The following is a 510,675-nucleotide window of genomic DNA, read 5'->3' as shown; positions in this document are numbered from 1 at the left end:
ATCTTCAGTCTGCCTAACAGCTCCCAGCAGAAGTCAGCCAGCCAGCCAGGCCCCATCAAGGCACAAGTGCTGAGATTTTGCTTTATTTTCATTAACGGCTCAGTCCTACTGAAATTCATGGCAAAACTCCCCTTAGTTACAGTGGGAGAAGGATCAGGCCCTTTGAAAATGAAATGGTGAAATTATTTGAGTGGTTAATAAAAAAACAGCACTAGGTTTGCCTAAAGTCTTTCCCCAGCCCCTGCATTACATTCAGTGAAGCTCCTCAGTCAAATGGTTTACTTCCCCAGCCACTCTGTTTGGGCTTGATCCAAACCCTGCAGAAGTCAATGGAAAGCTTCCAGTCATGCTTAATGGGCTTTGGATCAGCCCCTTGATACAGTGGTTTGGCAAGGTTTGGGGGTTTCATACAGTTAAGCCCCCTATCTATCACCCAAAGGGCAATGAATGCTAAACAGAGATCTTTCCCCTTTATCTTATTGCATCTGCTGTTCACTGGTATGGTTAAAATGCATATTAAAAGTGATTCATAGACCCAGCCACCACAGTTATCCCATAACCTTTTTTACAAGCCAGTTTTTTTCCATGCAATGATGTTACAGAAGAGACTGAACTGGATGTGTGTTTTACATGATCCATATTTATATCTTGCCTGAAATTTCTGTTCCAACAGCAGAACTGCTGTGCATAGACTAGAAAGTATATTTATTTTAGGGGTATTTCTATTTTTAAATTCCATTAGCTTCAGGCAAACACAACAGAACCCCCAATCTTGCAGACCCTTACTTAGGTGAGGTACCCCAGTGGGACTGAAAGTTTTGCAGGATCTGGCCCAAATAAATTGTTCCACAACCATGACCCTTAACACCACTGCAAGCTTCAGTCTTTTGACCCGTTATGGTGGGGTATATCAGTATTTTTATTTCAGGGAATAAACTGGGACTTCAAAAAATCCACATTTGATGCTATATTAATTAAGTAAACGTCAAAAATCCAACTAATCATTACGGGCAAAAAACAACACAGCCACTACCTTACCTGCTCCAATAGCTGTCTATTGCCTTTTTCAGCCCAGAGCTAAACTCTTGAAGGGAGAGGATGGTGGAGCCCTGTTGATCAGTCCTCCCATGTAAACTGAATTTATGAACCTGTCCTTTCTGTGCAAGAATTAATGACAATTCAATTAAAGAGAAGGCTTCTTCCCAGTCCCATCTACTTTCAGCTGGCAGCTCCTTCATCTGCAGCCAAAGGAGAACGAATGCACCTAAAATAAACCATCAGTAATCTCAAAGGCCTGTGCAATCAAAAGTTTAATTAAAGAACAAAGCCAATGAAGCCTTTTCAGTTCATATGAATGAAAGATCTTCAACGGTGTGACTGGGTAAAATGAGAACAAGACAGAGTATTAATGCAATAATTTAATATGCCTTTATGTCTGCAAAGTAAGCAGTACTGAAAAAACCTATTCATTTAATTAGAGGAGAGCTGGAAAAGATAATTTTAATTATGTTTTCTTTGCAAAATTTGCAGAATATTCACATAGCATTAATTTAATGCTAGCCATTTTTAACAACAAGAACCTGGTTTTTGTTTGTGTGTGTGCACAAATTAGGTCCATTTACCAACATGGGTGTTCACAGTTCTATGATGAAGCCAAAATTTCTTTGGGAAGATATTACCTGCAGGTACAGCCCATCAAAACCAATTCCTGAAGTAAACAAGGTAACAAATGAGAAATGCAAAGAATGGTCACAACACTTCCCTGCTGTTGTGTTTAGAACCAAAGGTCTCTAGAGACAAGGCAGAAAAATTAGCTAACTTTGTGATGAGCTAAATCCAACTATATGGACAAGAAAGTTCTGGCTTATTCCACATCTCTATAAACACTGTTCATCAACTGACAATACAGTCAATTGATTAAATACGAGATAGCACTATTAAGTCTTCAGAATACTCATTGGGCGAACACAACCTAAGGGCAGGGCACTGTTGCCTAATAACTTCTGAAAGCCACAAGCTTTAAAAATCAACCACTTCATGGGCATCACATACTTCAGAGCAGCCATGTCCTCAGGTGTAAATGTTGCCAACCTCTCTCTTCTCTCTCTACTCAGCTCTCAACTGTCCTAAAATAAAACAGTAAAAATTGGTAGAAGAAAGATATTTTATTGTCAAGCTTTCCTGGGGTTATCTGACTACAGATAGGCCAAACCTAGCCCTCCCGCATCCAGACTTCCCTAGCCTTTGAGGAAGTTCCGATCTAGACCTGCAGCTCCAATCCATCTCTAGGGCCCAATCCTGCAACTCTTTTACCCATGAGTAATCCTTATGCACACATGTTGTGGGTATTTTTTCCCCAGCTTCTTCAGCTGTTGCTTTATTACTGAAAAGGGGATTCAGGGTCTCTTCCCACTATCCTGGTTCTGGCTGCCTGTTTAGTCCCTATTTTTATGTATTAATTTATGTTTAACATTTATAATTTAAATGTTAAAAATGTTAAACTTTGTAAAAGCATTGAGACATTCAAAGGGTTATCTAACACAGTTAAGACTACCAGGAGACGTTGGCTGCTGCCCAAGGAGCATCTGTGTCAGTTCTGCAACCTTGAATGAAAGATTTGGATGGATTTTCAGTGGATTTTTTTTAAAGCCAATTTATTTTACACATACTTTTTACAGTTTTTAAAATAGCTTTTTTTAAAATGTTGCAGTCCCTTCCTATGCTGTAAACAGGTTATTAAAAGAGACCACATAAAAATTATAAACTTCTTTGGCTTAGACATGCCAGCTGAACCTTTGAACTTATTTTTAAATGGTTTTATACTTTAGAAACTTTTTTTTTGCAATAATGAGCCAATGACATATTTAAGCTGCCTACTTTTTAAATTAAAATTTGTATTTTTTATACTTAAGCTTTCAATAAGGTTTTTACAGACAATATCACTTTTTTTGACCTGGGCTTTGATAATTGTTGTGTTTTTTTTGTTTTTTAAAGCAATGTTTTGTTTTACTGCCATTTTTCCTTTTTCTTTTGTATTTTAGTTATTTGAGACTTCAGTAGGCTTATTTTTATACTTAAACTTTTTTGACAGGCAATGTTAGCTGCTGTTTTATTTATTTATCACTATAATTTATATAATAGGTCACTATGATAGGTCACGTTTTACTAGTGCATTTGGAAGCAGTGAAACCATACAAAAACTATTTTTTTGGTCAGTGATTTTAACTAAATTGTTCATAGTCAAACAATTTAAATGAGATTGTCGCTGTACTTGCAGCAGCCAGCACAACTGGTTATTTACAGACACATGTATTAGGAAGGGCACATTTCCTTCAGAATGGCTGTCAAGGCATCTCAGGGAAAAGAGCATAGTGGTAGTAGATGTCACCATCTGATCTCTCCTTTGCACAGTTTGTTTGATTATTAAGGATTTTACCAGGTATGTTATACTGCCATAACTGGGTTTGATTATTAAACCAAGAATTCTTTTAAAAAAACAAACCAACACTTTTATATACTTTTTAACACTTTATTACTTCCATTGCCCCGGCCTATATAGTCCCCTCCAAGCTCTGCTGTGTTAATTTGTGCAAAAGCTCCTTTTAACCACACATACCTTTTCCTAAATAGGTAAAGGTTTTAAATATTTTAAATAGGTTAAGTTTTTCATTCTTTCAGAAGACACTTCCCAAGACCTCACACAAGCTACTAAATTCTGGGACCATAACTCTGACTTCCGAAGTATCTCAACTGATTTTTTCTTGGCGGTTCTAAGCTTATCTTTGATGGGTTTTGCAATTATTTCTTAACTTAGTTCACTTTGCCTGCAAAGCTGTACTCTCTAAATAAAGTCCTTGAAGGATGCCTGGTTTTTACTTTGGATTTATGAAGATAGGTAGCAGACATTGTGCTCTCCCTGCCCTTTCAGGAAACTCTTCTATTTAGTGTCTTTCCCCCTCTACAACTTTGATTTGCTCTTCAAGCTTTTTGCATCCATCCCTCAAGGTGGCATGTTTTGTTTGTAATGTTTTAGCCACCAGAAATAATCCTGGTGAAACTGCTGCCTTGATTTGGGCTTTCTTTGCCTTTGGATTAAAAAAAAACCTCGATACTATTTTTCCCATGGCTGCCAATGGGTCCTATTTTTTGAGAATTTCAGTCACATTCAACAGACTTTGCTGAGCTCTGCCAATCATTTATGGCATTCAACAGCTCTCTGCTGTGCGCCGCAAACATTTCTTTTAATCTAATACCGCTCTCTGGAGTTCCTTTTACACTCAGTCCCAGTCTCCCCCTAATACTTCTTTAGGAAGTCCATAGGGGCCACCCTTAGATTTAACCCACTTCTCCAGGGCGGTACTAACTTCCTCATCTTTAAACCCTTAAACCCTTCCAGTGCCATTTCCCTTATTCTTAGGTAGCAACCCTCAGACTAAGGGGTGTATACTTAACCTCCTCCAGACAGGTGGAACCTTGGTTTGCTCTGGGCTCATCACTGAAGTTACTTTACCTGCTCCAGACAAATGGCAGCCGAGTCATGGCACCACTATTTTGGCATTTCCTTGAGACTTCTTCCACTCGGCTCTTCAGGAATTCAGTCTGAGTCCAGGTTACTTTATCTGGCATACAGCAAAGTTGTGCTGAGTTGATCAGACTCAAATACAGGGGGTGGCTATAGGGCATACCACACACCTAATGTTACACAGAAACTTCTTTTCTATACATTTACACATTACATTACTTTTACTACATACTGCATTACACATTTTGGGATTGGCTTTCTTATTTTGTAGGAACCAATCCCTGCACAGCCTCCATTGTCCATGCATGACATACTCTCTATCTCATTTAATGTTCTAGGGGCTTATCTTATCCATTGGGATCTTGTTCATTGTAAATGGTTCCCTGGGTGTTCCCCCTTATCCGAGCTAGTACAAACAGTCTGTTTCCAGCCTGCTGATCCATTTAGCTACCTAATCCTGTCTCCCAAGAAACGAGGCCTCACCCATGACCAGTTACTCATGTCAAGCCTGGCCTACAAATACCAGGTGCTGAAATGAACAAGAATAATTTTACAGTCATAAATCAAACACTGAAACTCTCTATTATTGCTGTTCCCCCTCCTCCCCACACCTGCTTGTTTGTTTCATTGACTTGCTACTGTGCCTCTTTCCCACTCCAAGCTCTGTACTATTTACAGGTTTGTACAGTTTTTAGTGCAACGTGACCCCCAAGCTTAGCTGAGGTCTCTAGATGCTACCACACAAAAACAATAAATATTGTTTTCAGAGGAAGGGGAATGTAAATAAATCTCAGTTATGAGCTGGGCTCTTGTTGATATTTACAGCCACTCCTGTCAGAGGAGAGGGTCTCTGGTAACGTTTTCATCTCCTTTTCATTTAGAGCTTACTCTAAATGGCTTCTGCACTGCTGCCCAGTGCAAAACTTACCAGCTATCCTAATATCACTGCAATGCTGCTGTAGGTATGAGGCCAAAGAATGTGCGCCAGGAGCTGGCTGTGACGGCTGCTAATTTAAATGATTTATAATTTACCCCTGCCAAGAAGTACAACCAATTAAATACCTCAAAGCACAAAACTCTTCTACATGAGCATTCCTGTTGGAAAAGTATTAATGACATTGCTTTCACATTTATTCCAGCCTCATGTTGTCTGCACCAAAGGATATTATGGAGGCTGACAATGCAGCTGCACTAGGCCTGATTCTCCCATTGCTCAATGGCCTCTTTACCATGTACAGGGCTCATAAAGGCAGTGCATCTGTGCAGTGGAGTATAACGTAGTGCTGCTTGCTGTTTGTCACCCTCCTCTGCATCCCCCAGCATATATGCATGTGATAGAGGAGAGGCCAGAACACCACTAATTTAGCAAAGGACTTAAGAATCTGCCTAACTTTACATGAATACTTCCAGTAATGATTGTTTAAGTGTCATGCTGAATCAGAGCCAAAAATCTGTATTAATGCTATCTTTTTTAAAATTACTATACCATTTTCAGTTTACTCTGATTCTCTCAACCATCTTTCCAAGGGTTCCTCCTGCTTTTGGATTACACAAGAGCTATCCACAGAGCTGAAAATCACGTGTGATCTGTGGCAGTGACATAGGCCTACACAAGTTTATCAAAGAGCAGGATTGATCCTGGAACAGGGAGCAGAGCTAGGTGTTTGAGTCAAATGTCCCTCCATACCTGCCAGACTGGAGAAATGGAACAGGGGGGAAGTGGAAAGGGTGTTGCGACTGTTAACTTCACAGATGTTCTAGTAAATGAAAGCATTGAGATAGGAGAGAGAAATGACAGTGAGCATAAGCCTCACTGGAGCTTGGTTTGGGCTTTTCTGGCACAGTGAATTTTCCACTGTCTTTTCTTTGTTAACTATGCATCCCACAATTGGCCTTTAAGGCTTCACACTACTCCCATTGAAGTCGATGGCAAATTTTCCACTGACTTCAAAGAGTGCAGGATCAGGACATTAGTAGACTGAGAGGTACTGAATATTTATTTTTTGTTAGGAATTAAGAAACCCAGCAGCACCCTGCTACTATTGTGGCCAGACACTTAGCATTGTCTAATCATTCCGGTATGCCAGTGTTGTTGTCTTCTAAATAGAGGATAACAGCTGTACCTAATCAAACCTGACAAATGCATTTTCCAAGCTCCTCTTGCAGAATTATGGAGCTATAATTAAGGCTGTGTCAGCATTTCCATTATTTACCCCTATTTTTGAGGGTTCAGTAACTTGGCTTTCAAACGTCCCTCTGAATAGCAACTTGACACACGAGGACTTAACCTTACGCTAATTTATTGTGGCAAATTGAAGGAGGAAAAACAACAGTGCAGCACTTTCCCGACCATACAACGAAGAAAAGGTTTAAAAACCCCTAAATTGACCTGTTTCAGGTGTATTTTTGGAATTTATATATAAAAGCAATGTGCTGGGTAACAACAAGTGGGATCAAATAAAACATGAGTAAAGGGACAGATCTTGCTCACGCTGAGATCAATGGTAAAATTCCTATTGATTTCAATGGTGCAGGATTGGGCCTGATATGATCAATTACTTGTAGTATTTTAAACATCTTGTAAATGCCCAAAATATGAATCTTTAAAACATGTTTAGCGGCTCACAGGATGTGGAGTAACCATCCTCACATCCTACTTAACTCAGGGTGAGCAGAGAGTACTCAGCACCCTGCTGGGTCAGGCCCTACTGAGCATATTAATACTTTTTTACATAAACTACAGCAGTGCCTTAATGCAGTTGCAAAGAGGGGCTAGAATTCATATAACTGGAGGTTATCAGTAGCAGTGGAGGTACTGGCAATCAGCACCTCTCCGAGTCATGGACTATAAAATGCTGGGAGCATGTTCACGTTATCCTTAATGACACTGTCAAGGACCCTGATGACAAATCTGTCAAAAATCAGAAATGCTCAACTTTTGGTTTTAGTTTAGATGGGCTGATTCCTGCAAAGAGAGGCTTTTCTGCAACCACTGTGGGACTTAGTTGGATGAGTGCCTGAAGGAGATCATGGATGGAAAGCAATGGCTACCAAATATATGTTTTTGTGCCTCATTAGCATGTTAGAAATGCGTGGCTGTCTTTTCCATTTCTCTCAGCCCATGACTGCACAAGTGACACTCATAACCATAGGCAAAGCTCCTGTAAATACAGATGAACACATTAGAAACTGCCCTTGACTTTTTCATGGCTCTTGTTACTTACAAAGCACTGTGGGGGCTACTCAACACATTACTTTAGGCCAAAAACTGGATGGGCCGAATTCTGCCTTCAATTGCATCCCTGCAACTCAGACTTCATTGCATCCATTTTGACTGGGCAGAACTTGACCCAAAATATTGTATGGTTGTTTTGCTGTTTTTAAAATAGTGGGACAGACACATATGGAAAGCACTAAAACACTGGATCAAACTGCTGGCTTTGTTTGGCTTTTTTAAGAGCACATTTCCATATAGTGCTCCCACCTTGCAGGCGAGACCATGATAAGAGAGGAAAACTTCTTGGATTATTGACTCAAGCAAGCAGATTGCCTTCTAAATTAATTCCCTTCATTTCTTTTTGCACTATTTCAGTCAGCCTACTAGATTCCTGGAAAGAACAGACACTGAAAGCATTTTCATCTATATTAGTACGTGCCATAAATAGCTGAAATGGTCTGCTTTACTCAGGATTTCTCTCAGCCCTGTCCATCTGGCTTGAGTCATGCCATCAAAAGAAACAGCAAAGGTCTGCTTTAGAATAGCTGTTACTTGCTAATCATAATATTCTGTTACAAATAAATGTGTAGGAAAATACCGATACTAGATGGTGTATTTCTGAAAGGTGCTAATAGCTATTTGGTCTTGGATTCAGAGATAATCACAGACCTCATTACACCCAATGAGTACCAAGCCTCTCTTTCAGGCTCAACAGAATGAGCAGTCAAGCCCCTTTATACAGTAAAAGCAGCTGCAGACATTGGGGGTTATGACCCAAGGCACTAGGCCATATGACCAGGGCAGCGCTAAACCACGTTGGGTTAACTGGGGTTTCCCTAATTGCAAATGCTAGGATATTTGTTGTAGGTTGTGCGTACTGGAGTTGAGAGTGTGACTGGAACAGGGTGGCTTGGATGAAGTTTTATTTGAACAGCCCAATAGGGGAAACTGAGGCAGGCTACCTGCATAGTGATCCCAGGCCATGAGGAGCAGGAGGGGAAGCTATTGGCCCAGTGACAGTGACTGTAAGAGAAAGCAGAGGGACAGAACTTCTTGGGCATAGAGTGCGCTGGAGCGGCAGACTTAGGGATTTCAGTGCAAGGAAACTGCCTGCTGTTTGTTTCTATTGTGTTCACAGAAACAGGATTTTCTGTAGGTTTTCCCTAAACACAGTAAGGCCAAGAATATACCTGAGTTTTACCTTCCAATTTTCATCCAAATGGAAACAAGCCTGCAAGGCCTTTAACCTAGGCTAATAGCTTGGACCAACAATGTATTCCACACAGACAACCATTTATACAGCAAACAGTTTGCTTACAAAATCCTTTACAACAAACAAAAAGAAAAGGAGTACTTGTGGCACCTTAGAGACTAACCAATTTATTTGAGCATGAGCTTTCGTGAGCTACAGCTCACTTCATCGGATGCATACCGTGGAAACTGCAGCAGACATTATATACACACAGAGTTCCTGAAACAATACCTCCTCCCATCCCACTGTCCTGCTGGTAATAGCTTATCTAAAGTGATCATCAAGTTGGGCCATTTCCAGCACAAATCCAGGTTTTCTCACCCTCCACCCCCCCACACACAAACTCACTCTCCTGCTGGTAATAGCCCATCCAAAGTGACAACTCTCTTCACAATGTGCATGATAATCAAGGTGGGCCATTTCCTGCACAAATCCAGGTTCTCTCACCCCCTCACCCCCCTCCAAAAACCACACACACAAACTCACTATCCTGCTGGTAATAGCTCATCCAAAGTGACCACTCTCCCTACAATGTGCATGGTAATCAAGGAGAGTGAGTTTGTGTGTGTGTGTGTGTGTCCCCGGGAAAAAAGGGGGGGGGTGAGAAAGCCTGGATTTGCACTGGACATGGCCCACCTTGATTACCATGCACATTGTAGGGAGAGTGGTCACTTTGGATGAGCTATTACCAGCAGGATAGTGAGTTTGTGTGTGTAGGGGGGTGGGGGGGGGGTGAGGGAACCTGGATTTGTGCAGGAAATGGCCCACCTTGATTATCATGCACATTTTGAAGAGAGTTGTCACTTTGGATGGGCTATTACCAGCAGGAGAGTGAGTTTGTGTGTAGGGGGGGTGGAGGGTGAGAAAACCTGGATTTGTGCTGGAAATGGCCCAACTTGATGATCACTTTAGATAAGCTATTACCAGCAGGACAGTGGGGTGGGAGGAGGTATTGTTTCATGATCTCTGTGTGTATATAATGTCTGCTGCAGTTTCCACGGTATGCATCTGATGAAGTGAGCTGTAGCTCACGAAAGCTCATGCTCAAATAAATTGGTTAGTCTCTAAGGTGCCACAAGTACTCCTTTTCTTTTTGCGAATACAGACTAACACGGCTGTTACTCTGAAACCTTTACAACAAACAGTAAAGCAAACTCTTATGAAACACCACTACCACACAGCTGGCAAGCTGAGAATGCCAACAGGAACAAAGGTGCCTGTATGCATAGATGCACACTGGACTAATGTCTGCACGGGCTTAACACTCTATGATGATTGAGCAGAAATATTACAGCATATGTTTTGTTGGACTGATTTAAGAGTGCTAAGAACTGTGCATTACTGGGCCCCAGCACAGGTACTTTATATCTTCTGACCGGGTTGAACAATGAAAGACAAATCTTAACAGCCCCCTGGAAGCAGAATACAAAAGCAGCAGAAATGCCACGTTCCTCCTCTTCCTCAGAGTGATGATTTGTATAACCCTTTCCTGGTTAGAGGGTTAGATGATTGGCCTGTTTACCATTCTATTTCCTAATTTGGCCATTTTCTGGACAAGATACCTATACGATTTAAACCCTTTTGAATCAGATGATACTGTTGCTTATTTGCTCTCTCTGGTTATTCCACAATTGGATGATCAAGGTGCTACAAGGGCACCCAAGGAAGACAATGGTGTTGCGGAGAAGCTAAATTAATTCTTTGTATTGGTCTTCACTGTAGTCAATGTGAGGGAAATTGCCATATGTGAGCCATTCTTTTTAGGTGACAAATATGAGGAACTGTCCCACCTTGGGAGGGCAGCAGCAGGAGGATTTGGAACAAATTGATAAATTAAACAGTAATAAGTCACCAGGACCAGATGGTAAACAGTGAGGTGGCAAAATCTGCAGAGCATACAAAATTACTAAAGACAGATAAGTCCAGATTTGAGTGCAAAGGAATCTCACAAAACTGGGTGACTGGGCAACAAAATGGAAGATGAAATTCAATGTTGATAAATGCAAAGTAAGGCACATTGGTAAATATAATCCCAGCTGTACATACAAAATGATGGGATCTATATTAGCTATTACCACTCAAGAAAGATCTTGGAGTCATCATGGACAGTTGTCTGAAAACATCTGCTCAATGTGTAGGGCCCTTTGTTTTCAGTTTTTATTTAATTTTTCCTAGGAATTTATCAGTGTTTATTACCACCACAACAAAAACAGGTGAAAATCAGTACAACAACTATTAACTTTTCTGGTAAATATTGGAGTTTATTTTGGTGGACGGGAAGACGGGGAAAAAAGTATTCAGTAGATTAATGCTTTGAATTCCGTTCATCCATGTGGCTTGCTGCAGAACTAAAACAGAACTCAGAAAACAATCCCACCCCTGAGTTTTAGAGAACAATATATCTCTAATCCCCAAATAAAACTTTTCATTTGAATAAAGAGTTTACTGTTGTAGACTTGGAACTATTAGGCTATAAATACTTACATTTAATAATTGGGCCATACCATTTGCAGGGCATACACTCAACTTCATTCTTTTCTTCTGTTTTTGTTTTTTTAAAAACTTTTGAATACTTCCTTGTGTTCTGAAATGTATTTTAATACAGATTTTCATTTTCCTCCCATTTTAGTGTATCAAATCTTTAAACTGCGATCTCACAGCTTGAAATGTGCACGTGGTAGACTTGAGATTCATCAGTATGTTCAGATGTGCATGCACTCAGAGCTTGTGTGCGTGCCAGTTTGTTTATTGCGTGTATCTTCTAGACTAATACATAGTCTGACTTCAACAGGCAACTTTGCATATACACACAGACTAATGTATGATCATAATACATATAGCTCATGCAATGTATTATATTTTCCAAATACACATTTTTTTATATATTTGAATGATACAAAAGTAGGGTGAAAATCAGAAAAAAAATGAATACCACCTTTTGTAAAACCCAGGAATTTTTCAGTAAAAATGAGGAGGCTGATCTATGTGCAGTGGCAATCAAAAAAGCAATGTGAGGAACGCCACTATATAAATCCATGGTATGCCCACACCTTGAATACTGTGTACTGTTCTGGTTTCCCCCATCTGAAAAAAGATACATTAGAATTGGAGGAAATACAGAGAAGGGCAATCAAAATGATTAGGGGAATGGAACAGCTTCCACCTGCGGAGATATTAAAAAGACGGGGACTATTCATCTTAGAAGAGAGACAACTAAGAGGTATATGATAGAGGGCTACAAAATCATGACTGGTGTAGAGAAAGTGAATATGGAAGTGTTATTTACTCATTCCCATAACACAAGAACCAATAAAATTAATAGGCAGCAGATTTGAAACAAACATAAGGAAGTACTTCACACGCTGCATAGTCAACCTGTGAAATTCATGCCCGGGGATGCTATGAAAGCCCAAAATATAACAGGGTTCAAAAAAGAATTAGACAAGTTTACAGGGTACAGGTCCATCAATGGCTATTAGCAAAGATGGTCAGGGACACAACTCCTTGCTCTCAGTGTCTCTAAACCTCTGACTGCCAGAAGCTGACACTGGATGACATGGGATGGATCACTTGATAATTGCCCTGGTTCTGTCTAGCACTGGCCATTGTCTGCAGACAGGACACTGGGCTAGACTGATTATTGGTCTGACCCAGTATGGCCGTTCTTATTTTCTAACTTTATTTTTTATGGTATACAGAACCAGAACTTTGGCTGGCCCCATCCCTCACCCTCGGCCATCTGTTGGCCCCATCCCCAACCCTCAACTGGGGCCCTTAGTTGCCCCAAGACGAACCCTAGCTTGCGGCCCCATCCCTAACACTTGCATGCAGTTCCCATGCCAGCCACATCCCTAAGCCCAGCCAGCTCCAAACATTATCCTAGCCTAGGGCCTCCAGCCATAATACTAAACCTAGTCTAGGGCCGCATGCCAGCCCTTGGCCCTCCAGTTGGCCCCATCCCCAACAAATGGTCTCAGAAAGCCCCAAACCTAACCCAACCCAGGGCCCTACGCTGGCCCCACCCCTTACCAAGGGACCCCACTCTGACCCTTGCCCCCAGCCAGCCCCAAACCTAACCCTACCTTTAGGCCTCCTGGTGACTGCTAATTTACCCTAATTGTGAATTTGAATGTAAAAAGTCAATGTAAGTTCATAAGATGTTCACAATAACCTAGAACAACCAATGTTGATGGGAAAAGGTACAAAAGGGAGACTCAATTAGTCCAAACAAAAAGGCCTATAGCCATAGCTCAAGGCACGCGTTGAGATCACGCTGGTAAACAAGAGAAATGTGGAACCAGAAATTAGTGAACCAAAATTGGTGTGCTGGAAACTAGCCCTAACGAGTGAGCTTCACCATCATGACTGCTATCCACGCCATCTCCTGGGACCCCAGGCCTTTGCCATCCTGATCCTGACAGATGTCCTGACCAGGCTGGGCCAGGGAGGGACCCAGATGAGATCACCATCTCCACCAGCTCTGGCTGAATCCCAAACACAATCTGGGATGTGAGCTTTTCTCTCTCTCCCTGCTGTGACTAGGAAGAGACAACCAAAAGCAAGGCCCTAAACAGCCCAGTGCTGGTACAAGTTTGCCAGGACTCAGAGTGGCTGATAAGATTGTACGCTGTACCTGCGTTTCTCCAGCTGTGAGGTAGCAAGCGAGAGTCAACACCAGAGACAGAAGCTGCATTTTCTATCTTTGCTTTTCTTTTCTCTCCCCGTTTGTGCGGGTTTGTTTTATTCTGCCTTCTAGGAAACTGGATTGGACTTTAACAACAGCTCCAGATCATCTCAACTAACTTCATCCCTTTTCTGCTAAAGGACAGTTATTAACATCTCTAATGCCATCTAAGATTGTCAAACAATGGGATTTTTCCTTCTAAAAACTCTCTCCAGCTATAAGGAAAGGGAACAAGAAATGCTGTTAAAATGAAAACCTTATTCAGTACATTATATTTCAAAAGCTTTAATTGGTTTCCCTTCTTTCCTGTATCTTTAATAAAAGGTTACAAGGATTTTTAATGGTGTTTGCCATGGTACTAAGCAGGCTGAGATCTTTATGACAAACCTCAAACCTTGTTTAACACTGTTTAATGTTGAACAGCAACTGGGTTACGTTAACACTTTTGGCCCATTTATTCCATCTAAATTAATACAACATGACCCAAACCCCAACCCTTGTTTGGGGACCCCAGCTGGCCCTAACCCTCATGCTAGCCGAGAGACCCTGCTCAGCTCCATCTCTCACCTGGCTGACCTAGCCATCCCCAACCCTCATGTTAACCAGGTCCCCATTCCAGCCCCTACCCTCATCTTAGCCCAGGTATTCCTTACCCTATCTCAGGGATCCCTGCCAACCCCAATCCTATCAATAACCCCAGACCCTCAGTCATTCCCACTCCTAACCCTAGCCCTCTGAGAGCCCCAAAATCCTAAACTTATACTGGGCCCCTGGCCATTCCCAACCCTCACCCTAACCCTACTGGTCCAAATCCCCACTGTAGCTTTGGACCCCCATGCTAGCCCCAACACTCACCCTTGCCCGGGTGCCCTCTGTGGAACCATGAGGGCTCAGAGAGCCAGTTCAGCCTGTTGATCCTGGCCCCAACCCTAGCCTAGGTCACCCTTAGATGGCTCCTACCCTAACCCTGCCTTGATTTCAGGGGCCCACTCAGCCAGCCCCAACCCTGACATTAGTTTTGGGCATTCTCAGCTGGCCACAAACATAACCACAACCCTAATCAGGGGGCAACCCTCAGCCAGCTGGCGCTGGCCCCATCTCTAGCCCAGAGGCCCCCCTCAGCTGGGCTCAACCCTAACCCCAGCCATAGCCTGTGCATCCCTTCAGCTGGCTGGCACTGGTCCAGTTTTAACCCAGGTGACACCCATAGCCAACCCCAAGTTCACCGGTCCCCTCAGCTGGTCCCAACTTTGAACACTTTGCAATCTCTTGATCCTGGAATGTTTATTTCTGAATTCTTGTGCACTACTGATTTCTGCGTGATAGGTATGTGTGGGAACAAGTGGATAAGGCAGTAATTTAAGATTTTCTTTTCTGCAAGTACAGCAGGTTCCAGTTAGCAGGCTGTAGAAATTAATCCAAACAAATAAATTCAGTATTGCAGTGAAATCTGGCATTTTTTAATAAACACTTTCGAAGTTTCTGAAGTGATTCTAGGATACAAAATTGTCAATCCAAAGCCTGCATCTCTGTACAGAAAAATACAGTGCAAGAAATTAAGGGCTTAGTCCTTTTCTGACAAGACTCCCATTGAAATTAGTGGATATTTTGCTGGAGTAGAGGCTGAGCACCAACCCTGAAAGGTGCTGAGGACTGTCAACCCCAATGGACTGTGGGAATGGAAAGCAAAGATATTTAGCACCTCTAGCAGAGGATCCAACCACAAGTAAGGGACTCAGATTTGGGCTCTATAAAACAAGCTCTCTAGTAAGCAGCATGTTGGTCAAGAGGGGGAAAAAAAACCTACCCAAAAAACAAAGGACAGAAAGACTATGATTGCAAAGATTTTTCCATAAACAAATTCCCTTTCCCCTCCTAGGCCCCCCAAGGACTATGGATTTAATTGACAAGTCTGATCTGTTACATTTGTAGTAAAAAGAAAAAAATGATTTTATTATTCAAGTGTTTCTATATGATCTGGTTCATAGCCATAAAAGGAAGATTTCCGTTGAGTGGACACTGATGTACATTTAGGTGTCTCTTGTGCATATTATGATTATTTTTTTTAAAAAAAAGAAGTGAAACAAAACTAGGATTTCACACACTTATGTAAATAATTATAAAATATAGCTTTAGCAGTTTTACTCCTGGAAAATGATTTAGTTTGGCTGAAGCAGATGTATTGGCTAGGATTATTGCGCTCTGTATCTCCTGTTACATATTAGAACGAGTCAGCCAGTGAAAATCCTGGAAACAAAAAAACAGAAACAAAACAGATAGGTGGAGTAGAATGCAAACATGTATTTACTAACATACAATCCTGCCCTTGTGGAATTGTGTAACACTGCTTATGAAAATATCATTTTATTCTCAATTTCTTTGGTAGGAGCACAGAGAAAGGATTTTTGATACTGTGACAACATTCATAACAAAATTGTCAATAAATAAGGACAATTAGGAAAATGGTGAAGTCAAAGGCCCTGATATGACAAAGAGCTGAGCATGTGGGGATCCCTGCATCTCCATAGAGCCTCGCTGCTGACCAGCAATCTCTCCCCATGTCTCAACAGAGGTTCAGGAGGATACAGGGGATCTGTCCATCAGAGCCTGAGAAAAATGAAAACACGTACCTGCTGTTTTCTGTCAGATTGTGGGTTGATCATTACATTGATAAGGGAAGGCACTTGCTTCTCTGCCAGGCTTGCTTTCAGGGCATTTTGAAGTTCCTCTGGTGTTTTTACAAAGTATCCTTTACCCCCAAATGCAGAAATAATCTGCTCATAGTGAGAATTTGGCAGGAGACAAACAGGTGGTGCACTGAAAGAAGCAAAGAGGTTTATGGTACATAGAGTTAAAATTGCAAGAATGACCAACTAGGATTATGCCAATTTTAGTACTTTTAAATGGTCATTATGCTGGCTCTCTAAGTTTCTCCTATGCTTGTGGGACACGTAATTCAGTTCCTATGAACTTAGTTGTGTGTAACTGGGCATGGTGATTGTGTAAAGGTAGACTTGTTGCCAATTAGTTACTGATCTGACACCGCAAAGCTTTTCACTTCAGCTTTTAGACTAGAACAGAAAATACTAGCCACGGATAAAAAGACCCTCTTGGTTGCTTCTCAGTTAATTAAAAGCACATAGGTTAGAGGTACTCACCACACAGTTGGTTCTCTAGACTTTAACATCTCCTTCCAGGTATCTGCATCCAAACCATGGTATATCCCATTGTTGTTTACTACGATAATTACAACTGACAAGTTATACCTGCAACCATTCATAAATAAAAGAATGATCATGGGAGAAATTCTAAAGAATTGCATCTTTCTGTGAAGCGCTAAAGGGACACTCTACCAAAAAGAATCATTTCTGAATGAAAGTTCTTATACCTACTATTGTTAAAAGTGTCATAGATTCACAGGGTCTGGTCTATGCTCTGGCCTCTAACCAGACTCCTGGGAATGACCCCTTTAGCATGTTGGACCCAGAGTGATCCACAGGGGTAGGCCTGTGGCCACCATGACTCGCAAACTAGCCCTTTGGGCTCCAACAATCCTCGCCCCCCCCTTCTCTCTCCATGGCTCTCTGTGGTGAGTCCAGATGAACCACACGTCTGAGAGAGACTTAGTCACCTCACTCCCATTCGGGGCGCAATGCTTTTCATTAAGTATCTGCAGCCTACACCAGGCAGCCTTTGGATAACAAGGGGATCTTTATTATCACCTGGAATCTAGAATCTGTAAATCTTTAAGTTCGCATGATAATGGTAGGCTTAGTACAGAGTTCATATTGGTGGAAGCCATGGCTTTGCCATGCCCTCCTTCTCTCAGCTCCATCTTCGCGTGCCCCACTGTCCGTCTACCTCCTCTCCCTTTGCTTTCCTGCTAGGGCTTTTGCCCTGCTTCCCTGCAGAGAGATGGTGGTGGTGCTGGGAAATAACTTGCTCTAAAGAGTTAACGTTCAGTCATTAAGGCTTCCATTCAAATGTGTTGATCCCAGCCCAGACAATCCTAGTGGCTATACTTCTCAAATACCTAGGCTGATCTCCCATGTCCCAGGGAGAAAATAAGTTATCTCCCTTTCCCTCCACAAGAGGAAGCAATGCCAAAGGGATAGACACAGAGTCAGACACATAGTTTATAAACATATTAGAAAAATTCCCCCATTTGTCACAACAAGTAGCACCTAATATTAGTAAGACAAAATATTTTTCTATATTTTTTCAGTTTGTTTTCTTTGTGCATTTAACTGCACTTTGTGTACAGCCAGTTTCCCTGATCTGGATAGTCTGTCAGTTAGACAGGGATAATAAATTAAGATGGTTTACTTGATCAAAAACTGTTTTTTACCTGCAAATAGTTTCCACTTCCATGCCAGAAAATCCAAAAGCACTGTCTCCTTCTACACAGATCACTCGCCGTTCAGGTGTCTGATCTTTAGCCACCATTGCAGCTGCTATAGCAAATCCTAGCCCAACTCCCATTGCTCCAAATGTACCAGCATCAAGTCTACAGATAGAAAGTAGAATTATTGCCTCTTTCTTCACTGCATTATTTTTCCTGTACAGCCAGGCAAACAGCTCTCAACTTGTCCATGACAGTTTGTTCTTGGTTTGTAGTAATTTTGATATAACCCAACTACTTATAAAACAATATCTGGATAATAAAAAGGCATTTGACACTTGTATTGCTATATTGCACAACATGTGTCTAAATAGGCGTGGTTCTCATATAAGAATCTGATCAAGATTTCATAATACTCTAATGAACACACATATAATGGAACTTTTAAAAAATTAGTTGACTGGAATAAGAGATGCTTACATACTACCAATTACAATGTACTATATTCCTGATTGCCTTCAGTCTGAATTTTACTGGTATTTCAAGACATCTAATTAATATGTGCTCAGATGTTTCAAGTGGTAGTAAAATAGTTATTCTATTGAGTGTTGCATCCCAAAGGTCAAATTAAGAGGGTACATGAAATCTTTTCTCCATTTAACTCCCTGGAAATCCAACTAGAAGCCTGAAAAATTTCAGGCAAATAATGCTATTCAAATTCCAGTCTTCAGGTTCAACTTTTTGAAATCAAATTGCAAGCTGTAATTAAATAAGACCATTTCAACCAGGCAAATGCAAAATACATTTTAAAAAAAAGCACAATTATAGGCTTAACTTTTCAGATTCGCCCTCTTATGTGCACAAGGCTATGTGCAAAGAAAAAAGCATCAGAATCACCGTGCCAGCCTTTTAAAAATAAATATATTCCACAGTTAATTTTAAATTAACTTTATTTCATCTCAAATATGTTGTGAGGTTCATTTGTTACCTATCATGCTGTTTTCAAAAGGAGGTTCTAGACTCCACAATCAGATCTGAAGGGTCACCTCAGCAAAGATTGTCCAGTTTTCTCTCACACAATCTAATAAATACAGACTAGCTCTAATTTACAGTCATTCTGTAATAGCTGGCTTTAAGAGTCACAAATCAGAACGTCAGAATTTGTATGTCTACATTTAGGCACCTGAACTCCTATGTAGAGGCCCAATATATGGCCTTTTTCCAAAGATGCGGAACACGTGTGGCTCCCATTGATTTTAAGGGGATTCTGCATTACAGCAACTTTGTGTGTGTGAATCTGCTTGCAGGATAGGACCCTAGCCTATTTATTTTAAAAAATTTAAGTAAGTCCTAACATTTTTAGGTACAGATTCACATACCAAGTATGGGACTCAATAATATACTTCCATCCCAAAAAGAACTGAGATCTCTGCTAAATAACTTTCACCCGTTTGAAATATGGCCATTTATTACCATTGTACTATTTGCTGAAGTCCCACACAAATCAACGTGTATTCGGTATAAAAATCAATGACAGGGTATGACCAAAAGGGATAAAGGTAAGTTGCCTTAACAAGAACAAACCCACCCCAAAGACACATTATACATTTACTTTACTTAAATAACTTTTTTATTTAAAAAAAGACACGGAGCCAGTAATTTATAACCCAACTACATGGAAACAAACATATGCACATAATTGTTGCATCATGGCAACAGAGCAAATACTTTACCTGTGGCGAGGATGATAGTTTGGAAGCATAGTACGTCCAATGTCCATAGTATTAGCTCCCTCACTAACCAGAATGCAGTCCCTGGGTAACAGTTCTCTGACATGATGGAATACTGTATAATAATTCATAGGCAGGGATTTTTGTAATGCCAATGCCTTTAAAAAAAGAGACTATAAATCATTTCTATACGTACTGCTTAGCATAAGGGCAATGTGCAATGCCATGCGTGAATATTACCACTGAAGTCAGGGACTATTCTCCTGAGAAAGGGTTGCAGAACTAGACTTCCTCCCAATGGCTGAGATCATCAGTCACTTTTGCTGACAGTGCCTTTGTAATTCTGAAGAGAGGCCATTTTCAGCAGAGATTCCCTCAGGTGTGCAACCTGCTCCCTCTGGTGGTGTGCCATCGTCAACAGTTTATTGACATTCAGAGCAACAAGCAAGGCACCTCAGCTCACCATTTTTATTACTATTTATTATCTGTATTGCCATGCACCCACTCATGGGCCAGAACCCCATTGTGCTAGCTGCTGTTCAAATGGAGTAAAAATGTTCGACTATTTCTAATCGCAGGTGAGCTGTGTCATTTGTGTGTTGGGATGGTTCAGGAACAGCCCCTGTTTGTGCTGTCACTGAGAGGAGTCTAATTTAGGCTCCAATCCTGCTGACACATATGGGCTTAACTTTCCAGGCCTGAACAGTCCAATTCATATGCAGAAATTTAAGCACATCCGTAAGTATTTGTAAGAAAGGGGCCTTAATGTGTCACAATAACTGGCACATATAAATCCATAAAATAAAATAAAAATAAAGGATCTACCTGAGCAAAACTGAGCTGTCATATGCTAAGAGTAACACCACATCACTTGAAAATCAATTCTGTTACCATATCATCTTCTACACAAGGGCTTCCTTCTGGCACTATGGTCCTGATCCAAAGCCCAATCACTTCAATGGGGTTTGGATGACAATTAGCTCTTAAGCCCAGTCTGTCCATACAGTAGATAAATCTGAACACAGTAAGCCTACAGGAGTCTTCTGAAACATTTTGATACCATTCAGAATTTAGCAACCTGAAAGTTCCGATTAGTTAGGGAGACTTAACTACAATATTGACAGGGATATGATTGATACTCTTTGTCCAGAAAAGGATCAAAAGCCACTTTTACTGAGCCATAGTATTACCTTGGATGTTTCTTCATTGCTCTTCATTTTCTCTCTTAATCCCTTCCACCACTCCGAATAAGAAGGATATTTCCATTCCATTAGAACAAGTTGTTCTAAAAGCTAAAACAACACACACAAACACACAGACAAAAAAATTTATCCTCTTTCAAAACAACATAAACCTCAGAATAATTTCTTCAAGAAAATCTAACAATCATAAACCAAGATCCCAGCACAATACTACATCTACTTTTAAATTTTAATTTTGGATTAGATACTGGATGCACAGCATAAATATACTGCATGAAAAAAAAATGCTTTTCCTAGAACTGTTTTTTTTTTTTTTTTTTATAATTTACTCTCTTTCTACAAGTCAAAGAAAGTTATAAACACCTTGCATTACATTACCTGCTCAGTCACGGCATTTATGTCACCTAATAAATGTGCAGCAGGTCTCACGTTGTTCCCCAGCTCTTCTGCACAAATATCAACCTATTTTAAAAAAAAAAATAGGTTTTAGACAAAAGAACACTGAATCAATTAGAAATATTTTTAAGTCAATACGACTTACACTGTAAAATAGAAGAGTATTTTCTAACAACCTCATTAGTCCTCGCTTTGGCTTTAAGAGTAATTTCCTCTAATCTTTACTGGAAGTGCTATTCAAGAGATGATTTACTCCAAGTAAAAACCTACTATACATACCCATTTTCAGACATTCATTTGTACCCTTAGCACCGACTTACTGCTTCTGTTATACCTCCGACACACCGTACTATATATAACTTTGTTACTACTAGTGTGAAGAGCTCAAACTGGACACCTTTGGAGGAGACCAGATGAGGACTTATGTTTCAGACTACTGAAAGCCAGCTAATCAGAGAGCAGAACTGACTGTTGCCCTTGGACACATGGTTTACACGATTTTGAAATGGGGGAGGGGTAAAATTGTGTTTATATCCTACCCTTCCTAATACAGACAGTTTGCCAGAAGTATTCAGTTGTTAAGTAGCCTTTCCTCCTCTACTCTCATTGTTTCTAAGTGGCCAGACTCGGATAGTGAGCAGCAAGATCTTGCTTGCTTTGACTGTAAATACAAGCTAATGTTTTTAAAGGATCCTACTGAGAGAGGGATCCATTATTATGAACAATTCCACAATTTCATAACTCTTTGTTTCTGACCAAGGAAACTATAGTCCTATACATGGTTCATATGCATTATGGGCCCAATCTTTGGGCTATTGCACTGAATAGGAGCTTTGCCATTAATTCAGTGGGAGCAGCATCAAGTCCTATATGCTCGGAATAACATTATATTGATTTTGAAAATATCAAGGGAATTAAAAACAAATAAAAACAGTTATTTTGGAGAACTACAGTGATCACATGCATTGTACTGCACTGTCAATATGACAAAGATCATCACATGAAAGAGCAGCTTATTACAGAGAGAGAGAGCTAACCTACAGAGGGTGCTGTTCAAATTATTTTCCTAGATTACCTGGATAATCTTTACATCTGGTCGAAATCTTGGTGGAAGTCCAAAGTGCAAAATCCAGTTCAACCTGGCACCAAACAATATTATTACATCAGCATGTTGCAATGCCCTAATAATGGAAAACAAGAGAAAAACATGAAATGTAAATATTTTTTATATTTAATTGCTTTTCAAAAATGGCAATAGTTCCAGATAGCACAGCAGCCCTATCATTTAGGAGAATAAAATAACAAATCTTGCTTCCCTCCGGTCTATATTTGTTTAGCTCAGCAAGCTAAAAATCTTTTATACAAACTGTCTCTTCAGTTTATATAAGCAGAAGATTTTCTGAATTTCCAAATAAAGCACTAAGTTCTTTCTAAAACAGCATTCATTTTGTGAAAGTAAATATTATTAGAGCAAAAAACAAATAAACAAAAACTCTACTTTAACAGAATTCTGAGGTAGCAAAGTCAAGTACTCAAAAATTAGAAAATACCAGAATGAAGGTTGACCATGCAACCAAGGTGACCAGATGTCCCGATTTTATAGGGACAGTCCTGATATTTGGGGCTTTGTCTTATATAGGCGCCTATTACCCTCCACCCTCTGTCCTGATTTTTCATACTTGCTGTCTGGTCAGCCTACATGCAACCTTAATTCAGCCTTCTGGTGTGTATGCCCAAGGTGGCCCAGCTGCTGAGCAAAATACCTCAGGTATAGTTTTTAAGTTCTCAGATTTATTAATAACATACTCCATAATGATGAAGGTATTTTGCTCAACACACAACTTTGTTTACATTTAAGTATATAGGAGTTTCAGCTGCAAAGTAAGCCCACTGTACACACATACCTACAAGTGCTCTATAAGTAAGCTCACCTTCATTTGTGGGTGACTACAATTATTTTTTTAAAACACAATCTTCAATATATGTCTCTTCAATACAATTAAAGGATTTACAGAGACCCTAGTTCAATTAAACTGGAATGTACTACAAATGATATAAAAGCGAGGCTGCATAAAGCAAAATTTGAATTGTGATACTCCATTTTATATAAACCTTTATAGCCTTAAAGGTCAGAACACTGAAAATGCCAGTAGTTTTCTGCTACATGTAATGTAACTTGTTTACATACTTCATTTTGTGCTATAAACTACATGTTAAAAATACTATGTTGTCTGATATAGGCTTAATATTTATACAACAAAACGTAACTCAAAAGAATTCAGCCTAGCTTTTGCCAAAACTTACTAGTGACTCCCAAGCTTTCACCCCGGATTCAGTTCTAAGCAGCATTTGACACAAGCTGTGTAACGCTACTGGCTTTATCCACTGCCATAAAGCAGGGCACGAAATGCAGCTGCACTTAAACTTTTTTTTGCTTTTTGTGTTAGGCCTTCCACAGTATCTGTAACATATTGCAATTTGCTGTATCTTTAATGGTATGTTCCTATTAGTTTCCCAGAAGATAGGATTGGAAGCAAAGCCTTGGTTTATACTGACCTGGATCTGGCTGCAGCTACACAGTTTGGATGGTTGTCAGGAACAACTCCTTTTCCCATTGGGGTAGGCAAAAATGGTAGCCCGCATTGGTCCACCAACTTTCTGATGCTGTTTTCAGCACGTGAATAAGCAGCACCTACAGGAAACAAAGTATAAAGAAGGGTTTAATGTGATCTCTAATTATGTCTTTTCATGGCCTCATTTAAACAAGGTGCTTAAGTAAGGGCTTATCTTCAAGCATGTGAGTGAATAGTCCCACTGATTTAGAAATACTTATATGCTTAAAATTACAAATATGCTTAAATGTTTCTCTAAAACAGGAGAACAGTGTGATCTCTAAAACATATACTCTTCAATTAACCTAAATCATCATATTATATAGATGGGGCTGGTAGCACTGCCTATTATTAAGACAGCCTGACACTTCCCATTATAAAACCCTGTTTTCAGTTGCTTGTAACTTGCCAAACGTTAACTGTTTGGCTGAGACTTTCCATGGCAGGTGTCTGCCACAGGCAGGATGTGTTCAGAAAAATTTCCACCAAAATGGTTTAGCTGTTTCTGATAAAGAGGTTGGGAAAAAATACATTGTTTTGCCTATGGTATAAAATTCTGGCAATCCTTTCTCTGAGAAGTTTAGCACCCCTGTGATTTGGCACAGGAAAGAGATAGGACTGGGACACGGTCACATTGCAGGGAACGGGGCAGAAGGGGTCAAAAACTTGGGGTGTAGAAGCAGAAGAATCTGTTACCACTAGAGCACACTCCTCTCCAGAGCCTGGAATGGAACCTAGGATTCATGAGTCTCATCATTCCTCTGCTGCCAACAAGCATCTGTGAAATCCATTGCAAACTGTGTGTCTCATCTGGTCCACACAGAGAATGATAATCTACTATTGCTATAGTTATTCCATTAGCTCAAGTGGAGGAGGTCTCTGCTGTAAATCTAAAGGTTCTAACCCTGCTCATGAACCACATGTATGTCAACAGGATACCACATGATGGAATTTCTGTTTTTCAATTTGTTTTTTTAAATACTTAAGAAATTACGCACACAAAAACTATGTTAACAGAAAATTACGGTTGCAAGGTCAAGCACTGGAAAGTTAGGAAATAGCAGAATTAATGTTGTCTGTACAGCCTTAATCCAGCCCCCCCCCCCCGCAATGTGTATGCATTACGATGAAGTATTTAACAACAAGATCACATGCTATTTTTTCCACCACACCAATGTCAGTCAGTGCACAAAATTAATAGTGCATAGTTGCTCATTAAGTGAGCACCATTTTATTTTCTCCTCACGGTTCAATGTGTGCTCCTAATCCTTATATACTGTACACTATTCAAACCAGACTCTGAAAACAGATTACTTTCCCAATGGGTTTTTCTATGGTGCTTGTTACTATAGTTTCTGAGTGTTTTACAAACACTACTTTATTTTCACAGTAAGATGGAAGGGTTTTATTCTCATTTTAAAGACTGGTATCTGAGATCACAGACATTAAAGGTCAATAGAATCCACTAATTTTGGGTGCCCACTTTGAAGCACCTGGGACTTGATTTTTTCAGAGTATATAGCACTTCATATATTCAAAGCACAGCTCCCATTGACTTCAGCTGCAGCTGTAAATGCTCAGCACTTCTCAAATCACATTTCAGGATCTCAAGTCAGGCGCCCAGAAAATGAAAGACACATAATTATTGACCATCTGTGAAAAGTTTTTTTTAAGTGACCTGCGTAGGATCACGTAGGAACTCTGTAGCAGAGGCAAGGATAGAATCCAGTTCCCCAGGGTAGCATTCAACTGCCTTAATCATGAGACCATCCTTTCTCTTCTTGCAATCCCCTGCCTCATTCACCACACACCTTCCAACTTCTGCAACAAAAGAGGCAGCGGTCCTACAGATAACGGCACTGTTCTTCACTACACAGCCCTGATTCATTCCCAGGTCTGTCCTATGCACTGAATGAGCGTTAAAAAAAAAAAAAGTATACGATCATGTAATTAACAACTGTATCATAATGCGCACACACAAGGGGCCTGAATTAAGGATGCACAGGTAATCTTGATTCTGGCATTTCTTTCAAGTACTTGATTTTTCAACCTTGATAATGGCCTTTTAACATTGAGTTTTTGTGGGTAACATAGTAATTTGTGTGTCATGCTTTACACTGAAGCAGCTAAAGACACCTTTACCTAACAGGAATTATGAGGTCTCCCAATGACCGAAGCTTGGAAATAAGGGCGCTAGACATTTAGTATACACAGTAGAAAGCACTGCAATTAAAATATTTGAAAAGTGACTTTAGGGTCTCTCTTGGGTTTTAATCAGACCATCTCCTAAGCACTTGAATGGACGTGCCAACAAAAGCGCTCTGATTATTTAGTCATCTGCAAGATCTTGACTACTAGAAAACAAGTCCAATTTTAGAGGACTGGAGAACTCTGGTGATTGGTAGGAAGAACATAAAAATTGTTCTAGTGGATCAGATTCGTGGTCCATCTAGTCTAATACCTTGTTTCTAACAAAGGTGATCATCAGGTGCTTCAGAGAAAGGTGCAAGAAGTCCCATAATAAGCAGATGTGGGATAATTTGACCCCAAAGAGGATAATTGGCTTAAAACCTGAAGAATGAGGTTTTATATCCTTAGCAAATTTTTTGCTAGCATTGAACAACAACAATTCTGGATATGTATGTTATCCATACAAATGTCCAATTTCTCTTTGAATTTTGCTGTATTTTTGGCTTCAGCAACATCCTGTGGCAATGAGTTCTGCGGTCTAATTACGCATTGTGTGGAAAAAAGTATTTCCTTACATCAGTTTCAAATGTCCCACTATTCAATTTCATTGAATGTCCCTTTGGTCTTGTGTTACAGAACAGGGAGAAGAGATGCTCCTAATTTACCTTCTCTATACAATTCATTATTTTATATACTCTTATCATGTCACATATTTGTCTCCATTCTATGAGTAAACAATCCAAAATTTTTCAATTTCTCTTTATGTGAGAATATAGAACCTCGCTATCTGATATCAGAGCCTTCCATCTCTCATTCACCTGTTCATATTCAGCCAGCTCTCTAGTAACTGCCTAGGAATTCAGTTAGTCTCTAAGGTGCTACAAGTACTCCTTTTCTTTTTAGGAATTCAGTGGCCTTTATGAAATAAATTGGTTTCAATTCAGTTCCTGGTGGATATGTGTCTTCATCACAAAAAGCATCAGAACTGCCCCCCTTAGAAGAGAGGCAAAATGACTGAATGCACATGGAGTCTGAACTACCCTCTGATCCATAGAGGGGACCACCTCTAGATCAGAAATGAAGTGCACTGGCAGAGTGTAGTGGAAAGTCTGTAATATAGCAATGGCAGCAGCAGGTGTTGTATGGTTACAGAGTGGGCTTCATGATCCAGCTCTGGTAGTCTGGCATATTCAGTGAGTACAAATCAAATAATAAAGATCACTTTGGTTCAGTGTTCTGATTCTCACAGTAGAATGCAAGGGTATTAGACAGGTATATGTCAGAGAAGGGACTTTTACATTTTGACAAACAGGGTTTGTTTAAGCTTTGGTTGGAACAGGCTTTACACTTAGGACAATATTTACCCATTTATTTTCCATATAGATTCAGTGTATTGTATTGACTTGACTTACTCTAGAAGAAAAAATAAAGGGAAAATCTAGAGCAAGTCAGTGTATGTACAAGACAGAGGAAAAAAATATTCCAGTAGAAAAACAGATTTTAGTTCCAAGTTTAAAGATGTTATTTTATAAACAGTGAAAGGAAAAGAGATGCTTTAAATTTAAGAGAAATATTACTTTGGTCACTATTCTTTCCAACATGTGGTAAAGTTCAAAGCTACATCAAATCATGTTACCTTTGCCAATGATTAGGAGAGGCTGTCTGGAATGCGCAAGGATAGATGCTGCTGCAGATACAGCAGAGTGTTCAGCTGTGCAGACAGGAGGTGGCAAACAGCATTTAACATATCTGAAAGACAGACAGGCCAGCATCTTCAAAGGAAATGCAATGGAAAGCAAGCAATTATCAAAAGGTAAAATCAGTCACTCACTGTAAAATAACAGAGTTTATTTTAAACTGTCCATGATATTTGTCAGAACAGCAACTTTATTTTACAAACAAAATTTAAAATTGCTCATTATATTCAAACCAAATTTTTCTGAGAATAAGCTACTCCATAGAACAAGCAAAATATTTAGCATGCTGCAAAAATAAACCCCCTAATTTTAATATCTCCTTATTTTATATGTGCATTACACTGTGAACTAATAACCTATGCACATTTCTATTAACACATATATAGTCATTTTAAATCAAATTATTTGTCTTGGCAAAGCCTGGCATTCTGAACCTTTCCTTTCCTCTCTCTCATTTGTGGGCAGCTACCTCCCTGCATAAACCCTCTCTTCTCATTATAGCAATAAAATGGCTGCAAAGGCTGCCCCACTCTAGTTTCCTCCCCACTGCTTTTGACAAAAGTAAAAAAAGAGATGATATTTTCTTGAGAACTCTGCCAAAGGTTCAAGATTTTCACAGTTGTCCTAGAGAGGGCAGGGGAAGAGGAGGAATGCAATGGAAACCTCCCCTACCACCTTTTTAATTGCAGGTTCTACGGTGTCCCCATATAAGACTGCAAAACCTAGCACTTGATATCACAGGACTACCTCAATTAACACAATACTTGCCATTCAAATGCCACCTCATTAAGTCAATGGGACTTCAACATGTACTTAAATGCTTTCCTGAATAGGAATAGGGCTAAGTACATGCTTAAGTGCTTTTCTCCCCTAATGTAAACAGTCCCTGTATTCTCAATCTCTCACCATATATATTTTTCAATGTCTCCTAGCAATTCATTGCCGATCATTGAACTCATCTTTCTTCTATATATCCCTAGTATTCTAGGTGAGAATGTACCACTGCTTTACATAATGGCATAACAATACTGTCATAATATTTCACTTCTTATAAATTCACTGCTGCATGACATAATAGACTACTACATCCATAGGCTGGATTGCAAGTAATATAATTTCAGTGTGTTCAAGCCCCAATGGTAGGTTGTGCAACCTTTCCTTAAAAAGAAAAAAATTATATATATATATAATTTTTTATAACTTTTTTTATAAATTATATATATTACTTCAAACAGATTTTTTGGCTAAATGCAATGACCAATGGATTAAAAGATTATGTAGGAAAAACTCTGTATCTAACAACTTCACCCATCCAAGTAACTTGTACTCACTTGACAGAGCTCTTGTTCACCTGTAGATTTACAAAGTCTCCTGGCATGTCAACATAACAGGCACCTGGACGACCATAGGTACTGCACCTCACTGCCTAGATTTATTGAGAGAAGAGAAGAGCACCATTTTAATCACTGTTTAAGAGAATTTTTAAAAATCTTAATACTTAAAAAACAAAAAACAAAACTCAGTGTAATGAAGAAAGTGCGCTGTCTTATTCCCTATGCACCTGCAGGAAAATCTTCCTGGACACAATTTATAATGGGCTATTTTAACCTAACTTTTTAAATTCCCTCCTACCCCATTTAAGCCAGCTGAAGTGAGCCAGTGCACAGAAGCTCTTGGATTGTAAATGTTTTGCCTCATTTACACGGAGACAGCAACACTATCAGCTGTTATATCTGCAGTTACTAAGTCAAAATTTCCTGCTGAATTTCTGTTTAAAGTAGCATGATCCTTGAAGCCACCATCTTTTATTACTTAGGACACCAGTGCTCCTGTTCGTTCCATAGATGCTACTGTGCTGAACTGGCACTTCTGGAAACAGTATTGCTTGTGACAGGATTTAAGTTGACAGGGTTATTGCGGTGCTGGAGCAGTGGCATGACACTTTTCAAACCTAATCCTGGAGAGCTAAAATAAGGATGTCTCTGTGGAAATCCTAAATCTCACAAAATGAGCATCTAGCAATACTCCTTCACAGCCAAAACTGAAGAGATGAAGTACATACTGCAGTCCTAACTCCTGCACCTCTGTCACACAGAATGTCTTTTTCAAGGCTTTATCCAACTCCCATTGAAGTCAACTAAAAGATTCTTGTGGACTTCAGTGAGAGTCAGATTGAGCCCATATGCTGTTTGTAACCTTATTCCATGAACTAACATATGGGAAAGATCGCCCAAGTGTTTATAGCGACTTAACTAATCAACAAGCCCGTAGTAAATTTGTAGGATTAGGGAGTTAAATGATAACTATTTCCAAAACTTGAGGAATTAAAGAGAAGCTGTCTAAATGCTAACCATGTGTTGCTATGTACTGTTTTGTACCTTTTCAATAACAGCAGGAATAGCTTCTAGGCTGCTGGGTCTGACAGAAAATTTGCTGTAAGGCCTACAAGCTTCAACCTGCAGAAGTAAAAAAAAAAAAAAAAGAAAAAGGAAACATTACAAGAATCACATACTTTTTTCTTTTCTTTATAAAAGTGTTGTGGCGATTAATTCACATTTACTGTTTACAAAAGAAATAAATTCCACAGAATATCAATGCCTGCAACAGCTTGTAATGAAACATGCTACAAAGAAGCACGTGACAAACTCTACCTTTCTTATCATAGAAAAAACAGAATCTTTATCATGAAAAGAAATTATTTTAGTCACCAAAACGGATTCAATGAAGTGTCTTGCCGATTTCCGTCTTACTTCAGTATGAACGGGTGTTCTACATGCTGTGATAAAAAACAGCCAGCCTTCCAGAAAGCAAAAAGTTACAAATTCCCACAAACTCAGAAAGGCAGATCCACAGCTGATTTCAGTGGCACAATGACAATTTACGCTCGCTGAGGATCTGCCTCCATTTATTTACCTGAAGCCTTTATGCAGTAAGTTATATATCTGTGTACCTGTGGGAATTCTTGGAAAGCTCCCATGATTTCCTGATTCCTGTCAGAGGAACCTCCAATAACAATCAAAGGCCTGAAACAAGCATAAAAAATATTTTATTTTTAAAAGCAAATTTTAAAAGAGCCCCAAAACAACAAAAAACACATCAAAAATCTGATTCTTAAGATATATATTTTAGGACCCAATCCTGCCTATCGCTTAATGCTTCTTACAGAGATACTATGCACCTTCAGTTTCCATTGACCTCAATAGGAGTAGAGGGACATCAGCACTTTATATCAGACTCTAAACAGCATTCATTTGCCAAAGAGTAAACTTTTTAGTATCCTTTAGGATATTACAATTACATTTCTTCCACAGTGCACAGTCATTAGAATAAGGAATTTAGTTAAGTCTCCTTTCTCAAAGAGAGGTTAGAGATCTGCACTGAGTGTAGAGCCCTCTCCTGCACTGCAGATAAGTCATGCAGCAACAATTGGCCATACATTTTTCAGTGATGGCTATGCTTCTATCACATCAAATTTTTACAATGCACCTGAAGGAGAGAGAGATGAGCAACATTTTAACATGGCCATAGATGCCTATGTTATTAGTTTAGTTCTATATATATAGTGAATGAGAGAGACAGAGTGTGTAGAAGAGAATGTTAATATGAGACATGGAATACATCTTCATGTGGGACAGATTCTTAAAACCAGTGCTGTAAGTTATAAATGCCTTCCTCCCAGGAAGGACGAAAACTAGTTCATTCAGTTTCTAGGTCAGTATGATATTTTATAAGCTGTGAAATGATGAGTTAATATGAGAAGGCCACTTAATCTGCTTTTTGAGTAAGGTTAACTCCAGCATAGCACTCCATTAGCTTTCCAGGATTTTTCTCCAAAAACATTTTCCTCTGTAAATCCTTTTTATTGATTAGAATATGCATAATAGGAGTACTTTAAAAGGCAAAACTAGAGATCCCCCAGTACATAACTCCAATCCTGGACACCACTGGGGACATTTGGATCTAAACCTTAATTTCACAAGCAGGCCACTTCTCTATAGTGAGCCAAATTAAAACTTCTGATCCAAAAGTTTTGGAATGCTGAGATTGGAACACTGTAGCTTGGTCTCATCTCGAATAAAAATCCCCATGGAAAACAGATCTGAAGCATACAAAACACCCACTTTTACCATTCTGGATGTTTTATTTTGTTGGGTGGTGGTACTTTACTTTCCTCTGAGGCGTTAGATATAGGCTGACATCAGAAAAAGGACAACAACCTAGTTACATCATTGGACCACTTCAGGATGACAAGTCCTATGCCAATTCCATTTAGCTTTTCCAAGTTTCATCTATTAAGAGGACTTTTGCAAAACAAAACACAGCCCTGAGAAACATTCCCTATCCCCCCAAATAAATTCATTGTACATTTCTACAGGCATACTCCCTTAAATGTTACCAATAGTAGCACTTACTACTGTGAGCAGCCTAGCCGCAGTCAAGAGCAGGTTAGGTAGGGAGAATATTGAAGTTAATGGAACTATTCACATTACTGAGTATTTTGCTCAGCAGTAAGTGTCTGTAGGATGAGACCTTTAGCTAAGCTGAAGAAACACTGATGCAACCACAGGTTACAGTAGCATTATGAAGTGCTACTCTTATCTGGAGTTTAATCTTCTAATTGTCATGAGCAATAATACAATCTTTCACGGCAGCTACACCATGATAAAACTATATGCACTCAAAATGATGCTGACAAAAGCAGGGAATACTGTAGATCATTTTTAATAATGGATTATATTTTTTCTGAATGGACGAAGAATGAAAGGTTTTCCCTCTTACAAGCATAATTTACAAGAGCTTCTTAAGTGTCTACTTTAATTGAGCTTACATAGCAATTAGTAACAGGGTAGCAGACTCTCAGAGGGTACATCTACACTGCAAAGAAACAAAAACCCCATGGCAGCGAGTCTCAGTGCTTGGATCAACTGACTCGGGCTCGTACTACAGGACTAAAGACAGCAGTGTAAACGTTCCCGCTTTGGCTGGAGCCCAGGCTCCAAAACTCAGTGAGGGGCAGAGGGTTCTTAAAGCCTGGTCTCCAGCCTGAGAAAGAACATCTACACTTCTTTTTTTATCCCCTTAGCACAAGCCCAACTCAGCTGACCCATGTCCGAGACTTGCTGTTGTGGTTTTTTTTTTTTTTTTTTTTTTTGGCAGAGTAGACGTACCCAGAGTGAAATCCTGGCCCACTGAAGTCAATGGGCTTTCAGTGGGGCCAAGATTTCACCTTCAGATGTTAAAACCTTGCAAGGTAAATACTGGCAAGTTGTGCTGGCAGATGGGTCCAGTTAATTCCAACCAGAGCATTAAAGGTATAGAAGAGTCACTGCTTGTTGCAGGAAATTAGGACAGAGAGGACCCTGGAGAGAAACCATAGAAACAGCCAAGCTCAGTGAGAAAAGCTTAGACTGAGGTTTAAGGTGTATTATTATTTCTGAGTTACTAACACTAAATTAATAAATAAATAAAATAATTCAAGGTCTGTATCTCTGCTGGAAAAGGGGATAGAGACTACATGTCTACACGATGGGCAATATAGTGTCATCGCTATGCTGCTGTAATCCCATAGTGTGAACACAGACTACAGTGAAGCGTTTCCCCCCGGCATCTCTTTAAGAACTCCACCTCCCCAGTCGACAGTAGCACTCTTCCATTGACTTAGCTGTGTCTATATCAGGGGTTAGGTCGGCATAGCTAAGGCACTCAGGGATGTGGATTTTTCACCACTGAATGAATGCATCTATTTCCATGACACCTACTACGTGTAAGGGACAAAAACATAAACATCTTGGACTAACGGTTAGTCAATTAGCATGTAGATTGATCTGATTCTCACGATGCTATCAAATCTTCTGTCAAGCTAGAGGATAATCCACTTTCCTCATCTTCTGCCAAGACTTCAGATTTGTGCAAGATTAAATCAGGCACGCACAACCAGTCTCAGCCAAACTGGATTTTCAGAGGGAAAGTGCAAACATCAGCCAAATATGTCTTACAAATTAACCAAAGTGATATGAAAGCTTCTTCCTAGTGACCAAACTCATCAATTATTTAAAGCAAAGTCACACCAGGATTTTTTTTGTTCAGGCAGTTTCATATATAACCAAGTATTAGTAGCCAATTCTTGTGTGACAAGCAGTTTGGACCCTATCTGATAAACTACAAAGTTTTCTCTCTATCAGGTGATTCTGTCAGCATATGCAAACACTGCTTCCTACATATGAAAATCTTCTAAAACCGTCACTATTTGCTCTTTGCCAGCCAACTGTTTATTAACTTTATGGTCTGGTGCATATGTACCTAGTGCTATGTGATCTTCTTCCGAAAATGTTTCAGGTAACTCACTCAGCAACTTTATTTTTATTCACAGGCCAATTAAAGTTGCCATACTGGTGTGAAGACTTGTGGGGGTAAACACTATTGCTGCTGCACTTTCATCTTCATTTAATTCAACATTTAACTGTTCAACAACACGCATCAAAACCCAAACATTTTGTTATTACATAGGCCAATTTGTTCACCTCTGAAGAGAGGCAGTCATTAACCCAAAAGCATTTGTAAGCTTCTTTTTGGATTCAGAGCTGCTTCTACCCACTGCACTCATCAACAGAATATCAGAAGACTGGTTACTACCACCTTGATTTTTACATGTATCCGGGTACATTACACAGTAAATAACTGGATTTTACAGAACATATGATGTAGCAAGGCAGGAGGATTTTTATCTCTGAAAATGAGAAAAACTAAACGAGATCAGTTGTACTGAAGAAAAATGAATTCACTTCTCATTTCCAATGACAGAAATTTTTTATTAAATATCAAAAAGGCAGAAATATCTGCAATGAAGAGCAATAAACCAAAAAAATCTGAATATCAGTTTGGACAATGATTGTGCTAATACTTAGAATTAGATAGAGGAAATGTAGTCACATTACCAGCAATTCATGTTCGCATTTGCCATTCCGCCCAGAGCATGTATGAGACCTGGACCAGAAACAACAAGACATACTCCTGGCCTATTGGCAAAATAGATCAGAAGGAAAATGAAAAATACAGAACATCAAATACAGTACAAACAAGAATTAGAAAAATGCTCAACTTCAAGAATATTAAGCTTTTAGAGAGCGACAGTCAAATTGCATCATATGGATGGATGAGCTTGGAGCCAGAGGCAGATTAGGAATCAAGGGCTGTATCTACACTAGAAACGCTGCAGTGTAGACACTACAGCGACGGAAGGAGTTCTGTCGCAGTAGTAAATCCCCCTCTCTGAGAGGTGGTAGCTAGGAAGAATTCTTACGTTGACCTCGCACTCTCTATACTGGAGCTTGGGACAGGTTAACTACATCTCTCAGGGGTGTGAATTTTTCACCCCCCCCCCCGAGGGGTGTAGCTGCGTTAACCTAACTTTCTAGTGTAGACCAGCCCTAGGATTCATCTTTACCCAGATCCTCTTTATGAAAAACAAAACAAAACACGTGGACAAGGTATGAAAGTAGTTTTCTTCAGCTTTGCAACTTGTGCAGGCTGCACTTGTAGTTAGCTCAGGACCACATAACCTATGCCAGGGGTGGGCATACTACGGCCCACGGGCCAGATCCATCCCCTCAGGGCTTTGGATCTGGCCCGTGGGATTGCCCCCCCCATGGTGTGGCAGGCTCCGCGCTGCTCTCAGAAGCTGCCGGCACCACGTCCCTGCGGCCCGGATTGGGGGCGGCAAAGGGCTCCGTGTGTTGCCCTTGCCTCCAGGCACCGCCCCCCACAGCTCCCATTGGCCAGGAACAGGGAACTGCGGCCAATGGGAGCTTCAGCGGAGGTACCTGGAGGCGTGGCAAGGGCAGCGCGTGGAGCCCCGTGGGTCCCTGTCCCGCACAGGGGCCGCACAGGGATGTGGTTCCAGCAGCTTCCTGGAGCCGTGCAGCGTGGGGCCAGGGCAGGCAGGCAGTGAGCCTGCCTTGGCCCCCGGTGAGCACTGCTGCTACCCCGGAGCCACTTGAGGTAAGCGGAGCCGGGCTAGAGCCTGCACCCAAACCCCTCCTGCACCCCTACCCCCCAACTCCCTGCATCTCGCACCCTTCCCGCACCACAGCTCCCTGCCCTGAGCCCCCTGCTGCACCCTGCACCGAGCCCCCTGTGCACCCTGCACCCCAACTCCCTGCCCTGAGCCCCCACTGCACCCCACACCCCTCCTGCACCCCAGCCCCCTGCCCTGAGCTCCCTCCCACAGTCCACACTCCTCCTGCACCCCTGCCCTGAGCCCCCTCCTGCAGTCTGCGCCCCTCTTGCACTCCGCACCCCTCCGAACCCCAACCCCCTTCCCTGAGCCCTCTTATACACCCCACACCCCTCCTCTGCCCCAATCCCTTGCCCTGAGCTCGGTCCTGCACACCGCACCCCCTCCCACACCCCGCACTCCCTCCTGTACCCCAACCCCCTGCCCTGCATACAATTTCCCCACCCAGATGTGGCCCTCGGCCCAAAAAGTTTGCCCACCTCTGACCTATGCCCTGGTGGTCAAAAAGCTCCATTACTGTGACTGCCTTTAACCACATCTGCTCCATCACTGGCAGCCTATTATTTGGAAGACAGTGGGAGGTTTAGTCCCTGGCTTGAGCTACCATGATCATACTGTGCTCACCCAGGGTGTCCTGCATTGGTTGCCTCTATTGGTTGATTTAAATTGACACTGCTGATATTTAATGATGTAGATCCAGGGAGTATTCGAGACATCCCCTTGAATCTCAGCCTGATGGGTTTGTGTGTTCAAGCCACCTTCTTTTTAAGATTCTCCATCACAGAACACTGAAATGTAAGTGAAGGATCTTAGGGTGAGGAATTTGCTGTCCCTGAAATCTGTCTCATTTCTTTTCACTTTTAAAATCCTAAATATTTTGTATTCTAGAAGATGTTTTGTTTAATTTCACCACTGCTAGCCATATATATATATATATGAATGAGAGAGAGAGAGAGAGACTTTTCCCTCTCCATTTTGCCTTCTCTCCCCATCTCTTTGTCAGATGTCCATGATTAAATTATATTTATTTTTTAAGATTTTAGGAGTTTTAAATGTATTTAAATTGTTTATTAAAATATACAGCACCCAGAGGACTTCAATAGAGTAGGAGGGTAGGATGTATACAGAGTACTGGGCCCTTTACAGAATAATTCATAATATATAAAGCTACATGAAGACAATATTAATACCGAACACTTAAAGGGACAGCGTCAACCTAAAAACATCATTTTGTCTGATTTTTTTTTAAGCCTACAGTTGTTAAAAGTAACACAGACACTATAACTGGAAAAAGGAGTGTGTTTATTTTCTGCATTTTACAGCACTATGTCTAGTTGGTTTCACTTTTTCTCCTCTTATAAACAGTCCTCTAACTTTATACATATGTGTGTGTGGGGGGAGGGGGGTTGGGGGGGGCGGAGAATTGACACAACAGGGGACAGATTTTTTTTTTTTTTAAATAAGGAAACAATTATAAAAAAACAGTGCAGAGGGATTCAGGAGCATCAACAGAACATGAAAGCTACTATTAATTCATATTTGGTATTGATTAGATTTCAGGTTGACAGTGTCCCCTTAAACACTTTGGCCACATTTTCCATTCCACCTGAATCCTGCTCAATGATCAAGGGAAAGTGGCATAAAGATATCTTTGTGCTTCCCCTATTCTCAGCTCATCCTCAACATTAGTAAGAGCAGCTTCTAACTATACTTGGCTATAAGTTAACAGCCCTTAAGGGGCCATTCTTGTAGCACAGAATAGCTAGAGTATGGTAGCAATCTGGCCCTGCCCCCTACACCAGTGGCTATGGGGTTGTGGTGGGGAAGAGTCATCACAGAGTCATTACGCTGGCCTTATGCTAAGTTGGAACACGTTTTATGGCAGTGATAGAGTGGCCAGTTCCACTAGCTTTACAGACCCTTTACATGGCAAAACAGAAAACTGGGCTCTTTATTAAACATTTATTCAGAGAAGAAAAATCAAACTATCAATATTTCATGTCATATGTCTAACTCTGAAATGGACGAAGGTGTAGCAGATCTCCCATCCTCTGACAAAGACATAGCACACCTCCCATACTGCAGTAAACGGTGGTAGCTTTAGTTTTTTTATATGAGTGTCTTGGGCTTACGGTGTTGCATTAGTATTTGGAGGTTAAAGAGAAAGTAAAACTGAAGAAAAAGTTATAAGAGTGGCAATGTTGTCTCTCTCCCAGTGAGACTTAACCACTCAATTTGTGCATGTCACTGTTCTTGCGTTGTGACTTACATCGACAGCAAAGCTGATGCAGCAGTGAACTAACTGTAACTCTAGATTTATGTTCCAACTATCACAACAGCATCTCCATGCTATAACATGCGGCTTGCGTAAGTGCTAACCTTACACAGTTTTGAGTATAGAGCTTAATCATTCACTTAATATTTATTAATACAGCAGGGCTACGTGCCATGCATGTTCTAAATACTAGTTATGTTATTGTGCCCCTCTCCCAAACTGAAAAGAAATTCATTTGGCCAATTTTAACTTAGATGTAAGTTTTAAGAAACAAAATGTTGGTGGGTTTCTATACATGAAAATAACTGATTTAGTTACCTCAAATAAGACTAACTGAGATGGTGCATTTTTGAGCATATAGTTCATTTATCTGAAACTGTAAACTAATCTCACTTCCATTCCTCAATGGATAATTTAACTTCCTGAAGTCACTAGTGGCTAAATCTCAACTTAGGTTAAGGAAGTTAATAGATGCAAAATGATATACAGATATTTACACTCAATCTGTGTAAATATAGATACATCTATGCACTTCTCCTGTGTCATTACGAAGAGGTACCCTTTAGCTTTACAGTCTTACTCCATTTGCCTTAACTCATACATCATTTCCAAAAATAGAACTGAAAATGCCCTAGCTCAAACAATTCCCGTGTTTTATATAAAATAAATATGCAGCTTACCTTCCTGTCAGGTACCCAACAGCAGAGGCAGCATAGCAAGCCTATTGAAGAGCACACAAGGTTACTTACACATATCCACATTTCAGCTTCTCCACATACCAAAACTTTTAATCATAAAATTTAAATTAATTAGCAGCTTAAACATAAGAATTGTTCTGATTAATGGATCTTACACTAAGGTAACATCCCATAGCCATCCCTTCCAAAGGTTATGAGTAAGGGTGCATTGTATACACTATTAAACAGGACACTCCCAAGGATCTGCAAATACCCTTTAGCTAGGGGTCTGTAGCCAAAGGCTGAGTGACTACACACTTTCGTGGAAACACAAAAACAAGCATCCTCCTTTTCCCTCCAGACTCTTCTTCTGCATGCTCATTCATGTCATGGAGGTTGATGACATTTATTTTTTTCATCTCCTTTTTTTGTGTTCCCGCCTGCTATTGCGCCAGGATATTGCATCAATAGAATCTGTAAGATGGGTTTTAAAATAGGAGACTGAATGTGCTTCGGTCATTAAAATGATCACTTTTACCTAAAGGCTTAATCAGCTGAAAATGTTGGAAAACCGGTCTTCCCAAGTAAATTTCTACTGTCTTAGAGGCTAAGTGGTTGGCAGTGGGACATAAATAGGAAAGGCAACTAACAGGAGGGTATAAGTCATTCCAACTAGATATCGTTAGACTCCATGAGCCAAATTCAGAAATTATGTGTAAGGAGATTTAAATTACACATTGGTAAGCAGATACAAATCCAAGGGAATGTAAATTACACAGAGAGGGCCAGAAGAGGGTGTAGGTTTCACAACTTAGACTCTGATGAATTTGGCCCAGTCTTTTGTGTACAGCAGTGCTCCCTGGGACAATGAACCCAGAAAATTGTCAAACTGCCCCTCCTTATCCTCTGACTTTTTTTTGATGCCATGATAAATCTGGGCTCCTTTTGTATTTTTTTAAGTTGCTTTTCTGGCCACCGATGAACTGGTCATATGGTAAACATCTGGAATTTACTATAATAGCAATAAGCATTTACATCTTGTTTTCCTCAATGCGGATTGAGGGAACTTGACAGAAAATAACTGTAGAATATGTTCTACTGTTTGTACACTTTCACAAATCTTTTACAAGGAGATGAGAAAAACATAAATGAACTGTCATCTATTTCTTGAGTATTAATGTGACAAATTTCTTCCCCTTCTGCTGAAAACATGTCAATGTACAAATGTTTACAGATGACATTTGGAGTGGATGTTCCATTAACAAAGTTCTTTGTACCTCAGAAGCCAGGTGTCATGGCAACACCACATTTTCTAAATGAGTGGCAAAATAAAACAGCAGGTAAAATACTACTTCAGATACAGCGATTGCCTTTAAAATCTTCACAGTTTTGCTTTTTCAAGTGGATAACGTTGCAGCGCTACCGGTACCAAGTACAGGGTAATACTGTGAACATCATTGTGATGGCAATCGTAAAGATTTTATGGTGAACGCTGTACACAATTTAGTACAGGGCAAGGCACTTTCTCTTTCACAAAAACAACAACAACAAACAGTGACTGCCCTCCTGTTATATATTAACTTAAATATTAGAGCTGAACAAAATTTTTGCAACAAATAGTAAATTTGCAGAAACATGCACTTTTGGGGCAGCAAAACTATTCACAATTTGGGCCACATTCTGCAAATGGTTTCAGCTGAAAAAAATTGGATTTTTTTTATATGTTTTTTTCCGACCATATTGAAAACAAAACATTTTGACTTTTCATTTTGAAATTTAGCTATTTTTTAAAAGTGAAAAATTCCCCAAAATGATGGAGAGGCAGCAGGGCCAAATTTGAGTGGAATTGTGACCCCATATGGCAGGCTGCAACACCCAGAGGAGGGAGCCACTGATGCAGGTGAATGTGGGGTAGGTCGCTCTCCAACACCCCTTCCCCACTACTGGGGCTACCCCTCTGCACTAGGCTCAGAGAATTTACTTCTGGGGGAGTTCTGTCTCACTGCACGTGCGCAGAATTCATGTTCCCTGCAGATTTCTTTGCTTCCCCACAGAAAAATGACTTCTGCCGGGGAAGCTGAAAAAGTGGTCACATGCCCCTTCCTGGCAGGATAGGCAGGTTGGTTCAGATACCCGGAGCAGTCAGTAGAGATGTAAATCACTCGGGGGGAGTGGGGGTGCGGGGGGACAGGGAAGGGGGAGCTGGGCAGTCCTGTATGTGACAGACAGACAGACGGACACACTGTGTTCCTCTTGCTTGCTACTGCGACATGCTCAGTGTGGAGGGGCAAGGCTTCAGGGTGTTTCTGAGGTAGGTAGGTGTGGGACAGGTTCCGTCCCCTCAGGCAGAGCAGAATGTAGCAGGCTGCCTGCTTAGTGAATTATTCCCCTTGTCTTTGTGAATTCCCCCAGGAGTATAAAACAGGTGTAAAAGTTTTAAGGCTCCTTTACATTGTCAGAGTGCTGTAAGGACAGTAGAGCCTTATAAATGCTTATGGTGCTTCAGTGATTATAACTGGTTTAACTTTTTGGACTGAAAAAAAAATTTCTTATCAAAATGTGCTCCATGAACTGTTTGCTAATTCCTTTTCTGGAGATGGTCAGTCGCCAATATAAATTGAGAGTTTGATTCCCCAGTCCTCACTTGCTCTTCAGTTGCCTGTGTTGTAACACTCAGCATACGGCTGCATGTATTTGTTGACTAATAACTAGAAATAAAGGGTTAAACCTATCTACATTACTATTAGGCACAGGGGTTTGGGGATTTCCTCCAATGCTCCCCACTTTCATTCTCCAACCATTGTATTGTAGTTTAAATAAATTACCAAAATAACTGGAACCAAAGTGATTATATTGCATTATTTCGATAAATAAAATATGCAGAATTTTAAAATAGCGTGTGCAGAATTTAATTTTTTGGTGCAGAATCCCCCAGGAGTCGAGAAGTGTCTGTTCGCCTAGGGCTGAATGATGGGTTAATCCAGTCCTGATGATTGCTCTCTATAAACAGACTGTGGGGTAAACACCAGGCACAAGAACAAATGGGTATAAACGGACCATAAATAAGTTCAGGCTTGAGGTTAGAAAAAGGTTTCTAACCGTCACAGAAGTGAGCTTTTTGAACAGCCTTGCACTTGGAGTTGCTGGGGAAAAACATCTTAATTAGTTTTAAGAGAAAGATGGACAATTAATTCCAATTAATAGTCTGGATTAAGAGAGATTCCTTGAAATGAAAAAAAAAAAAAAAAAAACCCATAAAAAGAATCCAAGAAAAGGACCAAAGAAATTTCTTATACACTGATGCCATCTACAGAAACAGCAGAGAAACAGAAATCTGAGGGCCCGTATGAGAAGGGTCCAATAGAAATAAGAGGGTCAGCCCTCTTCAATAATTACTGAAAACCAGGTATAAAACTGAGGTCAGCAGGTGGGACCTCAGAGTTTTCTGAGCCCACCAAAGAAGGTGTTGAACTCATAAAGAGCTACCAGACACTTGGACCAACCACGTGACCAGCTCTCCCCTGTCCTAAGCATAACTAGGATTGAGCAGAAGTTGGAAGATTTCATTTTAGAGACTGTATGTCACTTCATGTTCTTTAGTATATAAGAAACTGAAAGGTACCTTGTTGAATCTGTACTCTTTCTAATGAGACCTGAAGGAACCAAATTTTGTATTTCAACTAAGTGATACTATACACTTGTTATTCCTTTGCAAAACAAAGTAAATTGGCCTTGGAGTGCCTCAAACAATAACTTTAGTCCATTACTTTTGATGTATTCACATTAAATACCAGAAGTAGCAGGGAGCACATTCATAAGAGTTCCTTAAATCAAGGTGCATCCTCATTCCCTGGAGATTCATTTAAACTGCAATAAATACTGAAGGACTGATAAGTGATGATTATAAGTAAATGTAATAAGAAATCTTGGTGATTTATGGTCTTCTATGATATAGCTGCTGGGCCCCATCGCTGGTCTATATTAATCACTTGCAAGACTGCATGTATATTTTGTGTTCAGTAAATGACTGGAACATTTGGTGTATCTAAACTTGAACTATTGATTATACACCCATATGAGTCTTGATGAATGAATACACTTGTTGATTGGCTAAGAATAACTAAGTTTCCTGATTTGAGAAATACTGTCCAAGTTTCAAGTTGACCTGAGAAGAACCCAGTGTTAAAATTAGTAAGTTATCACTCTCTAAGCTGAATAAAAAGCAGTTATCCTAATTAAATACCATTCACATGTTGGCTTTAATATTTAATTGGCAAATCTAATTTTTTTTTTTTAGATTTCATCTTTAAAACCTAAGTGGCACCTGGGCAAAATCATTAAACTGACTCCCATTCACGCTTACGTGATACAGTTGCAATAAGCAAACAGGAATGTTTTGATGTGCTCCATTAATGTGGCCGGTGCAAGAGGTCACTGGGACAGAACAAATATGCTACCAATGGAAAGAGAAATGTGACCCACCACTTAGTCATTTTTCTTAATCACATTGAAAACAAAGCTCAACTTAACATAGGATCAGATGTTCATCTATCGCCACCTCTACCAGAAAGGTATAGCAAGAGCTCAGAGAAGAGGAAATTTGAAATGATGGACATAACACTTTAAAAACATTTGAAAGAATGAGGAATTAATGATAACGGGGTGGGGGCAGATAAAGAACAATGAATGAAGTTAAGAAAAGGAACATTTAGGCTAAATGTGAGCATAAACTGACAGTGAAATATGTAAGACTGCAGAAAGGTCTCCCAAAGGAAGTGGCTGAAGTCATCACCTAGTATGTTTAAAACAGTGCACAGAACGCTAGAAAATGTATTAGAGAGAACAATTGTGCACATACAGGGAGATGGAGTAAATGACCTAATAAGTCTTTTTCATTTCTAATTTCTATTGCTGGGACCCTGGAACACAAACTCCAGGAACACTCACCAATTTTAATCGAAACTCCCAGTAAAACAAAGGTCACTTATGACTAAGGCTAAGATTTTGTCACAGATATTTTTAGTAAGAGTCACAAACAGGGCACAGGCAATAATGAAAAATTCACGGAAGCCCGTGACCGGTTGCGACATCCCCTCTGGTGTTATCTGGATTGGTGATCTGCTAGGTCACTCCAATCCTTGACTCTGGGAGCCAGCCTTACCCTACTCTGCTGTGAGAGCCCCCACTCCTGGGCTGTTCACGCACAGTCTCTGGCATTTAAGCTGCTCCTTGGACACTAGCCAATACCTCCAGCCCCCTAGGAACCTCCATCTTGCAGTGTCCACTTATGCCTGCTGGACACTGCAAGCTTATATGAGTTCATCAATTTAACAAAGAAATTAATATGTACTGGGCTTGTTATCCCAAAGGGAATCTCTGACACGCTTCAAACCAAACGCACGGCTTCAGGTGGAACAAACAGATTTATTAACTACAAAGATAGATTTTAAGTTGTATTAAGTGATAGGCAGAAAGTCCGAGTGGTTACCGAAAAGAAAAATATAAGCATGCAGTCTAAACTCTCAAGCCTATTAGATTGGGCAACATCTAGACTAAGCATTTTTTCCTCACCCCACTGGATATTACAGTCCTTAATATACAGGTTTGTTCCTTAAACCTGGGCCACTCTCCTCTGTTGGAGTCTTGTCTTCTTCTCAGTGTCTTAGTTGCTTGCAGCGAAGGTGGAGGGCAGGAGAAGGGCCCAGTACGCGTCCACTGTCTGTTTTATACCCTCAGTCCATGTGTTTGGGGAGCACAAGTCGAGGCATGTCTGGGGGGCATTGCTGAGTCTCTGCAGGGAAGGCTGAGCAATTTCACCTGCATGAGGCCACACCAGGGTATCATTGCATTGTAGTTCCCTTGCTGGACAATGGCTGTTGATGGGTTGTTTGACACCCCGCCTTGGCGTTGGTTACTTTCCTTGCTGTTGATTCAGGGGAGCTAATATCTGGATGATTTCCCAACTTACAGCATGTTTTGGTGACCACCATACAATACAATTCTCATAACTTCATATGCATTAATGATACACATATATGGATAGAGAAATGACTTTCAGCAGATCATAACCTTCCCCCCCCCCCCGATACATATAAAGCATGCCTTGTAAGGTAAGATCACGATCATATGAAAATGAGGAATATGGGGTTTACAATATGCTCCTCCAAGGTACAGAATGTCACACCAGTCTCTGAGTTTTACTAAAAATATCCATGACAAAATGGGGAGTCTAGGCATCTGCCGGTGGGCTGCGAGCTCCAGGGTCCCCCTCCGCTGGTGGCTCCAAGCTGTTGGGGTCCCCCTTGCTGCCCGTGGTGGTGGGGGTTCCCCACAGCTCCCTGCCTCAGCAGGCAACCCTGCAGCTCCCAGCCAGCTCTGACTGAAGTCAGAGAGGTCTTTGGAAGTCATGGATTCCTTAACTTGTGACTAAATCGCAACCTTACTTATGACCCCTACCTTAGCACTGATTAAAACTGCTGCAGGAGTTGGGAACTCCAACAAGTACAGAGCCTCAGGTTCCAGTCCTGCAGAACTCCTGAGTTCCAAAAGCATGAAGCTAAGCTTCTGTGCTACTGCACTCCTGTTGAGTTTGGGTACTCTATTGTAAGCTCTTGATTACCAAAATCATAGATTTTATGAGTGTTTCATGGGCACCTGAAAGGCATTTATAAAGCAGAGATTCAACTGTAAAACATATAGCTAATACGAAAAGAAAAGGAAGGATGACTAGTCCACAACATATATACTTACAGCTTGTTCATTTCTCATTCCTATATATTTTATTCCAATTGCTTGGGCTGCAATTGCAATTTCAGTCACTGGAATACCAACAATACCAAACATATATTCAATGTTCTGAAATAAGAATTAAAAAAAACCTGAATTATTTCCAAAATTGATGCACAACGATCAGATCTCTGAAATTTCTTCTGTGTAGTGTGCCTATCTTAAATCCTAATAAAGTACACAATCACATAAAAACAAAGAGGTTGAAGTGCAATAATACCACATCAAGATCTCGAGAAAAAGATAGATATCACTTATGCATATTGCTTGTTCTCCAGTAGGATGTAATTACAATAGATCCTTACACTTTGGTCTTAAAAACCAAGGTTTCTATTATAAATATTTTCCTTTTAAACAATTAACTTTTCCCCCCACCAAACTATATTTTAATTGGCATTTCAATAGTGATTCAAATATAAGATTACTAGCATGTTCTTAACAAATACAGTGGTCAATTGTGAATAAAAGTATAACAATAAAATTTATGGGGGGAAAAACATCACCCCAGGCAAACAGTAATACACAATCCAACCCTTGTGTATCCATATAGTCTAGGGTGGGAGAACAGTTTCAAGAGATTCCAGGTCTTGTACCAAATTGGTTATTTGTTTCCTCGGTAATAGATAAGAAAGTTCTTCTATCCTGTTATGTTTAGTCTAAAATTTAAAATCATTGTGTAGTCAGGCACAGATTTCCCTACTATAGAACTGAAGCCAAACACTGTGTGTTCTGGTTGGTTGACAAAGTCTCTCTCCCCTCCCCTTAGTGGGAAAAATGCATTGAGTAGGCCCTTAACAAAAAGGCATCGAAGACTCTTTTATCTAAGGGCCCAGGCCAAGTGCTTGTGTCACAGTCAAACTACAGCAAGCAATGGATTCATAACAAAATCAAAATTAAAATTGTAAGTGAACTGAGAAGAGAGGAGGATGGGTGTGCTAAACTGATAAAGATTGAAAAGATGGGGTGCAGGTAGTGCGGCTGAACTGATGGAGTGTTGCACTGATGGAGAACGAGGTCAGCTGAAATGATGGGGGGAGCAAAGGCTGAGTGGGGGTAAAATTAATTGCTGGACAAGGGATGGTAGATGTGTGGTTGAGAGCTCCTTCAGGAGGGGCCAAAATCACCTTACTCAATGGATCTGGGCGAGTAAATAACACTACTTGTTCAAAAACCAGAAGAGAGACCAACACCCCCTCCCCACAGCCTTTTTTTTTTTTTAAAATAACCTCATGATTTTGTATCTCTTCAGAGGGTTTGACTCATTATTTTTGATCTCTTGTAGCTGGCAATACTGGCATTTCTCTGCTCCATCTCATTTGGGCTTCCCAGTGCACAGTATGTTAGGGAAGTATGATGGCTTTGCTGCAGATAGGATACTTTACCTGGGATAAACTGATAACCAATGAACTAAGGGTATGCTCCTTTCCTGTAACCATTTATTTAATAATTAACTTAATAAGAGAGCCATAGTACAAATGTCATTAAAGGTTTTTAGACAAACTGTCCCAACTTTGAGCTGTTTCAAATCAGGAGAGGATATGCAAGTTTGAAAATTATTATAAAATAATAGTAAGTATGATGATGAGGTAGGCGTTTAAACCAAGACCTGGTCTACACTACAGGGTGATGTGGTAACCTGCCTTGTTTCAACTTATCTGAGGAAGCATCTTCACTTAAATTTGGCTTCTGCTGACGTACATGCCTCACTAGCATGACTTAATAACACCACCTCCTCCAGCAGCATGGTCATGATAGATGTAATTAAGTTGATGCAGAGTTAACGTGGACCCTGTGTTACTTATGTCAACTGCTGCTGGCTTTTGGGAGCCATCCCACAATGCCCCACACTGAGAATGCAACTGATACAAGTGTTCCCACTGAGAACACACCCCACTGACAAAGGAGCCAAGTGTGCACATACAAGCAATTTAATAACAACAATGCCTGTATGTTGATGCAAGTTAGGTCCACATCATTTTGTACTGTAGACATGGCCCCAGAGGCAGGGAGTGGGCAGGCTGATAATTCAAGAAAGCTGTACAACTGCCAGTAAAGGTCTCTCTGCATGAGAGCAAAAGAGCATTTCCAAGTTACATCAGCCTCTGGACAATGACACAGCCAGCTGAGATTATTTTAAACTGTGTATATACACAGACATTGAGAGGTTTTCAATCTAAACTAGATTACAGGAAAGGAGCATGCCCCTAGTTTGCTCGTTATGAGTTTATCCCTGGGTAAAGTATCGGGCTAACGGCAGCAAAGGCATGATACTTCCCTATTGTACTGTGAACGGGGAAGCCCAAATGAGACTGAGCAGAGGGATGCCAGTATTGCCAGCCGCAAGAGATCTAAGCTGATCAATGCCACACAAAACCTGCCTACCTGAACAACTCGGTTAAGGCACTGGACTGCTGCAGCCCCAGGGCTAGTTGCTCAATCTTTTTGTACCTCCATTACCCCAAGTTCACCAATGGTAAAATTATTTCCCTCCCACCCTTTGCGCCTCTCTCTGGACTGTCTGACTGCATTAGCCATGCACACGGTGCCTCGCTGTAATGCCAACACCACCTAGCTCCCTTGGTTACCTTCCATGCAGCCCCCTGGATATCTTCACGCCAGGGCGACGCACCTAGGCGAGGGTCTCAGCATGTAACTGGCTCCCAGGAGCTGGGCTGTTGGGAACAGCTTTGCCACCATTCAAGCTCTTAGAGCACAGGGGTCTTCCCCAGCACCTGCCACTGTCTGCTGCCTAGGAGGTAGGTGATGGCACAACACATGTTCCTCCCACAGGGCCAACCGCTTGGGAGGGGAGAGCCGGTGGCTGGTTTCGAACCCACATCAGTCCGGTGCCAGCGCGGAGCGCTAATTACTACACCACGCGATATGACCCTTCCCCCTTCCCGTAGGGGAAGTATCTCCGGTTACTGTCGGGGGTCAAGGCTCAGCCTGGAGCACTCTTACTTGTGTCTTTAGGGCCTCGGCGACGAGCTGAGCCCCGCTGACACATCCTTCCTCCGCAGCGCCGTGGGGAGCCATTGCCGTCGTCCCGCTCGCTCAGAAGCGGTCCGCATTTCACACCAGCCCGCAAGCGCCCAGCAGCGCAAGGTCGCCCCCCGGGCCGAAGGTGCTGCAGCTTCCAACCAATCAGCAAAGTCTTTCGCTCTGATTGACACTTGCGTGCAGTCAAGTGTGCACCACCCAGTGTGACGGCAAAAGGAAGCGGGAGAACAGCTGTTGGTTGGGGAGGTTACGCTCCCGCGCACGAGGCGGAGGCTTGAACCAAAGGCTGTCGATTGGATCGCAGCTGTATCGGAGCTGGCCAATCAGAGGCAGGGAAATTCTTGCCGCTAGCTGTAGGCGAGGGTATGAGAAAGGACCCTCCCCTCCCCGTGTTGCGGCAAGGAAAGGCCACAGTCGCTTGCGGGCGCGTGCGTGAGAACGTGGGCAGCTCGAGCTCCGTGGAAGCCGACCAATGAGAGGAGCGGCGTGCCGCTCAACAGCGGAGGCCGGGAGGGGGCTCGCGGGGAGGGGCTGCTCCTGAGGCGGCGGCGGGCCCGAGGGGAGGGGCTGCTCCTGAGGCGGCGGGGCTGGTGGGAGGGGCGGGGACAGACCAGTCCTGAGCGCCCGCCCGCCCGCGCGCGGTCCGGCCTCGCCCAGGTGCGCGTTGCGGAGCCGAGTTTCCCGTGTGAACAGGGCCAGGCCGACCCGCCCTAAGTCACTGGTCGCAGCCGTGAGCAGGAAGCGATCTGCCCTGGGCCTGGGGCGGAGGGGCCGCGCTGAGAAACAGCCTGAGGTGAAGAGCTCCCTGCCCTCTTCCCCCGAGTCGCTCCAGGGAGGGAGTGGCCACACTGCAATAACTGAGGGGCCGTGGCTGGCTCCAGGGCTGTAGTATTGCCCTGTGAGGAAGGTCTCGGAGCACTACACTGCTCCCTTTAGGGTCATGGGGCTCCACCGGCCTTGGCTACACTTACAGATGTACAGCGCTGGGCGTTAAACCCGCCTTCCTACAGCTGAGTAGGGAAAGCGCTGCAGTCTGTCCACGCTGCCAGCGCACTATCCTGGCCCCCTTTGCCGCCTCATTGGGAGCGGTGCATTATGGACAGCTATCCTAGCATTCAAATGGCTGCAACGTGCTTTTCAAAGGGGGGTGGGGTGGAGTGTGACAGGGAGGGTGAGGGGAGAGAGAGTGGGTTTTTTGGGGGGGGGGTGAGAGTGTGTCAGCATGCTATCTTGTAAGTGCAGACCCCCTCCCTCCCCCGCCTCTCTCTCACTCACTGAAAGCAAATGGCAGCTGTTCCTCTTCTTTCTCATAGGTGAGATAAGCAGCTGCTAGCCAAAATGGACTCCAACCCCCCCCTTCCCCTCCCTTCAAGCAAACCTTAGCTGTCAGCACTCCAAATGGAGACCCCCCCCCGCCTGCCTCTCACTCATTCAAAGCAAACAGTAGCTGTATGTGTTGTTTTGATAAGCAGCCTCTGAAACAGAGCTTTGAATGGCATCCACAGTTCACAACAAAACAAGAGAGGATGCGTCAGTTAAAAGGATTATCGGGTGTTTCCTGGGGTCAGTCAGTGCATAATATACTCCCCCTTTTACGCTGGAGCGTCTCAGCCAATGCGCAACAGCTGTTAATCATCTCAGAGAGGTGGAGTACTAGGAGCCCTGTAGCCCCAGAGACACAGCACTGTATATGCCTTGCCAGTGTGGACAGGGAGTGAGGTACAGCACTCTGGGTGGCTTTATTGCACTGTAACTTGCAAGTGTAGGGATTTTTTTATTGCAGTGTTAACATACTCTTGGTGAGCAAGAGTGGCTAGGCTAATGTCAAGCCCCATAGCCATAGTCTAAGTCTGCACTGCCCACTAAGCCTGGACTTTGATTCGGATTTGAACTCAAGCCCCTCTTCTGTCCACATACAAATCAATCTGGCTTGGGTTAGGAAGCACTCAGGACCCAAGTCCCAGCACCCTGCTAGAGGGGAGGGTCAGAGCCCAAGTCCCAGTCTGACTCAGGTCCCAAGACCTGTCATTTTCAATGTGGATACAGCTGCCGCTGCAGGTCCAATTCAGGTCAGTCTAGTGCAGTATGGATGTGTTAGCATGACTGAGACCCCTAGGGCCAGCAACTGTAAACCCAGCTTTATAATGCAGTGTGGCTGCTTAAGCCTGGGCATGGAAACAAGCCTAAGTCCCACAGACCCAGGCTTAGTGTGAACTGTAGCCGTATATACCCTTAGTGCCAGGATTCTGAAACTTCATAGCCCCACGCCCCCCTTCTGACAAAAAAAATTGCTGTACAACCCCAGGAGGGGTCACTGAAGCCTAAGTCCGCCTGAGGCCCACGGCTCAGGCTAGCAGGCCAAATTCCAAGCCCAACAGCCCTGTGGTGGGGGCCAAAACTGAAGCCCAAGGGCTTCAGCCCCAGGCAGGGGGCCTATAACCTGAGCCCTGCCTCGCAGCCTGAAGCCCTCAGGTTTCAGCTGCAGGTGGTGGGGCTCGGGCTTTAGCCTCAGCAAGTCTAAACCAGCCCTAGCAACTGCACTAAAATGGGGTCCTGACCCACTTGCTTATATACTGCTTCTCATGTTATTTACTCTCCTGCCTCACAGGGGTGCTGTAAAGATTAAGTGTTTTCCTTACATTATAGATGAGAAGATAGCCAGAAAGTGGCTTGCCTGAGGCCATCCAGCAAGTCAGTGGCAGATTCAAATTAGAACTCAGCTCTGCCAAAGTCCTAGTTCCTGTGTACATTTCTCCAGGCTATGCTGCTTGCCAGTCTTGGGGGCAGTAGGTGCGATAGACACACTAGAGAACATATATTACTGAGAGAACTCAGATTATAGGTACACTTGGGGTGCATTCCACTTCTACCAGAGGGTGCTATTGTGGGGATAGTGGAAGAGTTTGACAGGAAGAGAAAGATGTCATAAAAGAAAAGAATGGGCTCATTGATTCAGTCACAAGTTACTAATGTGGGTTTTACTTACTTTGCTGCAATACCTTCAAATTGCTACTAGCAAATATTTTAGCACCTAGAACATCAAAATTGTATTTTCCCCTTGGAGGAAACAGGAAGAAGGATAATCTATTTGAGAATACCAAGTGTAGAGAGAAAAAAATGTATGTAGTGTTTTTATGGGCAGCATATTTCTTTTTATGCCTATAATAAAAAGCAGTAATGTCAGTCTGAGCTACAGTCAGCATTTTTCCTAGCAGTTTATGAAAGAGTTCACTGAATCAAATGAGATTTAGTCTACATATATTATCTACTTAAAAAAAAAAAAATCATGCAGGATGATTATACAAGTCCTCAGTCTGATTCTTCAGGAATTATCTATTTCTTTGTTCATGAACCCAGCCCTGTAAATGCAGTGATAGTTGCACTGAGAGTTGGGTTGGACACTGAGCAAGGAAATTACTGCAGACATAAATGCAGTGGAAATGAACACGGTACATTTGAACTGTGACCTGAAATAGATTAATGTGAATTTTAGAAGCAACACATTTATCCAGGAACATGGCAGGGGAAACCCGTTAGGTCCAGTATTGCTGAGAGTCTGAATTTAGCTGTCACTGTTAATAAATCGGAGCTAAGAGTGTGAAAGTTTTAAACTGGGATGATTTGTTATTCAAATGTTTTGGTCTTGTCTGTTTCACTCTAGATTTATGGACAAAAGTCATGTTGGAAGCCTGCTGTACAGTTTTTCTTTTCCTTTTCTGCTATCAAGATGCCTCAGCAGAAGTTCACAGAGAAGGACATTATGTTGCTGCTGTGTACGAACATCGACCCAGACTGAGTCCTAACCCAGCAACCCTAACTGATCGACGCTCTGCATTAGAGTTGATGAGCAGAAACTTATATATATATGAAGAGCAAGTAATAGCTGCAGCCAAACAGGTCAGAAAATATGTCCACAGCTTAGTGGCCATTTTAAGTTCTATATAACAAGTTCTAATTATTGAGAACAGTCTTTTCAAATTTGGATGCCTAAAGTTAGACAACTAAACCTATATTTGGCACCTAAACAAGTGGCCTGGTTTTTGGAGATCCTGAACAGCCAGCAACTCTTATTAACTTAAGCACCTCTGAAAATCAGGCCACCTATGAAGGTGCTTAACTTCAGGTACTCAAGTTTTGGGGAAAAAAAAGACTAATTATTATAGAAAAATGTCTCTCTTTTTTATTTAAGAATCCAGCACCTACCTGATCCCTTAATCAAAGAATCCTCTTAATGGAGGAGTGTCATGACAGCAACTCTTCTCTTTCCTAGCTCTTCATTCAAACATCCCACAGAACATTACTTACTTCTTTTGTGGGGCACTGCACCCCTATTTTTAGGTTTGATTGTATAAATTGTACAGCTAGCCACAAATCCAGTACAGACTTTTAGTAAAATAGGAACAAGCACAGTGAACAGCATTATGTATTGCTGGGTGAGATAGATTTGAGATTGTTTTTTGTGCTCCTAGGGGAGAGGGGAGAGTGATGGAGTAGGTCTACTGCGTGTTGGGCAGGAACTAAATAAGTCAAGTGTCTTTCTGACAGTGCTTCCTTTATATACTGCTACTTACTTTTCAGAATGATCTGTAAAGCAGCATTAGACAGCAGCCTGAAGGAGAATCATCTGTACCTAGTATGGGACAGAAGGGGAAAGGGAAAGAAACCTTAGTCACAGAAAAAACAGTCACTTACCTTTTGTAACTGTTGTTCTTTGAGAGGTTTTGCTCATGTCCATTCCATTCTAGGTGTGTGCGCGCCCAGGTGCACAGTTGTCGGAGATTTCTGCCTTAGCGGTATCCATAGGGTCGGCTGTGGTGCCCCTTTGAGTGCTGCGCTCATGCGTCTGTACCCCTAAGCACCGGGGAACCAGTGTGCTGCCCCCGCAACGGATTCGGCACCATGCTCTGACTGTGGTGCTGTGGCCAGTTTATCCAAGGTTGTCAGGGAAGGCTGGTGGGAGTAGGGGACTGGCATCACAGGCACTCCCCACGGGTTCCAGTCCAGCCACTGTGAGGGCCACTGCCCTTGCTGTGATGTAACCATGGCGGGTGCTGCACCGCTCTCCAGCGTTGGCGGTGAATCCTCCCTTCGAGGCGAAGGGCTGAACTCTTGGTCCGACGACTGTCCTTCCGGCGGCCACGGTGGAGCTGTTGAGGTCTGAGTCTGCCTGCTGACTCTGGTCAGTGACTGGACAGGTGAGGCGAGGGTGAGTAATGATGCCTGCTAGAGGGACTGGGACCAGTACCATGATGGTGAATGGGCACTCCTGGTGGTATGGAGGCTGACACTTGACTCTGGAGTCCCATGCCTGGTAGGTGGGGAGTGCGTCGAGGGCCTGGGTCTTCTAGCTGGAGAGCCAGGATACGGTCCCCGGGTCCGAGGATGTGGAGATAGAGATCTGCGCCTATGGTCCAGCAACTGGGGGTGCTGCACCATCCTCTGAGGCTGCACCATGAACGGCATGCCCTTAGGTGCCGGGGTCTTAGCCAAGTCCGCCACCTGGTGTGGCACCTATAGTACCAGTTGGCTCACTTGGTCTTTGGCTTTCCGGGGCCACCTCAGGCACTGATAGCTCTAGGAGAGGCCAGGGAACCCTGCCACTTCCTGAGTTTGGGGGTGGATCCCTGGCTGGGCTGGGGGTTCTGACGTCTGCTGAACCACCCTGAAGCGGGCGCAAGGCCTGACATAGGTCCTTTGCCCGAAGTCACCTTGTCCTTTGGTGCTGAGGGGCTCCTCTTCGTTTGCTGCTTCTTCAGCACTGGCGAAGGGGAATGGTGCTGGGCAGAGCCCAGTGCCAGGGGCGCGCGCCGCACCAAAGCAGAAGTACTCAGCGTGGGGTCCATAGTGGAGGGCTCCGACACGGGACGAAACGCAGCCTCCATGAGGAGCGCTCTCAAGCGGATATCCCGCTCCTGCGTTCGAGGTCAGAAGTTTTTACAAATCCGACACTTGCCTTTTCTGTGGAATTCCCCCAGGCACTTCAGGCAACTCTCATGGGGATCACTGATAGGCATTGGCTTGCTGCATGCCGAGCATAACTTGAAGCTGAGAGAGTCGGGCATGCCCCCACTCGGGGATGAAGTTCCATCCGGGACTCTGAGTACAATGACCTAACTCTACTAAAGGCTAGCTCGCTACTTACAAACTACATACAGATAAGAGAACAAAAAGCTATAAGGAATCCCTAATGCTCTTGCAGTCTGCAAGACAAGGTGCTCCAACCAACCGTCACAGGTGGTAAAAAGGAACTGAGAGGATGTGGGGTCAGTGGCACCTAATATACCGATGCATGAGCATGGTACCCAAGGGGGTGCCACAGCCAACCCTATGGAAACTGCTAAGGCAGAAATCTCTGACACGTGTGTGCACACACAACTAGAATGGAATAGATATGAGCAAGCACTTGAAAAAGAATGGAAGTTACCAACAGTTTGTTTTGTTAGATAGAAACAGAGGGCCCAGGGTCTTGTACTAAAAGGGGTACATTCCTAGAAAGATTGCATAAAGGTCCTTTCTGGCACACCCTGTGGAGCCATGACACAACCATCCTGAGTGTGAGCCAAGTTCAAGGAGCCAAGAAAACACACACACACAATCACCTTTTTAATATGTGCACAATCTACTGTGAATGGTGCCTTATTTTGGTAACTTATGGGTGGAGCATACTTTATGGGCAGAGTTTGAATGAGTACTGCCTTTTTTCCCCCCCTTAATTTGACCCGTTTCCACAGTGTAAGGTGGCTGCTGATGTATAGGTTAATGTGCATTTTAAAGTAAATAGTTTAAAATACTTTCTACAATGCTACCTAAAAAGGCAAGAAATGCTCCCTCTATATTATGGTCAACCCAACACACTCAAGCAACCCTTTCTTTTGTTTGTATGGAACCTCACCACCAAAAGAGATCCCATTTTGCTTTCCTTGTTAGCATTGGATCATTTTTCCCACGTATAATTTTTGGCTACAAGGTATGTGTTTGTTTTGCTTACAGGGTGCACAGATCATTGTATTTCCTGAAGATGGAATCCATGGCTTCAACTTCACCAGAGAGAGCATCTACCCTTATTTGGAGTTTGTTCCATGTCCCCAGTCTGTGAAATGGAATCCATGCAGAGAGCCAGATCTGTTCAGCGATACAGAGGTATAGGTTTTAAAATTGCCTACTGTGGAAGTGTAGTGAACAACAGAGGATTTATACTCCAGGTGGAGAACAAACAGCAGGAGCCAAGGAGCTCTTAAAAATGCAATTAGCCCTAGTTTAAAGAAGTAACCAAGAAAATATTTCATAAGGACCAGACTGTGTTCCCAGTCACTCTCCATTTACCCTGGAGTAGCTCTGTTACCTTAAAGAATTATTCTGAATTTATAGCAGCGTAACTGAGATCAATATCTGGCCTTAAGTAAGCAAAACGGATTCCACATAGACAGTTTGTGAAAATTGTTACTGTGGCCTCTGGGTTTCTAAAGCAGCAAACTGTGAAACTTTGGTATCAATGTTTAATAGGATAGGAATGGTTTAATTTTTATTCCAACTAAAACAATAGTCATATGTAAGAGATGCATCGAGAGTTTCCCTCTAGACATTCTCATTATTTATGGTTTCACTGAAGGCAATTAACACACTAGATTAAACGTTCCAATTCAGTGGTAGCATCAAGTGTTCTCTCACCCCTGTTTTTTAAAACTAAAGAACATTATCAGAATCACAAGAAATAGCTCAAATACTCAGATTTGTGTACAACAGATGGTTTGATTAACATGACTGGTTGCATAACCACATACATAGTTGAAACCTGTTGATCCTATTCACACAAGTAACCACAATGGGCCACAATTCTTGGTATAATGCCACTGAAATTAATGGGGTTAGACCAAAGATAAAACTGACCAGTGACTTCAGTGGGACTACTCTGTTGGTAGAGGGAGCAGGATTTGGCCCACAGTTTACATTGGTGAGTGGATTTTCTGACTCACAAGAATCTCAAATTGTTTTGAAACTGGTTCTATGAACAAAGATCAATTTAAAACTAATACGAAAATAGTATCTTCCCACTCAAGTAGTCCATTCTTGTATGAATACAGAGTTGTATCTGCCAACTTGAGTAACAAATATGTTTTAGCTGCTTTTGACTCCCATTAGCCCTGAAAGAATCAGCACTACAGAGCGAGCACATGTGCGCTGGATTCTATTGACATGTGCAACAGAATTACTAATTATGCTCCAACTGCACTACCAAATTCTGCCTTCAGTTACACTTGTGCAACCATGAAGAATTAATGGGGTTGCACAGGTGTTAATGAGGCAGAATTTGAAGACATGGCGAATTACAGGTATAACTGAGGGCATAATTTGCCCCACAGAATCTATTACTGGTGATACACGCAAGACGGAAAAGCATGAGGACTTCAGTAGCTCAGACATAGGTGAGAGGTTTATTGCCGGAATGGGTGGGTGAGATTCTGTGGCCTGCATTGTGCAGGAGGTCAGATGATCATAATGGTCCCTTCTGACCTTAATATCTATGAACCCAGCTTGACTTTCAGATCCTATGTAGAGTTTGCAGGGCTGGCAGCTAGAAAACTTTTTTTTTTTTTTTTTTTTTTTTTTACTTACAGACGTGGCAAACTTGAGATGAAGTCATTGAAATACACGTATGAGAACAAAGGATGTTTTTCTTTAAATATAAAATATTTAAAGATAATGCCTAATAGGGCCTGTTGTCTTTGAGGAGAGGAACAAAGCAAGCCAAAAACCTAGCTCATTCTGTTCCCAGCCATTAAGTTACTCATGTCATCCAACACAACTTTAGTGCAATAGATAAGCTTTTTACTGGTATTTTACTGAAGTTTAGTGTTCAGGAAAAAAAAGATTAATATAAATAATCCAAACATTAGTAAGATGTAAGGATACATCTACAGGTATTTACCCCAAAACCGCCAATAAAAGACTTACAGACGAGAAGGAAACCTTTTCCTACAAGCATCACTACCAAGTATTTCCTTGGAACCAACTGGATGAAATTAAGGGCATTTATTTAAAGCTTTTCATGGCCAAAATAAAAGTCTCAGTAATAGTTTGTCTTTATTGCTTTGTCATTTTCCCATAATTAAAAACTAAGAACTACCAGTTCATTCCACTGCTGCCCTAAGTTCAGATTTGTCTTCTTCAGTTGCTTACAGTATTCAGTTATTTTGGGTCTGATGAGCCACAACACAACCTCCAGTTGTACCAGCAAGCAATTGCAGGAGCAGATCCTCATAATTATGCTTCTCTACCTGCAAATCAGTTACACTGTCACGGAAGTGCTTTCATCTGGCCCTCATTATTTGCAGACATAATTGCACCCACAAAACTTGAGGCCATTTCTGAAAAATCAGGCCCTTAAAGTGTAAGGGAATGTTTTTTTCTTTTCAATGACTAAAACACTATTTAAGTGTTTCTAAATTGTTTTGGATATCATGAGACATTCAAGTCAGAAATAATGTGCCTTTTGTATAGAAAGGACCTACCCCAATCAGTCAACAATTTCATCAAACACTTATATTTAATTTTTCCACAAACGCTGACATTTTTAATGTTTTTGCAAATACAGAGTGAATAATCTCAAGAGGTTTGAAATACACCATGTTTGATAAAATAATAAATATCCACACACATAATAAAATGCTTACGTATTGCTAAACTGTTTCTCCAGGTTCTTCAGCGACTGAGCTGCATGGCACTGAGGAGCAAAATGTTCCTAGTGGCAAACATAGGAGCTAAGCAGCCCTGCGAGTATAAGGATCCTCTCTGCCCACCTGATGGGAGATACCAGTTTAATACTGATGTGGTATTCAACGCCAATGGTACTCTGGTAGCCAGATACCGCAAACAAAACCTGTATTTTGAATATGCTTTCAATATACCTCCAGAGGTTGATCATGTGCTTTTTGATACACCTTTTGCTGGCAAGTTTGGCATGTTCACTTGCTTTGATATGCTCTTCTATGAGCCTGCTGTAAGCCTGGTCAAGGAATACAATGTGAAGCAGGTTGTGTATCCGACTGCATGGATGAACCAGCTCCCACTCCTGTCTGCTGTAGAATTTCAACGAGCTTTTGCAACTGCTTTTAATATAAATGTTTTGGCAGCTAATATCCACCACCCTGCACTAGGTATGACAGGTAGTGGCATATACACACCATTAAAGTCTTTCATCTACCATGATATGGAAAGTCATGATGGGAAGCTTATAGTAGCAGAGATCTCTGTGATGACACCAGAGCATGAATCCGATCTGGAGAGCAATGCAAAACCTGGAAAGAGCATTGAATACCCCCACAACAATTTTGCAAGCCTTCACATCGATGATCAGGTTTGCAATAAGAAGGAACAAGAGGCCCACTGCTGGGTAGCAGAAAAAGACAAAGAAGGAGCCCCTCTGATATTTTACAGGGAGATGATGTATGACAATTTCACTTTGGTTCCTGTAAGGGGAACTAAAGGGGAGCTACAGGTTTGTGCTAACACCCTCTGTTGTTATTTAAGTTACCAGAGACCTACTATATCTGATGAATTGTATGCTTTGGGTGTCTTTGATGGGCTTCATACAGTCCATGGCACATACTATGTTCAGGTTTGTGCCTTAGTGAAGTGTGGTGGCCTCAGTTATAGCACCTGTGGGCAGGAGGTCACAGATGCCACTGCTTTGATAGATTTTCAGCTGGGGGGAAATTTTAGTACTTCCTATATCTTTCCTTTACTGCTGATGTCTGGTATTAATGTAGACTTCACTGATCACTTGGGTTGGAAAAACAACTACTATTTCATGAGTAAAAGTGGACCGTCCTCTGGTTTAGTGACAGCTGCTTTGTATGGACGATGGTATGAGAGAGACTCGTGCAGATTTGACCAGAAATCAAGCTAGGCTCCTAAAATAGATGGCCTTCTTTTCAGAGGTGCTGAACACCCACACCTTTTAGGACTTCAATTATGTATGCTTAGAACATGACTATTATTAGACTTCCAAGTTTGAAAATATTGACCAAAGCGCTTTATCCAACAAATAGGTCACAATCCATGGTCTGTACCTTGCTAATATTTCAACTACCAGCAGCAATAAAACCACCTTATCCCTCAGGAAAAAAGGGTCAGCGTAAAGTGTGACAAGATGTTTTATGTTATGAAAATATAGTACTCAGTTGGACTCCATGCTCTGTTTTTAATCTTAAAAGGTGATAAAGAGGCAACTGTAAGTAATTCTTTGGGACTCCTTTATGTGTATCTTAAAATCTGAATATTCAGTTATAAAATAGCTTCCTACTTAGACTTTTGCCATTAATATTGATCATTCTACCTCTGGATTAAAAAAAACACTGCTATTCCTATTTTAACTTCTGCATAGATTATTGATGAGATCAATCTAGATGGAGATGACTAATAAAAATATGCCCTAAGCATGATGCATACGAAGTAAACATGGTTATAAAAAGCAACTGCTCTAGATTTCTTAATGTTTGCTGATGGATACTGCAGCATTTAAGTTGTATTGGCTATCAAATATAAAAAGTAATGGCTGTCACTCAATCAAGTACGACTACGACTGAAAATCAGTTTCCACATGTAGGGTTCAGGAAACATACCAGGGCACTTAGTGTCTACGTTCCCTCCTGTGTCGGCCGAGTTGGTACAACAATAATCCATTGCACGCTCTGCTTCCTTCATAGCTGAGTGCCAAACTCGCCTGTCATGGGTCGTATCCTCTCAGGTCATTAAGTTCAGTCCCGCAGACTGTGTGCCACTTGATGCAATCCTTGTAGTGGAGTTTGGAACGGCCAACCTTCCTACTACCTATTTTAAATTCACAGTACAGAACTCTCTTAGGCAGTCAGTTTGCTTCCACGCTGGCATGGCTTCCAAGCTTAGCATGGTTGTCATACGTAGTACTTCATTGTTGGTGATTTTATCAGACCATTTGATTCCCATTATACTGCATAGGTGACACGTTGCAGGCAGTTACGTTTTTGGATATGGCTACGAGTCTCTAACGAATATAGAAGACAAGGGAGCACAACAGCGCTGTAAACTTGGCACTTTGTGGACACTTTGACCCTTTCTGCCCCGCGTGCCCCCTGTCCCCCCCCCCCCCCTTCTCCAGTCTTTTTTGTAGATGACTGAAAGCTGAGGCAGTTGAGTTTAAGTGTGCTGAAAGTTCTTTATCAATGCTGGTGTCATTGGTAACCATGCTACCTAGGTAGCAGAAGGACTTGACGTTATTTAATTGGCAGCCATTCAATTTTATGTCTGTTAGTGATGGAAGTAATGGGTTTCTGCTAGGAGATGGTTGATACAGGATTTCTGTTTTCTTTACGTTAGTACAAAGGCCATAAAGGGATAAAGCATGGGCAAAGGAATTCAGCAAATGTTGTAGGTCATTTTCAGAGAGGGCAACAAATGCTGAGTCATCTGCATACAGTAGATCCTTTATTTCACTTTGCTGGGATTTGCTTTTAGCCCTCATTTGGTGGAGGTTTAGAAGTCTGCCACTGAATCATGTTGTTAAAGTGACACCTGTAGTGGTAAATACGTGCAGCGACTTCTAGTACTCCAACCAAGAACAAAGTAAATAACGTAGGGGAAAGATCACAGCCTTGTTTAATCCCATGGGCTACAGAAAGGGATCAGATGAGTCAGCACCCACTGATACAGGGGCCAGCATATTGTCATGGAAGCAGCGTATGAGGTTGATTAGTTTGTCCGGTCAGCCAAACTTTGCGAGAAGGCACCAGACAGCAGAGGTCGACAAAGGCAGCATACAGGGGCATTATTTGTTCAGCAGCTTTCTTCTGTAACTGGTGTAGGGTAAATATCACATTGGCAGTGCTGCTTGACGAATGAAAATCACACTGGGATTCAGGGAGTACATCATCTGCAAGAACCTAAAGCCTTTTCAGCAACTTACCAGCGATGGAGAGGAGTGAAGTGCCACAATAATTGCCACAATGTCTGTCTGTCCCCTTTACGCTTATAGATTGTAACTATTTTGGCATCTTAGAAATCCTGGGTTAAAACCACTTTTTCCCAGCAGAAAGTAAGTAAGTCTAGGAAAGTTTTGTGGAGTGTAGGACTAACTTGTTTCAGCATGCCAGCTGGGATTTCACCAGCTCTAGCTGCCTTTGCTATTTCCATAAGTGCATTTTTAGTCTCCTCCAAAGTTGGTGGATATTCCAACTCAAATCAAACTGGTCTTTGCTTGATTGAGCATGCTATTTGATCATTTGCACTCTACTCACAATTGAGGAGAGTCGCAAAATGTTCTTTACATCTTTTTAGTATCATACTGTACTCAGTCAAGAGGGTACATTTTAAAAGCAAAAACTGTTAACTACAGCGTCCAGAACACACCACTATGTTCCCATTCGCTGACCTTCGCATTCTCACTAGTTTTGTCCCCCCCTCCCACTTTCAGGTCTGTTTGGTTCAGTTCCTCTCCCACAGGCTTTTGGCTGTTTAGCAGCAGGGAGCTTCTTTGTCTGCCTTGAGTGGCAGTTTCGCCCCTTATCTTCAAGCCTAGCTGAATCCCCGAGTTAACCCATTCCTTTCTTTCTCCCTCCCTCTTTGGCCTTTTGTAACCTGCAAAGGAATCTTCCACTCCACACATACACCTTTCACGCTTCCCAAAATGCTTTGCAATGCCTGCAACAGCATTAGCAACATACAATGCTGATCTGCCTCCCCAGGGGACTCCCTGAGGGAGGGGGCCATTGGGTTGTGACAACTTCATTTCTGTTATAGTTGACTTGCAGATTTGGTCTGATGGATGCTGGTGCAGTAGCGTGATGGTTGCTCACTTTATCTTTATTAAATAACTGCATATTGAGTGGCTAAGGAGATGGATGGCACACACAAGTCTAACAAGAGACTAGTGATTCCCAGACTTGATTTGGTCATATCAAAGAAGTACTGAGATGTGTGTGCTCACTCAAGGAGAGTTGAATACCTTGTGCCACTTGATTCTCATTTTATTAGCGAGCATAGGACAAGCCATCTGGATTTTAGCTAGATATCTGCTAGCACTAGCATAGAAAGTAAAGCGTGTACATGTATTGAAGGAATTAGAGAGGATGAATGAGGATCCTGCACTTTGCAAGACTCCATGTCAGGGTTTCAAAAAGGGTGATGGTCTCAAGAAAAATGTAAGTTTGCATCTGACACTTTGCACATCTCTGTGGTAATTATGTGGAATCCTTTACTCCCCAGTCTCTTGCAGTCTCCTTCAGGCTATACCCACAGAGATCCAGTACAGTATAGATGACAGCTACACAACAGAATTGTTTTTCCTGTAACTATTTCCTGTAACATCTGTTTGCCATGTAAGTGTCTACCTCATTAGACGTAATGTAGGTTATTTAAAAAAAGCTCTTGCACCAAGAATTTGTTTAACATGCTCAGAAATGAGAAATAAGGTAAAAGCCACATCCTTTTGTGCTTCCTAAACCATAACCAGATGCTGAGTATGCACAGCTGTTTGTGTACAACACAGGAACAGTTTATGCTGTAAGGATGAAATCTAAAAAGGGAATGAATGTTGGGAGAATCCCAGCCTTAAGGGCTAAAAAACCAGTAACTTTGAATCAAGTCTTCTTTTTGGCCTGAGATAAAGTGTGTTTCCTCAAATCACACATTTCATATCTAATTTCACCTGATGCAGTCAAGTATCAGCACAATCACACTACTATTTTAGCTCAGTTAATAATAGTGTTGCACACTTAGTGTCTTTCTATCCAATAATTTCAGAACACTTTACAAACATGGAATTAAGTCTCAGCACCCATGTTAGGTAGGTAAGTAGCATTATACCCAATTGAGAAACTTGAGACACAAGGTTTTACGTAAGTTGTCTTAAGGCCTTGGCTTTGCTGCTTAAAAAGGGTACTTTTTTACCTCAGGATAACTAACATACACACATGAGGTATCCCAAGGTTAAAAAAAAAATTACAGTGAAGACCAGGCATTTTAGTTTCATTGCAAGATAAACAGCCCTATGTGCCCTACAGGCATTGACCTTTGTGAGTTTACCTCAGTAAAATTCAAGTGCCTGGTCTTCACTGTGTTTTAAACTCAGGGTAACTTATATATGTTTGTTACTGTGAGGTAAAGAATGTACCTTTTTAGTAATGAAGACAAAGCAGAAGATCATACAGCATTGTAAGTGATAGACATGGGAAGAACCAGTAGTCCACTTGGAACTCTCCCAGTCCCACTGTTCTAATCACTAAAAGTTTCATCTCCCTCTCAGTAAGTTTCTATTGTCACCTAACCTGAACTGGGCAGACAATAGAGACTCTAGTGCCAGCAGCATGCAGATGAGACACAGCTCTACTCTCCTTTACCACATAGGAGAATACCACTACCATCAAGATGGCCCAGTGCTTGGACAGGATCAGTTCACAGGATGAAGAACAGCTGGTTGAAGCTGAACCCAAGCATAACAGAGGTTATCCTGGTGGACATAGGAAAGTATTCTGAAGAGTCTGCAGCTTGGTTTAATCTCCTTTGGTTGAAGATACACACCCATGATGGTGAATTCAATCCATAGTTTAGGAGTGCTCCCAGATTCCTCCCTGATGCTAAGCTCTCACATATAGCAGCATCCTCAAGTAACACTTTCTGTGATCTCTGGTTGGCTGAGACACTCCATCCCATCCTGGCAGTTGATGACCTGGCTTCAGTTATTCATGCCTCTGTCACTTCTTGCTTGGATTACAGCAGTGCAATATAGCTGGCCATGAAGCCTTCAGTGCTTAAGAAACACCAACTAGAATAGGAAGCTGCAGTGCATCCCCCCCAGCAACACAGGTATAACCATATCAAATCTATCCTCCCCTCCGTATTCTGGCTTCTTATAGAATATTGCATCGAGTTCAATGTCTCGATCCTTCAAGTATCAGAGGGATAGCTGTGTTGCATCCAACAAAGTGGGTATTCACCCACAAAAGCTTATGCTCCAATATGTCTGTTAGTCTATAAGGTGCCACAGGACTCTTTCCCACTTTTATCGACCCTTCAAGGCACTCCATGACCTGGGCCCAGGGTATCTAAAAGACTGACCAAATCCCTAGGATGAAGACCATGATCAGCAACTCTGTGCTTCTGGCTCAGTGGAACTCTCTATGGTATAGGTAAAGCTCAGTTGTACAGGAGATGGAACTTCCTCAGGGGTCAGCACAAGACTAATGAACTCCCCCAGGAACTAAGGACCATCAAAAACCTCACCACCTTCTGCTCCAAGTAGAAGTCCCATTTCTTTCGCTTTGCCTTCTCTAACAAACATATAACAGTTTGTGGGCATTTGTGTGTATTTTATATTAATTTATTACCATTATAAATTCCAAAATAAAACACTCCATCTATATGAACACAAATCCCCATGGAGGAGGATGAGACAGATGTTAGTCATGATGCTTCATATACTACAGTGATGAGCACAGCATAGGAACTTATATAGAAAAGAACCAAATCTGTAACATTCCTTAGTATAATGGAAAATAAACTCTGATATGCTGTACAATGAACCATGCTAAAAGAAAAGTCTTCTTGTATTTTCTCAAATATGTGGGGCTGTACCGACATCAATTTGGAAACATTTGTCAATTTTTCCAAGCTTCTCTGGGAATGTTCGCTACTTTTTAAAAAAAGATTTTAGATTTGGGAATTAAACTAAACATTATTTATGAATATTTCAATCAGTTTTCATCACCTTTAACAGTGAGAAAAGCCACATTTTGTGTGTCAAGCCACTAAGAATACCGAGCAGTTTTAAAACGTAATAAAAAAAAATCTAATTGAAGTATCCCCGGTGAGCCTGCTCAGCCCTGCCAAATTTCCCAAGGTAACTACACCTCTGACCCCTTCATAGCCTCCTTGAGAGCACCCCATTCTTAGGTTTCAGGCCTTTAGCCATCATCTTTCTCTGAGCTGAACCCTGCAATGCTCTCCTTCCTGACCAGGGACTCAGGCTGCAGACTCTTGCAATTCACTGTGATTAGCTCAGTAAGTCTGACTAATTCAGTACCTGCAGTCTTGTTCTCTCAGGGGCAATGTCAGGGTTAACCAGTGACCAGCCAACTTTCATAAAACAGTCTTGTTTATTCAAAACAAAAGCACTAGGGAGAAACAAAAACAATAAGCAACTTATATGCAGGTGCAGCTAATGAGGCCATCATCAGGGTCTCCAAGTGGAAGATGGATAGGATTGTAGTCCAGGCCTTTTTCACTGGGCCTGTCTCTCTTGGTCACAGTTTCATGTCAATTCTTGGCTTGAATGCCAGTTACCTGTCTCCTTACATCAGGATGTTTACTTTATACTTTCTCAAAAGTCCTTTATGTTCTTAGGCTTCTTGAACCAGGCCAAGCCAGAGCATGTTATTTCCCCAGGGGATGAAACTGCCACAGACTTGTTACCTGCATTAGGGATGTGCATTAATTACCCTCAGTGGTTTTAGTCCCTGTCAGAAGAATCATTTAGCTTGCCTGCTGAGCCAGAAATTCAATAATTAGCCAGCCCATAAAGATACACTTAACATTTATAAAATCAGTACAAGTCTTTGAATAGTCCCGGTGTCCATAGCATGTCAAATGCCCACGACAGGGATGCTTGTTAAAACCATCGTGAAGATATTGCCCTTTGGAGATTGATGTTTCAGAGCCCTAGCATATCTCCTTTGTTTGTTTAAACTGTTCATAGATATAAAAGGTAATTTCACTCAGACTTCACTCTGTCATGTTTGTTGTCCAGGTATAAATAAGAGATTTGCTTGTCTCTTGCACCTGACCAATAAGGGAAATTCACTTAGTTGTCCTTAGTGACTTGAATCTTGAGATAATTAGGAAATCTTGTTTAACTAATTCAATTCATTCTCAGTTGCCTAGAGAATAAAACTCCACACACTTCACCATTTGAGAGCCGACTTGTGATTTTTTTTATTGCACTTGCTTAAATCTGCACAGCAACTCATTTGGTATTTCAATTCACGCTTTAAGGGAGAAAAATGACTATTTAATGACACTGCAGTGATACTAATGTAGCTGGAAGAGCCCATGAGGCTGCATATTGTTAAGACTACTGTCTTTATAACGACTTATCCAAATGCTTCAAGGATTTTTCTTTCAACCAGGGTTTGAAATTGCTAAGAAATAAAAGCAAGCTTAGACTGTCAGCAGCTCCCTTCTGCATCACATAAAATGAACCAGAAGACACTAAAAGCTTGAACCACTTCAGTTTAGTCTATGTCAGACACATAATGCTGGGTCTGCACTCTCATCCCAAGGTAGTTAATTCATATCTTCTTGAAGGTACAGTCTTTAATCTTCTTCCCTCTCACTCTACAGTAATATTTTAAAGGTAAATTCTGAAGCCAAAAAATACCCCAGTGGAAGGATTTGTCCTTTACTGCTCCTGTCACATACAGAAAGGCAACTTCAAATTTGCTTTAAAAAGTTGACTTTCCAAATTGTTTTCTAAATCAGCAGCAGCAGCATCAGGCCCTTACATAAACTGCAGGGGGAGGGAATGCTCTTTCCTAGACTGAAATATTAAACTAGGAATTGTCGTCATCCTCTCCCCCTCAGGCATGGAGAGAGCTGTAGTTCAGATGACCGTCATGGGTGTTATTACTATTCAGTTCCTCCAGCCAAAGGAGAGAACCTGATACTACCCCCAGTGGAAAAAAAGCAATGGAAAAAAACATTTGGTCCCATAGTAGAGCTCAAGATTAGGAAAGCCCATATCATCATCATATTATTTACAGAGTTAAATTTAGAATAACTTTTTCAAATAAATACAGTATCTTGTATTTAAATGTTTGAAAGTTGATTGCTGTTACAGTTAAAAAATCTGCTGTCAATTTGTTTAATAATGAATGGAATTGTCTTTATATTTTTTATAACTGAATAAGAATTATTCCATGATATTTAAGACCTTTGTTGTCAGCTTGTAAAAGACAGCCCTGTTTAATGATTTCCTTTTCTATATGATTTTGCACAAAATACTGGCTGTAGATTAACATTATTTTTGAATCCTGACTTGAGATCATTATTGCCCAACTATAGCATGTATTTCTGAAACACCTTATGGGATCAGACAGTTAAAACATATCAGCAGAGAGGAATACAAGAGAGGAAGTATCACCAGTTGGAATAGCTATGATTTGGGAATTTAAATGAATCATGTAAGGCAAAGGTTTCAAAAACTAGAATAAGATAGATAGATAGCAGTTAGGCTTAGTGGTGCTGCTTAGTCATTCAAAGGTGCAGAGTCATCTTCATCAATCAAGCAAGGCACAAGGAGCATAGAAAAAAATGTATCCAGTTTTGAACTCACTTTCTATTTTAATATTTATTAGCTTGTGTCTTTTGATATTAAAATAGATATTCCGCAACTTAAACCCAGACCTTTGGGACAGGGACAGAGTGGGACGACAGAAAGGTTGGATGGCTAATTAAATATATATAAGAGACTCTTCTGGGTTACTGGTTCAAATCCAGCCAAAACTGATAGCGGGTAAAAGTTGTTGCCATCCATGTCTGTGTGATGACAATATATTAAATGACTTGGCCTTTAAATGTAATGGCAGATGTCCACATCACAAAAACCACCACACCACCGACACTCTTGTAGCCAGCGACAGCAGAGACTAATGGCAGAAAAAGTGGTTCTTACAGGTAAGCACCTTCTTTGCTCTTAAATTAAATAAATAAAAGTAGTCCTGGCAGTTCAGGGTTAAGGCAGACTAGTGGGAATACTTGCACGGCCATTCCCAGTATTGTACCAGTTCTACAGAGAAAAAGAGCACACAAGTCTCTAGGTCTGTCAAATTTTCACAGATCTAAGACTCACTTCATGCGGGATTGCAGGTTTAGACTTTAATATGTTTCAGAGTAACAGCCGTGTTAGTCTGTATTCGCAAAAAGAAAAGGAGGACTTGTGGCACCTTAGAGACTAACCAATTTATTTGAGCATAAGCTTTCGTGAGCTACAGCTCACTTCATCGGATGAAGTGAGCTGTAGCTTACGAAAGCTTATGCTCAAATAAATTGGTTAGACTTTAATATGTAACTCACCAAGCAAACCAAGGAATCTGATAGTCAGTGTAGGAGACCGTGACCTTCAGCATTGTCAAAAACGATCTATGATTATGCATAGGAAGTTAGACTTACCACAGCTGCACACACAAGAGCAATTCTTTGTGCATTCTCCATTTCAGCTACAATGTTATCCCCCCCCTTCCACTTGCCCATTGATTGATAGGTCAAACCCAGGAAAAGAAATCCTCTCCCAATAAAGAAACTCTGATAACAGAATGCTACCACTATTCTATCAAAAATACTAGTTCTAAAGAACAGTTTCACTATAAGTTTTTCTATGACTGGAACAAGAAATTTGTGTTTTGCTGGGTTATTGCATTATACATTCCATCCAAACTGCTAGAGTTTCTGGGATAAGACAAGCAGGGTATTTACATTTGAAAACAATTATTGGGCTGATGAATTTGAGAACAAGGGAACTATCTGAAAAGCTGGTATTTCATTGTGTTTGACCAACTGCTTTTGCAACAGGTTCATGACGACTTTGGAAAGCAATATTTTCTCATTATTAACGTGATCAGAATATCAAAATAATATGGCAACACTGTTCACCTTCTTCCCACAAGTTCACAGCTCCACCCTGCACAGCTACTTAGGAGCTGGCATAAAGGAAAAGACCACTGGGCCATTAAGATCCATAGCCAGCCTGACAGTATGGATTGGCCATTCTTTTGTGCCTACGTATGCAGTGCTATCCCATTACTTATATTACAGTAGCACCCAAAAATGTGTTTCGTGTTGTATAAACAAAAGGCAAGTCCCTTCTCTGAAAAGCTTACAGGTTAACACCCACCCTCCTCCCCCTCCCCCATTCCACAGACAAAAGGGAACAATATAAAGCAAAATGGTCAAGGCCGTGTTTGGACATATTTTGATAGTTTCATGTCTATATAGATGTTTGTGTTTTATAAACTATTCCCAGCTACATAGCCATTAATTGATTAATTTCTGAAGTTGATCTTGTAGAGGATTTGAAGGCAGGGAAGGTAATGAGCTTGATGGACCTGTTCAGGAAGAATCTTCCAGGCTACACATTAGCAACAGAACAAAGTGCAGAGGTAGTTATATGAGACAGAGGGCATCATGGATGGCATCTGTGACAGAGCAGTGTTTGTATTTGTGTACTGGGGGCACAATAAGAGCCTAGAGTTCTGGTTGGGTAGACAGAGAGAAAAAGTTGGATCTTAGCAATGTTGTGGCGTAAGCAGCAGCGAGATTTGGAAATGGCCTAGTTGTGAAGGGGAAAGGAAAAGGAGTCTGCCAAGACACCCATGTTACTTGGGTTCCTATACTGCCAAAGTCATTCATAAGTCTCAAATTTGGCCAGGCCATAGCTACCCATGATAAAGGACAAAAGTCAAAGGAGGAGAGCCAAGATTTTTCAAAAGTGACTATTGATTCTGAGTCCTGAACATGAGACACTTTGTAAGATCCTAATTTTCAGAAAAAGCATCCGTCCTCTGGAGATCAAGGCCTGATCTAAAATTGGGGACCCAAAAATGGTAGCACTACCACATTAAGTCAGTTTTGAAAAGCTTAGACAGAATAAACTTCACCAAAAATCACAGCGTTTTGTATTTTGGGTGCAAATTCCACATATGGTGTAACAGCAAAGAGGCTTTGATCTTGGCAAACAAAGCTCAAGCCAGAGACAACTACTGTAAACCCATCCTGGTTCCCCACCTTTTGTTTTTAAATTTTTTTTTCCACAAGAAAAAAAGGAACCCTCATGACTTCTTGGGGAATGAAAACTCTCACCAAGAACTCAGCCTCTGATCATTTGTGTTGCTGCATTGTATTTAAACTTTGTGATTTTTGGTAATTTTTGTTCAGTTGTTATCAGAGGTGGGTGTACAGCTGTAGGCAAAAGTCTCAAGTCATGAATTTTAAAAATGATGGTGCTTAAGACAAAAATCTAGCTTCATAATTTTAATGAAGAAATGATAAGAGTTAGGGAGATAATCCACACAAGCGGAATTCTCAGAGGTACAATGTAACCAGGAAATATACCTTTGTGAAAGGGTGTCAGAGTGAGAGAGAGAGAATTCCAATTCTATTCATACAATTCTGAGTTTTGAAGTAAAAACTTTTGGGTGCAGCGAAGCAGAAGACGACAGAGAAAAAGTAACAAATACAGGGCCAGATCTTGTTAAGCCATACCCACGGGAACAGCTTTATTGATTTTAATGAGATTATGTATGTAAGGATTCCTTTGTACAGTCCACACACAACGGTCTGTGGGGTGACAATTTCATTTGTCAAATGCAGCATCACTCTAAAGTCAAAGTTCCCCTGAGCCAACAGCTCATTGGGCTCTGTGGTTATGGCATGTCATTCAGTTCCCTCTTCTTAGCAAGGCAAATGTATTTGAGCAGCTGCAGTTTCCAATGGTCCACTGATAAAACAGAATGCAGACTAGCCTTGGTGATAATCCCAGAAGGCTTCTTGGGTAAAGCGTATAATAATCATGTACCAGTAATATGTACATTGAGAAATTATATTGGCAAGACACAGTATGCAATGTTCTCTTCTGGAAAGAATTGCTTAATTTGTGGCAGGGTGTGCCAGGGCTGAGCCCCAGCACCTCTAGGCTTGGCAGTTCATAGCCCTGGCACCTCTGAGCTTGCCACATCAGTTATGAAAATAAAAAAATTGCTTAAACCCATGCACCTCATTTGTTACAAATTAAGTCTCCATTCAGACTATGAACTTTGGAAATAAGTTTGACCCAAACATAATTTAGTCTTGAGAAAAGAGCACTGAGGCGGGGCCCTGATAAAAACAGTCTTCAAATATGTAAAGGGCTGTTATATAGAGGCCCGTGATCAACTGTCCACTGAAGGTAGGACAAGAAGTAATTATCTTAATCTGCAACTAGGGAGATTTAGGTTAGAAAGCAGGAAAAACTTTCTAACTATATGGGTCGTTAAGGGGTAGAGAATCCCCACACCTGCCAGTGTGGGTCTAGGTTTACTTGGTCCTGCCTCATCACAGGTGGCTGGACTTGATGACTTCTCAAGGTCCCTTTCAGCCCAACATTTCTGTGATTCTAGAAGTTTGAAAAAGAGCATCCACAGGCAATCTTGTTTAATCTGTTATATATAAATGTGGAACTTTCTATTTCATGCCATTTCAATAGCAACCTATTCTTTAAACACATTTGCATGCCTTTTTTTTTTTTAAACACATTTTTTGGAATAAGACCATATTCTTGTAAACGGTGGGCCTGATTTGATGTTCATGTATACTAATGCACCTGTAAAGCCCTTTTACATGATCAGAGTGGTGAAAAGGGGCCTTTGTGAAAATGAGAATTAGACCAGATGGGTACACAACTCAAAAAAAATCTGTGGACACATTAACAGCTGGCTACAGCAGTTCAAGGTATACTGAGAGTTTGACATTGGAAAACATAATTGCAACTATACATACAAAATAATGGAGTCTAAATTAATTCTTACTATTCAAGAAAGTTTGGCATCATCATGGACATTTCTCTGAAAATATCTGCTCAATGTGAAACTGTCAAAAAAGTTCACAGACTGTTAGGAGCCATTAGGAAAGGGATAGATAAAACAGAAAATATGACACTATACACATATACGGTATGTCCAAACCATGAATACTGCATACAGTTTTGATAGCCCCATCTCAAAACACATATATTAGAATTTTAAAAGTACAGAGAAGTGTAACAGAAATTATTAGGGGAATGGAACAGCTTTTATATGAGGAGAGATTTAAAAAACAGGGACTGTTCCTCTTAGAAAAGGGACAGCTAAGGGGGGATATGGTAAAGGTGTATACAATCATGAAAGGTGTAGAGAAAGTGTATAAGGGAATTTTATTTACCCATCACATAACACAAGAAACAGGGGTCACCCACTGAAATTAATAGGCAGCAGGCTTAAAAACAAACAAAAGGAAGTATTTCTTCACACAGTGCACAGTCAACTTGTGGAACTCATTGCCAAGGGATGTTGTGAAGGCCAAAAAAAGTGTCACTGGATTCAAAAAAGAATTAGATAAGTTCATGGAGGATAGGTCCATCAATGGCTATTACCCAAGATGTCAGGGACACAACCCCATGCGCTCTGGGTGTCCCAAGACCTCTGACTGCCAGAAGCTGAGACTGTATGACACAGGATGGATCACTCAATAATTGCCCTGGCTGTTCATTCCCACAAGCATCTGGGACCAGCCACTGTCAGAAAAACAGGACACTGGGTTAGGTGGACCTTTGGTCTGACCCAGGATAGCCATTCTTATGTTCATATTGGTGACTCACTGCAATTCTAAACTCAGATCATTTTTTAAAATCTTTATATAACAGCATTAAGGGCAGAGGCAGCTTAGACACAGAAATGGCAAGCTCACAAAGAACATTAATTAAAAAGAATACCATTCTAAGGAACAAAACAGACACAGGCTGCTTCCTCCAACCGTGAGCTGCAATGGAACAAGAGAAGAGGTTGGTGAGGGTTGTATTGATATTTTTTCTATTTCTCTTTAGTGCCTTTTTAAAAACAGAACAAAGTTAGCAATGCATTTAAACCAATAGGCTTCTTTGGGGGACCGATGACCTGCCCTAAGTGACCTAGTGTTCAACCTAGGAGCATTTCAAACTAGGTAGTTGTCAGCCATCCTATAAATTACTGTCTCTTTTCTCTGGGGGGTGGGATGGAGGACCCACACAGGCCAAGGTGACAGACCATCTTGAGATAAAATTATCACATCTTGAAGAGTTAAGAGCAGAAACATTTGCTAGTACAGATTGCAGCTGCATTCAGTATGACCTTCTCACTGTTCTTATGGAGCAGCAAAAACTGAAAAGCACCAGTAACTGAAATATCACAGAAGTTAGCTTTTAGACAACCAGAATGTAACCTAAATCAATTCTCTTCTTTGCAGTGTGGGGAAAACCTTGTCCCAACTGGTTCAAATCATATCATCATAGAAATTACCAGGTTACTGATAGGATGTAGTGAATCAAAAAGTGTGTCTAAACAATAAAGAACTCCAAAGAAGATTCAGAGGACAGTGTGGTAGAGAAAAAGCATGGACTCCCCAACTTTTTCTAGAGTGTAGAAGGGTCATATATGCAATATGCTGTTTCAGTCATTAATCAATATTTATGAACTCCTAACAAGAAAGTGATGCTTACAAGACAATCTAGATTCTAAACAGTAATTAAATATCAATTAAGTCTTCCTTGTAAAGTGATTGTAAATCTGAAATTATTTACATGCACTTTGGAATTAAAAGGACAGCAAAGCCTTTGTAAAATAAATTTTATAAATTCTAATAGTTATTCAACAAAAGAATCTTTGTAATTACTGCTTCAGTATGGTACACAGATACAAATAAATTATTCATTAAATACAACTCACATCTGGGTTTTATTATACTCTGTAAAATATACAGGAATCTTGATGTACTGAAAGAGTGCAGGTAAATACAGTATTCAAGCAATCACTATTTCTATGTACATGCTCATTAATTCTTCAAAAAACCCACAAAATTATCAAATAGATCAAAATACTGTCCTGTGTTTCCACACTTTATGTTCAGAAAACCAGCTGATAATTTACAATGGCATTAAGGTTTCCAGTTTCACAATACAAAAAAGGATAACAGGTAATTGGGATTCAGTTTATTTGTATTTTACCTGCACATGCAAGAATCCCTTGCATGTACGTAAGCAATGTCACTTTAAAAGTAATAGCTATAGTTAAAGCAGAACCCAATAAACTAAATACTCATTTAACAGACAAACTTTGAAGTCTTCCATTTTTCAGGCACCTTTTTTATTTTTTTTAAACAGTAGTCTGTTATAAATAAAAAGACTGAGGGCAAGTTTGTAGTACACTACAGGGGCCTGCATCGTCTATTGATTTTTTAAATGGAGAACACCACAGATATTTCTTCCTGAAGATCCAACATTCTACCTTTTGATAACAGGGAAACTTTCTTTTAAATTCATCTTCCTCCCACCCCCACTCAGAACTCCAGGATTTAAAAGAAATACAATATGGAGGCATAGACTTCATCTCACTTACAAACTTTATGATGTAAATAAGTGGGTGAATTGCTGATAAATCCATTCCCTAAAAACTTTCAGCCACAACAGGGTGTCAGGAGATTCCATTTAAATTTTTATGCAGTTTCATTTTCTCAGTAAATTACCCTTCATGTATTTAAATAAAAAATATCTCAATTTAAAACCCAGAAGTTAAAAATCTAAAACTGTGCAACAATTACTGTTTCCATCCCACCCCTCCCCTTGTTTATTATACTGTACACGTTTCACCCTGACTGCACCTTGTTAGCTGGTTTTTTTTAAGCTTTATAAAAGTATGACAAGTTCATTTTTGTTTAATCTAAAAGAAAAAACAAAACTGAAAGATACATCTGCTTTCTTTCATGGTACATTTAATAGTGTCGGAAGGCTTTTAGATTATAAAAAAATCAACATTTAAAACCAAATCTAAGCTTCATTCCCAGAAATAATTAAGGTTTGGTTAAGACAACATCTCATTTAACCTATTCCAGTTTCCACAAAAGGTATTTAATTAAAAAAACTTTAAGTTATTTGGTCCTTTGGCAATTTGCTGCACACACAATGCCTACTGTACCAAACTCATTTATTGCCTTCAAAATGGTTTTAGTTTTATTGATTATAGTTAAATCTAGTGTCCTTTTTGTTGTACAATAGTGTTGTTCATTTACACAGACTAGGGTGCAGAGTCTGGAAAAGTTATTCCTGGCACCACAAACAAAATGGTAATGTACAATTAAATAAAACAGTTTTGACATTCTTAATTTTTTTTGCTGTAGATTCCAAGTATTTTTCAAGAATTTATGCTTCTTTTGCAAAACTTGCTTTTTAAAATCCTCCCAGTGTCACACACAGATCTTTCATATGCACCCACAATTAAAAAAAACCCCAAATCTTCTCGTAGGTCTGTCCTCTTTTGTAATTAAACACTGACTGCTTTTTTTCCAAAAGCACAATTCTGACCTTCAGATGACTGGGTTCACTCTTCAGACCTCCAGATGAAGCTTCTTAATAGGTCTCAGAATCTGAGTCATTAAGCTCATCCTCTTCTGTATATGGGTAGCCATCTTCCCTGCCAATGTTGTTGAAACTACAATAAGAGCTATGTTCACTCCTCATGATTGGCAAGGAGTCAAACGTGACAGTTTTTGAGGTGTTGGTGTAATGATTAATGGCATTGAATGTAAGGGAAGGTAAAGTGCTGCTTGATGAAACAGGCATCATCGTGGCCAAAATTAGAGCTAGACAATCAGCCACATCCTTATTGGGAGCACAGGCCAAAGCTGGTGTGTAACCTAGAAATCAAAATAAAATCAAAACCTTTGTTTAAAAAATAGGAAGTGTACACATTCTTCAAGAGCATTCAATCAGACAGCTGTAAAAACGTTTAAATTGCTTAGTTCTGTTTAAAAAGGAACATAAAATTAAACAATTTAAAATTACAATATCATTTATTTTTGTAAATTTTGCTGTTACAAAGTATTACAATGTTTATCTGCTGATTACAGTCTATATAAACACACCTTAGCTAAACAGGTTACAATATATCATACAGGCAGCAGGGTTGAAGATCAGGAAGAAAGATAAAACCCTGTGAAATCAGAAGACTTGGGAGGGCAGGATTTGATCGTTTTATTAGGCAAAGTTAGGAATTTTTGGATCAGGGAGAAAAACTGGGATTTCAAGCAGCCAGGAAGTTAACTGAATGAAGACAGGTAATTCCTATTCCAGTTAACTAACTGCAACCAATAATTAATTTTGCAGGAAATCTATAGCCATTATAAAAACCAATTGAAAACATGTAAAGCTCTAGCATAAGGAATATCTGCACAGCTGTTCATTGCAGAATAAGCAGTCTTACTGAAATATTTGACCCAAGGCAAGTTGGCAAAACATTAGCATGACCAGTGAAAGTGAGATGTTAATTTTTGTACTGGTATAATTTAAGCAATCTAGGTTTTGTTACTAAATAGCAATATAAAAAGGAGATAAACTAAGAAATGTCAACTGCATTACTGGGTTAGGACTTACAGTCTCCTTGCTTTAACTCAGTTCTATTTCAAACAGCACTATGTTGCACACTCAACGTTCCCGAGAATGCTGTACCAGCAGGGTCTACATGGACCAATTAATGCGCAACAACTTTAAATTCTAAAGCATACTAACCCCATAATGTGTATTACCCCACCATGTAGATTATGATTTTAAGGAGAGTGGAGCTCCAATTTTGGCCCCCAAGTCAGCACTATATCAATGAATAGAACTTCTTGTGGATATAGCACCCACAAAGCACTTTGATTTTTATCCACCCTGCCATTAATGGACCTATCCTCCATGAATCAATTTTCATTTAATTTTTTTAATAAGCACCAATAAATTCCTAGGAAATCTTAAAATAAAAACTGAAAACAATGATTTAAAAAAAATTTAAAAAAAATTTAAAATCAGATTTTTTGATAAAATGCTTTTTGAGGAAAAAACCTATCTAAAGATCCATGATAAGATCTTTGAACTATAATGTAATAGGGATTATAAATTCTAATGCTATAGTATGAGACAATATATTAATGTAATGTTTAAGAAAAGTTTTGTAAATGAGTTCCAATAGTTCATGGATTAGGGACCCAATTTTATGGGGTTCCAGGCGCTTCTGTATAGATTATTTAGGTTAATCTATTTAGGTTAATCTTAAACCCAATGGGACTCAATATTTTCTAGACTGAGCACTATCAAAGATGCTTAGTTTTGCAGTTCTCAAACTGTGGATTTGTGTCTCCAGAGATAACATGCTTGTTAACAGCAAACATTTTTTTAAATAAATAATACATAGAGGTGAGAAATAACAGACCTCAACCCTACTGTCCCCTCTGCAAATTTGTGTACACAGAGTCAATCCCTTACCTCTCTCTAAAAGTACAAAGTTTCAAAAAGTTCAATGAATAGAAGGCGGAACAGATCTGGACAGTCGGGAGATAAACGTGAGAAGGGAGGGACAGGCAGAGGAAACAAAAGTGAAACTGTTTGAGCACAATATTCCAGAAATCTTTTGGTCTTTTTGAGTGTAGCCTTCACCGATTTGAGATCTACCATACCATTCTCTCACTAGAAGGGAAAACCTATAATGGCAGCAGGCCATAAAAGAGACCCAGTTTGGGAATATTTTAATGAAGTTCCTCTACCTGTGGGTAAGACAGGCATGCGTGAAAAATGCAAACAGTGCAACAAAGAAATGCAAGGCCGGGTTGGCCAAATGAAACAACATCATGAGAAGTGTTCCTTCTCAGGAGGAAGATGCGTTGAAGATGATGAAAGGAACATGTCTGAACACACAGGATCTTCAGGTTGGTAAACTTTTTTATTTCATACTTCTTTCTTAAGGACTGCCTGTCGTCCTTCTGGACTGTTCTTGGATTCTCATCTTTGAGCAAAAAATATAGCTGTTACTCTATGGTACTATCATTTTAGATGCAGTTGTGATAAAAAATAGCTGAAATAGGCAGATCTTCCTTTTACAATTTCACCTTTAAAGTAGTACTGAGGTGTCAGTGAATGCAATGAGTAATACTAAATAAGCAGTATGGTAATAATACTTAAATAACTGCATTGACTTATTTTGTTTAGGAAAATCCATCCTCAACATACAGGATTCTAAAGACTATCCACCTTCAAGATCACCATCATTTTCTATAGTTTCAGAGTTATCTGCCAATTATAGTGTTTCAGTCACATCATGTATGTCACATTGCCACAGTATATCATCTGTAGCAAAAAGAAAAAAAAGTCTCCATCATCCAGAAACAACCATAGATAAGTTTGTGATAAGAACCAGCAGATTACAAAAAGAGGTAACTGATGAAAAAATTGTCCCGTTTGTTTATGCAACAAACTCTCCTTTCTGTATGATTGAGAACCCACACTTTAACAACATGGTTCAGTCATTAAGACCAGAATGCAGTCCACCCAACAGAGCAGATTTCACAGGCAAATTACTGGATAACGTGTATGAAAGAGAAATTGAGCAGTGTGCGAGAGGTCTAGAGGGTGAAATTGTTAACCTGAATCTTGATGGGTGGAGCAATGTCCACAATGATCCTGTTGTATGTGCTTGTGTGACAACAGAAGAAAGGAATGTCTTCCCTACAGAAACAATTGATACATCAGGAAATGCACACACAGCAGAATGCTTACAAAAGTAGCAGTAAAAGCTATAACAAACTGTGAAAAAAAATTCAAATGTCTAGTATGCAGCTTGGTCACAGACAATGCTGCAAATGAATCCAAGATGAGAAGAAATTTAGAAGAGAGTCCCAAGCTAATAACATACAGTTGCAGTACTCATACAGGTGCAGATGCACCTCCTAGCCAAAGACTGCCGTGTTCCAGAAATAAAGGCTAATGTTGTTGAAATTGCAAAATACTTCTGTAACAACTACTTTGCAGCAGCTGCTCTGAAAAAAGTGGGAGGAACCAAGCTAAACCTCCCACAAGACGTGCGATAGAATTCAGTAGTGGACTGTTTTGAGCACTATATCAAGAACTGGCCTAATCTGATGACAGTGTGAACAAAATCGGGAAAAAACAGATGCACTGTCACAACCAAAGTTCTCAACATTGGGCTTAAGAGAAATGTTGAACACATGCTGAGTACCCTGAAGCCTATTTCTGTAGCCTTGAACAAAACGCAGGGAAATAAATAGCTGTTTTGTTGCTGATGCTGTTGAAATCTGGAAGGAACTGAGTGAGATCTTAAAAAGAGAAATATGCAATGACAGAGTTAAATTACAAGCATTAAAAAAGAATGGGACAAGCACTATCTCCCATAAAGCTCATTTTCTTGCAAATATTCTCAATACTCTGTACCAGGGTCAAACCTTAACTGCTGAAGAAGAGGAGTTGGCTATGACATGGACATCCAGCAATCATCCCTCCATAACGGCAACTATAATAAACTTCAGAGCTAAGGGTGAACCATTCAAGAAACAGATGTTTGCTGATGCTGTTTTAAAGAAAGTCACACCAGTGAACTGGTGGAAGTCACTTAAGCACTTGGATTCAGAGACTGTTGAAGCGATAATCTCACTTTTAACAGCAGTAGCTTCTTCTGCCGATGTAGAAAGAATATTTTCTTCCTTTGGACTAATTCATTCCAAATTGAGAAATCGTTTGGAACCTGAAAAAGCAGGAAAGCTTGTTTTTCTTTTTCAGATTATGAACAAACAGGGAAATGAAGGTGAAGACTATTGAGTTAGCTGCATTAGCCAATATTTTAAGCTTCTCATGTTGACCTGGCTCACAGTTTATTTAATTTTTGTTTTTTTAAAGAAAATATTTCATTTAACTATTTTAGTTAAAAACAAATTTTAAAAAACTTGAATGTTTAAATTCAAAAATTCATATGCTTGTTTTGTTAAAATATTATGTTTGCTGTTGAAGAAAAAAACCAGAATACATAATGTTGTTTAATAAAATAAAACAATTAAAATGTCTGTCTGGTGAGGTTCTCCTCCTAATACAGCATGGCACGAAAATCCTCCAAATATTGATGATTAACCTGTTGAATTGGAGATAGTTCACCTCCCAATGACTTCATAAATATCTGCTTCAATTACCTTTGGGAAATGAAATAACCAATCATTCATTTTCTGATATAGCTGTAAAACTACTCTGAAAAGTTTTCAAAATAAATCACTTTAAAATATACAGTGTGTACCTTCTACATCTATCTCTGAGTTGTGAAGAATATGTATTAAGGTTACAACCACCAACAAGAATGCACTTTTATGTAGAAATCCACGATTAAATCGAGTCTTCCTGACTAGTGATTTAAATCAAATCCACCCTGATCAATGGCAATTAGCCACGATGGGCAGGGATGGTGTCCCTAGCCTCTGCTTGCCAGAACCTAGGAATTGGTGATGGGGATGGATCACTTGATGATAACCTGTTCTGTTCATTCCCTCTGAAGCACCTGGCATTGGCCACTGTCGGAAGACAGGATACTGGGCTAGATGGACCTTTGGTCTGACCCAGCATGGCCATTCTTATGTTCTTAGGTGCAAAATATTAACTTCACAGTTTTCTGAGTAAATATCAGGATTAACAGGGGGACGGACGGGAGGGCAGAAAAGAACTAATAGAGAAAAGTAAGTAAAAGTGGTTTAATATTGTGGTTTCTTTCACAAACTGTACATTAACAGTACATACACATATGCATGTCTGCACATGTGCATCTTCCATTACATTGCCTTACTTTAACAGATAGACTAATTTATTAACAAACACATCTAACTAATATAACTTATTAGATTTTCTTAACATAATCAGTATTTTCAGGTACATGAGTGGTCCAAAATTCTAGTGAACATCAGTAAAAACCAAACAGCAGCTTTTTAAAACCTGGGAATATTTTGGTAAAAATTGTTAAAAACTGAAGAAAGGGCCTTAACTATTAATTTAAAAAACACTGTAAATAAACCAAAACTTTAAAGGAAAGCCATGTGTTTGATTTGTATCCAACCAATTAAAGTGTCATCAAGGAGGTAATTTTTATTTTATCAGCATATACTCTATGTGCTAAGGAATTGTTTTTGTTGTAAAAGTAGATCCAGTTGCTCAAGGTTTTTAAGGAAACCTCAACAATTGTTATTGTCTGTTCAACTGATGTTGTACATTAGGTAACTGCGCAGACAACTAACAAACTTGTCACATAAAATAATATTTACATGGGATAATATTAAGGAAGAACAGCTAATGGGGGGAAGAAGAGCTTGTATTAAAATTATTTATTTGCTGAGTATAGACATTGTGCACGACACTGTACAGAACAGAGTAAGACAGTTCCTTCCCCAAGGAGCATACAATCTAAGCCCTGGTCTACACTATGAGTTTAGGTCGAATTTAGCAGTGTTAGATCGATTTAACCCTGCATCTGTCCACACAACAAAGCCATTTTTGTCGACCTAATAGGCTCTTAAAATCTATTTCTGTACTTATCCCTAACGAGGGGATTAGCGCTGAAATCGACAATGCCGGGTTGAATTTGGGATAGTGTGGATGCAATTTGATGGTATTGGCCTCCGGGAGCTATCCAGGAGTGCTCCATTGTGACTGCTCTGGACAGAGCTCTCAACTCGGATGCACTGGCCAGGTAGACAGGAAAAGCCCCGCAAACTTTTGAATTTCATTTCCTGTTTGACCACCGTGGCAAGCTGATCAGCACAGGTGACCGTGCAGATCTCATCAGCAGAGGTGACTATGGAGTCCCAGAATCGCAAAAGAGCTCCAGCATGACTGAATGGAAGGTACTGGATCTGATCACTGTATGGGGAGACAAATCCCTGCTATCAGAACTCTGTTCCAAAAGACTAAATGCCAAAATATTTGTAAAAATCTCCAAGGGCATGAAGGACAAAGGCTATAACAGGGACCCACAGCAGTGCCACGTGAAACTTAAGGAGCTCAGGCAAGTCTACCAAAAAACCCAAGAGGCAAACGCCCGCTCGGGGTCAGAGACCCAGACATGCTGCTTCTATGATGAGCTGCATGCAATTTTAGGAGGTGCCCCTACAACTACCCCACACCTGTACGAGGACTTCTGCAAGGGAGTCTCACGGAACAGGGATGAGGATTTGGGGGACGAGGAAGATGATGAGGAGGGGGAGGTTGAAGATAGCGCACACCAGGCAAGCGGAGAAACCGTTCATCACCCTGGAGCCAATACCCTCCCAACCCAGGCTCCCGGACCTTGAAGGCGGAGAAGGCACCTCTGGTGCGTGTACCTTTGTAAATATAATACACGGTTTAAAAGCAAGCGTGTTTAATGATTAATTTGCCCTGAAGACTTGGGATGCATTCGTGGCCAGTACAGCTACTGGAAAAGTCCCCTCCAGGGACATCTCAATGAAGCTCTCCTAGAGGTACTCCCAAAGCCTTTGCAAAAGGTTTCTGGGGAGGGCAGCCTTACTGCGTCCTCCATGGTAGGATGCTTTACCACGCGAGGCCAGTAGCACGTAGTCTGGAATCATTGCATAAGAAAGCATGGCAACGTGTGGTCCCGGTGTTTGCTGGCATTCAAGCAACACCCGTTCTTTATCTCTGTGTTATCCTCAGGGGAGTGATATCATTCACGGTTACCTGGTTGAAATAGGGGAATTTTATTAAGGGGACATTCAGAGGTGGCCGTTCCTGCTGGGCTGTTTGCCTGTGGCTGAAAAGAAATCATCCCTGCTGTTAGCCACGTGGTGGGGGAAGCAGTGAATCTATCATCCCAGAGAATTAGGTGTGTGTGGGGGGGGGGTGGTTAGTTGGGTTTGTGCTGCATGTTAACCCGAAAACATCAGTCCCTCCTTTTAAATGGCCAATGTGTCTTTCAGTTTTACTCTCCCTTTTTTTCCTCCCGTAGCTGCAAATGTTTCAACACTGCCACTAACATCTCCATCCCAGAGGCTAATGCAGATAAGAAGGCCAAAAAAACCGCACTCGTAATGAAATGTTCTCTGAGCTCATGCAGCCCTCCCGCACTGAAAGAGCCCTGCAGAATGCATGGAGGCAAACAATGTCAGATTCCAGGTAAGCACAAAATGAACATGAGTACAGGAGGGACGTGCGAGAGGATAGATGGCTGGAGCAACAGGAGAGGTGGCGGCAGCGTGATGAGAGGAGGCAGGATGCAATGCTGAGGCTACTGGAGGATGAAACTGACATGCTCCGGCAAAGGGTTGAGGTGCAGGAAAGGCACAGACGGCCACTGCAGCCCCTGTATAATCAACCGCCTTTCTCCCCAAGTTCCATAGCCTCCTCACCCAGATGCCCAAGAACACGGGGGGTGGGGGGGGTGGCTCCAGGCACCCAACCACTCCACCTGAGAGGACTGCCCAAGCAACAGAAGGCTGGCATTCAATAAGTTTTGAAGTGCAGTGTGGCCTTGTCCTTCCCTCCTCCCCCACCCAATCTGGTGCTTCCCTCCTCCTGGGCTACCTTGGCAGTTATCCCCCTATTTGTGTGATGAATTAATAAAGAATGCATAAATTTGAAACAATGACTTTATTGCCTCTGCAAGCGGTGGTCGAAGGGGAAGGGGAGGGCGGTTGGCTTACAGGGAAGTCGAGTGAACCAAGGGGGCGGGTTTTCATCAAGGAGAAACAAACAGAACTGTCACACTGTAGCCTGGTCAGCCATTAAACTAGCTTTCAAAGCTTCTCTGATGCGCAGCGTGCCCTGCTTTGCTCCTCTAATCGCCCTGGTGTCTGGCTGCACGTAATCAGCGGCCAGGCCATTTGCCTGAACTTCCCACCCCGCCATAAATGTCTCACCCCTTACTCTCACAGATATTTTAGAACACACAGCAAGCAGTAATAATGGGAATATTGGTTTCGCTGAGGTCTAACCGAGTGAGTAAACTGTGCCAGCGAGCTTTTAAACGTCCAAATGCACATTCTGCCACCATTCTGCACTTGCTCAACCTATAGTTGAACAGCTCCTGACTACTGTCCAGGCTGCCTGTGTATGGCTTCATGAGCCATGGCATTCAGGGGTAGGCTGGGTCCCCCAAGGATAACTATAGGCATTTCAACATCCCCAATGGTTATTTTCTGGTCTGGAAAGTAAGTCCCTTGCAGCAGCTGTTCATACACACCAGAGTTCCTGAAGATGCAAGCGTCACGTACCTTTCCCAGCCATCCCACGTTGATGTCTGTGAAACGTCCCTTGTGATCCACCAGTGCTTGCACTACCATTGAAAAGTACCCCTTGCGGTTTATGTACTGGCTGCCTTGGCGCTCCGGTCCCAAGATAGGGATATGTGTTCCATCTATCGCCCCACCACAGGTTAGGGAATCCCACTGCAGCAAAGCCATCCACTATGACCTGCACGTTTCCCAGAGTAACTACCCTTGATAGCAGCTCAGTGATTGCGTTGCCTACTTGGATCACAGCAGCCCCCACAGTAGATCTGCCCACTCCAAACTGATTCCCGACTGACTGGTAGCTGTCTGGCGTTGCAAGCTTCAAGAGCGCTATCGCCCTCACGTCTCAGCTGTGAGGGCTGTTCTAATCTTGGTATTCTGGGGCTTCAGAGCATGGGAAAGCAAGTCACAAAGTTCCATGAAAGTGCCCTTACATATGTGAAAGTTTCACAGCCACTGGGAATTGTCCCAGACCTGCAACACTATGCGGTTCCACCAGTCTGTGCTTGTTTCCCGGGCGCAGAATCGGCGTTCCATGGCATGAGCCTGCCCCATTGCCACCAGAATAGCCAAATTGCTGGAGCCCGTGCTTTGAGAGAAGTCTGTGTCCATGTCCTCATCACTCTCGTCACCACGCTGCCATAGCCTCCTCGCCTGCTTTTGCAGGTTCTGGTTCTGCATATACTGCATGATAATGCGCGAGGTATTTACAGTGCTCATAACTACCACGGTGATCTGAGCGGGCTCCATGCTTGCCGTGGTATGGCGTCTGCAGGAGAGCAGAGTTGCAGGGGAAGCGGTGGTTGGATGGCCAGTTTTGCAGACCTACTGCACTGTCTGCTGCCAGGACACAACAGCTGAGCGGGCTGCACGCTTGCCGTGATATGGCGAGACAAGAGCAGCCAAGGAGAGTTGCAGCGGAAGCGGCAGATGACGATGGTCATATAGAGGACCTGCGAGACCACCAGGAGAGCAGAGTGGCAGCGGAAGCGGTAGTTGGATGACAATGGTTTGCAGCCCTACTGCACTGTCTGCTGAAAGCAGTATGGCGCCCGCACGGAAAAAAGGTGCGAAACGATTGTCTGCCATTGCTTTCACAGAGGGAGGGGTGACTGATGACGTACCCAAAACCACCCACGACAATTTTTTTGCCCCATCAGGGAGCTCAACCCAGAATTCCAATGGGTGGCAGAGACTGCGGGAACTGTGGGATAGCTACCCACAGTGCAGCATTCCAAAAGTCGATGCTAGCCTCGGTACTGTGGCCGCACTCTGCCGACTTAATGTGCTTAGTGGGGGCCACACAATTGACACAATTAAAATCGCTTCCTAAAAAATTGACTTCTATAAATTCGACCTAATTTCGTAGCATAGACATACCCTAAGAAAAAAGTTCAAAAAGCACCAGCTGACCACGTGACAGGGATGTTCAACAGTGCAGCACATTTTGTTTTTAGTGTTAATAACAAATCATAGCACCTACAGGTTAAAGAGAACAATGACAGTCTTTACAGGAGATGTGCATTTTGAGGAGGATTCAAAGGAAAGGGCTTTTAGAGACTGCTACTCTGGGATGAAGAGGGCATTTCAGGCAGACAGGGCAGAACAGAAAAAGGCTCACTATTCATACTCAATGCACAGAACTCCAGATAACATTTATCAATGCTGCAGATCTCTTGTGAAGGTGACAAGTAAAACAGATTTGTTTACACTGATCATGTGTGTCATTATTTTACTATTTGTGCACTATGGTGAAATTAATGCAAAGAAGGAAGAAATACAGAGTACTGATTGCTTTTTATTGTTGAAATTTTTAAGACATGCTACTTGTTAATGCTCTGTTGACCAGTGTTATCTGGAACATGACATCCCAGATGGGCATTAAATGCTGAAAAAATAAAACTACTGGCCAGTCTGAACATTAAACAAATTATTTACATTTAATAATTACTTTAAAAGTACCATTTATAATAATTGGACACTCTTCAGGCTTGAGTTTCTGTCTTGCACCAGCTAGGAGAGATCTCTAACACACTCTATGTTTAAATATACCTAAAAGATTAAGTGACTGCTTGCCTCAAGAAGGGACAATGGACATCTGTGCCCTCAACCATCAGTTCTAATATAGCACTTTTCATCCATAAATCTTTACAAAGGTGGCAAATATTACCCACATTTTACAGATAGGGAAACTGAGGCACTGGGAGGTGACATCACCCAGCAAACCACCAGTGGCAGGCAGAGGAATAGAACTCAGGTCTTGAGTCCCAGTCCAGTGCCCCCCTTGAGAAATTTAAAAATCTCCAGTACTACAAGTGAAGACAGCTGAATACAATAAGCTCAATGAAATTTCATAAAAGTGAACCAAACAAGATTCCTCCCGCTCTGAGGGGAAAAAGCAAGACACATTATTCATATTCTACTCATCAATAAAAAGGATTATTGAGAGAGGATTGAGAGAGAGCTACAATGCCTCAAGCATACCCACAGAGGCATTCTAAACAAATTTAAACAGAGCATGGGAAGAGCTGTGACATAACCAGATTTTGCAGCACTGACATGACAATCAATCACTGTGGAAATACAGAGTCCAGAAAATGATGTTTAGCAGAAGTAGAGAACTCATGTAGATGTTCTGCACACCTGAAGTCTGAAACTGGCTGCTATCACTAGTATACTATTGATCAAAGGCACCTTTAATATGATAAGTTAAAGGCAGTTTAGCTAAAGTTATGTAGTCTTGCAAACAATTTTTGAAGGTTTCCTTAGACCAGGGGTGGGCAAACTTTTTGGCCTGAGGACCACACCGGAGTGCGAAATTGTATGGAGAGCCAGATAAGGAAGGCTGTGCCTCCCCAAACAGCCTGGCCCCTCCCACTTCCCACCCCCCTCAGAACCTCCCACCCATCCAATCCCCTCCCCCCCCACTCCTTGTCCCCTGACCGCCCGCCCAGGACTCCACCCCCTATATAACCCCCCCCCCCCCCCCCCCGCTCCCAGTCCCCTGACTGCCCCGCACCCAGAACCTCTGCCCTATCCAACCTCCCCCCATTCCCCGTCCCCTGACTGCCCCCTCCCAGGACCCCCCGCCCCTAACTGCCCCCCCCAGAACCCCACCCCCTATCCAACCACCTCCTGCTCCCTGACTGCCCCCCAGGACCTCCTGCCCCTTATCCAACCTCCCGGCCCCCTTACCATGCCACTCAGAGCAGCATGTCTGGGAGCCGCGCCGGAGCCAGACACGCTGCCCTGCATGAGCGTGCAGCAGCATAACTGCGGGGAAGGGGGGGGACAGCAGGGGAGGGGCCGGGGGCTAGCCTCCCAGGCCAGAAGCTCAGGGGCCGGGCAGGACAGTCCCGCAGGCAGGATATGGCCCGCGGGCCGTAGTTTGCCCGCCTCTGTCTTAGACCAAAACTTACTTAATGTTGTGGTGCCAAATGAAGGAAAAAACTCGATAAACTTATGGCTGGGTAGCATTTGCCTGATCCAATAAAATTCAATAGACCTTTTCAAATTTACTTCATGACAAAGAGCTTCACGAAGACAGACGTGGAAGCAGAGGAAAATTATTGAATGATTAAAGTGATAACAGATGAAATTTAGGATTAATTTCCACCATGACTTGTACCTAAAACTTAGTACAATCATTAATATCAAGTGAATTTAATCCTAAGAGATAAAGTTGAAGCTAGGAATAAAAGTTTAAAATTAAAATATGGGGTCACAAGAATCAAGTGGCTCAAAAAGAGGTTTTATCAGCTAAGGATATTAATTGCCCATGATACTGGAGGTTATTACTAAGAAGATTTTTAACAGAGTTTTTCAACAATTCTCTCATAAATTGGAAGGTGGCGGGCTAAACTGAAGTAGGTCTATCTTTTCCATATTCATAAAAAGCCAAATTTCTGTTAAATGAACACAGGGAAGATACCTGTAACCTAGACAGGCCAGCACAGAAGATATTCCAGCAGTTTTTGCTGGAAGTCCATGTAATGATCCACTTACATTGATAAAACAGTCACCATGCCAAGAATTATAGATCTCACACCTGCAAAGGTTTTTGTTGTTCTGATGACACTTTTTGTACCAAGGTAAAGAAAAGGCTGCAGTAGTAATGAATCCTTTCTGTTTTCTCCTTCCCACCAAACCTATCGTGACTTCTATAATCCTGAACTGGATTTATCAATCCCTTAAAAAAGGCCAAGACAGATATGAAATGTGTGCTCTGTCAACTAAAAGCATCATCATCTTGCTAGCTCACATCCTAAGCTGACATGGCCATGCCAAAGACAAAGTCAGTTTGTATTCATAATGGACATCCAGGGCTGCTGAAAACAAAGAAATCAAACTGTCGCTATAAAGAAAAACTAGAAACCCAAATGATAACTAAATTAGACAAAACCAACAGGTCCTTTTAATTTAAAATTAAAAGTTAAAAAAGTTCACATACTACATTTACCTCTGAGTCCCTCTGACAATTGTATGATTTTTACTAAAATGTTTCTCTCTCCTGTTGCAGTGTGAAAGATCCTCACAAACAGGGGGACTGACTGACTACATAGGGGAAACTGATCAGACAAATAGTCTGTCAAATTCACAAGCTACACAAACTAACCCCACCCCAAATATTTTACCCTTCTAATCTCTTTTTGTTTTAGAGATCTACTGATGTGGCAACCACTACCTATGATAAATAATGACAGGTTTCAGAGTAACAGCCGTGTTAGTCTGTGTTCGCAAAAAGAAAAGGAGTACTTGTGGCACCTTAGAGACTAACCAATTTATTTGAGCATAAGCTTTCGTGAGCTACAGCTCACTTCATCGGATGATAAATAATGTTTCAGATAGATTAAGCAGTGAAATATAGAAACATAATGGGAAGTTACAAGAGAAAGAAACAGCTTAAAAAGTGATTGGAACTATAAATTTCACAGGCATTTCTGTTGAAAAAAGCAGCAACCACTCAAAATCACTTTCCATGCTGGGAAATAAAACAGCACAAGGACTACAAAGCTTTTCAGACAGGAGAAAAGAAAGTGACAGTTGATGGTGTTAAATTCCATTATGTCCCAACAAAGCGCACGATTTCACCTTTGAGATGAGACAGTTCTGTTTCCTTGCTTCTATGTACTGCAAAGCTCTTACAAGCCAGAGGCTTGAGACCCAAAAACTGGGATCTATGGTACATACTTACCTTTAGAAATTTATACTCAAAAGATTTTAGTTAACTGCATGCCTATTAAACCCAAGTCACTAATGTCCAAAAGTAAGAGTATACTCTGATACTGTGTTCTTATGATAGTTTCCAATATTGCTAAAATGATTGTATTTACACCTAATATAATCAGACTGCAATGTGAAATCAGTTATTTGCGTGTGATAACCTGCATTAATGTTCCAAACTTAATCAGGCTCTTCCATTTCCCCTGCTTTGCTAATCTGACCCAGCATCCACATGTCCCATTCTTAGAAGAAAACATTCCATCATATAACCAATATAAAACTTAAGAAAGTTTACCACTTCACAAACCAGGAGCATAAACTACTGTTTCTTACTGGAAAACAAGGTGAATTTTATTCTTACCATTTTCATCTACAGCAAGTACACTTGCTCCCTTGCCTAAAAGTTCTTGAACTACAACTGTTAATCCATTTCGAGCAGCAACATGCAGAGGTCTGTGAAGACAAACAAACCTGGTTATAGAAGAAGCATCAAAACAAGATACAAAAGAATATTTTAGGGATCAAGTGCCCATCCATAGTGACAACCACACTATGTATAGCCTTTATTTGTTCTGTTCCTTAACTTCTTATACAATGTAAAAATTAAAAAAAATATATTTTCATTTAAAAGTAAAAAAAGAAAAAATGTAAAGCTGAATACTCATTATTCCTCTTAACAGCAAAGAACATTTCTGCAGTAAAAATTATGTACTAGTAATACTTGTTCCTTTTTACGACATATGACATTGTGAGGGAATAACTCTTCATCTGGCATGCCTTATGATAACAAAAATATTAAAAAGCACTTGTTAAAAGGGCAGCAACAAACGTTCCCCTTTAGTGTTATTATAGCAGCTAGTTGTGTCCATAATTAAAATAACTAATCTTTCACTGCAATCTGAAAGTCAATTGCAGCACATCTGGGGAATTATGCAGGTCAATGGCAATTGTCTTTTATTAGAATACCACTAGCAAGATGCTAGTCATATTCTATTATATAGAATAGTTAAAATCAATATTCCCCCAATTTTTTACAAACATGTGTGGAATTAATTTTGTGCGTGCACAAATATGGAGGTTAGGAGATATGGGGGTGGGACCGAGGGGCTTGAAGTGTGGGAAGAGGTTCAGGGCTGGGTAGAGGGTTGGTGTGCAGGCCCTACCATTTGTATTCAAGTGGTTTGCATGTGAGGTGCTGAGTCGGCATACCTTGGTTATGTAGAGTGCGATATTTTTCAAAAGCAGTCAACATTGGCTTAACTCTGCTCCCACTGAAGTTTTTCCATTGACTCCAGTGAAGGAGAGGTAAGCAAACACCAAGTGCTTCCAGAAACTTTAATCCTTACTTCCTCAAATGCAGGTTTACTAAACACAAATTGGAGTAATTATAATTTTAAAAGAACTCTGTCATATCTCCCACACTGAAGCCGATCATTTAAAAAAAAAAATAACCCAAACACTGGTGTTTGCTTTTTAAGTCTTTAAAGATATATGTATAGAAGTTCATAATATTTGCTGTTACTTTAAACTAGCTTATCCCTACCAAATCTTTCTTCTTCTATTTGAAAACACAGCTGTGTGCTATCACCTGCTTTTCCTAATGAAGCTACATTTTATCAAAGGTTCTCTGTTAACCGGCTTGCTTGACTGGGCATTCATACTTTTGAGGTCAGGATGTACTCAGGGACAGAGCATTGCTGATGTAAAACCAGCAGAGGGAGCTAAATTACTTTTCAGGGTAGTGTAAACCCAGTAATAGGTTTTTACTACAGCTGGTCAAAATTTTTCACACAAATATTTGAAAAGCCCTTTTTCTTGAAATTTTGACAAACAGGAATAAAACTGTGCAGAAATTCTTAGTTTTCCCCACCCTGGCCCAGCATTTGGTCTGTGATGGTATACGGAATTTTGATTGATTACTTAATAGAAATCTTTAAGACAGATTTCAGAGGAACAGCCGTGTTAGTCTGTATTCGCAAAAAGAAAAGGAGTACTTGTGGCACCTTAGAGACTAACCAATTTATTTGAGCATGAGCTTTCGTGAGCCACAGCTCACTTCATCTGAAGTGAGCTGTGGCTCACGAAAGCTCATGCTCAAATAAATTGGTTAGTCTCTAAGGTGCCACAAGTACTCCTTTTCTCTTTAAGACAGAGTACATTCCCAACCAAATTTAAGATAGCACAGATTTTTGTGCTCACACTAGTTTTGCATCAGAAGTAGTCATTTAAATTACACATACTCTCTGTGCTGGTAAAAAGTGGAAACAGTTGTTACAATTAAACTGCAACTAGTGGTACAAAACCATATAAACCTTGCTGTGTACACTCTTTTGCAGTTCTTTTCTAGTAGATAGCAGAGATGATTTCCCTTTGTAATTAGTGATCTTAAATAGGTTCTAATCTTTTAACCATTAGTAATCCCAGCACCCTTTCCCAGGAGCGTGATAGTCTTAAGAGCCAAGTTTTTTCCTGACTTAACCTACTGTGAAACTAGATAAAGTGAATGCATTGCTGCCTGACCTGCTGCAGCAGGGGATAGGTACCTCTCCCCTGCCGCAGCAGCTCCAGGGCCGGGGCTGTGGGAGAGGTGCTTCTCCCCCTCTGCAGCCCTGCATACCCCAAGTAACTACCTCTGTGGGTCCCTTGGTACCCTGAGCTTAGAAGGAACTTTGGTTGAAATACTAATGCCTTTCTTTTAGACAGATTAACTTCTGGCTTTCAGAAACCAAAGATCTCCAACTGTCTCTGCAGATGGAATAATTTTCTCACAATTCAAGGCACGAAGTGGCAAAAAGAACACAGAGCACAATGAATTCATTATCTACTCAAAACCTTCAATTATTAAATGTAACTTTAAATTTTCAAGACATCAATCCATCAAGCAAAGCAGACAGATTTACCTCAAACATTATAACTGCATTCTCTTTTAAAGCATCAGTTGAAGAGGAGTGGTAATCAAAATTTATCTAATTGTTTTTAAAAAGAAACCACAACAGGGCACACAGTAAACCCAATAACTTTGGTAGTTCACCTCAGTTCTATATTGACTTTCATTTATTATGAAGTTTGTGAAAATCCCCAAATTAATCTCACTACACTGTGTATGAAACAAGTACATTATTGATAAATCTTAAACAGAAATAAAGCTCATGGTGCGGGGGCGGAGGGGAAAGAAGAGGTTACATACTTTGTGCAGTAACTGGTTCTTCATGTGTCCCCCGAGGGATGGCTCCACTTCAGATGCACATGTACCACTCAAGCCCTTGGTTGGAGATTTTCAGTTAGTGTCCATCTGGCCCACGCATATGCCTTAATGCTTCCTCATGTTTAATACCGAGACTGTATAGGGGTGCCCAGACAAACTGCCCTCAGCTTCTTCTCCACCCAAATGTCCCCCAAGGAACAGTCTGAAGCAGAGGGGAAGGAGTGCAGGTAGTAGAGCACCCATAGGGACACACGTCTCGAAGAACTGCAATTACTGCACCAAGTGAGTAGTGTGTCTATGGGTGCTCCACTTCAGGCGCCTTCCCAAGCAGTATCCCGAGATGAAGGAGGGAGCTTTAGAATAGAGTCCAGAACCGAAGACAGTACTGCAGAACCAAGTGCTGCATTGGATCTGGCAGCATGGATCAGGGCATAATGTTTCAAAAATGTACATGTAGTGGCCCTACATATTTCAGATATTGCTACATTCTTCAGTAATGCTGTAGATGCTGCCTACGTTCTAGCTCAACATGTTATCACCCTTTCAGGGAAGGGGTGCTGGTGGATGAATGCCTGCAACATCATAACAAGTGATAATACATCCACATATGCATCTTGATAATCTCTGAGTAGGGACTGAGGACCCTGTGGATCCATCCGTGAAGGAATTGAAGAGCTTAGATGGATTTCCTAAATTGCTTGGTCCTATCGAAGTAGAAAGCCAATGCCCTTCTAACATCCAAGGTATGTGAACAAGATTCCTGTAGAGAAAGAACTGTGTGACTTTGGGGAAAACACTGGTCGATGAATGGACTGCTAAAGTGGAACTCTGACAGACGCTTAGGTAAGAATTTGGGGTGTGGACATAGAGAACTTGTCCTTAAAGAACACTTTGAAAGGGGGTGGGGAGGAATCTGCCATCAAGTCTCAATCTTCCTAACCTTACAGGCCAATGTGATGGCTACTAACAAGGCCGTCTTCGTGCAACACAGAACAGGTTGCCATTAGTTCGAATGGAGGTTTCATAAGGTAACTGAATACCAAGTTGAGGTCCTAAGTCAGGATAGGGTTTCTAATCTGGAGACAGAAATTCTCCAAAACCCTTAATAAACAAATAGATGATACTGGATGAGCAAAAATTCTCCTTCTACTGGAGAATGAAAGGCTAATACTGTGGCCAATGGATCTTAGTCGAACTGATAACTTGATTTCTTTAGCTCCAAAAGATAATCAGAGGACTGAAAGTGGCACCAAATAAGGCAAGAGGCATCAACAATACCAGTGGAAGACTCTCTTCCATTTCTGCAGGTAAGTAGTGCAGGTTGATCTTTCTTTACTATTCAGTAGTGCCTGTTGTACTTCTATGGAGCAGGAGGATTCTCTATGAACCATCAAGGAGCCATGCCCTCAGGCGGAGAAACGCTAGGTTGGGATGAAGCATACAACCTGTATCATGTGACAGTAGATGACGAATGGCTGGGAGCCTGGACAACAATTGGACACATACGTGAAGCAGGTAAGGGTACCAAGCTTTTCTTGGCCACGTTGGCACTATAAGGATAACTTTGATTCTGCCCTATCTGATCTTGTTCATCACCGTCAGTAGTAGCAGTGTTTGAGGAAATGCATATAGATCCTTCTTCCAAGATGGAAGAAAGGCATCTCCCAAGGGTCGTGGCCCAGACCCCCTCTTGAGCAGAAAACAGGACACTTCCTGGAGATGGCGAAGAGATCCACTTCTGGCAGTCCCCATTTTAGGAATATACTGTGGAGAACTTGGGCATCTAGCTTCTATTCCTAATCCTGTGAGAAGTGTCTGCTGAGGACATCAGCGGTGTTGTTCTGAATACCTGGGAGGTAGACTGGTGAAATTTGGATCTGATGAGCTATGCTCCAATTCCACATTTTCACGACTTTGCTGCATGGGGATGGGGATCAGGGTGATTTCTTGAGTTGTTCATGTACCCTGAGTTGTGAGGGTATTGAGGAAGGCTCCCCATCCCAACAGTGATGCATCTGTTGTTAAAGTCACTGATGGGGCTGGGCAACAGAAAGGAACACCTTCACAGACATTGAGTTGATCCTTCCACCAGTCTAAAGAGTCCCTCACTTGAAGAGGAACTATCAACTGTCTGTCCAAGATGTGTTAGATTGGAGAATATGCTGCTTTGAGCCAACTCTGGAAGCAATGGAGAGGTAGCCTCGTGTGATTTGTCAAAAAGGTGCAAGTTGCCACATGTCCCAGGAGCTGAAGTCCATTCCTTATTGTGGTTCAAGGGCTCCCCTGAACTACCCATCCAGAAATGACAAAGTTAAGAAGCTGCTAAAGGAAGATAGGTTCTGGCTGTCAGTGAGCCCAAATATGTCTCTATAAACTGTACCTTCTGTACAAGGGTTAGATGTGGACTTTTTTACATTCAGCTACAGACCCAACTCTGGACCACAGCAAGGACCATCTGGGTAGAAGACAGCATTGCTTCGTAGGAGTGGCCCTTGAGTAGCTGGTTGTCAAGGTATAGGAAGAGTATGATCGCTTCTTGTCAAAGGTAAGCAACCACTACTGCCAAGACTTTTGAGAACAACCTTGGGGCCAAGGAAACACTGAAGGAAAGCACTCATTATTGGAAATGATCCTAGCCTATAGTGAAGTATAGGTATTTTCTGTGCAATGGGTACATTGTTATATGGAAATATGCATCTTATATGCTGTGGGCTGAAAACCAAACCCCTTTCTCTAATGAAGAAATTATAGCTGCCAGCCACACATTCTGAACTTTTGAGACTTCACAAACTTGTTTAGAAGTCTTAGATCTAAGTAACATCCTTGGCACAAGGAAATACTTAGAGTAAAATCACCTGCCCCTGTGAGGAGGAGGAACTGCCTCTATTGCTCCTAACTGAGAGAGTTCACTTCTTGTCTCAATAAAAGCTTGCAAGAGCGGTCCCTGAAGAGGGATGGGGGCGGGGTCAAAGGGAGGGAGGGACATAAAATCAAAGTATACCATTCATTTTATGACCTCTATAACCCAGTTGTCTGTAGTGATCCATCTCCAAGCATGCTGGAACTAGGCAAGGTGGTCTCTAAAGGCGGGAGGTGGGCTAACGAGTGCAGCTGTAAATCCAGAGGTGCAGTAGGATGTGAACCCTTGACCAACCTATCAAACCTGTTGCTTTGAAGACAACTGGGTGATCTTGGACGACGGTTGGGAGGCCCTCCCTCTCCAAAATCTACGTCTCTTTCTGTGGGGTGGGGGAAGGGGTTTAGTGGACCTATCGAACCCAGAAAACTGAATAGGATGCGATCAGTGGCAGTCTGTGACTCACTAAACCTTTTCTTATTTGTAGGTGTATATATACCCAGCGATAGTAAAGTAGCCCTACACTCCTTTAGAGTATGCAAGGACTCATCTGTGGTTTCCAAGAACAGCTTACAACCATCGAAGGGGAGGTCCCTCCACTGTGTTTTCTATTTCTCAGAAATCCCGAGGGATGGAGCCAAGATGCCCTGCACATCACCACTACGGAGATGGACCTGGCAACAGTGTCTGCAGCAACTTAGGATTCTTGAAAAGCAGTTCTGGACACCAACTGACCCCCTGACGCAGTGGATTGGAATTGCTCCCTATATTCTTGTGGCAGATGTTCAATAAAAGCTATGAATCTGTTATAATTTATAAAATTATATTTGGCTTAGGGATGTAAATAGTGGTTAAAAAAGTAACCGTGTAACTGATTAAAATTTTATTGGTTACACAGTTAAATGTTTAACCAGGGAACTAGCACTCCTACATTTTACACAGGACTCCACTGCCCGCTGGTTAGGGAGGAGAGGGCTGTACAACTCTGGCCTACCTATGAGACAGTATCAGTAGTTTGGCAAATTGTTGATAGGCAGCCCAAGGATCACAATATTGCTACTGGGGGGGCCCATATAGCATTGGGGGTGGCATGCAGGGTTGGTTCCACCACCCTTGATAATGAGCCTAATCTTCCCTATGATTTGCAGAGAATGTGTTCCTGAAGGGATATGTTGGGGAACCCTATAGAGAAACAGGAGACCAGCAGGGACTTCCCTTCATCCTCCCCTCCATTACATTCAATGGATGACTATCTGCAGAAAATAGTGGAGTCTCCTCCAGTATTGGAGAACAGTAGCTCAGAGTCTGAGTACTCAAACATGCTCAGTACTCATGAGGAACTGGGACTCCGTTATAGAGTGGTCCTTAGTATATCTGAACTCCTGTGGTATCGAGTAGGGGATTGGTACTAATGCGGTAGCTGAGGCCACAGTTGCTGTAGCCAGTGGTACCACTGATGGCGGGTGTACTAAAGTGGACGCCAATGGTGTCTGGTGCTGTTGCTTACTTGATGCCCAGGATTCTACATGCATGGGTACCAATGGTTGGGCTAAACATCATTGAGTGTCTCTGCTTTTGCCTTCCTTACTGGTAGAAGGTACTAAGGGCCTATCGGAGTCATTTCTCTCCTTCATGCTACAGGACCTTACGGCCCCACCAGTACTGGAGGAGGAATCCTTCGATTCAACAGTATTGAGTCAAGAGGATAAGGCTTTGGAGACAGTAGATCTCACCAGGGAACTGGGCCTATTTGGAGCTGGCTCCTTAAGGTGAGACTCCACAATCCTCTTTTTGGAAGCCTTCCCTGAAGCCTCCAAAAAGAGGGGGGAGAGGGGATGGGATGTCTCCTGACCGCACTCAGAAGCTGGCTGAAGGGAGCGTTCCTTCATTACCAGTCTGAGTTTAGTCTCTCTGTTTTTCCTTGCCCTGGAGTTGAGGGCCAGGCAGAAGTTACCCTTCTGGGAGACACAGGACTCCCTCAAGCAACAGACACACACAGAGTGGCTGTCATTCACAAGTATAGCCTTTCAGCATGAGAGGCAATGTTTGAGATCTGGCAAACCAGGTATGCCCAGCCAGGAATAAGATACATCTCCCTGAGGGGAAAGAAGGGAGTAAAATAATCCTCTTGCTACTTACCTAACTGACTAATTAGAAGTACATTAACAACTATAAACACTATCTTAATCACTATAGGAATATTAGAAAAGCTGAGGCACGGTCAATGTGGACATGCTAGGGCTCTGTCACAGGCCAAGGCAGATCATAGAATCATAGAATATCAGGGTTGGAAGGGACCCCTGAAGGTCATCTAGTCCGACCCCCTGCTCGAAGCAGGACCAATTCCCAGTTAAATCATCCCAGCTAGGGCTTTGTCAAGCCTGACCTTAAAAACCTCTAAGGAAGGAGATTCTACCACCTCCCTAGGTAACGCATTCCAGTGTTTCACCACCCTCTTAGTGAAAAAGTTTTTCCTAATATCCAATCTAAACCTCCCCCCACTGCAACTTGAGACCATTACTCCTCGTTCTGTCATCTGCTACCATTGAGAACAGTCTAGAGCCAAACTCTTTGGAACCCCCTTTCAGGTAGTTGAAAGCAGCTATCAAATCCCCCCTCATTCTTCTCTTCTGCAGGCTAAACAATCCCAGCTCCCTCAGCCTCTGCTCATAACTCATGTGTTCCAGACCCCTAATCATTTTTGTTGCCCTTCGCTGGACTCTCTCCAATTTATCCACATCCTTCTTGTAGTGTGGGGCCCAAAACTGGACACAGTACTCCAGATGAGGCCTCACCAATGTCGAATAGAGGGGAACGATCACGTCCCTCGATCTGCTCGCTATGCCCCTACTTATACATCCCAAAATGCCACTGGCCTTCTTGGCAACAAGGGCACACTGCTGACTCATATCCAGCTTCTCGTCCACTGTCACCCCTAGGTCCTTTTCCGCAGAACTGCTGCCTAGCCATTCGGTCCCTAGTCTGTAGCGGTGCATTGGATTCTTCCATCCTAAGTACAGGACCCTGCACTTATCCTTATTGAACCTCATCAGATTTCTTTTGGCCCAATCCTCCAATTTGTCTCGGTCCTTCTGTATCCTATCCCTCCCCTCCAGCGTATCTACCACTCCTCCCAGTTTAGTATCATCCGCAAATTTGCTGAGAGTGCAATCCACACCATCCTCCAGATCATTTATGAAGATATTGAACAAAACCGGCCCCAGGACCAACCCTTGGGGCACTCCACTTGATACTGGCTGCCAACTAGACATGGAGCCATTGATCACTACCCGTTGAGCCCGACAATCTAGCCAGCTTTCTACCCACCTTATAGTGCATTCATCCAGCCCATACTTCCTTAACTTGCTGACAAGAATACTGTGGGAGACCGTGTCAAAAGCTTTGCTAAAGTCAAGAAACAATACATCCACTGCTTTCCCTTCATCCACAGAACCAGTAATCTCATCATAGAAGGCGATTAGATTAGTCAGGCATGACCTTCCCTTGGTGAATCCATGCTGGCTGTTCCTGATCACTTTCCTCTCATGCAAGTGCTTCAGGATTGATTCTTTGAGGACCTGCTCCATGATTTTTCCAGGGACTGAGGTGAGGCTGACTGGCCTGTAGTTCCCAGGATCCTCTTTCTTCCCTTTTTTAAAGATTGGCACTACATTAGCCTTTTTCCAGTCATCCGGGACTTCTCCGGTTCGCCACGAGTTTTCAAAGATAATGGCCAATGGCTCTGCAATCACAGCCGCCAATTCCTTCAGCACTCTCGGATGCAACTCGTCCGGCCCCATGGACTTGTGCACGTCCAGCTTTTCTAAATAGTCCCTAATCACCTCTATCTCCACAGAGGGCTGGCCATCTCTTCCCTATTTTGTGATGCCCAGCGCAGCAGTCTGGGAGCTGACCTTGTTAGTGAAAACAGAGGCAAAAAAAGCATTGAGTACATTAGCTTTTTCCACATCCTCTGTCACTAGGTTGCCTCCCTCATTCAGTAAGGGGCCCACACTTTCCTTGGCTTTCTTCTTGTTGCCAACATACCTGAAAAAACCCTTCTTGTTACTCTTGACATCTCTCGCTAGCTGCAGCTCCAGGTGCGATTTGGCCCTCCTGATTTCATTCCTACATGCCCGAGCAATATTTTTATACTCTTCCCTGGTCATATGTCCAACCTTCCACTTCTTGTAAGATTCTTTTTTATGTTTAAGATCCGCTAGGATTTCACCATTAAGCCAAGCTGGTCGCCTGCCATATTTACTATTCTTTCGACTCATTGGGATGGTTTGTCCCTGTAACCTCAACAGGGATTCCTTGAAATACAGCCAGCTCTCCTGGACTCCTTTCCCCTTCAAGTTAGTCCCCCAGGGGATCCTGGCCATCCGTTCCCTGAGGAAGTCGAAGTCTGCTTTCCTGAAGTCCGCTTTCCTGAAGTCCAGGGTCTGTATCCTGCTGCTTACCTTTCTTCCCTGCGTCAGGATCCTGAACTCAACCAACTCATGGTCACTGCCTCCCAGATGAGAAGGAACTGAGGGCAGTTTGCCAGCACATCCCTATACAGCCTTGGTATCCAGAACAAGGAGCCATAGGCAACACGTGTAGGCTGAATGGTCACTGCTAACTGAAAATCTCCGATCAAGGGCTCGAGGCGCATATGTGCACCTGAAGAGAAGCATCCACAGGGACACTACATGAAAAAGAATTGCACCCATTGTCTGTAGCTCAAAATATTAAAGTTCAAGAAGTAAGAAGCATTTCACACCATGAATAAACTGAAATCCATTTGAAAAAGTTATTTATAATTTGGGCCTACTGGATTGAGTTCCTAAACCAAGTGCATCACAAATTATGTAATGTTTTTTAGCAAGATGTGATGCACTTGGTTTAGGAACTCAGTGTAACTGATTGTAAAATAAGCTTCCATACCAGTAAAATATTTTAAACATTAAAATTACTCAAGTTTTGTGCAGCTAAGTGCATGACACTTCTTGCCAGTGAGAAAAAGGTCACTGATTTTCCCTTGGAGAGGCACATGAGCCGTATGGTTGATTCAGGTTGTTTGGAAGAAGTTAGAAGAGACTGTCCCCATCCTCCTTAGTGTGCCCCCATTCTCTTTATCTTATTTTGTTCCCCCTTTTGTCTCCCAGTTTGTTTTTTCTCCACCTCTTTCTGCCTCTCATTAGCCAAGCACCAGGGCAACCAGCCATCACCTCATCTTCACTCTTCTTCTTGCTTAGTGTGTTCCATGCTGCTTAAGATCCAGCATGGTGAGCAGCAAAGAACAGCAGCCTACCTGTCTAATTCCCAAATCAAAGCAGCCCCTAATTGACAGAAGGTGATACTGTAAGGAAATCCACTGAGCAACAATTGGATGAGAGAGATTCCAACAGAGGAGCAGGAACACATGACAGGGTTGCTAAATGCTAAAACACCCAAGAGTCGTTTAGCAACCCTGATAACAATCAGAAGAAAACATAAAAATGTAAGGCCTAATTAAAAGATTTTAGAAATCCATGTTCTAAGCTGCCAATATCACTTAAGAGAAAAAACCCAGAGGAATCAGTTATTAAAATCCTCCATCCCAGTTCCAAATACATTTCACAGCTTTATAGAATGAAATGATTCTTAAATTTTGAATTTCCCGATAACCAGGCTCAAAAAATAGGGTTCTGAGATAAAAGTTTTTAGACATAATGTTAGCTAGAAAATACCATATTGTCACATTGTTTTAATAAAGGTAAACAAAAAGTATTCTCCAGCTAGTATTTTTATAATTAGTTAAGTCACCCTCCTTTTTTTTAAAACAGCAAATTAGATATTTGTAACGATCATTGGAATTAACTGCTATTTAATTTTTAATAGAAAAAGCTGAATAGTGCTTATAAAGAATCAACACACAAGACTACTATCCTCTAGATCATCTCATAAGATTGTTGTCATTCCTAGTAGAATTCCTTGAGCCATGATGGCATAAGATTTTTCCAACATTCTCTCTCTTATTCAGATGGAAACCTGAACACTTAAAATTGTTTATATAATTATTAGTTTTACTAACAGCAGAAATATATTGAAAATCTGACTGTAAAATATTGTTCAGTGGCCATACATACGTTTGCAAGGCTGCATTGGTGGCATTGATGAGGTTTCTATCCGTAATCTTCTCCAGTATTAACAAGGCACTAGTTTCATGACCCTAAATATACAGGAAACATGTTTGTCAGATAACACTCATTGAAGAAACTGTTTTGTATGTCTTTTTGAAGTAGTTTCTGGAGATTTTACAGAGTTTGACAAAGATCATATCTTGAAAAATAGTTTCTCATTAACATGCAAAAAAGGGCTCAAATAGAAACTGACACACACCTTGCTGCAAGCCAAATGGAGTGCTGTGTTTTTACTGCTATCTTGCAAGGTCAGATCAGCCTTAGCACTGCTAACCAGCACCTCTGAAGGAAATAAAAGTTTGCATTAACTAAATAGTGTGTTCCTAAAGGAATTATCAATTTTCCACTTTATAAAATGAAGATTAAAACCTAAAATAATATACTTCTAATAAATGTGTGAATGCATAACATATGGTAATTTTAAAGTAACAATATCTATAGTATAATATTACTGTACATTATTAAAAGTTAAAGTAGAAGATATTTAAGCTCTCTCTTTACCAACGGTGTTAGTTTGCCCATTTTCTGCAGCCATCATTAGAGGAGTCTTTCCAGAAGAATCTACAGCATTTACTTGAGCATTATGACTGAGTAGAAGCTGTAAACACTCCACATGATCTGTAAAAGCTGCTGCATGAAGGGGGGTTCTAAAAGAAATCAAGAGGAAATGGGCTTACATCCAGGAAACATACATAATGTTTTATTCACAGATGCAAACTTTGACTGTAATCCTGCAATTGTACCAGTGTGGGCAGTCACTACCATAAAAATACACTGATGTTGTTATTGGTAGAGTGGTCACAGTTGCTATTAGAAGATCATTTTTCTGTTTTTAAAAATAATTGGCCTCAAATTTAAAATGAATATTTAGCAACCAGTAAGTCCATAATATGGACAAGGATGACTTAGAAAAATAAAATGGACAATATAGTTAATGGGCATAAAGATTTATATTGCACAAATGTTTATGCAATTATAAAAATGCCCAAGCTCTCCTACAAAATTAAAAATCAATTCGGCTCTAACAACACAATACAAGGTTTTTAAAAATCCCCAACAACATTTTTAGTATATAACAAAAAAAGTCTTTAAATAGAAAAGACGAATATGCCAAATAAGTTTAAAAAACATTAAAGCTGTGACACAAAAACAAGGAGATTACTGTTTGTAGTGCACTGTTTCTAAGTGCAGTTATATTCCTACCTTCCTTTTGCATCTGTTGAATTTACAATGCCAGCACCCAACGTATCAATTAACATTTCTGCAGCACCTTCATTGTCATTTATCCTATTAAAAAATTAAACAGGCTGTTACTTAGAGAATGATTGTGCTTTTATTAAATATTATAATGAAATCAGTTACAGTAATCTTGGACTTCCTTACACAGCACAATGCAATGGGCTGAAAGAATTTCCTTCCATTTTCTGGAAAACTTCCTGTTCCAGAAGAAGCTCTACACAGCTGTCATGACCTAAAAGTTTTAAAATCAGATATTAAAAACAAAAACAACCAACAAACACAGCTAAGGTAAATTAAATGACATTTCATTTGAAAGTCTCAAATGCACACTTGAATTACTTTAGATATGGCTATATCTGGGGATGAACAAAAACACAGTGCATTTTTAGGAATCTGGAAGCCACAAGTACAATCAGAATATTAGGCCCAGTACTGAAGAAATTTATGAACTTTGAAGTCATGATGCATTGTCTGGGGCACATGAAGAATGTTTAGCTAACTTAGCTCTTATAATATGGTAGCTTTACAGTTAATTCAACAGACTAACCACTTAGTCCAGTTGGAAGATTTTCTTCTGTTGTACTCCTTTCTCTAGTGGAAACAAATGTTTTTTGGGGTTTGCTTTTTTTCCCCACTGAACTGCTGAATAACGTGGAGTCACAAATTGAGTACATCCACAACATGGGCTGAAAGGAATCATGACCCAAACTTTAAAATAATTTAAACTGTAAAATTACAAAGCAAATATGTTCTTGCTTCTATATTATTCACTGTAATTAATTATCCCAGTATATATTCCTTGCATACACAGTGATATTTATTCAAACATTTACAGTCCTCTCTTAGGTGTAAGCTCCTTCTATATAAAGGCAGCAAGAAAACATCTGCTTCTTGATTTTGATAATCTTCTTCTCTCCTGAACTGTCTGCTCATATGTTGGAGGGACAAGGGTCTCTCCTGCATCCTTACCCAACTGAAAAAAAACTTTAGATTGCAGTGTTTCATCTCTCTCTGAAAGGGACATCGTCCTAGTGGAATTTTTCCTGGAGTTTGGCCATAAATAATGCCACTGAAACTGATATGGATGACAATGCTGATAAGCCTCTATGTGTCATACTGGAAATTCTCTCACTGATTCTTCAGACAAATACCAATTAGCCAAGGATAAATGATATCATGCATATTTAGATTACAGAGGTGAAATGTAAGAATGAATTAATGTTGTAACACAGGCCTACAGCCTTAGGCTTGTAAAATATATACCTTAGCCAAACAAGGCCCTAGGCCTGAAGACTGGTTAGTTACTCGTGTCAGCCAATGACTGACTCTATATCATAAGACGAAACAGTCAGCTATTGAAATTTAGGAAATATGTGGCAATGTATCAGTTAAAGCCGCTCAGAGTATTTGGGGGATTTTGCAAACAAAGCATCAGCAATGTCCTAACCACCAGTATGGTAACTGAGAGATGTACATGTTAACAAGTATAAGGGGAACTAACAAGTTAGCCCAAGAAAACTGGGTCATGCCAAAGGTAGTGGGATATGGAAGTTCAAGTAAGTAAAAGGGGTTTAAGCCTTCATCAATACATATGAACCAAGTGGGTGTCAGCGAAACATTATAAAAGATGTATCAGGCCCTGCGTGCTTGAGGAGATCCCTGGATGACCACCACTGCTGCTGCTGCTAATGCTGCTGAGAATGATGACAATGAGGATGATGACTGACTCTTTGGGTTTTTCCACAACGGATGGTGTAAGTAAAGCAAATGCTAGATGTTTCGTATTGTTCTCGCTCTCCTTTACCGGACTGCTGTGTGTATACTGTTTGGTTGGCCAATAAAAAGTAAGTGTTACAAAAAGAGACTTTGTTGTCCCTATTGTGCTCCATGGCCCCCCTTCTATTGATAACCTCTCCACTGTACTTGATTTTGGAGCTGAACCCTCACAGACTGGGTATAAACCCTCAGATTGGAGTGGGTAATTATTTAAAATAACCTGTAACTATAGATAAGGGCTACACCAAACAGCTTAGTTTTCTCCACTCAAGCACAACTGCAATTTTCATCTTCCTATTTACTGTTAATCAGAGCTTTCCAATCACATAACGAAAGCAAAGGAAAACATTAAATATTTTGAGGATCTGCCTCAATTTGTAGAAGGATATTTTGTTCCTTGGCTCGTTTCCTGCGTCAAAGATATTTTAAACCAATGTTTGTCAATTACTGCACCATAAAAAGCAAGTTTTTAAAGATTCTAAATAAAGAAGCCAATCTTGGATGCCACAGCATTGTGTTTCTAGAGTTTAGTCCTGCATGTTCAAGGATCCTTTCCAGGATATCATTATCACTGGCAAAGACAAAAAGAAAGATATATAAAATCTAGTCCACATTACTCATTGGCCAAAACAAAAAATATGCTTACACTTGTCCCCAAATTATCATCAGATCCATTACTTAACCACACATTAAAACAACTATCTTTGAAATCTTACAACCAAACATGTTTAATTTGCTTATTGTCTATCACATATTAGTACGCAGCAGGCTGTATATACTAAGAAAACTATTGTGGTGAACTCTGCAATCTGTTTGAACAAGATCAAAGCTCACATTCTAACCCAAATGCCAACCCTGAAGAAGCAGATTTAACTCAACCCATTTCATCTGTTTCCATTGCTGTTGTCACCTCTTTTTTTCAGGGACTAAGCTCCCACAGAAGTAAGAGCACAGATACATAGTAGTCAGTCAAAATTCAACTCCAATGCACCCTTGCAAAATACACCAAGGAAAATGTATTTATTACTTCTTGCTTCAATAGCTTGACAAAAAACAGTCTCAGGGCTAGTAATCCTACCTAAACTCCTCCGCATAAAACTCCTTGGATTTATTTTATTTGATATTTTTAGTAAAAGATTTGCCTAGTAAGACCGATTTTAACTAATTTCTTAGAATTTCTTTTCACAGTCTCTGCAATTTTGACAATTTTAAAGAAACTGCAGTTTAGAACGCTAAATGTTTTTATTTTTCAAGATACAGATAACGAGACTGCATACATCATGAACAGATGTAAAACAGACTATGCAGAAATGAAAGGTAGTCTTCCTTCTCTCTAAAACTTAAATGTTGACTAATTTGATTTTTTTAAATTAGACAAACTTATGCACATGAAATCTAAACAATGCATATTACTTTAATTTTATTTTTTGTAGGAAGTAGCTCTAGCTAGAGATTGCATATATGTTCGCATCTCACAGTAGTTTGACATGAAACTAAAGGCTAGATGGTTATGGAATGAAAACATCCAATTTTTCTGTCGCACTGAGACACTGTGGTCAAATTCAGAGTGGATCACTCATCAATAAGGCTGTGAGTTTGTCATGGCTTCTGTAGCCTGCTGGTGTGCCTGGCCCGGGATCTGGACACACTTCCGCCTAGGGGCTGAGCAAGGGGGATGTCGCCACTTCTGGGGAGCGCTCCAGGTAAGCGCCTCCCAGAACCTGCCTCACCCCATCCTGTGCCCCAACGCCCTGCCCCCTCCCACACCCAAACTCTTCTGCTCCTGCTGGGGGGGGCGGGCAGAGCGGGGGTCCTGGGCCGCCCCCCGCCCACCCCCAGCACCCCCAGGCAACCCTCCCTCCCCCAAGTTTCAGTGAGGGCTATATTGTAAAAGCCATGGACAGGTCACGGGCAGTGACTTTTTGTTTACTGGCAGAGACTTTTACTAAAAACACCCATGACTAAAGCGTAGCCTTACTCATCAACCATTCATAATTTAGTTTTGCACAATGTCATTTTGGAAATCTAGTAATTTTAGTTTATTCTTACTCTATTCAGTAAAATTAGTCTTAGAGATATAGTCTGTAACTTTGCCTAGAAGTATAGGCTGTTTCTCTATTCCCTTAGCACTAATTAGAAAATGAGCTTTAAGCTCTTACTTCGCTAATTAACAGTTTGGAGAAAGGCAGAAAATGAAGTAAATGAGAACCTTAATTACCTGTGAAGATTATTAGGTTGTGGCTGTGTCATTAAGCAAAAGCTCTGAACGAACCTCTGACCCTCCAGAATGTACTGAGGCAGCAAGCAAAAGGAAGGGGAAATGCTATGACCCTTCCTGATGCCTTTTGTTCTTCAAATACTTGTACATGTGGTTTGATCTGAGGCAGAAGGATCTTATGATATCAGTGAAATACTTCAAGATGAGTTAATGCGGAATTATTTTATTCTGATTAAACTACTTCCTAATTAAAATAATTTCTTGGGATAAGTGGGACGATTTCTGCTTCAACAGTGCTATCCTACCCACATTTTCTCTTTTATTTTTCAACATTTTTACTACTTTTTAAAAAGTACATATTAAAACACAAATGAGCACAGAGACAGTATATCATATTAGAGTTAATATACAAAAATACATTCAATTTATTTAAAAATTATTCAACTAATGGCTTGACCCTGCTCCCATTAAATATAGGCTGAAGGGTTGTTTCATAATATTTAGAAACAGACTCAAATATATGTCAATAGAATGGTATATATTCAGTGATTCACAAGAGTTGAGAGCCTTTCCTATAATGAAGATTTGTCACAGTTAGTACAATAGTACCTCAGAGTTACAAACACCAGAGTTACGAACTGATCAGTGAATCACACACCTCCTTTGGAACTGGAAGTTTGCAAACAGGCAGCAGCAGAGACAAAAAAACCAAACAAAAAATGCAAATACAATACAGTACTGTGTTAAACGTAAACTACTAAAAATGTAAAGGGAATGTTTAAAAAAGGATTTGACAAGGTAAGGAAACTGTTTCCGTGCTTGTTTCATTTAAATTAAGACGGTTAAAGGCAGCACTTTCTTCTGCATAGTAAAGTTTCAATGCTGTATTAAGTCTATGTTTAGCTGTAAACTTTTGAAAGAACCACCAAAATGTTTTGTTCAGTTATAAACAACCTCCATACCAGAGACGTTCGTTACTCTGAGGTTCGACTGTGGATGGATGCATAGGAGTGATGTAAATATTAAGAGATATACTTTGATCAAATTTTTTTGATACACACACAAATCATGCATTTGTGTCCAGTTACCTATTTTGCACATCTGAAATCTGGGTATGTAATGATTTGTGTTTTTGTGAATGATACATACCTTTCCCCCCAAGATAATATGAATAAAAGAACAGGATACTGTATGATTAAACATGCCCTGTATCTGCTTAACAGCTAGACAGATTCTAAACCTTATAAAGCCCAGCTTGTAAATTGGTTCTATTTTGTTTCTGAACTTTTCCCCTTGATCTGTTTGCTCCTCGGTTACCTTATATGTGCTAGCTTTGTAAGAGTTCTGTCTTCTTACTTCCAATTGTGCTTAAGTTTGCAAGACAGAGAATGTTTGAAGCACTAGAGAGAAAAAGTCCATCTCTCTTGCAAGAAAGTGCTAAGTACACTGCTTTGGAATGAATGGTAAAATAAATGCAACAAATCCGCTCAGAAAGCTTATTCACTTTTCAGAATTAATGACAATAAAAGACTCCAGTCTCTTTAGTTTGCTTTATGAATAGTGCACCATCTGTTTCACACTTTTTATTATTAATATTTATATTATGGTATTGCTTAGATGCTCTTATCAATATTGGGGCTCCACTGAGCTAGGATCTACACCTACATACAGATTTCTGCCCCGAAAGCTTTGAATTTAAGACCACTTTACCATTGTACTTACCATTATAACAGGCCCAGTGCAGTGATGTATATCCATGATTGTCTGCTATGGCAGGTACTGCATCCACAGATGTTGCTGACTGCAAGAGAGCTCCTAGAACACCAATATGCCCACATGCAGCTGATAAGTGTATAGGTGTTCGCCCTCGGCAGTCTCGTAGCAAGGACTTAGCACCATGTTGAAGCAATGCTTCCACGCACTCCTCATGCCCTGTAACTGCCTGGAAAAGAAAGATACAATATGCATGTGCACACATACACGTGCAACTGAAGAAAAAAAATTCTGTTACTGCCTTAACATATAATATTGAGAGCAGGCAACTACAAAATAAGCCCAGTCATTCTTACTTCAGTAAGTGGGCTCTGCAAAGAAAAATTCAGTAATTATTAGCTTAGTGATAGGGTATGTTTTCCTTTTGCGATGGCCTAAAGTGAGATGCTAATCCCCAGGGCCTCCTTAATTGCAGTATCTGGCATGGACTTTAAAGAAACATGTGGCATATTGTACATAGAAAACACAAAAAAAGGAATTATTTTCTTCCTCCCTCCAATACTCTCCCCCACCTCCACCTCCCCCCCGCAACAAAAAAGATACCTTTGAATTTTCTAGCTAATGTGCTTCTGCAAGTGGAAGTGAATCAAAAGGTACAAACAACACTGAAGGTGAAATGCAAAAAGGCAAACATCTAACCACTCAAATGCAATAAAAGAGAAGACCAACCAAGAACAGCAAAACACGAATGTCAGTGGAATTAAAAAAAGAATAATAAATTCAGCAATGATACAAAACTGCAGACATTCTCAATTTGTATTTAAAATTGATACACTTTTTTGGAAATGACAAAAGGGAAATATTTTCTTACCCCTCTATGCAATGCAGTTCTTCCCCATTTATCTTTGGCATCTACGTTTGCTCCTTTGTTAAGCAATGAATAAACGCAATCTGTGTGCCCATTGAGAACAGACAGCATCAGAGGAGTCCTGAACAGTGAGAGAAAAGAGTTTCCATGCAGGTTACACTTTAATAGTCTAGTGGTCAGCTAAAATACTTAAAACTCCAGAAACAACTTTTGTCCTCCTAGAGAAAGCTCTTCAACAACTGATCCATTAGTGAATAGCACTTTGTAAACTAATCACAAAAGCAGCACTGATATTTTGTTTAGACATAAGAAGGTAAACTTATTTCTAAGGGCATGGATACACTTGCAGATGTAGAGCGCTTTGAGTTAAACCCGCCTTTGGAGAGCGCAGTAGGGAAAGCGCTGCAGTCTGTCCACAATGACAGGAACAAGTGCACTGGTGTGGCCACATTTGTGGCACTTGCAGCGGCTTGGGAGCGGTGCATTATGGGCAGCTATCCCACAGAGCACCTCTTCCCATTCTGGCACTGTGGCTTGTGGGAAGGGGTAGGGAGTGCAGGGCATTCTGGTCCTGTCCCAACGCCCCATGATGCATCGGTTCGCATCCCAGCAATCCCTGTGCTTCCATCCACATGTGGCGCGCACTGTCTTCTCTTTCAATCTGCGGGAATGGAGCCTGAACTGCTGAAGAGTATGCTGACGAGTCTCGTCACGTTTGGCAGTGGAGTTATTCCTTATGATCCAAAGTGACAGTGAGGGCACCGACGATATCCATTAGAGTAACCCATATGACACGAGTTTGCCTGTGGTATTCACAGACATGCTCAACACCACGGAACGCTGCTTTTGGGCTCGGGAAACAAGCACTGAGTGGTGGGATCACATTGTTGTGCAAGTCTGGGATGACGAGCAGTGGCTGCAGAACTTTCGGATGAGAAACGCCACTTTCCTGGGACTGTGTGAGCAGCTCGCCCCCGCCCTGCGGCGCAAGGAGATGAGATTGAGAGCTGCCCTGACTGTGGAGAAGCAGGTGGCTATTGCATTCTGGAAGCTGGCAACTCCAGACAGCTACTGATCGGTCGCCAACCAATTTGGAGTGGGAAAGTCGACCGTTGGAATCGTGTTGATGCAAGTTTGCAGGGCCATTAATTGCATCCTGTTTGGAAGAACCTTGGGTAACGTGCGTGACATTGTGGATGGCTTTGCACAAATGGGTTTCCCTAACTGCGGAGGGGCGATAGATGGCACACACATTCCAATTTTGGCACCAGCTCACCTAGTCTCCGAGTATGTTAATCGGAAGCGGTATTTCTCTATGGTTCTCCAGACACTTGTGGATCACCATGGGCGTTTCATTGACATTGACACAGGCTGGCCCGGAAAGGTGCATGACGCATGCATCTTTCGGAACACTGGCCTGTTCAGGAAGCTGCAAGCCGGGACATTTTTCCCCAGACCAGAAGATCACCATAGGGGAAGTTGAAAAGCCCATTGTGATCCTTGGAGACCCTGCTTACCCTTTAATGCCATGGCTCATGAAACCAAACACAGGGAGCCTTGACAGCAGCAAGGAGCAGTTCAACAACAGGCTGAGTCGGTGCAGAATGACTGTGGAGTGTGCTTTTGGCCGTTTAAAGGGCCACTGGTGCTCTCTGTATGGGAAGCTGGACCTTACAGCATCCCCACAGCTATATCCGCGTGCTGTACCCTCCATAACATTTGTGAAGGGAAGGGTGAACGATTCACTCAGGCATGGAACTCGGAGGTTCAACACCTGGAGGCTGAATTTGAACAGCCAGAGAGCAGGGCTATTAGAGGGACCCAGCGCGGGGCTGCAAGGATTAGGGATTCCTTGAGGGAGCAATTTGAAGCTGAAAGCCACCAGTAATGTCTGGTGCCCTGCACGGGAGTGAAGTGCAGTGGTTCCAATGTTAGTAGGAATCGGTGTTCGCTATGCTGACTTGCAGTGCCTGTTTTTTTCCTGGGCTAAGGTATCATTCTTTTTTATTGCATAAAGTAAGTTTTCAAAGCCAAAAAAACCCATTTATTGAAAAGAAACAACTGCTTGGGAAACAGAAAGGGCCAGGAGGTGGGGTGGGGAACAGTACAATCACAGATTTGCATATGTCCTGTTATCATACTCAGCCTTCCTGTCTGGAGTGTGTAATGAGTGCTGCACTTCAGGATGGCTATACTGCATGGTGCTGGGGGTGGAGTGCAGTGGGTAAGGGTCATAGTTTTTCAGGGCTGGGTGGTGAAGCTACAGGTGTTGGAGGCAGCTGGTGGTGGTAAGAACCCGGATGTTGGGGAAGGTGGGTTGGAGATGACATGGGGGCACAAGGGAAAGAGTTTTGGGAAAAGGGCTGCAGGGGGGGTCGGAAACAGTAGTGCTCTGCCTGCATGGCTACAAGCACCTGGATTGAGTCTGCCTGGCGCTCCATTATGCTTATCAGCCGATCCATGCTTTGCTGCCAGAGCACCGTGCTTTTGTGCCAGCGCTCCTCATTCTGCTGGCAGATTCTCCTTTCACTGTCCTGCCACTCCTGCACTTTTCAATTTTCATTACTTGAATGCTGCATTACTTCATGCAACATGTTTTCCCTGCTTCTATGTGACTTCTTTCTGATTCTTTGGAGTCTTTCGGCTGGTGATACCACGGACGGCTGAAATCTCAAGGTTGCATCTCTAAAGGCAAAATGCAACACTTAACAGAGGCACCATTGTTCACACCAGACAGAATAATGATTCCCCGGTACTTAAGGGCAAGCACAGGATACACAATAGCATAATTTGCCTGTCCCAAAGCAAGCGCACATAACCCTTGGGAGCCCCAAAATGGTGAGTAAGCACAGGATCAAGCGTGTCTGATTGTTTCACGGCTGTACTGTCCTCTGGATTTCTGTGCCTTGGGGAAAAGCCAACAGCAGCAGGGGGCCTCTATACTGAACACTGTCCCCACATTTTCCACAGGAGTTCGTCCTGGAAGATATCTCGCTGCTGAGGGTGACCTGGGAAGCAAGGGAGGGCCTTCTACTGCAATGCGGATTCCACCCTGGCCCATATGCAGCTTGCCTGTGTGCAGCAATGGTCCCCTTGCCCCTCACGGCACAGTGGCGTGGACAAGTTAGCCTTACTGGGACAAGAAACACAGTGGCTCTTCTGAGAAACCTGCGTAAGCGCATTTCCCAAGTTCTGGACGAAACTTTTGAAGAGATCACTGAGACCTATTACTGCGATGTGAGAGAGCACATCAATGCTCTATTCTGCATCTAGGCATGCATGCAGCCCTAACCCCTCTCATTCTAAGAGCCTGCAGCAAATAACTTTCTTCCCAAAATAAAAGCCGCTTACTGGGAACCTCCTCTGGTGTTTGTCCTTCCCCAAGCACCAGCTGCCGCAACTGGCTACCTTCCTCCTGGCTTGAGAGCAGTTCCTGGCTGCATGCATCTAGGGATTCCGGGGTGTCTTCCTCCACCTCGGCACCCTCGCTCCCGCTCTGCTGCTGCTCCTCCTCCTGCCTTGTTGAGCTGGGCTCTGAAGTGTCCATGGTGGTACTTGGAGTGGAGGTGGGGTCGCCCCCAAGTATCATGTCCGGCTCTTGTAGAAACGGCAGGTCACAGGGGCAACACCGCAGCAGCTGTTTGCCTTGCGGGCTTTGCAGTAGGCATGCCGCAGCTCCTTCACTTTAATCCTGCACTGCAGTGCGTACCGATCATGGCCCCTTTCCATCATGTCCCTTGATATCTGCCCGAAGGTATTGTAATTCCTACAGCTGGAACTGGACAGCTTCCTCCCTCCAAACACTGATGAGGTCCAGCACCTTGCCATTGCTCCATACTGGGGATCGCCTGGTGTGTGGAGGCATGGTCACCTGGAAAGATTCATTGAGAGCACTCCACGCCTGGCTGAGCAAACAGGAAGGGGATTTTCAAAATTCCCAGAGAATTGTAAAGGGCGAATCTGATGGTTGGGTCACCCCAAGACAGGGCAGTAGAGTTCAAAGTGATGACCAGAATGGCTAGAACAAGCATTGTGGGACACTTCTGGAGGCCAATCAGAGCACACTAACGGACCAGGGCGTCCACACTGGCGCCGCGGTGCTCCAGCGGGGGTGCACAAAACATTATTCCACTTGCCAAGGTGGAGTAGCAGGAGCGCTCTAGTCACTGAGTCAGAGCGCTCTACGGGTCTTGCCAGTGTGCCTGGGGCTCCTTTAATTTGCTCTAACTTGCCAGTGTAGCTAAGCCCTAAGAGTGTAACATAAAAAAGCTAATTACGTCTCTAGGGCCTATTTTCTCAGTGTTTAGTGAACAGAGTAATCTTAATTTGTTTCCTGTGGAATGACTATCAAAATTCTGTGAAATTTACATCTGTGGTACTCAGACACAAACTACATTAATCCTAGTTGTCTCTCCATTTAAAGAAATAAAAATAAAAAAATTAAAAAAAACCCACCAATGGAAAATGACCCTTTTTTTTTTGCTATGGGGTGCAGAAGCTATAATGTATATTATAGGATGCAATATCTTGTGAAAAATCAGAATATGGACTTCTTCAACTTACTGTCCATTTCCATCTTGAATGTCCACTGCATTCTGTGGTTCCGCATTGCCTATCAACAATCGCAAGCATTCTGAATGACCATTTGTAGCTGTAAAATGTTATAAAAACAATCAGCATATCATGTTTGTTGTCCTTGGGTATGAAAATACAAACAGTATTAACAAACTGAGGATGTCAGCTTCTACTAAAGCCATTAATATGAGCACTCATTGGCCATAATGGGGTCAGCATTTATAACTTAATTTGAAAACAGGAAATCTTTGACCTTATATCCAATACTCAAACATGTTTTTAACAGTTAAATATTCAAAATCCATAGAACTATATTACAACTGAACAGAATATGATGGTTTCAAGGTAGTCATTAACAACTGAACTTTTCTTCTTTTGTATGTATATAAGGATGAGAATATTAACCATAACTATAGGAACAGTTCATGCCTATGTTAGTTTAACAAGAAATAGTGCTTCACTTTCATTCCTTATAAATACTCATTAACACAACTATTTATTTAAAGCAAGCGAGTCCTTGTCTAACCTACCACACACAGGTTTAAATGCTAATGTATTGTGTGTGTATTTGTAAGGGATGGGAAGTGAGATCACACTCGAGAGGGGTAGGCGAACAGCTACACAATTAGTCGGAGGGATAAGCCAAGAAGAGGAAAGTTAGGGAAACTGCATTTAAAAGGAGTTCTTAAGAGGTAAAGTTTGCTTCCTGGCTACTGTACTCTGCCCCAAAAGTAGGATACACCTCATGTTGCTCAGCAACGACCTGTCTGGCAAATCTGAGAATGGTGCTAATGGAAGCTGAAAGGAGGGAGAAAAAAAATAGAAGAATAAAACTAGTGTTCAAGGAGAAAAAAAAGTGGCTCTCTCTCTTATGGCCATCTGATATTGTTAATGGACTGCTCTTTTTACCAAGACATTTTAAATGACATATTTACTACTACGCCATTGCCAACTTAAAAAAAAAGGTAAAGTTCACTTGCAAAAAGTCAAAAAAGGAATGAATAATTAAGTATCTCTTAATAATGCATCTTTGGGGGAAACCACAGGGAGAAGTGAGAGACGGAGAGAAAGAATTAAAAATCACTATCAACATTAATTTTTTTCAGAAACTCAGTAAGAGTTCAGTCACATTAATCTTTGAAGCACTGAGTAAAAAGTATCAAACTTCTCTCCTCATAAAACTGCCAGAGCTCTCCAAGATACAGATTAAAAGCAAAACACTGTTTGATGCTATCCACAAATTATGACAGGTAAATTACACAACATATTTCAACACTTCAGTGTCCTACAAAAGGCAGGGCCATGACCAAGTCATTCACCCCCACACATCCAGGACAGCACAGCTGTTTGGCATGGAGGGAAATGCATGCTGCATCCATTTAATGCAGGTATGGGCAAACTTTTTGACCCAGGGGCCACATCTAGGAATAGAAATTGTATGGCGGGCAATGAATTCTCACAAAATTGGGGTTGAGGTGCAGGAGGGGGTGAGGGCTCTGGTTGGGGGTTCGGGCTCTGGGGTGGGTCCAGAAATGAGGAGTTCAGGGTGTGGGAGGGGGTTCCGGGGTGGGGGGCACTTACCTCAAGCGGCTCCCGGAAGCAGCAGCAGCAGGTCCCTTCTCCAGCTCCTACGCGGAGGCGTGGCCAGGCGTAGTTTGTCCACCCCTGATTTTGTGGATGGCAGAGGTACTACTCTCCTCCAGAGCCCAAGGAAGACATCTGACTAAGGCACTCTCTCTCTTACTAAGCTAAGGCACTCCCACTACCTCATGCTCTTCCTCATCCTCCACAGTGCAGAACATAATTTTAAATGTAATCTCTGTTAATGCCACAGAAATATAAACCCCAAACCCATGCTCTTGTGTTCAGCAGAACGTACCTGCAGCATGTATTGGAGTTCTCTTTACAACATAGTCTTTCACTAAGATTGATGCTCCCTGATTAATAAGTACATCCACACACTCCACATGTCCCTTAAAAGCTGCAAGATCCAATGGTGTCCTTCCATTATTGTTCCTCACATCAAGGTCCAACAAAGACTGCACCAGTACTTCCAGAGCTTGATGGTGACCATGATAGGCCTAAGGGAATATTAATACAGTGCAGTAGTGTTTCATTTACATTAGAAAAGGAGACTATGAAAATAGTGTGTAACAGAAGCATTTAGAAGAATACCTGCTGTTTTAAGTAAAAATCAGTCATTTTGTAACCAATGTTAAAAACATACTTTCAACTGAACAATTTGTACCTATTTTTATTTCATTTATTTTTACCAGTAATTGGAAGAAATTAGAGAAATGTGTCATTTTTCCATCTTGTTCACTTTGTGTATTTGATAACTCTTTAGGTGCAGTGAATTTCACTGCTTTAAGATCAGGTGCATGACTCTTCTGCATTGCTCTAGTTGGGGGCTTACATGCAGACTCTTCATTACCCTCTGCAGAGGGCATTTGTTTGTAATAGCAGCAGCAAAGCTGAAACTGAAGAGGTAGATGTACTCGTATACTTAAAAAGAAAGGGGGAAACAGGTGGACCACAACTATGTTCAGTGTTGTTGTGCTCAGGATGCCCATAGGATCTTAAAGGCAGAAGGCATATAGGAAAAACTCATTTTAAAAAAATGATTTTTTTTTTTAAAGGCAGGACAAATATGAAGTGATGTATCAAAAATTGCTCTTTTTAAAATTGACGTTGGCAGTGGCCCTTTCATAGGGCAAAATGTTCAACTTTCTAAAATACAAATATGGTAGAGCAATAAAAACAGAAGTTAAAAAGCATTTCTTCAAATGCAGTGTATTCAATGAAATGAGGTCATTAGATACACAGATCAATTCTTTATCCTATATTATGTTTTTTTCAGATTTTATCTTTTCCAGACTTATATACCATAGCCCTGTAAATCATCTTGTGCAAAGATTAAAGGATGATTAATACATAACCACTGCATTTAGTCTTTTATACAAAACACAGAACATTTTCATATGACAGAATAAGGACCCAATTCTACACGAAGCTCTGAGTGGATGAACTCCTGCACCCATGGGGAGTTCCTGGCAGGATCATGGTCTAAGTGATTATATGAAGACAAAAAAAGTCAGTTTATTGTAATATAGAATCAACTTTTTCTTTAAAAAAAAAACTTCGTAGATTTTATATTTTATATTTATGTAACACTTTTTTCCTTCAAAGAACATGCTAAAACTGGAATGACAGGAAATTCCCTGAGACAAGGTGGGTGAGGTAATAACTTTTATTGCAGAGGTTCCCAAACTGTTCTTATTTGCGTACCTCCTCCTTTCAGATCTACCAGCTGCCGTGTACCCCTGTCCAGATCTACCAGCTGCCCATGAACACTACCCTTCTCATCATTGATACTTTGTGTGTTCTTCTTAACACTACCTTTCTTTAGCCATCTGTCCATATTTCACTGTTACGTACAAATATAGTTATAGTATGACACGTATAACCGAAAAAAAACCCTGATTAAGTTCTAAGCTCAGTTAGACTGGACAGATGCTGTCAGTGATTGGAGGTAAGGGCTCTGTACGTCAGCATCTCTGTGTTCTCACTGGTACATCTTGAAGTAAGTTAATTACTGTATTTGATATAACAAATTCTCAGTTTTAAAACTTCATCTGAATAGCCTATTATGAGAATGCAATAAATAAAATAAACTATTACATAATTTCTCCCGCAAATCTCCCAGAGATGTCTCACATATCCCTTTTGGGAACTCCTGTTTTATTGGACCAACTTCTGTTGATGAGAGACAAGCTTTAGAGTAGGGGTGGCCAACCTGTAGCTCCGGAGCTGCATGCGGCTCTTCAGAAGTTAATATGCATCTCCTTGTATAGGCACCAACTTCGGGGCTGGAGCTATAGGCACCAACTTTCCAGTTGGTGGGGGGTGCTCACTACTCAACCCCTGGCTGTGCCAAAGACCTTGCCCTCCTCTCCCCACCAGCCTCCTGCATGCCCCGAAACAGCTGATCGGGAGGTGCGGGGAGGGGGAGGGAGGTGCTGATTAGCGGGTCTGCTGGTGGGTGGGAGGCGCTGGGAGCAGGGAGTGGGAGCTGATGGGGGGCTGCTGACATATTACTGTGACTCTTTGGCAATGTACATCGTTAAATTCTGGCTCCTTCTCAGGCTCAGGTTGGCCGCCCCTGCTTTAGAGCCACACAGAGGTCTCCTTCAGGTCTGGGACAGGTACTCCGAGCCTCACAGCTAAATGCAAGATGGAACAGATTGATCACCAGATGTAGTTAGCACATATTTTAAGGGACCACTCAGGGTAGTGTGGCCCATTAACACCTACTATGACTTTTTTGTCCTATGACTGCAGAGGTGTTAATGGACCACTCTACCTTGAATGGTGCCTTACACTATGCACTAACTACTTATGCTAAACTATCTGTTCCATCTAGCTGTGATGCTCACAGTACTTTTTCCAGACCTGAAGAAGAGCTGTGTGCGGCTCCAAAGCTTGTTTGTCTCACCAATAGAAGTTGGTCCAATAAAAAATATTACTTCACCTACTTTGTATCTCTGATATCCTGGGACCAACACAGCTACAACCACACTGCATACAGAAAATTCGCCGTAAGAAAAAAAAAAAAAAAAAAAACAGACCAGGTGGTTGAAGCATTGTTGGCAGAATGGAGAAGATTCGGAAAGTGATGCAATAAGACTAGAATGGATAATTGTGGGAAATCTACTGTGTAGACCTGTCATGACAACGTGTCAAATGCCATGGTACAGCTGTAAGAACAATCAAACAACTTCAAGTGCTGGTCTAAGCCATTACACAAATAAATAAATACATAAATAAATAATATGTTTATTTAAGTTTCAGAGTAGCAGCCATGTTAGTCTGTATTCGCAAAAAGAAAAGGAGTACTCGTGGCACCTTGGAGACTAACAAATTTATTTGAGCATAAGCTTTCGTGAGCTACAGCTCACTTCATCGGATGCATCAAATAAATTTGTTAGTCTCTAAGGTGCCACAAGTACTCCTTTTATTTAAGTTGTCAGGGATCCTTCATACCCCCTTGGCTGTCTAGCCTATAACGGGGCAACACACTGTCCTCATTCTCAGTACTCCAGAAACTGCTCAGACCCGTTTTCTTTTAGTGTTCAGGCTGTATTTTATTCTAAGCCTTCCACCCACACCAGTTCAGTCTAACACCACAGTTTTAAGTCTCTACATCTTTCAGCCCTTCTTTGCTAGGGCCCCGGGAGGAAAAGAGATCACCCTCTTGGAAGCGCTCTCTTTCTACACTCAGCTAGCCCTGTCCTCACCCCCTTTGTAACAGTTCCTTCCTGGCCTTTATCAGCTTTTATAACTAGCTGAGGGCTAATTAATTTCTGACCTCCTTAGCCAATCTTTCTGATTAGCTAATTGTTCAATTAGCCGTCACTGGGGAAACTAATTGAGGCTACAGAGATCGGAGTGCTGACTCACCTGTCAGGTTTCAGCACTCTGTCACAAGCCAGTGTCCTCATATAATTCCAGGACTAGTCCCCTCTAATTTTTTTTTTCTATTGCTAATTTTTAGCAGTCACCTTACTGATGCCACATAATTTCTTTTGGTCCTGTGTATCAAAAACACATGTGTTTGTCATACCTATGCACCATCAATTTTTAATATTTGCTTTATACTTATTTAGAAGGGGACACTTTTTAATTATTTTAACCTATTCGTATTACAAGTAAAACAATGATTAGAGGAAAAAAATACTTAATTCAAGCTTGCTTACTTTGCATTTCACTGCACTTTTGTATGATTGGTTTCCCTGTGTAGTCAGTTTCCTGATAATTTGTGTGTGTCTTTCACAAACAACAGGGGAGAGAAAAACATTTTTTAAAATAGGGAAAGGTTGCTCTAAATAATAAAAAATTGGCAAGGGAATTCAGCAGCAGGTACAGTACTTGAAACCAGTTTTAACTTTTTTTTTTTTTAATACTGAACATATTTGATGTTGACAGTGTTTCTTCAAGAGCACATTTACAATTGATATACAAAATCTTATGCAACTCATGTAAGAGAGCATGTATATTGCTAATTGAAAACTACTGATATTGACCTGCGAATAAACATCTGGCATGAACCAAAACTATCTTGCATCAGTCAAAAAACTGTTGTGCATACATCTATATGATTCAGTAGACCAACAATCACTAGCGAATGAAATACTTACAGCTAAATGCAATGGACTAATTGGTGCTCTGTTGTCGGAATCATTCAGCATGTCAGTACCTGATGTTTCCATTAGCTAGCAGAAATACAAATATAGATTAAATGCAAGAAAAAGGTTTTAAAATACACCCTTCAACAATAGTATGGGAATTGCTATCCCTCACCACTTACAGATTAAACTGCACAAAAATTCCACAGACATGGTATTTTTCCCCTGCAACTATTATATAAATGACTATTTCAATCTTTTAAAGGCTTCGGGCTGTAAAGGCAACACTCTTCCTGCATCTCCCCTGCCCAACTAGCAGGTGTTTCATTTGGCTTCACATTGAACTGTTCAAATAAGAAATTCTTCCCAAATAAGGTATTTTCTTTTTTAAATAAAAGCAAACAAACAGTTTATCCAATAAGGAACACTGGATAGGTGGGGAACATATGATAAGTAAGGGGAAGAGTAGAAGGAGAAGGAAAAGCAATGAAGAAAATAGACATAGAAAGCCTAATCAAAGCAATCCTCAGCAGCAAGGGGAAGGAGGAGAGAAAAACCACAAATTTACATGAAAAGGAAGAGATGAATCAAGGCACATACAGTATTATAAAATGAGTTTAAAAATCCCTGTGTGTTTTCCTGTGGTGGCCCATTCAAAATTTGCTTGGTGTATTAACGTAGATTCTTTTTCAGGACTGCAGTTAATTAAATACAGCAGAATCCCAACTATTCAAAATGCTTGGACACCACCCAGTACAACTGGATAACTGAATTAATAGACAGGGACCTATCAGTTTGTTTAGAAAGAATGGTTCCAACCACTGAAATTCCACTCTACTTGAAAAGCAATTGCAATTAGCAGGCCTAGGCAATTTCTAAATATGATCATGTAACTGGTTAAACCAATTCAAACTTTATATATATGATTGTAAGCCTCTTGGGGCAGGGACTGTCTTTTTTCCTGTTTGTATGGCACGTAGCATAACAGGTTCTTGGTCCATGACTACGGTTCGTAGGTGCTATGGTAATACAAGAAGTAATAATAATAATAATAAGTAGTAGTAGTATTAATATAAAATGCATGCCTGTTCACTGGAAAGCACACAGTTGGACACACTAGGATAAGCAATAGTATTCTGAGACATAATGCTCCATTTTGCTATACAATACTTTAATGATAAAGTGTACACACTTACAACATCTAGGGGAGTTTCACTTGCAATCTAAAATTTAAAAAAAAAATTTAGGTCAACAGGCTTGAAAAAATTGAAAATACAAGTGTAATTTTAATATATAAGTACTAACTGTAAACATGGAACAGAAAACAAATGTCAAATCGTATACTTTTGTGCCAAGTGCTGATCAAAATCTACTGTGAAGCTGTTATTTAAATGTATTATGTCGCCACTAGTCACTGCAATATTATGATCAAAATATTTCAAAATTAGATCCTTTGCTTTCAAATAAGTAAATCTCTCTCAGGCAAAACGTATTATGCTCTTGTTTTTAATCCATAGGAGCTCATATTAAATCAGTTAACACATCTCAGAGGGCTACTAGTGGTTTTAATACTTTAGCTAACAGAAGAAAAATTATAGTTTAAACAAAAAATATTCTGTGTTATCCCACTATCTAGAACAACAATCCTTTCAACCATTTGATTCTGTCTAAGTTATTTAGATGTCCTCATTACCACAGTATGCAAGTGTGTCATAATCTTTAATGTTTTTATCTTCAGAACACTCCTGTGAAGTAAAGAAGTACTTTCATCCCCACTTGACAGTTGGGGAACAGAGAGAGACTCAGTGACTTGTGCAACATGTGTGGAAGGTTGCACAGAGTAGGGAATTAAACCTGGATCTTAAATTCTAGGCCAGCAGCCTAACCTAGAAGAACTCTACAGGTAGATAGTAACTATTTCACAGTAAGTCGGGGGTTTTTTTTGTTTTGTTTTTTTACCAGTTCAAGACACAAGCGATGACCGTAGGCAGCAGAATAATGAACTGCATTGTATCCTTGTTTGTCTCGGATCCCTGGATTTGCATCATTTCTTAGTAAGTATTCCAGGCACCTGTGAGAAGTGACAAATGAGAACCATATTAATGTTAAAATTCAACTTTTTATTAATTGGTAAACTAGTACTTGCCTTGAAAATACAAAAAGTCCAATTTTATTATATGCAACAAATAGAATCATCAAACTGCCATGCCTTACTACATCAAACAGTGGTCCGTGTATCCCAGTATTCAGACGGACAAAGAGCAGTACCAGAAGATGTAGAGGAGCATGTAAGACCATCACAACAGACATTTACATATGTAATATGCCTAGGGAGACAGTGTCTTCCTAACCCCAGACAGTCAATGGTTGGCTTATGCCTTGTTGCGTGAAGGTTGATATATCTCAAGTAAAATTTCTTCTTCAGGTTGGGGAAAGGTACAGTGACAGCAAAATGCAAGGAGGAGCATATTGTTTAGCAAAAGTAGTTAGCACCGATTGTAAGGGACCATTCAAGGCAGAATGATCTGTTAATACCTCAGCAGTCATAAGATAAAAAGAGGAGGTTAGTGGGTTACAGATTGTGTAATAAGCCATAAATCCAATGTGTCTGTTCAGTCCATGACTTTTTTAGTGTCTAGCAGAGTAATGAATTTAAGCTCCCAGGTTTATCTTTTGAAAGTGTTGTGCCGGTTTCCTTTGAGGATGAGGGCTGATAGGTCAGATATAGAGTGATTGCTTTGTGAAAAAAGTGTTCACTCAGAGGTGATAGGGTGTTTTTGTCTTTTATCATTTTCCTGTGTGAGTTTATTTGAAAGCATAGTGATTGTCTGGGTTCACCCACATAGTTGTTGGGGCATTTAGTGCACTAACACATCTTTCAAGATCCATGGATCCTACATGTGCCTATCACAACATGTGCTATACCTCATGTGGTATACAGCACTAAGTCCATATTAATATGGCAGCACTTATATTCCAGTCCATATTATGTCTACCTCTCATTTATTTGCTAGCTTGATGACTGTCAAATATTTCTAAAAAGGTTGAAGCATGACTTTCCTCTACAAAAGCTTATCCCTATTGTTTTATAACTCACTCTATTTTTTTCAACTAATTTATCTGATACAGACTTAAGGCTTGCTAGTTTGATTCCCAGGAATACAAGTATTGTTAAACATACTCTGGAGACAGACTACATCTACTCTACAGCACTTACAACCGCGCAGCTACACTGATGCAGCTGTGCTGCTGAAGCGCTTGTGGGGGAGACGCTCTAAGCTGATGGGAGAGAAATCTCCCGTCACTTAAATACTCCACTTCCGACAAGAGGCAGTAGTTATGTTGGCAGGAGAACCTCTCCCACTGACATAGCACTGTCTACACTGGCACTTCCGTCGGTATAACTTATGTTGCTCATGGGTGCGGATTATTCACACCACTGAGCGACATAAGTTACACCAAAGTAATTTCTAGTGTAGACAAGGTCAAAGACTCAGACTTTAAGGTCAGAAGGGACCATCATGGTCATCTAGTCTCACCTCTTGCATGTTGCTGGCCACAGAACCTCACCCACTCACTCCTGTAATAGACTCCTAACCTATGGATGAGTTACTGAAGACTCAAGACTTCAAGTTAGAGAATCCACCATTTACACTAGTTTAAACCGGCAAGTCACCTGTACCCCATGGTGCAGAGGAAAGCGAAAAAAAACCCAGAGTCTCTGCCAACTGGACCCAGGAGAAAATTCCTTCCCAACCCCAATTATGGTGATAAGTTACACCCTGAGCATGTGGGCAAGACCCACCAGCCAGACACCTGGAAAAGAATTCTCTGTAGTGACTCAGAGCCCTCCCCATCTAGTGTCCCATCACCAGCTGTTGGAGATGTTTGCTGCTAGCAGTCGTAGATCAGCTGCATGGCATTGTAGGTAACTTCATCATACCATCTCCTCCACAAACTTATCAAGCTCAGTCTTGAAGCCAGTTAGATTTTTTTGCCCCCACTGCTCCCCTTGGAAAGCAGTTCCAGAAATTCACTCCTCTGATGGCTAGAAACCTTTGTATAATTTCAAGCCTGAACATGTTGATGGCCAGTTTATATCCATTTGTTCTTGGGTCAACATTGGCATTTTACTTAAACAACTCCTCTTCCTCCCTGGTATTTATTCCTCTTATGTATTTAGAAAGCGCAATCATATCTCCCCTCAGCCTTCTTTCGGTTAGGCTAAACAAGCCAAGCTCTTTGAATCTCCTCTCATAAGGTATGTTTTCCATTCCTCAGATCATCTTAGTAACTCTTCTCTGCACTTCTTCCAGCTTGAATTCATCTTTCTTAAAGATGGGAGACCAAAACTGTGTACCGTATTCCAGATGAGGTCTCACCAGTGCCTTGTAAAATGGTACTAACACTTCCCTTACTGGATGCATCCTAGCCTTTTTCACAGCTGCATCACATGGCATTTTCATGGCAGCCCACAGTCATCCTGTGATCAATCAATGCTTTTTATAAATGGGGAGAAGGTAGGAAGAGTGCCATTGTTTCAGAAAGTCATCTCTGGGAACATCTGCACAAACTTTATGAAAAAGCACACAAATGTTCCAGAGATTCCATATAGATTACTTACCTGACATTGTCTCCAGCACTTATATTCCAGCCCAATACTAATTTCCAGTTTTATCTGTTTTTATTATTAATCTCCTTCTGAATGTGAGCCAGACAGAACTTGTTTTCCAACTGGTCTTAAGCATGTTGCTGCATCCACTCAAAAAGCTGCTTCAAAGGTTCTACTACTTGGCAGTCTGTCTTCCAGAGAGCCAACTGTTCATCAGAACATTAATATTTCAGGGATTTTGGAGATCATTCTTTGAGTTATTTCCCAAAGCACTGAAATATTACTATCATAATTCATCCTCTAACCTCTGCAAGACAGCTGGCAAAACAATGTAACCTCACTCTGGTGCTGAAGACTCACTCTGGCGCTGAGGCACTGATGTCTTTGAGAGCAACTGTGAAACTTGGAATCTTGGAATGATTTAAGTGATAATTAAAGTAAATACCCCTCAACAAATGCCAGCAGGAAGTGGGATTACATACCTAACAGAGAAGTAGCAGGTAAACAACAAAAAAACCTAGACGTTACATGGAAGGGGTATATATACTTTAATGCCTACTAAAATGGCCAGTAGTGATTACTGGTATCTCTACTCTTTATTTACACTTAAAAAGGCCCAATAAGTTATGCACGGCTATTCTGTATCACATGTGCCTCTCATTGTTACCATCACCCTCTCTCTTTCTGTTTGTTACTTCTACATGTTGGGTCTTGAGATTGCAAGCTTTATGCAGAACATCTCTTCTTGTGCTATCCCAGAACAATGACAGTCTTTTTAGTTTTGATGTAATACAAAAAGCTTCTGAGCACATTTCGTTAATAAAAAAACAAGAAATTTGACCAAACTTGTCAGCTGTAACAAGAGAATCCTTTTTACTGTTACCATAATGAAGACAAAAGTCATAAAGCAATCTTCGCCTATAAATGTTAAAATGTTTATGTATTTAAATAAATATTTTACATTCAGCCTACCTCAGGATAAGGATAACTCAGACTGGTCTTACAGCATTAAGTCTGATGATCCAGCAAAGGAAACAAATGGGAGAGTCAAGGACCTATCACCTAAAACATATTGCCTCCAATCCTCTAGAGCTGAAATATCGGAATTTTTAGAAAAAATGACTCCTCTAGTATAGATATCTGGAAGTCTCATAAACAGCCAAGACCCAGATCACATTTACTTTGTGCAGAGCAGGAATTTAATCCACAGTGTATAGCCAATTAAGACTTCAACATTAAAATCCAGAAGATTACAATACACCTAGCTGTATGGGGAGGGGGAAAAAAAAACAGAAAACCTCAACATGTTTAAACCAAAGTATTTCTTGTATTCTGAACAGACCAATAAACACATTCAATTTAGCCATCTTCAAAGAAATATAAAAATTACATTTGGCATATATGATTACAGAAAGTAAGAAAACAAAATACAGCAGCTCTGAAGTCTTTAAATATTCACCCTTTCGTATGACATGACACTTACTTGCCATCTGTGTCTGATGCAGCTGCATAGTGCAATGGTGTACAACCCCTCTCATCAAGGTCATTCACACTAGCTCCAGATCCCACAAGGGCGAACAGGCACTGGTAATTACAATTGGCAGCAGCATAATGAAGTGGAGTTCTTTAGTACACATTCAAATACAAGAGAAAGACATACAACAGATTAATGACAAAAATGCAAAATAAAATGAAATTTTAAAAACATGTTTATATTCTATTTTATTATTGGCTGAATAATTCAGTTCTAATATGTAAATATTACATGGTTCCGTAAAAATCATTTTAAAAAGTGTAATAGCAGTCCAGGGTACATATTTGTCAGCCAATACATGGACAGTTTGTGGGTGTTGAGAGGTGTACATACATGCACAGGAAAATGAAAAATAATTATTGAAAGATCTATTTGTTCAAACAATTTAATTGTAGGCCATTCACTGACAAAACAGGAGCAAATCTGATCATCCATAGTGCAAAGCCACCAAGAAAGACCGGAACAAAATGCAACTGTTTATTTAGGGTGAAATTTAACCCTTCCTGCAGAACACCTAAAGTAATTTTGTGTGGAGTGCTCAGTAGGGTTTTGAGAACAAAACTGAGGTGTAATGTGGAGTCCTACGGTGTGTCTATTTGTTTCATCCCGTCTTAATGTACCAAAAATATATGCTTGTATAGAAAATAAAACAACTGACGATTTTTTTAAAATATGCATTTGATTTTAAAGAAACTTGAAATTTGAATCTCACATGGAAATATTATATTGATGAATTACTCAGCCTGGGGGGAAAACGATTACAAAGCATAATATAGTATATAAACAATTTTCAGAAGTCAGTGACCTAGGTGCTTTTGAAAATTTTACACAAGTGACTGAGGGATCTAAGGGCATGTTCATACTATCCCGCAATTTGGACACAGGGATTGGGAATAGCAGTATGCACCACAGTTCCCCACGTGGACACCAATTTACAGGTTCGAAGTTTACACTAATGTAGACTTGCCAGCAAGTTAAAAAAGTATAGGCTGGATGAATGGACTATAAGGTGGATAGAAAGCTGGGTAGAGATCAATTGCTCTATGTCTAGTTGGCAGCCGGTATCAAGCGGAGTGCCCCAAGGGTCGGTCCTGGGGCCACTTTTGTTCAATATCTTCATTAATGATCTGGAGGATGGTGTGGATTGCACCCTCAGCAAGTTTGCAGATAACACTAAACTGGGAGGAGAGGTAGATACGCTGGAGGGTAAGGATAGGATACAGAGGGACCTAGACAAATTGGAGGATTGGGCCAAAAGAAATCTGATGAGGTTCAACAAGGACAAGTGCAGAGTCCTGCACTTGGGACGGAAGAATCCCACACACCGCTACAGACTAGGGACCAAATGACTAGGCAGCAGTTCTGCAGAAAAGGACCTGGGGGTTACAGTGGACGAGAAGTTGGATATGAGTCAACAGTGTGTGCCCTTGTTGTCAAGAAGGCCAATGGCATTTTGGGATGTATAAGTAGGTGCATTGCCAGCCGATCGAGGGACGTGATCATTCCCCTCTATTCGACATTGGTGAGGCCTCATCTGCAGTACTGTGTCCAGTTTTGGGCCCCACACTACGAGAAGGATGTGGAGAAACTGGAAAGAGTCCAGTGGAGGGCAACAAAAATGATTAGGGGACTGGAACACAACTTATGAGGAGAGGCTGAGGGAACTGGGATTGTTTAGTCTGCGGAAGAGAAGAATGAGGGGGGATTTGATAGTTGCTTTCAACTACCTGAAAGGAGGTTCCAAAGAGGATGAATCTAGACTGTTCTCAGTGGTAGCAGATGACAGAACAAGGAATAATGGTCTCAAGTTGCAGTGGGGGAGGTTTAAGTTGGATGTTAGGAAAAACTTTTTCACTAGGAGGGTGGTGGTGAAGCACTGGAATGTGTTATCTAGGGAGGTGGTGGAATCCCCTTCCTTTGAAGTTTTTAAGGTCAGGCTTGACAAAGCCCTGGCTGGGATGATTTAGTTGGGGATTGGTCCTGCTTTGAGCAGGGGGTTGGACTAGATGACCTCCTGAGGTCCCTTCCAACCCTGATATTCTAGGATTCTATGAAATATAATCAGCAGACCAACAAAAATTTAAGTGCAGCTTCCACAGGGAAAACTACTACAATTAACCCCTCTATTCTCAGCCAAGGGTGCAAGTAGGATTTCAAACGGAGACATGATTCACAGTCAGATACTTCTGCTGGAGTCCTACTCCTGTCACTCAACCAAGGACTGAGGGACCATTTCCACTAAACCATTGATGCTATGAAGAATATTTTTAAATTATGATAAATTCTTGCCTCTGGTTCTTCCAGAGCATCTCTTCTTATTGTCTTTCTGATTGTAATCTCTTTGGCTGTCTTTAATTAGTGTCTTTCACAAGCACTAACCATGCTTTCTGCACTTAAATAACAATCTGAGGCTAGCAATAGCAGTGGGTTATTTGAAGAAAGTCCAGAGTGAGAGTAAAAGCAAGAGAAAGCTATATGAAGAAGGGATGGATGGAGGTAAAAAGGAAAGTTATTTTATTAAAAGAATTTAGATTTTACTTTAAAAAAAAATAAGATTGCAAAATGTTCAGAAGTGGCAAAGTGAACAGGTTGATGAAGCAAAAAGAAAAGGAGTACTTGTGGCACCTTAGAGACTAACCAATTTATTTGAGCATGAGCTTTCGTGAGCTACAGCTCACAAGAGCATTTATAGCCTTGACACATGGGCTAATGAGGAAAAATCAGTAAATCTACAGGTTGAGAGCCACTTAAACCCATCAGGATGCACCTTACACCAAAAACATCTTTATTAAAGTTACAGTAACATATGAGATCAATTGGACAATTTGAAAGAAAAAACAAATACATACTAAAATACACAAAACTATATAACAGAATGTAACAAATCAAACACCTTGTGACTTTTTTATAATCTTAAACTTTCAATAAGATGCTTAGACTAAATTGGTTGTAGTGCTTGGATGGGGACCCAACAATTTATTATGAATACAATCACTCCAAAAGCAATGTATTGTGATGGAATATGGGCTCCTTCACACAGAACTATTGTGCTACTTATGTGCATATTTTAATGAAGTTCTAAATTCCACACACTTAGAATGTTGTGTCCTACCTCCCAAATTTGTCCTTTTTGTTGAAGTCTGCACCAGTGTTGAGCAGAAGGTTTAGGCACTCCAAATTCCTATTAAATTAATGCAACATTGATTGCAAATTAAATTTTCAAGAACACAGCGCCCTTTACAAACTATCAGAATTTCTGTACAGTTATTTATCACACAACAATATTTTTACTGATAATGAATCAAACTATATTTTACATACAAAACACCACCAAAAACAGACTTTAAAGTTGTAGAAGAAAATATTAAGGACCACAAACTGTCCTTGGTCCAAATGTGGGAATTTTGATGTTTATGTAGCGTGCCTTTTGAAATCAACAAGAGCAATGTCCTCAAGTAGTAAATACACTTCTAATTTGATGGAAACTTAATAGAAAAAATTAATGCATGCTAAGAGCTTTTTGCCAAGATTCAGCCCGTGGCAAGTTTTTACTTATAAATTTTTGTTTGTTTTAAAGCCAATTAATAAGTGACAGGAAAAACAAAGTTTGCAATGTATATGCTATCTTTGATACTGCATTATGAAGAACGCTATCTTAAAAATATTTATGGCAATAGCTGTGAATATTTTTCAGAGACACAGGACAATTACGATATGAAGCCTAACTGTGAGGATGGGAGTGAGGTAACATCACAAGTAAGTAATTTTTATTCCAAGGATAATGTTTTATACCAGTAAATAGAGCCCTATGCGGATAAAAAAATTTGTATTTCACATCTGATCTGCAAAAATGATCCACGGATATCTGCAGATTTGCTGGGCTTTAGATATAAAATGTGTATCCTCATCCACTCACGATCGCAAAAATGGTCTGTGGATATCCACCAATTTGCAGGGCTCTACCAGTAAACAACCACCCCAAAATCCCCAAACATAAAAATTACACTTGGTTTTATTATATTACTTTAAAATTATATGTGCATGCAGCATTGGCCATTTGATTTCCTGAAAGCTGTGTGCACTTGAGCATGTACGACAATCTACTGCCCAATTTTTCTAGGCAATATTGAATAGCTACTCTGTACTCTAATTTTATAGTGACTAATCCACTGCTCCTCCCAATACCTGTGCACATGCTTGGCTTTATTAATGGGTGGCCAAAGTTAATGGGACTAATATTGTGGTTTTAGTCACAAGCATGAAGTGTCTGCAGAATCAAGGCCTATATGTTTACATGCACTCCTTAAGATCCCACCTAGAGAAAAAATGCTAGTCAAATACTAGTTCTTCTACGGTCTGAATTCTTCAGATCACAATCCATCCATGAGCACTATTAATCAAAATTTCCTTGCTTCTGGTTAACTGAACTCCAGAACTTTGTTACTGTATGCAAAATTTAGCTTGACAAATCTATGTGCAGGTATATGCTAAACATACAGGTTTCCCAGGCTCTTACTGTGTGTGAGCACATTCATGCTATCCTCAGCTTCCCTCACATGCTGGTAAAAACATCTAAAACATGTTTTCTTAGTGAATAATCAAAAATAAGTTAGCACCCTTCATTTGCTGAAAGAAGTCATCTAATATCCAAATGTTTATAAATATAACAAACAGCATATACTATAAAGATATACACACAGAGGGTAAAGTTGTAGCTAGCTCATACATAATTGTGCATGGGGAAAGGCAGTAGAGAGCCCTCCCCCAACTCTGTACAGCCTATTTCAAAGGGCTGCCCAGAATTACAGCTCCTATGCCCCACTGTAAGCAACTGAGTGGAAAGGGGATAAGCGAAGCAAGCAGGTGAGGTGGTGGTACCATACCCCTTCACCATGCGTCTCCAAAGTGCTCCTAACATAGGGTTCTGGTAAATGATAGCCCTAAATAACATGGTCTGTACTTTCTATAGGTAGTAAAACATACAAGTAAAATTAATCCATTTTGAGACAATCCTGAAACTGGAATAACACAGATTACTCCTGGGGGAATTCTGCACCACAAAATTAAAATTTCTGCACACAATATTCTAAAATTCTGCATATTTTATTTATCAAAATAATGCAACATAATCACTTTGGTTTCCATTATTTCAGTAATTTATTTAAACTACAATATAATGGATGGATAATGGAAGTGGGGAACACTGGAGGAAATCCCCAAACCCCCTTGCCTAATAGTAATGTAGATAGGTTTCACCCTTTATTTCTAGTTATTAGGCAACATATATATGCAGCCATTTGCCCAGCGTTACATCAAACAACTGAAGAGAAAGTGAAGACTGGGGAAATCAAACTCACAATTTATATTAGCTACTGACCATCTCCAGAAAAGGAATTAGCAAACTTCATGGAGTACAGTCTGATAGGAAATTTTTTCAGTCCAAAAAGTTAGACCCATTCTAATCACGAAAGCAACATAAGCATTTATAAGGCCGTACTGTCCTTTACAGCACTCTGGCAATGTAAAGGAGCCTTAAAACTTTTACACCTATTTTATATTCCTGGGGAATTCACAAAGACAAGGGGAATAATTCACTAAGCAGGCAGGCTGCTGCATTCTGCTCTGCCTGAGGGAGCAGAGCCTGTCCTACACCTACCTGCTCAGAAACACCCCGAAGCCCTGCCCTTCCATTCCGAACATGCTGCAATAGCGAGCGAGAGGGACAGAGTGTCACACACCCACACCACCCACCCCCGCCCATCCCCCAGGTGATTTACATCTCTACCGGCTGCTCCAGGCACCCGCACCAAACTGCCTACACTGCCGGGGAGGGGCTTGTGACCACTCTTGCGGCTTCCCTTTGCTCCCCCATCAGAAGTCATTTTTCTGCAGGGAAGCAAAGAAATCTGCGAGGGACATGAATTCTATGCACGCGCACTGATGCAGAATTCCCCCAGGAGTAACTGATTCTGTTGGTCATTACAATAAAAGATTGATGACTGAGTAGAAATTGCAGTTTATGCCTTTTTAAAGCTTGTAGAAAGACACCGTCTTGAAGTTATGTTCATACCTACAAAGCTCCTTGGGGGAAAAAAGAGGAGAAAAACACTGTCAGGATCAACGATTTAAGAAAAAAAAATTAAAGTGAAGGCAGAGCTGCTACCTACCCTCCAGCTGCAGCTGCATGAAGGCAGGTCCTGCCAAAATCATCTGGGGTGTCTATGTCAAAGCCTACAAAATAAGTTAGTATATTGTGAAACCATGTATGTAATTCAACCCTTTCACCAAATTGCCCTTCAATAATTAAGCTGTAGTTTATGTTATTTACAACAGTAAATGTTGAAACACAAAAATATACTGCATCTGAAATAAAACCATGTTGTTTGCAATATTTCAAGAAATGTGTATTCCGTTAAAAATGACAAAGGTAACAATGGAAACTTATCTTTAATGACATTAGGGCTAAAAGCAATTTCTGATAGGAGTGTCTTTGTTTATCCCTTCTGTTAAAAATACCAACATTTTTATATCTGATACTGAAACATTTATTTATGGAAAAATGCAATAGCAACTTTAAGCATAAGCTAATACTACTCACCTTAACATTCAGCGTTCTGCATACCAATCTTTTAAAGGGAGGGAATGTCAGCATTACTAAATCCAGAAGCTAATCACATTATTTCATCCTTCAGCTTAGTTCTCTATTCCCAGGCAAAGAACTTGGTTAAAATGGAGTGAAGATTATAAACACCAGTTACTCAAGGGGAAAAAGGCCTTTAGAGAATGGTGTAGTTTTCTCAAAAAATGTTATACGAACCCTGGAAATTCAAATTTAAGATCAAACTTAAATCCAAATATTTGAAAGTAGGGAGATGCACAACTAAGGTCACCAATGGAGCCTTAACTTTGCTTTTGTATCACTGCTCTCAGAAACAACTGCTAGGAGACTATCCAATACTTAAGACCAGAGCCGTCCCTTGGGTTCGTTGACTTGGGGTGACTGCCTCGTGCAGGAGGTGGGTGGGGAGGTGAGGCAGGAGGGCAAGCGGGGTGAGGAGGCTAAAGGGGAGGTGAGCGGCAGGCGGGAGGGAGGGAGGAGCAGCCCCCGAACCAGAACCTCCCCTCACCCCCAGCGCCTTCTGCCCGCCAACAGGCCCTGCCGATCAGCATATTCCCCTCCCTCTCAGCACCTACCGTGGATAAGATGTTTCACAGTGTCAGGAGGCGCTGGGGGGGATGGGCGAGAAGTGAAGGTGCAGCCCGCTTGGGGGAAGGGGCGGAACTGGGGTGGGGCCTTGGGGAGCACCCCCCAGTAGATTAGAAACTCGTTGCCTATGTCCCGGGCCCCGTACACCCCTAGGGACGGCCTGCTTAAGACATACAACATCATTACACTACTGACTCTGAAAACTCAACAATGATCATCTAACTGGATTACCTTACTTGTGTTGATAGGTTAGTTTTACCTCACTACAGCAAACACCTCTTGTTTTCTTTAAGTCCCTATGCAGTTCATGAAGAGAAAAAAGAACAAAAAGGAAAAAAGAGAAAAAGAAAGAGAAAGAAACAAACCCAGCCCACATCTCTGCTAAATGCTTCCTCACTCAGGACAATCCGCCATAGGAGTCAGGATATCAAAAGCACGGTTATCTGATTAGCATACACACACATGCACAGTCAAAAGAACAGTGCTTTATACATGATTCTAAGCATGCTATGCTGAGGGGGAACATGGGGTTTAAAGAAGTCATTCTTCGAAGATAATATTAATAGTAGGGGAACAGAGTGGGAGGTAAAAAAAAGATATGCTTATGTATAACACAACTTTGTTTTCTACAAAGGTTCCATTTCTCTGTTCTGGTAGCTCTCAAGTGGAATAAAGTGAGAGAACTCCCCCCACCCGCACCTCACAGGGCTCACCTGACGTACTTCAACTCACAACTGGGAAAGGTCCACAGTCATCTGGCATATGTTAGAGCAATTCAGGGATTTTTCTAATTTAAGCTAATGAACTGGGACTGGCTCCATGACAATCAGGGTAGGGTAACTTTTTGCCCAGTGTCACACCCAAACTAATCTCAGTGCAGGAGAGAATATGGCCCCAAAAGTATGTTAATTCCAAATTAGACTTCCTAAGAAAATAGTGGATTTACCAAGTATAAGAAAGAATGTGACTGAAGTGAAATGAAACAATAAATTGCACGGAGAAAGTACAATGAAACTGAAAGGCGGCAAACTGAGAACCAAGAAAAGACGACAGTTACCTTTTCCATAAGTGGCGTTCTTCGAGATGCGTTGCTCATGTCTATTCCACAATAGGTGTGCGTACTCGCCATGTGCACCGGTGCCGGAAGTTTTTCCCCTAGCAGTACCCGCAGGGGGGAGTGCCCCCCACGACCCGTGGAGTGGCACCTGCCTGGTGCAGTATAAGGGGAGCTGCGCACTCCCCCCACCCTCAGTTCCTTCTTGCCAGACAACTCCGACAGAGGGGAAGGAGGGTGGGATATAGAATAGACATGAGCAACAAATCTCAAAGAACACCAGTTACGGAAAAGGTAACTGTCTTTTCCTCTTCGAGTAATTGCTCATGTGTATTCCACAATAGGCGATTCCAAGCTATATCTGTTGGAGGTGGTTAGGAGTTCACAAGATCCCAGGACGGATGACAGCCCTGCCGAACCTGGCATCATCCCTGGTTTGGGGGACAATCACATGGTGCGAGGTGAACGTGTGAACCGAAGACCACGTGGTAGCCCTACAAATGTCCTGGATGGGGACGTGGGCCACGAAGGCAGCCGATGAGGCCTGCGCCTGAGTCGAGCGTGCCCTCACAATGGGTGGCGGGGGGACACCTGCCAGCTCATAACAGGAACGGATTCACAAAGTGATCCGATTGGAAAGCCACTGAGTGGAAATCGGCTGGCCCCTCACGCACTCAGCCGAGGCGACGAACAGTTGTGAGGACTTTCTGAATGGCTTGGTCCGCTTGAGGTAGAAAGCCAGAGCCCACTGCACATTGAGCGTGTGGAGACGGCGCTCCTCACTGGATGCGTGAGGCTTGGGGCAGAGGACCAGTAGAAAAATGTCCTGACCCATGTGGTAGGCGGAGACCACCTTCGGGAGGAATGCGGGGTGTGGGCGGAGCTGGACCTTGTCTTTGTGTAAAGGCGGCTCGGATATCAGGACCCTGAGCTCCGAGACTCACCTGGCCGACATGACTGCAACCAGGAAGGCCACCTTCCACGAGAGGTGAGCCCAGGAGCACATGGCCACTGGTTCAGACGGGGGCCCCATGAGACGAGCCAACACCAGGTTTAGACTGCGAGAACGGGTGTCTAGAATACGGAAAAAGATGATCCAAACCCTTAAGGAACCTGCCAGTCATAGCATGGGAAAATACTGTGTACCCTTGCACCAGCGGATGGAAGGCCGATATGGCTGCCAGGTGAACCTTGACTGACGAGGGCACCAGGGCCTGGGTCCTCAGGTGGAGGAGGTAATCAAGGATAAGCTGGATCAGGGCGGTCACCGGGGAGACACCCTGGTCCACCGCACACCTAGAAAACTGGGACCACTTCACCAAATAAGCACAGGGCCATCTACTTTCGAGGAGGATGTGCTGCACCTGCTCTGAGCTCGTTCTTTCCTCTCCACCTAACCACTGAGCAGCCATGCCGCGACGTGAAGAGCCACCAGGTTGGGGTGGAGGAGGCGGCCCTGGTCCTGAGAAGCAGGTCTGGGCGGAGCAGCAGCAGCCAAGACGGAGCTACTGCCAGGCCCATGAGGGTCCCATACCAATGCTGCCTGGGCCACACCAGGACAATCAGGAGGACCCGGGCCTTGTCTGTCTATCTTCTCCAGGACCCTGCTGATTAGAGGGAACGGGGGAAAAGGTTAGAGAAGCTGGCCTGACCAGGACAGGAGAAAGACATCGGAGATAGCACCCCTCCCCAGGCCCCCCGGAGCAGAACCGGGGGCATCGCCGGTGGGCCACTTCCAGGAGCAGGGACCACTCGTGTTGTGAGGAAAAGTCCTTGCACAAGCAATCCCCCCTCTCGTTCCAGGCGCCCGGTAGGTGGAAGGCCTTCAAGTGGATGTCGTGGGCTATACAGAAGTCCCATAGCCTGAGGGCTTTGCAGCAGAGGGCAGAGGATTGGGCCCCGCCTTGCCTGTTGGTATAGAACATTGAGTCCGTGAGGACCCTGACTACCTTGCCCTCCAGGTGTGAGCGGAAGGCCATACATGCCAGCCGCACCGGCCTGAGCTCCTTGACGTTTATATGTAAGGTCAGGTCTTGAGCCGACCGCAGGCCTTGGGTTTGAAAGTTCCCCACATGGGCCCCCCAACCCAGGTCGGACACATCGGACACCAGCTCCAACGACGGAGCCCTGTCCCTTAACGGGACCCCTTGGAGCATGTTGTTTGGGGCGGACCACCACCGTAGGGAGGTGATCACAGAGTCCAGCACGGTGAGGACCTTGTCCATCCTGTCCGTGGCCTGGGAGAACTTCGAGGCCAACCAGAGCTGGAGGGGCCTCATCCTGAGCCTGGCATAACGGACCATGTACGTGCATGCCAACATGTGACCCAAGAGTTGTAGGCAAACCCTGGCTGTTGTTACCGGGAACCTTGTGACCAAATCCATGAGAGTTTTCAGGGTCTCGAATCTGACTGGCAGGAGAGAGGCCCTGGCCAACACTGCGTCCAGGAGCACCCTGATAAACTCTATGCATTGGAGCGGGACTAACATGGACTTGGTGTTGTTTACCAATAGGCCCAAGGCAGTGCACGTGGACAGGAGGAGCGCCATGTGATCCCTCACCTGTGACTGGGAGGTGTCCTTGACAAGCCAGTCATCCAGATAGGAAAATATCTGGACCCCTCGCCGTCTGAGGTAGGCCACTACCACTGACATGTATTTTGTAAACACCGTGGGGGCAGTGGACAGACCAAACGGGAGGACCGTGAATTGGTAATGATTCTGTCCCACCACGAAATGGAGGAAGTGCCTGTGCCCCTCAAATATGTGGTTGTAGAAGTATGCATCCTGTAGATCGAGGGCAGCGTACCAGTCCCTGGGATCCAGGGAGGGGATGATGGAGGCCAGAGAGACCATGCAGAACTTGAGCTTCACCATGTACTGGTTCAGACCTTGTCCCAGGCCACCTGGAGGGCTTCAGGCATGGACGGCATCTGGACATCTGGAGAGGCCTGTTCCAAAGGGGCTGGGCTACTCTGCTCAATGTGAGTCAGAGGCCTGGGGCCCAGTGGGAATCGAGGACTGCCTGACATGGGCCTAGCCTCTGTCCCAGACTTCCCTCGGTGCCGCTGCGAAAAGGGAGTCTTCCTGGCCCTCTTGGCGTGCCCGTGAGTGAGGAGCGGTGCCGACTGGTTGATGGCACCGGAGGGTGGCTGTGTACCGACGCCGCGGTGCCGGGTACCAGTTCGGAGCGGCGTGCTGGGGTCGGAGTCAGCGCCAACTCCATCAGGATGGCCCAGAGCCTAATATCCCTTTCTCTTTTAGTCCGCGGCTTAAATGACTTGCAAATCTTCCACCTTTCGCTGATATAGGTTTCTCCCAAGCAGCACAAACAGTCTGCGTGCGGGTCACTTCTTGGCACAAAATGCCTACAAGAGCCATACAACTTAAATCCCGGGGCGCGGGGCATGCCCCGGCTCGGGCTCACTGACCAACTAAACAGCTATCTAACTACAGGTACTAATGCTGAACGAATGAACAGTTCTGGGGACGAGCTACAGCAAAGCTGGAGCGGAGCAGAGCAGTTCTGACGCACCTTCACTGGTGGCAAGAAGGAACTGAGGGTGGGGGGGAGCACGCAGCTTCCCTTATACCACGCCAGGCAGGCACCACTCCAGGGGTCATGGGGGGCGCTCTCCCCTACGGGTACTGCTAGGGGAAAAACTTCCGGCAACTGTGCACATGGCACGCACGCACATCTATTGTGGAATGCACATGAGCAACCACTCGAAGAAGAAGAAATGCTTTTGTGCACACCACAAAATTAACTTGTAAACTCATTACCCCAAATATCACAGAGGCCGAGAGTTTAATAGGGTTCAAAAAAGGATTAGAAATTCAAATGGATAATGAGAACATTAAGTTGCATTAGAGTACCTCCTACCCCAAGAAAAACTCATGCTTCAGGGCTTTAGCTAACCACTGAAGTAGGGTTAGAAAGAAACTTCCCAGTGAGAAAACTAGTCCACAACTGTCCATTGAAGAGTTTCTTGTACTTTCCTCCTAAACATCTGGCACTGACTTCTGTCAAACACGATACTGGACTAGATGGACCACTGGTCTGATCCAGTATGGCAATTCCCATGTTCCCAAGTGACCTATCAAGATTTCTTTCACTAAAATGCCACTGTTTTAGGCACAATGTATTACAGGCATGCAGGATGGAATATCAGTGAAGGACTAGGAGAATTACAGTTGTCTGAGTGACTTTAACAGTGCAAGTCCATACTTAATCATTATTTAAAATTAAAGTTATAGTTCAATACAATTTCCAAGCTACATTTATAGTTGTAGTTTTCTCAAATATTCTCTTAAGAGTTTCCCTTTCAAATAACTGATAGATGTTCACAACGATAACTCCAATTTCAGGTTTTTTTGCTGGGATTCAATTTTTTTTGTTTTGTTTTTTCCTTAATTTAAGAATTTCTTAGTGACCGGAATTAGTGAACTACACAGAGATGAATTCCAGTTCTCCCCACATTTTCCCCCACTATGCTTCCCCTCTTTCTTCATCCCAAACTGGATGGACCCTAGGTATGTGTCCCATCTCCATTTCCCTCTCGCATAGAGAGGGCACATAAAGCTAGTTAGTGATCTGATTTGAGAAGTGGTCCCTAGATTACTAATATGGGCTGTCTCTACTGCCCCTATTTGGCACTCTCCCTCTCATTAACCCCCTAGGAGGCCTCACCCAAAGTACAAAGTATTTCTCAGTTCTGCTCACTGAACAGTCCATCTCATCACACTAATACCTTGCCTGACACCACTGTCTCCATAATGGTCATCCATATAGGGACAAGCAGACTTTGCAAGCTTTGCATCACTGTGATGGATGAATTCAGATTCCAGAGGGGTTCTTAATATATGAATCAACTAATTTCACCCTCCTCCCTGCAAAAAAATACACTAGTCAAAGATACCAATCTTCAATAACATCAACTTATTAAACAGGAGTTTCTAGGCTCCTGGTGTCCAATCTTTTCAGACTGAGTGCTGCACATATAATTTTTAAATCGTCAAGCAACCATGACTGATGCTTTAGATCAGTGGTTCTTAACCTTTACTGCAGCCCTTTGGTTTTCAAAATATGTTCTCGCACCCCTTATCAAAAATCATTGAAGTAGATATATTTAAACCTTTAAACCTAGATATATTTTTGTTTGTATATTACAGTAATCATTAAAGTATAATGTTAATAAATACATCGGTTTGATGAAACAAAGTAGTTGTACTTACGTTCCTGTTCTTAATTTGTGTTTTCGATTATTTACCTTCTAAAAAAAACCTGGCATGTCTCGCACCCCCAGAAAGGGCATCTCATACCCCCTGGGGGTGCATGCACCACAAGTTAAGAACCACTGCTTTAGATTATGTGTGCTGGTCCACATCCCTTTGTGCAACTAACACAGAGAATGGAAATCATCTGCAAGTCCTCTGATGGAGATTACCTTGACATGGGGAAGTCTCCTGTAGGTATACATCTAGTACAACTTTGCACTGTGACAGAAAGGGGAAGTGGCTGGAGCATGCTAAGCTTTGCCTATCCTACAGCTGCACATGGTACCTAATGGACAGTTGTCAGCTGGTGCAAATTACAGCAAGATGCTGGAGAAGAGAATCAACACGCCTACATTTTGGTTCCTCAGCTTCTCTTCCTTTTCCCCTTCTCCTAGGCTTCCACACTTCCCTGTGGTGTGGAAGGGAGTCCTCCTTTTGATAATCACTCTCCTAGGCTCAAGACAGTCAAGCTTCCCTTTTGAGCCCCCTGGAGTTTCCATATCTCATCAGGGAAGCAGACTATGGAGCTGCCAAAATTAGTACGTCTTCCCTTCCTTGCCATGCAGTAGGTATTCAGCTGAAAGGGGACTGACACCTTTCAGCATAATCCCAGCTCACAGCAGAGCTGATCCAGGGGTCACAGGGGAAGCAGTACCCTGTACAGTTTCTTCATAGTGAGGGGGTTGATTAAACACTTCAGTTTGAAAGTTGCAGAGCGCTGCTCAGGGAATATGTTTTTAATTCATAATCAAATACAAACATTGTTCTTAATGCAGTTGCCCTCAAGGCATACAGGTTAAAGCATGGAGAGTCACAGGTTGAACAGCACTATTCTAGGCAAAGTTGTACTGGAATCATGACAATTTGGCGTTCGAGGAGCAAGTAAAGAAGATGTTAAAGTGAAATCACCACATGTTTTGAACCACTATAGTTCCTAAACTACTTGTCTAGTTTGTCTCAATCCCTCCAGAAAATATGTGCATAAGATCACACTTGAAATTTCAGGCATATTGCTTCAGTTCTGGCTAAGTTTTACAAGTTTTGAAATTTAGGTTTACCACAGAAAGCTTGCTCCATCTTTAACTATGCAAAGTAGCTCAGACTAGCTAGCACAATCCTCAGCTATAAATAAGCTAACTGATTATTTCTATGTACTACTGAAAAAGGGCTTAAATATTGTGAAATATAACTGAAAATACTAAAAGGTTAATGTATATGTAGTAACCACAACACATTTTTAAAAGAGTATCCTACCTGATGAAAGGAGCTTTCTGCAACAATCTGAAAATCCACTTAATGCTGCCAAATGGAGAGGAAACATCCCATGTACACCCCTCCTAAGATACAGCATAATCAGACATCATAGTCTCATTACAATAAAAGAATCAAGATTGCATGCCAAATTGCACATATATAGGGTTTCCACAACAAAATCTAATTAGAATGATTAGATCTAAGGAAATCTCTTAATATGTTAAGAAGCTTGCTTTCAATCTAAAAATAATGCATTCATTCATGACAGACAGTTAAAATGCATGAGGTTTTGGCTTGCATATTTCAACTATTATATTGAAGTACAAGTTGGCAACACAGTCTACTACTTCTTTTCTGATTGTTTAAACAACAATGAGATGTGACACTATAACAAGATACAGTATCTGCAAAGAATATGACTGAATGCATTTCTAATCTCATGTTGAACATTTAAAGAGCTAAGAAAGAAATGTGAAACAATACATTACTCTGGCTTACTAATTAATGCATTTCTGAACTATTTTAGCCTATATCCAAGTCAGTAACTTACTTTGCAGTGTCAGCACCACTTGTAATTAGAGTGTTAATTAGTAGCTCATGACCATATCTAGCTGCGATGTGCAAAGGTGTATTTCCATTCTTATCTTCACAGTCTATTTCAGCTCCTACAATATAAAAGTTAGTGTGAATGCACAAAATGGTACATGTGCATATGTTTGTTAGCAAAATGGTGTTAAAGATTAATAAGTTTAAAGTACAAGTAATGTGATGGAATGATTTTTTTGGTTTAAAAATTTAAAATGTTTCAGTGGTATTGAGTACTAATGGTACTCCTAAGGAATTCTACGCCAAAAAATTAAAAATTTTGTGCATAATATTTTAAAATTCTGCAAATTTTTATTTGTCAAAATAACATGGTATAATCATGCCAGTTTCAATTTTTGTAAAATATTTCAAAATACCTGCCAGAAAGTATGTCTGTAACAATACAGACAACCAAAAAGATTCAGAAAATGTTTTTTTGACAAACAGATTCCTTACTAGGCATATTAATACAAAACTTGAGGTATTTTTATTGGCAGTTATCTTGTTTCCGTGAAATTAAATACAACAGAACCTAGTTTAACCAAGCCTCCATTATCTTGCTCTCCTTATTAACCAAACCACCAGCCGCTAGGGGCTGACACCTAGAGCACCCACCACTAGGGTTGCCACCCTTCTAGCTGTTGGTGACCGGACACCCGAGCCCTGCCCCCGTCGCTCACACCTCTTCTCCCCAAAGCCCGGTCCCCATTGCTCATGGGATCGTCTCAAGGAGCCTGCCTGCAGGTAAGAGGCAGCCCCAACAGAGCAGGGGCTCGCATGGGTTAATAATCTGGAGTCTCCGCCCAGCCCACAATAACCAGACTTTTGGTTAGGGTTTCTAATTGCTAGTAACTGGACTCTTGAAGCCCCACTTCCCCAAGGCCCTGCCCCTGCTACACATCTTCCCTTGAGGCCCTGCCCCCAGCACTTGCTCAGCATCCCACCTCTACCCCTCCCCCGCAATAACAAGACTTTTGGTTTGGGTGCCCTAGGGTTGCCAGGTACCCTTTTACACTGGACTTTCTGGTCGAAAACCAGGCACCTGGCAACCCTAAATGGCACTCTGACAGAGAAGCCAAAAACTGATCTGTCTGGGTAAAACCTGGATGGGTGGCAACCCTGCCCACTCCCCAGTTTATGTGGATTTTTGGTCATCCGATCTGGCTCTGGTCCCTATTAGACAGGATACTTGTGGTTCCATTGTAATACATTTGAAACACACAAAACTGGAAAAAGGAAGCATTTTGGTGGAAATCACAAATTCTGCGTGAAAAAATAAAATTCTGCAGGGAACATTAATTCTGTGCAAATTCTGCATTCTGCAGTGGTGCAGAATTCCATCAGGAGTATAATGGACAGCGAAGTAAATGCGGGTCTCGTCATTTATCTGTAGAGCAGGGGTTCTCAAACTGGGGGTCGTGACCCTTCAGGGGATCACGAGGATTTTATGTGGGGGGTTGCAAGCTGTCAGCCTCCACCCCCAAGCCCTGCTATGCCTCCAGCATTTATAATAGTGTTAAATATTTTAAAAGTGTTTTTAATTTATAAGGGGGGGGTCGCATATGGAGGCTTACTGTATAAAAGGGGTCACCAGTACAATAGTTTGAGAACCACTACTGTAGAGGGCAAACTGTTTCTGTAACTCAATGCTGTAGAAAAGGGACAATGATACAAATACCCTTGCTTTTCCATCCTTAAAGTGAAGCTATAGATGGGTAGGGTCTATACGCATCTTATCAGGGTATAAAAACCTCACTAACTGAAATACTGGCCATAGCAAAATAAGAATGTGAAAATGTCATTAACATTTCAATATATGTACATAAATACTTTTTTTCTTTTTACCATTCTGGATGATGGTTTGTGATCTTGAAAATCTACCATGGATTGCTGTCATATGCAATGGCGTTTTCCCATCTTTACTCTGGGAATAAAACAAAAATAAAAAACTATCAACCCATAGCCAGCTACATTTATCTATCAAAATTAGCAAGGAGAAGTGATCCTTTCCCACCAACACCATCAATTCCCTCTCCACACTACTATAAAACAATTGCTGGTAGTAACAAACCCAGGAGACATTACAGGCTATTCAACACTGCTGTTATCTTGTTCTTGTTAATCCCTTCTCCAGCTCTATTGACAACTCAATGATGCACACTCACTCAGAATTATGCCTTTAGGACAAACAAGAGGATAGTGGCAGCAGACAGTCTTAGCACCAAGAACTACATTTACTTCCTCCCTAAATCTTAAGCCAAAAAAATAAAGCTTATTTTAAAGAAGTGACTTGTATTCAGTCTGAATACGAGAACCTTATTATAGAACATTACAAAGTGTTAGAAGACTGACATTAAAATATTAATCTGTTTCTTTGATGTTACTTTAAAATGAAACTCATAAGTAATTCATCACAAACCACAAATAATCCTTAAGGCGAACTATTCAACTACAGGTTTCAGAGTAGCAGCTGGGTTAGTCTGTATTCGCAAAAAGAAAAGGAATACTTGTGGCACCTTAGAGACTAACAAATTTATTTGAGCATAAACTTTCGTGAGCTACAACATCGAAAGCATCCGATGAAGTGAGCTGTAAGGCGCCACAAGTACTCCTTTTCTTTTTATTCAACCACAGAGGGTACTGCACATTTGACACACACATGAAAAGTACAATTAACCACTCACCCAAAAAAGGTACCCTGAAATTAGGTCAACTTTAACACGGAGGGGATTCTAGTTTTTAAAAGCACTATCTAAATGCATTCATAAACTGTCTCTCCTATGAAATTTAGTCCATAGTTAGCACATTACAGGTTAATGAAAAACCTATATGCACACAAAAAAAAGTTACACACACACAAAAAATACTAGGCAATGTGACACTAATTTGCAACCATCATATTACTATATAAAATTATACCATTTTCTATTTCCGTAGGTGCACATACACAACGTATTCATTCTACTGTATGCAGTTAATTAACACAAAATTCCCTATTGCAAGGGGACAAAGGTGAACTTGCTGTGGGAACCTCCCCACTAAATATTTTGATGGTGTGCAATTAAATTCAGAACCAGAACATACAGGTAAGATTTTAGGAATATTATACTTCCTCCAAGAGTTTTGGGTTTTTTGTTTTTTTTTAATATATAAAGTATTCTAAAATAAATAAGTTGAGAAGAAGTATACACAGAACTACAAGAACAGATTCCTTAGACAATGAACAGCAGCTTCACTCCACTGCACCAAAAATATGAGCCTTTCAAATATTTCCTTTCTTCCTTGGAAGTCTTCCATCTAAGTACCGATCAAGCCTGCCCTCGCTAAGCTTATGACATCTGACATGATCATAGCCCACGGTTAAATAGCTGCAGGCTAATTGTTATTTGGTTGCATTCACTGAAGCTCAATGAAGTGAGATAATAGAAGATTAAAACACAAGTCTCTTGTATAATGTACTATCAGGCAATATATGTCTATAAAATACTTATTTTTTTTCCAAAACACAAAAATATCTAGGAGAAGCCATTGTTATTACACAGCAACAAGCAGCCCAGAACACCAGGTATTCTCAAGTGGTCAACCATCCATGCCTAAACTTGGCTTCACTTAAAATTAGATATATCCAGTCTACTCAGATCACTGAGACCATTTCTTTTCAAGAATCCAGCTGATACTAGTTCAAATACAATTTATAGTTTCCCATATACATCCGATAATATACTTCTACACGTGCAAAATCGTTATTTGAGTTTGCTATACTCTTTTTAGACTGAATGTTGCAGGAAAGGAATAGTGTTGAGCAGTAGTTGCTAGGATTTAAAGATCTAAATTACTGTATGGATAGTGACAATTTTGTACCTGCCAAAACAATCGATATTTCCCCCCTCCTATGGAAAATGGATGAAGGGGGAAACATATCAAAAGTTCAAACTTTCTGCTAGCTCACTAATCTCTTGTATGCTTTCCTCCCAGAGGTGAAGCCAACAAGAATGGAGTGAACATTTCAAAGTCTCCAGAACACCCAGTGATCAAGGTTCACAGCATATGCACACATACATCTTCCACCTATCCCAGATGCCCACCTATGCCCCCTCTACATCTCTAAAAATCATGTAGATAACAGTGGAAAGAATTATAGTAGAATCTAAACTTACAAAGTAATATATTTGTGATTATAAATAGAATATTGTATTTTTATGACAGTTGCCAAAAACTGTACAAATATTTTGAACTTTAGCATTAAAAGCCAAAAATCAAGATTATATTTAAAAATAAAAAATTGAGCACAGCTGAAATCCTCTATACATACTGCTGAAAAGTTTTACAATAAACTCTACTGAATAAGAGTAGTCTAAAGAAACAAAAAACCACAACAATATAAAATCCTGCTCTTTTAACTAAAGGAATAATCCTTCGCGAAAACAAGGAATATAAAGTGGGTATTTGTCCCTAAAACAGGGAACAATCATCCTACTCAATATCTGAAAACCAGAATTGACTGCGCGGAGCTGGAATACTCTATTACTGAAAAGTTAACACTACTACAACCACCTCTGCAAAGTAAAGCTACTACAAAGTCAATCTCCCTCCTTCCCTGCAAAAAAGAGAATTCCCATTTTAATTAAATAACCATCAGCAAAGCAGAAGAGAAATACCAATCTTAGTTACATCAATATAAACGCATAGTATTTCCATTAATTTTAATGCAATTACACTGCATTTATACCAGTGTAAGAGAGATCAGGCCCTTAAACTTCTCTTGTGAGCTCATATATACCCTTCCTGCAAATGGATCCAGCAAAGCAACAAAGTTCTGGGATGCAGCCAAGGATCTGGATCTCGTTGGTGTGAGGGGCACGCTCTCTTTTCCCGTCATCGGTACCAGTGCTGAGGTTCTTCCCCGGCACAGAAGAGTCTTGTGTTTTTGGAGTGCTGGAGATGGCGGTACCAACTGTTCATTGCTTGGAACTGCTGGATCCCATTGTTAATGGATCATCTTCTTGTACCTGTGGGACTTAAAATGCATTCCACTGTCTTGGGCCGAACTGGTGGAGGGAATGTTGATTTCCTTGGATTTTCAGGAAGATTTAGTCCCATGCTTATGGGATTGCATCCTAATCTCCCAAATAAGCCATGCTATCGGGTCAGCGGGGGTGGTTCTGATGGCAGTGGAGTCGGACATAGTCGTGGGAGGCACACGCCTCGCTGAATTAGCTGTGACGTGAGCTTCTCCCAGACAGCAGAGGCAGTGTTGGAGGTCATCGCTGATCGAGAAAGATTGCATACAGGAGGCGCAGAGTTTGTAGCCTGGAGCTCTGGGCATAATCCAATATCTGCACGCTGCTTGGGGCAGCAGAGAAGTCCCTAAAGTCTACTCTAAACTAACATTAAAACTATTAATTACTAAAACCGGGAAAGAAATAAAACTAGTAAAACTACAGTTAAAACTGCTAAAACTATTTACAACTATGCTTTTTACAATTGCATCAGACGAGGACGATGAAGGTTCCGACCTGGAACTTGCAGTGGTGAGAAGGAACTGGAGACGCAGTCAGTCCATCCCGCCCTTTATTGCATTGGACAGAAGCACAAGGCAAGCCAAGGCACATGCACAGACTAACAGACACTACTTTCAAACTCTCCAACTCTGGGTGCATGGTGCACATGAGTAAACCCCTAGTGGAATACAATAGGTACCATCACTCAAAGATGAACCCTATGTTTAGGAGGGTGGAGAGAAAAAGATATTGGGCATAAGAATAGTAGTTTAAATATTGGTTTTCAACCTGGGAATGATCTGACTTTTCCAGTATCACCCATTTGGCTGAAATATAAATATCAGCTGGCTTTGAGATTGAGTGTGCCAGGTTATTCTTGGAGTTGATAGCTGACCAGGATCTGCTAGCTTCCCAAATTATTTTAATACAATTTGCTCATACATTTATTTTTATGGCTTTTGTTAACCTAATTTATTTAAAATAAATCTGGAAACTTGTATGGATCAGATGTCCTCCAGCCAGACATCAGAGCCTGTAGCTAACTGAGAAGACCTCTGGTGTATCTATCAATAAGCCACTTCTTGCTGCTCCATAGAACCTGCTCCCCTTAGTCCTCATGCTAGACATTTTGGTAGCAAGGAATGGGACCAATTAGCGCTTTCGGCATCTGGAAAGGCATGGGAGGCAGCACAGGATTTTGGAGGTAGTTGCTGTTTTTGGAGGGATGTATCTCTCTAGTTCCTCCCATTTGTGGGCAGGAGCAGAGATAACCAGATTTTGCGGGGGGGAGGGAGGGTGTTTATGACATTTGAACTCTAAGTTCCATAAAAAAACCCAATTTCCCCTTGTCTCTACCTTAATAGCCAGCCACACACCAATAACAAATGGACAGGCACATTACCTGAATGTTTATGAGGACAACTGTCATCATCAGACTTGAGCGCACCTCATACTAAAATAGGGCAGTTCCCACCTCTCTCTGATAGCTGTTTCAGGGCTCTTAGTTTGCAAACTTAGGAAGACCTCATAGCATTTTTCTATATTCAAACTTATTTTTGCAACCATAAGGGTTAGAAATTTAAATTTTATAAGTCAAAGGAAATATTTTCAACAGAGGTGGATTCTATGGCAAGTCCTACAGCCATGGAATTATGGCCATGAGTACATTTTTTCTCTCAGTCCATTTGGGGCCACTAATATCCTGACCATGTCAGCCAGCAATCTGAGTCCTTCGACTGGCTAGGTCTGCACTGCATCAAGTAAAAGTTTTGGTTCCTTACCTTTAAGGCCCTTCACAACTCAACCCCTCCCTATTTATTGACTCTAGAATCTTCTGTTGCCCTTCACCGCTCTACTAAAGATGCCAGCCTCGTTTGCCTGTGTATATTTCTCCCACAAACAGTTGTGTGATTTCTTCCACACTGGTTCTTATTTATGGAGCACTCTCAGAAATATTCTGTAAAACTACTAACCTCTTTAAAAATTTCTTCTCAAAACCAGCTTTTACTGTTATGCATATGGGACACTTCTAACAGATAATGGCCAATATGGACTTCTGACATTTATCTTATTTAGTGGGCCCATCTAAATGCATGTTCTTTCATTGTCTCCCTCATCTTTCCCCCCTTATTCCTTCAGATTGTATACCCACTATTTGCATTTCATCTTAAATTAGACTGTAAGGTCTTTGGGGCAAGGACTGTCATTTACTCGTTGTCTGTAGAACCCCTAGCACAACAAGGTTCCACAATCCTGATGGGTATATAGGTACTATTGTAATAAAAATATATTAAACCTTGTAATTTAAATTATAATATCTGATATAAAGACATAGATGTATCGTATGTTACAACTTATTGAATCCACCTTTAGATTAATTTCCTTACCTTCATATTTACATCTGCTCCATTACAGACCAAAAGTTCTAAACACAATGCTCCATGTGTTGATGCAGCAGCAAAGTGCAAAGGTGTAAAACCTCTCTCATTCATCTGATTTACATTAGCACCACAGTCTATAAGTTCATTTACTACAACATCTTGTCCATTGTAGCAAGCTACATGAAGCGGAGTATTTCCGTAGGCATTTGGTTCATTCATCTAATGGGGAAAAAAGACAATTAGTAAGATATTGTGAAATTCTACCACACTTCTTTTATGCCATCATGCAACAGTATTTAACTAGGTACAAAAGAACATCTTTTGTTGTTATGCAGGATGTCTTCATTGCATTCTGGAATATCACAAAACAGTACATTAAATGTGTTCTGGACTGGATTTCCTTGACCAAAAAACTTTAGAATGGAATACTTTTCAACCTCTCTGAGAGGAGATAATTGAAGTGTTTGGTAGTGGTTGTGGGAAAGGAAGGTATTCTGCCACTTGTAAATAGAATTCTCTAAGTTTATTATCACAACAAGTCCACATTGTTGGGATCATGTACCTTGATTGTATGAGCCCCCAAAGCTCCTATAATGCAGAGACACTGGTGGCATGTACATACTCTTCCCTTGATCTAATCATCAAGACTGTACAATATAGAGGGTCGCACACCTTCTTGTTTTTGTAGGCACATCCCACTGCATGCAAGAGAGGCTCCTCGCATTCCTTAGCCGCTCCTCATGCTGCCTGTGTGCCACACTCCCATCACCTTCTATTTCAGAGGCTCTCTGCAACCTACCTTTCATGCGAGAGGCGGTGTGCCCTCAGTGTTTCTTCCCCCAATACTAGGGTCTCTCAATTCCAACCCCAAGCAAGGACCCCTGTGCTCTCCTTGCCCCATTCACTCTTCTGCCACATGCCAGGGTCTCTGTGTGCATCTCTATCCATCCCTTTCTCCCATACCAATGTCCCTCATTCTCTCCACTGCCAGGGTCATCCATTCTCCCCCAACCCCGGCAAGGGTTCTGTGTGCCACCAATTCATCCCCCATGCCAGGGCTCTGTGAATACCCCTAGTCCATACATTATGCTGGAACATGTTAATAGCTACCATCAATCAGCTCTTTAATCTACAGACAATTACAGAAGTGGCTGAACTGCTGGGTGTGCTAGGTGAATGCAAATGGCTCCACATGCCCCCATTTCCCTCTTTTGTTTTTTCCAATTTTCACCAAAATCAATAGGGTTAGTTCATTGATGCCTAAAATATTCCCTGAAATTTTGGAATTGAATGGATGCAGTGCTCAAAAGTTATCACATTACTGACAGACAAGTGCCAATGACTCCACCTCCCTCAATTCCTTACTGCCAGTTCCAAATACATAGTAATAATCTAGAAAAACAAAGCAGAAAAGTAGGTGAGTGTTGGTCCGCAGGGGCAATGTGCTCTGACAACTCCAGTTACAAGTGAAAAATGTTCTTCTATCTTTTGCAAATTATTTTTGCAGATTCCTTTTAATGGACAAGAACCTCACAGAGGAGGGTTGAGTATTTAAACAGCAGAGCTGCTCTCCCAAAATGAACATTAGGAACTTAAAACTAAAATTTTACTCCTGATGGAATTCTGCACCATTGCACAATGCAGAATTTACACAGAATTAATGTTCTGTGCAGAATTTTATTTTTTCCACGCAGAATTTGAGACAGCCGGAGCCCAGCTGCCCAGGGCCAACAGCGGTAACCGCGGTATTTCAAAAATACTATTTTGAAATAAATTACTAAAATAACAAACTGATGTGATACTGTTATTTTGACCAATAAAATATGCAGAATTTTAAAATATTGTACGCAGAATTTTTAATTTTGGGGTGCAGAATCCCCCCAGGAGTAATTAAATGTAGAGACTTAGGTGCCTCGATCTAGTCATCTAAGTAAATGGTCTGTTGTTCCATGGAACTGAATGCCTGCGGGGCCGAATGAATTTAGTAGGAATTTTGGGTGCCAAGTACTTACGAAAATCAGGCCACATACTAAGATGCCTAACTATGGATTTAGGTGCCCAATTTTAGGCACCCAAGTTTGGAAATATTTGTTTTAGCTCCTAAGATATGAGAAGTTAATACTGAATGAATGTGCAAATAGAGCTCCATATTACATTATACAAAGAAACATCCTAGTTTTCAAACTACAACTTCAGAAGCAATGGTCACTCTGTGGAAGATTGCAAGATTATTCAAAAGGTAGAACGCCAATAGGCCTACAATTCTCTTTAATAAATTTATTTTTATCATCTCAAAAATACTGACAATATTTTTGTTAATATATTTTTAAAACTAGGTACTTATATGACCATCATCAGTGTGGTATAAGAGTACCTCACAATCATTAATGATTTACCCTCAAAACTCCTGTGAGATAGGGAAGTTTTATCCCCGCTTTACAGATGGGGAACTGAAACAAGAGATTAAGTGACTTCCTCAATGTCACAGAAAAAGTGTACGTCAGAGCTTGCAACAGAACTCCGATCTCCTGAGTCCCAGTCCAGTGCCTTAAACATAGGATCACTCCTTCCCTCCCGGAAGATAATGAAACCATTTAAAGGACAAGTTTACCTTTAAGTGAAAATCTATAGAAGAAACTTAAGCCTAGGGAGTGAAGTTCTGTAACCAATAAATAAATGAGTGAAGACCTTATGAAGTACTCTACCACGATTATTATTCTTGAGCATGAAGAATGGAGCATTCTCTGCACCACTATATTCCTGATCAGTAATAGTTTAGATTTTTCCTATGTCATTTGCCTTTGGCTACATGTTTACTTACATCAACTCCAAGATCTAGAAGATATTTGACTACACTGATCATTCCACTAGATGCTGCAGCATGTAGGGGTGTGTATGATTTCTTGTCTTTGCATGTCACTTCAGCTCCATGGGTCACAAGTAATTTCACAACTTCAATGTGACCTAGGCAAATAAAAGAAAAATAAATATTAAGACATAACTTAATTTATCAATTGTGCTCTGACTCAGAGAAATAATATCAATTTATTATTAGCTGCACTTGATCAACTTTTAAAAGGTGAAAAATGCACTATAGACTCTCCTCATTTAAAAGAAGCAGAGAACCATATTCTTTCCCCATCTCATTTCCTTATGATTTATAAAGGCAGTCTGAAATATTTTGTCCATGTATTTCCTCCTACTCCAAACAATCTCTCTAGCCTTGATTTTCGTTTTATATAAAAAATATCAAATCCTGTCTTCTGTTTTTGCTGAAGGATTTTTTGGAGGACTTAAAACCTTACGTCAGCCCATTAGCTCTCAAATCCAACTGAGAGGAGAAGGGATTTTTAGTAAGCTATTTAAAACTGTTTGCTTATCTGATTTAATACCTATCTAACTCAAACTTCTGTCAAAGATTTGAAAGAAAAGCTCAGAACCTTGCTCTTTCAAACTGAAGACTGAGAAAACTTCCATTTAATTTCTTAAGGCCTCCTGCACGAATCGTGAAAAGACTTCATATTTCTGAAGTTTCTAAAGTAGAAACAAGCAGAAAGATAAGTCTCTTTTTTAAGAAAACATTTCTAGACTTCGTAATATAAAAAAATTAATTTTTCCTTTAGAGATATGTTATTTTTTGAAAACTTTACCCAAAGAAATTTAGAAACGCAAGATCCATTTTCAAAAGTAAATTAAGAATTCATAAGCCTAAGTCTCACTGAAAATCAATGGGACATACGCTCCTAATTCCCTAAGTCATTTTTTAAAATAAAGGCTCGTCTATGATTAAACAGCTGCACCAATGCATCTGCGCCGCTGTAGCGCTTCAGTGAAGACACTACCTACGCTGATGGAAATGCTTCTCCCATTGGCACAGGACGGTAATCCACCTCCCCGAGAGGCGGTAGCTATGTTGATGAGAGACGCCCTCCTGTTGACATTGCGCTGTCTACACTGGGAGTTAGGTTGTTATAATTGCATTTATGTCGGTGTAACTTATGTTGCTTAGGAGGGTGTTTTATTCATCCCTTGAGCGACATAAATTATGCCGACATAAGCTATAGTATAGACATAGCTTAAGTGAGAATCAGGTCCACTGTATATGAACATACACACAGAGATTTCTTTAAAAAAATGTAAGAAGTTAATTTTATCCCTCCCCCTCCGTTGTCTACAAATCTATTTTAAAAATGGAAATTAGACAAGTGATATGCTCCAGGGATAAAGTATCCTATTACAAGTCTATAAAAGTAGCATGTGCTAAAATTGGTAGATAGAATTTAGCTTAGCTGAACAAGAGAAAGCATTTGTTTTTCCAGCTGGGTGAGCACACACCAGAAAATGTACCTCATTACAACTCCGATAATGCTTGTCCATACATAGCTGTGGCATCTCAAGCACTGAATTTCATTCCCTCAAAACTACTACTGCAGGCAGGATAAATCAGATCTTAACTATTAGTTTTATCTCTAAGAACACTGGATCAATAACAGTCACACACAACAACCTCTTGGCTGAAGTGATTAGCAATAGTTGAAGTCTGATGTCAGCATGGCTTCAAACTATGAGTAATGGCATTAACACTGCCTAATTCACTGGTCTCAGCAACATTCTAGCTACCATAAGTCTCCCCCCTACAGAAGAAAGTCTGTGATCTTGTTCTGTTTTACTCTTTGGCACTAGGAGTATGGATTTCCCAGCATGATGTACATATTTTACACTAGTTCTGGATGGCTCCAATACCAATTTCACTAATTTAAAGACTAATTTAAAACAGGCTTCAAGCAGAGATTTCTGCAATGTGGATTATTAATATTCTTACTTGTATAAGTGAAGCAATTTCTAGGACAAGAAATCCAGATATTCTTGACTAGATCACTTTTACAACCATCCTGATCTATCATGTGACCAATTATTTAAGTATTTTTTTTCAAATATGCATTTTCTATTTTGTAAACTACAAAAGACTTTACAGACCTCAACACCAAGAATACTTGCAGTGCTTTATAAAAAGTTATTTAACAACTTTTCCTCAATCCACCCATACAAATTTAGGAGTTTCATTTATTGGGCATATACCTATTCTGACTTCTTTATATTTAAACAGAAACGTACCATGAAACCCCCCCAATTATTATTATTATTATTAATAGTTTGAGTAAACAATTTGAAAATTGTATTTTCCCTGTTTCCAGCTCCTGTCTCCACTTTCTGTTTCAAGTCAGGATTTGGGAATACTGTCCTGACAAAACACTCTGCAAATAAAAGCAACACTGAAAGAGCAAACAGTACCTTAGCACAGGCCTGGGCTAACAATGCTTCTGCAGTAACAGACAGGGGAAGTTTTACTCCTCTAAGGCCTTATCTAGAGTAGTAAAGGGGGTGGGGGGTAAAATCAATTTTTAACCCAATTTAAAACATTACTTAGCATTTAACATATATGCAGTTTAATATCTTTAAAATCATGTTAGACTTTGATAAGCAAATACAATTTTAGAGATGTTAGCACCTAGCATAGATGCAGTTTAAGTGATGTTTCCAATGGAGTTAACTAACTCAAGGAACCTAACTTAATTAAAAACAAACAAAAAACACCCCAAAATATTAAACACTTTTTCTAGTCTACACAAGGCTTAAGAAACTAGACTGAAGATGGCAGGTTGATACCATAATTCTAGCTTCACTGGGAAGAAGAAAACTGAGATACAAAGAGTGGAGTTGTGAATGATACAGGGAGTGATCACTTGCTTCCATAGCCATGACTGGCAGGCAAGGGACTAGAGCCAGTGCAGTCCCCATCTAGGAACAGTGCCAAGAATCAATTCCTTTCCCTGCTGACAGCCGCATGATCACCTAACCTTTCTGCAGAAGCATTCAAAGGCTCTGTTTTCTCTATGCCAGTGGTTCTTAAACTGTGGGCTGGGACCCCAAAATGGGTCATAACCCCATTTAATGGGGTTACCAGGGCTGACTTAGACTTGCTGGGGCCTGAGGCCAATGCCTGAGATTACAGGCCCCCTGCCTAGGGCTGAAGCGCTTGGGCTTTGGCCCCTCAACCCAGGGCGGTGGGGCTCTGACTTTGGTTCCCCCACCTGGGGCGGCGGGTCTTGGGCAGGCTCAGGCTTCAGTTCCCCCTCCTTAGGTTGTGTAGTAATTTTTGTTGTCAGAAGGGGGTCGCGGTGCATAAAGTTTGAGAACCCCTGCTCTATGCAAACTATTCCTAGTGTTTTGGGGTTTTTAAATGTGTTCATTACACATTAATCCTTTAAATGAAAGCTTTTTTGAATCACAGCTGAAAAATAAGCTAAACTCTACTTCTCAGTAAAAATCAATAAGCACAACTTTGCTCTTCCTCTACAACTTCTCTCAGGGCTCGTTACATTACTTGTTTTTGAATAGAAGTAGTTCCTAAGGTTACTACCTCAATATAATCTTTGCTATACCTATATCAGCACAAGCTTGACCTAAAGCAAAAAACGAACACCTACTCAGACACTATGTTAAATGTCTGTCCTACTGACACACATGATGGACATCTGTCCAAGCAGCAATCTGTCCTGGTACATATGTAGTAAGTACTAAGACCAAAATGGGGCAAATTATCTAGATCTATGCTATTATCCCTACTATCACAACAAATTGATATGAACAAAGACCAAAGAGTTAAAATGTTTGAAGTGTCTATGGCATAATCCATATTATTCATCAATAATCCACTAATCTTCAAGTTAGTCAGGCACCAACACAGTTCTAAACCTCACTCTGTTTTACTCAGTGAAGTTGCCATATCAAAGTATTACGCTTTGTGCAATAACTAAGGTAAACTTGTTCACCAGTCATACAGCTTCCCATTATTAATTGCAATTCAAAGGTTCTATTGGGACAATGATATTGAAGAATCCTTCTTTATGAAAGTGTAAAAATGAAGCACAAGACAAGCTGGAAAGAGTAGGAACATGTTCTTATATTAAATGTAGTGGCACAAGATAGGATAAAATCAGCTCCATGATCTAAGCATCAGTGCACTACAGAGGCACTGACCAACAATGATTTTGCCCTTCACCTCCACTCCCCTTGGCTTTTATTTCTCTCTGTTCTCCTGAGAATTTTAATTCCCCCACATCAGAAAGTATTTAGTTCCCCTCCCACCACAAAAAAGTTAATAAGAATTGTTAAAAATAAAAACACATTAAGGTTGTGTTTAAATAATTTTGAAAAACAGAAATGTTAATGATTAAACAATATAAGTCATTATAAAATATACTGCTTAATATAGTTAATTCTGTATTAAGATATAGAATCATAGGACTGAAAGGGATCTCAAGAGGTCATCTAGTCTAGTCCCCTGCACTCATGGCAGGACTAAGTATTATCTAGACTATTCCTGACAGGTATTTGTCTAACCTGCTCTTAAAAATCTCCAATGATGGAGATTCCACAACCTCCCTAGGCAATTTATTCCAATGTTTAACCACCCTGACAGCTAGGAAGTTTTTCCTAATGTCCAACCTAAACCTCCCCTTGCTGCAATTTAAGCCCATTGCTTCTTGTCCTATCCTCAGAGGTTAACAACAATTCTTCTCCCTCCATCTTTTATATACTTGAAAACTGCTAGCATGTCCCCTCTCAGTCTTCTCTTTTCCAGACTAAACAAACCCAATTTTTTCAACCTTCCCTCATAGGTCATGTTTTCTAGACCTTTAATCATTTTTGTTGCTCTTCTCTGGACTTCCTCCAATTTGTCCACATCTTTCCTGAAATGTGGCACCCAGAACTGGACACAATACTCCAGCTGAGGCCTAATGTGCACGGAGTAGAGCGAAAGAATTACTTCTCATGTCTTGCTTACAACACTCCCGCTAATACATCCCAGAATGATATTTGCTTTTTTTTTTTTTTGCGCAACAGTGAGTACTACGTATGTAACACTAACAGTGTTACACTGTTGACTCATATTTAGCTTGTGGTCCGCTATGACCCCCAGATCCCTTTCCGCAGTACTCCTTCCTAGGCAGTCATTTCCCATTTTGTATGTGTGCAACTGATTGTTCCTTCCTAAATGGAGTACTTTGCATTTGTCTTTATTGAGTTTCATCCTATTTACTTCAGACCATTTCTCCAGTTTGTCCAGATCATTGTACCAAGACAATGTAATTGTAATGTCTCATTGCAAATGATCCAAAATAGCTGAGTAAGATTTTCCTTCCCCCCACAAATCTCTCCCCCAAAACCCTCCACAAATCCTGTCCTGAAGAGATTTCAGTCTATTTTTTAAAAAGGTGCTTATAAATGCACAATCTAAACTGATTTCAAAGCATTTTCCATAGTTTTTAGATTCACTAAAAAAAAGTATGTACAGCATACAATAATCATTTATATCTATGAAGAAGAGCAACTGCCATTAACAGAACTATAGGACACTACACAAATGTTTAGGAATAACTGGGAGTAGGGAAACATAGTTAGACAAAAGGTAAACTACCCAGAATAGAATTTGTTCAGCACATTAATGCAAAACTACTACTCCAGAGTGCTATGGGATCTCTAATGATTACAAATGGATCTTGGTTTTATATCTCCTCTGATTAATTTCTGTGCTTGCAGAGAACATAATATAAATTTTTCTATTTTCATTCTTCTCTCCTGTGTCGGATAAACTATTATTTTTGAAAGTCAAACTGCACCTCTGAATAGTCAAGACTATGGAATGGCATCAATTTACTTTTTCCTGCAATTGATAATTAAACTCAAATTGATTAATGCTGACTTAATATGTTTATCACATAATTTACACTTTGAAATGACACCCGCTTCTAGCCAATTTCCTGGAAATAGATATCTGTTACTGTTTCGGAGCTGTGGCCACTACCATAAATTCTTCAGTGAGAACCAATACAGCCCTGCTGAGATAAAAGAAAGGAGAACTGAAAGCAATTACAGCTGGTATCAAGTCCTAAGAAATTACAACTTTTTGTGATGTCAAGAGAAAGTATTTTGTAAGCACACAGATGCCACAGGTAGAAAAGACACTAAAAAAAAGGTATGTTGCACCTGCTCAGAAGTCAAAGAAAACTGGTTGTTACTGAAAATTACATCAGTAGCTGTTTATGACTTATTTAGAAGTACAACTGAGTTATTTAGCCACGGCTAAGAGGCTTCTGTCAGAGTATTGGAACTAAAAGCCCTTATCTGCTTTTCTTTTAATCTTTGCACTTCTTGAATGAAGCTGGAAGTGAGGAACCATGACTACAGACAAGCTGAAGAAAAGAATTCCCATACTTATTATAAACAGCAAAGTTCTACATAAAAGACTAATGGAAGGAAGTCTACATAAAGGAAGCCTGTATCATTAGGACGTGATAACCAACCCATTGTGGACAACTTCATCGTCAGAGGCAAGACAATGATTGGGTAAAGAGGCTGAAATCCTGGAAGTGCAATAATTTGAAGTCTTATTCTTGGTCCATTTCCCTATTAAACAAAACTAAACAAAACCCAAGCAGGGAGCGAATCAGAAATATACCTATCTTAAAGTCTATTATTTTTCCTTTGTGAGTCAGCTTCTGATACTTTACTAGAAAACTTCATATTTTTAGTAAGGCTTTTGACATAGTCCCACATGACATTCTCATAAGCAAACTAGGAAAATGTGGCCTAGATTAAATTACTATAAGGTGGGTACACAACTGATTGAAAGACCATATTTAAAGAGTAATTATCAATGATTATCTGTCAAACTGGAGGTCCCACAGAGGTCAGTTGCAGGTCCAGTACTATCAATTTTTTCATTAATGATTTGGATAGTGGACTGGAGAGCATGCTTATAAAATCTGTGGATGATGCCAAGCTGGGAGGGAATGCAAGCACTTGGAGAACAGGATTAAAATGCAAAATGGTCTTGACAAAATAGAGAATTGGTCAGAAATCAACAAAATGAAATTCAATAAAGAGAAATGTAAACTGTTACACTTAAGGAAAAAATTAAATGTACATACACAAAATGGAGAATAACTGACTATACACTGGAATTGCTGAAAAGGATCTAGAAATTACAGCACATCACAAATTGAATGAGACAATGTGATGCAGTTGCAAAAAAAGCCAATCTCTTTCTGGTGTGTATTAACAGGAGTGTCTTATGTAAGACACAGGAGGCAACTCTCCTGCTCTACTTGGCACAGGTGAGGCCTCAGATGGATTAATGTGTCCAATTGAGGGTGGCACACTTTAGTAAAGATGTGGATAAATTGGAGAGAGCTCGGTGGAGAGCAACAAAAATGGTAAAAGGTTTAGAAAACCTGACCTATGAGGAAAGGTTAAAAACTGGGCATGTTTACTCTTGAGAAAAAAACCTGAGTGGCGACCTGTCACAGTCTTCAAATATGTTAAGGGCTGTTCTAAAGAGGACAGTAATTAATCTTTCTCCATGTCCATTGAAGGGAGAACAAGTAGTAATGGGCCTAATCTGCAGAAGGGAGATTTAGGATAGAAATTAGGAAAAAGGTTTTTAATTATAAGGGTAGTGAAATTCTGGAATAGTCATCCAAGGGAGGTTGTATTTTTAAGAACAGGTTGGACAACACCTGTCAGGTAAAGTCTAGGTTCACTTGATTCTAGCCTCAGTACAGTGGGCTGGACCTGATGACTTCTCACAGTCCCTTCCAGTCACATTTCTATGATTCTATAACCACCACCTATAAGTAATGGAGAATTATATTTATCTCTATTCAGTTTCCTCGTACGCCGATCTTTCCTCTTAATAGCCATGTGGCATTAGTGGTCACATTTTCAATCAGGAATCCACATTAAACCAAAAAGTTAGTGTTTAGGAGAAAAACTGTTTTCCTTTCATTTCTCAAAATAAATTAGCATGTCATTTTTTTCTGCCACAAAAGCATTCATAAAAAAAAGACAGTTTGCTGTATCCTATTACAAATGTTATATGAGATGTATAGATACCTTCCTCGTAATCACCTACTACGCAACCTTGACTAAACGCTTTTGCCTAGAAATTAAAGTATATAAGTTCAATAAAATGAAGTGACTGACTTTCTCTCTAATGCACAGAGAATCAGTTGCAAAAGAGTACATACCCATATATGCTCCCCAATGTATAGCTCGTCTGTCTTTCTTGTCAAATGCATTAATATTGGCACCTCTAGACAACAACAAACTCACCATCTAGGGTGAAGAAAGAAAAATAAGTAAAATACCTCTGCTCAGAATATAAAACTATGCACAGAATGTGGCATAATAATGAAAGCGAAGAATAAATCTTGGGTGAAATGAAACCAAGTTTTTAAATCCTTTAAAACCACCATTCCATTTACATCGCTTCTGATATTTTGTGCATTTAAGCATGCTGACTGCCCACACTGTTGACAATGTTGTGATCATAGGATCCTCTAAATTAGATATCAAGTGAAAACCAAAATATTTTAGATTACCTATTTTATGCAATTGTTTAACAACCATGGCATACTATATGTACTGTATCTACTACATACATACTGTTTATTAAAACTAAAAAAGTTAGTTAAAAATCTATGCATTTAATCACCCTACAAATTTACATATTAAAAACCTTTCATTTCCATACAAACTGCTGAAAGTGGATCAATTACACTATGGCTTCAATCACTTGAAATTAATTTACAATTTAAGTTTATACATCTCAGCAGAACCCAGACTATAAATAAAAGGTTGTTGATTTTTTTCTGGGGGAATGCAGAAACTAGAAAAAGGTGTTCCTACAGGCTACTAATAAGGCCATACCTCACCACTGGAACAGTATTCTTCAAGGCTTTAGTATGGGGATGTAAATGCTGTAAATATACTTTAGTGTACATTTTACCATTACCAGATCATGTACAAGTATGCAACTAAATAATCAGAGCTTTGGTGGGAGGCAAGAGGGCTAAAAAACAAGATCTGGAAAATAATCCATACCTCAACATGTCCACTGAAGGCTGCATGATGTAATGCTGTTCTACCTGCTCGATCGGACACATTTACATTACTTAGAAGAGGCACCAAAGCTTCAGCACATTTAACAGCTTTATTTGCAGCTGCTATATGTAGGGGTGTCTGCCAGTTTTTGTCACGGGCATTGACATCTGCTGAATGCTTTAACAGCACCTGAACAGCATCCTGAAAATATTTGCAATAAAATAAATTACATTACTAAAGAACTAAAAGAATATACTTAGCAACTCCATGTAAAGTACAACAGAATCTCACTAATTCACACTTTGATAAACTGCATTCACATGTATTTTCAGGTTATGAGTTTATTCTCAAGCCCAGCAAGATTCTGGGATGGTTATAGATCCCCCAAACACAGCTAAGGAACTTACAATTGGCATTTGACACTGGTGGAATTCCCCATCACAAGATCAATAATGCTCAGGACTCCCTCTATTAGTGTGCATTAGTGAGGCACTACTGTACTTAAAATATATTATTACCAATTGTTAGACACCTTTTTTCAAAGAATAAAAATAGCTGCAAATGGTATATTATAGATGGAGAGTTTAATAACCATACTTTTTTACGGATGTGCCTGTTTATAATACTATCAATTTAAACAGACATCGGCGGCAAAAGGAATATAATTTTTAATGGTGCCAAAGTGACAATCCTGTTTTAGAGTTCTATATCACAGTAATTTGGTAAATAAGAAGTTTCATTCCCCTTTATAAAAATCAAATTTAAACTGCAAACTTTTATACCATTCCTTTTACATTCCTACAGAAAGTAAAACCAAACACAATCCTGTTAATAACATATGCACACTATCACACAAAAAAGAAAACAGCTTGTCAATACAAATATTAAAATGTAGATGCAATACTTCATTTTTTCATTAAGTCCACAAAGTTTTCTACACTTTATTAATTGTTCTGATTGTTTCTTTAGTCAAATGCAAAAAGAGTGCAAAAATAAGAAGGTTACTACTCTGAACTTAAAACATTCTACTGAGGCTAAATATTGCAGGTATCTCAAATTATAGAGCAATGTTACTCATACACATCTGTGCTGCAATACCTAGACATCGCTGTGACTCATGAGTGGAGTGGAAATATTAACACTACATTCCATGTATTTATTCCATGAGAAAAACCTGTCAAAAGTTATCCTAAAACTATACATTTAATTTCCTCTCCTCTTAAGAAACAAAAAGTATAAGAGCAACCTAGAAAATACTTGTGCCTTACTTTATAACTGTAAATTGAATGAACAGTGAAATGGATATGGACCCAAAATGTATTTAATAGTTTACTAGGAAAAAGCTGATTACATATCAAGTCTTTGGCTCCTTTGAGCCTAACATCCATGAAAACACCTACAAGAATCAGGAAATAAATACAAGAAGAGCTCTGGAATTGGTTGGGCACAAACTGTCAAAGGAAACACTAATTTTACTGTAAAAAAATTACTCTGGTCTCAGTATGCAGTTAGTATGTGTATGTGCAGTGATGTATTTTCAAATTAAATGAATCTTAACTTTTTCTTTTGCGCAAAACACACCAGCACACAAAAGGAGTGCAAATTCACATTCTGAAGACTAACAGTCTAAGCTGAAATACGTTCAAGAAAAAAAAGTTTGAAAACTAAATCCCCAAATATATTAACGATATTTAGGGTGACCAGATGTTCTTGTTTAATTGGGTCTCCCCTCATTTGGGGGGAGTAGTCCTGCTGGATTATACCTAAACCAGGATTTAAATCACAGAGCTTCCTAGCTACTATACACAAGAGCTTGAACAGCGACACTCTGCCCCTGAAACGAGTCAGTAACCAGCTCAAGAGGGAGCATCTCTGTGCTGCTCCCAGCTGCACAGTGTGCTAGTACGTGTCCCCATCCATCTATTTATAAGGTCTTCCATCATCTTAATATTTAAGAGCCCCCCAAATACGTAAAAGTAGAAACAACACTAAAAAGCTCTCTTTCTTCCATTCCAACCTATAGGATAAATAAATTTGATTAGTGTATAAGATTTGTTTCATTGCATGTTGTGAGTATGTGTAGAAACTCTAGGGAAAACGAAGAATAAATAAGTTTTGCATTTAAAAGTAATTAGTTCTGTGGTCACTTATCTCTTGCAGGAGCAAATTCCATAGTTTAGATCCAGTCACTGTCTCCCATACACCCTCCCAGAGTTGGCTGACAGATTCATTGTTTTGATAACAACGTTGTGATTATAGGAGGTCATGGTCACAGAGGGAGGGTTCTCTCTTAGGTAGCTAAGACAAGCCCATGGAAGGCTTTGAATATCAGGACAGAGGTCTTAAGTTGGACTATATTCAATGAGGAGCCACTGCAAAGAAATGAGCACCATGTGACCTGTGTTGCTATAGAAACAGACTGCTTCACAGCGTACTAGTTGAAGCTTTTTGCGTATCTAAGGCATGTGGGGGTTGGGTCAAAATGAAGTCCTACTGGCATCCAGTTCTTTGTGGGGAGAAGGGGTGGTTGGGGGGAAGAGTAGTTGTAGAAGTTAAAAAGATCCTACGGGGCAGACCCCTGGGCTGGTCCATTTTGTGGGAGAGAAGTGGTGCCCTTTGAAGTTTGGGGAAGGATATGTCCCAATCTCCAGATTTATATATAGTTTTGCCACAATAAAACCAGTTCACTACAAGTTCTTATATGCTAAGGTTATGTTAATGATATACTAATGTGATTTACAGTTTTCATTTTATTATACTCATAGCCCTAGAAGCAAGGCAAGACTTATACAAATGAGAAAATAATATTCTTATTTTAGGAGTGATAACTGAGCAGAGGAAACTTTTTAAAAGTAAAATGTTCCATAGATTCAAAAAATCATTAGCCAAATTGTGACAGATCCTAGTGAGGGTATTCACAAAAGAGGAGGAAAGGAAGGAGAAAGCACGCAACGAGCATCCCATCCCCCCCAACACAAGGGGCAGAAACAACTATAGTCCCAAATCTCAGGAGAGTGCAAGGACTGCTGCTTCAGTGAGGCTCTCTCAGGGGAGCATATTGCTTTACCCTAAAGGATAGTTTAGCCTATGCACCAAGCCATTCATAGAAGAATTGTGTCCAAGTCCCTTATGGGACAAGACCTCCACATTACTACCTACTTAGGCTAGTGGCTAAATGCTACTATTTGGCCCAAAAGCAAGATCTAAAATGGACGGTTTTAGATCCAAAGTCTGATGCCTGAGACTCTGCAAAACCAAAACAATCTCATTTCATCCCCTCTCTCTCTAATAAAAATAAAACAATAATAGTACTGATATGACTCAGGCACAGTACTCTGCGTAGTCAGGTTCTGTGAAATTCTCCCACATGACTCTAGCAACAATACATGTCAATCCTAACCTTCAGCATTTTTACTGAGCTAATTTTATTCACAGATTTAAAATTCCAGTTAATGACAGTTTGAAACTCAGAATACGATACCTGAACAATGATAAAAATGCACCTCTTAATTTTTCTTCCTACGATATTTCTATATTTAGCAACATATTGATACATGCTTCAAAAACCTTGATTTTCTGATGAAACAAAATGTCAGATAATTTTATTAGCAGCTTGCTCTGCTCTACTCTGTACATTTGAATGTTTCAGATGAAACTTAAACCTACAAGCCCAAACTAAATACTTTATGTATGTTAAAACGCTTACTGCTGCTAGCTTCAATGTTTTCAATAAAGAAACTGTAGAAATGCTTGCCTATTAAAAAATGAAAAAAAAACAAAACAAAATTGTGCTGTATAGGTGAAAACAAACCCTATTTAGTTTCTAGAGTATTTTTCCCTTATACTGAACCACTTTGGTTATCTCATCCGAAAGGAATCAAGGACTTTATGTTCTGAATTCAGAAATATTCTCTGTCATGGGAATGGCATTCATGATTTATTATTTCCATGTACAAGAATTTCTGGTTTCCTTTTGTATTAAAATAATAAAAACAAACTACCTGTACTTATTCTAGATTCTTTTAATTAACATTTCTAAGAGCATGTTATTTTTGCAATTTTTTTTTCCTGTTCAGAACCTCTCTCTATTCTACAATTGGAATTATGAAGTTATGCCCTCCCCCTTTTTTTTTCCTGTTAAATTTTAAAAAATCTGTTGCAAACATCCTGGGCTCTCTAAGCATTTTCAGTAGTTTCACTCTAAGAAAACTGAATAAGAAATAGAAGGTTGTCTGAGATGCTGTATTTTATTTTACATAAACTCATCTTTAAAAAAAAGAAAAGAAAAGAAAAAACGTGTTTATTTCATACCTCACTACATGATGCAACAGCTCTGTGTAAGGGAGTCAACCACTTGCTGTCTTTGGCATTAACTCTAGCTCCTGTAACAAAAAATAAATAAAATTAACTGACAGTGTATTCATACAAAATCTAAGTGTTTCAATAGACAAATTACTGTACAAAGTTACTACAACATTATATGCTAGACTAGTTAATGCAGGAGGATGCTCAGAAAAATACTTTTTTCCATGGGCTTTGGGTTATAGGATTCGCCCTTTGATGCACAGATGGAATTCTGTAATTTCTTGTTCACGAATAGTGAAGTGTATTTAATCAGTTATCTACACTAGTGAAATCTATTTTCCCAATAGTACTTCAAAGGGCTGCTGTGGCAGGAAAAAAAAAAGAAGCACTGGGTATCCTTGTCTTCATGCAACACAAAGCCAAGCACCCACAACACACACAACTTAACGGTATTCTGAGAGCAGATGAGGGGAAGAAGATTCATGATCCCCATTCCTTCATACCCCTTTGTAGTTGGGCAGATTTGTCTGCTTCCCTGCTGTCGACAGATAGGGGTAGTGCTCGCTGTCCCCCTTGGGAACTGGAGTGCATGAGGGAAAGAAGAGCAATATTTGAAGCTGCTTACTCCTGCCCGACAACTACTTCTCTTCAGCAGCTGGATTTGCAATGATCCTGCCTCCTCAGCCAGAGAGCCTATTCCCTATCAGCTAAGCAATACCAGGGAAGCTCCTCCTTTTGTGGTGGCCTATGTTGTTTACACCTGGGGGAACCAAGAATTTGATCGACTGAAAAGGAAGAACTCTTCTGACTTTGAAAATGATGAGTAATACAGCTAATATGGAGATGTCAGTGCCCCTTCCTTGTTTCTAAACTTGTTCACATACACACAAAAGGATATTTATTATAGCAGGCTGCGAAAGCTTGTTCAAAAAATCTTAGTTCCTTTAAAAAAGAAAAAACCCACACCCTAGAAAGCCCTAAATCCGCGCGCTCTCTCTCTCTCTCTTTCTTTTTTTAAGGCCCATTTTGGGCTTGACCCTTGGTTTTTAAAAAGTAAAACAAAATGATAGTTATAATCTACTAGAGTAAATTTGGAAATCATTCCCTCCTCCATCAACAGTTTCAATGAAATAAAAAGTTTGCTTTTATCAAAGGATCTTCACTTATAAACTGAATTTTTTATGAAAATTTCCATTTAACTCAACCATTTTTTTGCCAAAAAGTGTTTTGATAATTTTTTTGACCAGCTCTGGAATCCAAATGTTAATGATACATCTCTATATACTAAGATGAGTGTACACCTCTTAAATTATCAAGAAAGGCAAGCCATTTATTGAGAAATTGATGTTTGGGGAAAGGATAATTGGGACCCAATAATCTAGTATAACAATGATTGGCCAACTCAGGAGAAAATTACACCTTGTTGATATGTAATATCTCTTCTTTCAACAATTTAAAGACCAACACTGCTTTCTGATAAACAGACATGTAAATCATGTGCCTCATTAAAAAAAATCAGCTACAGTGTGCACCATACTCTTTTAGTGCACATGAATTTTAATTTTAAACTTGCATAGTATTAGACAGTTGGCTTAAACAAACCACTATCGCAGAGCAGCCTAGAAATCAATCACTTATTAAAACAACCAGCAGTGGATTTCTTAAATTTAACTTTTCTATTTATTTATAACTGCATTCATTTGCTTAAGCCCCCAACCCCACTACTCATTAACGACTATGGAAACAACTGAAAATACAATTCACACTATTTTCTACATGGGCTTATGAACAGTCTCTGCTGTCAGTTTCCTCCATTAAGTGAACACGAACTCCTTTGAGTAATATATTTCCTGAATGTATTTTTTAACAATGTGTTTTCCTGTTTCCTGATATAGCAATATTTCTAATTGCAAAATTGTTTTGTGCAATATGCTGTACTGCAAAAACAATATATTTACAACTGGAAGACAGTTCAGTAAAGACCAGCTAACCTAATTAATAAACTGTACTTCTGTTATCATAGAAAATCAGCAAACTAGACTACTTTAATACGAAATACTTGGTGCTCAGAGTTAAACACAACTAATCCTAGAAAATAATTCATTTGTTTTACATCACGCGTGCCAAAGAATGCACAAGCATGAAAGGTTTGTAGTGGGGTAAAACATCACCCTGCAAGGGATTTCTAATTTGTTTTATAATGGCTTCCTTCAAACAGTGATATGTGTCTGAAGAGAGAGGGGTGATCATAGAATCATAGAATATCAGGGTTGGAAGGGACCTCAGGAGGTCATCTAGTCCAACCCCCTCCTCAAAAGCAGGACCCATCCCCAATTAAATCATCCCAGCCAGGGCTTTGACAAGCCTGACCTTAAAAACTTCTAAGGAAGGAGATTCCACCACCTCCCTAGGCAACGCATTCCAGTGTTTCACCACCCTCCTAGTGAAAAAGTTTTTCCTAATATCCAACCTAAACCTCCCACACTGCAACTTGAGACCATTACTCCTTGTCCTGTCCTCTTCCACCACTGAGAATAGTCTAGAACCATCCTCTCTGGAACTACCTCTCAGGTAGTTGAAAGCAGCTATCAAATCCCCCCTCATTCTTCTCTTCCGCAGACTAAACAATCCCAGTTCCCTCAGCCTCTCCTCATAACTCATGTGTTTCCAGACCCCTAATCATTTTTGTTGCCCTTCGCTGGACTCTCTCCAATTTATCCACATCCTTCTTGTAGTGTGGGGCCCAAAACTGGACACAGTACTCTAGATGAGGCCTCACCAATGTCGAATAGAGGGGGATGATCTCGTCCCTCGATCTGCTCGCTATGCCCCTACTTATACATCCCAAAATGCCACTGGTCTTCTTGGCAACAAGGGCACACTGCTGACTCATATCCAGCTTCTTGTCCACTGTCACCCCTAGGTCCTTTTCCGCAGAACTGACGCCTAGCCATTCGGTCCCTAGTCTGTAGCTGTGCATTGGGTTCTTCCGTCCTAAGTGCAGGACCCTGCACTTATCCTTATTGAACTTCATCAGATTTCTTTTGGCCCAATCCTCCAATTTGTCCAGGTCCCTCTGTATCCTATCCCTGCCCTCCAGCGTATCTACCACTCCTCCCAGTTTAGTATCATCCGCAAATTTGCTGAGAGTGCAATCCACAACATCCTCCAGATCATTTATGAAGATATTGAACAAAACTGGCCCCAGGACCGACCCCTGGGGCACTCCACTTGACACCGGCTGCCAACTAGACATGGAGCCATTGATCACTACCCGTTGAGCCCGACAATCTAGCCAACTTTCTACCCACCTTATAGTGCATTCATCCAGCCCATGCTACTTTAACTTGCTGACAAGAATACTGTGGGAGACCGTGTCAAAAGCTTTGCTAAAGTCAAGATACAATACATCCACTGCTTTCCCTTCATCCACAGAACCAGTAATCTGTGGTGATGTTGTGGGGAGGGTGAAGGCGTTGAGAGGGAACGGTCACAGCTATGCAATAGTCCAACCAACACTGAAGAAAACCACCCTGGACAGCTATCTTCTAACATCCACAGTCAAACCTCCCATTCCTGAGCAAACTCAGAGAAGCTAGCACCAAGCCAGCTACGAACTCATCTTACTGATGGTAACATTCTAGATCCAGCACAACCTAGTTTCAGGCCAAGACATAGAACTGGCACTGATGAATGATCCCCTCCTATCAATAGATAGAGGACAGACATCCACTGTTAACCATGAGATACGGCTGTCTCGCCTGAGAAGTGTGGCAGGAATCCCAAATAATGTGCTAAAATGGTTTGAGTCCTTCCCTGGAAGTACGCACCCAAAGAGTAGAGATGGAAAATTGCACTTCCACTGCTAGAACTCTCACTTGTGGAGTTCTACAAGGATCAATTCACTCTCCGGTCCTCTCATACAATCACTAGGTGAACTTGTCAGATGACACGGATTCCAGTGCCAGCAACATGCAGATAACACAGCTCTACCGATCCTTCATCACACATGACCACACCACTACAATCCAGATGGCCCAGTGCTTGGATGAGATCAACTCATAGATGACGAACAGCTGGCTGAAGCTCAGCAACACAGAGGTGATGCTGGTGGTCCGAGGAAAGTATTTTGAAGAGTTTGCAGCCACAATTTAGTCTCCTTTGAGTGAAGGTTCACTTCCACAATTGGTCAAACTCAGTCCGTAGTCTAGGAGTACTCCTTGATTCCTCATTGATGCTGAGCTGTCACATTGCAATGCCAGCAAGTAATACCTTCTACCATCTCTGATTGGCTGGGAGACTCCATCCCATCCTGTTGGACAAAGACCTGACCTCAATTATTCATGCCTTTGCCACCTGTCAGCTGGACTACAGCAAAGAGATATACCTGAGCATGAAACCTTTAGCATTTAGGCAACTCCAACTAGTAGCTTACCTTCTTAGCAACACAGACTACCGTGAGCACATCAAAACCTATACTCATTTGCCATAGAATTCTGAATCAAGTTCAAGGTCTCGTTCCTTAATTTCGAAATGCTCCCATGGCCTGAACCCCTGGATACCTAAAAGACTGTCTAAGGCTGCAGGACAAAACCCATGGTCAACAACTTTGCTCCTCTGTCACAATGGAACTCTCAACCTTTAGAGTAAAGCTTGACCAGATGGGAGACAGAACCTTCTCCGGGGTGGTTCAAAACTGCAATGAACTCCCCCCAGAACCAGGGACCATCACAAACCTCACCACTTTGCACTCATTTCTTTGACCATGCCTTCTCTAATATAAAACATATAGCAACAGATATTTAAGAAATAAAAAACCCTACAAAACATGGCACTCCACTGAACAAATTTCTCCAACTGGGAAGAGGAGGAGAGAACAAACACCACATGACAGATGTGAAGTCACATTGCTTAACACACTACTGGGAGGTACTCACATGCTATGGGCATAAGTGTGGTATAAAAACCTATATAGAACAGATTCATCCATTAAAATAATTCTTGAAAACCTTGTGCAAGAGAATGGGTGGTATTTAGAAAGATTTTTTTTCCCCCTCGAGAGGGAGAAATTTTAACACATCTAAAGAATCAGCAAGTAAATCTTACTTTTGTCTATCACCATGAAATCACCCAAACACCATCAGCCCAGACTAACAGTCTCCATACTATTCTATACCCAGAGCTAAAGTCAAATACATCTGAGGACTCCAAATGTTGCTGGAATTGTCTTACAACAGCCTTCCCAGTAATTGTCTCCCAAAAAAGGAAGATTTGAGACTGAACAATAATTAAGACCACAAATTGTCTGCATCCTACCAGCCATAAGCATACCTGTCATACTTCCAGTTGCTCTCCAACCCCTGCCCGGGCCTCTCATTGTGACTGGCAGACAGTAAGATACAAGCAAGAGCCTAAAATACAGAAGACCTACTATCCTGTTAGTAATTTTCCCCCTCCAGCAATTCCATGCACAGTGGACTACTGACTCTCCAAACAGCAAAAGAAAGACAGCAGAGTAAATGAACACAGGGAATTTAAAAAAAAAATGGAAGCAAGAAAATGGAAGGAAAAATGAAAGAAGGAAAGAAATACAGATTGAAGAGAAAATGGGACAGATTTTAGCCCTGCCTGCACTAAGAACATGACCCTTTTCCATCAGCAGTCAAAGTAACTGGTCCACCAAACTGGAGTTGAAAAACTTTGCCCTTTAGTGTAAGGACAACGAAAAAAACTGAGTTACCATTGACTGGATCCTTGGATCTCAGCTCAATGCATGAGATAGGCCAGAACTCCCCTAGCTCTTAAAGAGTTCAAGTGCTTTGGAGACATGGGCAGCCCAATCTTATTCTCATATCAACTGCCATGGTGTCTTAGGCCACTGCCATTCCTTTCTGTCCATGCTTAGCTATAAAGCACTGTCAGTTGGAAATGCAGTTATTTAGTCATGCAGTTTCAGAGTTCAATGAAGCTACAGACTTTTGCTTCAGTTTGAAAACAGAATACTTTCTAACATTTCTACATCCTTTGACTGATTTCTCCTCATTCCCATGGTTTGCTTGGGATTCTGGAGTGGTTCCTTATAGAACTAGTTTTCTTTGATGATTTTAGCTGCATAGCTGAAATTGTCCAAGTTGTTGGTGCCTCTATGGCTTCAGTCATGGAGGCTGATTTCAATGCACTGTGGGTCATTAGCCTCATAAGCGCTGATATTCCTTTAGTACTTGGTGTAATACTCTGTTGACAGCATCACTGTCTTGTCATTTGTTCTTCTACAGTCTCTATTTGTTATCATTAATCATTGTGGCAGCACCTACAGGCCTTCTTCAGGGCCCAGGACCTCATTATGCTAGGCACTGTAAACACATGAAGAGATGGTCCCTGCCCTCAAAAGCTTAAAATCTAAGTATAAGACAGGAAACAATGAGCAGCTACTAAAAAGAGAACAGAACACACAGAGACGATTATAAATGTAATAAGTAATGAGTACAACACAAAATTGCCTAGCTTATCTTGGAGTGCTGAATTCCTCATCTAACTCAATAACTTGATGCATTCTTAGTACCTGGGGATAGTTAATCTACGTTCTTTTGTCTTGTCTTCATTTTAGAGCTGGTTGAATCACTCAGATTAAAAGTTTTTAATGGATGTATTGGAATCTTTTGTCTTTGGAAGCATTACACAAAGCTCTCTGAAGACTGGAGAACCTCAGCTCTCCTTAGGCCTCTCACTATATTTCTGCATGCTGGAACCATTCTTGGCCTCGAGTACTTCAGAGTTGTTTGCCTCAAAGCAGGTGCCTGATCTAGCTTTTAAAGTGCAGCCTTGCATCGTCCCCCCCGCCACAAATACTAAATATACTTATACCTGTTGAACAAAGACCTGACCTCAATTATTCATGCCTTTGCCACCCGTCAGCTGGACTACATTGAATCACAGAACTGGAAGGGACCTCGAGAGATCATCTAGTCCAGTCCCCTGCACTCAAGGGGCAACTAACTATTATCTATACCATCCCAGACAGGTGTTTGTCCAACCTGCTCTTAAAAATCCCCAATGATGGAGATTCCACAACCTCCCTAGGCAATTTATTCCAGTGCTTAGCCACTCTGACAGTTAGGAAGTTTTTCCTGATGTCCAACCTAAACCGCCCTGGCTGCAATTTAAGCCCATTGATTCTTGTCCTATCCTCAGAGGTTAACAATTTTTCCTCCTTCCTCCTCGTAACAACCTTTTATGTACTTCAAAACTGTTAACATGTCCCCTCCCAGTGAGGCAAAGTTATTCTGTATTGGGTTATAAGCCTTTCCTGTGTGAATACACTGATCCAACATGTTCGTGGATGTTTACTATATGCCTATAATGTTTGAATTCAATGTGAATTATACAGGAAGGCAACAAAATAGCTTCTCAGATAAGAATACCTAGTTACACACTAAGAAGACAATGGGGACCAGATGTTAGCTTCAAAGATCCTGTATCTTGTCTCCAACACACTGTAAAACTAGGCTAGGAACTAGAGATCAAATGAAGACTGAACAGTTAGAAGACCTCTGAGAGGTTGAAAAGGGGGCCAGGGTTTATTTGTGAGCAAGTATAGGCAGACAGGCTGGCAGAGAAAATGCTCTGTGGAGGAGTCAGGCCTCTCAGACCCAGGGAATGGTAAGTCTTAAAGAAGAACTAGATATGCTTACAGTATGTTTTACTGTTTTTGAGATATATTTTTTCTGAAATGGTTTTAAATAAATGATGCTTTGCTTTAAGGAAGCTCTTTGGTCATTAATTACCACAGTCATTGCCCCAGAGGAAGTAGAAATACAGGTTCTGAGCCGAAGTCAGACCTAAAATGGTCAAGACTGAGACACAAGTGACTACCACACAGCACCCTATGTGAGTGAGAGTGAAATACACAAGAAAGGGGTGCTGGCTTGAAGCCTAGAGGAAGTGCATCAGAGGGACCAGGAGATGTTAATAGTGCAGTTCGCCTGATAACAATGAGGTATTTTTGCTATTCTGTTTCTTCTGTTCAAAGGTCACAATCTAAAGTGACTACTCTGTCTGAACAACAATACAACTTTGACAGTTTCACAAACTCATCATTTCAGGTTTTCATAATTTAAGGGTTAGAGTCTGTATATTCTATACCTAAAAAAGCCTGAGATCACAACAGAGGAGAACGTGGATTATATATTAAGAGAAAATTTAGAGGCCATTTCAAACAGATATTCTACAAAAAATGTCCTCCACTTGACAGCAAACCAGATTTGAGAGAAAAAATACATTTGTAGGTGCCCTTTATGTCTGAAGTGGATGCTATACTGTCCAAAGACAGGTTTCAGAGTGGTAGCTGTGTTAGTCTGTATCAGCAAAAACGAGGAGTCCTTGTGGCACCTTAGAGAATAAAATTTATTTGGGCATAAGCTTTCATGGGCTAGAACCCACTTCATCAGATGCATGGAGTGGAAAATACAGGAGCAGGTATAAATACATGAAAAGATGTGAATTGCCTTACCAAGTGCAAGGTTAGTCTAACGAGACAATTCAATTGACAGCAGGATACCAAGGGAGGAAAAATAACTTTTGAAGTGGTAATGAGAGTGGCCCATTTCAGACAGTTGACAAGAAGGTGTGAGTGAGTACCAGTAGGGGAAAATTAGTATTGGTGAAATTAGGTTTAGGTTGTAAAATGACCCAACCACTCCCAGTCTTTATTCAGGCCTGGTGTCCAGTTTGCAAATTAATTCCAGTTCTGCAGTTTCACATTGGAGTCTGTTTTGGAAGGTTTTTTTTTTTTTTTTGGAAGAATTGCCACTTTTAGGTCTGTTATTGAGTGACCAGGGAGATTGAAGTGAAGTGTTCTCCTACTGGTTTTTGAACGTTATGATTCCCGATGTCAGATTTGTGTCCATTTATTCTTTTGCATAGACACGGTCCGGTTTGGCCAATGTACTTGGCAGAGGGGCATTGCTAGCACATGATGGCATATATCACATTGGTAGATGTGCAGGTGAACAAGTCCCTGATGGTGTGGCTGATGTGGTTAAGGTCCTATGATGGTGTCCCTTGAATAGATCAGTTGGCACCGGGATTTGGCACTCAGGACAGAGTTGGCACCACGGTTTGTTGCAGGGTTTGGTTCCTGGGTTGGTGTTTTTGTTGTGTGGTGTGTAGTTGCTGGTGAGTATTTGCTTCAGGTTGGGGGGCTGTCTGTAAGTGAGGACTGGCCTGTCCCCCAAGATCTGTGAGAGTGATGGATCGTCCCTCAGGATAGGTTATAGATCCTTGATGATGCGCTGGAGAGGTTTTAGTTGGGGCTGTAAGTGATGGCTAGTGGCGTTGCTACTTTCTTTGTTGGGCCTGCCTTCTGGTGACTTCTGGGTACCCTTCTGGCTCTGTCAATCTGTTTCACTTCACTTCACCTAAGCCTAATTTCCCCAATACTAATTTCCCCCTACTGTTACTCACACCTTCTTGTCAACTGTCTGAAATGGGCCACTCTCATTACCACTTCAAAAGTTATTTTTCCTCCCTTGGTATCCTGCTGTCAATTGAATTGTCTCATTAGACTAACCTCACATTTAGTAAGGCAATTCACATCTTTTCATGTACTTATATCTGCTCCTGTATTTTCCACTCCATGCATCTGATGAAGTGGGTTCTAGCCCACGAACGCTTACGCCCAAATAAATTAGTCTCTAAGATACCACAAGGACTCCTCGTTGTTTTTGTCCAAAGAACAAACATCTAAAGAATTCCTGTTAAGTATTGCTTAAAGCAACAGGGCACTATGAAAAACAGTTCTGATGTAGTGGGGGAAAACAGCTACATTTTTTCACATGACAAAGGGAAAACGAGAAATGTAATGCCAATTAGATACAGGCCAGATAGCTGTTCCTTTCAAGTAAACAATACAAAAAATGTTGTAGATACTCTGACAAAAGAATATCAAAGCCTGTTTCTCAGAAGGGGACCTAAATATCAGATTGACTTGTATAAGGAAGAATAGATAAGATTGCCTTTTCATATAGGCAACTGCCAGCTCTTAAATGAAATTCTCACTGAAGCTAGTTGATTATACTACTACTATAATACCGCATTTCATGGTATGTGTTACCAAACTCATTTCTTCAAACTCTGAATGGGCTTGGCTGTGCATCATGCCTCAGTTTGCATACTGAAGGCAAAATGCAGCACAAACCACTTCCCATTATGTTTTATTAGTTACATGGATGCTAATCCATCCTTTGTTATAGTTCTTACTGGAGATGGGCCAACTCTTCTACAAAGTGTACTTAAATAACTGGCTGGTACTACTAGTAATAAATGCTGAGAGAATGTATTATTTTATTCCCTTTATCACTAATAAACTAAGGAAGCCATCAGCATCTGCTTTATTGAACATCAATGCATTTATTTAACCTGTTTTTATATACATGATAAAATTTCTTCAATCTAAATACCACTGATATAACACTAATTATAATACAATATATATAATAATACAGCACTAAAAGAGTTTCAGGCCAAAGGATTAAAGACCTTGCATGGGATACAGGGCCCAAACAGCCACTTTCTTCGTGTGGCAGAGCTCCGACCTTGTCCCCATGGGTCCCGCGCTTCCAGGCGGTTTATGCTAGCTTCAGAGGCTCACTGCAACCCTCCACGTAGCCCTTCTCTCTCTAGGGCAAGGGACACAGCCTACTGAGCCCGTTTCATCATAAGCCAGCAATGGAGGTTGGTGAGAGAATTCCCAGTCTCTGTTGCTCCTGCGGCCTCATGCCAGAACAGTTTAGGCCTCTGTCAGGACAGAGGCCTGTTTTCCCCTCCCAGGAGGTGTTTCCCAGGAGTGGTGGTTTGGGGGGAACCCGGGCCCGCCCTCTACTCCAGGTTCCGGCCCAGGGACCCTAACGGTAGCAGCTGTTGGCAGCCAACCTTTCACTGCCAGAGTTGCTACATTTCCCTGGGCCACTTCCACACAGCTCTCCTGCTTCTCCCTTCTTCACCCTTACCTTAGGGCTCCCTTACCAATGACTTGAGAGTGTCTTCATTAACCAGCCCTTCAGCTGCACTTTGGCTCCCTGGCTCCTCTCTGCCTGACTGGAGTGAGCCCTTTTATATCATCAGAGGGGCCTTAATTAGAGTCAGGTGGTCACATTAGCTTAATGGCCTCACCTGACTCTTTGCAGGTTAATTGGAGTCAGGTATTCTCATTAGCCTGGATGAGCCCCTGCTCTGGTCAGTCAGGGAACAGAAAACTTAATCCAGTGGCCAGTATGTCTGCCTTCTGCTACTCTGCTGTACCCAACTGGCCTGGGCCTATCACATTAGCTTGGACTTAAAATATGGTCCTATACTGAAGATAGACAACATAAAAATGGCACTTTTATACTGAACAGAGCTGTTCCCTATGTGCATTCAGTCATATCTATTTAGTCTATTGACAATTTTATACTGCTTTTGTTCCTGTTGACACTGCAAGACTACACTCCAGTGGTGGAACGAGCTGAATTCCACCCTAGTATTCTATCCAGGGTACCCTGATCAGAACTGCCAATCAGGTTCCTCCCTTGAAGCAAATTTGCCCACAGTTACACCTGTTAAATTCACTGAACAGGCATAACTGAGACCAGTATTTGTTTGGCCTTCAGAATCTTTGTTAAAGGCGGTGCACAAACCAGAAAAGAATCTTAGCAAAGTTGAATTTACTGGACTGGCAGTTAGAAAGCTATTTTTTACTTGAAAAAGTTGAGACAAATATAAACCCAACTAGACTATTTTTACAGTCATTGTTTTGAGAAGAGCCACATTTTAATACTGGTCACACATACACAGAGTTCTCAGAATATGTCATCTGCGAAGTTTCATATTGAAGGAATAGTACACTGATCTCTTTAGTCCTGGAATCTTTAATAAAATTAGTCTGCACAGCCAGTGGCCATATGCGTAATGCTTAAAAGTTTGCATTAGTCTATTTTGACACTTGGAGCCAAATGTAATGCTGATGTAACTAGGTGTAACTCCATTAAGTGAGTTACCCCATAGCTGATCTGGCCCCATGTTTTTAAAAGGAGGTGCACAGAACCCATAGAACTTAATTTAGAACTGTCTGCCCAGAGAGGAACTCTAAAAAGACAAGCAAGGATGGAGGGATTAACGCAATACATTATGAAAGTTCCAGTTGCCAGTGAATAAGTAGCCTGTGTGACAGATTTTTTCCTGCAAAAAAGGCTAACTGTGCACACAGGGCTAATAGTTCCATTGTTCTTCCTCCTTCTCAAAATGTAGGCACAATGACTTTTCTTCAGTTATCAGGTGCCTTGGCTGACTCTCATGACTTATTCAAGATTATTCTCAGAAGTTCTGAAATGTCCTCCCTCTGTTAATTGTTTTTTAAATTAAAAGGCTATATTTCACCCAGATCTCAGACTTGTTTATACAGCAAATATAAAATATGTCTGCTATAACAGGAACATATATTTTCAAAAATATTACCATGAGACTTACTCAAAGCCATTCTGCAAAAACTTCAGAAACTAAAAAATGCCTGAAGATCTGGGTAACTATCTTTACAGCGTTTAGATTTCGGCCAAACAGATGTGTACTGTATTGCATGATCGCATGAAACTTAATTGGAGTAAATGTTCCAGAAGACACTGAGTTGGTGTCAGGTTTGTCATCCATCCACTTAACAAATCAGTCCACTTGAGGTCAAAGCATTTTCTAGTCAACTGTTATCTGGGAGTTGAGTAATAACTGTTGAACCTCTAAAGAGCAAGATTTTTCCAAGGCCCACTCAAGTCCTATAAACGGCTGCAGCTGACAGAAGGTCAAAGCAGTAAATCCTGCATTCTTGTTGGGACAGCAAATCTGTGAACACTGGAAAAAGCCCGTGGACTTCTTAAGAAGTTGCAAGAGGTCTGCAGGTCATCGTTGCCTTAGCCATGCTGGAAATCACTAAGATTATTCTGTCCCCATCCAGTCTTCTCTTTCTGATCACCTTCTAAATTAATGGGAGGATTGGGAGGGAGCAGCGTACGGCCAGATCCTTCTGCCAGTTCAGGAATAAAAAAAAAACTTCTGATATGGACAGACTGTCCCTGCCTGTTCTCGAGCAGAACTGGAGACACTTCATATATCTAGTGATTGATCAACAGATCAATGTCTGGAAACCACCGTAGGCCGAAGATGTCACCTATCACCACTTTCTTTATGGACCGTTCATGCAGGGTGGAAAAGGAGATTATGAAACATGCTAGTGCCAAAATGCAGAAGCAGACTTTCCTAATGAAGACCCTAACCTTCCTTAGATTTCATATCAGATAAAACCTTCCTCCTTTCTTTGGTATGAAGAAACATCTGGAGTATAAGCCCTGATCTCTAAATTCCCTTGGAACCTTCTTTATTGCTCCCACTTATAACAAGGATTAAATCCCTAATCTTAACATGCTCTCATGAGAGGGACCCCTGAACACAGAAGGGAGAGGGGTTTGGTAAAGGTAGGGTCTCAACAGAAGATGTTACTACAACTCAGTTTATCTCCAGAATCCTTTTGTCTGATGTTATGGACTTCCATTCGTTGACAAGGCAAAATTGTCTGTTCTCAAAGATAGGGTCAATGCAGGATAATTTGAAGATCCGGGTCCTGGTGTCAAATTTGGGGCCTGCCATTTTTACCTAGTTGAAACTGAAGGCTGTTTTCACTTCATTCATGGTTTTAAGATTTTCTTCTGGTGCATTTGCACAGGTCTGGGTTGTTGCTGCTGCTGAAAGTGACATCCCTGAGAATAAAGACAAAAGATGATGGTGGATAAATGGTCTATGGTACTAGAGTATAGGATCAGAGGTCGTCCTCCTCACAGGTGGAAAGGCACCTAAAGAGCATGCCACAGACCATGTGTCCAATATTTCATCTTATTACTAAATAACTAAATTTCCTTCCAAAGGAATATCTTCCAATCTTCAACACAGTTTCTGGAGGGAAAGAAAAAGACCATATGACTCTTAAGCAAAGCAGTAGATGCTACCACCCTAGCTCATGGATTTGAGAGCTTCTTTTGATGTTGAGGACACTGTTCGTTATCGTCCGACCTTCAGTTATTAACATGTTAGTCAATTTACATTGACTAACTGATTTTCCAGAAGCAAACGCAGGAATCTTTTCCGATAAGTGATAACGATACTGCAACATCATTGCCTCATAATCTGTTACTCTTTTCCCAAGTGAAGCAAGAGAACTTCCTTACCAACTGCACTGACTACTCCAGCCTGCAGTAGTCAATCTAATATTAGAAGATTAACCTCCAATGGGGCAACCAGAATGCCAAATAATGGATAGATTTCCTCCAGTATTACAGATGGGAGTTCCAAAGTCATTGCCATCCTGTCTGCAAGCTTGTGAAACTGTAAAGATTCCTCAGAGAGAGAGGAAGCTGAAGCTACTCCAACATTTTCATGTGGTGAAAAACCAGTTTCTACATTTGGCTCTAATTACTGGTATTCCATCTGAGCACAGGCTCCCCATTTTCCTCCAACAGAGGGTCAGGCACAATGGTGGGAGAACGTGAAGCTCCGATTTGATGGGCAAGCTTTTTCCTCACCTCAAAAGAGAAGGGAGTTCCGATGCGAATGATGCTATGAAGTCTCTCTACAGGGTTTAGATGGCTGCCAATATGGCCAAACCACCTATGGTGGAATTTGCAGGTTGCTGCAATACTCTGGAGGATAAACAGGTCTACATGCTCCGTATCCGGGATACTCTCTTTTGAGAGGGTGAAATCTAGGAAGGACCTCTGGAAATTTAGCCCAATCCTGTTCATTTCTGGACTGCAGATCTGACTTTGGACCTGCTACCAAGAAACCACAGAACCTGACAAATGCAACATAGTGAAAGACAGACCACTTTTCTGGCTGGGCTTGAAGGTGTTTTGGACAGAGGTACAGAAGTCTCTCAGGAAAACAAACACTTCATTCAACCTCTTTCATTTTCCAGGAGTAAGATCAGAGAAGGATAATTTGAGAGAGGTTGTGTCTTTCCTCCTTTAGATATCAAGCCTTACAGATACATCACGGGATCCTTGTGACTTACTTCGGCTAACAGTGAAACTGATGCAGCTGCATAAATTAGCGATGAAGAAATTGTTGCTGGTTCCAGGTCTATCTTGGATCATTTAGATACGGTCAGCACTCCTAGCATTTGGTTCAGGACCTGATACTGACTGATCAGATTAATTTCCTCACTGGGACTTGGCACTGCTAGCAGGAACCTTTTAGTTCTTTGCCTTCTTTTCCAGAACTGAAGCAGACTGATCCAATGGCTTTTCTCAGAACTTGGCCAACAGATCCTTTGGGGCTTTTAGTGTTGGATCTGATCTTGGAAACTGACTGATGCAATCATGGAACTCTATCCTAGAGCACAAACTGGAGCTTTCATCGTAGTATTCTTATTCTGAACTTGTGCTTGGATCCCTTAGAGGTATGAGAGCTCAGTGGCTTCGCTGCCAAAGCTTCTTATATCAGGAGAGCTCTTGGACCACATGCTCTCAGAATGAACATAATGCAGACAGAAACCTCGGACACCTCAAAGGACAGTAGCCCTCATCAAGACATGCTAAGCAGCTGACATTCGTGTCTGATGTTGAAAAGACCATCTGACATGATTCACAGCTCTTAAAACCATGTCTCTTTGCCTTTGAATCCACCATGAAACTGAGACAAAACCAAACCTAAGAAGAACTAGCCTAAACAAACTATTATTTTCCTAATTATACCAACTACACCAAGAGTAAAATACTATGTAAGGCACTAAAAATTTTTTAAGAGAAGGCGCCAGATCTGAGGGATCCAGAGAAGTTTGTGTCCATTTGCTGGTGAGGTTGCTAGGAACTGAGACAACAGAGGGCACCATGCACGCTTTTACAGCCTCATCTCTCAGAATATTCAGGAACTCTGAGGGGAGCAGTCAGAAGGGCATGCAAGCACTTCAATGCCACAAGAAGGTTCCACTGTCTGATTTGGTGATCCCTTCCAACTTTAAGTTCTATGACTTTAAGTTGCACCAGCCAGTGTAGCCCATGAGTGGGAATATGCAGAAGATTCTCAATGAATTCTTATTAAGATTATTCATAATAGATCTCTTCACCTACCCATTCATTAACTCTCCTTTTCATGGAGAATACAGTGGATACTTCCAATCACCCATTTCCAGGGAGCCCTGTCTCCCACCAGTGTTCTAACCTAATCTATGTTAAGGCTGAAACGTATGAAGTTGGAAGCCCTGACATCCCTCCAGCGTCTGCGAGGTCTTCTCCAACCAGCTTTTGTTGGAGCAAATACATAAAGCAGGCAGGCTGGTATGGACTCTGGCACGCGGTGCAGTGTTGAGTCAGTTGGGAAGACACTGGACGCTGGTTGGTCCAACGCCTGACATTCTTGGTTGTAATGTGATGAAACCACCAAGTGCCTTTAATGTTTTGTTGCTGTTTCACCTACCCAGCCCCTCTGCAAATTTACAGATGTTTGCTAGAGATGTTAGTTAAATTCTATTTGGTCTAAAAAAAAACTGATGATTATGACATGTTCATCAGCAGGTAGGCAGTTTATCTGATGACAAAGTGGGTGAATCCTTCAGGGACTAGCTTACTTTCAAGAGTTCTGAGAGGTATTGTTTCAAAAGGAAAAGGAAATGAGCTGGAAGTCATGGGAGGAATATCCTTCCTCTGCCGGAAATTTGTATCCGACTTTGTCAGTTTCAGGCCCCTCCTGTCCTACAGGCTTGGAAACCAAGACAAGCCGCAGCAGCAACAAAGATTGCAGGCAGAGGTTTACTCAGAACAAGTGTCCTAGTGTTCAACACCCAAATGCAGAATGCTCAAGACATGTATATTAATGCTAAAAGCATGAAACTTTGAGCATGAAGTCTCAGTTATGCACTGAGAATGAACAATATGGGTCTTGTAACATACTTACACTTCGAGAAATCTGGCACAGAAAAAAATCTCAAATTATACCAACAAGTGAGGGAAAAAAAAAATCACACTTTCCAAAACCAACTGTTTTCTAAAAAAGTTTTTTCACGCCAAGGATTTTTTTTTTTTTAAGACATTTTAGTGTTTTTGTGGTGTATGTGGTGCGCTTGTTTTTGGTTGTTTTTTTGGGGGGTGGGTGGGAAGGAAGTAAAGGAATTTAATAATACCATACTTTTGCAGCATCTAACACATAATGTGACAGTGTAGCCTATATAATTTACACTAAGAACTAGAAAACTCATTTAATTAAAAAATGTTATGGGTTAGGCTTCAATCCAAAAAACAGTTACGGAAGCGTATAGTCCCACTGAACTTAATAAAACTACTTCTATGTAGTTACATGTATGCTTTAACTGATGGCAGGATTGGGAAACCAACAAGTAAGGATCTGATCCAATGCCCACTGATATCAGTGGAAAGACTCCCATTGATTTAAATGGGCTTTAGACCAGGCTTGAAGAGAAACAATAGCAAAGCAAGGAAAATTCCTTGCAATTTAATTTGTTCATATAGTATGATAATTGTAGATTGGTTTTTAATTTATAGAACTTCAAAATGTACTACAGAGTATTTATTGATGTGTAATAAATATAAAGGTTACAAAGTAAAGGACTCAAAAGTTAGAAAATGAAAGAATTAAGGTTGTGTATAGAATCTTTATTCAGCCCCCTTGTGCATATGCATTATTATACAGTCTTTAATTACATCACATAGTATTTTTTCCACAGGACTCCTTCATTCAGAATAGACACCGCTCACTTAACGAGCAGCTATTCAATATTTTGTTTTCTCCTCACTGTTGAATCTACCACTCTAGGCCTTATTTACTGCACACTACTCAAACCATGCTCTGAAGACAGAATTAATACTTTCCTCATGGGCTTTTCTATGGCGCTCATCATTACATTATGTGAGAGTTTCACAAACATTAATGTATTTTCACAATACCCCCATACAGCGGAAGTTAATAATCCTTGTTTTACAGACTGAGAACTGAGGCACAGACATATTAAGGTCTAAAGTATCCACTGATTTTGGGTGCCCAATTTGACACACCTACAACATGGTTTTTCAGAGTCTTATTATACTGTATAGCACGCAGTGATTTCAGTTGCAGCTGAGAGTCCTCAGCATTTCTGCAAGTCAAACTGCAGGTTCTTAAGACAGACACCCATGAAATGAGGAATTACTGACCTCTTGTGAAAAGGTTAGATTTTTAAGCAACTTCCGTATCATCACACAGACACAGAGATAGGCTTAATTTCCCCAGGACAGCATTCAACTGCCTTAACCAGACCCTCCTATCTCTTCCTGCAATCCCCTGCCTCATTCACTATTAAACCTTCCAACTTCTGCAAAAAAAAGGCATTCTATAGACTACAGTATCCTTCACTACACCACCCTGGTCAATCCTCAGAGCAGGTCCATCCTGGGCACCGAAGGAAGCACAGGTCCAGTGGGAAAGAACAGTATGTGGCATGTAATTAAAGGCTGAATCATAATGCAGATGCACAATAGGGCCAAATTACAGATGCCAGAATTAAGGTTGCCTACACATTTCCTATCTTTCAAGTGCTTCACTTTGCAAGCCTAATAATGTTCTTTTACCATAATTTGTGCATGTAATTTGCTGGGTTTTAAAAAAAGCAAACTGAAAAAAATAGAAAATCCATCATGTGTCATCATATTGACACCCACATGGATCATTAGCAAGGTTGGAAGTAACTTTAGCAGAGTAACTGATAACAATAGTAAATTGTCATCCTCTACATGGACCAACATTAGAGTCAGATAAGATACTTTACCAAGAGTTTCACAGATATTTGCTGACAGCAGAGGAATGGCGAGACTCAGGAACCTTGGGCTCCAGGCCAGGCTCTGGAGGGCAACGGGTACTAGAGGACCCAGACTTTTCTGCCCATTCCCACAAGACTGACCCCTTCTGCTCATCCCCTCCAACCTGTCCCTGCCTCAGTTCTGTCTCTCTCTCAACTGTCTCCTCATCCAAGTCCTATTCTCCACTCAGGCATTTTATCCTACTACCAATTTCCTTACCTAGCCATTCCCAGTTCCCCCTCACCTCCTTCTCTGATTTGTCTTCCCTCTGGTCTCCAATTGTAGCCCCATCGCCCCCCAGTTTCCATCTCCTTCTCAGAGCTCTCCATCTAATCTTGATGTCCCATGTCACTCCCTCAGCTCTTTTCCCAGCCAGTCCCAGTTGTCCCTTTCACCTCCTTATCCAGTCTCAGTCTTCCCTCCATCCACTGGCTCTCAGTCTGCTCCCCACCCACCCACCTCCGTTTCCCACCGTCTCCCAGTACAAATCTCCTTATCAAGCCAGTCTGAGATAGACCCTGGCACCAGGCTCCCTGTCCCAATCTACTCCCCATATCCAGCCCTCCAGGTCAGGTTCTTTTTCCTTTTGCATTCAAATAATGCAGCTTCCTTCTTCATGCTACTTGCACTCAGCAGGAGAGCACAGAGAGCTGAGAAATAGGCTGGCTGCTCTCAGTTCTGGTGCCTGGACCTGGCATGGCCCCGAGCAGCTGGAAACTGAAATTGCAAGGAAAGTCCTACTGAGCTCTGGCAGCCCTGGGCTGGAACATACCCATTTTGGATGGAATCTTCAGGGAACTGCGAAGCTCTACCAAGTCTCTGCTGAGCATGTGTGAACTCTGGTTTCTGAAAGGCTTATAACTTGGCCAAATTTTTCACAGGGATGGCAAAAGGCACAACCCTGACAGATACAAATGTACTAGGAACCAGGGGTGGACAAGCTTGGGGTACATTCAAGCTTCTCAAAGAAAAAGTCACCAATTTTTAACTTGGGCATACTTTTCTCTAATCTTGGTCTCAAATAGCTAAACCATTTTGGCTGAAAGTTTCCCAAAAAATCAGCCTCAGGCAGACATTTAGCATGGAAGTTTTCAATCAAAATGATTGAAGTTCTGCAAAATTATAAGCAACAGAAAATAGGATCTTAAAATGGGAAGTGCTACCAACTCTCCTATAACACACCTCACTAAAGTAAATTCTATTACTTTTAAAGCTGAGATGTGGGAACAGATCTGAAGTTTTTGAGCAGATAAGATATGTTTAGTGAAGTGCAGATTAAAGAGATTCTACTGTATTTTATAATTCTGCAATTTCTTCCACTGAGGGGTCTCAAAGCACTTTACAATCATGAATAAAGCCTCAAAACCACCATGGTGAGGTGTAACACACAGAGATTATTAAGGACTTGTTCAAGGTGACAGCAAATCAGTTACAGAGCTGGAATAGTAACTCTGATCTGTCTTCTCTGTCTTGTGTTTTAACCACTAGAACATACTGCCTCACTCATTGCATTCTGTATTGCAAGTGAAGAAGTAAATATGAAAAATGATTTTTAAATTCTTATTTCATTCTTATCAGGTCCTAAAAATCTTGTGTATATATAAGTTAGCAAAAGATAACTAGAAAAATAATGTTGTTCTTAATCTGAAGAAATATCAGCACTTTTAAATGCCATTTTCAATGTTAACATAGTCATTTTTCTAAATTCACTATAGTAAAAAATATGTGCTAACATTTAGATATTAAGTACACTGCTTTAAATACAATTAAGTACAGACTTTTGAAGCAACTGAATTTGGTCATAAACTACTAATAAATAGCAAACATCACTGAGAAAGTTTAACACTGGTAGGTACTTTTTATAATAACTGAAAATTATTAAAAAAGTGGTTTGAATTAAGGAGTCTGTAAACAAAAGTTTAAGTACAAAAATCCCCAAATTTCAATTGAATTCTTAGCACATTAAATAGCCTGATAAAATTATGCAAACTAAAAGTACATTTAATGTATCTGTGCACAGAATTTTTTTCATTAACATGAACAGAACATACCAGATAAAATAAGTAGTTCAATAATTTCTGCATCTCCCAGATAGGCAGCAGCATGTAAAGGGGTCCTCTTTTCATTATCCTGTAGTAAGAGGGGGGAAAAAGGGTGGTTTTTTTAAATAAAGACATCTGTTTTAGCATTCTGTATGATTCATAAAAAAGTTAAAGAATAAGATTCCATCTTCCAAATACTGAACATTTTATATTTTAGGAAGCAGAGATATTAAACCAAAGAATCACTGAGTTATCACACTTACGTAGTCTGTAACAAACATGCTCTCACTTAGCAATTATGACAGCCCTGTACAGTCATTCAGGACATGATCCTGAAAGATGCCAATTCCCAAGTACTCGGGACACCTCAGGATGAGGCCATAAATTAAATCAAAATCCATTCGTTTCTTTGGAAGGGGAAAAGTTGTGGGGGAATGTAAAAGTGAGGCTTTCCTAAGCAGCTCAGAGAATGTTAATACAATGAGTATCAACAGGTGTGATCTATGTTTTATGTGACAAGTTGAAGGGTAACTCATGAAACCAGGCTGTAATATTTTCATCATGGTCGCAAATTTAATGGAAAATGCAAAACTTGGATGTTGGACATGAAAAAAATAAGATCAGCAGAAAACATGAAATTCAAACTTTCACCAGCTTTTTGCTTACTGCATATAGGGACAGAAAAGCCCGAGAGGTGGATGTAATTGGCAAATTGATCTCACAGACATAGAAAAGACAGTGCAGGAGGCAAGTGGGACTTAGGTGCTTTTGGGTAGTCTCAGGCTAATATCCTTTTGAAGACACAGTTTAGAATGCACATGTGAGAAATTAAAGAGGATATCTGAGTTGGACTGAACTGAAGAAGATAACACGGACTTTCACAAGGCTAGCACAGAATATTTCCCAAATCTGGCAAATACTGGCATTAGTTTATGCGCACGAGTCCACCGTGAAAATGGTGAAAGATCATTTTCTCATTATGTTGACTGTTAAAGGCTAACTGTAGGAAATTAAAACCTAATAAACTGCTTCTGTACAGCATGCTGTAGCAAAATTAGTTAAAAACAAAATAACAAAACCAAAAACCCCTTCAGTACAGCAGATAGGTTCATTTTATTGAAATGTGTTGAGCTTTGGAACAAGTTACAAACAAATTACTTTTGGATTCTTGGAATTTTTCAGTGAAGCCCTAAACATGCTTTAAAAGCAAGTGGAAATTTTGTTTTTCCCTCTAGGGGAATGTACCAAAACATTTCTAGCAGATTGCAGAAAGAACATTGATTATACTGGCCACTAAAACGTGTTTATTAAATTTAATGTTTCCATATTATCTATCATTTTACCATTTTAAAGAAGCACTTGTTTTTTCCACTCACGCAACAAAAGGCAACTTTACTCATGGATTTCAGATTAATGAACACTGGCATACAGGCCTACATTTTCAATTTTTTTTTTTAAACCAAAAACACTTTTTTTTTTGCTTGCTTTCAAATACATTCTCTTTTCAAACGTAAGTAAATCCCCAAAGCAATTTCAATTTCTCATCTCATCCCCCAAGGTACTGTCTTTATTGTTTTAAACTTTCAGAGTTGCAGTGCTGGCGGGTGTGGAGGCACATTTTAGTGTTTATTACTCAAAGATAAAAGTCAGCACCACAAAAATCCCTAAAGTAGCTGAAATTACTTGGTAGTTAGCTTCAAATGCACTCAAATGTGGGATTATGGCAGTTCAGTAGCAATAATACAGTTATATGGCTAAGATGACATCTATTCTAAAAATGCCTTTTTTTTTAAAAAAGGAAAATTAAAAGTAAGTACTCTCTCATGCTTGATCTCCACCCAAAAGAGAAAATGTATTTAGAAAGTTCCAGAATTTATCCAGCAGTTATGGCAATAGAAAAAGAAAGGTTTCTACTCTTGTTGTTTCTCCTCTTAGATAACTGAAAACTGACTGCTACTGAATTTCAAACCTAGCATTGACATAACCCTGAATGAGGAATCTATGCTTTGCCTTGTTTAAATATTTATTCTGAAATAAAGATAACATTTCAAAATAGGAACACAAGTAATGTGACAGAACTGTCATATCTGGCTTATTGTTAGAGAAGTGAAACAAAAAAATGGAGAACAACATTCATTACACATCAAGTTTATAAACCATCTATAAAGTAAGAATTTTAACTTAAATGAGTGAATTAAACTATTTTTAACAGATGCTATTAGGGAGGGTCATATGCTGGAAATTCAAAAAGCATTAATTTGAATGATCACCTAATTCCATCAAAAAGTAACTAATGTCAAATTCTACCCACCTTAATTGCAGGACAAAACAGGACAAAGATGGGCCACTAGGAAACTGGCTCTTGATTATCTAAGCAATGGAACATTCTCTGGGAAGCATTTACACTCTGGAGGAGATGATGCACAATGGCCAGTAGGGAAGCCTGGTTTGAACCCTACCCCACTCTGGCTAATTGGACAAGTTCCTCTAGTTTCTCACTAAGAAGCTAGGCTACAGGAGCGAAAACTCTGCATAGATGGTATACTGAAAAACTATAGTGATGTCAACTCCCTTTAAAAACAAAACAAACACACACCAATTACAACACGACTTGTGTTTTCTTAAAGACCCTGGAGTCATGTTACTAAGTAAGAATCTTAGGTTCTATTAAGAAAAAAGTTTCTAGCCTTCAGAGTTGTGGAGAAAAGGTTGAAAATATGAACTGTAAAGGCTCAAAAGACAGAAGGCAAATAAAAAGAACCCAAATTGTGTGTTTAAATGTGATTTTTAAGCCAAATCCACATTTTAAAGCCTAACTCATGATTTTGAATCTTATCAATAATTATTAAATCCATCCAAGCATTTAAATGTTTTTGCGTTTTAATGGGATTAAGCACTGCCGTAAAAATTCATTTAAAACATGAGCTTAGATGAAAAACAGAAAGACTAACTGTTGTTCATTAATGCACAATTAGAACTGTGCATAGCAGATTACAGGAATTAACATTACATTAATCTTTTCAGCATTTTGTAGGAAAGACTCTGCAAGGACTTTTGTGCGGTATTCTATATCATGGCACTAAGGTCAATTCTGGCACAATACTTAAGTTTTATAAAAGCATATTGCTATAAAAAGCTAGATCAAGCGAAATGTTTCAAAACAAGTTTTCTAAATGACAAGGAAGAAAGATTTATAAACAAACATCCCCTGCACTAACTACAATCCAAGTACTGCCATATTCTGACTAGGGCCCTACCAAATTCATGGTTGCGCAAAATGCATCATGGACCATGAAATCTGATCTCCCCTGTGATATCTGGCTAGTGTAGAAGAGGTGGTTCTGATCTCCCCTGTGTTGCTGGGGGCACCCCAGCCAGTGGCTCCTACTTTGTGCCAAGCTCCGGCTTCTAGTCCTGGCCAGGCTGGGGGACTTCCTCTTCCCCTGCAGGGACCACTCCCAGGGCCAGGTCAGACCTACCTTCGGGAACCTGCCCCAGCTACATGAAGCTCCGCAACTGTGCTGCCTTTTTCTGCACTGCCTTCAGAGCTGGTGCCAATCCTGTGACTTCTCCTACAATAGCTTTGTGACCGCAATGAACCCCTTTTGGGTCAGGACCCCCATGGCTATAACACCATGAAATTTCAGATGTAAACACCTGAAACCGTGAAACTATTTTAAAATCCTATGACTGAGAAATTGACCAAAATGGATCCTGAATTTGGTAGGGCTATAATTATGACAGTCTGTCAGGACATGAAAGTGAAACTGATTAGTTTACCTTTGCTGTCCAACCAAAATGAAAAGGAAATACACTGGACCCTCACTAGAACGCGGGGTTCGGGATCCATGTGCGGTGCTGCATTAACACAGGGACCGCATTATAGCAGGGGCCGTGTTACCAAGGATCCCAATTTAAATATTTAAATTTGGGATCCTTCACCAAGACTGTACTAGATGTGAATCTGCATTCTAGCGATGTGCGCTCTAGCGAGGATCCGTTGTAGAATAAGTAGTTTAAAATAAATTTCATTATTAAAAATCCCTTAATTATCTAAAGCAGGGGTGGGCAAACTTTTTGGCCTGAAGGCCACATCGGCATATGGAAATTGTATGGCAAGCCATGAACGCTCACGAAATTGGGGGTAGAGGTGTAGGAGGGGGTGAGGGCTCCAGAGTGGTATCAGAAAAGAAGTTCAGGGTGCAGGAGGGGGCTCCGGGTTGGGGTATGGGAGTGGGTGTGGGCTCCAGGCTGGGACCGAGGTGTTCGGAGGGCAGGAGGGGGATCAGGTATGGGAGGGGTGTGAGGGCTCCAGCTGGGGGAACGGGCTCTGGGGTAGGGCTGTGGATGAGGGGTTCATAGGGTGGGAGAGGGATCAGGGCTGTGGCAGGGCGCGGTGGGGGCTCAGGGGTGCAGACTCCAGGCAGCGCTTACCACGAGCGGCTCCTGGAAGCATGTCCCCACTCCAGCTTCTAGGAGCAGCCAGGCGGCTCAGCGCGCTGCCCCATCTGCACGCACCAGCCCTGCAGCTCCCATTGGCCAGGAACCGCAACCAATAGGAGCTGCGGGGGCAGCGCCTGACCACACCTCCATGTACTACATATGAGCCAGCGGGGGGAGATCATGCCAGCTGCTTCCTGGGAGCCGTGTGGAGCGGGAAAAGCCCTCGACGCCACTCCCAGGCTGAAGCAACAGAGCAGGGCAAACCCCCGACCCCGCTCTCTGGCGGGAGCTGAGGGCTGGATTAAATGGTCTGATGGGCCAGATGCGACCCACGGGCAGCAGTTTGCCCACACCTGAGCTAAAGTATTATTAGTAATATAATTAAAGAAAACGGGTTTCTAAAAACCCTCAAAATATCCTATGATGTTTAATTGGCCTGTCTCTTAAATAAATTGTTGTGGTAGACTGGATTTACAATGCTCATCCCATTCTTCTATTCAAATACGTGTGCAGAACTATATATTTAGTATGATGCTCAAAAACCTATTTGTGTATATTACCAATGTTTCCTGCATGAGCTAGGACTGATGAAAGGGTGTGGGGCAATAAGCCCAAGGATAACTCTTCAAGCTCCATGCCCTCCCTTCTCTTTTGCAGAAGCTTAAGGAGAGCTCTTCCACTGCTTCCCTTCATCACTGGCTGGTGCAGTGGGAGCTCCCTTGTCTGTTTCAATCTATCTTAAGTAGGGTGTTTTAACCATTTAGCTGACTTTGATAGGATCACCATCTTGACACCGGAAAACTCCAAAACTAATTATACATAGTGGTTTAATAGTGTTAGGCAAGAGTTAAAATTCAGTTAGCAGCCGAAACAAAAACCTACATAACTAACAAGCAGGAACACCGGAAGCCCAAGGACACTGACAACCGTAAACACTTGATAAACCTATATGGTCAAATGTCCACCCAGTAACTCGGCCCTTAGAACAGAACAAACCCTCCCTTCACAGCCCTCCAGATATCTGTAAACACTCACCCGCACCCCACCCCTTTGCCTTAAGTTAGTCATGAATAATTGATGTAATCGAAACAGTTTGATGAGTGTGTTCTGTTCCTGTCTCTGCCACGTTAAATGCGCTCTCTGTCTCTGAAACAATGTTTGTCTCTGTAAGAACAAGATAAATGCAAATGAAGTGATAAAAGAAAGATATAATTGGTCACTGTAACCCCACACCTTTGAAGCTGTTTGCCAGTCTTCCCGTGAATAAATCCTTTTTCAGTATTTGCCTGTGTGGTCTGATTCTTGGGGAAAAAAACTTCTTGATTAACAAGAGTTCTATGTATTTTAAAGTACAAAGTGCCCTGTGAGTTTTACCTATTTGTCCCAATGCATTTTCTGTGAAGTAACATGCAACATAATAGCCATTTTTATGACACGTCAAAGCTGACAGCTCCTCAGAGAAGGGACCCTGTCTTCCAACATGTTAATACAGTTCCTTAACACAATCCCCCAGTTCTGACTGCAGCTTCTGAAAGTTACTGAAATATAACAATTACCTTCCATTCACCTTCTAAATAATCAAGCATCTACTGAACCTGAACATTTTAAAGTGCAACATTTGTTAAAGTATGAATCCAACCTTCCTCCCACTAAACCTTTGTTCAAAAATTCCTCTTTATCCTATTTTAACTCCAAAAAGAGGAAATACAAAAAAAAAAAAAAAAGGAAACTAGTTAAATTAAATTTTAACAAAAGTCACTAGAGTGAAATTCCTGCAAGCTGCCTGGAAACTATTTAAAAACATGACAGAGGCTCAAACTAAACATATGCCAGTCACGTCAATGTAATTAAAGCTATATCGTTTCATACCCAAAATAAAACTTTATTTGGAGGAGTGGAGTAACTGTTACAAGTATTCAGTCAGCTGGTAAATATTTTACTTTAATGTATATGGTAACTATATCTTTATACAATTTTTAAAAAGGTAGAAATTGAACCTTAAGTGGAAAAAGTTTGTGCAAAGCACATTTGTGAGTAAATGAACTGTTCAAATTTTAGGAATTTTTTTTTCTTTATGTGAAATACGCCAAGCATCAGATGTTTGCCAATGCCTTTCTACCAGACTCTTCCTCATTAACATCTGTATAAATAAAACAGTTTCATGCAGAAAAGGGGCAGAGAACTTTTACTATATACTTTTCAGCTAATATATAGTACCCCAAACTTCAATGGCTTTGATAACTATAGGAATTTTTTCTTGCAGGATTCAGAGTTCAGTGAGGTGAGGTGAGTTCAGTGAGGCTTTTGGCATTCAATTCTCAACTGATGTCATGAACTACCGTTTACCCAAATGTGACTGTGCCAAGTGTGTGTCCTGTGGGGAAACAGTACTACCATCTAAGGTCCTATCCAGGATATAAATTTTGATATAAGGATAGCATTACCATTTTATACAAGGTACTGGTGAGACCTCATGTGGAACACTGTGTACAAAGATGAATTCAAACTGAAACAGGTGCAGAGAAGGGCTACTAGGATGATCAGAGGAATGGAGAACCTACCCTTCATGAGGAGACTTAAGGAGCTTGGCTAGTTTTGCCTAACAAAACAAAGGATATGGGGAGATAGGATTTCTCTCTCTTTGTATATATATATATATATATATATATATATACACACACACACACACACCCATCACAAGGATAAACACCAGGGAGGGAGAGGAGTTATTTAAGTTACAGACTCATGTTGGCACACAAATAAATGTATATAAACTGTCCATCAGTAAATTTAGGCTTGAAATTAGACACATATTTCTAACCATCAGAGGAGTGAAGTTCTGCAACTGCCTTCCAAGGGAAGTAGTGGGGTTAAAATCCTAACTGGTTTTAAGAGTGAGCTTGATAAGTTTATGGAGGGGACGATATGATAAGATTGTCATATAGCCCATTTGCAACTGCTATTAGCAAATATCTCCAATGGCCAGAGATAGGACACTACTGGGGGAGGGCTCTCAGCTACTACAGATGATTCTTTCCCAGATGTCTGGCTGATGGATCTTGCTCACATGCTCAGGACCTAACTGATCACCATATTTGGAGTTGGGAAGGTATCTTCTCCCAGATCAGATCGGCAGAGATTTCAGAGGGTTGCCTTCCTCTACAGCCTGGGTCACTTACTGATTTGAACTAGACTCTAGAGCAGGGGTTCTCAAACTTCACTGCACCGCGACCCCTTCCTGACAACAAAAATGACTACATAACTCCAGGAGGGGGGACCAAAACCTGAGCCCACCCAAGCCTCAACATCCTGAGCAAGGGGGCCAAAGCCAAAACCTGAGCCCTGTAACCCAGGGCTGAAATCCTTGGGCTTTGGCCCTGAGCCCCAGCAAGTCTAATGCCAGCCCTGGCGACCATTACAATGAGGTCGCGACCCACTCTGGGGTCCCGACCCACAGCTTGAGAACCACTGCTCTAGAGTGAATCTGTAACTTGAAGTCTTTAAATCAAGATTTGAGAACTTCAGTAACTGAGTCAGAAGTTACGGGCCTAACTACAGGAGTGGATGGGTGAGGTTCTGTGGCCTGCAATGTGTATGTTGTCAGACTAGATGATCAGGATGGTGGTCCCTTCTGGCTGTAAAGTCTATGAGCTTGGGATTCAGCCCAAAGAATAGTTATTACCTTATCATTAGGTATCACTTTCAAATTAAGAAAAGGCAAACAGACTCACTATTACCAAAGAGAAGAGCCTATTTCCTTACATCTTTAAAAGCATATATTCAAAAGGTAAAACAGATTCATTTTAAAACTTTTCACTAATTTGACAGTTAGTGAAAACAGTGTAAAAATCATTTTAGATTCAGCCCATGTGGAGCCCTTGTTTTTCCTCTAAACTTGGGATCTCAGAAAAGATGACATTTTATTACATATACTTAATTTAGCAGGCTACAGAATTTCCACCGCCCACTAAGGTTATAGAGAAGATATTAGTCCTGTTTGCCCAGGACACAAATCACCCAATTCCAGAAAGTATAACTTTCTTTACAAGGAAAAAGACTTCAATTTTACACTTTGCTATAGAGCTTATATAACTCCTAAAGGCCAAGAGCTATAAATAGACTCCACAGAGTTTCTTGGCATCGCTACTGCATTGGTTCCTTATTTACTCATTCTTACAGGTCTGCACAGCAAGCAGGCTTTTGACATTTCTCTCTCTGTATTTTGGAACCCATCCTTCAAAGAGAAAACAGCTCTGTGAACCCTTAGCTTCTGGAAGGATTAACCTTGAATTCAATTTTTTCAAAATTCCTAAGAAGTCAAGCCATTTTAAGAAAACAGTCTATGTTAACACTTTCTGCCAATACATTTTCACCTTTATGCTCCCTGAACATCCTGTAATATTGCTAACATTTTGGCAGTCCTATCTGATCAGGCTTTTGCACAGTGCAAGTACAGTTCATCAAATATTCCCATCCTAGATGCCATCCTGAAAACAATTTATGTACAAGTTTAACTTTGCCCACATGAACAGCACCATTGAATTGAATGGGACTTCTCAGGTGAGTGAAGTTAAGCACATGCCTATAAATCTGCGGGATTCCATAATGAGAATTTGGGCATCTTAGAGGGTTTTTTGTCAATACATGAAATGGAGGAAGATAGCTGCCCTCCACATCTTTTGATCTTGATCTTATAAGTCCAAGATTCTTAAGCAAGATTCCCTTCTCTCCCCCGCCCAAGCATTTTAGGACTGTTATCTTGCATAGCATTAAATACAGTAATGCTGATGGCCCAGACTACATCTCGAAATACCAAACTGTCAGTAATATTTTATTCAACATCATTTCAAATAGAACTCTCATATTTTCAAAATAGATGTGGAAAGCAGACATATTAACACCTAGAAACAAACTTCACTTTGGTCTTTTTTAAATAATACAATTAATGGTTTGAAATGCTTAGCTGCAACATATAGCAGAAAAAAAATCAGGTTTAATATGACATTCTTCTGGTCATGAGGAAGGTCATTCCAGTAGCAGGCCTTTGCACTGGTTTGATGTACCTTAAACATTGCAAAAACAAAAGATATAATCCTGGCTAGTATGGCTAATGAAAGTGAGAGAATATCAGATGAGAAAAGTTATATGGCTGACATAAGAGCATACATTATAAGAGCAATAAAAAACCCTTAAACATATGGCTAAACTCTCAACATAAGGCTATCCCACTGCATAGGAAAAACAAAAAGTATGGCAAGAGACCACCTTGGCTTAACCGGAGATCTTCAGTGATCTGAAACTCAAGGCACAAAATGAGATTAAACTAGCTAGAGATATAAAGGATAAAAAGAAAGCATTCTACAAATACATTTGAAGCAAGAAGATGATCAAGGACAAGACAACAAACAGAAAAAGTGTAAACTGGTAGAAGTCCTAAATGTCTTTTTTTGTTTCAGTTTTCACCAAAAAGGTTAGTAGCCATCAGATGCCTAAGATAGGGAATACCAGTGTAAATGGGGTAGGATCTGACCCTAAAATAGGGAAAGGACAAATTAATTACTACTAAACCCTGGTCTACACTAGGAGTTGAGGTCAAATTTAGCAGTGTTAAATCAATTTAACCCTGCACCCCTCCACATGACAAAGCCCTTTTTTTCGACTTAAAGGGCTCTTAAAATAGATTTCTTTACTCTATCCCCGACAAGGGGATTAGCACTGAAATCAGCCTTCCCAGGTCGAATTTGGGGTAGTGCGGACGCAATTCGATGGTATTGGCCTCCGGGAGCTATCCCAGAGTGCTCCATTGTGACTGCTCTGGACAGTGCTCTCAACTCAGATGCACTGGCCAGGTAGACAGGAAAAGGCCTGCAAACTTTTGAATCTCATTTCCTGTTTGGCCAGCATGGCAAGCTGCAGGAGAGTGCAGAGCTCATCAGCAGAGGTGATCATGATGGAGTCCCAGAATCGCAAAAGAAATCCAGCATGGACCAAACAGGAGGTACAGGATCTGATCGCTGTATGGGGAGAGGAATCCGTGCTATCAGAACTCTGTTCCAGTTTTTGAAATGCCAAAACCTTTGTCAAAATCTCCCAGGGCATGAAGGACAGAGGCCTTAACAGGGACCTGAAGCAGTGCCGCGTGAAACTGAAGGAGCTGAGGCAAGCCTACCAGAAAACCAGAGAGGCAAACGGCCGCTCCGGGTCAGAGCCCCAAACATGCCGCTTCTATGATAAGCTGCACGCCATTTTGGGGGGTTCAGCCACCACTACCCCAACCCTGTGCTTTGACTCCATCAATGGAGAAGGAGGCAACATGGAACCAGGTTTTGGGGATGAGGAAGATGATGAGGAAGAAGTTGTAGATAGCTCAAAGCAAGCAAGCAGAGAAACCAGTTTTCCTCACAGCCAGGAACTGTTTTTCACCATGGACCTGGAGCCAGTACCCCCCGAACCCACCCAAGGCTGCCTCCGGGACCCACCAGGTAGAGAAGGGACCTCTGGTGCATGTACCTTTTTAAAATAGCATACATGGTTTAAAAGCAAGCATGTTTAATGATTCATTTGCCATGTCATGTACATGTCATGTCATGTCCAGTACAGCTACTGGAAAAGTCTGTTAATGTGTCTGGGGATGGAGCGGAAATCCTCCAGGGACATCTCCATAAAGCTCTCCTGGATGTATTTCCAAAGCCTTTGCAAAAGGTTTCTGGGGAGGCAGTCTTATTCCATCCACCATGGTAGGACACTTTACCACGCTACGCCAGTAGCGTAGTCGGGAATCACTGCAGAACAAAGCATTGCAGTGTTTGTTTGCTGGCATTCAAACAACATCAGTTCTTTCTCTCTCTGTGTTATCCTCAGGAGAGTGATATCATTCATGGTCACCCGGTTGAAATAGGGTGCTTTTCTTAAGGGGACATTCAGAGGTGCCTGTTCCTGCTGGGCTGTTTGCCTGTGGCTGAACAGAAATGTTCCCCACTGTTAGCCAGGTGGTAGGGGGAAGGGTGAGGGGTTAGCCACGCGGTGGGGGGGAGGCAAAATGCAACCTTGTAACGAAAGCACGTGCTATGTATGTAATGTTAACAGCAAGGATTACCGTGAAAGAGTGTACCAATTGTTCTATAAAATGTATCTTTTTAAATACCACTGTCCCTTTTTTTTTCCTGCACCCCAGCTGCATGTGTTTAAAGGATCACAGGATCTTCTCCTTCCCAGAGGCTAGTGACGATTAGAAGGCGGAAAAAAACGCACTCGCGATGAAATGTTCTCTGAGCCCATACTGTCCTCCCACACTGAGAGCACAGACGAATGCATGGAGGCAGACAATGTCAGAGTGCAAGAAATCACAATATGAACACGAGGAGAGGTGGTGGGCTGAAGATGATAGGTGGCGGCAGCAGCATCAGAGGAGGCAGGATTCAATTCTGAGGCTGCTGGAGGATCAAACTAATATGCTCCAGTGTACGGTTGAGCTGCAGCAAAGGCAGCTGGAGCACAGATCGCAGCTACAGCCCCTGTGTAACCGACTGCCCTTCTCCTCAAGTTCCATAGCCTCCTCACCCAGACGCCAAAGAACATGGTGGGGGGGCGGGGGGGGGCTCCAGCCACCCAGCCACTCCACCCCAGAGGATTGCCCAAGCAACAGAAGGCTGGCAGTCAATAAGTTTTAAAGTGTTGTGTGGCCTTGTCCTTCCCTCCTCCACCACCCCTCCCGGGCTACCTTGGCAGTTATCTCCCTATTTGTGTGATGAATAAATAAAGAATGCATGAATGTGAAGCAACAATGACTTTACTGCCTCTGCAAGTGGCGATCGAAGGGGGAGGGGAGGGTGGTTAGCTTACAGGGAAGTAGAGTGAACCAAGGGGTGGGGGGTTTCATCAAAGAGAAACAAACAGAACTTTCACACCGTAGCCTGGCCAGTCATGAAACTGGTTTTCAAAGCTTCTCTGATGCGTACCACACCCTCCTGTGCTCTTCTAACCGCCCTGGTATCTGGCTGCGCGTAACCAGCGGCCAGGAGATTTGCCTCAACCTCCCACCCCGCCATAAACGTCTCCCCCTTACTCTCACAGATATTGTGGAGCACACAGCAAGTAGTAACAACAATGGGAATATTGGTTTCGCTGAGGTCTAACCGAGTCAGTAAACTGCGCCAGCGCGCTTTTAAACATCCAAATGCACATTCTACCACCACACTGCACTTGCTCAGCATGCAGTTGAACAGCTCCTGACTACTATCCAGGCTGCCAGTGTATGGCTTCATGAGCCATGGCATTAAGGGGTAGGCTGGGTCCCCAAGGATAACTACAGGCATTTCAACATCCCCAACCATTATTTTCTGGTCTGGGAATAAAGTCCCTTCCTACAGCTTTTGAAACAGACCAGAGTTCCTGAAGATGCGAGCATCATGTACCTTTCCCAGCCAACCCATGTTGATGTTGTTGAAACGTCCCTTGTGATCCACCAGTGCTTGCAGCACCATTAAAAAGTACCCCTTGTGGTTTATGTACTGGCTGCTTTGGTGCTCCGGTGCCAAGATAGGGATATGGGTTCCGTCTATGGCCCCACCACAGTTAGGGAATCCCATTGCAGCAAAGCCATCCACTATGACCTGCACGTTTCCCAGAGTCACTACCCTTGGTAGCAGCAGATCTTTGATTGCGTTGGCTACTTGCATCACAGCAGCCCCCACAGTAGATTTGCCCACTCCAAATTGATTCCCAACTGACCGGTAGCTGTCTGGCGTTGCAAGCTTCCACAGGGCTATTCCCACTTGCTTCTCAACTGTGAGGGCTGCTCTCATCTTGGTATTCTGGCACTTCAGGGCAGGGGAAAGCAAGTCACAAAGTTCCATGAAAGTGCCCTTACGCATGCGAAAGTTTCGCAGCCACTGGGAATCGTCCCAGACCTGCCACACTATGCGGTCCCACCAGTCTGTGCTTGTTTCCTGGACCCATAATCGGCGTTCCACGGCATGAACCTTCCCTATTAGCACCATGATGCCCACATTGCCAGGGCCCCTGCTTTGAGAGAAGTCTGTGTCCATGTCCTCATCACCGTGCTGATGTCGCCTACTCGCCCGGTTTTGCTTTGGCAGGTTCTGGTGCTGCACATACTGCTGGATAATGCGCATGGTGTTTAATGTGCTCCTAATGGCCTAAGTAATCGGAGCGGGCTCCATGCTTGTCGTGGTATGGCGTCTTCATGGAAAAAAGGCGTGGAACGATTGTCTGCCATTGCTGTGATGGAGGGAGGGGCGACTGACGACATGGCTGGCTTACAGGGAATTAAAATCAACAAAGGGGGTGGCTTTACATCAAGGAGAAACAAAAACAACTGTCACACAGAATGGCCCCCTCAAGGATTGAACTCAAAACCCTGCGTTTAGCAGGGCAATGCTCAACCCACTGAGCTATCCCTCCCCCGCCAGATATTCTAGGCAGGACTGAATCTCTATTAAACTTTTCAAGGTGCCCCTGACAGACCTCACCGAAACAACTCTCGGCCATTGATTTCACGGAGGTGGTGGGGGAGGGGGAGCAAATGAATACAAAACAAATCTGGTCTATTTCTTGTTTTATAGATTCATAGACATTAAGGTCAAAAGGGACCATTATGATCTAGTCTGACCTCCCACACAATACAGACCACAGAATCTCACCCACCCACTCCTGCGATAAACCTGTCACCTATGTCTGAGCTACTGAAGTCCTCAAATCATGGTTTAAAGACTTCAAGGAGCAGAGAATCCTCCAGCAAGTGACCCATGCCCCATGCTACAAAGGAAGGCGAAAAACCTCCAGGGCCTCTTCCAATCTGCCCTGGAGGAAAATTCCCTCCCGACCCCAAATATGGCGATCAGCTGAACCCTGAGCATATTGGCAAGATTCACCAGCCAGATACCCAGGAAAGAATTCTCTGTAGTAACTCAGATCCCACCCCATCTAACATCCCATCACCATTGGGCCTATTTACCATGAATATTTAAAGATCAATTAATTGCCAAAACCATGTTATCCCATCATACCATCTCCTCCATAAACTTATCAAGTTTAATCTTAAAGCCAGATAGGTCTATTGCTCCCACTACTTCCCTTGGAAGGCTATTCCAAAACTTCACTCCTTTGATGGTTAGAAACCTTTGTCTAATTTCAAGTCTAAACTTCCCAATGACCAGTTTATATCCATTTGTTCTTGTGTCCACATTTGTACAGCGCTTAAATAATTCCTCTCCCTCACCGGTATTTATCCCTCTGATATATCTATCTTTTACATCTTTGGCTGACAGCAGACATTGCAGTAGGACTGCTAGCCATCCTCATCTCCTGGCTGCTCGCCAGAAGACGGTGCAATACGACTGCCGGCAGGACTAAAGAGAATGACCTGGTCGAATAACTCCTATTTATGTCCCTGCGCCCATGTTTGCCCAGGTGCTCTTGACCAACCTTACTGAGGTGGCCAAGAGCACCTAGGACATGACGACTCTAGTGATCAGGCCTACTGCACCATCTGCTGCCACAAGGCAACGAGCTGCTGCTGTGTAGCAATGCAGTACCGCATCTGCCAGCACCCAGGAGACGTACGGTGACAGTGAGCTGAGCAGGCTCCATGCTTGCCGTGGTATGGTGTCTGCACAGGTAAGTCAGGAAAAAAGGCACGAAATGATTGTCTGCCATTGCTTTCACGGAGGGAGGGAGTGAGGGCGGGCCTGACAACACGTACCCAGAACCACCCGCGACAATGTTTTTGCCCCATTCGGCATTCGGATCTCAACCCAGAATTCCAATGGGCGGTGGAGACTGTGGGAACTGTGGGATAGCTACCCACAGTGCAATGCTCCAGACGTTGACGCTAGCCTTGGTACTGTGGAAGCACTCCGCCGAGTTAATGCACTTAGAGCATTTTGTGTGGGGACACACAATCGACTATATATAAACGATTTCTAAAACAACTTCTATAAATTCGATCCGATTTCATAGTGTAGACATACCTAACTTCTCTAGGGTATCTTCAAGTTGGCAGGGCCTGATTAAATACATCCTAGAATACTTTAGGAACTGACTGAGGAGATATCTGAGCCATTAGCAATTAACTTCAAAAACTCATGGAAGACAGGAGAGATTCCAGAGGACTAAAAGAGGGCAAATATAGTGCCAATCTCTAAAAAGGGAAATAAGGACAACCCAAGGAATTACAGACCAGTCATCTTACCGGGAAAGATAATGAAGCAAATAATTAAGCAATCAATTTGCAAACATCTAGAAGATAATAAGGTGATACAGAACAGTCAACACAGATTTGTCCAGAACAAATCATGTCAATCAAACCTAACAGCTTTTTTTGACAGGGTAACAAGCCTTGTGGATAAGAGAGAAGCAGTAGATGTTGTATATCTTGATTATAGTAAGGCTTTTTAGTATGATTTCACATGACCTTCTCATAAACAAACTAGGGAAATATAGCCTACTATAAGGTAGGTGCATAACTGGTTGGAAAATCATTCCAGAGAGTAGTTATCAATGGTCAAACTGGAAGGGCATATAGAGTGGGGTCCCACAGGGATCGGTCCTGGGTCCGGTTCCGTTCAATATGTTCATGAATTATTTAAATAATGGCATAAAGTTTACACAAAGTTTGCAGACAATACTAAGCTGGGAGGGGTTGCGAGTGCTTTGGAGGATGGGATTACAATTCAAAATCATCAGGACAAACTGGAAAACTGTCTGAAGTAAACAGGATAAAATTCAATAAGGACAGATGCAAAGTACTCCACTTTGGAAGAAACAATCAATTGCACAAATACAAAATGGGAAATGATTGCCTGGGAAGGAGTATTGCTGAAAGGGATCTGGGGGTCATACTGGATCACAAGCTAAATATGAGTCAACTGTGTAACACTATTGCTAAAAAAGCAAATATTTTGGGATGTACCAGCAGGAATGGTGATGTACCACCATTGTAAACAATACACGGGAAGTAATTCTTATACTCTACGATAAGGCCTCAACTGGAGTATTGCGTCCACTTCTGGACGCTATATTTCAGGAAAGAGGAGGACAAATTGGAGAAAGTCCAGAACAAAGCAATAAAAATGATCGAAGGTCTAGAAAACATGACTTTTGAGGAAAGATTGAAAAAACTTGGGTTTGTTTTGTCTGGGGAAGAGAAGACTGAGGGGGAGATATAACAACAGCTTTCCATACCTGAAAAAGGTTGTTACAAGGAAGGGGATGAAAAACTTCTCAATCTCTGAGGACTGGACTAGAAGCAATGGGTTTAAATTGCAGCAATGGAGGTTTAGGTTGGACATCAGGAAAAACTTCCTGTCAGGGTAGTTAAGAACAAATTACCTGCTGGTAATAGCTCACCTTAACTGATCACTCTCGTTATAGCGTGCATGGTAACACCCATTGTTTCATGTTCTCTGTGTATATAAAATCATCTTACTGTATTTTCCACTGCATGCATTCGATGAAGTGGGCTGTAGCCCACGAAAGCTTACGCTCAAATAAATTTGTTAGTCTCTAAGGTGCCACAAGTACTCCTGTTCTTTTTTGCGGATACAGACTAACAAGGCTGCTACTCTGAAACCTAGGAAGGTTGTGGAATTTCCATCACTGGTGACTTTTAAGAACAGATTAGACAAACACCTGTCAGACCAGGTCTAGTTATTATGTAGTCCTGCCTTCAGTGCAGGGGACTGGACTAGAACAAGATGACCTACTGAGGTCCCTTCCAGTCCTACACTTCTATGACTCCAATGCAAAAATCAGCAAACAAGCTGTACCAAGCTAATGTTAAAACTCCCCCCAAAGTGCTTTTAACACTTCAGAAAGCATATTCTTTTACCTGGAGTATTCCTTTGGCACAGCAGGTAGCAGAAGAATCCAAAGATAGGAGAAAGTTGTCATTACCAAACACTTGTGAAAAGGAGGAGGGACTCATGATCAGGGACCCGCAGTATGTTGACATAAAATAAAGCACTTGTAAGCAGTCCCCTCCTCCACCCCCCGCATAAAGTCACAAGTGAATTAAAGGTCAGTATCACAGATAACTATATTTTATTCAGCAAAATGTTTTATCCAAACAAAATTGAAGAGGTAAAATTAGGGAGGAAATGGATATTATCTTGGGGATAAAGGGGAAGGGAAAGAATACAAAAAAGGGGCAAAAATTCCAAAAACGTATAGAGAGTGTCTAATGGATACATGCTTTGTCACAGCCCTGGCCAAGTACCCCTAATGGACCATCACTAGACTATATTAAATCTGACCCACCCTTCGGATCCCATAAGCATCCAAGCCAGCTGGATCTGAGCAGAGTCCAGACATTATCTCTGAAGCTCTAGGGCACACTCTGGGTGCAACTCCCTGTCTGAAACCCTTCCTTGGGATGTGAGACTTTGCAATTCAATCACCCTAAATCCCAATATCAGTGCCAAGACTTTCTAAATCACCCAGTCACTGATGCACAGTCCTTCAAAATTTCCCATTCAGTGGGCACTCTGGTTTACAGAATGGGTAACAGAATGGGTAACTCTTCAGGAACATAGACTTTGCAAAGGAACTTTGCCAAGGAACACCTGACTCTGTTTTGTCTAGATCTGTAATGATCCTGTACTATTTAACATCTGAACGCAATCTCCCCTCCCTCCCCCCCATGGTCATCCCACTCCTTAGTCCTTGGACAGTGTCTTTGGGGTAAACCAGAGCCTCTCCTGCCCCATCTCTTCCAGCTTTGTCTTCTGTTTCTGGTGTTAGAATGGTTCACTTGCTTAAGAATGTCATTTACAAAAGCAGTCCAACACTTAAACAAAAGCAAATCAACAACTCTATTTCCACTCAGGATGTTCCATGCTCCAAATCTCCCCTCCCACAACTTGTGGGGCAGAGAGTTGTTAAAAGTCAATAGCTCTGCTAGTAGGAACTCCACTGTCCCACCAGGATACAACCATTCATGGCTGATGCCCCTGCTTTCCAGACACAATCTGCTCCTCCTACAAAATGGAAGTTCCAATCCACTCTGGAAGTTCCAATCATAAATGATATTCACAAAGCAAAAAGGAATTCATGCTCTGACAGACATTCCCCAAATGGTCATAGTTGCTAGTAAGGAATTCTAGTTTTAAAAATATACTAGGATGCTCAAGAACCAAATCTTCCAAAAATATTTTTAATAAAAAATTAAAATTTTAATCTTATTTTTTCATTGCTCCTTAAACCTCTGGCTCAGGTCATAGATAAGAAGCAGTCTATATAGTTAGGCTGGGAACTGTTAAGTTTTGTAGATTATGACCAAACCCTGGATTTGGTATCACAAAGAAATTGGGAGCCTTTGGAGAGCACACAGAACTGGTGCCATGTGTTCCTGGCAGCTCATTCTGGTAAGGAGCAGACCACCATGTCCTGCAAAAGCTGGAGCTTTCGCTTCCACCTTCAACCCTAGACATAGTGAACAGAAGTAATCTAGCCTGGAGGTGATAAAAATATGCATCATTGTGGTTATAGCCTTGTCAAAAAAGGACAGCTTCCTAGCAAGCTGAAGGAGGAATAAAAGGACAGATGCTTTTCCATGGAAGGAAAGGCCAATACCCACCAATATCACAACCATTTTACTTCGGCTTTTTCAGCATTTTTCATCCAGAAACTTCTCTCCTGTAGGCACTGCAACTTTTTTATATTTTCTATAAAGTCTGTTGTAAAGGAAAGATACAGTGGGGTGCCAATGGCAAAGTGCCTGGGGGGTACTTCAAAAAAAATCAGCAGGCAGGTTCTCAGAATTTACTGATAGGGACACGAAGAACAGGACAGATCCCCACCAGATTCTTTTATAGAAAAGAAACATTGGGAAGAGAAGGAGTTGCCCGTAACCAGCCTCTGGGCCCTGTTAAAGAAGAAAAGTGTTGTATTTCCACTAGGCCATATAAGTGATTCAGCAGTGACTTGTGATCAACAGTATTAAAAGCTACATAGGCTGAATAGGATGAGACTGACGTCTGTAAGGCTCATTGGCACTACTAAAGCCATCCTCGTGATGAGATCCAGTCCAAAACCTGAGTGTGAGGAATTCAAGATGGTATCAGCACATTGGAGTTCAAGCATCTCAAAGTTATTCCTGAGAGGTAACACTGTCTCCATTTTATAAATGAAGGAACTGAAACATATAACTTAGTAACTTACCCAAAGTTACAAAGAAAGTCGGTGGCAGAAGAAAGAAGAGAACCCAACAATCAGCTGGTTTGGGCTTTGGCCGAAAGAAAAATTTTAAGAGGGGAAACACTGAACACTAAGTCTGCTGTAGCTTTTAAAATGGTAGTAATTACTTAGGGTTTGTCTATACTTAACACAGTACTCTACATTCCTGTAGCACTTCAGTGTAGACTCTACTAATGCCAACAGAAGGGATTTTCCCATCAGCATAGGTAGTCCACTTCCCTGAGAAACGGTAGCTAGGTTGACAGAAGAATTCTTCCATTGACCTAGTGCTGGTCTATACTGTAGATTACGTTGGTATGGCTGTGTCGACTTTTCATACTTCTGAGAGGCATAGTCATACTGAAGTTCCTAGTGTAGACCAGGCCTCAATCAGGATTAAGGGTCATTCTCCAAAATGGAGTAAAACATAAGACTGCTTTGTACTCGAATCTTAAAAGGCAGAGGAAGTCTAGAAACCATGGTTTGTCCCATAATCTTAAACAAAACCATAGATCTTAAAGAGGACGATATTTACACTAGTTAAACTTTGAGGAAAATGCCACTAAAAAAAAAAATGGTGGAGTATTCTTTACTTCCCTTGCTATTATATTTGAGAGGCGTGAGAAGGAATTTTGTCCTTTCTATCCCAGCTTTTTCTACTTCTTAATCCTGCAAGGAAGTCAACCCTAAATTTATAATCAAGAAGTTTCAGAGGGAAATTATTGATATCAGAATTTCAGTACTATGACTTCACATTCCACATTTTCCTTTTTGATTCCACAGTGAAGGAGTGGAACTTCTTTACCAGCTTTAGTAACTTGCAAATATAACAAAAAATTCGTATGAAAACATGTAAACTTTAACTGATTTCAGAAGACTCCACAATGGAGAAGAGACTTAATGATACCTTAAATTGCCTTTTTAAGAACAGGTTTCAGAGTAACAGCCGTGTTAGTCTGTATTCGCAAAAAGAAAAGGAGTACTTGTGGCACCTTAGAGACTAACCAATTTATTTGAGCATAAGCTTTCGTGAGCTACAGCTCACTTTTTCTTTTTGCAAATGCAGACTAACACGGCTGTTACTCTGAAACCTATTGGTAGTAGTTACACAGTAGTAATCAAAGGACCCAATAAAGATCGAGGCCCCATTGTGCTATGTGTCATATAAACACAGTAAGAAACAGCCCCTGCCTCAAAGAGCTTAGCATCTAAATAGGCAATACAAAAAGTGCTAGGAGAAACAGAGGCAATGTGACGTGCCATTTGTCATTAGCAGAGTTAGGCAAAAAAACAAAACAAAAAGAACCACAGGTCTGCAGAGTCCTACCCTTGTGTTCTGTTCACACTGCCTCTGTTAAATACCATCCTTCACCCCCAGAGGTGGTTCCATTAAGTGATTCCTACATCCTGTACATACAGTTCTTCTAGGATCTTGAGCAGACAGCTGGTTAAAGAAACTACAAAAAATGCCTCTTTTCTACCACAACAGGCATAACATTTACAACAGCTAACACATGCCATACTGACCTCCCTCAAAAACAACAAAACACTACCTAAAGCAGAGCTTCCTATAATCAGCAAAGACAGAAGATACCATAAAAGTCACTAGGAACCTTGCTATGTCATCAATGTAATTTACCTTGGCAACTCTTTGATATTATAATAAATTGGAGCTATATAAAATCCTAAAAAAGAGCTGATAAACTCTTATGGTTAACTTTAATACATCGGAGACAATCTATTCAGCATATCTGTGCAAGTACAAATAAACTTTTTGCAATTAAAGAATTAAAAAAGAGTTAATAAGCTAACTACACAGTTCTGTATTTCAGTATCCTAAAAACTCTTCTGCCTGGAAACCAACACTACGTATCTACATTTTAGTGAGGCAAAGAGACATAATTTATTTCCAGAATCACATAACGAAGGAAATAGGATATCTGATTATTCATTATAGAGGATAAGCTTGAATAAGCAGCCCAAGCTATCTATCCAATGAAAATAAGTAGTAAGTCCACAACTTTACTAACATGAGACTACTGTAATAACTAACTATACTATTAACCCAATTCTTTCTTCAGAAGCCAGTAGGTATTCTTTGCAGTTTAAAACTTGTTGTGGGTTCCTAGTTCTCCCTTGAATAACTAATAGGGCTCCTAAGCCCTCAAAGTTCGTGTAATCAGATTTCAGACCCACAGGACTGAATCCTCCTTGTTCCTATGTTGCATATTGCTCATTCTCTTACTGGATCAAACTAGCAGTCCATAATTGTCCAGTATCCTACCTCCAGTAGCAACCAATACCAGATGCTTCAGAAGAAAAAGGTACGAAACCATGCCATGGGGAATTAAACAATAGCCTGGCTCTATGGAAAGCCAGTTAGAAGTTATCTTATCTCCTGAAGCATGAAAACTGACCTCTTCCAAAAACATATTTTCCTCTTTATTTTAATATCTTACCAAGGTAACTCTGGATGTTCTCATAATCCAGTGAAGTGTTCAAATTCTTCTTTAAATCCTGCTAACGCTTAATAATATTTTGAGGTAATGAGTTTCATAACCTAATTTTGTGTTGTTTAAAAAAGTATTTACACATGCTATCCACCTATCCCCCATACTAAAGACTGGACACTTTCAGTAAAGAAACTTCCACCAGCAGTGCCCGATGGTCAGGTTCAACTGTTAACTACACCTTCTAAAAAAAAAAAAAAAAAAAAAAAGAATGATTCCCTTTTTCTAAGGCATTATCTGAGTTATAACTGAATTAAAATGACACCCACTTTCAATGTGGCCTTCCTGGACACATGAACAAATCATTACTGCAAGGATTACCTGCCAGAAAAAAAACAGTTTTGCCTATAAAGCCAAAGTTGTGTTAGAATGCAGCAAGATGAATAGAGTCCTTCTAGCCAAAGCATGTGTAAGATTCCATCTAAGCTATTCACTTGGCTACGGTCACCCAGAATATAGCTCATCTGGAGTGGATGCCTATAAACCTTTAAAATGTGACTGCAGAGCAAGGACATATCTTCTCGCCAACACACTGAGCCAATAGAATTCTCCACAAAGATTTCAGGACGGTACATAAGAATGGCCCTACTGTGTCAGAACAAAGGTCCATGTAGCCCAGTATCCTGTCTTCTGACCGTGGCCGGTGCCAGGTGCCCCAGAGGGAATGAACAGAACAGGTAATCATCAAGTGATCCATCCCATCACTCATTCCCAGCTTCTGGCAAACAGAGGCTAGGGACACCATTCTTGCCCATCCTGGGTAATAGCCATTGATGGACCTATCCTCCATGAATTTACCTAGGTTTTTTTTGTACCTGTTACGGTCTTGGCCTTCACAACATCCTCTGGCAAGGAGTTCCTCCACAGGTTGACTGTGCGTTGTGCAAAGCAATACTTCCTTTTGTTTGTTTTAAACCTGCTACCTATTAATTTCATTTGGTGACCCCTAGTTCTGGTGTTATTGGAAGTAGTAAACACTTCCTTATCTACTTTCTCTACACCAGTCATGATTTTATAGACCTCCATCATATCTCCCCTTACCCATCTCTTTCCAAGCTGAAAAGTCCCAATCTTATTAATCTCTCTTCATACGGAAGCCGTTCCATACCCCTAAGCATTTTTGTTACCCTTTTCTGAACCTTTTCCAATTCCAATATATCTTTTTTGAGATGGGGCGACCACATCTGCACACAGTATTCAACATGTGGGCGTACAATGGATTTATATAGAGGCAACATGATATTTTCTGTCTATTATCTATCCCTTTCTTAATTATTCCCAGCATTGTTTGCTTTTTTGACTGCCGCTGCACACTGAGTGGATGTTTTCAGAGAACTATCCACAATGACTCCAAGATCTCTTTCTTGAGTAGTAACAGCTAATTTAGACCCCATCATTTTATATGTATAGTTGGGATTAATACTTTCCAATGTGCATTACTTTGCATTTATCAACATTAAATGTCATCTGCCATTTTGTCGCCCAGGCACCCAGTTTTGAGATATCCTTTTGTCGCTCTTCGCGGTCTGCCTGGGTCTTAACTATCTTTTGTACTTTTTGTATCAGTAACAGAACTAAAATAAACTTTATGTAACTGCACCTTACAGAAAAAAAGGTCTCATGACTCACCACTTTATCAGAATCTCCATGTTAGAAAGGAAATGAGTATTTGTGGTGGAAACTTTAAGCAAGTTGGTTATACAGAGTTCCTATATTTAGAATAATTTTTTTTAAATTAAAGACTGGATATCTGTTCCATGTATACTTCAAATAAAACTTAACACTATACACAAACTTATCCTGTTCTTTATTTATTGATACACTATAGCCAGCATAGAAGGTTAGTCAGGCTAGGTAAGTTGAAATTCTCTATTTAACATGATTAAGCCTAAACATTTCGTTTTTATAAAAAAGTTGATTACTTTACCACAATATTCAATTAACTCTGCCTAAACTTCTTAAAAGTTAAAAGACCTATCTGAACTCTTATTGAAAAAGAAAGCCCAGTTTTGATTAACAGATTAAACAAAATACATGACTTTTATATGGATAGCCAGGATATCCAGTTGTCAATTAATGAACATAATTTTGGAAGGGACATTAAAAAAACCTCTTGTTTCAGGGCTTAAGTCAAATCCTAAATATTAGAGATCAGGATGAGACCTAATGTGGAGAGTACATTCCCTCGTATCTGCCGATTACAGGGTTCTTACACCAGATCTCTGAAGCATCTGGTATTGGCCACTATTTAAGACAGGTTTCAGAGTAGCAGCCATGTTAGTCTGTATCTGAAAAAGAACAGGAGTACTTGTGGCACCGTAGAGACTAACAAATTTATTTGAGCATAAGCTTTCGTGGGCTACAGCCCACGTCATCGGATGCATAGAATGGAACATATAGTAAGAAGATATATACATATACATACACAGAGAGAAGGTGGAAGTTGCCATGCAAACTATAAGGCTAATTAATTAAGATGAGCTATTATCAGCAGGAGAAAAAAAACCTTTTGTAGTGATAATCAAGATGGCCCATTTAGACAGCTGACAAGAAGGTGTGAGGATACTTAACATGTGGAAATAGAGTCAATATGTGTAATGACCCAGCCACTCCCACTCTCTATTCAAACCCAAGTTAATGGTATCTAGTTTGCATATTAATTCAAGGTCAGCAGTTTCTTGTTGAAGTCTGTTTTTGAAGCTTTTCTGTTGCAAAATTGCCACCTTTAAGTCTGTAACTGAGTGCCAGAGAGGTTGAAGTGTTCTCCTACCGGTTTTTGAAAGTTATGATTCCTGATGTCAGATGTGTGCCCATTTATTCTTTTGCGTAGAGACTCTCCAGTTTGGCCAATGTACATGGCAGAGGGGCATTACTGGCACATGATGGCATATCTCACATTGGTAGACAGACACATTTAAGACAGGATACTAAACTAGACAGACCTGGGTTCTGATCCAGTATGGCAATTCCTCTGTGTGACAGTATATATTGTTATAGTCACCATTTTTACAAGACTATAATAAATTTGGTACAAAGTGAGCCTTGTGAGGTATCATTTGAAAACAATCTGCTGAAGAGAAGGTTACTCACCATGTACAGTAACTGAGGTTCTTCGAGATGGCTGTCCCTGTGGGCACTCCACTTTAGGTGTCTTGGCGCCCTGCGCTTGTAATCAGAGATTTGTAGTAGTAGATGTCCCGGTTGGCCACACATGCATGGCAGCCGTCTTGCACCACTCCGAGCAGCTACCTAGCGTGCACAGCCAACCGAACCCCAGTTCCTTTTCTACCCCAGAGGATCAGCGTGAAACTCCAAAGTAGAGAGGAGAAGGGAGACGGTAGTGGAGCACCCACAGGGACAACCATCTCAAAGAACCTCAGTTACTGCACGGGGTGGGTAACCTTCTCTTCTTCAAGGAATGTCCATGGGTGCTCCACTTTAGGTGACTATGGAGCAGTACCCCTCAACAGAGAGAGTGCTTCGTAGTTGGTTTATTGACAATGGCTAAGACCAAGAGCCCAAACTGTGCATCTGCAGCTAATTGTTGCTTGAGAGTGTAGTGTTTAGTAAAAATGTGAGCAGAGGCCCAGGTAGCTGCTTTGCAAATGTCCATGATGGGTATGTCATTAAGAAACATATTGATGCTGATAACGCCCTGGTGGAGTGTGCGCGAACTCCTGGTGGAGAAGGGAGATTGTTCTGCTATTAACACAAATGGATACAGCCCAATATCCGTTTAGAGATGGTTTGACTCTTCAAACTTTCTGTTTTCTAAATGTTTTTGTTCTTTCTAGGTAAAAGGCTAGTGACTTTCTTCAGCATGGTCGGTGCAGAGCTAGGGAGCTTGGCTTTAAATCACGCACCTGAGGGCCTGCCCATACCAGGTCCTTGGCTCTTTGGGAAGTCTCCTTACTGGACATTCCCAGTGCCTCTCGGTCAGAGACTCTCAGTACCATAGGTACTGGGGCAGTTTTTTTGCCAGGAGACAGTTTCCTTTTCGGTGGATCTCACGGTGGCGATGACCAAGACTGGTGTTTGGTTGCCTTTTTAGGGACAGGATCCTTGGAAGCGGTCTTGGTAGTGGAGGCCTTGTCTGAGGCTGCTTCTGGCAACCATTTGTCAGGAGGTGTCCTGGACTCTGGATCAGAGACAGGCCTGAGGGATTTCTCCATCATGAGTAATTTAAGTTGGAGGTCCCTGGCCTTTAGTGTCCTGCCAGTCAGATTTTTACAATGAGAACACTTTTGAGGAATATGGGTCTCTCCGAGACAGCAGATGCACTGAGTGTAGCCGCCTGAAACGGGAATTGATAGCCAGCAGGTCAGGCAGTGTTTAAATCCTGGGGAATCAGGCATGCCTGAGAAAGGTCCAGCTCTGGAGAAGCAGTCGTTGTTGGCAGAGGCCCGCCGGGGGAAAACTACCCTAAAATAATACATATATAAATTTTTAATATGGAAGAAATTAAAAGTAATGTTAACCGAAGTTAACTAGAATAGAGGGGATAAAAGAAAAGGAAGGAATATGAACTATCTACAGAGTTGAAGGGACACTGCTGTCGCTCCGACTGCCAAGCGCAGTAGAGAAGGAACTGGGGGTCGGTTGGCTGCACATGCTAGGTAGCTGCTCGGAGACAGCTGCCATGCATGTGTGGCCAACTGCTACTACAAATCACTGATTACAAGCGCAGGGCACCAAGACACCTGAAGTGGAGCACCCACAGGGACACTCCTCGAAGAACAACATTTTCCTGGTAAAATAGGTGTATTAATATTGTATGTAAAATTAAAAGGTTTCTGCTGCAAAACATTGCTGTAACATGTTCCAGAGTTAGAAGGGCAGGTCCAAACCACTTTTTCAGAGAAAGACACACTAGCACCCCAGACAGATGTTGAAGAGTGATCACCGGCATAAGCGGCCATTCTTCAGCAACAGGTAGATGCAAGCAAAACGTTTACATTGCATCAGAGGAACATTTCACACCTCACATCAACAACAGACTACGTTTCACCATGACTCAACAAGGATGTTTCTAGCACAAGAAACTGAGTTATAAAAGGCAGAGGAAAACATTTGACTTCAACCTCTCCTCCTCCCATCTCTTTGCTCATGAAAACAACAACTCTCAAAGAACTGAACTAAGGGGGAGTGGTCCCAAGCTGAACAGAGACCCAGCCTTTGAAATTTACAACAGCATATGGTGAGACAAAACCCTTGCTTTTAAAGATACTTAGCTTGTGAAGTTAAGAGTAATATGCAAGCTAATACCTATTTCTTTTTTAACCAATCTTGACTTTTATGCATTATCATTTGTAATCAATTAAAATCTTATCTTTCTGAGGTTAATAAACTTATTGTTTGATCTTAACCAGTGTGTGTTTGGATTAAAGTGTCTAGGAAACTCCATGCAGGATAATAAGGTTGGTGCATCATCATTTTCCTTTGATGAAATGACGGACTTTCTATGACCTTGCATTGTTCAGTAGTGCGCTGGACAGTACAAGACGCACATTTCCAAGAGAATATATAGGACTAGGAATTTGTAGCGTCTCTCTATGTAATTCATAAGTGACCATCAGAGTGCTCATATATTTAACTGGGAGCGAATCTATGTGCTGAAGGCTGCATGAGCGGGTCAGGAGTGGCTGTTCTCACATTAAGCAATATAAAAAGCACCCCCCGGCTAGAGAGTTAAAGGGACACTACTGTTCAACAATTCAGTTTGTACCAGTGTGGCCCAAAGTCTTTTTCCTTTCCTCTCCTAGAATGACTTAAAAGCATAGTTTGTGTTATGAGGAGTGGGAACACTTCAGTATCATTGACATTAAAAAAACCCCATCACATACACATATATCCCTATCTACCCAAGACTGGGTTTTCTTTTTAAAAAATATTTTAAAAGTCATATTTTACCTCATAGTGCTCTTCATTTGCAGGATTCCATCAATTCATGGATCCAGACGGGGTAGCAGGTTCACTTCAAGGTTATCCAGCTGTATGAGGTATATGATCTGAGATAGGGCATTTCCTGGGAAGGGAGAGCGGAGCCCATGGAAGGTCTTTGGTAGAGAGCCAGGGTGACCCTGGCCCAGGAAAAGTTTGGGGAAAGCAAGTACCTGCCATGCTGCCTACAAAGCACTGCCACCTGATAAAGTCTAAGAAAGTGGTGAGCTAAAACGGTTTACTATGCGTAATGGTTCAGTATATTAATATCTCATCCTTCCATCCACATATTTTCCTTTTGTTCATGTCCTCCCTTTATGGTATCTTGTCATTATATAAGAATATGAACTCTGGAGTGGGGATTGTTATATTTATGTTTTTACAGAAATTAAGAATAATTGTCAGGTGCTAGGTGCTGCAACATTACAAAAAAAGGAGTACTTGTGGCACCTTAGAGACTAACAAATTTATTTGAGCATAAGCTTTCGTGAGCTACAGCTCACTTCGTCGGATGCAATCAGTGGAAAATACAGTGGGGAGATTTATATACACACAGAACATGAAACAATGGGTGTTACCATACACACTGTAAGGGGAGCAACCACCAGCAACCACACTAACCCAGGAACCTATCCTTGCAACAAAGCCCGTTGCCAATTGTGCCCACATATCTATTCAGGGGACACCATCATAGGACCTAATCACATCAGCCACACTATCAGAGGCTCGTTCACCTGCACATCTATCAATGTGATATGTGCAGCAATGCCCCTCTGCCATGTACATTGGCCAAACTGGACAGTCTTTACGTAAAAGAATAAATGGACACAAATCAGATGTCAATAATTGTAACATTCAAAAACCAGTCGGAGAACACTTCAATCTCTTTGGTCACTCGATTACAGACCTAAAAGTGGCAATTCTTCAACAAAAAATCTTCAGAAACAGACTGCAATGAGAGACTGCTGAATTGGAATTAATTTGCAAACTGGATACAATTAACTTAGGCTTGAATAAAGACTGGGAGTAGATGTGTCATTACACAAAGTAAAAGTATTTCCCCATGTTTACACCCCCCCCCCCCCCGTTCCTCACAGGTTCTTGTCAACTGCTGATTATCACTACAAAAGGTGTCTCCTCCCCCCCCCTCCTGCTGGTAATAGCTCACCTTACCTGATCACTCCCCTTACAGTGTGTATGGTAACACCCATTGTTTCATGTTCTCTGTGTATATAAATCTCCCCACTATATTTTCCACTGCATGCATCCGATGAAGTGAGCTGTAGCTCACAAAAGCTTATGCTCAAATAAATTTGTTAATCTCTAAGCCCCGGTCTACACTAGGACTTTAGGTCGAATTTAGCAGCTTTAAATCGATGTAAACCTGCACCCGTCCACACAATGAAGCCCTTTATTTCGACTTAAAGGGCTCTTAAAATCGATTTCCTTACTCCACCCCTGACAAGTGGATTAGCGCTTAAATCGACGTTGCCGGCTCGAATTTGGGGTACTGTGGACACAATTCGATGATATTGGCCTCCGGGAGCTATCCCAGAGTGCTCCATTATGACCGCTCTGGACAACACTCTCAACTCAGATGCACTGGCCAGGTAGACAGGAAAAGAACTGCGAACTTTTGAATCTCATTTCCTGTTTGGCCAGCGTGGCAAGCTGCAGGTGACCATGCAGAGCTCATCAGCACAGGTGACCATGATGGAGTCCCAGAATCGCAAAAGAGCTCCAGCATGGACCGAACGGGAGGTACGGGATCTGATCGCTGTTTGGGGAGAGGAATCCGTGCTATCAGAACTCCGTTCCAGTTTTCGAAATGCCAAAACCTTTGTCAAATTCTCCCAGGGCATGAAGGACAGAGGCCATAACAGGGACCCGAAGCAGTGCCGCGTGAAACTGAAGGAGCTGAGGCAAGCCTACCAGAAAACCAGAGAGGCGAACAGCTGCTCCGGGTCAGAGCCCCAAACATGCCGCTTCTATGATGAGCTGCATGCCATTTTAGGGGGTTCAGCCACCACTACCCCAGCCGTGTTGTTTGACTCCTTCAATGGAGATGGAGGCAATACGGAAGCAGGTTTTGGGGACGAAGAAGATGATGAGGAGGAGGAGGAGGTTGTAGATAGCTCCCAGCAAGCAAGCGGAGAAACCGGTTTTCCCGACAGCCAGGAACTGTTTGTCACCCTAGACCTGGAGCCAGTACCCCCCGAACCCACCCAAGGCTGCCTCCTGGACCCAGCAGGCGGAGAAGGGACCTCTAGTGAGTGTACCTTTCAAAATATTATACATGGTTTAAAAGTAAGCATGTGAAAGGATTACTTTGCCCTGGCATTTGCGGTTCTCCTAGATGTAGTCCTAAAGCCTTTGCAAAAGGTTTCTGGGGAGGGTAGCCTTATTGCGTCCTTCATGGTAGGACACTTTACCACTCCAGGCCAGTAACACGTACTCGGGAATCATTGTAGAACAAAGCATTGCAGTGTATGTTTGCTGGCATTCAAACAACATCTGTTCTTTATCTCTCTGTGTTATCCTCAGGAGAGTGAGATATAATTCATGGTCACCTGGTTGAAATAGAGTGCTTTTCTTCAGGGCACACTCAGAGGAGCCCATTCCTGCTGGGCTGTTTGCCTGTGGCTAAACAGAAATGTTCCCCGCTGTTAGCCACAGGGAGGGGGGAAGGTTGAGGGGGTAGTCACGCGGTGGGAGGAGGCAAAATGCGACCTTGTAACGAAAGCACATGTGCTATGTATGTAATGTTAACAGCAAGGTTTACCCTGAAAGAGTGTAGCCACTGTTTTATAAAATGTGTCTTTTTAAATACCGCTGTCCCTTTTTTTTTCTCCACCAGCTGCATGTGTTTCAATGATCACAGGATCTTCTCCTTCCCAGAGGCTAGTGAAGCTTAGAAAGAAAAAAAAACACACTCGCGATGAAATGTTCTCCGAGCTCATGCTGTCCTCCCACACTGACAGAGCACAGACGAATGCGTGGAGGCAAATAATGTCAGAGTGCAGGAAAGCACAAAATGACCGGGAGGAGAGGTGGCGGGCTGAAGAGAGTAAGTGGCGGGCTGAAGAGAGGGCAGAAGCTCAAATGTGGCGGCAGCGTGATGAGAGGAGGCAGGATTCAATGCTGAGGCTGCTGCAGGACCAAACCAGTATGCTCCAGTGTATGGTTGAGCTGCAGCAAAGGCAGCTGGAGCACAGACTGCCACTGCAGCCCCTCTGTAACCAACCGCCCTCCTCCCCAAGTTCCATAGCCTCCACACCCAGACGCCCAAGAACGCGGTGGGGGGGCCTCCGGCTAACCAGCCACTCCACCACAGAGGATTGCCCAAAAAAAAGAAGGCTGTCATTCAATAAATTTTAAAGTTGTAAACTTTTAAAGTGCTGTGCTTAAAGTGCTGTGTGGCATTTTCCTTCCCTCCTCCACCACCCCTCCTGGGCTACCTTGGTAGTCATCCCCCTATTTGTGTGATGAATGAATAAAGAATCCATGAATGTGAAGCAACAATGACTTTATTGCCTCTGCAAGCGGTGATTGAAGGGAGGAGGGGCGGGTGGTTAGCTTACAGGGAAGTAGAGTGAACCAAGGGGCAAGGGGTTTCATCAAGGAGAAACAAACAGAACTTTCACACCGTAGCCTGGCCAGTCATGAAATTGGTTTTCAAAGCTTCTCTGATGCGTACCGCGCCCTCCTGTGCTCTTCTAACCGCCCTGGTGTCTGGCTGCGTGTAACCAGCAGCCAGGCGATTTGCCTCAACCTCCCACCCTGCCATAAACGTCTCCCCCTTACTCTCACAGATATTGTGGAGCACACAGCAAGCAGTAATAACAGTGGGAATATTGGTTTCGCTGAGGTCTAAGCGAGTCAGTAAACTGCGCCAGCGCGCCTTTAAACATCCAAATGCACATTCTACCACCATTCTGCACTTGCTCAGCCTGTAGTTGAACAGCTCTTGACTACTGTCCAGGCTGCCTGTGTACGTCTTCATGAGCCATGGCATTAAGGGGTAGGCTGGGTCCCCAAGGATACATATAGGCATTTCAACATCCCCAACAGTTATTTTCTGGTCTGGGAATAAAGTCCCTTCCTGCAGCTTTTGAAACAGACCAGAGTTCCTGAAGATGCGAGCATCATGCACCTTTCCCGACCATCCCACGTTGATGTTGGTGAAACGTCCCTTGTGATCCACCAGAGCTTGCAGCACTATCGAAAAGTACCCCTTGCGGTTTATGTACTCGGCGGCTTGGTGCTCCAGTGCCAAGATAGGGATATGGGTTCCGTCTATAGCCCCACCACAGTTAGGGAATCCCATTGCAGCAAAGCCATCCACTATGACCTGCACATTTCCCAGGGTCACTACCCTTGATATCAGCAGATCTTTGATTGCGTGGGCTACTTGCATCACAGCAGCCCCCACAGTAGATTTGCCCACTCCAAATTGATTCCCAACTGACCGGTAGCTGTCTGGCGTTGCAAGCTTCCACAGGGCTATCGCCACTCACTTCTCAACTGTGAGGGCTGCTCTCATCTTGGTATTCATGCGCCTCAGGGCAGGGGAAAGCAAGTCACAAAGTTCCATGAAAGTGCCCTTACGCATGCGAAAGTTTCGCAGCCACTGGGAATCGTCCCAGACCTGCAACACTATGCGGTCCCACCAGTCTGTGCTTGTTTCCCGAGCCCAGAATCGGCGTTCCACAGCATGAACCTGCCCCATTAGCATCATGATGCATGCATTGGCAGGGCCCATGCTTTCAGAGAAATCTGTGTCCATGTCCTGATCACTCACGTGACTGCGCTGACGTCGCCTCCTCGCCCGGTATCGCTTTGCCAGGTTCCGGTGCTGCATATACTGCTGGATAATGCGTGTGGTGTTTAATGTGCTCCTAATTGCCAAAGTGAGCTGAGCGGCCTCCATGCTTGCCTTGGTATGGCGTCCACACAGAAAAAAGGCGCGGAACGATTGTCTGCCGTTGCTCTGACGGAGGGAGGGGCGACTGACGATACGGCTTACAGGGTTGGCTTCAGGGAGCTAAAATCAACAAAGGGGGTGTCTTTACATCAAGGAGTATTTCAGGCAGGACTTCACGGAGGGTTCCAATAAGAAATGGTGCACCTAAGTTATCGTTCTTATTGGAACAAGGAGGTTAGCCTGGCCTCTGATTGATACATGGCTAGATTTACCTTGCTGCACCTTCTCTGTGAGTGACTGCAGTGTGACCTAGAAGAATGAGTCCCCTAGACAGGGGAGGAGGCAAATGAGTACAAAACAAATCTGGTCTATTTCTTGTTTTGACCCACTCCATCTATCTTTTACATCTTTGGCTGGCAGCAGACGGTGCAGAAGGACTGCATGCCATCCACATCTCATGGCTGCTCGGCAGAAGATGGTACAGTACGACTGCTAGCCATCCTCATCTCTTGCCTGCCTGGCAGAAGATGGTACAATACGACTGCTAGCAATCCTCATCTCTTGCCTGCCTGGCAGAAGATGGTACAGTACGACTGCTAGCAGTCCGTATCGCCTGCCCGCTCACCATAAGACGGTTCAATAGGACTGACTGCAGGACTAAAGAGAATGACCTGGTCAAGTCACTCCAAATTTAGTCCCTGCGCCCATGTCTGCCCAGGCGCTCCCAGCCGACGGGGCCAGGAGCACCTCGGACATGACGATGACGGCTACCAGTCGTACTGTACCGTCTGCTACCACAAGGCAAGGGGTTGCTGCTACTGTGTAGCAATGCCGTACCGCGTCTGCCAGCACCCAGGAGACATAGGGTGACTGTTACCTGAGCGGGCTCCATGCTTGCCGTGGTATGGCGTCTGCACAGGTAACTCAGGAAAAAAGGCGCAAAACGATTGTCTGCCCTTGCTTTCACGGAGGGAGGGAGGGAACGGGGGCCTGACGATATGTACCCAGAACCACCCGCGACAATGTTTTAGCCCCATCAGGCATTGGGATCTCAACCCAGAATTCCAATGGGCAGCGGAGACTGCGGGAACTGTGGGATAGCTACCCACAGTGCAACGCTCCGGAAGTCGACTCTAGCCTCGGTACTGTGGAAGCGCTCCGCCGAGTTAATGCACTTAATGCACTTAGAGCATTTTCTGTGGGGAGACACACACTCGAATATATAAAACCGATTTCTAAAAAACCGACTTCTATAAATTCGACCTTATTCCGTAGTGTAGACATACCCTAAGGTGCCACAAGTACTCCTTTTCTTTCTGCGGATACAGACTAACATGGCTGCTACTCAGAAACCTAAAATTACAAATAGTAATCAGCAGTATTAATACTATCAGACAGGACAGGGAGAGAGACGAAAAGAACCAAAGGAGGCAACAAGAATGGGGTAGCATCCGATGAAGTGAGCTGTAGCTCAAGAAACCTTATGCTCAAATAAATTTGTTCGTCTCTAAGGTGCCACAAGTACTCCTTTTCTTTTCACCCACCCATAGTTATTCTCACATTCTGAGTAAGAGCAGTTCTCTTCCCTCATTTCCTTTCTTCATGCCTCCTGTCAAGAAAATCCTCACCCCACCCAGCTACAGGCAGACTCCTTGAACTCTACATTCTTGGAAATTTCTCCTGACTCTCCTTCACCATGGCATTTGCAGAGCTAGGCAGCCCTTGAAGTCTTCCATCCATTCTAGTGTCAACAGCAGAACCCCTGCCTAGAATCAGGAAGTCTTGGAAGAAACCAAAAGAGAATGATCAATTATAAATTTGCATTTAAATAAAACAGCTTGAGGTATCAGTAACAACAACTTACATTAGTTTGAGAGATGTTATGCATGAAAGCCACACTTCAAAAAGGTGGGGTTTTGCTGCAGTTTTGGAGAATGTAATTACTGATATTTCCTTCTGACAAACAAACCCCTCTGGCAGACAGCCATTTAAAAAAGAAAAAAAATACTTCTTTTCTCCAAATAAAATCATTTATGAGATCTCTGTGCATGCCTGAACAGTACCTCTAGGAGGGTGAATAGCAAGTTTATTAAATTAAAACCAACTGAGGTAGGTGGATGAAGTAGTGTTTATGCAAAAAGATTCATCAGTGTTTGTGTGACCATTTCATACACTTGGACATTTCCATAGCACATTTCATGCCAGCCAACTTCAGGGGTATCTAGAAAAATGCAATTTGCCTTATCTACAGTATATTTTTCATTACATGTTATTCCAATTTCCATTTATTCATTAATATTGGATTATTTTGGTTTAAATAATGTTCTAGATATATTCAAAATTAAAATACTGCTTTAGCCCTAACCTACGTAAAGGAATTTTCCTAATAACCATTAAATTCGTTTACAAGATTTCAGCCTAGCCCCCTCACTCCTACTGCTGCAGAGAACATCCGGGTACAGTTTTGCCTATTTCTATTCCATGATTTGAATTAATGCAAGTAAAAACTCCTTCTCCCCAGTACGCTTTGTTGCAAGTTTAACTTTCTATGCTTCCATTCATACTTAATAGTCCATTGTACTGTAGGTTACATATGGTGTAATAAGTAATGGGTGCCTTGGAATAGCAACATGAAATTCCAGTTAAATTCTTTTATATATAGCAAGCACAGAGCTCTTTAAAAAGGCTGATCTGAGACTTTAATTGGTACCTTTTGTTACAATGTGTGACCGCCAGCACTTAATTTTCATGATATTTCTTAGAAAACCCACGCACACAAAAGGTCACTACAGTACACAATCCGACAAAGGATGCTACTGTCTTCCTATAACTGGTACCAATCACTGAACCATTTAAAAACATATCAAGACTAACTCTCCTTAAGCAGAAGATATCCCAGTACTTTCAACTGCGTAAATAAATACAAAGTCCTTTCCCAAGCACTGTATCTGCTGCAAATCCACTCTTTTTCCAAATTTGGAAAAGATAAATGGACTCAACTATGTAAACATCTTTATACTGTATAAAACTTCTATGAATGAAGCAGTTTTACTAAAAAAATTCTTTTGCAGGTTAGCCAAAAAAAGAGTTATCCGTTAAGTTGACCATTATTCCCAAATAAAAACGAATCAAAAATTGTTTGAAAAATAATACCAACTGCATTTAATAAACACTATTAACATTTTATGCAAAAAGTGGTCCAGTACTTAAAATCTGTTTGGAGTTCTAAACATTTTTCTGTGCCAAAGTGAGCATACCCAGAGTCAGGTAAATATTTAGATGTTTACATATAAACATCATTGGTAAATTACATAAAGATCACTTATTCCAAAACTTAAATGTTTTTTGCAAATACTGTTGATTTTTAAAAAGAGTGGCTCACGAAAGCTTATGCTCAAATAAATTTGTTAGTCTCTAAAGTGCCACAAGTCCCCCTTTTCTTTTTGCGCATACAGACTAACACGGCTGCTACTCTGAAACTTGTTGACTTTTAAAATCAGAAATACTATTCACTTGTGGGTTTTTTGTTTTCAGGTTTTGTTTCTTACTTTTTTGTTTTGTTTTTTCAGATATTTAAACAGTGGGCTATTCCAAAACAAAGTTGGGCCAAAGTTTTGCTTTTAGGTTATCAGCTTAGATATTTACATTTATAGTGATTACAGTGTATTTATGTATTAAAAGATCATCTGCCATTAAAACAGAATACTGGTCAATGGCTCAAAACACAGGCTATTTTTCTCTTTAAAAAGAGAAATTATGCCACTTCAAGAAAGAAAGATTAGAGTATGTGCTCAACAGGACGACAGAATTCACAAGTTTTTTGGGTATTCTTAAGGATACAATTTCTGTTTTCCTGTCTCCTATTTTTTTTTTTTTTTAATGACTTGAGTCAGCAGAGCAGCAGCTGCATACAAAGTATTCCAGCTAAGGCCACATCTGGATGCTTCTTCTACAGCCCTGTCTACATTAGCACAACATACCAAACACAGTTGTCAGTAGCAGGTCCTTCTGATTGCTGTTAACTATTTACATGTGTATGTGAACAGGGCAAAACCATTTTCAACACTGGGACTTAGACATTCTTGAGATAAGGTAGAACAGTTGCCCGCAACTGTCCAATTTGCTAGTATATTCTAAGCGGTAGGCATACTACCCCTCTGCTTCCCTTCCCGATGGAGTCAGCTTGACAGAAAAAGAGTGCACACTTGGATCCAGAGACCTTTGGCACAGGCTCCATCTGGGTCAGATAAATAGGCTGGACAAATTCATAGCAGTGAAAAAAATGCCACGGACCATGAACTTTGGCCTCTCCCATGAAATCTGGCTATTATAGAAGGGTCGTGGTATTGACACCCCTTACTTCTGTGCTTCCTTCAGAGCTGCACCACTGGAGAGCAGCGGCTGGCACCCAGCTCTGAAGGCAGCGCCGCCATCACCACCAGCAGCACATAAGTGAGGGTGGCATGGTATGGGGTGTAGGGGGCATGGCCGGCTTTACGAGTGGGCGACACCCCAGTCCACCGTGATAACGGGTTCCTGTGGTCACAAACTTAGTGCTGGACCTGGAGGTTGGAAAGGGCTGGACTGAGCTCTATGCACCGAGCTCTAGCTCCGAGTCCTGGCCAGGTTGGGGAGGGATGAGACTTCCACTTCCGCTACACAGGCTGCCAGTGGGACCGGGTCACACTCACTTCCAGAAACCTCCCCTGGCTGCAGGAATCTCTGAAGGCAGCACCGCCACCAACAGTAGCTGTCTACAAAAATTTCTTATTCTCAACAGTAGCTGTCTACAAAAATTTCTCATTGTTGCTAGAATCAGTTCAGCTCCACCAGTGTTAACAATGTAGCGCACCCTAGTGTAGACAGGCTGTTGTGTGCAAATACCATTTTAAAATTAATTAATTTATGTTAATTAAAACTGCTCTGACCGATCTAATCCATTTAAGACAGCAGCTGGTAAGCTCTCACAATAGCGCCTTTTGTAAACTACAAAAACTATTCATTGCTTACAATGAGTAACTCAGAAACCCAAATATTTCACTCAGCAACTAATATGCAAATTCAGTTAACTTTTTTTGTTTTAAGCTATAATAAAATTCTGTTTTATTGAAAAAAGAAAAACCTATGTGCACGGAACCATGCAGATCATCATGTGACTTATAGCCATTTGATATAAACAATAATTGGTTACAAAGCAAAAAAAGCTACTGAACATAAAATGATCAATTCTTAAAACCTTTTTCCTTGCATGACATGCTATACTATATTAAAAGTGAAAAATTAAGTTTACATTAAGGATATAGTACTACACAACTTATTAGACCTAAAGTGTAAGATTGCACCCCCACCACGTTAATGTAGAAGACATGCACTGAATTATCCAGCAACCAACTATCAAGTCATTCAATAATTACCAACATATTACAGTAATTCTAAAAATGCATCTCAAAGCAAAAATATCCAACATGCATATTTATCTATATATGTTCAGAGGTCTCACATATACCAAAATGTTCTGCTTTTCTGGCTTGCCTAAACTCAGGCTTGCCTGTTCTATGTACAGGCAGGTATGAGTACCATTCTGCAAGAAGGGGAGACACTCCCTATCCAAATCTCATATCCTAGGGTTAGTGCACTGAGATGGCAACCAGGTGACCATGAGTTCAACTCATCTCGATTGCTGTTTCATCTATTTTAGGTTATGTACTGCCACCCATTACCATAGTATCTGAGCACTTTTTTTAAATTGCCCTTTATTTCTGTCTTAGGTATTTATACACACACACACACCCCCATTACTGTAGCGTCTGAGCATCTCACAACCTTTAATGTATTTAGCCTCACACCCCCCATCAGGTTGCTAACAATTTACAGATGGGGAATTATGTCGCAGAGAGGCTAAGTGATTTTTCCCAATGTCACAAGCAGGGATGGAACAAGGATTTGAACCTAAGTCAACCAAATCCTAACCACTGACCAGCCCTTCCCTCCTTTAAAAAGGATACTGAAATGCAGAGAAACATATTTAGCAAGACGATACACTACCCTAGAAGGCAGTCCAGTATCCACCATTTTGTAAATAAGCAAACAGAGATTTCACAAATCCATTTTAGGCAGAGCTGGGAAGAGAATCCACATCTCTAATACAGCAGTCACTAGTCATATACACAGCCACACTGCCTCACAGAACAACTGGGCCAAATATGTGGGCTTAGATATCTTGTCTACACCCACAACTCTAGTCACTAATACCTCACACCCATTCCCAGATCCAAGAACAGAATCGAGGATTTGGTATCACCAAAATTTTACTGCTGTCTAGCAAATCACTAATCTGCTGGTAAAGCACATGCCAATTTATCCAATAGTGTGTGTTCCATATAGAGAAAAAGAGTTACTCCTTTACTCAAGTGGGAGAGTTCTTATATTCCAGAGTTCAAACCCTACTGGCAACCCATGTATGCAGTCCTCATGGTGACACATGAAGGTATTTATTTTTTTAGTTTAAATAAAACTGGTTTAATTCACACAGTGAGAAAACATTTTTAGAAAAACTTTTTATAGTTTAAAACCACAATAAGCTGTCAAAGGCACAATGCACAACAATATACCGGTGTTCCACATTTCAGTAATTTGTCATACATTTTAACTGTGTCACACACAGGTAGGTTTGAACATTGGTATGTGCATGTCAGCACAGGAATACCACTCTTGCATTAGGAGCTTTGCAGAAGGGGAGCTATTTTGGATTTAGCGGCTGCCTAAACAAGTAAACGGCATATTAAAACTGTAGACATGTTCTGGAGAAGATTAGATGTTTATCCTTGGTCTGAGATCAAGTATGAAAAGTTCAGCCGTCCTAAGAGAGCAAGTGTAATCAGGATTTTAATGGCACCTCTGGATGTAACCATAACTGTAGCAGCATTTGTTACCATGAACACCAATTAGATTTTGCATAATGAGATTATGAAAAATTCTACTGAGTTCAGCGACAATCTGCATAGCTCAAATTGCACTTTAATGCACTCTCCAAACCTCCACTGAAAACCTTTATTGATCTTTTTGCGAGTCACAGACGAGTTTGAGAAATTATAGTTACTCTTTCACTGCTATGTTACAATTCTAGTACAGACAATAATACAAAGTTTGTCAGTCTAAGCTGATGTTAGATAAGGCAGCCAATGTTAATTCATAGCAGCTTTTTTCCAGAACATAACTAAAATTTGCTCTCTTTTTATTATCTCACTGTTATGCACAGCAGCTTAGAATATGAAAGACCGCCTCTAACCTCAGAATTCTTCTAATATGGCACCTTGACAAAAGAGGATAAACTAAGAAAGTGACAGCCTTACAATAGAGTATTTATTTTGTTGTCAAAAGGCATTTGATGCTATCTTTGGACATTTTCTTTATATAACAGGTTTTACGCATGTTCAGGAATCAATTTTAAGTTTATTTCAGACCCTATAACCAGATTTCCCATGTATTTATCTTAAGTACACTATCTAGTAGCATGAACGCTAAACATTACATTTTGACAGTTTCAAAAGGATTCACTCAATTTTTTGAGCCAGTCTGACTGGAAAACACACAATCTAGGGATTGCCTTTATGATGTTTGTCAAAAGCACATGGGGCCCAACCTGGTCCTGAGCTTTAGGCATTTCATACTGTTTTTGTGGTAACCACAATCACCACTTAGTTTTAAGAAGTCAAACATTACTCTACATAGATATACCTCATTTTGCATCAATAAAATAAACAGATGCCACAAAACTACAAAAATATTGTCAGACTATTAGAATATGAAATATTTTATATAAACATCCATAATCTTAAAAGATACGTGAAATTGAGTGATCAGAGAAAATGTTCCCCAAGACACAACATCAAAAATGTTCATGCAACATCCGTCTTGACTTTGTCAGATGGCTCCATATGAGATCAAAAGTTAATTGGATAAATTCAGCTGAGACACAGAACTACAATCCACAGAAAAATAAGTTGATAAATAACCCACCCCATCACCCACAAAAGGATACTATCCACCACAGTAAGAATACTGACTGCACAATAAAAGGTTTCAGAGTAGCAGCTGTGTTAGTCTGTATCCGCAAAAAGAAAAGGAGGACCTGTGGCACCTTAGAGACTAACAAATTTATTTGAGCATAAGCATTCGTGAGCCATTCCTGAGTACATCCAATGAAGTGAGCTGTAGCTCACAAAAGCTTATGCTCAAATAAATTTGTTAGTCTCTAAGGTGCCACAAGTACTCCTGTTCTTTTTGCACAATAATAGTTGTTCAGAAAAGCAGCAGGAAGCATTGGGGAGAATGAATAAGGAATTCCCTAGACCACTGCTGAAGTTTCTGGATGGGGATGTGAAGAAACAGACACACTGTTTTGTCACATTGTTTCCCCAATATAATTCACAACAGTTAAATAGTCTAATGCAACTCTTATCTTTATTGTCAAATCATGAAAACTTCATTTTCTCCAACTTCTCTTTTCCACTGCCAATGACAGCACATAATTAAGGTGGAAATTCAAAGTCTAGATTAAAAGAACAGGAGTACTAGTGGCACCCTAGAGACTAACAAATTTATTAGAGCATAAGCTTTTGTGGGCTACAGCCCACTTCATCGGATGCACAGAATGGAACATATAGTAAGATAGATAGATATAGATATGCGCGCACACGCACACACAGAGAAGACGGAAGTTGCCATGCAAACTGTAAGAGGCTAATTAATTACGATAAGCTATTATCAGCAGGAGAAAAAAAACCTTTTGTAGTGATAATCAAGATGGCCCATTTAGACAGTTGACAAAGTTTAGGATAGTTAACACGGGGAAATAGATTCAATATGTGTAACGTCCCAGCCACTCCCAGTCTCTATTCAAACCCAAGTTAATGGTATCTAGTTTGCATATTTAAGTTCAGCAGTTTCTCGTTGGAATCTGTTTTTGAAGCTTTTCTGTTGCAAAATTGCCACCCTTAAGTCTTTTACTGAGTGACCAGAGAGGTTGAAGTGTTCTCCTACCGGTTTTTGAATGTTATGATTCCTGATATCAGATTTGTGTCCATTTATTCTTTTGCATAGAGATGGTCCAGTTTGGCCAATGTACATGGCAGAGGAGCCTTGCTAGCACATGATGGCATATATCACATTGGCAGATATGCAGGTGAACGAGCCCCTGATGGCATGGCTAATGCGATTAGGTCCTATGATGGTGTCACTTAAATAAATATGTGGACAGAGTTGGCATCGGGCTTTGTTGGAAGGATAGGTTCTAGATTGTGAGGGGAAGCTTGGGACACTAAGCATCATAGCCATCTCATAAATAGCCCGTGTCAGCCAGATAAAAACAGAAAACAAAAAACCAAAAACTGAACTATTCACCAAACAGGCTTCCTCAGTTTTCTCAAAAAAGAAGGGAAGATGTGTCTGTGTCAGCAACTAGAAAACAGGCTGTAGTAAGGGCTGCATGTGAACATACTGTTAAGAAAACTGTACTTCCCACCTCCCCAACCGCAGTTGGGCCAGCACTGAAGGAGGCACTGAGGGTGATAAGTACCTGTCTACATGAGAGAGGGTGGCTGGGAAGCTGCTCTGGGGAGAAGAGCATGTCTGCCAAAACCTGTGTTTCTAAGCACATCTTTGTATATGAATAAGCTGATATGCCTACAACATGTTTCCCTCCAAGATTGTTTCTGAGGCAATAAAGCATTAAAATCTAAGGATTTAAACACAAGTTATGAGTATTTTGTTTTTTCCTGTTTTTTTCCCCAACATAAATGCTTATCAGTCAAAAGTATCTCTCTTTCAATAAATTCTTTAACAACTATATGAGCCCCTACCTAATTGGATTGTGCATCTGTTTATCCATGTTCAGGAACTGACTCCATTTGACTGACAAGAGGCTGTGCTGGAAAGATATTGCACACATGCTGAAAACTAAAATAGAAGCTTTTGCTTCAAGTAAAAGAAATGGAAAATAATTTAATTTAAAAAGTACTTCTACTAATAAAATGTTCTTTACAAGAACCAAATTTAATTTTTATAAGTTTTATTTATGTACTGAAAAGCATAAGTCAAGTGACTAACCTATTAAATACTAATCAGGTTTTTAAAATAATAAAGAATGTGCAAGATGTGGTAAAAGTGCACATATGAAAAGAATCAACTTTTAAAAAATTTAACAAGCACATTAAGTTATATATCGCATCACATGATCCAAGCTTCCTTCTGAAACATATGAACTACTATGGTATCCATAAAAAAGCACCCTCTTTTAAAACCATCAGGTGCAACTTCTATAAAAGTGAGCATCACAGAAGAGTCTGAAATGATATCAGAGAGCTGAAGTACTGCAACAGGAAGGCTTACAAAGGTATTAATCACAGTGTGCAAAGTAAAAAAACAATAACAAAAGAAAAGTGGATAAACAACTGATCTCTCACCCAAAGCCAATTTTTTCTGTTTTTTTGCAACCTCATATAGGAAATTACTAAATCTCATTAAATTTAACCTTGTAAAACAAAACTTTCAAACCGACAAGAAGTCGCACAGTATTTACTCACACAGGACACAACCTAAGGTCCATCAAGTCAATGGAGACACTCACATACTTTAATGAGCACTGGATCAGCCCCAGAATCTCATGCAAAATGCTTTCAAATGTCTAAATACATATTTTTGATTAAACTTTTGCTTTAGAGTCTATATATTCCCAATTTTGTAATTATAAACAGTAATTTTTAAGTGTTTCACTGGATCCAAACTATGTTGGATCTAGTGGTCAGCACTAACGCTTTAGGACAACTAATCACTTTAGGACCAATTTGGGAAGTTACAAATGGGAGGAAAGAAATTGCTGCATGAAGTCCTTACATGTGCAAATTTTAAGTGTTTTTTAAAAGCAAAGCGATATCAGCTGTTTACTATGGCTTATCTTTCTAATGGGACGCTATCAAGTTAAAAATTGTACATTACATGAAATTCCTTACTGATGTCTTACACCTTAAATTATTAATAGTTGAAGATGTACTTTACCTTGCATCAGTTATGTGGTTTTAACTTTTTGTATTTCACTCAAATAATGAAACTGGACAAGTCAACTTCATTTCAATATAACAAACAAAAAATTTGTTCAGGTTTGCAACACTGCAGGGTTATATAACAAAAGAAACAGGGCTTCCAGTTTTAAATGACTGCATAAACCTATTTGTTTTTAGAATCTGTGCTTTAAAATCCTCCCAAGATAATATCAGCCTAAATAAAGTTATGCCTACATTTTCTCAGTTGTCTGCTGTACGTATATGTTGACTCTTGTGCATCCTTTGATTAAAAATGAATAAACAGACTCCACAAAATATCAGACCTAAAATATTCTCATTTTCTAGTCAAACTTTAATGCTTTAATGTAAACAAACTTTGTGGTTATTTTTGTACAGTGAAACTGGAAATTGGAAGTCTAAAAGTTCACACAGTAAGATTTTGAATTAATTCTTTTTTCTTTAAATAAATTTAGTACAAAAATCTAGGCCTTCTCTCGCACAGGACCATTTTTATGTTTAAACCCCTCATACTGCAGTGTTTCCCAAGCCAAAGATATTAACTTCAAGGTGAGATGGGTCTAAATAAGGAGATTAGGATCATGATCTAGGTGGTTATACTTTATGTAACAGTTAAAATTTTCATAAATATCTGCAAGTAAGCACACTTTTGAAGTGATAAGAACATTAAAGAATTGGAGCTGTACCCAAAATGAAATGAATTTATTCTCAAAGGTATAGGGCACGTTTCTCTTTACCTGAAAGTTAACATCTTCTTTCTTAAATATTAATGCTCGAACTTCATCAGGGTCCCCATTAAATATAGCTTGAACCAGCAGTGGCTGAAACAAAAGAAAGTAGTAGTATTTAAAAAACAAACATTACATTCCATGCATTACTTCTACATGCATTTTTTTTTTATGACAACATAATGGTCATATACCAAATCAAGATTAAGGAAGGTGTTCCAGGTAGCAAAATGAAAAAAACAAACTATTACAAAATTTGGCCTGAAGGAAGTCAATTAACTGCCTTTCCCTCCCTCTCCACCCCCAATATACTTTACAAACTTGTACACAAACTAAAGAACCGCTGGATTTAAAAAAAAGGTTTATAAATTTTTCTAGGTTTTTAACGAATGGTTAAAAAAAAGACTACTAAAATAAATTCCCGTGGCAAAGTAAGATCAATTAGTCTAGGATACATTATATACTATTCAAAATATATGTAAAACTCATTTTACATTAGTAAATTAGTAAAATTAAAAGTTCTCGTGTTTGGATAAGAATAAGGAAGCAAGAGTATATTTGAATTATATGGAAACAAATACACACGTACACACAGGCATTACTAAATATAACTAGATTTCCTAATCAGCATCACAAACTTCTGAGATATATCATGATCTAAGTCAAACCTCAAAATTACATGACAAAGAAGAATAATTTTGTTTTCAAGAAAGCAAATTTCTTCAATGCTTCTGGTAAGTGATAACATGAATGCACAGCTACATTACATCTATAATCTGACTTTCATAACTTTTTATTTTAGTGTGCAACTGATATTCTTAAGATACCCTGGATACGATACCAATTCTCAAAATACACACAGCTTATTATTGCATTATAAAGGTTACATCAGTTTCTAAAGTGGTACTGAACAGATAAAACAACAACAAGCAGGAAAGCAAATATTTACTGCAAATGTAATTTCGTCAAGCTCTCTGGAAAAACTGTGCTATCATAAAACTAACTACAAAGTTGAGATTTCTTAACTCTGCTTCAAAAATATCGTTACACACAAAAAAGGGAGCCCTTACAAGTTTTAATTCCATCCCTAAGTTTTAAATATCATGGTGCTTAACATAGGTGATTTTGACTTCACTAAAGAACTATTCGTTCAACACAAAGGTTTCAGAGTAGCAGCGTGTTAGTCTGTATTTGCAAAAAGAAAAGGAGTACTTGTGGCACCTTAGAAACTAACCAATTTATCTGAGCATAAGCTTTCGTGAGCTACAGCTCACTTCATCGGATGCTTATGCTCAAATAAACTGGTTAGTCTCTAAGGTGCCACAAGTATTCAACACAAAGTAACCCAGGTGCTACTTTGCTTAGTCATGTAAATCCTATGATAAGATAATCACTAGACCTTTGCAGCACTATTGCAGAGGACATATCTTACCAACACATTTCCAGAAGGTGAAGGACGTACAGATGTATTTTCCTGAGGTAGTTTGGAAAAAAATGTGGGAGAATCATCTTCAACCTCCTCCAAAACAACAATACACACTCGACTCATTCGATCCGTTTGAAAAAACTGTATTCAGAACAACACTGTAGTAACCACAGCTGAGACAGCACAGAAAGTACTTTTACCTCCCGAGTATACACTCACAAACATAACTTCTTAACACTATTGCTGGTGTTTTAAAATTTAAAAAAGGACTTTTCCCCCCACTATATTTCATTTAAGATGTTCAAACAATGCTATTTTAAAAAAATATATACTTTAAAAACAAGGTTTCATTCACCTGTACTACAACACTGAATTTGTGAAAAATGTATTAAAAATATTCTCCACACTAACTAGGTTAGAATAGAAATGTCAATATCGTAAATATCTATAGTATGTCCTTTTACTAGAAAATCTGCCTGTTAATATTGCTATTTCTACAGAATAACTTTATCCACACAGTGAAATCACTGTTGTAGGTGACATGACACCATTCTGTATAGAATGAAACAAGGAACAATTGCTCTGACAGAGATGATCACAGCTATAGCCTGTCTTGCAAGGTCAGTCTCCAATTTACTGTACTAGGCTTTCTGATGACTGAAAATAAACACCACTGCCCTAAATGTTTCAGGATCTTATTCTGCAATTTTGGAACTTCATTTGTCTTAATGTCAGGAATACTTCACACAATCTATTTTTCAGCAAGGATTCACAACATGATACTCCAAGATTGACAATTCTTCCCTATGTAATAAAAATCTCCGCAATGTACAGCAGAGCTGCAGTACATTTACATGCAATGAGTCAGACCACAAGGGACAATGGGACTCCCGGAATAATAAGATTGCCTGTTTAATCCAGATTTCCCAAGTGACAGAAACGTAGATAGTTTTACTCCATCAATGATACCAGCAATGTAGAGCATTCATTTTTCCTCCATCAGGCAATTGATGTGCTGCTCCAACAGGGAACCCACTATGCAGAAATGCTGTTAAGGAAGAATGTTTCCGTAAAACAAGCAAGCTACTAAGGCACGAAGAGCTCAAATTACTGCCTTAGACTTTTCCTGCATCAGCAGTTCATCACGCAAGTGTTTCTTTTGATCACCATGTGAATATAGCTTCCGTTGTAGTGTTCATTCAGACTGTGGAAAAAAATGAGACTCTGTGCATCTTCTTTGAGCCAACTTCTTTATGCGAATGGCTGTCTCTGTGCCAACCTGATTTTCCTCCAGGGTTAAATACTATATATCAATTTTCTGTCGCTGATTTTTAGATTGTGTGTTCATTCAATAGATGGTCTTGCAAAGCTTTTAAATCCTACTGCCTGAATTGGTCATTAGAGAACATATTAACAGAGCACAGTTCACATCCACAGCAGCATTCGAACTGAGCAATAGGCTAAAGAGCACAGACTGCAGACCCGCAGCATGAAATGCCTAGTAATGCTCACATGTTACACTTACCAGAGAACTGAGCTTCTGCTCTGGATGCAACTTCCTCTCGCAAAAAATAAATAAATAAATAGTGCCTTTTGGGCAGCCATCACAGTTTGAATGTTTGTGCCAGTTTTGTGACTAATTCGGCTCACACGTAAAAATTCTATAATTGAAGAAAGAGCGAGTGTTTAACTTTTTCCACTAAAAGCCACAAAGAAATCTGGTGTACTGGCTCTGCTGACAATTTAGGCAAGTAAACAATTCCAACATTCTAACTGCTTTCACATGTTACTGTATAGAACAACAGAGCAGTCCTCATTTAACTCTCTGAAGACAGAGTATTTTAAACAGAAATCCCCTAAAAACTAAGATATTTAGTTTATAATTTATAGATATAAAAACTAGCTTTTAATGGTCAGTTACTTTAAAAAGATAAACTAACCATTGGTTTCAGAGTAACAGCTGTGTTAGTCTGTATTCACAAAAAGAAAAGGAGTACTTGTGGCACCTTAGAGACTAACCAATTTGAGCATAAGCTTTCGTGAGCTACAGCTCACTTCATCGGATGCATACTGTGGAAACTGCAGAAGACATTATATACACAAAGACCATAAAACAATACCTCCTCCCACCCCACTCTCCTACCATAAACACTACTTTTGCTACTAAACACACACACACACACAATACAGAAGTTTGAAAAATGACTCCAAGCATAACGTAGCCTTCATTAATCTCATATTCCAACAAACTGAATTTATATTTTGACCTAAATTTGCTTAAAGTAACTGTGCTGGTCTGTGGGCGTATTATGCAACTGTATCATGTGCCATAAACTGTTGGAAATGCTTCAGTGTTAAGCAAACGGTGTTTTTTTGTTCCTACTAGACAATATAAAGATTTTTTGATGGCTGTCAATCACTGTTCAATTCACAATATATAAAAGGAGAACAGGTTGAATGATCTAGGAGACTGAGCAACAAAATGGCAGATGAAATTGGATGTTGAAAATGCAAAGCAATGCACAGTGGAAAACAAAATCCAAAATGATGGGGTCTAAGCTAGCTGTTAACACTCAAGAAAGATCTTGAAGTCATCATCAATAGTTCTCTGAAAACATCAGCTCAACGTGCAGCAGCAGTCAAAAAAGCTAAGAGAATATTAGGGACCATTAGGAAACAGAAAATATCATAATGCCACTATATAAATCCCTGGTACACCCACATCTTGAATACCACATATATTCAAGTTCTGATTGCCCTATCTCTAAAATGATATATTAGAAATGGAAAAAGTACAGAGAAGAGCAACAAAAATGATTAAGGTTATGGAATAGCTTCCATATGAGGAGAGATTAAAAAGATTCAGATTGTTCAGCTTGGAAAAATGATGACTAAGGAGGGATATGAAACATCTATAAAATCATAGATCGTATGGAGAAAGTGAATAAGGAAGCGTTATTTACCCCATTCACGTAACACAAGAATCAGGGGTCACCCAATTAATTTAACAGGCAGCAGGTTTAAAACAAACGTAAGGGAGCACTTCACACAATGCAGTCAACCTATGGAACTCACTGCCGGGATCGATTGTGAAGGTCAAAAATATAACCGGGTTCAAAAAAAGAATTAGGTAAGTTCCTGGAAGATAGGTCCATCTATGGCTATTAGCCCAGGTGATCAGGGATGAACCCACATGCTTTGGGTGTCCCTAAGGACTCTGACTGTTAGATGCAGGGAATGGACGACAGGGGATGGATCACTTGGTGATTGCCCTCTTCTGTTCTTTCCCTTTGAAGCATCTGGCATTCGTCACTGCCAGAAGCAGGATACTGGGCTACATGGATCATTAGTCTGACACAGTACGGCCATTCTTATGTTCTTATCTGATGCCTCTTAATTAAAGTATTCTTACTCTGAAGTCCTATGTACCAGTCCAGGACAAGAAAAAGAAAGAAAACCAGTCTCAGGTGTTTTAACTGCTTTAGATATTAACAGATGTGATTTTTCAAAAGGTTAAGAATCAAAGTTATTCCTGCTATCAGCACTGCCATTCCAAACCACTGTAGATATTTTAAAATCATATGCCCACCCTTCAGTAGTTTCACCACACTATATCAAAACGTGTTAAACAATTGCTAACACTTCCTGGAAAAAATCTGAGGTGGGGAGGAGAGGGAGGGAGCATATTTTAAAGTATTTTTGTAGATTATGTAGTCTATTGGTTAGAGGTCAGGACTGGCAGAATTTAACCCAGATGTCTTGTTCACTGTGTGACTCTGTGGCAATATATAAACTCTGTACCTAAATTTTCTTATTTCTAGCATTTGAATAATAATGCTTTCCCACCTTTGTAAAGCCTTTTTTATTTCTCTATATAGTTAGTTATTATAATTCCATACAAGATCTTTGGGAAAGTTACAACTAAGGACATTTTAATAAAAGGAAGGATTGTGTGTTCTATCAAGCTTATCTATTTCACTTGTCTGTCTACATGGTGGTGGGAGGGGTCACAACTATCCACAGAATGCAGGATGACAGAGGATTTAAAGAACAAGGCTCAGGTAAATTTCATACAGATGTTCTTTAAGAACCAGGGAAGAGACAGAAAATGTAAACAGTAAAATTATTTCTACATGTAACAAAGATTTCCATGGGATGTCAGCAGCTCTTCCAAGATACGATACCCACTGAAACGTTTTCTGATACACTGCATATATGAAAAATATTTGCCTTCCATTTATGAATACTCTTCAGAAATTGACAATAGCTTGCATATGTGACCAAAAATAACCTTAGAAAAAATCAAACTTCTAGATACTGTAAAGTAGCTCTCCCACCCCACCAATGTACTGTTTTGGCGGATGGATACAAGTCAGAGGTTGGTAGTAGTCAATATCAAGGAATGTTTTTCTCCTTTCTTCCCACCTTCATTATGAGACTAACTAGCCATTAGTTTACTGGGTCCATATGTTGTGTGGAAATAAGAAGTCTTCAAAGATATACAAATATTTAAGGAGAAATATGAAGAAAAAAGTTAAGTATTGTTTTATTGCAAATTACAATTATAATTTGATATGCTAGCTAGATGCTTTCACTGTGATTTGGGAATTCCCTACTTATTATCTTTGCAATTCATGACCTATCTAGCTATGTGAAGAATCCAACAAGATGTCCAATGAATATATTTACTATAAGGAATATAACGCTTCATACTTACAACAAAAAAGTGGAAGATTGGGCACAGTGATTTAACTATAATTACAGAAGAGATTAATAAAACACATCTGGATAAGTTCTGACACTTATTTTGGAAATTTTGCCCATAAAATATTTATGTAAAGTTGGTATGGCAATTCACCATATTTTTTTCTTGTACACATTTACTGTAACTTAATTTTTAGAATAGAAGTGTTACCATGTTCATACTGGAAAGAGTTAAAATGCAATTACATCACATCTAGCCACAACTTTGTTTAAATAAAAAAATCAATATTGTACTAATTTCAGTGGCTATTTAACCCATATACCTAAGGGGTCAAAAACACCACAAATCTGCCATTTAACAACTACACCACCACACATAGGGAACAATGAACACCCCAAGAACATTTTGACTTTTTCTTATATTGAACCAGCAGCATAATTGTTGTTTTATATCCTTCTTAAGATATCTGATCTGGACTGAAAATACAAATGGATTGAGTGAATGCCTAATAAATTACAATATACCAGAGTGGGTCAATCTGAATACTAAAACATAATAGTAATTTGTTCTTGTTTTTTAAACAAAATTCTTATTTTTGATTCAAATAATTTCTTAAGTAATTTCAAATGTACTCTAAACCAATCTACTCATTTTGAAATTTAAAATGGGCTGCAGAGGGATCCCTTTGCTGTACAAATACCTAGGAAATACCACTGTTACATTACAAAGTCTACTCTGAGTACTAGATGCATAAGTTTATATTCCTATAAAAACAAAAACAAAAGATCAAGACTTTAACCCTTAGCCTCTCTGCATGTTTTCCAGGCCTGGTGGGAACGAACTGGATACACAAATTCAAGTTGTTTTTTTTCCTCATTAAAAAGTAGTAAAGTGTATTATGGTGGTGCTGCAGTAATAACAGACTGGAAGACTTCTCTATTTGGACTCTGAACTTTCTTCAAGAGGGAGAAGCAGCGCATTCCTGAACTGACTTAGGAAAGGGGCTACCAACATTACAGTGCAACCACCACCTTCCTCTATTTCTCAGGCAATTATTAATTGCCCTATAAGAAAGCAGGGCTTTTCAACTTACCACTCAGAGTGAGTGCTGCAATGGTAGGATATCAACACTGAAGCACGTTGTATTTTAGGAGGATAATTGGCTACAGCAATGGTCTATGTGGTATCCTCTCGCTAACGAAATAAAATCAGGTAGATAGTTTAGTCACAGTTTCTTCTGAATAGTGGTAGAGTTTCAGTAACAGCCAACAGACTGAGAAATTAAGCATGTATGTTCAAGTAGATGGGAGACATTTTATTTTACATTGTATTTAACTGGCAGTCTATGAAACAGGTAGTGAAACAGGTACTTTTATTTCATGTTTGGAAGTACACTGCAACTTCTCTATCAACGGTGGGAGTTGAGCACTTAATATTAGAAAAGAGTGCCACAGATACTCAAAGTACTTATACTAAAAGGTAGGTATCACTACACACCACACCTTATGACACCCGCAACTCAACTTTTAAAGAGAACAACGCTCAGAAACACCTTTCAAGTAGACTAAATATGAGAGAGAAGAGCCAAGAGTCATTGAAAAGACCGGATAAAGATGTTTTTTACAATATTTTAGTCAGTCAATTACATTTCTGGTGGTAAAAGTGAAGGCCTGCTGCCAAGAACACCTTACCACTGGCTCCCAAGTGCCTCACCCTTTAGCTTACGTTTCTAACAGTTCCATGAGGTGTAGCAGGAGAAGGAAGGTCAGAGAAGGAAACAAAGGAAAAAAAGGTAGTCATAGAGAGCTGGACCTTACCCACCTATACATAAAAGGTGGCTCCTAAGCCTAGATATCTCCTACAACAGCTCAACTATTTCCATGCCACCATATCAAACTTTTGCCATTTTCAGTGTTCATTCAATGCATGTGTAATTTTCCAGGTTAGTCTGATTTTATGCTATTCCCCACCATCCATATACCCTTTTTAATTTTATTTTATAACTCCAAGCCTTTTATTCTTCTTGGTATGTTGATGTTAATGAAAGATGTGTGGCTAAATCCTCTACACTGCTTTGTAAACTCAATCTCCCTAAGCTAGTTCTAGCCTGCATTGCTGCAGTATTTGGCACTTAATGTAGTTAATTATTTCCAGCAACTGATTTTAAAAAGAGAAAATTCCACTGAACAAAGCTCAAGAATAGAAGCTTGAAGCCTGGAACAACAAACTAGGTCAATATCTAAAGAGAAGACTGTTCAAAAAAAATACTAACCAATAGTTTTACAACCAACTGCAAGTACATAACACATACTTAGAGCTAGATCTTGAGTTCAGACGTAGCTATGAGTTTAACCCACACCACCCCAGGAGCCATTGTGACTCAGACACTGAGTCACAGTTCCTCCCCTGCTTCCTCATTGCTCCTGGGGGAACGAGGCAGAACGGGGAAGGGGCTTGTATAGGCCAACAGTAAGTTACTAGACCCCTCCCTTCTATTGCTACTCTGGCTTGTCTGTGTATCACAGTGGGGTGCAGGAAGAGATAAGGGGCTATTGAGGAGATGAGCCAAGTTCCACCTGTTTTGCCAAACTCCCTACCTGCCCACATTTTGGGTGGTGGGTCCTGTTTCACCTGTCTCTGAACAAAGGGGCATTTAAGTGTTCCCTCATTTAGTCTGAGCAGAAGATGTGACATCCATCCGTATCAACACGGTTCCTCACAATCCCCAGCATAATATCATTATTAATTTAACAATAAATAAATATAGTGAACTTTACTGCTGTGATTCACATAGCTGTTACTGAGCCTGGCTAACAAAATGATCCATGAACCATAATTCGCAAGAGCACTGTATGAAGGGAAGGGAAGGGGGGGTTTTGCACAGTTAAGATTGTTTGCACGAGTCTCATACATATTCTGACATCTACAGCAAAGGCATGCCAGCACCATGATAGTTATTTACAAGTACTAAACTTACCTGAAATTTTCCTTTCTTCTATTAAGGTCTGCAGATCTGTTACATTGGGAACGTCAGCCTTTTGCAGCTTAGGGACAAACCCAGTCACTCGTAACAGGGGAACATCCAGATCCCTGAGGTTCCCTTCAGTTCAGACAACTTCCACAGTAATTTCTACTTTCCTAAATAATGGATTGTGTTAACTGTACTTTGAATTCCCACTCACTACGTGCTACCAATCTGGTATCTACCTCAGATAGAATATGGATGAATGCACATTGTGGGACCTTCTGATTTATTAAATGAAGACCAAGAGGGTCTAAGTAGTGGTGGGCTAAGAGGCCTCTTATTGCCTGCTTGTTCTTCCATGTGGACTGCTGTCCCTCTCCACACTCCATCCTGAGATGTGGCGGTGGACAACCCAGGTAAACTGCAGCACATGCTGGGAACAGTATCATGGATGTTATGGTATGGCAAACAGCAGCAACAGCTGGTTCCCACAGCCAAATACTTTCCCAAGCTTTTAGGTGTGATGGGAAACCCCATCCCCTTATTACATCTTCCCAAGGAGCATGAGGAGGAATGTACAGATATAGCTTGTCTAGGAGAGCTGCCGAGCTCCTAACATAACAGTGCCTGAAAGAAGCTGATCTTTTTTCATCATTACATATGTATAAAACTGCATAACTCAGATTAGGTCAGCTTGCCTTCCTTCCCTGAGGGGAAAAAACTCCCTTTGTGCACATACATTCACACAAAGACGACAGCACATGACTGTAGTCTGGTCTTTTCTGCATTGACCTGCTGCTATGCTGTACTCTGAATATGAGCTTGGAAAACAGCACTGATTTCATTTAGTTCCCTTTTGGAAGTCTGTCCCTATAATCCTGCTTCAGAGGAGGGAAGCAAAACTGGGTTCAGAGATTGCTCCGAAAGTATTTCCAGTGCCCATCACCCACCACTTCCTAAAGTAATGTAGGCTTACTCGCTCCCCTCCCCAACATGGGTCCCTGTTGGGTGTTTCAACATCCTGGCTTGAGGTTCAACAACAGACTCCACAAAATCTGTCTCTCTCTCTTCTTCATGGGATCCCCATGGGCCAGACAGATCCGTTTCCCCCTTGGAGATTAAGCAGCTCAACTTTGCAGTCAGGAGAGGGGCTATTGGCATGGGCTCTAGGGACTCAAGCATGTTCTTCTAACTGACATTGTGCCTTTTTGCCTACTCTACTTGTAGAGATAGGGGAGGGGAAAAGGCTTGCCCCAGAGGCAGTTTTTTCAGTCCTGCCTGCCTCCTTTGCTGCAGAGGGAGAACACTGCACTCTGCCCACAGAGCTGGCTGAGCTCCCTGTCAAGGTATTTGATAATGTCAGTGAAGCAGGAGTCACAGACCCTTTCCTTTGCCTTTTCTTAGCCTAGCTTTCTCCATGAAGCCCGTGAACACAATCAAAAGGGGAAGCAGATGTGAGCAGACAACCTCCCCAAAATGCAATCCTCCAGCATGAATGGGAGTCAGAAAGACAACGCTATTGAACTAAAATGTTAGTCATCAATCTGAAAAAAAGTTTGGTATTTTCCTCAGAAAAGCTCTCCGGCAAGGAGATCTACCTGAGCTGCTGGACACCGTGAAAGCAGGAAAAAATGGAGGAAACTTCCAGAGGCAGAGCATTCCCTCTGCTGCCAATGATTGGTAATAGTTCTGTTCCCACTCCCAAGCTGCAGACAGACTGAAGTACCACTGCAGTGGATCTGTGACTCTTGTGACCAAGAAAAATGTAATCTTTTCCTAGTTGTAACCATATCTGCCCTTCCCAAGGCATATCCCACATTTTCTTCTGGGAGTTTTTCAGGATATTTTTAGCTTGAAACAGAAGTGGTTAAATTTTATACAAATGTATGTAAGGCTTTGTCTACAGTACAGCTGGGATCCATGCTCTGAGATCAATCCACCGGCGGTCAATTTAGCGGGTCTAGTGAAGACCCGCCAAATGGACAGATCGCTCTCCAGTCGACCCCTGTACTCTACCCCCGATGAGAAGAGTAAGCTAAGCCAACGGGAATTTCTCTCCCGTCAACTCCCCGTGGTGTAGACCCTGCGGTAATTCGACCCAAGGTATGTCGACTTACCGCGGTAGTGTAAACATAGCCTAAATCACCATACAACCAGGAGATAATGGGACTCCGGACTGACCAGAGGCTTTCAGGTTGGAGGGGGTTTTTTATTATTGAAATAAACAAAACTGCCTTCTAAAAAGATAGGAAAACAATTTATTCATATGCACACTTTCATATATTAGCTTTATAAATTTATCACAATAATAAAGTGATTCTTGCAACTGAACTTTAGGTAACGTGTAAAGAGTTATATTTAAAAAAACTGTAAAATCAGCTGTGCGAATCAGTAACAGATTATTATAGGTTTGTCACATCAAAGAGCAGGAGGAAAAATCTTCGTGGTTAAAATAAGTTGCTAGGGTTACAAAATGTTTGCCTTTACAACCCAAGTCTGTTTAAAATTCCTATGGAATTCTAATGTGTACAACAGCTTAAGTCAGGAATATACACCATTTCTATTTAAACTATTTGGGAAACAGTAAAATATGATTCATGTCATTCTGGAAGGGTGGAGGACAAACACTGCATTCAACTATTTAAAATCTTCAGTGATGACTCATGAGCTATGGGCATTTCCAGAATCATTCACTTTTTCAAAGTAAAAGACTGCTGTTGATTATTCAAGAAATTATCAGCAAAGATTTGCTAAACAGTAGATCTAGCTTTCAGCGTACCCATTCAATTCCTACAATACTGTAAATAGATGGGAAAGTTTCCTCAAAACAAACAAGAGTGGACTAGGTGGAGTTGAAACTACCCCACTTCAAATGTTAAAGAGATATAGTTGTGAATCTCTTGTCCCAAGGCTGCATAAAAACTTTCAAATTCAACATTACAGTTCTTTGATCCTCATCAGTAACAAAAGAATACCCTCTTGCAATCTTTTTCCATGCCTGTGTAATCACAGGAATCCTTCCTTTTGGTCAAATTTTCAGAAGCCAACAGCAACCTCAAATTTTCCAATAAAAACAGTGTGAAATACTAAATGGATGCAGAAATCCAAGTTACAGAAAGTAGAAAGCAAAACCAAACTGCTGCCTACTTACTTAGAGAGATTTTTGTGAAGACAAAACATGAAATAAATGTGCACTGCCAGGTTCTTCCCATGATCAGCAAGATTTTTTTTTATTCATCATCTCTGGAAAAATGTCAAGTCACTCTTCCTATTAATGTTTTGTGAACTACTGTTCTAATCAGACTCTTCCTTGGAGAAAGTGTAATGGGTTAAAGATAAATGCCATCCATACACTACATTAATACAACGCCATAATTTAAACTATATGCAGTCAGGAAAAACAAACTTATGGTATCCATAGTAACCTTAGGTCAGCTTTTACTCACATGGAGTATTTTCTGTTCCTATACATATCAGTAACAGGAAATACCTCAAATTAGCAAGAGAACTAAATTACCATTGCTATGGATACCAACACTTTTTTCTCTCTCTCTTGTATATCTAAATGCTCAGCCTTGCTGCACATGCTCTATCCCAACTCACTTTGCAAACGTAGTGAGAGCCAGGATTATTAATCATCCCACATGCATTCAAAGCAGGATTGGTTTTGTCTGTCTGTTTTTGGGTGTCCTAAATTTCTTGGAGGATCTTAGGATCCCTCAGGAGCCCTCATTCCCATGACATCTGGGAAGGGGCTCCTTACTGGCAACAGCAGGTGGACCCAGGAGCAGGAAGTTCAGTCAATATAAGCTTCTATAGGATGAGGGAGCTTATCTGAAGCTGCAGGAGTGGAGGGCACCCCCCAAAAAATTAATGAGTGGGATGGAAAAGCCAGCATCTTTTCTCTAGATACCTCAAACATCATACCAAGAGTCAATGTTTATTCCATATTTGGGAGAAGTGTACATCCCATCACCAAGATTTAAGGATAGCCCTTTCCAGCAAGTTATTAATTCCTTCCCTCCCTTTTTTGCATAGTAAGGAACAGAGGGGAAAATTTGTGTAACTGTTTAATGCAGTGTATTTTATTTTCTTTAAAGAAAGACTGGTGGTCAGAAATTGAAATAAATTCAGTAGGTATAAGACATTCCAATAAATGGTCACAGAGTGCTGCCCAAAGCAAGAAAACTGGTCCCTCATTAGCAAGCATTCCTATCAATTGGATACACTTACTTTGCTGCCAAGAAAAAACTATTTATTTTGCTTAGATCTTTCTTAAGGGCCCCTAAATAGCCCTCTCAACATCCTGGCAATAAACTTTTTTCCCCAGTCTTTTGTTGGATTGCACCAGCAATCCATTATCTTTCTCCAAGATTTTGTAATTCCAGACAGCTCCCTCCCTATCTGAAGATCCCATAAAGCTATTCCTAAAGAAACTAACATCCCTAATTAGGAAATCTCTGTATGAAGAAAGCTTTCATTATCTTCTGGAGGTTTGACTTTGTGGCAAGTGTGCTTCACCTACAATACTAGCTCACTGCAACAATAAAAAAGCTTAAATTATACAAGTGTCAAATGAACATATCTTCTTTAAAGTCATTTCCATAGCTCCGCCCTCCTCAGAAATACTGTCTAGATAGAATTTCTAGGGAGATGGGGATCTTGGTAGTGTTGCATATGTGGGCCTGAATATCCTCCCTCCTCAAAAAAGGCCATTTCTGTAGAAAATTTTTTCCAGCATACTGAGTGAATATGAATGCAGACAAAGGAAATCTTTCAATTCCCAATGGACCAGCCTTATAGTTCAGAAACTCCACCAACCCTCTCTTCCAAGTCAGCAAGAAGCCTTCAAGAGAACATTTCCTGACAGAATGTAGAAGTGGATATGATTCACTTGGGAAGAGGGCGGGGGAGAGGGGGTATTAGAAACATTTAATGGATACACAGAGCATGAGTACACAGACCATTTTAAAAAGCCAGTTAAAGGAGCATTACACACAGCAGAAATTCTACTTACAACCTCTATGAATTAGCAACTTCATTATTTTATTTACTGCTGTTATGTATTTTGTCACTGTACTGAGAACAAAACTTTCAGAGCTTGATTTTCCAGAATGAAGACAAGTATATATGCAATTATAGATACAGTAGCCCTGTGAAGAATCAGGATATTGTGTTTGCAAAACAGTAGAGGCTCCCCACCACAATGTATTCAATTTGCATGTGCTACCACAATAATTTCATGTGTGTAACTGTAAAAAAAACTAAGTGTCCTTTTAAAAATCGCACTAATTGGCAAAAAGATTTTATTATTTTTAACTACAGTTGAGAAACGAAGGACATCAGGACATAAAAGACAAGAAAATAAAATCAATTTTGAAAAGATACATCTGTATCTCAATACTCTAAACTCTCCCTACAATTCCAGGTTTATATCCTCTGAGACTGTCAGAATAATGGCTTTCAATACAAAATCCTGATAATAATGAGTTTGTTACATACAAAGAGCACTTTTAATGGTTATTCAATATTTTAAGCCTTGTTTTACAAATTGGAGCAGGAGTTAATTTATTTCATATTACACTTATCCATTGGCTGACATGCACAGCTATAACAAAATAGGCAATACGACCATTTTAATTGAGACATTTCATTCAATTCAGGGGTTTCAAAAATATCTTTCATATACATTTGAATAAATATTAATCTGACATTTTATTTAGTAGGATTCTTGAAGAACAACATTTTCACAACATTGGCTACCGCATAAAAGACTAAATATTAAAAACAAAGATTAATCAATATGAAAATAGAAATCCCTTAAATCATGGACTTCTAAATGTCTATACCCCAAATCCTACAGCTTATGCACATGAGTAATTTGCATTGAATTCAATGGCTCAACTCAAGCGTAAAGTTAAGCACATGCTTCAGTGTTTGCAGAGTGAAAGCCTAACTGAAGTATACATGGAGATTCTAGTTTCTCAACTAATTTTCAGTGTTGAGAAACCTTGAGAAAAAAGGTTTGACCTGGAGGTCATATTGTTTATCACCAGACTTCCTTCTCTGTCTTCTCTCTTCTCCCCCAGCTCATTCTTAGACACATGTAGCAGTGGAGAGGGAAAGGGGCACTGGCAGCATCACTGCCCCACAGGCAGGGTAGGTGAGGAGCTTTGGGGAAGGACAGGAGCTAACAAAGAACTGAATGTGAGGACCTGACAGGGCCGAGGACTAACAGGAGCAAAGGGAGCTAGTGCCACCCCCACATCCATGTTCCCTTCCAGAAACCAAACATCCCCATTCTCAAACCATCCTAGTTACCAATACCAAGCTGACTCTGGCTACCCCCACAAGAAATTCATCCTGTCCCTCAGTCTTTGAGAGGTGCAATGAATAAGGTCCTGCCTGCACAAACCTGCTTTCACTTTTCAGGGAAGCCTGCAAGGAATACCTGGTGTCAATCCAATGCCTTTCATCAATATTAAACATTTCTGGAAACATGGTATGCGTATTACACACCAAGTAGTCACATCTGCAAAAAAAGTCACATGGAGCTGCACAAAATGTGGCAGGTGGGTTTATTCGTAACACACCCCCACCAGATATATAAAGTTGAATTGAGAAAAAAGTTATCAGGCCTCATCTCCCCACTCTGTGGCAGACTGCCCTCTCAGTGGGCAGTTTTTCCATTCCTAAAAGCTCTCAGCCCAGTGAAGAGAACTGCTCCTCGTCCTCTTCAGGTCTATCAACCTTATCCTTGAGTAGAGGAAGACTACAATGGCTGGGGAAGGTGAATGTACATGTGGCTGGCTAAGCTTGGCTGGATGAGGAAGAACAAATAAAAGAGGTAGTAGCTCAAAGGGATGGATAGATTAGAGAAATGAGAAAGTCAAGTGTGAAAAAGAAAATCAAGACTAGAGAGACCAAGAGGACGACAACGACAGAAGTTAAAAGGAGATAAATTAAAAAAACCTCACTTAGTTTAAGTTAAATATGTTGGGCATGCAGAAAGCGGCTAAAAATTAAACAAAGGAGGTATAAAGGAACTGACTCATCTCTTCTCTACCCCTCCAGTTCCTAAATCCCTTCCATGTGCACTTCTGGCTTCACACCCAAAACTCTTTTGCACCTTCTGGCATACATATATGATGGTTATATCTTGGTTTTTCATTTTGAAAATCTCATCACCTTAGCAAGAGTATGAGTCAGCAGTGAAACACAAAAGGGAAGTGACCCCCTCCTACGAAAGTGATGTACAGGGCTGCAGGGGATTATGCCAAGGCAACTGCAGCCTAAAGGACCTCTTGGCTGGGAGGGTTGGGGGGAAAATGGGACAGAGCATTGCTGGGCCCCTTTATCCCAGACACCATAAATCCTGTCTGCAGATCTGTATTCAGCATGCTACAGAATATACTCAAAATGAAGTACAAGAAGAAATAGAAAGTGTAGAGCAGCTGCAGCAAAACAGGCACGAAAATCAGAAAAGTGACCAGGGATACCTGAATGATTGTATGGAAATGACTTAAATATATGTCTGCTATATTATGGATCCCACATTGCTGTGAGCTACTAAACTCTGTAATGAACATTTTGGCTGCTGCAAATTTCACCAGGCAGGACAAAAGAATGATATGGAACTCAGACAATCTACTGTCCCCTTGGGGAACTAAAACCAAACTCCATATAAGTAAACCTAGCAAATATTTCCAGACACCGAATGTAGTAGCAAACAGAAAAAATTGGTAATTCCAGAATGATTTACTGCAAGTAGCTGAAGTGTAAATACTACATTTTTAGTAAGCTACTGACAAAACTAAGTTTTTGAATCTACAATTAGTTCAACTTGACTATATTTTTGGTGGCTTTTCATTCTAGTTTGCACTCATAACTTGAGCAGAAAAATATTGAAGTAAAAATTCCCTCTTATCCTTAAGCCATCCTAATGGCTAATTATGGAAATTAAGGTATATTTCACACAATCAAAAAAAATGTGATCCTACTGAATATTGCTCTTAATGGGTACGCTTGTTTAATACAAAAACCCAGTTTTCAAGCTGTGACCTCTGGCCTGATAGGTAATTAACAGCTGAAGAAAACAAAGTACCACTACTACAGACCACAACATAATTTGCATCCCCCATGCCTAATTCTCCATAAAACTCTCTCCTCACACACACTATTCACCTACACTTTAAAAATCATGATTTTTTTAACAAAAGAAAAAGCCCCCCATAAACACAAATTTAAACCATTCAACTGCACATCTAATAAAAAGTGTGGTAGCCAACAGCTGAATTACATGTCAGAGTGTAGCACACGAATCTGAACATCTTAAAGAAATTGCATTTGATTTACATTTTTATAAATATCATGAATCTAATGGGTTAAAGGAAAGACCACTTCATTAATATTCAGTGTGTTTCAGGTTTAAGAATAAATGTATACAAGTTCTGAGACAGAAAAAACAAAACCCAAAACTTTATTTCCAACGTGAGCACAGGATTTTAAAGCTTTCCCATCAGCCCAAGCATACCCCACCCAAAAAAATCCCATCACTCACAGAGGCTGTAGTAGCAGCTGCCACCAGCTTCTGAATCTTGGAACTTTCTTGTTGCTCTACTCCTTCTACAGAGTACCACTCAAGCACCTGATTCCACCAGGCACCTTGAGACTCCACCTAACTACCGATTCACTGCTGCTTCTACGTAGAATGCAATCAGCTATTTGTCCTGCCTCACATCTCTGAGCACACCCCCTCCCACCTGGCCATCCTGGAGAACGCCAACGTCCTAGCTCGCTACACCAGCAACTGACAGCAGAACGGGATTGTGCCCATTGTTGAGCCGGAAATCCTGATCAATGGGGGACCATGATCTGAAGCGCTGCCAGTACGTCACCAAGAAGGTGGTAGCAGCCATGTACAAGGCTCTGAGCGACCACCACATCTACCTGGAGGGGACGCTGCTGAAACCCAACATGGTGACAGCCGGCCATGCCTGCACCAAGTAGGACAGCCATGAGGAGATCGCCATGGCAACAGTCACCGCCCTGCGCCGCACCATGTTGTGCCGCCCGCTGTGCCCAGCATCACCTTTCTGTCCGGTGGGCAGAGTGAGGAGGCTTCGCTCAACCTCAACGCTATCAACGAGTGCCCCCTGTACAAGCCCTGGGCCCTCACCTTCTCCTACGGCCGTGCCCTGCAGGCCTCTGCCCCCAAGGTCTGGGCCGGCAAGAAGGAGAACGCCCAGGAGAAGTACATCAAACGGGCCCTGGCTAACAGCCTCGCCTGCCAGGGGAAATACACCCCAAGTGGCCAGGGCAGAGCCCGCTGCCAGCGAGTCCCTCTTCGTCTCCAACCACGCCTACTAAATGTGGGGTTCCCTCCCCCGCCCCCCTGCTGCCTGCACCCGTTTTGTGGAGTCTAGTGTGGCTGGCTCCTGGCCTGCAGAAGAGCCGAGCTAACTCTGGAGGGGCGTGAAGAACCCAGGGGTCCAGGTCCCCCTTCCCCTGTTGTTGTGGCTGTGTCTTAGCTTCCGCTCCCCACCCCCCTTTCTGGTGACAGACAACACTCCAGGCGTGCATCCCATGACGGAGCTGCTGGGTCCCCCACCCCCCAGATCCCACAATAAAGAGGACACTACTTAAACCGTGGGGGCGCAGGGGGACGACACAGGACGGGACACACACATCCTGTTTCAGTTCTTTGGGTCCTTACCAGTAGTCCCACACACAATTTCACCTCTCTCCTTCCCCCACGCCATCTTCTTCCCTACCCCATCACTCACACCAATCCATTAATTCATTTTCTTCCCCACTAATCAGAATTAGCATAAATCCCACAATTTTTTTTAGAAAATGACATTTTTTAAATGTCTAGCTATATATACCCACCAAAATAGTCAAGATGTATGTATGTCATACCTAAGATACTACATGACCTAATTTTTGTAATCCTGGTATTCTCTTGTCACTGTTTGCTCACTCTTGTGTTTTGATTTTACATCGTAAGGTCTTCAGGGCAATGGGCATGCCTACTGTTTCATTAACTTCATTTCTGGATACTCAGTGAATATATAAATTATAATTTTTGAAAATGAATATTTTAGCAGTGGGATGGGAAAGTGATCTAGGAGAATTAAAAGAAAATGGGCATAAGCGGTGTTTTAATTAAGTAATTTTGCATTTTGCTGACAGTAGCTCTGCATTCATACTTACGAAAGCATATTTTCTTACATGCCAATTCCTTACGCTCTATAAAGCCTTCAGTTCATAAAGAGAGCACTAAAATGCATCAGCATGCTGATCTAACGGTAATGTTCTGCACTCATGGTCAAGAGATAAATTTGACTCAGTCTTAATTTGTTTTTCCAGGCTAGCAGGAGAGAGGTGAACCAGCACACACGGCTTGTTTACACAAGTTTAGTCTGTACTAACTCACATTAATGCAGATTGAAAATGCTTGCATATGCATGATGCAAACCAGGGGTGGGCAAACTTTTTCACCCGAGGGCCTGAGGGTGGGGAAATTGTATGCGGGGCCATGAATGTAGGACTGGGGCACAAGGTTGGGGTGCGGGAGGGAGTGCAGGAACAGGCTCAGGGCAAGGGGTGCAGGAGGGGGCTCCAGGCAGGGGTTTGGGGTGCAGGAGGCGTGTGGAGTGCGGGAGGGGGCTCAGGGCAGACGGCTGATCATGTGCCCACAATGCTGCTGTGCACTACTTGGCACAGAGTCAAGATACAGGTCCACGTATGCAGGGGCCTCATATGGAGCCGGGCATGGCTGATCACATACGTACATGGGCCATGTGGCCCAACAGCCGCAGGCACGTGTGAGCCATGGTGAGCAGGTGGGCCTTTATGTGGGAGATTAAGTCCGCCATGGCCTGAAACCATGCCTCTGGAAGAAAGGCCCTGGTTCACATGGAGTCAAGAACTGCCCCGATAAACTGTCGTATTGGCGTTAACATGGACTTTATGTTTATCAACAGGACCAGGCTCAGACAGGTGGAGCAAAACAGATCAAGGCTTATTTGCACCCACTTTGGAGACCTGTCCTTGATGATCCAGTCGTCAAGATACGGGAACAGGTGGACCCCGCACTGCCTGAGGTAAGCCACTACTGGAGCCATGCACTTGGTGTGCTGACGATATGCCAAAAGGGAGCACCATGAACTGGAAATGGTGCCCTCCCCCTATAAAACAGAGGAAATGCCTGTGTCCCAGGAATATGGGAATAAGCATCCTTCAAGTCGAGAGCGGCGTACCAGTCTCCTGGATCCAGGAAAGGAACAAAGGCCAGGGAAACCATGCAGAACCTCAATTTCTTGAGAGACTTGTTGAGGCGATACAGGTCCAAGATGAGTCTTGGGCCCCCTTTGGCTTTCAGAATTAGGAAATAACGGCAGTAGAAACCTCTTCTGTGCATGTCCCAAGGAACATCTTGCACCTCCCCAGACACAGGAGCTTTTCGACCTGCTGAACAAGGAGTTGCTCGTGAGAGGGGCCCCTGAAGAGGGACGGGCGGCCATGAACTGTAGGTATAGCACCGGGATACTATATCCAGACCCAGCGGTCCGAGGTTACCCTTTACCAGGCCAAACGGAAAAGTTAAAGGCGGTCCAGGAAGGGGTGGAAAGGATTCTGGGAACTAACTGGGACATCGTTCCCAGGCACACCTTCAAAACAAACGTTTCTGGCCCCCAAGGTGTTTAGAGGGCCCAGGCTGCGCAGGCAAGCGGGAAGAAGAAGGGCGACACCAGCTGAAGCTACTGTCCCTTCTTCTTACAGAACCCTGGCAGGGCTGTTTAGGCCTTGGCGGCGGGGGCGCCCAGAAAGGCTTCTGAGCAGGCTGCAGCGTATGTATGCCCAACAAACAAAGGATGGCCTTTGTATCCTTCACCCCATGCAGCCTGGTGTCAGTCTGCCTGAAGAGACCAACCCTGTCAAAGGGGAGATCTGGGACTGAAGACCATCTCCTGCGAGAGGCTCTACTCATTTGTAGCTATGAGTTACGTCTCATCACCACTGAGACCGAGCCGCAGTCTGCTGTATCCCAGGCCATTTGTGGGGAGCACCTGGCTGCCGCTGTGCCTTCTTCAACCAGGGTGACGAACTCCTGGGCTAATCCCTATGGGAGGGACTCCTGAAACTTGCAGACCGTATCCCGTAAGTTAAAGTTGTACCTGCCCAGGAGGTCATGATGGTTTGCCACCCAGAATTGTAGGCTGGAGGTCAAATAAATTTTTCTCCCACAGAGATCCAGTCTTTTGGCCTCTTTATTCTTGGGAGTAGGGGAGGACTGGAGTGGTTTGTCCTTTTCATTGGCCGCAGAGACGACCAACGACCCTGGGAGTGGGTGGGTGTATAAATACTCCAACCCTTTACCTGGGACAAAGTATTACTTCTCTACCCTCTTGGAAGTGGGAGGGATAGACGAGGGAGTTTGCCACAGGACCTTGGCAATGTTTAAGACCCCTTTGTGGGCTGGCAAAGCGACACAGGCTGGGTGGAAGTGGAGAGGACATTGAACTATGAGTTAGTCTGCTCAGCCATCTCCAAGCCCAGATTGTCCGCAACTCTCTAGAGCAGAGCCTAATGCTCCTTGAAGTCAGCAGGCAGACTAGCTCTTAGGTACCACCTCCTCAACCCTTGCCTCCGAGCAATTGGCATGCACCGGGCCCAGTGCCGCTGGTATCACCAGTTCTGCTGGCACAGCCAGTGCCGTCTGCTGTTGCTCTGAGACGGCCGCTGAAGATCGCTGGGAAGGGGACATAGCCATGACCATCATTCCCCATGAGTCCCAATAAGGCCCCTGGGCTGGCCACTGTCCTTGGTGCCATTGCTGCGATGTTGCGGCCGATGAGGTGTCAGGGCCACAATTACGCCGATGGGATCTGGACGAGGGGCTAAACCAGGCCTCTGTGCTAGAGGAATCCCCTTCCGGCGACCACAGAGGAGTCGATGATGCCCACGTGTGTCTCCTGACAGTCGCCGGAAACCGGGGACGAGAGCGGGATGATTGGTGCAGTACCGGGGCGAACGGTAGCAATGTCTTGGAGACCGTAGCCTGGATGGGGATCATCCCCACGTGGCAGGCAATAGGGAATGGCAATACGATGTAGAGCAGTCAGAAGGCAAGCGGTGCCGGTAGTACAGAGACCGACATTGATCTCTAGGCGAACCTCGCCTGGGTAGCAGTGACTGCGGTGCCAGCGACCATGGGGGAAAGCACCAGAGGCTCTGGGGTGCGGTTCTGGGTATTTTCGACACTGGGGTGGGGAGCACTGTTTTGTCTCAGAGGATCGACTTCGCTCCACTACCCCCCTAAGGTCGCAGTGGCTGTCTTGCCTTTCTGGGGAGCCTTCACTGCTTCCTGCTGCGCAGATGGTGATGGTGGAGGTCTCTGCTCTCTTTGCACCAGGGAGGCCCGGGCAGGTGCCAGTGCAGATGGTGGCGCTTGGGTCCTAAACCGCTCCCCTGAGTCAGTGATGGACCTTTCAAGTGGCCCAGAGTTTCAGCCGGAGAGGCGCGCACTCACGGCTCTGGGATGGCCGGGCAGGCCGAACCAGGGCCCTTGGGCCTTTTTGCCTGGTGCCGGGGAGCTGTGCTTCCAGGCCTTCTTCTTAGGCTCTGGGGAAATGGATCAGTGCTGAGCAGAGCCCGGTGCTGGGGGTGCACGACACACTGACGCCAAAGTACTTGCCAATTCCTGGCAGGAGTGCTCAGACACTGGGCAAAGGGCAGACTCCATGAGCAGAGCTTGAAGTCTAATATCCAGCTCTTTCTGAGCTTGTGGCCAGAAGTTCTTACACCTATGGCACTTCTCCCTAACATGCAATTCACCCTAGCACTTGAGACAGCTGCTGTGGGGATTGCTAACAGGCATAGGCCTGTTACAATCCATTCAAGGTTTGAACCCAGGGGACTGAGGCATGCCCGGCTTGGGGCAAAGTCCCACTGGGGACTATATCTAACCAGAAAGAACAATGAAAACTATTTACAAAGCCCAAAGAGCTCTTAACGAGGCGAGAATAATAGCTAAACCACTTGTGAAGCAATGGAGAGAGGCGCTCCAACTAACCACCATGTGCAGTAAGAAGGAACTGAGAGGGCATAGGTAGGCGGCGCCCAATATACCACGCCGAGAGCGCCACAGCCGTCCTTACGGATACCGTTAAGGCAAAAGTCTCCGACAACCATGCAGGTGGGAGCGTGTACACCTACAATGGAATCGACATGCGCAAGCACTTGAAGAGGAAATATAGGATTTTTTAAATATTCACACACACACTAATTTATCAGCGTGTTCTCTGAAACAATTTAATTATTAAAAATGCAAACTCCATAGCCAACATTACAACTATGCTTCCATTATAATCCCCATTTTCACTCATTCAAATTCCTCAAGAATTTTCTTTTGAGCAGAGTATTCTTATGTTTGGTCTTAGCGTGGGTTTTTGTTGTTTTTAAATAAGCTTGATCTAAACCCGTACTGCCATTTTTGAACAACATGATATGGATGGTAGGGGACAGAGAATGTTCCCCACTTTGCCTTAAGAACTTTTGCACACTGGATTTCTATTGATATTATTTCTAAAGATTTTGAAACTTCTTACTCTCCAGTTTCTTCACCACCACTATCTCTTTTTCCAGTATCAAGGTTGGGTAGGGTCGAGAGGTTATAAGCAGATTCCATCCACATCTGTTTTGAGCCTGTTGTGATGTTGCCTACCTAGATGGTTTTTGCAAAAAGAAAAAGGAGTATTTGTGGCACCTTAGAGACTAACCAATTTATTTGAGCATAAGCTTTCGTGAGCTACAGCTCACTTCATCGGATGCATGCTCAAATAAATTGGTTAGTCTTTAACGTGCCACAAGTACTCCTTTTCTTTTTGCGAATACAGACTAACACGGCTGTTACTCTGAAACCTGTCTAGATGGTTTTATATACCATGTTATACCACAGTTTCCTTGGACGCCCACGCCTCTCTTTCCATACACTCTTCCATACAGAACAATTTTAGGCAGTTGGGGGGTCATTGTAGCAAAATGGCCAAATCACTGTAGTTCACACCTTTAGATGGCTGTAGCCATCCACTGCACTTTCAGTCAACTACAGATGTCATTTCTGTCCATCTAGTTTTTTCACATATACGATACCACACAGACACCTCACTTCAGGTGTTTACAGCTTTTGCTCCAGACATGGTCTGTACCCATATTTTACAACCATAAAGTAATGTGCGTACATTGAACATTCCATATAGTCTGGTTTTAGTTGTCACAGACACTGATTTAAGATTCCAAAAATATTTTTATTCACGCACGCAAATATTCTGCTGGCAGTAGCTATCCGCTTGTTGATGTCTTCTTTATAGCAGTTGTCATTTTACGATAGAACCAAGGTAGCAGAAACAGTTTACTTGTTTGATGCCTAGGCAATAATTACTAGTTTAGCCTGTTTCTTGATTTTTGATGTTTACTAGCAAAGAAGTCATCTGACTTTCTGAAAAAGCCCTCTTGCTTTACTTTTTGTTGAAAGCATCATTCCAGCTCTTCACCATCTCTCTCAAGCCAGTCTTTCTTAGCCTTTGAAACTATTCTTTTTCATTCCTCACTGAGCTGTCCGTATTTGTTTCCACTCAAAACAATCTTTAGCTTTCAAATGTTCTGGATAGTCTTCCTGTCTTCTTGATAGGTTTTCAATTTCTGGTGTCACCCAGTCTTTCCTTTTTGCATATAACCTCATCCCTAAAACTTACTTGCTCCTGGCATGAATATATCCTTCGCTTGTGCCCAGAGTTGTTCTACTGTTTTGTCCCCCTCTTGGACCTAGAGGACACAACAGCCACCAATGATGTTCTGAACAGTCACCACAGTGTCTGTATTTTCAAAGCTTCAACACTATACCCCCCACACACAAATTTTAATGTATTAAGTCTGATCTTGACTGCAGTGATCTATGCCCAACTGTCAAGCCAGATCAAGCTTCCGTAGAAGCTGCAGTCTAGTACACTTGTAGCACGTCAGAAAATAAGATGAAGTCAACCATGTTTTTTGGTAGTACCATCATTAGAAATCCATGCTTCTTTATTAACTCATCTGTGTTGAAATATTGTGTTCATTATAAACAATCTACAGCCTCGGTCATTTCTTAATCCTACTCCTTCTGTCCCCATGATGTTCTCCCAGTCTGTATTAGCACTCCTACTCTTGGTATTAAAGTCTCCCATCTCTACAAGGGGTTTATGAAATCTCTGATTGAATTCCATTGTAAAGTTGGTTTATGATACTGTCTTCTGTATTGTTGCAAGTATATATATTTCTACGATGGCTACAAGCCATGTTTACCTTCTCTTTCCTTTGGTTTAATGTTCACTGTGTGTGACCTATATCTTTTCAAAGAACTGAAACGTTTTCTGACAGCATGAAGTCAATTCCTCCTCTGTGGGCATTGTCTGTCCTTCCAGCATAAATGCTTTTATGTTACTTCATGGAAAGTTTGCTCCAATTTAAAATATATATATATATTTTAAATAAATGTTTACAATTATTTTCCTTGTAAGAAAGCGTAGGAGAGATGTAAACAATCCTTGTCTTGATAACTCCTCTATCCTGCAGATTTCCATGAATTTTAAAGGAGTGATTCCACAGATTTCTACTTCTAGAAATTTCTATCAGTGATATATTTCGCAATGCAAGTGTACAGTGCACAAAGCCAGTATTGCGTCATAACAGACATCATGTGCCATCACTTTGAAGAAAGTAAGTTTGGTCAAAATTATGTGTTGCTAATTAAAAGTAGCAGTACACACTTTTGTCACTTGGTGGCACCAAACCAAAGAAAACCAAATATTTGAGAAACAAACCACAAAATCCATTTGTGAACATCCTGCTACCCTCTGTAATTTAAATATAATTGGACATAACTCTTTCTAGTCATCACAAATATCAACAGATAGATGCTTAAAGATTTAATGTTACTGAATTTCTGCAGGAAAAGGTACATGAGATACAAGGGTCAAGTTTACTTACAGATCAACTCTGATCTTCCCTCATATTGGCTTTCAGTTTCATCTGCCTCCAACATAAGCAGCACTCTAAGTAAAAACCTTTAAAATCACCTTTACAGATTATAAGGCAAATGACAAAAGAGAAAAGAGCAGCCTCTCATACGGATATATCCAATATGCTGAAACAGTCTTGATTCTACCTTTAACACATTTATTTGTCTGAAAGGATTCCAAATAGATCAAAATAGTTCTGTGCATTCTGAAGTTTACAGATGGGGATCTGAGGCAGAGGCTAAGTGACTTGGCAATTAGGAAGATACCAGATCTTTATAAACAAAAACACATTTTGTTTACTGTCTTGCTTCGTTCTTACTTCATTGCCTTTATGATTTTAAGACAGCTATTTCAAGAGCTGCTGGAGCTAGAAACCTGTGCTGTATGCCATTTGAAAGATTGCCAACAATCTAACTTTAGCTGTTCAAGAAATATCAGCTGCTGAAATTCTGTTGGAATTGAAGTGTTTAATAAAAAAAAAAAGAAAAAGAAAAAGCCAAAGGGTAATAAGGATATTTCAAAATTAAATCTTTCATGATCTCAGAGGTCTAGAAACACTTTGGCAGAGCAGTACCAATACCCGAAGTCCCAGTATGTTTTTCTAAACACTGGTCTTGTAAGAGTAAGATAGAATTCCCCAAGCAGACAAAAATAAAACTGGAGCCCAGTTAATTATCTTCAGTTTTGTACTAAATGGAGTATATGCAGCAAACAGTCCCATAGTTAAGAAGTATTATTGTTGATCCACATCATGTTCCTTTAACAATTCTACCCAACTACATGATAATAAATTTACCATTCCCAGTTCTGCAATATATCTATTTCAACTTCTATTAAAGTATCTCTCTACCATTTCCATAGAATTGTTCTCTGCATTACCCATCAAATGCAATTCCATGTATTCTAATCATTTGATTGTAAAGGTAGTTTTACAGTCAGTGACAATGAGAACTCCCAACCTCCAGTAAATTATTTCTAGCTGTTAACTTTCCAAATAATCTAGTATTGAATTTCTTACACGTCTGTTCAATCACTACATCCATGAAATGTATGACAGTGTTACTAAAGCGGGAAGAAAATGTAATAGCAAAGTGTATTAAATGTGAACTGCAATTTATTTATTGTTTTAAATAAATTTGTTCTACTCTAGCTAGAAAAGATAACAGAATTGTTAGCCATATGACATACCTAAATATAATCCTATATGCGTACACAGTCATCCTGTCATGTAATCCATGGAATAAAGTTTTTTCTGTAACCATGTGACAAACGTCTTTATTTTGCATCACCACCTGCACTCTGCCCAATCTCTGCCAGAGCTACTTCTAACATTCTAAATTACCTGTTGAAATAAATAAATTAAAAACTGTCAAATATTTTTCATCCCTCAAGTGTCAAACACACAAAACCAGGAACTGAAACTTCCACTTGCTATATTAAATCCTGACGCAGTGACACTTAAGGTTTGATATCACAAATTATAACAAGCTCTTCATCAAAGCTATGCTAATAAAACCTTTACAGCACATCACATATGTACTGTCTAAAGACGTACATAATATTATAATATATAAACTCTAACGTAAGGTGCCTTTTTATCAGATTTGTTAACTATATACATGCTTTCAGAAGTCTGTGCAATTAATGTAATATGAAGTAAACACTTTTGTATACAGGTTTTGAATGGGTATGGGGAATAGCAAATTAGTTAAAAAGTGTGTTTATGCATATTTGCACAATTATGTCTCCCAACACTAACTTAAAATTATTTTTTGGAAAAATAATATTGAAATATTATAGGCCAGTGGTTCTCAACTGGGGGTCCGAGGCCCCCTGAGGGTCTGCAAGCCCTTTCAAAGGGACTGCAGGCCCCACAGCTGAAACCCAGAGCCCAAACGCCAGCAACCCGTGCGGGGAAAAAAAGCCAGGAGCCACGGTTCCAAAGCCCTGATCCTCAGCGCTCCCCGCAGGCTGAAGCCAGGAGCCGTGGGCTGAAACTCCCAGGGTCAGTGCCCCACATGGGGCTGAAGCTGGGAACGGCGGAGCTGAATCCCGAGCCCCAGTGCTCCTTATAGGGCAGAAGCCCTGAGCCCATGGGCGGAGTTGGGGGGGGGGGTATGGAGGCACTGCCCCCTCCAAACTGCAGTGCAAGAGTAGGGCAGTCCCGGGGGCAGATCTACCCCCCCACCCTCAACACACACACACACACACCCCTCCTTCTCTCCCCACTCCCTGGCCAGCTTGGAGGTGGGAAGCCGGAGCTGGGAAGTACAGGGCAGCTACTGCTCTGGCTGGTGCCATGAAACAGACAGCTGTTGCATTCCCTTGTCTCCTGCTGCTGCCCGAGATTGAAACTGCTCCTCAGCTCCCAGCCCGCTTTGCTTATGCAGCCACTGAGGGCTGCCGGGGTGTGGGGACCCAGCTCATGGTTCGCAGAGCCCTCGGGGAACAGTGACTGCAGGGGAGCCCTCCCAGCGCAAAGCCCCTATCTACTCCTCACCCTGAGCTACCCCCTCCCTGCACCCCCAGGAGGGATGTAAATATTGTTTAAAAAGTTAAATGTTTAAATCGGGGTGGGCAAACTACAGCCCACCAACCGTTTTAAGCCAACCCTTGAGCCCCCTCTGAGGAGTGAGGTCTGGGGCTTCCCCCGCTCTAGTGCTCCAGATGAGGAGCAGGCTGGGGTGCCGCTCCCAGAAGCGGCAGCATGGCCCATCTCCGGCTCCTATGTGTAGGGGCAGCCAGGGGGCTCCCCTCTGCACGCCACTCCCGCAGTTCTCATTGGCTGGGAAGTGTGGCCAATGGGAGCTGCAGGGGCAGTACCTGCAGACCAGGCAGCGCGCAGAGCTGCCTGGACACGGCTCAGCATAGGATCTGGAGTGGGGATATGGCTGCTACTTCTGGGAGCCGCTGAGGTAAGCGCCGCCCAGAGCCTCTCCCCACGCCCCAACCTCCTGCCCCAGCCCTGATCCCCTTCCTGCCCTCCAAAATCCTCACCCCCTAGCCCCACCCCAGGGCCCGCACTCTCAGCCAGAGCCTTCACTCCGCCCCCTATTCCCTTGCCCCATCCCAGAGGCCCCTCCTGAACTCTTCATTTCTGGCCCCAGATGTGGCCCTCGGGCCAAAAAGTTTGCCCACCCCTGGTTTAAACAATTGAAAAATATTTCATTTAAAACGATTAACCGATTAAAGGGGCAACTTTGGCTAGCGCAGCTGGGGCTAGGGCCGCTCTGACTGGCATGGGGTCACTCGGGTCAGCAGGCGAGCTGGCGCAGGGCCACTGGGACCGGCCAGCCCGGGGTTTAACAATTAAGACAGTAAGACTAATGCTTATCAGTTAAAATCCCGAGCCCTGAGCAACCTGCCTGTCCACACACGGCCGGCCCCTAGCTACCCCTCTCCCTGCACCATGAACTGCTTTCAAACTTTTTGAGCTGAGCCCCCTCTGCTCCCTTGAGTTATAGTTTTTGGTTGCACTCCATCCCCCTCAACCCAGACAGGCTGGGTGGCCTGCTGAGGGGAGTCAGGGGGTAGAGATGGTGCTCTCTCCCCAGACCATGCCATGCAGAGCTGGATCGAGCCCTACAGGCCCTTGCCCCCCAAAACAGAAGTCAAACTACACCGATGCCCAAGGCGAATGCCCGCCGTCCAGCCCGGAACCCCAAGTCCTCTCCTCCCCCGCTGGGCCTTGGATTTTTTATAGCATGTTGTGGTGGGGAGGACTCAAAGAAAAAGGTTGAGAACCCCCATTATAGGCTATACCATAGACCTGTATCAGCTTCAGAAATAAGTGTTTTAATCAGGATACAGCAAAAAAGCCTGACTTATTCTATTCAAATATTAAATTGATCATTACTCCAAACAGCATAGAAGGAGTGGGGAAAAAAAAGGCTTGCCGCAGAAACAAGAATTTCAGCAACAAACTATAGAGCTAATAAAAACCTCTGAAACCCAGCAAAGGATAGCACACGCATGTGATTTAAACCAGATATACTATACAGATCACATGGCTACGATCTTTAGTAAAGGTGATCTTTGTGAAGAGGGCGAAAAAAAAAGTATCAACCAGCTCCAGGGAGGTCTGCAGAGAAGACTGAGTTCAACTACAAGAGTATCAATATTCAGGATAATGAAAGAAAGACACTACCAACTCTTAAGCATTAGGGAGGGAAAAAAAATAATCTACGAGAAGCAGAAAAATTTATTTCTATACTTACAGCTTTTACTACTTACAGGAGAACACAGACCATAAAATGTCCTACTCCTAACTGCTGGATAATCTGCTCTTGGCTGCTGAGAAAGCTTTATACCATCAGCTCCAGGAGATATTTCCCAAGCTTAATTATACTAGAAGACAACTAGGAGTGAACAGCTTTTTAAGACAAATGCTAAGCAACCATTTTCATAGTACTAATTCTCACTGTATATCTAATAACCTCCATCCTCCAGACAGCTTCAGAATAGACCATCCATACCAGAACAATACTATTCCAAGAAAACTTACAGACAGGAAATAGTTTTTCTTTGTTTCATATGTGGTCCATGAACTGAGACAGACTCCTCACTGCTGGGAAGCAGCAAGCAGTAATTACGTCAAGAAAGGACCATCAAGAAGTTCCATCAGTTATCCCAATTGTAAACTTAACTTTTTTTTAAAAAAATTATGTTCAGAATAGTTTCTGTAACCTCATAGCAAGACATGGCATCGACCAAGAAGAAAAAGAGTGCTTAGAAAACAAGTGCTCTGCCAATCTACATATGCAATGCTAGTGCAATTTTCATTTTATTTGAATCAAAATTCTGGGAAAAGCGTTCTTTATAGCATTCTTAATTGCCCATTGTTCCAAAAGATTTATACAAGATTAAGACTCCAAGACCTTATCTCATGATTAGACAGTCTTCCAATTTAGCATCCTTGGTAAAGCATACAGATAAAATACTTTTTCAAAAAGTCCAACATACCTGCTATTTTGGAACAGATTCAAAATCACTACAATCTTACACTGTTGTACTAGAAAATCCAGTGTTTCAGAAGAATGGCCCAGAGTTCACCACGTGCAGCATGGTTCAGTACACAAGGTCCACCCAGGCTTCCACAGTATTATGTCAATAAAAGTACTGGAACAGTAAAACCTACTGAAATCAGATGTTGAGTGCACGAGTTACTAGTTTTAGAAATTTGTCCGCTGTGGGAATTGCTATGTTCTAACATCAAAATGTGCAATATACAACTGACCGGGGGGGGGGGGGGCTTCAACCTGCACAGAGAGGGCTTTCATCACACAGTCTAAACAATAAATCTACACTCCCTGTTTTCTCAATTTGGAAACCATGAAAATCTATTAAGGTCTGCCTTGGGCCTGAGGGAGAGGGGGAAAGACTTGGCAAGCTATGGGATTAGCTCCCAGGGTCCCTTGCTGGTCCCAACGGACTTGTGAAGTGCCTGGCATCAGGGAAGAGAAATCCAAAAGGGAGAGGCATATATCAACTCTGACCTGGAGCAGGAAGACTATCCCCAACAGAGAAACAAAACTAACTACACAGACAGGATAGTTTCCTCTGCTAGCACTCATTTTTTCCCCACCAGTCTTTTGTTAAATAAAAGAAAACTTGGGAGACCAGATAGGCTGAATAAAGAGTTAACCACACTACTGCCTATACAAAAGTTAGTCAGAAAAGTGGCAAGATGGGTCTCACCATGACTCTTTGTAACCCTGTGGCATAGGGATATGAAGAGAGAATTCTCAAGAGTTGCAAACAGGTGTAAGCAGACTACTCTTGCACAGTACCAAAGATGGCCCAAAAAAGATGGCCAAAATCATTAGTATACTTGAAATCATTAGTTTTGGAAGCTGGTTCATAGGGGAAGGATAATGAAAGGCTAACTAAGTGAAAGAGGTGGGGCAATACAGTGGCTTGTCAGAAGAGGACATCTTGGTATTATCAAAAGTATTTCCAAGTAAAGATACATCCTTCCACAGCTGAAAAAAAAGAACAGGATTACATCACAGTGAAGAGTCCATCCCAGGGTACGGACAAATCACTTTTGAAACTAGGAATTTTCTAATGTGGAGATTATTAGGAGACCTTTTAAATAGGTATAAGGATTCCCTTATACCTATTTAAAAGGTCTCCTAATAATCTCACACTACAGAATGTCCAGAACCTGGGAAGAGGCTTTATCTTACAATATAAATATTAAAAAATAAATTTTAAAGGTTTCAAATATGCATTTCCAGTATTTATTCTAACTAAACCTAAGGCAACTTTAGAGAATAAATTAATAGTTACAAAATCTAAAAACTCAGCAGCATTATACAATAATGTCTACATTTAACAAAGACAAAAGGGTCATTACTGTAAACTTTTTTTTTTTTTTCAGGATCCCTGATGTCTAGCAATTTGGACTTCACTTATTACAACCCACCAGCTTACTACACTACATAGGTGACACTGCACCAATCAGAGAATGCTACTGGAGCACAGAGCTGGCTTTTAGTATTATCAGTAAATGGCCTTTGACTCTACAGTGAAATACTGAGAAATTTCTATTTTAGAATCTGAGAATACTACAAACTGATCAAAGCCATCAACAGTTCAGCAATCACGAGAATTTATGTTCCTTATATTCACCACTCCACTGCTCTAGTGTAATGAATGCTAGCACGCTAGCACATCACATTTCAACAAAAGAGACAACAGCAGAGATTCTCAACCAAGACAGGGATGGGGGGGGGGGAAGGGAGGAGGGAACGACGCAGAGAAGAACCCTAAAAAGTTGTCAGGGGTCATGAGCATCCTTTTCTTCCCATAGAGTCATATGAAAGGGGGTGAGAGGGTCATGGCATCAGAACTTTGAGACCCACTGACTTAGGTCCCAACCAAGACTGGAGCTCCATTGTGTCAGGCACAGTGTATAAAATGAGTCCTTGCCCAAAAGAGTTTACAATATAAATAGATAAAGGGTGGAAGGGGAAAAAAAGGCACATAAAGATGAAGTGATTTGGCCAAGGTCACACAGAAGGTCAGCCAAGAGCCAGGAATAGAATCCAGGTCTCCTGACGCCCCAGTCTCATGCCCTATTCACCAGACCATTCCCAACACAGTATGAAAACCAGTTCTTTCTCTGGCTGCAGATTAAGACCATTATTTCTTGTCCTATCTTTGGTGGACTTGGAAATAACTGATCACCACCCTTTTTATAACAGCCCTTAACATGTTTGAAGACTTGTCCCATCTCAGCTTTCTTTTCCCTGAAATTAACATGCCCAATTCCTTCAACTTTTTATCATAGATCATGTTTTTCAAACCTCTCTATTTTGTTCCTCTCCTCTGGAATCTCTCTAATTTGTTCATATCTTTCTTCAAGTATGGTACCTAAAACTGGACACAAAGCTGAGGCCTCTCCAATGCCATGCAAAGCGAAATGACCGCCTTCCAAGTCACATACAGCACCCCTGTTATTACATCCCGGAATTATATCTGCCTTTTTTGCAACAGCTATAACTCCCAGATCTTTTTCTGCAGTACTGCTGCCCAGCCATTCTCCGTTTTTATTTGTGCATTTGATTTTTGTTGGGTTCCTCCCCTCCCTTTTGAAGGAAGTGCTGCAGGGCTTGAGGGTTTTTTTTTTGTTTTTTTTTTTAAGTGAGTTATCTGTTGAATATCTTTAGCCTTCAACATTTAGAACTGTATGTTTGAAAGATACAGAATTTTTGCCAACTCTGGACAGGTCACTTTTAGAGTGGAAAATACACAATACCTAAGAAAGCTGCCCTACAATTTATATTTTGAAAGTTAACAACTTGTCACGTTCTGTTGGAAAAGTCAAACACATGCACAATTTAAAATAAAGATCAGCTAAAAAGCACTTAAATTATTAAAGAAAATACATTTGCCTCTCTCTACTAAAACCAAGGGCTGCAGGCATGCACGTACAGTGTTAAATATCCAGTCTACAAAGGACAAGTATAAAAAAAGAGTCATGTACCATCTGCACTCACTTTCACAATACAGCCTGGCAGATAGTTGAAACTGAGAACACAAAGCAACATGATATTCCCTTCAGAGCATTACAGAAGCATTAAGGGTGTGGGTGCAATTTAGAAATAAGAATAATTTACATTAACAGACTGCTAAAGTCCTTCCTGTACAAATTTACAATTAGCTGTAAGATACTACCAGCTAATCAACAGCACTACGAAGTTACCCAACATAATTAGGTTTAAAGCCACTGCAGACTGATTAATATTGCTATCATCTGCCATTATAGTTGCACACACATAAGTAGTGATGCTGAGGTAATGCTGAGTGACCTAAACAGAAGTTATTTGAACTATAATTACTAATTAAATACCCAGTTATCTGCGAGACAGCACTTTAACTGAATATGCGAGGTAAGTAAAAGATCAAGTCACTGTACACGATAAGCTGCTCCCAAAGAAATACATCAAACACTAACATGAGTTGAGAGTAGAATGCAGGAAAGAATCACTTTAGAGCATCAGCTTTTGACATCAATATTTGAATAATTTCATTTTTCAATACCTGTTAGGCATATCCAAGACAGAAAGAATAAGCGGAAGTAATATCCAATAAATGACGCAAGAAAATGTCTACACCACATATAAGCCAGCTTAAAGACAGACAAGACAAAGCAAGTTCTGATTATTGAAGCAACAAGTTACAAAAGTTTGCCATTAAGATATATTTGTTTTCTTTAGGGGGGATTCATAATGTAATGACTGTTTTAAATCTTTACATCTATGACAGAAATGACAACTTCCTGCCATATCCTTGGGACACCTTATTGAATTAAAAGTTTACCGGTAAGTACTTTTGGGGTCCATTGTATTAAATGAATGGCTTATGTGTGATTGTTCTACTTCCTAGAGGAGATCTGCCTTAACTTCTCAAGGAACCAAAAACAGTGGGTGGTGATTAAGGCAAATTACTCAGATTATAATACCCCCAGAGAGGTCATTAATTCAAACTGGATTCTCCAGAGACCAAGAGACAAAGAAAGGACTTTTGCATAAATAGGCTGAGTTTTAAAATGACTCAGAACTCTTCTTCCTTATCCAGAAGACAGGACTGTCCGGCCAAGGGGGGGAGGGGGCAATCTTTGTGGAAGGATTGGAAAGACTTTGGCCTATTAAGGCCCCGTAAGATTCATAGGTAATCTTTTCCTCTTTAATGGTTTTATCTGAAGAATAAATGTGCTTGCTTAGAAAGAACTGTGTGGTACCTTGTAACTGCTGGCAATTATACTGCTTGTAGCTCTTACAGAGAAAGCAAAGTGCAGGTGCTGGCCTTTTTAGGCAGACTGGCTTACTGAGTATATCACAATGTGGATCAGAGATCAGTGCAGCCTTAAACCCCCTGGTTGGGGGGGCGGGGGGGGAAGAGATAGAGATCTCCACCAAGAAGAGATGCTGGCTGGAAGACAGAAACCTTTAAGTGGGTGCCCTCAAGGGAGCATAGGAGGAGAAATATATGTGTAGTTACCCTGAAACTGTGACATCTTCACCACCTTTCAGAGATTAGGGCCAGAAGGGATCACTGTGATGTAATCTGACCTGTATAATACAGTTCACAGAACATCTCCTTAAATAATTCTTACTGCATATCTTTTAGAAAAACATCCAATCTGGATTTAAAAATGGCCAATCATGGAGAATCCACCATGTCCTTTGGTAAATTGTATCAATGGCTAATTATTCTCACTGTTAAAAATGTATGCCTTATTTACAGCCTGAATTTGTCTAGTTTCAACGACTGGATTGTGTTGTATCTTTCTCTGCTAGACTGAAGAGGCCCATTATCAAATTTTTGTTTCCCATGTAGATACTAACAGACCAATCGAAGTCACACTTTATACTTCTTTTTGTTAAACCAAATAGATTGAGTTCCTTGAGTCTATCCCTATAAAGGCATGTTTACTAATACTTTAATCATTCTTGTGGCTCTTCTCTGAACCCTCTCCAATTTATCAATATCCTTCTTGAACTACGAACACCAGAACAGAACACAGTATTCCAGCAGCAGTCGCATTAGTGCAAAATGAAAAGATAATATAACCTGCCTACTCCTACTCAAAATTCCCCTGTTCATGCATCCATAGGTCGCATTAGGACTTCTGGTGACAGCATCACACTGGTAGCTCATGTTCATTGGATTATCTGACCCCCAAATCTTTTTCTGGAGTCACTGCTTCCCAGGATAGAGTCCCCCAACCTGTAAATAGGGCCAACATTCTTTGTTCCTATATGTATACATTTAGTCATATTAAAAAGCATATTGTTTGCTTATGTCCAGTTTACCAAGCAACACAGATCACTTTATCAGTGACTTGTTCATTATTTACCATTCCATCAATTTTTGTGATGAAGTGTAAACTTTATCAATGACGACTTTATGTTTTCTTCCAAGTCACTGATAAAAAATGTTAAATAGCCAACAACCGATCCCTGCAGGACCCCAATAGAAACACCTGCTTGATGATTCTTTGTTGACAATTACATTTTGAGACTTATCAGTTAGCCAGTTTTTAATCCATCTAACATGTGCTATGTTAATTTTATGTTGTTGGGGTTTTTTGTTTTGTTTTTTACTCAGAATGTAATATCAGACTGATAGGTAGTTAGGCATTTATAAATAGAAAAAGCGTGATATAAACCAAAATCAGGGGAGGAGGGGCTTACCAAAATAAAGTGCTTTTCCTCTAGTGAAAGTTATATCTGAAATATTCCATAGCAAGATACATCTTAAGAGTTCAGCCTATGCAAGTCCAACCTTCTTGGTTGCTAGAAACCATGCCCTTCAAATCAGAGAGTTCCTAAGTTCTGAATCTACTACAGAATGCTACAAAATCTGCATCAGAATGACAAGAACCTGATTTTTCCTGATTGTTACACTAAACAGCAATAAGCGTACACAATAAGGGGGTACATCTAAACAGCAATAAGCGTGAGATCTAAAACTTTAATCTAGCCAATGTGGATAACAGTAGTGAACAAGTGGTGGCATGAGTCAACCTGAGTACAAGCCTGACAAGAACCATGGGCATGTACTTGGGTTGCTAGGCTATGCTGAATCCTATGGTGCCATTTCTTCACTACTATTACTAGCTAGCTATCCTCACTATAATCACACCTGTATTTACTGTGCAGATGTGTACTGTGTATCCTTTGACAGAGCACAGTACTTTGAGTTATACACCTTTGAGTTTAAACCTTGTTTTCCCACTAGTTCCTGAATAGCCTTGGACAAGACATCTCACTTCTGTATACTTCAGTTTCATCATAAACTAGGGAAATACAACCTACAACCTAGAAATACAATCTAGATTGAGCTACTGTAAGGTGGATGTGTAACTGGTTGGAAAATCATTCCCAGAGAGTAGTCATCAGTGGCTCACAGTCATGCCGGAAAGACATAACGAGTGCGGTCCTGCAGGGATCAGTTCTGTTCAATATCTTCCGCAATGATTTAGATAATGGCATAGAGTACACACTTAAAGTTTGCAGACAATACCAAGCTGGGAGGGGTTGAAAGTACTTTGGAGGATAGAATTAAAATCCAAAATGATCTGGACAAACTGGAGAAATGGTATGAAGTAAATAGTATGAAATTCAATATGGACAAATGCAAAGTACTCCACTTAGGAAGGAACAGTCAATCAGTTGCACACATACAAAATGGGAAATGACTGCCTAGGAAGCAGTACCACGGAAAGGTATCTGCGGGTCATAGTGGATCACAAGCTAAATATGAGTCAACAGTGTAACGCTGTTGCCAAAAAAAAAAAGCGCAAACATCATTCTGAAATGTATTAGCAGGAGTACTGTAAGTAAAACACGAGAAGTAAATCTTCCGCTCTACTCCGCGCTGATTAGGCCTCAACTGGAGTACTGTGTTCAGTTCTGGGCACCACATTTCAGGAAAGATGTGGACAAATTGGAGAAAGCCCAGAGAAGACCAACAAAAATGATTAAAGGTCTAGAAACGTGACCTGAGGGAAAACTGGGTTTGTTTAGTCTGGAGAAGAGAAGACTGAGAAGAGACAGGATAACAGTTTTCAAGTACATAAAAGGTTGTTAAAAGGAGAAGGAAGAAAAATTGTTGTTAACTTCTGAGGACAGGGCAAGAGCAATGGGCTTAAATTGTAGCAAGGGCAGTTTAGGTTGGATATTAGGAAAAACTTCCTGTCAGAATGGTTAAGCACTGGAATAAGTTGCCTTGGGAGGTTGTGAAATCTCTATCATTGGGGATTTTTAAGAGCAGGTTGGACCAACACCTGTCAGGGATGGTCTAGATAATACTTAGTTCTTCCTTGAGTGCAGGAGACTGGACTAGATGACCTCTCAAGTCCCTTCCAGTTCTATGATTCTATGATCATCTGCAAACTGAAGATATCTACCCACCTTACCAGGGTTGTTGTGGGGATTATTTTACACTTGCACCCAGCTTTGAGCAAAGTATTAGCAGTATAAATGTTACCAATTTAAAATAAAAATCACTAAAGATTTTTTCCATGCGGTTTTCCTGCCCTAGTGTAGGTATATCAATATTGCACGAAACGATGTTACAAATGAGTTCTGATGAATAAATTATGGTGCATTCATTTGACTGTTTAGATAAAGACAGCAAAAATTCTAATCATTCCACTGAATGTATTAATAGTGCTCAGATGCAGGGGGAATTCTGTGCCACTGCCCATGCACAGAATTTATGTCCCCCCACAGATTTGTTTCCCCTGCAGAAAAATGACTTTCTGATGGGGAAGCAAAGGAAAGCCACAAGAGCAGACATGCACCCTCCCCAGCAGTATGTTTTGGGTGCCCAGGGCAGCCGGCAGAAAGGTAGATCACTGTGGGGAAGGAGGTTGGATTGGGGAAGACCTGGCTGGTGGTTCCTACCCTGCGTCGAGCTCAGCTACTAGTCCAGCTGGGGAGGATGTAAATTCCTCTTCCCCTGCATAGCATCCAAGGCCGGGTCAGACCCAACTCCAGATTTCTCGCACACTCTTCCTCCTCCTCCCCCCCCCCGCCACTTTCTGTGCCCATCACTCCTCAGCTGCAGGGGGAGGGATCCCTTTACAGGGAGCTGCTCCCCCATCCACCCAACCCCCGTGCATCCAGACCCCCCACACACACCCAGACTCTCCCACCAAGCCTCACCCCCCTGCACTCAGAACCCCCCATGATGAGCCCCATTCCCCCTGCACCTGGACCACCCCTACAAGCCACCCAGACCCATATCCCCATCCCACCGAGCCCCAGCTGCACCTGGATCACCACCCCACTGTGCCCCAGCCCAAGACCCCCTGCTGAGCTGTATCCCCCCCCACATGCTGAGCCCCAACCACCTTCACCTGAAGCCCCCTGCAGAGTCCCGTTACCATTGCACCCAGAATCCTCAAACAAGCCCCTGTGCATCCAGATCTCCTCCGCACCCAGATCCCCCACTGAGCTACCTGCACTCAGATTTCCCCACACAGAATCCTCTCAATCCACACCTGGATCCCCGCACACTAAGCCCTTCCACATTTGGACCCTGCCTTGCTGAGCCTACCTCCCACAACTGTGATGTTTCTGAGGCAGACCCAGTCCTTGCATTGAGAAAAGAATGCAGCCTCACCAGTGAGTCCATGTCCTGGGAGCTAGGGGAGCTCCACAGTGATCTCCCATCTGTGCAGCCAGTGGTCTGTGCTCCCCAATACCATGCTGGAGCCTCCACATTTAATTGACAAATAAAATTGGCAGAACTTTAATATTGCATGCAGAATTTTAATTTTTTTTGGTACAGAATGCCTTCAAGAGTATATGGTGATGGGTACTCTGTAAGAAAACATATTAGTGAGTGTTAAATTGCAGTAAGAGTATTTTTAAACAAAATAGATTTAAGGTCAATATACACCATATTAGTTTGACATATATATTAGACAGGTTAAAAGGCTATAAAAGTTACATTACCTTTTCACTCTTTGTATTCTATGTAAGAGAAAGCAATTCTTCCAAGTTAATCTTTCTCTTTTGAAGCTGACTTAAAAGTACTGAATGTTCCTCCATTATGTCCTCTGTCTCCCAAGCCCCATGAAATAAAATCCTTTTTGTTTTTCAATATTTATTAAAATTTTGCCCTCAGTTCCTCTCATCTCTTGCTTATATTCTCTTTGTTTATATTCCAGCTATGTTTATTCATGTCCATATTACTAGTAAATGTGAAAAAAGTAGTTAATGATAGTCCAGTGAAAGTCAGTGTCTAGAGAAAAGCATATGTATAAACAGATTTGAAAAGCTAACTATTTTTGGTTTCTTGATAATCATCAAGCTAGCACCATAAATTTGCACATCTTTAAAACTCATCTTTTAATTAAGTACTGTATATTACACCAGAAATCTAAGGAATTGATAGCAAATTAAACCCAAATATACGTAAAAATGTAAAAGGCACATGGTCAACTTGAAAAAAGTATATCTGAAGATTTTGTACTCACTATAGTTGAAAATAGCTAAAATATTACTACAAAACCCGCCAAAATCATTTCTCTATATTTTTCATTTTCACTGTTTTTTGCTTCATGCACTAACCGGAAGACATCACTCATAAAATGCTCTGAGGGGTGGTCCCATTCATGCTCTTCCCCATGTTCTGCAACAGGGCATTTACCAGTGGCACTGAATCACAGCTGATGTTCAATTTGTGGGCCATAAAAGCATTTCCCTCTCTCAGAGTCAGGGGGAGACAGCAGCGGTGGAGGGGGGCCATAACTGAAGTAACCCCCTTAATTATCCAGACCTCTTCACAATGGAACCAAGTAACAGGAGCAAGAGGGGGATGGGAAGGGGAAAAACTGGAGCTCACTCCCTGGTGCCAGGAAGCAACTGAAAACAGAGAAAGACCCTTACACAGGGCTAGGAAATAATGAGCTACCCAGTGAAGAGGTATTTCTCTACCTTACCCACTGCTTCTGAACAGCCTTGTAGGCAGAAATGTATAGGAGGAGGAAGGTAGAAGAGAACAAGTCAAAGTATGCTTCCTCTTTTTTCTCTAGGGCCCGCCGACCCTTCCTTGCCTACACTCAGAGGCTAGAAAGAGCAGGAACCATTGATCCATTTCCCAAGTATGGTGATAGGCTCCAACTACCAGAGCCTTTCTAGACTTCAGAAGGGTGGAGATTGCCCTATATGGCAAATCACAGTGAATTAGGGACTTCCTCCCACATGTCAGCCCTATATACAGATTTTAAACGAGAGACTCATGAGTCACTATACCAAGAGACAGGAGGTTGAGGAAGACACGTTCTCAACTTCTTAAACTGCTGAAGTCAGCACCTCAGAGTCATCATGACCAGAGGAACAATCTGAGGCAATCAAAATCATTGTTGCCCTTTCCACTCACTTGAAGGAACACCAATAAAGGAAATGGAAGACAACATATACATTAGGGAGTTCCCCACAAAGAACAGAAAAGACAGTGGTTCTCCAAGCACTATCTTCTTATCAGCAACAAAACCTGGAAAGCCAAATGAGTCTTGGCTGAGGCCAGCAGGTCCGTGATGGCGTCCTCCAATTTTTCAGACTCTCTGGAAGTCTTCTGGGGGAAAAGGAGTTACATCCAAGATAAGAGATCTTCCCTTTAGCCAGCCTGCCTTCAGATTGAACATTCAGGCCAAGTGTGGATTGATTTGGATGGCATTCAGGTGGCATTCTGCCCAGACAGAATCACAGCTTGAACAATCTCTAACAAATATAAAGATCACACAACCACATTTTCCATTCTTATCAGCACCCCTGGTTTTCCTCTTATGTTTGGAATACTGGGGAGAGGGGCAGCTACACTACTTAAAACTCAGTGACACCTAGGTTTAACATTGATTTCCTGGTGTCCATATGACAGAACGATCACCAGGTGATCTATCCACCCAGAGGCCTGCAGCAGTGGTGATGACTGGTACCTGCAACTCCTGCAGGGGCATCTCTGAAGAAAATCACTGGATTCCCCCCAACACCTGAGAGTGACTGGCAGCTGGCATCAGGACAAATCTGGCTTATAAATCTCCACTGTGCTATGACTGTGAGCTAGAACAGGTGTTTCTCAACCTATGGGTCACAACCATGCTCTTTTTTCAAAACAAAAGGGTGAAAAAAGGAAGTTATGTTTATAGCCTTTAGGCTACAAAAATAATCTTAAAAACGTGAACTGGAGTATAAACCAATACAGTGATGCCTGCCTGATTCTGCAGTCAGGCCAAGACAATAGGTCTAGGGAGTATGACTTGTCCCATTCATCTTACAGCCTGTTAACTTTGATTCTACAGCCACAAACGGAATTGTCCCAGTATGTTGAAGAGTTCAGTATATCTGCCAAGAAATCTGCCATTTTACTGCATCTAGGCACCAAACATTGTTTTTTCTTCCTGCCCTGCAGGGACCAGCCTACTTCCCCTCCCCTGTCCTCCCCAAAGGGGAAATTAAACTATTACAGTGCATAAGATATTTTGTGACGCCATGGAGCAGAACACTCATGACCGGTCTTCCCTTCTTTTCCTCTTCTCTGAATCCACCTCTTGAGCCTGACTCTCCTCACTGGAAGACTCAAATCAAAACGTACACAAATGAATGCTTCTCAGCTACTACAATATTTCAAACAAGTTGTTGCAGTAGCTGACAAACGATTCAGGAACACATAAGCGGCCATTAAAATGGAGGAATTACTGAGAAATTTGGAGATCAACCACCTTGGGGAAAAAAACCACTGAATTCTTCATGCAAAAGCTTATGAATTTAAAAATCAGAACACTGTTTTAATAAATGGCAATACTGAAACATAAAAGCCCTCTAGCCATCATACTTGGCGTCATTACAAGTAGCAAAAGCTGCCAAACCTCATAATTGGGGAAACACTGATTGCATTCCATAGGTGGATGGTGTTAATGTTGTGCTGGGAGCTGCTGCTGCTTCCAGATCAGGTTAAGGCAATTCCCCACTCCACTCACACAATCAGCTAAATGAATTCATACTATGGTGCCAGATGTTCAGGATCAATTGTTTATAAGGAAAGCCAGTACTTCTCAGTAGAAGCTGAACAAAACTGCAGTTTAAAGTTTTGCAAAAAGTGAAACATTTGTCCGGAATGAGTGGAAAAGATCCATATTGATGACTTCCCGTTTTGCCTTCCACTGACTCAAGAAAGTAAAAATAGTCTTTCAGGCTCTCCAGCAATCAGTTCTTGTAACTGGGTTCGGCTGATAGTGTCTTATTAGCTTTGGGCCCCATTAGCAAAAAACAACTATGACCAGAAAACAGAGTGGCCTCATAATTAGACTCTTTCACCCCTAAACTATTGTTTAGCACATTGTTTAACTCACTGGGATGCTCTGATGGTAAAGATGATATGGCGGAACTCAAAGTTACTTGATGGCACTTAAATTTGTGAACTTAATTAGAAATAAACCCACCAATACACATCTCTCCACCAACTTGTGAATAACTGGGCACTCAACAACAGCAACTTTTCTTCCACACCAAAGTTGATTGGTTTTCACATGACAACTTTGTACCACTTGTTTTAACTCAGGGAAGACACAGGCTGTCCTTGCTGAATATTTCACTTACCAACGCCAATGTGAACCATGTCAGAGGGCACTGATGACAACTGACAGAGGGTTTTCTCCAGGCTGGATATACGCATAACAGTTCACTGAAGCATGTGAGGACCCTATCAAAAGCCAGTAGCCCACTAGTCATCAGAATCACTGTGAAATGTACATATGGATAATATTTAAGGAGTTATGTATTTATTTATTTTATACTGAAAACTATATTGAAGTTAAGGCACCCCTCAAAAAGATTCCTGTCAGCCAAGAGGTAACAGACAAGTATCTCCCTGTCTGGTTGTTTACATATTGCATGCCTCAGTGTATACCTACTTGCAGACTGACCGCCACCTTAAATAGGAGAGATTGTTAAATCTACAAGAAAGGAAATCCACAAGATGAAATGAACATCAGATGGAGTCCTGTTTATACGTAAAGACAAAAGATTGTTCTGGTATATCTTGGGATGCAGGAAAACACCCAGGTGTCCTTCACTGAGAAAGCAAGCATCATACTTGTATCATGAAAGGAAGGTCATAGACAGCCTGGCTATGAAGTACTACAAGGATTTTGGATGAGCATTACTCTATGAGACACAAGAGTACCTAGTTAAGTAAGTCTAGGCTCTAGAATGCATGTTATGATTTTATATGTAACCACCAGTTTCCAATACTTCTATTTGCTATTACTTGACTCACTATGCTTTGTTATATAAAGTTATACTTGATTTCACTATAAACATATCTAAGTGCTGAATGTTATTTGGAGTGGTGATCTGAGCTGGAATCGAGAAGCTGGGTTACTGGGGGGGTTTTTTGTTTTAGTTTTTTTGCAAACAATGAGTCTGAACATTACGAGCATCCAGTGAACACGGGGCTGGACATTCCAAGTAAACGCTCAGAGAGCTTGAGTGTTCATGTGTGCCAATCACTAACTGGTAAAGTAATAGCGAGCCCTGTGAGGACTAGAGGGGAGTACTTGTGTTGCCCGTGGACAATGGAGTTAGCGAGCTGACCCACAGCAGGCACAGATAAGGCTTCCTCATGCTAAGGGCTGGTGGCAGCGAGGTGACTCAGCACTGGGTACCCCTGGGAAGCATCACAACTGATTTGCTCTAAATGATTTTTTTCCAAGGGAAATCACTGTTGAACGAAGTGTCAGCACTCTGCACTTCCCATATTGATAAACAGGAAGGGAATCAGGACAGCCCCAGTATGAACAAGGCTGAAAACCACTGGGTAAAAGAACTAAGTAAAATCTTTCTGCATGTTCCTGGTCAGCAGAACTTCTCTGAAGGAGGGCATTATGTCAAGAATTATGTCAGACTGCCCTCCAAGGGGGCAATTCTCAAAGGACTAACATACTTTTCCAGAAATTCACTATAAGCCTTGGGGCAGTTACTAGGGACACAGGCTTCTGGATTCCTTGCTGTTCTACACTGGAGCCTTAAAAGTAGTCATCAATAAAGAATAAAGAATATTCAAATTCTTTGAATAAAGAATATTCAAAACTTCAGACAAAAGAGGGGCTCTACTACCTCATAGTTTTTGTAAAGTCCCTCCAGACTAAGGTAATGCTGACAATGTACTGAAATCGTTCTTAGCCCATAGCAAAGCAGAGGTATTTTTAATGAATGTGCACAATGGAAACTTGCAAATAAGTGTGTCAGAAGTCCATGGATTACAAGAAAGTCTCCTGGTTCCACAGCTATGATATCCGTCTATCTTGACTCTTCTGAAGGCCACAGAAAGGAAGCCATTTACAATCCAACACTAGATAGAGACCTGATGACATCTGGCATTACTGACAGCTAAGAATGGATTCCTGCAAAGCACTCCTGTCATGGAACCTTTGTTAATGCTTTGCCATTCAGAAGAAAGCACAGCACTTGACCCCACAGCCTCTTCTTTGGGCAGAGAGGGAGAGGTGAAAGGATAAATCTACATATCTGAAAAAAGATCTAAGTCTATGAAGTATCCTAATGAGATCAATGGAAGTACACATTGGTCCTCTGATGTGCCCCCATTGCTAAGACGACACCGAAAGCCTGCATCATAAGAAGAAAAGAGGAGGCCTACTTCCCTAACAGACTCCCCACCAGTTTACGCCTGGAGTAGATGCTGCTAGATTACTTCTGTTTGTGGGAGATTTCTTCTGGTAGGATATCTGGAACTAAAATTCACAGGGAGATCAAAAACCTGGAATGGGAAAGAGAAAAGATTTCTTCAACTTTTCATGAGGGGAAGTTTTCACCACACAAATGCTGAAGAGCCTCATCCAAATCTCCTCAGTTTAAAAAAAAAGAGTCAGTAGCTTCTATTTTGTCTGGAACTTCTCTCTCAACAGAATTGCAATCGCTATTACAATGCAAGTTGTTGGTATGCTACTAGTGTCTGGCGGAGCTAACCAAAGCAAAACATTGTGTTGGAGAAGGCAGAGTAGGCACCAGGTGTCTCCCAGAATTCCCACACTATTTCCTTGGTGTCATGAAATGGAAGCACATGGAAAGGGGAATAAGCACTACTACCTGATCCCAAGGCCTTTCTGGTGCTGAAGAAGAAGAAGAATCACAAGCCAGTGCTCCAATAAATGCAGTTAAGGAGGGAAATCTCTGCTTCACCTGGCTCTGAGGTTGAAGAATCCAAGTTCCTCATGTTCCTGTACTCTTTTACAGTTCTCTGCTTCAGTCCTGGTACTTCCCACACTGAATAGGGAATCTATTTGCCATTAAGCTGGCCAGGAAGACCATATTTGCTGTTTCTGCCATGACTCTTTCTTCCCTGACCTCTAACTCAGTTTCTCTCCCACCCAGCTATCAGTTTTAATGTTTGCTTTGTATCCAAAATATTTAAGAGTTAAAACATAATTCAGGTTTGTACAAAATACATAAAATTAAGACATAATAAAGCTGTACAATAGAACAGCACCAACTATGATGAACCAAACACTAATCAATTGTTTCATGGAGGATGAAGACAGTAAGAGTGCTTTTTCATTAAGACACTGCTTCCTCAATCTAAAACCCACTGTAAAGTTTCTTATTATTGGATCATTCAGCAAGTTAAAACATTCCGTCTTTCAAAAAGATTTTCCAAGGTATAGATTTTACATCCCTTTTTTTTTATTTCTACAATTTTAAAAGCATCATTCACCACACATACACAGATGTACTAGTTTTGAAACCCTTCTCATGTGCCTGGGACAGCTCCCCCTTTATTTTTTAAATAAACTGAGCCTGAGTTATCAGATAAGGAGAGATTACTCATCCTATGCAGTAATCGGAGTTCTTCAAGATGTGTCCTCCCTCCCCCATGGGTGTTCCACTTCAGCTGCACTTATACCTCATGCCTTATCATCATAGGTTTTTGGTAGAAGTGCCCACTCAACCCCTGCATGCGCCCTACACATCCTCATACCCTGCATCGAGGCTATATAGGGCTGCGCAGTCAAACCACCCTCAGTTCCTTCTCCACCACAAAGTCTCAATGGAAACTCTGAAGCAGAAGGGAAGGAGGACAGGTAGAGGATCACCCATGGGTCGACATCTCAAAGAACTCCAGTTACTGCACAGGATGAGTAACCTCTCCTTCAAGTAGTGTCCCCATGGGTACTCCACCTCAGGTGACTACCAAGCGGCATCCAGCTGGAGAAGGGGGCTTCAGAATCACATCCCAGACTGATAAGACTGCATTCCCAAAGGCTGCATCCAAGCTTGAAGACAATCATCATATAATGTCTGGAAAAGATGTGAGCTGAAGTCCAAGTTGCTGCCTTGCAACTGTCCAGAACAGGAACACATTTGACCAATGTCATAGAAGTAGAGATCTTGTGAAATGGGCCAACACCATAGGAGGAGGCTGAATGTCAGCAGATTCATAGTATGATATAACAATCATAAATCCACCTGGAGAGTCTTTGGGTGGCACCTAACAAATCTTTAGATCTATCCACAAATGGAAAACAGCTTGAGTGAGTTCCTAAATGACCTGGTTCTGTCCAGATAAAAGGACAATGACCTCCTAACAACCAAGGTGTGTAAAGCAGCACTCCCTTGGACTGATGAGGTTTTAGGGAAGAAGGGGAAAAAAAAAAAAGAGAGAGACCAGAAGGTAGATGACTTCGTTAATTTGAAATTCAGATGACACCTTGGGTAAAATGAGAATATGGACATAAGAAAATTTTGTCATTGAAAAATTTAAATGGAAGTCCCGCCTTTTGAGCCTCTATTTTTTCAATCCTTCAGGCAGAGAGGATAGCTACAGGAAAGACTATTTTCATAGATAAGTTAATGAGTGAAGACGTAGCCACTGGCTCAAAATAGGGGATTTATAAAGGCATTTAAGTATTAGGTTCATCTCTCGAGTTGGAGTGGGTTCCTTAACTTGAGGAAAAAGGTTCCACAATCCTTCAAGAAACCTCAGAGCTGTGGGATGAGCAAAAACGGCGAGTCCCTGAACAGGGGAATGATAGGCTATAATAGCCACGAGTCATACCCTGATACAACAACTCCTAGATCATCCTAGTTTTTTTATAAAACTCAAGAAGGTAGTTCCAAACTGTCAAAATGGATGAGTGAGCAGGTAGAGAACATCTGATCACACCAAATGCTGAACCTCTTCCATTTGTGAAAGAAAAGTAGATCTCGTGAACTCTTTTCTACTGTTCAGTAATACTGTTGTGCCTCCTCAGAACAATAAATCTCTATTCCCATTAACGCGTGCCATAGGTTGCCGACCCCTGGGTTCGGGTTACATTATACACACACACATACCCCAATGTGTATATTTCAGAACATACATGAAAGAGGAGAAAGAAAAGGTTTTTTGGTAGGAAAGGAGTGCACGGCCCAAGACATGGGTAGAGGTAGAGATCAGGCTAGAATCCTGGTATTTATGGGACAGTAGTACAGCAGTTGCTGGGCAAGGGATTGGCACTATTAACATGAACTATAAGTCTGAAGTAGCATTTTTAAAATGTAAGCATTCAAACTTGTATTACTATATTTTTAATGGTTGCATCTTTGAATACAAAAAGTTCCGTTTTATCAGCCACAGTTGCTTAAGGTGAGAAAGAAAAAGAATGCTAGTAAAATTTCAGAGCACAGAATGAGTTTGATGAGACTGGGATGTAGGTTTACAGTAATCAGTCAGAATGACCAAAATATAAGTTACCTCCATTTCACAAATATTGTTTGTCCAAGTAGAATGAAGTGCTAAGAGTAATGATAATGGCCTCTCAGTTATTTTCAGGTTCTCATGCAGTACCAATATACAATGTTAGAGTTACAAGCATTGTAGAAGAAATGTTCAAATAAAAGTGAAAACGCTAGTTAAAATCCATAAGAACATTCCTATTCATATTGTTTTACAGTAATATATACTTATAAAAACAAAACAGAGTGTGGGACCAGGTTGCCTTATAGTGTCTTTAATGGGAAATGGTTGACACATTGATGAATCTTGTTCTAAAGCAACAGAAAGAATTAACAAAACTGATTTTTTTCTCAACAATATTCTAGTAGAAACAGTAGTAAAATTTTCAATACTTCCTTCTGAATAATCTTAGTTTATTAGAACAATTATTGAGAATTAAACACACTGCAGTCATTTCTTTACTATTAAGGAAAGTAAATAAAACAGTGTTTATCTTCCTAATGCTCTTCTTTTATGGAAGAGGATGCCACCTAAATTTTCCTATAATAAAAAGTTCTTTGAAGAGCACAATTAAAGATGGGGGGAGCAAAAGTGTGCTCTCTCTCTCTCTGAACAGACTTGGAGAGCATGAAAAGGCTCACATGAACTGCAACATTGTGATTTAACACTCATTTTCTTTGTCTCATCAGCCTTCATACTGCTATTAAGAGACAAAGACATGCCTTTGAGAAAAAAAAACTAAATGAAATCCAATTCCTCACTCCCACCAAAAAATACCAGTTCAAGAGCAGTATCACTGATTAGGCATTAATATAATTGTGTCATGATTTACAGGAATTATCCCTGCAAAAAATGCAAGCTCTGAAAGACTGCCTGCCAGCAACTCTAGAGGCAGAAATCCTGAGCTACAGATGAAGCTGCATCCTCCTATAGGCTTAGCCAATGATTGCCAGCTCAAATATGAGTGATAAGCATGATATGAATGCTTAATTAATTTGATGACCATCCTGGTATCAGAAGACAATTCTAACATGTTCTCCTGGATATATTTTTGATAAGAAAAAAAAGCATTCTTTGCAGGACAAAAAAAAAAGAAAAAATTAATGAAAATGTCTTAATGAAAGTTTACTAAGTTCTAAATAGAAGAACCTCGCACATTCTTGGACCAAACACAAAGAGGTTAATCAAATTTTATGACCAATTCTGCCTATACTGAGAATTAAGAAACCTTCAACAATAAATAAATAAATAAATCAATCACACAAGACAGCGAGGGCAGCAAGTGTTGATAGAGTCCATGTTTCTCAAAGACAAAATGTTCAACTTGCATATAAAACTAGGTTCAGCACTTATTACAAAACTGATTCTACTCAGGTAGAAAATGGTAGAGTGAAAGAACAAATCGAGGCATGATTATGTCACATCAGCACTAAGCTCGATTTGCTTTCTTTGGTGACCAGAGAGCTTCTGTGCTGCAGATAACTATGGGAATTATCATAAAGAGATCGAGAGTAGTTGTAATGAGCAGTATCGGAATGAGCAGAACAAAAAGCACCCAAATCCAGCTGAAATACTAGGCAAATAAGTGTAAGAGGGAAGACACTAAAGAACCTATAGAATAATAGTATGTACTTTCATGTACATGCACTTGTTCATCCCTTAGCAAATATTTTAAAAGTGGCCTCCAAACAGATAGGTTTCACTTAAAGTGTTCCAGACAACAAGGATAAAGGCAGGGTTTGACAAAAATAGACAATTTTCCTTGGCAAATGGGAGCTTAGATACCAATTTCTGCCAAATTTAAGCTTTTTTTTTTTAAATGAAGTGTATCGCCTTTGTTTAGGCTTGGAAGGATTAGATTTTTATCAATAAATGTCAGTAAACAATTTCACTGTACATAGATAAACTAACAAATTATTTCCATCAATAATCTAAATTTATATATAGGCAAAGAAAATAATGCTTGAGAACTTAAAACACAAAGAAAAATCTTAAATCAAACTGACATGATGTTGACAGTTTGTCTTAACAGTTATAGAGCTTGTAACTTTTTCAATCTCAACATCTAGTCATTAAATTGTGACATCCCCCCATAATTTCTCACAACGAAAAATTTAACTCCATAAAAATTTTAAAAAAAATCTATGTCTATTTTTAAGCAACTGTCAAAATTATAAAAATATAAAAATCCAGTTCGGCCAGCAAAGCCTACCTTTATTGATTGCGGATGACCTTCTAGATGTGAACTAAATGTGAATTAATGCAGGACTGTCTTACTCAGTCTGCAAACAAAGCTTGAAACAAGAAAAGCGTTAAGTGCCTAATGCCCAAATCCTAGCCCCACCACACATCCCAAGCAGCCATGCTGTGCAGTGGGAAGTTCCTCTGGGGGTAAAAGCCCACTCCACAGTAATGGCAATGTTCTGTAGCTTCCTCTCCAACCAGTGTTAGAGCACCCTCTGTGTCACTTAGTTTTTCCTCCCCCAAGTACAGAGGGCTGATGGATGGGTCTTCTGCTGCCAATGCCAAAGCCCTTAATTCGGACCTTAAACTTTGCTTTCCACGCTAAAGAAAATTTCCATTTCACCCTTCTTTTTCCAACAATGACAGTTTGCCATCATTAAAATAACAATGCCTCTTCTTAAATCCTTATTCTTGCCTTAAGTCATCTCCCTTTCAACTACTGCAAACAACCTCTACCTTGATTCTCCATAATTTCAGGAAGTCTGCTATGAATAGACTTTTTTGGATAAGAAATAGGGACTACAATCTCTATCATTCACCAAAATTGCAGCTCTAGTTTTGAAACTTCCCAAAGACCATATTACCATGGCCTAGTTTGCCAACCTGTTTTAAAAAAAAAAAAAAAGGAATGTATTTACTATCTTCTTTATACACTTCTCTTGTGCTACCCCATGTTGAACACTCCCACGTGCACACAAACCACTAAACCCACCTGTTGAAGATGCACTTCAAAAATCTTGTTCCTTATCTTAGAACTGACTTGACTTTTTTTCCCAACACTGTGAGAAACACCACAAAGCATACTGCATCTTGAAGAAGAAATTCATACATTAGAAGTAGCATATCATTTATCACCATATGTATGTCACTGAATTCATGTTTCCTCAAACATGAATAGCCAAAATAGGTACTCCATGGGTTCTCACTGTCATATACTTTTACAGACTATTTTTTCTACTCTTATCACTTTCTTCAGCCCAGCAGGCTACTCCAGATTTTGCTATCTTGTTAGATTTTCAAGTGTTCAGGATTATTTTCTTTTAATTAGATATTGTAGGCAAGTTTGCTTTTATGCAAAACCACCTTTTATAACTCACATTGCCCAAAATAATCCCTTATCCAAAGAAAGCTGTCAACCCAGCTTTTCCTTCTCTATAGCTATAGTTAATTATCAGCGGCCATTTGTCAGCTTCTGTTTTACACTATTAACAACCACACTATCACTGTGCCTTTCACATCTTCATTTTTGACCCTTCTTATTCTTTGTTCTTCACTTCAGCAGATCTATAAGGAGAAGGCATTCTGAAAAGAGGGTAACTTTAATTGAATACCAGTGTTATGCCAATACTTGTACTGCAGAACCTCAGAGTTACAACACCAGAGTTGTGAAGTGACCGGTCAATCACAGACTTCATTTGGAACTGGAAGTATGCAATCAGGCAGCAGCAGACACCAAAAAAAGGAAAATACAGTACAGTACTGTGCTAAACAGAAACTACTTTTAAAAAATAGAAAGTTTAAAAAAATATTTGACAAGATAAGGAAACTGTTTCTGTGCTTGTTTCTTTAAATTAAGATGGTTAAAACCAGCATTTTTCTTCTGCACAGTAAAGTTTCAAAACTGTATTAAGTCAATGTCCAGTTGTAAATTTTTGATAATGTTTTGTTCAGAGTTACAAACAACCTCCATTCCCGAGGTGTTCATAACTGTGAGGTTCTACTGTATTCCCTGACAGACTGCCTATCTGCAACTTTATCAAGCCGACTTTTCCGGGGACAACTACTCTCAATGTGCATGGAGCTCATTAAAGCAACATTCATCTTGAAATCTACTCACTGTAGTACACCAGTGGTCCCCAAACTTTTCAGGGTTGCACCCTGCCCCCTTAACCCCGCTCGCCTCCCCCGGAGCAGCTCCAGGGGGTGTGGGGAGGGAGAGACAGGAGTAAGGGGGCCAAGGATTGGGCCACATCTGGGGGTATGGGCAGGGCCAGGAGTGGAGCTGGGTGGCACTCCCTCCCTGCCCCCCCAGGGGGGCTGGCCCAGGCCTCAGCCAGGCCCCCCCAAAAACATTCCTCCATTCCCCCCAAGAGGGCCATGCCCCACAGTTTGGGGACTCTGTACTATACCTACCCTGCAATCCTCCAACAGATTTTTGTGGTTTGATAATCACATTCGCATTTCCAAACATTTAAAAGTATTATCAGATGTTCCAAGGCCCTAAACCAAAATCCATTTTAAAGACTAACTGATTGCAGTGGATTTTGGATCAAGTCAAAACTGAAAGAAGAAGAAAAAAAAAGATTCTCTGTCTACAAAAACCTCTAATTTATTGGAATTCAATGAATTACATGTTAAACAAATAAAACATTTTCACAGAGGAGCAATTCAATTGCTGTCCTGTTAACAACAATGGATGCTATATGGACATGAAGCATAGACTAGCCCATATATGATTTGATATTCCTGCTTCCTTTAGAGCGGAGGTTAAATACATTTTCTGCAAATTACAGGAAACTGCCACCCGCTCCTTAGAGATTGATGTCCAATTATCTTTGTTCCCCTACAGTATTTAATATTTGTATAGCAGAGAGACAGACAGCTACATCCAATTTTCATTTTGTATTACAGTTGAGAATTTGTTATTTCTCTATAAATAACTTACTGGTGGGAACAGAAAGTTACTAAGTAAAAGGTGTGCATAGGTAAAAATATACACATTCAGCTACATAAAGATATCAGAATACACTAGGTATAACAGGCACAGCTTCTGTGTGTTACTGGATGATCCCCAAGAGTTATGACTATGTATCCACAACTACAAAGAGGAAGTCAAAGACGACAAGGCTTACTGTCCATACCTACTATGGACTGAGGAAGAAGATGTAGCAAGCCCAAACTACCCGGGTAAGATGGTATAATAGATAACTTATACAGAAAGGCCTCTTGGGAAGCCTATTGTCTCATTTCACATTAATATTTGTATTGTAAACGCTGTGGGACAGGGACGATCTTTTCATATGTGTGGTACAATGGAACTGGAGACTCCAGGCATTAACCTAAATATAAATTCAGACAATGGTAATAGGAAAATAAAGCAACCCAGCTCTCCTAGAAGGCACAAAGATTCTCCTTGGGCCAGAGAGAATTGCTGGGACACACAGGCAGAAATAAGTTTTTGAACTGAGATTTGGCAGATTTTTCCTCCCATGCCATAGGTAATACTCTGACTGCTTAGTCATATTAGTTTAAAAGTTTAACATTTTATAATTTTTACTAAAAAATACTTTATTTCCATAAAGACAACCTGAACTCCATGTGATAGCTTGTTTGGGCACTCTTAGGCCTCTTCAAACAGAAGGCAACTGTCTTCAGATCATAAAGGAAGCCAAAAATGGGACTGAGGTAATGGACATGAGTACCCAGTCCAAGGAAAGACTCCATGCCCTTGCCCAGAAGGTGCTGAGAGGAAACTGGCTTTGAATGGTAATATGGGGACAACAGGAAAAAAACAAAACAAAAAACCTTGAAAGGTGGTAGGTGTGATTACAAGTGTTACAAATGTAAAGTGCTATTATTGTTTTGATGTTTTCCTCCATTAGTTTAAAGCTAAATATTTAGATTGTAAACACAAACACACAAGAATCATCTTAGACACTAGGTGCCCTGACAATTAAAAACAATTCACAACCAAAACAAAAACCAGATTAATGCTAATTAGTAACAGATTAGCTACCAGGCAAAAAAGTTGAGACACTTCCTTACTCAGCCTTGAACCCATTCTAATTTAAACAGCAACAAAAACAAAAAAAATATATTTTGAAAGTAACATTCTAAAAACAGGGCCACTACTAAAGTTTCAAACACTTTTCTGAAGAATTTTAAGAGCGCTTGTGAAAAGCCATGTCTACCTTTCTCCTTTCAGAAAGGAAGTGTTCTCACATGGCAAGGAAAGTTCTTTGTTCATGTGACAGTATACCTCCGAAGGCAGACGTAAATGAATGTTTGTGTAAACTGTAACAGGAATTAGTAGTTTCTACCTAGGTTGGATACCTCTAGAGACCAGTATGCCTATCATTACAGCCAAGTACTTCACAATAAAAAATAAATAATTAAATTTGAGTAAAAGCAGTATGAGGGTAGCTGATAAGGAGCTATATCCTAGGCTCCCAGACATCTTCCTGCTAATGATTACATCCCTCACCACACTTTAAACTTTAGTATTTATGATGGGCAAATTATTCTCTCCCTTGTCTCCTTCCACCACAACAGCTACTTTCCTGTACTAGAAGAGCACTAATCTGGTTGAATAGTCCTGGGATGTCCAAAGGCTGCATGCTTCTTCTTCCTATCCAGTAAGAAAGTGCCAGGAAATGAAAACTTTGGCCTACGTGCCAGGTAGTCTCTCAAACTCCTAATATGCAGTTAAAATCTTCACTTCTCTCATGGGGTAGCATTGCAAGTGGGAGGCATAACACCACCAGAGGTTAAATGACACGTTTCAGAGTAGCAGCCGTGTTAGTCTGTATTCGCAAAAAGAAAAGGAGTACTTGTGGCACCTTAGAGACTAACCAATTTATTTGAGCATAAGCTTTCGTGAGCTACAGCTCACTTCATCGGATGCATTCAGTGGAAAATACAGTGGGGATATTTATATACATAGAGAACATGAAACAACGAGTGTTACTATACACACTGTAACAAGAGTGATCAGGTAAGGTGAACTATTACCAGCAGGAGAGCGGGGGAAAAAAACCTTTTGTAGTGATAATAAAGTGATCACTAAAGGTGAGCTATTACCAGCAGGAGAGCGGTGCGCGGGTGGGGGGGGACCTTTTGTAGTGATAATGAAGGTAGGCCATTTCCAGCAGTTGACAAGAACATCTGAGGAAGAGTGGGGGAGGGGATAAACATGGGGAAATAGTTTTACTTTGTGTAATGACACATCCACTCCCAGTCTCTATTCAAGCCTAAGTTAATTGTATCCAGTTTGCAAATTAATTCCAATTCAGCAGTCTCTCGTTGGAGTCTGTTTTTGAAGTTTTTTTGTTGAAGTATTGCCATTTTTAGGTCTGTAATCGAGTGACCAGAGAAATTGAAGTGTTCTCCAACTGGTTTTTGGAATGTTATAATTCTTGATGTCTGATTTGTGTCCATTTATTCTTTTACGTAGAGACTGTCCAGTTTGACCAATGTACATGGCAGAGGGGCATTGCTGGCACACGATGGCATATATCACATTGGTAGATGTGCAGGTGAACGAGCCTCTGATAGTGTGGCTGATGTGATTAGGCCCTATGATGGTGTCCCCTGAATAAATATGTGGACACAGTTGGCAACGGGCTTTGTTGCAAGAACAGGTTCCCAGGTTAGTGGTTCTGTTGTGTGGTGTGTGGCTGCTGGTGAGTATTTGCTTCAAGTTGGGGGGCTGTCTGTAAGCAAGGACTAGCCTGTCTCCCAAGATCTGAGAGAGTGATGGGTCTTCCTTCAGGATAGGTTGTAGATCCTTGATGATGCGTTGGAGAGGTTTTAGTTGGGGGCTGAAGGTGACGGCTAGTGGCGTTCTGTTATTTTCTTTGTTGGGCCTGTCCTGTAATAGGTGACTTCTGGGTACTCTTCTGGCTCTGTCAATTTGTTTCTTCACTTCAGCAGGTGGGTACTGTAGCGATCTTGTAGGTTTGTGTCTGTCTGAGGGGTTGGAGCAGATGTGATTGTATCGTAGAGGTTGGCTGTAGACAATGGATCGTGTGGTGTGGTCTGGATGAAAGCTGGAGGCATGTAGGTAGGCATAGCGGTCAGTAGGTTTCCGGTATAGGGTGGTGGTTATGTGACCATCGGTTATTAGAGATTAAGTGTTTCTCAATAAATTCAACATAATTTATTAGTAATTTAGTTGCATGGGAAAAGATAAGACACTACATTCCAAGGAATTCTGAAACCTTTGGATTTCCTTAAATCTATAAACTCAAGTAGTTCTGAAATATAGGTCATCTAGACTTAAAAACCTTACACGTAGAACAGAGACAAACATTAACACTCACTCAAATTAGTCCTCCATATATACACTGGCAGATTTATATTATTGCTGCATTAGGCAACCACTGATCAACATTTCCCTCAAAAAGCCTTTTAGAAGGATATAAAAAACATCTAGACATTATGGACTCTGAAACCTTGACTGGACACAATGCACCATTGTATGCACTGAGATTAAAACAAAACTTCCTCCAGCTGATCTAGAAACATATAGTAACTCCTCACTTAAAATCTTTCCGGTTAACGTTGTTTTGTTGTTACATTGCTGATCAATTAGGGAACATGCCCGTTTAAAGTTGTGCAATGCTCCCTTATAACATCGTTTGGCAGCCATCTGCTTTGTCCACTGCTTGCAGGAAGAGCTGCCCATTGCAGCTAACTGGTGGGGGCTTGGAACCAGGGTGGACTGGCAGCCCCCGCCCCCCCCCAATCAGCTCCCCGTTCCCCTAAGTTCCCTGGGTGGCAGCTGCCCAGCAGGCTATCAATTGCCCGCAGTTCAGCTGTCCCTCCCACCACTGCCATGTGCTGCTTCTGTCCTCTCCCTTGGAGCTGCTCCCCAGAGCCTCCTGCTTGTTGTGGGGTCAGTGTACTTAAAGGAGCAATGCGCCTCTCTCTCTCACTCACACACACTGTGTGTCTCTGTCTGCCATGCTGTCTCCCCTCCCTCCATTTATGCTGCCTTGTAGAGTGTGAGGCTACGTTAATGAGTTAACCCTTGAAGGCTCAGCCAATTGCTAGATCATCATGTAGCAGTAAGGCATTCCCTGGGAAATATCCCATCCTCTGACTTCACCACCTCAACCAAGCTTCACAATTTCTCTGGAACCTAAGGCCCCCCAGCCCCCATTTACATTAATTCTTATGGGGAAATTGGATTCGCTTAACATCATTTCACTTAAAGTCGCAAACATAACTACAACGTTAAGCAAGAAGTTACTATACTGTAGACCAAATTCTGTCCTCGGTTACATCCATGAAATTCCATTTAAATCAAAAGTGATTTGCTTCAATTAAATCACATCTCTGAAACCTAGGGCAGAATTTAGCTCCCAGATGCACACATGAGAGAGAGAGAGCTCTTACAGCCATATAAATAAAAAGAAAACAAATAAAGAAGTGGAACCACTACACATTGAGGATGGGGTAGAGATTAAAGATATTCTAGGTTTGGCCCAACACCTAAATGAATACTTTGCCTCGGTTTTTAATAAGAGTAACGAGGAACTTGGTGGCAGTGGCAGGGTGGCTAATGGAAACAAGGATATGGAAGTAAAAATTATAGGGCTCCCAACCCTCCAGGATTGGCCTGGAGTCTCCCAGCATCCATCTCCCAGTGACTACTGAAAGCAATCCAGGAGATTTTAATAGGATATTTTAAGAAAACGACATTATGTCATGTTGGAGGGGAGGAATCTCCCAGAATAGCTTTAGTCAGAGTTGGCAACCCAAAGAAATTATTACATTCAACATGGAAACCAAAATCATGGGACCAAATCAGGTGCCCCAGATAATCATCTTCCAAGAATATTAAAGGAATTGGCACATGAAATTGCAATTCCAATAGCAAGATTTTTTAATGAATCCTTAAACTCAGAGGTCACACCCTAAATGACTGAAAAATTGCTGATATAAAAAAAGGAAAAAATCTGACCCAGGCAACTACAGGCCTGTTAGATTTACTTCAATTGTACACAAGCTCTTAGAGCAAATTTTGAAAGAGAAAGTAATTAAATACATGGAGGTAAAGAGTAACTGGGATAACAAAATATGGCTTACAAAAGGTAGATTTTGCCAGAACAACATGATCTTTCTTTAACTAGATAACCAATTTTTTAGATAAAGTAAATACAGTAGACCTAATCTACCTTGATTTCAGTAAAGCATCAAATATTGTTCCACCTAGGTCTTGAAATTACTAGTTAAATTGGAGAAGGGGATTAATCCAAAAGTGGGTAAGGAAATGATTAAAAGGGGAGACTACAATAGGTCATATCGAAAGGTGAACTGTGCGGCTGAAGGGCGGTTACTAGTGGAGTTCCTGGAGGATTGGTCTTGGGCCCAATCTTATTTAACATTTGCATTAATGATCTTGGACAAAAAGTGGGAGTATGCTAATAAAATCTGCAGATGACACAGTTGGGAAGTACTGCCAATACAGAGGAGGACCAGAGTATCATACAAGATGATCTGGATGACCTTGAAAAGTGGAGTAATAGAAATTGAATGAAATTGCAAAGTCATGCAATTAGGGACTAACACAATTTTCTGCTAAAACTGGAGATTTACCAGTTGGAAGCAAGAGAGGAGAGGAAAGACCTGGGTATACTGGTCAATCACAGGATGACTATGAGCCACCAGTGTGATACTATCATGAAAAAGGCTAATGCAATCCTAGGATGCATTAGGAGAGGCATTTCCAGTAGAGATAGGGAAGCACGGTGGATTTTATTTAAATCAAATTGACTTAAATCACTAGTCAGGAGACTCAATTTAATCATGGATTTCTACATAAAAATGCATTCCTGTTGGTTGTTATAACTTTAATGCATATTCTTCACAAATCAGAGATAGATGTAGGTTTCATTTTTAGAAGGGACACACACTATATGTTTTTTAGGTGATTTATTTTGAAAACTATTCAGATTAGTTTTACAGCTATATCAGAAAATGAATGATTGTTTGGTTATTTCATTTACCAAAGATAACTGAAGCAGATATTTATGAAATCATTGAGAGGTGAACTATCTCCAATTCAACAGGTTAATCATTAATATTTGGAGGATTTTCTTGCCATACTGTATTAGCAGGAGAACATCACCAGACTGACATTTAACTAAAACAACATTCTGTATTCTGGATTATTTTTTCCCTTCAACAGAAAACATAATATTTTAACAAAACAAGCATATGAATTTTTGTATTTAAACATTCACATTTTTTAAAATCAGGTTGTTAAAATTGTTTTTAACTAAATAAATGAAATTAAAAAAAATTAAATTGACTGTCAGCCAGGTCAACATGAGAAACTTAAAATATTGGCTAATGCAGCTAACTCAGTTGTCTTCACCTTCACTTTCCTGTTTGTTCATAATCTGGAAAAGAAAAACAAGCTTTCCTGCTTTTTCAGGTCCCAAACGATTTCTCAATTTGGAATTAATTAGCCCAAAGGAAGAAAATATTCTTTCTACACCAGCTGAAGAAGCTACTGCTGTTAAAAGTGAGATTATCACTTCAACAGTCTCTGAATCCTAGTGCTTAAGTGACTTCCATCAGTTCACTTGTGTGGCTTTCTTTAAATCATCATCAGCAAACATTTATTTCTTGAATGGTTCACCCTTAGTTCTGAAGTTTATTATAGCTGCCGTTATGGAGAGATGATTGCTGGATGTCCATGTCATAGCCAACTCCTCTTCTTCAGAAGTTAAGGTTTGACTCTGGCACCGAGTATTGAGAATATTTGCAAGAAAATGACCTGGAGATGGTGCTTGTCCCATTCTTTTTTTAATATTTGTAATTTAACTCTGTCATTGCATATTTCTCTTTTTAAGATCTCACTCCGTTCTTTCCAAATTTCAACAGCGTCAACAACAAAACAGCTATTTCCCTGCATTTTGTTCGAGGCTACAGAAATAGGCTTCAGGGTAACTCAGCATGTGTTCAACATTTCTCTTAAGCCCAATGTTGAGAACTTTTGTTGTGACAGTGCATCTATTTTTTCATGATTTTGTTCACAAACTGTCATCAAATTAGGTCAGTTCTCGATACAGTGCTCAAAACAGTCCACTACTGAGTTCCATCGCACGTCTTGTGGGAGAGTTAGCTTGGTTCCTCCCACTTTTTTCAGAGCAGCTGCTGCAAAGTGGTTGTTACAGAAGTATTTTGCAATTTCAACAACATTAGCCTTTATCTCTGGAACACTGAAATCTTTGGCTGGAAGGCAAATGAGCACTGCAACCGTATGTTATTAGCTTGGGACTCTCTTCACTCTCTATATAATAAATAATTATTTATTATTCTAAATAATTTCTTCTCATCTTAGATACATTTGCAGCATTGTCTGTGACCAAGCTACATACTAGACATTTAATTTTTTTTTCACGGTTTGTTATAGCTTTTACTGCTACTTCTTAGAAGTATTCTGCAGTGTGTGCATTTCCTGATGTATCAATTGTTTCTGTAGGGAAGACATTCCCTTCTGTTGTCACACAAGCACATACAACAGGAATATTGTGGACATTGCTCCACCCATCAAGACTCAGGTTAACAATTTTACCCTCTAGACCTTTCGCACACTGCTCAATTTCTCTTTCATACATGTTATCCTGTAATTCGCCTGCGACATCTGCTCTGTTGGGTGGACTGTATCCTGGTCTTAATGACTGAACCATATTAATAAAGTGAGGGTTCTCGATCATACAGAAAGGAGAGTTTGTTGCATAAACAAACAGGGCAATTTTTTTCATCAATTACCTCTTTTTGTAATCTGCTGGTTCTTACCACAAATTTATCTATGGTTGTTTCAGGATGATGGAGATTTTTTTTTCTTTTTGCTACAGGTGATATACTGTGGCAATGTGACATACATGATGTGACTGAAACACTATCATTGGCAGATAACTCTGAAACTATAGAAAATGATGGTGATCTTGAAGGTGGATAGTCTTTAGAATCCTGTATGTTGAGGATGGATTTTCCTAAACAAAATAAGTCAATGCAGTTATTTAAGTATTATTACCATACTGCTTATTTAGTATTACTCATTGCATTTACTGACACTCAGTACTACTTTAAAGGTGAAATTGTAAAAGGAAGATCTGCCTATTTCAGCTATTTATTTTTATCACAACTGCATCTAAAATGATAGTACCATACAGTAACAGCTATATTTTTTGCTCAAACATGAGACTCCAAGAACACTCCAGGAGGACGAAAGACAGTCCTTAAGAAAGAAGTATGATATAAAAAAAGTTTACCAACCTGAAGATCTTGCATGTTCAGACATGTTCCTTTCATTATCTTCAGTGCAGCTTCCCCCGGAGAAGGAACACCTCTCATGATGTTGTTTCATTCGGTCAACCAGGCCTTGCATTTCTTTGTTGCACTGTTTGCATTTTGCACGCATGCCTGTCTTACCCACAGGTGGAGGAACTTCATTAAAATATTCCCAAACTGGGTCTCTTTTACGGCCTGCTGATGTTATAGGTTTTCCCTTCTCGTGAGAGAATCATATGGTAGATCTCAAATCAATGAAGGCTACATTCAGAAAGACCTTAAGACTTCTGGAATATTGAGCTCAAACAGTCTCACTTTTGTGTCTACTGCCTCTCCCTCCCTTCTCACATTTATCTCCAGACTTCTTCTCCTTGTCCAGATCTACTCCGTCCCCAACAATATTCTATTCATTGAACTTTTTGAAACTTTGGACTTTTAGAGAAAGGTAAGGGATTGACTCGGTGTACACAAATTTGCAGAGGGACAATAGGGTTGAGGTCTGTTATTTCTCACCTCTATATATTATTTATTTCTTTTAAAACATTTTTTCCGTTAACAAGCATGTTATCTCTGGAGACACAAATCCACAGTTTGAGAACTGCAAAACTAAGCATCTCTGATGGTATCTTCTAGACTGAGCCCCATTGGGTAGATAGAAAGATTAACCTTAATAATCTACACAGAAGCCCCTGCAACCCCATAAGATTGGGTCCCTAATACTTGAACTATTGAAACACATTTACAAAATTTTTCTTAAATATTACATGACTATATTGTCTCATACTATAGAATTAGTATTTATAATCCCTATTCCATGATGAGATCTTTGAGCTATAATGTATTTTAATTAAAACGATCTTCAGATAAAATGCTTTGAGGAAAAAACCTATCAAAAAATCCGATTTAAATTAAAAAAAATCCAATTAAAAAAATTAAAATCATTGATTTTTATCCACCCTGTAGGGAAGTGTTGTTCCCACTGTACAAAGCACCATATCAGGCACTCATCTGAAATACTATGTGCAATTCTGGTCTCTGTTGCTTAAGAATGATGAATTCAAATTGGTACAGGTGCAGAGAAGTGCTACCAGGATGATCAAAAGAATGGAGAACCTGCCTTACAAAAGGAGACTTAATGAGCTTTGTTTAGCCTAACAAAATTAAGGCTCAGGGGAGATATGATGCTTTTTATAAGTACATCAGAGGAACACACACCAGGGAGGAAGAAGAATTATTTAAGTTAAGGGTTAATCTTGGCACAAGAACAAATGGATATAAACAGGCCATCAGCAAGTTTTGGCTTGAAATTAGACAAACATTTCTAACCATCAGAGGAGGGAAGTTCTGCAACAGCCTTCCAAAGGGAGCAGTGGGGGCTAAAAGCCTAACTGCTTTTAAGACTGAGCTTGATAAGTTTATGGAGGGCCCGGTATGATGAGGGTGCCTACAATGGCACATAGCCCATCCACAACTGCTATTTGCAAATATCTCCAAAACCGCCAGAGATGGGACACTCGATGCAGAAAGCTCTGAGTTACTACAGGGGATTATTTCCCAGGTCTCTGGCTGATGGGTCTCACCTACATAATCAGGGTGTAACTGATCACCATATTTGGAGTCAGGAAAGCATTTTCACTCAGGTCAAACTGGCAGAGACTCTGGGTGAATTATGCTTTCCTCAGCCACATGGGGCCTAGATCACTTGCTGGTTTGAATTAGAGTGAATGGTAAATTCTCTAGAACTTGAAGTCTTTAACAAGATTTGAGGACTCCAGTAAATCAGACAGAGGTTATGGACCTATTGCAGGAGTGGATGGATGAGATTCTGTAATCTGTGATGTGAAGGAAATTAGACTAGATAATCTTGATAGTCCCCTCTGGCCTTGAAGTCTATGAGTCTTACAATATATGCAGTAGGATATCAGTTGCACTCAAAGATGAGGAGCTGCTTTATTTAGATTTACTTGCAGTTTTAATATGTCAAATAATTTAGTAGTATGATTTGTATTATACTATAAATTATTACGTGATCGTCCCCCTCTATTCAACATTGGTGAGGCCTCATCTGGAGTACTGTGTCCAGTTTTGGGCCCCACACTACAAGAAGGATGTGGATAAATTGGAAAGAGTCCAGCAAAGGGCAACAAAAATGATTAGGGGTCTGGAACACATGACTTATGAGGAGAGGCTGAGGGAACTTGGATTGTTTAGTCTGCGGAAGAGAAGAATGAGGGGGGATTTGATAGCTGCTTTCAACTACCTGAGAGGTGGTTCCAGAGAGGATGGTTCTAGACTAATTCTCAGTGGTAGAAGAGGACAGGACAAGGAGTAATGGTCTCAAGTTGCAGTGGGGGAGGTTTAGGTTGGATATTAGGAAAAACTTTTTCACTAGGAAGGTGGTGAAACACTGGAATGTGTTGCCTAGGGAGGTGGTGGAATCTCCTTCCTTAGAAGTTTTTAAGGTCAGGCTTGACAAAGCCCTGGCTGGGATGATTTAATTGGGGATGGGTCCTGCTTTTGAGCAGGGGGTTGGACTAGATGACCTCCTGAGGTCCCTTCCAACCCTGATATTCTATGATTCTATGTAAACACAACCACCATAAATAACTTTAAGTAGTTAGCCACTGTAACTAAGGCAGCTTCAGTCTCCCACTCAAGTTCCAGAAATAGGAAAGACAGAATAAAAGCAAGAGGAAAATAAAAGAAATATGGTAGAAAGAAGTTGGTAGGAACAAGAAAACAGATCATATCCAGTAGTAATTTGGCTTCACAAAATTCCAGTGGATTAGGAAAAAGACTGTGGTCAAATGTTGAAAGACATGAGAAAGTGGAAGATATACAAGAAGTGCAGTAGAAGAGTAGATGCATTTCTTCCCCAATGGTTCTTGGTCAATGAACAGACTAACAGAGTTTTGGGGATATTAATATCCGTACAGGAAGGAGGGACTGTTTGCTAGTTCCAAGTTCACAGTGATTTGCAGACTCCAGCAGATACTGGCAATTTTTCTAGAAGCTTTTATGAAGTTAGCTCTTTATTGGCATGACAGGCACGGTTTGGTTCGCCTTATTTTGTTTCCAGATCCTTGGCTACTAACACACCTGCAAACCTTCAATTGGATCTGCACAAATGGACCCTTATGCCCTCACAGAGGCCTCGCTGAGGTCAAAAGGATCTGCTCTTCAGATCAGAGTGCAAGCCCAGGGCTTTTGTTTAGGGTTTTTGTTCTCATCTGAAGAAAAGGTCTTGTTACCAAGTCAGTGGCTCTCAAAATCCTCCCTCCCTCTTGTTGGGGTCCATTTACTCAAAGACAGCAAAGACCTGTGACACTAGGTACTCCTTAATAGCTTTATATTTAAGGACCATGGAGTGGAAGCAATCCTGAGCTCTGTGAACTGAGATGGATCAGCTGTCTCTTCCATAAAGGGAAAAGTTCTTTGAGCTACCTGAGCCCAGACATCATCTTGTCAATGCATATGGATTCTGAACCCAAGGGCACCAATTATCAGAAAGTCTGAAGAAAATACTAAGAAAGGAAAATATTTTGATGTCTAATGTAGTTTAGATGCAAGTTTTAAGTGTGGGGGGGTTGGGGTTGGTGGTGGTTGTTTTTTAAAGCAACCAAAAAAAGTTCCTAAGAGATTGGAAAGGAGGTTGTTATTGGGCTTGTTTTTGTTGCTGCTTGGTATTTTAGATGATTTTTTAACCCAACTGCAACCTCTTAAATCTAATACGGAAGAGACATGAATTCTCCAAAATTTGATATTTGCACAGGGTTTAAAGAGTGAATACTGGTATTTCCATGCTCCCCTCTCACCCCAGAACAACAGCGGCTCTTCTCCCCCTCCCCCATCCCAATGGGGCAATTTATCTTCCTAGTCCAATAAGGATAGTTTGGATGTTAATCCTTTTTAGGATTCATGCCAAGAATAAAGTTTAACACTAGCAGTAATGAAAATAGCAACCATGTAAGCATTCAGTGTTCATGAGGACACTGCAAACATTTTTTTAACTGCCAAACGAATAAGATCCATATTAGCTAAGAGAAAGATAAATGAAAAAAAAAAAAATCAGGACATGCACTTTCGAGGTAAGTGGTCAACGTAATAGCTTCATGCAGCCACTTCTAATTCTCTGCCTTATTCCATTAAGTAGAGTCTGACTTCTGGGAAATAATGCATCCTAAACATAGCCTAATGAGTAGTCCAACAGAAAAGTAAAATATGTTGGCAAGTATGCAGTGCACAGATGGCCTTCAATGGCCACTATCACAGGCCTTAACCTTCTCCCCTTACCTGGGGAAGAAAAAAAAAACAGCATGTGAACCATTTAAATATTGATGTCTTAATGGAGGATCCAGTCTTTAATAGTTATAGTGAAGCAGTGTTCAATGAGATTTGCCACAAATCTGTTGCTAGCCTGTTGCTAGAATAGAACGCGATGAGTGGCTATAGATTTTGATGGAAGAGGTCACCAAGTTTCAGTAAAAAAAAAAAAGTGTACTGAAATTAAGTGTACTAACAGGCATGTAACAGATTATTATGGGAAGTATGGTCTTGCAGGTCTTCTGAAATTAAAAATCATTTATCTACCTGTTTAGAATAAGCAATACTTGACAAAACATTCTGGTGCATGCATACAACCTTAATATTTAGAATTCTGTAAAATTTAGTTCATAGGACAAGTAAACTCTTGCTTCTTGCTCAATGTATCAAGGGTTTCCTAATACTTCTATGACTGAACTCTAAAGGAGACAAACACGATTTGGCTTTCAAGATACCAAATCAACAACTCAAAATATTCTCTCAGACAACTAAAAAGCTATGAGGATTAACAAAGAGGAAGTTTTATTCATTAATTGAGGCATATCAGAATGCAGAGAAAACTGCAACTACAAGTAAACTGCTTTTATTTAAAAAGTTAAAACAAATTTCTACTCTGATCAGCCACTCTACAGATATCAAGCATTACTGTATGCAGTGTGTAGTACTGTCACCTCCATTCCAAGTGAAGGGAAGGCAGATATGAATACCACGAAAATTGTTGGTAAGCCTTTCTGGAATAAGGCAGAACATGTGGCATCTGACACCAGGGTGATGGGCACAGTACAGAGCCAAAAAAAAAAACACTGGCTGGTGCCAGATGTGTTTAGGATGCCACCCAACAAGTTGCATGAAGTACCACATAAGTTTGTACAGTCAAGCAGCCTGGAATTAAGAAAGGACTCAATATACTGAAAGGATCTACTTTCCACAATGATTAGCAGATACTCTGCTATGCAAGTTAAACATCAGGCTGTTTTCTCATCATTTGCTTGGCTGTAATAGAAAAACATTTACACATTTCAAAAGTGCACTACATTTATCACATGCAGAATCTGAGCCTAAACTATTACATCTCTAGAACTGCTATGAACAAGGCATTTTGTACCAAATTCTGGCCCTATGAGACTCCACAGCCGAGTCAGCCAGAACTCCACAGCCCAGTTTGACTCCGTGGGTGAAATCCCCGCCTCCCACTGTAGTCAGTGGGAGTCTTGCCATTGACTTCAATGTGGCCAGGATTTCACCCTGTGAGTTCAACAAATATCCTGGTGGAGGGATTTCTGACCACAGGTGTTGCCATATTACACACTGGATGACTTCACAACCTTTTCCTCCTCCAAATGTGTCCTCAAAACCCACTTCTGCTGTAACTAATGGTAGCTAGGACAGTGGCCCAGAAACCCAAACCTAACATGTTTAAATGATAAGGAACAATAAAACTGTATGTGCTGATGGCTTATGTAACCTTATTTCTGTTCCCTTCATCCTGTAACCCCTTTCCTTTCTATTGTTTGTTCTGCTGGACAATAGAGTGACCGTTACACAGTTAACATACATCCTTTGTAGACAGTCTGAAAGCTTAACACAACTCAGGATTGTCATATGTGAAACTTAAATTAACCCCAAAAGAAATCAACCTAAGAAGAGCATCAGAAGTGCTCTGCAACATTTACACAATAGGCTGATGTCCAAAGAACCAAGTCACATTTCCAGCTCCATTGCCTACGGAAAGTTACCAGTCTCTGCTGAACGAATGAGAATGACCTTGCATTTATCTAATATTTTATTAATTGGATTGTACAGCAATCACTTTGCCCACCAATGACGTGTAGCTATCACTGGAATAAAACACAGTATCTCTAACAGCACACAAATAACTTCAATATAGTATTCACTTTGTCTTATCAGAACAGTCTTCTGCCAGGATAAAGGAGAATTAACATCTCTTCTCTTATGAAGAGAGGCAAGGTTAGTTTTTTGTTTTGTTTTGTTTTTTAAATGAGCAAAAGATTGGTGACCCCATTTTCACATCTCACTCAAGAGATACTATCTCCTCTAGCATAGTGCCCCTGATCTGGGGCACTGGTTCAGTGCTGACCTAGCAAGAAGAGTTCCACATTAGGATTAATGAAGAAAAGTTTCAGCCCAAAAAAAGTTTAGACAATTTTTTAGTATTTGTAGGAGGTGCAGATGTGATACTCCAGAAACTGAAATTCTCTATCCACAAAAGCTACAAGATTATCAACAGTACAAACATTCTGCCGTTCTACTACAAATATACCTGAGCCGCCTAAAGAAGGATCACTGATGGAGAACAAACTACATTATTCCTTCCTCTAAGTTTTTCAATCCTTAATTTCTGTTAAAGTTGACAAGAGTATTAATATGCATTAACTAAACTAGACAGATGTCTAATAGAAACTAGACTGAAATAAATGGGTTTCTCAAAGAACAAAGTACAGACATACACCAACTAACGACTTGACCCAACACCCACTGAAGTTAACAGAATTGCCATTGATTTTAATGAATGCTAGAGCAGACTTTTAGTTTGACTGCTACTAACAGGACTAGTCAGGCTATTCAGTTCTTCACTATAGGTACCTATTGCCAGCACTATGATCTATGTAGGTCCACTAGCATATTATTAATTTGATTAAATAAAGCTAGTACTTTCACAAGGAAGAGTACTTACAAGAATCATAAAACTTATCACAATAACTTCATATATAACAGATTTAACTATAACCACAGTTTACAGTTACTGAATGCTGGAGTTTACAGCTTGGCAGCAAATACTAGAAATGATGCAGCATTTGACATTTCTATTAATATGGTACCCTAGAATAACTGCTTCCTCCAAACACTATCCCCCCAAAAATATGCGTTAATTTTCAGGTGGGGCTGGTCAATACCAATTTAAAACAAAAAACTTAACATACTTTAATGGGGCACCTAACTGGTAGAGCATCACAAATTCTAAATGAGGCACGTGAGATGCTATCACAGCAGATCACTGAGACCAATCCAAAAGATGGCTATTTGAGTAGCAAGGTGAGAGCAGCATGCCACCAGCTGGGAAGAGAGCAAGATCTTTCATCTCAAAAATCTTCATTTTGTTAAGTAGCAGTGTATCCAAAGGTTATTCTTACTATAAAGAGAAAAATAAATTTCCATTATTTAACAATTATACACACAACTCACTAAATGGGCTTAAAAATTACACGCCATAGCAACGCAGAACAGCTTCCAAGTTTTCACACAATGATTTCAATGACAGCTGGCATTCAATTATCAACAAACACTACACAACTCCAACTATTAATATATCTTTTTAATAACATATTTTCTTCAAAAGATGCTTCTATCCCTCACTCTTTGGAAATGAAACTACACTTTCATACCAAAATATCTATACAAACTGACATTCCTATAAATGTTTAATTTCTCCAAATTAATTATTCTTTGTATTGTGGTAGTACCCAGAGGCCAAGCTCCAACCACACTGCTATTTTTTCCTGCTGCACAGTAATGAAATTCAAAGAGATAATTTACATGCTATTGCACGGATATGATTATTACTCCAGAAATTATTTCATACTTAGGGCCCTACCAAATTCATGGTCCATTTTGGTCAATTTCATGGACAGAGAATTTTAAAAATGGTAAATTTCATGATTTCACCCATTTAAATCTGAAATTTCACAGTGTTGTAATTGTAGGGGTCCTGACGCAAAAAGGAGTTATGGGGGGGGTCACATGCTTATTGGAGGGCGGGTGCAGTACTGCTACTCTTACTTCTGCGTTGCTACTGCTGGCGCTGCCTTCAGAGCTGAGCAACTGGAGAGTGGCAGCTGCTGGCCAGGAGCCCAACTCTGAAGGCAGAGCCACTGCCAGCAACAGCATAGAAGTAAGGGTACCATGGTATGCCGCCCAGCTCTGAAGTCAGCACAGAAGTAAGGGTGGCAATACCAAGACTCCTTAAAGTAACCTTGTGTCCCTCCTGCAACTCCCTTTTGGGTCAGAACCCCCACTTTGAGAAACACTGGTCTCCCCCCATGAAATCTGTATAGGATAAAAATCACACAAAAGACCAGATTTCACGTTCCGTGAGGTGTTTTTCATGGCCAAGAATTTAGTAGGGCCCTATTCATTCTGTACCTGTACACCTGACAGCTTGGAATCTCTAGTATGAAGTGCTTATATGTCATATAAATGCGAACAAATCAGCCTCCTCTTCTTTGCTTAGTTAGAAGAAATCAATATAAAGTGATCATAAAATTAAAGCCCAAAATAACTTGTGAATATTAAATGCATTTGGGGTCTTATAAGACTTACTAATTAAATTTCAGGTCTTCCATTAAATCTGAGTTTTTGTTAATTTACTGACAACAATCAAGACAATTATTTATAATTCAGTAGCCACCGTCCCATCTTGCTAGGCATTGTACAAGTAATCACACAGAGGGCCCCTGCCTGAAAGAGCTTACAATCTAAGTGTAAAACATGATGCACATGGATACAAATATACAGAGAGCGCAATGTAATGAGAAGATACTGGTTAGCATGATAAGCAGTGGTCCACAGCACATCGCATCAGCTGCTTCACCACTGCCAACTATTTTTGTAGGCATCACAGCAAATTGTTTTAAGGTGGACAATATAATGGGCTTTGTGGATTTTTATTGAGATGGCTGATGCACAAAGGGCAGCATGGTAGAAAGCACAAACATCCTAAATCAAAACTGGCACTATTGGCAGAACATAGGTGGGAGGTCAGCATCTTCCTACAGTATAAAAAAAGAGAGGTAAGCCAGAGAGGGCCTTAGAAATGAAGACAAGTAGTTTGTGTTTGATGGGGTGGAGAAGAGAGAGCCAGCGAACCGACACAAAGGTCTTTAATGCAGTCAAAGCAACAAACTAGGAAAGTTATCTTTGTAGCAGCATTTTAACTGGGTACATGGAACACAATGAAATTTGTCAAGGCCAGCAAGGAGTTCACAGAAGTCAAGGCATGAAATGAAGGCCTGAACCAGGAGCTTTAGCTGTACAGCTGGAGAAGACAGACCAAGATTTAGACACAGAACCAGACCAATGTCAATGCTCACCACTAACATAGTACCTTCCTTCTCCAAAGGATTTTACAAAAACTGAATGGTTCGGATGATCAGGAATACAACCACGCCATTAAAGCAGGGCGGACTTCCAGCGTCAGAGACACTAGAACTGGAGAAAGCAAGGCGGGTATCTTTTTAAAGTGATCATGGTGAAAGGCAGTCACATGTCGGCGTGCTATTTAACCCCTTTAGTCACTCTCACACCTCAGAGGGTGGCCAGCGGGCGTGTGGCCGGGAACGAGGGCGGCTGGGCATGTGGGCGGGCAAGGGCAGACACCGCGGTCACCTGTTCGGCCCGGGCCGGTTACCCGGGAGAAGCCGGGGGGCGGGGACAGGCAGCGCCGAGCCCGCCCGCCCCCCTCACAAACACGCCGCAGGGTAACAAGAGATTCGCCCGCACCGAGCACATGGGCCCCCAGCCCCCTGCCCAGCACGGAGCGGCAGGCACTGAGCCCGACCGCGCACACGGGGCCCGGCAGCCCCCCCGCAGCCACGGGGCCTCCCCCGGAGCCTGTCACACACGCAGGGGGCGCGCCCGGGCCGGGAATGGAGGAGGGAGGGAGGCAGGCGCCGCTTCACCGCCCTTCGCACCCACCTGCTCGCGGAGTTTAAGGAAAACCATGGCGAGGCCGCCACACCGACCAGCCGCCGCCTCCGGCCGCCAACTGACTCCGGCTGCCCCGCCTCTTCCCAGGGGCCGATCAGCCCGTGCACAGGCCACGCCCCGCGCCCAGCCCGGGCTCCGCACCGGGCGCCGAGGGGGAAGCCGTGAGCCCTGAGCAAACAGCGCGCGCGGGGATGAGGAGGGGGAAGTCCCCCTCCTGCCCCGCCCCCTTCTGCCCCGCCCCCGCGTCGTTCTCTGAGGCAGCTTCCGGAATTAGACTCGGGCGGCCGTAAAGCAGCTCCCCAGCCACCCCCCCGGCCCGCCACTCACCATCAAGGGCGGTGCTTATTGGGCCAGGAGCAGGGGTCGGGGCGGAGTAAGGGTAGCGCCGATTGGCCGGGCCGGGGGAGCTAGCGTGTGATTGGCGAGGAGCAGCAGCGGGGGTGGCCGAGGCAGGTTCGGGGCACAGGGCGGGAGGCGAAGATACGGAGGTGGGCAGGAGAGAGGGTGACGGGCGTGAGTGGCGGGGGGGGGGGGCTGAGCCTGTATCAAGAACTGCAATTAACCCCCCCCCCCCGCTTCTGCCCCTCCACCGCCTGGGGAGAAAACCCCGAAGGCGCCGGGATGGTCACTGCTGCCGCCAAATGCGGGTTCATCTCCCTCCCCCAAAGCAGCGACTCGCGGGGGAACCAGGACCCAGCCTCCGGGTGCCCCAGTGACCTTCAGCTCCTGTACTAGCCCGTCTGGCGCCTCGCAGGGGAGCGGGTTATCATTAGGGTGGCCATACGTCCCATTTGGGCTGACAGTCCCCTTTTTTAAACCCTGTCCCAGACGTCATGACTTTTTTTTTTTTTTCCTTTTTGGCAAGAATGGCCATTTGTCCCCTTTGCTCTTGCCAGTTGCACGTTGCTCTGATCAGTCGCCAAGAGCAAACAGAACAAATGCCCAGTTTTGCCAAAAAAGCGAGTTGTGCCCCCTTAGTGGGGGGCAGCAAAACGTTTCGGGAGGCCAGTGGTGACATGAAGTGCTGGGCAGCGGGGCTCGAGCCGCCAGCCCAGGGCAGTGCAGGGATCAGGTGGTCAGCTCCAGTCCCTGTCGCATGGGGCTGGGGCAAGCAGCAACACCAGGTGGCTCGGGACAGCCCTGTGTGGAGGTACAGGCGAACGGTGATGTCATGCATCTCAGGCCAGCCCCCCACAGTGTCCCCGATTTACTTTGGTAAATATGGGCACCTTACTTGTCATAGAGTGAGGTTTAGGGTGTGGACGTGACAACCAAGGTGCTGTCATGAGGCCAATTGGAGCCTCCTCTATGTGTGTGGGGGGGGGGGTTATATTGCCTGGATTTTAAGGCAAAGTTTCAGAAGATATGGAAGATATTTTCCAGAAACTGTCAGAGAAGTTAAGTAATTTGAGTAGAAACCAGAACTACTTTGTGAAACTTGTATTGCAAACAACCAAATTCTAACTTGGGATTCATTTAGGGTCTGATACCAAGCTCTTTATTTATACTTAACAGCATCTCACTCCACCAGTGGCCCCATTGAGCCCAATACAACTGTGCTCCAGGTGGTCAAGGAAGTAAGAAGGAGCTACTTACACTGCACTCATCAACACTGTATCTCAGCATCTTGATTAACATCTGTCATGTGTTACTTCTCTCATCCTCTCCCACAAAGGGAGAAACACGTGCAATGGAATGTCCTGATTTGGTAAGGTTTTAGGGGGAAGAGCCTCTAGGCAAAAGCATAAACAAATAGCTTTGTTATTAACTATGAATGCTCAGAGTCAGTCCTAGCTTTTGCAGAGTCCTATGTTAAGATATGTAGGGTCTCTGATATGATTCTTATCTTCCAGGAGCCACAGATGCACACATACCAAAAAGGGGCTATTTTTAGGAGCTGGATATTTTTAATATATATATGTTGCTATGTATTTATGTTAAAGAAGGTCAAAGAAAGGAGTCTTGCACTTAGAAAGGAAGGTGAAAAAGTTTGTGATAGTCCTTAATTCCCAGGGGAGTTCATTCCACACTCTCAGAAAATTTCTCAGGAGCTGGTCTCTTTCTCTCACACACACACACAAGAGCTATATTCTTATTATAGTGAGTTCTATTGTGCCAGATACGCATAGTTATCAACCAGAGTCTTCATCCCAGTACTTTAGGCAGTTAAGAGAGTACTGCTTGAAATAGGACTACTGTAGTGTACACTAAGGAGATTTTAGTGCACATCAGCAAGATCCACCCATGCCAGTTACAGAGTAACAGCCGTGTTAGTCTGTATTCGCAAAAAGAAAAGGAGTACTTGTGGCACCTTAGAGACTAACCAATTTATTTGAGCATGAGCTTTCGTGAGCTACAGCTCACTTCATCGGATGCATACCGTGGAAACTGCAGCAGACTTTATATACACACAGAGAATATGAAACAATACCTCCGCCCACCCCACTGTCCTGCTGGTAATAACTTATCTAAAGTGATCATCAAGTTGGGCCATTTCCAGCACAAATCCAGGTTTTCTCACCCTCCACCCCCCCACACACAAACTCACTCTCCTGCTGGTAATAGCCCATCCAAAGTGACAACTCTCTACACAATGTGCATGATAATCAAGTTGGGCCATTTCCTGCACAAATCCAGGTTCTCTCACCCCCCTCCAAAAAACACACACACAAACTCACTATCCTGCTGGTAATAGCTCATCCAAAGTGACCACTCTCCCTACAATGTGCATGGTAATCAAGGTGGGCCATGTCCAGCACAAATCCAGGCTTTCTTACCCCCCCCCCTTTTTTTTTCCAGGGACGGACACACACACAAACTCACTCTCCTGCTGGCAATAGCTCATCCAAACTGACCACTCTCCAAGTTTAAATCCAAGTTAAACCAGAACGTCTGGGGGGGGAGGGGTGTAGGAAAAAACAAGGGGAAATAGGCTACCTTGCATAATGACTTAGCCACTCCCAGTCTCTATTTGAGCCTAAATTAATAGTATCCAATTTGCAAATGAATTCCAATTCAGCAGTTTCTCGCTGGAGTCTGGATTTGAAGTTTTTTTGTTTTAAGATAGCGACCTTCATGTCTGTAATTGCGTGACCAGAGAGATTGAAGTGTTCTCCGACTGGTTTATGAATGTTATAATTCTTGACATCTGATTTGTGTCCATTTATTCTTTTACGTAGAGACTGTCCAGTTTGACCAATGTAAATGGCAGAGGGGCATTGCTGGCACATGATGGCATATATCACATTGGTGGATGTGCAGGTGAACGAGCCTCTGATAGTGTGGCTGATGTTATTAAGCCCTGTGATGGTGTCCCCTGAATAGATATGTGGGCACAGTTGGCAACGGGCTTTGTTGCAAGGATAAGTTCCTGGGTTAGTGGTTCTGTTGTGTGGTATGTGGTTGTTCTCTCTGGTCACGCAATCACAGACATGAAGGTCGCTATCTTAAAACAAAAAAACTTCAAATCCAGACTCCAGCGAGAAACTGCTGAATTGGAATTCATTTGCAAATTGGATACTATTAATTTAGGCTTAAATAGAGACTGGGAGTGGCTAAGTCATTATGCAAGGTAGCCTATTTCCCCTTGTTTTTTCCTACACCCCCCCCCCCAGATGTTCTGGTTTAACTTGGATTTAAACTTGGAGAGTGGTCAGTTTGGATGAGCTATTGCCAGCAGGAGAGTGAGTTTGTGTGTGTGTGTGCCTGGAAAAAAAAACGGGGGGGAAGGGTGAGAAAGCCTGGATTTGTGCTGGACATGGCCCACCTTGATTACCATGCACATTGTAGGGAGAGTGGTCACTTTGGATGAGCTATTACCAGCAGGAGAGTGAGTCTGTGTGTGTATGGGGGTGGGGGGGGTGAGAAAACCTGAATTTGTGCTGGAAATGGCCCACCTTGATTACCATGCACATTGTAGGGAGAGTGGTCACTTTGGATGAGCTATTACCAGCAGGATAGTGAGTTTGTGTGTGTGTTTTTTGGAGGGGGGTGAGAGAACCTGGATTTGTGCAGGAAATGGCCCAACTTGATTATCATGCACATTGTGTAGAGAGTTGTCACTTTGGATGGGCTATTACCAGCAGGAGAGTGAGTTTGTGTGTGGGGGGGTGGAGGGTGAGAAAACCTGGATTTGTGCTGGAAATGGCCCAACTTGATGATCACTTTAGATAAGTTATTACCAGCAGGACAGTGGGGTGGGAGGAGGTATTGTTTCATATTCTCTGTGTGTATATAAAGTCTGCTGCAGTTTCCACGGTATGCATCCGATGAAGTGAGCTGTAGCTCACGAAAGCTCATGCTCAAATAAATTGGTTAGTCTCTAAGGTGCCACAAGTACTCCTTTTCTTCCATGCCAGTTAGTGCACGACACACTGGTGGGCAGTAGAATTTACATCCTTGATGTTATACACTAAGGCACCGTGTAGATGAGACCTTAGATATCCTGAGCTGAGGCCACTGAGTGCCTTAAAGATAAGAGCAGAGACTATTAACTTGATTTGAAATTCTATCGGAAGCCAGTATAGGGAACAGAGGACAGGTCTGATGTTTTTGCAATAGCCTATGTTGCTGAGAAGACACACTACAACATTCTGTACTAGTTGGAGTTTTCTAAGAGCTGAAGGCATGATGACCAGGTATATTTCATTGTTGTAGCCAGCCAAGAAGTGATAAAAGCACAGTGGATAAAAACCAATAATTTCTAAAAGTGATTATTTTAAATGGATTTTTCTGATGAAAGTTAAATCCATTTTTAAAGTTGATCTAAAATTAAATTTGAAATTATGACAACCTATAGTATAGCCCAAACTTACTATAATCTATTAAAGTAATTTAAATTAAATTAAAAAACCATAGTCAAGCAGTACATGTTTGCTGCCAAAGTTTTAGAGGCAGTCAAACCATGAAACTTGTGGAAATCTCTGGCTAAGCACCTGGAATCAGAGTCTGTTGAAGTGCTAGACCAGCTTTTGAAAGCAGTAGCTGCTTCTGCAGGTGCAGAGAAAATGTTTTCTTCATTTCAATTTATCCAGTTCAGTTCAATTATTATTTTTTTCAAAGTTGATAAACCAGTCAGGAGTTGAAAAAGCAGTATAGCTTGTTTTCCTCTTGCCATCTATGAGTAAAATGAGGTGTGGAAAGATGAGATCTACTAGTTCTAATCTTGAAGGACATCATCAACAGAAAAATCAATTCAATTCACTTACTACAGATACTTTATTTAATAAAATAAGTTAATTTTAAATGCAGAACATATTTTGATAAGCTTTTTGATCTTATTTGTCCAGCACATTTAAAGTAGTCTTATTTAACTAATAAACAAACTTGAAAAGCTGTTTTTGTGCATTTTAAGTGATTACTAATGTCCATCCAACTGCAGCTTGACAAGTCATGAGTTAAAAATTATTCATCGTCTAGTAATTAAATGTTATTTACCATTTTCTGACATAAAAATTTGTGTAAGGATTATAATTATTCGCAAATCAACATGCTCTAATGGTTACCAATCAATGACAATTCACCTTTCTTTAGCAAAATAACTACAAAACTAAACAAATGCAAAACAAGATTAAAATCAATTTAAATCAAGGTTTTCTACTTAACTGATTTAAATCAATTTTGAATTAGAGGCCAGATCATCATCCACCAAGAAGGGATGAAGTTTCCTAGCCAAGCATGACAGTGTCAATGAGGAACCCAAGAATATTCCTAAACTACAGACAGAGTAGTTGACCAATTGTGGATGCGTAGCTTCAACCAAAGGAGACTGTATTATGGCTGTAAACGCTTTAAAATGCTTTCCTCTTCCCACCAGCATCAGTTGTGTCTTACTTAGGTTCAGCTTCAGACACCTTTTCTTCATCCAGCAGCTGATCTCATCCAGGCACTGGGCCATCATGGTGATATTGGTGTGGTTGTATGTGGTGAAGGATAGATAGAACTGTGTAGCACTTGAATCCTTATTCTCTGACTAGTTCACCTAGTGAATGCATGTAGGTTTTATGTAATGTAACTTATTAACCCATAGAAAAGTGGCACTAAAACGGGTATTAGGAAGTGTTGCAAATCTCTCTGAATACGTCTAATAAAAGGGGAAAGAGAAAGAGAGGTTTTCAGGTACTAACAAAATACTGAGATGGGAATATCCATACAAAAAGGCAAATAAGGAAGACAGTTCTCTTCCTAAATGGAAAAAAGTTCTTTCACAATACATGAAATTCACCGTTGGGCACAGGTACTAAAATTATTGCATTTCTTTCATCAGAAACACAAAAGTCTTTAGAAAACTAAACATAAAAATTGCAAAACTGGTCCTGGAAACACCTATATGCTTAAATTTAAGTAAATGTGTAGTTAATGGGACATACATAAGCGTTTGCAGGATTGTGGCATTATACATATTATATACACATATGCATACATAATACATATATACACACAGACAAAATACAAATTTACATGTAGATCAACTTCAAATGCAGGTCTATTACATATTTTTCATTAATGTTATACACTTTTCTTATTACTATAAACAATAGTTTCAAGAAATAGTTCTTAGTACTTTAACAAAAATATAGGTTTCAGAGTAGCAGCCGTGTTAGTCTGTATTCGCAAAAAGAAAAGGAGTACTAGTGGCACCTAAGACACTAACCAATTTATTTGAGCATAAGCTGTCGTGACCTACAGCTCACTTCATCGGATGCATTCAGTGGAAAATACAGTGGGGAGATTTATATACATACAGAAGATGAAAAAATGGGTGTTATCATACACACTGTAAGGAGAGTGATCACTTAAGATGAGCTCTTACCAGCAGGAGAGCGGGAGGGGGGGGAGAAAACCTTTTGTAGTGATAATCAAGGTGGGCCATTTCCAGCAGTTAACAGGAATGTCCGAGGAGCAGTGCGGGGTGGGGGAAATAGCTTTACTTTGTGTAATGACACATCCACTCCCAGTCTCTATTCAAGCCTAAGTTAATTGTATCCAGTTTGCAAATTAATTCCAATTCAGCAGTCTCTCATTGGAGTCTGTTTTTGAAGTCTTTTTGTTCTAATATTGCGACCTTTAGGTCTGAAGTCGAGTGACCAGAGAGATTGAAGTGTTCTCTGACTGGTTTATGAATGTTATAATTCTTGACATCTGATTTGTGTCCGTATATTCTTTTACGTAGAGACTGTCCTGTTTGACCAATGTACATGGCAGAGGGGCATTGCTGGCACATGATGGCATATATCACATTGGTAGATGTGCAGGTGAATGAGCTTCTGATAGTGTGGCTGATGTGATTAGGCCCTATGATGGTGTCCCCTGAATAAATATGTGGACACAGTTGGCAACGGGCTTTGTTGCAAGAACAGGTTCCCAGGTTAGTGGTTCTGTTGTGTGGTGTGTGGTTGCTGGTGAGTATTTGCTTCAGGTTGGGGGGCTGTCTGTAGGCAAGGACTGGCCTGTCTCCCAAGATTTGTGAGAGTCATGGGTCATCCTTCTGGATAGGTTGTAGATCCTTGATGATGCGTTGGAGAGGTTTTAGTTGGGGGCTGAAGGTGATGGCTAGTGGCATTCTGTTATTATCTTTGTTGGGCCTGTCCTGTAGTAGGTGACTTCTGGGTACTCTTCTGGCTCTGTCAATTTGTTTCTTCACTTCAGCAGGTGGGTACTGTAGTTGTAAGAATCCTTGATAGAGATCTTGTAGATGTTTGTCTCTGTCTGAGGGGTTGGAGCAAATGTGGTTGTATTGTAGAGCTTGGCTGTAGACGATGGATCGTGTGGTGTGGTCTGGGTGAAAGCTGGAGGCATGTAGGTAGGAATAGCAGTCAGTAGGTTTCCGGTATAGGGTGGTGTGTGGATCTCTTGTGTGGACTGGTCCAGGCTGAGGTTGATGTTGGGATGGAAATTGTTGAAATCATGGTGGAATTCTTCAAGGGCTTCTTTTCCATGGGTCCAGATAATGAAGATGTCATAAATGTAGCGCAAGTAGAGTAGGGGTATTAGGGGACGAGAGCTGAGGAAGCGTTGTTCTAAGTCAGCCATAAAAATGTTGGCATACTGTAGGGCCATGCGGGTACCCATAGCAGTGCCGCTGATTTGAAGGTATACATTGTCCCCAAATGTGAAATAGTTATGGGTGAGGACAAAGTCACAAAGTTCAGCCACGAGGTTTGCCGTGACATTATCAGGGATACTGTTCCTGATGGCTTGTAGTCCATCTTTGTGTGGAATGTTGGTGTAGAGGGCTTCTACATCCATAGTGGCCAGGATAACATTCATAAACCAGTCAGAGAACACTTCAATCTCTCTGGTCACTCGATTTCAGACCTAAAGGTCGCAACATTAGAACAAAAAGACTTCAAAAACAGACTACAACGAGAGACTGCTGAATTGGAATTAATTTGCAAACTGGATACAATTAACTTAGGCTTGAATAGAGACTGGGAGTGGATGTGTCATTACACAAAGTAAAACTATTTCCCCTTGTTTATTTCTCCCACCCCCCACTGCTCCTTGGACTTTCCTGTTAACTGCTGGAAATGGCCCACCTTGATTATCACTACAAAAGGTTTTCTCCCCTCCTCCCCCCCCCGCCCCGGTTCTCCTGCTGGTAATAGCTCATCTTAAGTGATCACTCTCTTTACAGTGTGTATGATAACACCCATTTGTTCATGTTCTGTGTGTATATAAATCTCCTCACTGTATCTTCCACTGAATGCATCCGATGAAGTGAGCTGTAGCTCATGAAAGCTTATGCTCAAATAAATTGGTTAGTCTCTAAGGTGCCACTAGTACTCCTTTTCTTTTAACAAAAATATAGAATTTGATAAATACATTAATGTTTCCCTCTTGACAGTATCACTTAAAATAAAATATTTTGATTCTCAAATAAAAAAAACCCCTAGAAATAATACATAGAAAATCTCAAAATTGCATAGATCAGAGTTAAGGTGGTTGTGAGGAAATAAGCGTTTCTTGTTTGTTATGCAGACATCATACAATTTAGGTCAGCCTAAACTATATATTATTTTTTATTTTTAAGTGCTTTGGTTTTGTAAATGATATGGTAGATAACTATACTGTTGTCTCTTAGCAACCTTAACAGGTTTTTGAAAGTGCTTTGGATTTGAAGTATATATAACATAAGAAACAGTGGCACTGATAACATTAAGATTTTTGAATCCACAAAAGTTAGAAAATTCCACAACACCCTTATAAAACCAATTTTGTAAAGAGCAATGCAGCACACCTAAGGGCACGCTTTTAGCTGTGTGCGCAAGGATCAGACTACATGGCTCCCATTCATGTTAATGTTAAATCTCCATGCTGAAATCTTACCCCATGATATGTAATATTATCCATTGTTTTTGAAATAGGACCATATGTGCTGCAATTGAAAGACATAAGGGGCCTGAATGTATAAAGATTCTGTAGAAGCCTCATGTATGAGATATTTTGTGAGTTTGTCTGTACTATATTATTTTAACAGTTTTTGTGATTGGTTTCATTTGTTGACAATAGTGCACCTTTTCAAAGGATTTGAAAGCACTGCATAAACATTACTTATACCTGGCAAAAAACCTGCACAATAGGTATTTATTATTTTTATACTTTTTAGATGACTAAACAAGCACAGAAAGTTTAAGTGACTTACACAAGGTGTGTCACTGACAGAGCTAGGAATACAATCTAATAAGACCTGATTTCAAGTGCCTTGTTCCGACCACTAGACTATCCCCCTGTATCTAAGCAGGAAGGATTTCATTTTTGCACAGAGTGGAATGGATCTGAAATCAATGAAACTTTATAATCTCATATCACAGGTGCATACATCACTGCAATACTATATGAGCATTTGCAGGAATCTAATCTTCCAGTGTAAATCATTCTAATTTTATAACAGCATCATCACAAGGTTTTCATACAAGTGCTTTGAAATACTTTGTCAAAATCCAACACAAGTTTTGTAACTCTGGCTCTACCAATTTGTTTTTGAATCATTTAACCTTCATGCTTTCTAGTTGTAATGGAACTGTAATGGATACCATAATGGCGTCATCTATCTGACCTAGTCTATCATCTAAAGTGCCTATCAAAATAGAACATAGGTGCTCTTCAGTCCAGTTTCATCCCTAGACTGGTGCAGGGACAGAAAGTGGTGGCTTGTGCCTTCCTTATTCAAGGAGCCAGTTCAACACCTAGAGGAAGCTAGGGCAACCCTAAGGGCCCTTTGCACTACTTTAGCTGGTGCAAAGGGGCTGCCACACAGGCACGAGTTCCCTTGATAGTCTCTCCATAGTCTTGCATCATCTACAAGGAAATTCCTCTTTCCAATAAAGATGAGAGAAAAGTGTGAAGACAGAGAGAGAAATCAGCAATGAACAATGGCATCATCTGCATTTTGGTGCAGAAGATGGTGTTAGATGTTTGAAATACAAGCTGAACAAAGCAAATACTACCAGGCTACTGGCAGATCCAACAGTAAAAGGCATATGTGACAATAGGGCCAGATTGTTTTACAACAGTAACTTTGTTCTAGTTTCAACTTTCTTGGTAGAAATTTTGTTTACTTTTCTGGTTTCAGTTACAGATGATGTTTTTTCTCCATAGTGTGAAATTCACTCTTGTTTAGAGGGCCAGCACAAGATCTCATTGGGTCTACAAGGGATACATAAACATTCTGCTGGACTTCAGCACAGGGAGAATTTCCTCCATAAAGCTAGTGCAACATTAACTAGAAAAAGTTGCAAATCTCATTTGGGACTCTGATAATAAAAGGTTTTTTACACTTCCATATATATTTACTACTAACTAGCTGTAAAATCAAAATTATTCCTAGGAATCCAATTAATAATTACCAGAGCGAAAACAAGCCATTGAGCTCACTGGGTGGCGGGGAGGACATCTAAGAGCTTGTCTACACTTAAAGTGCTACAGCTGCGCTACAGTAGCACTTCAGTGAAGACACTACCTGTGCCCATAGGAGCGCTTCTTCCCTCGGTTTAGGGTCTCCAGCTCCACAAGAAGCAGTAACTAGGTTGATAGAAAAATTCTCCTGGCTACACTGGGTGTTAGGTTGGTTTAACACATCACTTAGGGGTGTGGATTTTTCACATCTCCAAGTAACATAGGTATGCTGACCTAATTTCCTAATGTAGACCAGGACTAAGACATAATAACGGTTAGAATTTGGCACCTTGTTTGCACCATTTCCCTCAAATATATCTAACAACTTAGACATCATGAATATAAGTACTGTATATATAAAGACCCAAACTTTCATATGAGTTTGCCTTTAATCTGTATTCATAGGCAAATATCTTGAAAATGGCTTTCTTGCCCTGCCCAATGTAACACATAATGGTCTCTTTACCAAACTAGCTGGAAAAAAAAAAAAAAGCAAACCTTGTGGGCTGTAATCTTGAAAACTAAATATTTTCAGGCTGGCTCAGTACTTGGAATGGAGGCACCAAAACAGTGGGTGCTACATTACATGGTTATAGTGAATCAGCAGGTGACCTTCCCGCTTAGGAAGAAATTCACCTCTGTGTGGAGTAGCAGTTCTCAACCGGGAGTCTGCGGCCCCCCTGCGATCTGTGAGCCCTTTCAGGGGGGCCACAGGGCCCCATGGCTGAAACCGAGTGCCCCAAATCCTGGTGCTGAAGCCGACGCTTCCTCTCCAGAGCTGAGAGCGGTGTGGGGCTGATGCCAGTGTAGCAGAGCACTTTGTGCAGGGGGCTGAAGCCAGGATCGCCAGAGAGCCCCACCCCCCGCTAAAGCTGGGATCCCCAGCGCCCCCGCTGAAGCTGGGAGCCACAATGGGAAGCCCCCACTGCCCACACACAGCCCCTATCTACCTGCTGCCTCCACCCCAAGCTACTCCCCTCCGGCACAAAGCCACTCGTTATCCCCTCCCTACACCCTGAGCAATTTTCAAACTTTTTGAATTGAGTTCCTGCTTTGGGTTATATTTTGTGGTTGTGTCCCCCCACAGCCCAGACAGGCTGGGTGGCCTCCTGAGTGAGTCAGGGGGTGGAGATGGTGCTCCCTCTCTGGACCCTGCTGTGCGGAGCTGGCTCAAGCCCCACCAGCCCTTGCCCCCCCAACCCCAAATAGAAGTAAAACTATGCCTATGCCCAAGGATCCCCCTGCCCCGGAGCCAGCAGTGTATTAATGCCTAGGCTGACAAGGCCTAGGCCTAGAGCGGCAAATTTGCAGGGGCGGCAAATTTATGATAGCAGCCAGAGGCTGCTTCCCCCAGCGTTCCCCCCTTTCCCCCCTCCTTCGCGAATTTGTTTCACGCACAAGCACTGGCAGGGAGCGGGGAGAAGCAGGACCCAGCAGCATGCTCAGGGGAGGAGGAGCAGAGGTGAGCTGGAGTAGGGAGCTGCTGGGGGGGCGGCAACCATTTTAGGACCATGGGGCGGCAAAATCATTAATCCGCCACTGCCCAGAGCCCTGATTTTACCCCAACCTCCGGTAGGCCCTGGAGTTTTTATAGCCAGTTGAGGGGGGCCTCAGCAAGAAAAAGGTTGAGAACCCCTGTGTTAGAACACTTTATGGCCAAGTAAATTTCACCTGCAGGTTCAGCTGCATGTGCACTATTGCGTACTTTTTGTATTTTCCTTTAGAGGTGGCTTGATTTCAGTTGTGGACAAAGTGATTCCTATTTATAGTTTGTAAATTAGTTTATAAAGCACTTTGGGATCCTTTGGGATGATGAGCACTGTGAGCCTAATTTGTAGAGGGGATGAGTGCCCAGAAATCCAGTTGTGCACAGGAGCTGCAGGTGCTCAGCCCCCCGCCCGAAAATTAGCCCTTATATGGATGTAATACAGTATTACTAACAGGAAGAAATGAAGGTCAATTTGTCACCGAGCTACTGTAGTAACAGATGCAATGGAAATGTGGACAGATGTCTCATGTTTTAAAGGAATGGTGTAAAGATGAACAAAACCTTATGTTATACAAAATACACAGCTGAATGGGCTCATATTGAGAAATATGGTTACAACTTTTTATTTTTAAAAATACATTTACAGGTTGCTGAAATCGCTACTGTCGAGGTCCACTTCACTTCCCACTCATGAAATCCAAGCACCCAATGGACTGGTTCTGTAAGTATTTCTACACTTCAGTAGTGGAACTGGAAATCTACCTCTGAGAAAAAGGTAAGTAAACTTTTTGTTTCCTCTTTCATATTTTACCTCCTAAAATGAGAACATTATCTAAGCACAGCTTAGAAACACATATTTTGAAAAATGTAATTTACTCACATTTTATGTTAATTTCTTGCTGCTGTTAACTGAAATACAATCTCATAAAGGAAATTCACCTTTTTAAAAATCTGACTTTTCTCTGATTAGAAATATTTATGAATACCTTTAATAATTTATGTATGCCTAGAGCCACATAGATATATGTAAACTCTTCTCAGATAAATACTTTTATCATCTTAAGAGATAAAGAGCTTGAGGCAGAAGACAGGAATGTGTTGTATATACGTCTCTGTGGTGAATATATTTGTCAACTGAGTGCCATTACGATGAATTTCAGGGAAGATGAAAAGCATTTCCATGACAGTGAAAAATTTGTAACTCAAAGAAGGAAGAACGAAGCAAATAGTTTGTATTTATCTTTGCATCTTAATAGACAACCTTATTCCTGTTTTTATCTTGTTTTCTTCATTCTCACACTAAGGTGTTTTCACTTGTATGAAATATTAAAAAGAAGAGGAATTCAATTAGAAAGGCGTGGCATCCTTGTCATTCACAGTTGGCTACAGAAACTTTATTCAGATGCATTTCACTTGTACTGATTTTACCCTTTGTTTTGATCAGAGAGCCAAGAGAGACAGGAAGAACTTATCTAAATATCAAAAATTTTACTATTAATTATGATTTAATAAATGATAATCTCACCTCTCCCCTAGTAACACACTATCACACTTGAGATCACAAAGATCATTGACTCAATGGGCACAAGATTGAGCCCTAAATGAGAGGGAGTTGCTGGCAGTGTGTTCCCTGTGAAGGGTCCTTGATTTTGGAATTTGCGTCCCACCTTGGTCTGCCAGAGCCTGGGTTTGTTCACTTACTGGGCATGCTACAAAGCCCATATTTTCTTAAACTTTGAGGGGTTGGGCTGAGACATGATTATAGTGATGAGTGAGGTATAGAACCCTATATAGAATAGAACAGTGATTAAATTCATAGTCAGTGATTTTTTTACTTTGGGTGGTTTAATCTGTGGGCTAGATGCACAGAAAATACGATGGGTGCCTCTAGCTACATAGGTCATGAATTTAAATAAATAAATATTACAGCAGTGCCCAGGATTGGAGTCTCGTTATTCTGGGCACTGCACAATCATAAAAGGAATGACAGCTCCTGCCTCAGAGAGTTTACAATACAACACTAAGCCATATATTAACTTCTACAAGAAAGATAAGAGCCCTACCACATAAAATGCAAGTTATGGCAGTATTATTCTAGTATACCAGAAAAAAGCTTTATCTTGTGTACTTTTTGCAGAAGTTAGGACCCCTTGCAGTATAACATTGTTCTCTATTTTGTAGGTAACTGTAGGACATCCTAAGAATTTGTTTAGTCGTGTTTAGGTCCACACACATTTTTAGCATGATGTTTTATATATTTTGTAACTTTTTTTAAAAAATGAAAATGTACTTTCAGAAAATAACTTATGAATCTGACAGCATAGGAATGAGAGTAATTAAAATAATTTACTGCAGCTGTTAACACAAAATATTCCCTAAAGTACTGGATGTAGAGTTCTACATTGCTGTAAGGTCACTTGGCTAAATTGAAACTTACATATACTGAGAGAGCATAACGAAACTGAAAAGCTGGAACCAGTCCCTAGCACATATTTTGACAGTGGTTACTTACAAGTTATTGGCCTGTACAGCACAATATTGACTTATAGGAACACACACACACACACACACACACACACACACACACGTAAAAGAAGCAGAACAACATCCCCACAACTTGAAAATGCATTTGTTTTCCAAAAATCCATACTTTTCAGGTTTGTACGATATACCAAATCTGAATGTGCAGGCTTTCAAGATTTATGTGATAGAATCAAATTCTATTTTTAATCATAGACGTTCTCTTGTAGTAATACTAGGTTATAAAATCAACACACTGTGAAAAATTAATCTGTGGAAAGACTTGATCACCATAAGCCCTGTTGTGTAAACAGTACTATATAGCCGCCTCATCTTATCTGAAGTATGATTAAGGAAATGTAAAAAAAAAATCGTACCGCTATAATGTTTGGTATGGCATTGGATTGTGCGCACAATTTTGACATCTTTATTAATTATTATTATTATTGCTTGTATTACTATAACCCCTTAGTCATGGACCAGAACTCCACTGTGCTAGGTGCTGTACAAACACAGAACAAAAACTATGGTACCTGCCTGAGAGTGCTTACAATCTAAGCATGAGACTAGAGACAACTAGTGGATAAAGATTGGGGAAGTACAAGAAAACAATGAGAGAATATTTGTCGTGGTAATAGGCCATGGTCTATTGTCAAGTTTTTTGTAGGCATCACAGAAAAGGAGAGTATTAAGAAGGGATTTGAAGGAGGATAATGAAGTGCCTTTGCAGATATTTATGTGGAGCATCTCCCAAGTGTGAGGGACAGCATGGGAGAAAGCATGAAGGTGCTTGTTTCAGATTTGTATAAGTGGGTGATGGAGACTCTATTGTCAATATAGTACTGCAAGGTTACACCTTTACCTAGTTGCTGAGGGGCATGTTGGGGATGTTGTCCAGCAGAGGGAGGTAATTAGATCTCAAAAACTGCCCCGCTGATGTAGTGCTGGACAGTGAGAAAGCCAGGATTAGCCATTGCTAGACCATGAATGACTGAGACAGAAGGCTAAAAGATGTGATCAGGTTATTTTCTGATTTTTCCATTCTTACCTATACGTTTGTACCTGTTTAGATGAATTATAAGGCTAGACATGCTTTGATTAGGGCTGTCGATTAATCGCAGTTAACTCACACGATTAACTCAAAAAAATAATTGCAATTAAAAAAATTAATCCCAATTGATTGCACTGTTAAACAATAGAATACCAATTGAAATTTATTAAATAGTTTGTGTGTTTTACTACATTTTCATATATATTGTATTCTGTTTTGTAATTGAAATCAAAGTGTATTTTTTATTACAAATATTTGTACTGTAAAAGATAAACAAAATAGTACTTTTCAATTCACCTCATACAAGTACTATAGTGCAATCTTTTTGTCATGAAAGTGCAACTTACAAATGTAGATTTTTTTTGTTACAAAACTTCACTCAAAACCAAAACAATGTAAAACTTCAGAGCCTACAAATCCACTCAGTCCTACTTCTTATTCAGCCAATCACTAAGACAAACAAGTTTGTTTACATTTACAGGAGATAATGCTGTCCTCTTATTTACAATGTCACCAGAAAGTAAGAACAGTTATTTGCATGGCACTTTTGTAGCCGGCATTGCTAGGTATTTACATGCCAGATATGCTAAACATTTGTATGCCCCTTCATGCTTTGGCCACCATAGCAGAGGACATGCTTCCATGCAGATGCATGCTTCCATGCAGTTAAAAAAAAATGTGTTCATTAAATTTGTGACTGAACTCCTTGGGGGAGAATTGTATGTCCCCTGCTCTGTTTTACCCACATTCTGCCATATGATGTTATAGCAGTCTCGACCCAGCACATGTTGTTCATTTTAACAACACTTTCACTGCAGATTTCACAAAATGCAAAGAAGGTACCAATATGAGATTTCTAAAGATAGCTACAGCACTCGACCCAAGGTTTAAGAATCTGAAGTACCTTCCAAAATCTGAGAGGGATGAGCTGTGGAACATGCTTTCAGAAGTCTTAAAAGAGTAACACTCCAATGCAGAAACTACAGAACCCGAACCACCAAAAAAGAAAATCAAACTTCTGCTGGTGGTATCTGACTCAGATGAAGAAAGTGAACATGTGTTAGGGTGACCAGATGTCCCAATTTTATAGGGACAGTCCCGATATTTGGGGCTTTTTCTTATATAGGCTCTTGTTACCCCCCCACCCTCTGTCCCGATTTTTCACACTTGCTGGTGGTCACCCTAATATGCATCAGTCCGCACTGCTTTGATCATTATCTAGTAGAACCCATTCTCAGCATCTACGCATGTCCCCTGGAATGGTGGCTGAACCATGAAGGGATATATGAATCTTGAGCACACCTGGCACGTAAATATCTTGTGACACTGGCTACAACAGTGCCATGTGAACAGCTGTTCTCACTTTCAGGTGATGTAAACAAGCCGGCAGCATTAGCTCCCACAGATGTAAACAAACATGTTTATCTGAGCGATTGGCTGAATATGAAGTAGGACTGGGTGGATTTGTAAGCTCTAAAATTTTACATTGTTTTATTTTTGAATGCAGGGGTTTTTTTTATATAATTCTACATTTGTAAGTTCAACTTTCACAATAAAGAGATTGCACTGCAGTATTTGTATTAGGTGAACTGAAAAATAATATTTCTTTTGTTTTTTTACAGTGCAAATACTTGTAATCAATAATAAATGTAAAGGGAGCACTGTACACTTTGTATTCTGTGTTATAATTGAAATCAATATATTTGAAAATGTAGAAAACAACCAAAAATATTTAAATAAATGGCATTCTATTATTGTTTAACAGTGCGATTAATCACAATTAATTTTTTAAATCGCTTGACAGCCCTAGTTTTGATATGATTTTTCTCTCTGTTTCTAATAAAGTGTTCTTTAATAAGATTCAGACTGTCTTACAGGATGAAATCCTGGTCCCATTGAAGTCAGTGGGAGTTTTTTGCCATTGACTTCAATGGGGCCAGGATTTCACCCAAATTGTTTTGTAAAGGAAATTCATGCACTCTTGTCCCACAAGAGGGAAAGTAACCTTCAGCCTCCAAGGAAAAAGAATAAGATTAACTCTACTCAGAATCCTAGGTCAGGGGGCATGATTGAAAAGGCTTATCCAATCACATGCAAATAGTATCAGAGCTGTGGTTGGCACAATGTACCAGGAACGCCTATAAACCACAGAAAAGAACTGACTTTAAAATTTCCAAGATAACAGAAATATACAAACTCAAATTCCTTTTACAATATTTAAACATTTTATTAAAGCTAATGTTTAAAATCAAATTTACACAAGTTAAGAAGGAAGCTACTGTACATTTGGGGGCAGGCTTGAGTTATGAGAGGTTACAAGTATCGGTTACAAGGTTCACAAGATACATTCATAGTACATAACCAGCATAGACCCCCATTGGGGTGCAGGAGTTTTTAAAGTGTCAGTGAATAAGTGATCTCAGGTATGCCACCCATAGAATGTATTATAATGCCATTATATAAATATATGAATGCATGCAGTTCTGCTTGCTCCATATCAAAAAAGATATATTAGAATTGGAAAAGGTACAGAGAAGGGCAACAAAAATGATTAAGGGTGTGGAACAGTTTCCATATGAGGTGAGATTAAAAAACTTGGGACTTTTCAGCTTGGAAAAGAGACAGCTAAGGGGGGATATGATAGAGGTCTATAAAATCATGAAGGATGTGGAGAAAATTAATAAGGAAGTGTTATTTACTCCTTCACATAACACAAGATCCAGGGTCTCCCAATTAAATTAATAGGAGGCAGGTTTAAAAAACAAACAAAAAAAATGAAGTATTTCTTCACATAATGCACAATCAACCTATGGAACTCATTGCCAGGGGATGTTGTGAAAGCCAAAACTATAATGGGGTTCAAAAAAGAATTTGATAAATTCATAAAGGATAGTTCCATCAATGGCTATTAGCTAAGATGGTCAGGGATGCAACCCCATGCTCTACATGTCCCTAAACCTCTGACTGCCAGAAACTGGGAGTGGATGACAGGGGATGAGTCACTTGATAATCGCCCTGTGCTGTTCCTTCTCTCTGAAGCACCTGGCATTGGCCATTGTCGAAAGACAGGATACTGGGCTAGTTGTACCACTGGTCTGATGCAGTATGGCTGTTATGTAAAACATAATATGTTTCCTTGAAAGCATGCAGGAAGGTTATATTAATCACATCACAAATTTCTTATGTATATTTAGTCCTTATGTCTTTACTCTGGAACTTGTCTGCTTCTGTTCTATTCAGGATTTTTAAATTCCATACTGAAACTATGCAAGAGAGATGAGAAAGCACTGAAGGTAGGAGACCCTGGAACAAAAGTGAAAATGATCACTATCAGAAGTAAATTGTAGTTTACTATTTTTATTCATTTTGAAAGAAATACAAAGCAAAAGTAGGGATTTGTTATTTTAGTTTAATTTAAAGAAGACGGACTATTCTATTTGTATTCACTTTGAACATGAACAGTGCCATTTTCAAGTATTCTTATTCATTCTAATCATTCTCCCACAAGAAGTATCAATAATCATTATTACTTTACAGCACCAAAAAGCTCGCTCTGCACCACACAAAACTCCATATCAGAAGACATTGGGACAGTTTCCCTTCTGTGCCCAGCTTCCTGGCAGCAACATAAGGAAGGAAGCTTAGGGGACTCCCAATTTTTCTGCCCCAGCCCAGACCCCTGTGTAAGTTGGAAAGGCCTTGGTGCTGCTGCTCTAAGGTCTTATCTACACTGGAGTTTTAGCCACAGATGTAGCTACACTGGTGAAAATATGCATATTCTTCCAGATCAAGGATAAGTTGAAATAAAGGTAGTGAGAGAGCCCATCAGCATGAGACAGATCCAGACCCGTGACTTGAGGAAGAGCTCTGTGTAAGCTCAAAAGCTTGTCTCCTTCACCAACACAGTTTGATTCAATAAAAGATATTACCTCACCCATCTTGTCTTTCTAAAATCCAGCACCAATGTCACAGCTGCAATGCCCCATTGCTTGAGGGTAGATGTGTGTGTAAAGACATATAGTGGGGAACCCGTAGCACAATCAAAATGTTCAATATTTCTGCTATTCCATGTCACATAAAACAAACCATTTAAAAGTCTCTTTTTAAGAAAAGAAAAGGGGATCAGATTTTGCAATCTCTTACAGCATCTTTGCACTTGCCTCACAGTGCAAAGTTGCCCAATCATTGGAAAATTCTTCCTATATAAAGAAATCCACCAGTGATGTGGAGTCCCCAATTTAAGGGGCATGTCCAGGGGAAAGGGAGTACAGCTGGGATATTCCCCTACCCCACAATCACAAGCTGTGAGAACAACCGCCAGGAACTATTAGAAACGTGCAATTTAAAGAGACTTTCAAGCTGCTGTGAATGATGAGACTGTCCTTGATGCTAAGCAACCCAAGGATCATACACTGTCACAGAGGTGGCCTAAGATCACCTTGATCCCTATACTCTAATCTCACACTGAGGGCATCTCGGCAGTAGTGGAGAATCTGGCAGTCTTGAAATTTATTGCAAAACATTGGTGAGCAATGTTTTTTAAAATCCAAGAAAATGTCTGTTAAAATAGAATCATAGAATAACAGAGTTGGAAGGGACCTCTGGAGGCCATCTAGTCCAACCCCCTGCCCAGAGCAGGACCAATCCCCAACTAAATCATCCCAGCCAGGGCTTTGTCAAGCCTGACCTTAAAAACTTCTAAGGAAGGGGATTCCACCACCTCCCTAGGTAACGCATTCCAGTGTTTCACCACCCTCCTAGTGAAAAAGTTTTTCTTAATATCCAACCTAAACCTCCCCCACTGCAACTTGAGACCATTACTCCTTGTCCTGTCATCTGCTATCACTGAGAATAGTCTAGATCCATCCTCTTTGGATCCACCTTTCAGGTAGTTAAAAGCAGCTATCAAATCCCCCCTCATTCTCCTCTTCCGTAGACTAAACAATCCCAGTTCCCTCAGCCTCTCCTCATAAGTCATGTGTTCCAGACCCCTAATCATTTTTGTTGCCCTCCGCTGGACTCTCTCCAATTTCTCCACATCCTTCTTGTAGTGTGGGGCCCAAAACTAGACACAGTACTCCAGATGAGGCCTCACCAGTGTCGAATAGAGGGGAACGATCACGTCCCTCAATCTGCTGGCAATGCCCCTACTTATACAACCCAAAATGCCATTGGCCTTCTTGGCAACAAGGGCACACTGTTGACTCATATCCAGCTTCTCGTCCACTGTCACCCCTAGGTCCTTCTCTGCAGAACTGCTGCCTAGCCATTCAGTCCCTAGTCTGTAGCGGTGCATTGGATTCTTCCGTCCTAAGTGCAGGACTCTTGTGCAAATAGTCATTCAATTCACTGCAGTAAGAATGCTACCCCTCTATTTCAAAAACACAGAATCAGAAACTACATTTTTTGTGAAAGCAGCAGAAGAAACAAAATATACTGAAGTTCTCTTCACTTCCTTAGAAAGGAACAAACTTCTTAGAAGATGAAGGGAAACTGCAGTAAAGAGCTGATACATTAATATGCTGGTTGTGCATAAATCATATTTAAGATAACACAGGCCTTCTTCCTGTAGAAGCATCACCACAGTAATATATATTTTAAGGCTATTTCAGGTTTTTATTCCAATCTGCCTATATCCCAGCGGGACCTCAGCCTGAAATACTGCTCCAAGGGACACAGCACATAATCAATCCCTTTGAAACCACTTTGGTCGTGGTAAATTCATATAAGTGCTGATTCCAATTACATTAATGAAGCTGCAAGGGGACTGCATTTCTTGTAGTCCTAGAGAGGCTCTCTAACAATGCTGCATCATCATGCATAAGATCACATGGAGGCTGCATTCAAATTCACTGTACAATAGTGGTGTTCGATATTTTCATAGCCTGACCTAGCATATTATTTCAAAAAGACCAAGAGGGCCACAGTCGATAATTTGGAGCAGATTCTTGGTCCTGGTCTGCTCCCTTTGCACTGCTGCAGTGGAGCAAAGGGAATGGAAAATTCCCCCAAGTTTCCTGCTGAGGAGTTCCTAATGTAGGGAAGGCTCCAATAGGTGCAGAACCAACATATCCAACTCCCACACCTTCCTGTCTATAGCCCCTAGTGCAGCAGGTGTGTCCAGAGTGGGAAGGGGGAGTGGCTGCAGTGTTCTGGTCTCCAACTATCTCCAGTTGGCATATGCATGGGACCAATAGCCAGCTTGTGAAAGCTCTGCTCTCACCTGGGCTGGTGCAGAGAAAAATGATGCCATAAGAGGATGCTGGTTCTCACCTTCTCTTCTTTGTCCTCGCTCTTGGGCTGTCCAGATTAGCTTCATGGGGGAGAGGAGTCATTCTTTGCCAGGCACTCCCCTACGCTCAAGCAGAACCAGTCAGGCTCCTAGTTTGCTCACCCTGGGGCTCTTACTGACCAGAAGAGAAGAAGGCTGATTCAAACATTTCTAATTAGAAATCAGAGGATGTGGCTGAGGGAACATTTTCTATTTGTAATCAGATGCAAATTTTCTTCATATAGTCACCCTCAAAGTGCCCAAGTAGCCTTTGAGTCACAGCTTAAATAGATGTTCTGTGGGTATGTCTACAAAGCGCATTAAGCGTGGGCTCTGACTCAGGTTAGAAAGGGATTCTTGCCAACCAAACAGTGTTTGTGAAATATTACAAATATTTGGTATTAATGTTGCTGTTAATGGGTGGCAGTTCATCCACTGGTTAGAGCAGGGGCCTGGAATCCAGCACACCTGGCTTCTGTTCTCAACTCTGCCACTGATTCACTGTGTGAATTTGGGAAAAAACACTTACGGTCTTTATACTTCAGTTTCCTCATCTTTAAAACTGGGCTAATGATTCTTCCTTATTTCACAGATGTGCTGTGATATTTAATATTTACAAAGCACTTTGAGCTCAGCTGAGTGGGTGCTATATAAACACAAAGTATTATTATTTAGTAATGAAGTTTCCATTTGGTGTGGGTGTTGGTGATCTCTAAAAACAGGGTCAGTTTTCAGCTGGGTGGGCAAGAAAAGTGGTCACCTATGCACCAGCTTTCAGGGGGCATCACACAGCAGTGCCTGCTGCTTAGCTTTTGGATTTTGTTTGTTTATTTCTGTATGCATGTCTACTCCAGGGTAGTGCTGAAAATGTTTTCCGTCCTGGACAGCAAAATGCCCAGCATCAACCCCATCTAGAAAACTTTCTAGTTTATTCTTCCACAGATAATTCCATTATAAAATTTGAAATATAATTAAACATACTTTTGGTTAATTTGGTCTTTTAAATATCCTGGTGTGTGTACAGTTATCAAGTTTTAACTTCATATATAAAACATTAAGAAGTAACAAATTGAGGTAAATAACACAATTATTGAAATTATGAGGAAAATGGTTTAACTACTGATATTATTGGCTTATAACATTTGGATAATGCAAATATATGTATATATTTTAGCTCTTGCTCGAAAAATTAAAAGTACAATTACATTTGGTTTCAGCTCCTCACTATTAAATAGGATTTGTTTAGAAATATTAGTTGGAGAGCTTCATTTTGATTCTGAGCTCATTACTCTGGCAGAGTTTGCATTGATTCCAGTGCAAGATATAGTCCCTTAAATGGCAGTAGCAAGGAGAGTGCTCGTGCCTCAGCACGAGGAAATATTACTGGTAGGAGAAAAAGTACAGAAGCTATAGGTACATGTCTTTTTTAAGATGGGCAAGAATAAACCCAATAAATCTTTCCATATCAGAATTCTGGGGACATTCTAAATCACAATGGAAATGGCTGGTGTAACTGGAAATATTTCACTGCAGTTCAGCTGTTATTTTATTTACAGTCCTTCAATATATTGTTTTATATTTTGAAATTAGTTAAAATGATTGTATAAAAACGAAATAAAGTTTAAATAGTCAAATGAATTGGCTTTTTCAGTTACTGTCAAGCAGGTATAAGAAATTGCAACACATCTTTCCAGAATATCTTATGTTCAAGAGGAAACCTCTGCCTTCCTATACCTACTCAAGCTCACAAACAAGATGTGTTATAGACACAGAGAACTACGTACACAGCTATTAAGAATTCCCCATATGAAAAGTCGGAATATGTGCTTTGGAAATAATCTACAAAATAGATCTTGTTTTGTCAAATGTGAAAAAAATTTGGAAATAGATTATTAAAATTAGGGGGGAATCAAAGATATATAGGAAATTCCACTATGCATTTCTGTGCTATCTGCCAATATCTTAATAAAATATTTAAAGGTACAGCTTGTTTATCTTCTTCATTGCCCCTTGCTCATTGCTCACTGCTGCCACCATGTGTTACCACTAATTCCTTCTGAAATAAGAATACCCCTTGAAACAGGTAGATACTGAATTTGGTAATGGAGGCCTGCCTGGAAATAGGCATGATGCCACTCAGAAAAAAATGTAACGTTACAAGCAGGAGGGCAAATCTTCCTTTAGAAAAAGTGGGCACTACTGGGAAGGGTGTGACCACCTTCCAAAGCACCAATATGGCTAAACAGCAGCCCTTGCAGCATTCTGTGTTGCAAGCCTATGTTGTCTTCTGGCATACAGCCAAAACACTAATCAAATCTGCTCTTCTTCTGTGCACGCAAGGGTCATGAATGTTAGTGGAACTTATGCACATGCATTAAGAGTTGTTAGTTTAAAACATTTCATATATATGCATATGTTTGCAAACACAAATATCCTCAGTCTCCTTCACTTTATAATAACAGAGTGACAAGGACATTTGACCTTCTTGAGCTAGTGCATGGCCCAGAAGTTTCAAAGCCTCTTAAGGGCCTAAGTTGCCAGATAGATTCCTAATAATGGACACTTATGGAACAGACTGCCCATAGGAGAAGTTTTCTCCTAACTTCAGGCAGAGGTTGGCTCATTCCCCAAAGTATGAAGGTCTATATCTCTTTTATTTTCTATCCTATCAAATGTAATTGTGGATATTCTCATTATTCATGTAAATGGATATTTTTTAAAATCCTAATAACATCCAGGCCTCAATGATAACTTGCATCAATATGTTCCACATGGCAGTTATGCATTGCGTTAAAAAACTTAGTGTTCTTAGGCCATACTAGGATGAGATGGCAATTTATTATACTGTACAAGCTAAACTTCCTTAGGACTGTTCGGTTCTTTGCTAAATTTACAGTTCTTTAAAGAACTCTTTTAAGATGAGATTAAGTGACAATTTGTTGCTGGTTAATCATAATTAAGTTTACAGGCTATAGTTTCAATTAATATATGAGCTCAGGTTTGTGTAGCCCCAATACAGCAAAGCACTTGAAATATATACTTAACTAAGGCCTCCATTTAGCAAGACACTTAAGCACATGCCTAACTTTAAGCCCTCAGTGTTGCCAACTCCTGCAATATTTAGTGTTTTACTTTTTGCCCAGCTCCTGGGGACCAGTGATTCCATGACAATCTCACGCTTTCAGTTTGAAAATATGAACCCTAAAGACTCAAAAACCAGAACGCAAAGAAATAGAATTGAAAACATTTTAAATCTAAAAGTTATTAAGCCAATCTCCTGATTTTTTAATGTTTGAGGTTGGTAGTCCTGTTGAAACCACCTGCTTAAAGTCTGATCCTCCTTCCCCTAAAATTTAGCCTAATTAAAGGCTAATGCAGCTCCCATGACAAATTTTCCATTAATTTCAATGCATGATAACTAAGTGTACACTAATCTTTATAGTGAAGTGCCCCTCAAAATGGCTAAGCACTCTCCAAATACGGTTGAAGACATAGTCCCTGCCCCTGAAGAGCACACATCCTAAAATATACTGCAACAAGCTAATTACCTTAGTCTGTAGCTTCAGGAACTTTGTGTAGCTTCCCCCTCCCTATTGTCTCACCTCTAAGGAATTTTCCAAATAAATCCCTGGCATTAAGAACACCACTACACAGGTGGAGGAAGCACTGCAAAACAGGTCTGGGTGCTCACACAGCTGATATGTCTTAAACATCCTATTCAATTATTACCCTGGCTGCCTCCCCACTCCCTTGTTTGTCTCATACACTGGTGATGGGTTGTCTTTTAAACTATAAATACTTTGAGGCAGGGACTGTCATTTTCTGTATGCCTATAGCACAAAGCCCAGTGGAGTCCCAGCCTGGTTTAGGCTTGTAGTTGCTGCTCTACTATAAAATGTTTAATAAAATAAAATAATAATAATAATTAATAATACTAGGAACATGGCAGCTATCATGTTGGCTAACACCTAGAGATTAAATTGTGTACCTTTAGAATTGTAAAATGCATTGGAGCCAGAGAGCCAGACTCTCATGCTGAAAGCCACATCGTTTTGCACACACAGAGAAATGACTGTACAATGGGTAAAATGGTGGAGAATCAGCCCCCCCAGTTTCTGTGCCATGTTCCAGTTGCCTGTGATTTCCAGTTGTTTACACATAGTGTCCACGGTGGTATTTGTTCTTCGGTGTCAGGGGGAGGGGAAGTACATAAAGTTCCTGTAACTTGCTTCAGAACTCAGAAATAGGTGCTGGTGCCCTGAATGCCCTATTGTCTGAAAACAATCAGCTTCACCATGTTGAAGCAGGTGCCACTGCATTCAAAAGGGGGAGCGGGGGAGGGAGAAAGGGAGGAAAAAAGTGTTTTGAAGGATGTGGAGGGATTTCAACCAAACTGTACATGAATTATATCTAACTACTAAAGTGATCCGTATGAGCCTCATACAAAGCACAAAAGGCTCTACATCAACTACCTCTGAGATAAATCTAAATGGAATATTGTAAATGAACTAGGCAGTCATTAAACATGGCCTCTGTTCTTGGCAACAGCATGGGAAAAGCTAGAAATAATTAAACAAATGGTTTTTCAAATGACTGCTGACTGAATTTGTTTTCTGCCCCAGAATGTTGTTGCAGCTCATAATTTCACATTTCCATAATAAAAGTAAGACCCAGTTCAGTGTAGTGTCTAAAAATCTACTTACGGGGCTCAGCATTATTCAGTTTGAATACCTGCTTTTCATACATCCTGTGTTACTGTTCACACTTGTATATTTCTTATTTGGTTACAGAATTTTCAGCGATTCTCATAAAGCTGTCAAATTAGGATCAGTTTGGTTCCAAGTTTTAGGAAAGTTGCAGTGCTAATATACTGTGCTAAGCACGTTGTCAGGGCTTAACAAAAATGAACAAACAATACACCTTGCTGTGTCCTGGTCTCAGTGAGGAGGACTGGAATGCTAACACTGTACAAAGGATAGCCTTTGACTTAGCCCCAGATTTTTAAAGTATTTAGGCATCTAAAAATGCAGCTAGGTGCCTAGTGGGATTTTCAAAAGCCTCTAAGCCCCTAACTCTCATGTAGGTACCTAGGCACCTTTGAAAATCCTTTTAAAAATCAGGCCTGAGTCTCATACCATAAACACTGTCAATGTGATCTAATACATCAGAATGAACTTTTTATTTTTCTGTGACAAGAAATACTCTGAGGATTTAAAGGTGTGGTGTCTAATTAAAATAATTATAACTGGGATTAATATGTGCTGCTCACCTTTAATATGTACGTTGTCCCCTCATTGTGTGTGTGTGTGTGTGTGTGTGTAATGCCCATGATTGTTAAGGGTGAATTACATGTGTGCATTGTAAGGAGTGTGAATTCCAATACGTATACTTTCTTAAAATCTATTACTACTAGGTCAGATCCTGGGCCACCTCAAGGGGAAGTCCTGCTCAAAAACAGATAACACAATCTAGCTCCTTATGAAATATTAAGCACCCGAAATTCCCATTAAGTCTGTGGAAGTTGGTACCTCTCTGGCATGTCTATACTGCAATGGACCCAGTGGAACTTGGGTTCAAATTCCATCACTTTGTTGTATGGACAGAGCTCAGGCCCGGATCCTCAGAGTCACATCCTGAAAGTCCGCTAACACTATCCCCAAATCTTATGGGTCAGTGTTTGTCTTTTCTATCCCAAGGCTAGACAATCGACTCCCAGGCAATGATGGCAACTCTCCTGGTTCAAATATAGCTGCTCCAAGTTTAACCCTTCCATTTTATTCTGACTGCTGAAATACAAACAGGGTGAACCATCTCCTGTATTAGCTATAGCCACCAATAAGACAAAGACCTTTGTCAAGCATGCTGCTACTTGGTCATGGAACCACAGTCAGATTCTGGTAAATCTCTGGTGTGAGGCGAGCAAGACGTTTGACTGCAGTAAGAGTACCAGAAATTATCTTGTATACCAAGGAATAGAGGGCAAGTTGGCAGAGTTGGGGATTCAGTGGATTGGTCACCAGTGCAGGGAATGGATGAAGCAGTTCAAGAGCAACTGCTGGTAAGCTAGAGATGAGAACTTCACTTCTGGGAATTTCCTGTCATCCTGCCTCTTTTACGAGGAGTTTGACTGAGTGCTAGATACTATGCTGATCACTAAGTAACCATCAGTTCACAATAGCCTGACAAGCCAGAATGCTTCTGATCCTAAATCTAATATAGCACTGGAGAGGAGCAAGCAGCGGCCAGATCAGGCTAGCAAAGTGACGATGGTGTTCGTGCCAGTACCTGAGGAGTCTTTGTCATTGGAGCAGCTGCAGAATGTCCTGGGTCCGTATTCAGAGGAGCTGTTTGATGACCTCCTGGAGGAGCAGTCCACCATGGAACTGGAGGAGAAACAGAAGAGGCAGAAGTAGCCTTAGAGCCTGGTAAGTTTCTGTCTCTGTTGTTATCAATGTACAAATGGGAGTGATTTCTGGTTTACGACCCAATTCCACTTTTCATTACAAGCAGTGGATAGCAACATGTACCCACTAATAGCGGAATACACACCAATGCCTTGGCGTCTACCCCTCATTCCAACACCACATGGAATTCAAAATGGAACCAGGAAGCACAAACAGTTAAACAATTATATACAATGACATTTTTACTAGATACTCGCACATTCTTATAAAGATTCTTCCAAAGTTTGCAAACTGAAGAAGAGGTAAAAAAGCAACAAAGGTTGCAGGGTCCCACCAATATGCCTCTCTTCAGCTGTGATAGACCTTCAGAATGGACAGACTGGAAGCAACATTTTTGCAAGAAAATTCCCTAAAGAAACTGGAGATACTCAGGTATCATCTTTAATTCATGTTGTGGGGAAGCTGGCACAGCATATCTTTAAATCCCTTACCTTTACTGAAAGCAGTCACAAAGATGACTGTGACAGGGTTCTGGCTGTGTACGATGCATACTTTATACCTCAGAGGTATGTGGTTTATGAAAGAGCATGTTTTCACCAGACAATCCAGGAACCAAGAGAAAATGTTGAATCTTTTTAAAAGAGCTTTGCATGCTTAGTCTGAAAACTGTGATTTTTAACTACAAAACACCAAGATATCAATGGCAGGTTGATTATTGGGTCAACAGACAAGAAACCCTCACAGCAACTACAGTTAAAGTAAGACTTAAGTGCACCCACAGCTATACAGATGGCAAAGCATTCTGAACTAGTCAAACAGCATAACAAGAGTCAGAACAACTTGAAAAACCTGAAATGAGCTTATAAGCTGTAAACAGATACAGCATGAGTACTAAAAGTTATTACCATAAAAGCCCTGAGGCTATTAGGCAGTCCTAGGCAAACAACAAAGCCTTTTAGACTAAATGTACAATATGTGAAAAAATTCATAGCCCAATAAATGTAGGAGTATAAAGTGCACAAAATATGGACATTCTGCAACTGTTTGTTGAACCAAGGCAGTCAGGGAGTTGACGATATTGCAGACAATCAAGATACATTGAGCGGATGTTTTCAGAGAACTGTCCACAATGACTCGAAGATCTCTTTCTTGAGTGGCACAGCTAATTTAGACCCCCATCATTTTGCATGTATAGTTGGGATTATGTTTTCCAATGTATGCTATTTGCAATTATCAACACTGAATTTCAGCTGCCATTTTGTTGCCCAGTTTTATGAAATCCCTTTTTAACTCTTCACAGTCAGCATTGGGTTGAGTAGTCTTGAGTAAGTTTGCACTGTCTGCAAACTTTTCCACTTTACTGTTTACCCCCTTTTTTAGATCATTTATGAATATGTTGAACACTACAGATCTGTACACTGCTATTTATCTTTCTCCGTTGTGAAAACTGACCATTTATTCCTACCCTTTGTTTTCTGTCTTTTAACCGGTTACTGAGCCGTGAGAGGACTTTCCCCCTTATCCCATGATTGCTTACTTTACAGAAGAACCTTTGGTGTAGAACCTTGTCAAAAGCTTCTGAAAGTCCAAGTATACTACATCAACTGAATCACCCTTACCCACTTGCTTGTTGAAACCCTAAAGAATTCCAATAGACTGGTGAGGCATGATTTCCTTTTACAAAAGCCATTTTGATTCTTCCCAAATATATCTCATTCACCTATATGTCTGATGGTTTCAACCAATTTGCCTGGTACTGAAGTTAAACTTATTGGTCTGACTGCCAAGAGCACCTGTGGAAACTTTTTTTAAAATCGACATTACATTAGCTATCCGCCAGTCATCTAGTACAGAGGTTGATTTATGTGATAGGCTGCATACCAGAATATGTAGTTCTGCAATTTTGTTTTTGAGTTCCTTTAGCACATCTGGTCTTGCTGATGTATTACTATTTAATTTATAAATTTGTTCCAAAATTTCCTCTTTTGATACCTCAATCTGGGACAGTTCCTCAGGATTTCTTACCTAAAAAGAATTGTTCAAACCAATGCAAAGGATTAATCTAGCTTCTCTGAAATGGCCTTTTCTTCCTTAAGTGCCCCTTTAGCATCTTGATTGTCCAGTGGCCCTCCTGATTGTTTGCCAGGCTTCCTTCTTTTGGTGTACTTAAAAGAAAATTTTCTGTTAGTTTTTGTGTCTTTTTCTAGCTGCTCTTCAAATTCATTTTTGGCCTTCCTAATTATACTTAGACATCCTGGACAGGGCCAACAAGCAGCTACAGTACCAAGCCACACAGTCAAGTGGATAATCCCTTTCAGGGTAGCAAAGAGTTCAACACACGGTCTACCCTCACCAGGGTCTTCAGTCCCGTCTCTGGGCCCCATAAATCCTGCCCTTCACTTGGACTTCTAAGCAAGCTTTCTCCCCTTCTCAGGGCTTAGGCCACTTTCCCAGTGGCTGGTGAGGGAACCCAGGCCTGCCTGCTACTCTGTGTCCCAACCCAGGGACGTCGTAAACAGCAGCCATGTACTGCTGCCTCCAGTTTGCTGCTGTTATTCCCTGGGCATTTTCCTACGTAGCTCCTCTCTCTTTGCTCATACCTCAGGTTGAAGTTCTTAGATCCTCCTCACTGAACACCATCTTCTGGTTCTCCCTTGAGCACCTGTAACCCGCATAAAGCTCCCTTCCCTGCTCCTCTGGCCCAACCAGGAACTGACCTGCTTAGCCCCTGCAGCTCCTTTTATCTGATCCCACTGGGTTCTGATAGGCTGCTTCCATGCAGCCTCTCTAGGCAGGCCTGTAGGACCCACTGTTGCTGCTCATTGCTGGGGCAGGCTGTTGTAGTACCACAGGGCCTCAAGCAGGGGGTCTTCAGGACCAGGTATGCCTTGTCACTCCTCTGTACAGTGTGACATCACATGCACTGTAGGGGCCCCAGAATTAAGCCCTGAAGGGGGCCCCACACACAACAAACACTGCCACTGCTCCTCCATGTTGCTGACTCCAGTTACCGGGACCCAAAGGACAGCTCAGCAGGATGTGTTGTTGAGCTGCCACAACTTCTGGTAAAGTGCCATGGGACGGCCAGTCAAGTTTCCCCAAAATTCACCATAGAGGGCTAGGGTGGTGGCTACAGCTGGGGAGGGGACTAGGAAGCCTGCCAGATTGACTTGGGTCTGTATATTGCAATGTGGATGTGTGAGCACGGGCGTGAGACCCAGGTCCAGCGATTGTAAACCCAGGGTGACTACCTAGCGTGGACACTCAAGCTTACAAAATATAGAGAACTGCAGGCTCAAGTCCCATAGATCCAAGCTCATATTGCGAATTAGACACACCCTCAAGTGCTAGTGGAGCAACTGCGAAATCTCTCCGTTTTGGGAGCATGATCTAGGTAGATGATGGTGGCAGGTGGCTTCTACTTAAAAGACAATAGATCACACAAGAGAAAAGTTTCTCCTTTACCACCATTTTTATGAGGTTGTTCACCTGTGACAACTTCACTCCATTCACTGTAATCAGACCATGTCTTATAGATTATGTATTATCCATAAGCTGTATTTCGCAGTGCAGAAAGCCTTTTCTATAATTGTTTCTACCAGAACATTAGCCTCATAATCAGTAGCACTTACACGCATGGAATAGATGGACCGATGTGCATAGCTGCCCTCTAAAGAGTGTAACATCAATCATAGTACTAATTTGTTTCTGAGGCAGAAAATTAAAAGTGGTCTGATAAGAAAATTCATTAGTTATCACGTTATTAGCTATGGGAGGAATACATCTGCTTTATTTTAATGTCTCTAAGTTTAGAACTTAGCTGTTCTGCAGTAGCTTCATTTCTGTGGTTTTCTGTTGTCATTGGCAATGTAGCTGATGCCAAAAATGTAGGTTTTATTAAGATGGTTCAGTGAAGCTTGGGCCGATCAGTCACATCGGGCTGGTTAAACTTATGCTGGGCCATGCTGGCTCCTGGATTGGTCCAGAATCCTGGAGGTGTAAAGGTGAAAGAAAGCCACATTTTCCCCTGCCCTGGGCTATGCATCTGATGAGGCACAGTGTAGAGTCTGGCCTAACTTTTCTAAGCCCTGGTCTACACTAGGACTTTAGGTCGAATTTAGCAGCGTTAAATCGATGTAAACCTGCACCGGTCCACACAATGAAGCCCTTTATTTCGACTTAAAGGGCTCTTAAAATCGATTTCCTTACTCCACCCTTGACAAGTGGATTAGCGCTTAAATCGACGTTGCCGGCTCGAATTTGGGGTACTGTGGACACAATTCGATGGTATTGGCCTCCGGGAGCTATCCCAGAGTGCTCCATTATGACCGCTCTGGACAGCACTCTCAACTCAGATGCACTGGCCAGGTAGACAGGAAAAGAACTGCGAACTTTTGAATCTCATTTCCTGTTTGGCCAGTGTGGCAAGCTGCAGGTGACCATGCAGAGCTCATCAGCACAGGTGACTATGATGGAGTCCCAGAATTGCAAAAGAGCTCCAGCATGGACCGAACGGGAGGTACGGGATCTGATTGCTGTTTGGGGAGAGGAATCCGTGCTATCAGAACTCCGTTCCAGTTTTCGAAACGCCAAAACCTTTGTCAAAATCTCCCAGGGCATGAAGGACAGAGGCCATAACAGGGACCTGAAGCAGTGCCGCGTGAAACTGAAGGAGCTGAGGCAAGCCTACCAGAAAACCAGAGAGGCAAACAGCCGCTCCGGGTCAGAGCCCCAAACATGCCGCTTCTATGATGAGCTGCATGCCATTTTAGGGGGTTCAGCCACCACTACCCCAGCCGTGTTGTTTGACTCCTTCAATGGAGATGGAGGCAATACGGAAGCAGGTTTTGGGGACGAAGAAGATGATGATGAGGAGGAGGTTGTAGATAGCTCCCAGCAAACAAGCGGAGAAACCGGTTTTCCCGACAGCCAGGAACTGTTTCTCACCCTGGACCTGGAGCCAGTACCCCCCGAACCCACCCAAGGCTGCCTCGTGGACCCAGCAGGCGGAGAAGGGACCTCTGGTGAGTGTACCTTTTAAAATACTATACATGGTTTAAAAGCAAGCATGTGAAAGGATTACTTTGCCCTGGCATTTGCGGTTCTCCTAAATGTAGTCCTAAAGCCTTTGCAAAAGGTTTCTGGGGAGGGCAGCCTTATTGCGTCCTTCATGGTAGGACACTTTACCACTCCAGGCCAGTAACACGTACTCGGGAATCATTGTAGAACAAAGCATTGCAGTGTATGCTTGCTGGCATTCAAACAACATCCGTTCTTTATCTCTGTGTTATCCTCAGGAGAGTGAGATATAATTCATGGTCACCTGGTTGAAATAGAGTGCTTTTCTTCAGGGGACAGTCAGAGGAGCCCATTCCTGCTGGGCTGTTTGCCTGTGGCTAAACAGAAATGTTCCCCGCTGTTAGCCACAGGGAGGGGGGAAGGTTGAGGGGGTAGTCACGCGGTGGGAGGAGGCAAAATGCGACCTTGTAACGAAAGCACACGTGCTATGTATGTAATGTTAACAGCAAGGTTTACCCTGAAAGAGTGTAGCCACTGTTTTATAAAATGTGTCTTTTTAAATACCGCTGTCCCTTTTTTTTTCTCCACCAGCTGCATGTGTTTCAATGATCACAGGATCTTCTCCTTCCCAGAGGCTAGTGAAGCTTAGAAAGAAAAAAAAACGCACTCGCGATGAAATGTTCTCCGAGCTCACGCTGTCCTCCCACACTGACAGAGCACAGACGAATGCGTGGAGGCAAATAATGTCAGAGTGCAGGAAAGCACAAAATGACCGGGAGGAGAGGTGGCGGGCTGAAGAGAGTAAGTGGCAGGCTGAAGAGAGTAAGTGGCGGGCTGAAGACAGGGCTGAAGCTCAAATGTGGCGGCAGCGTGATGAGAGGAGGCAGGATTCAATGCTGAGGCTGCTGCAGGACCAAACCAGTATGCTCCAGTGTATGGTTGAGCTGCAGCAAAGGCAGCTGGAGCACAGACTGCCAGTGCAGCCCCTCTGTAACCAACCGCCCTCCTCCCCAAGTTCCATAGCCTCCACACCCAGACGCCCAAGAACGCGGTGGGGGGGCCTCCGGCTAACCAGCCACCCCACCACAGAGGATTGCCCAAAAAAAAGAAGGCTGTCATTCAATAAATTTTAAAGTTGTAAACTTTTAAAGTGCTGTGCTTAAAGTGCTGTGTGGCATTTTCCTTCCCTCCTCCACCACCCCTCCTGGGTTACCTTGGTAGTCATCCCCCTATTTGTGTGATGAATGAATAAAGAATCCATGAATGTGAAGCAACAATGACTTTATTCCCTCTGCAAGCGGTGATTGAAGGGAGGAGGGGCAGGTGGTTAACTTACAGGGAAGTAGAGTGAACCAAGGGGTGGGGGGTTTCATCAAGGAGAAACAAACAGAACTTTCACACCGTAGCCTGGCCAGTCATGAAACTGGTTTTCAAAGCTTCTCTGATGCATACCGCGCCCTCCTGTGCTCTTCTAACTGCCCTGGTGTCTGGCTGCGCGTAACCAGCAGCCAGGCGATTTGCCTCAACCTCCCACCCCGCCATAAACGTCTCCCCCTTACTCTCACAGATATTGTGGAGCACACAGCAAGCAGTAATAACAGTGGGAATATTGGTTTCGCTGAGGTCTAAGCGAGTCAGTAAACTGCGCCAGCGCGCCTTTAAACATCCAAATGCACATTCTACCACCATTCTGCACTTGTTCAGCCTGTAGTTGAACAGCTCCTGACTACTGTCCAGGCTGCCTGTGTACGGCTTCATGAGCCATGGCATTAAGGGGTAGGCTGGGTCCCCAAGGATACATATAGGCATTTCAACATCCCCAACAGTTATTTTCTGGTCTGGGAATAAAGTCCCTTCCTGCAGCTTTTGAAACAGACCAGAGTTCCTGAAGATGCGAGCATCATGCACCTTTCCCGGCCATCCCACGTTGATGTTGGTGAAACGTCCCTTGTGATCCACCAGAGCTTGCAGCACTATCGAAAAGTGCCCCTTGTGGTTTATGTACTCGGCGGCTTGGTGCTCCAGTGCCAAGATAGGGATATGGGTTCCGTCTATAGCCCCACCACAGTTAGGGAATCCCATTGCAGCAAAGCCATCCACTATGACCTGCACATTTCCCAGGGTCACTACCCTTGATATCAGCAGATCTTTGATTGCGTGGGCTACTTGCATCACAGCAGCCCCCACAGTAGATTTGCCCACTCCAAATTGATTCCCAACTGACCGGTAGCTGTCTGGCGTTGCAAGCTTCCACAGGGCTATCGCCACTCACTTCTCAACTGTGAGAGCTGCTCTCATCTTGGTATTCATGCGCCTCAGGGCAGGGGAAAGCAAGTCACAAAGTTCCATGAAAGTGCCCTTACGCATGCGAAAGTTTCGCAGCCACTGGGAATCGTCCCAGACCTGCAACACTATGCGGTCCCACCAGTCTGTGCTTGTTTCCCGAGCCCAGAATCGGCGTTCCACAGCATGAACCTGCCCCATTAGCACCATGATGCATGCATTGGCAGGGCCCATGCTTTCAGAGAAATCTGTGTCCATGTCCTGATCACTCACGTGACCGCGCTGACGTCGCCTCCTCGCCCGGTATCGCTTTGCCAGGTTCCGGTGCTGCATATACTGCTGGATAATGCGTGTGGTGTTTAATGTGCTCCTAATTGCCAAAGTGAGCTGAGCGGCCTCCATGCTTGCCTTGGTATGGCGTCCGCACAGAAAAAAGGCGTGGAACGATTGTCTGCCGTTGCTCTGATGGAGGGAGGGGCGACTGACGACACGGCTTACAGGGTTGGCTTCAGGGAGCTAAAATCAACAAAGGGGGTGTCTTTACATTAAGGAGTATTTCAGGCAGGACTTCACAGAGGGTTCCAGTAAGAAATGGTGCACCTAAGTTATCGTTCTTATTGGAACAAGGAGGTTAGCCTGGCCTCTGATTGATACATGGCTAGATTTACCTCGCTGCACCTTCTCTGTGAGTGACTGCAGTGTGACCTAGAGGAATGAGTCCCCTAGACAGGGGAGGGGGGGAAGCAAATGAGTACAAAACAAATCTGGTCTATTTCTTGTTTTGATCCACTCCATCTATCTTTTACATCTTTGGCTGGCAGCAGACGGTGCAGAAGGACTGCATGCCATCCACATCTCATGGCTGCTCGGCAGAAGATGGTACAGTACGACTGCTAGCAATCCTCATCTCCTGCCTGCCTGGCAGAAGATGGTACAGTACGACTGCTAGCAGTCCGTATCGCCTGCCTGTTCACCATAAGACGGTTCAATAGGACTGACTGCAGGACTAAAGAGAATGACCTGGTCAAGTCACTCCAAATTTAGTCCCTGCGCCCATGTCTGTCCAGGCGCTCCCAGCCGACGTGGCCAGGAGCACCTCGGACATGACTATGATGGCTACCAGTCGTACTGTACCGTCTGCTGCCACAAGGCAAGGGGTTGCTGCTACTGTGTAGCAATGCCGTACCGCGTCTGCCAGCACCCAGGAGTCATAGGGTGACAGTTACCTGAGCGGGCTCCATGCTTGTCGTGGTATGGCGTCTGCACAGGTAACTCAGGAAAAAAGGCGCGAAACGATTGTCTGCCCTTGCTTTCACGGAGGGAGGGAGGGAACGGGGGCCTGACGATATGTACCCAGAACCACCCGTGACAATGTTTTAGCCCCATCAGGCATTGGGATCTCAACCCAGAATTCCAATGGGCAGCGGAGACTGCGGGAACTGTGGGATAGCTACCCACAGTGCAACGCTCCGGAAGTCGACTCTAGCCTCGGTACTGTGGAAGCGCTCCGCCGAGTTAATGCACTTAATGCACTTAGAGCATTTTCTGTGAGGACACACACACTCGAATATATAAAACCGATTTCTAAAAAACCGACTTCTATAAATTCGACCTTATTCCGTAGTGTAGACATTAGCTAAGTAACTCCTCTCTTTCTCTGAGTTTGGCTACCATCTATCCCTCGGCACTTCCATCTATGCACTGTTAAGGTTTTGGATTCACTAGCTCCTGTCAGCTGTAGAGATCAGAATTTCTGTTTAGTCAGCTCCATATCTCAGGGGAACCTCTGTCTCTACAGCAATTTGTGAAGCTCAGCCCTTTCAGCAGCCTCTTTTGCAGCCAGTTACCCTGATACAAGAATGCTGTATAGAAGCTGATAACTTTTCTTTCCTCTCATCATTCCATAAGAGCGTCTACCTTCAGGAAAGACATTAGCTTAAAAGAAAACCAAGAAAAGCTGATGCACTATCAAATCTGTTCTAATCCTACCACGTCTTCTGTGCTGTCATTATGTTGTTACTGCATTTCATGGTTGTTTTTCATCTCATCCTCTTTTAGAAGGCTTAGTTTAGAATGATTGTGTGTATATAGTTTGTGTGTGTGTGTGTTTTACAGCTTATTTCTAGTATTCTCACCTTTAATCTCATATCACTGTAATGCAAGGAAAGGTTACATGTTCCAAGTACCAGGCTAAGATATCAAAAGTCATTCACCTGTAGATATTATAAGGGGAACATGAAACCATCCACCAATATTTTAAAAGTCTAAACACTTAGGACAAAGGAGTGTAATTTAGGTGTAATGGAAATTAAGAAGGGGAAAATTTAGGCTGAAGATCAGGAAAAATTCTGTGAGATCTACTAGACTGTGTCATAGTCTCCAGAAGGAAGTAATACAAGCCTGGCCACTTTTGACTTTTATACCTAGATTGGTAATGTACTAGATAGTATGCATTATTATTATGTATATGGCTCTAGTGCTTAAAGGCCCAGCTTTGTGTTGGATGCTGTACAAACACCTAGTCAGAAACAGTCCCTGCTCGCAGGAGCTAATAATCTAAGCAGACAAGGATGGAGGGGAAAACCCTAGCTCATACAGTCCATTAATGAGAGAACTGGTATTAGAAATTTAGTTTCTTGACTCCCTCTTCACTAGACCACACTGCTCCCCCAGAAGCAATAATCTTGCATTATCAATGAGATAAACTAGATGACCTAAGAGAGCTAGTTTCTATGATACAGTGTAGTATTACAATTTCATATATTCAAAGTAACCCTCATTTAATTTCTATGAGACTTTAACATCTTTGGCTGGGTGCAATGTGTGCTATATTAATTGGAGAGCTCAATAATTAGATTCTTGTGGCTAACCACAGTTTCATCCATTTAGTGAAAAATCAAAGCAAAAGATGATGAAAAAGGACAATTCAAGCTATTATTTTTTTTATTCCTTATTACCCTAGCATCATTCCTTCCACTCTTTCTGTTTTAGCTTAAGTGACTTGACTTCCTAAGCCAATCCTCCAGCTAAAGTAATGCTCTAATTTTAGGCTTATCACACAGCAACAAGACATATTGTTTGTGTGAGATTGCAGTGTGGCTCTAAGACAGCTACTGCATGTTGTGTGTTAGGATTCAGAAATAATTCAGAAACAATATTCTAAATCTTTTTCTAATTAATTTTCTATATTCTTATATGGGATTTTGTTCCAAGAGAACTCAGAATAATAAAATGCGCGTCCTCACAGTGTGCTACAAAGTGCTTATTATTTTGCTATTCTAATATACTCTTACTGTCTTTGGAAACAGATGCTCCAAATACTGTTCTTAATTAAATACTAAGAGCTAGATTTGCATGAGGGTCTATGGCAGCAGAAGACAGTATAAATCTTGGCACAGGGCCCCAAATCCACGAAAGGAATGGTTGTGGATGTGCAAGATGCTTGCAAGCTTCCCTCTGTTTAGGATCTGCAGGCCGCCAAGCCACCCCTCAAAATGGGTGTGTTAGCTGGGGATGGGACTTGGCCAACTAGGGGATGCACTGATGCAGAGCATTCTCATGGAGCCTTTGCTGGAAGAGATCCTGGAGCACCCAGCAGAAATGAAAGCTTCTATCCACTGTTTGAACCCCCAGAGAAGGTGGAGATGATGGATACACTGCTTGCACACTAAGCTGGGGGGAAGAGATAAATATGCTGGAGGGTAGGGATAGGGTCCAGAGTGACCTAGACAAATTGGATGATTGGGCCAAAAGAAATCTGATGAGGTTCAACAAGGACAAGTACAGAGTCCTGCACATAGGATGGAAGAATCCCATGCACCGGGATTCCCACAATTGAGGGAAATGATTATTCCCTTCTATTCGGCACTGGTGAGGCTACATCTGGAGTACTGCATCCAGTTTTGGGCCCCCCACTACAGAAAGGATGGGGACAAATTGGAGAGAATCCAGCGGAGGGCAATGAAAATGATCAGGTGTTTGGGGCACATGACTTATGAGGATAGGCTGAGAGTACTGGGCTTGTTTAGTCTGCAGAAGAGAAAAGTGAGGAGTGATTTGATAGCAGCCTTCAACCTGAAGGGGGGGGTCCAAAGAGGATGGAGCTCAGCTGTCTCAGTGGTGGCAGATGACAGAACAAGGAGAAATGGTCTCAAGTTGCTGTGGGGGAGGTCTAGGTTGGATATTAGAAAACACTATTTCACTATGAGGGTGGTGAAGCACTGGAATGGGTTACCTAAAGAGGTGGTGGAATCTCCATCCTTAGAGGTTTAAGGCCGGCTTGACGAAACCCTGGCTGGGATGATTTAGTTGGTGTTGGTCCTGCTTTGAGCAGGGGATTGGACTAGATGAGCTCCTGAGGTCCCTTCCAACCCTAATCTTCTTCTATGATTCCTCTGGGAGTGAATCTTTTCTGGGGTGCTGCAGTCCTCAATGAGAGGGGGAGGTGCAAACAGCATCTGCTGCACCAGTCAGGGTGAATCTGACCCTGGGTCATCAAGAGAGCAATAGGAACAGATCCTCTTCAATGGAGCTGAGCAAATTATACCAGCTAATGCTTGGGCCCTTAAGGTATCAAGTCCTTGCAGAAAAAAGTTTTCTAAAAGACTAAATTTTATTTTATTAATAAAAATAAAATACACTAGTGATTGTGCTTCTCTGACTTTAGCCACAGCCAAAGAATATTAAATTGACTTCATTTTGTTGTTTGTAGATATGCCTGTAGGCGGCTTGAAGCTTGTGACTATCACATGAAATGATGGTTTGGGTGCTTACACAGTCATTAATTTATTAATTATTACTATTGGAATAGTACCCTAGCATGATCAGGGTCCTATTGTGCTGGTTGCAGACACCTTCGAAGACTTGGGCTCTGCCCTGAGGGTCTTACAGTGTAAAATGGCTAGTCAGATATAAAGCGTAAAGTAAGTGCCCACTGTCCACACATAAGGGCAGAATGGAAGGAGTCATAAAGACACTTATGTGAGAAGCTGACAGACAAAGGGATGAGGCTGGAAGCATTGGCAGTATAGAGATGCAGAGCAACGTGATGAGTCAAGAGTGGGCAAGCAGAGGAGAGAGAGTTGTGAAGTGCCTTTAACATGAGGACGAGAAGCTTGAACTGGATGCAGGGTGGAGAGACCCAGTGGAGGGATTCAAAGTAGGATGAGGGACATGGTCAGAGCAACAGGCAAGAAAGATGATGTTAGCAGCTGTTTTTTATTCACTGAAAGACTAATGTGGGTGTTAAGGAGGCCAAAGAGGAGCATAGTATACTAATGTTTTCCCTTTGCCAAGCGGTAACAAAATTTGGGGCCTTGCAGGTTATTTCCCCCAATAGAACAGAAATCAGGGGTGCAAAGTCTTACCGCAATTTGTTTATTTGTACAATCATAGAATCATAGAATATAAGGGTTGGAAGGGACCCCAGAAGGTCATCTAGTCCAACCCCCTGCTCGAAGCAGGACCAAATCCCAGTTAAATCATCCCAGCCAGGGCTTTGTCAAGCCTGACCTTAAAAACCTCTAAGGAAGGAGATTCTACCACCTCCCTAGGTAACGCATTCCAGTGTTTCACCACCCTCTTAGTGAAAAAGTTTTTCCTAATATCCAATCTAAACCTCCCCCACTGCAACTTGAGACCATTACTCCTCGTTCTGTCATCTGCTACCATTGAGAACAGTCTAGAGCCATCCTCTTTGGAACCCCCTTTCAGGTAGTTGAAAGCAGCTATCAAATCCCCCCTCATTCTTCTCTTCTGCAGGCTAAACAATCCCAGCTCCCTCAGCCTCTCCTCATAACTCATGTGTTCCAGACCCCTAATCATTTTTGTTGCCCTTCGCTGGACTCTCTCCAATTTATCCACATCCTTCTTGAAGTGTGGGGCCCAAAACTGGACATAGTACTCCAGATGAGGCCTCACCAATGTCGAATAGAGGGGAACGATCACGTCCCTCGATCTGCTCGCTATGCCCCTACTTATACATCCCAAAATGCCATTGGCCTTCTTGGCAACAAGGGCACACTGCTGACTCATATCCAGCTTCTCGTCCACTGTCACCCCTAGGTCCTTTTCCGCAGAACTGCTGCCTAGCCATTCGGTCCCTAGTCTGTAGCTGTGCATTGGGTTCTTCCGTCCTAAGTGCAGGACCCTGCACTTATCCTTATTGAACCTCATCAGATTTCTTTTGGCCCAATCCTCCAATTTGTCTAGGTCCTTCTGTATCCTATCCCTGCCCTCCAGCGTATCTACCACTCCTCCCAGTTTAGTATCATCCGCAAATTTGCTGAGAGTGCAATCCACACCATCCTCCAGATCATTTATGAAGATATTGAACAAAACCGGCCCCAGGACCGACCCTTGGGGCACTCCACTTGATACCGGCTGCCAACTAGACATGGAACCATTGATAACTACCCGTTGAGCCCGACAATCTAGCCAGCTTTCTACCCACCTTATAGTGCATTCATCCAGCCCATACTTCCTTAACTTGCTGACAAGAATACTGTGGGAGACCGTGTCAAAAGCTTTGCTAAAGTCAAGAAACAATACATCCACTGCTTTCCCTTCATCCACAGAACCAGTAATCTCATCATAAAAGGCGATTAGATTAGTCAGGCATGACCTTCCCTTGGTGAATCCATGCTGGCTGTTCCTGATCACTTTCCTCTCATGCAAGTGCTTCAGGATTGATTCTTTGAGGACCATGTGCTCAAATCCCATTTCCTTGAACAACGGTAGTCACAAATGGCACACAGGCAACTCCTTCTTGGAGAAACTTTAGGCAAGGCACCTCTGTCCTGCCTCAGAAACAGCTGTCTTGTGTGTGTCTCTCTCTCCAAGGTCTTCCACAAGACTTAACAATTGAAACTAGTCTCCTTTTCTCCTTCACCCCCTATATACCGAGGCCACATGATCACACCAGGTGGACCTGGGCATCTACCTTCCTTTGGTGCCACTGCTCTGCAACAGAAAGGAACTTCAGAGTTTTAAACACTAGACAAAAAAGAGTGCATTAACTAATGCAATCTCCATAATGACTCTCTGGGTGCAGTTTTTGCTGCATCTTAACTCTCTCGATTGGGAATGTTATTCTGGATGCTTTTCTATTAGTAATATCCAATGGGCAAGACATTAACATCAAAGACCCCTAATGGGGAAACTATGCCAATAGTCAACATGGGAGATGGTGAGGGCCTGGATGAGAGTTTAGGCTGTATAGATAGAAAGCAATGGATGCACCTTACAAATGGTTACGAAGGAAGCAGCAGCAAGATTTGGACACAGCCTGGATGTGCTGAGCAAGTGATAGGAAGGATTCAGAGATGCCCCAAAATTATAGGTCCGAGTAACAGAGACAGTAGTCATGTTATCAACAGTGACAGAGGATGTAGGAAGTGGAAAGGGTTTAATAAGTAGCTTCTAATTTTGTTTCAGAGTAGCAGCCCTGTTAGTCTGTATTCGCAAAAAGAAAAGGAGTACTAGTGGCACCTTAGAGACTAACAAATTTATTTGAGCATAAGCTTTCGTGAGCTATAGCTCACTTCATCGGATGCATTCAGTGATATATGTGATACCAATGTGATATATGCCATCATGTGCCAGCAATGCCCCTCTGCCACGTACATTGGTCAAACTGGACAGTCTCTACTTAAAAGAATAAATGGACACAAATCAGATGTCAAGAATTATAACATTCAAAAACCCGTTGAAGAACACTTTAATCTCTCTGGTCACTCGATTACAGACCTAAAAGTGGCAGTACTTCAACAAAAAAACTTCAAAACCAGACTCCAACGAGAGACTGCTGAATTGGAATTAATTTGCAAACTGGATACAATTAACTTAGGCTTGAATAAAGACTGGGAGTGGATGGGTCATTACACAAAGTAAAACTATTTCCCCATGTTTATCCCCTCCCCCACCCCCCCACTGTTCCTCACAGGTTCTTGTCAACTGCTGGAAATGGCCCACCTTGATTATCACTACAAAAGGTTTCCCCCCCCCCCGGCTCTCCTGCTGGTTATAGCTCACCTTAAGTGATCACTCTGGTTACAGTGTGTATGGTAACACCCATTGTTTCATGTTCTCTATGTATATAAATCTCCCCTCTGTATTTTCCACTGAATGCATCCGATGAAGTGAGCTGTAGCTCACGAAAGCTTATGCTCAAATAAATTGGTTAGTCTCTAAGGTGCCACAAGTACTCCTTTTCTTTTTTCTAATTTTGTATGACTGTTTCTGGGTGCTCTACTTGAGGCATCTAGATTTTTAGGGATACTGAGCACCCACAGCTCCAACTGAAAATTAGAGTTAATACATGTACCCAAAATACAATGTTAATGGGTTTTACAGTTACTGTCCTGTAGTTTTGCAACATCCATAAGCCAATATACTTCTATGATAGATATAAATACAAGAAATGTATTTAATTAATAAATGGATTGTGTGTGTTAGTATGATGGAAATAAGTATTCTGTTCAACATTAATTGAATGAAACACGATGGCAATGAGATGATTGCTTTGTTGGGAAGATCAGCCAAAGCATTTTGTAACAGCTTGACAGCCAGACTTGCACATATTTGCGGGCCTAATTAATATACTTATGCTTACAAGAAGGAGGGAGCCTACACCATAATGCAGAGATGGAAAGATGCAGACCTACTGATTAGCTTTAAACGTGCTGAAGTGCCATTAAGAAAGATGCTTTACCAGAGAACTACAGTATAAGCTTCAGAATGCAAATTTCTGTTACGCTTAAACGAATGCATAGAGGAAGGGGCTAGTCTAATTTCCTGGTGCAGCATGGAATTTCACAGACTTAACAAAAACAACGAGGAGTCCTTGTGGCACCTTAGAGACTAACAAATTTATTTGGGCAATAAATGTGTTAGTCTCTAAGGTGCCACAAGGACGCCTCGTTGTTTTTGCTGAAACAGACTAACATGGCTACCACTCTGAAACCTGTCACAGACTTGACAGTCTCCCCTATTACATCAGTTATAAGGTATTGGCACAAATGTTTTAAAATTCTCGTGTGTGTGTGTGCGCAAAACACTCAATGCACATATGTGATTTGGCTTTGCCACACACAGATATGTGCATATGCAAATACCCCACTAACTCATGTGCACTCATCAGGTGTTGCCAGGGCCCTGACTTCCTCAGTAATGTCAATACCTCCGAATCCACATTTTTGGGTTTTTTTTTTTAAAGTATATTTTTACCCTGACGGTTCATTAGAAAAGTTTGGAAACAAACATGATTTGAGCATAATCTAATGCAGTGATGGTGGCTTGAGTCCTCAAAAGCCTCCCGCAGAGAGGAGGAGTAGTCTCTAGTGTCAGGGGGGAAGTTACCTGGCCCCAGGAGCACCACCAGATCCCAAACCAGGCCCCTAGCGGAAATAAGAGCCCCTTCATGCTGCTCTGGGAAGCACCAACCTGGCACAGCTCTGGTGGTGCCCTCTTGTCAGCATTCTGAGCAAGGGAGGCCTTGCCATTCCTCCTGCTGCTGTCGGGGGGAGCAGACTGCTACCACTGGTTTACCTTCTGCTGGTATGGGGCTGAAGGAGCAGGCCATTTGGGCCTGTGCTTGTCATTCTGGGTTGCCTTAATCTACCCATGGGTGTTTTGTGGTACAAAAGAGAATTTACAAACATTTGGAACACAGCGTACTTTTCTTGTGTAACCAGGAATCTATTGTCACTGATTTTTTTTAAAGTGGACGTTCAGTGTTTTAACTGTATATAATACAAATATTCCCCAATGGAGTCCAAGAGTACTATGTAGTTGTCCATGTGGGTACTATGTAGCATATTCTTCTTAACAGACTCTCTTTATCCTTCCCTTATAGCTGAGATCACATGCGTGTGGCCTGATATTTTGTTTGTAATTATGTTACAGTCATGCTTAAAAGCCCAACCAAGAACAGGACCCTATTGTTATAGACGCTGCAATAAATACAAAGTGGCAGACAATTCCTGCCCCATAGAGCTTACAATCTGAGTAGACAAGACTGGCACAGGGGAACAGACACAGACATGAGAGGTGAATTGCCCAAGGTCACCCAGCAGGTTGGTGGCTCAGCTGGGAATAGTTAGGTCTCCTAACTCCCATTTCAATGCACTACTTTTAGCCCACACTGCATCTACAAATGCAGCATTATGATATTTGGTCAGTGATCACAATCGTAGAATCATAGAATATAAGGGTTGGAAGGGACCCCAGAAGGTCATCTAGTCCAACCCCCTGCTCGAAGCAGGACCAAATCCCAGTTAAATCATCCCAGCCAGGGCTTTGTCAAGCCTGACCTTAAAAACCTCTAAGGAAGGAGATTCTACCACCTCCCTAGGTAACGCATTCCAGTGTTTCACCACCCTCTTAGTGAAAAAGTTTTTCCTAATATCCAATCTAAACCTCCCCCACTGCAACTTGAGACCATTACTCCTCGTTCTGTCATCTGCTACCATTGAGAACAGTCTAGAGCCATCCTCTTTGGAACCCCCTTTCAGGTAGTTGAAAGCAGCTATCAAATCCCCCCTCATTCTTCTCTTCTGCAGGCTAAACAATCCCAGCTCCCTCAGCCTCTCCTCATAACTCATGTGTTCCAGACCCCTAATCATTTTTGTTGCCCTTCGCTGGACTCTCTCCAATTTATCCACATCCTTCTTGAAGTGTGGGGCCCAAAACTGGACACAGTACTCCAGATGAGGCCTCACCAATGTCGAATAGAGGGGAACGATCACATCCCTCGATCTGCTCGCTATGCCCCTACTTATACATCCCAAAATGCCATTGGCCTTCTTGGCAACAAGGGCACACTGCTGACTCATATCCAGCTTCTCGTCCACTGTCACCCCTAGGTCCTTTTCCACAGAACTGCTGCCTAGCCATTTGGTCCCTAGTCTGTAGCTGTGCATTGGGTTCTTCCGTCCTAAGTGCAGGACCCTGCACTTATCCTTATTGAACCTCATCAGATTTCTTTTGGCCCAATCCTCCAATTTGTCTAGGTCCTTCTGTATCCTATCCCTCCCCTCCAGCGTATCTACCACTCCTCCCAGTTTAGTATCATCCGCATCATAATGGCTGCTATAGCATTGCCTTTAATTTTCTAATATCTAGCAGTTCCATCCAAGGTTCTAGATGGTGGGCCTGTAATTACAATATTTAATGCTGATTTATCTTGCTATAGCTTCGTCCATGTAGCTTAGTCCATGTAAAATACAGATCTGTACAAGTGAGTGAACCATCTGAATGTTAACTGTCTTTAAGAGAACAGACCATATCAACTGTATTCACTATCTAGGTATCATATCTTTAAGTATTCAAAATGATGGCCAAAAAGATAACAATTCTAGATCTCCCAGTTACACAAACCCAGCAGGGGCAGTGAGAGGATGGAGTTTGGAGATATATGGTGTTAAAACATCAGTGACAAAAACCTTACCCCAACCAAAGTTTTGACCCCCAAAAGGGTAAAATGCCAGAGACTCCATGAAGTCCTCTAGGGACTTCGCAACTGCTACTGATCTTACATGAAAGGCACTCAGATACTACTGTGAAGGACAGCAGTATATAACTGTAAAATAGATAGATTCGGAGTCCCTATTTGAAATGAACTACTTTTTAGGAGCACTAGTCTTGTAAACTGATTTCACATCCTATTCAATGGGCTGTTATTTATCTAGCACCATAACTATGCATGGTGCTTAATAGACAAGCAACACTGATGAATCCCTCCCATCTCAAAATCTCAAGTTAGATATAATATAATATGGGCTGGCAGAAAAAACAGTGGGGAGAATGTGGAAGGATGAGAGTTGCAACAATGAGAGATTCTGAGAGATGTTTATTGTTATGTCCAATCTGTTAGAGTACATTTTCAAAAATGGAGCTATCAATGAAGGGCAGAGTGGAGGTCTGCATTGGAAAGCTGATTGAAAGGAGGGTGTCATGAGAGTTGGGGAGGAGCAGCAAGAGCTGTGTGCTACACAGGGTCAGGGCAGATATTCCAGACATCAGGACAGCAGAAGAAAAAGCAAAGTATTGCTTGTGGATGAGATGAAGGGAACATCAAGTCCAGGTGAACTGGCAAGGGAGTAGAAGGAAGGCATATTATGCTAATGCCTATAATCCGAAGAAAATGGCTGAGCCAGAAAGGAATGTCCTTTAAGGAAATGTCAGTGAATATTTCATCATGTTGACTCTTTGTGTAGTTTCAAAATCTTCATAGAGACAGTGGCTATAATTGACTCAGACTTTGGACAGAGAGGGGCAATTCCCCCCACAGCAGAGAGACACATGATCCAAGAAAAGGCAGCTTTCAGCTCTGCTCTGCAAGGTAACGTGCATTGTCCTGTTTCTATATATCTAAGATTCATGTGTTAGCTCAAATGGCCATTTCACTGCCAACCTAGTAATTAGTAGTTTATAGAGCATTGCCCTTCCCGTATGAGTAGTGCCCTAGTTTGGCTGCATAGAGTGTAGAGGGTGGTGGTATCAACACACTCAGGCAAACTCATTCAACTCCAGTAAGATCTCCTGAATGCTGAAAGGCTGTCAGCACATGCTTAATATGAAAGGTAACACAAAACAGACTAGGGACTAACTTTAATTGAGTCTCGGGATCTAGCAGTAATTGCCAATACCCTTTGGGCAGGTTAATGGTAGCTAGGTACTGAGACCCATTTGCTCGACTAAAGTCTGTCCAAAATTTCATCTTTTCCTGGGCATGGGGTAAGCTTCAGATACTGTTACGGTGTTAAGCCTCTGATAGTTTGTACAGAGGCCAACAGACCCATCTAGCTTGGGAGTTAGAACAATGTGTGATCCCCAAGGGCTGTGATAGGGTCTGTTTACATTCAGGGCCAGTGTATCTCCTTTTCCGGGTTTTGAAATTGCAGTTCCAATGGACTGGGAGGCAAGGAGATTTCAGAGTCCTGATATTAATCTTATGAACAGCGGGTGTGCTCAAGTCTTACTTTAAACATTTTTCAATTAAAAGTTTAAGTCTAGTTGATCAGGAGTTGGGTTCTCTGCTGATACACAAAGGCTCCCAGGGCACTGCGGGTGCAGTGTGCGCACAAGGGGTTAAAGAACCTAGCGACTATTCTCATTGCTTAAAGCACCCACTTAAGTGCTTTGCTGGATCAAGGCATTTGGGCTAGTTTCTGCCACCTTTACTCACATTGAGCAGCACCTTATTCCATGTATAGCCCTGTTGGTTTGGACTGTAGGGCCTTTACTCACCCTGGCTGTGGTTAATCAGCTAATAGGTTGTTGAACAGGACATGTCCCTATCTACACTGACTGCAGAGTTGTGGTCAGCATCGTGCTGGTTAATGAATTCCTCAAACTTGTGCTCTAACTTGACAAAATTTTCTAGTGAAGACAAGTCCTTAGGGCAGAAAGTCCCCGGATACAAGAATGTGCACAGAGGAGGTAGTGGCGGTGGAGATGGAGGTGGCGGAGAGTCTGAGCTATAGCTGGTGCCTAAGCAATGGCTGCTCTTTGTCAGCCCTAAATAATAAAGTTTCTTTTACTTTGTGTTTGATCATGGTTGAAAATAGAATACAACCATATCAGAGGCTTAGTTTTGTCAGTTCTGCTCCTTTTTTGAGTCTTCCAAGGCTACTTTGCCACATGGAAGACCCCCTCCCCCACCTCAGCTTTTCAGACCACATTACTGCCAAGTTGTCCAAATGTCACAGCATCTTCTCCAAATGGCAGGAGACCATAGTCTCACATGGTACATAATGAACCTGTGTAACAGGCTTCCATTTTGTAATTATTACCAAAAAGTGAGTTATGTGCCAAATAGTTGATGGCATTACAGGGCCAAAGTTTGTATTTTGTTTGCTTTAGTTTTTCCTGTTATCAAGCAAGCTTTGATACTTTTAGAGTCAGAGATAGCAGGCTAAACTGAAGGTGAGGGGAAATTTTACCATGCCATAAACTAAACAGATCCAACTGAAAACTGGGAATAATATTAAATGGGAACTTTAAATTACTTTGTGCAGTACAAGTTTGATCATTCATTCCTAATCCTGTTATCCTCAAAAAAGCAGAGAGTGTCATTTTCTCCTATCTGTTTCCTTTGAGGGCCATTCTGCTCACAGTTCTGTGTCACAGATGCAATTAAGGGTGCCAACTTTTTCAGGTATACTAAGCAACTGAAGAGTCATAATTGATCAAAATGGGTTTTAATTGTTCATTTCAATAAAAACACATTTTAAAGTTCTACACTATTATTTATTGGCACTAAACTAATTGACAAAAGCACTAATCAACAGTGATTATTCCTAGCTGAACCACAATTCCCTGAGCTATTATTGTCAAGAAAAATATTTTCCTGAAAGCTGCCAAAAATACCATTCCTGTTCTTAGTCTAGCCTCTTAGTCATTCAGGTGAAAGATAAAGTTCCCACTGTGGTTCTAGAGGATGGTAAGTGGACAACTAGTATAGCCTGGCCAACCCTTACTCTCCCATCCCAGATTCATTGGCATTAATGTTCCCAGCTCTGTGTCGCGAGTTCGATATAGATACGGATTTTGACGGTATATCATTACTTCCCCACCCATATGTCATTTATTGCTTTGAAATATCTTCTGCTAGGTGCCCAGAAGTAAAATCACAGAGGTTTATATTAGTACTCCATTCCTGCGCGTTCTCTCTCTCTCTCACACACACACACTCACCTATTGGACTTGAAACTTCAGCTTTATAGTTTTTTCATATAATAAATTCCACCAACTAACCAACGGTGTACTTTAGTGTAATTGTCAGGACTGATCTGAATTCTAATTTGGAATAAATAAGCAGAATTGTAGTAATTTTATCATCATTCACATTATATGCAGAATGTGCTATAAGGCAGTGGTTCTCAACCAGGGGTCTGGGGCCCCCTGGGGGGCCATGAGCAGGTCTCACAGGGTCCTCTAAGCATGGCCAGCATTAGACTCTCTGGGGCCCAGGGTAGAAAGCTGAAGCCCCACTGCATGGGGCTGAAGCCTGGGGCTCTGACCCCTGCACCCAGAGCTGCAGCTGAAGCCTGAGCAATTTAGCTTCACAGGGGCCCCTATGACGTGGGGCCCCAGGCAACTGCCCTGCTTGCTACCCCCTAACGCCGGCCCTGGCTTTTTTATGCAGAAACCCAGTTGTTGTGACACAGGGTGGGCCATAGAGTTTTTAATAGCATGTTGCGGGGGAGAGGGGTGACGTGAAGGGGGGGCTCAGAAAGAAAAGAGTTGAGAACCCCTGCTACAAAGGCACTTAAAGAGCTAACATTGAATGTCTCACTACACCTGGCAGTAGTGCTGACTGTCACTTCAAGATTATCAATTTCAAGGTGTCTACCCTGTGTAAAAATTGCATATGTATCTCTCTCTCTTTCCTGTGCAACAACATGACACATAACTATTCATTACATTTCCTCATAAAGGATCATCTTGCCTTCATCACATAAGCTTTCAGCCTCTTATGACAGTTCAGGTCTTAACAAGAGAATGAAATAACATTGCCAGATGATTAACTCAAAGATGAACTCAAAGGAGTTTAGGGTCATAAATAGAAAATCAACTTATGAACAGGCTCTGATCTTGTTTCACTCGCCTATCTCAGAGTTTTCCATCAGTTAGACACCCAACCATGTTATAGTTCTTATACAACAGGAAGCTTGGGAGCACTGGAGAGAATATTGGAACATCCAGAAACATAAAGGACTCTCCTCTGAACTGGCTGAGTAAGACTCCCATAGTGCTCCCAGTTGCCCAATATTATACCATAGAGGGGAAATTTCTTCCTGACATCAGCTCATTATCCAGTATGGCCACAAAGCATGAGAAATGAGGGCCATTAGAACACCCAGAAAGACTTGCGAGCACTGGTGAGCACCAGTGGAACATGCGGGCAGGCCATTAATTAGCTGTAGCAATGCATATTTTGGTTGGTGCTGGATGGTTTACACAATGTTATTATTATATATATGAGGGCACAGGTGTCCATGTGTCAAATGGATTATGGTAGGGAGAACATACATGTCAATCTCATCTCTTTCTTTTGATGTGAAGCCAATAAACCATTCACTGTCAATGGAGTGAGGATTTTTACAGCAGCAGAGATCATGTGGTTCATGTCTGTTTCCTAACCCTAGGAAATTCAGAGGGGAGTCTAGTGGCTCTCTAGGGCTGAATGTCTTTACCATATTGATCACTTCAGCAGCAGATGGAATAGTAAAAGCACCCAAAATTAAATAATCACACTTACCGAAGACCACCAGGTATTAACGAATTACAGAGGTTTAACAATAACAGTGTTTTGACAGGTGCTTTCAACAATCTTTTTCTGACAATCCAGCATTGTTACATGTAGAAAGGGCAATATTAACCATGCCCGTACTTGATTAATGTGACTTATTCCAGACACGCAGTATTCATACCCTTGGTGATAATTACCATAAGCTCAAGAGGTGTTGGGGGTGGGGAGACTTTCCATTGCTGCTGGATTAACAGCTTTAGTCACACTATACAGTACTGTGGCATTTTCAGAAATTTACCCATAACTAATCATTTGTGTTTAGGGTGATTCACAGCCTTAGCTTCTTCATTCTTTATGGGGAATTCTTGCATCGTGAAGCTTCTCAAAATCCAACGGGACTGGCATTTGAAGCAGGCTGTCATGAACATCAAGTTGAAACTGCTTTTCTTGTGTGAATGGATGATAAGAGCTTTATGAAGAAGAACAATGGATGCTACTCTGAGCAGATTATATCCAAGTCTTGGAGAACATCACATGTATTTTAATTAAAGTGATACTGTCAAATAGAAAATCATGGATCAAATCCTTAACTAATGTAAATTAGCACAGCTCCATTGACTTAACTGGAATCAATGGAGCTATGCCAATTTACAGCAGCTAAGGATCTGACCACATATAGCTAGAAAACATTAACATCCATGTTACTGCTAACACTTTAGATGATTAAAACAAATATTTTTAAGCATTTCAGTAACTTTTCACCAATTTTGCTGTTGATGTACTGTTCGCATTGCACTCATCTGGCACAATGGGGCTGGACACATCAGGTCTTTGTTTACAGTCAGATTCTCTTTGCTCATCTTGGCGTAGCTCACTGCTGTTATAAAAGCTGGGTTTTACTGAAATTAAAGAAAGCCACAAAACATTTTCTTAAATGTTTGGGCCTAAACTAAACTGAGGGTGGCATCCCCTTTGTGTTCAAGTCTGTTTTGTGTTCTTTAAAGCAAATAGAGCAGGTACTCAAGAAACAACAGCAGTGCTTGCTTTAATATGTGCATCTCCGGCATTAAATCCCAGCAACTTCTCCCAGCCCCTCTACAGCCACAGCAAAACCCCAAAACTGCTGTGGTTCTGCTACATAGGAGGAGGAGGAGCAGAGACTGCACAGGGGAACTCTGTAGTCCCCTGCATGCCACAAAGACAAGCTCCACATTGACTCTCTTTATGGCTATATTTACCCTTGTGCGCTTTCCTGGGTACTTAGCCACGTACTGCTGCACATGTACTCTGTACTCACGTCGACTGTCCACATATGGTGTGCTGGGCACACCATTTTCAATATGCACAGGCATTAACCTATATTCCCACTACCCCTTTTCAGTTTGCAGTGGCATTGCTAGTATTTCAGATTCAGTGTCCCAGAGTCTTGTGTGTCACAGGAGACACTCTGGGACCCGCCCTGTTGCGTGTCACTGGTACGGTGCACTGCCTTCGCACATTTGGCAACAGCAGCTTGCGGTTCTCTCTCCTTTCTGCCAAACTGCATTGAAGAAATGGCACAAGTCCAGGATGATGTGGTTCTGCTCCTGCTTGCAGGACAAATGTTCATGCGGCGCAGTACACCAGGGACTGGATGGAATGGGACCAGAAGTTTTTCAGATGCTCAAAGACGGAAGACCAACAAGACAAATGAAAATTCACTGGGATCCCATAGAACAGATGTGTTGAATGCTGGGATCACAATGGTATGCTCATGGCTGGACCCCACATCTGGACATGGAGAAGTGACATGGTGCGGTGGGACCACATTGTCTTGAGGTGATGACCAGCGGCTTCAGAATGAGGAAGCAGACCTTCATGGAGTTGTGTGAGTAGTTTGCACCAAACCTCTAGCACCAGACCACTTATTTTTTGCAAATCCATACCAGCACAGAAGTGGGTGGCTATTTGTCTCTTGGTCAATTGCCAACCAGTTCAGTGTTGGGAAGGTGTTTGTACACCTTTGCCACGCTAGCAGTACTGTAATGGGTGGTTGCCATAACCAAAAATCCCTGAAATGGCAGGGGGATTTCAGAGGGTGGGGTTGCCAAACTGTGCAGGGGCCATTGATGGATCATGTATCACAATACTTTGGTCACCGAAAGGGACAAGTTGGTACATGAACTGAAAAGGTTACTATTCACTCATTCTCGAAGGCTTAGTGGACCAAAGAGGGTTAGCTCCTGAACACCAACACTGGACATACGGAAAAGGTCCATGATGCTAGGGTGCAGAGATTGCACTGCCGGGGGAAGAAGGGACTTTATTCCTCACAGGAAGGATGTGATTTTTGTATAATATATCTGTGCTGATATATTTCAGGGGACCTCACCTACCCACTCCAAATGTGGCTCATGAAGCCATACCCCCAACATCACCAACGCCAAGAAAAAGGGACTTCAGCTACTGCCTGAGGAGCTGCAGAATGATGGGGGAGTGTGCCTTTGCTATCTGAAAGCTCATTGGCTCTGCCAGCAGACTCCTGTGGATACCAGTGCAGCTGACCTGGTTCACATCATTGTGTTGTGCGGTGCCTTGCACAACGTAGGTGAGACTAACGGGGAATACTTCCAGAGCAAGTGGACATAGGACAGGTCTAGTTTTCAGAGCCTGTTCAGGCAGCCAGATCCCACCCATGTGCACACTGCCTTTAGTTCCTGGCAGGCAAGGGACATTCATGAAGCTATTTGCTCGCACATTTTGGATCAGCGTGGATCAGAAGGTGACTTGGGACTTTTCTGAGGGACACTATTGTGACACTAGGGTGCTGTTGAAAAAAAGTTCAGTAGAGCATTGCCACATACTTGTGTTGCAACTTATCTCAGTGGGTCTCAATCCCCAGCAGCTGACACTAATGTACCAACCTAAAGCAGAGTATCAGGTGAGGACCCTCAGTGTTAACACCTTTGGCTGTGGTTTTGTGCTGCAGAGAGTGTATATGCACTTTAATGCCATCATTGTACTGGTTTTGGTACAAGTAAACAGCTCTGCTTGGAGTTGCTTTATGGAGATCACTTAGGCATTGTTGAAGTATTTAAAACCAGTTCTGTAAAGTTTTGGGATGGACTTCACATGTTCCTTCTTCACAATGTTTTCTGACTTTGTTCACAGCACTTACCAGATGCTGTACATGAGTATTGCCATGGTTACAAGTGGTGACTTTCTGATGGGGAAAGAGGAGTCTTAAATGCACGGTTCAGTACCAGCGATCTTCACTGTTAATTTACTTTTGTTTCCTTTGTCTGTATTGTCACTTAATTCCTTAACAGAGCCATAAAGACGTTTCAGGTAACTTCTCTTTGGTTTTCTATTCTGGTCCTTCAGACAGCATCTGTTGTTTCACAACTTAGTTCACGGTTTATTAAAAAAAAAACAAAACAAAACACACACACCACCCAGGATTCATTACATTAGGAAATTGATGGCTGGAAAAGAAGGGGGTGTGGGAGGGACAGAATTCATTGGATTTCTTTGGCCCCACATTGGTACAGAAATCACAGTCATGTGCTGTACTCCTGTTGACCCATCCCAAACATGCAGGAAATATCACATTGATCATACTCTGAAAGCAAGGTGCACACACAAGTGAAGTGAACTGTAACTTCAGGCATGTAGTACTGGCACAAGAGGGGATATTTCCAGGGAGCCGTGTGTAGGGGGAGGGTGTATGGTAATTTACAAGCCTTTTATTCCAGTTCCTGTTATGGCTCAGGTTCCTCCTCAGGGAGGCTTCCTCAAACAGGTCCGCTGGGTGACGGTCCAGAATCACATGGTCCTCTTTCTCTGGGTCTCCCAGGGCTTCCTCTGAGGTCCCCACTGCCTCCTCATCCTGCCCCCTCATCGTGTCCCGTCATACGATGAGGCCAGCAAGGTTGATGAGGGGCATGAATCACTTCAGGATCTGTATTCACAGCCTTGGAGAGCACCCAGTCCAGCTCATCATAGGATGTGCAAGTGCTAGGTCCACTCCTGGAATGTTTGTTGGAGTCCTTTATTCTCCGGTTTCAAACACTAAGGTACTTCATATACTCCCAGCACTGGGATCGAGTCCGGTGAATGCCAGCCTCCTCCAGCCACCGTGAAATCTCCCAGAACAGGCGAATGTTCCTGCTGTTCCAGGCAAAGTCATGGAGGATGGTGTACTCTGACCACACAATGATCAGAACCCAGGTGGGCTCCAGAGATCAAGGGACAGCTCTTGAAAGTTGATCTGCGATCGCCTGTGCTGATCAATAATGTTCACAGGAGAATTGACGTTAAGTCACTCAAGCATAGGTCACTATTACCTCTGGCAAGTGAGCATCAGGGACCTTACCACCAGCAAAGGGATCAGTGCATTGTAGGAATAGCCCTGAAGAGCTATTGATGCCTGGGAGCTGGTACATCTACGGTGCAGCATGGATGGGGCAAGAACGGGGATGGGGCCGTACCCCAGCAGAGGGTTGCACAGTCCCACCCCTCTCATGTGTGCTAACTTTCATGCTGTGCACTCTCCGTCAGGACCATGCTTCAGGTCTTCAGATGTGGACAAAGGGGGGGCTGTGGCACAACACCACACATGTACAGTCGCAAGTGTACACATAGCCTATGGGAGCATGAAATGGATTTTGAGCGGCGATCAGGGGAGTAGCAGGGCAGTGCCAGTCTATTTACAAACTGCATTAATCCACTCACCAAACAGAACACATGGGGCAGAGGTCACAGAAGGTCACCATTGTTTGCCTACAGTAATGGCTGCTGTCCATCTGTGCAGGGCCCCCCTGCCTCCAGGTTACAGGAAGGATTTTGTAGCACTCAATAGACAGGACGTTATAACACCACCTCTCAGATTCTCCCTCCCACAGCTTTCTGGTCACTCAAGCAAAACAAAGTTCCACTGAGCTGGAGCCTGCTGTGTCAGGTGATGTTTCAGTCACTTGTTTTCCTGGTGTAGCTCAAACAGGATTTCTCTAGCTCTGACAGATTGTGGCTAAAACCTCCACACAGCTTGTCCTTCAGAAGTCCCCAGATGTCTCAGCTGACACTTCCCTGGCATATACTTCATGGAGAAAATGGAAAAAAGCTGTCACTCATCTGCTTTAAATTTTCCTTGTTACTGTGCTGCCAAATAGCATCAATCAATATTTAGGAGATTGTCACGAGCTCCAAATTTCTCTTTGGTGGCCAAGACTTGTCGATTTGATTCTTAGGGAACTTCCCTGGTTTTGTCTACAGCATTTTGCATAGTTGCTCTCTTCCTTTCATAAGTGATGGCACTCATCTTACTTTTAGACCTTTAAAGGTTGTCTTAGAAAGTTCCTTTGCATTCATGAAGTTAGATAGAGCCACATATCAATGAACACATTTCAAACATTCCCCTCTGATTTACATTTTCTCTAACGTGATCTGATCACCTCTGCTGTTCATTTTATTAACTGTTTGAAATTCAACCCTGAGCAGTGGGCCAGCACAGTCTATGTACTACATAAGCCATGAAAATAGGGCTTCGTGGGATTTAAAAGTTGCATATATAACACACTGGCCACTGTGTCCCCTCAGCTATGCCTGATCCACAAAGGAAACAAGTCTGTGACTTATGTGATGGCCACCATCTTGACTGACACCAGGGAATGAACTGGGGAAACCCCAGAGCTAAAAGCACAAGTCTTTACAGTATCAGCTAAGAGCCTGGCTATCAAGGTGAGAGCTGTAATGGACCCACATCCATACCCATAAGGGTGTTCCTTAACACACATCGACTAGTGAGTTACATGTAGGCTTTGTACTGGCTCTCTGTGCTGGGGTTTAGATTATTTCCCCATAGTTGTACTTTAGGATCTCTTTATTCATTCCTACTAATTCCACAGGGTCAGTTCTTGAAAAGGACCTTTCAGCCCTCCATTTTTCTGAAGGTAAATAAAAGGCATTCTATGAAATTTACTGTGTGGGAGTCATTTGGATGAGACCTTATGAACCAAGATCCCAACTGCCTCTGTGCCCATTAGAGATCCTCTGGCACTTTTCATAGAAGTAAAGGTTTGCCCTAGTGTCTCTGGCCAAACATTTTGCTCCCTCTCCGTCTTGTGCAGTGCCCCATATACTGGTTAGAGTGTCACTTTTTTAGGGTAGGGACAATCTTTTTGTTCTGTGTTTGTACAGCACCTTGCACAATGAGGTCCTGCTCAGTGACTGGGACTCCGAGACACTAACACAAAACAAATAAGTAATAATAATGGTTGGTTGACACCCTCCACCCCAGAGGTGGCTGCATTTCCATGCCGTTTTACATGTATAGCTGAAACCTTCATTTGAGATCATTTAGAATTAAATAAATGTGCTAGTAAACTAAGATTTTATTTATAGCCCAAATGGGGTGGAAGGGGGACAGCATTTTGGCATCGAGACCGGTTGTAGTCTTAGCTATTTCCTGTTTTCTTTGGAAGTTTTCGTTGTCTCAGATGCTTTTGGTTTCTGTTCCACTCATTTAACTTCAGTCTGTGTATAATTTCTCCTGACATATGATCAACAGAAAATCCTTTGTGTTACAGTAATCATGCTGCTGTAGGGGGCCTCCCACCTCAGAAAGCTGGTGAGATTATCAATCATCATTTTCTTAAGTCTGCCTTGAGGAGTGTTACCTCTGCTATTAGCATTTTGATTTCAAGGTGAACTGTGGGCATGGCAAGCTCCTGGGATGGTTCTTAATAGAAGTATTTAGAAGCAATGTGAGAGGATGGAATATCTGGTATAAGAGCATAATTAATCAGAAAGCTTTTTGGTGATCACGTTGTGCTCAAAGAAGGAGAAGCAAGATAAGGCCCTGATCCTGCACACTCTTATACTCATGAGCTTTACTCACATGAGTATGCTGAGCCTTTCATAAAAAATACCTCAGCCATCACAGGAGCTCCATCCCAGCCTAGGTCAGCAAGCAATCATACCTTTGCTGTGGTGATCCCTGGGATGTAAAAATCTCTTCTCCTTCACAGTCCCAAATTCTCTCTCCTCACCTTTCAGCAGCAGCACCTGAAAACCATTCTTTCGCAAAGCTGCTTTTTATTATGACCCGTCAGCCCTCATATGAAGTAACTCCATCCCTGTGTCATCCCTCTATGCAGCACACCTTCTCTGCATCGCCTACAGGGTTCTAGTTAATGATATGCATAAGGCCCCAATTCTGCAAACACTTGTGCACATGGTTAACTTTACACACCTGAATCCACTGGATCAAGTATGAACTGAAGCATGTGTAAAAGTGTTCCTGAATCAGGCATGAAGTGAGCTGATCTACTTTGAGTGCTTGGTGTTCTTCAGAGAAGCTTGTAAAATAAGAAATCCATATCCCTGCTTAACCCAGGAATTAGGAGCCTCTGAAGGTTTATGGACAACTTTTTGATTTTAGACCTTTTGGTATCTAAATTTTACAAAGTTTTCAAGACTAGAGAATATAGGTGTGTGGGTGTTGAATGTGTTTGGGAAGCAGATCCAAAACCAGATTTATCACAAAGCAAAGTGGCACTATGGCTATAGTAATATAATATCAGGAAAATGTGAACAGTAATCAACCAGTCCATCTATTTTAATGTTGCATAGAAATACCTGGACCCATGTAACATTATCAAAAGCAAACCACAGAGATGGTGGTATGTGCCAGCTCTACCGAGATCAAGATTTTTAAAGTCTAATCTATTAAAAGTTTTGTAGCCAGGGTATCACAGAATTGAAACACTCTATTGATGAGTTAAAACTAAGCACTATTTGCCTAGAAGTCAAATACAAAAAGATTTCTGCAGGCATAAAAGAATGTATTTGAAAAGTGTGTAAAATAGTCCAACCTTTCTAAATAATTTTGAGTCTGGAATCTGATCCTAATGACACGGGGAATTTTACCATTGATTTCTAAAGCGGCAGGATCAGGTCATTTGAATCTCAATGTACAGCAAATAATAATTTAGAGTCTGAGGCAAAGCCCATTTAAATCAATAGGAATCATTCCAGCCTCAGCTTACGTTGAAACCATTGTTAATCTACCCTGTTCAGATGCTCATTCCTAATAACCTCATAACTTTGGTTCTTTAATCCTGGTCTTGTCTGTGTCATTTGATAAAAAATGTGAATATACACATTTCAGACTTGATTTCCTAAAGTTAGGCACCCCATTCAATATTTAATCACCTAAATGAGAGACCTGATTTGCATATGTCCTGAGCCTTTTCAGCCCCATCAACTTCAGTGGGAATTGTGTGTACTTGGCATGTTTTGAAAATCAGGTTTCTAGTGTTACATGTGTACATATGGGTTTAGGCGCCTACATTTGAAAAGTTTGGAGTGTGGTGAGTGCATGGTAGTGCTGGTCCTGCAGCCTGTACTCACATGAGTAAAACCTCATTAAAGTCAATGGGACTTCACATGTAAGTAAGAGCTGCAGGCTACGGTTGTTCTATTAAATGTTTACTTAATAAAATAGATGAACATAAAAAGGAGATCTCTGGATGTCATATTATTCTTCAAGTTTGTGGAAATAATTTCCAAAGAGCCTGCTTAATTTTTAAACATGAACACATTCCTATTTTTAAATTGTTTCCCTCCTTCCATAGGTGCCGACTGCATGGGTGCTCTGGGGCTGGAGCACCCATGGGGAAAAATTAGTGGGTGCTCTTCACCCACGAGCAGCCAAGCTCCCCTCCTTACCCCCCCGCCCAACCTCACCTCTGCCTCCTCCCTAAAGCGCTCCCCGTCCCCGCTTCTCCGCCTACCTTCCAGTGCTTGCTGCCACAAAACAACTGTTTCGTGGCATAACATGCTCCAGGAGAGAAGGGGGAGGAGCAGGAATGCGGTGCGCTCAGGGAAGGAGGCAGGGAAGAGGCGGGGCCGGGGTGGGGATTTGGGGAAGGGGTTGGAATAGGGACAGGGAGGGGGCAGAGTTGGGGTGGGGACTTTGGGGAAGGGGTTGGAATGGGGGGGCAGTGGTGGAGTCAGGGTGGGGCCGGGGGGGGGGTCGAAAACACACCCGCAGAAGTCAGCGCCTATGCCTCCTTCCCAGGCACAAGTGTTTGAGCTGCTGCATGTAGTAGCACTGGCTTGTCTATTGTAGTAGATGAGAAAGATTATTGGTAAATATGCCAAAATGTCGTTTGTTTCATAGTGAAAAGAACGAGGAGGACTTGTGGCATCTTAGAGACTAACAAATTTATTTGAGCATAAGCTTTTGTGGGCTAAAACCCACTTCATCAGATGCATGCAGTGGAAAATACAGTAGGAAGATATATATATACACAGAGAACATGAAAAAATGGGTGTTGTCATACCCACGATAACGAGAGTGATCAGTTAAGGTGGGCTATTTTCAGCAGGAGAAAAAAAACCTTTTCTAGTGATCATCAGGATGGCCCATTTCCAACAGATGACAAGAAGGTGTGAGTAACAATAGGGGAAAAAATAAGCATGGGGAAATAGTTTTACTTTGTGTAATGACTCATCCACTCTCAGTCTTTATTCAAGCCTAATTTAATATTGTCTAGTTTGCAAATTAATTCCAACTGAGCAGTTTCTCTTTGAAGTCTGTTTTTGAAGTTTTTTTGTTGTAGTGTTGCGACTTTTAGGTCTGTAATCGAGTGACCAGGGAGACTGAAGTGTTCTCCGACTGGTTTTTGAATGTTATAATTCTTGACGTCTGATTTGTGTCCATTTATTCTTTTACGTAGAGAGTGTCCAGTTTGACCAATGTACATGGCAGAGGGGCATTGTTGCACATATGACATTGGTAGATGTGCAGGTGAACGAGCCTCTGATAGTGTGACTGATGTGATTAGGTCCTATGATGGTGTCCCCTGAATAGGTATGTGGGCACAGTTGGCAATGGACTTTGTTGCAAGGATAGGTTCCTGGGTTAGTGTATTTATTGTGTGGTGTGTGGTTGCTGGTGAGTATTTGCTTCAGGTTGGGGGGCTGTCTGTAAGCAAGGACTGGCCTGTCTCCCAAGATCTGTGAGAGTGAGGGATCGTCCTTCAGGATAGGTTGTAGATCCTTGATGATGCGCTGGAGAAGTTTTAGCTGGGGGCTGAAGATGGGCCCAACAAAGAAAGTAACAGAACACCACTAGCCATCACCTTCAGCCCCCAACTAAAACCTCTCAAACCCGAACTAAAATGTGACATATGCCATCGTGTGCCAGCAATGCTCACCTTAACTGATCACTCTCGTTATCGTAGGTATGGCCATTTTTTCATGTTCTCTGTGTATATATTTATATTCCTTCTGTATTTTCCACTGCATGCATCTGATGAAGTGGGTTTTAGCCCACGAAAGCTTATGCTCAAATAAATTTGTTAGTCTCTAAGATGCTACAAGTACTCCTCGTTCTTTTTGCTGATACAGACTAACATGGCTACCACTCTGAAACTTGTTTCATAGTGCTAGTTCAAACATTTGGATATGTCTGCCCCATTGTCTTGGAGCAAAGAGAGCATTATCTGGAGCAATTATAGTGCCGTCATTCTTCACTATCTGCCAAAGCGAAGAGACTCACGTATACTGTACGGTACAGCCATGCAGTATGTTCCTTGTGATACAAACCAGGCCTGGTGCTTTATGGAAGAAAAGAATGTTAACACAGTGTCAATTATGGTGCTATTAAGACACTTTCACATAAGTCTCTGAATTAGCCTGCTCAATTGCTACAAATTCTGAATAACTATGAGAATTTAATCCATGTATAGATTTATTCCCGTTCTTTCCCCTTAGCTAGTTTTGTGATTTTCTTTAATGTTTAAGTACTGCGTAATTTTTCTCCATTGTACTCTTCTAGACTTCCCTGTCTTAATTACATTCTTCATAATGCTACACTATAGAGGAGTAATTATTTCTAATCTTTGCCCTTATTTCCACGAAGTAAAAATCCAGGGGAAAAAAAAGTAATGATTTTCTTGAAGTTTCTGTATACATTCAGATCTGACAAAGTCATCAAAGTAAAATGGTTCCAAGGTCATCTCAGATAAGAAAGACACATGAAACAGCTTGTTAATTTGTACTATTAGCCTAAATGTAAAAAAGTGAAAAAAATAAAATTCACACAAGGCTGAAACCCTCTTTTTTTTTTTTTTTTGCTTTCTCTACTTCTGGAACTAGGTGGTGTAGAAAATATGGGGCCAAATTCTGTTCTCATTCATACCAGCTGAATCTCATTGAATTCAATGAAAGCAGAGTTTGCATTATAATATATAAGATAATCCTGTTTGAAGATCCTGAAAGAACATGGCTCAATGATGAATTCAGATGTGTGTGTGTTCGTTTAAAACTATTTATTGAAATTTGCAGTAAAATACAACATTTAAAGAGGATGTGGTGTTGTCATTTCTACAAAACATGGTACGACTGGCAAAGCATAAAGATGGAGCAGGTATTTCTGCCTGCTCCATCATATCTCTTGCATGAGAGGAAAGTGATCAGGAACAGCCAGCATGGATTCACCAAGGGAAGGTCATGCCTGACTAATCTAATCACCTTCTATGATGAGATTACTGGTTCTGTGGATGAAGGGAAAGCAGTGGATGTATTGTTTCTTGACTTTAGCAAAGCTTTTGACACGGTCTCCCACAGTATTCTTGTCAGCAAGTTAAGGAAGTATGGGCTGGATGAATGCACTACAAGGTGGGTAGAAAGCTGGCTAGATTGTCGGGCTCAACGGATAGTTATCAATGGCTCCATGTCTAGTTGGCAGCCGGTATCAAGTGGAGTGCCCCAAGGGTCGGTCCTGGGGCCGGTTTTGTTCAATATCTTCATAAATGATCTGGAGGATGGTGTGGATTGCACTCTCAGCAAATTTGCGGATGATACTAAACTGGGAGGAGTGGTAGATACGCTGGAGGGGAGGGATAGGATACAGAAGGACCTAGACAAATTGGAGGATTGGGCCAAAAGAAATCTGATGAGGTTCAATAAGGATAAGTGCAGGGTCCTGCACTTAGGACGGAAGAACCCAATGCACAGCTACAGACTAGGGACCGAATGGCTAGGTAGCAGTTCTGCAGAAAAGGACCTAGGGGTGACAGTGGACGAGAAGCTGGATATGAGTCAGCAGTGTGCCCTTGTTGCCAAGAAGGCCAATGGCATTTTGGGATGTATAAGTAGGGGCATAGCGAGCAGATCGAGGGACGTGATCGTTCCCCTCTATTCGACATTGGTGAGGCCTCATCTGGAGTACTGTGTCCAGTTTTGGGCCCCACACTTCAAGAAGGATGTGGATAAATTGGAGAGAGTCCAGCGAAGGGCAACAAAAATGATTAGGGGTCTGGAACACATGAGTTATGAGGAGAGGCTGAGGGAGCTGGGATTGTTTAGCCTGCAGAAGAGAAGAATGAGGGGGGATTTGATAGCTGCTTTCAACTACCTGAAAGGGGGTTCCAAAGAGGATGGCTCTAGACTGTTCTCAATGGTAGCAGATGACAGAACGAGGAGTAATGGTCTCAAGCTGCAGTGGGGGAGGTTTAGATTGGATATTAGGAAAAACTTTTTCACTAAGAGGGTGGTGAAACACTGGAATGCGTTACCTAGGGAGGTGGTAGAATCTCCTTCCTTAGAGGTTTTTAAGGTCAGGCTTGACAAAGCCCTGGCTGGGATGATTTAACTGGGAATTGGTCCTGCTTCGAGCAGGGGGTTGGACTAGATGACCTTCTGGGATCCCTTCCAACCCTTATATTCTATGATTCTATGATTTAATGAGCCATATAAATACATGAACCAGCTCTGAGGGTAACACATGAACAAGGAAAGCATACTACTAATATGGAATATCAATCAGAACTAGAACCACCTGAAACTTCTAACAAAGCAGCAGAACTCATGTGGACATGGGAGGGTTGGTATACACTGAGAACTTATTCTTTTATTCTAGAAAGCAAGAGGTTACAACTGTCCTCTTTGTACATGCACAGAATTCCAACCACTGTTAATAGGAATAATGCACATGTATTAAGGGACACATTAACCCTACACTTCCAAACGTTACTTGGGATTTAGTCTAACAATACAAGTTTCTTATCTAAATCTCATGCAAAGACTCAGTGTAGGACACACTCTCTCTCTCTCTCTCTCTCTCGTGTGTGTGTGTGTGTCTCTGTGTGTTTCCCCACCATCACTTGTCTTTCATTTCTTCTGAATCATATTGTTCGATTCTTCCGGTATTTCATGACTGCCAATCTCTAAAGGAGAATTTAGTGACAAGTGAAAAGTGAGGGGTTGTTGCATGTGCCTTCATAATGGAGTGGAGAAATGGGACAGATATGTCTGCGACTGAGAGAGAACTCATCCATTTTCAGCATCTTGAAACTATTTCTAGATTGTTGGGATCACCTCCGAGACCTCTTTCCACCTGGCTTTCCATGAACTCATTTCAACTGCAGACTTCATCACTCAAATATCTTTATTTGGTATTGAGTAATGCTGTGCTGAGTTGATCGACGCAAATGCAGGAGGTGGAGGAAGGGCTCATCACAGATCCAAAGTTATGTAACAAACTTCTCCCTTCATATACATTTACACATGACATTGCATTTAGTCTACACTTTATCACATGTTTTGGCTTTTGCTTGGTTCCTTTGCTATGAACCAATCCCTATACAGCCCGCTCTGTCCACGCACTGACCATGTCCGATGTACCCTTTACATCATGTTTACATTCCCGACTTACCTTATCCATTGTTATCTTGTCTATTGTAAATGTTTCCTGGGGGTTCCCCCTTATCTTAGCTAGTACAGACAGTCTGTGTCCACCCTGCTTATCTATTTATCTCCCAAGTAATGAGGCCTCACCTATGTCCAGTTACTCATATTAAGCCAAGCCTACACAGATTAGTTCATCCTTGTGAAGAACACGTTCCCCCCTTCAATACTGCTGTCCAAGAGAGTGTTAGCTAGAAGGTTGCAAAATTTAGACATGCCATATGGCAAAATAATCTCGTATACCTACACTTTTCCATTCATAAATGGAAATCTTTACTCAAGTCATGTCAGTCCCATCTTGTTCCCTCCTTAGCTCTTACCTCATTTTCAGCTTACAATTCCACTGCAGCCCTACACCCCAGCATGGAGAGGGAAGCAGTTTGTCGACGGAACTCCCTGTTTTCACATACTATGCACAATGGTAAATCCCCCTGCACCTGGCAGAACCTAAAATTCTGAAAATGCATACAGTGGCTCTATAATTGGTATATGTGAAAGTGCTCTTCCACTGTAACACTCAGTTCTTCAGCCATGTAGGTTTTGAGCTATTCCTGTCCATTGTACCAAATCCTAGATTATTAGTAGGTGTGTTTCAGCCTGTAATTTGTTTCACAATGTGAGTTCTGAATGCTTCTGTTCTAGTCTCTTTCAGCAAAGCGAGTCCATTATTTGGTACAATTTCAGCCCTATGTCTCCATTGCAGGCTTTCCCACACATCTCCCTAGCAGGCACTCAGATCATTTACTCGCTGATGACATCAACAGCCAGGGGTTCTTGAATTCCATTTTCATGCAGTTACAAGGCAAGGAGCCACATTCAAGTATGTTATTTTACATAGGGCAGAGCCTGAGCCTGTGAAGGACTGAGTGCTCGCTGAGATGCAATAAGAACCCTAAACTTCAATAGGAGCAGAGCTGTCAGCACCTCTCGTCATGTACTCAGTCCCTAACAGGATTGAGTCCATGGCTAAATCACTTCCCAAAGGTCACTGAGGGACTCAACAACCGAGCCAAGAATTTGACTCAGCTCCCTGAATCCCAGTCCTCTGCCAACCATGAACACGAAACCATGCTCTGTTTACATGGAAAGCAAATGTTAACAGAGGCTGTATCTGCCTTGTGATTAGAGCCCTTTCATTCACTTCCCCTATTTAAGTTTTGTGTTTCCCTAGAAACACTAAGGGGAAAATTGTCACCCCTCGCCATATATGTGAATGGTGAATAACTTCTAACTATGTGTCTCCCACCTCCTGCATAGGAGGAGGGCTCAGCCTACCAATAGTGCTCTCCACCCTTCTGCTAGACCCTGTGGAAAGTGCCCTCGTTGCCATGCAAGGGGAGAGGGTGGAGTCTATACACAGCTGAGTTTATAATGATCCTTTCCTTATCTTTTCCACAGAGGCCCCTCTGCAGTGAGGATCTCCCTTCAAGAAAGGGTCAACCGAGCAGCCATGACCAAGGTGCTGTCCTTATTTAGGGCCAACTCCTCTCTCAAAGGACAAAACAAGGGAGGGCAAAATCCACAAACTTTCTGTTGCATGATCCGCTTCAGGGGGAAGTCCAATAAACTGGTTTAAAATCACACCATTAGTTATAGCACTGCAACTCTGCATGTAGACAAATCCTAGAATGATGGCAAAATAGAAAGGAACCTCTAGAATCCAGTCATCGTATTCTGTAATTTGCCATAGGGGATGCAGATGGGGAACATGAGACCTTCCTCCACAACAGAAGCTAAATACAGAGTGGGAGGTAGGAATGCAAAGATACTGGCTGATCTGTTGTACCCCCTTCTGCACGCAATAAAAACATAATTTCCCAAGGTAGAAATGCCATTACATACACTCTGATCTTTAAATACAGAGAGAGATCTTGCCATGTGTCATTAAAAGAGACTGATGAGCCAAAACCCAAAAACAAATGGCAGACCAAACTCCATAGACAGTCCCCCTCCCTCACCTGCAAGGAAGCCAAAATAGCTCACCCTGTACACCACTGTTTCATCGGAAGCAGACATACTGCAACATACCCATGGCTTACTCTGAAGCTTGCATAGCAGCCCACTCTTGCTAGTTTGAGAATTGATTGCTGAGGATTGCATCAGGATTTTCTCCATGGCAATGCAAACTGCTTCTGCTCAGCCATCTGTCTAATCTATTGCCTTTTAAATTTCACTGTGTTTCTTGTCCTTGCATTTTGCATGCTGGTAAGTTGCATACATGTTCCCATTGCCGGATTTCTCAGTGACATACTTGGAGGTTTTCAGAAAGCTTCCTTGAAACCAAAGAATGTTTTTTTCATATATCATTGTAGCAATAAAGAATATTGTTTTTTAAAAAAATCAACTAAACCCTGGCAATTTTATTTTAGATTACTTGTGATCAAAAATGACAAGCTTATTGACATGTGCTCTGATTTTTTTTTGTAGTCACCATTCAAGCTGCTAATTCTGCTAATGAATTCTAGAGGGAGTTACAGAATAATGAATAATAATAATTAATAATTCACTTGCATTTCTATTGCATCTTTCATGTCAAAGGATCCAAGAGTGCTTTACAAGCTATATATGAAAATAATTGAAATGAGCCACCTCTGAGGATGGGGCAGTATGTAGCAGTTGTTTACAATTATCAACAGCACTACACTACAATCTAGATAGGGTACAACATTCATCTCAAGTGAAATGCTTTGTTCAGCTTGGACCAGAATCCAGGCAGATGTAGAGTATGCAGCATTACCCACTTATGTGATTTCATCATGATCACAATATATTTGGTGTTTATCTTAAAGCCCCAGCTTTTGGAGTCATGTGATTATGTGAGAACGTCAGGTTTCATTTTTAAAAATAAGTTTCTAGCCCTTATAGTTGAAGAGAAAATCTTGAAAAGGTTAAACCTAAAGGCACAAAAAGCCAGAAAGAAAATTAAAGTAACCCAACTGTATTTTTAAGCCAATTTAATGATTTTGAGGGGCCTGACTCATGGTTTTTGAAGGCTTGCAGTTGGTAATGCTGAGTATGTGCAGAACAGATATTTAAAATAAAAGCAGGAGCACATTCCATTGCTTTGGACATTATGTATGTATAACTTCCCACATGGAAAACAGGCAAGATGCAGCCCCCACAAAAACAGTCTTGGAGCAATACTAGTCCTTCTGGTCTTTTCCACTGTCACAAGTAAGCGGATGGATCCATATAGTCACATCTCCAACATTAGAAGAATGACATTGCAACAGAGATTGGTTTAAGGACAACAGTACAAATCATTCCAATTAGAATCTTCAAAGCTAAAACCTTCTATATAAACCAGGGTCACAGATCATTAATTGTTAGGCTTAAAAGTTCTGATGGTATTCTTTTATCATCTGTTACTATCAGGAGTTGTAATTCCTCCTCCTTTGTGTATAGTTAGAGGTATACCAACATAGGAACTTCAAACCAGAATCATCTGAATATTGCAGGGGAGAGGGGCTGCTGGATTTGAATTTCTGAATTGAAAATTGTTGTTTTGGCTTTGGGCAGACTCCAAACCAAAAGGCGCTCATTCTTTGGTTCCAGTTTGGATGAAGCCGATAGCTTTTAAGAACAGATTATGAAATGTGGATGCCTTAGCTGGACCTTAGCCTTGAAAATGAATCTTTAAAAATTCTTTCCTTCAGCCTTTCACTTTTTTAAAGAACCAAATTTCTCATGCTGCCACAAAGCTGTTTGTGTCACACACATTTCTGTCATTTTCCCTGAAAAAGGTCAAAAAGAAGAGTTACTGAGCACAGGAGATCACTGTTACTTCCCTTTGCAATTGGCTCAGGCTGCCAAGGGCAACAACCGCATTCAGCTATAGTGATCTTGCCTTTTTAGAGAACTATTCAAGGAAAGAGGAGGCGATAGTTCAAAAAAAAAAACATTCAGCAAGCTAAGGGGTGAACCTCTTAGCTGTGCTGTTTGATAGGATGAACACCAGAGGGGGTCAGCAGAACGGTGTCTGTCCAACTGCACAAAGAAAGCATCAGTGCAACCAGATTAGACGGCTCGAACACTATCATGCTGAATCTGACTATTAAAAATATCTTTCACATGCTGCATTTGTAGAGCACTGGGGTATGCAGCCCCTCAAAACAACAAGCCAAACATGATCAGGGCCAGAACACAGATATTGTATCAGACTGACCTGTATCATTATTTATTATTTGTATTACTGGAGTGCCTAGGAGCCTTAGACATGGACGAAGATCCTATTGTGGTGGGATCTGTGCAAACAGAACAAATGCAGAAGAAATAGATTGTTAACACTGTATCCTGTTTATAAAACACTTTTGGTCTGGACAGTGCTTTGCAATGTATATTGGCCAGGTTTGCAAACTGGTCTCTAAAACTTGGACCTGCATATTTTGCACATGAAACTGTTTTCACTCTCTCTCTCCCTCCTTCCCCCCCCCAAAAAAAAGGACAAAAGAAAAGACGTTATCAGAGATGCTGTCAAAATGGGGCATATTTGGGACAAACATGTGAATGGGGCAACTCAAATCAAGGATGTGATCACTGTGTGAAGCAAGAGGATGTCATGTGCAAGATCAACCACAGCAACTGGGAAACAGGAGGCTCACACAACAATTTAAAGGAAAAGTCCCAAGATACTTATTCCTGCTGCCAGAGGAAAGAAGAAATCATTGGACAGGTTATGCTTTGTTCAGGATACCAGCAAGAACTGTAGATAGACTGTCAGATAGAAAACACTGTAGAAAAGCACTGTAGAAAACACGGTATGTCACATCCTGCAGGGAGCCACGGAGAATAATAGCAATGAATTGCCCAATTCTGGGGTTCACCAGCATTTTACCATAAGTGCTTCCACACAGCAAGGAAGTATGGCCAAGTTAACTGGAAAAAATGTTTGCTCTATTATCCCCACAAGAAAGTAATGGCATTATGGGACACAGGTGCTCAGGAATCAATGATAATAAATGGAAAGAGGTCCATTTCCTGGAGCTAGACATAAGACCCATTGAAGAACTGTTAGATATTGAAGAGAAATTAGGTGTAAAAGCAGTGAATGGCAATGAACTCCTTTAGAAGGCTGGATCAAAGCAGAGTTGCATGCATTGTGAGGGGCATTAGCATTTCCGTGGATCACCCTAATAACTATTTCAATTATACTGAAGTCCTATCTCCCAGTAATTCACCAGCATAGGAACACATATCTTGTCAATATGATTACTAGCAGAGATAGGATGACCAGATGTTCCAATTTTATTGGGATAGTCCCAATATTTAGGGCTTTGTCTTACTGTGAGTATTACTCCCTACCCCAGTCCTGATTTTTCATACTTGCTATCTGGTCACCCTAGGCAGAGACTCTGAGTGAATCAAGTCCAACATTTTAGTCCTAAAGGATCCCAAAATACTTTTTGCACTGGACAAACAGGAATCATATAATTGCCACTGAAGTGCAGGTACCTCTTTTAATATCCCATATTTACAATCTATAACAACTTAGAACAGAATTCCAGGAAAGTAGTATTTCAAATCCAGATGAAAGACCAGACAGACAATAATGGTCTGCATTGGAATTTGGCCAGAATATTGGCTGAACATCCCTATCGTGGCAAAAAATGCCTTAGGCTCGCTCTTTAATGATCATCAATGGCCAGAAGCTCTGTTTTAAATCTTAGCCAAAATATTCTAATGAAACCAAACATCCTGTGATTGTTCCTGCTAGGCCTGAATGGGAGAAGCTACTTGAGAAATATGACTTTGCTGTTTGTTAGGTATTGTGTTTTAAAGATCTGAAGCAAGGAACAGAGTCCCAGCACCTCTTTCATTTGACTAGAAAACAAAAGTACACAAGTGTTGAAAGAGAAAGAAGGCTAAAGGGAAAGGGAATGTGAAAGAAATAAGAAGCTTAGGATGGACGGGGATGGGGAAAGAAAGTGATGATTGAGTAATGTTCATCCTGCTTATTACTATTTTGTGTAATGGGCCAACTCAGTCCTGGGTTGCAGGATTACACAAAGCCCCCGATTTTTTTTCTTCCCACGAGGAGCACCGTCTAGAGGGAGTACAGACTTGTGCCAAAACAGGCTTATGTCTCTATTTTGAATTTTGTACTTAACTGTGGTGCATAGTTGTTTTTCTCCCAGCAGATCATTTGCAGGATGGGTGTGTGTTGGCTTCACTGTCAGCAAAAAGAACATCCAAAATCCATAACCACATAATAACATCTGGGTGAAGTTTAGCCAGCCGCAGATTTGGGAGCAGATTTCAAATAAAGGCAGCGTGTTTTCCCTCATAACTTCTTTATTTGTTGTTTTCACACTTTCAGTTCTCAGAAACTGTTGGTCAGACAGTCGTACAAATACAGCATAAGCTCAAACAAAGACCAATGTATAGTAAAAACAGGGGATTCACTAGAATTTATAATATAATGTAAAACTTAGTGATCTTGTTTACTAATCTGCATATAGTGGCTGCCTCTATCAGAGTGAAATTCACCCAGCTATGGAGGGCCTTTACTTAAGCCATACATTGGATTGCATGGAAGGCATTGATGGAGGGCTCCACAGGAGACTACTGCACCCCCAGAAAACTGTGAAGGAAAGCTCAGCCCTGGTGCAGAAGAGCCCCCTACAGGGTTTGCTGGAGAAAGGTGTATGGGATCTATGTTTACAGATGTGGTGACCCCAAATTTCTGCACAGCAGACACAGAGGGGCAGTGACAACTGAAAGTACCCCTGGGCTCCACACACACTGGTGGTCAAGGAGTGACTGTCCTTTGTGGCACTTGCTTAGATTATTCCCAAAGTCATGTCACATTGTAGATTCAACATGGCTAATGTGAAGCTTACCAACAGGTTGCTCCTGATTATCTGAATGTCAAAGGGGCCATGAATAGTTTGGATAACAAAAGTTTAGCTACTGCACTGTATTGTATTGTACGTTTCAGAGTTCTCCTCTTAGTGGAAAAATCTTAGAAGGTGGACCCCTCTATCCCATCCAGGCACTGGATTTCGATTTCTAGCACCACAAACACTATATAAATCTCTGTCAAGCAAAAGGAGAAATACAGACATATAGGACTGTAAAGAAAGCCTATTAATAGCACACTAAAGTTCTTTGTATAGTTTATGGTGCTTTGCAGCAGATACAAAACTAAGAATGCATACTTAGGAATGGCAGCATCCCATGAATGTCCATACTGCTACAGACAAAGCTACAGCTTTTCATTTGCAGCACAATGACCTGACATATATCAAGGAAGCTATATTTGCCTACTGAGGCCTAGGAATTTTCCAAGACACATCCTAGTCAATCTTTTTGAAAGCTAAAGTTGGTTGGAATTTGAAAATGTTTCTCTTTTTCTTTGGCTTGCAGGCAAAAAGCCATCACATTTTGTTCATGCTACAAGTGCATAGGAAATCCACTCCACATCTGGACAACTAAATTGACTGGAGTTACTCAAGCTTTGATGAAAACACATTTAATGTTGAAAGAAAACACTGGTAAGGCCAAAAAGGTGAGATGGTGGCTTATATCAAATCAAAGTCTTTCATAAATTCAGAACAGTGCACATGTGTATTTTTATTTGCAGCATGCAGTTTTTGCTTTGAGTCACATCAATTTGAAACATTCGTATTGCTCCATGCACTTACATTTTGAGAATCATCATCTTTTACTTCTTTTTTAATTAACAGGATTTCAAACTGTTGAGATAATTTTCAAAGATGATAATGGTTGGCACATATGTCTGTATACAGCATTCCATCACTTGATCTCTGAAATGCTTTCATAGATAGCAGACATTTCACTGCTTTCTTTCCTATGGGAAATGATGCCCCCCCCTTAAATTTCTCTTCTCATATTTTGCTGGAGGGCTTGTTACCTAGTTGCAAGTGCTTGCTGCGGTAAATATGTTTTCCAACTCTTTCTGGTGCGAAATTCCAGGTACAGTATTATGTCAGATCAGATATTTGTGAAAAAATGTATGTTGGCTCCAAAAGAAAAGAACAGAAAAATCATTCTAACCCTGCCAGGAAAATATTTTCCCCCTTCAGCATGAAAACAAAATGTAGAGTCAGCCGAGAGATCTGTTGATTAAAGAAAAAGTAATGCTCTTTGTTTTTCTTTTTTTAAAAAAAAAAGATATTTAAAAGCTCTTTGGGAGCTATAAACAAAAAGAAGCTAGTTGGTTGATTTCACTGAAATCAAGTCAGATTTTACTGGCATGTCATACTGCTACTAATATTAAGGACACTTTTACCGTCAGTGCTATTTTTGGCAATGGAGCTAGACAAAAACTAAGTTAGAAAATAACTTGACAAGAACATAATACAAAACTATTTTATTGGCTTAGAAGTTACTCCCTCCTTTATCTTTCTTGCAGGCAGGCGCAGTTTCTATGCTAAGTGGAAAGCAAAGTATTAAGGCATAGGCAAGCTTGGCTGTTTATTGTCATTACATTTTATGAAACTGGCTACCTTGCAATAAGCTTGACAAAGGCCAAATAAATACAAAAGAAAAGAAAAAGAAAAGAAAACCCTTTGTTGGGTATCAAAGCAATGACAGAATTTCATATACGTGTAGCATAACTACACAGGCAGAATGGTGCGTTTTTACAGCTACTGTAGGATACCCCAGGTCTCATTGAGGGCCCAATCCTGTTAATATTGAAGTAACTAGTAAAATTCCCACTGACTTCAATATGAGCAGGGTGGTACCCGTAGGCTGCTGTTTCCTTATATAGACAGCCAAAGTAGCTACTTAGAAAGTCCTGATTTGGGGAGGAAAGTCTCTGCACTGAAAACATACATTGGCCTATCTACCTTTCTTGGGGGTGAAAAATCTACACCCCTTAGTGATGTAGCAATGAAGACCTAGCTCCCGGTGTAGACAGTGCTAAGTGAGTGGAAGAATTCTATCACCTCGCATGGAGGTGGATTAACTACAGTGTCAGGAGAACCCCTCCCGTCACTGTAGCAAGTGTCTACACTGAAGCACCCCAGTGGTGCAGCTGCAGCTGTGCCGCCGTAGCATTGTAAACATAGACAAACCCAGAGTGCTGACTTCACATTTACCCTGTGCACTGGCGCTGCTGCACTCAGGTTAGGGAGAAGGGCGACCAGATGTCCCCACCTGAAGGGAAAATTCTGACCATCAAGAAGAGTTCTTTCCACCCTGTACATCACCACTGGTAGTAAAGGTTCTGCAGAGCAAATTCTGCCCTCGGTTACACATGTACAGTCAGTTACCTACAAGAACCTACAATCTACTCAGGAATAAGAAAGGGAAAACTAGGGGGAAAAGTAAAACAGGAATTAAGAATTCTTACCAGTTAGGAGACAGGGCAATGCAACAAGCAGCAGTTGGATATAAGATGACCATTTCAGGGCTAGAGCAGGCTGTATCTGCCAAATTTAAAGGGCAAATGACCCCCAACCCTTCCCCAAAAGGCATGCTGAGGAAAAAAAAAAATCAGGAAAGCGAGTAGGGATCCAATGGCCATACAGAAAGGTGCACTTGGGAAAAGTGGAGGTGGTGTGCTTAATCACGACAACATCACATTGTGATTGTCTTCAGTGGTTATGCAAAGAGGTAACTGATTAGCTACATGCAACACAACTGAATTTCACCCTATGTGCTTTAAGGAATAATTTTGTGTCTTTCATTATTGTGCATCTGACAATACATTAATTATAAATCATAAACATTTGTTCAATAATAAATCCAATGTTATAGCTTCCTGATATTACAAACTAGAAGACTTTGCCAGGGGTCTGTAGACATCATTTCTTTTTCAGAGGATAGTGCTAGGAGATCATGGTATTAGCATTGACAATTTTCCCTTCGTCAAATTCTTCCAGCTACTTTTCAAAACGTTTATGTTGCCTTCATTTGTTTTGAGCTTTCGTCTTCCTTATCTGGTTTTGTCCAAACCTCAGAACAAGAAAAGAGCCTCTCAAACAGTCATGGAGAAATTCAGGCAACTGGTAGGGTTCATTACTACAGATTGGCACCATATGCAACTTTTTGTTATGGACACATTAAGGAAGAATCTTACCACTGATTGGATGGAAATAAATGTTAGTGTGATTTCTCCACTGTTACTACTGCAATAGAACTGCTAATGAAATATCCCTTCCTCTATACAATTACTAAAGTCAGCCAGTGTCTATGTAATAGGATTGTTAGGCTAGTCACCAATAGCTCTGCAAGTACAAAACCAACTTCTACATCCTAACAAAAGCAATTTGGTAGCTTGGTAAACTTACAAAACATTTCTGTAAGGTCAAAAGAAAACACTACTTTGGGACTATTAAGCTTTCTTCTGAGATCCTGAATTTCAGTGCAAACCTCTTCTTCCCAGCACACACTCCCATAAAGTTATATTTGAAAGGGATACTGGTAAACCATATCAATTCATATGCTATTATATATACGTTGCAAAGATTATTCACTACAACACCAGAAGGTTAAGAGCTGTAACATTTTAAAGTAACAATAGCAATCAAGGGGCCAAATGTTAACAGTCTCTGTAACGTGTAGAGGACTTTTTTCATATGGATCTTTACCCACAACACTCTTCCATGCAGGAGAGGATTTAGTCATCTCCACTACCCCATTTCCCGCCCTTTCTGTGCAGTCCTGGGTCTGCAATGATGGAAGGGAGGAGACTGAGCAGGCCAGAGGCAGAGGTGATGCATATTTTCCCTGCTCTATTCTCTAGCCCTACCGACCTTACCTGAAAAAGGTAATTCAGTCTCAAGCTGTATTACCCCCCACAGCTGGGTGTCCTGGATGCTGCTGCCAGCAAGGGAATATATCTAGTAGTGTGGCTCCAAAGGAGCCATGCTGAAAGGTGGATTGGGGGGAAGGGCCTTTGGGGACAGAGCTAGTGTGGGGGTACAGGGCCTCCATGTGGTTAGCCCTGGCCTCTGTGTGGATTCGTAGCGATCCGCTAGGTTAGGAGGAAGGCTGTGCACCTTGTTGGTAGGGGGAGGGAAAGTTTTGGCCCACCAGTGAGGCAGTGTGGGACAATCTTTGCAAGAGATTCCCTGAAGAGATTTTGGCTCAGAAAAAACTGTCCTGGGATTTTAACAGGGGAAGGGACAATCTGGTCGAGGTTGGTTCTTAGAATCATAGAATATCAGGGTTGGAAGGGACCCCTGAAGGTCATCTAGTCCAACCCCCTGCTCGAAGCAGGACCAATTCCCAGTTCTTCTAAATCTCTTGGAATTTAGTTTTCCTTTCTGTGTTGATACTTCTATTTATCATAGCTTGAGTGGTAGCAATATCTATTATTAAGATGGCCTAATACTTTCCACTATAATCCTCTGTTTCCAGTTGCTTGTAACTTTGCCAAACTTTAACCTTTAATGCTGAAGTTTTCCATACTTGGTCTCTGCCTACAGTTGATTTTTTTTTTTTAAATTTGATGCAAAATGGGTCAGCTGCTTTCAAGAACAAAGTTAGTGAATTTGGCAAAGAAAACAATACAAAACACAAACAAACCCCCAACCCCACATCCCCTCCCCCCCCCACACACAACCCCCACCTATTTGTAAAGATCACCTCAGGGTTTTGGAGCAGGAAGTTGGAATTTGGTAGGGAGACCGTGCTGAGGTCGGAGAGGTGCCCAGCATTGTCCCCATCAAAATCCACTTAGATTCAGCTGAGTCACAAGCCATAGAAAATTGCCACTTATACACTAATCATGATGCTCTTGGGCTACTCTAAGCTTATAGCATCATTTAAAAGTGATGTTAGGAAGTTCTATCGCTGTATAGGAAACAGACAAAATTCACGCTCCTGTATCAAAATACCATTTGGGCTAAGGGAAGAAGCACTGGGTTGGGAGCCAAGAGACTATGAGCCCCTTTTCTTCAGTCTGTGAAGGGGGTCACTTTGTTCGGCTTATGCATTGTGAGGAGACATGTGGCGGAACAGAAATGCCTAAATAAAGGAAGTTCTTAAGTTTGCCCACTGATAAGCATATACTATGATACAGGGTAAATTTTTCAAAAGGACATAAGTGACTTTGAATATTAAATCCCATTTTTAAATTTATGCTCCTAAATTGTGTTGAAAGTAAATAGAAATCATGCTCCAAAGTTCTTACATCACATTTGAAAATGGGATTTAGGCTCCTAAGTCACTTGGGTGCTTATTAAAATTTTACCCAGTCTTTAATTATATGATCACATACAATTTTCCCCTCACAGGATGCCTGTCTCACAAAGACTCTGGTTCAGCAGAGGAGTTAGGCATGTGTGAAAGATCCCATGATCTATATGTATAGTTATGTAGGGTAGACATCAACACTATAATTAGGGTCAAACTGAGCCACTTAATTGCAAACTCCTCGCTTCAGTTTTTCTGAATTTTTCTTTTGAGATGAACTTTCTCCTGCTTGTTCTCAGCCCAAATGGGATTTGTTTTTAAGAGCCTCACCTAAATCAACCCAGCTTTTAGAGTTGGAGGTGAAAGATTATGTACTTTCTGCTATTTTTAAAAAAATTGTTCAGTTACGTTTTTGAACCCGTTAAAACAAATTTTTGTTTTGTTTTGTCTGAAAAAACATTTGGTTTGAAAATTAGGATGTATTTGGTTTACAACAGATATTGAGTAGACTGCAAACATCATACATAGAAATCTGATGTGGTCTTTATGGTATTGTCCTATAACAGGATGCACAGCAAACTTCTAGAGGATACCACAGCTCTTCCCAATGAAAAGCTTCTTTGGGAGTCTTGGCTCAGATCCTGCAAACACTTCAACACATGCCTAACTTTACTATTGCAAGTAGTCCCATTAACAGCAATGGGACTACTTGCAGTAGTAAAATCATGCACAGGTATAAGTACTTGCAGGATAGGGGCCTCAAGTTGTATATAACTTTCTTTTCTCCCTGTATGCTCCAAGACTTAGTACTAAAGTAATGCGTTTCCTTTTTCTATGGGCAGAGCAAAGCACCACCAGATAAAGGATTGTAAGCTCTTTGGAACACAGCCTGTTTTGGTTCTGGGTTTGCACAGCACCTACCGCAGTAGGGTACTGACCCAAACTGTGGGGAGTCTAAAAGAAAATTCAATGAGGGAAAATGTTTCCCTAGAGGATTCAACTCCAGATACACTGGGAAACCCTTACCTTGGACCAGTGTCTAGTGGACTGTACTACAGACAGAGACTTTGGAAACTTGTCATACCAATACAGAATTTATTTGATTTTACTTCCAGCCCTGTGCTCATTTCTGTAGAGCATGCTGTGACCCGGGGTGCCTAGGGCAGCCCTCACTGACAATGACAAGGTCAGGACAAGCTGTAAAAGGGAGCACAGACACTCCCCAAACTAGTGGTTAATACTGAAGTTAAGCTCACCCACCAGTCACAAACTGTGCTTCTGATCCCCCACACTGGTTATCGAGAAGCTAAAAAAAGAAGTCACACAGCCCCCTTTCTTGCATTCCAGTTCTCTGGCTCCCAATCAGCACATAGGTCCAGTACAGCGAGAAGTTATTTAAAAACTCTGCTTACTATATAAAATGTTCTTCTGACCCCAAAGAGCCAACCATGTTACCAGGTCAATATTAGTTTGGATCTTACTCAAAATACTACACTGCCAGCCAATCCTTTAGTGTCTAAAACTAAACGTTTATCATAAAAGAAAAGAAGAGAACAAAGAGTTGTTAAATTGTCAAGTAATCAGATACATACATAGACTACAAAGTCCATATATCAGGTTCTTAGCAGTGTTGGTGAGTTTGCTGGCTTGAAAGTCCCTCTGAATCACATTGATAGCTTGCATGGGCCATTTAGTCCTTTCTTCAGAGTTTCAATTTGTACTTCAGAGGTAAGAAGCAGCTGCCTTTTATATTCTTTTGCCATGTAGCTGGTACTTCCTGTGTCTGAAAATACGCTTCACAGCAAATGGCATGGAAAAGCCTTAGAGTTCTCTGTCCACAGGCATGCCCCTACATGTCTTGCCTACTCATAAGGTGTAGCCCCACCTTCTCTCAATGGGTCAGTTATATAGCTGATGACACTTGATGGGCTATCGAACAGGCTAAGCAGTGCTGATGCCAATCTGCCTGGGGGTGTCACCCAGAAACACAGCACAAATTTGGAAATACAGATATACCCTACATATCTATAACCCATAATACAAAGGTGATACAAACAAGATCCTATGCACCGACATTCCACTTCCCCAGGGGGTGCTCGACCTCCTTGCTGCCCCAGGTGCCCCCACCACTCCACACCTTCCCCCAAGGCCCCACCATGCCCTGCCTCTTCCTGCCCCTGAGTGAGCCCGGACCTCGCTCCTTCCCCTACCCTCAGCACTTCCTGCATGCCACTGAACACCAGAGAGCGGCGGGCGGGAGAGGTGATGATCGGCGGGGCTGCGAGTGGGCAGAGGCATTGTGGGGGAGGGGTGGTGCTGAACCACGGGACTGCCGATGGGTGCTGAGCACCCACTAGTTCTTTCCCATTGGTGCTCCAGCCCCAGAGCATCCACAGAGTCGGCACCTATAAACAAGATCATCATACTTGGCAAATCCTAACATTTTTACAGATAGCTTACATGGCATATCTGGTCAGATTCCTTGCAATTTTATAATATTGGTATCAACAATATCATGAAGTGTCTCCCTGATTCAATACAGCTGCTTCTGAAACCAGTGGCTTTAGCTAATTTGTGAAGGACACTGTGTGACGTTGCACCCCATAATGCTTTATGGAAATATACTTATGAATGTATATATGACATAACTGGAATGTCATATGCTACATATGTCATGTAACATATCTCTGCAAAGGTTATGATCTACTGAATATATTCATCCTATTTGTATGCATGTATCATTTTTGTATTCGAAGTTATGAATATTGGCTGTGTACTTGTTTGATTTTTAAGTAGCCTTAGTAAGGTATTTGGTCAGCTTCTTAAGAAAGGAATTTGCAAGTTAAGTGCCCAATCAAGAAACAGTTAACAGACAAGGGAACCTTGGAAGACTCCAATCCACATAAGAAGTCTACCTGGGAACATTCAAGGAGCATGTAAGCAATGGCTGCCACTTGTAAGGAACTGAGTTGTGCATGCACATGTGACTTGCCCATGTGATTCCAAAACTCCATCTTGGAGCTGGATTCTGTGTAGGAGAGAGGAGGGGGTCTCCACCCACAAGAGAAAGTCTATTTAAGCCCCTGGGAGACCCTTCCATTTTGTCTTCAGCTGGCTCAAGAGATGCCTCTCCACCTCCAAAGGATACCTGAAAGAAACTGAACAAAGGACAGTAACCACAGGGGTTTGAGTGATTGCTGGACCCAGACTAGAAGGAGGCTAGTCTGTAAAAGGAGTTTACTGGAACATCTCTGAAGGTGAGATTTCATCTGTAATCACTTTCTTACTGTATTAGGTTTAGACTTGCATGTTTTATTTTATTTTACTTGGTAATTCACTTTGTTCTGTCTGTTATTACTTGGAACCACTTAAATCCTACCTTTTGTATTTAATAAAATCACTTTTTAAATATTAATTAACCCAGAGTATGTATTAATACCTGGGGTGGGGGGGGAGCTGCTGTGCATCTCTATCAGTGTTATAGAAGGCAAACAATTTATGAGTTTATCCTGTACAAGCTTTATACAGGGTAAAATGGATTTATTTGGGGTTTGGACCCCACTGGGAGCTGGGCATCTGAGTGTTGGAGACAGGAACACTTCTTAAGCTGTTTTCAGTTAAAAGCTGCAGCTTTTGGGTGCATGGGTCAGACCTGGGTCTGTGTTTGCAGCAGGCTAGCATGTCCGGCACAACCGGGCAGGGTTCTGAAGTCCCAAGCTGCCAGGGAAAACGGGCTCAGGAGTAGTCCCAGCACATCAGTGGCAGTCCCAAAGGGGGTTTCTGTGATCCAACCCAGCACACAATGCAAGCAAAAGTGTTCTACAGGCCTCCAAAAGATAAGACCAGAAGAAAAAAAACAGAGCTGATTTCAGTCCTGGTGAAGGAGACTTAAGGACTTGTCCACACATACAGTGCTGCAGCTGTGCTGCTCTAGCGCTTTAGTGAAGACGCTACTATGCCAGTGGGAGAGCTTCTCCCATCGTGGTAGTTAATCCACCTCCAAGAGAGGCAGTAGCTATGTTGATGGGAGAAGCTTGCCTGTCGACGTAGTGCTGTCTACACTGGGGGTTAGGTCAGTCTAACGAAGTCACTCCGGGGTGTGGCTATTTCACATCTCTGAGCGATGTAGTTATACTGATGTAAGTTTATAGTGTGGACCTGTAATGTAGAGTCAGGAAGAGCTCTATTCTGAATTTCTCAGCACTGAATTGTTCTCTCCTCCTCCTGGCATACTTGTGTGGGAAGCTGTGAATCAAAGAGCACAGAACAAATAAAAGCTTCCTATTTATAGCTATACAAAGAACCAAAAAAAAAAAAAAATAGATAGAGGGCATGCATACTACACAGTGAGGGCCAGATGTGTGAATCAAAAATGATTTCTCACTTAGTGAAATAAATGCATTTACAGTATCAAGAGTATCAGCTATTCCTGTGGACCTAAATGTTTGCTTACTGCTTAAGGTGTCATAAAGCACTCTGTGATCCTCAGAAGGAACAAGTGGTTTCTAAAATGAATGTCCATGTTCTATGTGAGGATTCAAACTATGGCCCTGACAGTGCAATCAGCTCTATACAGGCTGACCCCAGGCCCCTAACTCTTATTATAGTTAAAACCTTTGAAAGCCTAAGCTTTAACTCCCACCAGCTTAGTACACACTAAAGCACAACTTGCCTTGTCTTGATTAGAATGTGTTAGTTAGATCAAGTTAGCGAACAAGACACCTTTAAACATTAATCCAGACAATGCCTTAAGTCATTCTAGTGCTGTACAAACCCACAGCAGATTAAAATTCAAAGCTTTTAGCTGTTATAGGGCATCCTGTGAGAGCCCAGGGATTGCATGAATTGAGTGAAGCTCAATGCAGCATCAGGGCCACAATTTGAATTCTGACACAGAACGTAACTATATTCACTTTCAGGACCACTTTTAAAAACAAATCTTCCTCAGTGACAATCCCTTCCAACTGAATACATTAATACTCAAGCACACCCAGTTTGAGAATATATAATTCCCTGAGCTTGATTAGAGCTGGCCACATGAAAGAGCTTTTTTAATTGCACTTTACCATCACACTGTACTATGGTCTTTGGGTAACATTAAACATAAAAGCAAATGCGTTACAGCTGTTCAGAGACTAGTGAGAGTTTGAAATTACACAGGGTTAGTTTTGGAACTCTCAGGTAGACACTATTAAGGCGAAAACCTTCATGGCAAATGCTATTATTCTAAAGCATTTGAACGTCCTTTACACCCCTTTCAACTTTTTTTTAAAAACTGAAACGTAATGCTAGATGCATGAGTGTAGACCTGCTGAAGTAGAAATGATACCAAGTATATAATATTATCTGTGTAAGAGCTGAGGATTTGAAGGAAAGGAAGACAGTATCATTCCCATTTTACAGATGGAGAAATGGGGGCATAGATAGTGATTTGACTTGCTGAAGACCACACAAGAAGTTGGTGTGACAGAGCTGGGAATAGAACCAAACTCTCCTGGCTCCTATTCTAATGCCTTATCTATCCACTGGGCCACTGAGCAAAATGAAATAAATTGTATCTTTGCAGTCATGGAAGTCAAGAAATTAACAATTCCGTGACTTCGCTTCAGCAGCTTCAGTCAAGGCTGGGGCTGTGCCCCACCACCCCATGGCTGTGGCCAGGGCTCTGAGCCCCACCCCATCCCCCTCAGATTCAGTTGGGGCTTTAGCCACTGCTGTGTGCCCCTGCCCCATGGTTCAAGCCAGGGCTAAAGCTGGGGCTGTACATTCTTGCTTGGGGCTGTGATGGGGGCTGGAGCTGTGCCCCCCATGGCAGTGGGGCTGGAACTGTCCAGTCCCCCACATGGGGCTCCAGCAGTCATTCCTCCTCCCACCCCACCTATTTCTCCCCCCATTAATTTTAGTAAAAGTCTTAGACAGGTCATGGCTCCCGTGAATTTTTGTTTATTGCCTGTGACCTGTGTGACTTTTACTAAAAATAACCATGACAAAATCTTAACCTTAGCTATGACATAGCCCTTTGGATCATATGAAAAGTGAAACTGGTCCAGTAGCTTGTAATGGCCTCTGTTCTGCAATAGGTCATCTTGCGTTCTGTTGATGATCTCCTCCTGTGTGTCTTATATAGCTCAGACAGAGAAAAACCATTAAACATAAATCTTTATATGGAGTCTTTGTATAGTCCTTTCAAAGCCGTTCGTTGAATTTGAAACCCAACAACCATGGCAGTGGCAAGGGTAAAGAAACCAAGCATGTGTATTACATAATAAGAGTTAATGGTGCTAAAATGACAATGAAGAGATGGTGACTGTCACTGCAAACACTCCATTGTGTATTGTGGAACTGGCTGGAGCTTCAGCTCAGCCACCTTAATATATTCTTATAGTCAGAAAGACCCTCCTTCCTCTTTGACTAGGAAGTAAATAGTTAATGGAGGGGGAATCCTTCATTGGATACAAACCAATCTTAACTTCATGGTCACATAGTATGGCACTACAATTTTTGAAGAGAAAAACTGCCTTAAGCCTCCTTGCAAAGCTTGAGACGACTATCACATAGCAGTAGCCTGCTTGAACAATAATGCATTGAGTACTAATCCCTGGCTGCAGTAATCTAGCATGAAGGTTTTGAAGTTGTGAATGACCACAAAAACAGAGGGGAGAGAAAGTCAAAACTCTCCCCATATGAAAAAGTAATAAAGTAAGAGAGACATCATTTGTCTTGTTTATACAGTGCATGGTTCTCTCTCTTTTGCTACGGTCTTGGCCATTCAGCTAAAAGGCTAAAGTTAGTTTTTACTTCAGATTGAATTACTAGCAAGTCTTTTCACAGCAAAGCTGGGAATGCATGACTGTGGCAAGAGAAAAACAAACTGAGAAGTGGAAAAACTATTGAAAGGAAACACTTTAGAACTAGTGTCATAGCAGCAAGGTAAGAGCTAATATCATGGTCATAATAATACTTAACATTTACATAAATACTTTACATTTACATAACCCCATCCATCCGAGCATTTCAAATGACTTTGAATTAATGAATTTAGCCTCACAGCATCCGTATGTAATTCAAAATTACATTTATTTGGAAAAATCAATTTGCTCAGCTGTAGAAAAAACTGTACCGGTTTAGTAAAAAAGATTTTCTAAAATAAATGTCAAGATAGCTTTAAAAGTACATCCCAGAATACTGATCTCTAAGCACTGAGAAGTTTGACACCTGAAAAGGCATGTGGCAGTGTATGCACACACCATCTCCTGTCAGGGTGAATAGCAGTGTGCTGACACTGCAAGTACTGTCTACTACACTATCCTGGGCCTCACCACGTTGAGGTCCAATGCTCAGAGTCAAAGCAGCAGCCTTTGGGTTCTGGGCTGCATGGCCTAGCAGCCAGAGTCAACACCGTGGACCTTGAGTGCAGGGCAGTGTGGCCTACCGGCCAGAGTCAATATAGACGCCCTCAGGTACAAGGCAGTGTGGCCTAGTTGACAGATCTGGGGGGTTACCCCCAGAGGGGGTGGCAGTCAGGGGACCCAGGCCCACCCAACTCCACCAGGTCCTGACCCGGGGCCCTAACAATGGTGGAGTGGTCCACCACTGGGTCAGCAGGGAATTCAACCACAACACACTGAGCGTACATGGGTGGGAGATACCACTCACTCACCCACCCTCCCTCCCTGGTTCACTTCCTACTGGGCTTTCTGATGCTGCAGTCCATAGGGCATTTGGGTCTTGGGGCTTCTCAGCACAGGTAACTCCCTGGGACTTCGATGGCAACGGGTCTCCAATCCAGGTCTCAGGCAAGTGTTGTAACACTCTTAGACTGGAGCCTCCACCAAGCATCCTTCCTCCTTGGCAGTCTGCCCAGACTGGGCTGGGCTGCTCTCCTTTATACTAGCACAGCAGTTGGAGCATGCCCAGCATGGTCTGAGGGGTGGGACTTCCTCCACCCATAATGTGGGATTAACCCTTTCCTGCCTAGTGCGAGGTATGCACACACTGTCACAGGGCTGCTCTGGACTCAGATAAGCAAGCTTCCAATAGAGTTTGAATCAGAATGATTTAGCAAAGGAAAAAGATTTCTTCTTACTTTAACAGTAGCATATGATGCTTTACGAGTGTCAAATGTTGAACCATCTTGTATGCTGTGACATGTATCTGTCTGTAATCTCTTGTCCCAGGAAAAAAAGCCTGTATGCTGCTAAGAACCAGTTGTACCACTTAGTAAAACATGGCTGCTCAAACTGAAATGTTCGATGGACAATTTTGACTTCTCTAGAAAGTGCCAGGGCTTGATTCTTTTCTCACCCCAATGTAAATCAGGACTAACTCCACAATGAAACTGTAACAGTGTAAGGCTGGTACAACTGAAAAGAGAATTGGGCCTTGTGTCTCTAGACACCAAAATTGTTAAAATTGGGTTGGCCTCCCTTTTTTTGGTCACAATTTACCCTGGTTTAGTTTATGTTCATTTGAAACTACTTGGGTAGGGCTGTGATAGAATTTGACACATATAGTTTTCTAAAATTGTCTGGATGCGTGCAATGGGATATAACGATATTGTAAAATATTTTAGACACTAAATTGCATTGCTGCATAAAGTTGTTCAGGATAACACCAAAGCATGTCTGACTGTGTGTTCCCTGATGCCCTGGCCCCAAGGACTCTAGTCTCACCAGTACGTTTGGTAAATGTCTTTTTACTTCATTTTCCCTCTCAATAGAGAGTATGATAGATAGGTACATCATTAAACTATTTCTATGTATGTCACTTGTATGTTCAGATAATTAAACCCTCAGTCTATCTCATTCTCTCAACACGCCATAGTCACCCAGGGCCTGGTCTGAACTAGTATGATTGGATGATGACCCTCGATGGTCAGAAGAAAGGACCGTTCTGGGATTTTCCATCTGCAGTAACACTGACATTCAAACTCTATGAATCAAGAAAAACAACATTTTCCCCTCCACTGGGTTATTTCACATGAACCAAATGTATTTTTGGGTCTGTTCAGTGGAAGAGCAAGAGAGCCCTCCACTTTCAAACTATCCCATTTTTTTGTTACTTTCAAGTAACTTTTTAAATAGACATGGGCAGCAGTCATAAAATGTCCTGTACACAGTGGGCCAAGTGTTAATGTCTTTTCTCACTCAGGCAAAGTTCCCACTGTCTCTTCCAATGGACTATACCTGAGAAAGGACTTCCCTTTTGTAAGCGAATAGAGCCATAAATCATCAAAAGTATTCAGAGTAACAGCCGTGTTAGTCTGTATTCGCAAAAAGAAAAGGAGTACTTGTAGCACCTTAGAGACTAACCAATTTATTTGAGCATGAGCTTTCGTGAGCTACAGCTAAGTGAGCTGTAGCTCACGAAAGCTCATGCTCAAATAAATTGGTTAGTCTCTAAGGTGCATCAAAAGTATGTGAGTTTGGAGACAATTGTAAGCAAATTTGTTCTATACAACTCAATTGTGGAAGCATCCTAATATCAGAAAGCCCTGTTAGGTAATTTCAGGCTGTTCTCTTAGCCCTTAGCTCCCAGGGAAGCTGTCCCTATAGGAGACTAATCATGCAAAGTGCTGCGCCTCCAGAATTCCTGCTCACAACAGTGAGAGCTGAGGGCACTCAGCACTTTGTACAATCAGGCCCTAGATGAGGAATCTACTTCATCTCTGGCAGAACATTATTAGTGGCTAAAAATCCCATTTAGTGATGGGCTAGTTCTTTGCATGCTTTTTGTTATTCAGAGGTTCCTTGCTATTATGTGCAATTGTGTAACACTGAGTGTAAATCATCAGTAAGCGACATGTAAGTATAACCAAAATTAACATCTCCAGTTTAACAACCAAAAGCACCCAATTAATTGTCATTAGAAAAAAAAAAAGTTATATCTCCAGAAATGAAGACAATGACTGGATGAGCATAACTGAAATGAAGCTAGCCAGAGCTTTTCCCCTTCTCAATACCTGTGGGTCATTTAGCCATAGAACTTAAAAATATGATATTGCAACTCACCAAAGTAAGATTTCTGTGATAACCAGGGAATAAAAACCTAATTACTAGGATAAACAACTCTCAGAAGTTATATCCAGATTATCCGTTGTTACTATACCTGCTTAAGAGCTAAATTCTTGGTATTGCAAACTCTTGGTTCCAACAAAATCATGGCTGTTTGCTCAGAAAGCTTGGTCTCTGTTTCAGGGTCATGGACACTAAGGTCCAGATCCTCAATGGTATTTAGGCTCATAACCCCCTTTGAAACCAATGGGAGTTAGAGAATCTGGGCCTAAGATCCTGAATAAAAATATAGGACTCTGCTGTTACATCATACTAACGTGTGGGATTTTATTAATTCAAACCAAGACATAAGAGGGATTGGAACATCCCCTTTAAAACAGGGAGAATGAGGGCCTGAGAAGGTTCTGCACACAAAACAATAGAAATAGCTGAGCTTGGGGAGAAAGTTTCGGTCACATTGATGTAAGTCTTTTAGCAAGAGAACTAGCTTTCTCTGCTGTTGTATAAATGAGCACTTTTCTTTCCAGAGCCTTGTTTTTGATTAAATGTCTTGTTGAACTTCAAAACACACAAGACAAAATCTTTCATTGTGGCTGTGAGCTGTGGTTTCACTAGGAAAGTTTAGTGTGAGCAGAAAAACAAGCATGAAGTCAGCATTTAAATCTCTAGGTATCACAGAAAGAGGACTCTGGGGAAATAGGAAGAGGGGCCTTGGACCTGTGAATCCTTGACCATGCATCTATCATCTTATTACAAAGAATACAAATTTCCCATGATAAAAAGTCAAAGTCAGATGGGATCCAGGGAGAAATAACATTCCACTGACAACAAGGGCATGTACTAATTTCAAAGGAAATTACACAGTTACCAGTTAAGCAGGCAGTATAGACCAAAGGAATAAAATGTAAGTCTTAAAATCTGTGGTGGGGCTTGAGTGGTTGAAGATGAAACTAAAAAGTAAGATATTGAAAGGTAGCAAACTCATTGTACTTGCTTGTTTGCTGATGGATGCCAAATTCACCCAAACAACACTGCCCCTGTATTTGATGTTTAATTCATATATGGAAAGGGAAGGAGAAATAAGAGTTCCTCAGAACTAGAGCAAGTAATTCACAACAAATCACTTACTCACTTAATTTGGCCTCTTTCACTGCTCATGGAACATCCATAACTGGACTGATATTTCCTTGAATTTGAGGTAGCAAATATGAACACTCACCAAAAATGTGCATTGCTGGTGCAGTTCAAGAATTAACAGCATCAAGGAATCCCACCTGGAATGTTGAGAAGAAAGTGACTGAGAACTGATTTAGCTACATTCTCCTCTCCTTTGCACCCAGAGAATGAAACTCCCATTTTGGTAGGCAGGAACTCCTTTTCCCTTTTGCAAACCTTCTTGGTTTGCTTTCTTCCCCAGAGTCTTTCATAGCAGATTACATATAAGGATGGAGGAAAAATTTGTAGGAAGCAAGACCACATAAAGCTATCAAAGCATCTATTCCTATAAACAGTCCCAGTCACATGCTAGAGTACAGGCAGCCTCCAGCAATGTCTTTCTGCCCTCTGCAGTTCACATGTTCGATGTTGGCACATAGAGTGAGTGTTAACAAGGACATAAGCCATCCCTGTCCCACAAAAGGGGCTTTCTGCAGTGTTAGACTGCCTGTCTTAGGCTGCCCCCACTCTCTAGTTAAATAGGCATAACACTGTGGCAGTGCCCACCACATTATCTCAACGGATGGACATGAGTATAATTATTCAAGCAGTCAAATGGACCAGCTGGATGGGTCCGGTGGAAGGGTCCAGTCATTCTGAGTTTTTGTACTTGTGATTAAGGCAGGGGTTCTTAAACTGGGGGTTGTGACCCTTCAGGGGGTTGCGAGATTATTACAGGGGGAGAGGAGTCCCCCAAGGTGTCAGCCTCCACCCCAAACCCCACTTCACCTCCATCATTTATAATAGTGTTAAATATAAAAAAAACTGTTTTAATTTATAAGAGGGTGTCATGCTCAGAGGCTTGCTGTTTGAAAGGGGTCACCAGTAGAAAAGTTTGAGACCCACTGGGTTAAGGGGACAGGGCCATTTTCACTCATTCAAATCACAAGTGGAAAGAGAAAAGCATTATTTTTAAGGATCTGATCCTGAATTCCTCCTTCAGGCAAAACCATCACTGAAGTCCAGTGCTGCAGAGTTGAGCTCTAACCATCTGACAACTTTTGGCTCTTTCTTAGGCTTTCATCCAGCTGATTAAAATAAGCCACACTGGATGACCACATTTCTGCTTAATAGAGTTTCGAAGAGTGAAGAAGGTCTACTATAAGCATGACATTTGCCCCTCAGAGTGTGAGACATTTTTCAGATCACTCGGACCAGTAATGAGTTCTGGCACCTGGGGTGCTTTAATGCTATACTGCTGTGGCTCAGAGCCTTGACTCCAGTACCCATCCCACAAGCATAAAGGTCTCACCCTGGCTTTCACCAGCCTAGTTACTCCTTTTAGGGTGACCCCAACAGCTCTACTATCCTGAGCCTACCCAAATCCATCTACCCAGAGTTCTTAACTACCATACGCTTCGGCTTTTCCCCAGGATTCACCACCCCTGAAGGAGTGAAACCCTCTCCCAGTTATCTGTTCACTTTAGCACATACACTCCCCACAGGGTTTGGATGATAGAGACCTGCTTGGAGTCAAAATACACAACATGTTTATTTAATAGAAAAATCACAGATTCAAAACGCAACTCGTAAGGGAAAGCAAACACATACATGTTATACAGAAAATAAACAAAGATGCAACTTCAGGCTCTTCACATCTATATTAGTGAATTTCCCTTTTCTAATACAAGTTAAGATTGCCTGTGAATAGCTTCCCAGCGTGCCTCATAGCCCTAAAGGGGGATCCAGCATTCACAGACAGGTTTCAGAGTAACAGCCGTGTTAGTCTGTATTCGCAGACAGACTCTCCGCCTTCAAAACTATCTCTGAGCTCAGTATGGCCTTCACTTCAAACCTCTTCTCTTTCAACAGGATTTTCCGTTTTTTTTCCATTTCTCTCAGACTATGGTAATTCCTGGTTATTCAGAGCAGAAGGGGGCGGGGAGAGAATTCCCTCTTGACTTGATAGCTGGGCATCTCAGTGTCTTCCCATTAGCTGTAATGATCCATCATTTGCCTTTTTCTGGGTTGTGCCCTGGATCATTACTTGCTGGTTTTATGTACACACCGGGCTTGGGAGGAACCCCTGCCTGCTGTGAGGTGTATTGGAAATTGTAGTTCAGGGCATGAGCATAGTATTCTATATACATAAGTACACAGATTCACAGCCACACCTGTATATACATATCTCATAATGACCATCACGTCTGGAACATTACAAGCTTTCATAAAATACCTTACTCAACATATTTTTATACACAATAACATTGTATACAACCAGTCGATTCAATTGCTTACTCTTTGGGGCTCAGACCCCCTGTTTTCCCTTTGGGGTCTGGACCCTGATTATCAGAGATCCTGGTGGCTCAGCTCAGTGAGGTAGTAAGTTTCTCTTTAGGTCAGCCACATTGTCACAGACTATATAGCAGTCTTGGCACTATGGTTGTTTAATGTGCTTTTCTCTGCAATACAGAGGCTTGTATTTTGTGGTCTTCGATAATAAAGACATAGGCCCAATGACTTCAGGGAGTTGTGCTCGTGTATCTCCGAAAAGAATTGGGTCCGGTATTCTGTAGATTATTCAGATGCTTGTGGCAGTTTTTTATTTGCTTTTGGGCAAAAACATGCTCTCCAGAAACATTTGTTGGCTAAACCAGAACACCCATTTTGACCTTGAACCCTTAGATTTCCTTCATTGCTTGCTGAAACAAATGGGTTTTTCCTTTGGGGGTGGGGTGGGGGAATTAATAGAGGCAGTTAACATCAGCCACATGTATCTATATTAGTGATGTATTTTTACTACATTATTGAAACCTGGTGCATTAGAAAGCCTGTCGCATGATTTGTAGTTCTTTGCCAGAGGCTCGCAGGAAGACCTAATTTTAACTAAATCATTCAATCTCATTCTTATTGGCTGTACTAATTTTCAAGGAATAAACTCACTGTAGTACTCTTGGGTTTTTTTAAAAAACAAGATTATGTGACTACATAGTGCAGAAACACTTTTGACTCATTACTATTATTAAAAAGCAAATAAAATCTCAAGTTTAATGTACCAAGAGCTGTGGGGGAGTGGAGAAGGTGAGGGGAAACTGAAGCAAAAAAGCCCTTTGGGGTTTGGAGCATGACTTTAAAGCCATGAGAAATTATTCCTCATGTAAACAGATACCTGCTGCCATCTAACATAATGGAAACAGTCACAGCTGCCCGTGGATTTGGGATCCAGTGAGCACGACTAGCCAGAAAAACCACAACAGAAAAAGTCTCTGAAAACTTCTGGGGTCAACAAACTGTACAGTCGTTGGAGATTTGTTTTAATCCAATTAAATGTTGTGAATTATTGTCTTGCTGGTGTTACTGGTGTTTAAAAACATAATAAAACCAAAAGGTACACAACAAAGTAATCCCCTGAAAAAAAAGAATAGATTTACACTACCCTACATGGGAGGTTTCTCTTTCTCCCCTCTTTCTCTTAATATAGAACAGTTACTTACCTGAAAGTAACTGTGGTTCTTTGATACTTTTGTCTGTGTGAATCCCATTCATGGTGTGCAAATACCTTATGTGTGTGACTCTTGCACAAGAGACACATGCCTACTATGAAGGGGATCCAATCAGACAATAACAAAGAAAAATGCCTGGTGCTACCATTTTTACTCTAGCCCCAGTATGTCAGATGGATCTGTAGCAACATTATTCTATCTCCATGTTAAATGTATTCACTTACAGATTATTTTTAGGCATATGAAAGAGCTCACAAGAAGTTTGTTTGTTTTACACAGGTGAAGTCCTCTCCCAGTTCACAACAATGAAAAATCAGCTACAAGTATCTGCTGGGAGCCTCTTCTGACAGCTACAGGTATTTTCAGGAGGTCTTCAAAGTCAGGTAGAGCTAGCATGACTTTGGATGGTCCAAAACAATATAGCTGTGGCCTGGTAGTAGGTGTGAAATGCAAACTGTGTGCGATTTAGAAATCATGTACTTGATGAGCGAATGAACAGTATATCAAGGAGAGGTTAGCACTAGACTTGGTTGGGAGTTCGCCATCAAAATGTTTTTGCAGCAGAAAATTTTTGATTTTTATCAAAAAAATTTCTGTTTCTATTGGAATAACAGAAACAAATTATTTCATTTGGGATTGGCTGACCCAAATCAGCTTGTTGAAACAAATTGAAGTGTTTAGTTTTAAGTTAATTTGACATTAAGCTTTGATTTGTCATAGGAGCTATAATTCAGATGCCTCATTACCTATTCTTCTTTATGGGCCAGGCTCCATGGCTGGACTACATCTCTCAGGATGCACCAGAGTCTGCTCTCTGGGTGAACCGACACTATGCATCATGGGAATTGTGATTATGGTGCATCATAGGATATGTAGTCCAGATATGGAGCTTGGCCCATAGAGGAGAATAGGGGCATGAGGCACTTAGAAATACAACTCCCATAAGGCACCACAGCAGCACAGGGGTATAGATTAATGTTGAACTGAGCTGAAACAACATGTTTCAATTCAACAAACCAAAATGAAATATTTTGAATGGAAATATCTAAATGAAATGTTTTAAAAAAACATTTCTCAACTTTCCATTCCATGAAATATTTTCATTTTTGTTCTGATTTGGGATAAAACCAAATTTCAAAATACTGGAATTTTCCATGGGAGAGAAATTCCAATTTTCTATCAGCTCCCAATTAGCACAATCCATCCCTGCCATTTTAAGGAAAAGTGCTATGATGGCAGACTCTGAGTATGACTAGGGACGTGCCATTGGCAAGCTGCAATTCTCCATGAAAGCTGAGTGGTGACCACAATTTATTATTATAATATATTTTGTCTAGTGACAAGAGTTAATCCTTTATAATTATGCTGTGTAGAGAAGTCAGTGATGAAAATGTACTTAACGCTGGTGAGTACAACACAACACATGTTGCTGTTTTGTTCAGATAGCTGTGCTATGTGCAGTATTTAAAAGCAGTGGAAGGACTAAAGTATAAGTAAATGAGGGAAGGGCCTAACCTGGAAGGTTATGGAACACAACAGCCATAAAATAGCTGTAGCCTAACCATAGCAACAGAAAGTTGAATCCCTGCCTCTGTGAAAACTAAAGTGCTTTATATTTTACTTTGTATCTTCTTTTGGATTAAAAACAAACTAATTGCCAAGGGCTGCAGTGAGAAGGAGCTGAGATTTCATGGAACGTTACCAGCTTGCAGATTTCAACTCTCTAATGGCCGCCAGGGAGCTTTTGCTTGGTTGACTCCATAACGTCCTTAGGAAAACACCTGCACAAAAAGATGATTCTTGCAATAATCCCTAAGCAAAGTAAGGCTTGGGCTCAGTAGAGGGAGTAATTTCTGCAGTCAAGAGCCCTCCACTGAGTAAGTCATGGCGTGGCTCCGCAAGTTCCACCCTGGGAACTGTTCTTGGTAAATTTGTTATTCTCTGGGACCACTTTATCTCTAGGATTGCTCGTCTCTCTGAGGGACCCTTGTTTCCAGCACCTTCTCCCTGGGAGTACCTATCTTATCTGAGCTTGGGTACCTTTTTATTAGGTCCAGGTGCTCATTATAATATAATATAATATAAGGGTAATGTAATTAATGCAAATCAACTTGGGTTTATGAAAAATACTATCTTGATATCTTTTGTTGATGAAATTATAAGTTTGGTAGATAAAGGTAATAGTGTTGGCATAATATATTTAAACTTCTGTAAGGCATTTGACTTGGTACTACATATTTTGGTTTAAAACACTAGAATGATATAAAATTAACATGGCACACATTAAATGGATTAAAAACTGGCTAACTGATAGGTCTCAAAATGTAACGATAAATGGGGAATCATCATTTAGCTGATGAGTTTCTGGTGGGGTCCTGCAGCGATTGCTTCTTGGCCCTACGCTATTTAACTTTTTAAAAAATCAACAACCTGGAAAAAACAAAATAATTCCTGATAAAGTTTGTAGATGGCATAAAAATTGGGGGAGGGGGAAATAATGAAGAGGACAGATAATTGATTCAGAGCAATCTGGATCACTTGGTAAACTGGGTACAAGCAATCAATATGTGTTTTAATATGGCTAAATGTAAATGCATACATCTAGGAATAAAGAACAGGGGCCATACTTACAGGATGGAGGACTCTGTTCTGAGAAGCAGTCACTCTGAAAAAAGATTTGGGGGTCGAGGTGAATAATCACCTGAATGTGAACTCCCAGTGGCCACAAGAACTAATACAATCCTGAGATGTATTCACAGGAGAATCCCAAGTAGGAGTAGTGAGGATATTTTACCTTTTCATTTGACATTGGTCTGACTGTTGCTGGAGCACTGTGTCCAGTTCTGGTCCACACAATTCAAGAAGGATGTTGATAAATTGGAGAGGGTTCAGAGAAGAGCCACAAGAATGAATAAAGAATGAAAACAAGGCTGATAGTGATAGACACAAGGAGCTCAATCTATTTAGTTTAACAAAGAGAAGATTAAAGGGTGACTTGATTACAGCCTATAAATAACTACATGGGAAACAAATATTTAATAATGGGTTCTTCAATCTAGCAAAAAAGGTATAAATGATACAGTGGCTGGAAATTGAAGCTAGACAAATTTAGACTGGAAATAAGGCATACATTTTTAACAGTTGGAGTAATTAACCATTGGAAAAATTTACCAAGGTTGGATGCTTTTAGAAAAGAATGGATGTAAATCAAGATTGGATGTTTTTCTAAAAGACATGCTCTAAGAATTATTTTGGATAAATTCTATGGCTTGTGTTATACAGGAGGCTCTGACGCCCCTCAATTGCTATGGGACAATATGCCACTAGCCATGCAAGAGCCTGATCCTCAACTCCCATTAAAGTCCCTATTAGATGTGAGCACTGTGCAGAAGGCACTACACATGTTGTAGGACCACGGCCTTAGACACTACAAATTCACTTCAGCTTTCAGCTTGTGGAGAAGGATTTATTTAAAACGGTCTAAGGATTGTGCAAACACAGGGAATAAAGTGACCATCTGTGCAGCACTCTAGAGACCCAGGGAGATAACCCTTTGCCCTTGAAAAGTGGAAGCACTCAAAATAAGGGTAACTAGCCACAGTCGGGCTAGTTAAAGTGAAAAAATCTCATTTATTTTGCCTTGTTAAAAGATCCATCAAACTGCATTTTGTGGTTGGCTGACTGATTAGAGGTAGTCACAACATCCATCGTCTACCTATTGGAAACAAAGATATACGTATACTTCTATTTTGTTGTCTTCTTCTCTACAGTGATTTTCCTCAATGAAAATGTTCAGCTACTCGCATACTTTAAAACAAATGATAAAGGATTTTTAAGAGAATTAAACATACAAAGAACAAAGAACTGAGGCGTTCATCAGTATTTTGAGGAAGAGAAAACGTGAACTAAAGTGATTCAAGAATAGCAGGAAACATACTTCTAAACTTTTCTCCTCTGATTTGCTCAATATAGACAGACAAATGTTGCCTCCATCCTAAGAAGGATTAAAAACTTTCCCCCTGACAATTGGGTTTTCACGTGGGTTTTAGACGCCTAGATTAGAAAACCAATTCCATCTCATAGTTTCAACCCACCTATCGAAAGAATATAAAAGGAGAAAAAAAGGGCTTCAAACTTTAGAAGGTTTTTTTCCCTGTTATTAACTTGGAGTGACCGAGATCCCTGACAGGAGTTCAATGTATAATAGTTTCCATTGCTTATGGTTCCTTTCTGAACTTCCATTTTGTGGGAATATGCTTGGATCATTGCATATAATACTGACCTGTCTCTAGAAAAGTCTCACTGTATTTTGGCCTGGCTCCTTTCCATTTCTAGTCCCCTAAGTCTGTTCCCCATTTCAACATTGCTTATTGCTACATTCCCAAACACGTTACACAAGCTTAGAGGAGCAATTTATAAGAATATTAGTAATTTGGCTGTGACCAAACAAGCCTTTTTCTTGTATAACAAATCATTCTGCCATGGAAACCAGCATTTTGTGGTTATTTGCTCACTTGTTTACAGCATTTCATTGAATGTGATATTTAAACAGCAGGCAAATGATTCAACCCAATATAAATCCATGAAAACCATGCAGGTCTCTGCAGCAATTTTCAAATCTAAACCTGGCTGGAAACGTACTCTGAAGACTTTTCCAAAAGTGCCTGGAAGAATGTAATATATGAATGTGTAATCTTTCCACAGACAGCCAAATTGTGCCAAATGTGTATATGTAGTGAGCCTACTTTGATTTTTGTAGCCTGAGGCAGCACCACAGTCTAATAACACTGCAGTAAAATATCCTGGCATATTGTCTGTAGAGATGTTTTTCTATAACTGAAAAAAAAGGGGGGGGGAAGAATATAAAGGCTGCACAACTCAACCTCAAGAGGGAAATTATCCATAATCACACTTAGCTCAAATGCAGTATCATTGAATGTAGTAAATCTCACCATCTGGGTCAGATCCTGCAACCCTTACTCTCATGAGCAGGCTTTATCCCACTGACTCCAACGGGACTGCTTGTGTAGGTAGACTTGCAGGATCAAAGCCCTCACTTGCGATATTTTGTCAGAGAGATGTGTCAAGTTAAATGGCATAGTTAGAAAAAGAAATGTCCCATTTCATGGGATTTCAGAATCCGAACCACAACCAGTATGTCTCTTCAGTTTTTTCATTCACCCTATGAAACAATGGCAGCATATTGGTACTATGCTCAACTCTAACTATGAAGCTAGTGCCGGCCACAATAATCTGAAACTAGTGTAGGGGTGAAAATTTTCACCAAAGGTGACACAGCCTCTCACAGAATTGAAGGAGTGGGTTTAGACAGGATCTTCAAGGCCTGGACCTATGGAGGAGGCCAGGGGGAGCAGTGAATCAGAGCAGGGGTGGAAGCACAGCTGGTTGTCTAAACCAACACACAAAACTCCACCTAGTAAAAACAAACAGGCAGGCAGTGCAGATCACAGAACATGGATGGTTTATGCTAATGGCCAGAAAGGCCCCTTAACAAATGCGCCATCACAGTCTTCACTAGCTTGAGTTTCCAATCTGATTAAAGGTATTGCCCTATGTACACACTGCAGTCATCTAACCTTGTGTTAATAAAGGCATGGGTCACTGTAGCAAAGTCCTCATCTGAAAGAAACAGTCACAACCCCCTGAGAAGATGTACAGTAGAACCTCAGAGTTTCAAACTGACCAGTCAACCACACACCTCATTTGGAACTGGAATTACACAATTAGGCAGCAGCAGAGACAAAAAAATAAGCAGTACTATGTTAAACATAAACTACTAAAAAAAAGGAAAGTTTAAAAAAAGATCTGACAAGGTAAGGAAATTGTTTCTGTGCTTGCTTCATTTAAATTAGGATGGTTAAAAGCAGCATTTTTCTTCTGCATAGTAAAGTTTCAAAGCTGCATTCAGTCAATGTTCAGCTGTAAACTTTTGAAAGAACCACCACAACGTTTTGTTTGGAGTTACGAACATTTCAGAGTTACAAATAACTTCCATTCCCAAGGTGTTCATAACTTTGAGGTTCTACTGTAGATTGAAAATACCCATCCTGATCACTGCTGCCATGTGATCATCTAACAATAGCTGGGGATCCCACAATATCCCCAGATTGTGTACTTAAGTACCACATGGTGGACACATCCTCACCATATCCAGGTACAAAGTCCCACCCTACCAACATCACTTATGTCTTATCTGGAGTGATCTTCATCCAGCTAGCTCCCATCCATACCTAACCTCTACAGCAGGGGTTCTCAACCTGTTTTTTTTACACCAATAATGGACCCCAGTCCTCCCCTGGTCTTTATTGGCCAAGGACGACATTTAATCCAAAGCAGAGGCTGAGGCACAATACGTTGCTGACACTTCTAGTACTTAGTGAATGTATCAATGGAGTTACCAGGGATCAATTTGTCCACATTTGCCAAAGTGTCCTCTGTAGTGCTTCAGTGTAGACACTACCTATGGTGACAGGAGGGGTTCTGGCATAAGTATAGGTAATCCACCTCCATCAGAGGCAGTAGCTGGGTCAATGAAAGAATTCTTCCGTTGACCTAGCGTTGTCTACAACAGGGTTTAGATCAGTATAGCTACATCTCTCAGGGACGTGGATTTTTCACACCCCTGACAGATGTAGCTATGCCAACATAAGTTCCTACTGTAGACCAGGCGTCAGTGTCTCTAAAACAGTTTGATGATGAAAAGGTAAGTCACTGTCCTAAAATATGGCCTCAGATTTGTTCCCATGTTGCAGTATATAGTGATCAGCAAAAAAATGGCACTGGGCAACTACGTTCCCTCTAAGATGTGTGGCCATGCAGCAGGCTATCAAGGGCTGCGCAGGCGCATAGCAGGGAGGGGCGCCTCTCCCCATGGCCCTGGGCTGCTGCGGCAAGAAAGGGCTGAGGGGAGTCCTCTCTCCCTGCTGCAGCCCCAGCGCAGACTTTACCCCAAACCCCTCATTCCCAGTCCCACCCCAGAGCCCCCACCCCCACACCCCAACCCTCTTCCCTAGCCCTGAGTCCCCTCCCGCACTCCAAACCCCTCTTCCCTGGCCCCACCCCAGAGCCCGCCCCCCCCAGCCAGAGCCCTCACCACCCCCACACACCAACCCTTTGCCCCAGCCCTGAGCTCCCTCCCACACGCCAAACAACCTCGGCCCCACCCCTGCCACACATCACCTCCATATTGGTGCACATAACAAAATTCATTCTGCACATGGAGATAAAAAATTAGAGGGAACATTGCTGGGCAAGAACATTAAAAAAAAAAAATCCTGGTAGGAACAACTGGAATCCCTTTACCGTATACAGGTGAAAGAAAAAGTGTGGCATCCACTTTGGAATGGAGTGTTTAGCTACAGCATGTTATTTTTGGTGAAACATGACTGCGGGGTTTCAGTGCTTAAAGGATGCAAACTCCATGCCTGCTTATCATCACTGGCTCCAGGCTCACCACCTACATCAGGCTGAGGCTCCACTGATATTTCCCGGTAACATCACAGAAAAAGTCTCTCTTCACTGCAGGTATCACCGTGAGTTTACTCACGGCCAGAATCCTTTGGTTCACATAGGAATTAATGCCAGAGTCTAATTTTACAAGTTTCAGAGTAGCAGCCGTGTTAGTCTGTATCCAGGGGACACTAAGGAAGGAAACTGAAATCTTGCTTGCTGGAAGTTCACCCCAATAAACATTGAATTGTTTGCACCTTTGGACTTCAGGTATTGTTGCTCTCTGTTCATACAAGAAGGACCAGGGAAGTAAGTGGGTGAAGGAATAAGCCCTCTAACATCTTGGTGCCGTGACTCGGATGCATCGCATCGGATAGGTGAGTGGCAGCCTGTAAGTCCCCCTCCCCAACAGTCCACACAACTACTTGGAGGGGGTATAGCGAATGCTCGTGATGGTAGTTGCGGGTTTTGGCAAGCCAGGGTAAAGGATTTTTTGGATAAATGGATAAGGAAGAACCAGGGCCCATACCAGGTGCAGAGGTCAACCTGGGATGAGATTAAAAAGGAAATGGAGGAAGTGTTAGGGGACCCAGAGGGATGGGGGGCGGCTGAGGAGCCCACCCTCCTTTGGTATATGGGCAGTGGAAGAAGGTCCCTGCCCATGGGGACTGAATGCCTTCCAGGGAAAGGAGACACTTCAGTCTGCTTGTGAGAGGTTTGAAGTAAGGGCAGCATTATGGGAAGCTGCCAGTAATCTTTCAAGTTTGGTGCTGCTTCAGCAAGGGTTGCTGAAGGGTTGTAAATTAGTTAGGGGTGGTTAAAGATGATTTGGCACAACAGGGTTTAGAGTCAAAAGCAGAGTTAACAGACCACCTTTAGAGACTGGAGCTGGGACTTGGTCCTGGGGGAGTGGAGAGAAAAAAAAAGGTTTCAAAGTGCAAAATGGCAGGGTTTGCAGGAGCAGGTAACAACCCCCACTCTTCTCCCAGAGCCAAAATGAGAACCTGGGGATAAGAGTTCCCTACTGTTTCAACCCAGGGAGCCTACTCTTGGCTCAGAGCTAACTATATCCTTTTCTTCTTTTCCTTTTTCTTTTTCTCCATTTACTTAATTTGCTGCTGGTAGCCTATACTTTAAACTGACCTGACAGGCTTAATTGGTTTCTTTCCACCTCTTCCTCCTCCTCTCCCCCAGCCTTTCCACACTTTTGTTTTTCTGAAGTTTTAATGCAGGGTACTTTGGATACTTATGTGAAATGTTTCTGGTTATTTTGGACAAAGTATGATGGAGGTCTGCTGTATTCCACTGGAATTTTTGGAGTAAAAGATCCATGGGCATCAATGGAGACAAATGTTTTACTACCTTTTTGAACAGTCTCAAGGTAAAGACAACACAGGTTAAGGCAGCTGTGTGGCAATAATTGTACTTGGTGGCTAAGTTGTTACAGACAAATTGCACTACCTTAAAGAACTAAATGTAGGAGTAAGTGATTTAAAGAAGTGAGTGAAAAGTAAGGTCTGCAATAGCTGCAAAAGTGAGATGGCTGTGAGCCCTTCTAACAGGGGAACAATGACACTGTTGGCCTCTCTGCTATTTAAAATTTATCTCAGTTTTTGCATAACATACAGTGTAGGGCCAAATTGTGTCCTCAGAGGATGTGTGCGCAACTCCCATTGTGTTGAATGTGCTTTATGTGGGTGTCCAAAAGCAGACAGGCCCACAGTGAATGATTGTTTTGGCTTCCTGATCTTTATTATTCTTCACCTCCCACTCCAGTCAACCAGCTGCTCTCCTCAACCCAAAGTAAAAACAACTCCTGTCCTTTAGATTTGTCTTCTTAAAGAAAGTGTTACTAATCCAAACTCTGTGGAATTCATAAAATGCTGGCAAATTTCAAATTCCATTTGCCATTGACTTCAGTGAGAGCGGGATCGATATTTTAAACAACGTTTTGCAGCATTTTGGGCTATTCCAGCATTGGAGTTGAGTGTGCTTAGCACTTCTGAAAAATCAGGCCATCATTGTCTTAAGTTAAGCTACCAAAATTAATGGACACTTTTGAAAATTTTAGCCTGTCTAATTTGCCCAAAGATATACAGTGAGTCTTTGACAGAGCGGAGGATACAAACAAGGTGTCCTGACACCAAGTCCTTGGCTATGAATGCTGGACCTCACCGGTAAATATTATCTATGTGTAACTATTTTCTTATGCTGCTTAAGCATATTTCTTAGTTTTTCAAACACAGGGGAAAATAAACACTTTTAATTTTTAAAAAATTATGCAGAGAAACAGACAGAATTTAATCTTTGTAGGGTGAGATGCCTCAACATCTAGCATGGCTTTCTTGTCCTGCCTCTGAGACACTTCCATGCAATTAGTCCTCTTACCACTGTGAATATATTAAGTGTATCCCTCCCCTACTGAGAATTCACCATTTACCATACCAGTCAAGTAGAAAATGACACTTAGACTGTCCATGCTAGTATTTTCTGTCTTTGACAGAACAAATATTTTACTTCCACTCAAATCTCCAATCTCCTACACCCCAGTGACATATGTAAACAATTATCTCTAGCATCTTTTCATGCTGTCAACTATTTTCTTAGAGACAATAGGTGGCATGATATCTTTTACTGAACCAATTTCTGTTGTTAGAAGGGACAGACTTTCGAGCATCAGAGCTTTTCCTCAGGTGTGGAGAAAGTAGTCAGTGTGTCTGAGCTAAATACAAGCTGGGACAGATTCTTAAGCATCAGGGTTACACACACTCACCCTACCTTCTCCTCCACACCCCACTTAAAATAAAGAAAAAAAGCCTCCACTGACTGCATGCTCCTAGTTGTCACCTACCACACCACACTAGATTAATAGATTCTAAGGGACCACTGTGATCATCTAGTCCAGGGGTAGGCAAACTATGGCCCGCATATGGCCCGTCAGACCTTTTAATCCAGCCCTCGAGCTCCTGCCAGGGAGTGGGGTCGGGGACTTGCTCCTCTCCACCTGCCCGGCGCTGCTGCCGGGGAATGGGGTCGGGGGCTTGCCCTGCTTCAGCGATCCCACCAGGGAGTGGGGTTGGGGGCTTGCACCGGTCTGTCCGCCCGGTGCTTCCCAGCCCCCAACTTGATAAGCAGGTGCGAGCAGCACTGCTTATTCAGACTTCACCACGCTATTTCGGGGATCGGAACCCTCACCCCTACGTGCCCAATCCCTGAAGCGCCAGCCTCCTCGCGCCAGCCTCCACCCAAACTAGCCAATGATCAGGGCCAGCAGCATCGCAGGATACTGCCCCTAATCGAGTCCAATTAGGCACGGCAAGCTCCTTCATTGACCAATCCCTGAGGCTCCTCTGAGAGACTCGCCTCATTCCTTATCAGCCAATCACCAGGGCCCAGACCCTCCGTTCTCCTATAGCCCCACCCTTCAAACTGCCCAGGGGCCGTACCCATCCCAGCTAGGGTGCCTCCACCTGTGGCGATGCATGGTACGGCCGCTTTGGTGTCACCGCCGGCAGGGCCCCTCGGAGTCCCTGGTGCCGCCCCTGGAGAGGAGGTCGTTTTAAAATATTAGCTTTAAGATTTTTATATGTTAAACTCTCATAACATGCTAAATAAACGTCTTTTTTATTTTGTGTATCCTCTTTGTCACCATTGCTGACTGACTATAGCAACAATGTGAGAACACACAACCATTTAGAAGTAAATATGTTGCTTTGAAAAAGTGATAATCAAGCATAAGAATTAGTAACACTATTTTTCACTCATTATACCTCGCACCCAAGGTTCTCAAACAACAACAAATTAATTTAGCTTCTCAGTACACCTACTGTGTAACCTGTTTTACTTAAAGGGAAACAGAGGCACCATTTGGGCTCGATTCACCTACATGAGTGCAGCGGGTTGCAGTTCCTACTAATTACACTCATGGGGGAAGCTGTGCCAGACACACTTCCCTCTTTCGGGAGGTAGGTTCACCTAGTACAGGGGTGGGCAAACTTTTTGGCTCAAGGGCCACACTGGGGTTCTGAAACTGTATGGAGGGCCAGGTAGGGAAGGCTGTGCCTCCCCAAACAGCCTGGCCCCCGTCCCCTATCCGCCCCCTCCCACTTCCCATCCGTGACTGCCCCCCTCAGAACCTCCGACCCATCCAACCCTCCCTCCTCATCCCCGACCGCCCCCTCCCGGGACCCCCCGCCCCTAACTGCCCCCCCAGGACTCCACCTCCTATCCAACCCTTGCCTGCTCCCTGACTGCCCTGACCCCTAGCCCCCCAACAGGCCTCCTGGGGCTCCCACACCTATCCAACCCCCCTGTTCCCCATCCCCTGACCACCCCCCCTGAACCCTAGACCCATCCAACCCCCCCTGCTCCTTGTCCCCTGACCTCCCCCTCCCAGGACCCCCCAGCCAACTACCACCCTCACCATGCCGCTCAGAGCAGCAGGAACTCACAGCAAGACTGCAGGGGAGAGAGGACAGCAGGGGAGGGGCTGGGGGCTAGCCTTCCCAGCCGGGAGCTCAGGGGCCGGGCAGGACGGTCCTGAGGGCTGGATGTGGCCTGCGGGCCATAATTTGCCCACCTCTGACCTAGAAGGACATACTTTTAAGTTATAGTTGGGCTTATATAGGAGCCTAGCTAGCAACTACCTTGGGAAGTGAACTGAATTTTCACATTTCTCAAGTGCCCTAGCCCCACTTCCTCCTTGACCAGTCACACACACTTTAGGGGCTACATTGGCTGCCCCTGAACCCCTGGGGAGAGATGGGGTTGTGGGTAACTTGCAGTGCTGTGCCCTCACTTTAGGCAGGTTTTCCAGTGGTAGGGATCCACAGTCTGAGTTCTGCCAGGCAGGGAATTTAGCCCATTTAATGACTTGCCCAAGGAAGCAAGTGGCAGAACTAGGAATAGAACCCAAGTGTCTTGATTCATGGTCCTGTATCTTAACAACAGGAGCCTCTTCCTTCCCTGCTGCTGGCCTGACAACCTAGGAGACTGAAGTCATCTTTTTACAACCAAATCAGGCTAAGTTACAGGCTTCCTTATGATGCCGCACCCATGCCATGGTGGGGTGTCTATAAGGTGGAGAGGGCAGTCTCCACAGCTATTTAGACCTTGGCCTCTGTATTGAAACCACCTATCAAAAAGGGCCAATTGTGGTAGTGTGAGATATGGACCCCATGTCCCCTGGGAACTGGCCTAAAACCACTACATTTATTTAACAGAATGGATGCTGTTACTTTCTTTTTATTGGCAGATAAGATATTGGCAGTTTTAGTTGTATCCCTCATAGGGCAAAAGTTCCCAAAATGTGGTCAGTAACCAGAGGTAGTTCATGGCACCCTTTGTGGTGGTCCACAGACAGCAGATTGTCAAGTGGTACTGCTCTTCTCCTTGTTTCGAGCTACTAATTATAATAAACTACAGCTAAATATTTATTTTCAACGTAAATAGTTTGTAATTGGTACAGGAATGTTGTGAGAGCATGTCTGGGAAGGGAGGGGGTCTTCACAATCATGAAAGAGTTTTGAAATTGAGCACAAAACAACCTCTCTGTTAAGATGTAGTCCCCATTCTGAGAAAAGAATCCCAGGAACAGGGACTGGCTGCTTGCACCAGAAATGCCTAATCCATGGGTAAAACATTAAACAATGACTTTGTGACTGCATCCACCTAACAACATTAGGCAGTAATAGCTTCCAGTCATTGCCAACATCATGGGGTGAGAGTCTTTGCCACGCCTCCAGGAGGCATAGCAAAGAACTTGCAGTCTAGGGGAAAGGGGGCCATGGTGACTTTAAGCCACCTTTGTACCTTCCCAATCCTGGGCTTCTCAGCAGTGACTGGAATCTCCATAGCACTGTGGCCCTGCCTCCAACCTGCCCCTCTCACCTCCAGCTCTGCCCTGCCCTAGCAATATGCCAGGGCTTCCTTGGAGGACAGCCTCACTCACTTACATGGCTGTCTTCCACTGTGCCTGCACCAGGGGAATGCTCCCCTGGCTGGATATGGAAATTTTAGACCCCATTTACTTAGCATAAAGGGTCCAAAGCGAGGTCTGAACCTTGCCCCTAGATTTTAATTGCTGCCCTAGAAGTGAAATGCTCTGAGAGTGCCTTAACAAATCCCTAAGCTATCCTCTTCCTTAAAGAGTCATACCTTCTTGAAGGTTCAAAATACAAAGAAATGTTCAGATGAACTAAGCACATTTTGGGAGCAGTGTATTCTTTTTTAAATTAAAGGTAACACATTGTGCATAACTAAACACAGTGTCATGTAAAGTTGTTTTAAAGGAAGCATTGCTGTTGTCCAAGGGGGAATCCATGTTCAGGCGCAATTGGCTTGTTTTTCCTTTAACATCAGATGCAGAATGCCTCCATTCTCCTTTACAGAAGAGATTTATATGCTGCCACTCTTCTGGTAAAATACTTGAATAATGTAGTACTATTTAGACAAGACGAATTTCTGGCTAAACTTAGTGTGTCACTGCTGATTATTCCTATCCTTAGCCAGTATCATATCACACAAATGCATTAGGACATTTTTCTGGACCATGATGTCTTTATACTTACTGGAACAATTACACAATCAACAAACGGAAAGGCACTCATGAGGCTGACCTGTGATTCAGAGAGATGCCTTTTAATTTCTTGAACTTTCTTTTCAGTGTACAAAAATATATTCCCCAAAAATCAATAATACTGATGTCATTTCCTCTATTATTCATCTATTTTCCTTAAAGTGACACAATATAGAATATAACATCTACACAAACACACATAGATAAGTATGCCCACAGTCTCATTTCTATACTCGTGGCAATATTGGCTAGGTAAACCTTGTGTCTAATGTTAGATTTTCAGATTCCAACTTGGAAATCTATTACCAATAAACAAGATAAAACTTAAGCCATATTGACAATTCAGTTGGTCTCCAAGGTTCTGGTCAACCATGACCAAGACTCGGCTATTGGTGCTAGATTTGAACTCTTGCTCCCTGGGGCAGCATGATCTGAATCATGGCCACAGACTCAGATGGCAATACTGGCATTTTGCATGGTTTATTTAATGCAACTCACTATTTTGTGCCTTCAAGCATCCCCTACTGCTGGTAGTTATGCTCGGTCTCTCCTGCATTTTATCTGTTGCAGTATACGAGCACCAAAGAGGCTGGGAAGATTAATATAGGGAAGTCCTAAATGACTACTCAAGTGGAGAATCAGACCCATAAAGGAAAGACTGTGACAGCCCTTTATTGGTGGGAAGCATGCAAAGAGTTTTTACACTCTTGGTGCATGGACTGGTCGCTTAGCACATTCTTAGGGGCATACAGAAGGGGTGTAGAGGAAGCAGGACCACTGTCTGTGGAACAGGCTATCCACACTGGGGTGAGCAGATTTCATCTTCCTAAAGGATGATATAGCCCACACAGTCCCTCTAGTTACCATTGAAGAACATGGTGCAGGTTGGGTGGTTGTGGTTCTACACAGCCCTTATTTGAGCCAGTGGATAAATACCACAATTTGGACAGGGGATGCATGGGAACAAATGGTACATTCTCCATGTTGGTTGCACCAAATTCCTTACCCAACACATTGGTTCAGATCCTCAGCCACAACTAGGAAAGGAATTCTTTACCCTGGGGTCCCACTTGCCTTGGAAGTGTTGGATAAATACAGGGTTAAAACTGAGTGAATAAAGCAGCAATTTAAGAAATAGAATCAGAGCTATGTATGAGAACAGATATGGAGATCATTACTAAAAAAAAAATCTGTTCAAAGTAAAGTGCTGAAGAGTTTACTGTTGGTGGAGTGCAACTGCAGTTGGGTGAATGCTTTAGCCTACATTTCAAAGGCAAAACTGCAAATACTTTACAGCTAGCTTCAAGCTCACAGAGCTCCAATTAAAATCCTGTGTAACAGATGGCAAATTCTGAGTCATAAAACAGTATTAGTTGGCAACAAACTTACGTTTGTTCCAAAGGGATTCTTGCCATATACTGCTCTGACAACTGTGCATAGTCTGTACCAGTCACCAGCATAGTTCCTGCCCTGGCAAGCAAAGCTCCAAATCAGTTTACACATGAACAGATATTTGAATACGAATGTCTAGTATGAAAAATACAAATACCAGTCTGAGGCAGAAAACCGACCACAGACATGCGTAATCTGGAGATCACTTTTTTTCTGCTTGTTTCTGTGGTGATTTATGCATACAAGTTGCTATCTATGAACAGATCATATTTTTTAAAGGGCGAGGTGGAATTTAACAAAATGTTAGGTAGTGAGTGAATTGTTAAGACCTGGGCATTAATAGTGATTTTGATCTTCAAAGCACTTTACTCACATTTTAGAGGTGGAGACTGAGACAAAGAATCTTGCCCAGGCTCTAGAGGGAGTTACTGCCAGCAGTGGAGTGAGGAGTTCCTGGCTACAGTCTTGTCCTCAGGTCCATTAGGCCCCATTTGTCTCAATTACATTAACAGAATTAATACAAAATCTAAAACTCATGACCTGTCTGTAGCAAGACTCTTTATCAAGGAGTCCTCCATAAGAGTTACATTCTAGCATAATGTACAAAACTAAATGGGTATGTCTACACTACGGAATAAGGTCGAATTTATAGAAGTCGGTTTTTTAGAAATCGGTTTTATATATTCGAGTGTGTGTGTCCCCACAGAAAATGCTCTAAGTGCATTAAGTGCATTAACTCGGCAGAGCGCTTCCACAGTACCGAGGCTAGAGTCGACTTCCGGAGCGTTGCACTGTGGGTAGCTATCCCACAGTTCCCGCAGTCTCCGCTGCCCATTGGAATTCTGGGTTGAGATCCCAATGCCTGATGGGGCTAAATCATTGTCGCGGGTGGTTCTGGGTACATATCGTCAGGCCCCCGTTCCCTCCCTCCCTCCGTGAAAGCAAGGGCAGACAATCATTTCGCGCCTTTTTTCCTGAGTTACCTGTGCAGACGCCATACCACGGCAAGCATGGAGCCCGCTCAGGTAACTGTCACCCTATGTCTCCTGGGTGCTGGCAGACGTGGTACGGCTTTGCTGCACAGTAGCAGCAACCCATTGCCTTCTGGCAGCAGACGGTGCAATACGACTGGTAGTCGTCCTCGTCGTGTCCGAGGTGCTCCTGGCCACGTCGGCTGGGAGCGCCTGGGCAGACATGGGCGCAGGGACTAAATTTGGAGTGACTTGAGCAGGTCATTCTCTTTAGTCCTGCAGTCAGTCCTATTGAACCGTCTTATGGTGAGCGGGCAGGCGATACGGACTGCTAGCAGTCGTACTGTACCATCTTCTGCCAGGCAGGCAAGAGATGAGGATTGCTAGCAGTCGTATTGTACCATCTTCTGCCAGGCAGGCAAGAGATGAAGATGGCTAGCAGTCGTACTGTACCATCTTCTGCCGAGCAGCCATGAGATGTGGATGGCATGCAGTCCTTCTGCACCGTCTGCTGCCAGCCAAAGATGTAAAAGATAGATGGAGTGGCTCAGAACAAGAAATAGACCAGATTTGTTTTGTACTCATTTGCCTCCTCCCCTGTCTAGGGGACTCATTCCTCTAGATCACACTGCAGTCACTCACAGAGAAGGTGCAGCGAGGTAAATCTAGCCATGTATCAATCAGAGGCCAGGCTAACCTCCTTGTTCCAATAAGAATGATAACTTAGGTGCACCATTTCTTATTGGAACCCTCCGTGCAGTCCTGCCTGAAATACTCCTTGATGTAAAGACACCCCCTTTGTTGATTTTAGCTCCCTGAAGCCAACCCTGTAAGCCGTGTCCTCAGTCGCCCCTCCCTCCATCAGAGCAACGGCAGACAATCGTTCCGCGCCTTTTTTCTGTGCGGACGCCATACCAAGGCAAGCATGGAGGCCGCTCAGCTCACTTTGGCAATTAGGAGCACATTAAACACCACACGCATTATCCAGCAGTATATGCAGCACCAGAACGTGGCAAAGCGATACCGGGCGAGGAGGCGACGTCAGCGCGGTCACGTGAGTGATCAGGACATGGACACAGATTTCTCTGAAAGCATGGGCCCTGCCAATGCATGCATCATGGTGCTAATGGGGCAGGTTCATGCTGTGGAACGCCGATTCTGGGCTCGGGAAACAAGCACAGACTGGTGGGACCGCATAGTGTTGCAGGTCTGGGATGATTCCCAGTGGCTGCGAAACTTTCGCATGCGTAAGGGCACTTTCATGGAACTTTGTGACTTGCTTTCCCCTGCCCTGAGGCGCATGAATACCAAGATGAGAGCAGCCCTCACAGTTGAGAAGCGAGTGGCGATAGCCCTGTGGAAGCTTGCAACGCCAGACAGCTACGGGTCAGTTGGGAATCAATTTGGAGTGGGCAAATCTACTGTGGGGGCTGCTGTGATGCAAGTAGCCCACGCAATCAAAGATCTGCTGATATCAAGGGTAGTGACCCTGGGAAATGTGCAGGTCATAGTGGATGGCTTTGCTGCAATGGGATTCCCTAACTGTGGTGGGGCTATAGACGGAACCCATATCCCTATCTTGGCACCGGAGCACCAAGCCGCCGAGTACATAAACCGCAAGGGGTACTTTTCGATAGTGCTGCAAGCTCTGGTGGATCACAAGGGACGTTTCACCAACATCAACGTGGGATGGCCGGGAAAGGTGCATGATGCTCCCATCTTCAGGAACTCTGGTCTGTTTCAAAAGCTGCAGGAAGGGACTTTATTCCCAGACCAGAAAATAACTGTTGGGGATGTTGAAATGCCTATATGTATCCTTGGGGACCCAGCCTACCCCTTAATGCCATGGCTCATGAAGCCGTACACAGGCAGCCTGGACAGTAGTCAGGAGCTGTTCAACTACAGGCTGAGCAAGTGCAGAATGGTGGTAGAATGTGCATTTGGATGTTTAAAGGCGCGCTGGCGCAGTTTACTGACTCGCTTAGACCTCAGCGAAACCAATATTCCCACTGTTATTACTGCTTGCTGTGTGCTCCACAATATCTGTGAGAGTAAGGGGGAGACGTTTATGGCGGGGTGGGAGGTTGAGGCAAATCGCCTGGCTGCTGGTTACACGCAGCCAGACACCAGGGCAGTTAGAAGAGCACAGGAGGGCGCGGTATGCATCAGAGAAGCTTTGAAAACCAGTTTCATGACTGGCCAGGCTACGGTGTGAAAGTTCTGTTTGTTTCTCCTTGATGAAACCCCCCGCCCCTTGGTTCACTCTACTTCCCTGTAAGCTAACCACCCGCCCCTCCTCCCTTCAATCACCGCTTGCAGAGGCAATAAAGTCATTGTTGCTTCACATTCATGCATTCTTTATTCATTCATCACACAAATAGGGGGATGACTACCAAGGTAACCCAGGAGGGGTGGTGGAGGAGGGAAGGAAAATGCCACACAGCACTTTAAGCACAGCACTTTAAAAGTTTACAACTTTAAAATTTATTGAATGACAGCCTTCTTTTTTTTGGGCAATCCTCTGTGGTGGAGTGGCTGGTTAGCCGGAGGCCCCCCCACCGCGTTCTTGGGCGTCTGGGTGTGGAGGCTATGGAACTTGGGGAGGAGGGCGGTTGGTTACAGAGGGGCAGCAGTGGCAGTCTGTGCTCCAGCTGCCTTTGCTGCAGCTCAACCATACACTGGAGCATACTGGTTTGGTCCTGCAGCAGCCTCAGCATTGAATCCTGCCTCCTCTCATCATGCTGCCGCCACATTTGAGCTTCAGCCCTGTCTTCAGCCCGCCACTTACTCTCTTCAGCCCGCCACCTCTCCTCCCGGTCATTTTGTGCTTTCCTGCACTCTGACATTATTTGCCTCCACGCATTCGCCTGTGCTCTGTCAGTGTGGGAGGACAGCATGAGCTCGGAGAACATTTCATCGCGAGTGCGTTTTTTTTTCTTTCTAAGCTTCACTAGCCTCTGGGAAGAAGAAGATCCTGTGATCATTGAAACACATGCAGCTGGTGGAGAAAAAAAAAGGGACAGCGGTATTTAAAAAGACACATTTTATAAAACAGTGGCTACACTCTTTCAGGGTAAACCTTGCTGTTAACATTACATACATAGCACATGTGCTTTCGTTACAAGGTCGCATTTTGCCTCCTCCCACCGCGTGACTACCCCCTCAACCTTCCCCCCTCCCTGTGGCTAACAGCGGGGAACATTTCTGTTTAGCCACAGGCAAACAGCCCAGCAGGAATGGGATCCTCTGAGTGTCCCCTGAAGAAAACCACTCTATTTCAACCAGGTGACCATGAATTAGATCTCACTCTCCTGAGGATAACACAGAGAGATAAAGAACAGATGTTGTTTGAATGCCAGCAAACATACACTGCAATGCTTTGTTCTACAATGATTCCCGAGTACGTGTTACTGGCCTGGAGTGGTAAAGTGTCCTACCATGAAGGACGCAATAAGGCTGCCCTCCCCAGAAACCTTTTGCAAAGGCTTTAGGACTACATCTAGGAGAACCGCAAATGCCAGGGCAAAGTAATCCTTTCACATGCTTGCTTTTAAACCATGTATAGTATTTTAAAAGGTACACTCACCAGAGGTCCCTTCTCCGCCTGCTGGGTCCAGGAGGCAGCCTTGGGTGGGTTCGGGGGGTACTGGCTCCAGGTCTAGGGTGAGAAACAGTTCCTGGCTGTCGGGAAAACCGGTTTCTCCGCTTGCTTGCTGGGAGCTGTCTACAACCTCCTCCTCATCATCATCTTCTTCGTCCCCAAAACCTGCTTCCGTATTGCCTCCATCTCCATTGAAGGAGTCAAACAACACGGCTGGGGTAGTGGTGGCTGAACCCCCTAAAATGGCATGCAGCTCATCATAGAAGCGGCATGTTTGGGGCTCTGACCCAGAGCGGCTGTTCGCCTCTCTGGTTTTCTGGTAGGCTTGCCTCAGCTCCTCCAGTTTCACGCGGCACTGCTTCGGGTCCCTGTTATGGCCTCTGTCCTTCATGCCCTGGGAGATTTTGACAAAGGTTTTGGCATTTCGAAAACTGGAACGGAGTTCTGATAGCACGGATTCCTCTCCCCAAACAGCGATCAGATCCCGTACCTCCCGTTCGGTCCATGCTGGAGCTCTTTTGCGATTCTGGGACTCCATCATGGTCACCTGTGCTGATGAGCTCTGCATGGTCACCTGCAGCTTGCCACGCTGGCCAAACAGGAAATGAGATTCAAAAGTTCGCGGTTCTTTTCCTGTCTACCTGGCCAGTGCATCTGAGTTGAGAGTGCTGTCCAGAGCGGTCATAATGGAGCACTCTGAGATAGCTCCCGGAGGCCAATACCATCGAATTGTGTCCACAGTACCCCAAATTCGAGCCGGCAACGTCGATTTAAGCGCTAATCCACTTGTCAGGGGTGGAGTAAGGAAATCGATTTTAAGAGCCCTTTAAGTCGAAATAAAGGGCTTCATTGTGTGGACGGGTGCAGGTTTACATCGATTTAATGCTGCTAAATTCGACCTAAAGTCCTAGTGTAGACCAGGGCTAATAGAGGACATTCCAGTAGGGACATAATTCATGTTGTGGTGCACATAAGTCATGTACTGAAATCTTATATGGCCCTGAATAAACGAGAACCAAAAAATACAAGTGCTCCACAGTGAAATTTACAATATAAGTTAGCTGTTTTGCGTATTATACAGACACCCTGCCCCTCCCCCGCCCCCCATATCTGACAGGGGGGAAGAGGCTAGTGGCCAAATGATAATCAAACTAATATGTCTGTGACTTGAGCATCTGGAGCCCTATTTCTTCATCCACAGGGTAACACACCCTGGCTTCAGTGGAGTTACTCATATCCTGTGGAAAAGGAGAATTGGGACCCCAACTAGGAAAGGGAAGAAAACCATAAATGACTGAAAAGCAGGGAATATTCACACAATTATGTGATGGGTAGGGCCTATTCAAACCTGTGGGAAGAAAAGAGATTGCTCTGATCAATGTGAAGAATACAGCCTCTCTTTTTCAGTAGATAAAACAAGTTCCATGTGTACAGTTTAGCAAGTGCATGGAAACTGGTTAAACTGCATCTTTTCCCAAGCAACACACCAGTAAAATCTAGGCACTGTCCACTGTGGGAGTGAAAGCATATGGACCTGCAACTAGTAGGACTCAGTGGTATATTTAGCTGTTATGGCTGTTTCCTTTTAAAAGTCTGTCCATCTACAGGAGCAACTGCCATTTTGTGACACAGAACTGATTGCAGCACGTTACAGAGAGGAGATTCCAGAAGTGAGCACAATGTGATTTACATTTTGTTCTCTCTTGTTTTATTGCTTCTGTTAATCTAAAATAAAGGTTCACAACCTGGGTGCTGTGAACAGGTATGAAGAGTCACAACAATTCTGCCCTTTTCATTGTGCTAAGTGTGAAGGGGATCCCAACTAGATCCTGGCTAGATGGAAGGAGGGTCCTGGTAGGGAAAAGGTTGAGACACACTGATCTAAAAAAAGAGTCATTTGGCCTGACAGTAGATGATTGCTGTGTGGGTGTCTGGAAAAACTTAATAGCCAGAAACTGGCACACAGTAACCTTTTAGATTCTACCTTTGTAACTAAGGATTTTTCCAGCATTTTCCTTGTGTGCGTTACATTTTCCCTTCCAACTGCTGGAGCTGCTGGCCAGACTGAACATGTGCACTGGTTCAGTGAAGACCAACTCTATAGAAAGTGTCTTGGCACAGTTTAGGGTGTAATCTTGGTATCAAAAATGTATGGGGTAAAATCCTGGTCCACACTGAAGTCAAGGGGAGTTCTGTAGTTGATTTCAGTGCATCCAGGATTTCACCCATCCACTAAAGATATGTCTAAACTATGATAAAAGGTGTAAAAAAATGTGTTAACCAGTCTGTTTTAAGACAGATATTCAAAAATCCTAATACTGATAATGCAAGTTGTATTTGAACATGTCAGTTGGTCAAGGTGAACCCTAGGGCCAATGGGACTAATTGTGTACTTGAGCACATGCATAAATGCTTTGCTGAATTGGGTCTTTACAATCTAACTGTTGGTCACTACATGAGTGTTCAGACTCTCATTTCTGTCTCTAAAGCCAGTACTTTGTTCTCTCATGTCCTTTCTTGTGAAGTTTGATGGTGTGACCAAATCTCCAGATAAAAATAAATAAATAAATAAAAATTCAAGAACATAAGAAATGTCATAGCTTTTCTGACACTGGTTAGCAGAAAAATAGAAGTAGCTAATATTAAACATTCACTGCTGATTTTAACATTGTCCAGCTCACTTCTCCTTTGCATGCTGAAGAGTTTCTGTATGCAAGATGTCAACATGCATGCATCTCTCTGACGCATCGTCTTGCTTGTGAGGTTTGGCTAAAAAACCAAACCCATCAATGACGGCACTGAAAAATATTTGCCTCTAGTAACCTTCCCGCTTGTTCTCCAGATGCTTGTTTTAAAGCCACACACTTTCTGCTACTAGAAAAATTGAAACCTATAAACATTGACTCACTGGCTGAAATAAAAACCCAGAGTTCCTGAGAAAGCTTTTTAAAAGGTGTGGAAGTTTTCTTCCCATAAGACAGACTGCATAGTATTTGGTTCTTCATTTTACTGATTAATATGTTCCATCTCACTTAGAAGTGAACACTCAGCCCAGAACCATTTACCTCTTTGTCATCATTGTACATACTCAGTGATCTGTTCTCTGCCTCGGATAGTGTAACAGGCACCAGCTTGGTCAAATGCTGCCTCATGCTGTACAGAGGGACACAGAACCATGTAGTGCATTTACAATTCCTTTCCCCTCCATTCTCTCCAGCAGCTAGCCATTATTCTGTCTCTTCAAATATCTGGCTCCTCCCTGTAGTACTGTTCATAAACAGCATCCAGATGTTAATAAACATGTCAGATTTATTATTCTTCATGTGCACAACCTTTTCCATTTCAACATTTTCTACAATTTATTTAATCCACCCTGAAGTCTTTGTTGCTTGCTTATGTTTCCATCTCACCAGAATATATTTTCTTCTCTCTAGAATACACTATATGAGCGTCGAGGGAAGAATTCCTTTAAATCTGAACCAAAATAATATTCATTTGTTTCAAACCCCAAGAAACAGATCCCACATTTAAATGTATGCCCTTTGGAGTTTCCACTCACATTTTCTGGACAAGAATCTACTGTGGAACGTCACTCAGTGTTCCAGTTGGAGTTCAGAAGTGAACTTTTAATTTCAGATTTCACCATAACAAAAGGCTGCTGCGCTATATTTTTGAATGTGATTCATTCAATTGAAAATAAGATGCCAGGTCAGTGAGCTATGGTTTATAAATCAATCCAGCCAGAACAAGACTGACAAGTGATAGAAATACAATATATAGCACCTTGTACAATGGGGTTGGGGGCCCAGCTGCTACCACATAAAATAAAATAAAAACAATAAAAAACCCTTTAACTCTTTAAATAAAATTTAGACATTTAAAAACAGTTTCTATAATCAAGATCAGACTGTAAATAAATAAATAAATAAATGCGTACACAGGCCTGGAGTCTTGAGACTCTACCATTCATGCAGGGGATTCCCTGATCTGCACAGCGAATGCCATTCGCATGAGTTCCTGAAGCAGCAGCAATCCTTCTGCAGGAGAGGTGCCATTTTAAGGTTTCAGGACTTTACTTCTTACTGTAGATTATTTTATTATAAAGTAATTTAAAGCAGAACATTGGAGTTTACTACTTATTTGTCAAAAGAAAAGAAGTACTTGTGGCACCTTAGAGACTAACCAGTTTATTTGAGCATAAGCTTTCATGAGCTACAGCTCACTTCATCAGATGCATAAAGTGGAAAATACAGTGAGGAGATTTATATACACACAGACCATGAAAAAATGGATGATCACTTAAGATGAGCTATTACCAGCAGGAGAGTGGGGTGCGGGAGAGAAAACCTCTTGAAGTGATAATCAAGATGGGCCATTTCCAGCACATTTCCAGGAGTTAACAAGAACGTCTGGGGAACAGTTGGGGTGGGGGAGAAGAAACAAGGGGAAATAGTTTTACTTTGTATAATGACTCAGCCACTCCCAGTCTCTATTCAAGCCTAAGTTAATTGTATCCAATTTGCAAAGGTGAAAACTGTCTAATCACACAAACCCAACGCCCTGCCCTGCCCCTTATCCCACCCCTTCCCTGACACCCCACTGCTGCCCCACCCCTTCTCAAAGGCCCTGCTCTGCTCACTCCATCCCCCCTCCCGCCGTTGCTCGCTTTCCCCCACCCTCACTCACTTTCACCAGGCGGGGGCAGGGGGTTGGGTTGCAGGAGGGGGTGCGGGCTCTGGGCTGGAGCAGACAGGTTTGGAGTGTGGGAAGGGGCTCTGGGCTGAGCCTGGGGCAGGGAGTTGGGGTACAAGAGAGGGTGCAGAGTGCAAGCTCTGGAAGGGAGTTTGGGTGCAGGAGGGGGCTCAGGACTGGGGCAGGAAATTGGGGTGCAGGAGGGGTACAGGCTCTGGGAAGGAGTTTGGGTGTGGGAGGGGGTGAGGGGTGTGGGCTCAGAGCTAGGGCAGGGGATTGAGGTGCAGGAGGGCATGCAGGCTCTGGGAGGGAGTCTGTGTGTGGGAGGGGGCTCAGGGCTGAGGCAGGGGTGCAGGCTCTGGGAGGGAGTTTGGGACCAGGAGGGGGCTCTGGGCTGGGGTTGCGGTGTGGGGGAGAGTGATGGGTGCAGGCTCCGGCCACTGGCGCTTACCTCAGGTGGCTCCCAATTGGTGACGCAGCAAGGCTAAGGCAGGCTACCTGCCTGCCCTGGCCCCATGCTGCTTGCAGAAGCGGCTGGCACGTCCCTGTGGGGGAGGAGGCAGGGGGCTCCGTGCGCTGCCCCTGCCTGCAAGCACCACCCCTGCAGCTCCCATTGGCTGCAGTTCCCGGCCAATGGGAACTGCGGGGGCAGTGCTTGCAGGCAGGGGCAGCGCAGAGACCCCCTCCCCCACCAGGAGCTGCAGAGACGTGCTGGCCACTTCCCGGAGTGGCGCGGGGCCAGGGCAGGCAGGGAGCCTGCCTTAGTCCCACTGCGCTGCTGGACTTTAAATGGGCTAAAATCTCCCGGATCGGTGTCAGTAGCCTCTGAGAGATAGAGCCCGATTCCAGGAGACTCCCAGCAAAACCGGGAGGGCTGGCAACCCTACTGACTTCAGTGGGATGGGTACAGCTAGTATTTACTTATCACCATGTGTGTATTTGTGTTTATTTGCTCTTGCCAGGAGTAGGATTTTTAGTTTTCCAAGACTAATTAGCTCCTCTTTACCTGCAGTCCCCAAGACAAATCTCTACTGGTCACTTGGAAATTTGGTTGTGTTTTCCTGTGTGTTCATTCCCTCTCCAAGTTTAGTATCATCTGCGTATTTGATCACTTATACAAAAGATACAACAGGGCTTCGCAATGCCCTGTCTCTGTTTCCCTCCTTCAGGGCCCTCAACTCCACACAGTCTGTTGTATTTCAAAACAATTTTATAAACACAAAGTTCCAAAAGCTTTGGAACACCAAAACCTGTGCACCCAGTCCTAAGGTGGGTACAGCACCATTGTCCCTGAGGGACTGTGCCTTCCTGCTTTCTGGGCACCTGAAGAAGCTGCAGGGCCTGGACAGCCTTCTTACCAAGCTCAAAATCCCTTCCTCCAGGACCACTGCAAGAGACCCTCTTTACCCTGCAGCTTCACTAGGCAGTTCCTCCTTGACTGACCACAGGCCTCTGTTTTTCTACCTTCCCAGAGGCCTAGTTTAGAGATATGATTTGCTATGTTCTCGCTACCTGAGAAATCAAATTAGTTATGTCAGAGAGGACCTGGGACCCATCTCCCTCTATAAGGGCCAGCCACCCTGGGATAGCTCTCTACACAACACTAAGAATACGGAGAAACCACCCAGAGAAAGTTAGGTTCTAAACAACCATGTTTACTAACTATACATAAACATACAAGGCCTAACTACATATATGTATACACTGCTGCTCTGTTAGGTTCTGACAACTTCTGCAATAAAAATAGGGAAAGCTCGTAAGCTATTTAAAGGGATACTCCACAATTCTTATATACTGCAGGAAGAATCATTGCTTGAAGACTGAAGGTACAGCACCTCCTTGCTATTATGAACCCCTCAGGATCCAAGCCATTTGTTCGGTATAGCCAGGGGTTCGTTATAGCAAGGGGGTTGGGGGACAACTCCTCAGGCCCTGGGGCTGGAGGTCGGATCCAGTGAACACGTTTGTGATAGCCCAAGGTTCGCTATTGCGAAGGGCGTTATAGCGAGGGTCTACTGTATGTCTACACTAGGGTGACCAGTCAGCAAGTGTGAAAAATCGGAACAGGGAGTGGGGGATAATAGGAGCCTATGTAAGAAAAAGACCCCAAAATCAGGACCATCCCTATAAAATCGGGACATCTGGTAACCTAGTCTACACCGCAACCACAGGGTGTGATTGCAGTTCATGTAGACATACCTGAGCTAGCTTTAATCTAGGTAGCCTGGGTACTGGAGCAGCGAATCTGTGGCAGCATGTGTTTCAGCACGGGCTGTCCAAGCCCACCTGGAACCCCAGGTAACTAGAGGAGGGGCCTAGCCCTCACGGAAGCACGTGCTGCAGCACACACTGCGATGGCTCCAATGCCCAAGCTGCCTAGATTAAAGCTAGCTCGAGTAGGCCTTCATGAGCTGCAGCTGTAATGTGTGCGGTGTGCGGAATTAGACCTGGGACCTCTGGAGTTTAGTGTATGAGCCTCTATGGCATGAGCTAAAAGCCACGTGGCTCTTAGCTAAGGCTGTAGCAGACTCACTTTCTAGCTAGTCTAGGTGCCACTAGGGGGGCACAGAGCACCACAGCAAGCAGGCCTGGGTTACACAATCAGACTCTGTGATTGCAGGGTAGATGTACCCCCTCCCATGTGTGACAGAAGAAGCAACCTGGACCACAGCTTGAGCATTAATTGTCATACAACACCAGAGTTCTGACGGTTTTAATAAACCCTGTTTTACACATGCCCTCTGCAATTATTTTATATCTGTATTTTCTTTGGCATCATTCTTCATTAGAATGGGCCTTTTCTGTTACAACAGCAATAAATCAATTTCAAAAAGTTAAAATGCAAGAAAACTGAATTTCAGATTAAGACACTTTAACTAGCAAAATCGAAAATAATTAGCTAAGTGTCGTGGCCCAAAAGAGTACTCTGAAGCTCCTGCTATCTTGTTACTTGGGCCAGCATGAGCTGGAAGCACTCCAGGGGAAGAACACTTAGGGTACGTCTACAATACAGCTCGGGGAGTAATGTGTAGCTCATGCAGATGTACCTGCACGAGCTTTAATCTAGCTAGCTTGCTAAGAATAGCAGGGAGGATGCAGTGACATGAGTTGCACAAGCAAATATGTACGCATGGGGGGAAGGCAGGCCTGTGCAGCCTGCACCGCCCCATCTACACTGCTATTTTCAGAGGGCTAGCCAGCTTAAAGCTAGTTCAGGTATGTGAATGACACCACCAAATAGCCTAAGCATGCTCCCATGGGAGTGCTCCCCTTATGGTTCATCTGCATTGTAATCAGAAGTGTGAGTGCAGCATATGTAGACAGACCTGAGCTAGCTTTAATGGAGCCAGCTTGGATACCAATAGCAGCAAAGCTGTGGCACAATGGATTTCAGCTAGGGCTAGTTACCGAAGTACATACTAAGGATCCCAGGTGGGTTTGCAAAGACCGCACTGAAGTTGCCACATGTTGCCACAGCTTCACTGCTATCGGTACCTGAGCTAGCTAGATTAAAGCTAGCTTGTGTATGTCTACACAGGCTGTAATCACACACTCCAACGGCAGTGTAGACATACCCATAGGTCTTTTTTGGAGAGAGCGAGCACACCATACAGTTCAGCAGCAGCAGCCCATTTGGATGATAACTAGGAAAGTTTCAAAGATGCCGTGTTCAGATTCAGATCTGGGTTCAGATTAGTGTTCAAATTCAAGGCCAGGCCAAATCGGGGCAGACAACGCCAAAATCTCATCAGCATTTCTCATAAGATTTCGGTCCAAAAAGCTAGAAATCCTGTGAAATTAGTTGATCACACAGGAATTTTAACACCTGAAATGACATCAAAGGAAAATGAGGGCAACTCAGCACCTCCCAGTACTGAAAACTTGCAATGTCTGTTCGAAAAAGTCCCCAGGATATGGCCAGTTTGCCATTTCCATGATGTTTTACCTGAAAAAGTTTGCTGTGACATTTCAAACAGAGGCAGCCTAGGAGAAAAAGAATTTTTAACCAGCTTCTTCACTGAGCTACTCCCTACTTACATCCTCTTCATACAAATACTGTTGATAAATACAGCTAGTGAAATCCCATTTCATCATGGTAGACCAGATCATCAGCTGGTACAAACTGGCATAGCCCCATTGCTCGCAGTGTCTACACTTTGACCTCCATTTCCTTCCCCTGCTGATGTCTGATTTTTGCTGCTGACTGAGCAAAAACAGTTGTAAAAATGAGTAATGCTGCACCAGCAAGGAGTCACCTTTTGGAGAAATCAATAATTGGCCAATTCTGTTCTGCATGTGAAATTTTTCAGTCATCTCCCTCTCCGTTTAGCACCATTATTTATTTTATGTAAATGGTTCATAGAGGTAAGCTATATCTTTAAAAGCACATGGTAATTCTTCATAGTATCATATAACATTTTTATGAGGGTTACTTAATGAATCCACACAGCAGGTATAGTTTACCTGCAAGCTCTTACCTCAGTTGGGCAGGATTTATTTATTTTGGCTTTGTTTTTATTAGGTTTTCCTGTCATCTTCCCCCTTTTTAAAGCTATATTACCTTCCAAATAAAGTTAATAAATAAATCTCAGTGTGAAGCTTATTACAATCTCTTTCATGTACTGGTTTCACCCATTCAAAATATTCACAGATCAGAATTCTTGACTTGGGCAGGGCCAGTTAATGTCATGAATAATTTTCATCTAAAAACATTACATTATTCCTAAACCAAAGAAAGGGGGGTAGGGGGGAAGCAGTTTTTTTCATACTTGTTCATTTAAGACACATCCACAGTTTAACTACTTTCTGTCTTCTCTTTGCAAACAGAGCCCATTACTATACTAGGAAACAAACTCTGTCACTGGGGCTGTGGCCATGGATACCATGAGATGACGACAGCCATACATAAATTCCATCTGCGTTAGTCTAATCCCTCAATAGAGAGATGACTGCATGGTAACTGTTCCTTTAAGCTGCTGTCTTGCTTTTGCTTTTTAAAGAGAATGATAAAGACTTCACTCACTTGCCCTAAGCAATACTATTTCCAATCAGTGGTTTATGTGATTGACTGATTTACACTTCAGAGAATTGTGATGGGGTATACAAAACCTGCACCAGGCAAGAAGGGGTGAAGAGGCAGCTTTGGGCCCAAGTAGCCCTGCCCCACTGTACCTGCAAGTCATGCCAATCTTGGCAGAGGAGCCTTAGGCTATATCTCCATTTAAAACACTCCGGTGGCACCACTGTAGCGCTTCAGTATAGACACTTACTACAGTGATGGGAGGGGTTCTCCCATCACTATAGGTCATCGACCTCCCCAAGAGGCGGGACCTAGGTCAACAGAAGAATTCTTCCATCCACCTAGTGCTGTCTAAGCCAGGAGTTAGGTTGGCTTAACCACATCTCTCAAGAGTGTGGATTTTTCACACCCCTGAGAGACAGAGCTATGACAATGTAACTTTTCAGTATAGATTGGCCCTTAAGAAGGGAGAAGCTAAGCCCAGAAGACCCCAGCCTAGGGAGGTGGACAGACCTCTCATCCCACCCCGACTCCCAGAGAGGAGTACAGAACAGTAGGACAGATGGCTGGAGGATCCTACAACACAGAAGCAGGAGCTGCTTTTTATTTCTGTTACTTTAGTTTCTTTTAGAACTGAGAGTAGGGGCCAGGCCCCAGGGAAGACCCCTGCTTAAAATACAAGCACCCGAGGAGAAGGTGGGCTGATGTAGGAAATAGCCAAGGGAAGAAACAAGAAGTCTGATCAGACGGACCTTACCCACTTGTTACAAGGGTCATTGGGAGGGAACTCTGGGTAGAGGGAGGGACTGGGATCCCTTACAGCCTCACTGGCAGGACTAGTTGGAAGACCCCAGATGGAAGGGGCCAGAAGGAATATTTGGGCCTGGCCCAAGACTGTCAACCTTGTACAAGGGCCTGGGACTATTGGATGAAATTCTATTTTGCCCTGAAAGGGGCAAGACCAAAAGGGCCAAGTCACAAGGCAAAAGTAGACCACTAGCAGACTGGCCCCCCACACTCCAGAGAATGAAACTCCACAATACCCCACCTCACTGCAAGGCAGCGCATCAGCTGGTTAGTCACTTTGCCACCAGGATAATTTGTTATATCCGAAGATAGACCAAAGTTTCCAGATGAACTGTTAATTTTGGACTGGTGATTCTGATATCCTTTTTATACCATCATCTATTCTAAGAGATTGCACACTGGCTCCTGACCTACTTCAAAGTACCTGCACCAACAGCCACACTAAAAACAACAAAAAAAGCATCCTAGAAGCAGTATTTTAAGTATAAACATTTTCCTATGTTAAACTAGCTGGTTTATTTCCCCGAAAGAAGCATTGTTAATACATCAGATTGGCAAGTGTTGTGATCATTTAAACAGAATGTTTGTTTGTGTATTGAAGATGTAGATCTTCTTTGTTCAAATGGCAGCTTCCTGCCCCACTCCGGTAGAAACCTAGGGGGATTCACCTCCATGAGAGATGCAAAGTTCCATCAAAGCAGGGAGGCTTTCATCAGTGGTAAGGGTTCCCCACGGGACACCTATGGTGACGACTTCTGGGAGATACGCAAACTGGCCCTGCACATGCCACTTCTGCACCCAACCAGCTCCTGCCACTTTTCTGGCAGCACAGGCTGGCTTTGGCACCCCCACTGAAGCAAGGTTGCAAACAGCTTTGGCATCTGTGTCTTCCTTTCATCACTGGAGGTCCACAGCCTGGGTTTCTTGTGGCAGTAAATAAAACCAAATGTACATCCATGTGGCAGAGTACACTGAAAAGGCCTTTAGTGAGTGAATTCCTACTGCTATTTCACTCTCCAGCGACCAGCACTATAGGTTTATCTTGAAAGACAGAAATAATAAGCATACCTTTGAAAATACACATCTTCCATTGCCATAGAGTACATGAAACTCACCTTGGTACCACACAGAACACACCATTAAACTGTTCCTTAAGGACTGAAAACAAAAACCAAACACATATCAATAAGCATATGATAGAGAATGAGTGGTAAAAAGAGAGTGCTTTATCCCTGAGACCAGTGGGATGAAGAGGCAACATCCTGTAAACACTAGCTGCCTACATTTTAGTTTTATGTGCTCAAACTTAAACTTCCAAACAACCTCCACAAACTGATTCAAGGCCAAAATAGAATTTCTTTGGGCATCAAGCAGTGTATTTTTGGGAAGATCAGCCTGTGGCTGAGGTGGTGGGGAGAGGAAGGGAGTGCAGATGAGTCACACTTTTAATTGGTTGCAGAAACTTTCTCTGCTGCTACCCTCTTTTTTGGACATGAACCAGTCTTTCATTTTTTCTTCCAAGTGGTAAATGCTGATGTTGATGTTGATTTGTGTTTATCCACATACAAATAATGTTGGCTGCTATTTATAGGGACTTTTTAACATCTTTGGTAATAATACAAATATTAAGTACCTGCCTTTCTTTAGCTTGATTTGTAATGATTCCATAGCCCAGCTTGCTGTGGACCTTTTAAAGGTGCCAGAAGTCTGGCACTCCACCCCTCTGCTGAGTGTGTACAGCCAAGCTGTTTACTGAGGGGGAGGAAGGTACATTCAATTCTCATTTACACGTGAATCCAGAGTAACTCCATGTAACTGAAATCAGACTCTGACCAGAGAGTTCATTGCACTTAGAAAACTAAAATTAATACGCAAGAAAACAATAGGCATTTATAATGTACTCAGGCTAGAGTCACTGTAACTTACTGATGTACTGAATACAGTGGGAGAGATGCTATTAAATTTATGTTTCCATAGGGGACAAGTTCCATTTTCCAATCCGAGGCCCTACCTATTGTGCATTTTTTTGACTCATCTGCAGACAAGGTGAGAAAGGGTGCACCAAACAATGCTCAAAATTTTAGGAGCAGCATGATGCTGTCTCCATGAAACAGCACCGAATGTGCTGGTGTGAAGATTATCAAACAGTAGCACAGAATAGTTGTCTGGGGAGAGGGGGAGGGTGACAGAACTTGTCCCATAAGGACATGCTACAACCCTTTCCCACAACCATTTCTATCAGTACAATGTTTGTATGAACAAACACACACATACACACAGAGGAGAAATGGGAAGGGGGCATCAAGACACTGTCTGATCAGTCTATCCATCCCTCTCTGCCTGAAGTGCAACACGTAGCTCAGCTCTGAAGGAGGTAGAAGCCAGCTCTCATCGCAGTGTCACCACACCTGTGAGCTAGGGAAGCATTGTTGTCCTCTTTTCACAAAGGAGGAAATGGAGAGATTGGTAAGTTAAAAGACTTGCCCAAGGTCACACTCTGGCCTGGATTCTCCCCTGGCTGAGCTACACTTGGCATTGGAATGGGATGGTGGGGGACAAAGATGGATTTATACCACCTTTGTGGCTCCCTAGTTTTGAAGCCTGCTGCAGGTACTAAATTACTCTGAACCGCCGATGAATACAAGGGGCTGTTCCAGAAACTGGGGCTCACTGGACCATGGTGGTATGATGGGCACACCCACTATTCCCAAGCCACTTCTCTTAGGCTTTGGAAGAGAAGAAATAGGGGACTGATAATGTTACACTGTGAGCTCATAATCTGGGAAATCCCAAGGTAGCCAGTTAAGCACTACCAAGCAAGGCAAAGCCACTGGTTCATAGGAAAGAATTAGGGCCAGCAACTCTGCCAGGAATAGAACAAGACTACTGGCTCTTGACTGTAACTACTACAGCATATTCCCTCCTTGGAGCGCTCTGAAAATGGTAAACAACCACGTCTCACTACTCAAGAATGAGACTGCCTGACAAACGTGTTACATACTAACAAAGGAATTCATATCTTTCCATCATTCTTTAGTCCCTGACTTTAGAAGGCTTTTTCCCCCCCAGTGAACCTTGTTCCTCATGTAACCCTTCTGCCCCGTCAGAGTTGGCAGCAACAAGGGCCGGGTTCAATATCTAGGGGTTCCATTCCAATAACACAATGCAAACCGGCTCAAGCCCCCACCCAGTGATCTGGGACAAATATATACCACCCCCGCTGGGCGCCTCCAAGAGGCAATACTTCCCCTCTCGCAAGCACATAGTCTGAGTGTAGCAAAAGCCTTTTAATAACAGAGAGAAACAATGTGGCATTATGTTGGGGAAACACCACCAACAGGATTCATAACACAACCCATGAGCAAAAAAAAAAACCCACCCCAGGCAAATTGGGGCATGCCCTTTTCCCTTTGGTTCTTGAGTCCAGCAACCCCAAATCACCCAAAGTCCCAAAAGTCCAATGCCCCAAAAGTCTCTGTCCCTGGTCAGGGCGGCCCCAGAGTTCGAAAGTTTATCTGCGGAGCTTTACCTCCCAACCTGGGTGGAAATGGGACGGGGGTAAGAGGCACCTTACATGATCTGAAGCTGACCGCCCCATAGCGGCGCTCCGCTCCGCCAGCCGCCCCACAAACTCCTTCGCTCAGCTGCACTCCGCTCCGCCAGCCGCCCCACGAACTCCTTCGCTCAGCTGCGCTCCGCCAGCTGCCCCACGAACTCCTTCGCTCAGCTCCACGGCCCACAAGCAGCTCCTGCCATCCACACACTGCTCCGCGTCGAACTGCTTCACCAGCCGTCCTGCAAACTGCTCCACAATATATCTTCAGGCTCCCCCACTACTTAACACAACACTCAGTGATTTCGGCTCTTAGGTGAATTCAGCTTGTAGTAGGGGAGCCCCAGTGCTGGTGCACTGTCAGCCCAAAGTGAGCTCAGCAGCCTATAACTAGACTTCTAATGAAATCAAAATTAGCTCTGATATTCCACAGTGGAGAGAGGAGGAAGTGCAATTAGCATGTAAGGCCCTCACCAAGGGGCCCATGCCACCAAGTATTAATACTTGTCCCCAGCCTCTCTCCATTCACACAGTTTTGGAACCCATGACCCTTGCCTAGCGAGTGCTACTTAGTTGATGGTGAATCCCTCCATCATAACAAAAGGCCACGTACAGTTCCAAGCACAGTTCCCATAATCAGGGTAATAACAATTTATTCTTCCTGCCCCAATAACAGAGACACTGGGGATCCCACAGCAGCCAAAGTGACCATTTGGGCAGCTATGGTCTCATTCTAGGCGTGGTGGGTGTGCCTATGCAAATGAGATCGGCCCCTGAAGTTCTTTTCCACAACTTGCCACACCTCACCACCAGATGTCACGGTGGAGCTCATCCTGACACTGCTTACACTCACTTTACCCTCAACTTCTTTAATCCTTTGTTTCACACTGTATTTCTTGCCACATTTGTGTTCACCTCTTAGAAAACTGCCATATGGACTTGTTTTTTCAGTTTGAGTTCTTGCACTTTTACCTAAAATTTACTAGCCCTGAGCTGAGTAACAAATTGGGTATTCTTAATCACAGGGGCAACATTTAATACAGAAAGAGGACAGAAGCCTATCTATGGAGACAGTGTTACTGACTTCTAAATACAAGGGATTACGTACACAGACTGTACCAAAGAATATCTTCAAATGGTCACAAATAAACAAGATCTAAGGGAGATGTGATCAGGGGATGGATAAGGTAGCAGTTTCTCCTTCCCATCAGCTTGATATTCAATACATCAGTGAGATAACAGCTTGAGCTTGCAAGGACAACTGTTTGTATCTCTGACTTGTGGGTGCCACACTTATGCCCTGCCACACAGTAGTGTGAAAATGTTTGCAGGCTTCTGGCCTTTGTATGCAGGGAGCAAATGAATATGTAAGTTGATCACAGGAGTTTCCAGGTTATACAAATACAGAAACTCAAATAGCAATAATGCCATTTATTGCCCGATGTGTCTTTGAGGACATTAATTTGCTATCTAAATTAGTGGTCTCCTGCCAAAACCTTTCCATTCCAACCAGAATGGATGTCTATGATGATATACCTTGTGTTTGGATAATACAGTTCCCAGCTATACTCTACTGTACTATCCTGTGGATCAAGACAATTCAGTGAACTGCTAGGGTCAAAGCTCTTCCTTTTTTGTGTTTATCATTGAAGAGTAAAGGAGTTGGACACACAGTAGGAGGGGCAAAGCTGTGCCCTGACATGAAGTTATGGCAGCAAACCCACAACTTGCTAGAATCCAAGTAGCAAATACCTTTGTGCTCGGAGGGTCAAAATATGTATTAGTAGGGATGTAACGAATACTCAGATGCCCCATATCTAGGATGATTATTTGGCTATCCAAGTGGCCACATAATTCACCTTTACGTCAAGCTGCCACATAAATCCTGTGTATGTTGCACAAATGCACAGAGGTTATGCAATCTTCTGCTTCTGAGGGGCTCAGCCCACCATTCTGCCTTCCTGCCACCATCTTCCTCATCTGTTTCTTTGTGCAAGGAGAAACAGAATCTAATCTGTTCCACAGTTCTGTGATCTTTTCCCCCGCGAAAGGAAACTCAGAGAATTTCTGTGCCTGTTCCCGTGTTGCTCCCATTAAAACAGAGAGAGAAATTTCAAAAACAAATGAGGACAGCTGCAAAGTAAGATCATCAGTGGTCATGAAGTTCATCTCCTTAACCCTCCTTCACCCCTTAGCAATTCCACAAGACAGGAGACTCGCTGGCCAGCTGGAGGAGTGAGGAATCAGAGGCAGCTAGCTGCAGAAAGGGCCACAATGTTTGTGGGGTTAGAAAAAGGCTTGTGGTAGATGGTGGCCTGCTCCTCCCTCTCACTGTTCCAGCCTTAGGTGACAGAAAACCTGTCTCCAAACAATAGCAGCAGAGGGAAACAAAAGTCTCCCTCTTCTTCCTATAAAGAAATATGAACTTCTGAATTTAACCCCATTTATCTCAGTGAGGTGTTAACTTCAGAAGTAAAACCTAGCAGCTACTTCTACAATTGCCTCTTCTCCTTTCCCTCCTCAAACTTCTGGTTAGAGACTATATAGTGCCTAACCACTTCAGTCATCAGGGCCTGAGAAGTAGGGTGACCAGATGTCCTGTTTTTAAAGGGACAGTTCCATATTTAAGCCCTTCTGCAGGTGTCCTGACTTTTTCTTAAAAATGGACAAAAAATCCTGCTGCTGGCTGGATCCCTGCTCACCAGTTGCTTGCCCACCGGTGGTGAGGCAGGGTGGTCCAGTGGTTGACGATGGGGGTGGGTGTGCAAGCTTGGCGGCGGGGCAAAGATGCAGTGTGCGGGGCCAGCCACACCCCCTGCGGGTCCATCAGCACAGCCCCTGCTGTGTGCCAGTTCTCGGCCAGCAGGGCCGCACCCCATTTCCAGCCAGCGGTGTCTGGTGAGTGTGGACAGGTGCCAGGCAGCGGCCGCTTACGTGTCGCCACTGTTGCCCTCCCAGTGGCCCTTTACCTGCTTCCTGTCTCGCTGTCCTCTCCCTGCTTTGCCTCTTGGCCTCCCACCCAGCCGCACTACTCCTCCATATCCCCCACCCATGTGCTGCCTCGGGAAGACACTGTGCCAGGTACCACGAGAGGTGGGATTCATCCCAGGGGAGGGTCAGGTTGGTTAGTCAACCCCCCTCTGTGAGAGAGGTGTATGGGAGTGTGGGGAGGGGTGACATGTGAACCCTAAAGCCTTAAAGACAAGAAGGCAAATAAAAAGACTCCAACTACACCATATTTCTTTTTAACAGGGGCTTGGTCAACTTGATGTTAATTTGAACATTTGTACAATTGATTGAGATTGAACTTGCTTGAATACAAGTAATTTTACCAGGTGTCCCATATTCAGTATAGGGAAATATGGTCACCCTACCGAGAAGTGTTCTTTCAACTGGTTCTTCAAAGGTTTGCCCATTGTGGAAATATTAGAATTTCATTTGTTGCCATACAATTTATGGCACTGTTAGCTTTGTGCAATAACTGCTCAGATAATATTTAAAATCTTCAATACACCTTGTCTTTAATTGCCATAGAGACAAACTGAATGAGATAGAGAGATGCTGCATACAAGACCTTTTCATGGACAAACAGGAACTTAGCTAAAGCTGAATGCAAGTTTTGCAAAGCAGAAATTACTTAAGAGGATGATATGTCTGGATACTCTAAATGAGCGATGGAAATGTACTGTGAAATACTGAGAAGCTCATAAAGCCTTTTGAGAGGGTCAAAGAGCCCCCCATATACAGAGGGCCTATAGACCATACACAAACCGCAAATGCAGTGAGTGATGGAGCATGATGAAGCTCAGAAGAGGCCCTGGTAGGTGGAATCTCTGAAGAGTGGTTAGACCAATATTGCCCATAGGAAGATAATGATGGCAGATGACAACTAGCAAACTTCAACTAATGAATAGTACGGGTGCTGTATGGCACTAGGGCTACCCCCCACCTCTGATTCGAAGTTGTCACTTCCAGTGCAAACTATGGGCTCGGCTGTAGCAGACACGGCCCTGCACTTGGGGTGGTGCAGAGCCACACTACCACAGTGGGATACTCTGGGTAGGGCTTGTGCCTCAGGGGGCATCCCTTCTGGAGATCTAAAGGGCACCAGGGGAGCAACCATTCCTTTTAGTGATGCAGCATACTCCCTCTTCCCTATGCACAGATAATAGTTTGTATCTTTTATCCCTGGGGGCACTAGGAGTGAGATTATCCTTGTGCTAGGCAGGAGACCTAGGGTAGATGGGAGTCTTCTTACACCCACCCTTCCCACCTTTGCTCACTTTCATAGCAACCAGACACTACCTGGGCTTATTCTGTCACTCTCCTCCACTCCTGTAGCTGTTAGAAGTTGCTCCTTATGAGACACTCCTCTGACTTTTGGAGACCACCGTTGTTAAGTCCAAGTTCTCCTTGGCCCTTCTGCCCCAAAGAAAGTGTGGTTCAAGACTCCCATGGCTAAACACTATCTTCAGAGAAGCCATTAGAGCTGGTAAATCAATTTATATAAGACCATCGAGTCCAGCTCTCTGCTAATTCAGGATTGTTCTCTATACTGCATCTTCTAGTTTTAACAACCCCATGTGATGATGCTTCCACCATCTGCCTTGGGAGACAATTCCACTGCCTAATAAAGCTCTCTGTCAGGAAGATGTTCAGCCTACATTTTCCCCACTCTTAATTTTGATCATTTATGCAAATGTATGCATATAAATTCATTATATGCTTACATTAGCTTTACTGCACTTGGATTTAGACAGAATTCTTCAAACACTTCCTATGCAAATTATTAAAGAAATGTTAACATGGCAGCAAGGGTAATTAAACATGGACATGTTACTAAGAAGAACTACAGCTGCTATGATGTGGTTTCATTTTTGTGCATAAAAATATCCTGTAAAAAACCACAGATCTATTATTAAAAAAATACAACCCCTCAAACAACTTCAGCTGTTAAAATAATTAACAAGTTGATGGGACTAAAGCAAGCTATTTAACAATTGAACAATTAGTCTTTTATTTATGCAATCCAGTTTGAAATGATTTTAATACTGCTAAACAGAAAAAACGAGATGAAAATGGACATTTAAAAAGGTGTGGTTAATAAATCAGTATCTGCAGAAATGACTTAAGTACCTCTTTATTGCCATGTGTAAAGACACTTAAAGGCCTTTAAAAATACAATAAATGACTGTTCAGAATTTCAACAGGAAGCATGGACAGTTCAGTAGAAGACTGACTAACAGCAGTCAAACTATTGTATTGGGCTAGCTGGTTCACTTAGTGACATCATCCTGCACTGCCGTCTGGCAGACCCGGATCATTTGCTATTCCCCAGTTTATCTGGATGCAGCATACTCAGTCCGTAGCGCCATGTTGAGGGCGGGAGGGGGTCTGGTGTTCAAGCCCAGCAGTACCACCTAGTGGCTACACTCTGGGCTGCATTGACTAGTAGCAGGAGTCAAGGGCCATATTGCCCAGAGGTGACAGTTGGTGGCCAGGGTAGGGGAATTCCACTGTGAGCATGCCTAGCAGGGGTAGCTGGGCAGGGCTTTCTGGGCCCAGAGCTGCTCCTTACCGCCCCAGTGTGGATTCTGTATACCCCACACCACACCCATTATACCCACAGTGTGTCTTTCCAGGTCAAAGCGTGGCTGCACTTTGTGAAGTAACTCTGTACATACAACACTTTAAGGCACATTTTGTGTCATTACCATATCAAGTGTGCTTCGTCTATAAGTAAGAATCTTTTTTTCCTCACTACTTCAGGTGTGAAAGGAAGGGCTCTTTTCATGTATGATCAGGTTCTGTACACCAAATTATATTACTGTTACCAGCACCCAGTGCCGAGAGGCTGAACAACAGCTTGAATTGGTTCGTTACCCGGTGTGCTACACCCAATTATCACAACGGGGTGGAGAAGCAGAAAAGTTTATTTGAAGCTTCAAATAGGTACAGGGAGATTTGAATCTCAAATCCTGTACCCAGAGCAAGAAGTTACACAGGCTTTATACATCCTTTTTCCCAGCATACTTATCCAATAGCAAGCTGCCCCAAGTATCCATATAGCCAGCCAATCCAGTTCCCAGCTAGTTCTCTGGTTCTCTGTATCATTTGTTAAACTATACATAAAGCTGCTTTATTCAGCATTGTTCTTCCATATCTGCCCTGTGTGGCCTTGCTTATTTTCAGGCAGTCTGACTCTGCAGCATATTGTTGCAGATCCTCAGCATAACTGCTGTGTGTGCCTCCAGGCGGGGGGGCCAAGGACACTTGGGCCTAGTACGCAGAGCTGCTGCGAGTGCCTCCAGGCGGGAGGGTGGGCCAAGGACACCTGGGCCTAGTGCGAGGGGGCTTCATCGACACTCGTGGTCTTCCATCCCCTCAAGTTACCTAGTGGCCATGCCCCAGTGTCCCCAACATTACCCTACCCATGACAACCGTGCAACCGCACAATTTTCATATTAGGCCTTCAGGGGCACCTTGAAAACCCACTGTAGTGAGCGCATTTGCACAGGTGTAGATAAATAATTCAGTGGATAAATAATAATAAATAAATAAATAAATAATTCCGTGGATGAGGCATATGAGAAGTAGAATCCAGCTCACTTTCTCTGAACTGGGCTGACTTTTGCAGGGCTAGCAGCGAAAAAAAACCAATGACTAAAATAACTGGTGACTTCAGTAAAAACTTATGATGCACAGGGAGCAGATCTATTGAGCAAGACAATGCCATTTTTTATACAGTCACTTTAAAGTGTGATTCTACTCTATGAAGAGTGACATTGATTGCTACAGAAGGAATTCTATCCAGCCTTTTAAGCTAGAACAATTTAGTGTACGTATAAGAGGATGAAACATGCATCTCAGATAACAGAGTCCTAAACCTTTTAGTGGTGCTGTCAGGATTTTAGGCCTTGCTAAACATAGGAATATAACTGAAGCTGATTTATAGTGAGTGGGCCAAAGCCTGGCATTCCTTCTTTCAAGGGAAATTTTGCCTGGGTAAACACTACAGGATTTGACCCATTATGTTTCAAAAATATCAGGTCTTTGGGGTGATGTAAGCTGGTTGACTGGGCCACTCAGTCCAGCAACAACCAAAAGATTGGACATGGCTTAACCATAGGTCTTTTGTATAAACAGAAAATAATATGATCAGGCTACATCCCAGCCGATCAACAGCTAATTATGAAGCTTTGCTCCCTCAACCAGAAATATCTGAAAATTTCCTTTCAAGTAATAAGGTCTACAGTTCCATTACAATGGTGTCTCAGCCTGCACGCAGCATGGGGGCAGAACCAGACCTGTTAGTCACTGGCAGCAGGAGAATGCTCCATCTTCTAGAGTTCCTGCCATTTGAGAACTTCCACAGCCAGGATAATTCAAATCTACTTTCCTAAATTAAAGACTGCATTAAAAATACTTTGAAGAAAAAAATGCAACAATTTATCTTACTGCAGAGCATGGTGAATTCTACCTAATGACACAAACCCAAATCCTTCGATGTTATTTCCATCTCTGTAGTGGATGATCATTTATCACCAGGGTGATCTGGATCTGTGGACCTTATAATTCAAAGAAAGGAGATTTTCTGGTAAGTGTGGATGCATTTTCCTGTTCTCTATGCCAAGATCCACAGATAAATTAAGAATGGGATTTTCATAACAGTGTCTTCCCCAGGTGGGAAGCAGGATCATCCTTTAAATATGCACATCCAAAACAAGGTAGATTATATATAAATATCTCCTCTGTTTTCCTTTGGGTACTAAGCCATGGAGGAGAATTCTGTCAAAAGATAGGAAATGGCATTGACTATCAGGGAGTGACCAATATGAAGACATTGGAGAAATGACCATCTAATAGATCTCGCTACAAGGACTACGATTACTCTGCTCTGAGATTGTCAGTGCTCCTACGGACTGGACTTTGATGCTTAGCCAAAGGGTGAAATATATCTTGAATTGACTTAGATAATGAATACTATTACAGGTGTGAGGACTACTTGTCTGGATAAAAGTACAATACTGGGTCTTGTTAGAGAAAGCACCTAAATTCAAATTAACCCCCCCCCCCATCTGATCAGAGATAACTATTGGGGGCAGGGTCTACTCTAATGGATAAGAAGAGTAATGACACGTCTTGCAAGGGTTCAATCTGGGTAGTGCTGTAGGGAACAGAATGAGGCTCCAAGGTCATAATTTATGACCTTGTGACTGGAATAAGGTTGATGCCCTAAGGACACATTGAGCTGAACTCTTGTTCTAAAATCTGAACTAAAAGCTTTGAATTTCCCTCAGAGAAGCTCTGCAGCAGGAAGGTTGGGCTAAGCCAGCAGCCGCTGTGGATGCAGAACAAAAAAATGGAGGGCATTTCCAGAGGCAGGGGCATTTCTTTGCTGCCAGTGACTAATGACTGTTTCTGCCCCCTAAGTCCAAGTAGCTATCTAGAGACCCATTGTAACAGGTCTGTGGACTTTAACAAAGAAAGTCCTTTCGCCTCACCCATAGTTATGGTATCACCACACTTAGAGCACACGGTCTTTCCTCACGTCTGCTTGGGCTTTCAGTTCTCAGACCTGCTCCATTACTCCACCTGGGACGCCTGTGGGAGAGGTAACCAGAAAGTTAATTCCTTGCCTGCTGATATTCAGATATAGAGGCTCTATACCCAGTCACTAGCAGATTCACTCTGCTTGCTCCAATAGGTGATCAGTTAGTTACATTAGAATGAAGACCGAAGAAGCCAGACCATTGTTGCCTTGTACAATCCAGGGAGTAGCACTCAGGCATTAACTTCTGACAATGGTGCATGATAGAATGGTGACAACAAGAGCAGGATATGAATTAATCCCTTAGCAGGCTTCAGTTCCCATATCTTAAAAATTCAGCCTCAGCATTCCAAAAATGTCAGACAGATGCTTTAATATTTTATATGCTGTTGGTCTTCCAGTCCAGCAACTGTGCTGGGGCAATTTTATGCTCCATTAAAAAGAAAAAAAACCTAACAACTCCTCCCCACCCACACAGTACAATACTGTGGTAGACTTGATGTACGTGGAAGGAAGGTGGGGGTGTATTTTCTTGGCATACCTCGCAGATTAGTCAGCAGTGGCACAGACACTATTTATAATTTGTTGGATAAAATTAGATTTGCCAACTTCCTCCCTATTTTACAGTTGCCTGTTCGGGGCCTTCGCCCAACTTCCATTGAAATCAATGGACAGACTTCCAGTTATTGATTTAAGTTTCAGTGGGTGTTGGAGTGGGTCTATAATCAGAACCCAGCCTGAAACAAACAATGATGGAGTGACTCTTTTCAGGGATTTTCATATTTTTACAAAATGAACAGTTCTATTGAAGAGCCCCCTGAAAGGGTAGAACAATTGCCATGCTAAAATTTCCCCCTCCCCCTGCCTTTACCACCACCATTCTACACTGCCTTAATTTGGAGTGGTTCAACATTTTTCTTTGCATCTGGATGCTGACACAAGCTCTTTAATGAAGGCACTTCAATACTTCCCTAGATGAGTAGAACATGCACCTAGAAGTCTAGAGTGCTGAGCAGGCTAGTCATTTGACCGTGTGTACGAGGAGGTTTTTTAATTAACTTCCATAAAAAGTGACATTGTTTGAATAATTCCATGAGAACCAATATGTCAAACTGAGTTTGTCTGCATGTCTCTGTGCTTCCAACAGATAAAGCAGGTTTGTAGATTGGATGCAGCTTATTGTGGGCTGTGTGTGGAAGAAAGGCATTGCTGTCCTTTTAGAAGTACTAATGGTAGCTCCCAGAAAGGGATGTATTTGCTCTGGTGCTTTTAAAACTAAACCAAGAAAATGTGAAAATTTCTTAGAAAATAACTTACAAATGCAATTCAGAAAGAACGTCTATATTGTAGCTGAAACCCACCAAAGTCTTGGCAGAGCATTGCTGTTGCTTCTGAAGCTGTGAAGTTAAAGGGCTACATTCTTGTATTTTCTCCATCTGTCAGGGAGGTTTATATCCTCACACTGTTAAACAATTCCCCTCTCCAAATCTCTCTGACACACAGGGCAAGATTCTGTGCTGTGCCTCCTGGAAGTGCAGCACACACAAGCGCGCCCAAAGGGATGGAAGGCAAAAGTGGCTTTAATCCTTCTCTGGACTGCTCTGGAGCCTACAGTGATCTCTGATACACCCTAGGCAGTCCACAGAGCTGCTCTGCCCAAGCTGCCAATGGGCTGCTCTTGCCTCAGAATCTTGATAGCACTCCAAGCTATAAACCTGCTTTATCAGTGCAGCATCTGCCCCAGGGGAAATTCTCCCTGAGCGGACTATTGAGTGTTCCTGGCCTCTGTACAACTGCCACAGTAGTATACAAAGGCTGCCGCAGAGGGGAGAATCCTTCCCAAAGAGTTTAGCAAGAGGAATAAAGCGTTTCTCAGAATGTAGCTGCCTAGATATAGCAAGTTAGGGTCTAAGGCATATGGTGAGGGAAGGGGAGATTGGATAATCAAGATTCTCTCACTTGTTCCAATGGAACTGTCTGCAAGGCAGAGAAGTAACACATTTAAGGGTGGACCTGCCCAGAAACTGTGGCATTTAAATTCCAAATACCTTATCCACTTCCATTCACTGAAACAAGACATTGAATAATTATTTGACTAGAGTCCCTTTCTCTCACAAATTGACCACACTTCCTCTCCTGGATCCGTCTGGGGCCTCCGACAGACTGTTTCTCCTACTTTTAAACCTTAGCTGCCTCCTCCTGTCACTAGACAGACTTTTTCTGCCAAGTGAGGTAACCCAAGTCTACCCAAATAAACTTATTGCTGCTTACATCTCTGCTTCTGACTCACTCTTGTATCCATCTTCCTCTGACTTCAGGGCCCCAAGCCCAAGGCTCCTGCCTTAATCCTCCCTTGGCTCTAAATAATTGATTGAGCAATAGAACATCCATATCATCTCTCTAGTAAAGGCCAGAAAAAATACCAAAGGTCCTGTCTTTCAAGATACAGAGTATGATGGAAGCATAGAATTTATATGAAACTTTTAATGAAATGCCTAAGTCTGGTCTACTCCAGAAAATTGTGGCCTGATTTCACAACCAGTGCACAACCTGGAAGAGCAATGGTGGAAGCTGTAGTGTAGTCAGAATACCATTTTTTGTAAACCAGCATTTCAGCTAAGCCTGCCCAAATAGAAAGAGCTACGAAGTTTTCTAATGTAGACACAGCCCCTCCGAGCCCATTTCTGTCAGTCATTAGAGAATTGTTAGACCCCAACAAGGTAAATTTTTTAACACTATTGGGAATTTCACTCTCTTTTGCTAGTCACAGCTATATTGAAGTAAACTTCCAAGACCAGAGTGTATTGGACCAGACAAAGTTTACACGTAACAAGTTACTCCTTATAGGGCAATTAAAAAAAAAAGTTATGAGCTGGGTGGCTTTACCTTTCAATAAATAAATGACAAGTTTGGCACCTCTGCTCCCAAGTCTAGGCAGAAGACACCACAGTGCAGTTCCTTAGTACTGAGTTTTTCACTATTGCTTTAGGGCAGTAGTTCTCAAACTTATTTGTTCGCACCACCCTGCTTTGTATCTGAAGTCCATTCCCCCACCCCCCCGTACATATACGGATAAGAAAAACTCACTAAATATTAAAAACAGTAAGGCATTAATTCAAACAGAGCCAACAATCCATTGCAAGAAGAGCAAAAGCAAAACCGTACTTGTGATCAATGCTTAAAATTAAATGAGCACACCGCATCATAGCAAATGGATTAATGTACAGATGGCAACAACTTTGTATAATGCTATGCAAGCTTCACGGAAATCCGTCAAAATGCACAGCGCCATCTGAGGACCTGATATGCCTGGAGGAATTAGCTTTGCTAGTCAGTCATTGCTGTGGGTAAAAATGTGCGCAGTAAATTTCCCACCCTAAAGCTTCTCATGCCCTCCCTGAATACCTTCTGCACCCATTGTGGGGGGGCCTGTCGCCCACCCCCAACGTGAGAACCTCTAATCTAGGGTGGTTGATGTTGCAATTTAAAACTTTAACACTTCCTAAAAAACAAAAACCCTCTTACTTCCCCAGTCTGAAGAATATATTTTCTTCCACATCGTACCTTACCACATCTCACTTGTTGATTAAATACTGTGGGGTTGATATTCCACTCAGACAAGTACAATCAATAGTAATTTTATCATTATGTATCTTACAGGAGTGCTTGAGATCAGGGCCTGGTTGTGGTAGATGCTATACAAACACAAAGTAAGAGACAGCCCCTACCCCTCAGTTTATAATAATCTAAGTAGACAAAGGATAGGAGGCAAAGTGACCCGTAGGTCAGTTCTAGAGCCAGGACTAAAACTCAGGTCCACTGAATCCCAGCCACTACCCTACTCCCAGGAACATGCTGCCTCTCAAGTCGCTGAAGTTACTCTAGTGCAAACCTGAATCAAGCTCTTTGTATCCACCTTCATGAAATTTCAAAATGCACTACAGCCACTAACTGCAACTCTCTTGGGTTCTGGTCTACCAGTTTGTTAGTTCCTTCAGTACTCGCAGAGCTTATGCTCTAGAGTTATTTACCATTACCACTGGTCACAATGTAGTTACTGTGCAACTTCCAATAAGAATTGTTATATACTTACAGCACCGTTATCACATAATACTCAAGTGCATTTCCTGGCAACTCCTTATTCTCATGAATGCCGAGAATGGATGATCATTTGAATGAAAACAGAGATAACAGAGCTCAGGCAGCAACTACAGGTCATCCCAAGGCAAAATTGCTTGCATTATAGGTCAGATTCTCAAAGCTAAACACAACAGCTTCTACCCTAATTCTCTCCACTGGAGTGGTACTGGATATTAAAAAGTATATACAAAATATGTGCATAGGGACCCAAACAGGTAACTGTCCATACGGACACCAGTTGGATAACTTGCATACATATCTTGGATACAGGTTTTTGTAAATTTAGCATCAGAAAGCCTCAAAAATCCCAAGTACAGTAATTTAGAGTTGAGGCTGAAATCTGTCCCAATTGTGACAACTTAGATACAAAATAATAGCCCTATAAACTCATGACCTGAATTAGTAAAAAGGGAAATTGCACCCCCAGTGTAACTTCATTGGTTTCAAATAAATTACCCTGTAGCTAAATTGGTTTCCTTCTTTGAAGGTGAGAAGTGGTATAATGTGCACTTTAATAAATTCACTATAAAGTCTCACTATTTTGTTCTTATGTACCTGCAAAGTGATACTTTCCAGACAGTATCCTGAATATAAACAGAGTTTACTTTTTGGCATAAAGAAGGTCCTCAAAATTCTAAACCACTTTCTCTCCCAACTGCTGATATACTGAGATCCTGCAAAACCACAACATCATCCATATTTCTAATCCAGATTTACCACATGCTCTCCTGTAAAATAGGCTGTTGCAGACTACAGAGTAAACACAGGAATGAAACAGGCTTTTTAATAATTGGAGAAGGTCCAAGGAGATAGTGTTCAGATCCAGATGCTGATCTTGTCTATGCTGAGGCTAGAGTTCAGTTTCAAAGCTGAACCAGGGCTAGAATTTGGGATTGAAGTGACAGCACTGAAATCTTACCACCTAGTCTGATGAGATTTTGGCCCCAAGCAGAAAGTCTAACAGGGTGACCTACCCTTGATAGATCATTTCAGGAAGTGGCAGAAATCTTGTAACATTAACTGGCCATTAACATTAACATAAACTGGATCCTGAAAATGTGCCCTCTCTCATTTTGATGCAGAGTCACTGATTAGAAGCTGATGTCTCCAAAATTTAGGATTGGGCTCACATTTGAGGTTCCCATTCAAGACTTTTTAAAATTGTGGCATTAAGATTAATTGATACTTGCTATAATTGGCAAAACAACTACTGCTAGCAACTGGAGAAGTGGCACTGGAACATGTTTAATGGTGGGGGTGCTGAAAGCCAATCCCCTTGCTCCTGTCCTCCCCCCTCCCCCTGAGCTGGGGTCAGGAACAGGGCCATGTCTCTGGGATGGGGGACCTGGACAGGGGTAAGAAGGCAGAGGCTGGGGCCGGAAGCCGAGATCCCTGGGCGCTGGGCTGGGACCCCATGTGCGGGGCTAGAAGCGGAGCCCCCGGAGCAGAGGCCTGCATAAATCCTGGGGGTGCTGCAGCACCCCCTGAACCCCTAATTCCCATGCCTATGGCTGGAGAGTAGCCAGTTAATTAATACTTATTAACGTATGTATGTGGGTACCACAATGTACCTCTGTAGTCCATTGGTGCTCAAAACAGTGATGTTGTCATTCTCCAAGGTGCACCTTTAGAAATACAGTATTCTTTTGCTAACAATTTATTCGCTTGGTATTTTCCAGCCCGGTGTGCCAGCACCAGCAGTCGGACTTTTCAGTAGGACTTGGTAGAATGATCCAAAAAGTACAAAGCTTGCCGTGGGAGCCCTTTCCTCCACCCTTCCTCACCACATTCAGCAACTAGAAAGTTTACTTCATCATCTCTGAACATTGTCAGAAACACATGGCTGAAAGGCTGCTGGGACTAATGCACTACTAGTGAGTAACCGCCAACCTTCACAAGCAAGCATCCTACCATTGGCTTCCCATGCTGAAGGGACTTTATTAATTATAATCCATGTTACTTCCTATTCATGCTCCTTCTATACAAAGCATCAAGAGGTAATGCCAGGAGTGGGCTGGTCAGTGAAAGGTATCTGGATCATATTGCACATATTTATTATGGAATGCTTTACACGTTGCCCTTGATTAATATGGGAAGAAGAGCTCAGCTTATTACAATCAGTGTTTTAAGAGAATGGAGTAGAACCCTAGTCAGAAGTCTCATTCTTGCATAGCTCAAAGGCACATAGTTTGATGATTTGTATTACATGGCCTGTTGCTTGACAGACAAGATCCCTGCCTTAAAGAGTTTATAATCCAAAGGGCATTTATAGAAATGTTTTTTAAAAGCTTAGTTACAGCTATTAATGATCTAGTTTGCACACAAAAGACTGAACTGATCACTTGTCTTTTAGTTTCTTTAAGCTTAGCCCTTCGTGTCTGGCACTCAGTAATGATCCCTATCTACCACTGCTCCTGCTTGATTACAGTGCCAAGAAGTCACAAGTTTTAGAAATATGAACAACAATTACACTATAAATTAGTTTCTGAAATCCCCATTACTGCCTAAGACTTTCAGTTAAGGATAGGATGCAGGAAAGGAAATGGTGTAAAAACTCCTTTAAACTATAAAGTACACAAAGGCCAAAGACTGAAGTGACCTCTTATAATGGTCTTTGAGGCGCATACCTAGTTAGACTACACCCTTCCCATTGTAAAATCCCCGGGTGGGCCTGGAAGCATCCCAAGCTTCAAACTTTTTTTGTATTACAGGATGTTTTGTTTAGTTTGACATTTTGGCTTAAATCAATGCCCACAGTACCCCAGAAAAGTATTTACTCAGAGAAAAGCAGGGGCCATTTCCACCACGCTCCTCTCAAGGGACTGTGTTTGGAAAGGACAGCTGTAGTTTGCTTAAGGACCCCAGGTGATAGAGACTGTTATAGGAATATGCTGAATCACCACATATCCCAGGCATTGGGCTCCTCATCCACAACAGCCCCTTCTTTTTAGTTATGCTGGTATGTAGTTGCCCTGGTAAAAAAAGAGGTTGTGGCCTCAGGTCCCTGCCAGCCTTGATGCAACCAGGATCCTACATCCCAGTTTATGACAAGAGAAACCAGGGGTCAACCTACCTCCATGAAGTTAAATACGATAAAAGATATAGTCTGCCAAAGAACAAGTGTAATGACGGGAAGAAATTCAAGTCAAAATCCTTTAGACTCTTTGGCACATGTTGGAGCAAAGACAGCAAGCTTCCCCTTTGGTAATTAATACGACTTTTACCACAGACTAATACACTTGGACCGGTAACTTAACCTGTGGAGTCTAATACCTTCGAGACCCACTGGTGCCAATTAAATAGCTTTGAGTCTTGCAAGATAGGATATTCCAGAGATTAAGCTCATTGATGTGAAGATCAAAGAAAAACTACCAGACAAAAAACAATGTTGTGAGTGTCTGAAGCCTCCTTCTTTGTTGCCATAATTCTAAACATCCCCAAGAGATAAATTGTGAATAATGAACAGCAGCACAATTTGGTGGATATAAACTGCTCTCTCTTCACAGCTGTTAGCTAGTTGCCCTTGCTTTCTGTGATGTCAGGCGGCAGAAAAAACACATCAGCACTTAATCCAGCTTTTATGAGCAATGTCATGTTAGACTGTGGTTTGGAATATGATTTTTGGACTAAATTCCACTCTGTGTGACACCCATTGAAGTTAATGGGATAAAGCAAGTGATTTCACTGGGGTTGCATGGGGTGTAACAGACAACAGAATTTTACTTAATCTGTCAAAATTCTGAAGCATATTTATTAATCCAAATTCAATTCAAATGTCTGCCTAAGCCTGATTTTGCAGTCATCATTTGCCTTCCTTGTGCTGTGATGCTTCCAATTGCTCCAAATTCCTCTTTGTTATGGTCTGTCATGACCTTATGGACCTCAACCACTTTCCTAATTTCTCAGTTCTCCATTGCTAGCAAACATTTTCATTTTTGTTTATTTATACAGTTAGAACTTCTTTTCAGAAGAGTTTAGGGGAGCTCCCATGTTGTCAACATTCTCAGTAAGAACTTTGATAGAACTTTCCTAGTGAAGTTTTGTTTATGAATGTCCCTGGAAAAGCAAAATTTCAAGTCTTTAAACAAGCTTTTTTAATCAGTACATTACCTCAGTTTAAACCCTAATTGTACAAAGCCTGGCACATGTGAATAATTTTACACCTGCGAGTACTCATTGATTTTTCTGGAACTATTCATGAACATGAAGCTACTTATACGTGTTTGCAGAAGCTGGGCCTTGGTGACTAACTGAAGTCGTTTTGGGACGTAGCAATTTATAAAGGATAGGCTCTCCAGTCATGGAACATAAGAACAGCCACACTGGATCAGACCAAAGGTCCATCAAGCCCAGTATCGTATCCTCTGACAGTGGCCAATGGCAGGTGCCCCAAAGAGAATGAACACACAGGTTATCATCAAGTGATCCATGCCCTGTCACCCAATCCCAGCTTCTGGCAAACAGAGGCTAGGGACACCATACCTGCCCATCCTGGCTAATAGTCATTGATGGACCTATCTTCCATGAATCTATCTAGCTCCCTTTTGAACCCTGTTCTAATATTGGCCTTCACAACACCCTCTGGCAAGGAGTTCCAGAGGTTGACCATGAGTTGCGTGAAAAAAATAAATACTTTGTGTTTGTTTTAAACCTGCTACCTATTAATTTCATTTGGTGGCCCCTTGTTCTTGTATTATGAGAAGGCGTAAATAACACTTCCCTATTTACTTTCTCTATACCACTCATGATTTTATAGACCTCTATCATATCTCCCCTTAATTGCCTCTTTTCCAAGCTGAAAAGTCCCAGTCTTATTAATCGCCCCTCATACAGAAGCTGTTCTATACCCCTAATCATTTTTGTTGCCCTTTTCTGAAACTTTTTCAATTCCAATATATCTTTTTTGAGATGGGATGACCACATCTGCACACAGTATTCAAGGTGTGGGCGTACCATGGATTTATAACATGAATTATACCATGTGACCAGTCAGACAGCTTGTACATTAATTCACAAGTATGCAATACTCAGAGCTAAGTCTGCAAGTAACTATTGGGTAAAAGTATTTCCACATAAAAATTTCAAACAATTTCAAAAAGCAAACAAATTCATAAAAAAGCAGTATCTTCTCACAAAGGCTAGTTTTCCAGGAAACATGGTTTTAAATTGAATCTTGTTACTGAGCAACTGGGACACATCCCAAAATATAAATGCCATTCTTCTACCAAAAAGTAAACAAACTTCAAATATAAAAAGCATTTTAAAAAATTAAGACTGATACTAACTCATAAAATCAGACAGTTTTATGCAGTTATATAGAAATGTGTCCCCTATTAAAGACAAAAATAGGATGGCAGCATAGAAAACTAATGTATAGAAATTATGAGTTTTTCACCAACCCTGTTTTCAGTGCTATACTTTTGTTATCTCCTGTGCTGATTAATTCCCTGTGTAAACCCATTTAACTCACCACCAAATGCGGCCAAGGGTTTCTGTTATTCTCTTTCAACCCAAATTCTTCTCTTAAATATGCGGGGCGTGCACAACTCCCATTGTCGTCAGTAAGGACCGCATGCCTAGATCTTTAGGCAGAAGTTAGCCCTTTATGTTTGTGGATATTAATGTGTGTGTTTTAGATTGGCCCCAAATTATTTTCATACTGCACTTTTGGATAAGACTAGCGGTTAAGTCATTTCTGCTCTGTGTGGACATTGGAGATTTCAAGGCACTTTTCAGAAGGATGGAGGTTTTGCCCTGGTGTTCTTGACCAAGCTTTTCCAAACCATCCACTATTGTAAAATGTATTTTGTACCAATTAGTTGCCACCATTCACACCTAAGTGTGGCTACATTTTGATGCTAGTATATGGGATAAAAATATAGGTCTTTATTCTGACAAACCCTCACTGTTGTCAAAGGAATTTAACTGAGGACCTCATAATTTGGCTCTATATGCACAGCTGTAAAGTTCTTTGGAATGCATCACAAGGAGAGGTGCTAAATAAATGTAATATATTATTTTATCTCTAAAAAGCATATTCAGCATAAAGAACTATCACAGGACACACCACTCACCACCAGACTAGCATCTCCCCTGAGACTCTGGGGATTAGCTGGAGGCCAACACTCTCCATGTCTGCAGCTTGCACACTGTCACTTCATCTGCCTGCAGCTCCTCCCACATCCTCAGGAACCACAGCATCCTCTCGGTGGCTTAGCCCTCCAGCTGTGTTACTGTCTGTGTTCCCCCCCTTCCGGGGGAGTTGAACTTCTCAAAAGTGTGATAGTTTTCTACCACTTGCCCCATGCAGGGCCGCCCGGAGGATTCAGGTGGCCTGGGGTCTTTGACAGCGGGGGTCCTTACGCTCCGGGTCTTCGGGGCACTTACCCCCGCTGCCGAAGACCCGGAGTGGAAGAAGCGGCGGTGGGTCCTTTACTCCGGGTGTGTTCAGCAGCACTGAAGGACCCCCCCGCCGCCGCAGCCCTGCTGAAAACTCTCATGGGGGCCCTCTGGGCGGCCCTGGCCCCATGGCTGGTAGGGAACCCAGGCCTGCCCTCTTCTCTGGGTTCCAACCCAGGAACCCTCAGCTCAGCAGTCTTGGCCTTCTCTCTCTGGCCTCAGCGCTCTATCCCTAGGCTTCTTCCTACCACTGGTTCCCTTTTTCTTCCTGGGCCTACCAATTCCTAAAGCTTCCTCCCTCTTCCCAGGGAGTGACTGTAGTCTCCATTCACTCCTCCCTTTCTCCTGTGAGCGTCTGACTTTTCCTAGCAGTTCCTTCTCCTTTCAACTCCTGGGCTTTATAGGCCCCATCTACTCCTGCCCAGCTGAGCCTCCTTAATCAGCTGCCTAATGGGTTAATTGGCCCATCTGGCCTGTATTGAACTTTGCAGGTGTCAAGATTCCCTCCCCACTCTGAACTCTAGGGTACAGATGTGGGGACCCACATGAAAGACCCCCTAAGCTTATTTCTACCAGCTTAGGTTAAAAACTTCCCCAAGGCACAAATCCTTCCTTGTCCTTGGATGGGTACTGCTGCCACCACAAAGTGAATTAGACAAAGATTCAGGAAAAGGACCACTTGGAATTTCTGTTCCCTAAAATATCCCCCCAAGCCCTTTCACCCCGTTTCCTGGGGAGGCTTGAGAATCATATGCCAACCAAATAGGTAAACCGGATTCTTAAAAAACAGAACTTTATTATAAAGAAAAAAAAGTAAAAGAAGCACCTTTGTAAAATCAGGATGGAAGGTAACTTTACAGGGTAATCAGATTCAAAACATAGAGGATTCCCCTCTAGGCAAAACTTTAAAGTTACAAAAAACAGGGATAAACCTCCCTCAAAGCATAGGAAAAATTCACAAGCTAAAAACAAAAGATAATCTAATGCACCCTGCCTTATTTACTTACTCTTTTTGCAATATTGAGACTCATTTTAGGAGAAGGAGTTTTCTGACCTGTTGCTTCTCTGATTCACCAGAGAACACACAAAACAAAGAGCACAAACAAAGCCTCCCCCTCCCTCACCAGATTTGAAAGTTATCTTCTTTCCCCATTGCTACTTTTGGTCAGGTGCCAACCAGGTTATTTTCCTTCTTAACCCCTTACAGGTAAGGAGGAATTCTAGGCTACCTTTAGCTGTATGGTTATGACAGCAGGGCAAGTGTGGGATAGTCACTCCATCACAAGGACAAATAATGACAACCAGGAGCAATTGGTATTTTTCCATGTACCTGTTACCAAATGTTCAGTTAAATAATGTAGTTTTTGGCTGGACAACATTAAGGGAAGTCACAATTCACAGTAATACATAGGGTCAAACCACAAGCCTATCATATCGTCAGGACCAGACACTCTCATTTCCATTATATCTTCTTCATAACAAAGACGGTAGCACTGAAAAATAATATGCAGTTTATGCTTTTACAGAACTCAGTTCTGGGTACGTATACTGGCTCTTCCACCACAAAACTCCATTATATGCCCTCTTTGGTCCTGTTGATGCCCACCTGCTACCCAGTTGCACCTCATTAAGCTTCACACCTGCAGCAACTTTAAACTCAGACCCTATGGCTTTTATCCCCCCTATAACACATCAGTTGTTTGCTTGTCACACTCTCATTAACAACTGTCTTGTCATCGGGAGTTTTCCTAAACTTATCCTTACTGCCAAAATTCTCTGACAAACCTCAAAAGTCTGATACCTCAGCAGGTTCCTGGTTATCAAATACTGAATATACTGAACACAGACAAAGACACAGTCAATGATAATCCCAGTTCAGGTGACAGGAATACATAGCCAAGTAGTTTGTTCCAGAGCCTGAGGACAGATTATGCTTTTGTTGTTCTTTTTTGCATATAGTATGTGTTATTTTTGTGTATCAGAAGGATGGGAAATATCAATTGAAAGAACTTTCTATTTTTCTTAAACACCATATTCCAAACAGTGTTTGATTATCCATGTGATCCATACCAGTAGTGACACAGGCCTAGATCCACCATGGAACTTTTAGGCTTCCTGTCACACAGTGGAATTGAGAGTCCCAAGTTAAGAGCCAAGGCTCCCTATACAATGCAAGGGAAAGGTTAGTGGTGTGGTCTACAAACGTATTAGGCATCTAAGTCCCATTTTTAGGCACCTAAGTGATCCACAAAACTCCCACTCTGCTGCTGCCTGTACATGCTTAAATTCACTTTCGCCTACATTTTTGCAATAAACATTTTCTAGGTGCCTACTCTTTGGCCTCTGAGCATGTGCACAGCTGCCTCACTGTACGTGTCCTACGTCCTGCTTAATCCCGAAAGTGATTCACAAACTGGGGAAGATAGACATTTGACCACCTAAATTGTGTGTGGGGCCTGGTCCGGTATGCTCAGAGGCTGCCTACCAGATTGGGCCCCTGAGCTGTGTTCACACAAAACAGTGAGAAGGGGAGGGGCACCTTCCTTAAAACCTTTAGCCTAGTGGATGGGGTACTCACCCAGACCCTGAGAGAGCCCCAGTTCAAGTCTCCCCTTCTTCTGAGAGGGAGAAAGGATTTGAACAGGACTCTGCTCTGGTTAGGGCAGATGAGTGCCCTAACCACAAGGCTTTAAAGTCTGTCTCATTCTTTCACTGGCCTAATATTTAATTATTCAAGTATTTAATTAAAGTGGAACAACGAGAGAGACTGAGGGAGCTCCACATCAGAATACTCCACAGCCTAGGAGTTAGGGCACTCACCTGAGAGGTGACAGAGTCCTGTTCACATTCCTTCTCCCCCCAGGCAGCGCGTCTCCTACTACCAAGGTGTGTACCCTCTCCTCAAGGCTAAAAATTATAAGGGAGCAGCTGCTGCTATCTAGGGGTTGGGGTACTGTGCGTCTGGCAGCAGCCACTCAGGTGCTACACTCTGCCCACCTCCCACAAGACCCTAATGGCTTTCATGTCCACAGTATTGCTTGCACAATGCAGTTGAGAGCTCAGCTCTAGGAATTAGTTTGCCCAGGACTATTGCACTGTTTTCAGACGTCATTTTACATTGCCCATATGATTTATTAGCAGAAACCGTGTTAAAAGAATGACCCTGTCAAAGAAAGCTATCAGGTTGGTTTGACACGATTTGTTCTTGACAAATCCATGCTGACTGTTACTTATCACCTTATTATTTTCTAAATGTTTCCAAATTGATTGCTTAATTATTTGCTCCATTATCTTTCCGGGTATTAAAGTTAAGCTGACTGTAAATCCCCTGATTGTCCTTATTTCCCTTTTTATAGATGGGCACCATATTTGCCCTTTTCCAGTCCTCTGGAATCTCTTCCATCTTCCATGACTGTTCAAAGATAATTGCTAATGGCAAGTTGCCCTCCTCAGTCAGCACCTTGAGTATTCTACGATGTATTTCATCAGGCCCTGGTGACTTGACTTGACTTTGACTTGTTCTTTCCCTATTTTAGCCTCTGATCCTATCTCATTTTCATTGGCATTCCCTATGTTAGATGTCCAATCGCCACCAACCTTTCTGGTGAAAACTGAAACAAAAAAAGTCATTTAACACTTCTGCCATTTCCACATTTTCTGTTATTGTCCCCCCCACCCATTGAGTAATGGGCCTACCCGGTCATTGGTCTTCCTCTTGCTTCTAATGTATTTATAGAATGTTTTCTTGGTACTCTTTATGTCTCTAGCTAGTTTGATCTTGTTTTGTGCCTTGGCCTTTCTAATTTTCTCCCCATACTTGTGTTATTTGTTTAAATTCATCCTTTGAAATTTGACCTAGTTTCCACTTTTTGTAGGACTCTTTTTTGAGTTTCCAATAATTGAAACTCTCCTGGTTAAACCAGGGTGGTCTCTTGCCATAATTCTTATCTTTCCTCTCAAGGTCCCTTCCAGTCCTACGATTCTATGATTCTATGAAAATGAAATTCCTCTAATATTTAATTCAAACTCCCCCTCACCCCCACCTCTCTCTCTCTCTCTCTCCACTGTGGAATATCAGAGCTAATTTTGATTCCGTTAAGAGTCTAGTTACAGGCTGCTGAGCTGAATTCACTTTGGGCCAATGGTGCATCAGCACTGAGGCTCCTACTACAAGCTGAAATCACGACATAGCTAAAATTACTAAAAGCTGAAACTGGGGATCCCACAGCAGCCAAAGTGACCATTTGGGCAGCTGTGGACTCATGCTAGGCGAGGTGGGTGTGCCTATGCAAATGAGATCAGCCCCTGAAGTTTTTTTCCACAACTTGCCACAACTCACCACCAGATGTCAGGGTGGAGCACAACCTGACTCTGCTTACACATAACATGTAATTACTTCCATGTTTTATATACTTATTTTCTTCACATCCATGCAAATAAGGTTGATGTTAGGATACAGAAAAGAATTGTACTATGGGGTGTATGTAGCTATGCAAATGGAGGGGAGGTGTTAAGATATATGCAGGGCTTTAAATATAAGGAGTCTTCCTGATCATCTGCTCCTGGCGCAGGGGTATAAATCAAGTCGAGATGACAATTATAGAGTAGCAACCTATGCATATACAGTCTCTCTCCCGGGCAGACTTGTGTTCTGTTCATTCTTTCTTTTTTAGTGATTTTCCTGAATATGAAATAAAAACTATGCAGGTTGAAAGGATATGTTGGCTCTTTGTGTGTGGATAACATAACATGCCATTTAATATTTAACATTGAACTGAAAGGGAATGTTTGGGACTAAAATACATGCCAAAAATGAGAGAGATGGGGAGAATAAGCATGAGTGATGTAACATGGTGATTGAAGGGTTTATTGCTCTGGATAAATCCCCTGTATTTCAAATGAATACTAAATCCTATGTTTGATATGTTCTACCTCTTAATGACTAGCAAGCAGATTGCTCAGCAATGGGTGACACCGAATGCCTTCTATTTTTGCCATCAGGCGGAGAAAGCTGAAGGGGCTAGGTGCTGATGGCTATCTGGACACTAGAGGCCCTAAGAATCAGAGTAGATTAATGATCAACTCAAATTTACATGGGAAGCTGCAAGAGCATAGGAAGCACATAACTTGTTTTCACACTAGAAGAATAAATCCTGGACAGAAAACATCATTAAGCTGTATATACTTCGTAAATATGTACCCTAACTTAAAGAAAGAAAACCTTATGAAATGTTGCAATTTTATGAACAGTAAATTGTTAAAAGCCTGGAAATTCTAAGTTATGGTTAAACTCTGAAAAACCCAAATGTTTGAAAGTGCAGAACTGAGGCAAGCCCCCAAAATAACCGTAACTCTGCCCCTACTTATGCGCAAACATAAAACAAAATTTATACCCACACACTAGCATGGGATTGAGTATGGCTCATATCATATCAGTACTGAATAGTGAATACCATACTGTCCAGTATTTCAGGTACTAATATACGCATCACTAACCCACTATTTATGTACCAGCTACACAAGAAGAGACTATCCTCTATTTCCCCTTCCCACTTTGAGGAAGCAACACAAACATCTCATCTTTTACATTCATATAAACACATGGAAGACTTGTCCAGTGCTCAGCCTGCGTTACCAATATAATTCAGTCACATGAGACTTGGGAATTTTACAGCCATTTGAAACTTGTAGGATTCCAGTACCCGCAGACATTGTAAATGAGAATGCCCTTGCCATTCAACTATGAACAACCTATTATTTTATTATTTGTTTGTTTGTTAAGAGCACAATGAAATTTGTTTCAGCTGTCCACAGCAACTGGCTGCAAGCTTCTTAAAGCCCCAAGATGAACTCTGTGGTTCTTTCTAAAATGTTTAAATGTAATATTGCCCATCACAACCATTCAAAAAGTAATGAAACTTGCTTAAAAATCACGATTTCGTCTTTAAATTATAAATCTGAGATTTTTTTAATTTGCCTTCTGTTTTTTTAACTATAAGGGTACACTTGGGTCATTTTTAGCAATTTTTTCTCTGCAACCACAAGGGCTAGAAACTTACCTTTTTAAATAAATGAAAGTTGAGATTCTCCTGTATTTACGTGCTTCCAGGAGTCAGGGCTTCAGCACCAATATTGTAACACTGTAAATGAGTTTGAGAAGTTTAAAGGAAAGCTCTTTTTTCATCTCACCTTGTAGCAACATAATCATTATTTAATATTTATATGGGGATAGTGCCTAAAGGCCACAACCTATTGTGCTAGGCACTGGGACACTCCCTGCCCCAAAGAATTTACAATCTAAAATAATGTATTATGTAATGGCATTGATTTTCTTTTTTTTAAACTAACATCAGAAGAAAGTTCTTCTCTTTTTCCTGGCAGCTGCCATCTTGCAGATCATTTACTAATCCCTCCACACTGTTCTGGGAACACCGCTAACTTTCAGAAAGTGACATTCCTCATATTTCACAGCTCCTGGGTTCTTTCTCTCCCAGACCTGAAACATCTCTCCTGTTGTTTGAACATGATTTTTAGCTGACTTCATCTCTAGATTCTTTATGGTCTGTATGTCAAGGAGGAGCCTCTGTCTCACATTGGCAGGGTACACAGAGAAGGTATACATTGAATTTTCCATCTGGACAGGTCAGGGGGATTGGGAAGACTGGCCTTTCTGCCTCTGAGTGGAATAGCAGGTGAGAGAATGGTGCTGTATCTTGACTGCATATGGAAAGTAAGATGGGATAGAAGTAGCTTCCTTACCAGAGTAAAATTGACACATGGGAATGACATGGCAGTGGTTGTATAGAGAAGGCAGGAAGCACAATGCTCATTTTTCTGACCCAAACTGGGGAGGTGACCTAAGAAATGTTCTGTGGATGGTAAACAGTTTATGAGCGTTTGTTGATTATATTAGAAATGTATACTATGGTGTGGTGAAAAGAAAAGGAGTACTTGTGGCACCTTAGAGACTAACCAATTTATTTGAGCATAAGCTTTCGTGAGCTACAGTTCACTTCATCGGATGCATACGATGGAAAGTGTAGAAGATCTTTTTATATACACACAAAGCATGAAAAAATACCTCCTTCACCTTTTTGCGAATACAGACTAACACGGCTGTTACTCTGAAACCTATGGTGTGGTGGTGTGTAAGAAAGCTCTGAGTTTAGAGACTGAAGCTAGACAAGGAATTAAGGTTGTTTTGGACTGTGCAATTTTACCCATGTACATTTTATTTACTCGACTGTGTGAACTGTATGAGCATATTGAAATATCTATGTACAAATAACTTCCTCAATTGTTCAGTTCCATGGTTCTAAACGGCTAGGGTTTACTTATCTGTTAGACTCTATGTGTTTCCACTTTAATTTTAACTGGCAACCTTTAATTTAAAAGTAGAAAAGATATCTGTGTGTTTGCAAACTGGACTACTTTACCTGCCACTGAAATGCAGCTATCCCTAGAGAGAAAGGTGAGCAGCAGCTGTTCAGCACTACACAACATTTCAGTGAAGAACAGAGTCATGTTTTAACTCCGATTTCCACCACCAGCCCAGAATTATATTGACCAGAGCTATTATAGCAGCATCTTATAACGGTTTACCTGCTAAAAAATATATTACAAATCAAATAAATGCATTTTGTTAGGTCAACTGGGGGAAAAATCAACAATACTTCACTCACTCCCCTCTTCCTTAATCCTTGCTTCTCCCTTCCTATGAAATTGAATAGTCTGCAAGTTGCTGGTGCCAGCTCTTTGCAAATTGCCTAGGACAGGTCTCTTCATTGACGGTTCATTTTGCCTTTCTGTAGCTGACATGCATTGTTATTTCAATGAAGGCTTTGAACTCAGATTTTTTTCATGCAAATTGGTAATGCTTCCCAGCTGAATTGAAGACATCACAATGTTTTCTATGAAATCCAGTAAAAAGAGCAATATTTTCTCATTAGACAAACTCTGAACTAATGGTGGCTTGGGATGTTACTGGTTATGTGGGTAAAAGTGGAAAAGGCACACACAATGGTGATGCTTCCAAAACATTGGCTACATACCAATTCTCCCCAAGATATGCTTTGGGCTATAGCATACCTTTTAAAGCACAACTAAGATAGGGAAGGAGCCAAGATACAGCATACTAGTGTGTAAGGGTGCTGTGGGAGTGCACTCTGAAGTGGCAGATAGTACACCCTTTTAAAAAGAGCCAGCCTCCAGTCACTAGAGGATGCTACATCATATCTTCTTGTTTAATGGGACATCACTCATTTTAGTGCCTTCATTTTTATTGTTGAAAATTATTTACATCAGCAACAAAGACTCATGAAACAGTTGTAGTTTATAACAAAGGGGTTATTTAGACTAAAGGAAGAATCCGGTAGCATTTTAAATGTCCTGCAGGAATACGTCTTTGTGTCCCTCATTTAGGATCAGTTCATATTGTGAACCCCAAATTGTTCACACATCATATGTCAGGCCCCAAAAATCGTAAGATTGGCTTAAAAGTCATGAGACTGTTTGTTAAAATAATAAATTTTGGATTCTTTTTATTTGCTGTCTGGTTCCTGAACCTTTAAGGTACACTCAGTTTATGTTTGCAGGCTTTTTTCTACAACTAAAAGGGCTAGAAATATACATTTTTAAAAACTGAGCAGAGATTCTCATATAATCACTTGCCTCCAGGAGCTGAAGCTTTAAGAAAATTACCAAATATCACAAGTCTCATTATAAAATTGTGATGTTGTCCCATATGTGGGCCTTGCCAGGTTGAGAGGCACATGATTCCATGGGATGTGCAGTTGATAGTCTCAGCCAATTCCTATTCTCGTCTCACAAAAACAAATGCCCCAGTCAGCACCAACTAGCACCAACCTTGTTAGTAGTATCAGCAAAGATGCCACAGAGACTCAACTACCCTTTCAGTCCCATAGGTGGTCCTTCCAGATCAGGGTTGCAACACATTAGTACCCACTGGTGGAAAAGCTTGCACTGTTACTGCCGATGCAATATCTGATTTAGGGACGCCAGTCTCCAGGGTTGATAATTCAGTACATTTTGCCAGCACTAAAATGGCTAAAGATATAAATATTTATTACACATAAAAATACCTATATATTCCAGAGTCAAGATGTTATGAATCAAACACATTTTAGCATTCAATATATCATGTTCATTCAACCCTTTGTTCAATTCAGTTTGTTATATATATTCCCTGCTTAATAAGGATATTCTAAACTAGAATCATGTGTGCTTCTTGATTTGTTTCCCGAAACAGCATTTGCCTCCTTTTAGTGCACCTTAACAGTTCCATGCAAAGTTTTGATTTGATAGGACAAGAACAGTGAGGGCATTAGGACCAAGAGAAAGACACACACATTGCTTTGTATTATGTCTGGCAAAGGGTTCCTTGACTGAGTGCTGTAGTTATGTGTGAAAGAAAGTCAGGGACTGACTAGTTCTCATCTGTTGATCACAGTTAACTTGACGCGTCAAAACAGGGGAAGCTGTCAGATCTGCTTGCAAAGATAATATCACTCCAGCCCAGGCAGCGATTGGAAACTTTGCAGTGGCAGGAAATATTCTGGAAGGAAACTATAAAAAATGGAATTTATTTTTACTTTTTCTCAGAATTAAAAACGAAAATCAAACTTAAACCACCTTTTAATGAGCTTTTTGGTCAGCTAAATACATTCTTTCTTAGACAATCTGGGATTCTGTATAATAAAGGATCTCCTTTATCTAATTGGATCTATGTTATCTCTCATAAGTAGGTATTTTTGATTTTGTCTACAAATATACGGGAAAGCATGAAACAACATCAATGAAATGCGAGGGGGAGGGGGAACCTCACAGCAGACAGTAATGACCAGTTTATTGCTGCAAAGAAACCAGAGAGCTGGGCTGTAAAAAATATCCAAGTGATATTTAGCATGACCATCTGTATTGTTTTGTCACCAACAGTATGCTCTTGAAGAAGAGGTGCAGATATGGATCACGTAAGCTTCAGTTTCTCTTGTTGTTGCTGATGCTGGGTTTTTTATTACTGATGGTTACAATCCTGAATCCACCATTCCGGGACCTGAACAAAGCGGGGACATCCCAGCCATTAAAGTTCAGTGCCAGAGAAGGGTATCAGCTGGACTTTCCGGAAACCCAAGAAATGTTGGAGACTCAGGAAGAGAGCCAGCAGTACTACCCCATGGTGGGGTTAGCCCCTTTCATTTCCCTCCGGGAGGACGAGCTGCTAGTGGCCATTGTGTCACCCATAGCCAGGAGAAACGACAGCAAGGCTAGAAAAGGATACCGAATGGTGAAGCAGCAGAGCAAAAGGCAGGAGGAAAAGACTAATGTCAAGCCCAGGGGAAACCAAGAGTCCCAGCTCATGTCCTTTCCTCTACAGGATTCAGAAGAGGCTGCTGGGGGTGAGCAATTGGCAATCCTTGGCCTGGAAACTCACGGCTTTAATGAAGCGCTCAGTGAGCGGATTTCTCTGCGCAGGGAGCTGCCTGAGGTGCGGCATCCTTTGTAAGTAAAACATCCTAATTATTTCCTATGAGAAACCTGACCCCTCCCAATTGTCCCCCTAAAAAACCTTTCCCTTGACCCCTGAGAAACCTGTCCCCTTTCTATCATATCATCTTCCTCATTGGAGCAACCAGCCGTCCTCCCCATAAGGAAATATATCCATTCCCCCAAATCCATGTCCCTTTCCCAAACTCCATGCTACAAACTGGGACCCTGAAACACAGATCAGAAATTGGAGCTCAAACTAGCAAGACACATCCTAGTTAGACAAAGCACACTCCTCTTCCTGTCTCCTAAAATAACTTAGAGTACAACAGCTTTCATTTCATTCCATTATATCATCCCCTGGGGATACTGAGAGCACAGCAAATGCTATAACAAGAGCCATGAGAGACACTTGTCTCATTTTCTCCCTTTCTTAAATACTATAGTTGTTGTGGGGATTTCGGTTTTCTTAAAACAATAAGGCGGTGTGGAAGGAAGAATAACTGCAATGTACCAGAGAGACAAGGTGGGTGAGGTAGTATCTTTTATTGGACCAACGTACCAGTCACTCTGGGGGTTCCAGTCCCAGCAGAGAGGGAAGAACAAGTATACAATGAATTAGTGTACAAGGCTATGTTATTTGTAAAACTCTTTTGCTCCTTGTTTATGTACCTCTCTTGCCCTTTCACTTTCACTGGCAGAGGCAATCGTCCTACTTCACCCAGGTAGCCAACAAGTTCTGACTTTTCAACCTGTAAGTGCACTTATTTATTAGCCTGCTCATTTAATGAGGAGTATGGCGGCCTCTGCTGGCACATATCAGAATGGGAAAATGTTGCAGTTGGCTGCTTTATTTAACAGGTGCCAGGGCCAGTCAGTGCTATTTAGCCATCTGTTGGTGTGTGAGAACTATGGAGCTGGTTGGTCTGTTGGAAAGGCAAGCTATGCAGATGAATTGTGCTAGCCATAAGATGCCAATATAAGGGACTTATTTATGCTTGTTTAGGTGTCTTTTGTTAAATAAGCACATATACTTAAACTTATTTATTTACTGTATTCTATTCAGCTGATGCCATCCTTTGTTCTCAGAGTGCTTCATATGTAGGTAGTGGCCCAGATTCTGCTCTGAATTTCACTCGTGCAGGACCACTGACTGTTTGGGGACTGAAATAAGCAAAACAACTTGGGCCAAATTCAGCACTGAGTTACCCCTGCGTATAGTTATTGTAGGCTTGCTTGGGTGTCACTGTGGGCAGAATCTTGGTCTAAAAATGACTTTGCTCCCTGTCTGCTGAATATTTTGCAGTGCACCTGATGTGAACAGAATGCCAGGGCATTTGATGCATGTCCAAAGGGCTATAAGAGTATTGATCTGTTGGGTGTCCATTGTCACTCAGTTAGTAAAGCGATAACATTATTTTCTATTATATTCTGTATTCTCAAGTGGACAGTTTCATGTATTCCCTGCAGGAGCTGATGATACCACTAACACTGGGGAAAGGGCAGAGAATAACCGAAAATCTCTGGGCCTCCTACACTTCGTCTTGTTTGGTTAGATTGTAAGCTCTCCTCTTTATGTCGTGGTAGTCATATAACCCTCATCAACATAGTATCTGAATACCTTCCAGTCATTAATTAATTTTATCTCACAACACCCCTGAGAGGTAGGGAAGGACTATTCCTATTTTGCACATGGGGGAACTGAGGCACAGGTAGATTACAGGGCTATAGCCTGCTAAAAAGATCTAGTGAAAAGTTCACTGATAGTCTGTGCATCAGTTGGTCTTGATGGGTGAGGTTCTACCTGGTACCTAGCCAAGTAGGTAGTGGAGGACAGAGAGAGCATCAATCCCCCTTCCTGAATGGATTCCTTAAGGCAGAATAGCAGCTCCGGAACTCACTGCTACTCCAATTATCATCTGGGGGGGGGTGGTGACTCCGGAATGTGGTGTAGGAGGGGAGAGAAAGCAAGTAGAGCCATGGCTCTGCCTCCCTCTGATCTGGCTAGCCATGTGAGATGGGTTATGTAGCAAGTCTTAGAGAGATATAGCAGCTTCCATGCTCCCCAGAGCACTGGGAGAGCTCTGAGAGGCATCCTGCCTTTCTGAGGCAGACTGTCTCTGATGCATCCCCTTTGAGTAGTGCAGCATACCAAAAAGACGTGATCTGGCCCTATGCAAGCAAGAGGTTTCACATATCTTTTGCAGTGGTCATTTTCTCATGGCTAGAGACAAATGGCAGTCCATGTTTGAGGAGACAAACTTCAAGACTTAGAGGATGTTTTCCATATTTGCTAACAGTGTTTGATATACATTATCTTTAATTTGTTTTTATTTCAGCTGAGTTACACAGATGGAAAACTAGAGCAATGCAGGGGTGAATCAGGCCCTCTATAATTACCCAACCAAAACCAGCTAGAAATGTTCCAGAGAGTTATTTCTATACAATTCTACCTTTGTTGCAGCCTGTCTGAAGTTAGGTGGTAAACTGTTGTGGCAGGGACCATACCTACTTATTTTGAGGCACCTAACTTACTTGCATGCTGCAAAATAATAATGATAAACCCCACTTCTATATATTTCATCTACTAATAAATCAGCTTTAAGATGTATGGAGTTTGTCATAGAACATACTCTTAGAAATGCTGTCCCTTAGAGCTGACACCATACCGTTGCATTGTCTTTTGCATTAAAGCAGTGCACTGGAACAACTAAATTGCCTGCTGTTCACTGCAGCCTGCCACTCATGTGCTGTCCATAAAGTCTTGGACCCGACCATCCAATGTGGAGGGTGGCCCCTTTGATCTCTGCAGCTACATCCCACAACCTTACACATCAAGCATTGCTCCGTACAACCACAGTCTTTCCTGCCTATCCCTGGTGCATGTCGGTGGTACTTTTCAAAACATGTATGAATAGAAGTCCTGGATCTCTGCCAACATGCACTCCACCCTCTCACTAAAACTTATTAATAAAACAAAATCATACCTCATGTAATCCCATTTACTTTTCTGGCTGGGGAGAGAGCGTGGCCAGGTGACCACGCCTAGCCGCTGGGAATCCTCCACTAATGGGGCCAATTGTACTTTAATGCTACTCTCGTTTACCAGGACCCTGAAGGTACAAATGTTCAACACCCTTCCAGTATCATCCCCTGGGGGTGCATTTGCCACCTTTGAGAACACCTGCTTTCTTCTTGCCAAGGTGCAGTTAGCATCCCCCTGGACAGTGGGGGTGAGTCAATCCTGTCATCTTGACTTTATGACAGGGCCTTGTCCACAAACCACGGTTCTTCTCTCTTGGGATTTTAAATGTCAAATATTATGTACCCAGGCAAATGCAAACATACAAAATGTCTAAAAGGTTTTAAATTACCTCACAAAACTACAGCTCCCACTGAAATGCTGCTGGGAATTGAATCTCAATAAGACATTTTTCTGAAGCCGAGCAGGAGTCTCCTTTGACAGTGCCCTTGCCTTGTCTGAATTCATGTAGTGTTGACCACAATTCAGTATTGTTCATGGGTCAGATTAGACCCCTCTGCTCTGTCCCTTATCAGTCATGACCTTTACTTGTTTGAAATGATCAGCCAGTTATGGGCCCCTTCTTGACAGCCTGTGCAGCTGCCCCGAAGTATAGAAAAGGAGTTTCATGCGCCAACAGCCCCTCTCATTTAACTGAAGACTAGTTATTTGTATTTTTAATTCCTTGCCAATCACCATGGCAACTGAATGCCACACCAGCTAGGCTTCATAGTCCAGAGCAGTCATTTTCAGTCCTTTTTCGATCAACACCCCCCAAAATAGCATCAACTTTCTTGTCATGACAACACTAGAAGATAGAAAGCATTATGGGATTGTGGCAAAAATCCACAGTTGGTTATGGCAGTATTTGTTGCTCCTCGTTCAGAGGCGGCATCAGTTTCTTGCTTTCCTTTCCCTGTCTCTGAATACAATTGTTAAATCAGATTCTTCTGCTTGGAAACACAAATTGCCCCCTTCAAGACACTGGGTTTATCCCTTTTCTCCTGTCTTAAGTGACAACGCAAAGATATTAAACAAAAAAAAAACAAACAAACCTGAGCCATATTGATCCCATTGCCTTTAATAAAGTTACACCATAGATTAATTTGGCCCAACTATTGTTAATTTGTTAACTAATTTGGCCCAATGTGTGACTTTCATGAGTGAAATTCTGGCCTCATTGAATTCAATGGCAAAACTCCCATTAACGTCAACAGGATCAGGAATATACCCGATGTGGGAATGCCACACCAGATCAGAACAGTGAGCCTTCTGGTCAGAAATCCTGTCTCTGAAACTGGCCAGTACCAAAAACCTGAAAGGAAGGAGCAAGAAATCTTGAAGTAGACAATTATGGAATAATCTGCCCACTCAGAGAGTTTCTGCTTAACCTCCATCCATCAATGGATGGCTTATGCCCTGAACCATAACCCTTTTTGAATGTATACCCTTTTTAGAAAAAAAATATATTTAACCTATGTAATGTAACTATAAATGTTTTCATTATCCATATAAACATCTGATCTTCCTTTGATCATACTAAGTTTCAATAATATCATGTGGCAATGAGTTACACGGGCTTATTATGCATTGTGTAAATTAGTAGTATCCATTTAAAAGTTGTTGATTTTCAAGGAACAGACAAACAAATTGTTCTTGTTTTGTGAGAATAGGAAAATAGGCGCATCAGACTGACCTCCTCTATAACATTAATTAATTTAAAAAAGAACAGGAGTACTTGTGGCACCTTAGAGACTAACAAATTTATTAGCGCATAAACTTTCGTGGGTTACAGACCACTTCCCACAAAAGCTTATGCGCTAATAAATTTGTTAGTCTCTAAGGTGCCACAAGTACTCCTGTTCTTTTTGCGGATACAGACTAACACAGCTGCTACTCTGAAACCTGTCATTAATTAATTAATTTCTATCTTATTCCTTATTTGCCATATCTTTAAATCTTTAAAGTCTTTCCATGCTTCCAATCCTTTTTGTTGTCTGTCTGGACCCTTTCTATTTCAGCTCTGTCATTTTCAAAGTAGGATGACCAGAACCAAGCACAATGTTCCAGGTGAGGGCAAACTATTGTTCTCTATAACGCCATTACAATATTTTCACTGTTATTCTCTATTCCGTTCATTAGATATCCTAACATTTGGTTTGCTTTTTTAACCATCACTTCACCCTGAGCAAAGATTTTGAGCTGTCTGCAATGAAGTAAGGGTAGATTGTGACTTTCAGCCTCAGAGAAATGGATGTGTTCATAATAATAAGTAAACAAAAAAGAAGTGTTGCAACCTTCCATATTGTGCTGCTCTCATTCTATCACATACAGCTGTCTGCAACAGGACTATGACCCCAACCTTCCTACTGCTAGTGTCATCATCTGTTTCCATGACGAAGCCTGGTCTACTCTCTTGAGAACTGTGCACAGTGTTATGGATACAGCCCCAAGGGCCTCTCTGAAGGAAATTATCCTTGTCGATGACCTCAGTCAACAAGGTAGCTCCCTTTTGCTCTCCCTAAATTCTATTTTCAAGCTCTTGGAAGGAAATTGTAATACTGCATGGCAGGGTCAGGGAGAATGGAACTAGAAGGATTCTCCAAAAGCAAGCTAAATATAGAGAAAACTGGTTGCCAAATTTTACTTTTCCTCCCCTACAATTCAGCTTCATCCTACGTTTGAAAGTGTTTATGTTTTCCTGTCATTTCCAATAGTTTTAAAGCCTTTATTTTTAAACACAGTTCACCAAACAGATTGCTCTGCATGACTGCCCTGTCCTAGTCATTACGTCCCACTCCACCAATCTTTGTGTCAACCACAAATTTTAATCACCAGTGATTTTATATTTTACTTTCAGATCAGTGATAAAGGGGCTGAATAATGGTGGACCTCAAACTGGGAAACACCCCCATTTGATGATGACTCCCCATTTACAACTACTTTTTGAAATGCCTCAGTTAGCCAGTTCTCAATCCATTTAATGTGTGCTTTTTAAATATTGGATAGTGCTAATTTTTTAAATGAAAATGGCCAGCCTTTTTTAAAATCCATGGGGGGCAAGTAATCCGGGCCTGCTGATTTAAAGATGTTTATCCCTAGTAGATGCTGCTTAAAGACACCTTAGTTACTAATGGACTGGAAAGTATCTCCTCATCCTCATGTGACACAAAGTGCATCATCCTGCTTCTTTCCAAATGCAGAACAACTTTTTCCCAATGAAAGATGAGATTCTTACAGAATTCCAGGAGCTGCAACTTTAAGAAAAAGAACAGATGTCATGAGACTTGTGATAATTTGGGGAAAGCTGGTGGTAACACTCAGAGATGACCCATACTTGCTGACAGTGGGGAGGGCAGAGGGAGAGCAGTGGCTTTAGCAAATGTTACTGAGCATGCTCAGTCCATGTGAACATGTTCAGTGCAAGCCAAGTAGCAAATCTGGGGGGCATGTGACCCATGTTTCTCCCCCTCCCCACGCATCGTTTCTGATAACACTGCTTGCCGGGAGATCTTCTTCCATAGATTGCTTCTGGGACAACATGGATTCTTCACTGCTAGTAAATTATACTCTCACCTCAGAGTTTGTTCTTCCAGTCTATAATGGAAGGACACATAAGGGAAATGTAAGGGAAGGTCACATTACTCCTGGCTTGTCCCTATTGGAAACAGAGGACTTCAGTCTCCACAACTGTGTTAGTCCAACATCTATTACAAGTTCTAAATTCACTTCACCTTGCGTCTGTTTTTAAACCAACACCACATTAAAAATAAAATGCTAGATTGTGCCCTTGGCATATAAATTGGTGGTTAAGATTCACTGCCCAAGGAGTAGCCTCAAGAGGAACTGTGACTGAGAAAGTCATCATTCCTTCCCAACTCTCCCCTTTCACAATGATGTCACGTGGGGAGAGTAGTGTACTGCACTCCTTTCCAGGGGCCTGCACATGCCTTCCAGTATGCCCAGCCAGTTCTCCTGGCTGACTTGTGGGGAGGCAAAACCATGGTTCCATCATTACCTACCCAATTTCCTCACAGTGGGGGGGGGGGGGTGAGAAGGAAGGGGGAAGAAAGGGGTGGCTCAGCACAGCCCCCATGCCCAGAACTGCAAGCTAGAAAGGTCTGACTTAGCTAAATAGGAGTTGGAGATGAGGCTTTGCTCCCCTTTACTCCCTGCATGAATGAGAAGGATGAATACAAAGCTAACCCAAAAATCATTTTACTAACTGGGGAGTACCATTTTTGCCACAAACTATTTTTGGTTTTTGTTTTGTTTTTTTGGTGACAGATTGAATCAGCACTAAAATCTGAATGATTATTATATTTATTGCAGGGCATCTGAAGTCAGCCCTAAGTGAATACATCTCCAAGCTGGATGGTGTGAAATTGATCAGGAGCAACAAGAGGCTCGGGGTCATCCAGGGTCGTATGTTGGGAGCTGCACGGGCAACTGGGGATGTGCTGGTCTTCATGGACTCCCACTGTGAGTGTCACACAGGCTGGTTAGAACCCCTGTTGGGCAGACTAGCCACTGACAGGTAAATATCCCTTTGGGCTTAGTGTACAAAATGTTTAGATGCTTGTTAGAAGGGAGTGTGTCACCGTGAAGAACTGTGATCCTTGAACTATTTATATTGTTCATAATGCACAAGTTTATACTAATTCCTGATAATAGGACAACACTTGTGATCTCTTAAAATTCATTTTTACCTTGGGTTTTCATGGTCTCTTCATCCCTTTATCCATACTGTGTTATTTTACTTTTACTCCATGTGCATTAACCTGAAATTTAGGAGACTAGACAGATCAGGCACTTAATAAGACACACTACAAACCCTTTCTCTCTAGGGCTGCCTAGAGGGAATACAGCCTGTGTCTGTAGTGTCTGAAATGCATTAGTATTGAAGCATATGGTGGCCAACATGAAATGAGTTGGCAATCCCAGACAGCAAGCAACAGATGACAAGCATCCATCAGAGAAACTGCTACAAGAGTTGGCATTATTTGCTACACTTGTTGGCAGTCTTAGTAGTGAGGCCAAGGATTGAATAGGCCCAGAGGCTGGATTACCTTCTCCTCCTGTGAGCTGCTCCTGTCAGATCACAGCTGATGCACATTGACGGGGCAGGGTGGGAAGGGCTGCACTGCTTTCTCCCACGTTGTACCTGTGGTTGATCCATGGAAAAACAGAAGACTTTTCGGGCTGCCTAAATCCTAGCTATTTCACCAACACCAAGTTCACAAAGACAAACAGAGATAAAGCCTGGCTGTGATCAGCATTCAGCGATCACCAAGCATCACAAAGAGGTTAGGTTACTGAAGTGTTTCAAGAATCATATGCAATAAGTACATACCCCTTAATAAAGAAAGAATTCTGAAGCCACTGAAAAGTAAATGTTTGAACATTAAATTCTGTAACATAACAGTAAACTAAGACTGTAATACAATGAATTGCTGAGGCAGTGTGGGTGTATTTTGAAAAGAAAAATATAATGCCTCCTTTAAAACACTTACTAGATCAGTAAGTAACCAGAGTAAGAAGATGCAAACAAGGTTGTTCCCAGGCAATGAAATAGGCTGCTTTTACTGCTAACAATATCTGCTTTTAAATTCATTCATGTTCGCTTTTAGAGATGATTGCATTGTTCAAACGCAAAATGAAAGATGCTGTAAGTATGTGGAATAGAATACTGTTCTAGGATTCCATGTCTGCCCTTTTCTAAAAGGGTCTCCCAGTAAAAGCAGATTGCTTTGTCTTCTGGATTATTTTTGGCCCATGCTGTTGAAACTTCATTGCTCTTGTGACTCAGGCTGGCTTTGACCAGTATCCAATGTCTGCACATGCTGCAATCATATCTCCTGATTGCAATGTAGATGTACCCTAAAAGAGCTACAGAAACCCTTAAAGGAGTGTCACAGTGACACACTGCTCCATGGAAGATTTTCACATGCCACTTCACAGGGAAATTACAAGAGCAGGAGAGGAAGCATGGCCCATGGATCCAATGGCACAAATTCATGCCACACTGATTCACTGGCTAACATTCCCCATGGCAAGAGAGTGAGGAAGCCACCAATGCTACTGTCACCCCAAGGCTTCCATAGTGATCATGGAGCAGCTTCACTGGTGCCTTGTGCCCCATGGGAAAGGCTTCTGACCCCTACAGCACACACCAACAACCCTTGTGCAGAGCCAATGTGCTGATTGTTTACTCTGGTTTTGCACAGGGAACCAGGATTTCAGTCTTGAATAAAGGCTGCAGGATTTGCGGCCCATGAGTAGAAATGTAGCCTGATTTGGAAAACAGTGGTGGCCCAAATCATCTCTTTCTAAATACCATAGCAGAAGTGTTCCTACTCCAAGCAAGGGAGAATTTTGTAGTAGTTAAGACACAGGGTTGTCAGTCAGGAGAGCTGGGTTCTAGTCTTGGTTCTGCATTGACTTGCTAAGAGAGTTGGCAAATCATTAACCTCACCACGTCTCACTGTTCCCATCTGTAAAATGATGATAATGCCATCTATCCGATGGAGGTGATGGTGCGGGGGAAGTTATGTCATTATTTTTCATAAAGTCTTTGAGGTGCTTGGATGGAAGGTGCTATAGAAGTGCAAGGCATTAGTATAATAAACTTGAATTCATTAAGCAGGTGAGGGACTGTGAAATTGAATCTATATTCACCTCCTTATACAATAGTGAAGCAGAAAACAAAGTTTCACTGACTCACGAAACACCCACCTCTTTTCCTCATTGTGCACTAATTAAGTTGTCACTCACTCACTTTAGCTGTAAAAGAAAGTGCTTTAGCGTAGGAGAGCACTTCATCAGCTACAGAAAGTGACTCAGCAACTGCCCGGGTTATATACTGCCTTTCTGATGTCTGAACCTTTGCAGGAGTTCCAACCAATAACAATCCAATGCTCTCCTAGATCTAATGTTAAAAAGGAAAAGAAAGAACAAAACAAATTTTATATATATATATATATAAATTCAAACTAACTTATTACAGGGAGACAAATGTGATATTAATGTAATATCCAACATGAAGGCAGAATCAGATACTTTATCTACACAGACAGCTTCAACTCGAGTTAAGTTATTCCTTTTGAAATACAAAATACAGGCTTCTGGCAACAGCATCATACTTTTGGTTTTCGATTTCTGATATCAAGGAAATAGTCATAAGCAAACAATTTCAGATGTTTGTGAAAATCATGCAGTCCCAAGACTCCAAACACATTCGTGAATCAATCATGTTGCAAAAAGCAAGTTTGAAGAATAAGCAGCAGAAAGATGGTTTCATAATACTTTACACTTACAGTAAAACCTCAGAGTTATGAACACCTCGGGAATGGAGGTTGTTCATAACTGAACAAAACATTATGGTTGTTCTTTCAAAAGTTTACAGCTGAACATTGACTTAATACAGCTTCGAAACTTTACTATGAATGCAGGTCTCCCGAGTTGCATTTATTATCCTAACGCAGTAGGAGCTGGTGAAAATAGTAACCTAATACAGGTAAGCACAGATTCCTTGTCATATAAAATACTGACTAATTACATGGTAATCCCAACCCAGCTCACTTTCTGCACTGGGGGTTTTAGACACCAGTACAACTACACAGTTCTAGCTGCTCTGGTACAACTGTACAAGTTTCAAATCGGGAGCAAATCACAGTTTATGCTGGTGCAAGGCTTCTACATTGAGGGCTTGAATTAGTGTAGCTATATTGGTGTATCTACACCAGTTGATAAAACCTCAGAGTTAGACAAGGCCCCAGTCTCTTATGGCAAAGACCTATACAATTTAACAGGTATGAAACCAGTAGGTTTGTATAGAAATTATTAAAAAAAAAAACTCCATATGGAATCATATCCTTTTCTGTAGACTTTTTAAGCATTAAAATAGAGAATATTGATAGGTTCTATATATAGAAAGGTTCCCATTCTCCAAGACTCCATGAGGATGGATGGCAGACCCCTAAGAAATACTTAGTTGCTCCAGGAAGTGGATCTGATGAATCAGGCCAATTGTTTTCAAAAGTGCCCACTAACTTTAGGATGCCTCAGTTGTTAGGTGCTCACCTTGGACACCTGATTTTCAGACCTGCTGTACACCTGCAGTTCCCACTGACTTGTAGGCAGTGTGTAAGTAATAGAATTGGAATTTATGCAGGATATCAATCGTAACCTTATTTCTTGGGGAAAATGCTATGGGATCTTTAACTAAGACAAGTATAATTTGTTTCATCCAAGATAAACTAATTTCCACAGTACAATGCCCTCAGGTATCATGCTGGTAACTCTACTACCCCACACAAATGCCAATGTCATGCTGCCTAGTGCCTGCCTACATTTCCCTAAAGATTTAGCTAGAGGTGTCATTTTCCATTTCCTGTCCTCAGATGTTGGGTTGTGTTACTGTGTGCCACTGAATTCCATCTCAGAGAGGGCTACATTTCAGTCAGGATCATCAAAGTGCTCCTTATATGTAAGTTTCAATAGCAAAATGTTAGGTAAGCTAAACTATATATATAGTATATATATATATAGGTGTGACTGCCAGCTTCATCCATGAATATAACATATTATTTGTTGATTAAATAGTTCCTTTCCCCAAGGATTTCAAGCATTTTACAAATACCCATTTGAGGCAGATAAACCGTGTTATTCCCATTTCGCAGATGAGGAAGTAGGGAAGTGAAGTGAATTTTTCTAAGGAAGCCCATGGCAGAGCTAGGAATGGAACTCAGGGCTCCCAAGTCACCACCCTATGGCTCACCCAGAAAAACATCCTGCCTAAGGTTATGTAGCCCTTTGGAATACCTTGTTATAAAAGGTTCTAGAGAAAGGAAACATTATTATAGAGCTCTTTCCATCCTTATTGAAAAAGGATCACTATACACCTTATTGGGTTACTGAATTCACTTAGCAGGGGTACTTGACTAGTTTGTGTTATTTTTTGGTTTTCGGGCTTTAGTTGATAACCTTATCAAAATTCTTTTCCCAGAAACTACAAAATCTTCCTAAAATAATTACCATGTGCACACACCCTCAAGTAAGACTTGTTTAGGATGAATTCTTTGAACCATAAATCTGAACCATAGATTTACTATGAAACAGTGCAGCAGTAAAAAGATAGGAAACAAAGGGTAAGAATAATGAGAATAGGGTCAGTTTTCACCATAGAGAGAGCTAAATAGTGGGGTCCCCCAAGGATCTGTACTGGGACAAGTGCTATTCAACATATTCATAAATGATCTGGAAAAAGGGGTAAACAGTAAGGTGGCAAAGGGTATGTCTACACTATGAAATTAGGTCAGTCTTATAGAAGTTGATTGCATATGTCCACACTAAGCGCATTAAGCTGGCGGAGTGCGTCCACAGTACCGTGGCTAGCGTTGACTTTCGGAGCGTTGCACTGTGGGTAGCTATCCCACAGTTCCTGCAGTCTCCGTTGCACATTGGAATTCTGGGTTGAGCTCCCAATGCCTGATGGGGCAAAAACATTGTCACGGGTGGTTTTGGGTACATGTCGTCAGTTGCCCCTCCCTCCGTGAAAGCAACGGCAGACAATTGTTTCGCGCCTTTTTCCATGCAGAGGCCATACTGCTGTCAGCAGACGGTGCAGTAGGACTGCTAACCGTCGTCGTCATCCACCGCTTCCGCTGCAACTCTGCTCTGCTGCTCTTGTCTCCATAGTGAATTTCTCCATGTTGTCTGTCATGTGCTCCCGGGTACTTGTGTTCTTCCTCGGGAAATGTGTACGGTGCTAACCGTCGTCCTCCACCGCTTCCGCTGCAACTCCACTCTCCCGGTGCTATGAATCCACCTCTCAGGTCCTCTCGTCGTTCTGTATAAATATCTATTCTCATGGCATCTGTCGTCATCCACCGCTTCCACTGCAATTCTGCTCTCCTGCAGACGCCAATCCAAGGCAAGCATGGAGCCTGCTCAGCTCACTGCTGCTGTTGTGAGCATTGCAAACACCTCGCACATTATCCTGCAGTATGTGCAGAACCTGCAAAAGCAGGCGAGGAGGCTACGACAGTGCGATCACGATAGTGATGAGGACATGGACACAGACATCTCTCAAAGCACGGGCCCTGGCAATTTGGACATCATGGTGGTAATGGGGCAGGTTTATGCCATGGAATACCAATTCTGGGCCTGTGAAACAAGCACAGACTGGTGGGACCGCATAGTGTTGCAGGTCTGGGATGATTCCCAGTGGTTGCGAAACTTTCGCATGCGTAAGGGCACTTTCATGGAACTTTGTGATTTGCTTTCCCCTGCCCTGAAGCGCAAGAATAGCAAGATGAGAGCAGCCCTCACAGTTAAGAAGGAAGTGGAGATAGCCCTCTGGAAGCTTGCAATGCCAGACAGCTACCAGTCAGTCGGGAATCAATTTGGAGTGGGTAAATCTACTGTGGGGGCTGCTGTGATCCAAGTAGCCAATGCAATCACAGAGCTGCTGCTATCAAGCGTAGCGACTCTGGGAAATGTGCAGGTCATAGTGGATGGCTTTGCTGCAATGGGGTTCCCTAACTGGGGCAATAGACGGAACGCATATCCCTATCTTGGGACCGGACCACCTTGGCAGCCAGTATGTAAACCGCAAGGGGTATTTTTCAATGGTGCTGCAAGCACTGGTGGATCACAAGGGACGTTTCACAGACATCAGCATGGGATGGCCAAGAAAGGTGCATGACGCTCGCATCTTCAGGAACTCTGGTCTGTTTGAACAGCTGCAGGAAGGAACTTACTTCCCAGACCAGAAAATTACCGTTGGGGATGTTGAAATGCCTGTAGTTATCCTTGGGGACCCAGCCTACCCCTTAATGCCATGGCTCATGAAACCATACACAGGCACCCTGGACAGTAGTAAGGAGCAGTTCAACTATAGGCTGAGCCAGAGCAGAATGGTGGTAGAATGGGCATTTGAACGTTTAAAAGCTCGCTGGCACAGTTTACTGACCAGGTTAGACCTCAGCAAAACCAATATTCCCATTGTTATTGCTGCTTGCTGTGTGCGCCACAATATCTGTGAGAGTAAGGGGGAGATGTTTATGGGGTGGGAGATGTTTATAGGGGGAGATGGTGGGGTGGGAGGTTGAGGCAAATCGTCTGGTGGCCGATTACGCACAGCCAGACACGAGGGCAATTAGAAGAGCACAGCTGGGCACCCTGAACATCAGAGAAGCTTTGAAAACCAGTTTCATGACTGGCCAGGCTACAGTATGACAGTTCTGTTTGTTTGTCCTTGATGAAAACCTGCCCCCTTGGTTGACTCTACTTCCCTGTAAGCCAACCAACCTCCCCCCTTCAGTCACCGCTTTCAGAGGCAATAAAGTCATTATTGTTTCAAAATCATGCATTCTTTATTAATTCATCACACAAATAGGGGGAAAACTCGCAAGATAGCCTGGGAGGGGTGGGTGAGGAGGGAAGCACTGGGTGGGGTGGTGGATGAGGGAGAAGGGAAGGACAAGGCCATACTACAGTTCAAAACTTCTTGAATGCCAGCTTTTATTGCATGGGCAATCCTCTGGGGTGGAGTGGCTGGGTGCCCGTAGCCTCCCCCCTAACCCCCCCCCCCGCTATTGGGCATCGGGGTGAGGAGGATATGGAACTTGGGGAGGAGGGCAGGCAGTTATACGGGGGCTGCAGTGGTGGTCTGTGCTCATGCTGCCTTTCCTGCAGCTACACCAGACACCTGAGCGTGTCAGTTTACTCCCCCATTAGACTCAGCATTGCATCCTGCCTCCTTTCATCGTGCTCCTGCCTCCTCTCACCACATTCCTCCCTCCTCTCATTGCATTCATTTAACACTTTCCTGGTCTCTGCCATTGTTTGCCTCCACACATTCTGCTGAGCTCTTTCAGTGCGGGAGGACTGCATGAGTTCTGAGAACATTTCATCGCGAGTGCGTTTTTTTTGCCTTCTAATCTGTGCTAGCCTCTGGGACGGAGATGATAGGGGGAGCGTAGAAACATTTGCAGCTGTAGGAGGAAAAAAAGGGAGAGTAGTATTTAAAAAGATACATTTTAGAGAACAAAGGGAAGACTATTTCACACTGAATCAAGTGATTCACATTATATAGCACATGAGCTTTTGGTACAAGGTCGCATTTTGCCTCTTATATTGAGTGCCTGCCGGTTTGGTGTGAGACATCACACACGCTCAGCTGGGCAACAGTATTCGGCTTGCAGGCGTCATGGTAAGGCAAAGGGTTTCGTCTTCTTCAATCTTCATAACATGTGGGAACGGTTTCAAACAGCAACGCCCTCCTTTCCCATACCAAGCAAAGCTCGTTGGGTTGGCCATTTAAAAGGAGGGACTGCAGTTTTAGGGTGAATATAAAGCACAACCCAACCCCCCCCAATTCTCTAGGATGATCACTTCACCCCCCGCCCCCCACCATGTGGCTAGTATCAGGGAAGATCCTTGTCAGCCAAACACAAACAGCTCAGCATGAAAGGGCCTCCCCCCACAGTGTGGCCAACAGCGGGGATGATTTCTTTTCAGCCAAAGGCAAACAGCCCAGCAGGAACGGGCACCTCTGACTGTTCCCTTAAACAAATTTCCTGTATTTGAACCAGGTGACCGTGAATGATATCACTCTCCTGAGGCTAACACAAAGAGATAAAGAATGGACGTTGCTTGAATGCCAACAAAGCCTGGGCCCATTCACTGCAATGCTTCGTTCTGCAATGATTCCAGACTACTTGCTATTGGCTTGGCATGGTAAAAGTGTCCTACCATGGAGGACAGAATAAGGCTGACCTCCCCAGAAACCTTCTGCAAAGGCTTTTAGAGTACCTCCAGGAGAGCTTCATGGAGATGTCTCTGGAGGATTTCCACTCCATCCCCAGACACGTGAACAGACTTTCCAATAGCTGTACTGGCTGTGAATGCATCCCAAGTCTTCAGGGCAAATTAATCATTAAACATGCTTGCTTTTAAACCCTGTATTATATTTACAAAGGTACACTCACCAGAGGTGTCTTCTCCGGTTTAATGGTCCGGGAGCCCGCCTTGGGAGTGTATTGGGTCCAGGGTGATGAACAGTTCCTGGCTGCTGGGGAGAAGGGATTCACCACTTGCCTGCTGTGCACTATCCTCAACCTCCTCCTCCTCCTCCTCATCTTCCTCATCCACAAAATCCTCATCCCTGTAGCATGAGACTCCCCCCTTGCAGGTGCACGGACAGTGATGGGGTAGTGGTAGGGGCCCCACCTAGAATTGCATGCAGCTCATCATACAAGCGGCATGTATGGGACTCTGACCCGGAGTGACCATTTGCATCCTTTGTTTTTTGGTAGGCTTGCCTCAGCTCCTTAACTTTCACGTGGCACTGCTGTGTGTCCCTGTTGTAGCCTCTCTCCACCATGCCCTTGGCATTTCATCTTTTGGAACGGAGTTCTGCCTGCACGGATTCTTCTCCCCATGCAGTGATCAGATCCAGTACCTCCCATTCGGTCCATGCTGGAGCTCTTTTGCGATTCTGGGACTCCATGGTCACCTGTGCTGATCAGCTCGCCACATTGGCCAAACAGGAAATGAAATTCAAAAGTTCCCGGGGCTTTTCCTGTCTGCCTGGCCAGTGCATCTGAGTTGAGAGTGCTGTCCAGAGCAGTCACAATGGAGCATTCTGGATAGATCCCGGAGGCCAATACCGTCAAATTGCATCCACACTACCCCAAATTCAACCCAGCGAGGTCGATTTTAGCGCTATTCCCCTCTCTGGGGAGGAGTACAAAAATCGATTTTAAGAGCCCTTTAAGTCGACAAAACAGGCTTGGTCGTATGGACAGGTGCAGGGTTAAATCAACCTAATGCTGCTAAATTCGATCTAAACTTGTAGTGTAGATCAGGGCAAAGTTTGCAGATGATACAAAATTACTCAAGATAGTTACGTCGAAAGCTAACTGTGAAGAGTTACAAAGGGATCTCACATAACAGGGTGACTGGGCAACAAAATGGCAGATGACATTTAATGTTGATAAATGCAAAGTAATGCACATTGAAAAGCATAATCCCAAATTATGTATACATACAAAATGATGGGGTCTAAATTAGCTGTTGCCACTCAAGAAAGAGACCTTGGAGTCATTGTGGATTGTTCTCTAAAAACATCCAGTGTGGAGTAGCAGTCAAAAAAGCTAACAGAATGTTAAGAACCATTATGAAAGGGATAGATAATAAGACTGCAAATATCATATTGCCACTATATCAATTCAAGGTACGCCCACACCTTGAACACTGTGTGATGTTCTGGTCACCACATCTAAAAAAAGATGTATTAGACTTGGAAAATATACAGAGAAGGGCAACAAAAATTATTAGGGTTATGGAACAGCTTCCATGTGAGGAGAGATTAATAAGACTGGGACTGTTCAGCTTTGAAAAGAGATGACTAAGGAGGGATACAATAGAAGTCTACAAAATCATGAATGATGTGGAGAAAGTGAATAAGGATGTGTTATTTACCCCTTCACATAACACAAGAACCAGGGGTCATCCAATGGAATTAATAGACAGCAGGTTTAAAACAAACATAAGTACTCATTCACAAACAGACAGTCAACCTGTGGAACCCATTACCAGGGGTTACTGTGAAGGCCAAAAGTGTAACTGGATTAAAAAAAGGATTAAATAAGTTAATGGGGGATAGGTCCATCAATGGCTATTAGTCAAGATGGTCAGGGATGCAACCTCATGCTCTGGGAGTCCCTAAAGCTCTGGCTGCTAGAAACTGGGACTGGATGACAGGGGATGGATCACTCAATAATTGTCCTGTTCTGTTCATTCCCTCTAAAGCATCTAGCACTGGCCACTGTCAGAAGACAGGATACTGGTTTAGATGAACCATTGGTCTGACCCAGTATGGCCATTCTTATGTTAGTTACAATATATTGTCTTTCCTTGAAGAATGTATCTTTGATTTGTAAAGACTTTCTTGACATTTCAGTTGTTCAGGGATGACTAATATAACAACCCGTACAGTGTTTTGGAAAACAGTTCAGATGCCCCTCAGATAGTTTCATCCTACACCAGCCTATATTTCAGTCTGCTTCCAGATCAAGAATAATATATAGTTTCATAGCTATGTAATTATTACTGTTTTGTGTATTGCACCTTTAAATCTCTAGGAGTCTGCTGGAGCTGCCATTTTGTGGCAGCCTGTTGCAGACGATGCACATACTGTGCTCTATCATGAAGATCTGGCTTTGGTTATTTCTTGTAGAAGAATGGACTCACTGCTACTGTTCCCATTTGTAGCTGATGGTGGCACAGTTGCTTTCTTCTCTCGTACCCCTTGCTGACAGTCACTCCAGTCCTGCCTCTCCTTGCAACTTGACCCTCCAGGCATGTCATTTTAAAGTCTCTCCTATTCCAAAGGACTGCTGTCCCAAGTCTACATAAAAAGATACCTAAAGTTCCATTCTCTTCCACCCCTCTTCCTGGGGAATTACTAAGGCCCACAGGTCCTCAGCTGGGATCTTCAACATAGACCATCCAAGGAAATCCCCACACAAGTAGTTCTAGTCAAACTCAGCTGCCAGTACTTTGCTAAACCCTGTCATGAAGGGAGAACCCACATCTCCTGACATCTTGGTACTCCATCAGTCACAGCTCCATATTAAACCATTGTTTGGGCCCAATGCAGTGAGAATCACCAGCTCTTGTAGCCTTTGCCTTTTAACTGTCCACACACAAGGTTTTCCTAGCCTCAGGTGGCCAGACCTAACACCCTCAGCTTCCTGGGCTAACTTTCCAGGTCCCATGCCCTCCTTTCTCAGGACTTCTTGAAATGACTCATCCTAATGATTGTGAAGTTCTTTTGGGCTCTTATTTCAGAGTGTGGGCTCTCAGATTTCTTCCTGGCTCAGGCCCCTCTAGTTCTGGCTGCAAGCTTCAGGCCTCCCAGCCATCTGTCTGCCTGTAGCCCAAGAGAGAAAACTCCCAACTACCTCTCACTTAGGTATTCTCCCTGGGCCTTTTCCACTACTCTGTGGTCCTTTCCTTTATGAAGACTCAGCTTCTCCCCCAGCTGGGCCTCCTCTTCAATTGGACCTAGCCCTCCCTCCAGGTGCAAGCAGGTGCCTTAATTGAGCTCTCTAGCTCCAGTTAACCCTTTCAGTGCCAATATGAGGTAGATAGCCCACCACACAGCCCTTAATCTAAAATACAATTAATTCAGACTGAGAGGATATAGCTGATTTTTTGCATATGGGAAAAGCATATCAAGTAGGTTTGATGCTTGGCCCCTGAGAACACCAAATGGAGAAAAAATTAGCCTGGTTATGTCTTTTGTGGAAGGTTTGACTGTAAAAAGGCACAGACTCCATGTTTCGAGTATAGGAAGGCAGGGTTTTCTCATCCCTTAGCAGTCAAAATATCTCACACTAGACCTCTTTCTGGATGCACCTCTCCCTCAACCCTTATTTTAGATTCAAATCTATCATCATGGGATATTTCCCTCTATTACTGGACACTATATACTCAAATACTGAATTAGGAACAGAAACACAGATCCACTAAGGTTCTCGGGTGCCTAAACCCCAGATTTAGGCACCTAAATTCAATTGTTAGGCATCGCTGCAATCCACAAGCCACCTGCTCAGCTACTGCTTAACCCTGTAGGCATCCAAACTCACTCAGCGCCTAAGCTTTTGCAGTAAAAGTTCCCTATGTGCCTATGTTTCTGCCTCTGGACATGTGTATTACTGCCTCCCTCTAGGTGTCTGGATGCCCATCTCCTGTCTAACCCTCAGTGCAATCCCTAGACTGGGAGAAGATAGGTGGGGAAACTCCTAATTTGCCTCAGGGACCCAATCCTGTAGGCATGCTCAGAGGTTGCCTAACTCCATACAAAAGAGCTGGAGGGGGAACCTCCCTTATAACCTTTAGCCAGGTGGTTAGGGTACTCACCTGGGATGTGAGAGACCTCCCAGTTTAAATCCCCCCTCTGCCTGGTGAGGTGAAAGGATCTACACAGGGATGTGCTACCTCTCAGCTGAGTGCCCTAGCTGCTAGGTTATAGAGTCATTATCAATCTTTCTGGTGCTCAATTAGTATTTAATTAATTAATCAAGTGGAACAACTTTCATAGAAGAGATTGAGGGAGATCCACATCAGACTAATCTATAATCCAGTGGCTCAGACACTCTCCTGAGAGGTGGCAGAACCCTATTCAAATCCCTTCTCTTCATCAGGTGGAGGGGGGACTTCAACCTGTGGCCTCCTACATCCTGGAAGCGTACCCTAAGTACTGGGCTAAAAGTTATAAACTCTTCATTTTGTGTGGCATTAGGCAGCCTCTGAGCATGTCTGCTGGATTGGACCCCAGAAGCGTGTTTGGCAGAGGAGCACCTATCTTCTCCTGGTTCATGGATTGCTAGCCGAGAGAGGTGACTAAATCCAGGCATTATGGAGGCACCTGTCTTCATGAGGCAGACGGGGTGTAGGACACATCCCTCTGGTCGACATCTCTCATTGGCAAGGTTAGGCATCACGCCTCCTGGCATGCTGGATTTTGTAGCTCACATTCTAAGGTACCTATCTCTCCCCACATATTGTAGAGGGAGCCTAGGCACCTAACTCAGGCTTTGTGAATCACAGTGTGGTTCCTGTGATTTTTCTAGGTGTTAGGCATTACAACACGGAGAGTTTGTGGAGCCGGGTCCAAAGGCTTCAAAATTGTTAAAAGAAGTTAATTTATCTTCTAACAATCTGGATCTCTTCATTTGGTTCTACAATGTAGATCACCAATTATTTATAAAATTGTTGTTAAATATAATTAAGAATTACTACAGCAACTGAAAATTGCCACATTGTCTGTTTGCTGCTGTTAGAAATCAGAGTTTTGCCAGGTGTCCAGGATCAGACAAAAACAGTTCTATTGTTTAGAAAATGTGTGTGCAGGTGTTAGTTTTATGCTGATTTAGCCTAAAGAATGTAAACGTTTTCTACAAAAATCAAACGTCTTCATCTCTTCTCAGCACAACTACTGCAACTCCCTTCTGTACGGCCTGCAAATCCCAGCTTTCCAGATTCCAAAATTCACAAAAAACTGCTGCCTGCCTTCTCACATGCACAAAGAAGCATGAACTTATCACTCCCTTTCTCACAAAATGCCAGTAGGTCAGCATTCATTTCAGTATACTGTTCAACACTGACCTTGCTTTTAAAACCTTTCACATACTTAGTCCCCTGCAACTATGTAGCTGACTTCACGGACTTTGTCTCTCTTTCTGCTCTTCTTTTCAGGCCCTCCACTTGTCTAGAACAATACTCATTAATATGTTTTGCACTTATATAGTATGTTCATCTGAAGATCTCACAACCCTTTATAAAGGTGGATAAGTATTTCTCCCATTTTAGAAATGGTGGGGAAAGAGAAGTTAAGGTTGAAAGCCAAGATTTTCAAATATGGCTGGCTAAAGTCAGGCATGATTCATGAAAAAGAGGTTTGATTCTCAAAAGTACAGAGCACCCATACAGCTCCCAACTGACCTCAGCACCTCTGAAAATCAGGCCACTGATTTAGGTGATAATTAATATGGATTTTGATATCTCATACCCAAATTTGAAACTTTTGATCTAAGAGACTTGTCGGCCACAGTGGGAGTAGATTTTCTGGAATTTTTAAAAACAAATATTGATTTCAGACCCGATCTAGCAAAGCACTTAAGCACATGTTTAATTTTAAGTATGTGAGAAGAACCAGTAACTTCAAAGGAACTTTTCACATGTTTGAAGCTAAACCCCATGCTGAAGTGCTTGCTAAATCATGGCCTTAGCCTTCTGCTTGCAGAAGCTTCCTTTTAATCCTATTAGCTCCACCTCATTTAAAACTTTCTGCAGTATTATTTTTCTTGGGAGCTTTCCTGCAAGGTGATTTCAGTGGAAATGCAGGTGCCCAGACAGTGCCCAAAGGCAGATGCTTGCCCCAAATTTGGGCCTGAGCAAGAGAGTCAACATGTAGCTTGGATTCCTGAGCCATCTCATTTTTGTACGAAAAGATCCACTCTGAGAGTGTATTGAGGACAATAGGAACATTTTTACAATTGTTTTCATTGCCTGTGCTCATTTTAACCATCTATTCCTTTCCCAGCAAAGCATGGTACAAATCAATACAAAGCCCTTCTAAAAGCAGTCTGTATGAAACTTTAAGCAGAATGGTTAATTAATTCTTCTTTTTCTCTCATTATTCGTATTTTTACAAGCAAAGAACACAATGCCCACAGCTTACGTAGAGGGTAACAGGAAAACATTGCATTTGCAATTGTATTTGGTTTAGAAATCCCCAAACAGGAAAATTATGTTTGTTTGCTTTTTCGTAGGTCTCATGTGCGCCAGGCATTTGAAATATTCACAAATTAATAACGCCCCACTCACATTGCACAAAGCATTGCTGCCAGTTCTTTTTGAGTTTCCTTCCTCCCCTTCTTCTTCAGATTCCATGGAATAAAATTAGCAGCTGTCTGCCAGGGTGAACATTTCATTTCAAAGTTCCGAGAAGGTGCTGACTGTCTGCCAGCTACTGAATTAAGAACAAAACAAATTACAAGCAACATCTTCCAACTTTCAATTACCTTTGGCTGAAAATGTGCATTTCTAGCCATGTGAACACTAAATCCACCATTGAACATGCAGAAAACAGATGTTTTAGAAAGGATACTTTAATATTACAAGAAAGATAAGGCAACACTTGATTAAAATAAGAATTGGATATTGATTAGTTTTATTAAAATTAAAGCTGCTAGATTCCTTATTTATGATCAGAAGGACCTTGTAACAATTTGAAGTTTAAGCTGGTGTAAATTAGCACAGCTCCACTAATTTCAGTAGAGCTATGCTTATTGACACCATCTAAGGATCTGACTCTTAAATTTCTAAATGGTATCTTAAAACCCTGTGAAGCACGGAATTCTGAAGGTGTTATCATTTATACAGTAATATTTTTAAAACACAGATATCAGTTTGTAGTGCATATAATTCACTTGAAAAAATACATTACTGGTTCTTTTACTGAAGAATTTGAGGTAAGGTGCAATATGGCATATCCAATGAGTTATCAATTGTCTTCAGTTTCATAATTTTCCACGTGCAAACTTTTTATTTAATGCTTATCCAAAAGTCCTTTTTTTAAAAAAAAAAAACTTGCTTGTTTTAGTTTTATATCAATCTTTCCATTGCTGAACAAATTTTAAACAGCCTCACTTATTCTGCTTCTGACAGATTAAGAGAGTAGGCAAAATTGTGCAAAATGTTCAGAAGAGTAGGTTGTTTTGAAAGCACATTTTTACCTGGTTTGGTGGTTGTGATTGATTTGGTTCTGGTTTCCTGATTGGCTGAGCCTATTCCAGGTAGTGCAGAAGTTTTGTTTTCATAGCACTGACGGTCTGGATCCAAGATTTAAAACAAAACAGCAACAACATATAGTTTTTAAAAAAGGACCCTCTCCTGCAAACCCTTCTGGTTTTAGTGCTTATTGTCATGAACAATCCCACTGAAGTCAAAAGTGTTATTGGAGGATTGGGCTCTGATATTGGCAACAAATTAGAGAACTAAATCCAGAAAGGATGAGACGTAAATGAATGGAAAATATAATAAGAAGAATTATGCCAATATCACACCCTTAGATCCAGAATTTTATCTCAGTTATACTAGTGTAAATCCAGAGTGACAATATTTACTTCGCTTCAGTTATTCTAGATCAAAAAGAAAAGGAGGACTTGTGGCACCTTAGAAACTAACCAATTTATTTGAGCATAAGCTTTAAGCATAAGCTTATGCTCAAATAAATTGGTTAGTTTCTCAGGTGCCACAAGTCCTCCTTTTCTTTTTGCGAATACAGACTAACACGGCTGTTCCTCTGAAACCTGTCATTATTTTAGATCAGTGATTTTTAACCTGTGGCATGCAGACCCCTGGTGGTCCACAGACTATGTCTAAGAGGTCCGGGAAAGGTGACTCGGAAAATAAAATTTCAGATCCCAAAAAAGGCATTCAGTTTTTCTGATCAATCATTGGGTGTGTGAGTACTCCCACCTACAGGTCAAAACTTTGGAGTATTGTCATTACTAGAGAAGCCCACTGTTTAGGGCCCTGTCTCATGCTGCGTCAAATGCTGTGCTGAGCATGTGAAACATTTATAGTTGAATTCTGTTCAGTCAGTTTTCAGTCTAAGACTTCTATGGTAGGGGTCCGCAGCCACAGGTTGAATTTCCAAAGGACATTCAAGATGAAAAAAGGTTGAAAACCCACTGTTCTAGATTTACACAACTATACATTAGGTAAAAATCTGGCATCCTACTCAAGCATCTTTGAATTTTTTATTCTAAATAATTCCCCATTCATAATTCTCTTCCTAATCTCTCTCACTCTAATATGAAATGTTATTCTAAAATAAACTACCTTACAACAATTAGTTTATCAGTTCTATCTATGTAAGAATATTTAGACTAGAAGCAATAGACTAGAGTGTGTTCATCTAGTAGCAGCAAAGTGAAGCAGGAGTTTCTAGTTCCAATTATAATCATCAATCCCATTTCCACTCAGGCAGCTGTAAGAGGCATTGAGGTGTTTATGCTGGAGGAGGACCTCAGTAGTAATTTTTACTCTAAATGGTGCACACTGCTGTTGCTTGCCATTTAAATTGTAGTTTTATTGACTTGCATTGGAGTTATATGATATTCTTTAAGTTTTGACATTTAGTCATGCAAGATGTATTACATTTTTTAGCTTCATCTGGCTATTCCTTAGTAAAAAGAAAACAAAAAAATGCATGACTGAACCAATTAAGTAAATCCAGCAGTAAACTGCGTTCAATTTTAGCACATCCCAGAAGAAGGTGGTGACTTTTATTCCGCCTCTTTCCTTTGCCCTAGTGTTCTCAGTCGGAGAACAAGGATTGACACCAGCTTTCTTTGGAAAGACTTCTGTTGGCTTTCGTTTGAGTGGAATGCTGTCATTCTGAATACAGGGAAATCTCTCAGGATACCATCAAAGGATGCAATGAGAATTTGATCTTTATTATTTGTATTATGGTAATACCATAAAACTGCAGTGAGGATTGGACTTCATTATATTAGGTGTTGTACAAACATATAGCCTATACCGTATAATAATGCTTCAGAAGAAAGTGAAGCCCAGAATATTCCTGGCCGATTGTCAATGTTGTCATAGGGAGATTCCTTCCTGAACCCTACTGCAATTGGCTCATACCCTGGAGCATGACAATGAGTTACTTGGTCTTAACCTGTATGATTACAAATGTTATAATTGGTCATAAAGTTATCTAATCTAGTTTATAAATCCAGTGCTTGTCTCTATGAGCCCCTATGATTGTGAATTCCACAGGCTGATATAGTCATTTATGAACAAGTATCTTCACTTATTTGTTTTAAATCTATCTGCTTTTAACTCAACAGGTGACACTCCCTGTTCTCTTACTATGGGACAAAGGAGAGACTGAGCAGTTTTAACTATACTCTCCATAATACTACAACTCCCCTCTTGCCATTGAAGACCCATGGACAGTTTTTCTCCACACGTTTCTAAAATCCTCACTAGTGGAATGAGAACTGTAATAGAAAAAAGGATTGAGTCCCTCCCTACTTTCACTGAAAACCATCACTATAGTGATTGTAAATGCAGCAAAAATATGCCAAGGTCATACAAACATCATGCAGAATTGTCAGCTCCCAAAGCTGACATCAGTCTCTCTTTCATTGCCCTGGCAAACAGTGAACAGATAACAGGATACTGAAGACTATGGTGTTGACCTTTCCCTATTGGCTGGAGTGTATTTAAACTCAGCTCCTCTTAAGAATGATCTCAGACCAGCAGGGCTAAAACTTTTAAAGAGAAGGCCTTTGGTGTCTCTTTGGCAAAACATGCTGCTTTCTACACAAAGGGGGCCAGATTCTTCTCTCACTTAGGGCTTGTCTACATGTGAACAGGTTTCAGAGTAGCAGCCGTGTTAGTCTGTATCCTCAAAAAGAAAAGGAGTACTAGTGACACCTTAGAGACTAACAAATTTATTTGAGCATAAGCTTTCGTGAGCTACAGCTCACTTCATCGGATGCATGCAGTGGAAAATACAGTGGGGAGATTTATATGCACAGAGAACATGAAACAATGGGTGTTACCATACACACTGTGACAAGAGTGATCAGGTAAAGTGAGCTATTGTGAGCTGTATGAGCTTATGCTCAAATAAATATGTTAGTCTCTAAGGTGTCACAAGTCCTCCTTTTCTTTTAGCGGATACAAACTAACACGGCTGCTACTCTGAAAACTACTCTTATTGCAGAATCACAGTGTCTTTTTCTGGTTTGCTTTAATCCACAACAGCTATTCCCACTTTATACGCACCCCTACCTTATTCTGGAACAGCTTCCCTGTGTAGACTAGCCATTATACTGAAGTCAATGGGAGTAGCTCCTGTGTAATAGAGCAGAAATGGGTTACTTTCCTCTTCCAAACAGCTTTTTTCCTGCAGCTGTCAAATCTGTAATGCTGTAGCAGTTGAACTATTAAGATGGTTTCCAAATGTCATGCACCATTGATTAGGAAACAGGTTTTGATACCACAGAATTTGTTCTTTGCCGAATTCCTGATAATTTCAGGATGTCATGAGGCTCATTGTTAAGCATCATGAGATGTCTGACATGGAAAAATACAGAATAGTCCTGTTCAGATAAAGCCAGATTTAACTGAAGTTAGAAATTAATTAAAGGATATATGTCCATGGGGTATGGGCTCCTTTCTGGCTATTACAGACAGACAATATAATGGAAACAGTGCAGTGGCAAGAAAATTACAAGTATATGCTAAGAGGGAATGGAAATGTTAACTACACAGATTGTTACAAAGCAACCATTATAATATAGTACAGAAAAAGAATAAGTATACTATATTTTGAACACTTGTGTTTTCAATTTAACCTTATCAGATGAAAAATAGGTCTCTTCCAATGACCAGTCCATGGAAAATTATAAGCAAAATACACCTCCTAAATTCCACTATTCAAGAATAGTTCTGCCCTTAGTCATACCCATGAAACCCTGTTGAAACCAGTGAGGTTGTAAGGGCAGATTGTGACCCTTTGTCTATGCAATTGAAATTTCAGAAGGTAGAACAGTGGACAGAATGTGTCCAGCTGTGTAAAAGATTCAGTGCCAAATCCAGAGATTGTAAGCTTTTGGGGGCAAGGACCATCTCTTGGTTCTGTATTTGTACATTTTGATAGTGCAACCAAAGTAAGACCCAATTAACAGTGAAATGACTGTGATTATACATTCTTAATAAATTAGTGTCCCCTACTTTACTCACTATAGGTTCAATCTTTCAGTAGGCAAAGCACACTCAACTCCCAGCAGCAGAGGAGTTGAGGGCAATCGGTACCTCACAGGAGTGCTCAGCACCTTGCAGGGTCAAATCCTAGAACAAATGGTTTACTAACACACTACCAACTTATTCCCCAACTTGGCTTTCAAAAGAAAATAAATTCTTTTCAGAAATCGAATCGTCTCCCCTGTCATAGATGTCATTGACTGGAAGACTTTTCAGTATCATCAGTCTGTGGACCTGCAACGAGGTGGATTTGATTGGAAATTAGATTTCCATTGGGAGCCGCTGCCAGAGCATGAAGAGAAGGTACGCCAGTCTGCCATCAGCCCCATCAGGTAACAGTTCATCAGCCAATATGCTTACTCTCCCCTCAGCAACACAATCACAAAATCTAACACACCCTCCAGCTAACTGAGAAGAGAGAGGATTACATTCACAGGTTTTTTTGGCCCGTAACTTTTGAGAGGAGAGGGTTATTGGTTTACATTAAGTTTACATATCCGGTAGGTTTTAATTTATTAATAATATTATTACACTACAATAAGGTCTATGTTATGGCACGTGCTTCCAGACACAGACATTGATCCAAACAGTGTACAATCTGACAGCGGGGCTGGAACAATTTGTATAGTGGGGATGCTGAGAGCCATTGAACCAAACTGTAAACCCTGGATATAACGGAAACCACTTTAAGCCAGGGGGTATGGAAGCACCCCCAGAACCCCTAGTTCCAGCACCTACACAAACTGAAAAGACAAGGAATGGGGGGAGGGGAAGATGCCATATACAAAGTTATTAGGATAATGATAGTCACATGGCTTATTAATTACATGTTGATGTGGGGTGTATGTGTGTGTATAAGTTTAAAATATGCTAATTTCCCCATCCCTTGACCCTCACTCAACCATTCCTCTCTTGCCTCTTTCTCCTGTACCAATTTCCAACTTCAGTTCCATATTTCCTTCCCTCCATAGAGTTGAACAAGTCAGTCATGCAATAAATGAAATAGATTAATAGTTGATGTACTCAATTAGGCTCAGATCCTCAAGGATACTTAGGCACCTAACTCCAAATTGAAAGCAAAAGGATTTTATATGGAGTAGAAAAAAGTGTGGGAATTGCAGATGACTGAGGTGGAGCAGCGGGGAGAGGGATGACAAAATAAGAGACAAGTAGGGAGAAGTAAAGTGTGGCAGTAAAGTAAAGTGTGGCAGAATTATGCAGAGCCTTAAAGGCAGCCACAAGAAGTTTGAGCTTAGTGGAGGTGGACAAGGGGGGGCCAGAGGAGGGTTTCAAGTGGGGAGATGTGGTCAGATCAACATGTGAGGATAATCTTATCTGCTCTATTTTTATGGCCTGGAGGAGGTGATGAAGTAGTTGAGATGAGAATCTGGGGGAGGTTTAATCTTTTTTCTCTGTTCACCCAGCTAAGAGCCTCAAAATATTATGCAGGAAAAAAAAAAAAAAAAGGCTGCAAGATTTGGATATCACCTAGAAGTGTCCGAAGAGGGAGGAGCTGAAGTTCAGACCTAGTTTACTGAGTGACAGGGAGAATGGTGGTGTGTTCAGTAGTGACAGAGAATGAGTGGAGGTCAGAGGCATTCAATGAAGGTGGCAGTGTAGTGCTGGTTTGGCAAGAAAAATGGTAACATGAAGGAAAAGAGAACAAATATGTAGTGGAAGAAGTCTGTGCAACAATGAGAATGATTTCTGAGGCATTCAGTGGGACAGAACAGACAAATTGGAGGTTGAGGTGAGCCAGGGTTGCGGGTTAGTAGGACAGTTTACAGTGGGGGGTCAAGAAGGAGAAAAGAGTCAATGGTGGAGGAGAGAAGTGAAGGGATTCAGCAACAGAGTCAGTGGAGAAAGAGGAGGATTGAGCAGGGAGAATGGGGGGGGCGGGGGGGAATGAGTATAGAAGAGCAGTCATAGACTTGAATGGACTGGAGGTCACAGAGGGCTGGGGAATGTTGGAAGAGATGAGGCAATAACCTGAGAGACAGAACTCTGCTACTGAGAGATCAAAGAAGCAGCAGCCTTTAGTGATTCCACAGTTTAGTTGACCCAATGCCAGGCACATCTCTTGGCTGGTCCACGCTGACCGCAAACTTATGGCCAACATCAGGTCAGCTAACTCAGGTGTTCATAACCATGTTCAAACATGGTAAAATTGTAGGTAAGCCCTAGAATCTAGGCTAATGAGTAACCTTGGTGAGAAGACTGAGGGCAGGACTCAAAAACAGAGAGGGTGCTAAGAGCAAGAGGGTCAGAGGGAAGGAAGCAGCTTCTTCTCTGCAGAGCTTTACACAATAGTGTCTTGCCTGGGGTGTCTGCAAGTGTAGTTTTGGCCATCTCTGTTTAAAGTAAACAGCAATTGTGTACATTTGTAAAATAAATAAATTACACTGGGAAATACCCTGAGCCCCATTTCTCTCCCAACAGCAAAATGGCTCACTGCAAAGTCCCAAAATCTGCCAGTAGTCAGCAAGTGGAAAGCAACACACACACACACACACACCCCTACCTTTTAAACTAGAAACACAGTTGACACTTTAAAATTCCCCTGCTACCCTCTCAGTGATTGTAAGGCCCACCACAGGATCATACATTGATTTATAGAGACCTCTCCATGATCAGAAAGAAAAGGAGTACTTTTGGCACCTTAGAGACTAACCAATTTATTTGAGCATAAGCTTTCGTGAGCTACAGCTCACTTCATCGGATGCTTATGCTCAAATAAATTGGTTAGTCTCTAAGGTGCCAAAAGTACTCCTTTTCTTTTTGCGAATACAGACTAACACGGCTGTTACTCTGAAACCTCCATGATCAGAGTAAATCTCATTCTCTGTTTAACTCTCCATCCTAAATTGCAGCAAGATTCACTTTTAAACTGTGCTCTGTCTAGAAGTCCCGTGGTGCCTGGTGGAGTAGTGGCAATGGACCGACATTACTTCCAAAATATTGGCGCTTATGATTCCGACATGACTCTATGGGGGGCAGAAAACCTAGAATTATCTATAAGGGTAAGAATCTGAAGAAAAATGTCAAGTAACTATTGTGTGTTGAAGAGAACCGCATTTAAGAGCCCAGAAGCAACTCAGAAAATAAAAACCAAATACAAAACTGCATCAGGTGAAGAGAAATTACTGTTTTCTCAGAGAAATCTACCCCTAAAGTTGTCCAGCAAGATGTCAAGTGACAACACACAGAACCACTAAGTTAGAAGCAGTATGTCATCAAAACAAAGTCTCATTGGCTGACCCTCATCTCATGAAAGGACAATATTTTTAGCACCTTCTGAAAGCTGCATTTTGCAAATGAACCCTTTCATGCATGTAGTATTTGGAAAGTGTTAGCTGCAGAATCTTAACAACTGGAATGGACACAGCAGTGTGCCTTTAACACATGTTTAACAATTAATGTTAAAGACTTGAGTAAATCAACAAGTTGCACACATGTTAAAGACACACTGCCTTTTCTACACTAGGCTGTTAATATATGTTAGCTAACACCTCCCAAATCCTAGTCTAGATAAGGCCTCAGAACACAAGCAACCAAATTATAGCTGCCTCCTTCATGGGTGCACTGGGAGAATGGACTTCCTCCTCCTTCTGAGGGCCTCCTCCTTGGGGCACCCCTAACTTGGCCCCATCAGTATTGTTATCAGATAAAATGAATCCACAAGGCTACTGGCCAGAACAGATTTTTACTCATGTCAGTGTCTATTTCACCTTGCTTTGCACACCTCGATTACTTACCATTTGCTAAATGGTGTTGATAGCGATGTACTGCCTGCATAGCGGATACACCATGTTAGAGTCCTTTTTGTCTTCATCTGTGTTACAGGCCTGGCTCTGTGGTGGTTCTGTTGAAATCCTTCCATGCTCACGGGTGGGGCACATCTTTCGAAATCACATCCCGCACACTTTTCCCAACGAAGAGGCTGCAGTGAGGAACAAAATCCGAATAGCAGAGACCTGGCTGGATTCTTTTAAAGAGATTTTCTACGAGCATGACACAGTGGCATTCCTAATTAGTAAAGTAAAGACATAAGTGATGGTCCATCTCAGGAGGGAGTAAAGTAAATCCTTACCATTTGGGGAAGGGGAGGAGAGAGAGTTTTTCTTTTCATAGCTGATGAATGCTGCCTGTTAATGTCCCACCTATTGTTTAGCCACTTCCAGAGGGAAATAATTTTGTCTGAAGAGAAAGAGACAGCTAGTACACCACACTCAGGAAAGCATTTATTGAGGTATAACACTCACAGTAAAGGTGACGTCCTGTTTAGCTCAGGGTTGTCCAGAAGAAACTGGCTATATTCTCACAAAACTAGAGTGAAGCACACAGGAAGATAACAGAAAGGCTCTAAGAGCGACAGACACCCCAACCACGATACAACAATTAGATTTTCATTTGAGGAGTCATAAGGATGTATTGAAAAGGGGATTGGATACTAGCAGCCATTCTGTCTTACAGTTAGGGTGTGGTACCATAATGACAAAGCATCACTCCTCACAAATCCTCCTGGAGTGACAGCCTGCTCCAGAACCACAGTTTAGGTGGTGGCTGTTTGGGTTCAGCCCTGTGACTGAAATATGTCATATACCCAAACATGGGTTTCTTAAAATCCAGACAGCAGGGGTTGTTGACAATCCTGCTGCTAGCCCTATTTCTTTGGCTCTGGTACATTTCATTATACCAGGAACCTTTTCCACTCACTGGTAGGGCAGAAGTTTGAGCAGTTTTAGCAAGCAGGTGAAAAAGTAGAATCAGTAAAGGAGAGATGTCATTAATTTTAAAATGCTGTGCTTACAAAACTGAAGAATGATGCTACATCTAGCATTGTGTGGGTTGGCACTTAGCACTGTATGAGTTTCCTCAAACAATTTTGGCACTGCATTTCAATCCTGATCTGCCAAACTCCAGTTGCTGTAGTCCTGAGTTGCCCAATCATGCTAAATTTTATGATAAGTTTGAGACTATATCAAACTAATATTTTTCATCTGATTTTTTTCCAACTGAATTTTCTCTTGCTACTTATATTGCAGGACTTGAACCCCATGGGCCAAATTTCCATCTAATTTATACCCCTGCTGTCTCTTTGAGTCAATGAGCTAGCAGTGTAACTGAGAGGAGAATGTGAGCCCAGGTCTGCAGAGATCAATGACTGGTTTCTTATTTCATTTAATAATTAACTGAAGGTGCTTCTTGTTAACCTGGTAATAACTTTATCCTGAGCTAGTAAACCCTTCAGCTTCCAGCGTTGCAGTTTATGTGCTATCAAAACCTTTGCCTTTGGCCTCAAAGTTTATTTTGCTTAGGTTACTGTTATTATCTCACAAATATGAAGTACCCTGAAATGATATTCATGTTCAGCTAACGTAATATTAATCTATTACCTTCTTCCACATACAGTATTTTTGTGTTAGTATAGCATGGTGTATTAATCCATACAGGTAATGAATGAAATAATTTGCAATGCATTCACTTGCAATCATCATAATAGTCTTGTCCCTCCATGATTTGTTGAATTAATAGGGTAAATAGGGCCATCTACTGGCCACTGGAAAAATCCAGGGAATATTAGCTGAACATTGACATCTATTAAGTATTTAGATTTTAAGCAATTTAGATTGCGTTATACATTTTTTTCCATTCAGAATTTATTTTTTCTGGGTCTGAACTCTTAGGATGTGGTTTCTTCATCGCAGGCTCAGAGTTGGAATAGTTTATGTGACAGAAGAAAATAACATATCCTATGAATATTATTCAACCATTTATTGTTATTATTTATTACCAGTATTACCGTGCTGCCTAGAAGCCGTCATCATGGACCAGGACACCATTGTGCTGGGCACTGTACAAACACAGAACAAAATGATGGTTGCTGCCCCGTAGAGCGTCTGCAGAAATAAATTATTCACATAATAAAATGAGCAATTAATGGGAAAAATAGTCAAATCAATTGTTTATATATACAATTTGATCAGTATTACTGCATATGTTAGACCAACTTCTAAGCTCATTCAAGAGAAGATTTTGGTCTGTTAAAGCCAGGGCATTAAATGGCAATTAATAAGCCAAATTCTAACAGCCTATGCAACCCCATTGGTTTCAGTGAAGTTAGTGTAGAATTTTTTTTTTTGTTCAAAAGAGGGCAAAGAATTACTGATTTTGCAAGATAATTGTACTTGTTATGGATGATGAAAATCCTTATTCCCGCCCCATTTTTAAAAGATCTTTCCACAGTATGCATCCGATGAAGTGAGCTGTAGCTCACAAAAGCTTATGCTCAAATAAATTGGTTAGTCTCTAAGGTGCCACAAGTACTCCTTTTCTTTCTGCGAATACAGACTAACACGGCCGTTACTCTGAAACCTGTAATTGTAATTTGCTGTACATACGGGGTGGCAGAACTGAGCCCTCCCTGGGCAGTATATTTCTTTTACAGCTTCTCAAAACCAAATATATTAGTACTTGTTTACTATCCATTCAACTGCTCTATGCTTTCTCATATAAGGCTGAAAAGCCAGACTGCAACGAGCGCCTTCAACTCCAAAAGCGACTGGGCTGTAGAAAATTTCATTGGTTTATATCAAATGTATACCCCGAACTCTACCCACCAGTGTACAAACCAAGATTCTCTGGCAAGGTAAGAGGGAAATTTATTATTATTTGTATTACTGGAGTACCTAGAGACCCCAACTGAGATCAGAATCCCATTGTGCTAGGTGCTGTACAAATATATAGTAAGAGACAGTCCCTAGCCTGGACAGTTTACAATGTAAATAGACAAGGCAGATAAAGAATTGGAGGGAAAACAAAGGCACAGAGAAGTAAAGTGACTTGCCCAATATCACACAACAAGTTCCAACTCAGGAAGTGAACCCACTTCTCCTGACTCCCAGTCCAGTGCCCTATTCCCTAGCTCATGCTGCCTCCCCAAAAGTTATAGGATTTCACATTTAATAATTATAACTTATTAAAACACACATTTAATAAAACTGTTTAATGGGCCAAATCCTGAGGCTCTTAGTTTCTAGTCAGTCCTTTCTCAGGAAAGTTCCTATTGACATTAATGAGAGTTTGCCCAAGAAAAGACTAAGCATTGTTTTAGGATCTCAAAATCTGACCCAATGTGAAAAGGCTTAGTGGCACCTCAACGAGCGTGAGAGCGAGTATGTGTACATGAGCAGGGGATCACATCCTGAGCTCAGAGTGTAGACATAGCCCTAGCATTCTGGTTGATAGATTCAGAAACTGTAATATAATATACTACTAGTTATCCTCATATTGTATGGAATGATATATAATTCCACGTTTGTCAGAACATACCAGGATATGTAATATGGTCATGATACTGAAAACATTCTTGTGACTAATGTATTAAATTCAGTACCATATACACAAACAGGGCAATTATTAGAGGTCATCAGAAAATAGGGTTTTTTGTGGAAAATAGTGACTCTATGTTGAAAACTGAAAACCCAACCCAAAAATTTGGAGAGTTTTGGGTGTTCAGTTTTTCTGACAAAAATATCAAACATTTTCAGGGAATACAGACAGTTTCTGCAAAAATTTTAATTTTGTCAAAAACCCAGTTTTCCATAAAAAAATTGTTGGAAAAGGTTTGACCAGATCTACTAATGATAAAGTGGAGGTTTAACTTTAACTTTGCCAAATAGCATTGGGCCAAGCTAATCTCTTGTGTCACTCTACTGACAAGGCTCAGTTTCGCTCAATATGCGAGACTATTTGATCTTGCCTATGAGTGAAAGAACTCTACTGGCTGAATAATTAGCCAAAGCACATACAATAAAAAGGATACAACCCAAGCATCATTAAAAGTTAATTAAAAGACGTTTCCTTTTTAACTGATTGTACTTTATTTCAGTACAAATATTTATTTGCAGCTGTACAATACTGGTGTTGGCTTCTGTGCAGATTACAGATCTGCATGGGGTGCTGCAGAAGGTCCTATTGAGCTGTCTCCTTGTAGTGACAATATTAACCAGGTATTGTATATTTAAAGCTTTTGTGTACTGGCATCAAATTTAAGGCCCCAATTCAGGAAGGTATTTTAACTGGTGCCTAACTAACTTTAAGCATTGACTTCAATAAGAGTACTCATGTGCTTAAAGTTAAACAAATGTTTACATACTTTCTTGAATCAGGGCCTAAATGCTGACCAGCTAAATTACGGCAAGAGTATGTCTTGCTGATTTTGTCCCATCCAAAAAATATGGGTTTTTTTCCATTTGGGAATCAGTTCATCTGAACCTTAAAATATTGAGGTTCACCACACCACTATCCCATGATATTTTCAGTATTCTCTATACTAAAAATGAAAAATGTATGTGATTGGACTGAAACACAACAAATACTGCAGTATATTGAATTATCGCAAATGGTAAATGTCAAGATTTTCATGAAGTTGACTGTTATTTTTTCAATCAGTTTTTGGAAAGTTAAGAAAGGGAAAAATCGTATTTTAATTAATATAACAGAATGATTACTTAGCACACTGCTTGACAGAACAATAATTTAAAGCAAAGATTTACAATACAGCAAAAACATTCATTCATTCAAATGAAATCTCAGTAAGCAGTCTTTGTCTAATGAAAATACAAACAGCATTGTGACAGCTTTACTGTATTCTGCCTCTCCTTTTTAAGGTAATATGCAAAGTGTAATTTAACCACCAACACCTAGGATATGTCTGTTCATTTTCCATGACAGATATTTAAAGCTGGCTTCTGTTTTTCACCTGAAATTTTTTGAACATTTTAGGTCATTTTGATATTTAAGTATTTGATCTGCAGCACACTCAATCATCTACATTAACTAAAGTGTTTCTGTCCATTTGTGGATGCAAAAATGAAAGCCTGGCTTACATCAAGCTAAAAATGAGGTCTTTACTTTTTATCTCCATAGAGGTCAGTCAACAATACTGAGTTCTGCAATAACGTTAAACAATTAGAACTCTATGCTCTGATCCTTTTACATCCAAAACTCCCATTAAAGATAGGGGAAGTTTTGGTAGCTCAAGAAATACAAGACCAGGACTTTAGATTGTATATGCCAATATTTGTGTCTTGATTGGTTTGTAAAAGTTCTGCTTCCTGATTGACTCAAAGATAGATGTTTTCCCCTGAACTTTTAAATTCATCTCTCTTTTTGAATGCTGAGAATGAACTCAGTGGGAGTTGAAACTGTCCAGCACATGTGGATTGGGCCTGTGAGTACAAAGTGATTATTTATTATTTTCAGTAGCATCTGGGGAAATGGAAGACTAGGAAGTTTAGGGAACAAATATAGCAACTCTAGAATAACAGAGATGGATTTTTCCCATAATCTGATGTCTGGGAATGTCCCACCAGCCGGACATTCCCAGACCTTTAAAAAAAAACAAACAAACCAGAAAAACATTGCCTACAAATATTATATTCTGCATCTACTTTGTACATGTTATCCAATCCTAAAAACCTTTACTTATGGAAATAGTCCCAAGAAAGTAGTCGTGCAAGGACTACTTGTAAGAAAATAGGTTTGCAGGTTCAGGCCTATTGTGTCTCCTTCATTCATCTTGGCATTGTATGTTAACAGACAGGAAATGATTTTGGATACTAGCAACTAAAAATGAATTGGAATATTCTTCAACTTTATTAATGCAAACAAACCCTTCTTTTTCTAGCATTTTGAATATAACAGTATGAAGGAAATCCGGTTTGGTTCCGCTCTGCAGTTTTGCTTTGATGTCAGACATGAGAAGGTTATCCTTCAAAACTGTACGCAAGAGGCAGAAAATAACCAGCAACAATGGGATGTCCAAGAGGTGTGTAGTGATTTTGTGATGAAGCTAGACTAACTGAAAACAGCCCAAAAGTTGTGGGGAAGGGGTTACCAGAAGTTTTAGATTACGGTTTCACTGCATCACAGTTTGCATCCAAGGTACTGTGAAGCTATTTGTCCTATTCACCCCAACTTCCTCATACAAATTTAGTTAAGAATAAGAGTTAAAGCAATCATTCTATAGAACCGCATGCTCTAGAACCCCTTGCTTGGCTTGAATTGGATCCCTTTTGGGAGTAGGATGGGGCCTTAAAATTCCCCCTCTACTGCAGTATAGGAGTATCTCCTTCTATAAGAATTCAGTATTATTCAGTGGAATTCACCCAGCAAGGTAGGAAATTATCTGCAGCATGGGAAATTTTAAGGCTCCAGGTCAATATATGGAACAAAGTGTTAAAAGAGATCTAGACAGATTTATAAATGGGAGTGTATGATGGGTTGCTTGTCATGGTAGGGGGCAGAGTTCAGCAGCCCTGGGACTCACCAGTTTATGTCTTATGTTCCTAGAAGCTCATGTGTCTAGGCTTCAGACAGCTACCTGCAGGGGTCAGGAAGGGATTCCCGCACCGCTGCCAATGTATTCTGTTTTTGTTTTTTTTTTGTCTCCTTCCTGTGAAAGGATGGAAGGACACTGAACACTGGACAGGGTGGGCGAGGGCTCTGAGGTGGCATGAAGCATTCTCTGTCTCAGGTGCTTGGCTGGCTGGTTCTTGCTCATATGCTCAAGGTCTAACTGATCACCATGTGTGGAGTCAGAAAGGAATTTTCCCCCAGGTCAGATTGGTGGTGACCTGGGGGTTTTTTCACCTTCTTCTGCAGCATGTGGGTGAGAGTCACTTGCCAGGATTATCTGGGTATATCTCACTTAATCATTTCTCTGCCATTACAGGAGCCTCGGGCACTGGTGTCTGTCGTTCCCACCTGTTCTCTCCCAGTGGCACATCATTGTCTAGTCCTCTGTGGACTGTAATACTTTGGTCTAATTTCAGTTGTTGGGTTTAGTGTGCAGATGCTGGGTGGTGTTGGTGGCCTGGGATATACACAAGGTCAGACTAGGTCCCTCCTGGACTTAAACTCTGACTCGATGAACTTCCAGTTTTTCTACACACAGAACAGGTGCATGGCAATCACATGCGTACTACAGCTCAGAGTCTATTATAGTTGCAGTTATGGGGCACTTCTGCTACCATTCTACTTCCTAATCCCAGTGAGGATTCATTTCCCCCAGCATTGGACTAGGTTAGTCTTGGCAAGACACAGTCCAGCAATTTATGCTGGGGACAACATTATCCTCTAAAAAGCAGAAGGCACTGGGAGTGGGGTGGGGTCTGATCTTAATAGGTGCTGAGTATGCACAACTCCCATTGGCTCAATTGGAACTATGGGTACTCACCACCTTTCAGGATCAACCCTAAGGCTTTTTCAGTAATCATTAAATTTAAAGTATTACTCCAAACAAAGAAATAATCACCGATCCCTACTGATTGCATTTCTTTGTTAGAAGTTTAAAATACACATTCTGATCTTTATTGAAAGTCTTTTACTTTTTCTCCATTCCTTCTGTCCCTTTTTTGTCTTTTTGTAGAGTGGAATGATTGTCCACATCCTTTCTGGTAAATGCCTAGAGGCGGTGAAGATTGAAGCTGAGAAGGACTTGTCCTTACGTGTATGTAACAAGAATGAGAATCAGCTGTGGCGATTTGATCACTCACATGTGCTAGATGAGAGATGACTGACAGGTCTATGTGAAGACTGTCTCCAAACCTCACGGTCACTTTCATTTAGGATTCAAGACACACAGATTCCTGCATGCAAAAGAAAGTTATGTATGTCTGCCACGGTCTTCAGGAGATGCTAGAAAGACCTTGCTTGGAAAGTCTTGCTCAAGTAATTGCAGTAGGCTCCTGGTTTAACCAACTCAAGCGAAAAATTACTATTTGTTCTCTTCAACCAGAGAATAAAAGTACTGTGAGTATCGCTAATGACTCTGCAGCTCTACACCTGCAGAAGACAAGAAGTTTGCCCTTTTAAGGAAACTTGGAAGACAAATTGCCAAAGGGTCTCTCTTCTAAAACTTCTAAGAAAACAGGAAGATGAATCTTTGTGAAACTTTAGAAACTCTCTCAAAGGAAGTCTGCCTTGTTGAGATGAGAGTTTAGCCAAGCTGTACAGTGTACTTGACCCATATAAAACAAAGTAGGTTTTATATGTATCAAAGTAGAACATAATTACTTTTGTAAGAAATAGTTAATATATTCCTGTCCAAATACACTGAGCCAATACCCCATTCTCAGTGATATTGCACAGTGTGTGTGAATTAGCTCAGAACTGGGCTACATCTTGTTCTTGTTAAAAATTCTCATTGATGTCAATGGGAGTACAATCAGGCTCCCTGTCTTTGGCCCATTGTCTCTTGCCGCCTTAATCCACAATCTAAATTGGATGGGACAATGACTCCAAAGAAATGGATAGATGTACATAGCTTTAGTTTCCTTTGGGATTTAGTAACTCCTTGTCAGCAAACTTTCCATTAGTAGGCTTAAGGACACCCAACAAGAGCAGAGTGTGAAATATTTAGGAGAAAAAAACCTCCCAAACAACATGTATTTTGACATGAAATTTATTGAAGGTATTCCATTTTGACTCATAAAACGTTGGGAAGAATTAATGTACTAAAGCAAAGTATCACTAATGTACTAAAGCAAAGTTGTAAAACTTCCAGTTGAAAGCAGAAAATGGAAGAACTTTAGGTGCACAAGACTTTATAGCTACGTAAAAAGAACATATTAGTGTTTGCTTCCTTTTCCTGTATCTGCTGCTAGCTACTTTAAAGAATAAGAGTGTTGACATTGCTGACTCTAGAAAAGAGGATTCCTATAGCCCCTTACTCACCATGGGTCTCATAGATGGTCCTCAAAAGTAACTCATCAAGGTTATTTTACTGGGAGCGTGATCATGCATCCCTTCTGACCTCAAGTCTCTCACTGAAGTTAACAGCAATTATTATAATATGAGGACCATAGTGTCAGGCTCTCTGTGTCAGAAAGTCTAACTTGCATGAACACTTTATCTGGAGTCCTTAAATTAGGAATGAAATCAAATAGGGCTGACACCTTCAGGTGCTTCCAAAATAGGAGGGGGAGAAGCTTGGCAAAACAGAGAGGTGATTGCAGGATGGAGCCTGTTCCTAACTACCTGGCTTTCCTTTAGATCAGCTCACAATTCATTTCCATATCAATCAATCACAGCTTTCAGACAGTCATTAGGGGGCAGCACATCACTATTGAAACCTAATTTATTGTGACTTTTTTTAAAGAGACAGAAAATGTTACTATTACTAAGATTTAGAGCAAATTGACTTTGCAGTGGGGCTTGGCACAAGGCTGAAAATAACAGAATGTTCTGTTCAGAACAATCCAGGTGTCAGCCTTTGGGAAATCCCAGAAAATAACATTCAACAATAGAAATCAGTCACAACAGAAGAAACGAACATCATTGAGTGCTGTGTCATCAATAAAAATATTATGGTATGGTTCCTGTTTGGTTTCAATGCCACAAATTCCACCTCTTGTGCACGAATTACTCCATCCACCATAATCACCAAAACTACCGCCTGTTCCTTCTATGATAGCACCACTGCTACAGCGGAATTTGATACTGTTAGCGGCTGTATCGTCTAAAATTCCTTGGGGTTCTTCAACTTTCAGCTGAAAGGATGTTAGGAACCCAGTTGGACACCAAGTGATTCCTGACCATTGCCCAAACCTAGGGGGGGGAAAGAGAATTTCAATATATTTTTCTCTACTTGTTGCATAAAAGTTAGTGAAATGTTATTTTAATCAAGTTTGATCAATTTTTAAAATGGGAAGTATGCCAGATTTTCTGAATTATTTTGAATGTATTATTTATTATGTGTTGAACACCAGCTGTGTTTGGACTCTGCAGAATACACAGCGGATACCATTCCTTACATTCCAAAAATAAAGTGACAGCACAATGACAGCAGGTTATCACAAGCTGAACTCATGACAAAGCAGCAAGAAGCTTTTCCTGTCTGAGGGCAGGAAAAAGTTGGAACAAAACTGAAGAAATGTGAATGTCCTGTTCACAGTATATGTGTCAAACTCAAGAAAACCTGAGAAAACAAGATTCACTGTAGATATATGCACACCAGAAAAAGCCTTAAAGTAAATCCATTCACATCAGTGGAAGTAAGAGGAGAATATGTTTCTTAATATCAATTTAAAATAGCTTGGAGTTTACTCTTTGTTGCCTGCAATAATTGTAAGTGTCTGCCTGGAAAAAAATTATACCCATACTTCAAAATCTGGATTTATGTTATGTCCACTCTTTAAAACTTTGATATTTACATGAATATTAAGAATATCTAGAGTGTTCATAATTAATGTCAACAAACATTTTGGAAGGGATATTAAACCTTGTGCTTCAGGATTCAGGCCAATCTCTAACTATCAGAAACCAGGATTAGACCTATGCAGGGTGCATTCTCCCATCTGCCTACTGGAAGATCATTGCATGTCTTCTGAAGCATCTAGGGCTGGCCGCTGTAGGGGAGAGGATACTGCACTAAATGGACTTGAGTCTGATCTAATATGGCAGTTCTTAAAATCAGATAATATAAACTCAATTAAATGACTGAGCCATATATATCAGTGACCCACAGATCCTTTCATACACAAATTACATTTAAAAAACACTCTTTATATTACATCATTGATACAACTGATAGAGGGTGAGGCATTCAAAGTTGAAACTGATAACTGGGCCCTTAAGGGGACATCATCAACTTTAAAATAATCACATTTCTGTCTGAACATTTCCCTATTACCATTACAAGTAATGCCAAAGACTATTATAACTGAAAAATGAAGGGGAAATATTTCTCTCTTTTTTTTTTTCCTGTTTCTTTTCGTTGTGCATTTGGCAGAACTTGGTGTATAGTCACTTTCACTGTTTCCCCTCTGTAGTCAGCCAGGTCCTGATCCTGCAATCAGATCTATTAGCTGAACCCCTCCACTTATGCAGTGCCCCATTGGGGTGGAAGGGTCTACGCTAGTAGATCTGATTGCAGTGTCAGGGCTTAGTTACTTAGTTTCCGCTGCTTGGGCAGAACTTTTTACACAGCAAGGTGGGGAAAGAAAAAAATATATAAAAACAGGGAAATGTGATTGCCAACATTTTGGCCTCAGGAGCAGGTAAAGTACCTGGGAATGACTTTAAAGTTGTTATTTTTAAAGTGACTAGATTCCAGATTGACTGTGTCCCTATAACACAAGTTGTTATAAGAAAATTGTAAAGGCCAAATATTCAAGTGAGGATGAGGTGTCAGTTTTAACTTTAAAGACCATCAAAGTGTGCCTGGGGGAAAAGGTAGGAAATTCAGACACAACACAGTCAATGTCTGCTATTTAAATTGTAGCCTTTTCTCTCTGAATTTTGCAAATCATGCATAATTAATACCTTGAGCCAAATTCATTGGGCTACCCTGGTGTAACTTAGACCATAATGTGGCCGCTTCCTCGGTAGTAGTAAACAATTATATTCCCAGCATAAAAACTTAAAAAGAGCAACCTGGAGGCAATAACAGGCTGCACTGTGGTTGACAGTGCTACAAGTTCTCAGGTTCCTCATCTTCTGGTTTACTATAGATCAAACAAAATATAAAAGGTTGAAGTACCATTAAACTTACTTTCCAGAATCAGATTCAACGGTATAGACAGCACTATTCGTACTGTTGATTTGTATGCAAAATAAACGGATCCCATTTAGTGCAGTGTCATCACTAGCTCCTCGATACTCCTCCACCTAAAATATACAGAAATACAGTAAGATCATTAACATGATAAGAACCTATAGCTCTGACGAGGGTATGGATAAAGTAATCAGGTTCAGTTACCTTTACACTATATCCCGTAGCATAGAAATGTTCTGGGCACATATCAATCCATGTCCAAGCGCCCCAAGGTCCTCCATTAGTGACGTTTATTGAGCTGTAATACTTTCTGTTTGAAAAAGTGCCATTAGCGCGGATTTCTCTTTCACCAAAGACTGGGCAGACACAGGCTAAGCCAACCAAAAGGAGAATAGGACTGGCCTGCATTTTATAACAGCTGGATGAAGTAGTGTGAGCCACAGCACTAGTTACTGCACTCTGTCTTTTATACCCCATTTTATCTCTGCCAATTTGATTAAAATAACAAATGTGTTCAAGATTGTCACATGGGAAAGTAGAACAAACAGTGTGTTTTGCAATGGTGATTTACTGGCTCGTGTTCTTAAATTAAATCTGGAAAGTCTGCAGCCCTCAGGTTCTGCCCTGAATGAAATATATCAGTGCACAGTGAAATGTTGCATTTTTGTTCCTAGGGGTTATTTATTACATAGTTTATCTAATTATTTAGGGTCAGATTCTGTCACCCTTACTCACGTTGACTAGTACATTATTCTGAAAGTAGTTCCATGGAAGGTTCCTAATGGAAAGGTGTCCACATCACAATTGATTAGCAGCCTCATAGAGACCTGTAGGAGATTTGTATTTCCTTGGTGCCACCTTAACTTGGAAACAAATCCTATAGTCCTTCAACATAACTTCCATTGAAGTCAATAGGAGTTTTGTCTGAGTAGGCACCGCTGATGATATGGCAATCTATGTACAGCTTATGAATGCTATTTGATATTATGAACTCTGTGTATGGTTATCAGCATCGCCGACCTCAGTGATTCAAACTCCAAAATCATGATTCAGACTCCAAAAAAATCTTGAGATTGGCCCAAAAAATCATGAGATGTTTAAAAAAGATTATGTTTTGTTTTTTCAGTATGCCTTTTGGCTACTGAACTGCCCCAGCCCATTCTGAGTCTGTATGCGACAATTAGTCTTGCCCACAATCCCAAATGTATTAAGTAAGGTGATGTGGACCTCCTGGTCAGGAGCTCTCACCGCCACATCTAGCCACCCCCTGGCTAGCAATTAATCTTGTCCCCAGTCCCTTTATCAGTTCAGTCCCCCCATCAGTCCAAGCCCCCATCGATTCAGCCTCATCCCTCCCGTTCAGCCTCCCCCAGTGTGCTCTACTCCTCCTGGGGTTCTTCACTCTCTCCCATGCTTGGGTGGACTGCAGCCAGGTCCCCGCTCCTCCTGCCATGCTATGAGGGGTAAGCTCCAGGGACTTTTCACCCCCGTCTGTCCCTTCCTGGGCCAGATGCTACAAGGGGAGAAGGAGGAGCAGAAATGCTGCCCTGTCCATTTTTCTCACAGTAGGAGAGGGGGGATGAGGGAGCAGTGTTGCACTGAGCTGTTAAGCTCTTTGCTCCCTCCTTCCCCTGTGAGCATGGCATGTGGAGAGGAGAGACTCTGCTGGCTTCTGGTGGGGCTGAGCTTTGTGAGGGGATTGGAGCTTCTTGCATCATCATGACATGAGCTCCAGACACCTCTGAAATCCTGTCACTTGCACAAAACTCACAAGTGTTTGCAATACTGCATTAGGCCCTTTTGGTAGTCTTCACCGTATTCTTCCATTGCATTTGTTGTGCTAATGAGAGAGGGAGTAGGACCTGGCCAACTACCTCTGAATGTGATAGTCACTAATGACCATCAAACAACCGAATAGACCTTGCCCAAGCAGAGCAATGGTGTCGCAGCAACCTAGGTAAAATCAGTCCTCTCCAGATTATCTATGAAGGACAAGAAAATGGAAGATTCCCCAAAGGGAAAGAGGAGATCTGCGTGTTAGTGCACACCTTCAAAAACACAAGAGGCTGAGAAGATCAAGGGTGGAGGAAAAAGGGGCGTGGCTTTCTGGGCATGAGGGAACCTTTTGATTGGCACATCAGCCAAAGTTGATGCAGGAGTCAGTGAGGAGACTCCATGATCTGGAGGAGAAGCCTGGGCTGGAGGAGTGAAGTCCAGGAGATGGACTTGGAATTTTGAAAGGACACTGACCAGATCCCAAGGAACATTCAAAAGTGGTAAAAAAAAACCTAAGTCCTAGACTGGTTTACAGAGGATTTACTATTTTACCTACATCTGTATATCTTTTGTGCTGTCTATGAGTAAAGTATGCTTTGTTTCAGAAATCCATCTGCAACGATTGTGTCTGTTTGCTTCAAATATTACATGTTCCTGAAGGGTTAAACTATAACTAATGTACCCATGAGGGTGGAGCTCTGTGGGAGGGTATGCTTAAGCTACTGGAGTGTATTGGGATGGGTTCAATACTGGTCTTGGGGCTAGGGCAGCTGGAATATTGGGTCCCATGTACAAGAAGAGGTAGCCCGCAGAGTCTATGCCCAGGGAGTGAGCCTAGTGGCCAAAGAAAGGCCTGGAACCTACCCAGTCCCAGAAGAACTTAAAAGCACACATTCAGGGTATGGATCCAAATACAGCAGCCTGGTGTGTATCCAGCAAAGGGGAGCCTGACCAGGTCTGTGACGGCACTGCAGCAACTAACCTCTAGAGAGCACAACCTGTGAAACACCCCAAAGGCCCCCTCAGGGACTTTTACCTTGCTGAATGACCACACATCTTGGACACTTATAGTGCAGAAACATTTCCTAACATTATGATTATAGAGTAGGTGGATACAGATATTGCATGTAATATTGTTACCTCTTTGCCAAGCAGTAGATGTCAGGCCTTGCAGGTCAGCTTGCCTTTGGAGGAGAAATCAGAGGTGTGGTGTATGAGTACACAAACATACATCAGTTCTGGAACAGAGGTTCTCACAGACAGCCTGCAGGCAATACCTTCTTCCAGGGTTCTCAGCCCACACACCAATGCCCAATTTCCAGGAAGCAACTCTGCCTCAAGAATGGACTGTAGTTCGAGATTAAAGCCAAGAGAAAACACACTTGCTGCTTACCACATCTCCCCAAAAGAAACCCAGGCCCCAAAACCAACACAGCATTTTCTTTCAAGTTTAAAATTTCCTCACAAACTAAGAAAAAGTACTTGTAAGATTATGAGTACTTGTGGCACCTTAGAGACTAACCAATTTATTTGAGCATGAGCTTTTGTGAGCTACAGCTCACTGATGAAGTCAATTTATTTGAGCATGACATCAATTTATTTGAGCATGAGCTTTCGTGAGCTACAGCTCACTTCATCAGTGAGCTGTAGCTCACAAAAGCTCATGCTCAAATAAATTGGTTAGTCTCTAAGGTGCCACAAGTACTCCTTTTCTTTTTGCGAATACAGACTAACACGGCTGTTCCTCTGAAACTTGTAAGATTATGTGTAACAGCACCATCTAGTGACCTGTCATAACAATATGCATTTTCAAAAATATAATTTCTAACGTTTTTAAAAAGTGATCTATAATTTATATTAGTCACCAGAAAGCTGTATTGTGCCAGGCTTCTGGATGAGGTAGAAAGGTAATCAGGAACTTTGATGATACAGGACAGATGTGAGATGTCAGCATTGATATTCTGTTCTATTCTAGTGTGAACCTGGGTAGTGTACAGTACACCTGAAGGCTGAATAATTGAATCTCTTTCTAAACAGCTGCAATATTTCTCTGCACGGACTTTGATGTGTACTCTCATGATGTTTACACAAAAGATAAGTTTTTGCTATACATACAAAGAGGAGAAGATAGACTTTCTACGCATTCTTAGGAAAAAAATACAAGGAATATTTTTAAGAGACTGTTTTTAGTAAGCTACGGTAACAGCATTTGGGTAACTGTTCAAAAGGGCCAGCCCTAAGACAAGCTACAGAGACAGCATGCAGACCATGCAGATGCAGTAAGAGCCCATTAATCCTTCTTTCTTCATTTAATCAGAAAGACAAACCTAAAGGGGATTTTCATTCTGCAGTCTTCAGGATGTGCAAGTGGTGATTTGTTCCAGTGAGCTAGAGAACCTCTCCTATTAAAGCTCCCTTTTCAGTTCCACAAGGCTAAGAGTGGAGGAGCCCAGAACTGTTCATTAATTGATATCCAAGAGCAATACAGATTTCTGCCACAGCTAAGAAACCCTGCTGTCTTAGTTTTGGGTTGGCTTGCATTGGACTGTTAGGTAATGAAAAAATGATGGGATTTCCAAGAGCAAGTTACCAAAAGGAACCTTTCACATCATGCTTCAGGCATATATGTGTTTCCTACAATGCTCCATTTGACATTTTCCTCTCCATATAGCATTGAACAATTGGCCAGGTGAATTGGGTGTGTTTGCGGGGTAGAAGCTGTCACTTTCTTCTGAAGCATCAGAAAAGGGGCCAATAGTCTGATGCATTATGGCAAGTTATTACAAGTAACGGTGACTCTAGTCAAAAGAACTCAGATATTTGGAGGTTATTGTCAGTCACAACAATTGTATGACTGCTAAACAAAATTTGTGTGATGTATCACTCTGTAATGATTCATTGCACTGACTATCAAGCAATAATACTGAGGGCCTTCAGAGAGCTCTAAATGTAGATGAGACATCAGTCAGAACAGTGTCACTGTGTTATAAAGCACAGACTTCTGTCTGCAAAAGTGACTTGTAATCTGAGCCCTTCTATCCCTCATGTCCAATCTGCTCTTTCAGCTAACACATGGGCATCCACATTCAATTTAGGAATAGCTGTTACAGGCAGGGAGCTCAGAATCCCCCAATTTGCTGCTGATGTCCTTTATTCTCTGATCCTGGGTAGTTCATCTGTTTGTAAACATCTAAGAGCAATGCTGAGGGATCAGCTAATTTTTCAGTTTTTAGGATTAATATTTCTTGGTGTGAAACTATGCCAGTTTCAAATACAGACTAAGAGCAACATTCTTCTCTTATTTTAATGGGTGTAAATCTGGAGTAATGTAATCAAAGTAGCTTGAATTACTCCAGATTTAGTTACCAAGGATTTATGCAGATATAACTGCAGAGCTTGGCCAAAAGCATCATTTATAAAGTACCGATACTTTATATCAACTGTTCCTCAGAGAGCTTTACATGCCTAGAGCGCAGAATAGCCCCAGCCTATTAATTAATATTAATAAACTGCCTTTGCAATGAAATTTAGAAACCTGTTTACAATTCTGGCATGCTAATTTCATGGTTCCTTGGGATGATTAATCCATCAAACCTGAGCCTCTTTCTCCAGAATACTTTATTTTTGCAGGTGCTCCTGATATAACTGCCTAAATAGTACAAGAACGAACTAGACAAAATGTGCAGACACTTTATTTGGCATGGAAAGAAATCAAGGACACAACCCTGCTACAGCTGCAAAAATCAAAAGAGTATGGGGAATTTGGCCTTTCTAAGTGGAAATTCTACATTTGGGTGGCCTTGCTGCAATCTGTGTGGGACTGGCAGTCATTGTCTCTGAATGAAAAGCTTGGTTTAACCTGGCATACTATCAAACCCTCCCTTTGTAAGAGCTTTCATTTGGCAAATGTACTGCCAGAATTTCTCTGGCTGAGAAAGTGCTATCAAATCCTGTTATGTATAATATCATGAAAGTGGGCCTCTTAGTTTAAAACATTGAGTCAGACTAGGTTCTTCGTGTTTTCTCCAACTGCTGATTTCTTTGAATTGTCCTTTAGCTAGGAAACTCCCAGATTTGAAAAATTAACAGGAAAACAAACAAAAAGGACTTAAAAGGATCAAGGAGTGTTTTATAGGGAAACATATTAAATTATTCCAACAAGGTAATCTTCTGTATCAACCAAAATGAAATGTCTGTGTGCACCTATACGTACGGCAGTTCTTATTTTCAACTCTGAACAGATGGAATAACAGCTTTCAAGACAAGGCTGAACATGAGGAAGTCACCCACATATAATTTCTAATGAAGGATAAAGGTATCATGCATAGACAATCAATACATAACACATCTATGCTCCTTCTGTATCTGGGTAGGTGTGCAGCACAGTACACTACATTAGGCTTTACTAATTAAGGAGAAAATCCTGTGCCCAGTGCCTAGCACAAATAGCTGTGCTGGGGAGAGGAATCTTCCCCTCACAAACCAGAGTAGTTTCCCCAAGCCCTTTTGCAGCCCCCAGGGAAGGAACAACCCATATACCAGCATATCCTCCTGACCTGCCTCTGCCACAAGCTGTTCTCTCTTTGTTGCGGCAGGGTATGGAGCTGTGCACCAGTCCCCATCATGCAGGCCCCCTTGCATGGCAGAACCACATCAATTCTACTGCTAAGCAGCCTTCTGTTGTTGTGGAAGAGGGGTTTCATCTGCCTGAAGGAGTCTCTTCCTGCCCCATTACAGTGAATGGGAATCCTTACTTGTTCAAGGAAGGGCTGCAGGATCTGACCCTATGACTAGCTGCCTGCAAAGTTTGTCAACATTCAGTTGTGTATCGTGTTCTCAACAGAAAAGGTTAGCGCTGAGGCTGAGAAAGCACTTCCATGCCAAGCTCATTTTAGGTGCTCTTCCCTGTGGGTCCCAAGAAGCAGCCTTTCCCTGAGTACCTATGCAAAGGGAGGGGAAACTGAGTTATAGTTAGCCCCTTGTTCCTGGTGCCCCTACACTCTATTACAGTAATTATTAATGACTCATTAACAATCAGACTCGCTATCCTTTTTTCAGGGCAGTCACTAGAATGTAAGCATAACACACTAATAAGCACTGAACAGGTCTGGTTTTCTCCTGTAAGGAGAGGGAGGTGGTACACAAGCCAATACATCACAGTAGGACCCCATTGTATAAGGCACATCACAGGCAGTATCCCCACTCCTTACAATAACAGGCCCACCAATCTCAACCAAAGAATCTGGCAACAGGGCAACCAAATAGCCCTCAGGAAAACCACTGTACCAAACAAAGCTTCTTGGGCAACGGCTTTGAAAGACCGTGGACATTTATGGAGCATATAACAAGTAATGTAAATGATAATTCCCAACACAAAGAATATGGAAGAAAATGACTTAAAAGATCCAAACAAGTAAAGCCAAAGCAGTGGTGGGAGAAGGCGAGCATAAATTAGATAAGGACAAATCTGCCTCAATGCATCAGCCTTTCCTGCAGTTTCCTCCCTCCCTCCCCTGATAACAATGTCAAACAACCCATACTTTTTTCAAAAGCCTGGCTTAGCTGTGCGTACACCATAGCCCAAGAGGCATTAACCCCACTGAGCTGTGCACTCTTGTTGTGAGCACGACAAACACCTCACACCTTAACCTGCAGTATTTCCAGAGCTGAGACAGGAGTCACAATGCGGAACATTGCCATGTCCTTCGAGCAGCCCTGCTGCAAGCCAGAGAATGAAACAATTCCCGGTTGCTGCTGGCAGCCACGCAGCAGCTGAACATATTTCTGGTCCCAGGAAACGAGCACTGACTGGTGGGATTGCATTGTGATGCAGTTATGGGATGACAAGCAGTAGTTGCAGAACTTTCGAATGGCCACTTTCCAGGAAATTTGTGCAGAGGTTTCCCCAGCGCTGAAGCACAGCAACACTAAAATGAGATTTACCCTGACAGCGGAGAAGCAAGTGGTGA

General features: G+C 41.8%; 7 protein-coding genes, 1 long non-coding RNA gene and 1 pseudogene across 20 annotated transcripts; 4 read left to right on the top strand and 5 right to left on the bottom strand.

The window, feature by feature from the left end:
* Positions 1 to 15,113: 15,113 nt before the first annotated feature.
* On the bottom strand, positions 15,114 to 48,696 carry HACL1 (2-hydroxyacyl-CoA lyase 1). 4 transcript variants are annotated; one of them, XM_048838500.2, is made up of 17 exons: positions 48,558 to 48,696; positions 45,561 to 45,665; positions 38,814 to 38,854; positions 34,780 to 34,860; positions 30,795 to 30,867; positions 30,223 to 30,300; positions 29,176 to 29,270; positions 27,784 to 27,896; positions 23,902 to 24,037; positions 22,421 to 22,526; positions 21,328 to 21,411; positions 20,938 to 21,039; positions 19,751 to 19,905; positions 18,024 to 18,182; positions 16,834 to 16,941; positions 16,306 to 16,492; positions 15,114 to 15,922 (listed from the first exon to the last, which is right to left on the bottom strand). In XM_048838500.2, the coding sequence occupies exons 1-17, from the start codon at positions 48,630 to 48,632 to the stop codon at positions 15,890 to 15,892; spliced, it is 1,731 nt and encodes a 576-aa protein (XP_048694457.2). In that variant the 5' UTR covers positions 48,633 to 48,696; the 3' UTR covers positions 15,114 to 15,889. The 4 variants fall into 4 exon arrangements, with proteins under 4 accessions (XP_048694457.2, XP_048694459.2, XP_048694460.2 ...); XM_048838502.2 differs by lacking the exon at positions 48,558 to 48,696 and adding an exon at positions 48,182 to 48,538; XM_048838503.2 differs by lacking the exon at positions 48,558 to 48,696 and adding an exon at positions 36,483 to 36,646 and having other exon boundaries at positions 45,561 to 45,594.
* BTD (biotinidase) lies at positions 48,592 to 60,070 on the top strand. 3 transcript variants are annotated; one of them, XM_048838507.2, is made up of 4 exons: positions 48,592 to 48,720; positions 52,258 to 52,493; positions 55,587 to 55,736; positions 58,291 to 60,070. In XM_048838507.2, exons 2-4 carry the CDS (start codon positions 52,275 to 52,277, stop codon positions 59,500 to 59,502), a joined length of 1,581 nt encoding a protein of 526 aa, XP_048694464.2. In that variant the 5' UTR covers positions 48,592 to 48,720; positions 52,258 to 52,274; the 3' UTR covers positions 59,503 to 60,070. The 3 variants fall into 3 exon arrangements, with proteins under 3 accessions (XP_048694464.2, XP_048694463.2, XP_048694461.2); XM_048838506.2 differs by lacking the exon at positions 48,592 to 48,720 and adding an exon at positions 48,820 to 48,959; XM_048838504.2 differs by lacking the exon at positions 48,592 to 48,720 and adding an exon at positions 49,186 to 49,389.
* A 14,030-nt stretch (positions 60,071 to 74,100) lies between these two features.
* ANKRD28 (ankyrin repeat domain 28) lies at positions 74,101 to 303,816 on the bottom strand. Of its 3 annotated transcripts, none has more exons than XM_048838497.2 (28): positions 303,586 to 303,816; positions 231,371 to 231,454; positions 186,553 to 186,631; positions 165,651 to 165,721; positions 161,340 to 161,540; positions 160,484 to 160,571; positions 152,212 to 152,354; positions 149,397 to 149,609; positions 143,855 to 143,933; positions 141,975 to 142,089; positions 141,425 to 141,507; positions 132,801 to 132,864; positions 129,746 to 129,814; positions 126,583 to 126,723; positions 122,447 to 122,558; positions 121,684 to 121,710; positions 120,500 to 120,574; positions 116,182 to 116,383; positions 114,291 to 114,378; positions 109,731 to 109,848; positions 108,869 to 109,088; positions 103,297 to 103,384; positions 103,117 to 103,200; positions 102,415 to 102,560; positions 102,113 to 102,195; positions 101,860 to 101,942; positions 90,046 to 90,137; positions 74,101 to 76,073 (listed from the first exon to the last, which is right to left on the bottom strand). In XM_048838497.2, the coding sequence occupies exons 1-28, from the start codon at positions 303,610 to 303,612 to the stop codon at positions 75,787 to 75,789; spliced, it is 3,162 nt and encodes a 1,053-aa protein (XP_048694454.1). In that variant the 5' UTR covers positions 303,613 to 303,816; the 3' UTR covers positions 74,101 to 75,786. The 3 variants fall into 3 exon arrangements, with proteins under 3 accessions (XP_048694454.1, XP_048694452.1, XP_048694456.1); XM_048838495.2 differs by lacking the exon at positions 303,586 to 303,816 and adding an exon at positions 232,794 to 233,731; XM_048838499.2 differs by lacking the exon at positions 231,371 to 231,454.
* LOC125631593 (uncharacterized) lies at positions 77,781 to 83,766 on the top strand. Of its 2 annotated transcripts, none has more exons than XR_012667207.1 (2): positions 77,781 to 78,119; positions 83,180 to 83,766. XR_012667207.1 is itself a non-coding variant. In XM_048838511.2 (2 exons), exons 1-2 carry the CDS (start codon positions 77,900 to 77,902, stop codon positions 78,972 to 78,974), a joined length of 795 nt encoding a protein of 264 aa, XP_048694468.1. In that variant the 5' UTR covers positions 77,781 to 77,899; the 3' UTR covers positions 78,975 to 80,062. The 2 variants fall into 2 exon arrangements, 1 of the variants encoding a protein (XP_048694468.1); XM_048838511.2 differs by lacking the exon at positions 83,180 to 83,766 and adding an exon at positions 78,400 to 80,062.
* LOC125633052 (fructose-bisphosphate aldolase A pseudogene) lies at positions 236,779 to 249,826 on the top strand (annotated as a pseudogene).
* A 17,946-nt stretch (positions 303,817 to 321,762) lies between the features above and the next one.
* LOC142071172 (uncharacterized) lies at positions 321,763 to 371,646 on the bottom strand. Its single transcript, XR_012667208.1, has 3 exons — positions 371,506 to 371,646; positions 332,110 to 332,207; positions 321,763 to 322,856 (listed from the first exon to the last, which is right to left on the bottom strand). It is a non-coding gene; the product is annotated as an uncharacterized LOC142071172 (long non-coding RNA).
* A 43,407-nt stretch (positions 371,647 to 415,053) lies between these two features.
* On the bottom strand, positions 415,054 to 417,006 carry LOC125631601 (uncharacterized). Its single transcript, XM_075124797.1, has 2 exons — positions 416,298 to 417,006; positions 415,054 to 415,709 (listed from the first exon to the last, which is right to left on the bottom strand). Exons 1-2 carry the CDS (start codon positions 416,878 to 416,880, stop codon positions 415,189 to 415,191), a joined length of 1,104 nt encoding a protein of 367 aa, XP_074980898.1. The 5' UTR covers positions 416,881 to 417,006; the 3' UTR covers positions 415,054 to 415,188.
* A 38,941-nt stretch (positions 417,007 to 455,947) lies between these two features.
* On the top strand, positions 455,948 to 499,510 carry GALNT15 (polypeptide N-acetylgalactosaminyltransferase 15). 5 transcript variants are annotated; one of them, XM_048838515.2, is made up of 11 exons: positions 455,948 to 456,166; positions 459,429 to 459,992; positions 465,334 to 465,500; positions 467,332 to 467,536; positions 487,533 to 487,700; positions 490,271 to 490,388; positions 491,212 to 491,406; positions 493,886 to 494,017; positions 495,279 to 495,380; positions 497,060 to 497,200; positions 498,803 to 499,510. In XM_048838515.2, the coding sequence occupies exons 2-11, from the start codon at positions 459,430 to 459,432 to the stop codon at positions 498,947 to 498,949; spliced, it is 1,938 nt and encodes a 645-aa protein (XP_048694472.1). In that variant the 5' UTR covers positions 455,948 to 456,166; position 459,429; the 3' UTR covers positions 498,950 to 499,510. The 5 variants fall into 5 exon arrangements, 4 of the variants coding, with proteins under 4 accessions (XP_048694472.1, XP_048694471.1, XP_048694474.1 ...); XM_048838514.2 differs by lacking the exon at positions 455,948 to 456,166 and adding an exon at positions 458,864 to 459,234; XR_012667206.1 differs by lacking the exon at positions 455,948 to 456,166 and having other exon boundaries at positions 458,860 to 459,992; positions 495,310 to 495,380; positions 498,803 to 498,937.
* A 311-nt stretch (positions 499,511 to 499,821) lies between these two features.
* LOC125631599 (vitelline membrane outer layer protein 1 homolog) lies at positions 499,822 to 504,196 on the bottom strand. Its single transcript, XM_048838530.2, has 3 exons — positions 503,135 to 504,196; positions 502,928 to 503,043; positions 499,822 to 500,982 (listed from the first exon to the last, which is right to left on the bottom strand). The coding sequence occupies exons 1-3, from the start codon at positions 503,405 to 503,407 to the stop codon at positions 500,685 to 500,687; spliced, it is 687 nt and encodes a 228-aa protein (XP_048694487.1). The 5' UTR covers positions 503,408 to 504,196; the 3' UTR covers positions 499,822 to 500,684.
* Between the last annotated feature and the right edge of the window lie 6,479 nt (positions 504,197 to 510,675).

Source organism: Caretta caretta, chromosome 2, assembly GCF_965140235.1.
Source record: "Caretta caretta isolate rCarCar2 chromosome 2, rCarCar1.hap1, whole genome shotgun sequence".
Taxonomy (NCBI): Eukaryota; Metazoa; Chordata; order Testudines; family Cheloniidae; genus Caretta; species Caretta caretta.
Note: the sequence above shows the minus strand (reverse complement) of the source record. Positions and strands in the feature narration are given on the sequence as shown.

Bases quoted from the DNA above. Each gene is read 5' to 3' on its own strand.
- HACL1 (XM_048838500.2), bottom strand. From the start codon at position 48,632: ATGGCTCCCCACGGCGCTGCGGAGGAAGGATGTGTCAGCGGGGCTCAG. The intron at 45,666-48,557 runs GTAAGAGTGCTC...TTCTTATTTCAG, and splicing joins CCGAGGCCCTAAAGACACAA to AACATTGAATATATGTTTGG. The intron at 19,906-20,937 runs GTAATACTATGG...CTTTTTTTAAAG, and splicing joins GCAATGAAGAAACATCCAAG to GCATTGGCATTACAAAAATC.
- BTD (XM_048838507.2), top strand. From the start codon at position 52,275: ATGTTGGAAGCCTGCTGTACAGTTTTTCTTTTCCTTTTCTGCTATCAA. The intron at 52,494-55,586 runs GTCAGAAAATAT...TTTTGCTTACAG, and splicing joins TAATAGCTGCAGCCAAACAG to GGTGCACAGATCATTGTATT. The intron at 55,737-58,290 runs GTATAGGTTTTA...CTGTTTCTCCAG, and splicing joins ATCTGTTCAGCGATACAGAG to GTTCTTCAGCGACTGAGCTG.
- LOC125631593 (XM_048838511.2), top strand. From the start codon at position 77,900: ATGGCAGCAGGCCATAAAAGAGACCCAGTTTGGGAATATTTTAATGAA. The intron at 78,120-78,399 runs GTTGGTAAACTT...TATTTTGTTTAG, and splicing joins TGAACACACAGGATCTTCAG to GAAAATCCATCCTCAACATA.
- ANKRD28 (XM_048838495.2), bottom strand. From the start codon at position 232,910: ATGAGTCGAGTGTGTATTGTTGTTTTGGAGGAGGTTGAAGATGATTCT. The intron at 165,722-186,552 runs GTATGTTCTGTT...TTTTTGTTACAG, and splicing joins TGAACTACTTATTTTATCTG to GAGCTAGAGTTAATGCCAAA. The intron at 102,196-102,414 runs GTAAAGAGAGAG...TATTTCCTTCAG, and splicing joins TGGGCAAACTAACACCGTTG to AGGTGCTGGTTAGCAGTGCT.
- LOC125631601 (XM_075124797.1), bottom strand. From the start codon at position 416,880: ATGCAGAGCTCATCAGCACAGGTGACCATGATGGAGTCCCAGAATCGC. The intron at 415,710-416,297 runs GTGAGTGTACCT...TTTCTCCACCAG, and splicing joins AGGCGGAGAAGGGACCTCTG to CTGCATGTGTTTCAATGATC.
- GALNT15 (XM_048838515.2), top strand. From the start codon at position 459,430: ATGCTCTTGAAGAAGAGGTGCAGATATGGATCACGTAAGCTTCAGTTT. The intron at 490,389-491,211 runs GTAAGAATCTGA...TCTGTGTTACAG, and splicing joins ACCTAGAATTATCTATAAGG to GCCTGGCTCTGTGGTGGTTC. The intron at 497,201-498,802 runs GTGTGTAGTGAT...GTCTTTTTGTAG, and splicing joins AACAATGGGATGTCCAAGAG to AGTGGAATGATTGTCCACAT.
- LOC125631599 (XM_048838530.2), bottom strand. From the start codon at position 503,407: ATGGGGTATAAAAGACAGAGTGCAGTAACTAGTGCTGTGGCTCACACT. The intron at 503,044-503,134 runs GTAACTGAACCT...TGTATATTTTAG, and splicing joins CTACGGGATATAGTGTAAAG to GTGGAGGAGTATCGAGGAGC. The intron at 500,983-502,927 runs GTAAGTTTAATG...TCCCCCCCCTAG, and splicing joins GTTGAATCTGATTCTGGAAA to GTTTGGGCAATGGTCAGGAA.